Source organism: Eptesicus fuscus, chromosome 12 (genome assembly GCF_027574615.1).
Source record: "Eptesicus fuscus isolate TK198812 chromosome 12, DD_ASM_mEF_20220401, whole genome shotgun sequence".
In the NCBI taxonomy this organism is placed as follows: Eukaryota; Metazoa; Chordata; class Mammalia; order Chiroptera; family Vespertilionidae; genus Eptesicus; species Eptesicus fuscus.
In genome coordinates this window covers 87,126,942-87,703,657 of record NC_072484.1, presented here as the reverse complement: position 1 = coordinate 87,703,657, position 576,716 = coordinate 87,126,942, and the positions used below count along the sequence as shown (strand labels likewise).

At 43.4% G+C, this 576,716-nt stretch overlaps 2 protein-coding genes and 2 long non-coding RNA genes across 9 annotated transcripts; 2 read left to right on the top strand and 2 right to left on the bottom strand.

Moving 5' to 3' along the window:
• Nucleotides 1-118,354: 118,354 nt before the first annotated feature.
• ASXL3 (ASXL transcriptional regulator 3) lies at nucleotides 118,355-272,309 on the top strand. The gene is made up of 13 exons (XM_054723606.1): nucleotides 118,355-118,372; nucleotides 118,644-118,703; nucleotides 121,051-121,133; nucleotides 164,656-164,764; nucleotides 166,260-166,368; nucleotides 185,642-185,763; nucleotides 197,699-197,816; nucleotides 198,767-198,886; nucleotides 211,740-211,903; nucleotides 257,120-257,216; nucleotides 259,515-259,620; nucleotides 263,955-265,908; nucleotides 268,599-272,309. The coding sequence occupies exons 1-13, from the start codon at nucleotides 118,355-118,357 to the stop codon at nucleotides 272,307-272,309; spliced, it is 6,771 nt and encodes a 2,256-aa protein (XP_054579581.1).
• Nucleotides 272,310-276,208: 3,899 nt separating this feature from the next.
• On the bottom strand, nucleotides 276,209-288,854 carry LOC114234027 (uncharacterized). 2 transcript variants are annotated; one of them, XR_008557799.1, is made up of 3 exons: nucleotides 288,710-288,854; nucleotides 288,046-288,123; nucleotides 276,209-276,625 (listed from the first exon to the last, which is right to left on the bottom strand). It is a non-coding gene; the product is annotated as an uncharacterized LOC114234027 (long non-coding RNA). The 2 variants fall into 2 exon arrangements; XR_003620227.2 differs by lacking the exon at nucleotides 276,209-276,625 and adding an exon at nucleotides 287,870-287,947.
• A 6,068-nt stretch (nucleotides 288,855-294,922) lies between these two features.
• Nucleotides 294,923-344,503, top strand: LOC114234026 (uncharacterized). Of its 4 annotated transcripts, none has more exons than XR_008557766.1 (3): nucleotides 294,923-294,961; nucleotides 295,813-295,905; nucleotides 344,333-344,503. It is a non-coding gene; the product is annotated as an uncharacterized LOC114234026 (long non-coding RNA). The 4 variants fall into 4 exon arrangements; XR_008557765.1 differs by lacking the exon at nucleotides 344,333-344,503 and adding an exon at nucleotides 309,532-309,867; XR_003620226.2 differs by lacking the exon at nucleotides 344,333-344,503 and adding an exon at nucleotides 297,760-297,830.
• NOL4 (nucleolar protein 4) lies at nucleotides 340,867-564,170 on the bottom strand. 2 transcript variants are annotated; one of them, XM_008148318.3, is made up of 11 exons: nucleotides 563,709-564,170; nucleotides 517,221-517,370; nucleotides 496,889-497,000; nucleotides 495,497-495,609; nucleotides 491,604-491,736; nucleotides 438,926-439,209; nucleotides 409,014-409,193; nucleotides 408,133-408,324; nucleotides 392,762-392,875; nucleotides 365,158-365,338; nucleotides 340,867-341,488 (listed from the first exon to the last, which is right to left on the bottom strand). In XM_008148318.3, exons 1-11 carry the CDS (start codon nucleotides 563,967-563,969, stop codon nucleotides 341,295-341,297), a joined length of 1,914 nt encoding a protein of 637 aa, XP_008146540.2. In that variant the 5' UTR covers nucleotides 563,970-564,170; the 3' UTR covers nucleotides 340,867-341,294. The 2 variants fall into 2 exon arrangements, with proteins under 2 accessions (XP_008146540.2, XP_008146541.2); XM_008148319.3 differs by lacking the exon at nucleotides 408,133-408,324.
• Nucleotides 564,171-576,716: the final 12,546 nt, after the last annotated feature.

The window sequence follows — 576,716 nt, the reverse complement described above, 5'->3', positions numbered from 1 at the left end:
TTGCTTTTGCCTCTTGCCTGTCTCTGACAATTTTTAGTGTTTCATCAGTTATCCTTCTTGATGTTTCTTTTCTTTTTACTTCTGGCATTGTCTTTTCTCATTCTTCCCTTCTAATATTTCTACTTGCTGTCCACCATTCTACTGGTTCTCGGTCAATTAAATTTAATGTGCAAATCTGTTCTCTACATGGACTTTAAATCCATCGAGAATGTTATTTATGTTATGTTTGGGCACTTCAATTATTTTAGTGCTCTTCAGCTTTAACTCTAATGTTTGATACTAACAGTTCATGGCCAGTACCACAATCTGCTCCTGGTCTTGTCTTGGCAGAAAAAAAACATCTTCTCCAGCTCCTGCTTCCAATTACACAGTCTATTTAATTTCTGTATCGGCCATCTGGTGATCTCCATGTATACAGCTCGGTTGTTTGAAGCGTGTGTTGTGCTGAACAAGTTGTTGGCCTCACAGAGATTCAAGAGCCTGCTTCGTTCTTGACCCCTCGTTCAGATTTCCCGATGACACCTGCTTGTATTCCCAGTTGCTATGGATGGACAGTGAAGAAGGTTGACAGGACAAAGAAATGATTCATTTGAAGAACAGTACTGCTGGAAAGCTCTACAGATACCCTGGGCCATCAGAAAGAGGAACAAATGAGCCCTGGAGCAGAGTAAGGCTAAGACATTGCTGAAGGCAAAAATGAAAAAACTGAAGCTGTTCTACTTCAGGCGCATGATGAGAAAACACCGTCCTTTGGAAAAGACAATAATGCTAAGAAAAATAGAAGGCAGCGGGAGAAAAGGAAGACAAAATATAAGGTAGATAGACTCCATCAAGGAAGTCATAGACAGGCGTCTACAGAGTTGAGCAGGGCTCCTGAGGACAGGGCATTGAGGACATCACTCATTCTTAGGGTTAGCAGGAGTCAAAACTAACTCAAGGGCATGTAACACACACGCACACATATATTCATGGGAGTTCAAAATATCTGAGTGAAGATACTAAAACAATGGCTAGATTTTTCTCCTAAAACAAAATTTTAACTACTAAAAATTTCATTATTCAACTATTTTCTCTTACTTAATTAGAACTCATTGATAATTGCTATATACCTTTTATGGTAGGCAGAATTCTAAGATGAACCCCAAAGACTTTACTCCCTGGTAAACATGCCTAATCCTCCGGACTTGGGATATGATGGATTTTATTCTTGTGATTAACCTGTTATGTGGTACAATTGACTTTAAAAAGGGATATTATCCAAGGCGAGATGGACCTAACTGGGTAAACCACTAAAAGGGACATGCCTCACCCTAGTAGGGTTGGCTCAGTGGATAGAGCATCAGCTTGTGGACTGAAGGGTCCCAGGTATGATTCTGGTTAAGGGCACATGCCAGGGTTGTGGGCTCAATCCCCAGTGTGGTGCATGTAGGAGGCAGCCGATCAATGATTCTCTCTCATCACTGATGTCTCTATCTCTCTCTCCCTTTCACTCTGAAATCAATAAAAATATCTATAATAATAAAAATAATATGCAAATTGACCGAATGCACGAACAGCAGAATGACAATCCAGATGACAATGCTATGACACACACTGGTGCCAGGCCAGCCAAGGCAGGTGCAATGTGATTGGTCAGGGGGCACCACCATTGCCCCATGATTGCCCCGCAGAGGGAGGCCCAGGCCACTTACCGGGGGCTGCCACGGGTGGGTGGGGCCTCCCTCTGTGGGGCGTTGGATCACAGGGATCCCGGATTGCAAGAGGGCACAGGCCCTGAGGGACACCGCCCGAGTGCACGAATTTCGTGCACTGGGCCTCTAGTATTTTTAAAAAAGGGATATGCCTCTTCTGGGAGTTAGAGAATTGAAGCATCAGAGGAATCAGTGGAATCTGACACCAGGGATATTCTCCGTGGTCAGCTTTGAAGGTTGAGGGACTATGTGGCAGGCAATGTAGGCAGACTCTAGGAGATAAGATAGCCCCGCCTGACAGCCAACAAGGAAATGGGGATCTTAGTCCCACAATGTCCAGGAACTGAATACTACCAGCGATCTGAATGATCTTGGAAGAGAACACTGTGCCCCCTATGAGCATACATCCTGAGAGCACCTTGATTTCAGCTCCATGAGACCCGGAACAGACAACCCCGTCAACCTCACCTGACCTGACCTACAGAACTGTGAGCTAGGGGAGGGATGCTGTGTTAAGCTGCTACGTTTGTGGTAATTGATATGGCAGTAGAAAAATAATACACCTATTAACTTCAAATAAACAAAAGTGAGAATTTTGGGGTAAAGATGCATAGGAATCTCAGGAAACCCAGGGCAGGATTGTAGCTGAAACTCAATTAGAACAGATATCAGATACTGCAAAATTAAATCAATACTAGATCTATTGTTATGAACAAGAACACAGTAGGTAGGTCATCTTATTAGCAACTAGGAAATCTGATTTTTTATAAAAATAGAACAAATAGAAAGAGTATTTTTCCTAGAGCAATAATAAAAGTCAAAGAAAGAATGAAATATTAATAGTACATAAAGGAAATAATGATTAAATAAAAATACATTCACTGCAAAACTATCATTCAAAAATAAGACCTCCAAAAACATATTTTGAAAGAACAAAAAGAAAGTTAACCATTAGCAGAGCCATACTAAACTATGTATTTTTAGGAAGGAAGAAGATAGTAGATATTAATGGGTAGTTAAATCTAAACAACCTTTCACTATAGAAAAACATGTCAGCTTTCTACTGGTGTTTCAATTGTTTTTGGCTTTCTCTTCCTAATCATCCCTATCCAATTAGTCCTTAAGACCTGTACATATGACAGTTTTAATATATTTCCTGACAGTGCTAGACCATTTCAAGAATTAGACCTAACAATGGAATATTCTGGGCCCCTTTTTTACTTACACCAGAATTCTTTAGAGCAGCTTTTAGATTAACTAAATGTATACCACACCTGCCATAGAGAATTAGCTGAATTCTCCCCTTTATTGATCGTAATGTTTTATTAAGATGCACCAGAAGGGTCCTCAGTAGACAATTGGAACTGGTATCTAATTATATCTGAAAGAGTGGCATGACATCAATTTCCCTAAATTAAAAATTATTGTCTTTGGCAGGCATTCTCCTAAATTCAATTTGCTCACATCAAATTACTTCTTACAGCAACTTAATTCATTTTTATATTGTAAGAAATTCATATTGATGTACAATGAAAAAGTAAGAAATTCCAAAAGAGCATTACTGTTGTTTTTCTATAATGACATATGATTTAAAATATTCCAAGATCAGAACCATTTTGCTCTATCATTATGGTGTGGAATTTGAAGATAATCTTATGCCTTTTCATGTGCTAAAGATTATTATGGCAGCTGGCTTGGCTGGTGGGCGTGGCTTAGGTGTAGTGAAGGTGCGGTCAATTTGCATATTTGTCTATTATTAGATTTTATACACACACACACACACACACACACACACACACATACATACATATATATGTGTGTGTATATATATATACATATACTAGAGGCCCGGTGCACGAAATTCGTGCACGGAGGGGGGTTGTCCCTCAGCCCAGCCTGTACCCTCTCCAATCTGGGACCCCTCATGGAATGTCCGACTGCCCGTTTAGGCCCGATCCCTGGGATCGGGCCTAAACGGGCAGTCGGACATCCCTCTCACAATCCAGGACTGCTGGCTCCCAACTGCTTGCCTGCCTGCCTTCCTGATTGCCCCTAACCGCTTCTGCCTGCCAGCCTGATCACCCCCTAAACACTCTGCTGCCAGCCTGTTTTCCCCCAACTTCCCTCCTCTGCCGGCCTGGTTACCTCTAACTGCCCTCTCCTGCAGGGTTGATCACCTCCAACTGTCCTCCCTTGCAGGCCTGGTCCTTCTCAACTGCCCTCCCTTGCAGGCCGGGTGCCTCCCAACTGCCCTCTCCTGCTGGCCATCTTGTGGTGGCCATCTTGTGTCCACATGGGGGCAGGATCTTTGGCCACATGGGGGCAGCTATTGTGTGTTGCAGTGATGATCAATCTGCATAGTACTCTTTTATTAGATAGGATAGAGGCCTGGTACAGGGGTGGGGGCCAGCTGGTTTGCCCTGAAGGGCATCCCGGATCAGGTGAGGGTTCCTTGGGGCATGTGGCGGCCTGAGCAAGGGGCCTGTGGTGATTTGCAGGCGGGCCACGCCCCCTGGCAATGCAAGCAGAGGCCCTGGTGTCTAGAATTTATTTTCCTTCTACAATTGAAACTGTAGCCTGGAGCAGAGCCAAGCCTGGGGCTCCCTCCGAGGCCGGTAGCCATTTGTGTTGGGGTTATAATTGAAACTTGGTTGCCTTAAGCGGGTGGGCCCGGCCAGGGTGTGCGGAAAGCTTTGCTTCCCCTGTTGCTGGCGGCAACCCTGGCCTGCTCTCTCAAGCTCCATTTTGCCGCCATTTGTTTGAATTTGTTTACCTTCTATAATTGAAACTTTGTAGCTTGAGTGGAGGCTTAGGCCTGCAATGGCTGGCAGGAAGCTTGGCTTCCTCTGTTACCTAGGAAACCTTGCTCTCTGTGGCTGTAGCCATCATGGTTTGGGTTAATTTGCATACTCGCCCTGATTGGCTGGTGGGCGTGGCTTGTGGCATGGCTTGTGGGTGTGTCGGAGGTATGGTCAATTTGCATATTTGTCTATTATTAGATAGGATAATTGAAACGTCGTAGCCTTGAGTGGAGGCCTGGGCCCGCCAGGGTGTGCGGAAAGCTCGGCTTCCTCCATTGCCGGAGAAAACCAAGCCTCCTGCTTGCTCCATGGCCTTAGCCATCTTGGTTGGGTTAGTTTGCATACTCGCTCCTGATTGGCTGAAGGGCATGGCTTGTGGGTGTAGCAAAGTGATGGTTAATTTGCATATTACTCTTTTATTAGATAGGATATGTGTGTGTGTGTGTGTGTGTGTGTGTGTGTGTGTGTGTGTGTATATATATATATATTTTTTTTTTTTTTTATGGCCAAAAGATCTGAACAACACTTTATGAGAGAGGAGAGTGGTGAGACAAGCCCCCGAATGTTGGGGAGCAGTGGCCTGGTTCTAGAATCACTGCCATGTTCCCCCGTTGTGCTCTGTCTATGGCCAGGAGGAGGCTTGGGAGAGCATGGCCGTGTGGATGCTATGAGGCATCCCTAAGTTGCCTTGATTAGAGGCTGCCAGGTATTTACACTAAGTAAGTACCCTTAGAAGCTTCACGGGTGTGGCCAAGCCCCTTCTCTCGGGGATATCTGAGTTGGGCACATCACATAATTGCTTGGTGTCCTAGTTCGGATGTTCAGTAATAATCCAGGAAATGCCATTCAAATAGATAATAGTTGTCAGCAGGATTGATCCTGACATTTAACAAAATGCAATATGACTTCTTGTGCCAAGTCCCCAAGAGAAGTCTCTGAAACTAACATGGTGTGATAACAGTAGATTGGAAATTGTGACAATGTAATTTCATGCAGAGATCATCTGAGAAAGTGCAAATGAAAATGTCCTATGCTCTCTACCCTCTTTGAAAGGGTTATGGAAAGTCTGAAACGGCTGACAAGAATCCGCAAGCCACCCAGTAAAAGCCACAGTACGACTAACATATCCTTAGATGGCGGTGGGACTAAATGCTAATAGCCAAAGACCTAATTCCAACAATATATTTCATCCCAATGGCCCACTGGGTTCATCAGCACCATTCAGTTTAAACTGTGCAAGTTTTCTCTTCAACATACATATTTCTATAACTCAGTATCATCAAAAAATACATCTTTAAAGCAGCAAGGACATTTACAGTTACTTTTATTTGAATCTGAGACTAATTCTAATCGATTGTACTTAAAGTGTATACATTTTACAAAAGGAATAGCACAATTACCCCTAATGAAGCCCCTGTGGTGTCATTCCAACCAGAGACTATTTCCAATATTTATTTGGCCTTCAGATTTTCCCTCTGCCATGCCATGCTATTGCTAAGTTCATTATAACCTAGAATCCCCATTAAGTGTATGTGCATGTGTTGCCTTGCGGTCTTCAAAAATTAATCATAACTTTTAAAAAAAAAATTGAAACTTTAAAAAACTGTACTTTCCATTAGAGTTTAATAAATTATAAAAACAAAACTAATGTTTTTACTGCTTTTCAAAATACAACAATAAACATTTCTAACTAATGGAAAGCTATTTATGCTTTAAATGAAAACAACACATGGCCACGTTTCAGCCCCAAGTTAATGTTTATGACCAACACATGAGATCCTGAAAAGAAATGTTTGTAGTAGAAATGTTATTTCTTAATATACACACAGTAGTTTCAAAGCCTTTGTTACATTAATTATTTTTGTTAATAATTTGGAGGCTCAAAAATTATTCTTGATTTTAGTCATGATTTTTATCTTTTATATCTTACTAGAGGCCCAGTGCATGAAATTCGGGCGGGGGGGGGGGTTCCCCTCAGCCAAGCCTGCACCCTCTCCAATCTGGGACGACTGGCTCCTAACTGCTCACCTGCCTGTCTGCCTGATCGCCCCTAACTGCTCCCCCTGCTGGCCTCGTCACCCCCAACTGCCCCCTCTGCCAGCCTGGTCGCCCCTCACTGCCCCCCCCACCGGCCTGGTCACCCCCAATTGTCCCTCTCCCCCCCGCCAGCCTGGTCGCCCCTCACTAAACCCCTTGCCGGCCTAGTCACCCCATGCAGCCTGTTTGGTCGTCCGTTCAGTTGCGATGGTTGCTTAGGCCTTTATTATTATAGATTGTCTATTTTTCATCATAAGATTTCTGCACCTCACTAAAAATACACACCAACAAAAGAAGTGCATCTCAGGCTCCATGGCCTAATGGCTTTCTTCAGGAAACAGTTACACTGTAAAGATGCTATTCTTCTTCATTTATTATTTAAAACATGGGGTATCGCCATTGACTTATTTAATAAGTGGCTTGTATTTAGCTGTTGCTCTTTCTGGCATTCTTAAATTCTTTGCTACTCATCCCCTTGATCTGCAAGCTTATTGAGGAGGAAGAATGAAATCTGGCAACCACTTATTACACTTAACGAATACATATTACAGACCAGACACTGTTCTAAATGCTTTACATTTATTTAATCATCACAGCAGCGCTGGGCTGGTTACTATGATAGGTGGATAACCAAAGGCATTCTTCCCCAAGTATCACAACCAGGTGGTGGAGAAAGCAGTCAAATCCAAGCAGCAGTAATACTGTTACACCCTTAGCCACTCCGCTGCACCACCTCATATCTGAGAAAACACAGGAAAATATAGAATGTCTCCTCTATTATCACGGTCTTCTAATTGTTAAGTACAATTTACGTAATCAAGTCCTATGACCTCCCTCACCTATCTCTACTTTTTTTCTACTTTAAACTTCCATGCATATCCACTCGAACCCACATTCCTTAGAGGTCCTCAGGGAATGTGTAAATAGATTATAAATTCCAGGATAGCTCCAATTCTGCTTGGTGAGGGTCAAACCTTTTGTTCCCCATAGAGTTTTGAACTATGGGAAATGAGAGCCCACTATTCCATTTGACACATGAAGAATAAGGAAGATTAATAATGAGTTAACTAAAATAGGTTGTGAAATCCAATCTTGAAAGAAACAAGGAGCCAAAGAGATTGAGTGTTTGCATCTTCTAGTACTGATGCTTCAAATATCTCATTGGAAAATAATGTATGTAAGTAAATAAATTTGTGAGTATTACTGCACTCAGACAGTTTTTTTCTGATTTAAAGATCTGGCATTCCTACAATGGCATAGAGCTTTAATTTACTCTCTTAAAATTATTAATGACAACATTAAGCATCCCAAGGCAATTTTTTTTAGTTAAAAGAATTTCAGTAATTATATTTAAGTTATTGGTTTATAGCTAAATGTATTAACTCATGAAATTACTTTCACGCAGGATTAAAATAATTTCTTTTATTTAACATGTAGTTGAAAATGAGAATTTTTTCCCCAATGTAGTCTGCATCAAAAACTATTTGTGGAGCCCATATGGCATGGATCAGTGGTTGAGCATCAACCTATGAATCATGAGGTCATGATTCGATTCCAGGTCAGGGCACATGCCCAGGTTTCAGGCTCAATCCCCAGTGGTGGGCGTGCAGTAGGCAGCCAATCAGTGATTCTCATCATTGGTGTTTCTCTCTCTCTCCCCTTCTCGCTTCCTCTCTCAAATCAATAAAAATATTTTTTAAATATTTGTAGAAAAAAGTGTCTATTATAAGAGGAAACTGTCCACACATTGTCATCATTTTTTTAATTCAATAAATGTTTATGGAGCACTTAGCTATTTGATGAATGTTTTTACTGCCGTGAACAAAACACACAAAGATTCTGCCTTGATGGGGCTTGCATTCCAGTGTGGGAAACAGACTATTAATCCATACACAAATGAAAATATAATGTCAGATGCTAAGAAGAAAGTAAAGAAGGGGTTAATGGGCTAGAGTAACGAAGAGTGGGTGTTATTTTTTAAATATTTTTAAATTGATTTCAGAGAGGAAGGGAGAGGGGAGAGAGAGAGAAACATCAACGATGAGAGAGAATAATTGATTGTCTGCCTCCTGCACACCCCCCACTGGGAATCGAGCCCGAAACCCAGGCATGTACCCTGACCTGTAATCGAACCATGACCTCCTGGTTCATAGGTCAATGCTCAACCACTGAGCCACACCGGCTGGGTGGTGGGTGTTATTATAAATTTGTTGGGCTTATAAGAAGGTGTCTTGGGGAAGTTGTCATTTGAAGAGAGACTGAGTTCACTTCATTGAATATCTGTTTGGGAGTATTATTTACTGAATAAACCACAAATGCCAACGCTCAGCAGCAGCAAAGAATGAGGTGTGCCTGCTATTTTTCAACATTTATACTAGTTAGAGGATAAAACCATGTTCTGCAAAATATGGGCTTAAAGGGGAATTAAGAATAAGAGAATATCATGCAAAATCTGTACAGCTGTGGAACCAGAGAGTGTAAACAGTCATTGATACCACAAACAGGGTCACCCAAGTAGGTAGCTAAGCATGACTGGAGACCACCACAGGGGATGTTCAAAGTGCCCCAAAGCAGTCGATTGGAAATCAGTTGGCAATGCTTAACATCAAAATAGCTGAGAGAGTGCAGAAGGGAATGAAGTCCTCAGAGCATGGGGCAGCAGTGAAGTGGACTGCAAAGACACCAACCATTGGTTGGCTGCCTCTTGCACGCCCCCTACTGGGGAGCTGAGAGCTGCGCAAGGCTGCGGACACCTGGCTGAGGGGAGATGCTGGCACAGAAGACTTCTTTCTTATAGTGGATTTTTATCCCAAGTGCAGCAGGGGAACGAAGTAAAACTTTCTCCTTCTGAAGTAGTTACACATTCTTCTTGATATTTTGGCTCTCTTAGGAAAAAATGACATATAGACCCAGTGCAACTCTGTATTGTGCTGTCATCATTACTCTGTTCATGGAATAGAAGCTAATCTGCATTGTTAAAACATGGAGAGAAAGACAAAACTTGATGTGCTTATGGGATAAAAAATCAGGGCAGTGTTTCTGGAAGTCAGTGAATGGACAGAATTGGAAGAAATATATAAGTAGTTGAGTAGCCAGGATCAAATCCTTCAGAGTGTAGATAAGGTGGCCAGGGCCAGATCACACAGATGGGAGGACTTTGGATTTTTGTGTGCGATAAGAAGCAGTTGAAAGGTCAGAAGAAGGGGACTAAAGTAATCCATCTGACATTTTAGAAGAAACATTCTGGCAGTTGTGTGGAGATAGGATCTAGGGATCAAGAAAGAAAAACTGAAAAGTAGCTATTCAGATACGAAATTGTGGTAGATTAAACATCATTGAACCATATCATTTAATACTAGTAAATGGCCAGATTATAAGTATTTTTTAAAGAGAGAACCAGTGGGATTTTCTGATGGATTAGATGTGATTTCTGAGAAATAGAAGTCAAAGATGACTACAAAGTGGTGATTGTTGTCCTCTCTCTCTCTCTCTCTCTCTCTCTCTCTCTCTCTTTTGATTGAGTCAACTGAATATAGATGTCATTTACTAAGATGAGAAACACTGGGGAAGGAGTAGTTTTAATAGGGATTCAGAAAGGAATCAACAGCCCATGATGAGCATATTAACACTGAAATGCCAAATAGAAATTCAACACGGGGTGTGGGGTCCCACGTGAAGGAGAAGGGTCGGACTGGAACTATAAATCGCTACACCAGGAGCATCCGGATGGCATTTGAAAATATGGGGCTGGACTAGAGAGGAAGTGCAACTACGGAAGATGTCTGAGTCTGATTCCTGGGCAAATAGATGTCAACATGGTCAATAAGTTCGACAGGGGTGCAGAAAAAGAGCCGGGAACGACTGCAAAGCGAGCCAAGGACGAGCAGGAGAGCGTGGGTGTCATTAAATTGAAGTAAAGAAAACGTTTGATGAAGGAAGAAGTGACCAACAGTGTCAGAGGTTCTCAGTATGCCATGTGAGCCGAGGACTAAGAAACAATGGGTGAACTGGGATGTGTAGGTCACCGCGATCTTGACCTGCATGGTTTCATTGAGGACAGAAAGGAGGCGAAGAGATGGAGTTGGCCAGTACAGACAATCATTGTGAGCTGTGTGATGTGAAGCAGAATAAGTGTGCGAGCGCTAGCTGGAGGGAGATGTGAGGGGAAGGAGGGCAGTCAGTAAGATGGGCGATGTTACATGCTTCTTTGATAGTGGATAGTCCCGCATAGAGGACCCTTGATGATGCAAGAGGGAGATCAATGTGGGTGGGAAAGAAGGGAGAGTAAAGAAGGAGGGTGAAGTGCATGATGTATTTACTTTGAAAATACTACTAGGATACAAAAAGAGGAAAGTTTAAAAACATAGCAGGCCTCACAAACAAGTAAACATTTCTATTAGGTAAAAAAGCAAAAGTGAAAAATGGTTTTAGGAACCAGTGTTATAAGTTTCCTGGGCTCCAGAAACCAACAAAAGCACCTGGAAATTAAGTATATTAAATAATAGGAAGTAAAGTTGTTTTTTAAGAGTCAGTGACCGGCCCAGCTGGCATGGCTCAGAGGTTGAGTGTCAGACCTACGAACCAGGAGGTCACAGTTAGATTTCTAGTCAGGGCACATGCCTGGGTTGTGGGCTCAATCCCCAGTGTGGGGTGTGCAGGGGGCCGCTGATCACTGATTCTCTCTCATCATTTATGTTTCTCTCTCTCCCTTCCTCTCGGAAATCAATAAAAAATATATTTTTAAAAATATGCAAATCAAAAATACAAAACACATAAGGAAATATAATAAGAAAGAACCAACAAAATCAACAATTAGAATGGTCAGGACAAAATACTTCAAATAAGTATACTTATCTTAAATCCTAACTGAAATTCAACAAATACCTATGAAATGCCTATTTGGTGTCAAACACAATTCTAAGTGCTGGGAATAGAGCCAATAAAACAAGACGCACAAAAACCATTGCCTTCCTGGAGCTTAAATTTCAGTGGGCGAGATAATTGGAGAAATTAATCCATAAAAGCATGCAAGAAACTCTGAAACAAAACATAAAAAATGAGTCTGCATGAAATTGATCGGTTGAAATGCTGGAAATAAGGAGTCATTGAATTTTTTAAATGCAAAAAAGGAATAAATCTAGATTGGAAATTTTAAAAGAACAGATGGGAAAAAGAAGAACATGTACAAAAATGCAACATCATTTAAAAATATGAAGAATTAGTTAATATACTTATAGTAAATGTTGTGTAAACACACATTGATTATGTGTCCTTGAACAGAGGTCAGCAAACTTTTTCTGTAAAGAGCCAGATGGTAAATATTTTAGATTTTGCAGGCCAATCTCTACTCTGATACTATAGTGCAAAACCAGCTTGGACGATTATAAGCAAACTAGAGGTCCGATGCACGAAATCCGTGCAAGGGGCTTGGCCCTTGCAGCCACGGTGGCTTGCCTCGGCCCTCCCAGCCCCAGCTTCGTCCGGAAGGTTGTCCGGAAGGACGTCCGGAGGACTTCCAGAAGGTCGTTTGGCTGTCCGGTCTAATTAGTATATTATGCTTTTATTATTATAGATAGGTGGCTAGTACAAAAATAGACAATAGACTAGTTTGGCCCTTGGGCTTAATTTGCCAATCTCTCTTTTAGAAGAAAAAGAGGAGAACTGGTAAGGATGCAATATTTTGAGAGGTAAAAGTAAAGAATTTTGCAGGAATAAGGAAACCTATTAGTACTCCATTCAAAAGAATTCTCTGAGAGCTAAGCAGGCGTAACAAAAATAAATCAACTCATGTAAACATTATAGTGTAACTGCAAAATATCAAAGATAAAGAGAAGAATCTGAAAAGCCAGCTGAGGAAAAAAAACTGATGACTTACAAAGGAACAATAATTATACTGACAGCATTCTTCTTATCAGCTCAATCATGCCAGGAGAAAATAGAATAATATATGCAAATTGTCAGTTTTTTGTTACCCTGCCCATATTATTGTACAAGAAGGGCAAATCAAATCATTTTATGCTAAAATAGATGAAGGTAGCTTGCCAGTATCAGATGCACACTAAAATCTAAAAAGCGTGAACTTCAACAAGAAAATTCAGTACAAAGTGAGGGAATGGAATAAAAAAGATACGTACATGTTGATTATAATTCACAGTAGCTCTGTCCTATAAAGTCAGTATAAATAGTCAAAGCTGGAATTCTGAGCCATTCTCCTAGGAGAGATATACATATACCTTATATAGATTATAATCTTAAATCTTAAAAATAGCTCATTCTGGTAGATTCTGCTTTCTTTATTTTACAAAAAAAGAAAACAAGGTCAGAAGTATTCAGTTACTTGCCTGAGGCCACCCCACTAACTGCTGCCAAAGTTGGGACTCAAACCCCAGTGCCTCAGCCAGAGCTTCCTGCCTGCACTGCCCCCTGCTGCCTGGTCCTCCTGTCATCTATACACAAAAGCTGACACAAGAAGGCAGAGACTGGTCTTGTTTGACCTCAGCTACAAATATGTGCTGGTGGCCCTAGCTGGTTTGGCTCAGTGGATAGAGCGTCAGCCTGTGGACTGAAGGGTCCTGGCGTCAGTTCCAGTCCAGGGCACATGCCGGATTGCAGGCTTGATCCCCAGTAGGGGGCGTGCAGGAGGCAGCCGATCAATTATTCTCTCTCATTATTGATGTTTCTATCTCTCTCTCTTCCTCTCTGAAATCAATCAAAATATATTTTAAAAAACCCCACAAATATGTGCTGGTGGACTCAGATTTCCCACCACTAAGCACATGTCCACAAATGACCATGAAGGCTGAGGGTATGGAATGAGGGCTACAAATCAATTTTAGCACATAGGTGAATTCACAGTGTGAAACCTGGAAATAATAAGGATGGGCTGAATATTTATCTATCTATGTATATTCAATAATATCAGTATATTTTATTTGTATTTGCAAAACAAATATGTGATTTATTTTGTTCTTTAAAAACAAACTTAAAATTTTAGGCAGAGAAACAAGATAGAGGAGCATTGTTCTTGAAATAGGTAGATCACGTTTTGTATCTCATTGGGGAGTAAATTAGAGATATCCAATTATGCAGAAAAGAGCTAGCATAGTAAGCCTGAGACTGCTGTTCTTCAGTACTAGCAAGGTTGACCATTGGCTGAGGTCTGGGGACGAACATTTTAGGGGGGGGTGGTCCTGCCATTCCCTGAATGACCCCGCAGCTCATGGAGCCCAAAGTGTTTGTGCAAGCAGCGAGGTCTGTGCGGAATACCTCCCCCCCTGCCCCCTCTCCTGGGACTCTGAAGCTTTGATACATGCTAGGCAGAGGGTACCGAGTCTGAAAACCCTGGGCACTGACTTTCCAATGAGCCTCCCTGCGAGGCAACATTTCACTGGTGTTGCCACAGCTCACTGCTGGAGGGACCCTCTGGTCCTATGGGGCTGCGCGGGGAGAGCTCTGTTGGAGCCTGAGGCCTGGACTCCTGCCATCTTTGGCCCACGCGCCTGTTCCCTGTGCCGATTCCGCTTTGCATCCTTTTGCTGTAATGTCAGCAAGTCGTAGCCATGACTTGTGAGTCTTCCTAGTAAATGGGCAAATCTGCAGGTGGTCTTGGGACCACTGGACGCAAGTAAATTTGTATACTTAAGAAACATTATTTGTTAAAGTTTCATAGCCTTGGGGGAGTTGCTTTCAGTCATGATGGCATCGCTACTAAAGGTTGCCTTCCCACCATAAACAACTATACTAGTTAAGCAGACAAAATATACAAGGCATCTTGCCTGGCCAGTGTGGCTCAATGGTTGAGCACTGACCTTTCAAACAAGAGGTCACAGTTTGGGCAGATGCCCGGTTTTGGGCTTGATCCCCAGTGTGGGTCTTGCAGGAGGCAGCCGATCAATGATTCTCTCTCATTAATGATGTTTCTCTCTCTCTCTCTCCCTTCTGCTCTAAAACCAATAAAACATATATTTTAAAATATATGTGTATAAGGCACCTCACTCTTTGAGCATTATAAAATAGGCCAAGCAAAATCATATTCCATAAGAGAAGGGAAAAACGTGAGGTGAGGTGCACATTTGCCCAGCTTTCAGCCTACATCTTTCCCTCCTGTGCCCCCAGGACCCGAAGCCCACGTGTGGAGGCCAGAACTGGTACGAGGCTACTGAAGCCATTCAATTAGTGGATCAAGGTAGTAGAAAAAGCAGAGCTGCACGGAGTGGGCAGAAGTCTGTCCTTCCGCCAGGGGATCATAGGTTTTGGAGATACTGGGAAAATCCAGAAAGAGAGGTCATTGTAATGTAATAGACCATGACGACTCATTGCCAAACACAGAAGTCATTATTCAGAGTTCATAGGTTAGAGAGATGCATGGTCCCAAAGCAGTAAGGACTTAGCCAGGGAGAACCAGGAAAGTATAGGGTGGAAGCAAGAGAGTACGGAACGAACCCTGGTATGCCCTGATAGAAACTCTCCAGATATTGAAAATGCCTATTTTTAATAACAAGTAATAACTGGCGTGAGAGAAAGGCCTGCAGTTGACCAATGGGGAAGCCAGTATATTAAAAAGTGCCATCCTTTGATTCCATTTCTATATGACTTACTGTCCGACACTAAAGTTTCTGTCTAATATTTCATGGTATTTCCTTTATTGTCTGTTTCCTTTATTAACAGCATCCATCTATCCAACATATTATATTACAATTTGTTGAAAATATACCAGTTTATGAAGTTTAGTAAAGCCGCTCTCCTCCTACACTATCCCCCAGTCCCCATCTTGAAATCAGATCCAGAGTGTCTAATCCTCTGCCCAAACTGTTAAGTTGAATATATTCAAAACACATTATTTTCCCTAAACCTGATATCCTCTGCTTCCCTTTGTAATGAATACACGTTAATATCCATAGCACCTACAACTCAGGACCTGGGAGCCACATTTGAAGACTCCCAAAAAGTCAAAATCCCAAAGACTGGGAGCCACCTTTGAAGACTTCTTGCTTCACCACCTCCCATCTCCCCCTGCTCAGTATCCAATCAGTTGCCAAGTAACGTAAATGCCACGCTGTACTCCACAATCGTCACAGGTTAATGCTCCTGCAGCACAGCTCTAACCACATCATTTCCCTGCTCCCAAACCACTCCTCACCTCGCGCACATCTCTTTAATTGAAGAGGGGCCATGAAAAAAGAAGCAGTCCTGTAGAGTAAATTTATAGTCTTAAAGATAGCAAGGGCAGTGATGTTGCAAGAACCTTGAATCATCACAGCACTTTAGGTTCAGGAAAGCAGTGTGCATTGTAAAGTCACTAATGAGGTACAGTAGACAAATTCATTACATCACAAAATGGCAATAGTGTAAATAGTGGCAGCCTGTTTAAAATGTACATAGTAAATTTTGCCCCTAAGCAGACTATGGTTTCTATTTGTCGATTCCGAAAATCATCCAAGATACATTCACGTTATGTGTGTGTGTATGCATGTGTGTATGGAGAAAAAGCGAGAATTTCATTTATTTTTAGTAATCTGTTTGTTTTTCACAGCAATGCCCATTGGCAAAAATACTTTGATTTAAAAATACAAAGCATATATCACCAGGCAAATCCGTTGGAGAGGAAAGGATTGCTCTATGTATAATTAAAAATTGAATTCAACAGAGATACAATATATGTGCTTAATCTTATCATTATAAAGTCAGACTGCATTAGTGTTCCAATCTAAAGAAAAGGAGAGGGAGAGAAAAATGTGTTAGGAAAAAAGGCTTCATTTCTATTTAATTTTTTTAGAATAATGTAAAGAAAGAGAAGTCTCTCTAAGAGCAAATAATATTAGGGTTGGTGCTAATTTACATCATCGTGTTCATGTCAGCTGAGCACTCTACACCACTCAACAATAATGGTATTTATCCTTTCCCATGCACATCACCACGACTCACCTAAAGCTACCTCCATAAACTATAATCCCTTGACTTCTTTACTAATTAATGGAAAAAAGGTGAGATTTCCAGCACAAGCATCCTCGCATTTCTGCCACCCTCTCTCCAGAAAATTAACCACTCCTTCTCTTCTTCCTTCCTACATATGAGCGTGAGGTAATGTTCCTGAGATCAAGCCCTCCTCTGGAGTTTTTCTTTTATTTTTATAAATAATTTCATTCTTATGGAAAAAGTAATATATAAATGTTAAAATAAAAAAAAATTTAAACGACACTGTAAATATAACACCCATGTACAGCACACAACCGTAAGATCCACTATTGAATCAATATATTTAAAAAGGGTCACACATTTTTGTGCTTTGAAAACCTGTCTTCCTGCCCATTTTCCCATTACCTCTAATCAGTCAAAAACATACTTATTCTGTGTGCTTTTTCTGTACTTTACAATTTCTGTCATAAAAAAAAAATATTGCCGTTGAAACATATCTTTTAATAAAATTATAGAATTTTGTGGATAAACTTGTGTCTGTGAAAATGTCAAGAAGTCATTAGATATAGAGATAAAGAACTCATTAAATATAGATATCCTATATAATAAAAGCTCAATATGCAAATCAACTGAACGGTGGAACAACCAGTGGAATGATCGGTCACTATGACTCACACTTACCACCAGGGGGCAGATGCTCAACTCAGGAGCTGCTCCCAGCCCACAGGACCAGGCCAGCCAAGGTGGGTGCCAGCAGGGAGTCCCCCAATCACCCCACCAGTTGCCCCACAGAGGGAGGTGACCGTTGGTGGTGGCGGCAGGGGGGTGGGATTAGCGAACAGGCAGCGCCAGGCTGGCCAAGGCAGGTGCCAGTGGGAGCCACCTGATCACCCTGCCGGTTGCCCCCGGTTTGGCCCTGATCGCCAGCCAGGCCTAGGGACCCTACCTGTGCATGAATTTGGTGCACTGGGCCTCTAGTGTATCTGTAATGTAAGACAGAGAGAGATGTTTAATGAGAAGCTATTTTTCCTGTATATGTGCATACAGGGTATAGAGGGGTGTGTATGTGTGTGTGTGTGTGTGTGTGTGTGTGTGTACACACACACATAAAAGGCCTGTGGGCTCTTGCAGTGGGCAGGGTGGGGCATAAGCTACTTGCGGCAGAGCACTACTAGCGGCAGAGAGCTACGAGCAGCAGAGGGTGGGGTGCGAGCTACAAGCAGCGATAGGCGGGGCCGCCAGCTGAGACAAGCGGAAGCAAGCTACTCGCGCACAATTTTGTGCATGCTGGGCCTCTAGTGCATGCAGTCCCGCCCCCTGCCCACTGGTCGTTCTGAAAGGTCGTTCTGCCATCTGGTCGAAGGAGCATATCAGCTCTTTATTATATAGGATACAGAGTTTTTATGCATGTATACATATATATATCTTTTAAATATATGTTTTTATTGATTTTAGAGAGAGGAAGAGAGAGGACGATAGAAACAGCAATGATGAGAGAGAAGCATTGATTGGCTGCTTCCTGCATGCCCACTACAGGGGATGGAGCCCAGCATGTGCAATAGAACAGTGACCTCGAGGTTCATGAGTTAATGCTCAACCACTGAGCACACTGGCGAGCACATATATACATTTATACAGGGTGGCTTTACAGTTATTCATATGGAAAGTAATATGATAATCCTATATAATAAAAGCCTAATATGCTAAGTGTCCGGTCATCCAGTTGGCCATTTAACCAATCAAAACGTAATATGCTAATGATATGCCAAGGCCGCTCAACCGCTCTCTGTGATGTGCACTGACAACCAGGGGGAAGATGCTCTGACCTGTAGGTGAGCTTGCTGCTGGGGTCCGGCCTATCGGGACTGAGCGAGATGGGCCGGACATACCCTGGAGCCCGTCCTCGGTCCCTCCCGGGCTGACCAACCTTCTCTGTCCCTCCCCAGCCCCAATTGTGCTGGGGAGGGCCCCTCGGCCTGGCTTGTGCCCTCTTGCAATCCGAGACCCCTCGGGGGATGTTGGAGAGCCAGTTTTGGCCTGATCCCACAGGCCAGGCCAAGGGACCCTTGGCCTCTAGTTAGTAAATAATAATAATATAAGAATAAATTCTGTGTTTTGCATACTCACAACTATAAAACCATCTTCACCCCACCCTGTAGAAAGAAAAATAGTTTCTTATTAAATATACATTTAATATCTATAAATATATATAAGTACAAATATATTTCATATATATTTCAATTTTTTGACATAATTAAAACTCTTGAAATAATTTCTTTAATTTAAGACTTTGTTTTGTATTAAAACCAAAATTTATTTTCACTCCCAAGATTTTATTTCCAGTTACCAAAATTATGACCTCACAATTATTTTTATACTCACATGAAGTATCTATTATCTTTTATCATCCAGATTTAACACTACTATTTCTTTTTATTTTTCCTACTCCCTTGAACTTACCACTTGAGCTGCTCTTATTAATTAGCTAATCACATTTGGAATTAGTTCATAAGTATGTATTTTTCTTTCACTATAGAAAGAAGACACTGACACTTCCCATGTGAGCTAAGATTTGATGTGGGAAACGAAGAAATATACAAAAAAAATTAGAATGCAGAGAAATACATATGATAAATGAGAGAGATATGTCCACCTAACTAGGGCTGAATAGACGGTAATTCCAGAAAAAAAAAGGAAGGGATACTAAGAAGAGTGATCTCTGATGTGATGTTTACAATTTTAAGCAAAATATATGCTGGGTCCATTATAATAAAGAGAACTGTCAATATTTTTTTATATTGAAAGCTCCTAATGTATAATATTTTAAAATTCAACTTAAAGAGAAATGTCAGTTGAATTGTACTTCTAGCTTCTCTAAACATAAGTACTAAAGTGTAGGTGCTTTGCTTACCAAGTTATGACCAATATAAAACTATGAAAGTTTTCAAACTTTATGATTTGCTTGTTTTGAATATGTCAAAACATTGAAATATTTCAGTCTTAGATTCCTTGTTTATGGAATGATGACTAAATTTGCAACTGCCTGTTGAAATTTACTTGGAATGTTGATACTATAATTTGGTTTAGAGCCCAGTTTGTTAAGATAGTATTTAAGTAGAAGGATAAGAAAGAACTGGAGGCTTTATTTTCTACATCTACAGAAAAAAATGTTTTTACAGCCAAATCACAGAGACTACTTAGATTACAAAAACAACTCTTACTGTTTTGTAGGTTTTTTTGTTTAACTTTCTCTTAACTTCCTCCACATATGTTGAGTAAGAAATATGGAATCTAAAATATGATCTGAGGTGTAGCATGTAGAGTGTAATTTAATTGCTGAATGATTTCACTGGGGAAAATTAATGCTTGGGATACAAGGAGGCATTTTTATTCTAGGATGTTGCTCTTTTGCCTGCATTCTACAGATGATTGCAAACTTCTCAAAGGAGCTTAGATCTGTATCAACAGAACCTTTAATGGGAGGAAGAAAATACACTTCACTGGCTCAAAATGTCTTAGAACTCTGTAATTTGAACTCTGGAAGGTGGCTTAACTAAGAAAGAAACCACAGAAAAAGCTTAGCAGAAACTATAAATTGTGTCGAGATAAATCTTCAAATGTGGTTGGCACCTCTGCCCATCTGTTTACCTTCCTTGAAAATGTTTTTGTAAGGTGAGCGTGACCTTGATGAATTAGATCTTAAAAATAATAAGTTGTGAAGTTTTCCTCTTACACAGCAATTTTCATGTTAACACAAGGTCGACCTATTGAAAGAGGAATACTAAGTGACTAAGGAAAAGAAGACTCTAGTGCAAATAAATTACCTAAAATCTTTACTTAAAAACAAACTTTAGGAAATATCCTTAGTAACTCTTAAAAGATGAAGCAATTTCTTCTTTTTCAACTGTGTTCCCGTATCCAGCGAGGGAACTAGATGCTGAACCACAATTAATCAGATTAACAAGGACCACATTTTAAATAGAAGCATGGCCAGTACAATAATTTGGAGATACTTATACCAAAATATTAATAGTTGTTTATCTAAAATTCTAATTTAACCAGTGTCCTTCATCGAGCAACTCTGTTTTTAGGGAATTAAAAAAACACACATAACCTTTATTTTGGTGGCATATGTACTTAAATTAAATTACATTATTTTCATATTTTCTGCTAGTCACCGGCCACAGAAAGATTTTACATATTCAACTAAGTGAGCATTCTTATGGAATAGTTGTCACAAACGCCTCAGAGCCTCGGCTCAATCTTGAGGCTTTCGGGTTAAGTATGAATCAGTGTTGCCTGCTCTTCTGAAAAGTGGGAGCTTTATCAACAAAGCAATACTTCCTTGAACCTCCTCACATAACCAAGTATTAGGCTCTGTATCTACACATATAAGAATCACTCTTAAATAATGCAAACGGGTAACAACAACTACAACAACAAAAGAAAACAAAGCAAAAAAAAAACCTAAAATATAAAGCCCTGACAGATAGTTATAGTTAAGAATATGTACAAAACATGTCATTTCTTCAGTTATGCTTTATATTTCTAACTAAATTCAACCTGTGGGTTGGAGGAAGGATGTGGACGATCTGAAATTTCTCTTTTGTTCTTTTCAACTGAGAGTCTTCATATGTGAAGGTTTTCCCTGTAGTCTCGTTGCCTGGACTGAGAGCACGTCTGTTGTTGCTACAGGTACTGGAAAGCAGTCCCTTCCTTCCAGAACCTCTTCCTCTTCTCTTCGTCCTGTGGTCTCTGTCCCTTTACCACCTTAGCTCCTATTTGGAAGCATAATTAAATATATATATATATATATATTTATATTGATTTCAGAGAGGAAGGGAGAGGGAGAAAGAGATAGAAACATCAATGATGGGAGAGAATCATTGATTGGCGGCCTCCTGCACCCTCCCCCCTCCAATGGGCGGGAGCCCGCAACCTGGGCATGTGCCCAATAGGGAATCAAACCATGACCTCCTGGTTCATAGGTCGATGCACAACCACTGAGCCCCGCCAGTCAGGCTGGAAACATGATTTTTATAGTAGACCACCAGCATGGGGGAGGCTTGACTTCTGTGAGTCATGCTTGGATTACACATTAAAGATTCTATATTATGAGGAGGGCTCCTCCTTGACTATCTCTTTTACTGTCAGGCTGAATACATCTAACTCCTTCTTTGTTTTGGCAACAATGACATAATGTTGTCATTGCCTTGGAATTTGCCTCCCTTGAGAAGAAAGAAACAAACCAAAAAAAAAAAAAAAGGTGTCACTCCCTAAGGATGCATTTGGCGTGTTATCCATTGAATAGTCTACTCTTGTCTGAAGAATGTTCTGTGATTAGATAAAACATCAGTCACATCTCAAACACTTACTAGAAATTTTAATGATTACAACTGTGACTTCTTTAGCAAATGCATGAACAATGCATTTCACAACAACAGAACAAGAAAGATAACAAATATGACAAATTCTGTTTGTGACCTTGAGTTTTGGCACCAGATATAAATATAGCCTCATGAATTTCATGTTACAACGATAATGGAAAAGAATCAAGACCTAACATGTTTATATTGATCTTACAGACTCAGAGCAACTTATATAGACCAAGTTAGGAATGAGATGTTACATCAGTTAAACAATAAGGTCATTGATTAAAGGCCTACAGTCCCTTCGTAGCCCAGGTAAGCAAACCAAAGCCTAAGCCTGTAATTCCTCAAGGTTAAGAAACGAAATCCTGAGGGCAGCCTGTCACAAACAGCCACAAAGGCTTTCCTCCCCGTAATTCGAGTGGTTATTCTACAGCCAAGCAATTAATTTCCTTGCTATTCTCCCACCTCTTCCCATAAACTTCTTTCTCCCAGCTTCTCTCCATGGAGGGCTTCCAAACACTTCTGGTCTGTTGCTGCCTGATTCCGACAGACCTTTAAACAAGTAAACCTGTAAAATTTTAACACGCCTCAGTTTATCTTTTAACCGGGAGAACTGTTTGTAATCCTTTAAGTCCCCCAGAAGTGGGACTACAGCCTTCTAACTGGCAGCTGTAGTAACTGCCACAGGGCAGACAAATTCTAAGGATAGAATGAGCCCCAAGGACACTCACATCCAAAGCAGACGCTCACCAACAGGTAGCAGCGGGGAGCTCAGGCCTGTCCTCTGAGTTTGCCTTCACCTTGGCCAGAGGCTGCGTGACCTTGGCCAAATTATACAACCTCTCAGACCCTCAGGTTCCTTACCTGTAAAGTGGGGTAATTATAGTATCCCTTTTATAGGGTTGTGAGCAATAAACGATTTAATACATGCAGAGTAACTTAAAATAGTCTTAGCGGATAGTGTTTTATAAGGGTTAGCTCTTATCTTTAGTTAGAATTTTTATTTTTACTTCTCTCCCCCTATTTCTCCCTTTCTCTCCCAACAGAGTTACTCTCCTGTTATGTCTGTCTCCCCTCTTCCTTACTCTTGTTGCCATAAACCCTGATCCACCGCCACTGACACTAGTGCCCACCTGGGTGGGAGACAGTCCGAATGGGGGCGTGTCACAGGTAGCCAGAGACTGTCATCCACAGCCTAGTCAGTGCATTCCCAGCAGGCCATGGCCAACCAGCCTAGTAGCTGATGCATCTGGTCCCGTAGCCAATCACCTCCCGGGAGATGTTGCTTTCCCAGCATGGGGCAGAGAGAGTTCATGGTATTTTGCCTTTGAAATCCTACCCCACTCCCTCCTCCTCCCTCCTGAATTTCATGCCAACAGCCTACCTAGACTCCCTGCTGGATCAAATTCTCTGCTTGGCAAGAACATTTTTCACTTCGTGGTCAGTGTTTGGTCTCTAGTAGTTTTTATATTTTCTTTAACGGTCTGAGTAATAATACCAGGTCCTTTGACTTACTGGATTTGTTTTCCTTCTCGAAAGCTGTATTAGATTGGACTTGCTATCGCAACACATGTCCACAAAGAGAGTGGTTTCAAACAGCACACATGTATTTGCTTACGGTTCTGGAGGTTAGGGGTCTGACTCAGGTTCGCCGCTCAGAGTCCTCCAGCCGGTTCCTTTGGGAGGCTCTGAGGGGGAATCTGTTCTCTGCCAGTTGCAGCTTTTAGTAACCGCCTCTCTTTCTTATCTCGTGGGCCCTTCCACCGTCCAAGCACATCACTCCGCCTCCATCCTTACATGATCTTCTCCTGCTCTGACTACTGCCTGCCTCCTCTAATCACCCCTGTGATTAAAGTGGGCGCAGCTGGAGAATCCAGGGTTCTCTCTCCATCCCATGGATTTTAATGCAATGACACCAACAGTCCCTTCTGCCATATAAGAGGACGTTCACAGGTTTCAGGGGACAGGAGGTGGACATATTTAGGTAGTTGTTAGTCAACAGAAAAAAATAAAAATGAGAAAAGAAGGGAGAAAAGAAAGGAGGGAGGGAGAGAGGGAGGGAGGAAGGGAGGGAGGGGGAGAGGGGAAGGAAACAATAAGGAAGATTTGGTATCATATGGATCAAAGCAAATCAGGCACAGTCCTCCTTTGATAGAGCCTTAAGAAGCAGCCCATCATCATAACCAGATGGATCCCATGCTTTAAAGGAGGTGACTTGCTGACATAAAAAAAAAAAAGAAAGGGTAGAAAGTAATTCAGTTGGAAAAGTACCACAATCAAGAAGAGTATGAATGACGTAGGGACGGATTTTGGAAGGACCCCATGGCAGAGGTTCAGGATGAAGGCGTATATAACAAACCCCCGTATTACTGTACCTCACGTGAAATCTTGAATGGGAGCAGTCCCGTCTGTAGTCCTTTGCTGTCCAGACTTACACGTGGTGAGTCTGAAGGATCTCATTGGAGAGTTCAGTGGGGGAGAGTGCCACCACCTGCTTGAATTCAGCAATAACAAGTCCAACCAGAGGCTGCAGGGCAGAATCCTGTTTATTCTCGGCCAGCGCCGACCATGCTGGGGTGTTCGGTAACAGCCACTTTTAAGAGACATAAAGGGATATAAACCAGAATTCTTAGGGTCACATTCTGGGGATGATTTTCTTATAAAAGACTCATTCCTTCCTATATGGTCATGAAGAGAAATCATAGAAGTTCAACGGAAGTCATTACAGCATATACTTTAAATCCTGGCTAGAAATTATGTTTTGTTAAGCTTGTGTTTTTAATAGAGCAACAGTGTTAATTATTTATAATACCTAGGTATCTGACTTGAGCTATCTTGTCATGTCATTAAAGTAATCATGAATCTGTGTCTGTGACACGTATTTCCACCGTCTCTCGTGATTCACAGATGCTTCTGCAAGTGCCTCTCGTGCAGTCTTTCATTAACATTGCTGAGCTAAATGCCTGTGCAAATTAGAAGTCTTAAAAATAACATGAGGTGTAAGTAAAATAACTCAATTTTAAAAGAACATATTTATGTTTTTATTAATTGGAGAGAGAGGAAGGGAGAGGAAGAGAGAGGTAGAAACATAGATAAGGAAGGCACATCAATCGGCTGCCTCCTGCACGCCCCCCACTTGGGATCGAGGCCACAACCTGGACATGTGCCCTGATTGGGAATCAAACCGGTGACCTCCTGGTCATGGGCCGATGCTCAACCAACTGAGCCACATGGAGTAGGCACTAAACTAAATTTTAACACGGAAGTTTGTTAAATGAGGATTATGAGAAATATATTCATGAAGTACAAAATGGGAAGACTGTTATTTAAATAAAGCATAAAGAGCTTCTAATTCTGTTCACAGAAATTTGCCGAAAAAAGAAAATATTTGAAAGAGGAAAATAAAACTGCTTGAAGTTTTTCTTCTCAGTATAAGCAATAGTATAAGTTCTAGGAAATGAGACAAGTTGTTCCCATTGAATGCAAGTAATAGCCACAATTGTTAATAGAATGAAAGTGGGAAGAGGGTAGTTAGAATTCCCACACAAGCACACAGTGCTACAAATTTCAGTTAGTAATACTGTTTGAAAAACGGACAAGAATGATTAATCGGAATGTATATTAGACTAGCTCACCCTAATGCAGAGTATTTGGTTTGGATAACATGTCATTCATGTGAATTAATTTATTTCCAGGAGCCGAAAAGAAGGGGAGGGCACAAAATAAAGAGGATATCTTTCACAGCATTTTATGAATGCAAATCTGAAAGTAGGAGATATCTGTGCCTTGGTTTTCTCCGTTCCTCAGTCCGGTACTTACGGGAAAGCCGTTCTGTGCTTACTGGATGAGCTGCTCCGTGAGGTTCCGCCCAGTGCGGTCGCACAGTGCACCCTGGGAAGACTGTCTCCCTTGGATCATCTGAAGGCAAAAACCACAAAACACATGACACTGAACTGTGATAAGTAGCATCTCTAACGACCCAGATACCCAAATCCTGGGCGCTCTCCACCCCTCCCCCCATGCAGGTCAGGCCACAGGCTCAGGAACTTCCCCGAAGGCCCTTCGCAAACCCAGAATTTGTAAATTTGTTCCATTTTCTCAGGGTCTTCCTATGTCACTGGCTAGTTAACTGGGAAGATTAATTCCAGCTGTGAGGTGGTAAGGACAGATAATACTGTGCTTGTTAAATTGCAGTCTGGGTTGCGAGGGCAGGCAAAGCCACAGGACAAATACGGAGCATTAGCCTTGATATTAAGTGCTCTCAAAATACTTCCATACATATACATAATCATCATTTTTGCCCCAGGAAAATCTTGTTAAAGACTGTGATATATCTCCTTCTGGAAAACCTGAATTCTAAGTATATTACCTTTAATGCAATGCATTGATACTTGTCTTTGAAATAGTTATGTACTATATAGACTGTAATCCAAAATTATTTAAAGGAGTTACAAAATTATTATTTAGTATAAAATTCTTACTGTTTAAAAAATAAGTTATGTGATGAGGTACCTATGAACTGTGCAAAAAGATGTGTTTCTTCTAAGAACACCAGGAATGATTGCTGAATTTAATCTTAGAGGAAGACATCAGTTGAGTGGTTCATCAAAATCCCAAGCAGAACAAAAGCCTACTGAAAAATAAGAATGTTCAATAAGAATGTTCAAAGATTGATAAATAATTGAAAAGTAGAATAATTTCTGCTTCATGAATATATTTGGTAGAATTGTGCTCTGAGAGTACAGATATTTTAAAGTTTTTCAGGGAAAAGTATAGACAACTTCCCCCCACATTCCAATGAGAAGAGAGCTAAGATCCAAATGTGGACAACCAGGGCTGTTGTAATGGTCCATCCAATCCCAGCCTGCTTCTTAAGTAGACTGGGCCATGTCGAGATGGGCTTAGAAGCTAAACCAACTGAAAAGCAGCTGATTGGTTGGTTCGGCCAGACACAGCCTTAGAAGGTATAGTCATTTCCCAGATTTTTATGGGGCTATTTCATTTAATAGAACTTCGTTACTCCAAATACATAAAAATTTTACTAAAACTCCAATTGTGCATTATTTAATAGGAAAGGGCAAGCTAATCAAATTCACAGGTGAAGTTCCTAGGAATGTTTAATCTCTTTGCAACTGTAGGACTAACCTTTTGTACACAGCAATTCACGTGCTAATTCCAATGAATTCTCCTTGGAGTGGAGTCAGCAAGCCTCTGTCTGGCAGGGCTTTCCACTTCGTTTCAAGAATTGAATGTACTTAGAAAAAATACTGATTTTCTTTTCTTCCTTCCCTCCCTTCCCTCCCTCCCTTCCTTCCTTCCTTCCTTCCTTCCTTCCTTCCTTCCTTCCTTCCTTCCTTCCTTCCTTCCTGTCTTTTTTAGCAAATGAGAAAAAATGCAATTTCATATGCTGATTATTCCCCAGGTTTGGGTATCTCACTCATCAAACTCACCCTGTGAAACAGCAGCTGCCTAGCACAGAGCCCGGTGGCACTATAAGTAATTTATAAAAACAGCTGTAATTCCTACTCTTTTATTCCTCAGTCTCATTTTTAAGAAGACTTTCATATGATTTATAATGCAAATGTTATGCCATTTCCCTAATTGGCTAAAGTTTATCAAGCTTTACTGTATGAGGGGAAAATTGGTCTGTGGAATGATTGCCCACAATCACTCTGTTTATTTTTCTTAGCCCTAAATTTTTAAAACTCTGACCATTATCCCTAATGCTAGTATTTCCCCTAAGGTAATAATATTGTCTTTGGTGCAAATTTCCAATATTTTAACCTTTTTTTTGTATGTATGTGTGTTGTTTTAAATTGTTTTATACATTTGTTTTTCTTTTCTATGTACTGATATCATTTTCTATGTACTGAGCAATTTGTGACTTTTAGAGTAATCTATTTTGATACCTGTGGGTTGTATATTTTAATTCATAGATAATTCTACATAATAAAAGGGTAATATGTAAATTACCATCACTCTGCTACGCCCATGATTGGGCCAGCGGGAGTCGCAGGGTGGCGGGACTCGGGATGGTGCGAGCTCAGCATCTGCGCCATGGCTGTGCTGCGGCACAGAAGGGGCCTCTGGGGCAGCGAGCCCACGTCCTGCTACGGACCATCAAAAGCGGGGGGCGAAAGCAGGGGAGCTGGCTGTCTGTCCACTCGGGCACCAGGCCTTTCGAAAGCCTCCGCTGCGCCTGGGGCTTTCAAAAGGCCTGCTGCACCAGTGCCCCCGGGATCGAAAACGGGGAGCTGTGTGACCGCTCAGGCACCAGCGGACCCCCTGCCATCAAAAGCGGGGAGCAGGCTGCTAGCAGTGTCCACGGAGCGTGCTAGGCTTTGCGGGGCAGTGGATGTGGCCTGGATGGCAGGTTAGGCCTAGGGGACCCTACACGTGCATGATTTAATCGTGCACTGGGCCTCTAGTATTCTATAAAATGTACATTCCATGTTTGATTTAACCTTCATTAAGTTTGTTTTCAATGTTTTGATAATTCAAATAATGCTACAGTGAACATTATTTTGCCCTCAAGCAGAAATATCTAGAAATAGAATTGCCAGGTCACAGACTCACAGAATTTATTTTTAATTGTACTTCCAAATTTCTGCCAAAGCTCAGTAAATCAATGTATTCATAACTTAAAAATAGCTTGGGAAGGGACCTGTTTTCCATGTTTTTACTGACACTTTTTATTCTCAGCCCTTTTTTTTTTTTTTCAGAAATAATTTCATTTTTACTTTTATATACATTTCTCTGATTAGACTAATTTAGGGAGGTCCAATATTTTCCTTATATTGAATATTGCCATTTATTAATGTTGTCCAGTTCTCTGGGTTTTTTTTGGATTATTTAAATCATTGAGTAAAGGTTTATTATTTTCTCTATGAACATCTTGCATTTTATTAGGTTTTTTTTTTTCATTCAGGCATTTTATGTTTGTAAGCTGTTGTAAACAGGTTCTTATTATCTAAATTAATTTTTAATTTCTTACTGATGAAAAATAAAAAAAACATTATTTTTTCATGGGGAATTTTATCCAACCAACTTGCTAAGTTCTTTTATTAGTTTTATTTTTATTAGTTGATTCTCTTAAATGTTCTAGGAAGATCTCCATTTTTTCAATCTCTGGACCATTTTTTTCTTTGTTTTAGCTTTAGTTTTTAGGATATTAATCAGTGATAATAGATATTCTGTTATTTTTATATTACTGAGCATGTTTCTAATATTTTATTAAGAAATATGTTTGCATATTTTATCAGATAGTTCTTAATGAATTAAGAAAGTATCTTTCTACTTCTCATTTGTTTAAGTTGTTATGAATGCATGTTAAAATTTATACAATTCTTAGTCAGCATTCACAAAATAATCATATAATTTTCCCCTTTTCTCTGTCAACAAAGAGAATTACCTTGATAGAATTTATCGTATTGATCCATCTTGACAAAACGTGATAAACCTCTCTCCCGAGCTTCAGTTGCTGTCTGTGGCGCCTGGCCAGCCCTTCCGTGCCTCTGCCCCTCCTGCTGGTCCCCATGCGGTCTCCACTTCCCGTCCTCAGTATCTCCTGGGAGTTTTCCGTGGATTATTCAGGAAGTTTTTCTGTATTTTAGTTGTAATTCCAGTTTGTTCCTGGGCGCGTGTCTGTGCAGCATCTACTTACTCTGCCACCATGCTTAATCTCCGATAAACCTTGCAGTGCACTCAGAGAGGCCTGCCCGTCCTGGATTCAACACAGGAGTGCTATCGTTCTGAAATAATCAAGTGTCGACAGAGTGGCTGCTGGCATTTGCTCAGCAGTTTAAGGAAGTAAAGGCTTCTCTTGTTTTTTCCTCTTAGTCCCAAGACCACACCAGCCATGCAGGCATCATCTCCTCAGTAGATGCTGGAAAAATGGAAAGAGGAAAGTAGGGTGAAAGTGGGTTCCCAGAAGTTCTAACTCACAGTGTTTTCTTGCATTTCATTAGCCATCCAACCACAAAAAGATGAAAAGAAATGTAATTTTTAAGCTGGTCATATTAGCAACTAGATTAAAAATAGTTGTGTGTTTTTTGTTGTTGTTTTGTTTTGTTAATCTTCACACAAGGATTTTTTTCCCCCCATTGATTTGGTTGCTTCCCGCATGTACCTGACTGGGGATTGAACCCACAGCCTTGGTCTGTGTCTTGACCCAGAATCAAACCCGCAACCTCTTGGTGTACCAGATAATACTCCAACCCAATGAGCCATCTGGCCAGGGCTAAAATGAGTGTTTTGTTACCAGGAAGTATAAAGCTGAGTGTTTAGTAGGTTACTAATTATTCTTGCCACAGTCATTCATAAAACATTGTTCTTTTCATGCATTGCTTGATTTGAATGGCTGGTATTTTATTTCTAATTCTGCATTGTCATCACTGACACAACCCATAGAATTTATTCAGATTTCACCAGTATTATGTATACCTATGTTTGTTTGGCGGGTAGGAAGTATGGCTTTATGCAGTCCTATCACTTGCATGTCTTAAGTGACCACTACCACAATCAAGATACTTAATTGTACCATCTCCACAGGATGCCTCCTCGCTACTTCTTATGGCCACACTAACTCCAACTCCCCATCCTAACCTTGAGCAATTGCTAATCTCTTTTCCATCTATGCAATTACGTTATTTCACAAATGTTATATGAATGGAATCATGAAGCAATATATAATCCTGTTGATATTAGCTTTTCCTCTCAGTATAATTTCCTTTAGGTTCTGCAAGATTTTATAAGTTTCAATGGCTTGTTCCTCTTTTCGTTCTTGAGTAGTAGTCTATGGCACAGATGCATCACATGTTATTAACCATTCACCCACTGAAGGACATTTGGATAATTTCTAGTTTGGGGCCACTATAATAATGTGGCTATATTAATGTGAAGAATATTCACATATAAGGTTGTGCATGAAAAGAAGTTTTCAATACTTTGGCATATTTACGCAAGAGTGGGATTCTAGGTAGTATGGTAAGTCCATTTTTACGTTTAAAGGGAACGACCAGACTGTTTTCCAGAGAGCCTGTAACGTTTTATATTCCCACAAGCCAGGGAGAGATTGGTTTTCCACATCTTCACCAACATTTGGTATTATCACTATTTTTTATTTGGCTATTCTGGTAGTTGTGTAGCGATATTCCACTGTGGTTTCAATTTGCATTTATCTAGTGGCTAGTGATGTTAAGCCTATTTTATGTGCTTATTTTCCATCTGTACATTCTCTTTAGTAAAATATCAGTTCAAGTCTTTTGCCCACTTTCAACTTTGATTTTTTTTTAATATTGAAATTTGAGAGTTTTTTGTATATTGCAGATATAACTCCTTTGTCAGATATATAATTTGCAAATATTTCTCTCATATCATAAATGTTTTTAATGTATTGTGTTTTTTGTTTGTTTGTTTGTTTTTGTTTTTGTTTTAGAGAGAGGAAGGGAGAAGGAGAGAGAGATGGAAACATCAATGATGCATGCCCCCTACTGGGGATCAAGCATGCAACCCTGAATCAAACTGTGGCCTCCTAGTTCATGGGTCAACACTCTACTGCTGAGCCCCACCAGCCAGGCCCATAAATGTTTCGATGCTTGAATATTTTTTTAAAAAATCTATAGCATTTATTTGTATGTGAATAATTCTGTAAGTAAATACCAATGAAGTCAAACTCATTTATGATGTCTAAAACTTTCAGAGTTTTTACTTCATGTCTGTCAATCTGATAAAGATATTTTAAAATCTTTTAATATGACTGGATTTGTCGTTTTTTTATTGAATTTTATGAATCTAGTTATTTTGTAAGGATCATGACATATTATTTTGAAAAGGCTTTCTTTTATCAAGAAAAAGTGTCTTCAGTCCTTTTAATACTTTGTGCCTTGAATTCTTAATGTTGATAGAGTTCAACTATTTTTGGGTGGGGTTAGGATTTGCTAGAATATTTTTTTCTGTTTCTTCATTTTCTAGCATCCTATGTCACTTTGTCTTAAATATGTGTCTAATATATAAAATATAGCTATATTTGTAATACAAAGAGCTAACATACTTTACCCAAACTCTATTCATTGTTATTGTTAATTTATTTTAACTTATTCCTGTCATCTTATGTGATGTTTAATATTTATGATATTTTTTAAAAGCATTTCTATTATTGGCTTGGTTACATTTTCATTGTTCCATTTACTTCTCTATGCACATGGAAGTTTTTCAGTCTACTTGTAGAATAGTGATTTGCTTTAAACGTTTAATACACAGTCAGGATCAGATTTTTTAATACCATGGAGATTTAATCTGTTATTAGTCTCCTCATAACCTTAGCCTGCCATCTTGAAGCCAGATGTCTTTCCCAAATATGAGGTTATACTTCACTGAACTTTCTGCGAGATACATTTTATTCATATGTCAGCAATCATTTATGCCTTTAAAATTTCTCTTCTCCAAATCTGCATTTCAGTTTCCAATGCTTTGCTGAGTTCATGTTTTGGTTCCTGACTTAGTCAAAATGGCAATGAGATAGGAGAGACATTTCTCACTAACCTACTAAGATAGGTACTCAGAGCCAAAACGTGGCAGTTCGACGGGTTGAAGAAAAAGATAGATGTCTTATCTCTAAGGAATAGATTCCCCAGGGAGAATATGAAAATACATCTTGTTCCACAATCTCTAACCCCCTCCCATAACAAATTTGTGCTCATCTGAGTTACTGAAGGTACTTTTTGTTAATCCTCACCTGAGGATATTTTTTCTATTGATTTTTATAGAGAGTGGGAGGAGGAGGAGAGACAGAGAGAGAGAAACATCAATGTGATCATCAAGACACATCAATTAGTTGCCTCCTGCTGGGGCCTGACCAGGGCTGGGGATGGAGCCTGCAACCCAGGTACATGCCCTTGACCATAATTGAACCCACGACCCTTCAGTCCACAGACACTCTAACCTGAGCCAAACTGACTAGGGTCTGAAGGTACTTTTTTTTTCACTAGTGAAGTTGCTTGCACCTGGCCAGAAACTTGCTCGATGTAAGTTGTTTGGAAATTTTAGACAGAAAAACTTTCAAATAAATGACTGAAAACAGAAGTGAATATAGCACTATTTGAAAGAATATCAAATTAGCAAATCAGTGAACAGGAAACGCTGACAGGCAGCCATGCCTTGCATTGATAAAAAATCTGCTTCCCGAGTGGGATTATGAAAAGCCGTGGAAAGAGGAATTATATATTCGTCAACATGAGCAATTAATTAAACTAGTGTCATTAGCAAATAATTAAACCAGGAAAACTAAAGTTCATTAATCATTTTAAATTAATTATGACAATGACGTTAATAACAATTTAGCTTTTACATTTTTATGAACATGTTAGAAAGGAAATATGTATTCATCAGAGACAGGAGTAGTGGCTCTCAAGAAGTAATATGAGCCTTAGCTGGTTTGGCTCATTGGGTCCTAGGTTCAATTCAGGTCAAGGGCACATGCCCCTGTTGTGGGCTCAATCCCCAGTAGGGGGCCTGCAGGAGGCAGCCCATTAATGATTCTCTCTCATCACTGATGTTTCTCTCTCCCTCTCCCTTCCTTTCTGAAATCAATAAAAATATTTTTTAAAAAGTAACATGAATTAGAATCTCCTCAGGAAGGGAAACTAGTTAAAAATGTAAATTATTGGGTTCCCCTCCCACCCCCTGCGAAATTAAAATTCATTAGATGTGAAAAGGGTCCATGACCTGCATTTAACAACCTCCCCCCATCACACACACACAGAAATGGTCATTCTGATGCAGGTGATTGGGTAGATAACACTTCAAAAACATTCCTCAGGCCAGCCGAGGTTGCTCACGGGTTGAACACCAACCTATGAACCAGGAGGTCACGGTTCAATTCCTGGTCAGGGCACATGCCCAGGTTGGGGGCTCCATCAACAGTGTGGGATATGTAGGAGGCAGCCAATCAATGATTCTCTCTCTTATCAATGATGTTTCTATCTCTCTCTCCCTCTCCCTTCCTTTCTGAAATCAATAAAAATATATATATTTTTAAAAAAACATTCCTCAGGAAGTAAAGCATTGATAAAAATAAAAATTGTTCTCTTATCTATTTTTTATTTAATGATTTTATTGGGGTGACATTAATTAATAAAATTATATAGGTTTCGGGCCAAAACCGGTTTGGCTTGGTGGATGGGGCATTGGCCTGCGGACTGAAAGGTCCCAGGTTCGATTCCGGTCAAGGGCATGTACCTTGGTTGCGGGCACATCCCCAGTGGTGGGTGTGCAGGAGGCGGCTGATAGATGTTTCTCTCTCATCGATGTTTCTAGCTCTCTATCCCTCTCCCTTCCTCTCTGTAAAAAAATCAATAAAATATATTTTTTAAAAATTATGTAGGTTTCAGGTATACAGTTTTACAGCACATTATCTTATATTGTGTTGTGTGCTTACCACCTGTCAAGTGTCCTTCCATCACCATTTATCTCCATTTCCCCCCCTTCCTCCTCTCCCACTCCCTCTTCCCTCTGGCAGTCACTGTACTGTTGTCTGTGTCCATGAATCTTCCTCTTTTGTATTTGCTTAATCCCTTCACCTTCTCACCAAGCTCCCCTCTGAGAACTGTCAGTCTGTTTCTGTATCCCTGAGTCTGTCTCCACTTTGTTAGTTGATTTAGTTCATTAGATTCCATATATAAGTGAAATCATTGGTACTTGTCCTTCTCTGAATGGCTTACTTCACTTAGCATAATATTCTCCATGTCAATCCATGTTTTTGCTAAAGATAAGATTCCTTTGTTTTTTAAGGCTGAGTAGTATTGCATTGTATAAATGTACCACAGCTTTTTTATCTACTTATCTACTAATGGGCACTTGGGCTACTTCCAAATTTGCCTATCATCTATTATGAGTTAATATTTAAAATACTTATTTCATTGTTAGGTGCCGGGGCTCCTCACACAGGGCACCACCTTGCCAGGGCTGACCAGCAGCTCCTAAGCGACAGATGAATGGATTACTCTGACACAACATTGGCTGTGAAAGAGAGGCTAAGGGACAGCCTGGCCAAAGGGACCAGGAGCCTTGATTGCCTGCCTCATTAGCCTTTTATTGTAGCAGCAGTTTGAGATAAAATTTATCTTTTAGATACAATCAGTAGGGTGAGTAATCTTGGGAGGACACATGGGTTTACATTGCACTCTAGGCAAGGGCATCCAGGGATTAAGCATAAGGATTCCAGTAAACACCCAGGGGTCTGCTAGTGCACAGACTTGTTTGGAAAGGTCAAGGAATAATTAGGGGCACTGCCTTCGACACTCCCCTAAGTCTCCCCTAAGTCAGAATTCTGATAAACGGGGCAGGCGGCCTTCCACACACTTCTCTTTTCTCAGAATGTCCTCCTTACAAACTTTGCAACCAAGTCTCTTGTGCTCCCCAAAAGTTAGTTAATGAGGTTTAATTATCTATAGATAGTAATATGAGTACATTTATAAACTATTAACATGATTACAAAAGATAAACTAGTGTAATTAACTTAAGAGGAGTTCTAGATCTGTTTCTAGTTAGATGTTAAAATGGTATGATAGTTGTCTCCCTCCTCCAAGAATAACCATGAAGAAACTGGATAGGGAAATACCAAGAAAACAGGAAAAATGTAAAACTCCTTTGGGGGCTAGGGGGGTTGTTTTACAATGTGTGTTTGAGAGGGCGTTGGTTCTAGACTTTGGCCAGGATAGGGTGGGAAGCCTAAGGTCACTGTGGGAGGGACAGTAGGAACCGCGCAGCTAGAGTTCTGCTTTCGCTTCATTCCCGTCATTGTGTTGTCTGTCCACAGCCTGGGTGAGATGGAATTCTGGTGCAGGTGTTTGTAGGAGGCAGTTCCTGTTAGGGAAATTGAATACTAGTGGAGTCTCAATACATGGCATATTTACTGAATTTTGAAGCAAACAAGCTACAATGGAAACCAAACATGAATGGTATGCAATCTCAGAAAACAAAGACCTTTCAGGGAAAGTGGCCTCCATGAATATACCGGAACCATTGAAATGATGCTCTGAAGCCAGTGTTACTGAGGGCATTTTACTGATTTGGGGGAGTTGGTGCTATGGGTTGAGAAGCCTGGCTTGGCAGGAGAGAGAACCTCTGCGTGGAAAGCTGATCTTTCAGCCAGCACAGAGGATTGGAGATGCCAAGGTGGAAAATTGTGGGGTCTCAGACACATACATCATTTCATTTTAAACACTTCCATAATTCTGAAGTGCTTCAATGCATGAAACTAAAATGTTAGGTAAAAAGTCTCTTAAATGATCACGGCACGTATGTCATTTTGCAATGCTGAGAGAATGAAAACTCACTAGTGAGAGGGCCCCAGTGAACAAAACCACACTTATCATTGAAAAGCCCCAGAAAGCCAGACTCTAGTGATAGGACAAACCAGAGGTAGTCTGAGCCTGATTAAAATGTCGAAACCAAGCACCAGCTCCTCCTGCCCAGCATTATCAAGGGAAACACTCTTGGGGCATGATAATATCACCAGAAATAGTCCATAAAGAATGGTTAGCTGTGCCAAGAGACAAGACAATATGGAGAAGCTAAGGAGAAATGAATAGACAATAATAAATGCATCAAATGCAGTCCAGATATTGGAATTAGCCGCTAAAGACTTTAAAAGAATTATAGTTAACCCATTCAGGAGAGTAGAGGAAAAAGTTGTAGAAAACCCATAAAAATATTAAGAGTTCTGCCAGACAATTAGGCAGAACTGCTCTACTATACAAAGAAAAGCTATATAACTGAGATTCTAGAACTTAATATGATATTTGAAACTAGAAATTGATCTAATAGTTTTAACATCAAATTAGAAATAGCAGAAGACAGGATAATTTAACTGAAGGATGATCAATAGAAACCAAAATTAAAGCACAAAGAAAAATGTGTCATAAGAATCCCAGAAAAAAAGAAGAGAGGTTGGACCATAAGTAATATTTGAAAAACTCATAGCTGAGCATCTTTAAAAATTCTAGGAATTCCTAGGGATAAATAAGAAAATAACCTTTCTGAGGCATGTCACAATAAAACTACTGGAAACAATGATGAAGAGAGAATCCTAAAAACAGCAAGAGGGGGAAATAAACACATTATCTTCAAAGAAGGAAAAATAAGACTTAGGGTAGAAAGTGGGATACAATGCAATGACACATTTGAGGAACCAAAAAGAAAAACAGCCAACCGAGAATTCTTTACCCAGTAAAAATATTCTTCAGTATATGCACTATGAAGGTAAAATAAAGATGTTTTCAGACAAAGAAACTACAAGAATATGTTGCCTAGAAACCTACACTGAAAATATAAAGCAACTAAAATTCTAGAGCTCTGTTATGTAAAAAGCTTAGAAGTTATCCATTCTATGCTTACAACAAAACACAAGCTGAACATACTGAACAGCATGACTTTCCTTAGACTCATAAAGAAATGGGGTCACAAGGGCACACCCCCACCATGGAATCTGGAGAGAGAAGTTAACATAGAGTTACAGCTAAAACCTGCTTCCTTTAGCAGAAGCTGCTGGAGCCATAATCTGGTGGAAACACGTAAATGGCAATTTTGATGAAGTGTTGGAGGCTGAAGGTGGACTAGTTTCAGAGGGAGAAACTCTTGAGGACCCCATACTTTCATGGGTTTTTCCTCTAGGAATTTTGCCAAGTTCTAATGGCAAAGATCTAAGAAAAATCCCCTCAGGTTTCCAGCCGAGGGAGAGGGAAAGTGTCCATTTTGAAATATACCCAGAGAATTCTGCATAAAAGCTCTCCAAGGGGAAATACTTTGCCAGTCTTTTCTGACCTGGGAAAATGGCAATTAGCCAACTCCAACCCTTTAGCCTCCCTGTCTCACTGGGGGGGCTGGAGGGAGCTAAGAAACATTTTTAAAGTTATAGCCCAGGGATTCAGGCCCACTGAAAGACTGATTTTAATCAAAATGTTATAGAGAGCTTCCCTTCCTCCTCCCCTTACCACTGCATCAATAGTGCATTGCAGCTGAAATAGCTTGAAGACACAGACTTGGTTCATGAAAGAGTTCTTAGACGACAGGGCAGAAGAAAGGGCACTAGGAAAAGAACTGAAGCCTCTGCACCTACAGGTGCAACAAACATAAAACAAGCTCAACTTGGATCAACACAAATTCTCACACTGGGCCTAATTACCTCAGATCTTATTATCCAACATACCACATCCAACCTCCATCAAAATTATAAAATATGCCAAAAGGAAGAAAAAAGGTGTGAAGACATAAAGCAAGCATCAGAACCAGACTCAGATATGACACCGATTCTGGAAATTTTAGACAGGGAATTTAAGATGTCTATGATTAATATGCTAAGGGCTTTATGGAAAAAGTAGAAAACATTTAAGAGTAGATGGATAATTTAATCAGAAAGATGAAAACCCTAAGAGTCAAAAGGTATACTAACATACATAAAATGCTATAAAAGTGTGAAGAATGCCTTTGATGTACTCATCAGTAGACTGAACAGGAAGGAAACCACCAGTGACTTCGAAGATACTTCAATAGAAACTTGCCAAAGTGAAATGCAAAGAGAAAAATGATAATAACAAAAAGAGAATTTTGAGATTGTGGTTCATTTACAACAGGTGTAACATACATGTAATTGGAATACCAGAGGGAGAAGAAAACAAAGCAGAATAAATATGTGCCTGTGAATTTTCCAAAACTAGTGACAGACACCAAACTACAGTTCCAGGAATCTCAGAGAACACCAATCAGGATAACTAACAAAAAATATAAAACCTACACATATCATACTTAAAGTTCAGAACACCAAAGACAAAGAAAAGCTTGAAAAAAAGCTGGGGAATGAGGGGATACCTTACCTATAAAAGGAAAAACATAATATTTATATCATATTTCTTACCAGATGCAATGAGAGGAAGAGAGTGGAGTGGCATATTTAAAGTGTTAGAAGAAAAGAAGAAAATACCAACCTAATATTCTATATCCAGCAAAAGTATCCTTCAAAATTTAAGAGAAATAATGATTTTCTCAGATAAATAAAAATGATCAAATTCATTACCAGTAGAATTTTTATGCAAGGAAGATTAATGAAAATAAATGATGCGGTTCAGAAATCCAGATTTACATTTTTTTTAAATGTCACAGGAGTAAGTGAAAGAATAAAATAAATGATGCGGTTCAGAAATCCAGATTTACATTTTTTTTAAATGACACAGGAGTAAGTGAAAGAATAAAACCATTTATTTTTCCTATTCTTAATTTACCTATTAGATAACTGTTGAAAGTAATAATAGTAACAATGCATTGGGTGATTACAGTTTATTATATTGGATATGAGGGAAAAATTGGGACTACTCATATATATATATATATATATATACATATATATAATATATATACACATATACATATATGTGTATAAATATATGTATTATATATACATTATACCATATATGTATTATTAGAGTATTCAAGTGTTCTGGGACCTATTATAAAGTATCTACACTACCCATGAACTGAAAGTTGCAAACTCCAGAGCAGCAACTAAATTTTTTTTTAAGTATAAAAGAGGATAGAAAAGGAAAAATTAAAAATACTCAATTAAGACCAATATAAATGAACAAACAGAAACAGACTCCTAGATACAGAGAACAGAATGATGGTCGCCAGAGGAGAGGGGGGTTGGGACACATGGTGACAAAGGTGAAGGGATTGAGAAGTACAGATTGGTAATTACAAAATAGTCATGGGATGTAAAGTACAGCATAGGGATTATAGTCAATAATATTGTAATAACTATGTATGGTGGGTACTGGCAATGCCAGGGGGACCACTTTGTAAAGTATATGATTATACACCTGAAACTAACACAAAATAGTATTAAATGTATGTTGTAATTGAAAAAAAAATATTTAAAAATTTAAAAATACTCAATTTAAGCCAAAGAATGAAGAAAATGAGGGGAAGATTTTATAGAAAGAATGATAATGAATAAGAAATGCTTAGAAACATGGTGCATATTAATCCAGCTATATTAAGGATAACTTTAAATGTGAGTGGACAAAGTATGTGAAATAGAAGACAGAGACAGTCAGAATGGGGGAGGGAAAAAAAAGGAAGACTCAGCTACATGTGTCTACATATACTTACGTTAATATAAAGACACAGATGGGTTAAAAGTTAATGAATGGAGAAAGCTATTCCATATTAACAATAATAAAAAATGTGGGATATTCACACAAAGCAGACTTCAGAAAAAGGAAAATTATCAGAGATAATGAGAAACATTACACAATAATAAAGGGGACATTTGACAGTGATAAGGAGACAGTCCATCAGAGAGACAGATTCTAAGTCCATGTGTACACTATTACATATTTGAAAATATGTCAGGCAAAACCTGGAAAACACATTGGTGGCCTAAAAACATCAACAGTTTTTTCAGAAGATGTTAATGCACCTCCTTCAATAGCTAATAGAACAACACAAAGAGTCATCTCTCTTACTTTGGTTTCTCCCCAAAAGACAAAACTTGAAACTCCCATGAGAAGTGAAAGTAAGGGTGATGGTGGGTGTCCGGACCTCTGTAATCACAGACCAGATCTGCTCTCCTTCCCTGGAGATCACAGCGCTTTCCCACCTGAGACCTGACCTGCCATACCTCGTATCTGGCGGGTATCTGATACCTCCCCAGGAAATCTCTTCCACAGAATGGAATAACAAGATATTTAAAGAAACTATGTTTTTTAAAAAGGAATGCACTGCATAAGGTCATTCAGAAATAGAAGCACTAGAATGAACAAATCACGTATTATAACTAAATCTAATAAGCAAACGAAAGTATATTAAATGATAAACACAGTATTTTAAATGTGAACCAGAATAAGGACACATTAAAAGAACAAAGAGCAGCAATGATTTGAAAAGCAAGGTAGCTGACATGTAGGCCACAATGTTTCTACAGATAGACATTGATATAACTGAGGGAGAAATTAGTATTTGCAAGACCCACTTGTAAAAGCTAAAGAAAAAGAACATATTTGTCCTGTTTGAGGAAAGCATCTAGGACAGTGGTTTCCAGCCTTTTTTGGCCATGCCCCACCTAACTATCTCTAAAATCCTGATGCCTCCCCGTGACATAGAATTCTTATTATTCAAAAAGTGAACTCTTATTCACGTGGAGGAAGCATAAAAGGCCATTAACTTGGTCTATACAAGCTTCCAAAGTACATGGCATCCATGAAAGAGAAAAATAAAAGAACGAAAGGAGTGTTGAAGTACTGAGGAAGAAATCACTAAGAAATTGTTAAAAAAATAATAATATGAAGTGATACAAAAATAGCAAATAGTTTCAAAACATATAATAGAGAACTGAAATGCATAAATATGTCACAATATATATTTATACACTGTATATGAGGTCCCTAGAACCGTAAGAAATGCAAAAAATTCACTGTTAATCACTCATTCTGAATTACTCCCCTTAAAAATTAAATTGCCCGCCCCCCCTCATGGGGTGTGTGCCCCACATTGGGAACCACTGGTCTAGGAGGTTTGGAAAAGGAGGGTTTAAGGAGTGAAATAATAGCCATTATGCCACTAGAAAAAATAAAGGAAGAAAATATTTCTTAAATGTTAAGAAATATAGAAAGTAGATTTTTTTTTTTAAAAAAAATACAGATAATGGAAACCCAAAAAGGAAAGCATAATAGAAACTCAAAGGAGGGAATATTTTTTAAAATAATAGAAAAACAGCCCTGGTCAGTATTGCTCAGTTGGTTGAGCATCATCCCATGCACAGAGAAGTCCCTGGTTCAATTCTCAATCAGGGCACATGCCTGGGTTGTGAGCTCCATCCCCTGTAGGGGGTGTGCAGGAGGCAGCCGATTGATGTTTCTCTCTATCTCCCTCTTCCTTCTTCTTTCTAAAAATCAATAAAAATCAATTAATTAAAAAATAATAATAGAAAAACATTTCCTAGAATTAAAAATAAATGATATAATTCATATTGTAAGAGTTCATAGATTGTTAAAGGGGATAAATTAGTATGTGTGTGGGAGGGGAAATACCTGGGAATTTAAAAATATATCCAAGACATTAAGAAACTTCTAAAAGCTTTAGAAAGAAAGAGCAGATCAAGGAAAACTATCAGATCAACAACCCATTTTTCAACATCACTAGAACAGCATGAAGATGGAACAGTATTGCAAGAGAATGGAAAAAAATTTGATCATGGATGCTTACACTCAACCAAACTAATTTGAACATTAAAACATGATAAAAAAAATACTTGCATGAGTGCAAAACCTTAAGCTTTTCTCAAAAAAGACTCTTTGAAAATAAGTTTGGCTGTTTATAAAATAACATTTTAAATAACATTTTTATCTTTTCATAAATCTATGACATGCTACAGAAATAGTAAGAAGACATTAGTTATGTCAGTGGAGTTTGTTTTCTTAAAAATACAGTGAGCATCAGAAAGAAACTCCCCAGAATTAAAATCTATATAACATCAACTAAAAAGGGAGGGAGGGTGATAGAGGGATGGGACAGGGTATCATCTTGTTAGAGATGAGAGCTATAGATAACAACGAAAGGCAAGAACTAACCAGACAGAGTCGGACCTGCATTATCACCATTTGTCCACCATCCAGAACTGAAATGTCAGTGCTGACATGTACACATAAGGAACTGTTGGACATTGAAATTGGGTCTCAAAAGAACTGTTGGCCCAGAAAGAAACTCACTACAGACCGATTCATTTGCCTGTCACCATAACCATTATTGCTTGTCTCATTTTCGGTTCTTATAAGTGTATTTCTAATAGCACATTATCTCACTCATCTTGGGGAAATAATTAACAACATAGACTGATGAACAAGAAGAGACCCAGAAACAAGGAGGCATGGATCAGACTGTCGGGCCTCGGGGGGTGGGTAGGGAAGGGTGGGGGTAAAGGGGGAGATCAACCAAAGGACTTGTGTGCAGACATATGAGCCCAACCAGCGGTTAAGGACAACAGGGGAGTGGGGGCATGTGTGGAGAGGGGGGTGGGATGGAATTGGGGGGACGAGGACAAATATGTGATACCTTAATCAATAAAGAAATTAAAAAACAAACAAACAAAAAATAATAATAAAGTGGACATGGAAAACATGGAGTGAGATAACAATCCAAAACCTTAGAACTAGATACAAATATATTAGGAAATAACGTAAATGTACATTTTCTAAACTCAATATTTAAGACACATTTTCTGATGGGATTTCCAAAGAACAAAGTCAAAGTATGGGCTGTTTACAAGAGAAAGATCTAAAGAATAAAAACATGCAAAGATTGAACTTTTTGAGAAGTGGAAGCATTTTATCAGACAAATAGCCAAGAGAAATCTGGTTTGAATAAACCACTCTTAGAAAACCTACGAATATACACTGATAAAGTATAATCTATCTTGCTCTGTCCTGCTGTCTCCCCAGCTTTTTGCCTGAAAACCTTTTTGATTTGCAACACGGGGAAGGGGGCCCAGGTGTCTTCTTACAGAGGAGAGAGACATCTGCATGCTGGGAGGCGTTATAACGAAGAGGAGGGAACCATGCATGGAAAGGGCCCCAGAAATCGTCAAGTCCGTTCACAGAGTGGCCCAGAAAGTGTAAATGGAATATTCCACAGAACTCACACAGAGCTGCACAATGTGTATTTCAATGAGCATGAGAGAGGACCTGCGGAGAACACCTGAGAATAGAGCAGCAGAACGGCATGCATTAGTAGGAAGCTCAAGAAAGAAGAAAAAGCATATAAATGCACCATAAAAGTTTTAAAAACAAGCGTCCGATGGAAAAAAAAATAGAAAATCTGAATAGTCCTATGTCTCTTTAAAACATAGAACTTATATGTAAAACGCTTTCACAAAGACACTGTCCCATATGGCTTCAATGATAAATTCTATGAACTATTTCATAAGAAATAATGCCATTCCTGCACAAAATGTTTCAGAAAATAGAAGAGGGGGAAGGAATATGTGCCAACTTAATGAGAAAAACAATATTAGAAAACAGGAAACGTACAAGCTAAGTGCCTTGATTGATATTTAAAGGACACTACCCCACCTGGCTGCTGTTGCTCAGTGGTTGAGCGTCCAAGAGGTCGCTGGTTCGATTCCCGGTCAGGGCACATGCCTGGGTTGAGGGTTCCATCTGGGGGGCATGCAGGAGGCAGCTGATTGATGATTCTCTCTCATCGTCGATGTTTCTACCTTTCTTTCCCTTCCTTTCTGTAATCAAGAAAAACATATTTAAAAATAAATAAATAAAGGACACTCTCCCTCTGCCCCCCTCCCCCAAAAACAACAACAACAAAAAAAAAAACCACACACAAACATTATTTTGTATTGTCCCTTGTTAAATACCCAGATTTGATGACCTCGTGGCATTGCACCATAGTGAGATTCTGGACAGGTGAGAGGCAGATGACAAAGAAGAGTCTACATGATTTTAGGAAATGGTGTATGTGGAAGTTCATGGTCAGGAAGTTGATATCCTTAAACTTTTTGCTGCCTGTAATGTACTAAATATGCAATCCCAAACCGGATTGCAGGTAATATTGTACAAGTATCTATTTGCCCTGTTGCCTGACGGGGTTTACAGATTCTCCAGAAAGGAGATGTTGGCTGCTGGGACTCTGTTCTGCTCTGCCTTTTCCTTAGTTTATTCACCCTTTATTTCAACTGGATCGTTTTTGCTCACCAACATAATAAGCACAGAGATAATTTCACTTTAGAAAATGTTTATATGATAATTTTATCTTGAAATATTTATTACAGTTGTTACTGTTCGTTCAGTTAGGCACGTGAATCCTGTTCCCCATCTGACTAGATGATTATCTGATCATGATGTTAGAATATTGTAGCATCTGCCTCCAATAAAAGTTTTATGCGAAGTACTTACCACAATTCCTTGAGGATCAAGAAGTGGGACTTCCCCAAGTCCAAAAGAATAGCTTGTAATTTTATGCGTTGCCTGCTAATAAATATTTAATTGTGGCAGAAGTTGTCTGAAGACTTGCATTTATTATAACTTACAACCTGGGAGGAAGTTTGTGGGGAGGTCCCTGAAGCTCCCTCTCACCCCTGCCTTGGATTGTTGACAAATGTCACAACTGTAGATGGACAAATGGGCTTGGTTCAACTCAAGTGACAACAGTCACTCGTGTGTGTGTGTGTGTGTGTGTGTGTGTGTGTGTGTGTGTGTGTGTGTTTCCTCTTTTTTTTTGCATTTTAATTTATTTATTAAGCTATTACATATTTGTCCTCATCCCCTCATTACCTTCCTCCCTCCCTGCCCCCCAGCCAGTCACTCTTAAGGGCGAAGTCAGGTGCTCTTCCTTCCTCTTGGCTGACCTTACTGATTGTTTCTTACTCCTCTCTGCTCCCTTGGATTCCTTCTCCTTTCTTTCCATGAAACAGATATTCCAATGTAGGCCCATAGATATTCCCATGTACTTAATACCTATTAAGTCGTTTCTTAATGATTATTTCTGGCTTTAAACAACCTTCTAAAACATATAGTATTTTGATCATTCATATCTATTTCATTTTAAATTAAATTTAAATATATTTAAGCATTAATTAAAATCAATTTTAAAATGTTGACTAATTGCATTGATTTTCAGTAACTCATACATAGTAATTCTGCTCTTTCAAGTAGAAATCTTGAACATTTCTTTACATAAAAACACATACTACATCTATTTCTTTCCAACTGCAACCTGAGCTGCCAGCAGACATTCCTTGGGGATTTTAAAAACATCAATCAATTTCACAGCTGGAGAGAAAGTATTTTCTTAGAGAACAATTTTAGCTAAAGAAGAACAAGCTTTGTCATTTCTGAAGGCACATTATGAGTTAAATTGAAGAAATTGCCAGAAACAGCTTTTCACTCACAACTGACTTAATTGGAATAGAATAAAAATAGAGTAAGCAAAATGAGGAAACACTTTACATCCTAGTTATGTTGCAAACTGTGGTGATGGCCACTGAGCAGGCTGGGCTGGAGGCATGGCCACTCCAATCCTACAGAAAGGCCTGGGGGTAGCAGAGCTAAGACGAAAGCAGTTATGCCTCCTGCTTCTCCCTGAGTGGAAAGGTATTTTAGCCTCGGGTCCGAATCTTGACGGAAAAGGAAATCTAAAATCTCAAGGGACAGCATTGCCCTTTACTTAGTCCATCACTTGGGTTTTATTTTCCCCTCACTTGAACTAGATTATTTTAATTCAGAAATAAAGAGTTCTCCATTATAATGCTATCTTCAAGTATTTATTATAGTTACTGTTAGTTCGTTTGGGCCGAACATGGTAGTGAATTACTTGTATCTTCTTGGCGTTGTAAAGAAATATATACTTTGGTAAAAGATAATTATCTGGCATATTTAATAAAACTTGGTTCCGAGTAACTGTGTTATTACCAGTATTTTAAATAGGATAATCTCTTTCCCTATGTCATTGTCATAATATTTTGATGAATATGCTGAGGAATCAAGGGGATACTTTTAGTCAATTAAGATCAATGTAAAAATGTACTATTGAATAAAATGTTCATTTTTATTGGTTCATGCAAATGAAAGACAACTACCATGCTGTTTAACAATTGAGCTAATAATGCTCTTTTAAAAGTTTATAAATCGTATGTGCCAAAATGAATTCATCTATGTGGCTAAAACATCAAATAATAATTTGGTAATTAAAATTTAATTTTACCAAGAGAATTGTTTTAAATAAACCATTGAAGTTTCCTTCAGAAAAATCTATCAAGCTTAGAGGCAAAGAATACCTAATTGCTTTTGTAACTTTAACTTGCTTATATGTCTGAAAATGGGGAAAAATATAGCCAATTGTAGGGATGGATTAATGTTAATAAAATCATTTGAAACCCTAATTTTCATGTTTATTGTGCAAATATAAATTTATGACTAGCAAGGACTCAAGTGTCCTGTGCAAGAACAACTTGAGACTTTCAGTTCTTTACCGTAGATGTTTGTTCATATTATTTGTCTTGTGTTATTTATTCTGACTCGCTCTAATCTTTGAAATTATCCACTTCATCCAGAATTCATTTGCCAGAATTTCCTTTACAATTCAGATGTGCTATTTTTGCTATTACTTGTTTAAATGGTTTACTTTTTTCATTAACAAAGAAAATACTGGCTGAATTGGAATAAAATAGCCTGATAATGAGTGGGGTCCCGTGGAGAGGGCAGGAGGAACAGCTAGCATTGGGAAAAGAAAGTATTAGTCGAACATCTGTATGAAATGATTCTAGGCACTTTATTTTTAACTAGAGGCCCAGTGCACGAAATTCGTGCAAGAGTAGGCCTTCCTTCCCCCGGCTGCCGGCACCGGCTTCCCTCTGGCACCTAGGACCAGGGCTTCCTTCGCAGCCCTGGCTTCGTCTGGAAGGTCATCCAGAAGGACATCTGGAAGGATGTCTGGTCTAATTGGCATATTATGCTTTTATTGTTATAGAATGCTCACAAATATGTCATCAGGTAATTATAATTTTCCAGTTTTTATAAGTAAGGGAACTGGGGATCAAGAAGTTTAGGTAACTTGCCTCAGATCAGTTAATAAATACAGAACTATGATATGCAAGGCCAGGTCCAGTTGAACTCAAGGCCTATGAGATAACTAAATGCAATGTTTTGATCCTATAAAGGTGAGCTAGACTTTCTCCTTTAAAAACTTTGAAATGTTTCAGCTGTGGTGGCTCAGTGGTTGAGGATCAACCTGTGAACCAGAGGTCACGGTTTGATTCCTGGTCAGAGCACATGCCAGGTTGTGAGCTGGATCCCCAGTGGAGGGCGTGCAGGAGGCAGCCAAACAGTGATTCTCCCTCATCATTGATGTTTCTATCTCTCTCTCCCTCTCCCTTCCTCTCTGAAATTAATAAAAAATATATATTTGGATAGCTAATAATAATAATTTAAAAAACGAAGAAACAAAAAACTGTGAAGTGGACACAACTTTGATTTAGCGTCTCCAAGCTTTTCAATGTCTCTTTTCCTATACCATGCCCCAAATGTGAACACGTCCACTCTCATGTTCACCACCTGAGTTCAGCCATGCCTTCCCTATCCCACCCATTTCTTCCTGCCCTGTCTTCACTAGTCATTCATTGTTCATGCATTCATGTATGCATTCATTCACCAAATATTGAGGGTTTACTATGCTAGACACTGTTTTGGCACCGAGGCTACAAATGTAAACCAGAAGAACCCCATCCTTGCCTTCATGGAATTACCATCTAATAGGCTCACCCTGTTGAAAGTAATTCCTTTCCAACAGCCTTTACTTCCAAAAGGTATGCTCCCCCTTCCAACAGCCTCTGCTTCCAAAGGGTATGCTCCCCTTTCCTACAGCCTCTACTTCCTGCACTAGTCCAGTGCGCCCCTCATTTCTGACCTTGTATTTGCTCTCTTGCATCTAGCCTCCTGCACAAGCATTGCTCAGGACAGAATTTTATTCTCATCCTTGGGCCTCAGTGCTCTCTAGTCAGGGCTTGAGCTTGCCCCTTAGTTCTTCCTGCTCCTGGCTGCTTTGGATAACCAGGACGTTTAACCCAACCCCTAGCCCTAGAACTGTGTTTCAGCCAGCGGGACATGATACTGTGCTCAGGCCTACCGTAACTCCTCAGGAAGAGGAATTCCACTCACACGCCTAGACCTCTTTGAATGTCCTGCCTATGTGGGTGCACCGCTTGAATTTTGAATTTAAGTTGGATTCCGCTGTCGGATCCTCTCACTATGGATTCAGCACATCTCTGCTGTTGGACTCAGATGCTCACTTTTCCATCTTGCTCCCTTTCTCTCTTGAGGTCTGGCTTTGCTGAGGTCAGCTTGAGAACAGGTGTTTGGCTTTTTCTCAGAATTTTTTTTACCACCATGAACCTTCTGCTTTTTAAATTCTATGCCTTAACATCCTGGAAAAATATCTGGAAAACCAATTGACTTTCTAATTAGATGGAGTGCAGTTGGCCAATATAGGATTTCCTATGCCTAAGAATTTCTAACTTTCCTCATCTACCTAGAATTATTCAAGAAAATGTCAAATCATCTAGGACAACACCATCTCATAGATCTTGAGAATTTAACCTTACCCTCCCAGGAAAAAAATTAGCCAAAAAATAAATGTAGAGCAGGTTCTACCATTTTAGAGGAATATAAAGTTTGGCCCTAGAAAAGTACCTGACTTCTAAAGGAAATGCACGCAGCTGGTGCTGGCTCTTCTCTTAGAAGGAAGCCTGTGATTCTCAGGTCACAAAGGACATAGCAAGCTTGCTATTGAGACACGGGAAGAAAACTTCAAGTCATGATAATAAGATTCAATATAGGAAAAAAATAAATGTAGAAAGGACATAGCAGAAATACTAGAGATTATCTTCTCCATGACTCTTGGTGAGTTGAATATCGGCCTGAATTCGCTATCTCTCTCTCTCTCTCTCTCTCTCTCTCTCTCTCTCTCTCTCTCTCTCTCTGCTGGAAATAGAAAAGAGAGATTTTTTCCACACAGTTCAGCTTTTATTTATTTCAGTGAGACTAGTACAAATTTATCAAGATGCAAAAAGGTCTCCTAGTTCAAATTGGCACCAGGATTTAGGTATTTGCATTCTTACTTACCTGGAGGACTTTAGCAATTAAGATATACTTGCTTAAACAAACAAACAAACAAAAAAACAGATGCAGCTAAGTTTATCCAAGAGAAATTTTTATTCTTTTATTTTAAATTCTAAAAAATCTTTGTGCCAATGTACGTTACTATTTCTTCACTACATATCCAAATATATATAGTGTCCCCCAAAATGTATGCACACACTTTGAATAATTATAAAGACAGTGTTTAGTAAAATACATTTCATTTTCAACATTGAGCTCTCAGCTGTTAAAGTGTGTGTACATTTGGGGGGGACCCCCCATATATTTCTTTATTGCCTAAGGGAATGCTATGCTTTTTCCCCATTGGATAAATGCATATTTCGTTGTGTTTATAGAAGAATAGAAGAACATTTGGGCCGAAAAAAAAAAGGAGGGTATTCAAGGGTAAGTGTGACTTTCTGACCTGAGATTTATGGTCTCTCCTTGATGTGGAGACAGTTCTGCCCATAAATCTTTGTGCCCTAAGAAGGGAATCCATTCCCTGTGTTCTTGTTCGGTGGGGACGGGGAGGGGAGCTCAGCAAGAACAGATGTGACCATTCGCTCCGTTACCCAATGAAAACAAGTAATTTCCATGGCAACTAGAGGATATCATGTGCGACACAGACTGACCTCGAAGGCTCAGCGTGCCTTATGCTATAGGAATCGCATCTATATCCTGGCTTGTCGTGTAGATTTCCTTCCTTTGGGAGACCACTACCCTGTCAACGTATCTTGTTCCTTTCTCCCTCTAATACGCTCTAGTTTTATTTTGATCAAAAATAGGACAGACTAGAAAGAATGCATAGCGTTTGATGTCAGAACTACAACATTACTATTAAAAGGAGTAAATAAAAGATGAAAACATGAAAGTGCTCCTCCTTGCAAACAGCTCAGGGAATAAAAAGCTCAGGCTATGCCTGAGAGCATCTCGGCTGCCCTTCCAAATCGCAGTACACTGACCCAACGCTGTTGTCTTAGCTCTGTTTGTTTAATCTCTATTCAAACCAGGGCTTCTTTCAGGTGGAAACGTAGCACCAAAGCTGAATGGGTAAATTGATTCCATGACAAATGGATGTGTGTGTCTAATGTAGGCTCAAGGTGAGAGTGAGTTATTAAGCATTTACAATGTTCCATGCTTTTCCACTCCCAGGAATCTGTTGTAAGGATGCGACTCAAAGAGGATAATGACAGTGTGAGGTCTCTGGGGTTAACATTCTCCATGCCATGAACAATATCCACAACTTAGCTTGGGCACTTGAAAGCTGGAATTAGTTCAGCCTTTATAAGAGGCCATCTCTCAATGTGAGAACAGTTTTCTAGGAGATGAAATAGGTCATCTAGGACAGTGGTCGGCAAACTGTGGCTCACGAGCCACATGCGGCTCTTTGGCCCCTTGAGTGTGGCTCTTCCACAAAATACCACGGCCTGGGCGAGTCTATTTTGAAGAAGTGGTGTTAGAAGAAGTTTAAGTTTAAAAAATTTGGCTCTCAAAAGAAATTTCAATCGTACTGTTGATATTTGGCTCTGTTGACTAATGAGTTTGCCGACCACTGGGCTAGGAGATGAACTTCTGCAACTGCATTAGATTCATTTCCATTCCCTGCCACCTGCTGAGTGGAGTCAGCCTCACCCTTCTCTGCAAACAGCCGAATTTAATCATTTCTGACCTTTCACCCCCACTCCCCGCCGCCATTAGAAAGAAAGTTGGTGTTATTTAAAATCTGAGCACTGACTGTCCAATGCCACTCATTTCTAGAAGGAAAGGAAAATGCTTGTTAAGAATACCACTTACTTTAATTCTGAAGAGGAAGATACATCTATTTGTTCTTGGAGATGCTTTGATTGTGGTTCAATGGAATCTGACCCAAATGAGGAATAAATAGACATTGATTCTGGTTTTATATTTCCCACAAATACTGGGTCATTGGCCACAGCATGCTCTGGACTTTAATTCTGTCATGTGTAAAGTGAGAAAAAAAGATGATCTCTAAGGGTACTTTCTGTGCTAAAACAGCAATTTTGTGAAATTAGTCTTTAATCGGTCACCTATCTTGTAAGAATTTAAAGCTCATTGATGTCACTAATCAGAAAAGCATAATAATTATAATGTATTCCCAATGAGGTCCTTCTTTCAAATATATTTTTTTCTAAAGAAGTATTGCTATACTTCTCAACCTGAATGTTAAGTTTTAGTTACAAGTCAAGAAAAATTGAACAAGAATTATTGATATTATACTTTCATGGTCAATCAGAAGAGACATTATAATCTACATTTTAATAATTAAAAACATTTTATAAATATAAAAATACCATGATCCAAGTTAAAAATAAGCAACATATTCACAGATACCTGCAGCCTACTAAATAAAGGTACTGTTTACATTTAGAATATACTATAAAGAATTCCTCCAGATAAATAAGAAAAAGATGTAATAAAACAAATAAAGGCTATGAATAGGGGAATTCACAAAGGAAAAAGTCTGAATATCAAAAAAAAGGGCAACTAATGTTAAATGTCTGACATCATTACATATTGGCTGATAAGGAAACTGAAACTTCATTCACAGCTGGTGGGAGTGTGGCTTGTTAGAACCTTGTTGTTGGACACTTTAACAAAATCTAGCAACAATGAAAATATCCCAGCCCTACAATCCAACAGATATCTACCCTGACAGAAGAATACCTCCCACTTGGTCATAAAGAGAGAGATACAAAATTGTTCACTGCAAAATGGTTTATAACAACAATAACATTGCTGTCTGTATAGAAATCTATAAAAAATATAGAAGATTAGCAGAATGAAATAGAGTCAGAATTAAAGAAAGTCTATACATAGGTAAGGATAAATATTTTTAAAGACAGTAGCATAATGGACTAAATAATATGCCATTTATATAAAAAATTTTAGCCCTAGCTGGTTTTGCTCAGTAGATAGAGCGTCAGTCTGTGGACTGAAGGGTCTCAGGTTCCATTCCTGGTCAGGGCACATGCCTGGGTTGTGGGTTCAGTCCCCAGTAGGGGCGTGCAGTAGGCAGCCAATCAATGATTCTCTCTCATCATTGATGTTTTTACCTCTCTCTCCCTCTCCCTTGCTCTGAAATCAATAAAAATATTTTTTAAAAATTTTTAAACACCTACAAATTATATGTTCCACATACACTGAGTGGCCAGATTATTATCATCTCTGAACGCATAATAATCTGGTCACTCAGTGTATATCATCCTACCTTATAATAGAGAAACATGCAAATTGACCGCACCTCCGCTATGCCCATGATTGGGCCTCCGAGAGGCTGGGGGCGGGACTCCAGGTGGCCTTTCCGGCTGTTGAGAAGACCAAGATGGCGGCGCCCACTCCTCTTAGTTCCCGGGGTCCTCCGCATGATCCAGGCGGCGATCGCCACCCGGGGGGGGCGTGGCCGGGCCCAGCAGGGCTCTCAGCAGGTGATCCAGGCAGCGATCGCCACCCGGGGGCGTGGCAGGGAACAGCATGGCGCTCCCGCGGTGATCCAGGCGGCGATCGCCACCCGGGGGGGCGTGGCCGGGCACAGCATGGCGCTCCCGCGGTGATCCAGGCAGCGATTGCCACGGGGGGGCGTGGCCGGGCACAGCCGGGCGCTCCGAGGGTGATCCAGGCGGCGATCGCCACGGGGGGGCGTGGCCGGCACAGCATGGCGCTCCCGCGGTGATCCAGGCGGCGATCGCCACCGGGGGTCATGGCCGGGCACAACCGGGCGCTCCGCGGGTGATCCAGGCGGCGATCGCCACCCGGGGGGCCGTGTCCGGGCACAGCATGGCGCTCCCGCGGTGATCCAGGCGGCGATCGCCACCCGGGGGGGCGTGGCCGGGCACAGCATGGCGCTCCCGCGGTGATCCAGGCGGCGATCGCCACCGGGGGGGGCGTGGCCGGGCACAGCATGGCGCTCCCGCGGTGAATCAGGCGGCGATCGCCACCCCGGTGGGCGTGGCCGGGCACAGCATGGCGCTCTGTGGGTGATCCAGGCGGCGATCGCCACCGGGGGAGCGTGGCCGGCACAGCATGGCGCTCCCGCGGTGAATCAGGCGGCGATCGCCACCCGGGGGGCGTGGCCGGGCACAGCATGGCGCTCCCGCGGTGATCCAGGCGGCGATCGCCACCCGGGGGTCGTGCCCGGGCCCAGCCGGGCGCTCCGAGGGTGATCCACGCGGCGATCGCCACCCGGGGGGGCGTGGCCGGGCACAGCATGGCGCTCCGTGGGTGATCCAGGTGGCGATCGCCACCCGGGGGGGCGTGGCCGGGCACAGCATGGCGCTCCCGCGGTGATCCAGCCAGCGATCACCACCCGGGGGGGCGTGGCCGGGCACAGCATGGCGCTCCCGCGGTGATCCAGGCGGCGATCGCCACCCGGGGGTCGTGGCCGGGCACAACCGGGCGCTCCGCGGGTGATCCAGGCGGCAATCGCCACCTGGGGGGCGTGGGCCGGCACAGCCTGGCGCTCCGTGGGTGATCCAGGCGGCGATCGCCACCCAGGGGGCGTGGCCGGGCACAGCATGGCGCTCCGCGGGTGATCCAGGCGGCGATCGCCACCGCGGGGGGCGTGGCCGGGCACAGCATGGCGCTCCCGCGGTGATCCAGGCGGCGATCGCCACCGGGGGGGCGTGGCCGGGCACAGCATGGCGCTCCGTGGGTGATCCAGGCGGCGATCGCCACCCGGGGGTCGTGGCCGGGCCCAGCCGGGCGCTCCGAGGGTGATCCAGGCGGCGATCGCCACCCGAGGGGGCGTGCCCGGGCACAGCCGGGCGCTCCGAGGGTGATCCAGGCGGCGATCGCCACCCGGGGGGGCGTGGCCGGGCACAGCATGGCGCTCCGCGGGTGATCCAGGCGGCCATCGCCACCCGGGGGGGCGTGGCCGGGCACAGCATGGCGCTCCGTGGGTGATCCAGGCGGCGATCACCACCCGGGGGGGCGTGGCCGGGCACAGCATGGCGCTCCATGGGTGATCCAGGCGGCGATCACCACCCGGGGGGCGTGGCCGGGCACAGCATGGCGCTCCCGCGGTGATCCAGCCAGCGATCACCACCCGGGGGGGCGTGGCCGGCACAGCATGGCGCTCCCGCGGTGATCCAGGCGGCGATCGCCACCCGGGGGTCGTGGCCGGGCACAACCGGGTGCTCCGCGGGTGATCCAGGCGGCGATCGCCACCCGGGGGGCGTGGCCGGGCACAGCATGGCGCTCCCGCGGTGATCCAGCCAGCGATCGCCACGGGGGGGGCGTGGCCGGGCACAGCAGGGCGCTTCCGCGGTGATCCAGGCGGCGATCGCCACCCGGGGGGCGTGGCCGGGCACAACCGGGCGCTCCGCGGGTGATCCAGGCAGCGATAGCCACGGGGGGGGGGCGTGGCCGGGCACAGCATGGCGCTCCCGCGGTGATCCAGGCAGCGATCGCCACCCGGGGGGGCGTGGCCGGGCACAGCCGGCGGGTGATCCAGGTGGCGATCGCCACGGGGGGGGCGTGGCCGGCACAGCATGGCGCTCCCGCGGTGACCCAGGCGGCGATCGCCACCCGGGGGGTCGTGGCCGGGCACAGCCGGCGGGTGATCCAGGCGGCGATCGCCACCCGGGGGTCGTGGCCGGGCACAACCGGGCGCTCCGGGGGTGATCCAGGCGGCGATCGCCACCCGGGGGGGCGTGGCCGGGCACACATGGTGCTCCGTGGGTGATCCAGGCGGCGATCGCCACCCGGGGGGGCGTGGCCGGGCACAGCATGGCGCTCCGTGGGTGATCCAGGCGGCGATCGCCACCCGAGGGGGCGTGCCTGGGGACAGCCGGGCGCTCCGCGGGTGATCCAGGCGGCGATCGCCACCCGGGGGGCGTGGCCGGGCACAGCATGGCGCTCCGTGGGTGATCCAGGCGGCGATCACCACCCGGGGGGGCGTGGCCGGGCACAGCATGGCGCTCCCGCGGTGATCCAGCCAGCGATCGCCACGGGGGGGCGTGGCCGGGCACAGCAGGGCGCTCCGCGGGTGATCCAGGCGGCAATCGCCACCTGGGGGGCGTGGGCCGGCACAGCCTGGCGCTCCGTGGGTGATCCAGGCGGCGATCGCCACCCAGGGGGCGTGGCCGGGCACAGCATGGCACTCCCGCGGTGATCCAGGCAGCGATCGCCACCGGGGGGGCGTGGCCGGGCCCAGCATGGCGCTCCAGCGGTGATCCAGGCGGGGATCGCCACCCGGGGGGGCGTGGCCGGGCCCAGCCGGCGGGTGATCCAGGCGGCGATCGCCACGGGGGGGGCGTGGCCGGCACAGCATGGCGCTCCCGCGGTCATCCAGGGGGCGATCGCCACCCGGGGGGCCGTGGCCGGGCACAGCCTGGTGCTCCCGCGGTGATCCAGGCGGCGATCGCCACCCGAGGGGGCGTGCCTGGGCACAGCCGGGCGCTCCGCGGGTGATCCAGGCGGCGATCGCCACCCGGGGGGCGTGGCCGGGCACAGCATGGCGCTCCGTGGGTGATCCAGGCGGCGATCACCACCCGAGGGGGCGTGCCTGGGCACAGCCGGGCGCTCCGCGGGTGATCCAGGCGGCGATCGCCACCCGGGGGGGCGTGGCCGGGCACAGCATGGCGCTCCCGCGGTGATCCAGCCAGCGATCGCCACGGGGGGGGGCGTGGCCGGGCACAGCAGGGCGCTCCGCGGGTGATCCAGGCGGCAATCGCCACCTGGGGGGCGTGGGCCGGCACAGCCTGGCGCTCCGTGGGTGATCCAGGCGGCGATCGCCACCCAGGGGGCGTGGCCGGGCACAGCATGGCACTCCCGCGGTGATCCAGGCAGCGATCGCCACCGGGGGGGCGTGGCCCGGCACAGCCGGCGGGTGATCCAGGCGGCGATCGCCACGGGGGGGGCGTGGCCGGCACAGCATGGCGCTCCCGCGGTCATCCAGGCGGCGATCGCCACCCGGGGGTCATGGCCGGGCACAACCGGGCGCTCCGCGGGTGATCCAGGCGGCGATCGCCACCCGGGGGGGCGTGGCCGGGCACAGCCGGGCTCTCCGCGGGTGATCCAGGCGGCGATCGCCACCCGGGGGGGCGTGGCCGGGCACACATGGCGCTCCCGCGGTGATCCAGGCGGCGATCGCCACCCGGGGGTCGTGGCCGGGCCCAGCCGGGCGCTCCGAGGGTGATCCAGGCGGAGATCGCCACCCGGGGGGGCGTGGCCGGGCACAGCCGGGCGCTCCGAGGGTGATCCAGGCGGAGATCGCCACCGGGGGGGCGTGTCCGGGCACAGCATGGCGCTCCCGCGGTGATCCAGGCGGCGATCGCCACCCGGGGGGGCGTGGCCGGGCACAGTATGGCGCTCCGAGGGTGATCCAGGCGGAGATCGCCACCGGGGGGGCGTGTCCGGGCACAGCATGGCGCTCCCGCGGTGATCCAGGCGGCGATCGCCACCGGGGGGCGTGTCCGGGCACAGCATGGTGCTCCCGCGGTGAATCAGGCGGCGATCGCCACCCCGGGGGGCGTGGCCGGGCACAGCCTGGCGCTCCGTGGGTGATCCAGGCGGCGATCGCCACCCGGGGGGCCGTGGCCGGGCACAGCATGGCGCTCCCGCGGTGATCCAGGCGGCGATCGCCACCCGAGGGGGCGTGCCTGGGCACAGCCGGGCGCTCCGCGGGTGATCCAGGCGGCGATCGCCACCCGGGGGGCGTGGCCGGGCACAGCATGGCGCTCCGTGGGTGATCCAGGCGGCGATCACCACCCGGGGGGGCGTGGCCGGGCACAGCATGGCGCTCCCGCGGTGATCCAGCCAGCGATCGCCACGGGGGGGCGTGGCCGGGCACAGCATGGCGCTCCCGGGGTGAATCAGGCGGCGATCGCCACCCCGGTGGGCGTGGCCGGGCACAGCATGGCGCTCCCGCGGTGAATCAGGCGGCGATCGCCACCCGGGGGGGCGTGGCCGGGCCTAGCAGGGCGCTCCGTGGGTGATCCAGGCCACCATCGCCACGGGGGGAGTGGCATGACTTGCCCAGCCGCTCCCAGGGTTCCTGGGAACATTGCAGGCATGTGGTTGCTGATTCCCAGACCAGGCCTGTGGCCACAGATTCATAGCTTTGCAGAGACCTAGGGCAGGGATCTGCTTTATCTGCAGAGAGACAGAGGTTCTGCAGTGCCCCCAAGACGTGGGTGGGCCCAGCCAGGGATCAAGGGGCATGGAAGGACTCCTGGCCGAGGGGCAAGGACCCTCACCCCTGAGGCGGGGGTTGAGGGGTGGAGCCACCTCAGTGAAGGGGTGCTGCACTGCAGGGTACTGGACTGACTGACGTGATTCAGAGAAGCTCCCAGTGCTAATGGGCCTCGCTCAGGTGGCCTTCACACTTCAGAGGCAGTGACTCCTGCTCCTGCCTTCACCCAAAAGCAAGCTCGCTACACCCTGCCCCATAGCAGAGCATGCCTAGGCAGTGAGTGGGAAGCCTTCCACCTGCTTCGGAGAAGGGGGGGCAGTAAAGAATTGGGGGAGAGGAAAGAATGTGGAGCATCCGCAATGAAGAGGTGCTTGAGAAAGAGGCTGGGACGCCTGACTGGAAGGTTTGTTCTGTTTGCTGGGCCGCTGCCCCTTCGGAAGCGCAAAGAGCATGGCTCTGAGGGCTTCCTGTGTGCTCTGAGGGCTTCCTGAGTCAAGTTCCACAGCCAACTGGAATTGGCCTCAGTTTCCTGGTCTGTAAAATGGATGAAGCGTGTCCCAGTGCCTTCACTGAGCTTTGATGGCCAATTGAGATACTATATAAAGAAAATGAGGGAAGAAGTGAGAAAGAAAAGTAAGGACAAAAAAACACAAAAGAAAGATTGAAAGGAACCTGTAAACCCATTGTCACTTAAATAGGGAATATAGTCAGTAGTGTTGTAATGATGGTATGATGCCAGGTGGGTACTAGAAATATCGGGGAACACTTTGTAAAGTATATGATTGTCTAACCACTATTCTGTAACTAATATAAAACCTGAAACCAATACAAAATAATGTTGAATGTAAAGAAATGAAAATTGGAGTGAAATTTTTATGAATTTCAAAGATTAAATAAAAGCTGTAAAGGAAGGAAGGGGAGAATAAAAAGTGTTTTTCATTTTGCCACTTCATTAAAAAGACAGTTGTCTTTATGTGGTGCTTTTATGCTTTTCTAAGTCATTATCTCATTTTAATTTCCGGGCAACTTAAATACAAGGTAAGTATTCCCTCCACTATTTAAAGAAAGGAAATCTTGGTGTCTGGTCCTAATGATTCAATCGTCAAGCCCTTATTGTAAAGCAGGGTTAGTAAAATTTTCTGTGCAGGGTCATATCTATACTAATAAAAGCCTTGGGGGTGATCAGGCCAGCAGGGGAGGGTATTTGGGGGCAATCAGGCCCGCAGAGGAGCAGTTAGGGGTCAATCAGGCCAGCAAGGAAGCAGTTAGGGGGCAATCAGGCAGGTAGGTGAGCGGTGAGGAGCCAGCAGTCCCGGATTGTGAGAAGGATGTCCAACTGCAGGATTAGGCCCGATTCCAGGAATCGGGCCTAATCCTGCAGTTGGACATCCCCCGAGGGGTCCCATATTAGAGAGGGTGCAAGCTGGGCTGAGGGACACCCTCCCCAGTGCACGAATTTCGTGCACCGGGCCTCTAGTATATAATAAAAGGCTAATATGCAAATTGTCCCCTCGACCAGGAGTTCGACCAGCAGGCAGGCCGGCCAACCACCCCTGTCCCCTCCCCCTGGCCAGGCTGGCCGGACCCCACCCATGTACAAATTCATGCACCGGGCCTCTAATATGTGTGTGTGTATGTATATATATGTGTGTATACACACACACACACACACACACACACACACACACACACACACTGAGTGGCCAGTGGCCAGGTTATTATGCATTCAGAGATCATAATAATCTGGCCACTCAGTGTATATTTTATGTGAAAATATAAATTACTGATATATCTCAGATCAAATTCATAATAATGAAGAGTGGGAGAGATAGGAATGGTGGACAATGGAATTTGTTTTTACAATGGAAAATTTAACTATACTTACAATTTTTCTTTTATTAAAATTTATGAACCAACGAACACAGTATGCTAGTGTTTATTCATTCTAGTGTGTAGCACAAGTAATTGTTTATGGTATTTCTGTATACTTTTCTCCTTTTAATTTTTTCAAATTTAATTTTAGAAATATGTGATTTACACATACACTGAAGTACTTCTACCCTTCAAAGTAAGTATAAATATTTAGGAATCTAAAATATATTTAATAGAGTCATTCATAGGAGCTATAATTAAATTCTCATGTATTCATTGATACTGTTATTTTCTGATCATACAAGTGACAGTAAAAACTAAAATGAACACACTGCCTTCTTACTTAATTTAACGTTGAATAAAATGACTTCATTCAGCAAAATTGATGGGAATTAGGCATAATCTAAAGAATGCCAAGAAAGTGTCAGAATTCTCAACTCCACTGACATGAGAGAGGAGCCATGGGATCATCTTCCACTTACAGAGTGGGACAAAAGTAGGTTTACAGTTGTTCGCATGGAAAACTACTTTCGCCCCATCCTTATGTGCGCATTAGAAGAAATGCTTACAGTCTGAAGGACCATTCCCTAGCCAGTTTGGCTCAGTGGCTAGAGGATAGGCCTTCGGACTGAAGGGCCCCAGGTTTGATTCTGACTAAGGGCCCATACCTCAGTTGCAGGCTCAATCCCCGGCCCTGATCGGACAAAACGATGTTTCTCTCTTTCTGTCCCTCCCCCTCCCTTCCACTCTCACTGAAAATCAATGGGAAAATATCCTCTAGTGAGGATTAACAAAACAAACAAAAACACTGAAGGACCAAAGAATTCGTGGCCTGAAAAATGAGTATTTCATATTATGTTATTTCAAACTCAGAGAATTGATACAGTAAGACACTGGCTTGCTTGAAATAACGGAAAGATTCTCAGTTAAGAACATTTAAAAGCATTATATATCACCCAGGGAGGGAGCTTGCAGATTTATCAGCCCAGCCCTTGTAATTCCTCAGGTCAAGGAAGAGAGAACCTAAGTTCTGTGAACTTCAAGTATCGCGTGAAGGAATCTCTAGTGGTATGTGACATTTACGTTGTCTAAGGAAATTCAGAGAGAAATATTGGGATTGTGTGTACAGCATCCGAATAGTAAAATAGCACATGTAAAATGTTTTAATTCAGATATTAAAACACTTCAAATTATAGCATTTTTTTTTTGGATGGTATGCCCTTCAAAATAATGTGTTAGAGAAGCAAGGAAAAAATTGCCTTTACTTTGTAAAGAATGATAAATAAAAATGATGAGAGATGAGTGAAAGCCCATTAGAGGATAGTTTTAAAGCTTTCTAGTTTGGAGAACTTACCCTCATAAAGTTACAAGCAAAGCAGGGAAAGGGCCAGCAGATGGAATTCTCAATAGGGCAAAGTTTTTCTTTTCCTCGTTATCTGCAACCAGGACCAATCATCTCATTGTTTTTAATGTAAGTATCTCTCTGAATAGGATTAGTCCATTTACAAAAATTGTACTTATTTACTTATGCTATTAAACATTCAGTTATGACAACCCCCTGCCCCCCGCCCCCCCCCTCAAAAAAAAAAAAAAGGTAGCAGCTAAAAAGTGGTTAGCATTTGAAGATTTTCATTAATGTACAACAGGAAAAAAATTTTTCCAGATTCGGAACATTGCTATCTTTTTCCTAAATTTGATGCAATAGGCCAATGGGGGGAAACAACCATAGAAAACAAAAGTCCTTCCACATTAAAGATTCCAATTCCCATAAGATTCCAATATGGATCTTAAAAGAGTAAATACAAGGTTTCCACAAGTGGAACCAGCCAGTATAGGACAAAGGAACCAGAAAAATACTAGGAGAGCAAAATGAAGTAGGTCAGAAAGAGAGGGAATGGGCAAATAGAAATTAAAGTGGGAGAAAATGGAGAGGTGGTTTGGGAAAGAATCTAATCAGGGAAGAAATAAGAAACTTAACTGGGAAAAGAGAAAGGGGGTAAGACCCGTTCAAGTACTTGGGAACTAGCGAGTTATACCACATTCTGAACAACAGGAAAGAAAGGATGTCACTGTTCATTTCAGGACTTACATTTAGCCTTGACGACCCCTCACAAAACCCGTGGTGGGTGAGACTCAAGCAGAAATTTCTGAAGGGATGCCCCGCACCCATTCTTAACGACAAAATAAGCACCCCTCTAAGTACTCTAAAATTCAAATCTACTTGTGCCGTGTTTGATGTAGGATTCTACGTGGTGGAAGTGGTTTGGAAGTGTTAGAGGATTTAGGTAATTTTTGTCAGTGGGATGAGTTTATTTTGGAAGTGTTTGATTGCAGAAGTGTCGATGTAAGAACGTCCAGACTTGCAAAGCATTTTCATAAGATTTTATTGGAGCCAAAACCGATGACAGTTGCTGGGAAACAAGGTCTCAAGTGCTCCAGAAAATGGCAGTTTGGCATCATCTTTTTTTATATATACCTTTGGAATGAAGGCGGGAACATAAGGAAGATTATAGGAAGATGGGAGAAAACAAGACTCAGCATAGTTAACAAGATGATGTGCTCCCTTACGGCGGTGGCGCCTTCCAGAGGCCCGGAAAGGAGGATTTCTTCTGCTTTGTGTGTTGACCTGCATTCACCAGAAGGATGGACCAGGCTTGCTTAAGGCACAGGCCAACCTTTTCCTAAAGAAGTTCTGCCTGGAGCATAACCCACCATGCCCCACCCAGTTAGGGATATATGATCAGATTCCCTGGGAGGTTACTTTTCATAGAACCTCTTCTTTGTCCACAGAAGTTAGCAGCTATGCATTAAGTAATTTGTTCAAGTTTACATAGACAGATGGTAAGTGACAGAACCAAGATTTAAGTCCATGTATGTCTGACTTCATAAACCACAATCCTAACTTTACTTATGCTATTAAACATTCAGTTATGACAACCCCCTGCCCCCCGCCCCCCGCCCCCCCTCAAAAAAAAAAAAAAGCTAGCAGCTAAAAAGTGGTTAGCATTTGAAGATTTTCATTAATACACAACAGGAAAAAAATTTTTCCAGATTCGGAACATTGCTATCTTTTTCCTAAATTTGATGCAATAGGCCAATGGGGGGAAACAACCATAGGAAACAAAAGTCCTTCCACATTAAAGATTCTTGTTTGAAGGCTTGAGTCCGTATCAGCCTGACCTGATTAAAACGCTAGAGGCCCGGTGCATGAAATTCGTGCAGGGGGTGGGGACCCTCAGCCTGGCCTGCACCCTCTCACAGTCCAGGAGCCCTTGGGGAATGTCCAACTGACGGCTTAGGCCTGCTCTCCCACAATCGGACATCCTTAGCACTGCTGCGGAGGCGGGAAAGGATCCCACCCATTGTGCTCGCCAACCGTGAGCCCAGCTTCTGGCTGAGTGACACTGCCCCAGTGGGAGCGCACTGACCACTAGGGGGCAGCTCCTGCATTGAGTGTCTGCCCCCTGGTGGTCAGTGTGCATCATAGTGACCGGTCGTTCTGCTGTTCGGTCAATTTGCATATTAGCCATTTATTATATAGTATAGACTCCTGGGTCCCACTTCTAGAATTGCTAGTTCAGTAGATCAGTAGATGTCGGATGGGGGCCGAGAATTGTTTCCCATGTGCTGCTACTTTAGCTTCAGGGACCTTACTCTGAAAACCATAGATGTAGGAGATTCTCATAATTAAACATTGACAATTTTGTCATGGAAATGTTAAGAATTTTACCCAGATAGTTCAAGAGCATTCTGACTTTTCTGTTTCCAGCCCTCAGTTTTTGGTGGTGGTGGTACAGGGTACCAGAGGGATGCCCAGACAGAAAGGACTACAACATCAGAAGAGAAGGGTAACTTCTCTTCTCTGATGGATATTCCAATATTTCTACATGAAACAGCCCTCAAAAGTCAAGGGCAGCCTGGCCGGCATAGCTCAGTGGTTGAGCATCGACCTATGAACCAGGAGGCCATGGTTCGATTCCCAGTCAGGGCACATGCCCTGGTTGCGGGCTCAATCCCCAGTGGGGAGTGTGCAGGAAGCAGCCAATCAATGATTCTCTCTCACCATTGATGTTTCTGTCTCTCTCTCTCCCTTCCTCTCTGAAATAAATAAAAATACATTTTTAAAAAAGTCAAGGCCATTTCCTCTTAGAGCAGATTTACTAATCAGGAAGACCTTCATCAGAAAGCCATTATTCATTGCGATGGATTACAGTCACGCGTGGTCATCCAGGCCTGGCAGAGTCAGTTCATAAGGAGAATGTGTAAGCTTAAGGGGGACAGTTTTAGTTCACAGAGTTGAGTCATAATACAGAAACTACGTTCGAGACCGCTCTGACATCAGTTTAAATAAAACATGTTGAAAATACCAACTCAAGAGAAAAATCTTAAATTATTCTCTATTCCCGCCAGCCCAAATTATTTATTGATCCGTGTCAGAAGGAAGAACAATAACATGAGACCTCAAAAATGGATGTCAAGCGGGTAAGCTGTTAGGAGTCTATTATATCAAAGCTATACTTCACACGCCTGCTCTTAGGACATGCATTACTGTTCCTTGTGTTTGGGCCCTTTGTCCTTTTAGACCCGTAAAGAACCAAGAGCATGCCTGATTTGTCTCATATTTTTCCATGACCATGACTAAGTCCTGATTTTTGAAAGGGAAACCCTATTTGCAGAATCAAGGGAAGATCTCCTTCACTCATTCAAACTCAGATAGTCCGGAGGACCTTGGTGCGCTTATCCTAGTGTTTGTAGCACAGTGTTGACTAGATTCTCAGCGGACTGATCACTTCAGAACTCCACTTCTGCCAGTTTTCTGGTAAAATGGGGCGTCGGAAGTATTCATCTCTGCAGTTTTACATTCCCCCGGCCTTACGTTGGTTATGGAGGAGGTGAAAATAGCAAGTGGCCCAGACGAGATAGACAAGCTAATGTAAACCCACAGCTATCTACTCCACTCCTCCTCCTCCAGATGCTTTTTCAGACCCGGGGAGACTTCCTCCCAGTGATGTGCTGGGGCCCAATCCCAGGGCCCACCAGAGCTGATGGTTTACAACTCTCCCCAACCCTGCATCAGTGACAGCCACGTGGGAAGTCTGAAATCCTCCGGGGTGGGGCTATTTACAGAACAGAGTTGGCAGGCCCTGCAAATCAGGACTTCTGGTTTTCTGGAGAGCCGATTGTTAAACATTGGCCAGCACTCAACTCCTTCCAACTCAGCACAAAAGTACAGCATGTGTTCATGGCAAGTCAGCAAGTTTCTGGTCTGATTATGCAGTGTGTCACTGTTTCTTATCTGCGCTCAGAAGAGTTCATGGTATTCGGTGAAAGTACCTACGCACGCCAACTAACTGAGGCCTACCCAGGCAGAGAACTTGAAGCAACAACAGGGAAATTCGCCCTTAAAGCATCTGTTGATTCCACAAAGGGATGGTGGGCTATCTAATTTAAAGAGGCCAGTAACAGACCTGTATTTTATGCAGGCAGTAACAATCTGTCCCCAGACCATTGAATGAATAAACTTTATTTTACATGGAAGCACTTTATTTTATTGGGAAAGCTCAGCAATATGATCTTATGCCCTTCAGCCTACTCTTAGATTCTTTGTTTTCTTATCTTTAAAACAGAAGAAAGTCTTTTTTGTTTTGTTTTTTTTTACCCCACTATTGTTGTAAGAGTGCTATGTAAACTTTAAATCAACATGCAAATAGTTAGTGTGAGAGGCATTTCTTAGAAGTAGGACAGGTAGCCTTGCAATTCCTCTTATTTCTAATCCACTTTTAAAAATATATATATTTTTTACTGATTTCAGAGAGGAAGGGAGAGGGAGAGAGAGATGGAACACCAATGATGAGAGAGAATCATTCATCGGCTGCCCTACATGGCCCCCATCAGGGATTGAGCCTGCAACCCGGGCATGTGCCCTGACCAGGAATCGAGCTGTGACCTCCTGGTTCCTAGGTTGACACTCAACCACTGAGCCATGCTGAGCAGGCTCTAATTCACATTTGAAGATAGTACATGTATTTCCATAAGTAATATAAGTTAAAAATGCAGATTTTTCTACTATTTAGGATACTATTTGGAATCATCCATTATTAAGGTTATATAGCAATTTTGTACAATATCTATATAAGATTTAAGAAATTAGTGAAATAATCTTGGTCAAAATAGCAATGGATACATGTATCAATCTAATATTCTAGGAGATAAGACAGAGAAGGACGTGATTAATGGCAGCACTCTACATCTTCACTTGAAGGATTACAAAATACTTGGTAAACAACAAAATTACACCTTACACTGTTTATTGTGTTCATTCTCTTCCAACCTGCCTCCTTTAATGAAATAAGCCACTTACTTAGCTTCCTAGTGCACTTCATTAAATTAACTCTAAAATGTCTTGTTAGAGGTAATTTAGCCAAGAAAAGCTCAATATTGTATTCATTAACATCCATTTAGTCAAAGAGACTGTGGTGGATTTACCCAAAGACTAGTTCAGAATGTGTTGTAGAACTTCAGACAGAACAGTAAATTGATTAGGGGATGAGGCAGAGAAATTTGGTTTTACAACCTGAATTCCCTGGCCAATTAACATAAAGTCAGGCTGTGGATATGGCTTTTGTGATCAAATGCTTCTCTGTTCAATTTGCCAAAAGACAATGTTGCCTAAGGCTTAGTATTATGAATTTACAGCGACACTCAAATGTAATTCAAATAATGGAAATGTATGTTTTCTTTAAAACTACCATATGGATGATTCTATATGAAAGACATAATTATGACAAGGACTTTTCAGAAATAAAATGAGCCCAGCCCGCGTGACTTTGTGGTTGAGCCACGACTTATGAACCAGGAGGTCATGGTTTGATTCCTAGTCAGCACATGCCCTCAGGTTGTGGGCTCAATCCCCAGTGTGGGGTATGCAGGAGGCATTCTCTCTCATCATTGATATTTCTGTCTGTCTTTCCCTCTCCCTTCCTCTCTGAAACCAATAAAAATATATTTAAAAAAAAGAAAATGAATAATTGCTCTAACACTTGAAGACAGTCACTATGAAGCCATCCACAGTTTTTTATAATTAGGGTTACTAGCCCTTTAGCTGTGCTAAAAATGATAATTTTTCTTTAGTTTGTCATTTGTTTTTAGATGTGCTTAATTGTGTTTTGTCATGTAAATGTTTTGCTTTTTTCAGATAGTAGAAATTACCAAGTTCTCAATGTTACACCTGGATTTTTTAGTCATTTTCATAAAGCTTTTTATACACCCCGATCATTGAGGAACTTACACATACTGACTTTTACTACTTGTATGCATTATTTTTTATATTTTGGCCCCTGATCCATTGGGATATTTTTTTTTCTTATATATGAGGTGTGACATTGATCTTCATCTTCATCTTTTTCCAAATAGTTAGCCAGTTATCTTGACACCATTTATGAAAAAGCCTATCTTTGCCCAGAGATTTGTGACACCGTCTTTATTATATATTTAATTTGCATATGTACTCTGGTCTGTTTCTGAAATTTGTATTATCCACTGACTTGTCTACTTATGAGCAAATACTACACTGTTTCCATTATGGAGACTATCTCATATGTTTTACTATCTTATGAGGCTAGTCCCTTATAATTTCTCTTTCTAATTATTCTTACATGATTATTTTCCCACATAAAATGTAGTATCAAGTTTTCTAGTTGCATATTGAATTGTATAAAGTTTACATATTGCCTTTGGGAAAACTGACATCTTTATGAGGTTGACTTGTTCATATGGAGAATAAGGATGTGTTTCCTGAGTACAAACTCACATTTGTGTCTCAGAAATATTTCAAGCTTCTCTTCATATTGCTTTTGGTCATTTTCTGTTAAATTTATTTCTAAGAATTTTAATTTCTTTAAAGATTGAAATTGGGGTTTCACTAACATTTAACCTTCTAGCTAAATATTTATATAGATGAACATTATTGATTTCTGTATGTCATCTGTGTATCCTGCTACCTTACTTTTTTATTGTTTGAAAATATACTAATTTATTGTCTCAGGTTTTCTAGGTAAATTATTATATCTTCTGCTAATAGAGAATTTTTTACTTCTTATCTAAATGATAGGTCTCTACTTGGTTTATTTTATCTAATTGCATTGGACAATACCTCCAGGGCAGTGTTAAATAATGGAAGGAAAAGTAGGAATATTTCCCTTCTCCTTATCATTTGTGGTATGTATATAAGTGTGTATATGTGTTTTTGTGTGTGTGAGAGGAAAGAATAACCAACCTTGCATTCCTGAAATACCCCTTAGTTATCATTACATCGTGGGTTTATCTCCATGAATATTTTAGTTTTGGATTCATAAACTTCTCTCTGTGCTATCTTTATTTGGTTTAATTGTTGATTTTAAACTAGCATTAAAAAAATGGGCATGTTTCTTTATTTACTCCTCTCAAAACATTTTACATAACATTGCGAATATCTGTTCTTTAGAGATTTGGTTGGTTTCTCCTGGGAATATAACTGGGCCTGGTTCTTTATTGCAGAGTGGTTTCATAGTAACTTTTAAGATTTCTTCTATAAAAATTAATGTGTTTAAAGGAAGTTTAATCTCAAATGGGATCAATTTTGGTAAAAGTGACTTTCCTTTATTTATTTTTATTTATTAATTTAAACTCAGTTTTCAAATTTATTTGCATATAGGTTTTCAAAGTGGCCTCTTCCAATATTTTTTAAATAGTTGTTCTGTTTCAATGTCATTATCTTCGTGTCATTTCTTACTTTGCATGTCTGTGTTTTCTCCATTTTCTTTATTAAATTAGCTAGAAGTTTGAATATTTCGTTGTTTTACAAAGAAGCAGTATATTTATTCATGTTAGAGCTATCACTTTTATGCTTTATCTCATTAATTTTTTTTCCTGAAACCTTTTTTATTGAGGGATGATTAACAAACCAAAGTCTGTACATATTTAATACATACAACTTGATGAGTTTGGGGATACATATTCACCATGAAACCATCACAATCTACGCCATAAACACATCCATCACCAATAAAACTTTCCTCCCATCCTCTGTTTATTATTATCGTTATTATTTCCTCTGTGCTCTCCATTCTGCTGTTTAGCCCATCCACTGAATTTTTTATTTCAGTTATTATGTATTTTAGATCCAACATCTCCATTTGGTTCTTATTTATATTTCCGTCCTTTACTGAGACATTCTACTTCTTCACTTGTTCCAAGTGTGTTCATAATTGCTTGTGGGAGCATTTTCATGATGACAGCTCTAAAACCTTTGCCAGACAATGCTCACGTATGTGTTACCTCAGTGTTGACATCTACTGATTGCATTTCCTCATTCAAGCTCAGTCCTCTGACTCTCTTTTGTTCTGGCACCAGTTTACTTAGCCTTTTAGAAAGAAAGACACAGAGGCAGAAGAAGTGAGCCAGCTGGGCTGCGTGGGCCCAGGAAACAAGCTACAGAGGCAGAAGAAGAGCCCTCAGAGTGTAGGAGAAAGAAAGACAAAGCTACAGCAGAGGAAAGAAGCGGGGGAGGCATGAGAGAGCTCTAGAGAGAGCGGGCCCACCCTGAGTCTTGGTATGAGTGATTTTTTTTTTTTTTTTTTTATGGATACCTGAACCTTTTGGGTATTATGTTAGGAGACACTGGATCTTATTTAAATCTGTTTCAATGCATCTCCTCTGAAACCGCTCTCATGGGGCAAAGGAGGACTCAGCCTGCTTATTGCCGAATGGTAGTGCAAGGTCTTAGATTCTCCACTCAACCTCTGCAACACCTGGGTGTGTGGGAGGGGCTCTTTGTTACTGCTGGGCAGGGTGGGAGTTCGGGCTCTCCATGTAGCCTCCACCATTAGGGTGTGGCTATTACCCCTGAGCCCTGGTGACAGTTTTGATCTCCCAGAGACCTCTTCTGATACCTTGCTGGAAGGGAAGAGAAGGAAAGAAGAGGAGAGGGGAGAAGAGGGGATAGGAGGGGTAGGAAGGGAAGAGGAAGGGTAGGAAGGGAAGGGGAGGGATAGGAAGGGGAAGGGAGGGTAGAGGGGAGTAAGGGAGGGGAGGGGAGGGAAGGGGAGGGGAGGGGAGGGGAGGGGAGGGGAGGGGAGAAAAGGGAAACCTTGAGGCTGAAGACCCAGGCTCCCCACTAGTGTCTGTTAACACTGCTGAAGTAGGGAACCTCTTGAATACCTGGCATGGATGAAAGTTTCAGGTTCTGACTCAACCTTTTCTGACACAAACATGGCTTGGGGCAGGAGAGTCAGGGGATGGGGGTGCTTGGGGCACCTCATTCCAATCAGGAGAGAGTGAAAGTATCTGCACGTGGCCTTTGCTGGCATGGGGGGGATGCAGCCACAGTTCTTTTCCGGGGTATTTGGCTGGAACAGCATAGTGATGGATTAAAAGTCTTCTGTCTTAGCGGATTGCCCGTTTCTTATCCCTTTGGCAAAACACAGCGGCCTTTGGTTGTTTATTTTTTCCAGCATCCTCGGTATTTCTGAGTAGTCTACTTCTCCTATTTGGAATATGTGAGGCAAAATTATTTTGGGACTTAAGTCCCAAAGTTTCTAGCCAATATTCCTCCTTCTCTCCATCTTACAGAGGCTTCTTATATTTGTTCATATACAGGGTGAGGCAAAAGTAGGTTTATGGTTGTTGTAAGTGTGAAAAACACAGAATTTAATCTTGTATTATTGCTTATTCATTAATGTATTATTTTCGGTATGAACAACTGTAACCCTACTCTTGCCCAGCACTGTAGAGTACCAGGGTTTTTCAGCTGTCCATAGCAAGGGGAATAGGAAAAATTATATCAAATATACTCTATCTTCCTCAAATCTGCTGTGCTCAGAACTGTCCTTTGTTTTATAAACAAGTTAGCATAAACCTATTAGGTTCATATTTATAACATTTTCTGAAAAAAAAAAGAAAAAATGCACACCGTCTTATTTTTCATGCGTAGTGTGACTGAGATGTATGTCATGAAGAGAATATTAAGTATGTGAAGGGAGAGAAGCCAAGAGACCATGTGACACGCAGGGCCTGAGAGTGGCTCTCTAAATCATCGATTCAGTTTCAAGTTCTTCGGTGTCTGTGAAGTCCCAGCTGATGCAGCATGTGACCTTCCATAGGAGAGGCTTAGAGAACCTTGTAAAGAACTCGGGGGCGACCAGGAAGCCATGAAACCTCTGTGCCATGCAAGACTTTGAAGACTGTTCAATTGCAAATACTTAAAAGTCGTTGAGCTTAAAGATGTTACAGATTTTTTTAAGCAAAATTATATTTGTTCCAATTTTGCAGGACTTTTGCATCATAATGCATGGCTGTCAATATCATGCTACCTGCAGAGATTAAAGTATAAAAAAGAAATATACTTCATTATGGCTTTAGGAGAGATACAGTTTTAGCAATAAATGAGAACACAGATCCTTTTTCAAAAGAATTTCATAGAATAACAGAGAACGTTGAAAATAGATGTTTGGAATGTTACAGTCATTAAGTGAATTTTGTTGTTGAAATGATGCTATTTCAACTCTAAAAGAAAAGATGTCCATGTTTGTTCAAATGAAAACAAAACAAAACTTGGAAACGGAATTTTTTAACTTGTTAATCTTCCAAATGAAGAACTTCGGGAACGTAGGTTCAATGTTTTCTGCTATAATTAAAATCCAACATCTTCCAGTTAGTTTGCTAAAGCAACCAATTGGCATTGGGAACATGGAAATATCTTAACTGAACTTCAACAAAAACATTTTCATTACTGGAGAATGTGGTTGAAAAATGTGCATCACCATTTAGTAAATGTAGCCAATGAAACATTTTTTGTCAGTTTTTGTACCTTTGTGAGGTATCTTTTTCAGTTATATGGCCATTAGAAATAGTACTTAAACCTAATTTAGAACTAAACTAGCTTTATTTCTAATTTAATTAACCAGTCAGTTTAAAATTAAACTAGCCTTTTAAAAATAAGAATTTTTTTCATTATAGTATTCTCACTGAAAACCAATATTGATTATTTGATATTAGAGAACAAAAATATTAAGTTTAATTGATTAACTAAATGAAACAATAACAAATATGTCTAATTTAATATTTTAATTTTGTAGTTTTGTGTCTGATAACATATAAATTTACTACGGTACTAATATAGTATACAGTAGGATAGGAGCACATATAGTAGATTTCTATATTTTTTAATTCTTTGGTGTGATGCTTAGAAAAATATGTTGCAAAACCACCACACTTGACCATGTAGGTGCCTTTTAGGTCTTCCCTGAGACTAATGGTGCAGTAGGATTCCATACTTATGTGAACTAGAGACAAGAAGAGAGCTCTCATCATGTACCCACACATTTATAGTTAAAGCTTTTTACACATAAAGATCTACACACAGAGAGAGAGCAAGTACTGAAGTAATAATAATTTTTAAATCCAAGTGGATAATATATGTGTTTATTCGTTCAAATATTTTTAAAATATATTTTTTAAAACCTTTAAAATTGTTTTATTGATTTCAGAGAATAAGGGAGAGGGAGAGAGAGAGAGAGAAGATAGAAATATCAATGATGAGAGAGAATCATTGATTGGCTGCTTCCTGCACACCTCCTACACTGGGGACCATGCCCACAACCCGGGCCTGTGCCCTGACCAGGCATTAAACCCTGGCCTCCTGGTTCATAGTTGATGCTCAACCATTGATCGATGCTTGCAGGGCTGTTTAAACATTTTTAAAGTAAAAAGTTTCAAAAATAAAGCTCTTTATACATACATCTAGTATGAAAAAAGTTAATTTTTCATTACTACTATCACTTCTATTCAACAAGTAAGTACTGGCCTTTTGTTACATGAAGACACTTACTTGAAAATAATTTTTTCCTGGTAGTTGCCTTAATTTCCTACTTCAATCTGTGTGTGTGTGTGTGTGTGTGTGTGTGTGTGTGTGTGTATGGTTTTAACTACAGATGGATTGGACTCTTCACTGAGTAAGAAATGTCAAGAGTATTTCTGCCCCCCATTCCCAGAAACCTGTTCTAAGATATGATATATTCTTGGCAGAATACATTCTGCATCTGCTATTTATAGTCATTCCATTTTAATGTTTTCTTTATCAATTTGTAAACGGGAGACCAGATGAAAAAGATGAAAAACTCGAGAGGGTTGATGTTGCCCGAAGAAAGGTGATGAATCCTCTTCACAGCGGGAGCCATCCCGAAGACAAAAATGTGCACAGATTTCCAGAGCAGCCTTCCCCATCTCCGTGGCAGGAACGTTGAGCTGCCCAGTTTCCTCCCTCCTGCATATGTATAAACAGAATAGAAACCATTCCCTGGAAGGGGGCTTCTATACATATATCAAAGGATGTTGATAACATCATAATAACCAACAGAATGAAGCTGGGGCAGTTTGTGATGGTTTTGGAATCTCAAGACATTTACTTTCTGTTGTAAAATATTGATGAAACAGCTGACAAGCCAGCAAAATGCTCAAGGAGCACATTCTGCAGGCAGGACCTGGGTTGACATTGATTTGACTCTGAAGTGGGTTTTATGAACTCCCCTTATGAGCGTGCCTCCTATTACATGTGTGTCCATTGTGTATTCAAGGCAGAGATGCTGCGCTTTCAGAGACAGGCATCATCCTAACATCTTTCATTGTCAGGGCTGACCATCCAAGCTAGCGGGCCAGACAGAGCCTGGGCTGGTGCTATCTTATTTGCTTTCGAATAGAAGTGACTTACCTTGCAAAATGAATGTCCGTACATTTCTGTTGTTTTGCTGTCAGGCATGTGTGGTTTTAAATTTTTATTGCTGCAATGATTCCAAGACATAGTGCTTTTTATTAGGAAGAAAAAAAATAAATACCTAATGGCGATCAGAAACACTTTCCTCCATTGTGGGGAGGGATGCAGTAGTATACTTGCTGTGGCCACAAAGATTGGGGCAAGAGGCCGAGTCATACCTGTTGGTATCTGAAACGTGCTGGGATAAGACTTCCTAGCAGCAGAATAGATGTCTGTATTCTTTCCCTTCCGTTCTTCACGACACCCTTCCCTCTAGCTCAGGGGCCGTGCTGTGGAACGGCCGTAGCCTGCAATTCTACTGCGTGCTGGGGAAGAACCACTGACTTCCAAAGGATTGAATATCTGTTAGGCCACTAACCGAGCACATTATAACTGATCTTCTGGCTACTTTTGTTTTGTTTTATACCAACAGGGCAATAAAGACCCATCATTTTCACAACATATGTTGTTTTAGTGCTGGGTTTTAATGGAGTAAGCTATTTGGGATATTTTCTCTCTTTATAGGCAAGGATGTACATCTGCACATCAGTAGGCAGAGTTAGAGTAGAAGACTGGAGGATGACCAGCACGCAGAGGCACATGTGTCCAAGAACATTTTGCTTGTATGAATCCAAATAGCTTGAATAAGATTTAACTTCAGTATTGACTCCATAGCACCTTCTTTAAACAACTGAGTTAACTACATGCACATATTAAATAATTGTGCCTCAAATGATCTTTGACAAAATTTCAACCAATGAACTCATATGTGTATATGCAGAACCCATAGTCACAGACAATAGGATGGTGAAGGCTTGGGGAGTGGGGGAGAGGGCAATGGGGAAAAAAGGGGACATATGCAATACTTTCAACAATAAAGATTTATATTAAAAACAACATCAAAAATTTAAAAAAATATTTCAAAATATTTCAATGGAGAAAGGATAGTCTTTTCAATAAATAATGCTGGAACAATTGGTCATCCATATACAAAATAATGCACCTACACCTTACACCTTTCACAAAAACTCAAAATGGATTATAGATCAAAGTGCAAAATGCAGTCGTTCAGAGAAAAAGACCCACATAATGGAAAATCTGTGTGACCTTGGCTTTGGTGGTGAATTTTTAGTTACAATAACCCCTCCCCCCCCCCCAAAAAAAATCACAGTTTGTGAAAGAAAAAAATTAGTGGATTTGACCTAATAAAATATATAACACTTGTGCTTTGAGACAGACTCTGTGATACAGATCATGTATCAAAGAAATCTACACTTGAAACCTATAGAATCTTATTCACTAATGTCACCACAATAAATTTAATAAAAAATAAAAAAATAAAAATCTGGAAAAAATAAAATAAAAATCTGAAACTGTTCTAAAATGTAATGTTCATTTAAAAGTAATGTCTTGCCCTAACCGGTTTTGCTCAGTGGTTAGAGCATCAGCCTTTGCACTGAAGGGTCCCAGGTTCGATTCCGGTCAAGGGCATGTATCTTGGTTGTGGGCACATACCCAGTAGGGGGTGTGCAGGAGGCACAATGATTGATGTTTCTCTCTCATCGATGTTTCTGACTCTCTATCCCTCTCCCTTCCTTTCTGTAAAAAAATGAATAAAATATTTTTTTTAAAAAAGTAATGTCTTGAAAGCCCTAAGGTAGTTAGGCGTGTGTTGGTTATGTCTTTCTAAAAGAGCAGGCACATGCACACAAACATGAAGAAAACAGGGAGGCACATGCTTCTTTACAAATACATGTGGATAAGTCATGTCAATAATTTAATGGACTCAGTATCTTTCTTTGTGACATATTTTTTTCAGCAGAATCCTAGATATAATAAAATTATAAATGCAGCCTTATTTACACTTTCAACAAAAAGGGAATTTATTTTATACTAGAAAAATGTACACTATGATGCTGAGGCGTGATAATTGGAAGAGGTAAAAGTAAGAAATCTTGACTAGATAGCCTAAAGTTTTATCTCAGTTCTGTCACTTGCAAGTTGTACAAACGTTTGCAATTTACTTAATTTCTCTGCGATCTCGCTCCCTTATCTGTAAAAGAGTATAATAATCATATATAACTTACAATGCTCTTGCAAATAACAGGACAAATCCTTATAATAGCCCCTATGGCATAATAAATACTCGATAAATGTTGGCTGCTGTTACCATTGGCATAAACCCAAGAACCACCCATTTGCACATATGCATTATCCTTTACATGGTCTAATACTTGAAATAAATGTAAGTCAATAAAATTTCTCTAAGTGCAGCCTTGTAGGTGTGAAGATCAGAAAATTCCATACTGATCACTAAATCATTGAGAAGGGGAGTCCTTTTTTTAAACTGAAATTATGGGGGAGACACTGGTCAATTCCCCCTTCCCCTCCTTTCTCTCTGTTTTTTTTTTTTTTTTTTTTGCTTTCTTTTTCCTACTCCTTTCAAATGCAGGAGGAGCAGTGAAAAGAAATATAAGTAAAAATGGAGAAGACATATTAGAATATCCTGGCCTGAGATTGTTAGACTTAATTAAGCAAACCTAAGAATTATATTAATCTAAACTGGTGGTGTATAATTGCTGAATGATGTCTAGCAACGTAGACACACTGCTTAATCAAAATGAGTAAGTAGGACAAATACTTCATGCTTGGAAATTCATCCATTAGTTCATTCGGATATTGGCTAACTAATGCACTAAGTCCTGGAATAATCATGGTGTACCATGCTGGCAGTGAAGATACCATCCCTTTCCTAGACATAGCCAGTTAGTAGGGAGTGTGGTGAGGGTTAAATACTAAACAGAAAAGCCACTTGAAGATAGAATGGCTGGAATATTTACAAATTTGTTGAAAACTATACATTTGGATGCAAGAAGCTCAGCGGACTCCACAAACAAGAAACAGGAAGCAGACTACACCATGGAACTTGATAATGAAATCACTCAAAGCCACTAAGACATTTAAAAAACATTTAAGTAGCCAGAGGACAAAAAGCACTCCTTATGAACAGAGAAACAACGATGAGCACTACTGCAGATTTCTCATAAAAAATAATGCGAGCGTGAACACAGTGGGCTGCTAACAGCAGCCTCTTCCTTCTGTGTCAGAAATTGATCCTCTGATTCTAACACTTACGTGAAATTTGAGGAAGCTTGAGTAGCTGAAACAGCTTCAAAAAAAGGAGCCCTAGCTGGTTTGGCTCAGTGGATAGAGCATCAGCCCTCAGACTAAAGGGTCCCGGGTTCAATTCCGGCCAAGAGAACATACCTCGGTTGCAGACTCAATCCTCGGCCCTGGTCCGTATCCATGCAGGAGGCAACCAATCCATATGTTTCTCCCACATTGATGTTTCTCTCTCTCTGTCTCTAAAAATCAATGGGAAAATATCCTCAGGTTCAATAATAACATTGTGATATTGGTGCAAGCACACGCATATATAAGTGCAACCTAGTAGACAACCAGAAAAATACCTATATCATTATGCTCAATTGATTTTCAGATGTACCAAGTCATTTCAATGAGGGAATTAATAAGTAGATTTCAATACATTACAGAAATTGGATTTGCTGTCAAAAATATTCACACACACACACACACACACACACACACACACACACAATTATAGCTCCATTTCTAGGGGGCTTCAGCAGTAAATTGCACTAAACATTTAGGGAGGAAATCATGCTAACCCAGTAACAGTTCTGTCAGTATTTTGACATGCAAAGGGGAAATAAACTTTCCAAGTCATGTTATGAATTCATCAATACCGTGATATTAAGATACCTCAAAAATACTAAAAGAAAATAACATTGAAGACCAATATTCCTCATGAGCATACAGACAAAAATCATTAACAAAATACTAGAAAAATGAATCCAGCCACATATCAAAGTATAATGAAAAAAAATCAAGTGGGATTTACTGTAGAACTGCAAGCGGAGTTTAATATTAGAAAATCAATCAATGTAACACACAATATATTAACAAAATAATAGACAAGATCTTATCATTCCCTAAGTAGATGCAGAAAAGTTTTTGGTAAAATTTAAAACTCACCCCCAGAGGGGGAAGGGAGGAACTGTTAGCCTTCTAGGAAAAGAAGATCAATTCCTCAGTCAGAGGAAAGGCATCTACAAAAATCATGCAGCTAACATGATACCTACATGACGCTAACATGATACCTGCATGAAACACGAATCTCTTCACTCCAAAGTTTGGGAACAGGGTTAAGTGTGTTTATTCTTACCATCTATATTCAGAATTTTTCTAGAGGTTTTAGCCAGGGCAAAAAAAAAGTAAAATACATTACATCAGAAAAGAAGTAAAATTTCTATTATTTGTAAGCAACGTAATTATAGTCACTGAAACTATAGTAACCCCAATAAGAGAATTCAGCAAGATCACAGTATACAAGATCAACATTCTAAAATCAATGTCATTTCTGCTTTTCATCAGCAAGTAATCCAATAATAACATTTAAATACTATTTCCAAAAGCAGAAAAAATATCAAAACTTGGGAATAAAAGATAGGAGACGATCTCCTTGAATTTGAAGTAGGCAACCATTTCTTGTTCAATTCTCAAAAGCCCTATTCATAAGAGAAAAAATATGAATTGGACATCATTAGATACACCAGACACCATTACAAAAATGAATAGATAAGCCACAGGCAGGGGGAAATATAAACAGTCCATTAACAGGCCAAACTCATCTATCGTGATTAAAGTCTGAAAACAGCTATTTCTGTGAGGGGTGGGGGATGACTGGAAATAGCATAAGGAAACATTCTGGGGTTGATGGAAATGTTCCCTGTCTTGTAAATGTTACTGGGTCTGTACAATAATCAAACGCCATTGAAGGTAACACATGAGACCTGTGCATTTTATTTGTTGTTAATTATACCTTAAATTTTTAAAAGAATAGAAATTAAAAAAAAAGAAAACTTTAAAAAAAAATGTTACCAAAGCAAAATAGTTCTTGCCTGGGTAGAGAACTCTGCAATGAGCCCACAAATAAAGAGAAAGAAGGAATTCGTTTTTTTGCTTTAAAAAAAATATATATGTTTTTATTGATTTTAGAGAGTGGGGAATGGAGAGGGATAGAGAGATAGGAACATCGATGAGAGAGAAACATAGATCAACTGCCTCCTGCACGCCCCCTATTACGGATCCAGCCGGAAACCCGGCATGTGCCCTTACTGGAACCAAACCAGTGACCTCATGGCTCGATGCTCAACCACTGAACCACCCGGCTGGCCGTGAATTCGTTTTATGAAACGGAAATTAAATAAATAATTGTAGGTTAGGCAGAAGAATTGTGGTCTAGACATTATGGATCTACTACAGACTTAATCATCTCTGGGTCTAAAAAGGGGAAAATCTCCCTAGAAAAGAATTTTCTACTAAGAAATGCACATTGATCAAAATTCTAACCAGAAACACAATCCAGGGGTTTTTAAAATGCATGATTCACTATTTTGACATCTAAATGTCATAACTACCTTTGATCCTTTTCCTTGGGGATACCTTGCCTAAATGGGATGATAGAGGGGTAGGAAGTCAGGGGGAGGAGGTGAGCAAGAATCACTTTCCCTGGATCTCTCGATTCTTGCACAAAAAGGTAAACATGCTTCGCTCCACCCCCACCCCAAGCCTCACTGGGGCGGAACTCAGACGCTGCAGGGAACTGGCTCATCTCCTTTCTGAAGGCAGGCTGCTACCTTCCCTGGCCACCAGATGTGTCTCTGAGTAGAGGTGGTAGTTCCTGCACACCCACACGCCACCCCTTCTTTTCCCTCACCCCATCAACCAGTAGACAATCGGATGGCATTTCCTTGGCTACAAGGGGCTCCTAAGAGATCTCCCAGTTACTCAGGCATTTTAGCAGGTCAGGCGTGTCACCCCGTGGTTACTGGAAGGGTGTTGGCTGAGATGATCAGCCGTGTCCGCTGCAATAAACTCAACGGGAAAGCAATGGGAATTCTTCAGTCACAAAAGGAGTCCTATCTCCCCATCACTTCAATCCACCCTTGTAAAAGTTGCAGGGTGGCCTTCTCCATCTTCCTTTGAGCTTTTGTTGCTATGCATGGAATGGAGAGGACATTCCGTGGCTAGATTAATACCTACAGTGTGTACTCCATACACCTTCCTGTGTAACTTAAAATAGCAGATAGGTGACAAGTAACTGGAGTAGCTTACTTATTAATGATTCCTTGAGGTTCTTTTTTTGGGGGTGGGGGGCAAGCTCTCAATCACAGAAGTTGCCCTTTTGGTAAATGCAGACACTGAGGCAAAAAGAATATCAGCAGCATGGCCGGAGTCCTTGGCATTCCAGAGCCCGCGACAGACGTCGTAATCGGAATTCTAGTCTTCTCTTTTGTGCACTAAGAACATTCTTTCCACACAAAGATGAATTTAGCAGCATGTAATTTTCCTTCTTAGCCACTAAATGTGAATTAGAGTTTACCTAGAGAAATCTAATTTGTGGTTTTGAAAATAAGCAAAAAGCTGTTAGACTGCTCTGTTGATATTCTGATCACATTACATATGCATAAGAAGACAGTATCAAGCAAAGCTTTATTTACATTTGCTAAGTGTTTTTTGTGGGTTTTTTTTTTTTTTCATTCTGTATAAACTTAATGAGTGGTGCTGTTAGGGAATCTGTGTATCCCTCTTTGTGTAATGGATTAAGTGTGAGTCCTGTTAAACGGGAGGCCATAAATCAGACTGTGTTCTCTATGCCCAATTAAGGGTTTAAAGGGGGAAAAGGTAAATTCTTGAATGAAGGGCTCTACTCAGAAGCAGAGTTTGTTATTTCCAAAAGGAAGTACTTAGATAAAGCAGAAAAAAAGAGAGCGGTTTAGGAAAGTGAAAGAGAGGAAAATAGTTTTGCCACCTTATTCGATTCCTCCTCAGGGTTAAGAAAGCTTTAGATGCTACAGGGTCTGGCTGTAACAGGAAAAAACTTATTTTTTAATTAATGCACTGAAATGAGATAGTCATACAAGTTGACCGGAGGATTGAAACATGAGCAGTCTTACAAGTTGATCACTTAGCTCTAATCAGCTCCAACAAGAAAGATATATGCTTTGACAATGCCAGTAAAATCAGCTACAAGAAAAGTTTTGAAAATAATGTGTAAGATTTTTTCCCCCCTATTTATCTCTACAATCATAGTACACCTAAATCTTAACATTTTAAACTCTTGTAGAAGTCAAGTGAAAAACAAAGTAACCACAACTAACCCACTCCTTCCCTAGTGGAAGGATTGTCAGGAGTTTAGGAACAATTAGTCTTGGATAATATGAGTAAAGCTCTTCTGTATGTTCCTGAAGTGCGGCTAATATTTATATTCACAGTGTAAACTGACTTTAAGAGACTATATTGAGAGACGTGACAAATGAGCAACATAGTCTACATGGGAAGAAAATAAGAGGGACCAGGCCAACACTTACAGCAGTGAGGAGCATCCCTCAGTAATATCTGACTATAATCATTAACACCAATGCTTGGCTTTATTTCACTTCACTGGGTATTACCCCTGAATTGCTCAGTGAAATACAGGAAGAAAATAACAACCAAAACATTTTGCTAGTAGGAGGGGGGGAAAAGGAAATATATCTCGATTGAACTTTTATTGTATTTACAATAAGAGGATCATATTACTGAATTTCCAATCACTTATTTTTTACTCAGTGATTATTTACTGTGGCCTAGATTATGGAAAGTCCTTTGCTTAGTGCTGGGAATTCAGTGAGTTGGGTACTGCACAAAGGAGACAAGGTGACTGTCTGTGGAATTTCCTAATTGATCAGGAGGAATAAGATGATGAAATGTTCCTGTTTGTGGAATTCAGAGATCCCCAGTTTGTGCATAATAAATGTGTTTCAGAAAGAACTCACGTTGTGTGGTCATGAAGACCCCCTCAGACCTCTCCCATCTCCCCTGCAGCATTGCCTTTCTTCTCCCCCTTTCCACTTTTATGACTCCCTGCTCACCCCACCTTCTGCTCCGAGTTGGGCCTGCTGGTAGGCATGTGTGGGGGAGGGGTGGAGGAAACTTCCATTCATTCCAGACTTCCATGGGGTGTGTGGGATGGCAATAAAAGCAGTCCCAGGCCCTTATTCCTGCCTAAACTTTCCCATATTTGGTCAACACTTTGATTACATTTTCCGACAGACCATGACACAACAACTTCTGCCCCTAATTCTTAAGTCTCTCTCTCTCTCTCTCTCTCTCTCTCTCTCTCTCTCTCTCTCTCTCTCTCTCTCTCTCTCTCTCTCTCTCTTTCAGTGTCAAAGTCTCCTATGAATGTTAACCTGTTTCCAAAATGCACCCTCACCTCTGTTTTGTCTTATATCCATGGACACTTATTGCTGTTCAGGTTTGCTCTGTATGGAGTGTCTATCAATCGTTAAACATCTTGTAATCTAAAACTACGTAACATCCCAGGACAGGAAAAGATCTGCTGGGATTGATGAAGGAGACGTGCACCACAGGAATTGCTGAATTCCAAACCTAGCAGCCAGCCAGCCTGGGAGAAAGCCAGCCTGGGAATTCAGAAAGGGTGCTGTTGATTTCATGCGGGTTGAACTCTGGGGCGCCCCCCAGTGCTGTGCCATTGGGATGGGAACCTCACCAAAGGAAGTGGAGGGCAGTTTTAACGGAAGCCCGTGCTTCTTGCCTTAGTCCTCTCTCCTCACGGAAAGGAAGGCTTCGTGAGATGCATTTGCTCTGAAAGGAACTTGAAAGGAAGGCTACGGCACTTGATGGGTGTCGCCTATTCATCTGAATATTTCCCTAGCCCTAAACTGTCCTGACTTTGGCTGCACTTCTAGTGGGAAAGTTTCTCTCCATTCCTACAAATTCCAGTGTTCAAATCCCACCATCTTTCAAATCCCACTTCCAAGGACATCTCTTTTTTAAAGCCTTTTAAATCATCTCCCCAGTAGAGAGTTATTCCTCTTATTAATTTTCACGTAATTTGACTTGTATATTTCCGGTGACATTTATCACTTTCTACCTCTTTAAAAAAGAGAGAGAGATTCATGTAATTTACCAAATATAAAAGATCAGTACTTGAGTCATATTTCCCTCCTCCCGCCACAGACAATTATTGAGACTGAGGGGCCATAGGGAAAGGATGGGTGAATGTACATGAGTAGGCCCGGCTCTGCTCCGGTGCTCTGTGAAGTATACGTTATTTTGGCATCGAATACTCACCAAGTCTTTAACCAAACTTACCTGCTAGGGACTGTTTATACTCAAATACCCCAAAATGGAGGTTCATTCTAAGAGTCAGTTCATAATATTGATTATTTATACTTGGCTTACTGTCATAGAATGGGTAATTTTTTTTTGTTTCAGATTGCTTTTTTTTTTTAAGCAATGAATTCACATTTGCTTCAGTAGGATGATATATTTTCTCTTCTTTGATAATCAAGTTGGTTATTAAAGAATAATAAGTTACTGTAGAGCAACTAAATATGCATGTTTCCCTTTAGCTGGCTCCAAAACTTCTTATTAAGCACTATTCCACAGAAAATAACAAATTATATGTTATGGTCTGATTGCTTAACATAGCTATTTGGGAACAGAGAAGAAAACATTAGAATGAGGATACTTTGAAAATATATCCATTACTTTAGCCATAAAGAGGATTCTTGAAAATAAAAGCAGATGTGAATGTGATTCAAATTTAATATATTTGAAATGTAAAGTAAAAATATAATACACCTGGATAGAGTTATGCACAGTGCCTGGGTAAATTTTCCCCTCAGGATAACTTTGGTGTGTTCTCAAATCCATTGAAAAAGGAAAAAAGAAAAAAGTGAAGATAATCTTTTGATATATTCTTAAACGGATGCATAGCTTTCCCTTAATTCTAGTGCATTAATAATGCACATATTTTTAAATAATTAACATCATCAGCTCTTTGTGATTATGAACCGCCACTGATTAAGTGTTGGTAGTCAGATGTTTTTATGGCCTCAGTCATTGGACAGTGTTCTGAAAGGAGTCAGGTTGCTGTAACTGTTCTCATTCTGAGACTTGTCCTTTCTTCACTGTAGACGGTCACTTCTAGTTCGGGGTATTTGTTTTAAACACTGTCTTCCAGGGTAATGGAGAGGACGTGGGCTTAGGGCCAGAAGATTTGGGTTTGGTTCTTACCACTGGTTTTGCAAGAGACCTTGGGCACAGTCTGACGCCTTCAGCTTCATTTCCTCCTTTGCGCAGCCGAGTGAACACATAGGTTTAACTGCGATGTTTTGAGGATCAGATGAGATGGTGTAAGTGAAAAAACACCAAGTACTGTTTACATACCATTATTTCTGTAGTCAGGAGCTAACCGTACATAAATAATCCAGTGTGAGTGCCCTTTTTGTTTTTTCGATCCTCAAGGTAAACGCACACATAATTACTGTGTGGGTCATGGAGCCATTTCTCTCTTTGCTTACCATAACTTGATAGACCTGCACAATTCACCAGCGAGCTAAGAGGCTGGGGAGGTCACAGTCAACTTTCAAGTCTTCACAGTTGTTTGCGTTAAGTGTGTGTGTGTGTGTGTGTGTGTGTGTGTGTGTGTGTGTTTGTAGTTCGCTAACAAGGTGAACAATCCAACTCTTGACGCATCCCAAGCCGGCAATTATCATTTTACAAATTCGCGTTGGCCGTGGAGCCGTTTCCGTGTGCAGAACGTCGTATGGTCCAGAACGATGACTGCACGCAGTTTACCCAGAGCCGGTGCTGAGCCAGGCCTGACCCGCCGTGCAGCCCGGGTCCGGCATTGTCTGAGGTGACAGTGGCTCCGCGCTGCGCCCAGCTGCACGTCCAGCCCTGGCTCGGGGTGAGCGGCTGTGGCGCCCGCTCCCCGGGGCTCAGGCGAGGGGAGGGAAGGAGCCAGCAGAGGGGGTCCGGGGCTCTGTGCGCGGGGGCGCGAGAGTGTGAGCGTGAGCGCACAGGACGGAGGCTCCGAGTTGCCAGCGGACTCGGACCCAAGTTCCCAAGGCCCCCGCGCGGCTGGGGCTCCCGGCCTGGGCCCCGCCGGCAGCGCCCGTGCCTCGGGCGGGGGGGTGGGGGGCTGGGGTGCAGGGGGTGGGGTCTGGCGAGGGGCTCAGGGCGTGGCTGGAGGGGGGCGCGCGGCGAGTGTGCGCGCGCGAGGGCGAGTGTGAGCGGCGGGTGTGAGCGGCGAGTGTGCGGCCCGTCGCCATTCCCCGTGACGTCAGAGTGTATTGTTGGGAGCCGGGCCGAGCGCAGCATCCCCGGAGCTGTCACCGCGGCGGCCGGGCGGCGGCGGCGCAGCGCGAGCCCCGCACGAGCGAGCCCGGCCCCGCGCCGCCCCCCCCCCCGCCCCCGGCCCCGCCGCCGCGCCGCCCCCGCCCGCCCCCCGCGCGCCGCCGTCCGCGCGCCCCCAGCGCCCACCCCACCCCCGCGCTCCATCCCTCCCACCGCCGCCCGCGCGCCTCCCCCCGCGGAGCGAGTGCGGGTCACCGGGTCACTGGGTCATTGTCTCGGCGCCCGAACCCCGAGCGCCCGTGGAATCCCCCACGTCACCAGCAGCACCATCAATGAGATGCAAACATGAAAGACAAGAGGAAGAAGAAGGACCGCACCTGGGCCGAGGCTGCCCGCCTGGTACGTACCGCCCCGCCCGCCGCCCGCCGCTCGCCCCGCGCCGCCCGCGGCAGCCGAGACGGCCGCCCCCAGCCCGAGCCGCCGCCCGCGCCCGGCTCCCGCTCTTTGTTATTCCGCGGGAGTGGGCTCGCCGGGCCCCCGTGGGTCTGCGTGCGCGCGGACGGGCGCAGCGATCGTCTCGGGGACCCCGCGCCCGCCGCGCCCGGGACACTTCCCCGCACTTCGCCGTCCGCGCTCGGCGGGGCCGCTCCGCGGGGGATTTCCGAGCGCCCGGCCCGCCCGCTCCCCGCCCGGCCGCCCGGAGACCTTTGTGTGGCCGTTCCCACTCCCGCCGCCCCCGCCCCCGCCCCCGGCATTCCATCAATAACTCCGCACGGGCTGCGGGCGTTCGGTCCCGTGAGTTCCTGCATTTTCCACGTGCGTGCACGGCGTGTGTCCCACGCGGACTTGCGGGGCGTGTGCATGCGGGCTCGGGCGCTGCGGGTCTGTGTGCCGTGCCGTGTGCGTTCTGTCCGCACACCGATCCGTGCATGTTTTGTGTCGATCAAGTTCGTTTGTGTGTGTAGGTATTGTGCTCCGCTCGATGTTTGTGTGTACATCCTGTGCACGTGTGTGCAATCCGTGAGTGTGTGTGTGTCGGGGTGTGTGTGTGTGTGTGTTTGGGGAAGTTGGGTCGGTGTCATTCGCGGGGCGAGCTTGCTCCGAGTGCACGGGAGGTGTGTTTCGCTGCCGGCTTCCTGGGCGGCGTTGCTCGGCTGCTGTGCCTTGTCTGGGAGCTTTCGGAGCTTACGTTTTAATCATCGGAGAATGTCTCTATAGACACGCCGGCTGGCGGAGGGGCGTCGGCGCCGTGGTTCGACGCATGTGTATGTGTGGGTTTTTCCTCTTCCCTTCTTCTCTTAAAGGACAGCTGTAGATGGATTTTTTAAAGGATATTTCTGTACAGTGTGCCTCATGGGAATGCAAGGCATTGCATTTGAAGCTCAGCCTGTCAGGGTCTCGGCTGCATAAATTAAATATGTATTCACCAACTTACTATCTGTTATAAATTGGCCGAAGGAAAGCAGACTGCATGCAGCAGGGGAGGTGGGGGGAGACCCCAGGACATGTTAAGGTTGGCTTTGTAAAGGTTGCGTTACTATAACCGTGGTCTGTTTTTTTTGTTGTTGTTGTTTTTATGGTTTTGAATAACTACATCCTGCTCAAGGAGAACATTTGTCAAAAGGCATTATCTGAGTTTGGGTGAAGGGCCTTCCTGGTATGCCTGCGGATTCCAGCAAAGGGCTGTCCATCATTGGTCCTGTTGCCCTGCGAAGCAGTGACCAGAGTCCCTTTTAAAATGGTCATCTAGTTACTGGTAGCCAAAGTGGCCAGGCCCCTTTCCTTCCTCTCTTCATTTGTAGTCATGTATGTTATGGTTTCTCCCCCCATTTGTGATCATATTAATCGCTAAATCACTCCCTCTCTGGGGATGAATGGGCAGGTCATCGTCATTCCCTAATGAACTGCCTGCAGGAGAAGAAACTTATTGGTGAGGAATCTGTGGAAAGTAGGCAGTCAGTGTTAAGTAGATGCCGGATTGATGTTATCACTGGATTTTTGCTAGAGTGCAGTGCATTACTTATTGTTTGCCCAGCCATTAATTCAGAATTGTGTGGGGGTGTGCAGAATGTATTATTCAGATTCCTTGGAGAGGCAATCAAGTGTTATTATAGAGCTCCAGTGTATGCATTTTAAACAAGTGAACAATGTGTCGATTTATAAATATTTTCATGAATTAGCCATATTTGCCTGCAGAGAATGACTTCAGAACATTATTCTGATGGAATTTAAAGCTAACCATTTGTATTCAATCAGGGTATGTTGCTATTCTTGAAAGCACTGTGCTTTATTTGAACTAATCATAACATATCTGTATTGGCAAATCTTGAAATAGATTTCTGAGTCATGGGGTTTTTTTTTGTTGTTGTTAAAAGTTGTATTTTTCTCTTGCAAAGTTCATTGATGGGAAAAGACACACTAGGAGTCATCAGCACAAAAGAATTAATGACAGACCAGATGTCTCTATTTTAACCAGACATATTGAACTAGTAGTTATGGTAATTTTTCAATTTGGTTCAAGTTATTTTTCCCCTGGTAGTTGTACAAATGTGCATGTATTCAAAATGTTGCCGTTGAAATAAAATACCGAATGGAATAGCAAGTAATTGTACTTCAGAATACCTTTTTCAGAAATTTGTGATTTGTAAAAGTGACTTTCGATGGTTCTTAACTTTGTGAATAACAGAGAAACGGACCTATTTGGGTAATACTGACATCTTTTCATGCTCTCTTTATGATTACATGAAAGCCTATAGACTTAAAACCTCTTCCAGACTTGCATGAAAAATATGTTTACTCTTCAAATTGATAGTATTAATTTACACTCAGTGAAAAAGGAATGCTTTCTTCTTGGTATTTCTGTGATACAAATACTGTCATTCCACATTTCACACGGCCCCTTGCTGTGTGTGTTGTTGTTAAGGACTTTTTTAGCCTTTCTTCATCCACTGTTAAACCAAGTGTCTGATTTTAAAAGTAAACACTAAGAATGGCCTGAAAATATACAACTCAGTATGTGGTTCGTGCAATATATGAACTGAAGAGAGACTATCCAAATTCACATTAAGAATAACCTTCCAGTTCATACAGTATACACTGAGCACCCTGGAGTGTGTGTGTGTGTGTGTGTGTGTGTGTGTGTGTGTGTGAGAGATAAAGTGATTTTCTTGAAGGAGACAATATTAAGGGAGAAGAAATGCAAAATAGATGTTTTGATCTGTGAACCAAAAGCTGTGTTTCAGGGTCGCTTTGCATTCATTTTGAAGAAAAACATACATGCAAGAACCTTTCTCTCCAGAGTAACTAAGCCCTGCCAGGCGAAAACAGCATTTTTGTATCTTTTTTTTTCTTTGTCAGAAAAGTATACGGTCCCCAAGCCTATAAACTCCTGAGTGGCAACTCCAGGGTTTTGTTTAGCGGGAGCTACAGCGCCAAGCCCACCAGTTCCCTGGGAGTGAGCACTGTGCTGGCTCAGGAGAGAAGGCGGTGCTGGGATTGCCCTGTGTTTTCAGGAATGCAGTGATTATTAACAGGCTGCCATTTTAAAACAGTAATACCACATCTTTTTTTTTTTTTTTTCCCCTCTTTCTTTCTGCCCTGCATCAGTTGCAGAAATTTCAGCCCTCCGCCTCCTCCCCTCCCCGGGCTGTCTGCAGTTGGGGTGGTTACTTTGCGCATTGCCATTTCATATGGAGCCTGCTCCCCAACCACATGCGTTTCCACCCGTGTTCCCTGCTCCTCCAAGGTGGTGGAGTCTCCGAGGAGCCCCCAGAGCCACATGCCAGCATCTTCTGTCTTAATGTTTGCAGACCTGCAGTGAGGAGAGAAATCAGAACATAGCTCCTGGCGAGCGGGGGCTTCGACTTTAATCTTTCTGACTTTTATCTGAAGTCTTCCCTCCGTTACTATAAATACAGTTTAAACCGTTGTGAAAGGATCTTCGTGCTTCTTTGTAAAAAGAAAAAATATGGGGGTTTGACAGGACTTTGTTTTATGGCGCTAAGGGGTTTCTTTGTTACTGGCTTAACACAGAACGTACTGTTATTTATATATTGATTCCAGGTTAATTCTTTTTTTTTGACACGCACAAATGTTGTTGCTTCGAGAAGTGCTTTTTGATAGTTTCGTCACTTTGTTCTACAGGGAACGCTGCTGCTAAGAGAGGGGTTCAGTGTATTAATTTGGTCCCCGAGTGTCCTTCCATTTGTGTCACTCCTTACCATCTTTGTTTGGCCTCACGGGCACCTGAAAATACATCTTCATCTCTAGTAGCTTTGTGCTTGGTAACGTGGCTGATTTATTTGCTCACAGTTTAGATATATTCACACACATGATGAATATCAGTGGGGCTTTTTTTTTTTTTTTTTTGTAGTTCAAGGTGACCTTTGGAAAAAGATTTTAAATGGCAAATTTGCCTCATTGTTGGGAGAAAGCAGGCACATGTCCCTTTATGCCACGGCAGGGTTCCTGGAGGTCTCGGAGAAATGGACATCTTGTAAATCGCATTGTATTAAAAACTAAGTAGCGAGTTTATTAATGAAAGGAGGTCCGTGTGCAGCTTTTGCACGGGGGAGATTGATAATGCATTACAGTCTACATCAACTGTGCAGGTTGCTGGAAGACAGCACAGCGGTGTTGGGAACCATTACAACTGAAAGCTGTTCATAATTGTTCCTTTATTGGTTGCCCGGCCTCTGGCCTTCGTGTTTTGGAAATCAGCATCATTTCTCCGGAGCGATGGACGCGGGGATGAGGAGCGAGCGTCGGTCCTGCTGTGGGCACTGCTCGCTGTGCTCCTGGCGCTGAGATTGTAGGTGATGACCAGACCCTGCCCGCCGAGAGCACGGTGACCTGTGATTGGGAGTGAGCCCCAAAGGTGCACACGAGCATCCTGGGGACGCGGCGTACCGGCCTGGGAGCCTGGCGAGTGTATTTGGCAAACGGAGTTTTCCTTTCAGTCGCTTCCGTTTCCTTTGGTTCGATTCAGCGGTTTTCCGGGACCTACACGCAGCCTCATCTCTGTACGTCTGTATCTCATCATCTCTTCTTTCAGACACGGGGCCCACGTTTTCATTCTGCAGTTTAAAAGATGGATGAGTTCAGCCATCTCCATATTTTAAGAAATGAGTTTCAAGTTGAAGTAACATGTGTTTGAAATGATGAGAAATGTGAACTCGGGCCTAGTGTTTAGGTGGTTAATTTTTTTATGCTTTGCTAACATGAAAGGGAATTTTAAGAAACGAGTTTTCACGTTTTTCTCTTCTTTGACAAACTCTTTGGTAAGCAGACAATTCCTTGGGTGTCAGAAATGGGCTCTTTTCTCAGCACGCTCTGGCTTTCAGGCTTGTAGAGTTATACCTGTAAAGGAATTTCACTACAGGAAAGCTAACTTGTAAAGCAATTAAATTCAATATTTAATCATGTAATAGCGTCATTAGTTCTCTGAAATGCATTGGAAAGGTGCATATGTTCCTTAAACATATCGAGGGCTCCCCCGCTCGCAGTTCAAATGCTGGGGAGGACCCAAGGCTATCTCCCCCAGGAGGGGAGAGTTCAGGAGAGGAGACGAGGGAAGCGGGGTGACGGGGCAGACACCATCGGAGGTGTCACGTGAACGACCTGGCAGGTGCTAGCTTACAGGTGCGCAGCAGGGAGAGCTGGGTGGCAGGGAGTGATTGTAGAAGGCTTGATGGGTTGGATGAAACTTGGTTCGTCCTTGAAATACGAATCAAACAGGTGACAAGAGGAGAACACTGAGAAAACGGCGTGGATAAAGGGGTAGAGTCCGGAAAGAGCATGGGTTTAGGGGCCACTGCGCAAGACACGCCTGGAAATGTCAGAAGTCTGGGGGGGGGAGGGGGGGCGCAGGCCCTGCAATAGAGTCGGCAGTTACGTGGGGGAGAGGGATTTGAAAGTCATTTTTAAGGCAGTCGGTCCTTGTCAGTTGTAGCACGGGACTGGTGAGGTCGGTGTTGGTAGAAAGAGAATAATAATAATAACAAAAAGCCCACACAAAACAGCATGGCCGTCCCTTACAGAGAGGGGATGGATTGGAAACGTCTCGGGGTGTCTGAATGCTGCCATTACTTGGTAATAAAGAGTCTGAAAACACAATGGGTGTTGGAAATATTTTATTTTAAATAACACAACGTTGTTACCCAGTAGCCTTTGCCACATGAGGCACAATGAGCATCGGTAAGCCATGTGCACGTGTGGAAAACACACCCCCGAGGGCTGCGCTTCCCCAAAGGCTCTGGAGCTCACTCGGGGCGTCTCAGGAGATGGGGCTCCAGTGTGGTTCAGTGAGGTGCCCAGCATCGCCACCTGTCTCTGAGGACCAGGCCTGGCGCCGGCTCCCGTTCACTCCGGTGCTGTCTTTCTGATTTACAAAGGAACGGGGGCATTTTTACAGATGTAAATTGACCTGGTTTGCTGAATGGCAGATCCGAGCCCACATCAGTCTCTGTGTCTGTCTGTCTGTCTGTCTGTCTCTCTCCTAATCATCAAAAGTCCGCTTGAAGTTGTTGTTAATGTGTACGTCTCAGTTCCTCCCCCAGAGGTTGTCAGGAGGAGACTGGCCCCTTCCTGACAGGCCGGGCGGGGCCTCTGTATGGGACCCCTGTTCCGCTGTTTGCCAGCCCTGAGAGCCCGGATTGTTCTGTCTTTGTCCCCGCACAGCCGGAGCTGGGGAAATCTAGCCGGGACTGAAACTTTCCCTGAAGAGCCCTTGGGGAACAAATAGAAACATTATATGATTAGCCACATTGTTTTCATTATTATACAAGTCCACATAAAAGGGTAGCAATTAACAGCTTTATCAGCCTGAACTTCGACACCTACCTCTCCTCATCCCTCAGTATTCCCACTTGAAGTCCCAACAATGAACTGTTGCTGGTTTTCATGTCAGCAAGTGACAACACTAAATTGGGACGAGGCCCTTCCCCGGGTTGATTGACATATAGCCCTCGGACACATTCTTGTGTAGTTTTAAGGCAAATTCATGCCCTGGGGCTAGAGCCAAAGGGCTTGTCAGAACACTGGTTTGAATTGCTCAAATATAACTCCAATGGCACCCAAGACCCTCGCTTGGGTGGAAACTTCCATAACCTGAGGAATTCTCCCAGGCGGCGCAATTTATACTTAGTGGGCAGGCTTAGAAACGGTAAGATTATTTCAAAGTATACAGATATATAATTTACTGCACGATGCAGTTAGATACCTTAGTTTATTTTGCATATGTTTAGCATACATTGGTCCAGGAAAAAACGAGATAAGGATTTCTAAAATAATTCCATAATTGGTATTTTTGGGGCAAGTGTTCCATTTTTCTTTAGTTGTGCTATAGTTGATTTCTGAATATATTATCAGTGCCTTACAGTAAAGAAGGGCATAGAATTGACACTCTTCACCTTATTCAGGAGACAGATGGCATTCCCAGGATTTTGTTAACTGTAATATATTTGAACATATCTTAATAATTTTAAAGAGTTGGAAATTGAGATTGGATTTTGGGAGCTTTTTTTCCAGCTCGGTCATAGAGAAGTCATGATATAGTGAGGCTGTTGTTTATTGTTCTTCGTTTTTTGTTTTTTTTTTTTTAATGCACATGTAATTTGTACATATATCAAAACCTTGTTGGCATGGTTATAGCACTAAGCTGTTATCTGGACCATCAGAATCCTATATTACTCTCCAGCCTCCCGGTATCCCCCCCCCCCCGCCCCCACCAGGCACACACAACAGAAAATCTCTTATTTTAAAAAGTGTTTATGAGAAAAATCTCGTTCCTTTAAAATGTGTTAAAATTCTTCAACATCTTGCAATTAGAAATGGTGTTTTCTAAATCCTTTCTGTTTAGTTTAATTTCATATTTTTTACTATCCATCCTAGAAATTCAGTTAAAACATCTTGAATCGAACTTCTTTGATAGTCTTTGTGCTCTTTTCCATCACTCTTCTTACCCATTCCTTCCTGCTTGAGGGTCTTTTCTCGCAGCTTCCCTTTTGGTATTGATTCATCTCAGAATTCTCCCTGCCCCTCTCTTTGTTATTTTATCGTCCCCCCCCCCTCCTTTGGCAGTTTCACACATCCAATGGCGAGTCTCCCAGGATGAGAACTCCAGCCTTGATCTTTTCCCTAAATATATTAACAATTCCTATGATTTCTTTTTTATATACTATGGCTATTCCAAGGAAAACTTGTCCAGTTGTTAAGCAGCTATTGCATACCTCCCACGAATGTATTATGCGTTGGTCACAGAAAGAGAATGTGATGGCATGCCTGTTTGGGAGGGACTTACCTATGTCAGCGGTCGCCAACCTTTTGGACCTCAGGGACCACCATTGGTCCAAGGACCACGGGCTGGCGACCGCTGATCTATGTTACCGACACACATGGAATCTGCAGAGAGGGGCGAACTGTCTTCTAAATATAGCTCACATTTAGAGCCTTCTGTTTTCATTCACCGTGTTTTATATAGTTTTGACCTTCCAACTACTCTTCTCTCTAATCTCTTTTCCAACTCTTGCTTACTAAAACTGTATTTATCCCCCCAGAACAGATCTGATTATATTGAGTCATTCCTGCAAAAGTGGTCAAGAGCAGCCTCTAGGGAGCATTATTCCCCCACATATGTGGTTTACAATTCAGAGGCTCTCTTCTCAAAGCTTAGCACATATTTCATTAAAAAAAAGGAAGAAAAAAAAAGGTGGAGAAACTTAGTATGAAAAAAAAAAACCAGAGAGATCCCACGTTGCCCTCACCTTCGAGTGATAATTTAGCTAGTTATAAAAGTCTTAGTTGACAGTTTTTTACCCTTAGTACTTTGAAATGTATCTTCATTATGTTCTTGCATCAGTGCTTATGATACCTTGTCTGTGGTGAGTTGGTGTTTTTTTTTTAAGTGGTGATATGCTTTTTGTATCTGAGAATTGCTACCTATCACCTTTATCCTTGAAGTTCTGCACTTTTAATAAATATTTATGGATGGATTTGTTTGTACTCGGTACGTAGAGTACACCTTGTTACCCTTTTTATGCTTTAAATTTTTAATCATGTTGTGTTATAGAGCTCATTTAGTGCTCTGTATTCCCACCAGGCCATGAATTCTTTGAATTCTCCTAAGAGTTCCTTCAGCAGCTAGCAGATTTAGCATTCCTAGCTTATGATTGGAAATGATTTAAGAGCAATGCAGGGAGGAGCCCCCTAATACTTAACTGGCTATAGCAATGAATGTGTTGGTGTTATCAGTCAGAGTTATGGGTTACAAGCATCAGAAAACAATTCTTGCTAACTTAAGTAGAAAAGGAGTTTTTTGGAGGCCACAGAGTAGTTCATAATAATCATCAGGAAGTAGCAGGGAAAAACAGGCTGGAAAAATAGGCAGAGATCAGTAGAGGCTAGGGAGCAAAAACACACAGAGTCATGCTGCAAACATAGTATAGCATGCTACAGACAAACATAGGGCTGTGGGCACCACTACCACCGCTAATGGTCACCATGGTGACCTAGTGTGACACGGGATACTGCCTTTGTTGCTAGTGTGTCATATGAACATATCACTATCTTCTCTGTCTTTGCATATCGCATTCAAGATTCAAATTCACAGGCAGATGCATCTAATGGTCAGATTCTAGTTCCTATATCTATAGCTTAGCGACGAGGGACTGATGAGAAGGTATATATGGCCTCTTCATTACCGGAGTGGAAATATTTCATTTGTGTTTCATACCAATAACAAAGTCACCAAGATTAACACCGGATACATCATTTCTTCCCTGCCTCCTGCTCCCAGCCAGTCTGCTTCCCCTTTTTCTTTTTCATTTCTCAGTGTAAGTCACCACCGTCCTCATTAAATGCCTTTTTGTGTTTTTCCCCTTTTATTCCATGATCACCAAGCTCTGCCAGTTTTATCTCCTTTTCTTCAAATCTCCAAATTCTTATCTTTTTATCCTAGACTTATATCCATTTCCACTGTAATTTACTTTGACACTGGCAGTAGATGAGAAAGAATATAGATTAATGATGGGCCTAAAAGTCAGGAAGATTTATGTTTGAGTCTCAATCCTGCCACTTACTATGTGTTTGACCTTGGGCAAATTATTTAACATCTCTCCATTTTAGTTTCATTGTCTATTAAAGGGGAATAATAACATGAAAGAGTGGTTGGAATATTTAAGTAAGATAATGTGTATAATGTACTTAGCAGAGTGTCTGACATTAGACCAGACGATGCCAGTTAATTATAGTGTCTGGTAGTTTCCATCTTCTGCTTAAATGGCTACAGCAACTTTGTAACTGGCTTCACTGGCTTCAGACTCGCTCCCACCTCGAATAATTCTCCTTATTGCCTCCGTAACTGCTTCTTTAAAGGTAGAAGTGATTTATGGGGCCCCCTTGAGTTCGGCGGAAGGTAAAACTGGTCCGTGGTATCCTCCTGAGTCTGAGTTCCCGTAAGACAGATGGCGCTATCCTAACCAGGTGGTTAAAGAAAGGCTGGGCATAGTAAGGAAAAGCACGAGGACAGCGGGACGCTCTTAGCGCCCTTAGCCCTGAAGGGCCAAGAGCAGCGAGTGGTTACTGCAGTGGTTCGGGCTGTGGGAGTGGGAAAAGGATGTGTGGCAGAAACTGTGACCTTTTATTTACTTATGCTTCTCCATTTTGCTTAAAACAACAACCACCTTAATAATAAATGACAGCCCTTACCCCTCACCCCGCCCTGGGCTGGGAAGGGGGTGTAGTTAATGAGGAAATGGCCCCCATTACCCTTGGAGAGGTCATGGAGCCCAGATCCCCTCCCCAGGGGACGGGGCTCCTGTAGTGTATGAACTGGGGAGTTAACAGGGCTCTTGAACCTCTTCTTGTCCCAACATGGGTGCCCTTGGCCATCAGGGGTAAGGAAGCACACGGGGAGGCGATTCCTACCTCTCCTCTAGGTCCCTGCCCAGCCCCAGTCTCAGGTCCCGAGGGCTGGGGAGCAAGAATGTGGAGAAAGGGTGGGTGTGGGTGTCACACAAAGGAGTATTGGTTATTAATGGCTCTGGGATGCCCCCTTCTTCTCCATCGCCCCCTAGGGGTAACTGCTGGAGCTGCACCATTGGTGTTGCCTCAGGGACCTCACCAGATCCAGGGCCTCCCAGGACCTCCATGCCTGGGGTTATGGCCTCTTCCAACCCAACCACAGGGACCAGCCCTTTCCTGGGTCCCCCCACTGCCCACTTTCTCTCTCTCTTGCCTCTCTCTGGCTGCTGTGGTTGTAACTGTGCCTCTTCTGCCCCAGGATGTGAGGGAGACGTGGACATCAGTCCTCTGACCCCTCTCTCCTTTCATTCTCTCATCTCCAGCTGGTGCCCCCTGTAGGCTCAGTCCATCACAGGGGCGTCTTCGTTGAGGAAATTCATAGAGGTCAGGCTACAGGGTTACAGAGTTGCATGGAGAAGGGTAGAGGATGAATTTGGTGTCACTAATGGGGAATATACAAAATATCTCCTTTTCAAAAGCTTTTAAAAATATTTTTATTGATTTCAGAGAGGGAGAGGGAGAGACAGACACATCAATAATGAGAGAGAATCGTTGATCGGCTGCCCCCTGCATGCCCCCTACTGGGGATCGAAGCCACAACCTGAAACCATGACCTCCTGGTTGATAGGTCAACGCTCAACCACTGAGGCACACAGGCCTGGCCTTTTCAAGAACTTCTTAAAAATTTTTTTATTGATTTCAGAGAGGAAAGGAGAGGGAGAGAGAAATAGAAACATCAACGATGAGAAAGAATCGTTGATTGGCTGCCTCCTGCACGCCCCCCGCTAGGGACCAAGCCCACAACTCGGGCACGTGCTTTTGACTGGAATCGAACCTGGGAACCCCCTCAGGCTGAGGCTCTATCCACTGAGCCAAACCAGCCAGGGCCAAAACCCTGTGATAGTGTCTCATTCTTCTCCGAGCGCAGTCACTCCTGTTTCAGGATCCTTCGGGCCTGTCTTGTGTGTACTTGCCTGACTTCATTGCTGCCCTCGCTTGCCGTTGCCATTCTAAACACCGGTCCTAGCAAAGGACCGTGCGACCTTTGGGTTAGTCATGCTGTCCCTCTTTTTTTGGCCACGACTTTGTACATGTTGTTCCTTCTCGTCATCAAGTCCTCCCTCCCACCCTCTCCTTCTTTTTATCGGGGACATTCCCACACTTTCTTCAGGGCTCATCTTTCTCTGAGAAACGGTTATATGTTCCCAAAGTGCTTTGTGGTTGTGGCACTGTAATGAGTTGTTTACTTGTTTATAATTGTTTCCTGAGAGCCTGATGCACTACCTCATGTGAAGTTAGTGCTGATCACAGTTGAATAAAGTGAATGAGTCAGAGATTTTCCAGGGGAGTCGTCGGAACCAAGTCTTTAAAAGTTCTCAACAGATCAGTGGAACTATAAAAATTACGTCCTCGTTTATTTCTGAGACATTGCTGAACTGTCACTGTACAATCTAGAGAAGGGATTAAATTTCCCAAGAATCAATTGGACAACTGATGGATTTTGTAAGTGTGTCTACTTTCAGCTCACCAGTATCTTTTATTTCTTTGGGATAATAATTTAGCAGTCATCATGCTTAATAGCACTGAAAAGTAGTCAATTTCTGCCATTATGTTAGCTGACATGTGAATGAAATAAGATACGAACCTTGACCTTTGGGAAATTAATGTAAAAAAAAAAATAAACCACTTAGGGCCCAAGAGATATTTCTCTGTAAATGTAAAGTTGTGCAGTGTAGTAATTTAATAACCTAAATGTAATCTTCTATGTTTGATTTTAATAAGGTGCAATGATGATCTATAAAGGCTTGCTATCACTTCCAATCCAGGAGAAGAATTACCTAGTGCATTGATTACAACACAGATTGGAAATGTTTGCAAAGTAAATAATCTCCTTTATAAATGTAAGTAAAATATTTATATGCTCGGCTGTCAGAGCCTCCTTTAGCGAATGTAGGATTCTGATATAATGATGGTATAATCTTAGTATATCAATTATCATAAAATGTTACTATTACTAAAGTAGCACTAATTAATAATAAAAGTTAGTACTTATTAACTGCTTCTATGCCTGACACTGCACCAGCTTGTTATGCATTCTATAGAGGAGATAGAAGAGGGCTAGGTAGTTAGGGTTGGGACCATGGGAGGAAAGGAAAAGCGGAAGTCCAGGAATATCAGGCTGAAGCTTGCTGACTAGTTGCTAAGGCAACCTGGCTAGGTGAAAACCCAGCTAGGTGGGAGTTGCTGGGCAGGGAACAACCAACACCCCTTGACAGAGAGCTTCGGGGGAAGCCAGCAGGGCATATACCTACCCCTAGACAGAGAGCTTCTGCTGAAGAACCAATCAGAAGCCAGGTGGGCATATATCTACCCCTAGACAGAGTGCTTTGGCAGCAACCCACTTGGGTTCCCTCCCTGCTAGAGGGAGGCTGTCTGTCTCTCTCTCAGTAAACTGTGCTTTCCCTTACCTCTTCCTCTGTGAACTCATTCTTCAATCTCATGAGACACCACCTTTTGGTTCCAATATTGTTTAATCGTAAGAGCAAACCTATGAGACATGTTATAATATTACACACATTTTTTTCAACTAAGGAATCGAGATTTAGAATGTGGAGTACTTCAGTTTCTCTCAGTTTCAACAGAAATTGAACTAAAACTAGTTTTAGCAAAAAGGCTCACACGACTGAAAAATCAAAGGGTGCACTTTAGTTGTAAGTGGGTGTAGAGACTAGAGAATGCCATCCAGGCATTTGCTTTCTACCTTTTGTCTTTGTTTTTTGTTGTCTTCATACTGCAGGTGGGGTTCAGTTCAAGTCTTGGGCAAGATGAGATGGTCACTAGAACCCCAGACATGTACCTTCCAAGCTTAGAACACCAACACAAAAAGAATTTCAACCTGTTTATCTACCTACCTACCTACCTAGCTCTCCTCTTTCCTCTTTTTCTTCTCCTATTTATTATTATTTATTATTTAACTAGAGGCCCGATGCACAAAATTCGTGCATGGGAGGGGAGTTCCTCAGCTCAGCCTACACCCTCTCCAATCTGGTACATCCCTCTTATAATCCAGGACCACTGGATCCTAACCACTTGCCTGCCTGATCACCCCTAACCCCTCTGCCTGCCTGACTGATCACCCCTAACCCCTCTGCCTGCCAGCCTGATCACCTCTACCTTGCCCCCCTGCCAGCCTGATCAACCTTAACTTGCTCCCCTGCCGGCCTGATGGCCCCTAACTGCCTCTGCCTGGGCCCCCAGTCTGGCCTCCCTCTCAGGGAGGCGACCTGGCGGATCAGGGGAAGGCACCGCCCCCATTTCCCCTCTGCTGCTGCCACTGCTGGCCTGAACCTCCTTGGCCTTCGTAGCCGCTGCGGCTTTGTCTGGAAGGACATCTGTAAGATGTCCACTCTAATTAGCATATTAGCCTTTTATTAGTATAGATGCCAATCCCTGGAAAGTTTTCACTTTGTCCTACTCGGCTGATGTACCTGTAACTCACCAACAGCAGTGGCCGGGATCAGGTAACATGATTGATTGCCACACAAGGATTCCAGGGACAGAAGAAAATTACATAAAAACATAATAAAGGGCAGATGTAAAATATTCTGGGAAAACTATTGTAATGCCATTGCCTTTGCTACAGAGAGAGTAAACTAACTTGCTGAAGTAGTAGTAGTGGAGCAATTGAAATCTATGTTTGCCCAACTTCGGTGCTCTAGATCTTAAGTGTGTTAATGAAGATACTTCTCATGCATTATTTCTGGTATGATATTTTGTGATGTTCATTTTACATTTAAAAAATGTTAAGGCCGCCCAGCTGGTGTTACTCAGTGGTTGAGCATAGACCTATGAACCAGGATGTCACGGTTTGATTCCTGGTCAGGGCACATGGTGGAATTATGGGCTCCATCCCCAGTAGGGGGCGTGCAGGAGGCAGCTGATCAAAGACTCTCTCATCATTGATGTTTCTCTCTCTCTCCCTCTCCCTTCCTTTCTGAAATCAATAAAAATATATTTTAAAAAATGTTAAGGCCAAGGAAGCCATTGCAAAAATTCTAAAGATTTTGTTGGTCTGTTTCCTTTGAAATTTGACTTCCCTGATTTAAAGGCTAGAAGTTACAATGGATGGTTTCTGTTCTATTTTCCCTCACAGACCAGCTTTTAAAAAAAAATTATTGATTTTATTTATTTACTTTAGAGAGGGAGGGAGAGAGAGAGAGAGAGAGAGAGAGAGAGAGAGAGAGAGAGAGAGAGAGAGAGAGAGAGAGGAGGAGAAGGAGAAGGAGGAGGAGGAGGAGGAGGAGGAGGAGGAGAAGAGAAGAGAAGAGAAGAGAAGAGAAGAGAAGAGAAGAGAAGAGAAGAGAAGAGAAGAGAAAGAAAAACATCAGTTGGTTGTTCCACTTATTGATACATTCATCGCTTGCTTCTTGTATGTGCCCTGACTTGAGATCGAACCCACAACCTTGGCACATCAGGACAGTTCTCTAACCAACAGCGCTACCTGGCCAGTTTCCTTAGAGTTATATGTAAATAATTTATATATAATATTTATAACATAGTTTAACACAATTTAGGATCTGAATTCACAAAATATATAATTCTGAATGAAGCTTCCAGATACTTTCTGGGTGCAGGTAAATATTTGTATTCACTATCTAAATGCCACGTTTTCTTCACAGAGTTGATCATGATTCTCAGAAGATGTTAGCTTAGCAAAAGAGAGCAAACTTCTCTTATTCTTAGTGTAAATCTGCACTCATTTCTCTGAATACTCCTTAGTTCGTGTAGACTTCTATGGACATTACACTGTTATTTCCATCAGTTCTTGTTCATTCATCTAATGGAATCCTTTTCTCCTAGAGCTTAACTGGAACAAAGATAGTGCTTTCACAGTTTCTTCTCCTTGTCCCCCATCCCTCTTTTTTTTTCTGTCAGCCTTGTGGGAATGTAACCATACCTTTTTGTTTGGATGGTGGTGGATGGTCCTTAGAGTTGACGTTATTCATGGTCTGCTCTAGGCAGCAATGCTATTGTGTATGAAGAAAAAAATACATTTAATCCACCACAAGGTGTGTGTGTGTGTGTGTGTGTGTGTGTGTGTGTGTGTGTGTGTGTTTAAATCCTCACCCGAGGATATTTTTCCATTGAATTTTAGAGAGAGTGGAAGAGAGAGGGAAAGACAGAAATACCCAGGTGAGAGAAACACATCGATTGCCTGCCTCCTGCAGGAGCCCTGACTGACAAGGGCCTGCAACCTAGGTATGTGCCCATGACTGGAATTGAACCTGGGACCCTTCGGTCCACAGGTCGAGCCTCTATTCACTGAGCCAAAATGGCTAGGGCCCTCAAGGGTTTTCAATGAGGAAATGAGAAACAGAAATAAAGACACTATTAAATGAAAAAATAAATCTTAACTCTGTTTCCATTTTTCTCCAACTTTTATTATTATTTTTTTACTTTATTTTCTCCCATCACCATTTATCCCCTCTATGCCTTTTCCACCTCCACCCAACCCCACTCCCACGATCACCACACTTGTCCATGTCCAGGAGTTCTCTCTTTTTTTTTCTTTTCCACTCTCCAATTTTTATGAATCCAATTTTTATATTTCACTTTTTAGCTAATATTATCTTCATAAACCAAGTTCCAGTAACTAAATAGGAATAGCTGGACTTTGAGTTGGAAATGAGCAAATACAGATGATGCATTTCCTTTTAATCTTCTAATGACTCTGCTTTTTATTTTTATTTTTTTAATTCAGAATTCACTACTGAGTTCAGCTTCATGGTAGGAAATGCAAGATTCCTGGAAGTTAAACAGTCTTTCATTTGTTAAGAGCTGTAGTGGAAAATGAGGCCCTTTGTTTTTTTTTAATCCTCACCTGAGGATGATTTTCCATTGATTCTTAGAGAGTGTGGAAGAGAGGGAAAGACAGAGAGAAATATTGATGTGAGAGAAACACATTAATGGGTTGCCTCCTGCACGTGCACTGACCAGGGCTGGGGAGGAGACTGCAACTGAAATACGTGCCCTGGACCGGAATCGAACCCGGGACCCTTCTGTCCGCAGGCCCACACTCTATCCATGGAGCCAAACCGGCTAGGGCAGCCCTTTCTTAATTAGACCAGTCTTCCCACTCCATCTTTTCACGAACTTTTCTCTCTTATTCTCTTGGTGATAGTAGGGGAAGAGGCAACGTTAAGCCCTTTCAAGGTGTCATCCAGAAAAGTGAGTGAGGAAGAAACAGGGTAGGACTTTAGTAAAACTTTCTGTATTGTTATATATTTTTTCCCCTCTGTGTTTGTGCATATATCTTTGTGTGGGATAGCGTTTGCAGAGAAAAAAAGATTGTCTTCTGCTAAGTTGTTAATTTTTTTGTCTGTCTCTGATACATGGTTCACTGGATATTTCGTGATAGTCAGTAGGTTGGTGCACAGTTCATTCATTTTCCCTCCTTAGGGCTCTGTGGTAGGGTGCACTTCTTTGACACCTTGAAGTTGGGGTGACAGTGTGAGTTGTCTTGTTCCTCCAGCCAGTGTGTGACTCCCCTCACTTCTTTCCCGGCTGTGGTGATCACAGGAGCTGGTGACGAGATGGGATTTCAGTCAGCCTGGTTCTTGGTTGGACACGTAGATGTGAGTGAGAAATAAGTGTTTGTTTTAATCCACTGAGAGTTCAAGGTGGGTGTTCACTGTTTTGTGTCCCTGCCGATCCTGACAGGTAAAGTCCTTATCGCAAAACCCGTGTTTTCACCCCAGGCCACCTTTTCCGTTTGTTTATGAGACACTAAGTGCATAATTACATGCTTAAGAGGAAAGTAAGGCAAACAAGGTCCAGTCCCTCTTTTCTTCACTATTGCATTAAATTGCTTTGTAAAGTCATCCTCTTCAGTATTTATGCTTCGATATTTTTAAACCAGTAAACAATAGAGAATTTTCATTACAAGGAAGTAAAAGAATTTTCCTAGCAATGAAAACTCTCTTATATGCTATTTCCAGAGAATTCTGTTTATATTTTTGCCTTATAAAATAGTTGCTTTTCCTCCCATCTGTCTATTGAGGAGGAAAGTTTTTTAACCAGAGAGAGTAGAACAATTATTGTTAACAGGGAATTGAATTCCAAGATAGTCTAAGAGATAGAAAAAGGGCACCTGGACAGTTTAAATGAGTTCAGATTCCCAAAGCCAGACAAATTGTGTTCCATTGAAAAGGTATGGCCAGACTTCCACACACCATTGAGGAGAGGAAAGCAGACACTGTAATAACACCTCTCTCCCTCCCTCCTTCCCTGTCTGTCTGTCTGTGTCTGTCTTTCTCTCTCTTGCCTCGAGGAGTACTGATAGAAAGGCACACCCCCACAGGGATTATATTTCCCAGTCTATCTCTCAGATTCCTGTCTACATTTCCCTTCCCTTGAGAGCAAAGTCACCCTCAGGCCATTCCCACCAGTTTCCACTCTTCTCTACATACAGCATTCAGGAACTCCTGATAGTCCACAGACTCCCACATTGAGCCCTGCGTTTCGTGTAGAAAAAGGAGGGACATTTCACTTGTCTTGAAAGCCTTCAGACTTTCATTCCACAAGGAATGTGTTGACCATATGCATCTTAAACCAGATGAACAATGTTTGCCCAGTCCTTCAGCTCACCGGTATGTAGCCATATCTGTTCCTTGCCTTAAAGCAAACACTCAAAACTATCTTTCCTAGAATCCTCTACCAACCTTTTGCTTAAATGAGGATGGAGTTGTTAATGCACCAATCCCTTACATGTTAGATTATATATATGTATATTTAAATATATTTTTATTGATTTCAGAGAGGAAGGGAAAAGGAGAGAGAGCTAGAAACATCAATGATGAGAGAGACTCATTGGTCGGTTGCCTTCTGCATGCCTCACAGTGGGGATTGAGCCAGCAACCCGGGCGTGTGCCCTGAATGGGAATCGAACCATGACCTCCTGATTCATAGGTTGAAGCTCAACCACTGAGCCATGCCAGACGGGTTATATTTTTCATTATGACATAATTTATCTGCAAGAGACATTGATTTTCAGTGAATTATGTTCAAGATATTTTTGGCCGTTATATAGAGGTATAGGCACTCAGGTATAATTATTATAGGTAAGGTCACCACTGAATGGCTGGGGTCACAAAAGAGATCTTCCCCAGATTAACCAAAGAACTTGTATGCATAGATGTTATCACCCATGGTCACAGATAATAGTGTGGTGAAGGCCCCAGGGTGGGGAGAGTAGAGGGGTGTGAGCTAGAAAGTATCGATGTGGGGGAGGAAGGGACATCTGTAATACTTTCAACAATAAAGATTAAAAAGTGATCTTTTTATTCCTAACAATATGGAGATGATATGTTTTATATTTATATTTATATCCCCTTTGTGTGAGTATGCCTATAGAATATTCTAACGTTTTGTCTCATATGTTCTCTGTACCTGATGGCAGGTGTAGTTTTAAAACCTGAATGTCAAGGTAGTTAGCAGAACTCTCAAAGCTTTTCCTACATTTAGCTTTCATGGGGAGGATTCGATTCCTTGTGGTCCTGGTGACTACTGCATGGAGTTGAGCGAGTCTACAGGGAAAACACCTGGCCTAATTTATCTTCAGGCATAATTGAATAATGCTGAATGGCAACCTCTGGGAACAATGTAAGTGAGACTTTATGTAACTGCTAATTTAGAGTTGGTTAATAGGTAACTCTTCCTTGTATTTCTTTCAAAAGGATAGATATTTTGATCACATCAGAGCTAATCGTTTTTCTTCATCCTGACATCTAAACATAGCATTATGGTATAATGAGCTCCCAGCCTGGGCGTATGTGCAGCTCTGCTGGTAAAATCAGGCCTGGGGAAAGCTAGAGAGCAATAGGGACGATCTGATTTCATAAAGAATCTTTTGTTGGCAAAGGTAAGTTTTAATGCTCCACTGCCTCCTTAAAGAGACTCAGCCCATATTTCATATCAACAAATATTAGCTGATTGAAGCCAGTTCTGTTTGCTTTGTGCCCTGATAAGTATGGCCTTCATTCCTCCAGCACATACTTAAAGAAACAGGACCGAAAGGGGATAGGATGGAGAGGGTTAGAAAACTTAGCTAATCCTAAGGTGGGTAGTATATCAACTAGAACATGAAAGTAATTGCCCCAAGAATGTATTTAGCATAAATCTTGAGGTAGATACTTCCGTGGTATCTTAACTATTTGAGTGTAGTAAACTTAGTGGGAGATCTCTGACTTGGTTTTTAGTATAAACAGTTACGATAGATTGTGTGTGTTTGTCTTTTCTCTTTATTTTATTTTAGTTATGGTAGATGTTCACACACAACTCCAATTAGAAACAGGGAAGCACATATCTTATAAGCCTTTGACCTATAGAAGATCTCCCAGTCATATTGCTAAAATTTTAAGATACCTAATTCATATTTTTTTTAAAAATGTCAGTCCTCTTTCTAAAGCCTGGGATTCAGAAATTCTTAACTCATCAAACTTGAGTTCTAGGTAAAGACCTCTTACTGCTAGAATTATTTATATAATAATCTATATATATAAAAGCCTAAGCAACCATTCGACCGGTAGCTATGATGCACACTGACCACCAGGGGCAGACACTCCACGCACAGGCATGGAAACATGGAACAGACTGATGAATCTTAGAGGGAAGGGGGGAGGGGGAGGGCTGGAACATATTAACCAAAGATCTTATATGCATACTAGAGGTGCATGAATTCATGCACCAGTGGGGTCCCTTGGCCTGGCCTGCAGGGATTGGGCCAAACCAGCAGTCTGACATTCCCTGAGGGGTCCCGGATTGTGAGAGGGTGCAGGCCAGGCCGAGGGACCCCACCAGTGCACGAATCCGTGCACCTGGCTTCTAGTTTTATATAATTGTTTAATTTTTTAACTATTGTCTCTGGATGGGTAAAAGTGTATATTTGACCAAAGGCTACCGATACGCATTCCCACATTTTATTTCATTAAGAATTTAGTTTGCCAATGATGAAAAAGTAAGTTTTACCAATAACTACTCTTCTATTCATCTTCTAAAGGAATCAGAATTTAACATCAGATTTGTAATATCATGTACTTTGTAATTCTTTAAAATCTGTGAGAGGAACTAAATGAGGGCTTAATAATTAGTGTAAGGAACACATTGGTCATGAACATTTAGCCATGCACAGAGACTAAAATCCAACTCTAACCAATTTAGTGAGACAAAGAATTTGTTGAAAGACTTGTATAAACATCAACCAATATCAGTGAATAAAAGTCCTCAGTAACACCTGAAAGGAGGAATGAAGCCTTGTTATCTGAACCTGGCTTCTTACTCATGGCTGGGAACAGCATCCAGCAAGTCTCAGGGCCTAATCACACGGGGTTATTGCCAGAAAGCAATGAGATTTTTCTTCTTTTAAAAAAAAAAAATGTTTTTATTGATTTCAGAGAGGAAGGGAGAGAGTGACAGAAACATCAATGATGATAGAGAATCATTGATCAGCTGCCTACTGCAAACTCCCTACCAGGGATCAAGCCTGGGCATAGGCCCTGACCAGGAATACCTAAATCAAACCGGTGACCTCTGAGCCACACCCGGCTGGGTGTGAGATTTTTCTTGAGCTTTAGTCTAATGTATCCTGGGGAAGATTAGTGATTGCCTCCTTGTGTACCTGCCCCCGTCCCCTGCCATCCCACCACCCCATCATTAGTAGGTAACTCTTTAGGATCTACAGGAATATGACAGCTCCCATTCACATCAAAGTAGGAAAGGGTATTTTTCAGAAATAGAGAATAAGGAGTTCACAAAAACCAATACATCAACCTTCCCTTGTCATTTGTTGGTCTTGTTTTCATTCTTTAGGCAAGTTTTTATTAAATGCCTACAGTGTGCCAGGTACTGAAAATAAAGCAGTGACCAAAAAGATCAACACAAAACATGATGATCATCACTACTGCATGGAATCGGATTATAATACCACCCCTGGAACTAGGGTAGGCACAGGTCATTGTTATGTAAACTGAATGGGCATTTTGAATGACTAGGAAAGAAGGCATATGGCTTAGTCTCTTTTCTTTTATTTTAAATCTGTTTCTAAGTAAATTAGATGTTTGCTACCCTCCCCTCCGGTAGTAAAACCGAGGATCAGTGTCTCCAGAGATGGTGTTAACAGGCTTTATTGTATTTTGTTTTGGTGGATGCATGTACTCGGTAAATATTTGTTAAATCAATGAATTATTGAGGAGGTAATGCTGTTGTTTAACTATAGTCAGGAGAAAAGGCTGCTATTAACTGTGACAAAGCAAGCATCATTGTCTTTGTCATTCTTCAACGTTTAAGTGGTCAGAATCAAATAATTCAGTGTAACAAAGTCATTTTCTACAATTATCTCAAGATCTATTTTGAAACTAATTCCTTTTGGCAGCTACATCTGGATGCGGTGTCATTTCAGGCGAGTCTGTGAAAATAAAACTGAAGAATTTTCCTGACTCAGATTGAATGAGTAATATTTGCCTTGGAAAAAATTCAATATACCTATATCTTATTTTCTGCACTGTGCGTTAAAATATAAGGTGTATAGCTGTTTCTTTTGTGGTTTGAGTATTCATTTTTATTTTGTTCTGAAACTGATTTTTGAATTAGTTACTAAATATTATATACTATGTGCTTAAATTATATAATGTAAGCATATATTATATAACATCTATATAAGCATATGTTATATGTATTATATAATATAGAGGTTATATTAATGTAGTTTAAAGATGATGAAAGTAATTTATGCTTCTAAATACAAAACTATTTTTTCAAGTATGAAATTTCCTTTTTCAACTTTTGCTTTTCCACCACTCCCCAGGGTAACATGTGTTCACTGTTTGAATATTTTTATATGGGGGGTGTGTTGGGGGAGGGATTGTGGGTATGGGTATCATATATGTACACCACATGCACTTGAATATATGCTTCCTCTAAACATGTTGTTCTTCAACTTGCTTATCTTTACTAATTACTTTATCATGCACACCATCATATTAGTACCTATTTTCTTTGTAATGGCCTTATATTAGTTTATGGTATGTATGTGCCTTCATTTATCTAACCATCTTCCTCTTAGATCTTGTCTTACTGTTTTATTTCAAATAACGCTTCATTGAATATGTATTATGGGCTGTGGATTTCTATAAGAAAAATACCTAAGGATGTTCAACAAATTGGACCACCCACCTTTTGTACTTTAATAGCTCTGCTAAATTACCCTCTACGTAAGGGTTTGTTACAAGGTACTATATTGTGATGGTGAAACACTCAGACTCCAAGGGCAGGGGTTTAACCCCAGCTCTGCTTATTACTTGGTGTACATATACCTGTGTTTCAGCTCTCTCAACTACAAAAAAAAAACCCAATACCTACTTTGATATGTGATTGTGAAAATTAAATACATTAACATAAGTCAAATTATCATAAAAGTGGCTCCCCTATTTCTATCACAGATGCTTTCTAGAAGTCTGTAAGTCTTACCTGCTATTATTAAGAGGAGCATCTTGTAAGGATTCCCATGATACGGAAAGTTGGGGTCTCCTCTGATGGCTGCTTCAGAATGTTTTCCTGAGGGAAATGCTGGCTTTGCCCATGGATTTTTCATATGGATAAATTGTTTAGTCTCCCATCTATGGACAAAAATGTACATTAAGCTCCTAAATTTTTATAATATTGTATTCTGCCCTCTGCAAGTCCAGAGTTATTATATCTGCCTATAGTAGTAAAATATAAACTCCAAGTTATTGTTAGAGTATATAATCTTATTTCAATCATATTCGAAGTTGGGAAGACAGTCTACTTGGATTGTTTTACCTATTTATTCTCAATTATGTGTTTACTAGAGGCCCTATGTACAAAAATTCGTGCAAGAATGGGCCTCCCTTTCTCTGGCTGCCGGCACCACCTTTGCTCCGGCCGGAGCTGCCTTTCTGCCTTGGCTCCGGCCTGGAGCCGCCTTTCCACCTTCCCATGCTGCCCAGAGGCCCAGAGCGGCTGGAGCGGTGCAGAATGCCTGTGTCGTCACCATGGCGACGATGCAAGCATTCTGCCCACCGCCGCTTGGCACCTACATATGCAAATTAAACTGCCATCTTTGTTGGGTTAATTTGCATACTCAGTCCTGATTGGTTGGTAGGTGTCGCAAAGGTATGGTCAATTTGCATCTTTCTCTTTTATTAGTTTAGATGTTATGTTTAGATTTTTATGAGAGATTCTTTGACAAAATTTACATATCCTGTGCTTGCTTGTATGAAACTCCCATTGAAGATCTCGTTCATTATCACCGAATGCCTGTATATGACTATCTAGATAAGACCATTATCTTAGTTTAGAGCTAGGGAGACCTTTATCTGCCCTGACAACCTAATGTTCTTTTATTTAGCTAATGGGTATGAACTGGCTCATGTTTGTAATGTACATTTTAGCTGCCATGAAATTAGTAGTCAGCCACAGCAACTTTCTTCTCAGGCACGGTTTCTCAGTTTTGAAATATTGGGTGTTTTTTTTTTTCCTTTTAAACTAGTGCAGATACTGTTTTTTAACAGGATGTGATAAGGAAAATAAGGTAGACGTTATATCCACTGTTTAGATGGGGTGAGAGATGAGGAAATGTGAGTTCAATGACAGACACTGAAAGGGTCTGCAGGTCTGACCAGGAGCTCCTTGGAGAATCCTGGGGAAAGTCACAGCCAGCGGAGAGCGGTTGTCCAAGGATGGAGCCATGTGAGTTCAAATCTGGGCTCTGTCGCTTTGTAGCTGTGACTCTGAGAGAGTTAAATTAACTTCTCTGCTCCTTAGTTACCTCATCTGTCATCTGTAAAATGAGGGCAATAAAAGCCCCAATAAAATGATTGTTTTGGGGATTAAGTGAGATTATATGCATGTTAGAATGATGCATGATGTAGCATACCTGTTGTGTAAGTGTTTGCTATTATTATTATTATTTTTATTAAAGAGGTAGGCCCTGGCTGGGTAGTTCAGTTGGGTTAGAGCGTGGTCCCTGTACACCGAGGTCACAGGTTCACTCCCCCGTCAGGGCACATGCAAGAATCAACCAATGAATGCATCAGTAAGTGTAACAAAAATCAACGTTTCTTTCTCTCTCTCTCACATCGATACATTTTTAAAAAAGAGGTTAAAGAACATTTTTGAAATCACAATTAGTGATTTCACTCTATGTCAACTCTCAGTAAAATTCTAGAGTGTGTTATTAAATAGATGACTGTGAGCATTTAGAAATGGAACTAGTGATCCCTGGAAGGCATATGGATTCTCCAAGTTAATTCCTGTCACACTAAATTAATTTATTTTGATAGGATTATGAGTCTTACCCATCAGGGGGAGGCTCCTGTCGGAGCTAAATTTCAGCCAGTCTGACATAGTCTATTATGGAACTCTTTTAAAAGTGATGGACCCACGTGAACTGGGTGACGGTATAATTAAATGAATCTGTGGCAGCTTGAACATCTATAGACAAAGTACATTGATTCGCTAATCAGTGTCAGCCAGAGAGGAGATGCCAGCGGCTTCCGCCTAGGTGTGCTGCTTTGTTCTCCATCGCCCTGGTCAGCTCTGTCGTGAATAACTTGGAGAAATACATCAGCCATGCTGGTCAGATATGTGTATATCAGGACATAAAAAAAAATAGTTGGGGAGGAGAAGAATGATTCCAGAAGAACTTTATAAGCTTGAACAAATCACCTGAACCTAAAAAGATGCCGTTGAACTCATATAAGTATTTTTCAGATTTGTGTGCTCCACAAAATACAGCTCTGGCCCTGGGTAATTAGATATTTGGGGACAATAAGACTTCAGAGGCTGCAAAAATACACTGAAACAAACATTGGTGCATTAAACAAAGACGCATTGATGTCTGGCACGTTTGGAAAGCACACCACAGGGTTATGCATGTGATTTTGGAAGCAGATGTTAGAGATCTGGAAGTTTTAGTGATTGGCAGTGTGAGGACTGCTAACAAAGAAGGAGTGTCCCATTAGGCTGCCTCAATGTAGTATGGGGGTTAGCAGAAGGGAAGGATACTGTATTATGTTTTGATCACACTGCATGTAGAATATGTTATCAATGGCATTTAGATAATTTATATTAACTAGTATAATTCTTAAAACATGTGTTTCACAAGTGACGCTGGCAAACTCAAGGATATTCAAAGAAAGATGATTCCGGAGGTTGTGTCTGCAAGCTATTTTATGTGAGAAATGATGGCAGAAACTGAAATGCCATTAACCTGGAAAAATAAAAGGAGAGACCTGGCCCCTGATAATGCCTGGTGATGTTTTAAAACAGGTGACAAAACACTGAGTGGCCAGATTATTATGATCTCTGAATGTATAATAATCTGGCCACTCAGTGTATATCCTATATAATAAAAGGCTAATGTGCAAATATTCCCCTCGACCAGGAGTTCGACCAGCAGGCAGGCCCATGTCCCCTCCCCCTGGCCAGGCTGGCCAGACCCTACCCATGCACGAATTCATGCACCAGGCCTCTAATACACACACACACACACACAAACACACAAACACACACACTGAGTGGCCAGATTATAATGCGTTCAGAGATCATAATAATCTGGCCACTCAGTGTATATTGCTGGAAGAAAGTCTTACTGTTGGTATTCTCTGCATTTCCCCTTGATTTGTAATGAGTACAGGCAGGTAATGTGTCCCTGTGGGGTGCTGTTGCCCCAGGTGACAGGTCTTCTCAAAGAGCGCGTATTGTTTAGTCTCTCTTGTTAAACAGAAAGACTGTTGGATGACGAGGCTAGGCACAGAGCGGTGCAGGGTTACCTGTGAGTCGCAGTGGAATAAGTTTGGCAGTGATCGGGCGATGAAGGCAACATGGGGCCACCCTGATTGGTAGAACTCTGGTGCAGTTTATGCAGGAAATCTCAAAGACCACATCCAATGTCCGTGTGTGTGTGTGTGTGTGTGTGTGTGTGTGTGTGTGCGCGCGCACATGCGTGTGTTTTATAGCTCTCTTCTTTGTATTGAAAAAATTCATCTTCCTAGGCTGTTGCTCAACATGGACTGTTTCCCCCCCTCTCCCACCTACCTAATAGTATTAGCTCATGATTATGAATACATATTGCTGTATAGCCATTTGTTATATGGGAATGATACATGCTTTACAGTCATTATATCATTCAGTGCTCACAACATTTTTATACATGAGGAAACGAAGAAGCTGAAGTTCATGGAGGTTGAGTATCTAAGATCAGACAGCTGGTGAGCGAGGGTTTCCTGGTCCCCCTGTCTCCAAAGCGCATAACCATCTTTATTATTGTATAAAGGTTCCTAATATAGAACATCTCCAAAATTTACTTGGTCTTTCCTGACGTCTACTGGCCTAGTGTCACAATCTGAGCTATAGACACAAATGAGGATCAGGGTCCTTGATCTCATGAGGTTTGCAGTGTAGCAGGAAAAATATCATTAAATAGATAATGATAATTAATGGCAGTTTTGACAGCTGCTACCAAAGGAAAGTATGGTTCAAACCATTATATGAGAGTTCAAGAAAAATATCTGAGATGGCCAAGAGACATAAGAAAAAACGCTTCAGAGAGATGTAAATTAAAATGACAATGAACCTGTCCGAATGGCTATCATCAGTAAATCAACAAACGACATGTGCTGGCGAGGATGTGGAGAAAAGGGAACCCTAGTACACAGCTGGTGGGAATGCAGACTGGTGCAGTCATTATGGAAAACAGTATGGAGTTTCCTCAAAAAATTAAATATGGAACTGCCATTTGACCCAGTGATCCCACTTCTAGGAATATACCTTAAGACACCCGAAACACCAATCAGAAAGAATGTATGCACCCCTATGTTTATAGCAGCACAATTTACAATAGCTAAGATCTGGAAACAGCCCAAGTGCCCATCAGTAGATGAATGGGTAAAAAAGTTGTGCTATATTTACACTATGAAGTACTATGCAGCAGTAAAAAAGAAGGATCGCTTACCCTTTGAGACAGCATGGAAGAACCTGGAGAGTATGATGCTAAGTGAAATAAGCCAAGCAGAGAAAGACAAGTATCATATGATCTCACTCATAGGTGGAATCTAATGAACACAATAGACTGACAAACAAAATAGATCCGGAGACACAGAAGCATGGAACAGACTGTCAAATCTCAGGGAAGGTGGGGGTAGGTGGGTGGGTGAGAAGAGATCAACCAAAGAACTTGTATGCAGACATGCATAACCCATGGGCACAGACAATAGGGAGGTGGAGGCTTGGGGTGGGGGCCCGGGTGGGCTATAAAAGTCAATGGGAGAAAAAAGGGGACCTATGTAATACTTTCAACAATAAAGATTTATTTAAAAAAAAGAAAATATCTGCTTGTTCTGAAGTCTGAGATTACGGAAGTGGGGATTATGAGGTAGATATTGTGTATAATACCTTTGACTATAGGCCTTCAGGTTCCGTAAGCCCCCATGCTGATGACAAAAAAACAACTTAACTTCTCAGGAAGAGCATACTGCAGTGTCACATGGGCTAGTCTGGGCACTTACTTGCTGCCAGACCTCCTAGGCACTTGACCTTCTTGGCAGCTGCTTTCTTCTGGCTGAAGTCGGCCTTATTCTTAAGGTTCTTATAACAAAACTAGAGGCCCGGTGCACAAAATTCGTGCACTGGGGGGGGGGGAGGGTGTCCCTCAACCCAGCTTGTACCCTCTCTAATCTGGGACCCCTCGGGGGATGTCCGACTGCCAGTTTAGGCCAGATACCACAGGGATTGGGCCTAAACTGGCAGTCGGAAATCCCTCTCACAATTTGGGACTGCTGGCTCCCAACCTCTCGCCTATCTGCCTGCCTGATTTCCCCTGTTTCTGCCTGCCAACCTGATCACCCCCTAACCACTCCCCTGCCAACATGATCGATGCCTAACTGCTCCCCTGCCAGCACAATCACCCCAGGCTGCCCTCCCCTGAAGGCCTGGTTGCCCCCAACTGCCCTCCCCTGCCTGCCAGGTCACCCCTAACTGCCCTTTCCTGCCGACCTGGTCACCTCTAACTGCCCTCCCTTGCAGGCCTGGTCCCTCCCAATTGCCCTCCCTCCCCTGCAGGCCCGGTCGCCCTCAACTGCCCTCCCCTGCCAGCCTGGTTGCCCCCAACTGCTCTCCCCTGCTGGTCTGGTCACCCCTAACGGCCCTCCCCTGCTAGCCTGATCACCCACAACTGCCCTACCCTGCCGGCCATCTTGTGACCACATGGGGCGGCCATCTTGTGCGAGGGTGTGATGGTCAATTTGCATATCACCTCTTTATTACATAGGATTTCTGTAATCGTTTAAGTCACACGTTCACAAATACTACTAAGGCATATAATTTCCCCACACAAATTCATGCGAGTAGAATAGAAAAATTGTTTAAGTATCATCTTGAAACCCTTGCCTCGTAGTCACATATGCTAGGCGTAGAGAACAACCTATTGAGCTTGAGGCCTGGTGCTGTCACTTTTTACAGGGTTTATTTCCTCTGAATTCTACTGGGATCCAAATTCATGTCCCATCAAAATGACATGGATCTTTGTGGTTTCTCAGGAACGGTGGGAACAGGAATGTTAAATCTATGGACCCAAGAATCTGTGGTACTACTAGTATCTGCGCATCCCGTGGGGACTTAGCACAGAGGAGCTGTCTAATAAGTATTAGCTGTTCTTATTATGTGTCAGCATCATCATCAACATCCTCATGAATGCAAGGCTCGTCCTTCCGCTTACTAGTTTCTTGACCTTGGACCCATTACTTCAACTTTGCGCATCTCAGAGAAAGTTGATTCTCTCTTTTCTATGCATCTCATCAAGTTGTTTTAAAGGTCAAGTAAAATAACATCATTGTATGAAATTGAATGACATAGTAATAAATGTTTTGTGAAAGCAAATGAAATAATACAAATTGTGTGAAAACACCCTGTAATTGTAGAGCTCACGTGTGCACGCGCGCGCGCGCGCACACACACACACACACACACACACACACACACTAAAATGGCTAATTTGTAATCCCAAAATCATTTCCCTGAGACACAAGACCTTACACAGTTAGATATTTTAATGAGCCGCCAGTATGGATCCAGGGAAGGCACAATGCTGTTAAAGAAAGGGAGAGAGCCTGGTGTTTGATACTCATTTGGGATTTCACAAGTTTAAACATTATCTTTTTATTTTGCAATCAAATAAGTTCAGAATATTTTATTTATGCTCCCCCCCACCCCCAAATAATGATTTTAACCATTAGATGAACACTGGTCTCATGTATTTATCTTAGGGATACTCGAAATGACGTTTCTGTTTGAGAGACACCAAGGAAATCTTGAGTGAGCCTTAAAATATTTGAAACATTATATTTATTAGTTTAGAATGTTGGAACCTAAACCAGAAAAATGCATTCTTAGCTTGGCCTGTGCCCTCGATGATTTGGCAAACTGCCCCTCTCCTTCTCTTGACTATATTACTATCCTTTTCTGCAGGTTTTTTTCTTCTTCTTCTCCTTCTGTGGGAGGATGTAGAAGTCTGGGGGAGGCGGTTTCTGAGATGAGTCTGTTTTGTCTCAGGTTGCATGAAATGAGATGCTTTTGGGGTGGGCTCTCCTATAGGCAGTCACCTAAGTAAAGAAGGTGAAATCAGTCCACTGGTGTATTTGCCAATTCTGTACATCTTTTCACATCTTCTGAAAAAAAAAAAATACAAGAGGATCCCTCGCTAGGAAGGTAGTGGATTGTATTTATTTGTGTCCCTAGTCATGGAACCCACTCCCCCACCTCCTTACAGAGAGCCAGGCCGCATGGGAGACCTCGGGGGGTGGGGGGCGGGTTATGTGAAGGAAGAAGGTGGCTGGGAATTGAAAGGACTTGAGGCGGGGACATGAGGTGCAAGACACAATTCTGAGGGTGAGAGTGAAGTGGGATCACACGTGCAACTCGGACACCGGAGAACGGTTTGTTTTGCAAAGAAAGAAAGGACATTTTCTGGAAAGATTGGACTTTGATTTGTGGAGAAGAGACAGTGATATCCGTCCAGTGGTTTCCAATTACATTCTTCTCTTGGCAGCTCCGGCCGGCTGTGCTAATTCTAGTGCGGACATTCTTAAGGAACCTCTGTGGCTTTGGGGCCTGTTTTTGAGGAAATAAATGACAAAGCAGCTAATGTTCAGCAAAAGTGGTTTTTTGTTTTTTGTTTTGACAGGGACTAGAAAAGATCCCTTTGTCATCTAAAGTAAATAATGTCAGAAAGAGAAAACAGCTACTGGAAAGGAGACAAAATTCACATTACTTGTAGAAAATCTGATTCTGGGCTTCTGTACTATTGCCACTATTAAGAATTCAATTTGCTGTTCATATAGATAATAATTATCACCACTCAATGGCTTCTGGATGTATTAGCCATAAAATGGGAGAATATTATGTGAAAAAGTGTATTCATAGTTGCAATTAAAAATATAAAACAATAAAAAGCTTATTACAGTTTGTGAAATAAAACTTAAATACATGGAACAATGTGCGTAAATTTCTTAAAAATTTAATTAGATGTCTCATTTAATTCCAGTCTAAATTTCATCTGGAAATATAAAGACGTGAATAATTAAAAATGTAAGAAGGAATAATGAGAGCAGTGTCCTAGCCAGGGAGTGAAAAGAATGAGACTATGACAGCGATTGGAAAGGGTGTGTTGCTGGCACGTGGTGGCTAGGAGATCAGGGGAGCGGAGCAGGAGTCCTGGGCCAGCCCCACGTGCAGTGGTTTGCAGTTCATTTCACCCTGAAAATGCCCGGACATTCCTTCCGCCATCGGAGAAAGCGCAGGACCTCTGAGCTCTCCCACCTCCGCCTCAACAAGGACCGCTCTGCTTTGTGCAGCTTCTGTCATGGGCCCCGCACTTATATACGGTTTCACATCCAAAAGGGTTTTCATTGCCCTAATGTTAGTAGGCGGTAGAGGATGCCTCACTCACCAGGGCAGGCTTATCAAACACTGTGCTGGGGAGTCCTGACTTACTAACAGGCATGGGAGGCTAGTGCTTCACCTTGGTACAGGAAGGTAAATCCCAGATGAATTAAAAAATACAAACATAAGGATACTTGAAAGAACTATTGGTAGACACTGGCATGCTCTCTGGATAAGAGGAAAATACTATCTAATAAAAGGATAATTTGCAAATTAACCATCACTCTGTCACAAAGATGGCGGAGCCCATAGCCACAAGATGTCGGCACCCAGTCCTCTCAGTCCCAGGGCGGTGGCCACTGAGAGCGGGCAGCGTGAGTGGCCTGGCAGAATGCTTGCTTCATCGCCGCAACGACGAGGCAAGAGTTCTGCGCCCGGCCGCGGATAGGCCTCTGGGCCGCGGAGAGCCTCTGGGCAGCGGGCGTGGAGCGGCCAGGCCCCGCAGAGAGCTACTGGCACACGGATTCGTGCACAGGGCTACTAGTCTAAGCATAAGAGCAGTGGCTGTCACAATGGAAAAATCTGATGGAATTGTTAGCATGAAAATGGAAAACGTTGCATATCACCCTAAAATATCCAAAGATAAGCAACAAAAGGAATAAATATTGCTACTATGCAAAATAATGAATATTATTCTGACTGTTTAAAGAGCTTTTTCCACATTAATAGAAACAGAAATATCTCAAGTGTCATATCCTATACCACATGAGATTCATTTGAAAACATCTCTATCTCATTAGTATTTAGAGAAGTATAATAAAAATAACAACAAATTACCACTTGTTTGACCTACTAAGATAGTGCTTCATACTGGCCAATCTGTGGTGAAGGAGGTACATTCAGTTCTGTTTGGTGAGAGTATAAATTGTTAAAATCTTCCTGCAAACATTTGGCTGTGTGTCGAGAGACATAACAGAATTCATATTCTTTGACTCAATAATACTCTTAAAATGTTACATTCAATATATTCTTTGGGTATTTCTGTTTAATTGAATTTTTAAAATAATGCCTACTCTCAGAAGTGTTAATTATAATGCTATTTTGGAGAATTCAAATTACATTGAGAAAAGTAAGACAGCTAATATACATGTATTTTACTTAATTATAATTATGTTAAAAATGTGTATGAATAGAAAAACTAGAAAGAGAACAAGTATTAGGTGTGGTTAATATTCTTGGTTGCAGGCTTGTGGGTGTATTTTGCTTTCAATAAAATGGGCATGAGTTTGCATTTTTCTAATTTTTATTCTCAGAAAGCAAGATTACTTTAAATAATTATCCATGGCAAACTTTAAAATTGGACTTCCTATTTTGCCACAATTACATGATTTTTGCCTAAGCCAGTTTGAACCTGTTTTGATGATCTGAAATATTTATTAGAACTATTTCTGGAAAAAATCTTATTGTTATAAGCAGTCTTAAAACTCCTACTCCCTTCTCTGCTGTATTGAATCCTTTACCCCATTTTCTAAAGAAGTAGGTACAAGGTGGAAAACAGTTATAAGAACATGTGAATTAATTGACCATGAAAACATATTCAAATATTAGTATTTGAGAAATGTCATGAAGGATAATCCAGCGAGTACCGTTTTGCAGGACATGTGGCACTGTAACACCTCCGCGTGGGGAGGTTGTGGGGGATCTAAGGTTGGGGCGGGGGTTTAGGATTGCGCTCCGCCTGTGACCTCTTCCCCCCGTGGTGTCTGAGTGTGGCTGCCTGCGAGTCTGGCTCTCGTCTCTGCCATGTGTCCCGTTATTTTGATGGTATCGATGTTTTGTTCCGTGAAGGTAATTCCTCTCTTTCTGTTTCCTGTCCGCGTTCACACGCCCAGCACAGTGAGGTGTGCTCACACCCAGGAACCCCTCCTGCTCCGCCCCCTTCCTCTGTCTCACAGGCACTGAGGGTGGCTTCTGGGGTGTTGGGTGGCTCCATCGTTGCCTCCCCGCCTCTCATCCACTTCGTGATGTAATTCTTGGCACTTTTACTTCCTTTGTAGAGTAGGATGTGATGTCATAGAGAAGGGGACAGGGCTATCCAAATTCCCTCAATTGCTGGGAGGCGCTGCCCAGGTGTGCTGAGGGGCCTGTACTCAGGAAGAGAAACAGGGAGTCCTCCACAGTGAGTAACCCCCACTTTCGAGTGCACCCCAATTTCCCTTAAAACGTTGCTCCGTACCTGGGAGTTTCTTTTCTCTTCAGCCCTTTCTAGTTTTAACCGGTTTGCCTTTTGGACATTCCCAGTTCAGCTCAATTTTCCTCCTTTCTCTCCTTCCTCTTCTCACCCCTTCCTTCTTCCATCCTGTGCCTCCTCCCGCCCCCCAGCCCCTCTTCCTCGCCTGCTTGCTTGTGTATGTCTGTGTCTGTTGACCTTCGGCCCATACCTTTGATGGGAACCCATTGGTGTCCTCAGCATCGCCCATCACGTGGGGCGGTGCCCATCACGGGACCACAGCGTCTCCTTTCGTAATCCATCAGTGTGCGCTTCTCTGCTTACCGTTCTCGTGTTAACAAGTCTGTCAGCTTGTTTGTTTTCGTGTCTGTTTCTTTCCCTCCCTCCTTTGTGATCTAACCTCCCCCTTTCAGCTCTCTCTGCAGTTTCCTTCTCGCCTTTTTCAAGCAGTGTGTTGACACAACGTGTTAGTCCTCCCTCTACAGCTCTGCCTGAGCTTCTCCCCCCCTTTCCCAGTTTTCAGCTCCGCTCTGAGTCCTCCTCCGTGAGGACAGTGTTTCTTCCTTCCCAATGGGATGCTTGTTGCCGTACCTTCTCCCGAATGCCGCTCAGATGTCTATATTCTTTAAAGAACTTACCAACGATGATGAAGGGACTGATCCAGACTGGGGAAAATGGGGAAATATCCTGGGACATAGACAGGGGAGACCAGGAAAGTGGCCCTAATGGGGAGGTAGGGCTGCCTGTAACTCCTTGGAAGACCCGATGGACAGAACATTTGCTAGTGACTTAGTGGAAATTTGGCCATTGATTGTAGGAGAGGCCACAGAGCTATTGTGAACAGATTGGGGAGCCTTTGCAATTTTGGGTTTTTAGAGTGCCCCAGTAATCCTATATAATAAAAGGCTAATATGCAATTGACCGTACAGCAGAACAACTGATCACTATAATGTGCACTGACCGCCAGGGGGCAGATGCTCAACGCAGTAGCTGCCCCTGGTGGTCAGTGCGCTCCCACAGGGGGAGCACCGCTCAGCCAGAAGCCGGGCTCACAACTGGCAAGCACAGCGGCGGTGGCGGGAGCCTCTCCCGCCTCCACGGCAGCACCAGGGATGTCTGACTGAGGAGTGGGCCTAAGCCATCAGTCGGACATTCCCTGAGGTTTTCCAGACTGCCAGAAGGTGCAGGCCAGGCTGAGGGACTCCCCAAGTGCACAAATTTTGTGCACCAGGCCTCTAATTCTTAATAATTAAGATCCTTCTAGTAAATCCTCACCAATAGAAACCTAGAGTCTTTCAGTTGCCTGGGGCCATGATGTGCAGAAGCTTCTGTCCAGAATCTGCCACGCGGGGCTGCCTTCCCTTGGAGGATGGCGTTGTGAAGGGTGTGCATTCTTGTTTCTTGTACCTGCAGGTGGCCCCTGTAGTCCCTGTTGGTGAGCAGTGAGGTCACTGCTGTGTACTGCTTTCGACACATGTAGTTAAGTCCCAGGCTACATAAAAGACCTTGATTTTCAGGATGGATGAACTAGCGCCCGTGGAAATGACCGTGTCTGTCCCATGTATTCCCCGCATGTTGCTTAAAGAACTCCCTTCTACTGAAAAATGAGTAGGACAGAGAAGAAGAGGGGGGGAATGGGATCCGTTTATAAAATGGAGATGGGCTGAATGGGAAGAGGCAGGGGTTTCCTTGAAATTAATCAGAAAAAGGCAAAAGAAAGGAAACTGAGCTGAACTGGAAAACACTGCAACGAGGCACCTGGGTTTCCGTGTGCTTCCTGCCATTTGGGTCGTGAAGGGCTTCCCCCCTCATTTTCTTTTTAGTAGAAAAGAAGTGGATCAAAATGGGAATCCACTGAGGTTTCTTCTGACCAGAACTTTGCTCTGGGCTGTTGACAGTGTTCAGGCTCCATGTTCCCAAGGCCTGGAAATGTAGGAAACACTTTAACAGCCTGACAGCATGTCTCTAACCATAAAATGCTAGCGATTTTTAACAAAGGAAATTGTATACATTTATTAACTTGGTTTTTTAAGTTTCACTTTTTTTGTTGGTGTGTACGCCTTTGTGACTTTTTTTTAAGAATGGCCCCTATTTGTTGCAGAAATTGCCATACATGTCCAGGAAAAATTACATTCTTACTTTGGACACTTGAATTGTGTGATGGAACCTTATTTTGATGTAATAACCCCATTCCCCTTTAAAATTTTAAGTACACACTGCATGATTCACACACACTTTCATTTCGGATGCTTCCATGCAATCATCTATTAATCTTACGTTTATTTTTATATTTCAGGCACTAGAAAAACACCCCAACTCACCAATGACAGCGAAGCAGATACTGGAAGTCATTCAGAAAGAAGGGTTAAAGGAAACGAGGTCAGTATGTATACGTACCGCATTTCCCGTTCTTATTGACTGACAGTGGCCACTAGTTGCAAAGCAATGGCCGTCTCTACATTTAGACGTTATAGTTGGTTGTGAGTTAGGTAACTACCTGCGGATATTGTTGTGTCTGCCAAGTATTTAGATGACCGCACAGTTCCTTGGAACCGCCTGTCGGCTTAGTAAATCACACTGGACGGATTGATACTGAACACACTTTGTTAGCACAGTGCGGCGCTGTGTGAATTCACTGCTTCCCGGAAGCTCTCCTCTCCCTTTCTTCTCAGAGGCCATCGGTGTGTTTCTGAGAGTGGATAGGGAAAGAGAGACCCTTCCCCGGGCTTGGCATGCATGAGCTCACTCAGATCAAGGTCCCGGTGCCGGTGAACGTGGTTGAAACTTCAGTCCTCTTGTGCTCAGCACTCCGCCCCGGGGAGCATCACTCATTAGCTGCGGAGCTTTTTAAAAAAGTAGCCCTGAGCTATATGGTTCGCGCAGCGTGAAACTCGCCGTTTTAAATGTGCAGTCCAGTGGTTTTTAGTGGATTCGCAAATGTGTGCTATTATGACAACTTTCTCATTTTAGAACGTATTCATCACCCCAAAACGAAACCCCAACACCCATTAGCAGTCATTCACCATTCCCTCTCTCCCAACCCCTGGGGGCCACTAATGTACTTGTTATGTCTACGATTGGTCTATTGCAGTGGTCGGCAAACTCATTAGTCAACAGAGCGGCAAACCGCGGCTCGCGAGCCGCATGTGACTCGGGAGCCGCAGTTTGCTGACCACTGGTCTATTGTGCACATTTAATACAAGGAATTATGTAATATGTAGCTTTCTGTAATGGGTTTCTTTCACTCAGCCTAATTTTTTTTTTTTCAAAATCCATCTATGTTGTGGCACGAATCAGTACTTCATACCTTTTTGTTGCCAACTAATATTTCATTGTATGGATATACCACATTTTGTTGATCTGTGATGATCCTTTATTTCTATTTAGCATTAATTTTACAGTTTGGGCTTTAGCCAGCCTACAGGACCATATAGATTATGTTACTCAAGGAGAAAAGAAGCTTGTGAGAGGCTAACATAGCCATTGGATGTCACACATGTGCATGTACTAGTCTGTGCGGCACAGAGCGCGTGTTTTGTACGAAGCTCGTCTGTCGGCAAGCCTGTGAGCATACCGTGGCTGTAACTTGGTGAAAGTTAAACCTGCTGAGCTGCCTTCGGAATGTTTTGGCTGATACTGAGGTAGAAGGGCTGGGAGAAGGGAATACCCATTCTCCCCCCAACTTCTCCTAAACCACCGGTGTTCCCTGCACCTGCTGTCCCTGTAAGGCGTGGGCCACGTCAGCCTCCCCCTGTTTAAATGCATCCTTTGGGGGTGGGATCCCGACATCCCAGGCCAGCGAGGCACAGGACCCCGGGCTCCCGCTTCCCTCGCTGTGCGGGGGCCCCTCCTGTCTGAGGACAGAGCTGAGATGCGGTGACCGCGCTGTGTCTGCAGTGACTCTTCACCCAGAGGTGGAGGCAGCCGTGGAGGGAGGCTGTCCCGGCCTCGCAGCTCCCTCAGAGGAGGCCTGGTCTTCCAAGCGAGATGCCAGCGGGAGGAGGCGCCAAGAGAATGGGCAGCGGGAAACGGACTCCCTCCTTGCTGCCGGTCAGAAGCCTTAGGACATGGATGCCATGTAGGAAGCACGGAACAGTTTGTGCTGCAGCCAGAGGAGAACGGGGTGACAATCTGAGGATCTCACTGCTGCCGGAGGAGGCCGGGGCAGAGGACGGCCACGAGGCACAGGAGCCCGCCCTGCACGCGGCGTGGGACTTGGACTCTCGGGGTGTTCCTCTCCACGGGTGACCGTGCTGCTGAGAGCGGTGAGGCCCTGAGATACAGCATCCTTGTACCCTGGCTCCGCACAGCACTTTCATTACGTTTTTCATTACAACAGCATCATCTCATATTTTTAAAATGCCGGTCTTCCCACAGTGGTGTGTTTTTTAAAATATATATTTTATTGATTTTTTACAGAGAGGAAGGGAGAGGGATAGAGAGTTAGAAACATCGATGAGAGAGAAACATCGATCAGCTGCCTCCTGCACACTTTCTACTGGGGATGTGCCCACAACCAAGGTACATGCCCTTGACTGGAATCGAACCCGGGACCCTTCAGTCACAGGCCGACGCTCTATCCACTGAGCCAAACCGGTTAGGGCCCCACAGTGGTGTATTAAAGGGCTGTAAGCATTTGTAGTTCTAGTTAAAACAAAAAAACAAAACAGCTGCTTTAGTGTAAAGAACAATGGAGTTGCACCCACCACCTCCCCTCTGAATACAGCTGACCTCCGCCCAGCACCACCGCTGTGTCCTTCTGGAAAGAAAAAGGTGTTTCACACCCTGACCAGCCGGGGAAGCAACAGGGAAAGTTACCGCAAAGAACCCCCAAGTCCATCAGGCGAAGAGAGAGAAGACGGTGCCCTTTAAGTCTCTCCTGGAAAATCAGCTTCACAGGCAGGGGCTCCGAGTATGCGTTTTAGGTTCTCGCTGCTTTCTACGCCTCTATAATCTCCTCCCTCCCGTCCGGCTGGCCCGGCTCAGTGGCTGAGCCTCCACGTATGACCCAGGAGGTCACGGTTGGATTCCGATCAGGGCACATGCCCAGGCTTCGGGCTTGATCCCCAGTGTGGGGCGTGCAGGAGGCAGCCGATCCATTACTCTCTCTCATCATTGATGTTTCTATCTCTCCTTCTCTCTCTCCCTTCCTCTCTGAAGACAATAAAAATATTTAAAATATAAATAAATCCATCTCCTCCATCCTGTCGCGGGGCGTGTTCCTGAGGACTAGTGTACGTGTGTCTACCTTTCCCAGGTATTCTAGTTCTAGTGTACTTATTAGAATCGTCTCTAAAATAGTTGTCTAGATTCTGAGTGAGTTTTGGGGCTTTTCTACATATTACGTATGTTTTAGGGAGCAGATTCTAACATTTGTTTTTCCTATGTAATGGACAATTTTGCTACCTTCCATGTCCTTAAATGTTTTCCAAACATGTAAGGTAGCCAAGTAAATGAAGTGTAACCTTATCTATTTTTCTTAAGTAGGGTAACATTTAGAAATCCCATCACCATAAGGTCAGAGCTGTTTAACCTCTAGTTATTTATTAATGATGTGAGGCAGGGGAGTGACTGAGAAAGTCATTAATGTGACCGTACGTAACCCTCTGGTCTCCTCTGTGCCTGAGAGGTCATGTCAACAGTCCTCCCTCCAATAGTCCAGCTCTGCACCGAGTTTCTAGAAAAGAGGAGATGGGTTTGTAATTCATCATCATTACAACGTGGTTTTAAAGTAATGCCATTGGGGGGTCTTAGATTCCTGTGCCAGGTGGAGCTCCTGTGGCATTTACCTCACTGCACCAGGTGGAGCTCCTGTGGCATTTACCTCACTGCACCAGGTGGAGCTCCTGTGGCATTTACCTCACTGCACCAGGTGGAGCTCCTGTGGCATTTACCTCACTGCACCAGGTGGAGCTCCTGTGACATTTACCTCACTGCACCAGGTGGAGCTCCTGTGGCATTTACCTCACTGCACCAGGTGGAGCTCCTGTGGCATTTACCTCACTGCACCAGGTGGAGCTCCTGTGGCATTTACCTCACTGCACCAGGTGGAGCTCTGACATTTACCTCACTGCACCAGGTGGAGCTCTGACATTTACCTCACTGCACCAGGTAGAGCTCCTGTGGCATTTACCTCACTGCACCAGGTAGAGCTCCTGTGGCATTTACCTCACTGCACCAGGTGGAGCTCCTGTGGCATTTACCTCACTGCACCAGGTAGAGCTCTGGCATTTACCTCACTGCACCAGGTAGAGCTCTGGCATTTACCTCACTGCACCAGGTAGAGCTCCTGTGGCATTTACCTCACTGCACCAGGTAGAGCTCCTGTGGCATTTACCTCACTGCACCAGGTAGAGCTCTGGCATTTACCTCACTGCACCAGGTAGAGCTCCTGTGGCATTTACCTCACTGCACCAGGTGGAGCTCCTGTGGCATTTACCTCACTGCACCAGGTGGAGCTCCTGTGGCATTTACCTCACTGCACCAGGTAGAGCTCCTGTGGCATTTACCTCACTGCACCAGGCGGAGCTCCTGTGGCATTTACCTCACTGCACCAGGTAGAGCTCCTGTGGCATTTACCTCACTGCACCAGGTAGAGCTCCTGTGGCATTTACCTCACTGCACCAGGTGGAGCTCCTGTGGCTTTTACCTCACTGCACCAGGTGGAGCTCTGGCATTTACCTCACTGCACCAGGTAGAGCTCCTGTGGCATTTACCTCACTGCACCAGGTAGAGCTCCTGTGGAACTTACCTCACTGCACCAGGTGGAGCTCCTGTGGCATTTACCTCACTGCACCAGGTAGAGCTCCTGTGGCATTTACCTCACTGTACCAGGTAGAGCTCCTGTGGCACCTACTGCACCAGGTAGAGCTCCTGTGGCACTTACCTCACTGCACCAGGCGGAGCTCCTGTGGCATTTACCTCACTGCACCAGGTGGAGCTCCTGTGGCATTTACCTCACTGCACCAGGTGGAGCTCCTGTGGCATTTACCTCACTGCACCAGGTAGAGCTCCTGTGGCATTTACCTCACTGCACCAGGTGGAGCTCCTGTGGCATTTACCTCACTGCACCAGGTAGAGCTCCTGTGGCATTTACCTCACTGCACCAGGTAGAGCTCCTGTGGCATTTACCTCACTGCACCAGGTGGAGCTCCTGTGGCATTTACCTCACTGCACCAGGTAGAGCTCTGGCATTTACCTCACTGCACCAGGTAGAGCTCTGGCATTTACCTCACTGCACCAGGTAGAGCTCCTGTGGCATTTACCTCACTGCACCAGGTAGAGCTCCTGTGGCATTTACCTCACTGCACCAGGTAGAGCTCTGGCATTTACCTCACTGCACCAGGTAGAGCTCCTGTGGCACTTACCTCACTGCACCAGGCGGAGCTCCTGTGGCATTTACCTCACTGCACCAGGGAGAGCTCCTGTGGCATTTACCTCACTGCACCAGGCGGAGCTCCTGTGGCATTTACCTCACTGCACCAGGTGGAGCTCCTGTGGCATTTACCTCACTGCACCAGGTGGAGCTCCTGTGGCATTTACCTCACTGCACCAGGCGGAGCTCCTGTGGCATTTACCTCACTGCACCAGGTAGAGCTCCTGTGGCATTTACCTCACTGCACCAGGTAGAGCTCCTGTGGCATTTACCTCACTGCACCAGGTGGAGCTCTGGCATTTACCTCACTGCACCAGGTAGAGCTCCTGTGGCATTTACCTCACTGCACCAGGTAGAGCTCCTGTGGCACTTACCTCACTGCACCAGGTGGAGCTCCTGTGGCATTTACCTCACTGCACCAGGTAGAGCTCCTGTGGCATTTACCTCACTGTACCAGGTAGAGCTCCTGTGGCACCTACTGCACCAGGTAGAGCTCCTGTGGCATTTACCTCACTGCACCAGGTGGAGCTCCTGTGGCATTTACCTCACTGCACCAGGTAGAGCTCCTGTGGCATTTACCTCACTGCACCAGGTGGAGCTCTGGCATTTACCTCACTGCACCAGGTAGAGCTCCTGTGGCATTTACCTCACTGCACCAGGCGGAGCTCCTGTGGCACTTACCTCACTGCACCAGGCGGAGCTCCTGTGGCATTTACCTCACTGCACCAGGTAGAGCTCCTGTGGCATTTACCTCACTGCACCAGGTAGAGCTCCTGTGGCATTTACCTCACTGCACCAGGTAGAGCTCCTGTGGCATTTAGCTCACTGCACCAGGTGGAGCTCTGACATTTACCTCACTGCACCAGGTAGAGCTCCTGTGGCATTTACCTCACTGCACCAGGTAGAGCTCCTGTGGCATTTACCTCACTGCACCAGGTGGAGCTCCTGTGGCATTTACCTCACTGCACCAGGTAGAGCTCCTGTGGCATTTACCTCACTGCACCAAGTGGAGCTCCTGTGGCATTTACCTCACTGCACCAGGTGGAGCTCCTGTGGCATTTACCTCACTGTACCAGGTAGAGCTCCTGTGGCATTTACCTCACTGCACCAGGTGGAGCTCCTGTGGCACTTACCTCACTGCACCAGGTGGAGCTCCTGTGGCATTTACCTCACTGTACCAGGTAGAGCTCCTGTGGCACTTACCTCACTGCACCAGGTAGAGCTCCTGTGGCATTTACCTCACTGCACCAGGTGGAGCTCCTGTGGCATTTACCTCACTGCACCAGGTAGAGCTCCTGTGGCATTTACCTCACTGCACCAGGTAGAGCTCCTGTGGCATTTACCTCACTGCACCAGGTGGAGCTCCTGTGGCATTTACCTCACCGCACTGCAGTTTTTCCTGCTATGTCTTCCCATCCGTCTGTGAGCTCTATAAAGACAGCTACCTACCTCTCCTGGCTCTCAAGAGGTGCTCAATCATTATTTGTTGAGTAAATAATCTTTCTCTAGATGTTAATTTGTGTTGTCTAGAGATGATTTTGGGTTGCATTTAGATTTAGAAGCTGCTTGTGTTTTTTATCCTCTTCAATAGTTTGTTTTAATCAAAAGGAATCTCACAGTTTTGTGGGAATCCCATTAAATATATGCATGCTGATAATCTCCAGCAGATCATCTATGAGCTAGCAGGGTTATTATACTGGTGCTTGTTTTCAAACACTGTAAGTGCTGCTGGTTTAAACTTGTAACATCTAATAAAAAAATACACCAGTAATTTTGGCAAAGCTGATGTATTTGAATGTGTTCAGTGTATGTGATATTGTTAATTTATTTGACTGAGATGAAATTCTTGACAGCTTATGCGATCCTTTTTCTTTCCAAGTGACACTTTAAATTACATACTTTTCATGTAGATATGATAAAAAGAGGACATCTTTTCTATATCATGTTCTGTGTATCTTCTTCATGTTATTGATGAAATGTGTAGTGTATGATTAAATACTCCTTGGAAACGCCAGACTGCAATAAGTACTTTCCATGTGGTTTTAAAAGGTACACGAATGTAATAAATGGTTAGAATAACAAATGGTTTTTATTGGAAAAAAATTAATAATATCCTGACCCGATTTCCTAGCTTTGCTTTTTTGATGAAAATATATTCTGGTAAGTGTTAATTTCCTTCTGTGTAACAGCAGAGAAGATTTTATCAATACAGTTTACTCCGGTCCATCTCCCACCAGCTCTTACCGACCCTGAGTGATTATTTTCAGGCTTCTGTTACCTGGTGTTTACAAGTTGCTAATAATTGACAAAACATAGCAGTATGCATGCTTTTCAGATGATCAGAATCTCATCATCAGCCAGCTAGCAGTGCTGCTTCCGGAGATGGGTAGACTGCATATCCCGGCCTGCCGTTCTCGGCCGGGTGTCTGCTACGCCTTTTCAGACTCTCGGCTGAGCATCCCGCTCCTCGGGGAGGTCTGTGCTGTGCAGAATGTGGTCCTGTCTGCAGCGATTAAAATAGCTGTAGAAACAGGAGGAACTCCAGTTCCCTTGTGGTTTGGCAAATTCGGCTTTTCTCTTCTAGGTTTGCTTATTCAGAAGCGATCGTTCCTTTGCAGAGAGGACCGAGGGGTTTTTGATGCCTGAGACTGTTTGTCTCCCCTTGTGTAGTTGTTAGGGACGCTTCCCAAGAGATGTGAGCTCGGTCATGTGACACATCGGTGTCGGAAGGTCAAGGAGCGAGGCTTGTAGCGCTTACTAGCGAGGCCAGAACAGCGGTTCACTGGCCAGCATCATTGCTTGAGTGTCGGGCAGTATCATTACAAGATACCTGTCATTAATGTCGCATGAACTGTGACATGGTTTTCATGTTTTTTGATAATAAGTTAATCGTTCTTTAATAGAGTGAGGCATTCATAAAACAAAGGCCAAAAAAAAAAAAGCAATAAAAGAACACATTTGGATTGGGTCACGGCAATATTTATGAGGTACATTTTTATAATATTATAGTTGCCTTAAAAAATCTAGATTAGGTTTTATCAGCCATTTGCAGAGCAGCAGCCTATAATTACATATCACAGTAGGGACATTGGAAAAGGTTTATAAACAATCTCTGTTGTGTTTAGTGCTACTCGGAATACGGGCATATTTTCAATTTTGCAATGCGGAACATGCAATTGACAATCTAATATTTTGTCATTATTCTGGTATCAATGGAAACTTTCTATTCCCAGATAGTTCTGAGGATGAATTTGTTTTTAGCCACTTGTCTTAAGGCGTTGCATGTTTTCCGCTTTATAATTTCTGTTATGATGTGCTGAGATGAGGCTCTCCGCTGGGCAGTGGTTTATTTAAGATGTTGCATTTTTCTAGGGGAATAAAATGTCAGAAAATTCTATTATCACGTATAGTGACAAACAATAAAATGTCTTGGCATTTGTCTGGGTGAGATTTACGTTTCTAATTAGTGCTACAGGAGATGCTTCCTTCTCGCTGCTGAAATGTTTTGTCTAGAGATAAGACAGAAACACAAATAATTTCTACTGCAAAATCAATTCTTATCTCCAGACTCCATGTTGGCGTTCATCCTTTTGTACTGACATGGCTGTTGAATTTGTTTATGTTGGGACATTTTAGAATTACAGTGTCAACTCTCATGGCCATCTCTGCCATGTGCTAATATTTGATCCTCTCAGTGTATAAAGGGGTGCACAGTCAGCTACCTAGGGAGGGATGAATGAGGCAGTGGTGTTACTAAACAGAAACAGGGCAATCTGCATATATTTAATGTGTGTGTAGGTGTGTACGCGAGTGTGTAAACACACCTTTAGAATAATCCGCCTCTTAGTTGACAAAAGCTTGATTTGTCGTCATTACTCAGATTAGAAATCAAAATCAGAGTAATTCCGAAATCTCTTCTCCTCTAGCACCATGGCTGGTGTTAGTTCTATTTCCTAAATACACCTTTCTTTCTTTGTATGCCCACTCTTTGCCATTCATTCTTATACTCTTATACTCTTATAAATTCTTCTTGTTAATTAAATTTATTGGGGTGACATTGGTTAATAAGACCATATAGGTTTAAGGTGTACAGTCTTATAATACATCATCTGTATATTGCCTTGTGTGTTCACAATCCAAAGTCAAGAGAGCTAGCCTTCCTTCACCATATATTTAACTTCCTTTACCCTTAACTCCCTCCCTCCACACCCCTTCCCTCTGGTTACCACCATACTGTTGTGCCTATGAGTTTTTGTTTGTTTGTTCATAAATCCCACATATGAGTGAAATTATATGGTTCTTGACTTTTTCTTTCTGACTTGTTTTGATATGATATTCTCAAGATCCATCCATGTTGTTGCAAATGGCAGTATTTCATCTTGTCTTACGGCTGAGTGATATTCCATTGTATATATGTGCCACATCTTTGTTATCCAGTCATCTGTTGAAGGACGCTTTGGTTGTTTCCATGCCTTGGCCACGGTGGATAATGCTGCAGTGGACATAGGGGTACATATATCTTTACAAATGATTGTTTTTTCAGTTTTTTGGGGTAGATACTAGACTGCTCTTTGTCCCTATATACCACCATGGGTCAAGCACTTATAATTCCTAAACTAGATTAACAACTAGCTTTTTATTTGATCTCTTTAAACATGGTCTCCCCTTTTAAAATCCTTTTTTTTTTTCTTAAAAACTACCACTGTTAGTAGCATCTTTTAACCAATAGCCAGCAATATTCCAGAGAATAGATTGCAACTAGTAAACTATGAATGAAAGATATTGTCAGCTGTATGTTTGGTGATAATTAGATAAAACCAGATTGATACTTTTTTCCTAATCAAATGATATTGGAATAAATGCGTGATATTCTGATAATGCAGAGCTTCTGATATGAATAACAAAAGCATACATTAATTATACCTTACAATTAGATGAGACTTTTACACTTCCAATCTGGTCATTTTTATATACATTTGGTTCCTCCCCAAATATGTCAATATGTCATTGGTTGGCATTATATGCTTTTGTACATAAATAATTAGCTTTTTTTGTACATAATTTAACTAGTTTTAAATTAATTAGTATGAAACTTGTATGTAAGAGTCATAATTTATACTACTTGTTTAAAAATAATTACGTAATTTGTCATAAATCCAACTTTTTTACTTGAAGTTTTTTTATTGACTGTGTGATTGACATACTACTTCAGGGGGATGATAAGATTATATATTATGGTGGAAGCATTTCCTGAGTTAAAAAATAGCTACATGAAACATTACCCTTAGAGATCAGTTTTGAGCTCCTTAGCACTCCCCTAACCAATCTGGACTTGGGCCACTGTGGCCTTTATGTTCAGGCACCTGGTATTGCAGCCACAGTAGACAACTTGTTTTCATGGTGAAGTTTCTCCCCTTATCTTTCCATGATGTGGAAAGCAGAAGTAGAGCCCCATGAGGCATTCATGGACTGTGTCGTGTGTATATGGGGGGTTGTGTATTCGCACACACTCACATACCCTTCTGGTAGTTATCACACTGGTCCATAGAGGCTCTAAGGTTTGGTTGCTGAATGGGGAGGAAGCACTTGGCACGTAGAATGCTTCACACGAATGTCATTGCTTTGGAACAGGACTTTTTCTGGTTCCCAGATGGAAGTCATATGCAATTAGCTTAGTCTGCTCAGGCTGGCATAACAAAACACCATAAACGGGGGTAGCTTAAGGACAGAGATCTATTTCTCTCAGTTCTGGAGGTTGGAAGTCCCATATCAGGGTCCTGCAGGGCAGTTTTCCGGTGAGGCCTCTCTTCCTGGCTTGCAGATGGCCACCTTCTCGCTATGTCCTCATGTGGCCTTTCTCGGGTGCTTGAGTGCAGAGAGAGTGGACTCTTTGATGCCTCTTCTTATAAGCAGGCGACTCCTGTCAAATGAAGGCCCCATCCTTATGACTTAATACCAGCCTAATCACTTCCATAGAGGCCCCATCTACCAGTACAGCCACACTAAGGCTTCAACATATGAATTGGGGTGGGGAGGCAATACCGAAATTCAGTTCATCACCATGATTCAGAATTTGGAACTTTACATTTCCAGAATGCATGGCATACCATGGAGAATATTTCTAGAACATTGAGTATCTGATTTATCTTGGAAGGTGTTCTTCTAAGAATATGTTTAATACTGTACTGAGCTTCCATTTTTACATAGTCCTGGTATGTGTTTTCATACGCAATTCCTAACATAAACCAATAGAATAGTTGGGTTGCTTTGTGTTCAAATATACTGTGTATAGTCACATAACATGAATTGATTTGGATTTTATGTGAAGCCTTTGGTAAAAATAGCTGTGGTGAGTGCATATAACCCTCAAAGCATCAATATTCACTAAGGTATACAATTATAGCTATGAAATGGCCATTTTAAAATAAGCATTTTTATTTTGTCAAGCTTTCTTTCTCCATTCTTCCAAGTAATTGAACAAAAAGGTGTAATTTAGGTGATTTCAGCTTTATCAAGATCTAGGTATAATTTACTCCAGAAATACTGAGCTCTCCCTAAACATTTCAGTGCAGAAATAGAAGCAGAAATGGATATAAAATTACATTGTGTGTGAGCTTTTCTAAGGAAGCTATGCAGATGGAAATCTTTGCAGAGGAATAGGCACTGAACTGGGGTGATTTTATTTGATTTTTTTTCTAAGTGGTGTTTTTATCTTTATCTCTTGTTCTCTTAATTGCCACATGCCTAAATGATTTTAGTTTTGCTTCGTTGTTTTGAACTTGACAACATAATTCAAATGCAAAACAGTTGATATGCTGACATGGGGACTTCTTTTTATAGTTGATTTGTTTTTAGAGGAATAAAAATTATGACATTTTGTTAAGCCAGGTTTTCTAAAAGCTACAGTGCATAATTCCTAAGAACAAGTTTTAGTGCTGTCAGGACAACTAAGGACTATTTACCCTACACCCCTTGAGAGGCCGACACAAAATCAAATTGATAATTATTGACTGGGAGTCTGTTTGAAATTTAGGTGATTTCTGTTAACATTTTATTTTATTTTTTTAAATAAATTTTTATTGATTTCAGAGAGGAAGAGAGGGAGAGAGAGAGATAGAAATATCAATGATGAGAGAGAATCATTGATCTTCTGCATGCCCCCTACTGGGCATTAAACCTGCAACCCAACCATGTGCCCTGTCCGGGAATGGAACCATGACCTCCTGGTTCATAGGTCGATGCTCAACCACTGAGCCACACCATCTGGGCTATTCACATTTTTCTTAAGCGAAGGCTGCTCTGGTGCTGTGCATGCTTCCGTCCTGGATCTGCTCGCCTCCATCTGTGGGCTGTCACCTGACCAGGCTCACGGTACTCAGGTGTGTAGGTAGAGAGCTTTGCCAGGTGCTTAGTAGTCCAATTCAAGGACATCAGAGCAAAGCAAATAAAGTTGTGGAGATAATAGATGTTATAACAAGAAGGTAGTCCATTAGATACGGTGTCTACTCTGCTCAGCGTGTACGATCTGGGGGTTTGTGGAAGCTTTCATTCCGTGGACACGTCTTCATCCCATGGACATTTATCGAGCACATGCTTTGTTCTCAAGGCTGTACCGGTTGCTGGATTAATAAAATGTGGCCCCTGCGTTTGATGGTGGAACAGCGGGGTGACAGACCTTTCTTTTCCATGTCATTTCATGAGGCCTTTTCACCGGTCTCTGGGAATCATGTGTTCAGCCCACTGAATAATGTTTTCCTTTTTAGTGTTAAAATGTTTAAATTTAGGAATTTCTAAATTCTCTCTTGAATTCTGAATACAATTTATTATTTCCCAACATGCCAAGAAGAGATGTCTTTCCACCCTAAATGTAAGCTCATTAAGCCAAGGAACCCACATCTTTGCCCCCATTCATTTGTTTGGCTTAATGCTGAGGTGCCATGCTCTGGGCAGTGCGTCAGCCACATTCTTGAGTGCGCGCTGATCATTAAAGGAATACCTGACATTTTTTATAATAACTTAGATTAGACCCGATGCTAAGGACTGTACGTGAATTATCTTTTAAGCGTCTTTGAAGTGGGTTGATGATATTACATTTCCCATTTTACAGATCGGGAAGCTTAGGCAGTTTATCCAGCTGGCAAGGGACAAGTCTCGGGTTTGATGTCGCATTCAGAACCAGTTGCACTTGACCTTTTTAAGTGCTTGTAGTGTGAGCCGAAGAAAATGTGTGCTCTTAATTGCCACATGCCTAAGTGATTTTAGTTTGGCTTCGTTCCATCCCCTTCAGCAGTTTTCCTGGCGAACCTGCAGATGTAGGTGTGTTGAGACTCTCAGTGGATAGCCTCCTTGTAAATAGGGTTCAAGGCTGAAAATGTTTTTCCATAACCCATGTAGATTTGGAGGATGCACAGCCTTTGATGAACTCTGTTATTATGCCTGTCCAATGTAAGGACGGCTGTGAGTGATGCTCGGGGCAGCAGCAAGACATACTTGGCATGTGACTTCTCACCGTGTGTTTTAGAAGGACATGCTGGGAGGCGGGGAACATGCCTCAGGTAGTGGAAGAACCAAGGGCTTCATAGGACGCTTACCATTCTGCTGTTCATATTGAACTTACAGATTGGAGATGGTTTCTGGGAAACTTGCTAACTGTGACGAGTCAAAGCAGAGTTGCTAGGTCAGTGGTTCCCAACCTTTTTTTGGCCATGCCCCACCTAAGCATCTCTAAAATCCTGGTGCCCGCCCCCCCCCCCCCATGACATATAATTCTTATTTTTCAAAAAGTGAACTCCTAGTCATGTGGAGGAAGCCTAAAAGGCCATTAACTTGGTCTAAACAAGTTTCCAAAGAACACGGCATCCGTGAAAGAGAAAAAGAAAAGAAACAGGACAGTTGAAGTCCTGAAGTACTGAGGGAGAAATCACTGAGAAATTGTTAAAACAATAATAATAATATGAAGTGATATAAAAAATAGCAAATGAAGTCTCAAAACATATAATAGAGAACCGAAATGCATAAATATGTCACAATATATATTTATACACTGTATATGAGGCCCCTAGAACCTCATGCAAAAAAATTCACTGTTAATCATTCATTATCGAATTTCCCCCCTTAAAAGTCATATTGCCCCCCTGTGGGGAGTGTGCCCCACGTTGGGAACCACTGATGTAGACAGTCCAAAAGGCAATTTTAGAGGGTGTCGGTGACTACACTTGTGAAGCAGCTAAAGGAAAAGAGATGGGATGACTAAATCGTGCTTAGGAGGGGCCTGGGCATACTAACTTAGCAACCTTATTCTCCTTTTAAGAGATCCGTCTAGGGCAGTGGTTCCCAACCTTTCTAATGCCGCGACCCTTTAATACAGTTCCTCAGGTTGTGGTGACCCCCGACCATAAAATTATTTTCGTTGCTACTTCATAACTGTAATTTTGCTACTGTTAATGAATTGTAATGTAAATATCTGTGTTTTCCGATGGTCTTAGGCTCTACAGCAGCAGTTCTCAACCTGTGGGTCGCAACTCACAGGTTGAGAAACGCTAGCAGGGTCACCTAAGATATTTACATTACGATTCATAACAGTAGCAAAATTACAGTTATAAAGTAGCAACGAAAATAATTTTATGGTCGGGGGTCACCACAACATGAGGAACTGTATTAAAGGGTCGCGGCATTAGGAAGGTTGAGAACCACTGGTCTAGGGAAAGGAGAGGGGGCCCAAATGAATAAGAGTATAATTTCAGAAGCAGCATCACTGCATTTCTAAGGACATTTTTTTAAGCATAGCATAATCAGATATCCTTTACTGTTGGTAATCTATATCATAACCACTAACCCTCCTTCCTTATCTCATCCACCCATTGTATTTCCACCAGGAGATATAAAAACTCCCTCTCTTTTTAATTTTTGCAGAAGACCGGTGTAAAATTTTCAGGCAGAGCACGTTCCCTTAGGCCACTGCGGCTGGCCTGAATTCATGACAGTTCTTCTGTGGCATGTCTTCATGGAACACAATTTGCACAATGATTATTTTTTTTAAAATATATATATTTTTATTGATTTCAGAGAGGAAGGGAGAGGGGAGAGTGATAGAAACATAAATGATGACAATCATGGATCAGCTGCCTCCTGCATGTCCCACTGGGGACCAAGCCCACAACCCGGGCATGTATCTGCCGGGGTCTTTCTCAGCATCTGCTAGGGTTCAAGAAATCTGGAAAGGGGGCTGTGCATAAATTAATAAAGAGGCTAGAGAAGAAATATGAATTTGGAAGGCATTTTGGGGGAGCCAGAGGAGGCTTAGTTCTAGTAACTAAGTTCTCTGAATCTCCGGACCCATGGCTTTTTATTTCCACATTTTGCCCTATAGCAAAGCAGATATACATATCAAAGGTAAGGTTTGGTAAACAGTAAAAAATTATCAGATTGGGTGAACTACCCTCAGGTGTCTGGCAGCAGGCAATAACATGCAGATCTTCAGCCCTGCTGAAGCCCCAAGGTTCATCAACTTTTTGATGAACTTCATGCATTTATGACCTGCTGGAATTAACCTCCAGCATATCCCCCTTCTTTGATTTAATAAATTTAACAAGAATGTATGTCATTGCAGAGCTTTTAAGATTTTTAAAATTCAATGGAAAGGATAGAGTTCTGTCATGTCCTTTTAAATTGCTGCCAGGCATCAAAGGAATCAGTCTGCAGTAAGCTCCTTGCTGAGCCAACAGTTCTTTGAGTCCCCCTTCAAATGTCCAATAGTTTTTTATGGTGTCCCTTCCCAATCACTGTCCCCTGTGACATGACAGCAATGATACTCTAGTTCTGGATGGGGAGAAACGGTGAGATGCCATTTGCAGGTCCAACCTTCTTTGGCTTGGTTCTGGGCAACCTGTAGCGACACACAGCTGCTGACTGCTAGTATGGCAAGGCATCTTCACCATTCCCTATTTCTGGACTGTTCCTCCTCTGTCTCGTCAGCGTGTTGCTTGGGGCCACCGCTATCTGTGGCTTGAGTAGTCTGGTTAGTTCCTCTTTCAGATCCATTGTTGCAGGAATCCACACGGGCTTGGAGGAGTTTTCTGGAAATATATAAGCATATTGGCAACCAAAGGTTAATAAAGGAATCCTTTCTATAAACTGGATGTGGGATCTTTTCATTTTTCCAAACCATTTTCCTTTGGCTTATTCTGACACCATATGTGTCTTGCTATCGGCATTACAAGTGAAAAAATTTCAAAGTGAAAAAATTTAAGGTAATTAAGGCTTGATATAATTTACTTACAGGAGATTATTCCACTATCCCCCCTTTTTTATTTTAAATAATAAGAGGCTTTTGGAAACCTTGCAATGCAGCCTTGATAGCTTTTAATTCAATTCTTTGTACAGAAATATTACTGGTCTGAATTCATTGCATGATAATCAGCTTTTACTATGAGATGATCCATCAGTAAAAAATTAGTTAATGCTCTAGGAATAGGTTCCTGCCTAGTACAACTAAGTTCCCCTGAACAGTAACTTATTTTAATTTGCCAATTTAAATAAGTCTGAAATAAGGCTTATTTTCTAACTTAATGATACTAACGAATTTCTGCTAGCAGACTTTTAGTATACCTACATAAGCTTTGTTTAAGGAGGCAAAATGCAAATTATTTACTTTTCTTTTTGAAGCCTAATACATTGACTTTTAATTACAGTTCTCCAGGTGTTTGAAGGAAACCTCCCTTTATTTCTTCCCAGAGTAATTTCTAGGCCACCTTTAGAGAGTTACTTTTAAAAATCTTTTTCATTTTTTTTGTTTGTTTTTTTTTTTTACACCAAGCAACCTACATGTTTACTCTTCAGATGCTGACTGATACTGTGATGCCTACATATTAAGTGACTCTTTTTCTACTTATGGTGACTACTAATGACCAGATTTAATGCTTGAATAATAAGCTTCAGTTTACCCTGTAAATAGTAGTGGAAGAGATTTCAAAATTTCTAAATTTCTCTTTTTTTATTAAGCTTAAAATTTACTTTTAAACAGCAGTCTTTTTGGCTAGTACTCATTTGCATACACAGAGGGGTCATGGGAGGTCTCAGGAATGAAACTTTTATGTTGGCCTTTGTTAAAGCCAACTGCTTATAAAAACATTGGCTTCTCATTTAACTGAAATTATATGAGACCTTGATTATGTTTTAAAAAACTAATTTATTAAGTAATTAAAGTAGGCATCTTTATTGAAAAAGCAAATTTAGTACACTTATACATTTGATTTATGAAGTACAGATGATGTCCCATCCCACCAGCCTATTTGAAGTGCAGGCTGCCAGGGCTTTTGTTTGCTTTTGTTCTTAAAATTCCACTGCTGAAAATTTCGGCTTTACTTAAGAAATATTTAGCAACTTCGTTTTGCCCTCCCTTAGATGTTGAAATCTTTATAACATTTAAAATATATGTATGTAAATAAAATATAGTTATTAATTTTATTTAATAAAGCTTTCCATGTGATTTCAAGTATATTAAATTGGCTTAATTAAAAACTATTTCTTTTAAGAAGAGAGAATAAATTCTTGAATCACCCCAGGCCCTTGGAGTGTTCTAAAATTATCTCTCGATTAAAGTCTTGAAATTTAACTTGGAAAGATGATCAAGTATATATATATATATATGTGTGTGTGTGTGTGTGTGTGTGTGTGTGTGTGTGTGTGTATCCTAAAGATTATATTATATACTTTTTATAATTAATCTAAAATATATTAATTAAATTTAAAATTTTTATATTAAAAATTTGATTCAGACCATAGAATTAATCCTCTATTTTTAATTAGACCAATAAACAACATATTTTGAACTACTAATTTCTCTAGAGAAAAATATAAGAATTATTTCCTCAAAAATAAATTTCTGTATGCATTTTGTTACTACAACTATATAATTTCTCCCAAATTAATTTGAATTTCAAACTCTTAGAAGCCTTAAATTTTAGGTGGAAAGTTAAATATTTAACATTTCTCAGATTAGTAATAACTTTATATCTTTAAAAATACAAGACATATTTAATTAATAGATTCAATTCTATCCTCTGGATTTTTCATGAGGCAAATTCAGATGAATATTTCAGTATTTTGTCATTTCAAAATACCTAGATATTTAATAAATTTTATTATTTAATTCAGCAAACTTCCAAGTTTTAAGTTGCCAATAGCCTTGGAAGTAAGCCTGGTCTATTTGGATGTAAAATAGCCACATTCTTCCTTAGAAGCTGCTGCAGTGGGACAAGCCCCCTCCTTCAACAAGGAGCGAAACTAGTTTTCTCCCGGGCTACTTAGACCTTTATAATTAATACTAGAGGCCCGTTGCATGAAGAGATTCATGCACAGGCCTTCCTTCCCTTGGCTTCTAGCACCAGTTTTCCTCCGGCACCCGAGACCCAAGCCTTTGCTCTGGCCGGAGTCTGCCGCCTTTGTCTTTGCCGCAGGCTCTGGCCAGAGTCTGCCATCTTCATCTTCGCTGCAGACTCCAGCTGGAGTCTGCCATCTTCATCTTCGCTGCTTTGCTGCTTCACTGCTTCATTGCAGACTCCGGCCCGAGTCTGCCATCTTTGTCTTTGCTGCAGACTCAGGCCAGGGTCTGCCATCTTCGCCGCGGACTCCGGGATCTGCAGTCTTCGTCTTTGCTGCAGCCCGCGTGTTGCTCCTGTAGATCCCTTTGCCCCCCGCCCTCCTTCTCATAGCAGGCATCCTGCCCTGCCCGGCCACTCTGCACCTGGAGCAGCTGGGCGGCCGCCATCTTTGTCCTTCTGTTTGCATATTCCCTTCTGATTGGCTGGTGGGCATAGCAGAGTGATAGCCAATTTTCATATTTCTCTTTTATTAGTGTAGGTATTATTTATGTATGTTACAACAATTTTAAGATTTTGAAGCCAATTATTATTATCTAAGGCATTTACTTTGGAACAGAGATAATTTACTGACTTTCTAGTGGCCTTAATGTTAACTTTGGAATGCAGTTCATTATTTTAAAAACTGCCCTTTATTATGGAAATACCAATTTTGTTGCTTAGAACCTGCCTGTATTATTTCTTTGGGACATCTCCGCCATCTTTTTGAGGAAAAAACAGCCTTAGGTTTATTCTGTAGTATCTGTAAAGAGATTAATTTAGCCCAAAACCTGTCCAACATCAGATGGAGTGCTCTTTTGTTTTAAGCTAGCTTTCTCTCCTTACGAATGCATAAAATTTAGTCTCATTCCTAAATTTTGCAAAACTTTCAAATGACGAACCGGGAAAAAACATGGCGGAAATGAGATTTTTCTAATAGTACTCTTGGGAATGGGCATCCATTTTACAGGATCACCACATGTCTCTCCACCCCCACATCTTGTTTGCTTTGGGGAAATTTAGTAAATGGTCTGACTGCATTTCTTTTCCCAATTAAATTAAAGGCATGATTAATAGACTATCAATAAATACATTAAACCAAACAAAAATGATGGAAACACTACATTCAGCAGATAACATCATTGACTACCCTTTATTATTATTATTGTTGCTAAACTCTGCCTGCCCCAAGGCGTCATATGGTAATTTTTTCTAAACAAAGCATCAGAGAATTCCTCTGCCAGAGAGCTGATGGCTCCACCCTCTCTAGCTGAAGTTGAACCTCTCGACACCAGAAGTGGTAGATCTGGCAGGGCCTTAGGTATTACAGATTTTTGATCCCCAATACTAATTTGGCACTTAGCAATTTGAACAAGAACCACATAGTTAAATATGACAATGGCACTCTTTTTCCTTGAGCCTGATTTAAGAAAGTGCCTTTTGATATTTTAATTTCTTTATCCTTGAGCATATAAGCTAAAAATTTACAATGATATTTTTGCCTTTGAACTGAATTCTTCCCCATTATAGGCTGGCTTGAAACAAAAGACGTTTCCACCCACCTACGCTCGTGATTTCCTAGACTTGGTATGGGCTTTATGCCCAGTTAATCTCCTCACCAAATTCTTCACTTTTACCAGTGAATCAATCTTTCTTTGCTCAGGTGAAATCTTCTTCTTCAGATGTCCCTGTCTCAGGGCACCATAAATGCCAGGGTCTTTCTCAGCATCTACTAGGGATCAGGAATCTGGAAAAGGGGCTGTGCATAAATTGATGAAGAGTCTAGAGAAGAAATATGAATTTGGAAGGCATTTTGGGGGAACCAGGGGAGGCTTAGTTCTAATAACTAAGTTATCTGAGTCTCTGGACCCATGGCTTTTTATTTCCACATTTTGCCCTATAGCAAAGCAGATATACATATCAAAGGTAAGGTTTGGTAAACAGTAAAAGATTATCAGGTTGGGGGAACTGCCCTCAGATGTCTGGCAGCAGGCAATAACATGCAGATCTTCAGCCCTGCTGAAACCCCAAGATTCATCAACCTTTTGATGAACTTCATGCATTTATGACCTGCTGGAATTAGCCTCCAGCATATACCCTCACAGGGAATTGAACCATGACCTCCTGGTTCATAGGTCTACGCTCAACCACTGAGCCACTCTGGCTGGGCGCACAATGATTATCATTCAATTTGTTGCTTGATGTGTGTTTATTGAAGGTGACCTGCTGGTAGAACTCCCAGTCAAGGGGACAATTTGCATATTACCCTTTTATTATATAGGTTATCACTAAGCTAAGGCTTAGAGAAGATGAGTTGCCCACCATAATAGAACTAGTAAACGTTTGACTCATCTTTAAACTTAGAAGAGACTGATCATTTTACAATTAGAAAAGATAGTACAAAAGCTCAGTAGTAAGTAAAAGCCAGGCCATATGAAAAAAAGACAAATCTTCAATTCTAAGGTACTATTAGAAGGGGCATGTCTCTCAATTGATTTTCCTGAAGAGACGAGTTTTCATTGATCTAGTCACCCTGTTACCTGATTTTACTCGCATTTGCCTTCAGTAGAATGTATTTTTATACTGTTGGCAAGAATTAGGGGTGCAACAGAGATTATACTGTAATGTATACGTCAAATGGTGTGCTGATATTCTTGATTCTAACCTCATTGGCTTCTCGTTGCCATCAAGACCTTGCCCACACGAGGGCTATGAGAATAGGGTAAGCGTTGTGACCACCTTATGTTCCTGCCTCTATGGGCTGATGGAGAGGGCCAGTGAGCTCGGTAAGGCGCAATGCCTTAGGTCATTTGATTAAATATGCTTATTCCATTTATTCTTTGGAATGCCTGTAATATGAGGTAATACGTGAAGCACAGGCAAATCGATTTGCCTGCAGACCATTTGATACCAACAGGTCATTCAGCACCCGTGGTTCTCTTTTCAGAAGTTCCCCTTTGGTCTCTTGCAGCCCATTCTGTTTCTTCCCTCACACGGTGAGAATATGGTTATGTTTACTTGTTAAATTTCCCCATTCTTCATAAAACATAAAATGGATAACAATTAAATATTTTTTGTAATAACAATAAAATTGAGTGGTCTGAGACATCCAATGGGTAAATGAAAACGTTGTCAACTAATGTGGATTTACAGCAAAAATCTAGTTTTCATTTATCGATTCTTCTGGCATTAATAACTTATTTGGCTTTTCTTCATAAGTGGATCTCTAATACATAAATATAGTATGGAACATATGTAATGATAATTTTATGGACTAAATGAGGTTAAACCCAATAAAATATGGAGTTATCAAATACTTTTGTAATGAATTCATGATCTCTTGTCTTACTGTTCACTTATAATAATATTGATCTCTGATCATTCTACTACCTAGGGAGGTTATACAGATTTAAATTTAAAAATAAATTTGAAAGTTCATTACAATTCTCTATTACTGATGATATTAAATGCTTTGCAATTAATTTACATATTTTCTGATTATTTTCTCAGGTTTTGAGAATGGAGAACCAAGAAACTACTTTTAATTTGTATTTACTCTATAACATAGCCTATTTATATAAACTAGTGTTCATGTTTGCATGGATATAATGGAGTCCCAAAATAAGTGGTTAAATTCAATAAAAGTTCCCATCTCATAGCACAGTCTCAAGGTAGTTGAAGGAATGGTGAGATAGCGTTGCTATATCAAGATATCCAGGGAGCCAGGGTCCTCCTTCTGTCTGCTTGCTCTGTTATTCTCAGGATTTCTTCCTCATTCCCGTGGTCTAATATGGCTTGCCACCAAATCCGTGTCCTGAGCAGCAGCTGGAAGAAGGGGCATAGCCGTCCCTTCGAGATGTTCTGAACGTCGAGCGCATCAGCCTTCTTCATGCGGCACTCAACTGAATGGAAAGCTGGAGAATAGTCTATTACAGGAGCCATGTTCCCAGCTAAAACGTGGGAGTCTTAACTGTAGGGGAAGGTAGTTATTGGGGAACAACTTGCAGCCTTTTCTGTATATATTTGTAAATTAAATTCATGTTTGGGCTTGAGTTAGGTTAAATATGTATTATCATTTTTGACATTTGGGAAAAAAAAACACCTGTCTACTTGATTTTATGCAAATATTCCATGTATTTCTCACTCTGCTCAGCCTGTAAGGACCTTCACCATTTCTTGTCTCACACACCATACCTCCAAAACCCAATTCAGATGTCATATAACACCTCCTCAGTAAAGAAATCTTTAATGCTAGCTTTCACTCATCCTTTTACCCTTGCTATTCCATTATAACACAATGTGTGTGTTCCTTTATTGTAGTATCTAGTAAACTCTCTCAACTTTTCTCTTGTTATAATAAGACAGCAATTTCCTTAATAGTAGAGTTTCTGTCTCATTGATCTTTCTCTTCTCTACGTGCCCTTTATTTAATAGGTTGATGGTATTTTCTGACTGAGTGAATGAAAATTTGAATTCTAGCTCTGCTCTGTTTGTAACATAGTGTATAATCCTGGATAAGTCACTCAGTCTTTTTTTGGTCTTTCCAGTAAAATGGGGAAAATTATAACTGCTTATCCACACTATAAGGCTCTTATGAAGATAAAATAATTTGAAAAATCTGCTGCCAATTTTAAGATATTTGATTTATGAGATTTTACTGTTTGCTGTATTATTAGGAATTTGGGGAAATTAATCAAGATTGAATGGGTTGTTGAGTCAAATTTGTATTCAAAGATATTCCACAGTAATATTTTGGCACAATGGGCCAAAAGGTTCATATTTCAACTAGAAGTAATCCTGCCTGGTCAGCATGGCTCAATGGTTGATCATTGACCTATGAACCAGGAGGTCATGGTTCCATTCCTCGTCAGGGCACATGCCTGGATTGTGGGCTCGATCTCCAGTGTGGGATGTGCAAGAGGCAGATGATCAATGATTCTTTCTCATCATTGATGTTTCTCTTTCTCTCTCTCTCCCTTCCTCTCTGAAATCAATAAAAAATATATTTTTTAAAAAATAAGTATATTCTATTGTTTAGTAATTGTTGTTTTTTTTTTAATCTAAAACTAGAGGCCCGGTGCACAGAATCTGTGCACTGGGGCGGGGAGAGGGTCCCTCAGCCCGGTCTGCACCCTCTTGCAGTCCGGGAGCCCACAGGGGATGTCCAACTGCCGGCTTAGGCCCACTCCATGCAGGAAGTGGACCTAAGCCAGCAGTTGGACATTCTTAGCGCTACTGTGGAGGCAGGAAAGGCTCCTGTCACCGCAGCTGCTCTCGCCAGCCGTGAGCCCGGCTTCTGGCTGCCCCTTGTGAGACCACACTGACCACCAGGAGTCAGCTTCTGCATTGAGCATTGGCCCTCTAGTGGTCAGGACAGCATCATAGTGACTGGTCGTTCCTCCATTCAGTCAATTTGCATATTAGCCTTTTATTATATAGGATTTCCTGAGACGTTGGAAAAGGGATTCTAGTTAGTTTTTATTCTTGGCTCAGATTCAGTGATAAGATTTAAAACCATGGTTACTTGATGAATCAGAGCCCAAGTTGTTTTTAATAAGATATCTGCTAAGGACTAATGTTGGGACTCTAGTGTCAGGTACTTTCCTGATTTGCAGTATACCAGTGAGTACGTTATTTTCCATTAAGTGCGATGCTTTGGGGAAGACCTTAATTGTAACTCAGAAGGTGTATTTCCCCCGCTAGCGCTCATGCTTGGGCCACCTTTAGCCTTTTGAATGTCCACTATTGATGCAGTATTTCCTTGGCTTTCTCGTCTTCCAGACTTGGATGTGTTAACTTGTAGTATCCTGACAATACCTCCTGCTGATTACCTAATTGGTATGTTTTTTTGGGAAAAAGATGTGTTTCAGAGTCCTGCGTAGTTTTACTATCATCCAAATTTTGTCTGAAATTTGATTATGAAGCTTCACATACACAGAATGAATTTTTGGAGGATAGACTGTATTGAACAAAATCACTTTGCTATCTCCGAGGAGGCTATATTTCAATGTGTAGGTAACCGTTAATTACTTGGAAAATTTATGTCCCTATTTGTGTGCTCTGTCATGAAGGTTCTCACAGTTTTGGCTTGTGTAACATTTATTGTGTGTTCACAGTATACTAGGAGTTTTCCATCATACTGAACTAGTTTTGCTGTCTATTAAACTAAATGTAGGTTAGAATATATTTTACTTTTGAGTAGTGATCTGATTTCCAAGATTCTTATAAATTACATTTATGCAAATGTCTTAGTGTCTGTGGGGTATTACCATCACCGCCCCCATTTAATATCTCTATCATTTAAATGCAGATTGTCATGTCCCCTGGGAAAGTTTCCCCACAATTTCCAGGTGTAAATCTGGTTCCTTCTTTCATATTCCAAGGGACGTTTTCACCGTTTCTTTATCATAGTTCTTTTGGTTTATATGTCTTAACTCTGAATTCCAAAATAGTGAGTGACATATCATACTCATGTTTGTATACACTGTATAGTTCCTAGATCATAGCAGACTCTCGGTAAATGTTTATTCAGTTGAACATATATTAATTACAAACATCTTTAGCCAACATCTGCATTAGGGATGGTTTGAGGAGACCCTTATATTACTGTCCTTAGTCAGACCCTTAGGTTATGCCATAGAGGGTCAATATGTCAAACATGAGGACATAAGACTTAAGAAGGAAGCACATTGTATATCACTAAGCATCCAGTGGACTGTAAGTTTAAGCTAAGCTACTGGGTGATCTATTCCTTTAAGTATAATATTTTCTGAGTCCTTAGCCTAGGTGATCTATTCATTCTCTGCATTTTCCTTATGGGAGATGGGTCATATTTTATGTGCTGCAGTGAAGTTAGTGGAGAATGCCCAGAAAAACGTAGTGAGTATTATATTTAGTAGAAATCGCAGGTCCGAATCTGTCTAAAAGGCTTTTGGATATTTGGCATCTGTGGAATAATTGACTTAGAAACCATAGCATATACGGGGTGTGTAGAGGAGGCATGCACCAGGCGACATTACCAGGCTCTTATTTTATTACAGACTGAGTAGAACCGACAAGAATTGGAGGAGTCTGGCCAGTAGAGCAAGAGAAATGGAGACTAGACGACAGAATTATGTTAACCTTAAGTGGAATTACAGATGACAAGCAGTCTTAGAGATAGCCATTACTTGAAGCAAATAAACATTTGGGCTAAGAACACAGAAAATAATGCTGTAGTGATGTAACCCATTTCATGTTATTTTAGCCACATTCTGGAAATACAGAACCTTAGTAAAAATTCTGTGCTGGGGTTGAAAGTTTCCCTTTTTTTGTAGTATTGTATTAGTTTAGGAGAAAGGGGACATCAAAAAGGAAATGTACCATCTTTAATCTTGTAATAAAGGCCTCAAGAAGGTAAAAAGAGTGAATTCTCTAGTTCAACTCTGAAAACTCTATAAAACGTCTATCACCTTGTCTCTAAAAAGCCTATTTGTTAGAAGGAAAATGGATATATTTTAAGTTCATTTGTTCTTGCCCTTTAACAGATAATACTTCTTGGGGCTCCATTGATCATTTTTTATTATTATTATTATTCCTACCACTTGCAGTTGTTATTCATCCAAAGGTCCCCGGCCCTGTCTGCATGATGGGCAAGGGCTGTGGGCCTGGAGCTCCGCGGGCAGCAGAGTCTGATACGCAGTCGTGTTTGTTAGGAAATCTGAGCGTGGTGTGGCACAGTGGGCTCCAGGAAAAGGCACGCTCGGTAATCCAGCAGGGCTTCAAGGGTTAACCTGGCATTGCCTTCCCACAACGCCCAGGGTTTTCCTTTTTCTTTTTAAATCCCATGGGAGTCGTTAGGCCCTGCGTACCACGTGCCGAAGGTGAGCCTTGGAAACCAACCCTGTGTTTTCTCTCTTCCCTTCAGGACACAGTATGTTCCATTTGGGACCGCCTCAACTGCCTTCCCAGGCAGCTCCACGCCTTCCTGTGCTTTCAGTGTGCCTCCTACTGTGGAGAGGAGCTTTCCTTGACTGTCCATATTCTCACCCCGAGAAGGCACTATGTTTCTATGCGCATAGGATGGGTTACGCAGCTGTAAATAAGTATGACGTAGCAGAAGAGTGGTTTGTGGAGTGTGACTATATATACACATATGTAATATTTTCCAGTCTGGTTTCAGACCCCGGCATGGCTTGGAGACAGCGTTGGTGTGTATGAAGGCTCTTCCTCGAATGAAGGATTTGGGACACCTTTCCATGATGATTATAGTAGAGCCTCAGCTGCTTTCGTGTTGGTCAGGAGGTGATGCTGAACCGAATGCTTGAACTAGCAGGCGTGGCTGGGATTGCATTGGCGTGGTTCCATCCCTTCCTTCCGGGTAGGTACCAGCTAGGGACGTCGGGTGAAAACGGACATGCAGGGGTCTCCCTGTACGGAACCCCACACAGCTTGTCACTCATCCCCCCTGCTCCTGCTCAGTGGGTTTAAGAACGCAGCCGGACCCTGAAGGCCAGGCGGTGTGATCTGAATGACCGGGTAGAAGGTGATCAGGGTGATGCCCAGGCCGATGTCGCTCACAGGCGTCCTTTCTGTTTCATCCGTGTGACAGGGCGGACTGGAATCAGAACAGAGAGAGTGTGATTTGTTGGAAAGGGAACATTTGGGAGGCCTTGGTGCGCTGGCTCACGTCTCTGTCTGAATTGCAGTCTGTGTAAACTGTGGCCATATTTTGACTACACATTTATTTGCACGTGCAAGTCCTGTCCCAGTGTGAGATAGAAATGTCTTGTTTTCCTTCCTAGCCTTCTTCTCTGTGGATGCTGCCTGCATCTCCATGGTCTTTCTTGCTGAAGTCGTGTCTGCTTCCCACCCTTTTGCTTGGGGCCCCTTTAAGCGAAGCAGCCTTGCCTCCAGGAATAAGTGTTATTGAGGATGATGAGCAACTTCCCCCAGAGAATGTTTTGCTTTATCGTCACAGGGAGGACTTCGTTATTCCAGCCCCGTTTTACTAAGAATCACACTGGGTTGCACCGTGAAGGCCTTTTACTGCCTCTCCTTCTCTTTAAACTGCTCAGGCATTTTAAGATTTTACAGAGAATATGCTAGAGTGCCTTCAATTTTGAACATGTCCCTTAGCAACGCGATGCCTCTTTTGGCTGTTATTTATTTATGTAACATTATTCTAGTTATTTTCCTGGAGGGTAATGAAAAGCTTGATGTGTGCTGAACACAGAGGAAGTTTATTAGGTCCAGGGGTAGAATACAGGTAAATCACGGGAACAAAGAAACATAGATGTATGTGTCTGTAAATACCTTTAGGCCTGTCCGTTGAATGTCATTTTGGCAAAAGGGCAGGAAATGAACATTTCTGCAGTAACTGGTCCGCGTCAGGCACTGAGCCAAGCAGTTTCTGGTTTTTTTAAGAATATTTAATCCACACAGTAACATCAAGAATGTTTCTTCATTCTACAGATGAGGAAATGGATGCTAAGAGACACGAGGTATCTTGTTACTATCACACAGCTTTAGTATAAGGAGAAGATCTGATATTGGAGCCGGGATCTGGCTGATTCCAAAGCTCTGTCTTTCTATCACTGTCAAATGTTAGGCAACAGGAAAATGTTAGAGTTGAAGTATGGGGTGTCCCAAAGGGTGAAAAAATAGAAGAAAATTCAGAATGCCGATTAGAAGGCATGAACAAACCAAGGAGGAAATGAGAGACACAGGAAGAGGCTATCCTAGCATATGTTTGTTTTGAAAATTTCCCGAGTTTTCTTAAAACTCAGTTTATCAAGCCAAGTGACAAAAGGAACAATTTTAGGATCACCAAAAACTTACCATAAAAGGGATTGAACAGGTTTAAAATTTCCGATTGTATCTCTTTGTTCATTCTCTGTGTTGAAAATGAAGTCATGATACCCCACATTTGAATCCTAAGCAACTATAAGGATCAGTATATGGAAGTCGATCAGGTAGTTAGTAATTATTGGGGGAGAGGTAGCATTTGAAGACCAAATACCAGGAGTCTTCTGTTTAGGAAAGCTTTTAAAAACATGTGTCTATGTCTGTGAAACCTTTCTCTGTGGAACCTCAGCTTACCTCTGCCTTTCATGTATAACAGGGGCGGGGAACTTTTTTCTGCCAAGGCCCATTTGGATATTTATAACATCACTAGAGGCCGGGTGCACGACATTCATGCACGGGGGTTGGGGGGGTGTCCCTCCGCCCAGCCTGCATCCTCTCCAGTCTGCTTCTGCCTGCCAGCCTGATCACCCCCTAACCACTCCCCTGCCAGCCTCATTGATGCCTAACTGCTCCCCTGCCAGCCTGTTTGCTCCTAACTGCCATCCCCTGCAGGCCTGGTCACCCCTAACTGTCCTCCCCTGCAGGCCTGGCCACCCCTAACTGCCCTCCCCTGCAGGCTTGATTGCCCCCAACTGCCCTCCCTTGCAGGCCTGGTCCCTCCCAATTGCCCTCCCCTGCTGGCCATCTTGTGCCGGCCATCTTGTGTCCACATGGGGGCAGCCATCTTTGACTACTTGGGGGCAGCCATCTTGTGTGTTGGAGTGATGGTCAATTTTCATATTACTCTTTTATTAGATAGATTTGCTTCATACAGTTCACCTCATATAAACACATGCTGCTTATGGAAACACCTAGATGTAGTGGATTTCGAGTCCCGCCTGCAGGTGCCTCGGCAAGGCCAGACCAACTGATTTCTCGGACCGTATATGGCCCGCAGGCTGGATGTTCCCCACCCCTGCTATAGAACATGGTGCTGGGAACTGAGAATTTGTGTTCTGCTTACATCGTAACATACCTGGATTTCAGCAAGTACTTGTTTTCTTTTCTCTTTGAATGAAGTTTGAATCGATCTTATCAGCTTTCCTTTTTGTATTGATGGACAGCTGTCTCCCACAATCACAGTAGGTTCATTTCAGGCACAGCCAGAAAGAATGTTGTTTCATTGCTGATAAACTGACATCCAGGAATAGCAAGTACTAGATCACATGTTAAAGTGGTTACTGTTATCCTCACATGATATGCTGCTATTCATTGTGCTAACGGCACCTTAGAAAACACCCCTCCCCAAAGAGGTAAACCTATTTAACTGTAATGATTTTCAGCTTCACTGCTATCTTTTATCTGCTAGCAGCTCATGAAGCCACAGTCCTACTTTAATTCATCACCTAAGATTTCCTGACTTAGCTTAAGTGCGATATCGATTTCATGGAATTAGGTGGCAGGTGCATCGAGGAACTATTTCCTGGAAGCTTTAAAACCTCGAGAATATTCATTCAGGGCAAATGAGTGGATTGGAATTGTTCTCATTTAAATAAGACGTTCGCCAAATGGCCAGAAGCCATGATATTCCACGTTTTGTGTTTTTTAAACATTAAAAAAATGAAAAACAGTTCTCTTATTGTTACATAAAAATAGATAGTTCTCTATAATTTTAGCAACTGTTTAATCAGTTACCATATAGTTAGTTGATTAAATAGCGCTTCAGTTTTTAAAAAAAATGTTTCTTGACTTATTACCTTGGCTCACAAATTCTTTTCCTTTCCACCCCGATTACATTTTCATATTGTCCTCCCCCCCACACACTTTTTTTTATTGGAGCTGTTGTCTGAAGGGACTCTGTGTGCCTGTTGGAACATTGGTATTGCTATAAAATAATGTACAGGAAATCTCGTTTTGTCTAAAGATACATGTGGGTCTTCAAAATGCACATTTTTTTCCTAAGGAAGATGTTTATTTCTGTAAATCAAAGGTAATAAATATATAACGTGTTAGTGGCATTACTTTTGAATTTATTAATATGTATGTGTGTCTAATTTTATAGATTTCCAAAACCATTAGCCTGATGCCATATTAGTTATTCTCTCTTTACGTTTGCATCCATCCTAGCTATTCTTACCTTTATTTTACTGTTTTATTCTGTTTGGAAAAGTGTTCATAAGTCTTATAGCAAACATCAGCATTTCTGCAGTTCCTGCTCCCAACTTGTGTCTCTCCTGAATCCTGGGCCCCGGAGGGTGAAATGAAAACAGGAACTAGGTGTATAAATTTCTCTCAGGCCTCCTGCCTGACCTTTAGGTGTATGCCAGTTTGGGGAAGGGGAAGATCCTTCATTCACCTGTCTTCGTATTTGTGTTTCCTTCCTCAAAGTATATTGTTTTCACGAAGGATCCTACGTAGCAAGTAGGCCTTTTGCAAAGTTTGTTTTTCCTTTGTAATTCTACCAGACTGTTGTGGCTGCATACCGTGCCATCCCAAGTAACTATGATACTTGAATTTCACGAAACTCGTGTTTTAGGGTGAGGAGGGATGTTCATTAAATATCTTTATATGGTAGCACTTCTAATCAGAGGAGACGCCTACCACTGAGCAAGGGAAGATGAGAAAGAACAAGGAGAGAAGAAAGCTACATTAAATTGACATTTGTCCCGTGGTATGCATGCCCATCTTAACAGCTTCAGTTGGTGAAGTTAATTTTAGACATTTCCTTTATCAAACATTTAAAGGTAAAAATTTTCCCAGAGCCAGCAGAACGCTGAGCTGACTTCTGTTGACATTCTGCTGATCAAGGAATTTCCAGCGAGCAGGGCCAGAGTCTTTTGCAGAAAGGGGTGGGAGGACGAATCAGAAAAGCAGGAACGGACAGGGGAACGCTGCTCCTCGCTGCGGGCCAGAGGAGGCCATTAAACACGATAAATGTTGACTGGACGTGTGATGTGCTCGTTGTGTTTATATTAAGGAAGAAGACACAGATGTGATGGGAAATTCTAAGGAAGATGCAGACAAGATGGGAGATTTTAACATGAAAAGTCAGACCATTGGGGAGCAATTATAAAAATTCAAATCTAACATTTCAGTCCACCTTAGAGACATGACTCTTCAGAGTTAGAAGCTGTAAAATAAATTACAAAGGAAAGATGGGCATAACTGACTACATGAAGTTTTATGTGTCTGCAGAGGGAACCCACAACCTAAGAGACATTGGAGAATATCTTTCGTTAACCTTCTAGAGGGATTATATGCAGAGATTATAAAAACAATAAGGAAAAAAAATAATGAGCTTAGAGCATTGTGGTCGAAGGATATGAGCAGAGGAGCTCCCATCCATAAAGTGAAGGAATCGACAGGTATGTGAATAAGCATTTGATCTTACTAACAGTCATAGAACTGCAAGGTAAAGTCACCATTGGAGGGTGTTTCTTAATGTATCGAATACGGTAATCAGTCCGCGCACTTCACCCTGACTCCAAAGGGTGTTTCTTGCTTATACACTACTGGCGAGAAGGTAAACCGAAACACCTCATTCAAAAAGCCACTTGGCACTACTTGCAGAAGGTCATTACATAACTTAGGATGCCTGGATTGGTAACGCCACTTCGGCAAGCATATCTTAAAGTATTCTGGAATGTAAGAAAAAAGTATTATGTGTGCTTTGATCGTCCTATCAATGCTATCTCACATACAAATAAAGGACATAATTGACATGTTCAATGGTGGTATCAGTGGTTCTCAAATGTGGCTGCACATTAGAATCGCTTGGAACTGTATGAGAAAATGCTGATGCCACTTCCACAGCCAAAGATTTTTATTTAATAAGTTTGGAGTTGCCTCAACCTTGCATTTAAAAGAATTTCCCTGAAAGTTCTAATATACAGCCAAATTGAAAACTGCTCACTTGAAACGAGTTGATAAATATTTTTAACCATTTGAAATATTTTTGATGGTTTCATAGTAGTGTGGGAAGGGTATAATATAAAAAAAGACGATTGTAATTCAATGTGTAGATAAAGGATAACTTTAAAATAGAAACACATCAGAAAAATAGGCTAGGAGAAATTTTATAAAATGCTCAGGGGTGCTTTAAGGAGTGGGACCTTGAGCGATTTTTCTCATCTATTCTTCCATTGACAGATGTTTCATAATGTTCTTACATTAAAAGAAAAACTATATTTACAAGAAGGGTTCCTGCCGGCAAGATATAGGTAATTTTCTACTTAACGGTTATTACTACCTATGAATACGGAGATTTATTCTGACTTCTAAAATAATCATAGCCATTGTTATAATGAAATCCTTCATAGGGTTCTTTTTTTCCCCCCTTTTTAAATCCCAGAAATATTTTCCCATGCAGTTTTCTAACTTTTGGAATTTAATAAGCTCAAATCAGTCATTTTCCTGAGAATAAATGTAAAATACCAAATCATAGAGTTGAATGCATGCATATACAAATGCAAACTAGGAACAGCCCTAGAGGAAACATGATAAATCTTCAATGGCCATTGCTTCCGAAGCAGTGGGCGCGGTCCGGGGTAGTTGAGAGGGACTTTGAACTCCGTATGATGTACCTGTGCACTCTGTACATAATTCCCATGTAGGTATTTGTTTGCTTGCGTAAAAATGTCTATACATGAACATCACTTGAAACAAGGGACGAATCTGATAGGTTATAGAGGAGCGATTTCAACCTTTTCCATCTCATGGCAGACATAAACTAATTACCAGACTTCTGTGGCACACCAAAATATACATTGTTTACCAACCTGACAAACACTAGGTATAATTTTGATTCATTCACACCGATGGCTGTTGATGTGTTGGCTGTTGTCATTTTGTTATTTGACGATATAAGGGAAAAGGGGTCCGCGCCCCTGCCTAAATAGGCAGGTATTACATGTTTTAAGTTTTCTTGCGGCACATCGGTTGAATATCGCTGGAGTAGAGAGAAGCCAAATTGTGGATAAAAGAAGAAAAGCACCCACAGTTTTAGTTTAGGTTTGGAAAGTTTTCAGTAACAGCATAGACCAAGGACCACCAGCTGAAGTCAGCAGTTTGTGGACATGTTGTCAGAGTTGCTTTGAATTTCTTTTAAATAACGTGTAGCAGAAAAAGCTGACGTTTCTTTGATTTACTTCTTTCCTCAGGGGCAACCAGTGTCATAGATGTGCAGTATACTAGCATAGTTCAGAACTGTAGAGTTTCGCTGTGAATATACAGGGAAAAGTATATTATAGAGCTGTAACTGTTGATGAACATTTAGTTGATTGACAGTTCTTGCTTCCCTAAAACATACTAATAGTGTTTCTGTGGGTGTTAGTTTTTCTAGAGTCCATAGCAAAAGGTGGAATTGCTGATCCGCAGAGCATGCACACTTTCCCCCCCCACTAGATTTTGCCAGATGTCTTTCCAAATTGGTTGTGTCAATTTACATTCTCACTGGAGTATTTCTTGGTTCTATTTCTGGACATTCTCAACCAGTAGTTGGTACTGCCAAGCTTCAAGTTTTGTCCTGTTCTGTAAATTGTGAAACGTTAGCTTATCGACAGCCCTGCGTGTTTTCTGAGAGTCCGAGGCTGGCAGGGCCTCTGAGGGGGTCACAGAGAATCTTAAGGAGCTTGGAGTCCTCGGGAGCTGGTTGCCACCCAGGCGTACAGTATTAGCCGGCACAGGACTAAATTCTACGATCGTAGGGCAGGCTGTGATATTGCAGAGGTTCAGAGATGATCCTTGTGTCCTAGAGGGGTTATTAGAAGGCATGGGAACCTTGACAAATGAGTAGGAAGAGAGGAGAACAGAGAATTATCAAGGTAGGCAGCGTGGCTGGGATGAGCAAGCCAATAGTCAAACCATTATTAATTGCCCTTCAACTCTTAGCCAGAAAGGGACCAGTAGAGCTTTCGAGCATACGTGTTTTAAACTCATTGGACAGATGAGAACATTGAGGCCTAGAAAAATGAGGTCAGTGTGCATAAATCACGTAGTCAAGTGTCAAAACTAAAATAAGCAGAGGACGTACAGGTTTAGTTACCTTGGACAGCCAGTAGGGTGGTCTTCAATGTGACTAGATAATGCAGAGCTCAAGTAATGACCGTTTCCCCCTCTTTCCTCGTGTCGCTCTGCCTTCCCTTGGTTAGCTTTGTTCTCAGCAGTCATTCCTCCTGGAGGCAGAGGTCGGCACCAGCCTTTTTTTTGGACTTTTCCAGCTTATGTTTCTACTGAAAATAATGTGTTCCCTTTCCCTTTATTTCTCCATCAGTTCCCCAAATATACTCCCACTCCCACTGCTGGGGATAGCTCAAGCTTGCTAGCCTTCCTGCTGGGAAACCAGGACCAGTTCGTGGATGGCTGCCCTGGAATCGTCACCGAGGAAGGAAAGTCCCTAACGGGATGGAATGCAGGGAGTGCAAACATCAGCCTCGTAGCCTGTGTCCTCTGCAGGGTGATTGGCACGCATGATTGTAGTCAGGAGTTTAAATAGGATATAGATGATATTCATTGAAGGTGCTGGATGCCCACAGATCCATGATTGTAGCAATTTTTATAACAGTGTTTAAATTCACTTCAGCCGACACCTTTTGAGTAGATTGAGATTGCCCGTCAGACACTACAAAGATAAATCAATGTATGCCTAACCCCTGTGGTGTTCCCAGACTTGTTGGAAGTCTCAAGGGCAGGAAGGTTAGGAGTGTAAAAACTGTGGATGAAAAGAAGCCAGGAAAGAGAGGCACAGTGTTGAGACTGCAGTACAGGGCTGTGACTAAAGGTGTCACCATCCAGGGGGCAGTTGAGACGTTTATTCTGAGGAGTAAATGGAAGTGGGAGTGGCATGCATTTCCAGGCGGACGGTTTCCCATGAGCCAAAACAGAGATGGGAAACCATGGAGGCGCGAGGTTGGCTGCCTTGGTTCGGATCCTGGGAGAACAGTCTGAGAGTGGGAGCGGAATCGGAGAGCTGGGGAAGATGAAGATGAGCTAGGTGCCAGGTGCACTGTAATGCTAGGGCCCCAATGCCAGCGGAGGAGTTCGTGCTTCCTTTGTTTCATGGACAGTGAAAACCACCGATTAAATAAATAAAGTCAAATAAATAAAGTTATTTTAATAAAAACCCAGCGTGTGGTGTGGCCGGAAGAGCCTGAGCAGTATTTTTTTTTTTGGGGGGGGGGGGGGTAGTTTTGTTTTTGCTTTTGTTTATTATTTGTTTTTAATAGGAACATTGCTTTGGTACCGATGGATGGGCTGAATTGGGGCAGGGAGGTATGAAAGCAGAGTTAGCCTGAGGGAGCTTCTAGAACTGTCTTTGTGATGTAAAGATTTTTGGAGGAAGAGGATATGTAAATTGAAGATTGTGCTGGGCCAGCATAGCCAAGGGTTCAGTGAGCCTGAGGGGGGAGGGGGCCAGCGAAGGATTAAAGAAAAGACAGACAAAGACAAAGAGAATACAGCTGGGGCTTGGTGGATCTCCTGTGCCTGGCTGAGGCCACACAGAGAGAGAGAGATCCAGAGGGCAAGCTGAGCCTTTATTTTATAGCCAGAGGTAAACAAGGTAGTGGTCACCATAGTTACAATGTTCTTGTGAGTTTCATTTGTTTTGGCAGCACTTGCTGCACCTCCCACAGCCCATTAGCTACCCAGGAAGGATCTAGGGAGGTCATAAGGTCAAGCTTAATTATGCTAAGAGGGCTGTGCCCTCTAATCTGGGACTCATTTGTGGCTTTGCCAACAGGTCAGTCCCAGGCTTAACCCTATAGCCGCTCCCTACAGAAGAGCAACTTAGTTGAGGCAGAATCATTGGGCGTGTGGGAAATGCTTCAGCCCTAGGATGCTGAGGATGGTGGCCGTCACTGACGAGAGGAATAGGGACTCAGGAGGCAGGTCTCCCCTGGGGGGTCGAGGGCTGGGGTGGTTTTTATGTTGGTAATACAATATTGCAAATATACAGTGCCTTCAATTACATGTGGATACTGTTTATAACATTTTCAATGCTATTTAAAGTTCCTGGACATGATTTTCAGTTTTACGAATTTACACAGGGAAAAATAATCACCACACGGCATTATTTTTTTTTTTTCACAGAGAAACAGATATTTTGTATATTTAAGTTTTAAAAACATTTGGCTGATAAAATTAAACACTCCTGGGAGTATAACTGCTAGGCACTTTTTCCTAATGATCCTAATCATAAATATAGCATAGCATTTCCCCAGGTATATTTCTAGGCATACCGTAATAGGGGATGTTGTCAAATATTTTGATGGGGGATTTTTTACTAAATATGCTTAGGAAACACGGAGTTATGCATGTTTCTTGAGTTAAGCAGGGTTCCTCAGAAACATTAGTCTATATTTTTAGTGTTTTGGTGAGTTTGCAAGGAAAGGATGCCGCATGCTGCTTCTCCGAAACTCATTTGGTAATTTTTGGGGGGCATCACGTGGGACTAACATCCCATAGAACACATTTGGAAATACTGCAGGATTAGCCATAGCTCACAAGATGGGAGAGTCCTGGTCGCTACAAGTAGGACGTAGAAATGTACATTTTTTATATGAAACTAACTGATCATACCAAATATAAGTACAAGGCCTCTTCCGTAATATATGAAATTCAGAATTGTGTTTTGGAAGACACATATTTCGTCCTAATTGAAAGTATTCTCTTTGCGACTGCAGCAGGGAGAACGTAGCCTAGAGCAGTGGACGGCAAACTCATTCATCCACAGAGCCAAATATCAACAGGACAGCGATTGAAATTTCTTTGGAGAGCCAAATTTTTTAAACTTAAACTATATAGGTAGGTACATTGTTATTAACTTAATTAGGGTACTCCTCAGCTGGCCTTTGCTAAAAACTCAAGGGGCCAAAGAGCCGCATGTGGCTCTCGAGCCGCGGTTTGCCGACCACTGGCCTAGAGTCTCAAGGAGCCAGCGATGGCCGTGGGCTGGCTGCCCCCGGAGTCGGCGTTAGAAATGTGCGCACGGTCCCATCCCAGTCGTCTCCTCGGGATAAGCCGGGGACAACATTTAAATTCCAGATGGCTGCTGCTTGTTGTGCCACCTGCCTCCAGGCTCCCTTCCCTGCATCCCTTGTCACCTCGTGTGTGTTCAGAGTCCAGCTCAGCTCAGCCTGCGTTTCTTTCACGTGCCAAGCCCTTGTCAGAGGGCCAGTTTGTTTCAACACTAGCTTGACATATATAATGTGCTTAATAAATGATTACCCATTTAGTGGATAGTGTTATTTTCTAGTGACTCAATTCTACAAGGAGGCATCTCATGCGATTAGGGAATCTCAGTTCTGTACCTCAGCCTCTCAGAATCCTTTCTTCCTTAGTTTCCAGAGGAAGCCTCACCTGAAGGAGAGAGCCCACAGTGGGGATCGCTGCAGCCTCGTCGTGCTTTCTTTAGGGTACCTGCCATTTATCCTGGGGGAGTCATTGCTGTAGGCATCACTGAGCGAGGATGGAGCCAACCACCTGACCTTTCGCCAGCATCTGGCTTTCCTTTACACCTTCCCTTCAAGAACTAAATATGTATATGTGTGTGTGTGTGTGTGTGTGTACGTATACATATACACATATATGTATGTGTATATATGTATATGTATATATATAAGTATCCAAGGCTCCTTAGGTGGGGAAGGCAACTCTGTGGATCTGTGGAGAGAGAACGTGGGATAGTGGGAAGGGCATTTGCTTTGGAATCGGAGTAGAATCTGAATTTTAGCTGTTTCAGTTAGTTGTTATTTGACTCCAGTAAGATTCTCAACCTCTCAGCCGCTGTTACACCTGCAAACTGGATGGGAATCATGCTTATGTTTTTTTGGTGGCTGTAAGGAATATTGATGGTAGTTGTAAAAGCTCAGTCACATTAGAGATACTGAATAAATGGTAGCTATAATAATATATTATATATATTATTTTTATTTTCTTCTCTCTGCCTTTACTGAATAAGTTATGTTCAATTTGATTCATATGTGAAAGACTATATTTTTAAAGACCACATATTTTAGTTGGAGGTCTTTAAAATTATAATTTAGATTATATGTTTTAGTTTATACTTTTATAGGGCTATTTCTTAATTTCCTTGTAGATGCTATTCTAAATTAATACTAACCAAACTTTTGTCCTTGTATTACTGTTTAGGAATTGTTGTCTCCTAAAACGAAAGGTCAGTTTAGTGACTAAGGCTGTACTAATCACTGCCATTGATCTAGTGGTAGCTTGTAATGTCAGTAAAGTGAATAAAAGGTCTAAGTTCAAATGTCTTTATATTCAAGAAAAATATCTTCTTAGAATAATTGTTCAAGCCAATCAGAGATATATTGCTTGGGCTTGGAGTCTGTAATTGTTTCACTAAATTTAAGACTTGTACAACTTATGTCATTGGGTAATTATTTCTTGCCTCCATATATCCAACTCAAAAAATATTGGGACTACATTTATAACTTTACATTAGAGATGTGTAGAATATTGAAAATCATGTTTATATTCTTAACATAGAAATGGGCAAAATATCTTCCTTTAAAATATGACCTATCTCTTGAATTAATTGGTTATTCCTATCTACTTTTGTGTTTTTAAACTTTAATTTTTGTTAATCCTTATATTTCAGTGCTTATTAAAAACTCTTATTAGTGACCTTTTGAGAGGTCATTTTTGGGTTAACATTTTATGTGCAAGGATTATTCTGGTAACGTATATAAAGGATTGTAGCCTTTAAGTTTTTATTTTCAGTAATTTTAGGGAGTTCCAGACTAGCAGTAATTTCTATCAAGAGTAAGAAGGTAGTTTGGCCTTGACTTTCTAGGGTTGTTTTCAATGATTTATCAAGTGACGTACACTGTGCATATGTGCATTTAGGAGTCTTCCACATTTATTGGTAGAAATAGTTTAATTTCCTCCACTAGTAATGACATGCCTATTAAATATGTAAATGAAAAGATAATCCAAGTTGATTATTCCTTTTACAACATTAAAATTTGTGTGTGTGAAGTCTAACATAAAGTTAAATGCACAAATCGTAATTTAATTTCACATAGTGAACACATCTGTAGTAAGAACTAAATAAAACATTACTTGCACCCCAGAGCCCTACATAATTTCCTCTTAAAATATAATTAAGGTACTTTCTCTAAGCTATCAACACTGAAAATACTTGAAATGACCTATTATTAATTTTATGAAAGGAGCGTGAGCATATACTTGTATCTATTAATTTATATTAGTAGCACTTAGTACAGAAACTGTCTAATAATGCTTCTTAATAAGTTTCTTGAATTTGTTGAATTTTTAGACTTACCTTGTTCAGGATTAGATTTAAAAATGTTTTCAGGGAACAGTTTTCATCTGAAATTTTTATTGAGATACTTAATAAAATAAAGTAACTTAAGATTTGTGTTATTTAAATACTGCTTGAAAGCATTATTATTTCATAGACAAAGGGAAGGAAGGCCACAATCATGATTTTTTTTATGTCTGCAAATATTCCTCCAATTTCATTTCCCAGGTATTCTTCCTCGTTCTTAAAATTAGTGAAATAGATAGGCCATTCATTCCCTTTACTAAGTGTGCACTATTAGTAAAATTTTATGTGCTCCATCATCAATTCGATGTAATAAAGCGATGGTTTTTCAGTATTTCACACAGCACGGTCTCTGCCAAACACCTCTGGGGGTTCTTTGATGTCTAGACAGTTTAAATTATGCCTGCTCCCCTGCCTCCAAATTCCACCCCCGTTCTGCTCCAGGGGTTGCGGGAAATGAAAACAAACCAGAAGGCTCCACATGCTACCATCGATGGAGAAAAACAAACACGTAGAGTGAGCTGTATGTCCACCCTGGCAGGTGCACAGGGAAGGGCCCAGGTATGGGCAATGGCAGAAAAAAAAGCATCAGAGACAAATGCTCTCTTCCTTACTTATTTCTAATTATATTCCTGTGTGGAAATGCCCGTGCACTGTGGACAAAATGAAAATGTTCCAGAAGTGTTAGGGAAGAAAGTAAGAGCCACCTTTGACCCCAGCCCCTCGGTATTCCCCTCCCGACAGCAGCCAGATCTGAGTTGGTGTGTTTTTTATACATTGTTCCATTACTGAAATGATAAGATGCAAAGCTGCATTTTAAGTTAGAAAACTAACGTTTTTTTTTTCTTCTTCTTTTCCCCTTGGTTTCCTTTCATAAATCGGGATGATTCTTCCAATTCATCTTTTTAGAAAGTAAGTAACTTTTGAAATTTCAGAGATTTTTTTTTCTTGGTTAAATTATTGGTTTTTATTATTTCATATGCACACACACCTATATGTTATAGCATCTTTAACTTTTAAATTCTGACTGAGGTTATTAACCCTTACATTTAGGATGAATAAAAGGTTTAAATTAAAAATAGGAAATGTCACATAGAAGGTGTGCATGCTAGACTTTTAACACATATAACACATCTTTTATACCCACAGTAAATCATTGTGATATATATATGTGTGTGTGTGTGTATGTATGTGTGTGTGTATATATATATCTATATATCTATCTATATATATATCTGTTATGTATATTTTTTTCTTAAAGTAGGCCAAGGCATGCTTGCTAGCTGTTGTGTTTTTTGTGTGAATATAAAAATATATAAATAATACTTTTATTTATTCCTATTCAATTGGAGTTAAGATTCATTTCCAGGAAAAGCAGTCCCGATTTCCTAGGCTTTATGGAATTGTTGAGAAGAACAGCTATAAGTAAATGGTCTGAAAGACTTTTAAAATGCACTATTTTATGTAAATTCTGCACATATATGCTAATGTTTTACTGTTTTAAAGGAAACATCATATAAGGTTTACTTTTCTGTAAAGAATTGCCGCTGACATGCATAAGACTAAGTGACCAGGCAGCCAGTGATTTGAGTTGCCAAGTTTGCCTTTGTAAAGTGTTTTCTGATTCTTCTCAAAGGCAAATGTTGTAGGGTTTGGAAATAAAACAAATTTCATGTTTGTTTTAGGAAAAATCTGTATTTTTGCCTGAAGGGAATAATGATAAAAAATATATGTACTAGTATTTTGAAGTATTCAGTATAACATGCATAGCATCATTTATCTGGAATTTATTCATGAACAGATATTTCTGAGGAGATGAATATATTTCACTTTATAAAGTAGGCCTGGCCTACTTTAAATATGAGCAAAAAAAGTCATCGAGACTTTTGGAGATGGTGAATTACATATTTTTAAATATTTCTATAGTGAATCTTGAGTTTATTGAGTTAATAAACAGTATAATTAAATAATATATTTATGCTCAACAGAGCTTATTATTTATCTGAAACTGGGTGCTTACCACTTATGTTTGCAACAAGCATAGCATTAAACTGCTATTTAATAGTCAATTTATCTTCAATTATCTTTTGTTTACTGTACCTTAGAAAAAATTAATAGTGATGTTAAATTATATTTGTTCTGTGTTTTTTTAGCTGTCGTCAACGCTATGTTATTCTTTAATATTCTAAATCTGAGCTCTTGGAATTGTGTGTGCTAAGACCTTAGAAATAAAGATCAGGAAGAATGTGCATGAGGGTGGATGTTAAGAGGACAATTTTATTAAGTTATGTTTTTTAAAGTCTACATTGTATCATTTTTATGTATTGGATTCTATTTTACTTGTAATGTTAACATCCCCTTGCCAAGGCTGTACAGGAAATCTGTGTTTCTGACAGTTTCACTAAATTAAAACTCCACAAATCTGGCATCATAATTCCCGGCTTCCGATAGTCCGTGCTTTTGCCTGAAGAGAATAATGATAAAAAATATATATTTTGAAGTATTCAGTATAACATGTATAGCATCATTTATCTGGAATTTATTCATGAGCAGACATTTCTGGGGAGATGAATGTATTTCACTTTACAAAGTAGGCCTGGCCTACTTTAAATACGAGCAGAAAATCTTTTGTAAGGAAAATAATGAGGCTGGGAGCTTGCCGACGTTCACGAGGGAAGACATTGCATAAACACGCAGCATTCTAACCATGTGGACTTCAGCGTTGCAGCCGCATTGTTCCGCGGCCACGTTTATGTGAGGGCTCTCGCTTCCTGTCAAGCCCAGTGGAATCGTATTGACATGTTGGCACAGAGAGCTGCTGTGTAAAGTGATAAAGATGCTCTTGTTATTATAATACTTAGAAACCGTTAGGACCAGGATGTGTGTATATGCTGACTAGCTATTAAGTGTGTTGTGGCAACTCAGCAAATATGGCTCTTTCATTTTATTGGTGGCTTTCCATGCTAAGTAAGAGATTTGATAATGGTGGCTTTGGGGAAACTTTTAATTCAGTAATGCAAAATTATGTTTCTATCACAGAAAATAAAAAATTTAAACCTTATTATCTTAAAGGTCCTCTTGTCCCCAAATATTTCACCTGAGAGGTGACTAGGGTGGGGTAGGGATTCTAATCAATATTGGCTCAACCATTCATTGGTCTTTTAGCATATTAGGGAGTAAAATGTATATGGGAACATAAGTAAATGAAAGTAATAAGTCTGGCTCTAAATTCTAGTTTGCAAAGATATCGGTTTGCAAACAAAACACAAAATAAATCTCTAAAGTCTAACCCAGTAAATACATATGTGTCTTACATTTCATAAACATCTCTCTATGTAGATGAGTACTTTTCAGTAATGTTTGCACATATGGGCTTCGGTATTTTTAATCACTAGTTTAATACTGTTAGAGTTCTTTTTTTAAAAAAAAATTGTTGATTTCATAATTGAGTCACTTGCATCTTCCCTACAGAACATTATTATTAGCTGGGCAGAACTCCCAAGCGCACATGTCTTTATGTGACAAATCTGAGAAAAGGATGTTATTGTTGAAGATGTGTCAGAGATATAAACACAGATATAAATTTTTATTTATCCTTGTGAGAAATGCAATCCCATGAGTGACTTAAATGCTTATAATTTCAAATCAGTCCTTCCCGGGTTTCTTATTATTCTTTTGTTGCTTTTCAACCTATAAGACGGAACTGTCCTTGAACTTGGGTTTATTTGATCATTCAAGCGCAACCATCAAGTTGTCTGTCATATTTAAATACCGAGGCTTCCTGGTATTATTTGCAAAATAGCACCACATAAACGTTTGGGCTTTGGTTTCTTTGAAATATAGTGTTGGTTGCTTTATGAATAAAAGCATAATTCCAATTCAGGAGACTTGCCTGGAGCCTATAAGACAGATGCATCTGATTAACTTTGGCTCACTGGACTGGCCTGTTATTGTAATGTAGATGTTTTCAGGGTTGGGAGGATATTTTTAAAAGGCATGCAAGAGGATTTTTTTTTTTTTAAGAGACCAGAGAACAGTTCTGCCACAGGAGCTGCGCCTCAGACTGCTTCATTTTCACGCACTTTTGTTTTCTAGTGGAACTTCTCCGTTAGCCTGTCTGAATGCCATGCTCCACAGTAGCACTCGGATAGGGGATGGAACCTTCTTCAAGATCCCTGGAAAGTCAGGCCTCTATGCTCTCAAAGTAAGTGGCATTGTTGTGCATATTATGTCTGTTATTACTGTGTACCATGCATTTATTCCTCCCCCCCCCCCTCCCCCCGACATGGGCAGGTAAAGAAAATTAGATTTGGGTAAAGGTTAGAAGAACGCCCTCGATGCCTCGTAAATGTTTTCAGATGTCTTAAAAATGATTTCATATTAAGAATAAACAACGACATTTTTCTTTAAGGAAAACATATCTGTGGTTGCAGCCTAACATATGGTAATGGAAAATAGCTGTGGCTTTCTTAGCATTCTTGATTCCTAAAAATCTACATGGACGGGTGCCATGGATCATCAGCCAAGAGCTCAAGATGATCGCAGTTGCCACAGACTATCTGACTTCATGGCCGACGGTGGAGACATGGCTGCACACCTGATGCCTTCCTGTGTTTCATAAAAAGAAGACATTTCTCCATTCTCCTTGAAAACTTGCTGATTTAAATGTTACTTGGCTTTTAAAACAAACAGGGATCTCCACTCAGGTTTACTCACAATGCATATCTGTTATGTGAGAAGAAGAGAGAGCTGCAGATATCTGAGTCTTCGTTATTTGAGCGCAATTCCCATTTTCCACTGGAATGGGAAACGCCGTCTAAGATGCAGAATTCCCGTGGTCTCCCAGTGCCCATGGGCCTTGCATGGAGTGAAAGCAGTGTATTGTTTCTTACAAATTAAAAAGAAGTCACCGCTTTCATAAATGATGGATTACGTTTAAAGTTCATTAATTTCCTGTGAGAAGGTTTTGTTTTGAATGTTAAAAGTTATACCTGGCAAAGAAACGAAGATTCTCAGCTACTAAGCATTAAGCTCTTGTTACTGTGTGTGTGTCTCAGAAAATAACTACAGGTTAACCTTGCATTATTTTAGTTGCTTTTTGTAGCTACTTGGGTGTTTCATTTACTGATTAAAATTCTGAGTCGTGAAGTCATTGCCTAACATCAGAGAGAATGTAGAATTGAAAAATATAATGAAAACAACGTATGTCAAAGGGGAATGGATTTTGTATGGATTTTAAAAGGTCATCCAAAAACTCAGCTGTGGCAATGGGCCTTGCCCAGTTTTTTTTGTTGTTGTTGTTTTTATAAATACATTTTCTTTTTAAAAAATTTTTTTATTGATTTCAGAGAGGAAGGGAGAGGGAGAGATAGAAACATCAATAATGAGTGAGAATCATTGATTGGCTGCCTCCTGCACCCTTTCCCCCCTACTGGGGATCAAGCCCCCAACCTGGGCATGTGCCCTTGACCAGAATTGAACCTGGGACCCTTCAGTCCACAGGTCGGCGCTCTATCCACTGAACAAAACCAGCTAGGGCCAGTGTTGTTTTTTTAAGGTGTGCTTTTACATTAAACAGTAAGTCAGTGTTAAAATTTCAAATGACAAGTAAATGTGATAATGCTTTAGGATTCTGAAAGTGTGCTGAATGTTTTCAGTTGCTAATACATCTCTGTAAATCATTTTTTAAAACGATATAGAAAGAGGAGTCGTCCTGCCCAGCTGAGGGGACGCTGGATTTAGGCTGCGAGTCGGAAGTGGATGGCACAGAAATGGCAGAAGCCAACGCCCGGGGGGAAGGAAACGGAGGTCAGTGCGATGGATTTCAGGAGGGAAACCCTGTTCCCTTACAAGTTATATAGAACTCCGGCAGTTCGCTAACTGGACTCCCTAGCCCTGTAGGTACCATTTTCTTCTAAGGTTTTACCACCTACTTAGATTTATCATCAAACACCTGTGATTCAAAAGGTTAGTACCTCAGAAGAGTGAACAGTTTCTGGCTTTTTGTTTTTATTCTATTTTCATTTGGGATGGATTTCCCCTGAGTAATTTTGAGTGTTATCCGCATATTTCTCATGCAAGGCGAGAGGGTCATCTGAGGGTACCCGGTGGTTTTAGTCTGATGTGCGGCTTGAGCATGACGGGGGTTTACGTCTGATGGTGCTTGACATCACAGTAGTTTTATAATAGCTTCGTTTCCAGGTTTGTCCGTAATAAGCTTAGTGTTAACATTCCTCAGAGTGAAACAAGGGCCAAATAAGTCGTGTTCTTGTGAGATGCTGTTGAAAAGTAAGCAGCCCTTCCGATTCTCGGGGGGCATTTCCAGCCCTGAATGCTCTCCAGGTGAGTTCCTTGCACCTTTCTCCAGCCACATGCATGGGATTCTGCTGTCTGTGTGGTTTCTGTGTTGCCGTTCTGGCAAAGTTGTGTTCCACAAAAGCTGCTGTAATTATTTTCCACTTGCTACCCACTGGTCCCACAGGTGGACCCTGGTGGTGATTTGGGGAGGAAGGTTGTGTCCTTAAAGCCCCTGTCAGTGGACTCGTAGGAATCGGTCTCTTTTCCTTAAACAGACAAACCTTAAGGGATAATTGTGGAAACGATGTGTTTCACTGATAGCCAACGCCGTGCGTGTTATTATCGGCCATAGGAGTCCCTTTGTGTGGTGCTGGGCACCCCTGCCTTTAGGCTGGTGTGCTCTCTGACGGTCCCCTGAGATGGAATCTGCCTCAGCACCTACCCCATCTGCAGCAGAGATTGCGAATCAATGTAGGAAACACAGGGTCTTGTCTTAGTCAGATGGCTGAAATAAGCCTTGTACAGTTATATTCCCCGCCCCCCCCCACAATTAACTTTCATTGAATTTGATGTCCCTAATCCTATACCTTTTTGAAAACTCAACCCACCACCATTGAAATTGTACTGTGAGCTTTGGCAGGTCCTGTGGTTAATCAGCGATTCTCAGCAATGTCTGGCTTCCTGGAAGGCTGGTGAAGGGGGCAGACTCTCCTCCTTCAACTGAACAAAGGGGAACCTTAGTGGGTCACCCCTCTAGTTGTACTACCCATTTGCATCAGCGCTTGAATGCTGTCTCTCTCAACATATATGCTGAGCTTTTACTGAGTGCCAAGGACTGCTCTTGACATTGCAGTCACAACAGTGAAAATCCAGAACAGAAAGAGACCACTCATGGATGTTCATGTTGGTAAAGAGAGACAGTTATCATACAGATATGGAGCCCAGCCTGTGTGGCCCAGTGGTCGAGCATTGACCTCTGAACCAGGAGATCATTGGATTGATTTCCTGGTCAGAGCACATGCCTGGGTTGTCGGCTCAATCTCCAGTAAGGGCATGCAGGAGGCAGCTGATCGATGTTTCTCTCTCATCATTGATGTTTCTATTTCTCTCTCTCTCTCTCTCTCTCTCTCTCTCTCTCTCTCTCTCACTTCCTCTCTCTGAAATCAATAAAAAAATTTTTAAAAAACACCAGATATGTAAAATTTATAGCTTATTCAATGCTGACAAGTGATATGGGGCAGCATAAATAAGGAAATAAAAGTGGGGTACATTTGAGAAAAGACCCAATGGGAGTGAGGGAGAAGATATTTAATGGGAGAGAGTTTTAGGTAGAGGCATCAGCAATTATAGAAGTCTTGGGGCAGGAGAGTTCATAGAATGTTCCAGAAACAACAAGAGGCCAGGGTGGTTGGGAGACAGAAAGAGCAAAGGGGAGACGGGGGCAAAATATGGTAAAATAGGAAGTAAGAGAAGTTATAGGCCAGACCATATAGTGCCTTGACGTTGGCTTCTGTTTTGAATGAGATGTTAAACCATTGTAGGGTTTTGAGCTAACGAGACAATGATCTCCCTTAGGATCATTCAGTGCAATATATATAGATAAGGCATATAGATATGTGTCTCCACCTCTATCTATTTATATATGCATGTAGATAGATATAGGTATATGTTAACCAGGTAAAAAGCGCGAGACTGGTTAAAAAGCTATTGTCATAATCTAGAGAAGAGGTGATGGTGGTTTGAATAAGAGAAACAGCAGTGCATGTGATGATAAGTGATTGGATTCTGGATACATATGGAGGTGGATCCAATAGAAAATTCTGAACTTAATGCAGTTATGAAATAAAGAAGAGTTAGAGATGACTCCAAGGGTTGAGTGTGAGCAAAGAGAAGAATAGCATTGTCTTTAACGTAGATGGCAACTCTGCAAGAGAATCGCTTTGGGGCAGGGGTTATTGATCAGGAACTTAGTTTGGGACATACTGAGTATGTTGAAATGTTAACATTTTTCAACAACCAGACTGATATGTTAAATAATTGGACTTATCTGTCTTAAACTCAGGGGAAAACCCTTGCTGGAGATGTACATTTGAAAATGGTCAGTTGATAGATGAGATTCAAAGGCAAGAAACTGGATGAGATCACTAAGAAACTGAAGGAAAATAGGAAAGAGAAGAGGTCCAAAGACTACGCTCCAGGGGACTTGAATGTTAAAAAGTTAGCAGGACCCAGGACCGTAGGAACCAGCAAATGAGGCTGAGGATACACGGACAGGAGAACATGTGGTCTGTTCTGGAAACCGAGGGACGAAAGTGTTTCTGGGGAGGAACCGACTCGCCTGTGTCAGATGCTTTTGATATGTCAACGTATAATGAAGACTTAGAAATAGCTATCAGGTTAGCTTTGTGAGGCTAACATTGAACTTGACAAGGACGCTTTTTGTGCACTGGTGAGACCACAAGCCTGAGTGGAGTGGGCTCAGGAGAATGGGAGAACAGGCATTGGTGACCCCAAGCATGGACAATTCTTTCAGGATTTTTGAGATAAAGGGAAGGAGGGAAATGGGAAAGTGTAGCCAAGAGAAACGGTTTTTAATATGAGAGGTAAATATTAAAATAACGGTAGACTGATGGAAAAATCCAGGTGAGGAGGAGAATTTGATAATGAGGAGGGTATCCCACTGCCATGTGCTTATGATGAGAGGGAATAGGGTCTTTTATATATGTTTTTATTGGTTTTAGAGAGAGAGGAAGGGAGAGGGATAGAGAGAGAGAAACGTCTATCGGCTGCCTCCTGCACACCCCTACTGAGGATAGAGCCTGCAACCCTGGCATGTGCCCTCACCAGCAATCACAGGGGACCTTTTGGTTCATGGGTCAGTGCTCAACCACTGAGCCACACCGGCGGGGAAGGAAATAGGACCTTTTAAACAGATGAGGAGATAGGTCTTATTTAGTAGTATGAGAGGTTCTCTAAGGAAGCAGTCAGAAATGTCAGGGTGTTTGGCTAGAAATAAAGGTAGGTGAGTACATGTGGGAGAGGGCTTGTAGAAGTTTGCTTCTTTTTCTCAGTGAAATAGGAAACATACTCATCAGCTAAGGGTGAGGAAAGGAAAGATAGTTTTGTAGAGATTTCAGGAGAAGATATGAAATGTTTGTCTAGAGTCTGACATCATGAAGGATACTCCTAAAGTTGCTAATCCTGAATTGAATGAGACCAGTCAGCATGGCTGTGCATTTTTCTGTCAAGTTCATGACCGACCACTGAACAAGTCCAGAGTAGGCACAGCGTTGGATTTGACTGGAGTTGGGATTTTGCCAGGCGTCAATGATTAAAAGAGTAAGGGGCAAGGGACGTGAGGGTGCATGAAATAGGGTAGTTAAGATCAGTCTCCGTGGAATTGAAGCTGGTTGAGGGGGTGGGTGAAGACCCTGTGTGGGAGGGATGGTGTGAAAGGGGGAGGCATCTTTGTGTGGATTTGCTGTTACAGAGAAAATGAGTTAGAAGAACGGGTGATGGGAGAGTGGAGTGTATTCAGGTGTATTCAGTTGAGTTCGGGGTAACGTTGTGGGATATATGCCTGAAGTGAGAGGAAAGGTGGAGGCTCGGTTTCAGGCTGTCCTGAGGGGTCAGACAGTGTGTGCACCTGCTTTTCAGAGTGGCCTGGGTGAGGGGGCATCCGTAGCTGAAAGTCAGCTGCCCGCCATTGCCCCACCTTAGTCCTGGAACAGGGTCTAGTGGGAGGAAGCTAGATGTTGTAAAGCAGGGGTGGGGAACCATTTTCCTACCAAGGGCCATTTGGATACTTATAACATCATTCACAGGCCATACAGATATATCAACATTAACATTAGCCTGCTCTCTTGGGTCAAACATTTAATTAACTCACCACTAAGGCCTTGGCAGGGCCAGACCAAATGATTTCTCGGGCCTTACGCGGCCCGTGGGCCTGGGGTTTCCCACTCCTCTTGCAAAGGGTGGTCCTGCCGTACAATATTACAGGATCACCTGTGTGGGTAATGGAAACAGACGATTGTGGTAGAACTAGCATGGAAAGGGTATGCCATTTAGGAGCTAAAATCTTCATACCATGAAGGGGAGTCGTGCAGGAGTTCGTTGGTAAGTACAATGAGGAGGAGCAATCGGCACTCTAGTCTGAGGACATGAGCTACAACGCTAGAGGCATCTAAGGGGCAGGGAGGGGAATGGATGCCGCCTGCCCCATTTCTAATCCGGTGGCACAAGCCGTGTGGAAGAGAGAGGGGCTGCTGCCTGAGAGGGGGGCGGAGGAAGAAGTGTCCATAGGAGCGAGCCAGGTTCTGTAGATTAAGATGCAAAGGGAGTGTGCAAAGAAAAGAAGGGGCTTATAGGAGGTTTTGCGAGTGACGAATCCTGACTGTCAGAGGGAAGAGAGGGAGGATGTTAGTGGCTGGGATGGGGTCGGGGAGAGGGTGAGAGCACTCAGCCAACAATTAAACCAAAGTGTGATAAGCAAACTCCCCTAATTGGAAATGTGAATAGGTGCTCAGCAAAAGAGCACTTCCCTACACATCTCCAGCCAACGTGACCCAAACTAGAATTTCCTGGCCTCTCCTTTGAAATTGCATTAGGGAAATTGCTTGGGGGAATCACTGGGAGCATAGTGAATAGCTTATTTCCTTGAGTATTCCTTGATTTGCCCACTTTGCATCTTATTGCAAACCACAACCGCTTCTCGTAGGACAAGTATATTTTTCATCCCTGTAAATATGATATACTTACATGTATAGTCCATTAACCTAGCCTTGGGATTCGTTTTCAAAACCTGGATACTGAAAATACTTGTATATTGAGTGCTTATAATGCCCAGCCTTTGTAAGCTCCATACATGTATATTGTTTAATCCTCACTGCAGTCCTGTGAGATAGTCACTCCTAGGCTCTGTTATAATATTTTTTTTAGTAGTGAGCAAACACACTTAGAGAAGTTCCATGTCTCATCCAAGTGGCAAGCCCGGGTGGACGTGTGTAACCCTGAGAGCCTGCTGGAACCACAGGGATCACTGTGAGCCAGGAGCCATGGATGTAGTTTGCCTTCACAACATTTGTCCAAATCTGTTCCAGTTGTAAACTTGAGAACTTGACAAAGGAACCCTTGGCTTATCCACATGAAGAAGAGGGATGCCACGTGATTTCTCACAAATCCATAATACATTCCCGGAAACTGAACTGGTTTAGGTGATTTTCTTGCTTACTCTGTGTAGAATACATACTTGAACCAGAATGGATATAATACCCATACTTCTTACAGCTGTACAAATATACTTTGAAAATATAATCAGAGGGAAAAGGTGGGGCCTGCGGGGGGATGTGTGGACATGGGAGGAAGGGCAGGGCAAGAGGAGGGGGAGGAGAGAAGTCCGCCAGCATCTGTTTCTTTCTTTTTATTCTTATCTCATCCCCCTCCTCCTTTTCCATTTCTCCTTTGGAATGAAATATTGGGAGGTATTGAGGTGAATACTAATAACTATCAATCTGTGATATCCCCTTGTGGCACTCCGAAGAATAAACCTCTGCTACCATAAGAGTTATTTCAGATTAACAAGGATTAATTGACTTTGGCTGCACCCTTAATTAAAGGGGGGCGGCGGAGAAGCATTTGAAAAGAAAGCACTTGACGAAAACTGGGAAGAAAAAAGAACCTTAGCAGCTTAATTCCAGTCGGTAGCACTGGAGCCCTCCGGTCGAACGAAGATAAAAATAGCCATGCCTTGGCCCTCTTCTGGCCACCAGCGGCTGGATTTTAAGTGGGAGTCGCTTTGCCAAGATGTTTTGTTTTATAGTTTTGTTTAAAATTTTTACAGTGTGGGGAAAAGGGGCATATTATTGATTATAGAATTTACAAGACACAGAACTACAGTTATGTGTTATGTTTCTTTGACTCCTAAACAGTTTCTCAAGTTAATAAGAAGGAGGCTTACAGACTCGAGAAAGTAAACTCTTCACATTTTACAAGCCTAGCTCTCGAGATCGAAGAGTGATTTAGGTGAATCACTTGATATATCTTTGTTGACAACCCATGACCATTTATGCCAATATAAGTATAGATCTGTGTCACCCAAAGAAAATGTTTTGAATTTTATGGGCTATTTTAGTCAGAGATTTATGGGTGTGTGTGTATGTGTGTGTGTCTGAGTTGTTTTCTGAGCATAATACATTGGTGCATCATAAGTTTGCTCACACATATTAAATTGACTTACGGCACGCTGCTGGCTGCGGACCCCGTTTGTATTTCATATCAAATGATACCATCAGTGGATAGTCTTCACCTTCTCTTTATAAATTATTATTATTAGCGGGAAAACGAGCTGCTCCTTTTGTGGCCCGCCTATATTTCATGTTTAAACTCAAAAGCAACCCTTCTGTTTAATTTTTTTTTTTTAATGAGGAAATTGGAGATTGTACAGTTCTCATCCACAGAGATCAAATGCGCTCCTGTGTGTTATTAACCCTAATGGCTTTCAGGGAGGAAGCAGCAATCTGGCGGGGGGATTAGTATTTTAAGACTCTATTGAGGGGGGGAAATTACAGAGAACATACATCCTACGTCTCAGCCGTAGGTCCCGGGGTAAGTAGTGACTCCCACCGTTGGAGGGTTTTCGATGGCCCTTTCTTCATTATTCTTCAGGGCCCGTTCCGTACGGGGTTTCTGGTTGTGTGATTCTTGGCAGAGTCGTGTGCACTTAATGAAACCTTACTCGGCCCGCTCTTTGTTTGCGCTGCCTCCGAGGCCACACTCGGAGGGGGAGCTTTTCAAAAGGGAAAAGTGCTGTGAGGTGGCCCTGCGTGTGCGCGGGGCTCTCGGCGGAGACATCAATTACACACCGATGAGGCGCTTCCTGCAGGAAGGGCGGTGGGGCTAATGAGGCTTCGGCGTCCGCGGGGGCGGCCCTGAGTGTCTCCTGGGCAGCGTCATGCACAGCTGGGGAAGGACCAGGCAGGCTGTGCATGGTGCACGGAGTGTGCTGAGGAACTTGCTTTCTTGCTTTTTATTTTTAAATATACTTTTTATTGATTTTTTACAGAGAGGAAGGGAGAGGGATAGAGAGTCAGAAACATCAATGAGAGAGAAACGTCGACCAGCTGCCTCCTGCACACCTCCCATTGGGGATGTGCCCGCAACTAAGGTACATGCCCTTGACCGGAATCGACCTGGGACCTTTCAGTCCGAAGACCAATGCTCTATCCACTGAGCCAAACCAGTCAAGGCTCTTTCTTTTAATACGGTTTTTTTTTTTTTTTTTTTTTTTCAGAGAGGAAGGGAGAGGGAGAGAGAGATAGAAACATCAATGATGAGAATCATGGATCGGCTGCCTCCTGCATGCCCCCCCCCACTGGGGATCGAGCCCGCCAGCCAGGCACGTGCCCTGACCCAGAATGGAACCATGACCTCCTGATTCATTGGTTGATGCCCCACCACTGAGCCACGCCAGCCGGGCTGTTCTGAGTAACTTTTTTTAAAAAATATATATTTTATTGATTTTTTACAGGGAGGAAGGAAGAGGGATAGAGAGCTAGAAACATCGATGAGAGAGAAACATCAATCAGCTGCCTCCTGCACACCCCCCACTGGGAATGTGCCTGCAAACCAAGGTACATGCCCTTGACCAGAATCGAACCTGGGACCCTTCAGTCCGCAGGCCGACGCTCTATCCACTGAGCCAAACCGGTTTTGGCGGTTCTGAGTGACTTTAAACGCTGTCGCCGGCCCAGCCGAGGCTCACTCCTCGTGGCCTCCCGGCCTTGTTTGGCCGGAGGTGTTTCAGGAGCTCGCCTGTGCTCCGGGTGGTTTTCCGCAGGATGGCGTGAGAGGTCACGGTCAGTTTCTACCTGGCGGCCCCTCCCGTGTTGTAGGTGAGGGCGGGGAATCCTGCCAGGTCCCCCCTTTCTCAGGTGAAGCTCGTTTGCCTCGTATCCAACATCTGCCTTTTCCTGGACGGCGTGGCTGGCTCAGGGAGCCACCTGGTCCGCATCGGTGGCCTCAGGCCCCGGGGTCTGGGAAGGGATGTTGGCTCGGTTACACAGGACGGCAGACGCGGAGGAGAGAGGATCCTGCTCGCAGTCAGCAGTGGCCACGGCAGGATGTAAAGCTTCCGCTGCCCACTCTCTCTCCTCCTCCCTGCTTTCATCCCTGCCCACGGTTTCCACAGTTCACCAGCAGCACGTGGGCCTCGGAAGTTCATGGAGGCCTGGCCTCGCCTGCCAGCGTTTCACTTAACCCGGTGGATTCATCAGACATTCTTCTACTAGCAAATGTGCCGGCGCTGGGACTCACGGGCCCTTTCTACCTGCCTTGCTGCATTTTTGATAACCTTTACAGTCAAGCATTTCTTCCTTCGGCTAAAATCTTTTGTGCTTTTACTTAAATGAATTCCTCCCCCCCACCCCCCGATCTCCCTCAGGATGGGGAGCAGCTGGACATCATCTAGATCCCACTCCCTTTATTCTAACTCTCCCAGGGCCTTAGCCCGGCTCTTTCAAACATCACTTCTAGGTTACTATTCTGTACTTCTGTTACCCACCAGGGACCTCTTTTTCTTACGTATTTCCCCTTGAACTGCGGCCTCTGTTCTGGTATAATAAGATTTATACAAGAGTCAGGGAAGAAAAGAAAGTTTTCTTGTTAAGTGCAGATAAATTAGCCCATTTAAGTGTACTTTCCCCCTCGTTTTCTGTGCCGAGAGGGAAATATTTCATCATGTGGAGATAAGGGTTGGAAAGGGACTATGATCTCATAATAAAAACAAACCTCCTCTCAAATAAAGTCAAAATTAAAGGTATTCTTGAAATTACTCAGGTTAGCTAGCCCAGCTTCAGTTTGATGTATGTAGTTTGTGATTAATAAAGTTTTTAAAGTTGATACCAGGTCATCCCTCCTCTCCTTTTTGTCGAAAGTGACAGCAGATAACCACTTCTCCAACAGCTGGCGGCCTGACCCCGCCTCTCGCTTCCCTGGGTGCACCCGGAGTTCCCTTTCCTGTGTTGGGTGTGAGGCAATGACCAGCAGTGCCCGCGAGGGGAGCACTTACCCGTGACCTCTAGCAACCTTTTGGCGATACTCTCCCTCCCGCTTTTTCCTACTTCCCACTTTCCGGGCGGGCTGCTGTACTTCTGTGTCGATGTTTCGGGAGCCTGACGCACTGTAGACCGGCACAGGCGTTGTGCCGTGTAGGAGAAAAGGTGCTAATGTTTTCCGCGCGCGGGCAGCTTATGGTGACATCCTGTCCGTGGCTCTGAGAGGAAGCCGCACCGCTTCTGTGGTAGGAGGAGGGGTTAGGTGGCCGAGGCTAGTACCTAAGAGGCATGTTTTTCCCATGAAATCTCTCTGTCTCTGATTTGGGTGTCTCCTCTCTTGTCTGAGCTTACAGGGATGTTTTTATGGTGTCCGTGGGACAGGTGGAGTGCGTTCATTAGGTTGGGCCAATGAAGCAGGCCATAGACTCAGTAAAAGCTTCAGTTACGTTAGGTCTGTTTTATTCATAGGTCATATGGTGCTAAATATTGTCAAGTATCAGTACATACCATGTTCAGATGCTTTCTCCCTGGAAAATTTGTTTAGGGGGGAATTATTATTTCCATTAGTTTATCTATTATTGCTCTATTTAATTGGCCTGTCTTGATATCTCACACCCTTTGAATGTTTTCTTTAATGCAACAGGGAAATTATTTAAATCCAGACACTTATATCTACCTTAGAATAGGAATGCTTTGGGAGAGGGCACTTTTCCTTAGTCTAGATCAAAAGAGGATTAAGGAATTATTATTTTATTATTTTTTTTTCTGTAAGACATGGAGTTCAGGAAAGATTTAGTTTGGGTCAGATGGGCTTTGCCTGGTCTTCGACATCATTTCAAACAGTTTATTTTTTGGCATGTATTTTGTTGCTGTGTATTTCCAGAATATCTGATGCACACAATCTCAAGTGTAACTATGATGTATTATATATATATACACATATATAAATACACACACACACACACATACACAGAGTGGCCAGATTATTATGATCTCTGAATGCATAATAATCTGGAATCTGGACACTCAGTGTGTGTGTGTGTGTATTAGAGGCCCGGTGCATGAATTTGTGCATGGATGGGGTCCGGCAAGCCTGTCCAGGGGGAGGGGACATGGGCGGTTGGCCGGCCTGCCTGCTGGTTGAACTCCTGGTCGAGGGGACAATTTGCTTATTAACCTTTTATTATATAGGATATACACTGAGTGGCCAGATTATTATGCGTTCAGAGATCATAATAATCTGGCCACTCAGTATATATGTATATATATACACACACACAAACAGAAGCTTTTTTTATTAGGGATACTTTCAAATTACCTGCTTGTTAATCTTTCAGAACAAATTGTAGTTATCATGACTAGGCTTTTATAGACCTGGTTTTTCTCAGGTAAAATTACGAGTTCTATACTACTGTTCTTTGAAAGTTACCTTTTAAAAAGTTGTAGTCTCAAAGTTAGTACTTGGGTCTTGTTCACTGTTTTTCTCCCTGCATTTTATACAGGACCTGGCATGAAAGTGCTCAATAAAAGTTTTACAACTGAATGAATAATTAATAAAAAAATAAATGCGCTCCTTCTAAGACCCAGCCCTCTTTTAAAATGTGATTGAATCCTAACATGTGGCACACGTGTTAGAATTCATGTGTGGTCGTTGACTTAAGTTTTTCTTTATGAAAACAGTATTAAAGCAATTGTGTGTATCAGGGTTATTTCTACAGATACCTGTGTTGATTTGAGAGCATCTAGTCTGAGTTTTCAGATATGGGGAAAGGGGGTCGTTGGAGGGGGAACTGATAGAAATGATATGGACCCAAGGATGCCCCCTCTCCCTGCCTCGATTGGACCTTTGAACACCCGTTGCCTCAGGTAGCCTGTTACTTACTGTGCAGCCTCGTGAGACGCACGCATCCCTTTGAGGGAGTGACTGTGTTATGCAAGATCCGTGTCCCCAAGCAGCTCCTGCTGTTCCAAGTAAGCATCGCGATGTCTAAATTTGACTCTACGTTTATTTTTATTTCACTCTGCGAAACCTCTAAACCGTGACTGTCCTCTTAGAATGAGGCGGCGAGTAAGGACAGCAGAAGGAAGCAGATCGGCAGTCAGTGGCCGGCCCTGCGTCTTCCCCGAACTTGCACAGGACGTTCTGTGCTTCCGTCTCCATATTTGCCTGAATGGACTCCAGGATCATTTAAACATTTTCAGAATAGGGCGTCTGTTTCCAAAGTGAGCCTGGAGCCGAGGGGTGGGGGTGGGCTAGAGAAGGGGTAAATGGGGCTGGGGGGAAAGGGGACATATGTCACACTTTCAACAATAAAGATTTTTAAAAATATATATTTTATTGATTTTTTTACAGAGAGGAAGGGAGAGGAAGGGCGAGGGATAGAGAGTTAGAAACATCGATGAGAGAGAAACATCCATCAGCTACCTCCTGCACGCCCCCTACTGGGGATGTGCCCGCAACCAAGGTACATGCCCTTGACCGGAATAGAATCTGGGACCCTTCAGTCTGCAGGCCGACGCTCTATCCACTGAGCCAAACCAGTTAGGGCAACAATCAAGATTTTAAAAAATGAATAAATAAACTCACCTTTTTTGTGTGCTTTTCCATAATGAAAAACTGTGTTTTGCTGACCTCCCCTTCCATGAATTCTTTTTTTGGAGTGCATTATATATATATTTTTTTGTTTTTGTTTTTGCAATGAACTTTTTATTTATTTATTTATTTTTATTGTTTGAAGTATTATGAAAAACAGTGATTGAAAGTTAACTTTAAAAAGCGTTTAGGTAAATTTAATGAAAATCAAATGGGACACTGTAGTTTCATAAACATTTATAGGTCAACATGTATAGATCTGTACATACATCAGTCCCTGAGTTGCTGAGCCTGTGGGTGGTGAGGCAGACACTTCCCCCCCTGGGACTGTGGTGAATCCGTGCACTAAGTTCCGAGGGAACATGATTAGGGGAGGAGGAAGCCCACCTCAGAGACGGGTGGTCAGGAAAGGTTTGGGGGAGGCTGTGTGAGTTTGGTCTGTCAAGATGAGTTTGTCTAGTCACCTGTTGAAGGACACTGGGGTTGTTTCCATGTGTTGGCTCTTGTAAATAATGCTCAGTGGTACATATAGACAGTGGAATACTACTCGGCCATAAAAAAGATGAAACAGTGTCATTTGCAATGACCTGGATGGATCTTGAGGGTGTTATACGAAGTGAAATAAGTCAGATAGAAAAGAACAAGAACCATATGATTTCACTCACATGTGGGATATAAAACAAAAAGCAACAAGTGAACCAAAAAGAAAGTACCAAAAATACCTCATAGCTACAGACAACAGAATAGCGGTTACGAGAGGAGAGGGAGAAGAGAGAAAAAGGGGGGTCAGGTACGTGGAGGCAGGAGGAAACTAGACTTCTTGGTGAGCACACAATAGAGAATACAGATGTTTATTATAAAATCGTACATGTGAAATTTATATAATGTTATTAACCAATGTTACCTCAACAGATTTTTAAATATATTTTTATTGGTTTCATAGAGGAAGGGAGAGGGAGAGAGAGATAGAAACATCAATGATAAGAGAGAATTATTGACCGGCTCCCTCCTGCATCTGAGGCCTGTGCCCTGACCAGGAATCAAACCGTGACCTTCCGGTTCAGAGATCATTGCTCAACCACTGAGCCACGCCGGCCAGGCTTACCTCAGTAAATGTAATTTTAAAAATCAGTTTGCCAGGCAGAGAGATGGAGAAAGGGTACATGGAAGAGGGACAATCAGAACAATTGCAGCAAATGCATCAAGTGTATGTGTTCAGGGAATCCGGCCGGGTCTCTGTGGCTGCATCAGAGAGGGTGGGAGTGGGGGCGGGGGAGGGGGGCGCAACCAAGATGTGGGACTGGAAGGAGAAACAGAGTCAAGATTGCCCTCTGAGCTCGCCCTTCTTTGTGTCCCAAGTTCAAGGTCAAAGGCCTCTTGCACACCTGCCAATGGGTTAGTAATGAGATTGGAGGGAATGGCACCATCCGTCTCCTAGCACCCAACTTTAAAAAGTATGAGCTCTAACCCGTATTTAAAAGTATGAGCCCTAACCCGTGTTTTCCAGCTCAGCCACATTTTCAAGATGAATGGGGAATGAACAAGAGGAGAGAGAGGGGCAAGCTGGAGACCCTGCGGACAGAGGCTGAAATCCAGGCCTGCAGGGACCCAGTCGCCCACTTGTCTGCCTTCACTCCTGTCCCAGGATTCCGTCACCCTCCACCTCACTTTGCTCCCAAACAGAGTATTTTGGAGGAGGGCTTTGGGAGTCTGAGAGGGAAAGAACGTAGAGGCAGATGAGCAGCAAATGCCAAGGTTCCCATTAATGGCTTGAATTTAAAAGGAGCAAATTAGCTTTGCACTATGTTTGAGGCATGCCGAGTTTGGGCAGTCAAGCCGTATGTACTCAGAAATAGTGTTTCTATCGCTTTAGAATTGTGTTCCTCATCCGTGCGTCCACCACAGAGGAGCAGGCAGTCCTGTGGGGTTTGGAGGGATAAGACCCTGGCATTCGTGTTGTGATGGCGCCTGGGCACGGTCAGGAAAGAGCTCCCCTCCTGTTCTGAATCCCACGGAGGCATCTCTCTCTAAGCTGCACGTCCGTGTTGGACACTCACTGGCTAGAACATCTGAACTGATCCTTCAGTTGCCTGGCTCCTGGTGCCACTCCGTGTACCAGGGTTTTCCCCATGTCCTTCCTTCAACATGCATTTTCTTTGGCTTGGATTTCAGAGGCCAGACTCAGCCCCTTAGATAAATACTCAGGCAACTGTTTAAAACAAACCCTCTGTTATTTATTTGTCATGTCTGTTACTGAGAAAGCGACAAGAATAAGTCCAAGTGGAAACCATGTGTGCTGTCAGAATAGAAATCTGCATGAACCTGCACAGTCCAATGACATCGTGTTTTTAGACCTAGCCACCCTCAGCACACCCATGGCACAAGAATGATCTATGCCAGACACGCCCAGGTTAACAGCCCCTGCTGTCAAGGCGTACACGCAGGCATACCCTAGGGACTCATTACATTGTGCCTCACCCATGTTTCTCTTTCTTTTCCCCCCTTAAAGGTGTTTTTAACCCAAAGGAACACTTCCTTATAGATTTTATGTTCTATTACATTTACATTCTTTAAGATTCTACAGTTATTTTATCAGAATTTACTAATTAGGGAAAATTGACTCAGAAAAATAGGACTAAATTCCAGAAAGAAAGATTGGAGAAAAAAGTGCCTAGGTAGTAAAGGAATTCTTGTAATCCTTCCCCGGGATCTTGGAAGGTCAGATAAAGCAGACTAGAGTTGGTTTAGAGCAGTGGTCGGCAAACTGCGGCTCGCGGTTTGCCACTCTGTTGACCAATGAGTTTGCCAACCACTGGTTTAGAGGAAAATGAATCCTCTTGGGCAGTGGTCAGCAAACTTATTAGTCCACAGAGCCAAAGATCAACAGTACAACAATTGAAATTTCTTTTGAGAGCCAAATTTTTTAAACTTAAACTTCTTCTAACGCCACTTCTTCAACATAGACTCGCCCAGGCCGTGGTATTTTGTGGAAGAGCCACACTCAAGGGGCCAAAGAGCTGCATGTGGCTCTCGAACCGCAGTTTGCCGACCACGGATCTTGGGGGAAAACTTCATAGTATTTCCTGACACTTTTTTCAGTTTGATGGTCCTGCCTTCCGTCTGAAGTTCTAGACCCGAAGTTGAACAGAATCTTTCTTGGGAAACACTGTGTCCAGACATGCGGCTCACTGTTAACACTGTGAATTTAATGCTGAACTTAAACCAGACGATGCAGCATATATGGCGATGCTGAAACAGGTACCATGATGCAGTGGTTTTCCGAGTAGGAGAGAAACAGAGCGAGTTGAGTTGTAAGTTAGGTGTCTGTTGCCCTCAGCAAGGCAACTGCCGGTGGTCGGATGCTTACGGGAGCGTCAGAAACCAGGGCACGAGGCGTTCACTCCATGCACACGGGTGAAGCGGGGCACGAGGCGTTCACTCCATGCACACGGATGAAGCGGGGCACGAGGCGTTCACTCCATGCACACGGGTGAAGCGGGGCACGAGGCGTTCACTCCATGCACACGGGTGAAGCGGGGCACGAGGCGTTCACTCCATGCACACGGGTGAAGCGGGACACGAGGCGTTCACTCCATGCACACAGGTGAAACGGGGCATGAGGCGTTCACTCCATGCACACGGGTGAAACGGGGCATGAGGCGTTCACTCCATGCACACGGGTGAAGCGGGGCACGAGGCGTTCACTCCATGCACACGGGTGAAGCGGGGCACGAGGCGTTCACTCCATGCACACAGGTGAAACGGGGCATGAGGCGTTCACTCCATGCACACGGGTGAAACGGGGCATGAGGCGTTCACTCCATGCACACGGGTGAAGCGGGGCACGAGGCGTTCACTCCATGCACACGGGTGAAGCAGGACACGAGGCGTTCACTCCATGCACACGGGTGAAGCGGGGCACGAGGCGTTCACTCCATGCACACGGATGAAGCGGGGCACGAGGCGTTCACTCCATGCACACGGATGAAGCGGGGCACGAGGCGTTCACTCCATGCACACGGGTGAAGCGGGGCACGAGGCGTTCACTCCATGCACACGGGTGAAGCGGGGCACGAGGCGTTCACTCCATGCACACGGGTGAAGCGGGGCACGAGGCGTTCACTCCATGCACACGGATGAAGCGGGGCACGAGGCGTTCACTCCATGCACACGGATGAAGCGGGGCACGAGGCGTTCACTCCATGCACACGGATGAAGCGGCTGGTGGTGTTCCATCCTGCTGCATGGATGTTTACCTTTGAAACACTACAAAGACTATCATTTCCTAAGAAAACTGGTAAATTTGTTTAGATGTTCAGTAGTCAGAAGCACTCTCATATTTTCCATAAAGTCCCTAAAATCCATTTGGTTATCCTTTTCAATTCACTAGTAAATTTCCTTTTTTTTTTTTTTTTTATGCAAACACTAAGAATGTCAAAGTAATCCTATATAGTAAAAGGCTAATATGCAAATAGACCAAACAGCTGAACGACTGGTCTCTATGATGTGCACTGACCACCCGGGACAGACGCTCAACACAGGAGCTGCCCCTAGTGGTCAGTGTGCTCCCACAGGGGGAGTGCCCCTCAGCCAGAAGTCAGGCTCACGACTGGCAAGCACAGTGGCGGTGGCGGGAACCTCTCCCGCCTCCACAGCAATGCTAAGGATGTCCGACTGCTGGCTTAAGCCCACGGCCCTTGGGGAGCCGGCCTAAGCCATCAGTCAGATATCCCCCAAGGGCTCCTGGACTGCGAGAGGGTGCAGGCCGGGCTGGGGGACACCCCCACCCCCTGAGTGCATGAATTTCGTGCACTGAGCCTCTAGTAAAACATATATGCTAATGCCCACTTTACTTCTGGCTAGGCTCCTATCACATTCCTTTAGGTCTGGCCAACTGATGATAATTTCTAATATTTTTTAACAAATAAGCTTTGTAAGGTGTTACAAAGTCCTACTCCAGCTGTCATTTCAAGGAGAGAAGCGTAGGAGCCTGTGTTTTATGCCAGCAGTGTTTTAAAATGTTTCTTACCTAGAACATTTAGACTGTTTTAAGGAAACATTCCGTTGGTATCAAACAGAAAAGGCCACCTGATCTTTAATTCAAGGACTTCTCTCACTATCTCCATGGACAAATCCTTTTGCTACTTCAACCGTAGCATCTCCTGGGCCGCTCATGTTCACCAACAGCTCTCGATTTTCTCATGTCGGGGCTGAGTGAGTTGTACCCTGGGCATTCACTTCCTATTTCAGGACTGCCAACGTGATGCGAGGACATCAGGCTGCCTTAGACATTGCATTGCCAGCATCGGTTCTTGGCATGGACGCCAGATAGTTTCAGTGGAACATGATGGGCCTGGCCTTGGAATCCAGCTCTGCTGTTCCATTGGCTGTGTGACCAGGGGCAGGTATTGAGCCTTTTCCATCCTTCGTTTTCTCTCTCCGGTGTGGAGATCATATCTGTCCATCAGGCAGGGAAGCTGTGAGGCAGAAATGAGATCACATATGTTAAGTGCCTGGCGTTAATAACTAACGATTATTTTATCTTCCAAAACGCGTTCCGTTTGGCTTGCTGATTGCTTTCTGTACTAAAACAAAACTCGATGAACCCTTTTTCCCCCCAAACATTCTCTTTGATGACCCACATGTTCATTTCTGGGCAGCATGCTCCTGAGTCTCCGAAGCTGCTTGGGTGTTCGCAGCGCTGGGTCCCCGAAGGCTCCCGGGCCTGACCAGAATAATCCCCACTCTCCCTTGTTTTGTCCAATCCATCGAGGAACCCCAGATGGGTGGGCGGGGCCTACCTCTTTGGGGCAATGGATCGCGGGGCTCCCAAACTGTGACACCAGGTTCAGCGTCCACCTAAGCTGCTGTTCCTTGGAAATTTTTCTTGGATTAGTGTTAGCCCCGTTGTCCTTAAAAAGCCACACGTTGAGCTTTCACAGTATGCTCTTAAGGTACTTTCTTCCATCTAACTTCCTCTTGCCTCCTGCCCTTGACCCAGGCCTTCCTTCTGCCCGTCACCACAGTGCTCCCTCGCTGTGATTTTCCAGGTAACTCCTTCCCCCGCGTGTGCACAGGCCAGGGCCCACCCTGCGCTCCTGCAGAGCCTCCGTGTTAACCTCGTCCCCCCTAGGGAAGGTGGGAGGACGGAAAGACGTGCTCTAGCTCTCCCAGGTGTCAGAGAGCGGGAGGGGAGCGTGGGCCCATGGGCCAGCCGTGCCAGCCAGGCGGTGGTTTTTCTGAAAAGCCGTCTTTTCTAAGGAGGTGTCTTCTGTAGAGTGAGCATCAGGAAAGCTTCACTCTGGGACAAATGGCCAGTCCTGTTGTCATCTGCCCAGGGCTCCATGTTCTTGGAAATCATCATCTTCACGTGGCAGCCGGCACCTTGCATTTCATGTTTCCTTCTCCGTGCTATGTGACTGGGCCCCTCCGAGGTGGTGCACGTGCCGCCAGAGGCCAGGAACTCTGTAGAAGGAGGGATAGAGGAGTTAGACCACCTCCAACATTGATGGATTTAACACACTTGCGTTCATTTGGACTGTTTCTGCACGATACTGTGCGTGGCCTCGTCTCCATGCTCAGAACTGCAAAGTCTCTGCGGACCCCTGACTCTGGAGGGAGACGTTGTGTTCCTTTTTATGTCCATACCAGGGCCCTGTGACATGGGGCTCGTCATCAGTCAGGGGTAAGGAAACAGAGACCTGGTGACATGGAACTGTGGCCTCACAGCTATTCAGTGATCCCTTGTCTCAAAGGCAGTGGCTCTTCTTGCACTGTGTTCTTTTCCTTTATTCTAGGAATCCGTTTCAGCTGGAGAAACACTCCCGGTTAATGATAGTGGATATAAAAACAAAAGGAATTCAGCCCTAGCTGGTTTGGCTCCGTGGATAGAGCATTGGCCCACGGACTAAAGGGTCCCCGGTTCGATTCCAGTCAAGGGCACATGCTCTGGTTGTGGGCTCGACCCCCAGTAGGGGGCATGCAGGAGGCAGCCGATCCATGATTCTCTCTCATCATTGACGTTTCTATCTCTCTCTTCCTCTCCCTTCCTCTCTGAAATCGATAAAAATATATTAAAAAAAATAAATTTTACAAAGGAATTCAAATTAGTAATGTCCTTCTCTCTGTGTGTTTCCAGTCTGTGCCAAGCAGGTGCCCGACGAAGCATCTTGCACTCGGGATCCCAGCCTTCCTAACGCGGCCGCGCCCAGCAAGCTAGTGTCCTCCTTTCAGCAGCACACCAAAAAGGCCCTGAAGCAGGTGAGCGGCGGCCGCGGCCTCTGTCCTGTGCTCTGCCACGGAGGCCCCCGGTCCTGTGTGGAGAAAGTAAAATAAATAAGGACACAGCCACCAGAAGGCAATACAAATGCCCGGATCCAACCACTTCCATCACATTTAGTACGGTCATTTTAGTCTAGGCCCACAACTACGAGAGGCTTGTTTGAACACTTGGACGTGAAAGAGAAGAGAGGAAGATGTGCCTGGAAACATACAAAAACTTGAATTAAGGTTTTCGTGTGGGTGATTCACAGGAAGCATATTGGGTTCATAAATGCATTGCATGTTTTGACAATAGTGTCTCTGTTTATTGTCTCGTGTTTATCTGAAAGTTGACATAAACAATAAACAGAGCCCGGCCGGGTATGGCTCAGTGGTTGAGCATCGACCTGTGAGCCAGAAGGTCACGGTTCGATTTCCTGGTCAGGGCACATGCCCAGGTTGCGGGCTCGATCCCCAGGGGGGCCCATGCAGGAGGCAGTGGATCAGTGACTCTCTCTCATCGCTGATGTTTCTCTCTCTCTCTCCCTCTCCTTTTCTCTCTGAAATCAATGAAAATATATATTTTAAAAAACCACAGATAATTTCCTTCTCATTACCGAGATGCATTAAGTTACAAATGAGGAAAACAGTAATTGTGGCTCGCTTGCATCTAGAATATCCGTCTTCAGGGAGTGTGATTTGGTGCTGAATGGAGCTGCCGTGGCATATCGTCCTGACGCCACATCAGCAGTCTTGACCTGTGTGTCCTTGTCCAGAGATAGTGGTGAGAGGTGATGGTTACAAGGTTGAACCCTGGCCTCTGACGTACCCTGGTTTCCATTTGTGCTACTCTCTGTGTGACCCTGGGCAAGCCACTTGTATTCCCCGAATCTCAAATTCTGTTTCTAGAAAATGTGGGGATGATCTGAGGACTGAGCGAGTGTCCGGCCCACAGTAACCACTCAGTAAGTGTCAGCCACAGCGGTCACACCGCCCTGCGCCCGGAAGGAAAGGAAAGGATGCTGTGGTTGGATGGGGACCTGGGGCGATGGTCATCCCAATGATGTTCATGAGCGGAAGGCTCACATGTTAAACCCTGGACTCCTGGTTTTCCCCTGGGTGATGGCTTTCCTCTGACATTTTTATTTGGGTCCTTGAATGACGCTGTCGTCCACCTCACCTCTTGCGGACCCTGACCAAGTCTGGTGTCACTCTAGGGAAACAGTGTTTATGACAAGGAAAGAGGCACCATGTTTGTAAATGAAGTTCAACGTTTCTTTAAAAGCTCCATCCATCATTTTTTTTTAAAGTTCAATCAATCTGTGAAACTTCTTATATTCACATCCAATCTCCTAGGTTTAGGCTGTCTCCACCTGCTTTTCCTCTACTTCAAACAAAGCAACTTAATATTGTTGTACTGAATTATCTTACCTTTCATTTTATATTAATTACTGAAATTTGAAGTATTTCCATTCATGGGGATTATATCTATGGTAGTAATATAGGTCAAATAATCTTGCCATTTATATCCTTGCTCTTGTGAAACGGATTAGACGCCAAAGAACAAACTTGAATTCAGGTTGAGGTCCCTTGTCAGTGGCTGAAATAAAGGGTGGGTGATGGTAGGGAAGCCTAGGTAGGGCCCATTGAGGTAATAAAATGCTGACCAGGATAGAGCAAAAGACACAAAACTGGGCACTGGTAGCCATAACCTTTAAGAAACGTAGATGCGGTCGTAAATGGAACTCACGCTTCCAAGGAGCGGTGATTTAGAAAAAGTGCACACCATGAAACCTTCCCGTGTGTGAATGGAGAGATGGAAATTCACATCTCTGCACTGTCACGTCTCATTGCTTTTTACTCCCTTCCTTTTGGTTTCATATCATTTGAACATTTTTTACAATGACTAAAATATCGCACAGCTCTGAGTTAGTGGTTTTTGTGTTATTTTATCACAGAGCATGCGTTCATGGGAAGTTGTTTTGTTTTATTTTCTTGTAGAGCATGCGCTCATGGGAAGGGGCACTTGCTTGCTTAGGCTCTAAGCCTTGTCTTAAGAAAAGCTGTTGTGAAAACTTCAGAATGTCCAGAAAGAGCTATTTATTAATGTCTTAAAACGTCCTATTGTATAACCAAGTAACAAATGAGTCACCAGGGGAATTTGGCCCGCTGTATAGCAGCTATGCTAATGTTTGATTAATAATCAAATTCCTATCAGAAATACATTTAGGAGAAAAGCTGTTCTTGCAGAATGTTGCTCGGATTCCCTGTAATTGCTGAATTTCTTCAGGCAGCATTTTACAAGTTGACTGAACATGAGGCATTGTAAATTGTAGCTGCTCAGCAAATACGCAGCTCACCTTTCTTTTGGGTAGTTGACGGGGCCTGGGGAAGTGGTGCAAGTAGAGATGTTATGTGTCCACAGATAGCCACATATTTGCGTTCTGTGTTTGTGAATGTATGTTTTGTGTATATCTTTACATGCACAAATCATCATTTCATGAAAGTAGGGCCAGCTGAATGACCCTCATAATAGTCACATCAGCTGACATTTCCTTTTCTGAATCCTAGACACCGTGTCCTGCTTTTCACATGCACTGTGCCGTTCAGTCCTTAAAAGCAGGGACTGGAATCCCCATTTTTCAAACGAGGAAACTAAGGTCCAGAGACGTTAGGTAACTCGCCTAAGATCGTCCAGAGAGTAAATCTTGGAAATGACATTTCAGCCCAGAATCCTCGTTTCTGATCCTGCCCCCTTAATGCATACTGCCTTTTAGCATCCTCCTACATAATAAAGAGCTACTATGCTAATTAGACCGCACAGCAGAACAACCTTCCGGTCGACTTTCCGGACGAAGCTGGGGCCATGCATCAGGTCTCTAGTATGGCATACAATAAGATAAAGAATTTTTTACCGTATTCAAGAAAATTGACATTCTTGAATATTTGTGATAGTAAGGAAAGGGAAATGGTATAGTCATTAAGAATCTTAATTCTAGCCCAGCCCGTGTGCCTCAGAGGTTGAGCGTTGACCCGGGAACCAGGAGGTCACCAGTTCGATTCCAGGTCAGGGCACATGCCCGGATTGCGGGCTCGATCCCCAGTGGGAGCGTGCAGGAGGCAGCTGATGGATGATGTCCCTCCCTCATCAATGTTTCTATCTCTCTCTATCCTTCTCCCTCCCTGTCTGTTTCCAAATACAGACTGCTTATGTGTAGTATCAGCATGTATTAGTGGTAGGCACTCAGATATATTAGCTCTTACCATTTTACTAGATGTATATTCTGAGACAGGAGGACTTTGGAAGTTCAATTCTACATTGGCTAGTGTAGACTCATAGAAGTAGGTGGGGAAAAACATCACCACCAAAATCCAATCGCTTTATACTCATAAATGTAGTGAAGCACAATGATGTAAAGCAAATATACCCACAAAATAAGCCAGACAGATTTCCCAGTCCCGAGCCCACACCGCCGCCCCAGTCTGAAGCTTATCGCTGCAGAGGGTGGGTGTTTACTGGGCAGTACTGTGGACGGCAGTGTATCTATAGGCTGGTACTTATGGAGCCATAATGCCCCGTGGCTACTGACATCGATTATCCTCCCTGTTCCTAAATACTTGGGACCCTTCTACTTCCTAATCATCGAAATGTTAGCATCACATGTTGGGTGTAATCGCATGAGCAATGCGATGTTACGTTGGTACGAGCACAGTCAGGAGCTCCTGGAGAGAAGCCGATTGCTGATGGTGACCTTCTTCCCCGTCTTCTCCCGCCTTGCTATTTCAGTTGTAATGATCCCAAAATGTACGAAATGAATTCCGTTTTGAATTTTAAAGAAGGTTAATGAAGAAAGATTAAGTTGTGGATGTTTATAAACAGAGTCAAAGGAAAGCATGAAGTAGGATGAGGTCTGCTATGGGAGATAACTTGGTGGGGAACAGACCTCTCCCTGTGGCTCCCCAGCTTTAGCTCCCAGCATTATTTATTTAGGGTACAGGATTTATTCATAACATTGAACATCCGGTTTCCCTCTTCACATCCCAAAGCAGATATATTCTCGGCATTTTGCTTTAGCTTTGTATGTTTGACCAATACTGCGAAATTCCAAAGGTTATGCTGCCTGATAGCAGTTTCTGACATTTAGCGCACTAGCAACAATGCGAGTTGTTGGTGCCTGACCCAGCCAGCTGTCTCATGGGTGTGTGTGTCTGCAGTGATTTTAGCATTCGCAGCATGTGGTACTTTCAGATTTTTCAGGGAAGGGCTTATTACATTCAGTGCATTCGTAAGTTACATTGTCGGAGTTGTTTTTCAACTAAAATAAAGCAGGCGTTACTTGTTTATGCAAATCCCAGCTAATACAAGAGCCTCTGGCTCTAGGTTTTATTTTTCATTCAAGAGGAAATGAGAACTGTGTCATGTTTGCATAGTTATCTGACAGGCTTTCTGTTTATCAATTTAAATATTTACTAGGTGTACCGGTTAATAATGCAGATTTTGTAATCAAAGAAAACATGATAATTTCAAGAGAAACATCAAAAGTGCTTTATTCAAAGTAATGTCCATCGCTAGCTACACATTTCCCCCATCTTTCAGGTAATTTGTGGATACCGTCCCAATAGAACTTCTCTTGTTTTGAGGCAAACCATTCAGAGACCCAATTTTCTACTTATTTGTATGTTTTGAAGTGCTGCTCAGAAAGTGCGTGTGACATCGATCTGAACAAGTGGTCATCTGAAGGAGCAATGTCTGGTGAATACAGCGGGTGGGTTAATACTTCCCAGGCAAGATCTTTTAACGTGTCTTTAACTGGTTTTGAAGTGTGTGATGGTGCGTCATCATGAAGCAAAATTACTTTGCCTTGTCTTCTGGCCCATTCTGGTCGTTTCACGATCCAAGCATGGTTCAAATTGATTATTTGTTGTTGGTAGCGATGAGTATTAACGGTTTCACCTGGTTTTACAAGCTCATAATATACCACACCTTCCTGATCCCACCAAACACAGAGCGTTGTCTTCTTTCCAAAGTGATTTGGCCTTGCAGTTGATGTTGATGGTTGACCTGGATCAACCCATGATTTTGTGCACTTGGGATTCTCAAAATAAATCCACTTTACATCGCTAGTCACAATTCAATGCAAAAAAGACTTTCTTTTGTGCTGTTGAAGCAATATTTACCGATGACTTTTCGGTTTTCCATTTGTCTTTCATTCAGTTGATGTGGCACCCATTTTCCTTCCTTTAAAATCTTTCCCATTGCTTGTAAATGATCAGAAATTGTTTGCTGAGCAACTTGAATCTTTCTGCAAGTTGTTTTTGAGTTTGACACGCATCTTCATCCAATAATGGTTGTAGTTGTTGGTCTTCAAACTTTTTCGTTTGACCTGGACGTTCTTAGTCTTTCACATCAAAATCATCATTTTAAAGCATTTAAACCAGTGTTCACAAGTATCTTGAGATGGAGCATGTTCACCATAAGCTTCTCGAAATATACGATAACTTTCAGTAGCACTTTTCTTCAAAATAATGAATTAAAACTTCCTGCAAATGCTCTTTTTTTTGGCACAAAATGCGACATTTTTATGCGTAAAAATATGATGTTAACACCTTCAGAAAACTTGACATATGATATTTTGAAGCTTGCTGTCAATACAACAAAATAGCATACATATCAAGTCGCATATATATCAACATATGTGTAACTCCATCTATTGAAAAAAAGTCCGCATTATTAACTAGTACACCTAGTATCTAAAGCAAGCATGTCAGACTGGCGGCCCACGGGCCACATGCCTCGTTTATTTGGCCCGTGTTAACCTTTGAGTTTGACATGCTTGATCTAAAGGGTTTTGTGTCTCTTTTTTTAAATTGAATTTATTGGGGGGTGACATTGATTAATAAAACCATACGGGTTTCAGGTATACCAGTACAATTCTACATCATCTGTGTTGTCTCTTGTTATAAGAGAATACTGGGATGCACCTCTAGAGGAAAGCATGCCGAGTCAGCATCTTTTGGTTTCTTTCTTTCCACACCGGTCTAAAACTGTCACTAACGTCTGATGGGATCTTTTCTTTCCCTAGACGGGTTGAGCTCTGTTATATTTCCTTGAAATAATACGTTTATTTCCAAGTTGTGGCCTGTAAATGTCTCTCCTGTGGACGAGTACCTGAAAGCATTGGACTTGGCAAGTCCAATAGACTCTGTAGTTTGGACATGAGAACATTTACATGTGGGCAGCATAGTAGACTGCATTTATGCTTGCCATCTGCTTGTTTATTTAGGTTTTGATACTGCTTTCTGGGTTTGAAATTACAGGATTTAAAGTTGTTAAGCTCTCCATTAGCATTTCAACGGAGAGCTCAGGCTTGGGTAGTTAGGGGTGCCTTGAGGATATCATCCCCTAAAATGCATCCAGACTAATATAATAAGTAGCATTCGTGTCCAATAGAAGGGTTTGCAGGTGGGCCAGCAGGCCCCCAGGGCTAATTGAGACCCTTGGTGTGGATCAGAAAAAGCCCGCATCGCCCGCCCCAAGTTGTCGCCACCACAAAAATATTTCCTCTTCATGGCACCCGCGTGCAGAGCTAACCTTCCAGGACCCGCTAAAGTGGCCTTCCTCATCCTACTTCCTTAATCTATTGCATGGATTTCTAGGCTGTGGGATACCTAAACTTAAATGATTACAAGTTAAATCGCATTTAACTTCTATTATATTTGTAACAATATAAAATAGAAACTTTTGTCCTAGGGATTGTAGCTAAAGCTCAAAGTTGAGGACACTGGTATACAAGGGTACCCGGCTGTGAAGAGAGGTGCAGAGGCCTTACTGAGAGAAGGCAGGTGGCTGCTGACCGCCCCAGCAGCCTGTATGCAAACAGCCTGTATACAAATAGCCTGAATACAAACAGCCTGAATACAAACAGCCTGTATTCAAACAGCCTGTGTACAAACAGCCTGAATACAAACAGCCTGAATACAAACAGCCTGAATACAAACAGCCTGTATTCAAACAGCCTGTGTACAAACAGCCTGTGTACAAACAGCCTGAATACAAACAGCCTGAATACAAACAGCCTGTATGCAAACAGCCTGAATACAAACAGCCTGAATACAAACAGCTCTTTGCATTTCCTATTTATACATCTTAGCAACACTGTCTCTGTTTCACAGGGACACGTACCAGGTAATTTACTCTGCATTGCTCTGCTCGCGCACTCTTTCTCTGACTCCACCTCGCCCTTAACCATGACACCCCACAGTCTTTTTTAAAAAAATATATTTTTATTGATTTCAGAGAGGAAGGGAGAGGTAGAGAGATAGAAATATCACTGATGAGAGAGAATCACTGATTGGCTGCCTCCCGCACGCTCCACACTGGGGATGGAGCCTGCAAACCCAGCATGTTCCCGAATCGAGCCATGACCTCCTGGTTCATAGGCCAATGCTCAACCACTGAGCCACACCAGCCGGGCATAGCACCCCACAGTCTTAATCAGGGCTCTGTCGCCGCCCATTCCTCGACCAGGAGGGGGGTTACTACCTCTCTTGGGATGGTCAGACTCATTCATTGGGTGAGGTGAGGAGCATTGTTCATGGTGTCAAAGATCAGTGCCCTCAGGCTGACTTAGGCTCAGAATCATCTCTGTTTTGTCTGGCACATTGTCCAAAACAGGTAAACGCACCTAAACATCCTAAAAGTCCAGTTGTGTTGCTTCTCTTGAGCAAGTGCTGCCCGCTCCAGTGGGGGGTGTGTACCCACTCACTTCAGCCTCCCCTCTGTCACTGTCTTACCCCAGGTGGTGTGGTCCAAACAGCACTGCACATTTTTCAAGGAATTGTGAGGACACAGGCAGCCTATGTGTGAGTTGCAGAAATATAGTTGTATAACTCCCCACCCCCAAAAACACACACATACAAAACCAAAACCATGACTAGCTAGCTTCCTCACTTGCAGGATCTGCCCTACAGAGAGACCGGCAATGTGAGACACATACTAATACATATAATAATGCGAGGCCGGATTCACTATACGACCTGCCTTGTGGACGTGACAAATGCCAGAGTCCTCTTGTCGGAGCCAGCCCAGACTGTCCTGACCATCTCATTTGAGTCAGCCTTGCTTCCCCCATCCTTCCACGCCCGATCTGAGGAGGAGGCCTCCATGTCCAGGGTCCAATAAGCCCTGCTTGTGGGAAGTGAACTGGACTACTCCACGAGCCCAGCACTGCTCAGCCTCCAATGGGGTGGATCCTGGGAATGTGGTCAAGGTGCCCCTTCCTGTAGCTGAGCCCCGGTGCCCCTCAGTTTACCTGGGAGCCTGCTGTCCACCGTGACACACGTCCCAATGTTTTCTTATTTGCCCCTGGAAAAGTTAATGGGGGTCAAATATACTGCTCGTGTTTTAGAGGTAAAACTAAAAAAATATGTGTACTTTCCATACACGTAAAACAATCCTTTTTCTTTTGGGCATTTAGTCATCTACAGGCACAAAGAGTTGCATACCAGTATTTTAAAAAATGTTATATGAAGGCCTGGCCAGCATGGCTCAGTGGTTGAGCGTCGACCTATGAATGAGGAGGTCATGATTTGATTCCCAGTCAGGGCACATGCCCAGGTTGTGGGCTTGATAGCCAGTGGGGGTTGTGCAGGAGGCAGCCGATCAGTGATTCTCTCTCATCATTGATGTTTCTAGCTTTCTCTTACTCCCCTTCCTCTCTGAAATAAGTAAAAATATATTTTTTTTCTAAAATGTTATATTAAGAAATATTGTTTAAATTTCTGAGTAGGAAATACGTGTTCAGGGGGAAAAATCATTGAAATAAGCACAATATTGATTAGCATCATTTTATCCCTACCTGGTTCCACCATGACTGTTTAAAATTAAAAATAACTGTAGGTTTGGTTTTAAAAAATTGTTTTGTTTTTGGTCAGTTATCACCCAAACATATTTTTTCCACTGATTTTTTTTTTTATGAGAGGGAAAGAGATAGAAGGAGAGAGAGAAACATCGATGTGAGTGAGACTCTGACTGGGGCCGGATATCAAACCTGCAACCCAGGTACGTGCCCTTGACCGGGAATCGAACCAAAACCCGAGACCCTTCAGTGCACACACCAACGCTCTAGCCACTGAGCATACCGGCCAGGGCAGCTAAGGGTTTTCGTCGTTTTTATACTATTATTGCTGTCATGGTTTCTTCTTATCCAACTACTAATTTTTCTATAGTAGAGTCTTCTCAGCTCTAAAAATCGAGGATGGGGTTTGTATTGCTTTAATGATTACCACAAGAAGGCAGGCCATCTTTGACTTTATGATTCAGGCTGCTGGGCCCCTTTGTATTTTAGCTCTTTCTCTCGTCTTTCCAACCAATATTTTCCAAAATACACCTGACATAGAATGAACATTTTTTAAATGCCTGTTTGAACTGCCAAGGGGAATAGTTTAAATCTATGATGTAGAGCCTCCTAAAAACCTGTCACGCTTTGTAGATTTTATCATCTTGTGTGTGTCTCACATGGTGGGCAAAGATGGACTTAATTGTAATGGAAAGCCCTGTGTTGCCTCATTCTGCTTTATTACTGGATTGATGGGTTAATGTCTGTAAATTGCCATGTGTTCGTACACAAGGCGAAGGAGAGTTATGTATACACCTTGATGAAAAAGAGCAAATATCTTAAATATTTTATAGCACATGCGGTCTCATTAAACATATTATTGAGATGCATAGCCAGCATGGTTCAGTGGTTGAGCATCAACCTATAAACCAGGAGGTCATGATTTAATTCCCAGTCAGGGTACATGCCCAAGTTATGGGCTCAATTCTCGGGGGGACGGAGGGGAGCGTGCAGGAGGCAGCCAATCAATGATTCTCTCATCATGGATGTTTCTATCTCACTCCTTCTCCTTCCCTCTCCAAAATCAATAAAAAAATATTTTAAGTAAAAAAACATATATGTATATTATAGAGAGCAAGCACAAGGTGAGGAGGATGGCATCTTATTCATTTTTATATCTCTTGTCCCCCCCCCCCCCCCACAATACCTGGATCTTTTTTTTTATTGTTTAAAGTTTTACAAATAGTAGTACATATGTCTCCTTTTTTTTTCCCCATTGACCTTCCCCTGGCCTCCCCTACCCCCTGACACATGCCCTCCCCACCCCCCACCCCCGCCCCAGTGTCTTGCTCTATAAAAGCTCAGTACATCTAAGAAGGGAAGATGACTTGTGTTATCATTAGCAACAGAATAATCTATGTATATAAAAGCCTAAGCGACCGGATGACCAGCTGGTAGCTATGACACACACTGAACACCAGGGGGCAGACACTCAATGCAGGAGCTGCCCCCTGGTGGTCAGTGGGCTCCCACAGCAGGAGCGCTGCTCAGCTGACAGACACTGGGTTCACAGCTGGCAAGCACAGCTGTGGTGGCGTGAACCTCTCCCACGGATCCTCCCCCTGCGCGCCCCAGTGGTGGTGGCGGCAGGCGCAGCCTGGCCTGGATGAGCGGGAGCGGCACAGTGCCTAGCCTAGGCTTGGACTCCTCCCTGGCCGCCTGCTGCTTCGTGCACTTCTTTGTGCTGTGCGGGATCGATGCAGACAGCAGGCTGGAGCCTAACGAGCTGGCGGGTAAGGCCAGGCTGCGGCGGCGCGGAGGTCCACTGATCCCCGCTGGCCAAGCTGAGGGACCCCCCCACTGGTGCACGAATCCGTGCACCGGGCCTCTAGTTTGTAATAGATTTCTCAAGCCATTCACTTTCCTAGCTGGTTATAAATACAATCTGACTATGCCTCCTCTCATTTAAGTGGCATTTAATTTTTCACATCTGTAATTATTGGATTGCTAAATCTTGCGATCAACAAGTTGGACATTCAGCTAAGACTCTGCAAATAGAATGGCATCGTTCCTGACAGCGGGGGAATATATAGTCAGTGCAGTGTTTCAGCAGCCCGTGACAGCTGTTGGTCGAAGAACATTAATCAAGTAACTGAGATGTTAGAAAATTGGAAGAAATTGCACAGAAACCAGGAATGAAAAGGTCTGAGACTGTCTGGGGCCAGCCTTTTAACCTTGCTGAAGAGCCTTAGCATTCCTGTAAGTGTGAATTTAATGTGTCTTCAGTTTGCTGTGCCTCAGACCCTTTTCATTACAGGTAATTTTCGGCGTAAATCCATCAGCTTAGATACGCTGTATTCCAGAACTTTTCAATGTCTTTTATTCCATCATCGGCATTTGTGAATCCGATGGTTCGTTTGTGAATCCCGCAACACTCCCATTTGCAGGGATTGATTGGCGTCTCAGTTTGTTTTTCTCCTGGATCTGCCAGAAGGCCGGCAGGCTCGTGTCCTGAAGGTCAATGCCCAAAGTCAAGCCGACAGAGCCGCGCGTTGCCAGCTTTCCAAGATGAGGCCTGACTCCCTTCGCAGAAATAAACGATCGCTGCCGTGTGGCGTGGCTCTGAGCGGGCGCATCGATACTGTGTCCCTACCTGCTGTACACACGGATGCCACTCGCTGTTAGCGTGATTGACTGAGCAGCGCGGAGGGCGCGCCTGCCAGGGACACGCAGTCACGTCGCTTTCCATCGCGGCCCCGAGACGTTCCTTTTGAGTTGATTTTCCTTGGGCCTCATGGCTTCACATCCCAGGGGCTTTCCAGCCACACGGCGAAGGTGGAGCAGGCCCGTGTGGGGCTCTGTTTTCTGAATGATACCCCAGAGGGGCTCGGGGTGATACCCTTGGCCAAAGCCGGATGGTAGGCTTTGGAGGGAAAGTGACATGAAGGTGGCTGTTGCGAATCCTGACAAATGAGTAGCTCTGCACATTGAAGTCTCATCCAAGGCTCTCTCTAATGGGCAAATGGATCACTTCATTCAATCGCGGGAAATCAGTCGGGCTGTATCTTTATGTTCTGTTTTACTGTCCCGTTTCCCAGGCTCTGAGGCAGCAGCAGAAGAGAAGAAATGGAGTCTCCGTGATGGTCAACAAGACGGTGCCGCGCGTCGTGCTGACGCCCCTGAAGGTGTCGGACGAGCAGTCGGACTCGCCGTCAGGTAAAGAGCCGGCAGGGTCCGCGGGCCGGTGCCTCCCGGGGAGGCCCTCGTGAAGGGAGACGCCAGGAATTCTCTCTGCACCCGAGTGATGGCTCCACTTGAGGTTTTGTTTAATGTTTCTATGCCTTTGATTCTTTCCCGGATTAAAAAACACGGAGCGTTTTGCTCCTTAAACAAAGGTAGCAGCTCACTCATCAGCAGAGCGCTTCCTTTGCTCACGTCAGGAGGGCTGAGAAAGGGTCCTTCTGGGCGGGCTTCTGCTGTTGCCGGGGCCTCTGTGTGGGTGCGGGACTTCAATGGTGGGCCTCATGCTGACGGGCAGTGCCCGCAGCTGCAGCTCTCGGAGGGTGTGCCTTGTTTTGTGGTCCTCGGCTGCGACCCCGGGCGTCCTTGGTGAGGTTTTGTGTTCTGGCAACATCCTTCTCACCTCCGTGCGCCCTGACCTTTTCTAATTTACCTCCTGTCACTTTATCAGCGACATACCATTCTGTTTATGGTAGATCGATGGCTGCATTTTCTGTGCCTACTGCAATGTAAAGTTATTTATAAAGGTATGATTTCCTCTCTCTCTCTCTCTCTCTCTCTCTCTCTTCGAGCTTCTCTGCTTGCTGCATCTTTCTGTCTTGCATCGTCTCTAAGTGATATAATATTGTTGGAGCTTACTGGAGTATTTTTACAAAAGATCTCAGTGTTTCTTCTATAAGCTGTCAGATCAGCGAACGTGTTTTTGACTCCACTATTAGGCCATCTGTTCTTGCTTTTTGTTCAGAGTGATTGATTTATTGGGCTTTCTCTTTGTAGCCAGTAAAGGCATGAGATTGTGGCCCACGGTAATGAATTAACTCTTAGAAAAGGAGATTATATCTTCAGCCTTTTAAAACAATTTGAGATTTTTCTTTTCAAGGACAGCAAGAGGAAGATAATGACCTAATAACTATTTCCTTTTTTAGGATCCGAATCTAAAAATGGTGAAGCAGACAGTTCAGATAAAGAAATGAAACATGGGCAAAAATCTCCCACTGGAAAACAAACAAGTCAGCACTTAAAACGGTTAAAAAAGTCTGGTTTAGGTGAGTGTTCAATGGACGATGACATTTCATAGTCTAGAGATTTCTATCTTTTTGCATGAAATTATGGAGAGTCTCAGAACATTTTTTTAAAGAGTAAAACGAACCTTTCTTAAATCATTCCAATTTATCTAAACCAAAAGGGTACTAAATAAGGAAATGTAGCTATAACGGAATGACCTTAAGCATTAAGATGATTAAATATTGCTTAAAAATAGCTAAAATCTGTGAATGACATTATTGTATGAAACAAAGGCTAAAGATAAGATATTTAAAATTATATATATATATATCTTCAAGTACTTATCAGCCAAGTATGGTTCTATTTGATGTGCAAAATTTTGTTCCCCCCACTGGATTTCACTTGATAAGAATATATTATATGGGGGCGGGGGGAGATGCAGCTTTATAAAGACTTCACTGAGCTGAGGGTACATGTCCTGGGGGGCCGCTGCGGTAAGCCGCTCGGCCTCGCTTTTCAATCCGTGCTGCTTGACATAGTGAGTCGTGCTTGTCTGAAAACTCGTGTGAGGTTGCTGAGCAGTGTGGGAGACGCCGTCCAGGGGTCTTACAAGTCAGCGCCAGAGTTTCTTCTGAAGATCTTCCTGATGACCTCTCATCAGGAGCTCCACAGCGGCGGCCAGGGGAAAGGGACGAGGAGAAGTAAAAAGATGAAAACAAACTGATCCTGGGCTGAGCATTGCCATTCTCTGCCGACTCCGCCTTGCTGGAAGTCTGGACCAAATGGCTTCATTTCTCTTAGTTATTTCACCCCTGAACAAGGGCAATGATAATGACCCGGGTCATTGCAACATTTCGTAAAATGATAGAAACTACAAATTTATTGACCTGACCTTTATTACTGGTTCTGCACTTATTTTCTTGGAAATTTAGGGTAGGTCTTATTTGCAGAGGTTTTGTGTTTGCAAAATTCAAGCAAGATTCTGACGCATTTATTTTTAGTTTCTTAGTAACTCTTTATTGATTGCCTACTATATACCAGGAATTTTGCTAACTCCTAGGCACATACTTTTAATAAAAAGCCTTTCTATATTTTTTAGATATCTTCTGGGAAGCAGAATTTATTTTTGTTTTAATTTTTTCAATGTAGCGTAATTATCGCTTTTGCATTATTTCCAAAGCTAAATAATTTTATAGTTTTTGTGTATCCTCAAACATATGTGTGTGTTTGTGTATAACCACACTTACGCATATACTGATGTAGTTTTTATTTTTCTACTAGCCTTTTGGGGGGTTGTAAAATCAATTCTTTAACATGAGTAGCTTCTGAAGTAGAAAACTGTAATGGGAGAATGATATATAAAGAATGTCCTAAAAAAAATACCCTATTATGATACCCAAAGTAGTTGAAAAGTCATTAACCTTCAGGTAATAGTCTGCTAACAAACTCAGTAAATTCAGTGTCATATCATGAGTTTAAGAAAATTCACCCGGCCGGCATGGCTCAGTGGTTGAGTATCAACCTATGAACCAAGAGGTCACAGTTTGACTCCCGGTCAGGGTACATGCCTGGGTTGCAGGCTCCATCCCCAATATGGGGTGTGCAGGAGTCAGCCGATCAATGATTCTCTCTCATCATTGATGTTTCTGTCTCTCCCTCCCTTTCCTTTCCTCTCTGAAATCAATAAAAATATATATTTTTTTAAATTTCGAGGCACAGGCCTTGCTGTTTAATTGCTTAGCTAACTTCAGGACTGGAAGTCAAGGCCATTGTGTGCTGGTGATCAGCATCCTCCCAGGCGCTCCGGTCTGCAGCCAGGATCTCCTATTATCTAATGGTTGCCTAGGAGTCCTGCATGCCAGTAAGAAGCTCACTTGTTAAAAAATTGTTGTATTGTGAGAGTATTTTAGCTGACTTGTTAGCAAATTACAAAGGCAATAAAGGAGACCGCTGTGTTCTTTTTAACCTGCTTTCTTTTAGACCTCAAAGTGCTAGAAATAATGAAGCCCCTTAATGAAAGAATGGAGCAGTAAACTCATATTCATGCCCATATTGAATGCAATGGTCTAGGTGTTTTGACAGAAGATTCCTCATTTAGTCCCTACTTCAATTATGTACAGTAGAATTATTTCCACTTTCTTCAGCTGAAGAAACAGGCCCAGAGGATTAAGGAGGTTTGCCCAGACCCATAAATGACACAGCTAAGATACAAGCGAAGGCCCAGCCAGCTCCAGTCTCCACTGTTAATCTTGGGGATGGTCTGACTGTCAAATCCTTTAGCCGACAGAGCAGACCTATGGACACCCCTGAGGAGCAGCACGGCCCTCTGTCACATGAGTCTGCCAGAGGTGTTAAAATGCAAGTGCACTAGCCCTGGCTGGTGTGAAGTGGCAGCTCGTGCAGGGTCTCCGGTTCGATTCCCAGTCAAGAACACATACCTGTGATGCAGGTTCCATCCCTGCCCCAGTAGGGGCACGTGGGGTGTGTGGGGGAGGCAACCAATCTATGTGTCTCTCTCACATCAATATTTCTCTCTCTGTTTTCCTCTCTCTCTTTCTCTCTCTCTCTTTCTCTCTACCTCCCCCCCCCCCCCCGCTTCCCTCCCTTCCACTCTTATCCTCGGGTGGGGATTAAACAAACAAAAAAATGCAGGCACGCTAGTTACTCTAACACAGAAGGAGAATGAGCAACTCTACGATTTCTTGGCTGATCCTGTAAAATGAAGAGATGAGGAAAAAGGTGGGATTTCAATTAAGTCAATTAAGGTAAACATTTGTCAAGATAAACGGAAGATAATTACAGGAAGGAAGTGTGACCGACTCTCTAACCTAGCAAGCAGCTTAGGGGAATGGCTTATTTTGTGCTGTTGAAGTCAGTAGTACTTACGAAGCCCGATACTCTAGAGTGAAAAGTGAAAAAATGTAAAAGTGAAAAAGGGTTACATGTGACCCTCTCCAGACAGTAGCCCATGTCTCTTTCAGAAAGGGTTGTTCCGATGCTCTGTGGCCTGCGGGAGCTTACAGAGTGGAAGCTTCTCTGTGCTGTGAAGCCTTGTAGAGTCTGGATGGTATTTAGCACTCCATAAGGCACATTTTTGGATATTTTGCTCTCCCCTCTTTGCCATTAACCTTGCTCATTCCTTGGGAATAATGACCTTCTGTCCATCTTCGAGGTTCTCACCACACCCCTTATATCCCTCTTACTAGTAGGTGCTAAATACACTTTTTAAATTTATATTTATTGATTTGAGAGAGAGAAACATCAATTTTGCTGTTTTACTTATGCATTCATTGGTTGATTCTTTTTTTCTTTTTTCTTTTTAAATATATTTTATTGATTTTTTACAGAGAGGAAGGGAGAGGGGATAGAGAGTTAGAAACATCGATGAGAGAAGAAACATCGATCAGCTGCCTCCTGCATACCCCCTACTGGGGATGTGCCCGCAACCAAGGTACATGCCCTTGACCGGAATTGAACCTGGGACCCTTCAGTCCACAGGCCGACGCTCTATCCACTGAGCCAAACCAGTCAGGGCATCATTGGTTGATTCTTGTATGTGCCCTGACTGGGGATTGAACTCATAACCTTGACCATTGACGTTCCAGAATAACACTCTAACCAACTGAGCTACCCAGTCAGAGCTGAATAAGTTTTGAATGAATTATTTATAGGTAACCAGATGGGTTAGTAGGTTTGTCTGGATGTCTGAGGCATCCTATGGGTTTCAGCACAGTAGGCAAGTTACTTAGATACCCTGGAATAAAATGAACTTTCCCAAGAGACCCTGTGTTCTTGGGATGGGTCATTCTTTGAGGACCAATGTGTAGCTCCAGAACCAATGTGAAAAAAGATGAACACCCAACACTCCCAGCCGGCCAGACAGGGAGAACTGGTTCTTAAATATTTGTTTTTCCCAGCGGAGTTAGACATCCAATTCGTACAGTTTCAGAAATGTGGTTTTCGCCTTCTTTGCCATCTCCAAGTAGAGGTAACTGTATAAATGCCCTAACCCAGTGGTTGGCAAACTCATTAGTCAACAGAGCCAAATATCAACAGTACAACGATTGAAATTTCTTTGGAGAGCCAAATTTTTTAAACTTAAACTTCTTGTAACGCCACTTCTTCAAAATAGACTCACCCAGGCCGTGGTATTTTGTGGAAGAGCCACACTCAAGGGGCCAAAGAGCTGCATGTGGCTTGCGAGGCGCAGTTTGCCGACCACGGCCCTAACCTACTGAAGCCATCTAGAATAATAAAAGCGTAATATGCTAATTAGACCAGATAGCTGAACAACCTTCCAAAAGACCTTTGGATGTCCTGGACGACCTTCTGGGGCTGCGAGGGCCGAGCCCCTTGCATGAATTTCATGCATCAGGCCTCTAGTTCTAAATGAAAACAAATGCTACACATCTTTCCTAACTTCAGGTGATTCTGAAACTAAACTCAGTAAATATCAGACTTTAGGGTATTAATCTAAATTTCCATCCTCATTGTGAGATTCCCCGAACAGGATATGAAATACTTTTCATCGCCCCTCATGCACTTGCTTTCGGTCTCTGGCCATGTTAATTTGTCAAATTGCAGGATAGTCACCGTCTTCAAGGTGGAGGTTTTGCCTGAGTCTCGGAGCCTCAGGAGTGGAGCCCAGCACCCAGTGTGTTTCCCTGAGGACCCTGCAGTGGAGGGTGCCCCCAGGCCTCCTCGGGCCCCTGCCTAGGCCAGCTCCCTGGAGAGGGCTGGAGCACACAATGAAAATAGATGCAGTGAGTGCTGACACCCCGCAGTTCTGCTCTTGAAATCTGTGAGAAATATATCACAGCCTAGGGACCCACTACTTGTGACATTGGTGTTTTGTTTTATCTTTGTTCTGTTAGTTTTGTTCTTCACCAGGATTATTTATGGAAAGTAAAAGGATATTTCTCTGAGTAGCTCTCTGATGGAGTAGACAGGAGACATGGGTCAATTGAGTGCAGTTGGAAAAAAAAAATAACAGATCTATAGAATATTTTTCTGATGATGTTACAGCAAAAAAGAAAACTTTTGTTAGCCCTCTCCCATTTCTTAATCATGTGTGGTAGGAAACGTTACTCTGTTATGCGTAAAACAAATGCTAACAGTATCTACAAGAGCTCTTTTATATCATACGTCTTGCAGGTTATTATAACAGTACATATTAGACTACCACATAATCAGGCAGTCGAAACCGCATCCAGTGAGCTGAGAGGTAGGTGACAGCTGAAAATGGGGTTTAAAGTACACGTGTTTCTTGCCTAATCAGTTGGTTTAATATCCTGTCTGCTTATCTTAGCAAAGGATGAAACTCATTTTAAAGCTCCCCTGTGGAGACTTCAGAGATAACCCTGGTACATTATCATCTCGTGGTCTCCAGGACACTCGGAGGGTGGATTGTACACATTTAAAAAATTGTTTAATAATGCTATTCTCTCTTACCACTGTCTTACAAATTAATTTCTCACATTTTCCCTTAATTAAAATTAGGGGTCATTTACCTAAACCAGCTTTTAATGATAGCTCTTCCTACCCACTCAGAAGGAGTTTACGGAGTGCCTGCCAAACTCGTCTAAGATTGTAATGGATGTCTCTGAGGGGTTTGGAATAAATGTGCTTGCTGAGCCCAACTTCTGGGATTCATTCCAATATATTTTATTTGGTTTAATCTTTCTTGTAGTGAAGAATGATAACATTACTGGTTTCATAAAATGTTATATACTTTAAGAATAAATCAATGCAGAAAAATAAGAATTGAAAAATAAGCCTCAATCTATCATCCAAAATAACCTCTCCCAGTGTTTTATAAACAGATCTGACATCTCTTCATGTGTAAGTCTAGCCAGAGGTCATCATTGAGAAACTGTATTATGCCATTTAAATTAAAATTATAAAATTTAAGTGAGCCCAGGCTGCCTACTAAAGAAGAACAGAAGTAAAATGTATAAAGAGCGTTGCTAAACATTGCCACGAGATCTATTTATAGCTAAAAGTCCTCTCCAAAGGTATTAAATAAATGAAAAACTGAAAGAGGAGTGATTATCTTCTTTAAGCACTCACTTAACGTTGGACAGTATATTGTAAAGGACAGGGAAATAATTACACACGTAGCCCCTCCTGCCTCCCTGTCTTGGTTAGTTTTATTATTTTTTATACATCGTTGTTAACATTTATATTCTGTTTGGCAGTCAGCATTCCCATAGTTCACGACCCCGGTACTGTATTTCAGTGGATTCAGTGCTCCCTGGTAGACTCCTTACACGGTTTTTCATGTGTGAAGGCTACGCGGATTCTCATCATAGAAGGTGTGATTTTGACCTCAGTTACACGTGTGCCCCCTCAGACTTGGCTCTTCCAAAGCCCGTGTGTCTCCTCTGAGCTCTTTTAAAACCTTCCTCTCGGTTCCTTGGAGGCAATGAAGCGCGCTTTTCGTTCTGAACTCTCTCTGTAGTTTCCTCGTGTCCCAAACGCTCTGGTCTGCCCTGGCGTGTGCTCCTGCCCCGGTGTGTCTCTGGGTTTGTGTTTTGTGTGTAAATCCTGTGTGGGGTCCCTTCGGGGAGTCCGAGTGTTTCCGCCCGCGTTCTACCCGCTGATCCACAAGAGCACCGACGCCTGCAGCCTGTCCTCAGGTTGGTGCTCTTCCAGGTCCCTTTGGTCAACATAACGGAGACTTGCCCTGGCCCCGTTTGGACACAGGCCTATGGTTTTTATCTTGGAACCAACCTGGTGCTTCTGTAGCAGGGACTCTCACTGTGGCTTCTCTTCCTCCTCCCACGGCCCTCAAATACTTAACACTCTCTCGTGTCAGGAATTAGACACTAAAATGACTGCATCTCTCCTTCCTCTGGATACTGTAGGGAGACGAGGTACCAGCTTTAAGAAGCTAGGGCAGTCAGATATAATTGGATTGTCCTTACGCCAGTTAGGAGTAAGCTCCTGAGGAGAATTAAAAAGGAATTAAACATTCTGTGTGGCAGCAAATTTAGCAAGACTTTCATCTGTTCTGTTTTTGTTCCAAAATGACGAAACATGCTTTTGCTTAAATGGACATCTTTGAACCAGGTCTTTTGGTGTTGCCATAAAAGAACATGGAGCTCTCTGGATCTTTTTTCCCCTATGATATTCTTAATGATTTCGAACCAAACTAAACTGTAACCAGCAGCGTAATCCATGCTTCTCACATGGCTCATAACATGTATTTCAAAAGTGTTTCAGTTTTCTCATTTCTCCAATGCCCCCTCCCAGTCAGAATTACTGTTGGTAAGTAAGATTGAGAAGATTGAGAATCTGTACATCATAAAAAAACAACTAAGCAAATTCCTTCCCTACGTTTTCAACATTTCTGTCTCTAGGTTTTACCTTTGCCTCTGATAAAGGTAAGAAGCTTCTTCCCTATTCTCTCCCTCTTGCCTTTTTGTTTTAATTGTCAAGTACTTCAAATGTATAGAAAAATACAGAAGCTAATGAAGGACATGTACACATCCATACCATGACTCAACAAATATTAGGCGTTTGTGAGATTTGCTTTAGATTTTAAAAAGATAGATACAACTTTTGTACTTTCTGTGTTTCTAAGTGAGTTGGCCAAGAAAATTTCTCTCATTCTGCCTTTATCCTTACTTTGGAATAAAGGTTATGTGAACTTCATAAAGTGAATTAAAGCACTTGCTTGCATTACCTAGTTACTGGGATATGTATAATATGACGTCATGGTGACGTTTCTTGGTGTCCTGGTAAAATTCATCTTTAGAGCTATTTCTGATAAGTGCTTTGTGTGCATATGGGCTGGGGGGTTGCCTATTTATCCATTTTTTTTTAAAGATTTTATAAATTCAGGTTTTCTATTTTTAAGTTAAATTTGAAAGTTTATAAACATGTAACAGTTGGTCTTCAAAGATATTGATTAAAGTCGTAGTATTATTTGTGCTTTTTAACTCTATGTAACTACTTTTGCCTTGTAAACCTCTAGCATATCTCAACATGTGCCTACCTGTCATTCCTATTCATGTTTAATGATGCTACCTCTCTCTAGAGGTATGCCTATTTTATTAGTCTAATAAAAGAAAAATTATTTTGTCCTTTTTTTATTTCATGAATGCCTACCTTAATTTTTAATTTTTTTCATATTTTTCTTTCTCGGGTTTTTATTCTTGGGTTCATGTATTAACTTCTTGATTTGTACCTTTAACATGTGAATTTTCAATATTTTTCCCACTCTCTAATATATACAACTAGAGGCCCGGTGCACGAAATTCATGCACGGAGGGAGGAGGGGGTGTCCCTCAGCCCAGCCTGCACTCCCTTCAATCTGGGACCCCTCAAGGGATGTCTGGCAGTTGAACATCCCTCTCACAATCCAGGACTGCTGGCTCCCAACCACTCACCTGCCTGCCTGCCTGCCTGCCTGCCTGATTGCCCCTAATCGCTTCTGTCTGCCAGCCTGATCACCCCCTAACCACTCCCCTGCCAGCCTGATCGACGCCTAACTGCTCCCCTGCTAGCCTGATTGCCCTTCACTGCCCTCCCCTGCAGGCCTGATCATCCCCAACTGCCCTCCCTTGCAGGCCTGGTTCCTCCCAACTGCCCTCCCCTGCTGGCCTGATTGCCCACAACTGCCCTCCCCTGCTGGCCTGATCGCCCACAACTGCCCTCCCCTGCCAGCCATCTTGTGGTGGCCATCTTGTGTCCACATGGGGGTGGCCATCTTTGACTACATGGGGGCAGCCATCTTGTGTGTTGGGGTGATGGTCAATTTGCATATTACTCTTTTATTAGATAGGATTTGCCTTTAAAAGCAATTGAGCTTCAATTTACAAATTTTAACATCATTCAGAATCAAAATATTTTGTCAATTTTGTTGTAAATTTTTTTCCTTTATTAAATATTTAGAAATGTGCTTTTGAATGTGAAAATATATAATGAGTATGTGAGGACTGAACAGTGTTTGTGTTATTGATACCTACTTATATTTCTTTGTGAAAAGAAAGATGAGGTTTTATATTATTCTCCAATATTTGTTGAGACTCACTGGTCAGTTTTTTTGTTTTGTTTTGTTTGTGTTTGTTTTCTTACTGTCCCTTGAGTGCTGCCAAAAACATTGCTTTCTCTGAAGGGCTCAGTGCAGTGCCATAGGTTAAATTCATCAGTACAAGATGGATTATTGAGTTGCTGATGTCCTTTGTATTCTTAAGACACGTTTTTTGTCTGATATTGCAACTTCCGATCAAATATCTGAAGACTTCCCACTAGCATTGTGTCATTCCAATTTCTCTTTTCAATTCTCTCAATTTTAGATTTTGAATGCTATCCTATTTAAATAGATGCAGGCTTAAGGTCAATATGTTTACCAGTGAATTATTTCTTTTACACTTAAGAAATTATCTTTTTTATGCCACATAAGATGTGTTTTACCTTTGACTGTCTTGTCTGATGTTAATATGGTAGGATTGCTTTTTTTGTTATTGTTTTGAATGTCTGCCTAGTATTTCTTAGTTTATCTCCTCATTTTTATCCATTCCATGTGATTTTTAGTTTAAATATGTCTCTTGGAAGCATCATATAATTGGATTGTATTTTTAAAGCTAAGACAGACATTCACTTATATTTGTTTTGATTGTGTTGGGCTTAATTTTTAAAAAGTTCTCCTCCTTTTATACCTTCCATTTGATTGATTGAGTTTTCCTCCCATGCATTTATTTTGAAGTTATGAGTCTCCCCCTGACCCCCAGTGGCTACTTACAGAGTTTTAACAAATAAAGAACTAGCCTGTATCTCTCCTGTTCCCAAACCATGCCAGGGTTTTATAGTGTTCTCAGTCCAATCACACCTTCCCATCTCCTTGCGATTATTCTCCACTATTTTATTTCCACTTGTTTTAACTCTCATTAGTTATTAGTATTCTTTTTCACCATTAAGTGTATTTGGATTTGTTTCTGTTAGTTCCGTGGTCAGCAAACTGCGGCTCATGAGCCACATGCGGCTCTTTGGCCCCTTGAGTGTGGCTCTTCCACAAAATACCACGGCCTGGGCAAGACTATTTTGAAGAAGTGGCTTTAGAAGAAGTTTAAGTTTAAAAAATTTGGCTCTCCAAAGAAATTACAATTGTCGTACTGTTGATATTTGGCTCTGTTGACTGATGAGTTTGCCGACCACTGGGTTAGTCTTTTAGTTGACACATGGCTTTTGCTACTCACTCATTCTTTCTTCGATTTAATTTCTTTATTTGTTAAGAACATTTACTGGTTATTTTAGCAAAATTCTCTAAGGGTTAGTTTCCATTTTGGATACTGAAAATGTTCTTGTGTCATTGCCATTTGGAGAGACTGTTTCCAATGAAATTCTAGATTGGCACTTATTTTCTCTCGGCCCTTTGAAGATTCATCACTGCCATCTGTTATCTGTTGAGGATAAGGTTTCTCTCTTATTGTCATCCCTTTGGAGGTAATCTATTTTTGTTCAAAATTGTTTAAGACATTCTTTTTTTTTATGTTTTATGATTTCAACATATCACATGGATATTTGTCCTTCAGAGTTAGAGTCTTACTTTATCTGAGGACTTGTCATTTTTTTTTCAGTTCTAAAGATTTCAGCCATTAGCTCTTCAACCATTGCTTCTCTGACATCTGCTGTGTGTTTTTACTCAGAAATTCCTACAGATATGCACTCAGACTGCTTATTCCATTCCCTGGATTTCGTTCTCTATCATGTTTTTTTTTTTTTTTTTCTCATCATCTTATATCCTGTATTCTAGATATTTTCACCCACTCTATATTTTGTTTTAATAACTAGATGCCCGGTGCACTGATTTGTGCACATCGAAAGGAAATTAATTAGAAGAAATATTTTAATATTGCCATTTGCCCTTTCTCTATAATAGAAGTGTCAACCAAATTCATGATCGACAATGACAGATGGAAACACACGCGTGTGATTGGCGCCAGCAAGAGCTTTATATATATAGACAAATGTGCTTAATTAGACCTGCTTTCTGATTTAGCTAAACTTTTTCCAGCCCAGTGAAGCACCCCAACTTCTCTTTCAGGTGATTGTCAGCAACACAGCAGTAAATATCAACATGAAGCAGATTATTATTGTAGATCACGCAGGGAGAACAAAGGGTGAAATATTTAACTGCATCAGTGTTTGACTATATTCTGTGCAGTGAGAAAACCTGAAGTCATTTTCAAGGTCTTCTTTTCAGTCGGGTCAAGTTTCTGAGCTTTCTAAATCTCTGTTTTCTGGCTAATGAAAAGAAAATAGGATCTACCGAGTCTCCTACTACTCCAGGACTTCTGTGAGGAGCAAATGAGATGAGGCACATGAAAACGCTTCACGGACATTTGGTTAAAGTGTAAAATATTTGCACCTGGCTACAAAGCAAGTTGTGTTCCTGGGCTGAAGAAACTGCAAGGAGGCTAGTCACTAGGGAAAGGAAGCCGGGTGTTGCTATATGATGTCATTAACTGGCGCCCACAGCGACCATTTCCGGGCTGGGCTGGGCTGTTGGCCGCATTTTGCGCCATGGGTTCTTGTCAGCATTGGCTGCAATTTGGTGGGGTGTTGCTCTGGGGTGGTGGTGGGGCCTGTGTCCCACTTGGGGGAAACCGTGTGTTGCTTTGTGGGCACCAGCTCCGTGGTGCTGTTTCTTTTTAAATGGCCAGTGTGCATCATGGCAGCTCCTATGTTGAGCGTCTGCCCCCTGGTGGTCAGTGCACGTCATAGCTACCGGTTGGATGGACACTTAGGCTTTTATATATATATATAGATTCTTTCTTCTGCTGTGTTCATTGAATATTTTAAAAAATTTTTAAAGAACTAATTTTGTTAGACATATATAGGGTCATATTTCAAATGTGTCTGTTTTTTTTTTTATCATAGTGTCCTGTTTTACATAATGGTTTTTATTCCTTCTTTTGTCTCTAATTATTTAAAACAAAGGCCAGCAATTTTTCTATCAGAGGACAGAGAGACAGTGCAGTAGGCTTTGCAGGTCCTGTGAAACTATTCAACTCTGAATTGAATTCCCTAGAGGTAGACCTAGGGACTCTAAACAGTTGGACTGGATATAGCTCATAAGCTGTAATTTATCAACAAATGATTGAAAATACACTCTATTAATATCACATTCAAATGGTTCTCTTAACTCAAGTAGCTAAGAGTGGAAATTCTTCTGTTTGATGCATCAGCTGACTATCCCTCATGGTAGGTTACTTTCTTGTGTCAGTATTTCCAGTTATGAACTCTAAATATGGCCTCCCGTTGGAGGCCAGTGCGTCTTGCATCATAGAATTATCCTTCAAAGCATACTGGCTTTAGAGACCATGCAGCTAGTATATTTATAAAGGTTGCTTTTTATATTATTGCTTTCAAAATACCTTGAATAAGAGTCTTCTGAAATAATCCAGTGCTTGGTGCTCTATTTGACACATGGGGACCACAGAGCTACTGGTGCTACCAGTGTCTCTATTAAATTCCCAGCACTATTATTCATCTGTGTATTATAGAATCTACAAATACTGTGTATTATAGAATCTACAAATACTGTACTTGCTACCACTTATGCTCCCCAAATTTCTTTTAAATTCTGGTGAATTGGAAGACCATAAAGTACTTCTTTATCTAGAACTGGGCTCCTTTGAGACAAAAATATGGACACATTGAGTGAAGTATGCATGATGAAAATTAAAAACAACTTAGGCAAATAGGAACACAAAGAAGCTTTGGAGATTTCCTTCTGAAATACCATTTTTAAAAGGGGTAGAATTAAATATATTCATGAATCTATATGTGTATATATATATGCTCGATATATACATATATCTGTGTGTACACGTGCATGGTGTTTCCAGTCCGTAGTAAATTCATGCCTCTTGCTCTTTATCACAGGACACTTGAAATGGACCAAAGCTGAGGACATTGACATAGAAACCCCAGGATCTATTCTTGTCAACACTAACTTGAGGGCATTAATCAATAAACATACGTTTGCTTCCTTACCTCAGCATTTTCAACAATACCTCCTGCTTTTGCTCCCAGAAGTGGATAGGCAGGTAAGTGGAAGTTTAGACATTTGATATTATTCACTAGCTATATTTATAAAGTGGCAAGTCTATTCTCAAAGATGACTGAGAAGTGGACGGACCGTTTTGTAATATTACAGTATATTTATGTAATTTACATGCTATTGCTAGCATTGGTGTATTTGTTTCGTCTGCCAAAACAAAACCATTTTTTATTATCAGGAGTGAGCCAATTCCAATTGTAAGATACAGCACATTGCAATAGAGTGAGAACAGCAGACCTACCCACCCTGGGAAGGGGAAACAAAGAAGTCAAACATTCCATCATCAAATACATCTTTGAAGTAGCTGCTGCCTTGCCCGGCGGGAATAGTGAAGTGTAGCAATAAAAAGCCAGGGCTTCTAACAAATTATGTAAATGTTTTTATTCTCAACTCTTTCCAAATGCATTTAAAATTTATGTTTGCCGTTGCCTTCTGAGAGTCTATCATCATGAATACGATTGCCTATAAATAATCACCTTTTATCTTTCTTTTAGTACAACTGGAAATGCTTTAAGTGTATTTTAGTATTTTTGAAAGGCCTCTAAAATAAGGAAATACAAAGATAGACCCACAATAGCAGGCATCAGTCATCTTCTAAAGCTGTTTCCTTAGAAAAGGCAAACAAATCCATCACATAAACTTTTATTAAATATCACAAAAATTATTAAATGGTAAATAGGAAACATTTCCTTGTGGTTCTTATTTCAATAAATTTTGACACTGTATATTGTTTCCAGTTGATGGACATAGTGTGTGCATATTTATGAATTTGTATCTCAAAATGAATTCGTATCTCAAAATGATAGGTACATCCATAGATTGAAATGGGCAAGATTGATTCTGTATTTTCACATTACTATGAATAATTTTTTTAGCTTTTTATTTGATTCTGTTTCTACTAACTTACCTCCTTTCATACATACTTAAAATTTGTTGAGCCATCTAGGTTTCTTACAGATCTCTTTGGTAGAGATTATTGTTCATATCTGGAAAAATATTACTTTCATTTTCAGAAGATTTGTGTTTGGAAGTTTGCCTTCATTCTATAAAAATTGTTTAATATTTATGAAATCAATGATTACATACACTCGAGTTGGCTACATCAGCTATATTTCTAAATAATCAAAACATGATATAGAAACAGATAAGTTTTAGGGGAAGGCAGAAAGTATATTGAGCTTTCATATGCAGAAGGGAAGAATCAGAGACAAATTTAAGATTGGTCTGAGAAATATAGGCAGAATTTGAAAATAAATGATGGAAGGTAAAAGGTTCAGATACAAAATCAAGAGCTAATTTTTTGGGAGTTTGCATTTTAGGTAGAACTGTGCAAATGAATCTGGGGAGACAAAGCAGAAATTGATTTCGGGAGATTCTTGGTATAAAAGCTAAAAGGTCTTGGCAAGTGTTCTCCCTGTGTTTGCAGTGCAAACCATGGTGGGCTTTTGAGCACAGCTAAAATGTACAATATCGTTGCCCTTTAAGAAACTTACTCTGGCAGTAATGAAAAGGAATGCAAGAGATGGGAAGCATGAGGGTGGGAAAAGTGGTTAGAAAGCAATTTTAGTTGTTTCAAAAAGGCAAAATGAGGGCTTGAATTTGGAAAATAACATTGAAATTGAGGAGGAGGATAATGTCATCATTATCTTCATCATCATCCAGTGGAGCAATTTTACATTTTGTCAAGTAGCAGTTGCAGTGAGATATAGGGAGAAGCTACTGATGACTCTTAGATTTCAAGCTTGTGTGATTGAGAATTGAGTGCAGGAATTAAGAAAAAAAAATTACTTTTTTGTGGTGGTGAGGACTGATTTTTGTAGTTACACACTATTTCCTCCACTTCAACATCTGTGTGGTTTATCTTGTTGGCAATTCTGTCTCCAACTCCTAGAATAAGATTTGGCATATAAAGGATAGTCAAGACATCTTTTTAGAATAGAGAAATGACAAGTTGGCCTCGGTTTAGCCAAATAGCTCAGTAAGCCAGGAGGCCAGCCTGCACAGTATCTATTACTCAGCTTTTTTCTAGTCATTGTGAGAAATATAGATGAGCAAGGCACAATACCTGTCCACAGATAACAGTTAGTTCATTAGGAAATTATTTACTCAAGAAATACTTATTGAGCATGTAGTATGTGCTTCATATACTTTGCGAAATACAAAGGATATAAGAATGAATCTTCTAGAGGAATAACAGAGAAGAAAGACAACCTCGTGTTAAAATGCTGTACAATATACAGTTTGCTCATTACTAGGAATTAGGTCTTAAAAACTGGGTGGATCGACACCAAATTTAGCATAAGACTGGGGAAAGTAATATAAATGCCAAAATGGAAGAATAAAGAGCATCCTCTGAGTGTCCAGAGGATAAAGAACTTCAGTCTGAAAGTGGTACTGGAGACGATTTCATGGTGGAAAGGATAATGGAACCTTGAAGTGTTGGAGACCAGGTGTAAGCTGACGCAGTGTCTGCATGGATACCAGTGTCAGTTTCGATCTAACTTGTTTTGATGGCACATTCCTATTGTCAGCAGATGAGCAGAATAGAGAGACCTTTCATACTTTATCAAAAGTCTGTAAATATTTACCGAGAACTTGGCCTCCCGCTTTATCTTAGAGATTAAGAAGAACAGAGAGTACATTCCTCTTTGTTGACCTCCTATTCAGTATTTGTGTATAAAAGGCATTACGCGGTTAATAAAGCTAGCTGCAGTAGCTCAATGGCTTGCAGAGCTACAGTCTCTCGAAGACTCGTAGACCTCCTGATCCCACTGTCCTGTCTTTCTTTTCTCAATTCCCACCTCCCTACCTCAGCCCAGTTCAACCTGTCAGGCTGGTCCCTGACATTGAAGTACTCATCAGTGTTTCATAAGTAGAATCAAGGGACAGTGACTCTTACAGAGAGGAAGAGCATGCCACTTACCAAGACCCGCTGCTGTGAGTACCAGGAGACTCAGCAGTTCATTGTGCCCGGATGCGGGGGAAAGAGGTGGGATGCTGTGCTGAAGGGTCGTGTAGTTGGCCATCTTGATGACCTGGTTGCAGACTACACTCTTTGAACTCTTTCTGAAAGGAATGGGTACCATCAGAGATTTTTCAGAGGAGAAATGGCATGCATGGAATAATTTATACAAATATTTTAGTGCCTGGACAGAAAGGAGGGGAAGAAGGTCCTAAAGGATGAGTAAAATACAGTCTTTATTTTCTCTTAAGAGCCAGTCGTCCTGTGAATGATGGATGGGACAGGCAGAAAGTTAAGACCCAGAGCTGCTGGTGAAGAGACCATTGTAGTAGTTGAAAGCGGAGATAAGGGTCTGACCTTGGGCTTTCGGCCTTGAAAGTGAAAAGAAAGGACTGAATTCCAGGCATATTTTCAACCCAGATGAGTAGGAAGAAATGAGAGATTGCTTGGGAGATGGGCTTGTGAGAGGTCTAGGAGGCAGTGGAGATTTTTATCTCGGGCGACTTGGGAGGACGAATGGCTCTGTGATCCTATCAGCATTTGGTACCAAGGAATTTAGAGCTCTTCTGTCTCTGTCTCAAGATGAGCAAAACCCTCTCTCCTGCTACCAAACTGCTGATGTTTCAGTTTAGCTTAGAATTATCCAAACGGGAATGGGCACCACTACTTTCCGGGACAGAATCCAACCCGTAGGAAAGGCACGGGGATGGGAATCTGATTACATAGACTTATTTGAGCCAGTAGGAGGCATTCTAATTATGTGAACTACCTGAGCATTTCATTTGTGTGAAAGCTGTCTTCACATATTTTTACAAAATTTGTGATTCCCAGCTTTCTTGTTTCCTCCCTTAGATGTTCCCAGGCCTCTGCCTGATTTCTCCCCTAGCACCGTTCCCCCCTGGCCTCCTCTGGGCCACGTGAAGCTGGGTTCATTGCATCATGGCATCTTCAGAATACAAGCTAGCTTTCCCGTTTCTCCTGCCAGTGCCAGCTGTCTTTAAGCTAGCCTGTCTGGTATTTTGTTTTCCTATATTTGTACTTTCCTTTCTTTTTAAGAAGGTATTTTTATCTTCGTTTACATTTTTATTTACTCCCAGTTGTTTTAGAACATTGCCACACTTAATTTTACTCTCCACACAGTGTGCTGCAAGGAAGAGAAAAATCGAACTCCAGCCGACTGAAATATAAAGGGGGTTTATTGTCTCAGGTAATTAGAAGAGAGAGGTTCGAGCGGGCTTCTGGTTGCTGCCCTGGTTCCAGTATTTATTAAGGACCCATTTAATTATTATTAGTGAGTTAATTTTAAAATTGTCTCCCTTGTTGTTGGCACTATTCTACACCTGAATCAAAAAATCAAAAAGGGTACTTGCCTCTTAGTTCCTATTCATGAAGAGAATACTTCTATAACAGTATTTCAAAGAGGACCTAGGATTCACACTAAAGGTACTACTTAGGTCACATGGTCACTTCTAAAACAATGATGCTAATAGCCAAGGCAATAGACTATGCACAGCGGTTTAAAGCAACAGGGCCCATTCTTGAACCTTAGCGGTAAAATGGTGCACTGTGGTAGAGGTCAGATATACTTCAGAAATCTGGCTTTGAGGAGGTTGTATTAGAAGGGTATGTAATGGGGGTGGGATGGGGCGAAGCTTGCTAGTCAGTTAGCAGTGCCTGCTGTAGGGGCGGGAATAAGTGTTGAGGTGAGTTTTAACATGTTGGGTTGAAATGCTTCTTCGGTATGAAATGTCCAGAAGTGGTTATATGTTCAGGTTTGGGGACTGAATAAAATTCAGTTAGTGATAAAATCTGCGTGGATACCAGTGTCAGCTGTGGAATTTGAGGAGGCTGAGAGACATGGTTATCCCAGAGGAATACATGTATTTGTGAGAGAATGTAAGAAAGCGTGTGGGAAGGAGCCAGAGAATAGATAGAAAATACAAATCCACGAGAAATCGTCAGTGTGGAGGTCACATACAGGCCACAGTGGCAAATGGACCTTAGGGGGTCATTGAGGGATAAGATGATGTCTTTCCTTTGTTCCTCTGGATCCGTCCTTCAGCCTTCTGCGCTCTGCTTGGCTCTGGGAGGCTAGCTCATGCATGGACTCCTGCACCAGGAGGACCTGTGCCTCCTGGGTTTTGTTGTTGTTTTTGAAATTTTTGAAATAATCATAAACTTTTAGAAAATGTAAAGATACATAGAGAATAAATTTCCAGCCTGATGACCCATCCTGTCCCCCCTCCCAATATATTGTGACTCAAAGGTGGTATTTTCCACAAACAAGGATATTCTCTTACATATGCACAATCTGAGCAATCACGATCAGAAATTTAACAGTGATGGTTGTTACCATGGGATTCTTCGACTCTGTTTAAGTTTAGCCAGTTGTCCCCGTAATGTCACTTTTGAGCAACAAGATCCAGTTCAGAATCTGTCATTGCATTCAGTTGTCATGTCTCCTTATCGCCTTCATTCTGGAACACTTCTTCAGTCGTCCCTAGACTTTCGTGGTTTTGACACTTTGGAGGTGTGTGTGATGTTTCCCTGTGATTAGATTCACATGCAGTATTTTGGGGAGGAACATGATAAATGGTGCTGTATTCTTCTCCTGGTAGCTATTAAGTGGCACACAGTTTTGATCTGTCTCAATACTGATGATGTTCACTTGATCATTTGATTAAAGTGTATCTGCCACGCTCCTCCAGGGCAAAGTTACTGCTTCCCTGTGGCAATTAAATCATATTTTGTGAGAAGGTTCTTTTAAACCGTGTGGATATACTGCTCTTCTTTAGACTCTCCATGTATCCATTTATTTATGCCTGCATGGTTTCACCGTCTCCTGTTTGCTCAGTAGGTTATTGTGTTTGACTGTCCCGCACTGGGTCACTGGGAGCCTGTTCCAGGGGCTCCTGTGTCTCCTGACATGGTTCTTTGAGCACTTTATCCCTCTGAAGCTCGTCAGGCAGTTCCGGTCTCATCTGCATTTTGTGTGCCCCAGCCCTGGATTGTACCGCTTGTCCGAGGGGCCATGTTCCCTTTGGTAGAGGATGGTATTTAAAAACCAAGATTTCCCAAAACGCGTGCTCTTCACTGTTAGGGGTGTTGCTGCTCCCAAGATCTAGGACAGAGCGATGAAATATCTGGATTTTTTTTCTAAGGCAGCGCTAGGACATCTGGATAGAATATCTATATACACTGAGTGGCCAGATTATTACGATCTCTGAATGCCTAATAATCTGGCTACTCAGTGTGTGTGTGTGCATATATATATTAGAGGCCCGGTGCATGAATTTGTGCATGGGTGGGATCCGGTCAGCCTGGCCAGGGGGAGGAGACATGGGTGGTTGGCTGGCCGGCCTGCCTGCTGGTCAAACTCCTGGTCGAGGGGACAATTTGCATATTAGCCTTTTATTATATAGGATATACACTGAGTGGCCAGATTATTATGCATTCACCGATCATAATAATCAGGCCATTCAGTGTATATAAAAGCCTAAGTGACCAAACGACCATCGGACCATTCGACCAGTAGCTATGATGCGCACTAACCACCAGGGGGCAGATGCTCAACACACAGGCATGGAAACATGGAACAGACTGATGAATCTCAAAGGGAAGGAGGAAGGGGGGAGGGCAGGAGGGGATTAATCAAAGGTCTTATATGAGAGGCCTGGTGCACGGATTCGTTGGCCTGGCCTACGGGGATTGAGCCGAAACCAGCCCGGTGCATGAATCAAGATGGGCTGGACACGCCCTGGAGCACTCCCGCGGTCCCTCCCAGGCCCCGATAGTCCCCAATAGGGACTGGGTAAGACAGGCCGGCCCCTGTGGGGATCAGGTCAAAACTGGCAGTCCAGCATTCCCCGAGGAGTCCCGGGTTGCAAGAGGGCACAGGCCAGGCCGAGGCACCCCACCGGTGCACCGGGCCTCTAGTGAATACATAACATGTGTGCTCATGTATGGTGCATGAACACCTTCTTACATCTGTGTCTTGAAAATAAAGAATACCTTATAGAAAAAAAAAGGGTGTGAGCCTAGTCACAATAGAGAAATACAGCACAATTATTTCCATGTTTATAGATGTATTTCTGTATCTCATGGTCCACCCCAGTGTTCTCCCTCTTCAAAGCTGTCTTCTATTGACAGTGAGGAACCTTAATATACCTAAACATTTGCTGAGTCCCCTTGTAGGTAGCCAGTCTTCCCCCCGTCACCACACCTCCGCTGTGGATGGTCTCTCTCCTGCACACGGGCTCTCACCCCCAGGCCACAGTGGGCAGCCTTCCCTTCCCGCTTGACTTCTGATACTCACCTCCGTCCACTCCTCAAGCAGGCGCCGTCCTCACCATGCTGTTTCTACAGCCACTTCCGGGCTTCCCTCCACATGGACACCTGCCTCCCCACAGGTCCTGGGATTGTACTCTGGGTCATCGTGGGCCCCCTCCGCCTCCTCTGTGGCTCAGAGGCCTACATTACTTAAAACCTAAGGCCTGAATTGTTCAGGAGGAGAAAGAGAAGGCCCCCCTGGATTCTAACTGGGTTCAGCTTTGGGGGAGCCCAACAGAAGTTTGGGTGAAGGAGGAAGAGTGGGACTGAGCCCCTCATCTGCCCTGTGTGGTCCACACCGCTGCATCCGCTGACCAGCTCCTATCAGAGGGTCCTGCCCACACAGCCCTCGCTACGTTCGGTGAAGCCCTTTGTCCCTTGCCTTTCAGGTCACATACCAGCCCATTATCAGCTCTAGTTCATGACACTGTCCTCTAGGGTTTGTCGCACACAGACCACACCTTTATGAATAGTCTTGTACATGTCCTCTCCTCAGATCATCCTAACTTGAGGATGCCTGCTAGGCCCCCAACTCACTGACAGCCCTTTGAGGAAGTAACAGTTCCTACTCTGAGGGGCATTGATTCCAGAGGAGATGGAGATGTACAACCTGTAGTTACAGAACACGCCACGTGGTGGTATATGCAACATCGAGGAGATGATGATATTGTCTGTGGGTGGTAGGAAGGCTTCAGAGAAAAGTTGTCATATGAATTGGGATCTCAGAAGATAAAGGAAGTTGACCAGGTTAAGAAGTGTAGCAGATATTCTAGCATAGGGAACAGTATGTGCCAATGGCAACATTGATTACTTGCAATTACTTCTACATAGATTATCACTAACCCTTACAGTGCCTCTCCAGAGGGTCTGTACATTAACCCAACTTTCTCTATGTGGAAACGGAGGGTCAGGGAGACACTAGGGCTTACCCAGCTTCTCCCAAATAACAACATGGGAGCCGGAATCTGAACACAGATTTGTCTGACTCCAGGTCATGCTCTTTCCCCTGATGATGCTTCCTGCCCCAGGCCACAAGCAGAGCAGCATACGATGTCCATCAACACATAGTTGAGACGGCTGGGATGTAGGGTAAGTTGAGGCTAGAAAGGTGGTTTGGAGCAAGCCTTTAGGAAAGGCCTCATAGGTCTGCAAGCAATGTGGAATGTACTGAACATTTACATTTGACCATGACATTCTCGGAGTTGTAGCGTAAGAAAGGGGCTGTATTGGAGGAATGAAGCGCGATGCCAAGGAGGGAGAGTCCCCATGCTCCACCTCCCTGTGGTTCAGCCACACTATTGCTGAGCGACAGATGAACAGATTACTCCGACACAGTTTCATTGTGGGGGAGAGGGCTAAGGGACGGCTTGGCTGAAGAAGCCAGGCAACCTCGATTGCCTGCCTCGTTAGGCTTCTACTGGAATTTTTATCTTTAGATACAATCAACAGGGTGAGTAATCTTGGGAGGACATATGTGTTTACATTGTCCTCTAGGCAAGGGCATCCAGGGATTAAGCATAAGGATTCCAGTATAATGCTGGTGGTCTTTGATCTGGCATCTAGAAAGGGTTCAGCAATCTGGAGAAGGTACTGTGCATAAATTAGAGTCCAGAGACGAAACATAATTTTGGAAGGCATTATAGGGAGTCAGAGAAGACTTATCTAAAGGAACTAAGTTCTCCTTGTCTCAGGACCCCTTGCTTTTTATTAACACAATTTGTCCTAAGGCGAGGTAGATATACACATCAAAGGGTAGGGTTTGTATACACAATCCATTGTCAGATTATCAGGTTTGGGAGAAACTGCCTTTGGCTGTTCAGGTGTTTGGCTAGTAGGAAGCAATAACATGTAGATTAAGATGCCCTTAGCTGTCTGGCAGTAAGCAATCAATTTATGCATCCCTTTTAGGTTTGGGGAAATGCCTTTAGCCAATTCCAACAGGCGATAACATAGGTGACTCAGCCCTTGTTGAGTCCCCAAGTTCCATCAACCTTTTGATGAAACTCTTGCAGTTATGACATGCTGGAACTGGCTTCTGGCACAGAAAACACCCAGGGGTCTGCACATGCACAGACTTGTTTAGAAAGGTCAAGGAATAGTTAGGGGGCGGGGCCCACCTTCGACACTCCCCTAAGTCGGAATTCCGATAAACAGGGCAGGTGGCCTTCCACACACTTCCCTTTTCTCAGAATGTCCTCCTCACAACTTTCCAACCAAGTCTCCTGTGCTCCCCAACACACTATCTGCCTTCCTGTCCCTCAAACCTAATTCTCTCGGAGCCTCCGTGCTTGCTATCAGCTCTTCCAGAAACGCTTCTCCAGTATCTTCTGACAAGGCCAGCTCATTCTCACCCCCCAAATTAGTCTCCATGGCATCTCCTCCCAAGGTCTCTCCTCGCCTCCCCTCCCATGGAGCATACCCTCTTTAGTTGTTTTCTGCCTTATTTTTCTGTGTATGTCCTTCCCTGTGCTTTCCTCGTGAGAATAGAAGCCCCTGGACAGTAGCTCTGTCTCTTCTGTTTGTTCACTGTGCCTGGCATGTAGTAGGTGCTCAGTAAATGCTTTTGGAATGAATGGATGAATGAATGGGTACAAGCTGGGAAACCACATATTAGGCTAGTTTAGTATGTCCTGTATACATAAGAACTTTAACCAAAGCCATTATAGACCGAGAAGGAAAGGCCTAGTTTATGAGGCATTGCATTAGTTCATTGGGGGTGCCGTAACAAAAAGCAGAGTGGGTGGCCCCAAACCAGACATTTATTTTCTCACCTTTCTAGAGGCTGCAAGTCCCAGACCAAGGTGCTGGCAGCTGGACTCTCCTGAGGCCTCTCTGTCTGGTCATCGGGTCCTCACGGGGCCTTTTCCTTGTGCGTCACATCCCGGGAGCCCCTTCCTCTTTCCATGGACACCAGTCACATTGGATTCGGGCCTCACCCGTGAGACCTCATTTATGCTGAATCGCCTCTTTAAAGGCCTTGTCTCCAAACACGTCCGGGGTGATGGTTTAGACATGCGATTTTGGGAGGACAAGTTCAGTCCAATGCAGACATTTCAGAAATAAAATCAAGACGTGGTGCCTGCGTTTGGAGGAGAAGCAGGGACCGAGTACATATTTTTAGGCAGTGTTTATTGTGCATTTGGGGACAGCAAAAGATGGGTGCTTTTTAAAGCGACGGTAGACTGACGCATGCTTTTGCCCTAAAAGTTGAGGCAGTTGCTGGGAGAAATTAAAGAGAGAGGATTTGATTTCTCGACCAAAGTTTTAGACTAGATGGGAAGGAATGAGGATTGGAGAAGAAGCTGGTTCAAATGAGAAAAGTGCTAATTCACGAGGTCAGAGAGAAGAGAGGCAGCAAGGGATGCGTGAAGAAATAACTAACTGTGTGGAGTGCGGTGGGAAGTGAGGGGGTTTCAGCGGGGGAGGGGTGTGTGTGTGATCAGTCATTAGAGCACTGAGATTTCAGGGAGTGAAAGCCCTTGGAAAGCAGCTCCATGGACGGTCCTGTGGATCATCCTGGGAAAAGTTGTTGCTGAACGGCATTGAGACCTCAGTTGAGGTCGGGGGCAGCGGGCCCAGTTGGCCTACTGCTGTGTTTTTCACCTCAGCCATGCTAAATGTTTGCGCATTCGGCTTGGTAATAGCTCTGCCAGAAGTTGGGTCTTGCAGGGGTTGAAGGTTACAGAGGCTCACAGGGAAGGAGCTGAGAGATTTCAGAGGACTTGTGAAAAGCTTGTAGAAATGGTTGATTTGGGGTGCAGGTTGGATCAGGAGGAGAGTAAGGGCAGAGCGGGTGGGAGGAGTGGAGGTCTCGGAGAGGTAGATGTGTGTTTAAAGGAAGACGTGCATGTAGTTGAATAGTGCTCTAGAGTCTCAAGATATGGTCAGCTCAGGTCAACATGTGGATCAGAAGTGCTCTCCTTGGCTGCAGCCCTAAGTTTCAGAATCAAAACCAAAGACACAAGGGCCCGAGCAGCACCGGCCCCTGCCAGGGAGCAGGTAGGGTTGTGGCTAGCTCTTCATTCAGCCCCCACGCGGGAATGCTGGCTTAATAAATTCAATGCTTGGGTTTGTAGCCGGACACGCCTTTGTGCTCAGCTCTCTGCAAGATCTGCTTGGAGGATTTCTAGAACCTCCTGGATTATACGGAGCAGACCCTGCCTGCTCTAAGGATGTGTACTTTATCCACTGTGTCTACACAGAACAATTGTGTGACCTTTTAAAAATCTATGACAGCTGGTGGAATACATTTCAAGTAAAGTGGAGTCATATTTAGGTTTTTATTACACTTTCAAATGGAACATCACTGATGAATAGGTTGTTGTCATTTCTGTCATCGGTATCGTTTCTAAGTGAGGCTCATTTCTGCCTCCATTTGCTGGTAGCGGGTCCATCAGGGCTGTTTCTCCAAATACGTACAAGACCATCCCCAGCTGCTTCTGAGTAAATGATGCCTATTATTTTTTGTCCAAATGGCAATTGCCGCATTTCAACGCATTCTTACTGATCTCCCAATTTTGTTCTGCATTTATATCTGTGTTGCTGTGGTCTGTTAAGTGATTAGCCACGGACGGATATGTACTGTGTAGGAGCTTTAAAATCCTATCTCGCTCTGTGCTCTTCAGGTTTTTGCACTCACTGGCAATAATGCACATAATTTGAACGGTGAATGTCATTAAACTGAAATGGAACATTTATACAGTCCCCTTTGCAGAGAATTTGGGACTAGGAAAATGAATGTGTGTGTCAGACATTTTACAGCACACGGGGGTGTGATTTATTGATATCTGTTGGCATCAGTGTGTATATTTAAAGAAGTCACGCAGCCTTTATAAATGCAAATGGGAAATGACTTTCCGTCTTTTTCCTCGATGGAAATAGCTCAGACATTTGCAATAATTCAGACTCTTCTTAGAAATTGCTCTATGTACCGTATATATTGATTTTAAAATTATACAGTTATTTTATTCTACAAATAGCGTATATAATGAAATGTCAATTTGCCTAACAGATTATAAAAATTCAAAGGTATTAAGGATATGAAAAAATACTAGGATCTTAAGCCTTTAGGTGAAAGTAAATGTGTGCTTGAGATGTAATTATTTTAATGGAACTGACACTTGGGCTTTTCCCTGCGTCTGAAAGCATATCTGAAAGAACTTAGGAAAGCTCACATTCCCTCCAGCCCAAGCCGCTTCCTGGGGATGGTCAGTCATTCGGGGCCAGAGATGTCCTTTTAGACCCCGCCTGGAGATCTCCATTCTTGGCATTTGGGCGTTATGCTTATGAAGGGAAGCGACTTCATTTGAATAGTATTCATTTCTTAACTAACTGGATAGTGAACCTCAAATCCTCTTTGTCGGTATCTACTTCAATAAATGTCAAATGATGAATCAACTAGATTGGATTACAGATGAACAAGTCATTGCATGTAATAGGCAATAAGATGAACAGAGCTCATTACAGCCCTGTACACAGAGGAGCACATGCTCACTTAAGCCGGGGAGCACCCCATGCTGTGCATTGCACCACTTCTTCCTCTTTTATATTGGGCTTCTGGGAGGGAGTGTTGATCAACTGCCGCCCCTCTCATATCAGATTGTTACATATGTAATATTGGCATTTCATATTTACACTAGAGGCCTGGTGCACGACATTTGTGCACAGGGGCGGTGGGCGGGAGACTCCCTCAGCCTGACCTGCACCCTCTCGCAGTCCGGGAGCCCTCGGGGGATGTCCGACTGATGGCTTAGGGCTACTGCTGTGGAGGTGGGAGAGGCTCCTGCGCCAGCAGTGAGCTCTGCATTGAACATCTGCCCCCTGGTGGTCAGTGCGCATTATAGCGACCGGTTGTTCCGCCATTCGGTCGATTTGCATATTAGCCTTTTATTATATAGTATAATTACCTTTGTTATCTTATATAAGTAACTTAATAATATATGTACATGTAACACTCAACTGTCAGTTTATGTGAGCATGGAGAATAAGGAACTTTAACCTTGTTTTATCAGACAAATGACAAATGACTAGAATAGGAGGAAGGGAGTCATGCATAGAGCAGATTATACGTAAGTGTCTGTCACTGTAATAAAGGACATTCTTGAACCTCGTCCAGCACAGCCGGTGGTGAACCTGAGGAGTGGCAGTGAAGGGTTAAAGAAAACAGACAAGAGAATACAGTTGGGGCCAGGTGGATCACTGGGCCTGGATGAGGAAACAGTGACACAGCCTGTAAGCCAAAGCTTTATTTTATAGTCAGATCACACAAAGCAAAACAAGGGCAAGAATTTTACAATGATCTTGCGAGTTTCAAACCTGCTTCTTTCCTGTTGTTGCCATTCTCTGAACTCTATCAAGCTTTGTTTAGGCAGCACTTGCTGCACCCCCTGCAGCCCACCTCCCTTAGCTACCTAGGACTGCGGGGTTGGACTATAAGGTCAAGCTTACAACCATAGCCTTCTGGCTATAATTGTGCTGGGAGGGCTTTGCCCTCCAAGCTGAGACTTATATGTGAGTTTGTCACAAGTCAGTCTGAGGCTTGAACCTGTCCAAACGCTGTAGCCGCTCTCACAGTTCTAATGCCAAGGTCACCAGGGGCCTTTAGGAACAGGTGTCATGCAGTGACTCACCCCTAAGTCAGGCTCAAGGGTAAGAAGGAAGAAAACGGATTTCCTTATTAAATCACCTTTAGAACTTCTAGTAGGTATGACACACTCTTCAAAAATAGTTGCCTGAGAAAATCCTTGGGTTCCCTTTGTACCATTTATTAAAGATCATTGTCAAGGAATAAAGAGTCAGCTGTAAGCTTGACGTGAACGCTGCTGTAATGTCTGAATGTTTGGACTAAGGTGGTGCTTAACTATGCATAGTCAATTCCCTTTCTGGCTTCTAAATTCTCATGAAAATGACACTGGCTTTTTCTCATTATTCTATTTCTTCATTAGTCCTGGAACCCAGGGGGGGAAGAAGCCAAACACTGTGCGGAATTTCTGCAGGAGATGAAGCGGGGGGGCGGGGGGGGGGGGGGGGGCGCGGGGGGCGGGGGCGCGGGCGTGGACCAGATTGAGCTAAGAGGTTCCTAAAATGAAAGTAAGCGCCTGGAAAGGTTGGGATCTGACTGAAAGGACTGGGTTTGCCCCCCACAAAACCAGCTCGGGGTGGGCGGGCAGAGGCAGGGTGAGCCTCAGTGGAGCATGTCTCTGCTCAGATGTTGCTTAGGATTTGGCCTCTCAGCAGAGGGCACCCTGCAGAAAATGCTCCCGTCTCTGCTGGCTAATGGGCTGCTGTGTCCTGTGTCCAAAGGCTGGCTGAATGGTTAGCTAAAGGGAGGCCTGACCTCACCCCTCACCGAGGGACCCTTAAATATGTGGTTAAGTCAGTCTTTGTTAAAGAATCCATTCCTACTCCTCGCAAGTAACAAACCTTCCTTGGGCAGAAAGCATCCATGAAGCTAACATACACTTTTTCCTGATCCCTTATGTGAGCCTGAAAAATGTACACAAGGTCCAAGCGTTTCTGGCGGAAACCATCTCGATACCTAATACAGAGGCAGCGCCTGCTGCGTTTGGAGGCGGAGGCGTGGCCGTGTCACAGTCTTGCGGGAGGTCTCTGTCCCTTTTCCTCATCTCTCTGTTAAGCTGAGATATGTGACGTGTAGTTAGTGTGTACAGTATTCTTCTTAAAGAGAGCACTTTTCATTGTAACTATCATTATTTAGCTTAGTTTTGTTTGTATTTGCCTGGGCAACGGGGTAGTCAGCTTGCACTAGGTTTTCAAATTACATCCCCCATTCATAAACACTGTAAGCCTACTTCTGAGAGTTTCATTTCCCTGCTAATCAGTGACGTAAGATTAATGGGCCGTTAGAGTGACTGCATTCAAGGACTTGACAATCTCGTTTGGATCACACCCAGCCCTTTGGCCCCATCCCTGGCTGCCTGCTGGCTTTATGTTTCAACCACACCCCGGGGCATAAATGTCTCCAAGGTGGGACTCCGTTTCCCTTCTCGCTGGTAAAGGAGGTGGCCTGAGGGTCAGCTGGCCGCTCTCAGGTACCAGCCTCCTCTTGATTGCTCACCAGCAGAAACCCCATCCCTTTGAAGAGCACCCTTGGGCTTGAACCTTTCTCCGCTCTGTTTCACAAAGTAGTCACTTCCGGGAGGCCATCGAAGCTCTCTGTTCTCCGGGCTCCCTTCCCACCTGAGACAGACCTAGAGCCCCGTTCCAGGGCTGGTGACAGGAGTCTACTCTGACTTCAGAAGCGGAGCATGGGGTGCAGGTGGCAGCCTCTGTCTGGCCTTCTCGTGTTGCCTCTGGCCGGATGGAACCCTCACCCTACGAGTGAGCTGGAGCAAGAGCACCGGGTCCCAGGACCCTTGGCCTGCCACGCCCGGGCCAGAGCCACCACCCTGGGGAGACCCGGAGCTCAGCTCGCTGGGTGGAGAAGGCGCCCTGGCCTCCTGCTGTAATTGCAGGAGGTGAGCCCCTGCACCTCAGGGCTGGAGGGGATGAGAAGTGCGCTGGCCCGCCTCTGCCATGAGGCACTGCCTTCCTTACGGGGGGCTGAGGGAGTGGGAGCCCCTTCTTTTGGGGCACAGCCACCAGGAGGAGAGTTTCCCTCGGAGGAAACGGTGCGGGAGTGGGGGGGCGGGCGGGGGGGAATGGGTTTGGGCTGAAGTTGCACAGACTCTTGTTGTGGTTACAGAGATTTAGTGGGTTTTTTGAACAACTGTTTTCTCACTGGCTGTATTCCAAAAACTTTAAATGTTTTTTTTTTTAAATAATTTTCGCTATTATGGTGTTTCACTGAGTTCCTCACATCACCATTCTGAAAGTGGAGCTCTGCTACCTTTAGAATTTTAATGAAATTTTATATATGGTAATAAATAATTTATTTATAATAAATAGTCTATCAAATAAAATATTTTTTCTGCTGGCTTACTGAAGAATTTATTAAATAAACCATCTTTTTTTCACAAAAGTGACATATTAGTAATGCATGGATGTTTTGATATGAGCCATATGTTCATATCAGATATTTTTTCAATAAAATTCAGATTAAAATCTTAACTCTATGAGTAAAACACCTCAAGAAAACTGCTTTATAGTCTTCCTATCATCTTAGATTATATTTTACATTCAGACTTCAAAGAGAAGAGTTGCAGTTTTGCTAAGCTTTTTTATATCACGGAAGGTTGTAAAGAGAGAGTTGTATTAGAATATAGATGATTTGAAAAAACAATACATAGAGTTTGACAGTTTCCATTAGTAATATATTTACAATTGTTTGAATACTTTTTCCTCCACGAAGGATATTTCTTTTGACTATACATTTAACTTATAGTTACTTTTCATAATTTTGAGGAGTTTATACTTGCTTTGGAGAAAGGGATAATTAATTTATATTAGATTTTCAATGGTGACAGTAAAATTGCACTTTGCAACTCATAACTATTGAGCCTGTTTTCAAGCACCCTATTTCTTTGGTAACCACTGGGAATAAGATTAATGAGTTAAAGCCTGTATTCAAGGACTTTACAATCTAGAAGAGTCTGATATACAACCTTCGAAAATAGTGTGAGAAGTTCTAAATCAGAAGCATGTCATTGAAATGGGGGAGTTCAGAGTTGTAATGGTACTTAGAATATGTTTCATTTATTTTTCTTGCCTAGAGTAAGTTTGCATCAAAACTTTAGAGATTTGATTTTATTAATTGGTGTTTTAGTGCCAAATTTTGGGTTTAGTCTGGTGTTTTGTACATAGAGATATCATTAAATAATTGGTACGTGAAAGAAAAAGTTCACTAATGGATAGTTGATGAAATGTTTCAAGTGGCTCAATTTCTCTGTTTTCTTTCATCTCCTCTTGGGATTGTTTCCAGAAAGTTACTTTTGTACTCTGTGTTTTCATTTAAATTATTCATCTAATGTTTTATCTATTCAGAGATTCCATTGAAAGGAAAAGAAGGAAACTAGAAAAAAATCTGTTAAACAGGATTTAATAAGCTCTTATTGATACTCAGATATTATTTGATATGTTTTCAATAGCTTAGGTATATTTGTTATATTAATATAATCCAAATATTAATATACATTTGGTTCTTAATAAATAAGGTATATTTTTTGCTTTGGGGGGTATCTTAAAATACACATGCATATGTTTCATATTATAAAAGATAAAACAATGTTGTTGTGTTTTTAATATCTACTAAATATGTTTCATTGGGGAAGGAAAAACATTGGGATACCATCCCACCACTTTTATACAGATGCATATCCAAAACCTGATGATACGCTGCATTTAAAAAAAATTTTTTTTTTGTTGATTTTAGAGAGAAGGTAAAGGGGTAGAGAGATAGAAACATCAATGAGAGAGAAACATCGATTGGCTGCCTCCTGCACGCCCACCCCCACTGGGGATGGAGCCCTCAACCTGGGCATGTGCCCTGACCAGGAATCAAAGCATGACCTACTGGTTCATGGTCCGATGCTCAACCAGCCGGGCCATATGCTGCATTTTAAAAAATTGAACTGAACGTATTTCCCTTATACCAAACGTGTGTGACAACTTTATTTACATTTAATGATGTGGCCAATTAATTCCTATAAGCTTTTACTTTACATAAAGGGAGCCATATTCAGCAGCAAAGTCACGTTTTCCCCTCTAGATTTTTAAACACATATGCCACACGACAGGTCCTTGTAGAGAAGGTGAAGCCTGTACTATTTGAGCAAGCTCCCAGCTTACCTGGCCATGTCCGAGTTCATCGGCCCTGGGTCTTCGTTGCCTGTCACATTCATTTTTCTTCTGGTCTGTAGGCCAGCTATTTCTTACCAGGAGGGAGTAATGGAAGGAAAAGAGAATTGTTCCTTGAGTTTTATATAAATGTTTTTTGAAGTATAACATGCATACAGATAAATGCCCATCTGATAGTTCTGTAGTTTTATGAATTTCTAAAAAGTGAACACACCCTTGTAACTGGCATATAGATCTTTTTTTAAAGAGGGACCTTATCCTATTGGGAACTCTTTGTGACTCACTCGAGTAGCAGTCACTCCAAGGAACCCACTATCCCGACTTGTGCTACCGGCTACTAGTGTTACCTGGTTTTGAAGTTTATGTAAATGAAGACATGTGGGTACCCTATTTGTTTCATTAAACTTAATATTCTCAGTGAGATTCATATATCTTGTTGTATGTGGCAGTGATTAATGCAGTATTCTCATTGCTGTGTAGTAGTCCATTGAGGAATTATACCATAATTTCTTTATTGATTCTTTTGGTGGACTTTTAGGTTCATTTTATTTTGGAGCTATTTTGAGAAGCATTGCTCTAAACACTTTTTTTCTCTATGTTTTTTTTTTTTGGTTTGCCTAAGAACAAAATATTTGTGTTGATGCCTACAGGTCTAATTGCTGGGTCATAGAATTTGCATATATTCAGCTTTTGAATATAGTATTCAACAGCTTCCCAAAGTGGTTACCCCTATTTCACCGGGAATAGATGAACATGTAGGCGATTCCACATTCTTACCAGGACTGGATATTGTCAGTGTTTGTAATTTTTTATATTTTGGGCTTAATTTGCATTTCTCTGGTGTCTAATGCAGTTGAGCAACATTTTATATATTTATTATCAAAACATATTGGTGACTGCATCTAATATATAGATCAATTTAGGAAAAAATTGAAACTTTCACCACATTGAATCTTGTAATCCATTAATATAGTTTGTTCTTCTGTTTATGTCTTCTCTAATTTATCTCAATAATGTTTGATAATTTCCTTAGGAAAGGTCTTATACATCTTTTAATAGATTTGTTTCTACATATCTGCTGATTTTTGCTGCTATTCTAAATTATTTCTATTTTTTGTTAATGATATAGAAATACATTTTTGGTATATTGATTTTTCTCAGTGAACGTGCTAACTCACCTGTTAATTATAAAGTGTATAGTCTCTTGGATTCTCTGCATATACAATTATATTGTCTGTAACAATTACAGCTTTGTTTATTCTTCTAAAATGTTGATATCTTTATTACATGATTTCACTGCATAATATCTTCAGTACAGTTTTGAATAGAAGTGGTAATAGCTTCCATCTGCATCTTGTTTTCAACCTCAGGGATAAAGATTGTATTGTTTCATTTATACTCAGGAAGCTTAAGGTAGACTTTTTTAAAATAGAAGCTTTTTATCATATTAAGGATGTTTTATACATTTTCTAGTTTTCTGAGTTTTAAGCGCAAATGATATTTCCTGCATCTATTAAGATGATTGTTTTCTCCTTTATTATATTAAAGTGGTTAATGACCAATTTCTTTTCAGATATTAAAGAATCTGTATATTTCTGGAATAAACAAAACACACATACATATAAAAGGCAATTTGCTACTATTTTGCTTAGGATTTTTACATTTATGATAGAGGGAGTGTTTGGCCTATCATAGTCCTTTCTGATAATGTTTTGTCAGGTTTTGCTTAGTTAAAGCAACACCGGCCTCTTAAAGTCACTGAGTAAATATTCTGTTTGGTGGGGAAATTTGTGTAAGATCATTGCTTTTTCAAAATGGGAAGATTCACTTGTAACGTTTTCTAGGCCTGGAGATCTCTGTGTGGAGAGCTTTGAATTACAGATTCAGTATCCTTAGTAGATGTAGAACTTCTTTTAATTTCAGTCATTTTTATTTTGGTTTTTGAGAATTAAAAAAAAAATTAACAGTTCCATTGAAGTACAGTTAACATAAAATATACTGCACACATTGGAAGTGTGCAAGTTGATACATTTTGACATACGGATACGTACACCAAACCAGTCCTACAGTCAAGATAATGAACAGATTCCTCACCCCAAAGAATGCCCTCACTTCCTTCTCACGTCTAAACCATGTAAGCCTTCCCGTCCGTAAGCATGGTCTGCCCATCCCCTTCTTTTACCGAGGTCTTTAATTTCTCAGGCGTTTCGTAGTTTTCGGTGTTCAGCAGGGCCCGGTGCTGAGTCATCCTCTGTGGGTGGGGAATGGTCTGGGAGGCCTGTCCCGTGCATGGCAGGACGTTTGCCAGCACATCTGGCCTCTGCCCACAAGACGTCAGGAAGACCCCCTTCCTCCCTCCCAACAACTGAAAGCGTTCTGTAGATATTGTTACACGTGCCTGCGGGACAGAGCTCCCGGGCTGCGAGGCTGAGATCACTGGCGTGGGGGCTCTCACACATCTTTCACTTGGGTTTACTTATTCCAGAGTATGACAGTATCATTCACACTAACGTGTACAGTACCTCTCTAAAATTCATTTTCTATTTGGCACTGATATTTAGTGATGACATTGGTTTTTCTGGATTGCAATCCAACAGCTTTGCTAAATGTATTTATTAATGCTTTATTTAATGATTTTTATCAATTTAGGAAAAAAAAAAACACCTTGAGTTGGCGCTTCAAAATATATGTTATGGAAATGGCCAATAAACATATGAAAAGGTGCTCAGCCTCATTGGTCATCAAGTAAACACAAATGCAACCAGAATGAAATCCAACCACACACATAGAAAGATGGCTAATATTGCAAGCAAACATAAAAAAAATACATGTGTGTATATATATATGTATATGTGTATATGTATGTGTGTGTGTGTGTGTGTGTGTGTATATACATGCACAATAAAAAATGTTGGTGAGGAAGGGAAACATCTGGAACTCTTGCTTTGGCGGGAGTGTGCAACCACCTGAAAAATGATTTGACAATATTTATTAAAGTTGACCCAGCATTTAAATTTCTACATTTATACTCAATACCAAAAGACATGAGCAGCAATGTTTATAGCCATGCTGTTCATATAGCCAGAAGATTCAAAATTTGGAAACTACTACAATGCCCACAAACAGCAGAACAGATAAGTAAACTGTTGTGTAGTATTCCAGTGTTTGAATTTCCACAGTGAGACTGAACAAAGCACCTCCATGTACAGCAGTCGATGACTCGTACAAACACGTTAAGCCGATGTACCCAAACAAAAGTATATGTACTGTGTAATTTTATCTCTATAAAGGTCAAAGACAAGCAGGACTAATCTGGGGCATTACATTATCCTTGGGAATTAGCACCTGGCACATCTGAGTGGTGTCACTGCTCTGTTTCCTTCTTGATAGGTAGGTGGGTGGGTAGATAGATAGATAGATATTGATTTTAGAGAGGAAGGGAGAGGGAGAGAGAGATAGAAACCTCAATGATGAGAGAGAATCATTGATCTGTGCCTCCTGCACGTCCCCTACTGGGGATGGAGCCCGAAATCCAAGCATATGCCCTGACTGGGAATCAAGCAGTGATCTCCTGGTTCATAGGTCGATGCTCAACCACTGAGCCAAACTAGCCAGGCAATGTTCCACTTCTTAATCTGGGTGCTGATAACATGAGAGTGTTCAGTTTGTGAAAATTAATCAAGCTCTGTACTTGTAATTTAGTCACTTTCTATATATCTTACCTAATAATAGACAAACATGTAAATTGACTGTACCTCTGCTACACCCACAGCCAATCAGGAGTGAGTATGCAAATTAACCCAACAAAGATGGCGGGTTAATTTGCATATGCAGGCGCAGAGCGGCTGGGAGGGGCGGGACGCCTGCTATGAGGGGGAGGGGGGGCGGCGGAGGGAGCTACAAGAGTGGTGCTCTCTTGCCGAAACCAGTTTGGCTCAGTGGATAGAGCGTCAGCCTGCGGGCCCAAGGGTCCCAGGTTCGATTCCGGTCAAGGGCATGTACTTTGGTTGCGTGCACATCCCCAGTAGGGGGTGTGCAAGAGGCAGCTGATCGATGTTTCTCTCTCATCGATGTTTCTAACTCTCTATCCCCTCTCTCTTCCTCTCTGTAAAAAATCAATAAAATATATTTAAAAAAAAAAAAAAAGAGTGGTGCTCTGGCTGGGAGCGAGGACTTGCAGGCTCGCGGGCGGCTGGGAGTGAAGCCAGGGGAAGGAAGGCCTATTCTTGCACGAATATCGTGCAATGGGCCTCTAGTGTTCAATAAAAAGTTATAAACATTGTTCAAAAAAATACTACTCTTCCCATAATTTGCCTCTGCAATGGCCAGTCTCTTCTCTCACTCCTGCAACTAGAGTTCTCTTTCTCTTCCTTCTCACCACTGCTTCTGATCACCTCTGCTCCCACAGCTACCCCGAGCCCACCTGTCCTGACTTAAGAATGGAATCGTGGACAAAGTGTTTTTTTTTTTTTCTGCTACTTGTACCTTGTTTCATTGGTCACTCATTAAAAGTCAGGAAACCATATCAGCATTAGTTTCAGTTTCAAATATTGCATCCATAATTGGAAAAAAGTATTGTCTAGACAGAGTTGTTCATAATTAACTTACTTTTTTTAGTTTTCTCTTTCACTTGATTGTGGTTAGGGGAAGGGATGCTGGGAGCCTCTGAATATATGTTCAGACACCCCGTTATCTGATTGTTAAAGACACATGTCTCTGTATTCTTTTTAATAGTATTGATTCCAACCAGTATTTTCCTTGAATCTTTGTTCTTGATTCAATTATCTAATTTTGAATTCCCTAATTATTTAGATATTAATCAATTGATGAATATTTTTTTAAAAATTTACTTTCTCTTTTGTTTCTTTCAAACATGAAAAGTGTGTGCATTAAATGATTGCCTTTAACCATCTGATGAGATATATGGATTTGCAGTTTACCTGACCATAGTAAACTCTTGATAATATTTCTTTATTGAATATTTGGGAAATTTTGTTTGATTGTTTTTGGAAAAGAAGTATTTTACTTAGCTTTGATTTTATAAAATATGTTTTTAAATTGATGATAAAATAAATGTATATATAAATCAGTGTTGTTTAGGCATATAAGTATTATTTTCACTAATGTTTTAAGATATCCTGACTTTTTTCACTTTTTCAGCTTTATTATTTCATATAGATTTTCTGTGTAGTTTTTTGTCTTTTAGCCCAACGGAGCAGTTTTGTCATTTTAGGATGAATGTAACTATCACAGTTTTTCTTGGATTGATTTCTAAATTAACTAAATTACATCTTATTTTGTAAACAGATGTTTGGATTTATTTTATTGCCATAATTTCTCTGTTCCTTTTGGTAAAATAGATCTTTTTTTATTTATTTCTAATGTCGATGGCTTTCACATTTGCTCTTTATATGCAAATTTGATGAATATTCTTCCCATTTAATTTTTTATTTGATTTTGTGCCATATGCTTCCACTGGCTTTGAAAATACACATGATTTTCTTCCAGAATTTAGTTTGGCTCCGCTTCCCTAATTTTATTCAGTATTTATGTAATTGCCATTTATGAGGTAAGAACCTATTATGGACGCTCTGAACTCCCCAATGAACTAATTGTTAACTTGTCAGGATGTGGTTATTATTTAATTGGATGGACACATTTTTCAGTTATTATGATAATGGATTGTGTCATCGGCAACTGATCTTTAAACAGCTTGGACTCTTCAAAGCCATTCATTCCCTTTGTCACGTGAATAAAATGCGGTTGTTGAAGTGATTGTTTGCACTTGGGTCGGAAGGATCCTGCGGCTGAGAGCATCTGGTGGGATTGGATCAGCCTGTGCTGTGGGGGGCCTGGGGTGTCCCCTTAGAGGCAGGGCCACGCTTTACAGGGTTGCTTCCCTACGAGTCCCTTTCAGGGGTCCCACATTCGCAGATTGTTGGTCTAGCCGCTTGTGTATCATTCCGCAGTACAAAACTTGTGTCAGGAAGATTAAAATTCTGCCCACTCCTGCAGCTGCTGGAAAAACAGCAGTGCAGCCATGGAATGTGCAGTCCTCATTTTCTTCATCTTCATACTCTCGGAAGTTAATTAGCTTCACACACTCCTGCACTTTCTAGTGCCGGGACAATAGGTTATTCTTTAGTCATTATTATTTGCTTGCTAAGATGTGAATAGGAAATAGATCGTGTTGTTTTGGCAAAAATTTGGGAATTATTGATTCTACAGTTGCTGTTAGTGTAAAATTCTTAAATTCTTTTTAAAGTGTATTTGTTCATAGTGGTTCATCATAAAGTATGACTTTAGCTCCGTGTTTCCCACTTTATTTATTGCAAGATATTTGCTTTCGATATTTACCCTCTATTAATGACAGAATTTATTTAAAAATAGGGTTTGCCCAGCCGTTGTGGCTCAGTGGTTGAGTGTAGACTCATTAATCAAAGGTCACCAGTTCAATTCTCAGTCAGGGCTCATGCCCAAGTTGTGGGCTCACACACATATATATATATATTTTTTAAATATATTTTTATTGATTTCAGAGAAGGGAGAGGGAGAGAGCATCATTGCCCGGCTGCCTCCTGCACGCCCCCTACTGGGGATTGAGCCCACAACCTGTAGAAAGGTTTCCCCTGCTTCGGGTCTTCATGGTACCACACTCTCACACGCACGTGCACGCTAGCCCTTTGCGTCTCTGCTGTGTCAGTTCCCGTGTTTTAGAGCAGCCACCTTCAAGGACAGATTGCCTTCGCTGCAGGTGGCCACCAGCTCATGGAATCACCCCGCGTATCGCATGTGTCAGCACCCACTTCCATCCTAACTCGGCTTCACCCTCTTTCCATTAAGCGGCGCTCTTTGGGGCTTGATCTTTCAACTTCTTCATGGGATCACTGTCATTTCGCTCCCCTTTGCTCCTACCTATGCCGTAGACTCTTGGGTCTGGAAGAAACATTAGAGATCTTCTGTTTTAATCACTTGCTTTTACAGACCTTGTAAATGAGTTTCATATGGCTGCAGTCACTTGCCCAGGGACATATGGTTTCTTCTAACTCTAACTCGGGCCAAGGATCTTTCTTATTGCTCCCATATTTCCCCCGGGAAGCAAGCATCCTTTTTATTCCGTCCAAGTTTCCTCCAACTCAGCTTTTGACCACAGCTCATTTCCTGAGCTGGTGGTGTTTTCTAGACCCCTGGTGCATACGTCTCCGCTCCGCCCGCCCCGCCCCACCCGGGTCCCCCACGCTCCTCATCCTGGTCCTTCTCTCCATGTGGCTCATGATGAATTCGTACTAGAAGGACCGATGCCAGCTTCCCTGGATGTCTGATCACTTACATTTGCTTATTAGTGCTGAGTCCAGGTCTTGGTAGGGACCTTTCAAGCCCCTCGTCCATTTTTTGATGGTGAGTTTGGTTAAAATCTATCATTGGTCAGTTACTTCACTGGGGACTCGCTGAGTGTGATGCTTTCAAATAGAATGAAGGAAGGTGGAGGTGCTTGCACGTGGGAGGAGCCCCTCTCTTCCCTCGCTGCCTCCCCAGCAGTAAGTGACTCAGGGCAATGGGCATGAAGGTCAGGTGAGGTTCGGTGTTTCATTTTATCTCAGCGATTTTCAGCTGGTGTGCCGCGGCACACTGGAGTGCCACAAGAATTTTTAAAACATGCAGTACCCGACTGTAGTCAGGGGCACTGACCTCTTTTCCCTTCGCTTGCCAAAGAACAAAATGACAACAGCCAGCACAACAACTGCTGTTCGCTGTGAATGAATCAAAATTACACTTTTTTATGGGTCAGATTGGTGTGCCACAGAACTTAGTAGTTCGTTTATGTGCCATGAGAAGAAAAAGGTTGAGTATCGCTGCCTTATTTCATTTCTGCTTCCCAGCGGAGCATTGAACGTGCCCACCCTCTGGGCGGAGTGGCATGTTGGAGATCCTGGTCAGATCCCTGCCCGAGTCCACCCAGCTAGCTACCTGACACATGGATGTTTTCAGTTGAAATTCTGAGTCTCCATGACCTTGCAGGGACTTCCTATGCTCCCTGTTTTCTCTGGGGTTTTCTTTCTTTTTCCTGCTCCTGAACCAGCAAGTTCTCTTTAAAACTCAGCAAACCCATTTCTCAGCAAATCCATTCCTCCCGCCTATAAGCCAATCTGGCACGTCCAGGTCTGCCATGCGTGCTGGCATCGTACCAGGAGAGACAGTGGCCTCCCATTCCGTCCCAGCGTTCTCTCTGCTTCCACGTTAGCTCTCCTAAATGCCACTGGACATTTTATCACGTCCAGGTCAGCCCTCTGCTGCCCCTCAGGCACAGTCGCCAGAGGAAGAGTGGGTTCGCTGCAGGGCGTGGGCCAGTGTGGACTGGAAGTATCAAAAGTACATTGACTAGTGCCTCAAACGTCCCCTTCGCATGAGTAACATTTTTTTCATTAGCAATGATGTTTCTATTTTTATCTTTAGCTTGAGCAAGAACAATATGTTTTTTTCATATTTATCAAATATTTACAGGAAAACCAAGGATCTTAAAGCTGCTTTTATTTTTTTATGATCTCTTTACATTTAAAAAGCAGCGGGCTAATACATTTGATTAAAAAATTAAGACTTTGAGATATAAGTAAAGAGATCGTAGCAGCCAACAAAGAGAAAAGAATGTGGTCCTTATATCAAAACCCACCCCGAGTAAAGGGCCTGCCGTGGAGGACACAATTTATCTCAAAGATTCCTGAGATCAAAGACAACAGTCAAACACAAGAAGTCACACAGACCTCTTTTTTTTTTTTTTTAAGGAATCATGAATTCATATTGGGAAGAACCAGACAGTATCTGAATGACGTTTCAATGGCACTTTTGTAAGAATGGCCAGGACACGGGTCACAAAGGCCATTTCGTGTTCTGGCTTCTGACAGCAGGTTGAGAGTTCATTAAATGAGAATTTACAGCCCGGGTGGTGTGGCTCAGTCGTTGAACTTAAACCTATGAACCAGGAGGTCATTTTGATTCCCGGTCAGGGCACATGCCAGGATTTGGGGCTCGATCCCCAGTAGGGGGTGTGCAGGAGGCACCGATCAGTGATTCTCTCTCATCATTGATGTTTCTCTCTCTCTCTCCCTCTCCCTTCCTCTCTGAAATCAATAAATATATTTTAAAAAATTGGAATTTACGAAGGCCTTCCTTCAGGGACAGCGTGGTAGGCTTTCGCCCTGTGTTTCTGGGGTGCGCCCGTGTGGCCCAGACCCTGTGGAGAGGCATTTCCTATGGGAACACGAAGCACAGAACACGCTTCCCACAGGACACGCCATGGAGAGCCATGCTCGGCGCTCCTGGGAGCCTGAGTGATGTTGCCCTCATTTACATGATGACGGCCCCAAAGCCCTCTAGGGAGGGAGATTATTGAAATTGCTGTAAGCAATGTTTCTCAGCTGAAACTGGCTTGGCTCAGTGGATAGAGCATCAGCCTGTGGATTGAAGGGTCCCAGGTTCGATTCTGGTCAGGGGCACGTACCTTGGTTGTGGGCACATCCCCAGTAGGCGATGTGCAGGAAGCAGCTGATCGATGTTTCTGTCTCATCGATGTTTCTAACTTCTATCCCTCTCCCTTCCTCTCTGTAAAAAATCAATAAAATATATTTTTTAAAAAAATGTTTCTCAAACTGAAGCGATCATAAAAGCTGGATTTCCCAGGGAACACCTCCTGGGTTGCGGTGGGGGATGTGCTGGGGGCGATGGGGAAGCAGAGCCGCGCAGGCTGGGCCCGGCTGGCCCTGCTCCGTGACACCGTATCTCACAGGTCAGGAGAGGACGCCTTCTCATCACCAAGGACAGGAGAGCTGGAGTCTTGGGGCTTCGTCCGAGATGCTGGGTGTCCGTGGGGTTTGGGGGCTCCCTCGGCATTTCCCTAGGAAAGCGTAAAGCGGGGGTAGGGTCTTCTCGCTGTGAGCCTCTGCCCGTTCGGGTGCTGCTGTCGCGGAGCTGCTGGCTTAGGACTGGCATTGACGGTCACCTTCCCGTGGCCTTCGGCTCTTCCTCGGCAGCTGGGAGTTCTTCCTCCTGCACACGGTGCTCCCTCTTCCCGGGGAAAGTGTTTGACGATCACTCCGTGTAATACTCTGTAGTAGCATCGCTTGGCCCTGGTCAGGTGGCATGGATTAGAGATCTGAGGGGGAAACCACCCTTCAGGAGTTACAGGACGGACGGGGCGGGGAGTTTGCCAGGCGCCGCCTCCCTGTTCCTTGGCTGGGTGGTCCTGGGGCAGCTCTCTGGCGGTGGGTAGTTCACACCTCACCTCTCCCTGAGACAGCGAGGGGGGATTCACTGATTGTTCTGTCCTAGGACGTTGCTCTGCTCTGCAGCAGCTTAGGCTCCGGCCCTGATCCCGGGGCGGGCAGCCGGGGCCTGGGAGTGGGGCTGGTTCGGCTCAGGTAGCTCAGGGGCGGGTCAGGTGACCAGCCAGCACCAGGGCAGCAGAGCCGGGGCCCCACCTGCCCCTCCAGCTCCGATCCCTGTTCCCAAGCGGGCAGCCCCTTCCCAGCGCTGCTGCTGAGACGCCAGGCCTCTGCGCTCAGGTGGGTAAACTGAGGAGGGCCTGGCGGCGAATCCCGAGAGGTGAAAGACCACAAGCTACGTCGTCGTGGTGGTTAGGGCCATTGTGTATATAATCCCACTCCTCGCTGGGGAGTGTAGGAGAGTCTTTACATTCAGTATTTCTAACGTTGTGTTGTTTTTTGTTTTGTTTTAATCTTCACCCAAGGATATTTTTTCCCCATTAATTTTTAGGGAGAGTGAAAGGGAGGGAGGGAAGTGGGGGCGGGGGGTGGGGGAGGAAGGGGACAGAGAGAAAGGGAGAGAACATTGATATGAGAGAGACACATGGATGATTGCCTCCTGCACGCTCCCCGACCGAGGTATGTGGCCTTGACCAGGAATCAGCTCCTCAAACTTTGGTCTATGGGATGACTTTCTAACCACTGAGCAGAACAGCCCAGGGCTATTATTTCTAATTTGTGTAACAGCTTTGCAAGTATGTTTGTCTTTCCCATTTGACTAATGCGACAGACAGAGACTCTGTCTGGTCTGTAGGGGGAGCACCGTCAGGCAGTGTGAAGACCTGAGGGAGGACCCACAGTCCTTTGTTAACCTTGAACCCAGCCCTCTGTCCCCAGTGACAGCGGGGGCTGCTTCCTTCAGGGGCGGGCCAGGGAGTGTCGTGCATGTATCAGAACTTGTTAAAATCTCTTAAAGGATAGTAGAGGGATCAGGATAGACATAGCACTTAAATCCTCCCAGAGTAGCCCTTCATTTTCTGGTTTGCACACAATGGCTTGCTTCAGTTTGAAAGTAAACATTGTTCACACCTTGGAATGCTGTGTGACCGTCACTCACTGTGGTGTCGCTAAGCCCTAGGTGAAAGCTAAAACCCACTGTCTGCTTTCTCCCCTCTTTGTCACTTTACATAAAAAACAGCAACTAAAAGTCGCTACTGCTATCTGCACCTTGTATGAGTAGTTATTTACACACCTTAACAAAAGAGCATGCCGGGTCGGATAGGGTTATGCAGGTACATAAAATATTGATACAGCTAAACCGCAGCAACATGAGGTCACTCACCAATATTTATTATGCGCCTACCCTGTCCCAGTGTGATTACAGTCTGCTCTGTCTTCATCATCCACCTTCGATAGCACTGCATGGAGTCCTGCACTCTCTCTCCCTAATCCCTGGACACAGATACACACACACACAATCTCACACACACACACATTCACACACACACACACATTCTCACACACTCACACACACACACACACACATTCTCACACACACACACACATTCACACACACACACACACACATTCTCACACACACCACACACACATTCACACACACACACACATTCTCACACACACACATTCACACACACACACACACACACACACAGTCACACTCACCTGTCAACCGATAATGTTCTCTCTCAACTGATAAAGAAGAAGCAATCAGATGAGCTTTCCGCCTCCCTGTATTAGTTCTCTGTGCTGTGTAACACGTTCCCACACGTTTAGAGGCTCGGAGAGCACATATGTATACCGTACAGCTCCGTGGTTAGGAGGCGGGCGCTGCTGAGCTCAGTACTCTGTTCAGGTCTCCTCAGACTGAGTCCGGGTCTGAGCTGCATTCGCAGGCAGCTGGGGTCCTCCTCCACGTTCATGCAGATCGCTGGCCCGTTTTACTTCCCGCCAGCTGTGGGGCCGGTGCCCTCAGCTCTCAGGGGCTGCAGACAAATTCGCAGCATGGTTTGGTGTGTCCTCAGGCCAGCGCGAGAGTGCTTCCGCTTTCTTGGGTCACGATGGAGTCTTTCACCACGTAATCTAGGGTGACAGCGTCCCCGTTCTAGTTCCTATGGGCCAGAAGCAAGTCCCGGCTCTCCCATACTCCAAGGAAGGGGGGCTGCATGAAAGTGGGACTCATTGGGGGTACCCTAGGGTGAGTCTGGCACACCTGCTACCAAATACAACTGATTATTGCTAAAGCTGAACTTCTGGAGATCTTTCCCCAAAACAGCATTATTCAAAGCATGTTACATCTATGTATTCATTTAATTCTCACAAAAAGTCTATGAAGTACATAGTTTGTTATTCTTAGTTTGCAAATGATAAACCTGAAACATGAGAGGAGGGTCCTTCTCAGGTAAGAATATTCATTTAAAAAAAGGAAAAAGGCACTTGCCCAGCCAGTGTGGCTCCGTGGTTGAGCGTCGACCTATGAACCAGGAGGTCACCGTTCGATTCCCAGTCAGGGCACATGCCAGGGTGGTGGGTTCGATCCCCAGTGGGGGGCGTGAAGGAGGCAGCCAATCAGTGATTCTCTCTCATCATTGATGTTTCTATCTCCCTCTCTCTTTCTCTCTGAAATCAATAAAAATATACATTTTAAAAAGTAAAAAGGCAAAAACAACAACAAATCTTGGTGCCACATATTCCTTCAGCTCCCATACTCCCCCCCCCCCCCGGTTTCCCTGGCAACAAGCATTTTCTCTTCCCTTTTCAGTTTTGGTGGATTCCCCTCTTTGCTCACCTGGGCTCACTCCTCCCCTCATCATGGGCATCTCTGCCTGCAAGCGAACGCCTCAGACCACCCCTCCTCGCACACTGGAGTGTTCTCACTGGCGCTGGTTCCTGCTCCTTCGGGGTCCTTCCACGTTTATTAGGACGGACTCAGAGCACAGGCGCCGTTTCTTTTCTGTTTTGTTGTTGTTGTGTTCCCAGCACCGAGCACATAAAGGTTTTGAGTGGAAGAATAGACGCCTGCATGTTACTAAAGGAAGCGCTGTGGAATGGAAAAGCTACATTCTGGGGTGCAAAATTCTGAGAACCTACCTTCATGTGTGTAGGTACTAAATTGATTTTAGTTATTATTATAGTTACTAGAGGCCTGGTGCATGGAATTCGTGCACTTGGGGTGGGGGGATTCCTTAGCCCAGCCTGCACCCATTCTCAGTCCCTGGAGCACTCGGGGGATGTCCGACTGATAGCTTAGGCCTGGTCCCCGCTGGGCCTAAGCCGTCAGTCGGACATCCTTAGCACTGTGGAGGTGGGAGAGGCTCCCGCCACCGCCGCTGCACTCGCCAGCCGTGAACCCGGCTTCTGGCTGAGCGACAATCCCCTCGTGGTCAGTGCACAGCATAATGACCAGTCGTTCAGCCATTCGGTCAACTTGCATATTAGCCTCTTATTATATAGGATGCATTATAGCTACTGCTGAACAGTTAGATGGATGGGGGCCACTGGGTAACTGGGGAGAGGAGAAAAGACATTGATATTAACGGACTACAAAGGGGAATTGAAGGCCTACTAGGTACTCCGCCTGGAGGTTCTTCGCAGCTTCTGTTCCTCTCCGGGCACTTGCCACACTATTACAATGGACAGTATCCCTCTCGCTCACTTGCTAAGCTCTTGTGGCAGCAGAAACTGTACATTTCACAGTTCTTGGCACGTAGTAGATGCTTATGAAATGTTTGTTAAAGACACGAGTGACTAATAGTCACTTACACACAGCTGCTCCGCGTATTTCAAGTGGAAACAGTGATTCATTGATTCCCACTACATCGTAACATAACCTTATTTCATCTGCACAAGAACATGAGCTTGATTTGCACTAAATAGAGCATTCATTTTCTGTTTCATGGTTGGGTACAAAGAAAGTTTGCTTTTTTTATATTCCTCCCCCAGAGGAAACATTGATAAAAATGCAAATTATAAGAGAGATTTTCTTTTAAGACATACACATATTGTCAACATGTTCAAATTTTATTTATATGCATTTGGATTAAAAAAAATCATTTCTCATCAAGGCCGATCAGATTGTCCCAATATGTGGCCGGGGGTTGTCCACACAGTTTAATGAAAAAGATGAACCACAAACATCAAAGCATTCTTCTTTAATTTTGAGCAGTTGACTAACTATTGATCTGACTCTACTTCTGCCTTTAGATGCCTTTATTTTGGTATTCTTACCCATTTCACCACAGGCTACACGTCTTCTGAGCAGGACTGCTAAAGCATCGGGGCATTATGATACTTTGAATAGAGCTTTGAAATTTGAAAGCAGCATGATTCTTAGGAAAGGTGGCAGAATGTGAAAGTGTAGACTAAAGTCCCTAGCGAATGATTGCGGTTTTTCACGTTGTAGAGCAGTGAAGGGAAATCCCATGTAAGTATAGTAAATGAAGCTCAATAATTGAAACCTTTTCGGAATCAATATCAAGATTATCTTTTTAAATAAAATATGTTTCTAATATTATATACATTCTTCATATACATATATATACATATATATGTATATACATTTCCCATATAGTAGAAGCTGAAATTCTTTTCAGCAATTAAGAGAAAATCTTTTTCTCATATTCCTAGTGAATTCTTTTCCCCCATTCATGGGGGTTGGAGAAATCGCTTGCCAAGAGATCTTGCTCGAGGGCATGACTTCCACCCTCTAATGCAGTGGTTCTCAACCTTCCTAATGCCTCAACCCTTTAATACAGTTCCTCATGTGGTGGTGACCCCCAACCATGAAATTATTTTCGTTGCTACTTCATAACTGTAATTTTTCTACTGTTATGAATCGTAATGTCGCGACCCACAGGTTGAGAACTGCTAGCAGGGTCACCTAAGACCATCGGTAAATACAGATATTTACATTATGATTCATTAACAGTAGCAAAATTACAGTTATGAAGTAGCAACAAAAATAATTTTATGGTTGGGGGTCACCACCACATGAGGAAGTGTATTAAAGGGTCGCGGCATTAGGAAGGTTGAGAACCACTGCTCTAATGGAACGAGGTCTCCTCCGAGACTTGGGGGCCTGAGCAGGTCACCTGGTGGAAGGAAGAAGGCTTCTCCTGGAGATGCAAGAGATTCATTCCAAAGGAGACCGTCATCTGTGGTTAGCTGGCTTACAAATGGTGTTTCCAGAATAAGAAGAAAATTGTGTGTGTGTGTGTGTGTGTGCGTGCACACACACATATGTACATGTATGTGTAGATAGAAATAGATAAGGATATATGGCTATACACATAGATATGTTTATATGTATCTTTTTAATGAGAAGGCTATAGTCAGTTCCCACAAGACTAGTTATTATTATTATTTTAAAATATGTTTTTATTGATTTTTTTTGTTTGTTTTAGAGAGGAAGGGAGAGGGAGAGAAATATCCATGTGAAAGAGAAACATCTATCCGCTGCCTCCTGCACGCCCCCTACTGGGGATCAAGCCCACAACCCGGGCGTGTGCTCTGACTAGGAATAGAACCATGACCTTTTGGTGCATGGAACGACGCTTAATCCACTGAGCTACGCTGGCCAGGGCAAGATTAGTTATTGTTATGTTATCATAGAATCTTTGGTTTTCAAAGCCCTGTGCAATGTACATACTCACAAATCTCATTTAATAATTCAGTGTTGCTCTGTAGTCCTCCTGTCCGCTCCTCTGCCTGTTAGGACTTTATCTGAGGGAAGGATTGCAGCTGACATCATTCTGAGTATGGGAGCTCCCAATCCTGCAGGCTGGACTTCATTCCTGGCGATGCTGCACTAGTGTGTCCCCTGAAGCCAAAAGGAGAGGAAAAGAAGGAATCAGCTTGGCTCAGAAGGCAGGCTTTTATTATAAAAGCAGCTTTGAAGCCCTGTAATAACAGCGAAGACACAAAGCCTTCCACTTGTGTGTCAAAATGTTGACTTTTTTGGGGTGATATTTTCTCTCTGAATTTCCCTTTTTTAAAAAAAATATATTTTTAATTGATTTCAGAGAGGAAAAGAGAGGGGGAGAGAGATAGAAACATCAATGATGAGATTTCCCTTTTGTTCACATTAGCTGGATGTCATGCATATTATTTTAATTAGATGGACAGAGGATGGAAATCGTGTAGCTTTTTTTCCTCATGAACATCCATGTGATTCCTGATGGTCTTTTTTACCACTTGATAGTGACAGTCCCTGATTTTACGCGCACTTAGATTTTGATACAGTTTTTAAGAAGGAAAGTCAAGCAGTTGCTTCAGGAAGGGGGCTTCGAGACCACAGTCATTTACATTTGTAGACCAAAGCTTATTCCATCACCCTTTACTGTTTCATTTATTTTGAATATTTGGTTTTTGCCATGGCCTGAACATTATTCTATATCTAGATCTTAGAGATTGTCATTCACTTATTCAACAGGGATTTAGCATCTAGCGTGTGCGAACCATTGTGCTGGGTTTTTCTCGTTTCACTGCTTCTGACAACGATGCTTTCACAACACTGAATGCGTCGTTTCCCAGAAGGTCTCTTGTTCTATGACATAGTGATAATTTTCCTGTGAGAGGGTCACAAGGTGAAAACACTTGGGAAATACTGAATGATAAATATTCTTAGGGGCTTAAAACAAATTCTAGCGGATCTAGCATTACATGTAGCCAAAGAAAACCATTTGGCCATATTTAGTAAGTATAGGCTATATTTATTGGGTTTTAGGACAGTTTTCCTTTTGGATAGGTTACCCATTAAAATTAAAATCTCCTATTAAAATTCCTATTTTGCAAAGCCCAGTTTGAGAAATATTGTCTTACTAGAGGCCCGATGCATGAAATTCATGCAAGAGTAGGTCTTCCTTCCCCCGGCTGCCGGCCCTGGCTTCCCTCTGGCACCCGGGACCCGGGCTTCCCTCTGGCCTGGCTTCACCCGGAAGGATGTCCGGAATGACGTCTGGTCTAATTAGCATATTACGCTTTTATTATTATAGATTGCAGCATTGGAAAAGTATTGGCCAGATTGTCTTTAGGATATTGTTGGTCCTATCTCCCTTCCCGGTACTCTCAGCCATCCTCTATTATTTTTATGCCTCACTTTATGCTTATGGAATTACATTTTCTCTTATGGATAAAATGGCTCAGACCCTCAGATCAGAATATAGGAGGGTCCGTGGTAACAGTTTGCGTAGTTCATCTGCTCCTTACTCTTTTGCGATTGTGTTCGGCTCCTGGTTGGACTCTTAACTGCCTAGGTTGGCTTTGCTCGAAAGACCCTTGTGATTGCTTTTGTTGGACACAGCAGCTAACGTGGTGTACTGCACAGACTGTTGGCCTAAATAATCCTACCCGGCAGGACAGACATTAGCACGTGCGCCATACAGATCATCTTCTTGAAGCACGTTCTTTCCTTGCATCTGTGATGCTGTTTGCTCCGATTTTCTTCCTGCCTCTGATTGCTTTGGCTCGGTCTTCCTAACGGCATGAATTTTTCTGCCCGTCCCTTCTATGTTGGCGTTGCTCAGGGCTCTGCTTCAAGTCATCCTCTCCGGTGGGCATTCTTCCTGTGTGTGACCATCCACATCCACGTTGTCAATTATACTTCCTTCGCTAATAATTCCTACTGTTCCGTGTGCAGTCCCGCCGTCACCGTGGAGCTGCTTGCCCTCGTTTGGGTTATTGATTAACCCAGATGAGGTTAATCAATTGATTGCCTTCCAGATATCCCTAATTAGCACATCCAAAGAAACAAACTACCATTTCTTTGTCCAAAACATGTTTCCTCCTCGTGGCTTTTCCTGTCCTGGTGTCTGCTACCAGCGTCTACCCAGCTATACAAGCCTTATTCCCAGGAATCGTCTTTCATGCCTTTATCACATTCACCACTCACACACAAGCTCATTCAGCCCCATCGATGCTGGTTCCTCTCTTGACTGATATATATCTTTACTCCCACTGCCTGAACAAACTTTGCATCATTTGTTCCTTGGCCTTTTTTTGATGCTTTAAAAAAAATGTTTTTATTGATTTTTGTGAGAGGGGGAAGGGAGAGAGAGAGAGATAGCAACATAGTTGAGAAAGAAACATCATTGATAGACAGCCTCCTGCACCCCTGCCCCTGCACTGGGAATTGAGCTCGCAACCCAGGCATGTGCCCTGATGGGGAATCGAACCAGTGACCTCTTGGTTCATGGGTCGACACTCAACCACTGAGACACACCAGCCGGGCTTCTTGATGCTTTCTGACAGGAGTCCCTGTCTCTCATCTTGCCTGTGTCCAGGGCACCCTCTATGCTACATGCAGGATGATTTATCTGAGACATCTACTTGGAATTATAATAAACATTTCACCCTTAACTGGTTCAAAACCAAACCTCCTCCTTCCCTGGCTTCTCCACTGTAAGAAATAGCCATTTCATAATTTTTCATTGACTTTATTGGGGTGACATTGGCTCACAAAACCATACAGGTTCCAAGTGTACAACTCAACAAAACATCATCTCACACTGCACCGTGTGCCCCTCACCCAAAGCACAGTCTCTTTCCATCCCTGGTTACCCCCTTTTGCCTCAATTGCCAAAAGTCTTTGGTGCCATCTTTGCCAGCTCTCTTTCTCTCATATCACACATCCCACCCATCATCAAGTCCTATTGGGTCAACTTTCAGAATATAATCAGAACCCAAATATTTCTCACCACCTGTGCTGCTGTCACCCTAGTCCAGTGGTCGGCAAACTGCGGCTCGCGAGTCACATGCGGCTCTTTGGACCCTTGATTGTGGCTCTTCCACAAAATACCATGGCTTGGGCGAGTCTATTTTGAAGAAGTGGCGTTAGAAGAAGCTTAAGTTTAAAAAATTTGGCTCTCAAAAGAAATTTCAATCATTGTACTGTTGATATTTGGCTCTGTTGACTAATGAGTTTGCCGACCATTGCCCTAGTCCATACGTCATTTTTCCTGGAGTTTTACAATAACTACTTACTCATGTCCCTGGTAAGTCCTTATCTCCTAAAACGATGTTGTCCAATTTAGTAGCTCCTAGCCACCAGTGGCTGTTGAGCAGCAGAAATATGGCTGATCTGAATTGAGATGTGTTGTAAAAACACACACTGGATATTGAAGAATTAGTGTACAAAGAGAATGAAGAATATCTCAACAATATTTCATACTGATTATATGCTGAAACAACATATGGATCAGTTGAATTAGAAATAAATTAATTTCCCAGGTTTCTTTTACTGTTTCAGTGTGATTACTGGAAAAATTAAAATCACGCCCTAGCTGGTTTGGCTCAGTGGATGGAGCAACGGCCTGCAGACTAAAGGGTCCCAGGTTTGATTCCGGCCAAGGACACATGCCGGGTTGCAGGCACATCCCCAGTAGGGGGCGTGCAGGAGGCAGCCAATCAATGAGTCTCTCTCATCACAGATGTTTCTCTCTCTCCCTCTTTCTCCCTCTCTGAAATCAATAATATATATCCTACCTAATAAAATGGTAATATGTAAATTACCATCACTCCGCTACGCCCACGATTGGGCCAGCGGGAGGTGCAGGGGGCGGGACTCAGGGTGGCCGGGGTAGCCGATTGGGCCAGCGGGATGCTGAGCTCGCGTCGCCAGTGGCGGCACGAGCTCAGTGTCTGCACCATGGCTGTGCTGCGGAACAGAAGGGGCCTCTGGGGCAGCGAGCTCACAAAAGCAGGGGAGCTGGGTGCCTGTCCGCTCCGGCACCAGGCCTTTCAGAAGCCTCCGCCGCACCAGAGGCTTCCGAAAGGCCTGGTGCACCAGCAGACAGGCACCCAGCTCCCCCGCGATCGAAAGTGAAAGAGTGTAGGGGACCCTACACGTGCATGATTCAATCATGCTCTGGGCCTCTAGTATATAATATGTGTGTGTGTGTGTGTGTGTGTGTGTGTGTGTATACACATATATATACATATATATATATATATATATATATATATATATATATATACATACATATATATATATATATATATATATATTTAAAAATATATTTTAAAATCACATGTGTGGCTCCCACAGATCTGCTTTCCAACAGTCTTCCTTACACACACAAGCAGAGAAGCCCTCCCAAATGTCAGATCTTTGCAGTTTCCAGGCCCAAGCCCTCCGCAAGCTTCCCAGCTACCTCGGAGAAAAGCCAGTCTTTCCCTGGGCCCAAGGCTTGGCATGACCTGTCCCCTCCGCTCCTGTGCCTCCCACTCTCTAAGGTCTTCTCAGCTCTGAGGGGCTCCTTGCAGCCCGCCGGAGGGCCTCTGCATTTATATCCCTTCCTCCGCGTCGCCCACTCCTGCCCACATGGCTGCATGCCTCACTGCTTTTTCTTTTAGTCCTCACCCGGAGGGTGTGTGGTGTTTGCTTTTTTTTAATTGATTTTAGAGCGAGAGGAAGGGGGTGAGAGAGAGATGAGAGAGAAACATCAATCAGTTGCCTCCCAAAAGTTCCCCAACTGGGGATCGAACCCGCAATCTAGGCATGTGCCCTGACCAGGAATCGAACCTGCAACCTTTGGTGTGTGGGACAATGCCCCAGCCACCTGAGCCACCCGGCCAGGGCTGTGAGCCTCACTTCCTCACTTCCTTCAGGTGTCTGCTCCAATGTCCCTTATCAGCGGTAAGCATTAGAGAGGCCCATTCTGAACACCGTGTCTAAAGCCACAGTTGGCTCACCGGCACACACTCAGCAGGGACCTTTTCACACGGCTTGACTTCGCTTTGAACGGCTCCTCACAGTCTGCAGAATGAAGCCCAAATTGCTTAGGCCAGTGGTTGGCAAACTCATTAGTCAACAGAGCCAAATATCAACAGTACAACGATTGAAATTTCTTTTGAGAGCCAAATTTTTTAAACTTAAACTTCTTCTAACGCCACTTCTTCAAAATAGACTCGCCCAGGCCGTGGTATTTTGTGGAAGAGCCACACTCAAGGGGCCAAAGAGCTGCATGTGGCTCGCGAGCCGCAGTTTGCTGACCACGGGCTTAGGAAATCTAGGCGTCCCATTATGATTTAGCCACTTTCTCACTCTCCAGCACATCCCTCACTATCCCTCTAAGCAGCTGGCAGGCCTCGCACTCTGAATCACTCACAAGAAACCCAAGACAGGGAACAAGTGATAAAGAATACGGTGGAGGGCGAAGGGATTTTATCAAATGTAGTTATATTCTTTTTTTTAAATATATTTTATTGAGTTTTTACAGAGAGGAAGGGAGAGGGATAGAGAGTTAGAAACATCGATGAGAGAGAAGCATCGATCAGCTGCCTCCTGCACACCCCCCACTGGGGATGCGCCTACAACCAAGGTACATGCCCTTGACCGGAATCAAACCTGGGACCTTTCAGTCTGCAGGCCAATGCTCTATCCACTGAGCCAAACCGGTTTCGGCAAATGTAGTTATATTCTTATACAGAAGTAACATTCATTGAACTTTAAACATTGGGTGATATGCAAATAGCCTCCTTTTTACCCTTAAATTCCACTGACATTCATCCCATAAAATGTATATTCATATAACCAATACTAAAGGCAAATGAGATACTCACCCACAGTTTCAGCTTTTGTAAAAGGATCTCTACTTGAATAAGTTTCCCTGTACTGATATTTATTCTCCTCTGTGGCCATTGGTATGATCAGAGTTTTTCTCCTAATTTAAAAGGGGGCATACTTATCAATAGCTTAGACATTTTATTAGAAGAGGGAGAGGCGAGGGGGAGTTTTAGAATGAACATATCTATTAAGGGTAATTCAGGAAAACAAGAATTTATAGCTCAGTGATAAATAAATAATCATTTCAGAAATGTTTATTGTTCCAGCTCATTAAAATGTTATGTCTCGGACAGTATTTCTTAAGGGCCATAAAATTAATAGTGTATTTTAAAAGCTTTATTGGCATCTATTTCCTAAGTCTCATTTAGCCCCAGTGTTTAACTGTGCCGTCTCCTACGGGCTGGGAACCTGGCGGTTCATATGACTTCTCTGTCTTACAGGACACACATTTCCTCCAGGGCCAGCTTCCGTATTCTCGGATGTGTTTATCTCACAGTGCCTTGCCTTTTCAGATTCTGTCAGCGCTAACCTGGAACTGGTATTTCTTGGTGTTTTAAAATAATGCGGAAATTTCAATGAACAGCTAATCATGTCCCTGGCCTGGCAGAAAACACGAAACTAAAACCTTGCTTATCAGCTCCTGGAGTTAACTTTTCAATCTTTCACTACAGAAAGCAAGGGCAGGGCCATAAGCATTTACTGAGTGCCTGCCTTCTACTGGGCCTCGCGCGGACCACAAGGGGGGAGGCGGCACCATGCATCACCTCAAGGGGAGAAGAGTCCACCTTGGCCACCTGCCGTGCGCACATGCACTTCACAGCAACAAACTCCTCTACCCTTTGAGCGAACGTGGCTTCCACCTCCTAGACCAGTGATGGGCAACCTTTTGAGCTTGGTGTGTCAAACTTCGCCAAAAAACTGAGCATAGCTCGGGTAGTGTGTCACTTTGAGGAAAAAACATTATTTTGCAAATGTTTCATCCTCAGGAGCAGCAAATGTTTCATCCTCGACATGCGGCCGCCTCAGCAGCCACGTGTCATCAGAAATGGCTACGCGTGTCAGTGCTGACACGCGTGTCATAGGTTCGCCATCACTGTCCTAGTCTATTAGAATCCGTGCGATAAGAATACCTCTTCCTCCTTGGTCCTCCCAAGTGGAGTTGCTTTGACTCACCGTGCCCAAACCACAAGGACGAATATTCAGAGGCAATATTCACAGAAAACGTCAGACTCCCTGGAGGCGAATCTTCTCTCTCAGCCTTCCTGTGTGCTAGCCATCCTTGATCACAGCCCCTGTGGACCTCTAACCAGCCCGGCTGCCTTTTTCATTCACCCCATCGCCCAGCATCAGCCTGAGCACGTGTAGCGTCTCTGGCAATACTCTTTTAAAAAATATATTGTTACTGATTTCAGAGAAGAAGGGAGAGAGAGGAACATCAATGATGAGAGAGAACCATTGACCGGCTGCCTCCTGCACGTCCCATCTTTGGGACTGAACCTGCAACCCAGGCATGTGCTGTGACTGGGAATCGAACCATGACCACCTGGTTCCTAGGTTGACAACCACTGAGCCATGGCAGCCGGGCCTGAAATACTCTTCCTGTGCCTTTACCTCCTCGGCCCTGAAGCCCTTCCCCTTCACCCCATCCAACGGTTCAGTGCGTATTCTGTGTTCCAGAGAACAGTATCCTAGAATTGTCCTATCAGAAGATGGGAAGGCTTGGCATTCATGTACTCACATCTTGGGGCTATGGTGAGACCATGAGGTGGGATGCTGGCGGGTAATACAACTGTACCTTACAGCTGTGCCGGAGTCTGGTGGGTGGAAGAGATGCACAGAGACCAGAAGCATCTGCTGTATGTAGGACATATTCAAAACACAAGGGAAGAGGCTTCTCCCTTATTGTCAACACCCATACAGGTCCCAGTACATGGCTTCCTCTGAGTGGCTTAGTGTCTGCTGAGTACAGATGAAATAATTGAGTAAGTAAACGGCGAGCGAATGAATGAAAGTGTGCTGAAATTTCCCAGGGGTGTTCAGTATGTTAGTGTTTCTTAGATGAAGAAACTTAGAGTGAAACTTAGGTGAATATTTTGTAGATGAAGAGTCATGGGATCTCAAACCTGTACCTTTCTGTAGACGGGATGGCAGCCTTCGGCATATCGCACATTTGTTCGCAATGTCGCTGTTTCTGGATTTGACTGGCCAGGATCCAGTGTAGAGGAGCAAGTCTGCATTTACTTTCAGAGTGCGTGCTCTCCTCAGCTCCTGCCTGGTGGTGTAGCTGACACATTCCTGAAGGCATTATTTGCGTTAAATTTTAACCCTTTGCACTTGCTTGCTTTTTTTCTCGATTCCTTTATTCTACTCAGGATTTAATTTTTTAAATACCCCAGATTTTACAAAGCGCGGCAGTAGAATAAAAAACTGGAGTTTCTTTTCATGCAAACTTATTTATTTGGATTTTTTTATATTTCAAATTATTGATACATTCAATACAGTTCGACATACGAGCTTCTACCAATGCTAACCGTATCGGGTCACACTCGACATCCGAGTGCAAAAGGTTAAAATAGGGATCATGTGTCTGTGGGCAAAGCTGGAGTATAGAGAAGACCACAGACAAGCAAATGTGGGGATAAGAAACCTTTGAGTGTGTTTCCAGGTAACAGTGACTAATTCGAGTTCTGGATGTACAAAGTGTGCACCTGGGAGAAAGGAAATCTGTGCAAATAGGATTGGAGCTACCGTGTGCAAGGCCTTGGAGTAGCAGGCTTACATACAGCATCCTCACACCTTCATACACAGGCCAGTTACTGACTGGCCACGATGCCCTGCCTGCACAGCGCGGCTCACACTCTCTGACAGTCCGTCTACTATGTGCTGTACCCCTAACCCCACTCCGTCTCAGTCTGTCCTCTCTCCAGACCCTGTGCCAGGGTCACCTCTGGCGTGAAGTTCTTCCCACCTGTCTAATGCTGGCATTGCCTACCTATTTATGTGTTTTATCTTCACTCTTCATAAGGAGCCAGCCAAGGACAAGACATTCTCAATCCCCTAGGTCAGCCAGCAGACTCCATGCCCAGAGAAGACACAGTAGTTGGAAAGTTAAAAGCATCCACTTTAGTGATACTTACCTGAATCTCTTGTATACGCGAGTTTTTAAAAAGTTAGTGTATTTGAGGAAAAGGCTAGTGGTGTGTAGTTGCACATATTTTAATCTTTGTTGTAGATCCAATTTTGTGTGCATCCAAAGAGGTGATAACAGTAGGTATGATAGTGTGGGTGTACATGTTTTAATATATTTCATAACTTTTTGTTGTCTAAACCTTGGACAGGAAAGGAATCCAAGTGATCAGGCTGGATTTCTTTAGTTTTCACACACTGTAGAAAATTTCATTTATAAAACCTAATCTAAAGGTAGAAACATATGTTGATGTTTTATTTGGTACAATCTGAGGCATCCTATATGATAAAAGGGTAATACGCAAATTGACTGAACGACAGAACAACCAATCAAAGAGTAATATGCTAATGATATGCTAAGTCTGCTCAACCGCTTCCTATAATGTGCACTGACCACTAAGGGGCAGATGCTCCAACTGGTAGGTTAGATTGCTGCTGGGGTCCAGCCAATCAGGACTGAGCGAGATGAGCCAGACACACCCTGGAGCCCTCCCGGGGTCCCTCCCTGGCCCAATCATGCACCAGTGGGGTCCCTTGGCCTGGCCTGCACCCACTCGCAATCCGGGACCCCTTGGGGGATGTCCGAGAGCTGGATTCAGCCTGATCCTGCAGGCCACTCCCTTTGGGAGGGCACCAGACGATGGGCTTATGGCTGGTGAGCACTGCTGCAGCACCGTAAGCCTCTCCCAATTGGGATTGATTGGGTGCGAGCCCACGGCAGGCACAGTGGGGCTGGGAAGAGCAGGAGTGGCAGGTAAGAGCTGCAGGCAGCGTTGGACTGAGGGTTTCGGCCTGATCCCTGCAGGCCACTCAGAGGGACCCCACCCATGCACAAATTCATGCACCAGGCCTCTAGTCTTACCTAATAATAGACAAACATGTAAATTGACCGTACCTCTGCTACGCCACCAGCCAATCAGGAGTGATATGCAAATTAACCAACAAAGATGGTGGTTAATTTGCATACACAGGCGCCGAGTGATGGGGGCAGGATGCTTGCGTCATCACCATGGCGACGACGCAGGCGTTCTGCCCCACCCCCAGTCTCTCAGGGCCTCTGGGCAGTGTGGGAAGGTGGGGCCGGAGCGGAAAGAGGCAGCTCCCGGAGCGGAAAGGGACGGCTCCCGGAGCATAAAGGGGCGGCTCCAGGGCCTAAGCAGAAAGGGGCTGGGCTGGAGTGGAAAGGCGGTGCCAGCAGCCAAGGAAAGGAAAGGGCATTCTAGCACGAATCTTCATGCATCGGGCTTCTAGTATTAGAATAAACATATAAAACTGATTTTATTATTTATTTACTGTACTCCTTATCCAATGATATTTTTCCATTGATTTTTAGAGAGAGTGAAAGTGAGCAGGGGCGTGGGGGGAGATTGAGAGAGAGAGAGAGAGAGAGAGAGATCAATTGGTTGCCTCCTGCACACGCCCCAACTGGGCTGGGGATAGAACCTGCAAGCCTGATACATGCCCTTGACCTGGAATTGAACCTGCGACCCTTTGGTCCCCAGGCCGACACTACTTAACCAAACGGGCCATTCATTTTACCCCCCATCAATAACGGAAATGCCTAGTAGGGTCTCCTGTGGGTGGATGGGTTTTGTCCTGGGACCAGTTGCTGTGAACAGTGCGCCTCTCACACTGGAGGCTCCTCTTTCCTTGGGCTCCTTTCCTCGCTCCTACCTGCGTGTGCGGGCTCTCTCTCTCTCTCTCTCCCTCTCCCTCTCCCTCTCTCCCTCTCTCTCTCTCCCTCTCTCTCTCTCTCTTCCCCCCTCTCTCTCCCTCTCTCTCTCTCTCTTCCCCCTTTCTCCCTCCCTCTCCCTCTCCCTCTCCCTCTCTCTCTCCCTCTGCCTCTCTCTCTCTCTTTCTCTCTCTCTTTCTCTTTCTCTTTCTCTTTCTCTTTCTCTTTCTCTCTCTCTCCCTCTCTCTCTCCCTCTCTCTCCCCCTCTCTCTCCCTCTCTCTCTCTCTCCCCCTTCTCCCCCCTCTCTCTCTCTTCCCCTTCTCTCTCTCCCCCACCCTCTCTCTCTCTCTCTCTCTCTCTCTCTCTCTCTCTCTCTCATCCTCAGTTTTTGCTTCTTTCCTGCATACGTTGCCTTTGAATTAGTCCTCATGGAATCTTGTTTTTTCGGCTTATTTTCTAGATGGGAAGTGATGGAATTTTACGCCTCAGCACTTCAGCTCTAAATAATGAATTCTTTGCATACGCGGCACAAGGATGGAAGCAGCGGCTGGCAGAAGGTAAATGCCTATCTCCCCTTCCTACTTGACATATTTGAGTACACACGCTGTACTGAGCTTGCACCTTCCTCTGCTTTCCAATCTTTTTACCCCCCTGGAGTCTACTTTAATTTAATAAAAAATTTGCATTCTATTCCAAGGGACTTTACTAATTCTCTTGTTACACTTGGCATCTTTGATATCAGACATTTTTGAAGAAAGCGTGATGTTATCTGGAACATAATAAAAACATAATAGCAAGATACTGGGGGGAAATGTTAAATTTAGTTACTTGTCTGATGCATTTTATATTCTATTAATGGCCTGGGGCGTAAGGAATCTTCTTTTAATACTTTCTTCCCTTGAAGCCACCACTTTACCTTAGCCTTCCTTTTGTCACCAGGCTTCTTGAAAGACTAACCGTGTCGGTGTGACCCACCACACTTGATTCCCTCACCCACTCAGCTTGTCATGGTCGGGTGTGGCCCCACTGTACACAATGGAATCATCGCTCCTAGGAAATACGGACGGCTTCCTAATGGCCAAGTCCAGTGTCCTCTCCTCAGTCCTTACAGCTCATGTCCCCACTCCAGTTTCTCAGGTGCTTTCTATCCCATCCACCTGGAATCCACCCCCTGTGGGCATTCAGCATATATGTAACATCCCTTCCTAAAGCTGCCTTTCTGACGGCCGTTCCTCGGCTTCTTTCCGGATCCCCTCTTCTTTCCTCTGAAGGTAACTGTGAACGCCTCCACCCTTCTCTTCCCTGGCATTCTCTTTTGTAACTGACACATAGTCTCTACCCAGCCTCATTCCCCTCGCTATGGCCCATCTGCTGAAAATGCCCACATCTGGCTCTCACTCCTCTTTCTTGTTCCTTGGTGTTCTAGTCCTGGCGCCTACTGGATCCCCTAGCTCCGTGGTCGGCAAACCGCGGCTCGCGAACCACATGTGGCTCTTTGGCCCCTTGAGTGTGGCTCTTCCACAAAATACCACGGCCTGGGCAAGTCCATTTTGAAGACGTGGCGTTAGAAGAAGTTTAAGTTTAAAAAATGTGGCTCTCAAAAGAAATTTCAATCGTTGTACTGTTGATATTTGGCTCTGTTGACTAAGGAGTTTGCCGACCACTGCCCTAGCTGATATCAGGCACCTTAAAACCAACAGGCCAATGCTGAACTCCCCATCTTCCCTGTAATATCTCCGATTCCTTCTGCCTTCTCGAGGTTAGTATCGCCACCCTCTCCTCACAGCTCCTCGCTTTAAACCTTGACAGCACCTTGGATCACCTTCTATCTCCCCAGGTCCCTCTGGCCATGAGGTGTTAACGGTGCTGTGAGTCGGAGTCCCCTTCCCGGTCCCATAGCTACTGTCTGACGGCACTTCCCATCTCTCCTCTGTGGTCGTCAGTGGGCTCCTAGGGGGAGTCCTTCAGTGTCTTCGCCCTGTTTTTAACTGCCCTTTGGCCAGATTTTTCCCTCATGGACTGTCACCAGGACCCCCCTCTGTGCCTGACAGCAAACATTCAGAGCTCTCTTTAGAACACACGTAGGGTAACTGGCGGCAGCCTGCCTCTCCTATTGCATTTCATCCTATGTTCTATTCACCATTGTCCACTCAGAAGAACATACATATACATATGCCTATCTCTGTGCCTTCTGAGTTAATTACTTTATGAAGCTTGATCATCTTTGAGAAGCTAACTCAAGAATCAGTTCCAACAGACTGTGGAATCTCAGAGGGAAGGCAGTGGGTGGGAAGAGATCAACCAAAGACCTTGTATGCATATGTGCATAACCCATGGACACAGACAACAGGGTGGTGAAGGCCTGGGGCGGCTAGGGGCAGGCTAGAAGGGGTCAGTGGGGGAAGAAAGGGGACATATGTAATACTTTCAACAATAAAGATTAAAAAAAAAAAAGAATCAGTTCCAGTACGTGGCCTTCTCTAATAGATTTAGGCAGAATTAAATGCTTTCCCTTCTATACTTTTAGTACATTTATCCTCTCCAGGGCTTTTGACATCGTATTACAGCCAAAGGTATGCCTCCTCTCTCGCCAGACAGACTTCACTAAGGACAGTGGGTCCCTCTCATTCCCAGCCCGAGCAAGCAGGACATGTGCTAAATGCTTTAGATTCATCTGGGCCTCGATGACTGTTTAAGTGATGTTCATAAAGAGAGAAGCTGTAGAAATATTACCGGTACTCCGCTTTTCGTTTTCAACATCCATAAACGTCCACTCAGATTAATGACATGTTTTCTTTATTAATTGGCAAGAGATGTGGCCCCTTTGACTCAACATATAAGCTTTTTCTTTCTAGGAGAGTTTACGCCAGAAATGCAATTGCGGATAAGGCAAGAAATTGAGAAGGAAAAGAAAACAGAACCTTGGAAAGAAAAATTCTTTGAAAGGTTTTATGGAGAAAAGTAAGTGCTAGAGCATTTTTCCTCATTTCTCTTAGAAGGAAATGAAAATGTAATTCTCTGCTTCGCATAGCATACTCATATGCTGTAAAACTCAATAAACCCGTGATAAAAGGCAATAGTCCCTCCGTGTAAGAAACTGCAGGGAAAATTCTAGTGGCATATCAGCACTTAAGTTATTAAAAATGCATTTTCAAGGGTTTATAACTAGTCCATGAAAATTCATTTTGGACTGAAAACAGCATGAAATCCCATGGAAGTCAAGTTTGGCCTTCTTAACTGGATTTTAGTAAAAATCTCCGCTTTTATTAATCCAAGTTATTTTTATTAATGAATACCTTAGACTTAATTCTCACATTTTCCCAAAAATACTGACCATGCAAATATATCTGTTTAGTCTTTACTTCGGGGAGAGCTTGAGGTGTTACCCTTCACTCTATCCATCTTGTTCTTCCGGTGCAACCGGTTTTAAATTATTATTTTTATCGTGTGTGTTTCTTTTCAAAATAATACTGGCCACACAGAGTGTGGTAGTGACGGAACTAAATTGAAAGTATTTCTCCATTGCTTCACGGTTAGCGGGACATACATACTGTACTTGGGCAGAATCGGTGTCTCAGAGACCATCCGATCCCTAGAAGGAGGAGGGATTAAGAAGCTGACAACTGCCCTAGCCGGTTTGGCTCAGTGGATAGAGTGTTGGCCTGCGAACTGAAGGGTCCCAGGTTCCATTCTGGTCAAGGGCACATGCCCGGGTTATGGGCTCGATCCCCAGTGGGGGGTGTGCAGGAGGCAGCCAATCAATGATCCTCTCTCATCATTGCTGTTTCTCTCTCTCCCTCCCTCTTCCTTCCTCTCTGAAATCAATAAAAATATATTAAAATTTTTTTTTTAAAAAAGCTGACAACTGACAGTAACTTGAGATCTTCCTAAGTCGAGGAATTTGAACTTTAACTCCCATGTACACGAGTAATGCTTAGATTAATGCTCCAGTGTTACTTTGTGTAAAAGATACTGAGGTCATGTAGGTAACAACACCTCTACCTTTGGACTCATTTCACAACCACCCCCTCCCGCCCCCGTAAAAGAGGAAAAAGCATCAGAAGGGACATCACAGGGGCCGTCTTCGAGGAAAGGAATCGCATGCCTGCCCGCCTCCTTACCCAGTTGCCAGCCTTTGGCGACTGGCACCAAAGCGGTGCTCTTGAGCAGGAAGGCTTGTTTTCAGGTGCTGTCCTGGGACCTTGGATACGTAAACGTATTTAAGCAGAAAGTAAGAGGAGATAATTACAAATGTGGCAGGCTGGTTGTACGCCTTCATAGATAGTCACTGGCAGTGTTACTCAAGCCTGGCCGTATCTGGTCCTCATTGGAGCTTTGGAAAACAGGTACAGGTGTCCAGAACCCACCCCAGACATAATGATTGGGCATGCCCAGTAGTGGAGGCCACCCTCAGCCCCTCGTCTGACGAACAGAATATTGGGAGCACTCTTTTCTGTTACGGCAGAAGCATTAACTGAGGCATTTATCTCCAACACGCCGGTCCTGAGTTATTACTGGTGTGGGGCCCATTCTCTTATGAACCCAACATTCATCCAACATCTCCTCGGTGTCAGACACCGTCCAAAATGCCAGAGGTACAGTCACCTGTGAGCTTCCTGGCTCTGCCCTCAGAAGGCCTACATCCCAGAGTCCACGTAGCTTTCCTTCCTCCAACAAATAATCATTGCACATACTCTGGCTATGACATGTTTCTAAGAGTTTTGCTAATGTTACTTCACGTAATTCTCCCAACAATCCTGTAAGGTAGATAGCATTATTATCCTTATATTTTAAAAATGGTGTCCAAAATGGAAGGACAGTGAAACTTAATTTTACCTGATTTATAAGGCATAGCTAAGTAGTTTGCTCAGTGTCTTAATCCTACAAGTTCTTCTCAGAAAAATTCATACACATACATTTTTTAAAATATATTTTTATTGATTTCAGAGAGGAAGGGAAAGGGAGAGAGAGGTAGAAACATCAATGATGAGAGAGAATCATTGATCAGCTGCCTCCAGTAAACCCTCCATTGGGGATGGAGCCCACAACCCGGGCATGTGCCCTGACGGGGAATCGAACCGTGACCTCCTGATTCAGGGGATGATACTGAAGCACTGAGCTATACCAGCTGAGCCACATACATTCTTTTACATGGAATTTGGGGTTTCACAGACTCTCATAGGTTGATCAGGCTAAGGGTCCCTGCCCCAGAGGGTGACAGCTACAATACTGTAAGTAAGGCTCCCGTCTCCACTCGTGAGCTCCAAATGCAAACAGTTCTTTTTAACTGAACCCCTTTCTTGCCATAGTTTTCCATAGAGTTTCTGTCTCTTCAAGTTACTGGACTTCTTGCTTGCCTTTTCCTGCCTTTGATTTCATATCGGATGACAGATGTATTCTGGACATTTCATTGATTGCCCTTCTAGTTTTGTTACTCTCAGATTACCCACATTTCCCCAACTTGTGAGGGGTTTTTCCTCTAGGATCACACATTTTCACTTGACTGACACCATGTGCCTTTTTATTGCTCTAAGTTTTTCCCAAAATGTTGCTATCCAAATTCACTTCTAGTTAAATCTGTCTAATTCCGTTTTTTTCTCTTTGTTTGAGGTCTTTATGATGGTTCTTACTGGCTTACTCTGCTTGTGATACAGTGCTGTAGTATATTTGTTTTAGTTACTTAGAAATCACCCACGTATATGCTAACTCAGAATTATAGGAGTTGTTCTGATTTGCAGTTTAGATTTCTGAGGGCAGTGTTTCCTTTGTGTGGTTATGTGGTGTGGTCTAAGCCTCTTTTTTCTATTCCTTTTGCCATCTTAAATCTATTTTCCCATGAAAATAAAATGTTGATATAGGCATATTTCACGCAGTGCTGTTTTCTATATGATTTATATGATTTCTACATGACCTGTATGATTTATAAGTGTATATACACTTTTTTTCTGATAGCTCAGTTGATGTTTTTTTTTCTTCCCAGATTCTAGCAGAAATTTGGCTGCTAGTGGATAGATTCTGTATGTTCTACACTTAATTTAGTATCTAGGCTGGTATCCCTGCTTGACCTAGCCCCCAAATACCTTATTTCTAGATGATAATTCTGCTTTAAATTTGTCTGCAATGTAGCTATTCTGTTCCTCTCAGTACAGTATAGTTATAAATGATAGCTTAGTTTGAACCCATCTTAGGGAAAGCTGAAAGAAAAGAGACTAATTATGAAAGCAGCACCTTCTATCTTCTTTTCAGAGAGTTTTAGTAAAGAAGGCAATGATCAAACACCCACAAAGTGTATTGAACTTTTTTCCCTTTCATTTTGAGGATTTAATTTAAGTAAAAGGTTGAAGATTTCTCGGAGGTGTTTTCCTGCATTGATATTATTAGAGCTGTATTTCAGCGTGTTTCTTGCTCTGGAAATGTTCTTTCTCCTGCTTATCTCTGTAATTGCCCGTAGTGCTCTAATGTAATGCACTTAGATCATCCTATTCCCTTGCTAGCTGATGCTGATCTGGTAGCTTCATATGACAGGAAACAGTGATTCACAGTATCTTTGATTGTAATCCTGATTAACTTTGCCTTATGACCTGAACATTAGGGTGGATTATTTCTTAATCTTCTTTTCTTATGGAATATTCTTACAGTAAAAGATCTACATGAAAGAGTTCGTCTTGCCTCACACAAATGTAACCTAGCAGAATCCACTCTTATGACCCCAAATATGTTTGTTATTCTTTAGTGAAATCTCCATGTTGTCTTAGGTTAGATGCTTAGATTCTAAAATAAGGTGATTGAACAACAGTTCTTTAATTGGTTTAAGAGAACTTAATCTTCAGAAGTCATTTCAATGTCAAGATTTTATAACATACCCATCTTCCATGGATCTTAATTATTTGGTTATGGTGCATCCTTTGAAGGCTGTTATTTACTTCTATAGTGACAGATTTCTACTTTATGACTTAAAAACTCTTAGATCTTATACATTTTTTTGCTTTTCTGCCCATATTTTCTGATCTTTTGTAGTATGTAATTTTCTTATTCCTTTTACAAACAGTTGGTAAGGTTCATATCTCTTTGCTTACAGAATGAAAATCTATATCTGTGGTAACCAGAAATAGTTATAATTATAAAGTAGAAAAACCAAGTCATTATGAACTAATTTATGTAAATTGAGCATGTTACTTAGTGATTATAAAGTTCATTTGATGCATTTGCTTTTATTAAATACTATATTTGTAAGAGATTGAAATGTACCTCTTGCATTTTGTGGTTGAACAACAATGTTTCTAATTTCTGTGCAGGTTGGGCATGTCAAGAGAGGAATCTACAAAGCTCACTGCTGGACCAAACAGTGATGGAGCTGAAAGTAGTTCTTCATGTGGGACCTCAAGTCTTCCAGGTCTTTCTTCACAGGCTCCCTCAGAAGAACAACAGCCAAAAATCATGAAAAGTCCAACTTCTGCAGAGCCTGAGTTCTGTGCTGGGCTCTGCCCTATGGTAGATGTAGGAAAAGAGGTAATGGCAGAGTCGGAATCAGAGGATACCTTGATCCCTGAAGAATCTGTGATTCAGGAGGAAATTGCAGAAGAGGTAGAGACCAGTATCTGTGAATGCCAGGATGAAAATCATAAGGCAATACCTGAATTTTTGGAGGAGTCTGAAATTCCAGCCAGTGCTCACGAAGAGCCCCAGATAGCAATTCCTGAAGAAAACTTGGAATCTTGTGTTATAATGAACGATGCTTTAGAGACTGTGCCTCATCTTGAACTTAAGGTGGAAGAGAAATCCGAATCTCCCCAGGAAGAAATGTCAGTGGTTATTGAGCAGCTAGAAGTCTGTGACTCTCTCATTCCTTCCACTTCTATGACTCACCTCCATGACACAGAACATAAGGAGCCAGAAGCTGAAATAGAGACCAATGCTCCAAAAATGAAAACAGGGTCATCTCCTTTAGAAGGCCAGTCTCCAAAGGGAGGGATCGCTGTGGATATGGAGCTGCAGAGCGACCCTGAGGAACAGCTTTCTGAAAACGCCTGCATCTCTGAAACCTCCTTCTCCTCTGAGAGCCCAGAGGGAGCCTGTACCAGCACGCCATCCCCCGGCGGGGAAACCCAGTCTACTTCCGAAGAACCATGCACTCCAGCCTCTCTTGAGACAGCTTTTTGTTCTGAGGTATCCAGCACTGAAAATGCAGACAAACACAATCAGAGAAAGCCCGCTGATGAGAACCTTCCTGCATCTCTGATGTCAGAAACATCTCCCATATCCACTTCACCGGAAATATCAGAAGCATCGCTAATGTCCAATTTACCTTTAACCTCGGAAGCATCCCCCGTATCCAATGTACCTTTAACATCAGAAGCATCCCCCATGTCCGATGTACCGCTGGCCTCAGAAACGTCTTCGGTGTCTTCCATGCTTCTCGCCTCTGAGACCACTTTCGCATCCAGTGTGCCACCTCCTTCAGAAACGTCTCCGGTTTCTAATTCTTCCCCGAATGAAAGAACAGTGCAGCAACAAAGCAAGTCCCCTTCCCCATCCGAAGAACCACTCTCTCCACAGAAGGATGGAGGCCCTGCCCCAGCCCAGCCCCTGGGAGAGAGCCTGCTCTCTCAGCAGAAGACTCTGTCCAGTACTCCGGAGCCCACCCACCTGGGCCCTTCTGCCACTGCTCCCGCAGCATTTCCTCCCAAAGAACTCCACAGCAAGCCCCCGGCTCAGCAGCCTTGTCAGTCACACGGTGAAACAGAGAAGCCCTATCCTGCTTCGATTCCCGAACTTCCTCCTGCAGAAATCACAAAAGGTAAAAACGAGAACGCCCTGCCGAGAACGGAAAAGAAAGGGGCGCCTTCACCATTGCAACTGTCTGTCTTTCCTGAAGAGACGGAGAGTAAGGGAAATGAGCTCCCGTCCGCTAAGTCACAGGACCAGCAGTATGTCTCCCCAGGGGAGAAGGCCTCATTTCCAGAAGTCCTCAGAAGTAAAGCCCATAAGCCAGGAAGCTCACAGAACCGGCTGGAGACCCCGTACACTCCCAAGCTGTCCGAGCCCTCCAAGTCACCCGATGGCGGAAGAAACGACAGCAGAGAGTCCGAGATCGCGAAGAGGAAAACCGCAGAGCAGCACAGCTTTGGGATCTGCAAGGAGAAGAGGGCGAGGATCGAAGATGACCCATCCGCCCGGAGCGCGTCAGCCGGCAGCCCAGCGGAGAAGGAGCCGCCCCCGAGAGAGGAGCCCAGGGTCCCTCCTCTCAAGGTGCGGTGTTTTACAGAAATGAAGGAGGGGGGGAAAGGCACTTCCATACATGGGCTTTCCCTGCTTAGATTCGGAGTTTCCCCGAGAGAAATGCGATTCTGCTCCTTCTGGGTGTTATGTAGCAGTCGATCATCGGACACTGCCCGCACCAGTCTCATATTAAGGCATCCTTTGTAAGACTGTGCGTTGAGCTAATAGGAGTTTAGATGCATGTATGTATTTAGACCTCAGCATTTAAGGGAGATGAAGTGGGGAGGGAGAACAGGGCCTGGGACTTGCCCACAGGCCACTGAGATGCAGGGTCTTTGGGGGACTCCAGGGTGTAGGACAGAACACTAAAAACACTTGGGAAAATTTGAAAGCTAATTTCGTAGCCTTTCAAAGTTCAGAAGAACTAGAGAAAGAAGTCAGAAATTCGAGGCATGCACTAAAGAGATGAAGGTACTTGTTATCCCTTCATTCATTTTCCAACAAACATTGAACTCCACCAGTGCCTCGCAGAGAGGGACCTGGCTTTTGGAAGAGCCTCATTAAATTTCCTTCAACAAATCAATGAAATTGCTTTCTGAACCCTGAAGGGGAATGCTGTGGATATATAGGCATACAAATCCTTTTTTTTTTTTTTTTTTACTTCTGAGCTAGTGAAAGAGGTATTTAACTTCACACGAAACATAAAGCCTGTGGACACACATTTCTATGTAAATATTTCCTTTTGGTCCCAGTAGATTTTAACTCGTGGAAAACAAACCTTTTATATAAGTTGGCTCTTCCTGATAAACTGAAAATTAAGTATAATTCAAAGGAAGTCTGTTTAATAATAAAAAAAAAATTCTACCCACTATAATTTAAACTTATTTGGTGCTTTTATCTGAGTCCATTTATATTGCTCTACAATAAAATGGATTATTCCACATAGGATTGGTCTAGAATCATAAACACACACAAGCTTTGCTTTTCTGAATCTCTTTTTATTGGCTGTGCTCTGACACCTTTTTATATGTGACTCATGATCTCCATCAGGTTGGCTTTTAAGAGTGTGGCTGTAGTTATTGTTTAATAAAGCAGTCCCTAGTAAATGAGATTCTAGAGATGTAAAAGATGAACATAAAACACTGCTACGTGTTTTAATTTCTAAAGCAACAGAAAGAAAAATACTAGCATGCTTTTCATAGGAAATCTTTTTAAACATATTCTTTTTTTGCCAAAAGCTTATTTTCAAAGTGATACACACTTTATGTAAAGATAGATAAATAGGTAGATACTACAGGTGGACTTGGTATGTTTGTTTGGTCTTGAGGTCTTAAGTGTATCGAGGCTTAGTTTTTTAATGTTTTAAATTTCTTAGACTAAGGGAAATCTTGAAAAGGAAACACTGAATCCCCTCTCTGAATTCACCTTCACTTTGGAGCGTTTGAATGAGAAGTGAGACATCACAAGTTTGAAAATGAGAAATGAGGTAGCTCAGGAAGGTAATTCCATCTGCCAGCCTTCCATACCCCAATTCCAAAGTGACATGATCCTGTAGTATGTGTCAGGTGTTTACAATGTGAATATACAGTTGTTAAGAAGAGAGATGTTTTCTATGAAAGCTTTTTCTAGGCGGGGAAGGAGGACATATAGGGCATGTCAACAGCTCTGAATGGGGAGCCCAGAGGCTCTCCCTGAGGCTCGGTGCCATCGGGCCCAATGGCGATCTACATTACTTACAGTTTCTTCCGAGTAAAAGGAGGCCTTAGCTAGGTCCCTTCCAGCTCTACCAGCCTGTGATCTAGGTTGTTCTCCGTGACTAGAGAATCACAGGCGTTGCTATGGTGTGTGGGTTGTTAGGTCTTGTGCCTTCTGATTGGCCATGACTGCGTCTCTTCATTAGCATGAGTCGTTGAACAGTGTGGGTTGGGACATTTATAAAATTCAGCAAATTGTGGATTACCAGGATCAAAAGAAACTGCCTGACTCATACTTCCTTTTAGAGGCGGAAAACCAGAGTCCCATCTTTCTAACAGTCCTGTGAAGGAACTGGACCGGGAGTAACTCGTCTCACTTTCCATCTGAGTTTACAAACTTTTTGTGCGTGCTTATTACATGTGTCTAAAGCAGCAGGTGTGGCGATACAAGGATGCATAAAAACAAGGATACACAACTAGGGTCTCCGGCTTGGGGAGGGTATTGGAGACACTGAAGGACACAGTGATTTGCGTAGCATCACGTTTCTCTGAATAAAGTCAGGATGAGGATTCGTCTCCTGACCCCTGGCTGGAGGTGTGTGTGTGTGTGTGTGTGTGTGTGTGTGTGTGTGTGAAATTAGGACAGATAAACTCAAGTAGAGTTAGGGTCCCAGATTTTCATGGCAGCAAGGAAGATCATTTAAAAGCTAAATCTCTCTATTAGCTAACCTCATTGTCTTGTGAGCCAGCCTCATTTTAACAGGCTGGACTTGGTTTCCATCTATAGGAGGCATTAGGACGATGCTTCATTTCCTTTCCAAATGAAATCACCGGGTTGACGTCTTCATAGCGTAAAAATAGAGATTAAATGTTTAATTCTCACATCCATGCCGCATGTCATGTCCCTTTGTACCCTGAAGGCCCATCGGGGACTGAGGGGCAGCTCCTGCCACATTATGAGAAAATGTGCCATGTCTCCTCTGTGACCACGGACCAACGTTACCTTTCCGCTCTCCCTCCTTGCAGATCCAGCTTTCCAAGATCGGGCCGCCTTTCATCATCAAGAGCCAGCCCGTCCCCAAGCCGGAGTCTCGGGCCTCCCCCAGCACATCCGTGGGCGGAGGCAGGAACACGGGGGCCAGGACCCTGGCGGACATCAAGGCTCGGGCCCAGCAGGCAAGGGCTCAGCGAGAGGCGGCGGCGGCCGCAGCTGTAGCCGCCGCAGCGAGCATCGTCTCGGGGGCCATGGGTGGCCCGGGAGAGGGCGGCAAGGCCAGGACCCTGGCGCACATCAAGGAGCAGACGAAGGCGAAGCTCTTCGCAAAGCACCAAGCCCGGGCCCACCTCTTCCAGAGCCCGAAAGAGGCCCGGCCGCCTCCGCTCGGCTGCAAGGAAGGCGCTCCGAGCTCAGAGGTCCCTTCCGCCCCCGAGGCCAAAATCGAAGGCTCACCCGGTGTCATCATTGTCAACCCCAACTGCAGGTCTCCCAGCAGCAAGCCCGCGCACCTCCGGGAGGTCACCCCGGCCCCCCAGCCTCCTCTCCAACCCACCAGACCCCCGGACGCAGCCTCTGACTCAGCCGTGCGTGGTGCTGAGGAACGCGTCCCCGTGCCCCGCGTGTCTGAGAACACGGTCTCCTCTACCTCGTCCGAGAAGAGCGACGTGCCCATGCTGTTTGGTACCAGCGCTGTCCCCGTGTCCGTCTGCAGCGCCGCGGTGTCGGGAGCCATTAAAGAGCATCCCTTTGTGAGTCCCGTCGACAAGCCCTCCGTCCTCGTGTCCGTCGATGGTGCAAACACTACCATTTCTGCTTGCAGTCTAAGCGTGTTAGCCGCCGTCCAGAGCACGGACGCTCCGTGCATCGCCGTTGTACCAAAATGCGCCGAGAGCCCGGCCCTCCCCGCCGCCCCCAAGGGCGCCAGCACCGCGGGCTCCGCGGGTGACGCGCAGGCGCTCACGTCCAGCAGCGGCGCCAGTGGCCTGGTCTCCGGGCAGTACACCTCTGTGCCAACCCTCTCCATCGCAAAGAACTTGCCAAACCACCTCGCCACGACTTCTGTCCTGGTTCCCTCGCCGGGAATGAGCCCCAGGTTCCCTCCCGAGAAGAGAGCCACGCCCGGGGGGGACGAGCAGGCCGTGCCCACCGGGACCCCCGGGCGCGCGGCCCCCGGCTTCAGGGAGGCGGGAACCGTCACGGACCCACTGGTGGCCCGCCCGCCCATCGCCGTGTTTACTGGAAGCATGTTGACCATCAACTCTTACGACGGCCCCCCCACGTTCAGTGCCGAGAGCTCGGACAAAACTTCGGGGCCTCGACACAGGGCAGAGAGCTGTGGGAAAGCGCAGCACCCGGGGGCCTTCGCCCCGGCGGCCGTCAATAGGTCGATCCCCTGTAAGGTCATCGTGGATCACAGCGCCGCCCTGGCCTCCGCGGTGTCCCTGGCCGTGGCCGTGGCCAGCGCAGAGGCTGGCGCGGACGCCCAGGGCAGGCCGGGGAGGACAGACGTCGCCATGCAGCCCGTGGCCTGTCCCCAGGTGTCCGTGATCAGCAGGCCAGAGCCGGCTGCCAGCGAAAGCCTCGATCCCGGGGCCAGCGTCATCGCTGGGTCTGCAGCCAAGCCAGACTGCAAACCGCTGCAGGCCCCCTGCCCAGGCCTCCGGGAGGCGCCCCTGCCCGTTCCAGAGAAATCACACGAGGCCACGGCGACTGGCAGCAGCTTTGCCGAGCAGGCACGCGGCCCGGCCGCCTTCCAAAGCGAAGCCGACCCCGCCGGTGGCGGCCCCTACCCCGCCGGTGGCCGGCTGGGCTGGAAGGAGGAGGCCGCGAGGAGCGCGGGGCCGCCGGGCAGTCACTCGGCGCCGAGCAGACCGAAGGAGCGTCCGGAGCTGGGCTGTGCCAAGGCCGTCAAAGCCGAGCGGGCCGGCTACCCGCACGTGGCGGAGCTCCACCCCAGGAGCCTCCTGCCGGGGGTCCCTCTCCCCGCCAAGCCCGAGCCCCATGCAGTGGACAGGGGCTTCCGAGTGGACACTGGGGACCTCCCCGGCCCCGAGCGGCCCCCTCCGGCCACGGAGGCCGCCCCGGGGGTGCAGCAGACGCCGAACAGGAAGGTCCCCATCTCGGGCCCCGGGGACGAGGCCGTGCCCTTGGCCGCGGACACCCTGAAAAGAGCGCCCAACGCAGGCAGCTCGAGCTGCCGTCTGTCGTCCGTGGAGGCCAACAACCCCCTGGTGACCCAGCTCCTGCAGGGCAAGCTGCCTCTGGAGAAAGTGCTGCCGCAGCCCAGGCTGGGAGCCAAGCTGGAAATCAACCGGCTCCCGGCGCCCCTTCAACCTACCTCAGCCGGGAAGGCAGCCGCGGAGAGGAGCGTCCTGGAAATGCCCTCCAGCTCCCCGAACCCCGACGGGAAGGGCTACCTGGCGGGGACCCTCGCGCCGCTCCACATGCGGAAGCGCGAGAACCACCCCAAAAAGCGAGTGGCCAGGACGGCGGGGGAACACGTTCAAGTCAAATGCGAGCCAGGCAGGCTGCTGGCGGAGCCCGAGGTCAAGGCCGTGCCCTGCGTCCTGGGCCCCGGCCTGGCGCCGCTGGGCCCCGGGCAGCCCTTCCAGCAGGAGTGGCTGGGCAAGCAGGCCCCGCAGGCCCGGGCGGCCCCCGGCCCCGACGTCAAGCAGCAGAAGCGGCTGCTGCCCGCCTGCAGCCTCCAGCCGAGCCCGTTCCCCGCCGACAAGAACGGCGGCTTCCACCCCCATCCCGACGCGGGCGCCTCGCACCGGCAGCCGTTCTACCCGATGCCCGTGGCGGCCAGGGGCCCCGTGCCCACCGCGGCGCTGCTGCCGGCCCCCGCCAAGGCCCCCGCGGGCTGCGCGGCGTTCGCCTTCAGTCGGCATCTCGAACAGAAGGGACTGGGGGAGGCGGGCCTTGCCCCGGCACCCCACCAGCTGAGGTTGGCCACCATGCTGTCCCCCAACGCGCCCATCAAAGAGGGCGATGACGTGGGGGGGCCCGCACACGCCATGCCCAGCAAAGCGCTGGTGCTCCCCCCGCCGCCCCCGCCGCCCTTGGCCCTGCCCCCGCCGCCGCCCCCGCCACCTCCACTACCTCCACCTGCTCCCCACGCAGAGGCCCCCGCCGAGCAGAAGCAGCCCCCCGGCCCCGTGGAGACGGCCAAGCGGCTGGGCTGGCCGCCCCCGGGCGTCTGCAGCAATATCAAGTCCGAGCCTGTGTCCTTCGAGGACGGCCTGGGCAGCAGCTGTGACCTGGGCCCGAGGCAGGCCGCCTACGACCAGAAGGAGGTGAAAGAGCAGCTGAAGGCGCTGGCGCTGAAAAACGCCGAGTTCCCCCCCTACCTGCTTCCTGAGCCACAGAAGCCTTTCCCCCCGCTCGCCGCGCAGAAGCTGCCGGGCCCGCAGCCGCCGCTCTGCGGGACCTACCCCGCCATCCACTTCGGCGGCACGAGCTTCAAGCGGGCGGCCTCCGCCATCGAGAAGTCCATCGGGATTTTGGGCAGCGGCCCTGGTGCCAGCGCCGCCGCCGCCGCCGCTGCCGTGGGCCTGCCCGGCCAGGGCGCCCCGATGCCCGCGCAGAACTTCGCCGACAGCAGCAGCGCCGAGGAGCTGGAGCTCAAGTGCTCCTGCCGCCTGAAAGCCATGATCGTGTGCAAGGGCTGCGGGGCCTTCTGCCACGACGACTGCATAGGGCCCTCCAAGCTCTGCGTGGCGTGCCTGGTGGTGCGGTGAGCGTGCGTGTGCGTGGCGTGCCTGGTGGTGCGGTGAGCGTGCGTGTGCGTGGCGTGCCTGGTGGTGCGGTGAGCGTGCGTGTGCATGGCGTGCCTGGTGGTGCAGTGAGCGTGCATGAGTGCGTGGCGTGCCTGGTGCGGTGAGCATGTGTGTGCGTGGCGTGTCTGGTAGCGCAAGGCATGTGCGTGGCTTGTGGCACAGTGAGCATGCATGAGTGCGTGGTGTGCCTGGTGGTGCAGTGAGTGTGTGTGTGCGTGTGCGTGGCGTGCCTGGTGGTGCAGTGAGCATGTGTGTGTGTGGCGTGCCTGGTGGTGCAATGAGCATGTGTGTGCGTGGCATGCCTGGTGGTGCAGTGAGTGTGCGTGGTGTGCCTGGTGGTGCAGTTAGCATGTGTGTGCGTGGTGTGCCTGGTGGTGCAGTTAGCATGTGTGTGTGTGGCGTGCCTGGGGGTGCGGTGAGCATTTGTGTGCGTGGCGTGCCTGGGGGTTCGGTGAGCATGTGTGTGTGTGGTGTGCCTGGGGGTGCAGTGAGTGTGCGTGGCGTGCGTGGTGTGCCTGGTGGCGCAGTGAGCATGTGTGTGCGTGGTGTGCCTGGTGGCGCAGTGAGCATGTGTGTGCGTGGTGTGCCTGGTGGCGCAGTGAGCATGCGTGTGCGTGGCGTGCCTGGTGGCGCAGTGAGCATGTGTGTGCGTGGCATGCCTGGGGGTGCGGTGAGCGCGGTACGAGGTGCAGTGTCCCTTTTCCCGGTGCGATGCCCAGCGGCGGCGGCCGGGGGAGAACCCAGAGCCGTAGGTGCGCTCCTTCCTGCCTCGGGGCCAGGTGACCTCTCCCCGCGGCTGTTTCCTGGCGTGTCTCGGGAAGGCGAGAGGGCCTCCCCTCCGAGGGCTCAGCAGCATGTCTGTCACGTGTGTGGTTGGCACCCCAGCTTTGGACAGCTGCTGCCGTGTGTGCAGGTCACTGCCCGCCTTGGTTTGTTTGTGGTGTTTGTCTGCGTTCAGGGCCGGCGGGAGAGGACATTGTTACTCAGCACTGACCGGGCAGGGGGCGAACGGGCCAGAGTGATGGGCGGTGGCTGTGCGTTTCCTGCAGCTGCGCCGTTACAGCGAGGGTGGGAGCTTTTCAGTTGGCTCTTCTGGCACCGCCTTTCCCCGCGGTGAAGTCATAGCTGGAAAGGCACTCTGATTCCAGTGCTCCATTCCTTGTCTTCACTCCATCACAAACGCTGCCGTCAAGGAGGTATCGGCGAATGAAGGCCACTGTCCTTCCTCTCTCCTCCCTCCCCCACCTTTCGGAGACGGCCTCGGACATGTGCACACGTCCTGACATGCGTCTCGGGCTGGACATGGCATTGCAGTAGCCTGGTCCGCGCCCTTTGACACCTGACCCTGGAGGACCAGTTGGCCACCAGAGAGCCCTAGGCCCAGCGGATGCCAGAGCTTCATGTGGGGCTTTAAGAGCAAGTATTGTAAACATGCCTTAACATTAAAAGGAAAACGCCGTGTATGCCAACACCTACACATGGTGGATCACGTGAACATCAGCCCATTCTCTTCACTCCTTTACGATGCCTAGATATTAAAATTGGGGGGAGTTATCATAGACCCTGTGGGCGGCACGGTGCCTCTGGCTTCCAGCTCCGCAGAGGTTGGCCACCTCGTGTTTAAAGTGTCCTTGGTGATCAAAGGGACTACAGAAGGCTGAAGGGTCGACATGTTTCTGAACAACTTTTTCCTCGTGATTCACAATCTAGACAATTCTACTTGACTCTGAAATGGCCCCCATTTCTGAAATGGTTCCAGGCCTTGCGTGTTCTGTGTTCTTCCCCTCAGGTGAGCTCAGTACAGTCCTCCTGTGTGGGGAGCGGAACGGCTCCGGGAAAGGGGTGCGGCATCGTCCGTGCGCTGCCCGCGTGTGCCCGTGAGTCTGAGTGCTGCTGATCTGAGCTCCCTGCCCTATGCTTTGCCCGCCCTCGTGCCAGAGAACAGCTTTAGTTCCAGAGGCTCTGTTCCCTAAAGCAAGTTCAAAAGCACACGCATGTTGTGAGAAGATGAAAGGCAACAAAAGCCACGCCATTTAACTTCCGATTACAGAGCACAAAACGCGGAGTGCCATTAACCCGTTGATTGATTGAGGCTGTAGAATTAAAAAAAAACAAAAACACAAAACATGGGGGGAAATAGCATCTGCCCATGGGGAGAATGACAGATATTTTCACGTGGGATCATCCTAATCCATGTAAACTTCTGACATTCCCTTAAAATACGTCTTAAAAATGAACTGGAATGAACAGAAATTACATTCTGGAGAAGAAAAGAAACACTTGTGATTTTCTTTTTTTTTCTTTTTTACAATAATCAACTATGGTCTATGTTCCCCCGCCCTCCGTATTTATTATTGTGATGTTGCCAAATCCTGTTAGGTGGCAGAGATGTCCTTACGATTAACGCATTGCTGATCGCGGGAGGTATTTTATCTTCCAAATCAAGAAAAGCAAAGAAGGGCCTGCTTTGTGGCCTCCATTTGGTGCTTCAGTACTGTCACTTCTGTTTTTCACACGAAAAGGAACAAAGTCAACTCACACCCGAGAAAAATTAGCAATGCACCGAAGCAGCCCTTCCCCGGGATGAGGGGTGCAGCGGAGCGCCCGCGAACCTTGCCTCTGCTCCACGTGGCCCGTAGGCGGCATCCTCGTCCCGGCGTCTCCGTGGTCAGCTGGGCTCCGATGTCATCCCGGGTCAGACGGTCATGCTCTCGTCTCATCATGCTCTCAGAGGGGCACCCCTGAATCTAGACACGTGCATGCCAACTCCCTCCAAACTCAGTTGCTGCTCTACCAGTGTCAGGTACTGTCTACACCAGCAGATTCCAATCTATCCTCTCAGTAACTGACACGGTGTGGAAAGAAACTCCAGCCGACAAAACCTTTGCACTCTGTAGATGAGGTACGATTGAGGCCGATGTGGTGCTGAGCCCATTGTCCGCTCCATCCTGGTAGAATCCTGCCTGCAAGTCGCTTACTGGGAATAAAGAAAAGTGTCCTTCTGTATGATTTGATTTTTCACAGAATAGGTGGGGAGATCAATCGTTGACCATGCATGGATTCTATCCCCTGGTCCAAAGAGCATAATTTTTCCCTGCCCTGGCTGTTGTTGTTTTTGTTGGTTTGTTTGTTTTTTTTGCCCCAGTTTAAAGTCCTAATGTTGACATACGGTTTTTATTACTGAAAAAATTAGTATCTTTGGGCTAAAAAATAATGGAAAGAAAGAAACAAATTCAGAAGTAGAAGGTCCATTGACTAGATACACAAACGCCAGTCTGTTTGGATGAGGTGAGTAGGTTCTTAGTTTCCTCACTCCCACAGGTGTCTCCCTGTGTGCAAATGGAATATGTGACTTCCTACATGGTTATTGTGGTGTAATGTGCAGATCTTAGCACGTGCATTGTCCTGATCCTTGGACACTATGCTATCCTCATCAGGAGTAGAACTTGCACATGTGACATGTAATTTTTTTTTTTTTATCACAAAGGATGTATTTCCGTAAGTAGCACTTTTGGAGCAGGGGACGGAGGGAAGCGCTACTCCCCACCCCCCTCCTACATGATATGCATATGCCTGAGGTGTACAAAGACGTGCAGGTGGTCAGTGGGCATGTTCATAAGAACGTCCGGATGCAAATTAATTTTCAAAATGAAAAGCATGTCCTTCCCCCTCAAGCGAGAAGTGCAGGGATGCTGGTGGTGACCCAAGCACCGTGGTTCCCATCCTCCCCTGCGAAGGTCTGGTGTGAAAAAGAAAACTTGAAAAGCCTACTAGGTTGAGCCTGGTTGCTATAAAGACTTTGCGGAGATCCGTGCTTCTAGGATGAGCTGTAGAAGGTTTACTGACTTCCAGACCTTGGATAGTCTTCCTCTTCCCGAATAAACACGGCCACAAGCAAGCTGAGGCGTACGGCTTCAGGAGGCAGGCAGGGGGAAGCACCCATCATGCACCAGTTTCCTTGACCCTCAGAATTTCAAAAGCGGGGGGTTCCCCTGGCCTGGGTTCCTCCTTGGCCTGGTCAAGTCCCAGTTACAGAAGCTGAAGCCAAGTTAGGGTTGCGTCGTCTCTGGGGTCAAGGCCAAGCACCGTGCTGGCTGCCCGGTGGGCAGGAGCCCACGGACCATGCAGAGCCCAGAGCCGCCGTCCGTGTGTGTGTGTTTCCAGACAACGACGTGACGAGTCCGGGCAAACGAACTCTCCAGACTGTCAGGGGCCTGCGGAGCCAGAATGTCACTCGATAGTAAAACCTTGTCGTCTTCAGCCCTCGTGCTCGGTCACTGTAAAGCGAACAAAATGCGTTTTTACGATAATTTAAAGGAGCTGCTTTTTTTTTATAGCACATACTCTGGCTTTGTACTATATCTGATAGTCGCAGAACTTAGGCGGTAGGAAAACTCGGTTGTATTGTACTCTTCATGAATGTTTCCGAGGAAGTGCTTTACTTGGTTGCCATCATTTGTTTGTACTGCTGTATTTTTTCCCCTGCTTCATGGAAACCTAATCCGATTCATATTGTTCACTGCCGTTTCTTTTTTTATATATATGTGTTTGTGTGTATTTTTCCCCCCTCTTTGGTCAGTATTCTGAATGTTTACATCTGTTTGACATTAGCCATTTAATGCCTTTTTTTTTAAAGGTGGTATTACTCTCTCAGTGTAACGGGAAAATGTGAAATCGCCCCAACACCACGTGCATGACAAACACAGACTGGGGGCTCAGGCCCTCGACAGACACAGACTTTTTTATCAGCATCCAGAGAGGGGAAGCTCTCCTTCGGTCCTCTACCAAAGAATATTCCCCCCGCGGGGAGCTCAACAGAGGAGTGGGCAGCCCTCAGCAGGGGGCAGTGGGTCCGTGAGGCGGCTGCAATCTGAAACTGGTGTGCTTGCTTGGATACCCGATGAAACCTGACTGAGTGCAACAAGCATTTGAACAGCTTTTAGACGGCGTTTTGTTTGGAATTCAGGGATCATGCATTCTTTAATGGTGCTGTTTGTTTTTTATTTCTTCTTTTCTACAAAGAAAAAAAGTGTTGCCTACAAAAGTGACTGCTCACAATACCATAAGTTAAACAAAATGTTTGTCTTTTCATGTTTCTCGATTTCTCCCTTCCTCCAAGTAACAATTTGGGTTTCAATATTCAACTATTCTGGCGAAAATAAAGAAATTCAACATTAAGTAGTTGTCACGTTTAATTCTTTCCTGAAGTGAGGTAGTTTGCGTAAAATGCACTGATAAGTACATTGAAAATTTTACTTAAGAAAAAATTTAAAGGGAAGACAAACCATATGCTGTTGAATTGTCTACCTTCTCCTTGGTGTGGTGAGTTGTGAGCATATGATTATAACTATTGTTACAACAGCCAAAACCAAACTGAAACCTCGTTGAGATTAGTTATATCTACTATGCTTATCATTTGAAAATCTATGAGGATCTTCCTGTTTTCATAAAGAGCTTGCTCATTCTTTATGCTAAAAGACATTCCGTTCACGTAAAGTTACTTCCCTATTTAGTTTTAACTTTCAAAGTGAGTTAACTTTCAAAAATTATTTTTACGTTGCTCATTAGTATTTTTATCTTAGATTAGATATTATAACTAGGGTAATTTGAATAAAGTGCTGGGAACCATTAGAGCAAACCTGCCTCCGTTATATTTGCATTGGTTAAAAACATGCATATCTTTACAGCGAGATGAATCTGAAGCCTTAAACATAATTGGCTGTTACCGGAGTTCAACTGTTTTCATCCACACGGAAAATGTCGCCTTTAGCCACCAGAGGGCGAAAGAGGATGTTTACTTTTGGAAAGAAAAAGAAGAATAAAGCATGCTTCCTCCTCCTAGAACTAACTCAGATGATTATAATAATGAGAGTCCACCTCACCCAAGTAAGTCCATGGGAGATAGATGCTTCTGCGTTTCACTAAATTGTTTTCAGTACAGGATGACGTTCCTTTTTTGTTCTATTAAAATATTTACAAAATACTAATTTTACTGAGTGTTATGGGATTTTTTGGTTTGCATTACTCCACAGTCTCTTCCAAATTTTATATTAGAGAAATTTGAACAGTGCAGCATTCTTTAAACTGGCATTTATTGAAACTGATGGGGCCCTAGCCTGTTTGGCTCAGTGGATAGAGCGTCGGCCTGCAGACTGCAGGGTCCCAGGCTCGATTCTGGTCAAGGGCAAGCTCCTCCCTGGCCCAGGCTCTGGTAGGGACTCGTGCAGGATGCAACCAATTGATATGTTTCTCTCACATTGATATTTCCCTCTATCTTTCTCTCTCACTCTCTCTAAAAATCAATGGAAAATATCCTCAGGTAAGGATAAAAAAGAAAAGAAACTGCCTAAATGCCTTACATGTTTTAATTCACTTATTCTCATAAAATAGGTACAATTACATGATTTTGTATAAATACTAGAGGCCCGGTGCATGAATCCGTGTACAGGTGCAGTCCCCTGGCCTGGCCAGTGATTGGGGCCGATTGGGGCCCATCTCACCCCGTCCTGATCCGGGCTGGCCGGCCGTGGGAGGTTGGCTATGGGAGCGCACTGACCACCAGGGGGCAGCTCCTGCATTGAGCTTAGCTACCAGTCTTTCAGTTGACCAGTCATAACGGTCGCTTAAGCTTTTATATAGATAGAATCCATTATTCTTAATATAATATTGTGGCCTTAAAGAGTAACAATTGCTCTTAGGATCTAAAGTATTTATTTGTATCCATCATAGTGCTTATCTGAGGACAAGTGACCTACCCAGTGATCGATCAGTTTCCACGTAGATACTTCATTGTCATCAATGGTAAGACGCTGTTGTTAAAGAGCCTGGCCAGGAGAGTGGTTGGTAAAACATTTGGGGGCTTCTTTATGCAAAAACAAACAAAAACCCCACAATGAACAGGAATCCTAGAAAGTGTTTCTCCACAAAATCATTTAAAGACTTTAGTTATATATTGCCTAGATTTAATATTTCAAATTCAGATCACACACAATTATCCACAGCGATAAAGAAATAGGAAGTTGGAGTAACCCAATGTGACAGCTAATCTGGAAATCTAAATTGCACCATGGGTCTCGCTCTCTTCTTTATGGAAACTTTTACCCAAGGTGCCAGTTTAATGAGTTCATACCTTTCCACTAAATGGAGGAAGGTCATATGATTTGCAAAGTAAGGGATGGGTATTTTTTGCCATTTTATTTAAAACAAACAGTGTTGTTTTGCTTTTCTGCTACATTAAGTAATACCCCATTGCGATACCTGACTATACGTAAAGCTGTTGCTGTAAGTATTTACTGGCGGTAGCCCTGCAAAGCATCAGCCGGTCCACACAGATGCCAAACAAACCAAAAGAGAAGCTGCTCTTACAGCAAACCAGTGACGATTGGCTGAATCCCAGCTCTCTGAACAAAGGAGCGCCTGGATCTGCTTTTATTAACAGTTGGGATTTCTCCTTAGTCTATCCATTGCATGTATGGGAACGTTTGTTTCCAAGATACTGTTCCCAAGCTAGAATTTCTATCTGCAGTCTCATTTATATTATTTTTTAAGGAAATCATTTAAAGGCGGTTCAAAGGTGAGCTTTAACCCAAACACAATCAAATACCCAGGAGTTTCCTTTTTGCTTTTTCCAGGTACCCCGTTCAGTGGACACTGCCCATAACAGCAGAGGGTAGGAGCACCGGGTGCTGGGCGCTTGACATGTAAGATCCATCTTATTTCCTCTGGGCTCTTCAGAAAGTCTTTATTATACTTTGTATTGGTTTCATAGAGGAAGGGAGAGGGAGAGAGAGAGAGAAACATCAATGATGAGAGAGAATCATAGAAGGGCTGTCTCCTACACATTCCCCCCACTGGGGATCAAGCTTGCAACCCAGGTATGTGCCCTTGACCAGAATCAAACCCAAGACCCTGCAGTCTGCAGGCCGACGCTCTGTCCACTGAGCCAAACCAGCTAAGGCAGAAAGTCTTGATTATTTTATCGTAAGCTTATAAATTAAAAAGAGGTTTTACCTTTGACCATAACTTAGATCTCTAGTTTCAAAATCTGGGTTTATTTCAAGAAAACACGATGTCCCTGATGCAATGGATGAGGGAGCCTGGAGGGGTTTCGGAGTGCGGAACTGTCTCCCCGTTTTCCTTGATCCGTTTGGCCTTCAGGATCCACTTCTGGGTGTCACGTCTTTCAGGTACAAGAAAGTGAGGTTGGCCTCAAGGACTGTAGGACCCACACAAGCTTTTCCCGGACATTCTCTTTCTGTAGAGAAGTTACAACACTTATGCATGTCCACTTACACAGAAACAAAATACGTGAGTTCTTACTGCAATAGAAAGTTTATTTGCCAATCAGTTTAAATCTCAAAATGAGGAATGTAAAGGTTTGGGGTATGAGCAGAGACAGTTCTCCATAATGGTGTCTAAGCAGAAGCCACTGAGATGTTTTATACCTTGTCTTTATTTAAGATGTGAGCTCCATGTAGATTTGAATTTGTGGGGTTTTTTTGTACTAGTTTTTTGTTAAAATAATCTTTAATCTTCCAGGGGGGAAAGCTATCTGGAATGAGTTTACATCTTAAAAAGAAACAATCAAAATTATTTTTAATGTGTTTTTTTTTATTGATTTTAGAGAGAGAGGGAGATAGAACTGATATGATAGATCAATTGGTTGCCTCCTGCACCCCCTGCTGGGCATCGAGCCCACAGCCCAAGATTTGAGGGATTAGAACTAAGACCTCCTGGTGCATGGGTTGACGCTCAATCACTGAACCACACCAACCAAGCTCAAAAACACTTTTCAAAACTACATTCAGAGCAGGACTATATGGAGTTTGGAGAGGCTTTTTTTGTGTGGAATTCTTGTCCAAAAAGCTTTGCCTGGCAACAACTGAGAGTGATCAGACACCACACTCCACAGTCTCAGTTTTCTAATTTTGATTCTCTCCGAAACAAATCTTTTCTAAGTCTGTAGGCTTCATGGCCTGAATAGAAAGAAGTGTTTTCTGAATTCCCTTCCCGTAAGTAAACTTGTAGAGATTTAACTATATTCTACACCAAATATGGCCTTTTCCAGAGTGGTTCCCCCCAAGGCAGGTTGTCTTTAACAGAAATAAAATGGATAATGCTTGTGAGCTGCTATGGACCGCGTGCCGCAAGCATTTCACAGGCAGTATCACACTTATCATTAGAAAGCGCCGACCATGCAGGCGCTGTCCGTTTACCCGTGTCATGCACGAGGAACCGAGGCGCAGAGAGTTGGAGGAAAAGAGCGCCCAGCTAGGATTTGGCGTGTGAAAGGGTTGCAGAGGCCAAAGCCCATCCTCTTTTTTACTACAAGACACGAGACTGCTCCACCGACCCCGGGCACTGGGCATTCGGAGGAAAATCCGAGGCCCAAACCTTGAAAAAAGTCATACGCTCGTGGGAAAGATGATCAAATAATCTGAATGTGACAAGGGTGAGTGTAACCAGGACTTGTGCAAGGTGCAGGGGGGCAGACGGCCACCACGAGGGGAAACCACTGAGGCTGCCGCTGGAGGAGAGTGAAGGCCCCGGAGGCTCCTCGCCCGCACCAGCCGGGTTTCCGGGCCGTCCACTGAGGGGCGGGCAGGCTCTTCCCCATCAGCGTCTGTCATGTCCCTGGAGCAGGGCTCATCAGTGAAGACACAGCCTTGCCCCGGCCAGTTTGGCTCAGTGGATAGAGCGCTGGCCCATGGACTGAAGGGTCCGGGGTTCAACTCCAGTCAAGGGCACGCAATTAGTTGCAGGCTCCGTCCCTGGCCCCAGTCGGGGCACCTGTGGGAGGCAGCCAATCGATGTGTCTCTCTCACACCTTTGTTTCTATCTCTCTGTCTCTCCCGCTCCCTTCCACAATCTCTCAAAATCAATGGGGGATTAACAATGAAATAAAATAAAGACACAGCCTTTCCCAGCAATGACCTGTGCAAGGGGTATGATCCTTGGCACATTGTAGAGACGGTCCCCAAGCTCTTGGTACGTGAACCGAGGCGTTTGTTTAGATGTAGGGAACGCTGACCATTGTTTTTGTAAGTTAACGTATTGTCGCGATGGTTGTGGTGTCCCATGCTCCTGGTGTTCACTGACGTTTTAGTACTTTTTAAAATCCATGCGATATGTATTCCCATATTAAAAAGTCACATCCTATTACAGAGGCTATAGTAAAAAAAAAAATGGCAGTGTCCTGATGTAATGGCAACGTAGGCTGTTTTTTAAAAGGCGAAGACCTTGCTCCTGACTGTTCACATCATTCGATAGGATTCAGGTAGGAACAGAGAGGGAGTCCTGCACGTGCAGGTCGCAGGGTTGGATCGAAGTCCAGCTCCTGTTCCTTGTCCAGGGCTCCTGAGAAATACAAGTGTCCCACTTTGCAGATGACCACAAGGGGAACATTGTCTCCTCCTGGTTTGGCTCAGTGGATGGGGTGTCGGCCTGGGGAATGAAGGGTTCCGGGTTTGATTCCGGTCAAGGGCACATGCCCAGGGTTGTGGGCTTGACCCCCAGTGGGGGGCATGCAGGAGGCAGCCAGTCGGTGATTCTCTCTCATCCTTGGTGTTTCTGTCTCTCTCTCCCTCTCCTCTCCTCTATGAAATCAATAAAATATATATATATATATATACATATATATATATATATATATATATATATATATATTTTTTTTTTTATTTTTTTTTTAAGAGGGTAACATTGTGGTCATTGGGGACAATGAAGACGCATACAAGAGGCAGTCATCACATAACACCAGGACACACGGTGCCAGAGGTAAGCTTCACCTGTGTCGGCATTTTCCCAAGCGAGCCCTGACTGGTTACGTGAATCCGCCCGCTTCACCCCTTGCAGCGGGGACCTGAGAACATGAGTGACATGGCTGTGCCCTCCTGTCTGTCCCTGTGCCACAGCTGGAAGAGCGTGGCTCTGGGTTGTCTACGTTCCCCTGTGAGTGACTCACCATCCTCCCCACAGGACACAACCATCTCTTACCACCTCTTAAAACTTTTTTAAAAATATATATTTTTATTGATTTCAGAGAGGAAGGGAGAAGGAAAGAGGTAGAAACATCAGTGATGAGAGGGAATCATCGATTGGCACGACCCGTACTGAGGATCAAGCCGGCAACCCGGGCAAGTGCCCTGACTGGGAATTCAACTGTGACCTCCTAGTTCATAGGTCAACACTCAACCCCCGAGCCACACTGTCTGGGCACTTGTAACTATTTTTTAAAGCAAACAGGCAAGCTAATATTTTAAGTATTTTGATAAGTAATCATTTACAGATATGTCAAAGTAATCTTAAATTTATTTAGGAGGCTAGATTTGTGGGAAATTACATTTTGCTATTTCCAAAGAGAGATGTTCAACGTCTCTTCCTACTTAAGGGGAGTGTGACCCTAAGGACTTGTGAGGGGGTTCCAACAACTGGGGCAATTTGGTGCCAAGTTTCATCCATCATCCAATGAGCAAGCACTGTTTGGATCACCACTTCTATGCCAAGGGCTGGGTTATAGGGGAGATAGGGTTTTACTGAGGACTTGATTATTCAAGAAACATGTTACCAAACCCTTCTTTAGTGTCCATCAGCATTGCACCATGAAACATTGTCATAAGATGGAAGGAATATTCTCAACAATGCAATGCAGGAGGGCCTTTCTAGAAAACATTTCTATTTCCCAGAACAGCTTGGGTGGGGAAGGGGGAATAATTGAGGACATGGAAGTTTTGGAAAGAAAAATCTCCTTTGAAGTCATTATTTAATTTCTTGACTACTTTAGGTTCAGAATAAAAAATATTTAAGGAATCTAGCACAAGAAGAAAAATATGTTTCTACTGGAGAAGGTATATCTTCTTGCTTAAAATCCTATATAATAAACAGCTAATATGCAAATAGACCAAATGGTGCAATGACAGGTTGCTATGACGCTCAGTTACCACCAGGGGGCGGACGCGCAACATAGGAGCTGTCCCCTGGTGGTCAGTGCACTCCCACAGCAGGAGCACTGCTTAGCCAGAAGCTGGGCTCATGGCTGGTGAGCCAGCTGTCAGACATCCCCCAAGGGCTCCCGGACTGGGAAAGAGAGCAGGCCGGGCTGAGGGACCTCCCCAAGTGCACAAATTTTGTGCACCGGGCCTCTAGGAGAAAAAATAAAAAGAAAGAGAAACTCTTTGTATGGAGACAGGCGTGTCACCACATGTGACTCATCTGGAGAAAACAGCGCAGATGGTCTGGTTTGTGTCATGATTGTAGTTTCACGTTCTGCGTGACTCGCTAGGGCAGGTGAGGCAGCTCCTGCTCACTACACGTGGGTTGCACTGTTGCAGTCATAGGTAGCAATCAGTGGGCATTCACATTCTTCTGTCACTAGGCCTTCCCAGGAAAATGAATGTCATCTTCTAGTTAAATTAGAGATTATTTTCCCTATGGTTTTACATTCAGATTTATAAAGGGATGCTTAAAAAATACCTTTACAATCTTAATAAAAGGGCTTGACTTAGAAAGCCCTTTGGTCAAGATCTAGTAAATCATTTTTAAAAAGCGAATACCAAACTAATTTATAAGAAAGGAAAACCTGGGCTCTGCAATCGGCTATTCTTATACTAGGTCCTTTATTAAAATATTGTCAAGGGCTATTTCTATGTGTAAAATTCCTGTGAGGATGGATATTTAAATTGTACTTCAGCCCATAGATGTGGTCTGTTCTCACAGTTTGCAGTTGGCTCATCTAAATATTACCAAGAATGACGGATAACTTTAATAATGGGAAATCTGATTTCTTGACCCGCAGTTCAGCAAATAGATTTATGCAAATCTGAGGAGGTTCGCTCCTGCACGGGAAACTAATGTCTCCCTGGCCTGTGCATGTACCGATTTCTCCGTTCCCTTTCGATCATCCGCCGAGTCATCGTTGATGGTTGTGGAGAGTCCCATTCATTTGTGGTGAGCCTCCTCTGTGTAACTGGCTGAGACCTACTGAAGAGCAGGTGTAGTATTGAATCTATTTGGGTATTTCTAGCAGCTTCCATGGTGCATAACACAGGATCGTCTCTTCCTGTGCACAATAGTTTGTGTGGTTGGCTTCCTCTGCAGTAGGCTCTGTCCTGGGTACCAATGTCCCACACGAACACTCAAAACTCCCTGAGCTTTTATTCATCTATCAGGACACAGGTAGGAATAGGAAATACATCCTATCTAATAAAAAAGTAATATGCAAATTAACCATCACTCTGTTACACCCACAAGCCATGCCCACCAGCCAATCAGGAGCGAGTATGCAAATTAACCCAACCAAGATGGCTGCGGCCACAGAGAGAGCAGGAGGGAGGCTTGAGTTTTCCTGGCAATGGAGGAAGCCAAGCTTTCTGCACACCCTGGCTGGCCCAGGCCTCCAATCCAGGCTACAAAGTTTCAATTATAGAAGATAAATAAGTCCCAACAAAAATGGCAGCAGCCATGGAGCTGGAGAGAGCAGGAGGCTAGGGTTGCCCCCAGTGATGGAGGAAGCCAAGCTTCAACAGCCCCACTTTAGGCTACAAAGTTTCAATTATAGAAGATAAATAAGTCCCAACAGAAATGGCTGCCACCACTGAGCGAGCAGAAGGCTTGGCTCCACTCCAGGCTGCAAAGTTTCAATTGTAGAAGATAAATAAATCCCAGATACCAGGGCCTTCACTTGGGTCATGGGGGTGTGTGGCCGGCCTGCAAATCACCACAGGCCCCTCGCCCAGGCCACCCCACACCCCAAGGGAACCCCCACCCTGATCCGGGACACCCTTCAAGGCAAACCAGCTGGTCCCCACCCATGCACCAGGCCTCTATCCTATCTAATAAAAGAGTAATATGCAGGTTGACCATCACTCCAACACACAAGATGGCTGCCCCCATGTGGTCAAAGATCCTGCCCCCATGTGGACACAAGATGGCCAGCAGGGGAGGTCAGTTGGGAGGGACCAGGCCTGCAAGGGAGGGCAGTTGGGGGCAATCAAGCCTGCAGGGGAGGGCAGTTAGGGGTGACCAGGCCAGCAGAGGAGGGAAGTTGGGGGTGACCAGGCCTGCAGGGAAGGGCAGTTGGGGGGGACCCAGGCCTGCAGGGTAGGGCAGTTAGGGGCAAACAGGCTGGCAGGGGAGCCGTTAAGCATCAATCAGGCTGGCAGGGGAGTGGTTAGGTGTGATCAGGCTGGCAGGCAGAAGCAGTTAGGGGCAATCAGGAAGGCAGGCAGGCTAGTAGTTGGGAGCCAGCAGTCCTGGATTGTGACTGCCCATTTAGGGATGTCTGACTGCCCGTTTAGGCCCGATCCCACCGGGATCGCAGTTGGACATCCCTCAAGGGGTCCCAGATTAGAGAGGGTGCAGGCTGGGCAGAGGGACACCCGCCCCTTGCACGAATTTTGTGCACTGGGCCTCTAGTAACATATAAGCATGCTTGAACATGGAAAGTGCTATGAAGTGGTGAAAAGGCATAAGAGAGCAGAGAGAGGGTGGTGGGATGGAGGGCGTGAATGCATACAGGATTCCTGGGGAAGGCCTCACCGAGGCGGTGCTAAGTTATGAATTGTCAGCTCCAAAATGAGCATGTAGAAGCCCTCATCTTGAAGGTGATGCAAGAGTTCTCTCTTCCGAATTCTCATCATTTGCAGCAACCTGGATGGAATTGGAGAACATTATGCTGAGTGAAATAAGCCAGTCAATGAAAAAAAAATACCACATGATCTCACTCATTTATGGATAATAAAGATCATTATAAACTGATGAACAAAAAGATAGATACAGAGACAGTAAAGCATCAAACAGACTTTCAAATTACAGGGGGAAAGTTAGGGAGAGGTGGGGGAGATAAGAAATCAAATGAAGGACTTGTATGCATGCATATAAGCATAAACAATGGACTCAAAACTCTGGGGGGTGAGGGCATGGGTGTGGGGGGGGGGGCAATGGTAAGATACGTACACATATAATACCTCAATTAAAAAATGTAAAAAAAAAAGTCACAGATGAAAAAAAAAAAAAGAGTTCTCTCTTCCTGGTGCCTGCCTCTTCCATGAAAGGACTCAGCAAGAACTGTGAGGAAACACTCTTCTGTCCTTTCAGCCCCCCAGTCCATGGCCTTTGGTTGTGGCTGCCCACCCTGACTCGCACGGAAGGTGACATGGAAGGTTGAGGTGCAGGAGCTCGCCAAGGGCACACCGGATGGAGAGGCCTTCCCGGTCTGGACAAGAGCACACGTGAGGCCCCGAGTCTCAGCACGCTGCTGTGGTAGATGCATTACATAAAACCACCTCGAATGCTTAGACTGTCCGAGAAGGGGAGACTTTTACACCAGGCAACATGATGAACTTCCAGGCCTCCCACTTACCAAGACTCTTGCTTTCCTGATGGGATCCGCTATTTCCAAAGGTCCAACTTGAGCAGAAGGTGTAACTTTCCCAGTAAATGATTCAAACCACTTATTTCCCCCCATGTTATTAGGCTTCTAACAAAAAGTTGGATTATTTATTCACTAAGCAAGATATTAAAAGGGCCTCGTGTATCAGATCATCTAATGCCTGGCTAGGTCAGAAGTCCCACTGAGAGCTGAGGAATGGTCTGACCCCCATTTCCTGATAAGAAAAGTTGCAGTCAGACAGGTTAAGTCACCGGGATAGGGCCTTCCCTCTCCACAGGCCAATCCCTTTTCAGACCATGAAGTTCTAGGTACCTGTTGGCATGAACGAATCGCTCCAGAGTTATCTTCTCTGCCATAGCCCGCTTCTAGGTGTGAGTAGCTTTAAAATGTCTGTAAATTTTAAAAGAGAAATTCTCACCAGGGACATGATTTTGTCTTGTGGAGCATTTTATTACATTAAAAAAAAAAAAAACTCTGAAAAATGTATACACCATTCTCTGACCTTAGTTAGTTGATGATTACACCATTTACAATGCAGAAGCTTACAAACAAATGAAAAGGACAAATAAATCCAAGTTTCTCCTCTCGGGGAACTATGATTCCTACAGCATCAGCTCTGACTTGCTTCCTGGCCATTGGTCAGTAGCCTGGGGGAGAGGTGAAGCGGCAGCAGCACATACATCCCACCAGGAAGACGCTTCGTCCGCCACGGACACATGCTCCGTTCTGTCCATGGCCTGACAGAGCCCTAGATTCGCATGAACACAGGCCACGTCACCAGACAGACTTGTTCAAATTCAGATTTTGACATTGACAAACAAGGTAACGTGGGGTGATTTTTCTTAAAAAAAAAAAGAATTACTTCACTTTCTTGTCCTTGAAAAATGGATTCCTTTTAAAAAGGCACCCGAAAGCCTCATCCCAGTGTGTTTAACATGCCAAAGCAAATTTTTAAAAGAAGAATGTGAATGGTAACCTGGCAAGGTTGTTGTGAGGGGTAACAGCACACAGGAGCTGCTGAGCTGTTTGTTGGGTGACACTCACTAAAGTGAGTGTAATACACCGTCTGGTGTTCAAGGAGGCGTGTTCTCCCCACGGCGCTCCCGAAGCCTGCATTTCAGAGTGGGGAACAGACTCCTGGTAAACACCGCACTCCCTTGCCATCACTAAACCTTCGGCGATGTCATCCTTTCCATGTAATAAAGGCAGCCATGGACACGGGTGACATGTCCGTTTCCCCCAGTTTGTGTCTTCCCGGTTAATATTGCTGAGGTCCTCGACTACCTGTGCCGGTGCTGCTTACGCTTCGGGACGCAGTCAGAGAGCACAGGTAACTTACTGACCCGCAGGAGCCTGGGCCACAGCTGGAAGGCCTGACTTGGGTCCAGTCCGGGAATTCTGATCAGGAAATTCTGCTCAGGAAGCTAAAAGCCCATTGCACCAGGACCTCTCACTGCAGGCGCTATTCACTTACCCCTTAACCCTGGAGGGCGGGGGAGCTGCAGCGACCTGGCCCCCAGCCCATCGCACACCATCAGCGGCTGTAGACGCCAGCGGCCCACCTTCCCCGCACGCCACGTGTGTCTATTAAAAAAATGTTTCCCTAAGTGGCAGCCCTGACCAACTTTAAATTCATTTTTTGTGAGAATTTTCAGCTGAAAATATTCAAGAACACCCGAGTTGTAATATATTTATTTTTATAATATTCATTGCAAATTGATTTTTAAAATTAAATTCAAAATATCGTGGCGTGTGGGGTTGGTTTCCGTTTTGGACACGTGGCAGTTAACTATTAAGAGTCTATACGTGTAACCGGAAACGCATACAAAACGGAGTACACACTGTAATTGACAATAAAATAATAAATAAATCAAAATAAATAAAATGGAGTGGGGATGACCAAGTCACTTAAAAGTACTTCTGTGATTGTATCCCTATATTTTTAAAAAAGTAAATATTACCAAAAAATGGTAAATTATTAGTAAATCATTAACAATCAGGAATCGGTTATACATTGGTCTAGCTATATGATGGAATATTATTCAGTAACTAAATTTAATATTATAAAAGGATATTTAATAACATGGGGAAATAGTTCACAGTATATTGAATGAAGAAAAAAGCCAGCAGTTTAAAGAGTTATGTAAAAAAGACATGATTGTTGCCTCGCCAGGTTTGGCTCAGTCTGTTGAGCTTCATCCCACGCACGAAAGGTCACTGGGGGAGTGGGGGGGCATGCCCTGGTTGCTGGCTCGATCCCCACTGGGGGGCACGCAGGAGGCAGCCCATAGATATTCCTCTCTTCTCCCACCAACTTCCTCTCTCTAAAAAAAATAATATTTTAAAAATCCATTATTGAAAAAACAATTATATCTGAGAAAATGCAATAGATATAATAGCAAGTGACTATCAATGGTTTAATTAGGTTTGGGACTTGGGGTAATTTTAATGTTATTCTTTGTATTTTCTTTTCTTCAAGATTTCTTCTTTGAATATATATGACTTCTGTTAGCAGGTTTTTAAAGCTATTAAAGGTAATGGAAACTTCTAATTGTTAGGAAAACAGCTTATGTCGGTCTACAAAGTCATTCTGAACAATGCCGAAAATGTATGTTATATTCATAGACTATTGGCTGATAAGGTTTAATGTTTTCTGTATTTATTTTCTCATAGTTGAATAGACTAGTTTATGTTAGAGAGCTAAGTTAAGTTACTGGTATCTATCAAAAGGCATCTTGTTGAAAACGTTGTCTTTTGGTGTGCTAGACAGTAAGAGAGCACAAAACGACGAGACAGTATACTGACCAAATTCCTGCTGCCACCCAGTGGCTGCCCAGTCTGTTCTGCCTGTACTGCTCACCTGGCTAACGGGCCAGACAAGCTGCTCCTGAAGAATACGTCATTCCTACGTAAAATCAACCTGCCCCGAAGAAGCCAGGGTTTTCTAGTCCTAAGCTGACCCTTAAATCATAGCAGGTAACAGAAATGATCTTTCTCTCTCTCTCTCTCTTTCTCCCTCTCTCTAAACAAAAATATTTTTAAAAAGAAAAATCTTGCAATAGAACAGTCCTACGATGTTTAGGGTCCACATGAGTAAGTTGCCAAACAGGGTTGTTTGTTCCACAAATTCTAGAATCTCTTTCTTGCTGTAGCACCGTCCTTCTTTTTAAAAATCCTCACTTGAGGATATGCTTATGGATTTTAGAGAGATGCGGGAGGGAGAGCGACAAACTTCCATTGGTTGCCTCCCTTATGCGCCCCAACGGACCAGGAATCAAACCCTTTGAGTGTGCGTGCGGGATGACACGCCAACCCACTGAGCCGCAGGCAGCAGGTCCTTCTGAAGCTGCGGGGCCAAGAGACCTGTGCCCGGGAAGTTGCCCCGCAGTAGCAGTCGTTAACCCTCACGCAGTGGGTTGGGTCCAGTCACCTGGGACTCTCAGAGAAGAGCAGCGGTGAGGAGGAGGCCCAGTGGCACTTGGACAGCCCAGAGGGCAGCCACCTGCAGTTCCACGGGGACACAGACAGACGGAAAGGGGCTGGCAAGTTTGCTACGAGCTGAAGCAAGGGCCCCAGAGCATGGTTTGAATGAAACCAAGTAAAATCGTGAAGGAAAAGGAGGAAAAAAACAATATCGGAACAAGGTCCAATTCCAGTGCAAAGCCATTTTAGAAAACAAGCCACATCTGGAAGGCCAGGTGAGAAGTGTGGGGGTCAGATGTGTAAATTGCTGGCATCGACTTGCAGAAGCCCTGGGATGAGAATGGAGAGATACACACCAAAGATTACCATCGGTTACATGAGGTGGATGGGCCGAAAGGGGAAAACGACCTTTCCCCCATCTCTGCTTTTTAAATTGTCACAGGGAGTGTACGTAACAATGAGTATACATATGCTTTAAAGGCCTATCCAATGTTTATTGTGAAATCAAGGAAAATATAATAAGCCCTGGCCTACTGGCCACTTCATGCATTTCTCTGGGTCCAGGAGAGAACAACATGGAATTGTCCTCAGGGCTGTCAAAGGGCATTTTCCCCGAAGCAGACATGGATGTCAGAAAGGGTGAGGTCCGGGGGCCTCAACACAAAGCCGGGCAGTGTAAGGGCTGCCGTTAAATAGCCCCCGGTCAGGCAGGTGTAGAATGGAGGCATCTAATCGAAAGGCAACTCACGAAGCTGAAGCAGATACTAAATCCAACTTTGAAAGGGCAACGTCAAAACGTAATTTAGGAGCTAAAGGAAAACGAATTTAAAAAAAGCACTTGTATGGAATAATGGCACATTTACGATTGGGAGTGAGCCACAGGGACCGCCAATGTGTGCTCCGTGCAGGGCAGGCTGGGAAACCCCTCCGCAAGGTGAGCAGGGGGCTCACGGCGGTGCCCCCTGGGGGATTCATTCTGCACCAGGGAGGTCGGCTCTGAAGACTTGGGAGGGGGGCTGAGGGCTGGTCAGTTGTAGAGACGTGGGTTGCGGGCTCTCATTCCCGCAGAGGTCTTTTTTTCACCAGGTGCTAAGGGCTTATTTTAAGCTCAAAGGAATGGGCACGGTTTTGATGTGAGTTCTGTGTCCCAGGCCTCTAGTCGTATCACACCTGTTGGTAGGGTCTTGCTCCTGGCAGCTTTGGACAGTGGACGTCGGCGGCCTCAAAGGCTTGTGGAGTTCTGTATATGACTTGTCTCCTCTAGGAGAATCAGCAAACCTCAAAGAGGTAAACTTTTTATTGCCTTCCATTGACCATTGTAGAAACATAAGTGATTTATATTGTTGAGAACATATAAAACGATTTAGCACATGTTTGTTTAAATTCTATCATTTGCAACAACATGGAAGGGCCTGGAGAGTATTATGCTGTGAAATAAGCCGGTCAGAGAAAGACAAGTATCACGTGATCTCACTCACATGTGGAATCTAATGAACAAAATAAACTGGTGAACAAAATAGATCCAGAGACATGGAAGCATGGAACAGACTGACGAATTTCAGAGGGAAGGCAGGGGGCGGGGAGGTATGCCTGTGGGGAGATTAACTGGGAAACCTATTTGCATAGATGCATAACCCATGGACACAGACAACAGTGTGGTGAAGGCCTGGGAGGGGTGAGTACTGGGAGGAGGGCGTCATGGGGGAAAAAAACACACAAAGGGACATCTGTAATACTTTCAACAATAAAATAATAAAATAAAGAAATAAAGAAAAAGTCAATATATTATGTTTCTAAACTGGTTGAAATTTAATCAAAATTTATATTAGTTTCAGAACAGTAGCAGTTGATATATTACTAATGAAACTACCCATGTTTTCGAAACAATACAGGAAATCCATTAAGACCAATGAAAGAATTGGTTGCCATGCCTTTATAAGACTAAGTGCTAGTCTTCCCCACTCACCTTTCTCTCTTCCCCTTACTCAACGTTATTTTCCTCTCTGTAATTATCATCATCAAAGACAAAGCTTGAAGAATAGCTTGGGATTAAAAAAAATGGGCAGAAATCAGTTATATAACTTATATGGTGCTTTTATATTTTCCTGGTTTCAAAATCAGCTCAAACATTGTTTAGATGTTTTGTTTTTTTTCCTCAAAGGGAAAAAAAAAAAAAAAAGAAAGGGAAAAAGATAATTTTCAAACACAAAATGTCTTCAAACAGGGCTGAAATCTATTTGAGATTTGACCTACATTACTATCACTTCATTCATATTGTAATATTTTTAGAGATATTCTTATTTAACATTGTAAGCAAATAAATCAGGCATTAGGTCATTAAACCTTTATTTAATATGTTTATGTTTTTAGTCCCCTTTCAATAGTTACATATATTCATACTGTAATGAATTATATTAGCTTGAAGCAAAGGTTATTAAATATCAGTATGCCCAGAATCAACATGGATGCTTGTTGAAAAGGTATATATGCTGGGTCTCTGGCATGGAAATGGGTACATCAGGAGTGGGACCCACAGACCTCTCTATGCAACAGGCAACTCAAGTGACTCTGACATACGTTGGGTAGAGATTTAGAGTATGTGGTTACTATAACCTGATACGCAGTGTAATCCTAATCATCTCTTCTGGACTTAATTCCTAAAGAAACGTGGGCAGGGAAAGCCGTAACACGGGTACCTCTGACCTTGAGAAGGCTGGTTTGCACATTGGTGGGAAACCCAATGGCCTGGGACTTTGCAAACATATGAAATGAGCTCGTGTCATGGTGTTGCACGAAGGCAAACGATCCGTTTCCCTTTCCTTGCTTTTCAAATTTAGTTTGAGCTCCAACGTTTCTGTTTCTCCCGTTTTCCCTTTCTAATGTATTTGACTGTGCACCCCACAGGCTATGTGAGTAATAGGATCAAAGTAAGTTTTTTAAAAATATATTTTATTGATTTTTTACAGAGAGGAAGGGAGAGAGATAGAGAGTTAGAAACATCGATGAGAGAAACATCGATCAGCTGCCTCCTACTGGGAATGTGCCCGCAACCAAGGTACATGCCCTTGACCGGAATCGAACCTGAGTACCTTTCAGTCCGCAGAGCGACGCTCTATACTGAGCCAAACCGGTTAGGGCTCAAAGTAAGTTTTTGAAAAATTGAAATCCACTCTGTGAGTTGTCATGTACTTAATAATAATTTCCTATTTTATTCGAAAAGCAAGTGTATCTTCTGGTTTAAAGTGAAGTCTCTTTGCTTTAATTTATTTTCTCACTTGTAATCAGCCCTTATGCTGAATCAACTAGAGTTATATAATTATTTTTTGCTTCTTGTAGAATCCTGAAGTGTACATTTCTTGACATTTCCATCATTGGACAAGTATGTGTTATTCTAAATATCTTGTATCATCTTTGTTTACATATATGTGGGATCATGTACTACACATTTAATATGGCATTAATTTTATTGCACTTCATTCCTGGATTAATATTGTAGTCAAAATATCCTCCAGCTATTTGATTTTGCACAGCTCATTACTGAATAAGATTTGGGATAATTGGGTAACACTTGCTTTCATAAGTGCTAACACATAATGTAACAATTTTAAGTTTTGTCTTACCTACTTTTTCTGTTCATACATTGGAAGTAAATACTGATGGTCAGAATTTTAAAAGAGAATATTTCAGATTTGGGGTAATTTACTGCTGCAGTGTTAAAAATTGGCTGTTATAAAGTGAACTAATTACATTTTTCTTATCTTCTAGATTATAAAACAGTAACAAACCATAACAAATTAGATTACAGGTGAGGTCTTTAAGCTTTTGATCCACAGTGACCAAATGACCCTGAACAAAGCTCATAAAAGACAGAGCAATAAAGATTCTTTCGATGTGAATAGCTGAGTTATCCTGGTTCTCATTTTATTCCTAAGTATGGTTCTTTGAACCCTTACAGACACACATGTGACTATATATCTTTCTTGCTCTGTGTCCCCCCTGTGGCTCTCTCTGTATTATCTTCCTGAAACATGCCATCTGCTTCCTTGGGCTACGGGACATTTACTATGTCACCTATTCACGTGGATTTGGCATACGCAGGAAGTAGCTAGCCTGAAAGGAAAGAGCCTGGCTTATTTTTGGTTAACTTCCCATTAATAGTTAACGTAGAAAGCACTTGCACTCTAAAGTCTCAGATCTGGGGCTTGAGTCACAGCCCTGCTGTTAGTTGCTACGTAATTTCTAATTATCTGATTATTAATTTTTTTGCTAATTTACAGACATGACACTCAGACGGACTAAGAAAATATATCATCTTTATGTTCTGAGAATAGCAGGAGGGGGATTCAGAAACTACATGTAGTCAAACCTGGTCACCCCTGATCTAATGATTTAAAGTTACTTTTTAAAGTAAGGCCCTCTCTTTTTTTTAAAAAAAATCAACTTTATTTTTAGAGAAGTTTTAGATTTATGGAAAAATTAAAGCTACAGTAGAGAGTTTTCATGTGCCCTGTACTTAGTTTTCCCTATTAAGAACATCTTACATTAGTACGGTATGTTTATTATAGTTAATAAAACAATATTGATGTATTATTATGAACTAAAGCCCCTAGTTTATTCATATTTCTTTATCTTTCCCTAACATCTCTTCTGTTTCAGGACCCCATCGAGGACACCACATGGCCTTTAGTCGTGTCTTCTTAGGCTCGTGTTGGCTGGGCCAGTTCCCTGGCCTTCTAGTTGGTGATGACTGTAAGTTTTGTGGAGACCGGTAAGGCATTTTATGGGATGCCCTTCTGTTGGAATTTGTCTGATATCTTTCTAATGATTAGGTGGGGGACGTGGGTTTTAGGGAGAAATAACAGGTAAAGTGCTGTTTTCATCACATCATATCATTCCACTTCTAGGAATATATCCTAGGAAGCCATAAACACCCATCAGGAAGAATATACACACCCCTATGTTCATAGCAGCACAATTTACAATAGCTCAGATGTGGAAACAGCCAAAATGCCCATCAGTATATGAATGGATTAAAAAACTGTGGTGCATTTACACCATGGAATACTACGCAGCTGTAAGAAAAAAGAAAGATCTGTTACCCTTTGAGACAGCCTGCAGGAACCTGGAGGGTATTATGCTAAGCGAAATAAGCCAGTCAGAGAAAGACAAGTATCACATGATCTCGCTCATAGGTGGCATCCAATGAACAAAATAAACTGATGAACAACATAGATCCAGTGACAGGGAAGCAGGGAACAGAATGACATATTTCAGAGGGAAGGGGATGGGGCTAGAAGAGATTAAGCAGTGAACTTTGATGCATGTATGCCTAGCTCATGCGCAGGCAATAGTGTAGGGACAGCCTGGGGAGGGGAGGGAACAGGGTGAAGGAGGTCAGTGGGGTAGGCGAAAGGGGACATCTGTAATATTTTCAACAGTAAAGATAATTTTTTTAAAAAAGGTAATACTATTAACATTGAGCACTGTTGATATTGACCTTGATCCCTCAGCTGAGGTAGTGTTTGTTGGGTTTCTCTACTTCAAAATAACCCTAAAACGTCCCCTTCCCATACTGTACTCTCTGAAAGAGGTCATTATCACATCCCCCACTAAAGGAGTCTCCACGTTGGTTTCCGAGGGCGGCGGTGGCAAATTATCACGCACTTGGTGACGTAAAACAATAGAAATGTATTCTCGTACAATCCTAGAACCCAGAAGTATGGAACCAAGCAGTGTCACGTGCAGCTAAAAGGGCCAGTAAAAGTCATGATCAAAAGATGTCCTGTGTATTTGGAACCATGGACTTAAGACTTTCCAAAGCATGTTGTGATACTTCACATATATATAATGACTGAACGGATGAAGTAATAAAGTTCAACCGTAATTCAGGGTGTTTTTCTGAAGGGCCAGAGACCACAACACAAAGGGTTGAGGAGTGAATTAAAGGTGAGAAATTGAACACAGGAAATACAGACAAAAGTTCCAGGAAATGCAGAAAAGGGGAAGAGAGAATCAACAGGAAGAGAGTGATGATAAGTTAAGAGGGTTTTGTTTGATTTATGTTTTCCTTTCTCTTCTTTTTAAGTGGAAGAGACTTTTAGTACGTGTATGGATTGGATTTCCTTTAGTCAGGGAGAGAGATGTTGAAGATATAGGGAAGTGAGGAAATATTGGAAAGATGAATTACTCGAGAAAGCGATGTTAGGGGTTGAAAATATTGGATTTTGAAAGGACCAGATCCGAGGGGAGAAGTTGGGATAGCTGCTATATAGACAAGATGTGGGCTTTGGAGAAATCAGCCCATTCACTCTTGGAAAAAAAACATGACCTGCTGAGAGAGGGGGTTGGCATCGAGTGAACGTGTCCATTTTTCATGACTCTTTCCAGGCCAGGCTTGCCTGCTACAGCATTTCATTCCAAGTGTTTATTGAATCAATGCCTCAGAGCTGCGAGGCCTTGGGTTCTGAGCTACTCAGAAGTAGAGCCTTTTATCTGGATTGTCAGGCAGAAATATGAAACCAGCCACAATATTGACTTTCCCTCTGATGAACTGCCCATTCCATGCAGAGGGAGGAAGAACAAACACATTATTATTGTCCACAGCTCGCTGGGCCGCGGTGCCATCTGCTTGCCTTCCTGTGTTCCCCGCTAGAGCGGTGTGGTGAGTGGAGAACCGTGCCCCAGAGCCTCAGGCACTGGCTGCGCCCTGCCCTTTCCCTGTCGTGGCTGCGTGTCCGTGGGCAGGTACTTCGCAACCCCAGGCCTCAGGGTCTTCATCCATGAGAGCAGGTCGCAGGTCTGCGTGGGCTTGGTGGGAACCACACACTGAGGATGTGGCCCAGGGTTCGGTGATCAATCGGGCTGTCGGTCTGGGGGTCTTTTCCAGGCTGCTGAAGGTCAGGGAGTGGCTTGGTCCTGGATTCCTAGTGCTTAGCACAGGCCTGGATTCATTCATTCATTCATTCATTCATTCATTCACATTCTCTCTCTCTCTCTCTCTCTCTCTCTCTCTCTCTCTCTCTGTATGTTGAATGAACAAATACACGATTTTTCATTGATTTATAGAAGTGAAGAATTCCGACCACTTTCAGTATTTCTAATGAAAAAGGCTTCTTGGTGAGAGAGGTATACACTGATTGGTTTTGAACGTCTTTGGGCAGAGGCTTTGCCTAGCCCTGACCTCCCCTCGATGCCTCACGCGATGGTAAATGTAACTTTTAAAAAACGTGGTGGCTGGGCGAGAGGGGGGCCTCTGACGCCTAATGAAGGGGACTCTGTCCTTTCCGTTCCCTGTGGGATCTGGGGTGTTCGCTGGTGGACGGGTAGTGTCACGTGAAGAAGAAAAGCGGAACAGATCCAGGGGGCCGCTGTGGCCCGCACAGGGTGAACAGATCCAGGGGGCCACTGTGGCCTGCATCCGTCTCTTTTTCTGGGTAGTTTCTCTCCTGATGGAGTTTCCTCCCTGCCCTACGGCTTAGACCTAAAGACTTAACGCCCGTAAAGATAATGGGCAGTTCTCTGCTCTGTTAAAGAAGTTTCCCAAACACTGTCAGACAGGCCTCCCGAGGAAATCGGGTGAAAATCTAGGCTGGTCCACAGCTCCTTCTCCCTGAGTTATCAAAAGCTGAGGGGACAGAAGGATGCAATGTGAAGAGGGAACATGAGTGTAGCCCTTGCAGAAAACAGGTTTTTTTAAAAGTATAGCACGCCCCAACCCCCCTAGTTGGTGTGGCTCAGTGATTTAGCATCGACCTATGAACCAGGAGGTCACGTTTCGATTCCTGGTTGGGGCACATGCCCAGGTTGCAGGCTCCATCCCCAGTGTGGGGTGTGCAGGAGGCAGCTGATCAATGATTCTCACTCATCATTGATGTGTCTCTCTCTCCCTCTCCCTTCCTCTCTAAAATCAAGAAAAATATATTTAAAAATATGTTTAAGGTATAGGCTCAAATTGCCATGTTTACAGCATATTCAGTTATTTATTCCTTACGTACAGAGAAAATCAGTAAGAGCAGCTCAGTCCCTGAGTGGTGACCATGTTCCATGCACAGGATGATGCTGAGAGGGCGGGGCCGTGACATTGGCTGGTAGTGGTCCCGTCTGCACTGCTGGCTCATCGGTGGATCCTGCAGCCCGCGCCATGCCCTGCTCCCCCACATCTGGACACAAAAGGGGAAGTGACAGCAAGATTCTGGCACCTGGTGTCTGCTTCCACCTAAGGGGCTGGGTGGAATGGTCACCCGTATATCTACACTGAGTGGCCAGATTATTTTGATCTCTGAACGCATAATAATCTGGCCACTCAGTGTATATCCTATATAATAAAAGGCTAATATGCAAATTGTCCCCTCGACCAGGAGTTCGACCAGCAGGCAGGCCGGCCAACCGCCCATGTCCCCTCCCCCTGGCCAGGCTGGCCAGGCCCCACCCATGCACAAATTCATGCACCGGGCCTCTAAAATATATATACTGAGTGGCCAGATGATTATGCGATCAGAGATCATAATAATCTGGCCACTCAGTGTATTTCCCCCACACCTCAATTTGCCGCCCAAGTTTGCCATTAATGAGCCTGTTCGTAGAATACAAGTCAGAGTGGACACTCCGTGTGAAACACCGAGGACAGCGGGAGGGGCGGTCAGGCCTTCCCAGGGCCCCGTGGGCTTCTCTCCCTGGAGGTGGCAGGAGCACTGGGGAGCACAGGCCCGCGGATGGGGGCGGAGAGCCGAAAACCTACCGAGCTGTTCTCCTTCCTAAGAGGGGATCGTGAGTGGTTATTCCTCCCTCTCCCCAGGCCATGTGGAATCCCAGAATTTCCTTTCCCTCGTCATGGTAACTCCGCTCCGTGAGAGAAATGGTTGCAGCAGAGTCACTGGCCCGGGGTGGTTTGGGCAGAACATTTCTTTGAATGGATTTAAAGATGGATTAATACTATGTTAGGAAAAGGGGAAAGGATGCAATTTATTTGGTTTTGTTTTCTGTAGCTTAATTGACCAGTAAATTGTGAAACTGAAATTCATCCATTTCCTCTCTCTCTCTCTCTCTCTCTCTCTCTCTCTCTCTCTCTCTCTCTCTCTCTCTCTCCCTCTCTCCCTCTCTCCCTCCCTCTCTTTCTCTTGTATTTAGAGAACAAAGTTACCCCTGCATATAAGGACATCATTTATTTTAAAATAGCCCACTACTTTTGCCCATCATCAGCTTTTTCTACTATGAGACAAAAATCATTCTCTCTACTTTTGGACATTTTTTTTACCTTTTTCTTTTTCTAAGAGTTTTTTTTTTTAATTGTCTTGCTCATTAAGAAAGAAGTTGATTACCCATTATTTCAATTCAATTTCCTTGATACTGGTTTTAATCACCTTAGAAATGTAAAACTGGCATTCCATTATCCTAAGATTTATTCTTTATACATATTATTGCACTGTTTTTTTCTTTAGTCATAATTTAGTTTGTTAATCAATTGTTTTTTAATTTAATTTTTTCTGGTCTTCACCCTCTTTTCATTGGATCCGCGTTTCCCTGGCCGCAGTGACGGTCACTGTGAGTTACTGAGCATAGACCTACAGCATGACTAAGGCCTGTGAACATTCTCATTGAGTCCTCACAACAGTCCTCACAGAACTGTCACCGTGTCCACTCCACCCTCCAGGCTTACCCTCCGCCGTGTATGGCCAACCGGGGGCTCATGCCCACATAGAGCTAATAAAGCCCCTGTTCGTCCCACTGAACTTTACAGAAACATTTCAAGCATTTATGGTTATATATTAAGTATTTCAGGAACCAAATATTTGGGTCAAAAAGAAAGCCTAATTGTAGGTACATAAACAATAGTTAATGCATTTATGTGAATGACTAATTAGAAAACGTGAAAATTAAACCATGAGGGCAAATGCAATAATTTCATCTTTTTCCTTGAACTTACAAAACTATCTTACCTATTAAAATCTATATTTTACGTTCTAGAAATCCTTCTTTAAGAATATTTAAAGATAAGAATATCCAATGCAGTGAAAAATGAAAGCAACCTGCATGGCTCTCAGTAGAGGACTCTTACTATGAATTGTGGTGACTATGCGATGGTATCTCTGTAACAATTAGAAATTACAAGACGTAGAGCTTTTAATTTGGAAGAATGACAGTGAGCAAAGCAAGTTACAAAACAAGATGTGTCATATTATTCTATTTTTTTTTTAGTAAAAATAAGATGTGATTATATGTACATATGGCTAGGTCAGTATAAGAACATTATCCTGACATTAGCAGAGGAAAGTTGTTTTCTTTCTTTTTTTTTTTAATAATAAAAAAGAAACAGCCCTGGCTGGAGTGGCTAAGTTGGTTGGGTATTAACCAGTGTACCAGAAGGTTGCTGATTCAATTCCTGGTCAGGGCATATGTCTGGGTTGTGGGCTTGATCCCTGGTGGGAGGTGTGCAGGGGGCAGTTGATTGATGTTTCTCTCTCATTGATGTTTCTATCTCTTTATCCCTCTCCCTTCCCCTCTCTCTAAAAATCAGTAAAAACATACTTTAAAAAAAGCTGGAAAACAGAAAATAGGTAAATTATGATTGATCTAAATAACTATACCAATAAACTTGACATCTTAAATGAAAATACAGTCACATTCTATACTGGTATAATAAAAGCCTAATATGCAAATCAAAAAACTGTGGAAAAACCAGTGGGAAGATCGGTCACTATGACCTGCACTGACCAGGGGACAGACGCTCAATGCAGGAGCTGCCTGCAGGCCCCAGGCCAGCCAAGGTGGGTGCCAGTGGGGGGCCCCCCCGCAGTTGCCCTGCTGGTTGCCCCATAGAAGGAGGTGACCGGCAGCAGCAGCAGTGGGGGGCAGGGCCGGCCGGCGAGCAGGCAGTGGCAGGGGGTGGGGCCAGTCAGTGAGTGGGTGGTGGCAGGAGGCAGGGCTGACCGGCGAGTGGGCAGCACCACCCCTCGATCGCCCTGCCGGTCACCTCTAAGGTGGGTGCCAGTGGGGGCCCCCGATTACCCTGCTGGTCACCCCACAAATCAGCCCTGATTGCCGGCTAGGCCTAAGGACCCTACTGGTGCACAAATTTCATGCACCGGGCCTCTAGTTTGTATATAAATGTTTATAGCATCCTATTAATGTAGCCAAAAATTAGGAGCAATCCAAGTATCTGTTTTCATTGTATATTTCTACTTATGTTTCTCAAATGTTTGCCTGTCTCTTTCAAGAATAAATAGTGCTACTTCTGTCCTGCTATCATCCAGACTGAGGCTCGCTTCTTCTTTGTGTCGTACATATCTGTCTCCCTTTGAATGTTGCAGATGTTTAAAGAGAGGATAGGAAAAGAGAACGATGTTAGAGTGATTTTTTTCAGTTTTCTTCACACTCCATTTATATAACCTACTAGAGGCCCCGTGCACAAAATTCATGCACTGGGGGTGTGTCCCTCAGCCCAGCCTGCACCCTCTCCAATCCCTGTGGGATCAGGCCTAAACTGGCAGTCAAACATCCCTCTCACAATCCAGCACTGCTGGCTCCCAACCGCTCACCTGCCTTCCTGCCTGATTGCCCGTAACCACTTCTACCTGCCAGCCTGATCAACCCCTAACCACTCCCCTGCCAGCCTGATTGACGCCTAACTGCTCCCCTGTCTGCCCATTCGCCCCCACTGCCCTTCCCTGCCGGCCTGGTGGCCCCCAACTGCCCTCCCCTGAAGGCCTGGTTGCCCCCAACTGCCCTCCCCTGCGGGCCTGGACCACATGGGGGTGGCCATCTTGTGCGAGGGTGTGGCGGTCAATTTGCATATTACCTCTTTATTATATAGGATAGGTCTTAGCTAAGATCATCTAATTGTTTTTTGGGACTTTAACAAATTGGATTCAACAAGCCCCTAGAGATTTCCCCATAAATTTCTGAGTACATTTATCTCCAACTGCTAGTCTTGTTAGTGGCTAGTGTGACCCAAGAGAGAGTCCAAAAGCAAGCATTTACATTTTTATCATCATGCTCCGTTTATTATGTATGGGGCACATTGCTTACATGTTATTTTATTGAAACTGCTAGTATGTGAATGGGTGTGTTTCATAGAGCAAACTGGAAGCCATAAGCAAAGCACTCTGTGAACTTCAGAATCTGAAACAGACTTCTGCTCAGTTGCCTTCATGCCTATCCAGTGTGTGTTCTAAGAGGTTACGCTTTCTGTGTTCTTGTGATGAAGATGGAGGAACCTAAAACATCGCATCCCCTGGTATACTTCCACGCCCGGCTCACAGTTCTCCTGTTCTTTCTCTTCTCAAGGCTCGGCCTACATGATTGTGCTTTTCCTGTTGATAATGTACCACCTTTCTGATCAGCTGAAGCCCTTTACCGGTTTTAGAAAAACAGTCAAGTCACAAAGAGAGGATTAAACGGCACCCACATTGATTAGGACCAAAGCCCAACTTTTTGTCATCTGCGGACTCTGAGCTTACTGAGGAACTTGCTTTGTGAATTGACCTTGTGTGGTTTGTCTTTCCCCACCCAGAAGGGCTGCCGTGTTTCCTTCAAACCCAAGGTTTTCTCCTCGAAGAGAGACGCGTATGGCGGGAGGAAGCTGTGATCAGGGAGGCGCCGTCTCAGGGACACCTGGGGGCGGTGTTCCTCCGTGGACCCTCTGTGTCCCTCTCTCTGGCCTGTGTTCCCTAGAGCCTGGACTCTGTTTCTTACGGAGCCTTGGAACCGATCCTGCGAGAAATCCCAGGAGAGCATGTGTGTGGAGGGTGATGGGAGTGTCAAGGGCGAGGCAGGCTGCACGGGACTGACTTCCTCGTGCTTCCCCGGCTAAAAGCTGAGCAGCCTGCTCCCACTTCATGGAATAGGTGGTCACTACAGAAGCCCAGCTGACACTGACCGTGACCTTGCAGAAATCCAGATGGACTATTTATACACAAACACATTTTGTGGCAGCGCCGTGTGTGTGTGTGTGTGTGTGTGTGTGTGTGTGTGTGTGTGTGTGTGTGTTTCCTGCCTGCAGGCTGCGGCTGGGCTCCTTGGGCGGGCGCTCAGTGGGAGAATGTTCCCCTGCCCCCCTCCCCGCCTTCATGCTCGGTCTCTAAGCAAGGTATTGTTGACAACACAGAAAATGAAAACTTAGCGTAGCGCGAAGTCCCCTTTTCTCATCATCTTCAAAAGAAGGCAAAGGTGGGGAGGAACTAAAAGGGACTTTTCAGAGGCAGATTTAGTGACTCTGATTTTCTTGGGGGGGGCAGGCGGGGGTGGATTAAATGCCCTCGGGAGGCAGCCAGGGCAGGTATCACATATCCGAGGGAGAGAAGCCATGCTGATGGGCTGCGGCTAATCTCCCAGGTCGGTGGCATTAGCTCAGGCTGCCTGTTACCCACCTGGCGTCCCCCTGGGGCCGATAGGGAGGCCGGCTCTGCCCCAGCAGGTGCCAGACCTGCTGTTTACTTAGCGATGTCAGGGCGCAGCTGCTGCTCCCCGGCTCCAAGCAGTTAGAGAGGCGGTGCCGTTGCCAGGTGCTGTGACAGGTGAAGCGAAGTCTCCGGCGACACCTGCCAGCCGCACGCCAGCCCGCGCTAACTGGCTGGCGGGCCCAGGGCACTTCCTCGGGGCTCGCTGACCGGGCAGGGGGCATCGCTCCGGCTCCCCGCACCCCGGCTGCGAGCTGGGAGAGGGGAGCGCTTCTGGCCGGCCCTGGACACAAGCGTGGTGGGGGGTCATGAAGATGGGGGGACTTGACCTTTTCCAGCTGCGCGTGGAGAACACAGGTGCTCGCTAGAGACATAACGCGTTCGTTATTGATTATCGTTACCGAACGGATGGATGAAGCGATCCAAACTGTCCTTTTTCTCCCCGTGCTGAACATCTCCCCTGTCTCAGCCGTTACATCTCGTGTTCCTCTTGGAATAGCGGACGGAGGAGATGTGCTTTACTATTCGCCCTAGACGTGAGTGAGTGGGAAGAAGCACGCGGGCGCTGGCGTTTATGTGGTCCTTGGAAACACGTGTGTGACCTGGGCCTGTAGGTTCCTTTTCACACACAAGGGGAGACTTCTTGGGGAGACATAGAAAGCGAGAGGTTTCCCAAAGCTTAGACCGCAACTCCTTTCTCTTTGGTGAAATATCCCCAGGTCCCCTCAGGACACACAGACAGTAATCCGTCTGAGAGGACCTGCTGGCTCCTGTCCACCGAGGTGGGGGGCCCCATCTTGGCCTTCATGGTGGGGGGACCCTCCGCGGGGAAGCGGGGGGTTATTACTGTCTGTGGAAAAGGCTCTTGCATGAATGTGAGTCGCTGCTGCTCCCCGCCCCGTCGTTCGGGAGATAGTTCAGAGCCACTGCCCCCACGCGCGTGGAGCTGGGCGTTGGCTTTATGAAGTGCAGCGGGCTCCGGGCTCCCCTCCCCCCCCGTGGGCACAGGGTTCCTGGGTGTGCACCTGTGACTTCGGAGGCACAGACGCTGCCCCACAGCCACCTGGAGCGCATCAGCCCTGAGCAGGAATGGGCCCGTTTCCAAGCTTCTCCCGGGCACCCAGCTGCCCCTCAGAACTGTGCGCAGCCCCCGCCAGAGGCCGGTGCTTTCAACCAGGACAGGCACCCGGTGGCGGGGACACATTCTTGTCAAGAGACTGGCCTTTGGCCGTGGCTGCCAGGGAACCAGCAGGAAAGGGTGGGGAGCCCAGCAGGTGGAGGGCACACAGGGAAGGCGCCTTCCCCCCGGGAGCACAGAGGGACAGCCCAGCACCGAGACTGACCAAGGCCGGGTGACCAGGACACGCCCAGGAGCCCAGCAGGAGACTGACCAAGGCCGGGTGACCAGGACCCGCCGGGGAGCCCAGCAGGAGACTGACCAAGGCCGGGTGACCAGGACCCGCCCAGGAGCCCAGCAGGAGACTGACCAAGGCCGGGTGACCAGGACACGCCCAGGAGCCCAGCAGGAGACTGACCAAGGCCGGGTGACCAGGACCCGCCGGGGAGCCCAGCAGGAGACTGACCAAGGCCGGGTGACCAGGACACCCCCGGGGAGCCCAGCACCCAGACTGACCAAGGCCGGGTGACCAGGACACCCCCGGGGAGCCCAGCAGGAGACTGACCAAGGCCGGGTGACCAGGACCCGCCGGGGAGCCCAGAGGGAGACTGACCAAGGCCGGGTGACCAGGACACGCCGGGGCAGCTGAGCTGAAAGGGAAGAAACCAGGAGGTGCCTTCGTAGGAAACAACATAAAAGAATAAAAACCATTTCGTAGGTAGGGAGTCAGGAGGAAAAGAATAACAAACTACATAGTGAAAAAATGATTGTAAAAAAATATAGAACATATGTATCTGAAAGAATATGAAAATACTTATAAAACTGCTAAGGTTACATTTACAAATACTAGAAATAAAAGGGAAATTGTTCTATGTTCACTGTAGGTTTTATTTTAAAAAAATATATATATGTATTGATTTCAGAGAGGAAGGGAGAGGGAGAGAGAGATAGGAACATCAATGATGAGAGGGAATCATTGATTGGCTGCCTCCTGCACGCCCCCTATTGGGGACCAAGCCAGCAACCTGGACACGTGCCCATGATAGAATCAAACCTGGGACCCTTCAGTCCGCAGGCCGGCACTCTATCCACTGAGCCACACCGGCCAGGGCTACTTTAGGTTTTAGAAGGACTCAAGGCCAGAGGTTTGGTATGTGTTCTGTTTTGATGTTCATACTACAATTTCAGGTGGTTTTGTTGTTTGACTGGCAGCGACTGCTGGTGAATCAGGATCCCGGTGTGAACAGGATGCTGGCACACACTTGATGTGAGGAGGGTGTTGGAAACAATCATGATAAGATCAAAAGAACAAGCTTGAGCTAAACTGTCTGGCTTTGATTTGCAAACCCAGCTGTGTGCTTGGGTGAGTGACTTCCCTGTTTATCAGTTTTGGCCTTAGTAAAATGAGGTGAAATTGTATAACCACGAGGTTACTGAAAAGCTCAAGTAGCTAATGCAGGTGAAGCATTTAACTAGAGCCTGGTCCTCAGTCAATGAGCACCAAGCGCTGACTATTGTGGTTAGGTGCAAGTGTCCCCCGCGTGGCTCAGGGTTCCGGTTCAGGGTTCGGGCTCTGGAGGAGGCCGCACACAAATGAAAGAGACTAGAAAATATTAACTTGGAAATATTGGGGGCCAGGCGGGAGCCCAGCTCAAGAGGAAGGACTCCACCCCGCTCTGGCCTTGCTATCCCTTTTATTAAGACTACTAGCGTTCCCGTTGCAGGAAAAATCCTGCAATAGGGTTTCCTGCTGCACTCTACCCCGCCCTGCCTGCTCTCCTCCCTTGTCCCCTGCCCCGCCTTCTCCGCCAGCCCCCCTGCTTTTCTCCCTTCTCCGCCAGCCCACCCGCTCTTCTTCTTTCTCCCCCGGCCCCACCTCCGCTACTCCCTTCTCCTCCCCCTGGCTTGCTTGCTTCTCCGAAGCTTTGCTCCCTTCTGCAGCTCTTGGCTTCTTTCTACACTGTCTTGATATGCAAATTAGCCGCCATCTTTGTTGGGGTAATTTGCATACTCATCCTGGTTGGCTGGTGGGCGTGGCTTGGCTGGTGGGCGTGGCTTGGGCATAGCGAAGGTGTGGTCAATTTGCATATTTGTCTATTATTAGGTAGGATGGGATACACCCATAGCCCTTAGGCAGGCAATTCCAATAATAGCCAATCAGTAAGAATTTACATAAAACTAAAAGGTGGAAGTTGCTTTAGGGACCATTGTCTCAACTAGACAGTGAGTGGTTGGCTCTGACCTTTCAGAGCTTCGAGGTTGACCAGCCTTCCGGGTTCCTTGTCCACACCTCTCTGCTAGTGAGGACAATGGGCAGCTTCCAACAGTTAGGTAGTAAGATTAGATTTTAATGCATTTATTTTGTTCTTGCAGGTAATTTCGTCTGAAAAAGTACCGTAATTCCTACAAAATGTGAAATACAGTCCTTTTCTTTCTTGTTTACTTTCTGACCTCTAAGAAGTACGTTTTATTTTATTCTTAGGTAGAAATGTATAAATAATTATGAGTTTATACATATTGCAAGTGTATAAACTCATAATTGTTTTTCTGCTAATGTAACCACCAGTGAAGATGAAAATGGACTCTCCGATTCAGGGAGTCAATAAAAACAAGCAAATGGGTATTGAGAAAAGTGATGGTCATAGTTAAAATAATGAGTTAATGAGGGAGGACCTGTGGGTGTGGATGAAAAAGAACTGCCCATTAGATCTGACAGAGTACCTCACCATAAAGAAATCACCACCCCAGTTGGCGTAAATAGTTTTGATACACAGAATAAAGAGATAACTAAAATTATGCTAATGCACACCTGGGGTGATTTTGTATATGATTGTCAACGAATTTTGCACTGAAATACAATGTGGTCGGCTCGCGGCGCTATTAAGCTTTATTAGTAATCTGTAGGAAAAAACTAGACCCGGGGTCTGTATCTTTCTGACTAGCAGAATAGCCCGTGTACTTCACCTACTGATGCACAAGGCCTGTCTGTTCATTTTCAACTTGTGAAGATACTGCCCTTTCTGCTCTGTGGGCAACATTCAAAATACAGTGTTTGACCTGCCTCTTGAAGGTCGAGAGTTCTGTGTCTGGGACATGAAATAGGAGCTACTTACTGTCCCAGGAAAAGCAAGCACCAAACTAACTTGCAATTCCGTTTTCATTATCATAACTAAGACCTCGCCAGGGACAGAGCCTTCACACGTGTAAATAGAAGCTTCACTCCCTTATGACTTTCTCTACTGAGCACTTACTCGGTTTCCTTTGAGCCTCTGATCACTGAATGTCAATAGTCTAACTCTAACCCTATCATCATGAAACTTTTAAAATGTCAAGTATTGGCACATAATATTCTTTCCTCCAAGTTTATAAAGCCTTTTTGTGACCTCTGATTTATCTTCATTTTAACAACACGATTACCATTTTAAGGTTATCATCCCTAATTTCAAAATGTGAGCATTACACCCTCGTGGAGTTTTAAAATGTTACGCAATCATTCGAGAGCATAGTCAGCTATCTAAGGAAATCTCTGTTCTTCTCCCGGACAAAACCAAAGCATGGAGTCAGTGCCAGGAGCTGCCAGTTTTGAATCACCAGGGAGCAATTAGGAAGTTCCTCTTTGAGGTTTATGAGCCAGCTACAAAGGAAGCAGACCTTTTGCAGATGGCACGTTCTCTCCCTTGGGAGACTCTCTGGGTGAGGTAGTCACTGGGTGATGGGGTCATCCCGTGGGAATATACACGGGAGGAACCCACTGGGCTTTCGTAAGGGCACTATCCTGCTCTCCCAGGAATTTCTCTTCTGAAGCTTTCAGGTTCCTGGGTTCTGAGCCTTCATTTCCTCCCCCTCTCTACTTTCCTGTCCCAGGTTCTCGAGTCTGCTCTCCCGGGACACGTCTGCTGCAGTGACTTTTAAGAAGAGATTCCTCACCTTAACTCCAGTTTGGAACGTTGAGTGTTTATGTTTCCCTGCTTCATCTTCTCACCTTCTCCTCTGGTCCTTCCTCCTCATTCCTTTCTCTTTCCCACTTACCATACGTAGAGTTTAAACATTGCAGGAGAGAGAAGCAATGTCATTTTCTTCTATGGCCTTCGTAAATGCATTCCTTTGTAAAGGAGTCAATACAGAAGTAGGAAAATCCAACATAAATACATTTTTCTTCCTTTTTCATATTGTGAACTCAAACTGTCCTCCTCGGAGAGCATGGCTAAATGTTTGATAAGTAAACTTTTCTGTGTATTATACACACCTGTCCTCCATCTCAAGCATGCTTATCATTTTATTCACATGGTGTGTGCTTGCTTTGGTAGAACAATGTTTTGGGATCTTCCCTATTTTGTATACTTAATTCTACTTCATTTTTCTACCTATAAAGTATTACAGAGTATGAATGCTTATTTATTGGCAATGCTTAAGATAAAAGGTATAGAGATCGATGCCTGTGAAATCACTGCCAAGTTTAAGAAATGACATACCAGCAATGTTATGGAAGCCCACTGGGCGACCCTCCCTGACTCCGGAAGTCACACCCATTCTCCACGGCCTCTCCCAGTAGACAGAAGCAAAGGGAGTACTTTCCAGCTCTTCTGTGAGGCTGGCGTTACCCTCACATCAAAAACAGACAACGGCATTGAAAGACAGGGAAAGTACAGGCCACCCTCTCTCATGAACATAAATGTCAGATTCCTTAGCAAAGTATTAGCAAATCTAATCCAACAATGTTAAAAACGGTTTTCGCCCCACGACCGAGTGAGAATGAATCCTGGTAGACAAGGCTGGTTCCACATTTGAAAATCACTTAATGGGATCCACCGCATCAGTAGGCTGAAGAAGAACAATTATGTGATCTAATCAATAGATGCAGGAAAAAATCCAACACCCATTCATGATGAACATTTGGAGAGTTTAGGACCAGAAGGGAACTTCCTCAACTTGAGAAAGAGCATCTCCCCAAACCCCAAACCCCAGCGGCTCTGGGTGGTGGGGGATCATGGAAAGACGAGTAAAATTAAAATTTATGCCATAAAAAAAAGTCCCCAGGTCAGAGATGACGGTGCGCGGGTTACCATGGTAACACACACACACAGGCCTTCACACGCAGCGGCTTAGCAGCGGAGTGTGGGAAGGGAGGCGAGTCTGGCTCAGAACAGCTAATTCTCAGCAGCAGCGTAGCCCCTGCAGAAGGGCTCCCGGCAGGAGCGAAGGGAGGGGAAATGCCCTGACCTCTCTCGTTCCGCATCTCCGCCTCTCCCCGTGCCCCACTGGCCAAACTCACCCGGGAGCCAGGGAGGAGAGAGCCCTGTCCACATAGTCACGCAGAGAAAGGGACGGGGTTCAAAGGAGTGGAAAACGGGGAATCACTGAAAACATCCACATTCTTAGGCTCTTCTGTGTCCAATCACAATACATGATACGTGGCGACTCTCTGATTCTGTCTCTCGTGTTGCACTGAGATCAGAAAAGAATAGTCTTTTTGTTTTGTTTTGTTTGTTAATCTTCACCCAAGGATAGTTTTCCATTGATTTTTTTTTATATTTTTTTTTTTAGAGAGAGTGGAATGGAGGGGGAGAGACAGAGAGAGAGAAACATCAATGTGAGCCACATAGATCGGTTGCCTCCTGCACGTGCCCCAACCAGGGCCGGGGATCGAGCCTGCAACCAGGTACGTGCTCTGACCGGGATTGAACCCGGGACCCTTCCGTCCATGGGCCGGCGCTCTAGCCACTGAACCAAACGGGCTGGGGCCAGGAAAAATGTTATTTAAAAAAGCCTGGGGCTGCCTGGGTGTGCGCTGCAGGCCGGCAAGCCCCGGGGGAGAAGCGTGCTGGTTAATGCTTCCAGTGAACGGTCCACACGTGTGTGGCCACGTGAGCTGGCCGCGATGAGCAGAAACAGGTGCTTCCCGTGGAAGAGCAGCCTCCGGGACCAGACACGGTCAATGCCACGTGCTGCCTCTCTCAGGACGACCAAGAGCCGGGAGGCAGTGATTGCTGTGAGTGCAGATGCCTTCTGTTGGCAATTAGATGGAGTGAGATGGGCCCAAAGCCAGAGAAGGTTCTGGACGGGACGCCTGTCTGATTTCCCTGACTGTAGCTAGCCGAGTTTTGTGAAGGGTCTTCCTGTTCCGTTGTTGCAATACAGGCGTTGGTGTGTGTCATAGAAACTCACGTTCAGTGCAGAGAGATCACAGGCGCTGTCATTATCCACAGAAAGCAGCCTGTTCGGTGCATTACACATCGCACACGGTGAAGACCCGGATTATACCAGAACGAGCGGGGTGCCCGGAGGAACCCACACACAGGGACTGGGGACCGTGATGAGAGGAAGTGGGGAAAACGGTCATTTCCACGTTGCCATAGCTTTCCTCTTCTCTGGAAGGCGGCGTGGGCTCACAGGTGCCTCAGATTCCTCCTCCCCCCGGTGGGAGGGGCGGGGGCTGGAGTCAGGTGGCTCTCTCCCAGGCCAGCGCTCTGATGACCCATGACCCCCAGCAGGTGCTGAGAGGCCGCAGGCGGGGCTCCATCAATCAGCTCCTCCTGAGGCCTCTATTTCAGGAGGAGGCAGGGCTCTGGCTCATCTCACCACCGCCCTCCTCCTCTCCCTGCGGACGCCGCCGGGGACCCTGCTCCAGTACCTACTGTGGGGCCCTGAGCTCCCCAAGGTAAAGCTCTCCTATCACTGGGGGTGCGGGGGTGTTGGGGTTCCGTCCCGGGTCCCCCTGGATTTGGTCACTCGGAGGTTGGCCCGCACTGCGCCTCCAGCCACTTCTCAGGCCCAGGTTTCCACGCCCAGCGCTGGGGCCCGCAGATGCCCCCCAGGCTGAGCTCCGGTGGGTCCTGCCTCCCTGTCCCTCTGGTCTCCCCGCCCTCGGCGCTGGTGTCCCCTGTCACGCCCCTCCCGGAGGGGGCCCAGAAGAGTCGTTTGTTTTCCAGTAGGTCAGCGTGTTCTTGTTGGTGGAACGAGTGGCAACCTGCAGGCTCCTTAGCGAGGACCTGGGGTCAGAGTCCGGTTTCTAGAAAGAAACGCACGGACAGTCACAGTCGCTGTCTGTGGAGCGAGGTTGGTTCTGTGGTCTGATGAGTGTGAAATGCAGGGCAGCTGTAGCACACCACCCCCCCCAATCGCCCCACCACTCCCTGAGGGCCTGTGCTGCCCCTTTGGGCTCAACAACACCCCCGTTTCTTGTCTTCATCCTCCAAGTCCTTGTCACACCAGGAACCTCCAGTTCGCAGCATTTTGCTTCCGGCTTGAACTTCGCCAGAAGGCACGGAGGAGTCACCCCTGTTATTTGCTCCTTTCGTTGCTGAGTAGCATTCCCTGGATAGGATGCACTTCAGTTTGTTTACTCTTTGAAAGGCATCTGAATTTTTTTTCAGATTTTGGCAAATATTGATAAAGCTGCAGTAAATGTTCACACGCAGATACGGGGTGGACATACATTTCTCTTCTGTTCAGTGAAATGCCCGCGACCGGGGCTGCTGAGGCGCCTGGGGAATGCCTGTCTAGCTTTCTCCGAGCAGCTGTGCTGTCCGCTTCCCCCGCGGCACGGGACCCCGCTGCCTGGCCCTCCCTGGCACTTGGTATCTTAGCTCCCCCCCCCCCCCCGGAACTGTGGCCACTGGGAACTCAGACGTGGCCCTAGGCCGTGGGTCCCGCGTCCAGTGAATCTGCATTGCCTTCACTCGCACTGCCTTAGCGCCGATGCTGCGTTCTTGTGAGCATGTCCTGAAATTACATTTTGATTTGGTCGGTAGATGGAGGGGGAGTTTGACAGTTGGCTGCCAGAGTTGGGCATGTGGGGGGGGGGGGGGTGGAGAGAGACAGGGGCTTTCTGTGTCCGTGGGGGAGGGCATGAGGCCCTAGACGTGAGCAGTATTGGTCTGCAGCCGGATCACCACGTGGAGGTGATTTTCCCGCCCCCACGCAGACCCTGCCCACGCAGGTGCAGGTCATGGATGGAATCCCAGGGGCTGCGCCCTGGACACGGAAAACGTGAGGGCCCTGCCCAGGCCGCCGTGGGCGCTGGAGCCGGGGTAACCCGGGTGACGGTCACCCTGAGCTTCTTCTGAGGGGTCTGAGGGATGACAGGAGCAGAGGAAAGAGCGCGGGCAGCCTACCTGTGGGAGGGATGAATGCTTGGTTTTTACTTTTCCAACCCGAGCTCACGCCAGCAAGAGCTCCCACTAAGCCCCAGATCCCGATATTCCTGACTCTTGGGAATAAAAGCCCATCCCTGCTGCTCCCTAACACCCGGGGCAGCAGCCAGGGGTGCAGCTTAACCGAACTGGCAGCAGCCAGGGGGCGCAGCAGCCAGGGGGCGCAGCAGCCAGGGGGCGCAGCAGCCAGGGGGTGCAGCTAAGCAGGGCCGTCCTCCTGGCTGCTTTCACAGCTGATACTCAAGGTCGGCCAGAAGCAGCTGTGGGTGGCTCTTTTCTTACCCAGTCCGCCCCTCCTGTACCCACCCCTCCTTTTCCTTACCCTCCCTCGCCCTCCCTCGCCCTCCCTCGCCCTCCCTCGCCCTCCCTCGCCCTCCCTCGCCCTCCCTCGCCCTCCCTCGCCCTCCCTCGCCCTCCCTCGCCCTCCCTCGCCCTCCCTGCCCCCTTCCTTCCTCTCCCCATCCTCTCCACCTTTCTCCTCCTTTTCCCTCCCCTCCCCATCCTTCCCTTCCTCTCTCCACCCCTCCCCCCCTCCCCCCCTCATTCCCAGAGAATGGAGGCCTGTTCCTCTCCAGCTGAGAAGCTGAGGGCCGCTGGGCTGAGTGGGGTGCTAGACGTGGGATAGGATTTCTGTTTCATCCTAAGGGCACGCTGCATGCTTGGTGCCCAGGTTCTCCGGCTGCCTGGGCCCGGGAGGGAGGGTCTCTAGGAGGCGGGATGAGCCCCGCAGTGACAACAGCTTCCTGTCTGTGACTTCTCTGTTACTGAGTAGCAGCAAGGGTTCCAGGTGCCACCCCCGGAGCAGTAGGAAGCCCAGATCTCCGCCGGCTGTGAGATGTGACATGGAAAGTACTCCTCACAGATTTCCAGGGGTAACGGAGACCCATAAAAATGGACAAATCTTAATAGCAAAATACCAATAGCAACAGCAATGGTTCAAGTTTCTGGAATGCCGATGCCAGTGCACCCAGGCTGGCAGTCACAGCCCGCCACTTGGAGGCTGTTTGTGGAAGGGGCGCGAGTAGAATTGGTGTGCAGAAAATCCAGAAAATACCATCAAAGGAAAGAAGTGCACCCCCTCCCCTCCCCTCTCTTGTTGCGGTTCTGAATGCAGATGTGATGGCTGGAGCAGGAGCGCCATGCTGGGCTGTGAGGAGAAAGGGGACTGTGACCTTAATGATCCTGGGGTTCTTCTGAAGTTATATTGTGCTTATATTTAATGAGAAGGTAATACATTTCCAATGTGAGTCTGTTATTTTGGGTTTGCGGTCATTTGACATGAAGTCGAACCCTAACAATCAGACCTTTGGAAATGTCTCTCCCCCTCTAGATTGTGAGATCTGGGTAGCAGGTGTTAGTCCTCTTTTGCATCTATTTCACATCACTTCCCAGCAACTAACACAGGGCATGACCTATATCAATTGCCAAAGGATATTTTTAAAATAATACGTTTATAGAATGTAATCAAGGTAAAAAAATGTACTTCCTGATATTTCCTCATTACAAGGCACAAGAGGAAAAATAGTGACAATTAAAAGGTACATGAAAGCAGTGACTGTTCAGGACAGAATTCACATGAAGAATGTGCTAAAGGAGAATCATATTACATATTACATATCATATCCACGCATCTGAGACACATATACTGAAGGAGCTCAGTTGTAAGGAGCGATCGTGTCGATGCATGCGAAGTATTTAAAGCTATCTTACAGACTGTTGTGGTGACTGAGGTATATGTGTTTATTCTACACATTTTTGCAGCATTCGCTGTTGTCAGGTGCTGCGGCACTTGGTAGAGATGGAATGGTAAAGAAGCAGGTGTGGCCCTAGCTGGTGTGGCTCAGTGGATAGAGCGCCGGCCTGCAGACTGAGGGGTCCCAGGCTCGGTTCCGGTCAGGGGCATGTACCTTGGTTGCGGGCACATCCCCAGTGGGGGGTGTGCAGGAGGCAGCTCATCGATGTTTCTCTCTCATCCATGTTTCTAACTCTCTGTCCCTCTCCCTTCCTCTCTGTAAAAAATCAGTAAAAATAAGAAGCAGGTGTGGCCTTGCCCTCAGGTATAGGTTAGTGAGTGAGCTTTTTATTGATTACAAATTCTCACAGAAGGAATATGAAATGTTCATATAATTTATAGCATATGTATAATTGACATCATTTATAATGGATATTTATTAGATTTATATAATTAATATAGTTCTCACTTATAAATATAACAAGTTCAGCGAGAGAAGGATGTGTGCACTTCATTAGAGCCCTGGAAGTAGGCGTGGGCGGCGCTGGAGAGAGAGATGGGGACAGAGAGAACGCGAGAATGCGTAGATGCATGTGGAGCATCGGGGTGATGTTAATCCTAAGCCGGCTTGAAAATCGCCCCTGGAGAAGAGGAGAGGGCGCTCCTGAAGGAAACGCTCTCCCTGCGGTCTGAGCCCCACGGAGGCTAGCATCCATGAGTTTGTGTGGAGCCGGTCTTCCATGGCATGTGACTTCTGCGCCAGCTCTCGGCTTCATGGATGCGGCCGCAAAGCCGTGATGTCGGTATGTCCTCGGTAGACATGTTCACTCGGGGTGGGGGTTCTGCCCAATAGCTCTGACAAAAAGAGGTGGCTGTTACATTATAGGCAAGAATTTCTTCAAGTGATCACTGACGGGATCTCAGCTCCATAAGATACAAAGGAGGGTATGGAGGCTTGGAGAGAAAGGGAGACCAGAGGGACGAGACTTTCTGATGAGCTGGACAGGAGAGGCGTAGCAGGGTGCAGAGTGGGTGGTGGGGGGCTGGAACGACCAGGGGCAGGGAGCGGGCTGCCCCAGGCTGTGGTTTCCCAGGAAGAGCACGAGCAGATGAGAGCCAGGCTGTGGCCATGGCTGCTGAAGGCTCGGGTGGAGGACAGGCAGTCGCGGGCAGGAGGAAGGCAGGAGGCAGCGTGGCCTGAGCACCTGAGACGCGGAGTGCGCGGTCCCTGCTGATGGCAGTGGCACTGAGGACAGGTGGTGAGGGTGGAGAGAAGACACAGGTCCGGGTTCCTTAGTCTGCAAGGCGCCAGCGAGACAGGCAGAAGGCCGGCAGATAATCACAACGGGGGTGAGAGAGGCACAAAGGACCGGAGTGGAAATTGTGTCTTTCTTAAAAATTATAATCCTGTCCTAGCTGGGCTGACTCAGTGGATAGAGTGTCGGCCTTCGGACCAAAGGGTGCCTGGATCCATTCCAGTCAAGGGCACGTGCCTTGGTTGCAGGCTCCTCCCAGACCTGGGCCCTGGTTGAGGCTCATGCACAAGGCCACCAATCCGTGTGTTTCTCTCTCATCAGTGTTTCTCTCTGTCTCTCCCTCTCTCCCACTCTCCCTAAAAGTCAATGGAAACATATCCTCGGGTGAGGATTAAAAACAAAAATTACTAGTCCTAAATTCTAAATGTTCTAGAATGAGCAATTCAAAACATGATGTCTACGATCCTCTTTTACTTCTAAGTAAGCTTATGTGAAATAACTCTGATTTAAATAATGTTACAGTGGTATCCCTTGAGAAGTATTACTTATAAATTGCATGTCTGATTGTAATTAGAAATGCTGATTATAATTCTATTCAGGGTAAGGGGTTAGAAATGAATTAAACATATGAAGCTTCTTAAATTTCTATTTTGCTTAAACATTTGTTTTTTAGTCTAAGCTGGTTTGTTAATACAAGTACTGTGGTTCTGCTAATGAAAACTTCTGTGGAGCGTGTGTGGTGCAGATGAGACTTTGGGGAAAGCCATCGCTGGCTGAAGAGAGGGAGATTTGGAAATACAGCAAAACGGGTTAATATTTGTTGCATACATTTTCCATTTATCATTTGCTTTTTAATGTTTTATTATTAATTTCGGTGAGGAATTTTTTTTTAATAAGTGCATATTTTATATATTCATCTTCATTCTTTAAATTTTTTTTTTTATTTCAGAGTGGAAAGGAGAAGGAGAGAGAGATAGAAACATCAATCATGAGAGAGAAATAATTGATCGGCTGCCTCCTGCACGCCCCACACTGGGGATCAAGTCCACAACCCGGGCATGTGCCCTGCCCAGGAATTGAATCGTGACCTGGTTCATAGGTCAATGCTCAGCCACTGAGCCACACTGGCCAGGCTTCGTCCTCATTCTCACCAGGTCCTTGTTAGAACGGACTCGGTCTCAAGTGCTTGTTCCATCTGCTTCCCATGGATCCTGCCCCAGCCTCAGCCTGGTGGGCAGCAGCGAGCTCCCTCTCCGCGGTGGCCGCGGCTGGGGTGGTGGGTGCATACACTGGAGGGGCAGAAGGCCCAGCTGGCTGGCCCTGACCTAGGCTGACCTGGATGGGGGAAACAGCCCCCTGGCCTGGAACAGACCCGGTTGACCCCTCATCACGATCTGATTATGCTTTCACTCCTGAGTCCTGCTTTATGTGAGAAACTATGAGTCGCCCTCTGGATTGGTGTGACTGTTCTCAAAAACTGAGTTCAGCCATGTCACCCCTTTCTAGACATCTGACCCAGAAGCTTAGAGTTTTTGCAGGAACTTGACCTAGTACTCGGGCTGCACACAGATGAGGGGAAGCCCACTCAGGTTATTTGGGGTTAGAGCTGGTCTAGAAGGACAAACAGCAGAGACACAGAGAGCCCCCAGCTAACCACTGGTGGAACCCTCGGAGAGCGGTGAGACACAGAGCCTGAGCTTCCAGTTCCCCGTTACTTTCCCTGTGAGGACTGGCTCCGGCCCATTCCCATGGAATGCCGGGCCACAACGCTGCCTTTTATACAGGCTGAGGGAACTCTTCATTGGTATATGAGCTTACAGAGGGAAGAGCCCGCCCATCTGAAAAGTGTTGGATGTGTTATAAAATGTGTGTGTATATATTTTTATTTTTTAAAATGCTTTTCACTCTGGCCAGTGCATCTCGGTGCATCGGCCTGCACACCAAAGGGTCATGGGTTCGATTTCTGGTCAAGGGCACACACATGGGTTGCAGGTTCAATCCCTGGCCCTGCTAGGTGTATGTGTAGGAGGCAACCAAGCGATGTCTCTCTCACATAGACGTTTCTCTTTCTCCCTCGTGTCTCTCCCCTCCTTCTTTCTTCCCTCTCCCTCCCTCCCTTCCACTCTTTCCAAAAATCAATGGGAAAAAATACCCTCGGGTAAAGATTAACAACAACAACAAAAATACTATTCTTACACTCTGTAAAATTTACTTTGTTGTATCAGGAAAAATCACTATCTGACCATTCCACATACATTGAGTGGCCAGATTATTATGATCTCTGAATGCATAATAATCTGGCCACTCAGGTGTGTGTGTGTGTGTGTTTTAGGGGCCCAGTGCATGAATTTGTGCATGGGTGGGATCTGGCCAGCCTGGCCAGGGGGAAGGGACATGGGCGGTTGGCTGGCCTGCCTGCTGGCCGAACTCCTGGTCGAGGGAACAATTTGCATATTAGCCTTTTATTTTACAGGGTATACACTGAGTGACCAGATTATTATGAGTTCAGAGATCATAATAATTTGTCCACTCAGTGTAGTTAGTCAATTCTCTCAACATCATCTGTTGAATAATCATTTCCCCATTTATTTATGATTATTATAAAGTTATTACAATTTTTATTCTCTTGGGCCCTCACATATTTTCTCATTAATCTACCTGTTGACTGAATTGCCAACACCACACTATACTTAATAAAAGATGTGATCTGTATTCATATTTGATAGTGAAAAGTATTTTTCAAAAATTTCTTAGTTCCTCTTTTTTTATTCAACTACAGCAAATTTAAAATAATTTTATCAAGTTACAAAAGAATGCCCAGTAAATTTTTGTCTTAGTTGCATTAAATCTATAAGTTAATTTGGAAAGATTTATTATTTTGTAATGTCTTTCTATGAGGTGATGTAGAATATTTTTCCTTTTGTTCAAACACTTAAAAACTCTTAGCAAGGTTGCACATCCTATTGAATGGTTTTGTACATTTTTCTTTGAGATATTCTAAATTCTTTTATATATTTTTCTATGGATGTCACATTTTTCTCCATGATAGCCTGTAGTTCTTTACTGCTTGCATGTAAAAAAGTTAATAATGTTCATTATGTTATAGTTATAGTTACGTTATCTTATAGTTAATTATGCTGTCTTCACTCTACGTTTGAAATTTATTAGGAATCCTCTGGCTATAGTATCACCTCATCAGCATGTTATGAAAGTTTATTTCTCCTTTCCAATAATTATGCTTTGTAGTTTTTGTTTCATTGGCCTGATTAATATTTAAAACAATGTTAAGTAGTCATATGCATTCATCTCTCGCTGATTTCAGTAAGTCCAGTGAGGGGTTTCCCACCATGCACGCCAGGGAACACACGGCCCACGTGTGGCCTGTGGGAAGGAAGCCCAAGGGTCCGTCATCGGGAAAACGCTCTTCACCTGCTGCCCCTCCTGGACGCCAGCAGTTTGCCCTCTTCCACCTCATTAACTCGCCTCTGGAGCACAGTTCCCCAGTAAATGACTGTACTGTGAGCTTCAGGGGGTTTTAGCTGGGAAGTAAAAAGAGGGGTACAAGTACGAGCTGACACTATTCTCAGGGAAAGCTAGGATGATCTCACAGGGCAAACCGGGAGGCCCTGGGGCTTCCACCAGAGGCAGTCGGCAGTTTCTTTTTATTTTATTTTATTTTTCTATTGATTTCAGAGAGGAAGGGAGAGGGAGAGAGAGATAAAAACATCAATGATGAGAGAGAATCATTGATGGGCTGCCTCCTGCACGCCCCCTACTGGGGATCCAGCCAGAAACCCAGGCATGTGCCCTGATGGGGAATCAAACCGTGACCTCCTGGTTCATACATGGACGCTCACCCACGGAGCCACGCAGGCCAAGCAGCAGTGGGCAGTGTCCTCAGCACACACGCCAGTGGGAATGCGATTCCATCTCCCCTTCTGCAGACATCCTCCGTCTCCATGAATGATCGTGTCAGGCAGCCCCACTCACCTGGTTCGCCACAGAGGGCAAGGCCCAGGGGTGCAGGCAGACAAGGGGTGCAGGCAGCACAACATTGCCTTTTTTATGTTTTATTTATTTTTCCTTTTAATTAAATTTATTGGGGTGACATTGGCTGATAAAATCATATAGGTTTCAATGGTAAATTCTATAACATCATCTTATGATTCAAGACGGAAGATCTGACGTTTGTGGGTAAGCCCTGTTCTTCTCCTTGGGCAGCCTGGAGGAATTTCAGAGGGTCCCGGGACAGGCACCATGGTACAGGGTCTTTTGAGGCTTCCTCTGTGAAACCCAGGGGGCTGATGGTAATCTGACCTGCTTTCTTTAAAAAATGTTTTTATTGATTTCAGAGAGGAAGGGAGAAGGAGAAAGAGAGGACCATCAATGATGAGAGAGAATCATCGGCTGCCTCCTTCACGCCCCCTACTGGGGATCAAACCCGCAACCCAGGCGTGTGCCCTGACCAGGAATGGAACCCTGACCTCCTGGTTCATAGTGTCGATGCTCAACCACGCCCACCGGGAATCTGACTTCATTTTTTATAGCTCTCTTTAAAATGTGGGGTACTTTTTTTTTTTCCTCTGCGTCTTCAACGAAGAGTTTTACTAGCCATTTCCCAGAAATAGAAAATGTTTATTGATCATGGTATTAAATTGTTTGAAGGGCACTAAAATGTTTACTGTAGATAGGGAAAGATTTTTTATTCTTGTAAATTAAATATTTGATATTCAGTCTGAGATGATTGCAAGAAAAAGAAGTGTAGTAAAGATCTTAGGAAAAGCTCTGGGAGGAGCGGAGGGTTTTGTAATGGGGAGATTTGCAAATAATTATCAGCTGACAGAAAGGACTAGCACAAACGATCCTTTGAAATAGATTCCAGCTCTAGGATTATATGTGCCTGTGAAGTGATGAGCGGAAATCACATACAATAACTTTGCTATTTTGCTGGCAATTAATTAATGCTTTTCAAAGAGTGACAAGTACTATAATAACTATGTGACATCAGAAAATTGTATCAAAAAATGGCAAAGCCAATGACATTATTGCTCCTTTAGTGTGGCTCAAAAACCACGAGGCAACTACAAAAAACAAATGACTTTGTCAGCATTAAAAGGATAAAATGTCATTTGCTTCGATCAAAGTGAAAACTATTTTATCCTAAGATGCCTCAGAAGTACACTTACAACAATGCTGATTGATTGATGTTTTATTTTATCTTATTAAAATGTTTTAAGGTAGCTCTGAAATACCCACAGAGTATATACCATAGGGGGGAAAAAAAACAGTGGAAAAACCAAACAAAGAAGAATTCAGGTTCGTGGGGTGCATCCCCAAAAGGCACGCCCTAAAGCCCTTTGCAAGGAACTTTGCAGAGAGAGAAACAGCAAAAAGCCGGGTTTTGTTTTTCCTCTCTTTCATGGTAGAAGAAAAATTTTGCTGGATATAAAATTACACGTTGGGTTTGTTTTCTTTCAAAACTTTAAATATTTCCCCCCTTCCTGTTTCCATGGCTTTTGATGGGGGCTGCTTTAAGTCTTAGTCTCACTCCTCTCTAGATAAGAGTGCTTTAGCCCTCAGCCCTGCTCCTGGCTTAACTCAAGGACTTCTTTGCCTCTAGTTCTTGTCCTTTTGAATATGTATGACCACGTATTCAAATTAGAGGTTCCTTTTTACAGCAGTTTTAGGGTCACTGCAGTTTTGATGTGAAGACAGAGATTTCCCATTTAGCTCCTGCTCACACACACACATCGCCTCTCCCACATCAACACCCCCCTGGTGGCGGTGCCCTTGTCACAACTGGTGAACTTCGCCTGAACACAGCATCACCACCCAGAGTCCATAGTGGTCACTAGGGTTCACACTTAATGTTGCACATTCTATGGGTCTGGACAGATTTATGACAGTTTATCACCATTATGATATCAGACACAGTAATTTCCCTACTGGAAAAATCCCTAAAAATTTTATTTGGTGGATGCTAACCTAATGGTATTGTGTTTTTATTTTTAAACTAGTAGCCCATTTGCAGGAAAAATCCTGCAAGCGGCTGCTGCGGCCTTGTGCGCTGCCGCTGCTGCCGCCGTTGCGGCCTCCGAGCCTGCATCCGCGGGCCACTGCTGCCCACCCCTCCCCGCTCCGCTCCGCCCCGCCCGGGCTTTCCCTCTGGCAGCCACCTTGCTTTCCGCTTTTCCTCCCTCTTCCTTCTAAGTTGTCTTCAGTCTTCACTCCTCCCTCCCTCAGCGTATGCAAATTAACCGCCATCTTTGTTGGGTAATTTGCATACTCACCCTGATTGGCTGGTGGGTGTGGCTTTGGCTGGTGGGCGTGGCTTGGGCGTAGCGAAGGTGCGGTCAATTTGCATATCACTATTTTATTAGGTAGGACTAGTAGCCCTCCGCATGAATCCGTGTGCCAGTAGCTCTGTGCCGCCCTCCTCATAGCTTGCTGCCCTGCCCCCTTCTGTAGCTCTCTGTCGCTCGCTTGTAGCCAGTAGCTTGCTGCTGTCCTGCTGTAGCTTCTCCCACCCCTCATAGCTTGCTGCCCTGCTCCCTCCTGTAGCTCTCCGCCGCCCATTGTAGTTCACTGCTCCACCCTCCTGCTGAACTGTGATCCAGTCCTTACTCGGTTGCTCGTTACGCCTCATGGCGTAACGGATAATTAGCATGTTCCTCTCTTATTATATAGGATTCCACTTGTTTATTGACATTTTTACATTTACCATATATTTTGAAATCTTGCTGTTATCACTTACTAGTTTCACTAGTATTTTTGTCAGTTCTTTCCAATTTCCTACATAGATTATCATGTCGTCTGCAAACACAGACAGTTTAATGTCTTCCTTCCCAATTTAGCAGAGACTTCCAGTATAATGTTCAAAAAGCGTGGTGAGAGGGAGTGCCTTCATCTTATGGAAAACCTTCATTACGGATGATGTTAGCCTCAGGTTTTTGAATGGGCAGCCTTGATCAAGTTGAGGAAATTCCCCTCTATTTCTAGTTTACTGAGAGTTTTTATCACGGATGGGTATTGGCTTTTGTAAAATTATTTTTTGCACTTATTCATATGTACACGTGAGTCTTCTTTAGTCTGTTGATAGGGTGCATTACATTAACGGACTTTTGAATGTTGAACCAGCCTTGCATCCGTGGACAAAATCATACTTAATAGTGGACAGGGACAACAGTGTGGTGATTGTCAGGGGAGGGGGCGGGGGTGGTGGAAGAGGGTTGGTGATGGTGATGGGGGGAAAAAAATAATGCTGGCCTCATAGAATGAGTTACCTTCTACCTTCTCAAAGACATTTTAGAGAATTCGTGTAATGTCTTCCTTAAATGTTTGGTAGAATTCACTAATGCATCTATATGGCCGTGTGCTTTCTGTTATGGAAAGTTTTATCAATTGAAGTTTTTAACAGATATAGTTGTATTCAGATCATCTGTTCATGTGTGAGTTTTGGCAGAATGTCATTGGTTATAAAAATTAATGGGCATAGAGTTGTTAATAGTATTTTTAATTTTTTTTATGTCCCTGGGATCTGTAGGGATGTTTCTTCTTTCATTTGTGATATTAGTAATTTGTATTTATTTTCTTAACTAGAGGCCCGGTGCATGAAATTTGTGCATGGGCGGGGGGGGGGGTGTCCCTTAACCCAGCCTGTACCCTCTCCAATCTGGGACCCCTCGAGGGATGTCCGACTGCCCGTTTAGGCCCAATCCCAGTAGGATCGGGACTAAATGGGCAGTCGGACATCCCTTTCACAATCCAGGACTGCTGGCTCCCAACTGCTTGCCTGCCTGCTTTCCTTCCTGATTGCCCCTAACCACTTCTGCCTGCCAGCCTGATCACCCCCTAACCACTCCCCTGCCAGCCTGATTGATGCCTAACTGCTCCCCTGCCAGCCCAATTGCCCCTAACTGCCCTCCCCTCCCAACATAGTCACCCCCAACTTCCCTCCCCTGCTGGCCTGGTCCCCCCCAACTACCCTCCCCTGCCAACCTGGTCACCTCTAACTACCCTCCCCTTCCAGCCTCATCGCCCCTAACTTCTCTCCCCTGCCTGTCTGTTCCCCCCTCCAACTGCCCTCCCCTGAAGGCCTGTGTCCCCCCAAACTTCCCTCCCTTGCAGGCCTAGTCCCCCACAACTACCCTCGCCAGCAGGTCTGGTCCCCCCCAACTGCTCTCCCCTGCAGGCCTGGGTCCCCCCCTCAACTGCCCTTCCCTGCAGGTCCAGTCACCCCCAACTTCCCTCCTCTGCCAGCCTGGTCACCCCCAACTGCCCTCCTCTGCAGGCTTGATCGCCCCCAACTGCCCTCCCTTGCTGGTCATCTTGTGGTAGCCACCTTGTGTCCACATGGGGGCAGCCATCTTGTGTGTTGGAGTGACAGTCAATTTGCATATTACTCTTTTATTAGATAGGATTACTGTAGCTAGAGGCTTATCAATTTTACTGGTCTTTTTAAAAACTAACTTTTGACTTATTTAATCTTTCTCTTGATTTCTTATTTTCAATTTAATTTCTTCTCTGATTTTTATTACTTTTCTGCATACTTTGAACCTAATTTGGATTTCTTTGTTTTAGTTTCCTAAAATAAAATCATAGATTATTGACGTGGGATCTCTCTCTCTTAAAATAATACTTAATGCTCTAATCTCACTCTAAATACTGCTTTCATTGCAAATCCAAAATTTTGAAATATTGTGCTCTCATTCTTATTTACTTCAAAGTCTTTTTTAGTATTTTGAGATTTCTCATTTGACTTGAGATTTTCTTATTTGGAATTATTTAGGACTGTATTGTTTAATCTCCAAGTATTTAAGGATTTTCTAGCTATCTTTCTAGTATTTGTTTCTGGCTTAATTACATTGTGGTATGAAAGTATAAATATTATTTTTTTAATTTATAAGGTATATTTTATGGCCCACAATGGACTCTTTCTTGGTGAATGTTTCATGTGAGGTTGAAAAGAATGTGTGTTCTGCTGTTGTTGGATGAAGTCGTCTATAGATGCCAATTATATCAATACAGTTGACTGATAGTGCTATGGAACTCGAGATGTTACTCCTGATTTCCCTGCTTTCTGGGTCTGCCCATTTCTGAAAGAGAGGCGATGAAGTCTCCAACTATGGTAGTGGAGTCATCTATTTCTCCTTGTAGTTCTATCAGCTTCTGCCTCCTGTAGTTCAGCACTCTGTCATTAGACACATACACATTAAGGGTTGTTTTGTCTACTTGAAGAATTAACCCCTTTATCATTATGTAACACACCGCTGTATTCCTGATAACTCTCCTTGCTCTGAATCTGCTTAGCCTAAAATTAGTATACTACTCCTGCTTCCCTTCTTTTAGTGTTAGCATAGTATATATTTCCCTACCCCTTTACCTTTAATAATGACTCTATTGTTAAAATAGCTTTCTTGTAGGTAACATATACTTGGGTCATGTTTTCTGATCCACTCTGGCAATCTGAATCTTTTAATTTGTGCACTTAGGACATTGGCATTCTAAGTGATTATTGATATAATAATTAATATGTACTGTATTTGTTACTTTTTCCTATTTGTTGCACTTGTTGTTTTTTCCAATTTTTGTGTTTTGCTCTTTTTCTGCCTTTTGTGATTTTAACTGAGAATTTTATGATTCCATTTTTTTTCATTTCTGGTTTTAAAAATATTTTTAGTGTTTGCCCTAGAGTTTGCAAGATACATTCACAACTAATCCAAGTCCACTTTCACATAATGCTATACCACTTCATAGGTAATTTGAATACCTTATAATAATTATAATCCTAATTTCTCCCCCTCATCCTTCGTTTCACTGCTGTCATTCATTTTACTTACACACTAGAGGCCCGGTGCATGAAATTCGTGCACTGGGGTGGGGGGAGGTCCCTCAGCCCAGCCTGCACCCTCTCTAATCTGGGACCCTTCGGGGGATGTCTGACTGACGGTTTAGGCCCGATCCTGCAGGGCCGGTTTAGGCAGTTGGACATCCCTCTCACAATCTGGGACTGCTGGCTCCTAACCACTTTCCTGCCTAGCTGCCTGATTGCCCCTAACCATTCTGCCTGCCAGCCTGATAGCCCCTTAACCGCTCGCCTGCTGGCCTGATTGACACCTAACTGCTTCCCTGCCGGCATGATTGACATCTAACTGCTCTCCTGCCAGCCCAATCACCCCCAAACTCTCCCTGCAGGCCTGGTTGCCCCCAATCACCCCTGCTCTCCCCTGCAGGCCTGGTTGCCCCCAACTTCCCTCTCATGCAGGCCCAGCACCCCCAACTGCTCTCCCCTGCCGGCCCGGTTGCCCCCAACTGCCCTCCCCTGCCAGCCCGGTTGCCCCCAACTGCCCTCCCCTGCAGGCCTGGTCACCCCCAACTGCCCTCCCCTGCAGGCCTGGTCACCCCCAACTGCCCTCCCCTGCTGGCCATCTTGGACAATGTGGGGGCGGCCATCTTTGTGATGTGAGGGCATGAGAGTCAATTTGCATATTACCTCTTTATTATATAAGATAAGCATGCATAATTGAATATGTTGTTGCTGTGAGGCTTTGAATTGATGGGCGATTTATTTGTGCTCTGTGGCCTGATTCAGTTAAGCTCTCTGTTCTTAATTTTACTGTTAAATCCTCCTTTAGTTCCACAAAAACTTCTGTATAAGAATAATGTTCTTTATATATATATATATATATATATATATATATATATATATATATATACACACTAGAGGCCCGGTGCACGAAATTCGTGCACGGAGGGGGGTTGTCCCTCAGCCCAGCCTGTACCCTCTCCAATCTCGGATCCCTCAAAGGATGTCCGACTGCCCGTTTAGGCCCGATCCCTCTCATAATCCAGGACTGCTGGCTCCCAACTGCTTGCCTGCCTGCCTTCCTGATTGCCCCTAACTGCTTCTGCCTGCCAGCCTGATCACCCCCTAATCACTCCCATGCCAGCCTGTTTACCCCCAACTTCCCTCCTCTGCTGGCCTGGTCACCCCTAACTGCCCTCTCCTGCAGGGTTGATCACCTCCAACTGCCCTTCCTTGCAGGCCTGATCCCTCTCAACTGCCCTCCCTTGCAAGCCTGGTCCCTCTCAACTGCCCTCCCTTGCAGGCAGGGTGCCTCCCAACTGCCCTCCCTTGCAGGCCGGGTGCCTCCCAACTGCCCTCCCCTGCTGGCCATCTTGTGTCCACATGGGGGCAGGATCTTTGACCACATGGGGGCAGCTATATTGTGTGTTGCAGTGATGATCAATCTGCATAGTTCTCTTTTATTAGATAGGATAGAGGCCTGGTACAGGGGTGGGGGCCAGCTGGTTTGCCCTGAAGGGTGTCCCTGATCAAGGTGGGGTTCCCTTGGGGCGTGGGGCGGCCTGAGCGAGGGGCCTGTGCCACGCCCCCTGGGACGCAAGTGGAGACCCTGGTATCTAGAATTTATTTTCCTTCTACAACTGAAACTTTGTAGCCTGGAGCAGAGCCAAGCCTGGGGCTCCCTCCGAGGCCCGAATCCATTTGTGTTGGGGTTATAATTGAAACTTTGTTTCCTTAAGCGGGTGGGCCCGGCCAGGGTGTGCAGAAAGCTTTGCTTCCCCTGTTGCCAGCGGCAACCCTGGCCTGCTCTCTCAAGCTCCATTCTGCTGCCATTTGTCTGAATTTGTTTACCTTCTATAATTGAAACTTTGTAGCTTGAGTGGAGGCTTAGGCCTGCAACGGCTGGCAGAAAGCTTGGCTTCCTCTGTTACCTAGGAAACCTTGCTCTCTGTGGCTGTAGCCATCTTGGTTTGGGTTAATTTGCATACTCGCTCTGATTGGATGGTGGGCGTGGCTTGTGGGCGTGGCTTCTTGGTGTGTCGGAGGTATGGTCAATTTGCATATTTGTCTATTATTATATAGGATATATATATATATATTTTAAATATATTTTATTGATTTTTTTTTTTTTTTTACAGAGAGGGAGAGGGATAGAGAGTTAGAAACATCAATGAGAGAGAAACATCGATCAGCTGCCTCTTGCACACCCCCTACTGGGGATGTGCTTGCAACCAAGGTACATGACCTTGACCGGAATTGAACCTGGGACCCTTGAGTCTGCAGGCCGACGCTCTATCCACTGAGCCAAACCGGTTTCGGCAAGAATAATGTTCTTGAAATAGAAAATGTAGCCCATTTTTTTTCACCCCATAAGCTACACCTTAACGTTTTTATGCTTAATATTTGTACTGTAGTTCATTTGTAGGGTTTGCTGAAGATGGCTGTATATAGGCTATATTAGCAAGGGTTGGCGAGGTTTACAGGGATTTATAGATTATAGACAGAATTCTCTAGAGACACATAGTCTGGCCAAGTTCTTTGAGTATTAGCAGAACTCTTACAAATAATTTTATTATAGAAATTGTGTGGGTTTAGGGATAAGCCTAGTGGGGTATCTAAACCCAGTTTGAGTCTTGGATCTTAGCTATCATGTAGTCAGGATTCTTAAAGTCACCTTTGTGGCTTAATTTTATTTTAGCTATAGCTTTTTATGGCCTAGTTAAAATTGAACTTTATTATTAAAAATATTTAATGGGGTTTATGCCAGATTCTATTACCTTGGGTTAATCCTATGACCATGGTGGCTAGCACAAAAGTTACCAATCCTTACTGGTTAATATAACTTAGACTTCCATTTATGGCTTAATTTTTATTACTGACGTCTCCCATGGGGGTGTGGTTGAACAAGGCATTGTGAGCTATTCTAAGTGTGCTCGATGCCTGCTCCTTTTACTCATCTATGATTAAAGGGCAATCTCACTGCGATGCAGATACTTTCATGTGTAATTTCAGTAAAAATTAATAGAAAGGCTGGGACCAAACTGTTGTGTTTATGGAGTAAGTGAACTCACCGAGGCATTTTCACTGCCTTGCTTTGATGTTAAACTACATTAACAGATTGAGTCTAGGTTGCATATAGGTAATGGGTTAGTGTAAGAGGTGTTCAGTGTTAATCAGACGCCAATTTGGGAATATTAGTGATTTGGGGAAATTTCTGAGCATCAATAAATATAGTTGTTTTGGATGATCAAAAGGAAGTGACAGATCTAGAGGTGCAGTTGTCTAAGGAAAATTAATTCATTCAAGTAGCATGCTTGTATCAGGGCAGGATTTTTTTCATTGGATGGTTCCATAATTATTAGGCTGAGTGTATTTTGTTATTGAATTTGCTTGATTGTATATAACATGTTTATTTGTATTACCATGGTGGGAACTAGGCTTTGTATATTATCATAGACTTAATCTTGTTTAGGGAGTTTGGCAAGATATTAATGATTATATATAATACTAGAGGCCCAGTGCACGAAATTTCGTCGGCAGGTGAGGGATCCCCTCAGCCCGGCATGTGCCCTTTCACAGTCCGGGAGCCCTCAGGGGATGTCTAACTGGCTACTTAGTGCTGCCACCGAGGCAGCACTGTGCTTGCAGCCATCAGCCTGGCTTGTGGATGAATGGAGCTCCCTGTGGGAGCGCACTGACCACCAGGGGGCAGCTCCTGCGTTGAGCATCTGCCCCCTGGTGGTCAGGGCACATCATAGTGACTGGTCATTCCCGGTCGTTCCGCCGTCAGGATCAATTTGTATATTGCCCTTTTATTATACACTGAATGGCCAGATTATTATGATCTCTGAATGCATAATAATCTGGTCACTCAGAGTGTGTGTGTGTGTGTGTGTGTGTGTGTGTGTGTGTGTGTGTGTATTAGAGGTCCGGTGCATGAATTCGTGCATGGGTGGGGTCCAGCCAGCCTGGCCAGGGGGAGGGGACATGGGCGGTTGGCCAGCCTGCCTGCTGGTCGAACTCTTGGTCGAGGGGACAATGTGCATATTAGCCTTTTATTACATAGGATATACACTGAGTGGCCAGATTATTATGCGTTCAGAGATCATAATAATCTGGCCGCTCAGTGTATAGGATAAGGTTTAATGAGGAGGTAGTAGGGGTTTGTCCTGCAACCATTGACTGAGTTGCACCCTATGGTTTTTTGATGCTGGTGAACAATATTTGAATCATTGCACATTCCAGCTTGCCATATGAGGAAGCCATGATTATGACCTGTGACCATTAACTGAATTACACCTGTTTTCAATGTTGATGAATGATGCTAAATATAAGCTCAGCTACAAGTTGCTTGAGTGTGTTAAGGCCTTTGATGGCCATAGCTGGATCCTAACATACCTCCAATTTAAAAAATACCAAAGGCATGATACCACAGTCATGCGTCTGCAAGGGCTGATTAGTCATTAATGCATCGACATGTCTTTCCTAAGGGAAAGTTGGTGACTTTAGGTGAGATGGTCCTGAGTAAGAACCAGATGCTGAACACAGCTCATTGACAGAAACCAACATGATTGATGGGTCCAAAGCAAGACGAGGGGTACATTTATGGAAGGGTTGCTGTTTTCTTAAAGCTTAGTAATTAAGAATTGATTATGAACGCATGCTGACTGGAAATGATTTGACAATGCGTATGCACTATTGCTTTGTAATATTATAAAGCACAAGATTAGGGTTTAAAGGTCCTGGGAGATATCTTAATAAACTTCTTAGACTACCTTGCTCATATGTCAGATATTTTGAGCAAGATTTTGTAAGTATCTGCTTGAAACCAATGGGCAGTTGGTTTATTTGGCCAAGGCTTAAACATATATAGTGCAGATGATTGATTAAACAGCAGTCAGAATGCTGGTGTGTGGGTGGTTGTCCTCATCTGATTGGGCACAGGTCATGTGCTAGAGAGACCTGCTCTGTCTCCATATGGGGTTCGGGAGGGTGAGCTGTGGGCAGATTTGGGCAGGAAAAAATTAGTATCATCTGGAAAAGAAACATAGTATAAACATAGTATAGCATCTGGTTAAAATCAAGGGCTACATTTATATCTTATCACTAGATGCCCAATGCACGAAATTTGTGCAAGGGGCTCGGCCCTCACAGCTGCAGCGGCTTGCCTCGGCCCTCGCAGCCCCAGCTTCATCCGGAAGGTCGTCCGGAAGGTCATCCGGAAGGTCATCCAGCTGCCTGTCTAATTAGCATATTACGCTTTTATTATTATAGTTTATATTTCTATTATGCATGAAGTTACTTCATTAGGAATTAAAGAGAAACTGAAGTAAATATGAGTCCATGAAAGTAAATATAAGAATGTGTTCTCTCTAATATTCAGAAAAAGTTTAATTTATAGAAGCTAGATAACCCTTACAATTGTATGCCATATGGAGAGAGTTTATATTTAGGAAGATAATTACTAAACAGCTCAAACTGTTTAAATAGTTCTACAAAAATAAAAGATTATTTTTGTTTTCAAAAGATGTCCTATCTATGGGCTCCTTTTCTTCCTGTTTCACTGCTAGTTGTCTTAATGCTCCCCTTGCTTCGCTGTTTGTTTATTTTGGAAGTAGAAAGGGATACATGGGGGAGGGGCAGTTGCGCATGTAATTTACTCTAGTAAAGAGAAAACACATTTGTTTCCAGGTAAAAAAGCTTGAAGTGCTTTGTGACTAGTTACTGTTTGTTATTACTCTCTCTTCCAGTAGGGGGCAGGATGTAGCAGTGTAAACTCCAACTTCTAGGGGAAAACATGTCAAACTCGAAGGCTAATACAGGCCAAATAAACGAAGCATATGGCCCATGGGCCGCGAGTTTGACATGCTTGTTCTAGGGGGTTAAATGAAGAGTGTATCATAATCAGAGTTATGATACAGAGTTACCATTTAACTAACTTAAACACTTACTTTCTCCTGATATATATGCTCCGGATTAATTCTATTAAGTGCCCAGAAGAGAGACTGGTAACTTGCAAAATTCTTGATTGCAACAGAGACACCAAGCCCAGGTCCCAGAGTTGCCTGTCTGCTTCCGTGGACTTCAGGAAAGCGTTTTCCACTGTTGGGAAAGGAGCCAACAGAGGCTGGGCATCTAGCAGATGTCTGTCCGGATGCTGTCCTTTAGGAAAGAAAACAAGGTAAACATTTATTATTACCAGGAGAGCCAGATGTCAGATACTTATGAGCGGCAACTCCCGTGCCTGACCCTCTTCCAGGCTGTGTGCTGCAAAAGTGAACGGAAAAGAGTTCTGCTGAGCCCTGGCTGGTTTGGCTCAGTGGACAGAGCATCGGTCTGTGGACTGAAGGGTCCCGGGTTCGATTCCGGTCCAGGGCACATGCCCAGGTTGTGGGCTTGATCCCCAATAGGGGGCGTGCAGCAGGCAGCTGATCAATGATTCTCTCTCTTCATTGATGTTTCTATCTCTCTTCCTCTCTGAAGTCAATTAAAAAATATTTTTTAAAAAAGGAGCTCTGCTTAGAAAGCCTGCCTCCTGCAGGAAGGGGACGGAAGATCCACACAGAAGTCACCAAGGAAATCGAAGGGCTGCAGGCCCTCATCCTTGGCAGGAAGAAAAGGAAATGGGTTGGAGCGGGGGAGGGTGGCGAGGTGGCAGGGGCCACTCTGGGACCAAGGCCAGTGCCTAATTCCACTCGGGCTGTTTTCCAATAGCTCCTTTTAGGTGCGTGGCTTGCCACTGAGAACCGCTTTTCCCGCAACAATAGAACATAAAACAGCTCATAAGTACCTCCGGCAGCAAAAGAGGGTTTGAATTTTGATGTTTCTGTTTTTAGTCGCTGTTGATAAAAGGATTCCTTAATGAAAGGTTTGTCGTAGGTGACCTTGTTATAATTTCAGGTTGTCAAATGAAGCGAAAAAATCGTCCCCTCTTATCAGAGTTTGCAAACAAAGCATTTATTATAGAAAGAAATGTTTTATTGGTAGATATTTTATTTCAGATGTATTTTTTTTTAACGCACAGGGACTCTTCCGGTCTGCCTGCCTTCATTCTTGGCTGTGTTGGACAGATAGGTGCGATGCAGGCCCTTCACCTTCTATCCATGCTCGAGGGCCGCGGCCACTGTCTCGCTGCTGTTGGTCCTCAGCAGGACTCGGGGCCCCTGTATGACTCAGGGCGCCTGACCCCTCGCTCTGAACTCGGGCCTCTTCTCGACCTGCAGCTGGAAGGCTGGGTGTTTCAGTTCCCGCTGCTTTTTTTGTTCTGGAGGACGTGGAGAGCAGGCGCCTGGGAGGCGAGATTGGGGTGCCCGTCTGTGATTGTCCTCTGCAGTGTCTTTGGAAGTCCAGTGGCTGGTGTTGAGATCGGGGTGCCCGTCCGTGATTGTCCTCTGCATATATGCATGCCCTTCACTGATACCTGTCTCTCCCGTCCTCCCCAACACGCTGGGGTTTTGCCAGGATTCCCCACAGCTCCGGGCTTTGCGGCCAGCCAGCTCCCCGCAGCCCGCAGAAGCAGGGCCTGGCCCTCCTCTGCCCGCCTGGATGCTTCTGTCATTACAGCTGCCCCATGGCTCTGTCCTTTGGTTTTCTAACTCCGGTCCCTCTCCCTCACTGGACGTGACTCTCGAAGCAGGAATAGTTTTTCTGTGCCAGAGACAATGAATGCCTAGCACACAGTAGGTCGGAAAACATGGAAGAAAGTTAAATGAGCTAAGAGGCTCCGAGGCCACCTCCTCCCTGGGGCTGACCTTACAGCGGCCTCAGAACCCTCCCAGCAGCCAAGGAACAAAGAAGAAACCTGTGGAGCCACTTGTTCTCCCTTTGCGTCCGAGGGCTTTAGGCGCGTGAAGACCACTTCCCAGCCCAAGCCCTGAACCAGAGAACGCGGGAAACAAACAGTCCGGGCAGCCCGGCCGGCGTGGCTCAGGGGCTGAGCGCTGACGCCTGAGCCAGGAGGTCACGGCTCCATTCCCGGTCAGGGCACAAGTGGGCGTGCAGGAGGCGGACTGGATCAGTGATTCTCTCTCATCATTGATGTTTCTCTCTCTCTCTCTCCCTCTTCCTTCCTCTCTCTGAAATCAATAAAAACATATCTTTTAAAAAAAAATTAAGGGGGGAAAAAAGGCGCCAATCCCACACCTGTAATAGCATTTGCTCTCTGTGCTCTGTGCTTCTGTTGTATTTTCTCTCTCTCTCGTAGCATTAAAAACGGTCTTGAATTATCTCTGATGTTCTTTGCCTTGGAAAGGAAAAAGAAACAAAGTAAATGAGGGGAAATGAAATTTTAATGTGTAAGTAAACCTCTTTGCTTCACTTTCTTTGCTAGATACTTTAATTTTTAGATTGATTTTCCTCAATTCAGTAGATGTTATTCCCAGATCCTTCCTTTCAAAAGACGCGTCACCTTACCACATCTGATGTTAAATGGATCTTGTAATTGTTCAGAGTAAATAGGACGCCGCTGGCCCTGGCCGTTGGGAGCGTAAGGCATGTGGGTGGATTGCCTGCAGACCCTCGGGCCACCCCTCTCCGCCTAACGGGTTGGAGCCTCCTCAAACTTCTCTCTCCCATTCCTTGGACAGAACCACCTCCTAAGAAGCAAAGTGGTGGAGGAAAGGGTCCAGACACGCCCTTTCCTGTATGCAATTTTGTGTTTTCACCCCTGAAGGATTTAGCTGCACTTGTACCACGTTTATTCGTGTTATCCATTTAATTCAAACGTGAGGCATTTGAGAAAAATGCCATTAAAATAATTTCCAAGAGAAACATAACCTTTACACAGAAGAAAAACTGTGGGTACAGCAGCAGACAATTACCTTCTAACATGCGTGTGCTGCTGACTGAGGGCTGTTAGTGCAGGGGAATGGGCACGGACGACTGGGCCAGTCCAGAGACGTTTTTCTTTAAAAAAATAAGGAAATGGCCCTAACCGGTTTGGCTCAGTGGATAGAGCGTCGGCCAGTGGACTGAAAGGTCCCAGGTTCGATTCTGGTCAAGGGCATGTACCTTGGTTGTGGGCACATCCCCAGTTCGGGATGTGCAGGAGGCAGCTGATCGATGTTTCTCTCTCATCGATGTTTCTAACTCTCTATTCCTCTCCCTTCCTCTCTGTAAAAAATCAATAAAATATATTTTTTTAAAAAAAGAAGAAAATGAAGGTAGTGTCTTAGGCAGAACAATGCTCCCTGCCCAAGCCCCCTGAGATGGCCACATCCTAGTCATCGGAACCTGCCAATGTTTTCGTACAGATCAACTTACAGAGTTAAGTTAGTAGGTGGAATTAAGGCTGCTAATTAGCTGGCCTTAAATAGATTATCTTTTTTTTAAAATCCATGTGGGGCCAATGTACTCAACCAGGGGACTTACCAGGTGTACCGGTTAATAATGCGGATTTCGTATCAAAGAAAACACGATAATTTCAAGAGAAACATCAAAAGTGCTTTATTCAAAGTAATGTCCATCGCTAGCTACACCTTTCCCCCATCTTTGTGAATACCGTTCCAATAGAACTTTTCTTGTTTTGAGGCAAACCATTCAGAGACCCAATTTTCCACTTCTTCGTATGTTTTGAAGTGCTGCTCAGAAAGTGCGTGTGCCATCGATCGGAACAAGTGGTAATCTGAAGGAGCAAGGTCTGGTGAATATGGCGGGTGGGTTAATACTTCCCAGGCAAGATCTTTAAACGTGTCTTTAACTGGTTTTGAAGTGTGTGATGGTGCCGTGTCTTCTGGCACATTCTGGTCCTTTCACAATCAAAGCGTGGTTCAAATTGATTATTTGTTGTTGGTAGTGATCAATATTGTTTCACCTGGTTGTAGAAGCTCATAATATACCACACCTTCCTGATCCCACCAAACACAGAGCATTGTCTTCTTTCTGAAGCGATTTGGCCTTGCGGTCGATGTTGATGGTTGACCTGGATCAACCCATGATTTTGTGCATTTGGGATTCTCAAAATAAATCCACTTTTCATCGCCAGTCACAATTCGATGCAAAAAAGACTTTCTTTTGTGCCATTGAAGCAACATTTTACTGATGACTTTTCTGTTTTCCATTTGTATTTCGTTCAGTTGATGTGGCACCCATTTTCCTTCCTTTAAAATCTTTCCCATTGCTTGTAAACGACTGGAAATTGTTTGCTGAGCAACGTTTAATCTTTCTGCAAGTTGTTTTTGAGTTTGACATGCATCTTCATCCAATAATGCTTGTAATTGTTGGTCTCCAAACTTTTTCGGTTGACCTGGGCGTTCTTTGTCTTTCACATCGAAATCATCACTTTCAAAGCGTTTAAACCAGCATTCACAAGTATCTTGAGATGGAGCATGTTCACCATAAGCTTCCCAAAGTATACTATAACTTTCAGCAGCACTTTTCTTCAAAATAATGAATTAAAACTTCCCACAAATGCTCTTTTTTGGGGCACGAAATTAGACATTTTTAAGCGTAAAAGTATCTATGATGTTAACACCTTCAGCAAATTTGACATGAAGTTTTGAAGTTTGTTGTCAATACAACAAAATTGCATACATATCATATTGCATATATATCAACATGTGTAACTCCATCCATTGAAAAGAATCCGCATTAGTAACCGGTACACCTGGTAAGGGGCGAGAGTCGGCAAGGGAATGGGTTCCCACTAGGAACACAACCCTGCCAACCCCTAGGCTTCCCCCCACGGGGTGCAGTACACCCATGTGGTCTGGGGTGATTTGTTACAGCGGCAACAGGAAACTAACCCAGGTGCATCAGACAGTGTAATGCTCCACCGTCATTGAAATAAGACTGACTGAGAATGCCTAATGGTGGGCAAATATTCACCGTCTACTGCCAGGTTAGCAAGGCAGGCGAGGAAAGACCATCTGCAATAAAGTAAAATGTTCACAGCCCTGTTTAGCTAAAAGCTGAAAGGTTATTCGTGGTTCTCTATGGATGCTGGGATTGGCTTGTTCCTTTTCTCTATTTCCCACGTTTCTTTTGCAATCGGAAAATAAAAAGTTAAATATGATTGCCCATCTACCTGAAGAAAGGTTATTCTACCAACAGCATCGTAGCTCCTTCCAAGAAATATTGTTTTCACGAAGGGGGAGGCGTTAGAATGACTGTCACGCCACGATTGGTGTTGGAGTGCTATTTGCATCGAGGGTGTCGGGGTTGATTTCAGTCGCCGGTGAGCACCTGCATCCTGTCTAAGCCCTAAGTCTCGGGTGCGTGCACTTCCCTCTGGTTCGGCTGCTGGGCCTTTCCTTTCCATAGTGGAGGCGGCAGGCACCCATCCTCCTTAGGGTCCCTGCCTTCCCTCCACGCTCTGTGGACTTGGTTTGCATCAGTGGTGGTTTTCATTGTGGCTCTTTGTATGTGTAGAGAACACAATTTAAAGGAAATTAAACCTCTCCAAGTAGGATAAAACTTGTGTTTTGTCGTTTCACTTGATGTCAAGTGCATTTTAAAAAATATTTAGCGACAGATGAAACGGCTAAACGCTGGTACTCAGGCCTGGCTCCGAGGCGCGGGCAGGATGGCATTCCTCAGGAGGAGGCAGCGCCTGCAGGGACCCGGGCTGGGCCGGGGGAGCTGGGGGCAGGAGGGGGGGCTCCAGCTCCGGGTGTCTGTGCTCCCAGCAAGTCCCTTAACCTCTCAGCCACCTGTGGGCGGTGACTGGCCTGGCCCCTGGGGTTCCCCTGAGAAGTCAAGTCACAGACACGCCTTTCCCGGTACGGGGATCGGGAGAGGGTTATCCTCCTGTCCCAGCGCCTTCATGCCTGGGTCCTGCCACCGAAATGTCTGTCGCAGCTGTTTGTGCCCTGTGGTATTTCGAGGTGCTTTCTTGTGGTGCTAACGTAGCCCGATGTGCCAGATGCCTCTGGCGGGCGGGAGGCCACCGGCAGGAGCGGCAGCCCTGCGCTTCACCGCTGATGAGGATCGGTCACTTACCGGATGGCACTGGGAGCCAGCGTCTCCCAGGCTTTGTAAGCGTGACAGCATCTGGGAGGACCAGGCTTTGTCAGGTACCCGTCATCAAGGAAGAGGAAAGCAAACTGGCCCTTCACGTGGGCTCTGAGCTCTCCGTGGGCTCTGAGCTCTCCCAGGGGAACGGGGTGGGGTGGGGGTGGGGAGGGACCTGGCACCCTCAGCCGTTCAGGTGCAAAGAGCGAAGACACGGGGATTTAGCCCTTGGTGGACGGGCGTGAAAGTTATAATTGAAGATGCAGACTTCACACAATAGCACCTTTGCTGGAGCCTGCCTCCTCCACGCCACTGGCTTCGTTCATGCCACTCTGAGGGACCTTTGCACATGCTGAACGCCAGCCCGGGCCTTACTTTGCTAAACAGCAACCCTATCAAAGCCTCCGATACTGTTCCCACAAAACCCAAAGCATGAAGCAAGCCCGTAAAGCAGGTCTGTGTTTCTGCCACGTTAAAGACGAGTGACCTAAAGGGCCAGATTACTCATGTAAAAGTGAGGCATAAAAGGTAAGTTCATGCCCTGGCCGGTGTTGCCAAGTGGTTAGAGCGTTGGCACAGGCACTGAAGGGTCTTGGGTTCGATGCCTGGTCAAGGGCATGAACCTGGGTTGCAGGTTCGATTCCAGGCCCCGTTGTGCAGGAGGCAACCAAGCAATGTGTCTCTCTCACACTGATGTTTCTCTTTCTATCCCCCCACCTCTCACTCTCCCTCTAAAAAAAAAAAAAAAATCTGGAAAATTACCCTCTGGTGATGGTTAACAACAACAAAATGGATAAATTCTTAAATCAGATTTAAATAATCAAATGAAACATCCTTGTTTTGCTAGTTTGCTTTCTCCTTCTTGGAATAAATTATTAGACTAAATGTGGAAACTCGGCACTGTAGGCTGTTTCAGAGGACAAGTATGGGTTATCCATTTTGTGGTAACTGTAGGCACACGATATCATTTCCTGCTTTAAAAACTGCTAAACGTTAAAAAGTATGCTATTCAGAAAGTTTATAAGGTTTCACAATCATTGTTTTAACACAGAAATCTGTTTATTAAACCCAACAAAACAAAGAAAATTATACCAGCCCTCAATTTTTGAATTTTCATTTAAATAAGCAAACTCTAAATCCACATCTTAAAAGATGTTTGTGCATCTATGTATTTCCAAAATACTCATATTTCAATAAGATTTTTCACATTATATTCACCAACAGTATCACAAAATTTTTTGTTTTTTGTTTACATAACTTGTAAGGAACAGTAATTCTAGAAACACTAGAAGAAAAAAGCATAGCAATGTCCACAGTTACAAGAAAAAGTGCACATTACTTGGTCACAATCACAGTCATTACTTGTAAAACTATAACAAGTAGATAAGAAATTTCACTGATGCCTAAACGTGTCAAAAACTGAATGACGTAAATTTTACATAAAATAAGGCAAATTTCAGGAATGCGCAAAGATCTTGTAATCCAACCAAAGCTAAACAACAGAAAAACTGTAAGAGAAGCATTAACTGATGTACTCCCTAACGAGCGTAAAAACAGGCTTGCCTCAGTGCACAAAGAAAACACCCTTCATGTGTATCCAACGCTACAAAATCAGAAACAAGGGCAGAGGATGGGGCAAAGGGGGGGGGGGGCAGTTTATTTAAGTTGCCGCTGCAGCCACCGAGAGTCCTTTACATCATATGTTTACCTAGGACTGTAAATCATACATGTCCTATCAGGAGAGGCAATGGTCTTTTTGGAAACTGTGTCTGAAAGAGAGAAATGAAAATTAAACTACACACGAGTGCAAATTTTCAGATTGTCACTTGCAACCTCCTAGCATTGTCATCTACATCCAGCTGCTACTGGAGGGATGCCTGTCAGACACGGCAGGAAACCACGGTGTGACCCCTGCCCCGCCCCCAACGATGTGTCTTTTTAAATATTAAATTGTGATGAAAACCTCTGTGTAAAGCTGCGGTGGTGCCTGGGATGCTTGGGGTCGGCGTGAGTGCAGGCTTCTCTGATGTGACGATGTCAAGAACATGGGCAAGGGTTGTGGGTGTTTTTCCAGCATCAAGTGTTATTTTTGTAGAAAGAATTGGGAAAGGGGAGAAGGCAAAGGGATGTGGAAAAGGTACTTACAGTAGTTTTCTCAAAACAGTTTTCTTTTAGGACCTATGAAAAAGTTACCAAAGTAAAAATGACCATTTTGAATGAAAAACAAGTTTCCTTTTTATAAAAATTACATATATATATTTTTTTAAAATACAAGATCCTTTTCATTGTTATAACCTGTAACAAGAAATTTTGGCTTTGTTTTTTTTTTTTTCTTTTTTTTGCCAGATCCTGCAGCTTTCAGTCCAATAAGTCAGTAGCAAATTCCACTCATATTTCAGTTGGATCTGGAGCTATTCTTTATACCACAAGCTTCTTGCATTTTATCCTTGAAGTAGGAATCTACAGCCTTTTTTTTTTTTTTTTTTGGCCCAGACAGTTATGCTGACACTAAAACAAAAAGCAGCAGGCTGGACACACAGCCTCTCAAGTGCTTCAGAGGCCAGAGTCCCTTGGAGGCCCCTGAACACATCACTTCATGGACCAAGGACAGTGTGGCCGAGTGCAAGCGTTTCCCTTAAGACCGCGCAGTAGGGCCATCGCTGCTGGGAAATCAAAATGTCATCAGTGGAAACGGCAAACTTAGACCTCTGCGACTAGGATCGCCTTCGGCGTCAGTTCTGCTGTAAAATAAGGTTTTCCAGTTCATCTGCGGAACGCAGTAAAAATGCAGCCGATTCCCGGTAGCCGGCCACGAGCTGCCGCACGGCGTTGATCTCGGTGGGACTCAGCTGGGGCCTGGAGCTGGTGCTGCTGGAGGACCCGGAGCTGGGCGCCAGCTGCCTCTTCATGCTCAGGTCCGTGGGCCCTAGGGAAACGGCACAGAGTCAGACACGGTTTTCATGCTGGTACTTGAACATAAGCATACCGCGCTGTTGACGTAATTCACGCACCCCTTCGTGAGAAGCTGCTGATGCCTGAATCAAAGGCCGCCCTCAGGCCCGGCCGGTGTGGCTCAGTGGTTGAGCGTCCACCTATGAGCCAGGAGGTCAAGGTTCCATTCCTGGTCAGGGCACATGCCCGGTTGTGGGCTCGGTCCCCAGGAGAGGGCGTGCAGGGGGCAGCTGATCAATGATTCTCTCTCATTTTAATGTTTCTATCTCTCTCCCTCTCCCTTCCTCTTTGAAATCAATTAAAATATTTTTTAAAAAAATCATCACTCAGAAAGACTAAAGAGCATCACTGATGCAAAATGAGCGGCTGGGTGTTCCCCGGGTCTAATTCCTGGCAATCACCTCTCACGGTGGAAACACCTTGTCTTTTCTTGTCGGGTAAATGATGGGGATCACAAATGCTTTTCACTTGCTCTGTTTGTTAAATGATTAGACCCCACCAATTCAGACGCTGAAGTATCCCCGGCTGTAATGCTAGTGATGCCGAATTACACACTCACCAATGAGAAGGAACGGGGAGGCTGGGGGGCATGTAATATGTTTAAGTTCAACTTTTTTAAAAAAATATATTTTATTGATTTTTTTACAGAGAGGAAGAGAGAGGGATAAGAGAGTTAGAAACATCAATGAGAGAGAGACATCGATCAGCTGCCTCCTGCACAACTCCCACTGGGGATGTGCCCGCAACCAAGGTACATGCCCTTGACCGGAATCGAACCTGGGACCTTTCAGTCCGAAGGCCAACGCTCTATCCACTGAGCCAAACCGGTTTCGGCTTAAGTTCAACTTTTAAGTGGCACAGTATGGACGGGAATTTGGGTCCTTTTTCCTTCCAGACCAAGGTTTTCTTCTGTGAGGCTGACTATGATTAAACATGTGGACATAGAGTGAAGTCTGCTGTAGAAGTGTGCACTAAGCATATGATTAGTACAAACAATGCCGCAGAGACACCGGGCTGGGAATACCGGTTTAGGTACTGTTCACGTCCCTTCTGTATCGATTTGCAAAAACGTGTCAAAACTTTTTTCTTACATAGATTTAAAGCGAGTCAGATAGTTCTGCTTTTTGACATTTTGTAAACTTGCACTGAATAATAATTTATATCTCATCCTTTCTCATGCATCTACCACGTCTTTCTCCAACCATCTGTCGAAGGACACTCCAGTTGTTTCCATGTCTTGGCTACTGTGAACAATGCTGCAAAGAACACAGGGCTACGTAGATTTTTTTTAAAAAAAAAAATTCTTTATTGTTGAAAGTATTACAGATGTCTCCTTCCCACTGCCCTCTTCCCCCCCCCCCCAATACATAGGTCTTTATGAGTAAGTGTTTTCCAATTTTTCAGGCTGATAACCCAGAAGAGGGATTGCTGGGTCTTATAGTAGCGCTATTCCTAATTTTTTGAGGAACCTCCAGAGTGGCTGAACCAATTTACGTTCCTACCAGAAGTGTAAGGAGATTTCCTTTTCTCCACATCATCTTCAGCACTTACTTCTCATCTTAAGGAGAACAGCCATTCCAGCAGGTGGGCGGTGGTACCTCATTGTGGTGCTGATTTGCATTTCCCTATAGCAAGTGAGGTTGAGCATCTTTTCATGTCTGTTGACCGTCTGTATGCCCTCATGGGGAAGTATCTGCGCAGGTCTGCCCATTTTTAAACTGGATTGCTTGTTTTTTGTTGAGCGGTGTAAGTTCTTTGTATATTTTGGATATCGACCCCTTGTCAGAGGTACTTTTTTGCTTTTACTTTCCTTGTGTTTGGGGTTAAGTTCACAAAAACCACTCTGAGACTAAGGTCCATACGTTTAGTGCTTATGTTTTTTTTTCCTATATATTTTACTGTTTCAGGCTTATATTCAAGTCTTTAAACCACGTTGAGTTCATTTTTGTGTATGCTATCCCTTAGCAGGCTAGTTACATTCCCGTTTTTCCAACATCATTTATTGAAGAGGTTTTCCTTTCTCCATTGTATGTTTTTTGCTTCTTCATCAAATATTAGTTTCCCATGGATGTGTGGGTTTATTTCTGAGCTCTCAATTCTATTCTGCGAAAAATGAAATATTGTCATTTGTGACAAAATGGATGGATCTTGAGAGTATGATCCTGAGTTAAATAAGATGAAAAAGGACAAGAACCATATGCTTTCACTTATATGTGGGATATATAAAGCAGAAAGCCAGAAGCGGACAAACAAGGTCATAGACACAGACAACAGGATGGTAGTTACCAGAGCAGCACAGGGGTGGGTGGGGTGGGAGGAGAATGAAGAAGGTAAAAGTGGTCAGATTTATGGCCACGGAAAGAGACTAGACTCTGGGTGGTGAGCATACAATGCAATACACAGATGGTGTATTATAGAATTGTGTTATTAACCAATGTTGCCCCCAATACATTTAGATAAACTTATAGTTTTTTTAAAGATCTTCAAATCAGACATTTGTGTTAAGACCTTTTATATCATTTCTTGTTGGATTATTAATAAGACTTTAGTATATACTTAATGAAAGGTAAGAACTGTGACACTGAACACTTAAGTAATTGCTAGGTACTGTTCACGTTAAATTATAATTGTTAAATTTTAAGCTGGTAATGGATGTGATTCCCCTGACTATAACTAAGCACTTAACTACAGGCATGTTCAAAATTGTAATGATTCTATAACTTGAAAGTATTTAACCAGATTTTTCTAAAGACAGAACTTTTCAGAGAATGGTATTCTGTTCATGAACTAAACCAGGGATGTTCTTTTATCCTTCTAGTTCTCCTTGAGGCATGGAGATGGGTCAAGACATGACCCATCCACCTTCTCCCCTGAAGGAAGAAGGCTTCTGTCAGCCGGGAGTCAGTGGTCCCAGGAGAGAGAAATGGCTTCACTTGGAATTTAATTAGGACAGAGAGGAGACTAGCACACAAGAACTCTGACATCTGAGAGCAACTTATATACACTTCTGCTCTGGCCTTTCAAAGCTTTGGTTATGTAGCAGCAGTTAGCTTCCACTCGTTCATGTTATAAAATCAAGATACTGACATAACAAGCTGGAAGGGCGAGTGGGAGGGAGGTCACACCTGCAAACCGAAATTACTGAACAAGCATCCAAACAGATCATTACCTGGAATTATTCCCCCACGGATACCAAGGGATAACCTCTCGTACCCCAAGGAGAACTGGAGCCCTGGTCCCACCTGAGCATCGTGACATACCATGAGCTACTTAAAAAATTCTTTTCTTAGCTTTCAGGAATCCCAGGACCGTGCACATCTTTATGACAGAAAACGGAAAGGGTTCTGCTCTCCGCTCTGTAGAGCTCTAGTGTCTGGTTGCCTGACTGTCATTCGAAGGTGTACCGTTTTGTGATGGTTTTGCTGCCAAGTTGCTGATAGGTGCTCTTAACTGGGATTGAGAAAGGGTGGGACTACAGCTCCAGTTCTCTTTGGGGTAAGAGAAATTATTTTATTTGAAGATAGCCATCCCTTGGTATCTGTGGAGGAATAATTCCAGGACCCCTGACGATACCAAAACCTGTGATGTTCAAGTCACTTATATAAAATGGCATAGTATTTGCATATCCTTCCATATACGTTAAAGCATTTCTGTATTACTTATTACCTGACACAATGTAAATGCTATGTAAATAGTTGTTATGCTGTATTGTTTAGGGCAGTGGTCGGCAAACTCATTAGTCAACAGAGCCAAGTATCAACAGTACAATGATTGAAATTTCTTTTGAGAGCCAAATTTTTTTTAAAAAATATATCGTTATTGATTTCAGAGAGAAAGGGAGAGGGATAGAAAGAAACATCAACGACAAGAGAGAATCATTGATTGGCTGCCTCCTGCACGCCCCCAACTGGGGGCTGAGCCCGCAACCTGGGCATCTGCCCCTGACCAGAATCAAACCTGGGAACCTTCAGTCCGCAGGCCCACGTTGAGAGCCAAATTTTTAAAACTTAAACGGCTTCTAACACCACTTCTTCAAAACAGACTCGCCCAGGCTGTGTTATTTTGTGGAAGAGCCACACTCAAGGGGCCAAAGAGCCGCATGTGGCTCGCGAGCCGCGGTTTGCAGACCACGGGTTTAGGGGAAAATGACAAAGCCTGTACGTGTTTTGTACAGATGCCACCATCGTTGGCCTACCTATGTAGTAGATGTCGGCAACAACATAACTTTTTCTGTCTCCCCATATTTCCCATCTGGGCTGGTTCAATCTGTGGACATGGAGTCTGTACTGCAGTTTATGGATGACTCTCCACCTCTGGCTCAAGGAGATAAACTTCCCAACGAAGACAGGGCTCCCACTTTTTCATTCAGATCATTATTAACACAGGCAACTCTATAGACAGCCATCCACACCTGCTACTTTGTTTTCTGGAAGAAAGTTGACTTCCTTATCTTGCTTGCTTTTGGATCTACAGGGTCAGGATTGCATATATAAGTGAAAACCACAAGGAATTATTTGGATGAGTGTTTATTCAAAATTTCCAAGTTGTTAGGTTGGATAGGGAAGCAAAAATATATGAAACAAAAATATTCACAAGTGGACAAATTATTGCCCACTTCTCCCCTCACTAGGGACTCCCCTCGGAGCCTCTCAACAGCTGGGCGGGGACAGCAGAGCAGGCTGACTGCCCATTTTAAAGCAGGTGAAACTGAGTCCTGGCAGGTTCGCTGGCTTGTCCAAAGCCAGAAAGAGATCCTGGCCCTCCGTCCTGCGCCGCCATGGCCCAGCTCGGAGGAAACTTGAGTATTAGGTAGAGAAGGACGGCGTGCTGGCCAAGGGCCCAAAGAGGCCCAGGTTTAACATGAGATCATACTGAGGTGGTGGGTGTTGGCTCGTTCATGGCTAGAGCCCCAATTTGATCCTGGTTATCACTGCTCCAATCACTCCTCTAGCTGGGTAGCAGTGATTTCCTGACTCCCAGCATCTTTTATAAATGGCCATCCGTCCCCGAATGAAGAAAAAGCAATGCCTGAGACAATGACTAAATGTTTACCAAGTCTACTTCAGCATCCTCCTGGCAATATTCTCTGAAACCAGGTCCTCTGATGATCAGCTTGGGTGCCTGAGATGATGGGTAATTCTGGACTCGTAAACTCGGTTGGGAAGTGTTCCCTCCTCTTCTCTTTTGTGGAAGAGTTCCATAGAATTCACCCGTGAAGCCTGGGCTTTTGTAGGAAGAGTTGATTACTGATTCAATCTCCGTACTGGTCATCATTCTGTTCAGATTTGCTATTTCTTCATAATCGTCTTGGTAGATTATGTTTCTAGCAATTTATCCATTGTCCAATTCGTTGGCATATAATTATCCATAGTAGTCTCTTATGATCCTATATATTTCAGTAGTATCAATGGTAATGTGTTCTCTTTTCAATTTTGACTTTTTGAGTCATGTCTTTTCTTAGCAAGTCTACTAAAGTATTATCAATTCTGTTTATCTTTTCAACGGTCTCAGTCTCTATTTCATTTACTTCTGCTCTGGACTTTATTTCCTTCCTTCTACTAACTGTGGGCTTTCTTTTTCTATTCCTTGAGTTGTAAAGATCACTTGTTTGAGTTATTATTTTTTGAGGTAGGCGTTTATTGCTGTGGAATTGCCTCTTCGAAGTGCATTGCAAATTAGTTACTTCCACTTAAAGGGGAAGCTTTTGCAATTGAGCAGTGAAAACAATTTTGAAAAAATGGGAATTTACTTATGCCCTTACATCAAGGACCAAAAAACACTGCTGAGCCTGTAGTGTGTGCTCAGTAAATATATCAACTAGAAATTTGTGTGGGAAGTTTAGAAAACAGCTAATCGTTACTTGTTGGTCATCAGCAAAATAACTTGAGCACAGCAAAAGCTTCACATAACAGCACTGTTCTGCCTTGTAGTTTTAGATGAACTTAATCAAGAAACGTAGTCATTTCTGTAGCAAAATTTCCAAAGCCATTCATTGTTTGATAATAGTGTGAGAACAGTTCTGTTCAGTCTTAGCCCTGACCTGAGAAAAATTGCAATACTTTACCATGCAGCCATCACACTGTTGTGTGAGAGCAGTTTGATGTTCAGATTCTATTTCTGACAAAATCTCATAGAAGTGATGATGAAATTAATGAGAACACATGAAGTTGACACAACTGTTCCAACAACACATGATAGATGCAAACGTTTTCCATAATTTACCTGCTGATAAATAGTTCAAGGAATTACCAGCTGCCTTATGTTTTAACAAACTTTGTAAATTTGTCCAAACAAGCCTATTTTTGCTTCACGCTTTTTAGCAAATTCTACTTTAGGTTGTACTGAATTAGTTTCCTTCCTTAACTTTGAAAATGAAAATGTATTCAGCTAAAGTTGTTTAATTCATGTTATTCATAGATGCTAATTCTTCTGTCACTTCAAACTCAACGTAAACAAGAGGTTAGTATCAATAACACCTCAACTTATTTAAAAAAACAAGGAAAAGCACTTGAAATCAGTTGGATTGCTCTTTTAAATTGACTATTGATATTGTCAATATCTCAATTTCTTCAACCCTTCAAGCAGTTTTTGTCTTTAATGCTCACAGTCAAAACAAGTTTCTTTTCCCTGGACACATTCCTTCAGCCACGGTGATCAAACAATTCAATGAACTCACCATCGGTAGGTATATGACTTCCCCTGCTTGACTAATACATGAACCACTTGGAAACTTACTTTGATTGCAGGCTCATTTTATATTTTGATCAGATGTTTAATAGAGGTATTTTATGAATGTTTTCATACTTTTCTGCCAAAGGGTGAAAAAAGTAACCATTACTCTCAGCATTGAGGCTAAATTCGCTAATGCCTCTAAAACACTCAACATAAGGCCTGGATTACAGCAGATACACAATACTGGAGTCAGTGTGCTAATGACTTGCATTTAGATTCACAAGTGGTTGCAATATAATTTGCCTTTTAACACCATTCTGGATGATAGGATTACAGAAGCATCACAAAACTAGCCCAGTGCTCTCCATTTCCTTTTCTTAGATCTGTTTGTGGAAAGTGATTACTTAGTCCTTCAAGTTTGAGTAAAACTCGTTTGTAAACCATTTAGGTCTGATATTTTACAGAGAGGAAGGGAGAGGGATAGAGAGTTAGAACATCAATGAGAGAGAAACATCGATCAGCTGCCTCCTGCACACTCCCTACTGGGGATGTGCCCACAACCAAGGTATATATGCCCTTGATCGGAATCGAACCTGGGACCCTTGAGTCTGCAGGCCGATGCTCCATCCACTGAGCCAAGCCAGTTAGAGCCTGGATCTGATTTTTTAATGGATAGATTTTTACAATAATGATTCAATATATTTAATCATTAAAGATACATTTGGAATAGCTATTCCTTTGGCTATTGGTCAATTACATACTTGTAAAAGATAATATCAGATCTACACTGTCAGGTATACCAGCACAAAGGTATAAACATTTTTATTTGTTCCTTTATTTGAATTCCTATTATTTTAAGCTTCCTTTATCTTGGTTCATCTTCTCAGATTTTTTTTAATTCTTTCAAAGATTCTGCTTTTGATTTTGTTGGTCTTCTCTATTCTTTGTTTTCTATTTAATTTCTCCATTTTCTTCTGTGGTTTGCACTTTCTGTTTCTAACTTCTTGAGTTAAATGAGTAGCTTCTTAATTTTCTAATGTGAGTATCAAACCAGTTTTCTGCCCCACTAATTACAAATATTTCTGAACACAATACTATCAGTATATTAAGTCTTTGGTTGTCATCAGTTGCTTAGGTGGTCAATATGTTAGAAAGAATGTGTATTTCTAGAAAGTTGGGGTAGGTTCTAGATATAACCAGATTACATTTTAATTATTTTTTTCAAATCTAAATGATTTTCTTTTTTCCTTCCATTAGTTTCTGGGAGAAGTGTGTTGAAAGTCAATGGCTATGATTGTGGATGTGTCATTTTCTTCTTGTAATTAATTAATTGGAGGTTATGTTATGGGGGCACATAGTTTCTAGACAATTGTGACTTTCTGAAAAATGATTTCCCTTCATTATAAAGTAACACATCTTTTATGCTCCAAAGCTTTTTTCTTAAGACCGTTTTTGGCATATATATGTATTAATATTTCCTTTACTCTTGGAAGATTGTTTTGTATGGGTTTATTTTCTCAAATTAGAGCTACATTTTACTTAGGCATCTGTCCCTTAACAAACAATAGATTACAACAGAACAAAACATGGAGTGATCCCAGGCCTTAGAGTAACACCATTGTTAGGGGTTTGAGTGGGAGAGATGGTCAGATGCTACAGTTCAGTGGAAATGCTTGTCTCCTCTGAGGTCTATGTCAAACTGAAGCCATTTTTAAATCCATTTGGGTCTGCTGTAATTCTAATGATTATTCAGTCAAATACTTGACTCCTCCCCACCTCATCACATTTAACCTCTCTACCTAAAGGCTGACTAATCAACATTAGGTTACCAAGGAACAGGGTGTTCATAAAGTGTGTAACAAGAGGCTGGTATCCGTATTCTACAAACATTTAAGAAAACACAAAAAGCAAGATACAGATCACTGTCAAGGCCAAGTAGCTGATTACGGCATTATGCCAGGAGAAAAGGGGAGTATATAGGTCACCCCTCCCCTCCCCCAAATTATGTCTTATTTCTGGAAAAACTAAAAATCCAACACTGACAGCAATTATAGGTAAAGTTACATCTCCATCATGAGTGTTTACTCTAGATTATAATACTCAATATCCCGTACATTTTTAAAAAACTATACAACTGATTGTCCTGAGACAGATTTAGCTGAATCTTCATATACTTCAAAGTGTAAATCTCTTGGACCTGTCTTTAAAACCCATTTATTAAAATTTCCCTTCCCTTCTCAGGTCCTTCTGTATTTCATCTTATTATTTCTGTTGTTGATCCCTTTGTTTTAATTCATTTTTCGCATCTAAGTGTATCTTATTCAGAGAAAAACCGTAAACATCTCAACATTTTTGTTCTCACCTCAGTGACTGTTTCTACATAATCAATTTGAAAAGACTCAGTCCTTTAACCCGTTGGCCTTCCTAGTTATTCGTCTATTTATATTTGCTAATTTCTTGCATTCAGTGCGTGGCCTTCCCATCTGACCTTCCAATTCACTAGTTTGCAGAGACCTGATTAATCATTCTGATGAAGTAGGAAGATCTGAAAGTGAGTCCCTTTCCCAGTAGCCTTAGAAATTTGTGAGGGGAAAGACTCTTAGCAGGCTTCTCTTTCTGCATACTTTTGGCTTGTGGGAAAAATACAAATATTGCAGTAAGGAAAAAGAGAGGAGTTAACTTTAGTTGAATCAATTATACTACATGAGAGCATAATGAATTCTTATATATGTACTTATATGCCTATATAGTTTGTTTGTTTTTTGTTTTGTTTTGTTTTCCAGCAACAGGAAACAGTTCCTAAACCAGAAAATAAAAGTGTTCATTCATTGGTTTTCAGACAGCTTAGACTCAGGTTCTGCCTTTTTGGGCCACTATTAGTTTTTCCTTTCCAATGATTTCCACAGATGAATGGGAACTATAGTAACAAATGTCAACAGAAGACAAAAACCTCCAGAATATCCTCAGTAAAGATTAGAGATTTGTTTTATTCTTTTACACTTTTATTTTGTTCCATTTTTATGTAAGCCTACTGGTGACCACAAAGCAAGACCCTACGGCAGATTGACTAATGAAAGAAACAGAGCATACCACTATAGAAAATCACCAATTTACAAAGCTAGGTAAACAATGGGAATACAAAACAATCAGGAAGAAGTTCGAAAATCCTTACCTATCATAGTAACTGATCATTCTGACTTTCTAGACTAGTAGAACATTCTGAATCCCCAAGAGAGCTCTTTCCTGAGTAGCAGAGGGCTGGTGAGGCCAGTCCAATTTAACGGACATGTTCAGACGTTCCCAGAGGACAAGTCAAAGGCAGTTGTGTAAGGAAAACAACGAGCCAACCACAATGAGCGCACGCCACCTGGAAAGGCCTGAGTGGTATACCAGCAGGCTCCAGGGGAAACGAGTCTTCTTTTCATTCCCCTCCTTCAGTGGGAAGGCACAACTCAAAACTCTCCAGAGGATCTGCAGGACCTAAGGTCCATTTTACTGTAGAAAACAGGCTTTTAGGAAGCGGATGCCAGAAGGAGCTGGCCGATACTGAGCTGCAAAACCAATGACATGTGCTGGCCGGGCAGGGGAAACACGGGGCCGCGCCCCTCTCCTGTTCTCAGAGACCCCTGGACCTACAGGAACTGGTGGAAGACCGAGGGCTCAGTCAGAAAAACGGAAAGATGCTGCACATCATTTTCCTTTAAAATTTCCAGCAAATGAGTAACATAGATTCCAATCGTTAAAAGTTTGGGTTTGCTTCCTTTAAACGTCACACAATTTAAAATTCTGTCACAATGATATTCTTTTAAAATGTGTTTTGTCAAGACATTCAATCTAAAAATGGAAAGTCTTACATATATATGCCCTCAGGAAGGACTAATTTCCCATAAATGCCTGATTTACCGAAAACTGATGATATTGGAATTGTCTTAAATGCTAGAGGTTTGGCATACAGAAGGCCAGGAGACATATGAAAACATGCTCCAAGTCACTAAACATCCGAGAGATGCAAATCAAAATGACAATGAGGTACCCTCTCACACCTGTCAGAATGGCTATCATCAACACATCAACAAATGACAAGTGCTAGTGAGGATGTGGAGAAAAAGGAACCCTCGTGCACTGCTGGTGGGAATGCAGACAGGTGCAGCCGCTGTGGAGAACAGTATGGAGTTTCCTCAAAAAATTAAAAATGGAACTCCCATTTGACCCAGTAATCTCACTTCTAGGAATATATCCTAAGAAATCAGAAAGGATATATGCACCCCCATGTTCATAGCAGCACAATTTACCATAGCTAAGATATGGAAACAGCCTAAGTGCCCATCAGCAGATGAGTGGATTAAAAAACTGTGGTACATCTACACAATGGAATACTATGCAGCTGTGAAAAAGAAGGAGCTTTTACCATTTGCAACAGCATGGATGGACCTGGAGAGCATTATGCTAAGCGAAATAAGCCATTCGGAGGAAGATAAATTCACATGGTCTCACTCAATTGTGGAATATAATGAACATAAACTGATGAACAAAAATAGATCCAGAGACAGAGAAGCATTGAACAGTCAGTCAAACCTCAGAGGGAAGGCAGGGGGTGGGAGGTAAGAGAGCAACCAAAGGACTTGTATGCATGCATATGAGCATAACCAATGGACACAGACACTGGGGAGAGGTCAATAGGGAAAAAGGGATAGATATGTAATGCTTTAATCAATAAAAAATTAAAAAAATGTTAGAGATCATCTATCAACCTTGGAAAGTTTTGCTTATGGTTTCCAGAGGCATGAACAAGAAATGACCCAGGTGGTTAGTCTTGCAGAATGAGCTAAATTGAGCTTTGTTTGTATAACTGGACTGTTTGTGTCTCCATTGTTTTTAAACAGAATCTGACTGAACTCTCCTCTTTACATTCCCTGCCCATGAGCACAGCTGAGCCCAGACCCTCAGCGACTCACCTGTAGCTTGCTACCATTTGCATATTCTGAATTGCAATTCATCTGCTATTCCAGAATAAACTCACCGTTTTAGCTTGCCTCAGTTTACCTCTTTTATTTAGGTCAATAGTTTTTAGTTTTACAAATCCCAGCCAATGTCAAAGAGGTTTTAAATACCTATATTACAACTTATTAGCAATCCTTAGGATCCTAAAATAACTGAAAGTTATTTAAAAGCTGAGCAGTTTGCATTAAAATCATTGCTATTTAAGAATCACCATTTAAGTTTCCATAAGGTTACTAATTGACCTCACTTATTTCATTGAGGAGTGAATGATTCGTACATAATTAGACACAATGAGCTGCTGTGATAGACGTGAGAAGGTTTTCTGTAATAACACCATCGAAAAGCCGGTACCGGGGTGTGAGGTGAGAGGAGGTGAGTCTGGAACCAGAGTTCGGCAATACAAGGCCACTCACCACCTTGACAATTGAATACTTCAAATGTGTCCCAGTGTGTCTAAGGAACTGACTTTAACATTTTTATTTCATTTTTATTAATTTTAGTTTCAATAGCCACATGTAGTTAGTGGTTACTGTATTGGATAGCACTTGTCAATAAATTTATATTTGAAAGAAAGGGAAAACAAAATAAGGACACAAATGAGTAGGGTTTAAAGTCAACAATACCCTGATTAAGTTGGGTCACCCAAGGACCACACACAGGAGAAGTGGGCTTACTAAGAAGAGGCACAAAGTTGGACACAATGGGAAAATCTCTAGATACAAACATCTGACTCTGTGCTGTGGAATGTACTTTGACAACCCATTCAGGTTTATTGGAACTCGATTGAGATGGGATTATGCAGTTATTCTATTAGGTTGACTTCAATTAGATTGCACAGTCACCTTTCTCCACATAATACGTTATCATGTAGATCTTCCCACTGCATAAAATACAGGCAAAGTAGGAAGGCCAAGAGACACATGAAAACATGCTCAAAGTCACTAATTATCCGAGAGATGCAAATCAAAACGACAATGCAGTACCATCTCACACTGGCCAGAATGACTATCATCAACAAATCAACAAACGACAAGTGTTGGCGAGGATGCGGAGAAAAAGGAACCCTCGTGCACTGCTGGTGGGAATGCAGACTGGTGCAGCCACTGTGGAGAACAGTATGGAGTTTCCTCAAAAAACTGAAAATGGAACTGCCATTTGACCCAGTAATCCCACTCCTAGGAATATATCCTAAGAAACTGGAAACACCAATCAGAAAGGATATATGCACCCCTATGTTCATAGCAGCACAATTTACAATAGCTAAGATCTGGAAACAGCCTAGGTGCCCATCAGCAGATGACTGGATCAGAAAACTATGGTACATCTACATAATGGAATACTATGCTGCCATAAAAAAGAAGGAATTCCTACCATTTGCAGCAACCTGGATGGAATTGGAGAACATTATGCTAAGTGAAATAAGCCAGTCCATGAAAGAAAAATACCACATGATCTCACTCATCTATGGATAATAAAGAAAATTATAAGCTGTTGAACAAAAAGATAGATACAGAGATAGTAAAGCATCAAACAGAAGGTCAAATTACAGCGGGAAGGTTAGGGAGAGGTGGGGGAGATAAGAGATCAACCAAAGGACTTGTATGCAATCATATAAGCATAACCAATGGACACAAAACTCTGGCGGGTGAGGGCATGTATGGGAGTGGGGTGGGGGTGGGCAATGGTAAGATATGTACACATATAATTCCTAAATAAAAAAATGAAAATAAAATACAGGCAAAGTAACTACAAGGGAGTGCTTAACTTTGATGACTCAGTTTTAGGTTCTAATCTATAAAATCATCGACGCCGATTAACATAACAGACCTGATGCCGTTTTCTCACGACAGAAGCACCCAGCTGTCTCCTGGAGCAGAATGACAATGGCTCCCTCACCACGCAGCTGCACTAATTCTTTGCACGAGGCTACGGAGCCAGAACGAGTCACTGAGAGGGAAAGGTAAAAAGCGCACCTCCCCAGGTCCCTGGGTAACTATGGAAAATAAACATTTCTTTCCTAAACCAGGGGACTGACGCCTGATATGAAACACTTGTCTTCTGGGGGGTATTAATACTAAAAGAGAATAAAATTAGAAAAGACATCCTCAGCTTCAACTATTATTCCCATTATCAGTTGGATTTAGTTAAGTTTTCCAAGTGGTACAATATTTTATCAGAATAATTTCTTTCACAGAGTCTTTCATTTATCTATTTATTGAGCACTAATATATAATAGTAAAAGAAAGGTCACCTTGCCTGCCCTCATAATGTACACAATCTAATATAGAAGGGAGCACGTAACAGATGGGTTAAATAACAGACATGACCAGGGTACTGTGGGAATATACCGGAAGACCAATTAATGAGCAAGGCAACCAGAAAATGATCACAGAGAACATAATAGCCGACATGAGTTAGGGGCAGGGGCGGGCCTCCCTGCATGAGATAATCCCATAAACAGGCAATAGCATGTTTGGGGATGAATGATTCCGTTTTAACAATTAAATATTAGATTTTTGTGATGTCTAGGCAAGCTATCTGGTAGACAGCTGGATAGAAAATCTGAAGCTCGAGGCAAAGCATAGGGGTGACAGCTTGTTGCATATTTTATAACTGAAATAAGAGGGAGTAGGCTCTCCTTTGAGCAATGTACAGAACAGGGTTAAAGGGACAGGGACAAAGCCCAGGATCCTGGCAGGAGAGTCATCTTAGGAGCACACTGTGATGAGAGAGTGTTTCATGGAAGCCAAGAAAGTGGCTGCTTCAAAGCTCTAATCAGCAGCAGATGCAAATATACTCAAGAATCTGATAAGTATGGAGTTTCCTCAAAAAACTAGAAATGGAACTCCCATTTGACCTAGTGATCCCACTTCTAGGAATATATCCCAAGAAGCTAGAAACACCAATCAGAAAGGATATATGCACCCCCTATGTTCATAGCAGCACACGTCACCATAGCTAAGATTTGGAAACAGCCTAAGTGCCCATCAGCAGATGAGTGGATTAAAAACCTGTGGTACAGCTACACAATGGAATACTACGCTGCGGTAAAAAACAAGGAATTCTTACCATTTGCAACAGCATGGAAGGAACTGGAGAGCATTATGCTAAGTGAAATAAGCCAGTCAGAGAAAGATAAATAATATCACATGATCTCACTCATTTGTGGAATATAATGATCAACATAAACCGATGAACAAAAACAGATCCAGAGACAGAAACATCGATCAGTCCGTCAAACCTCAGAGGGAAGGTAGGGCAGGGTGGGGGTAAGGGGGAGAGATCAACCAAAGGACTTGTATGCATGCATATAAGCCTAACCAATGGACACAGACACCAGGAGGGTGAGGGCATGAGTGTGTGGGGGGGAAGTAGGGGGATAAGGGCACATGTAATACCTTAATCAATAAAGAAAAAATAAATAATAAATAAATGAAAAAAATAACCTTTAAGTGAAATCACTGGTAAACTTACCCTGACCAATTTCAGTAAAATGGTGGGGAGAAGCCATTTACAGTGGACTGAAGAGTGAATAGCTGATGAGAAGTGAAGACAGTGAATGAACAGAAGCACTTCTTTGAAAATATCAAGTGAGAAGTATTTCCGAATGCTGGTGCCTAGGGACAGCACTGTCCATGTACCTCACCAGCTACGTCATCATGAACGAGCTCTAGGGAGGTGGCGGATCTTATGGCCAGGCCTCCTTATATTCTAACTACAGGCCAGGATCCAAGGAATCCTTATAGCCACAAATCCTGAATACTGGTGGGGAATAAAAAAGATAATGAATGTCAAGATTTGGGCAAACAAGAAATTGCCATACAAATGTTAGTTATTACGGCCATTATTACTACAATTTGGTCTTGTTAAATTCCCGTCTGCCCATCAGCCCAGTGTATATCAGAGTTGAAAAACAAATTGAAAAGTCTGCCCAGTGGGGCTCATGGAAGGGACACCTCAGTAGCGGACTTATGCGTATAATTTACCCTGGAGATCCCCGGAGAACCACAGCGAACCACAACTGAGCTCTGTAGACGGCTCAGCGTGAACTTCCCGATAGGAAGAAGGCATCCCAGCGTCCTATGCAATCGGATGTGATCGTAACTGGAGGATTGGCCGCTGCTTGCTTCTCACTTTGGTTGGATAATTTGAATAAACTCTTTATGCAAATTGCAACTGCTGTCATCTTGATAACACTCCAACGTGAAAATCTGGATTGTTGGGTGCAGACTCTTGCCAGCTCTAAACAAATGGAGGCTGGCTAATGAAGGGTTTGGAGGGCACCCTTTCCAGGCTACGAGGTCTCCTCCATGGGCAGGCTTCTCCTCCTGCTACTGTATTCACAACGAGAAAACATCATCCGGGAGCCTTCCTCGTTCAGCCACAGAATCCGTCTATTCCGTTTAATCTTCCTCCTTTCCCGATTCCTCCGCTTTATCAAAGAGAAACCCTTCACCCTGCCCTCCGATATACATACATAATTCTCTTTGTGGCTTTTTGATTTTGGGCAGCACGTGTTCTATTTTTTAAAAGGTGTTCATTATGTCACTGAAGTTGAGCACTTACATGTCTGGCCTTATTCAGGAGACGTCATCGTGAACGAGACAGAGCGTCTGCTTTGAAGGAGTGCAGAGGGAAAATATTTGAAAACATGTCACAAGTCAGTGAGTTAAGTGCTAGAATAAAGGCACAGGCAGGAAAGTGACTCATCTCCCAAGGGGAGGGAGGTAGCCAGGTACAGTGTCACAGAGGAAGTGCTATTTAAGCAGAGTCCTAAAGGATTCTGATATGTAGGCAAGAAGAGGACAGATGTTTTATCTCCAGTTGATCTGTCAGTTTCTTGAGGTCAGTGATTCTGCCTTCCTCAACCTTGTTTCTCTTGACGTAGCTGCTATAGACAGACAGTTGGCATTCCCCTCAAAATTCACTTATAGAAAGCTCATCTCCAACGCGTCGGGATTTGGAGGTGGGGTGCTTGGGAGGTACGTCAGGAGGGTGGAGCCTTCATGAATGGGATTAGCGCCCTTTACAGGTGAGACCCTGATAGCTCCTTTCCCCTTCCCCCACGGGTGCACCCACTGAAAAGACAGCCATCTACCAGGAAGCAGGCTCCATCCAGGCACCTGATCATGGACTTCTCAGCCTCCAGAATTGTGAGAAATAGTGTTTGTTGTTCAAGCCATCCCGTCTATGGTATTTTTACTATAGCAGCCCAAACAGACCGACAAAGCACCCATTACAGTGATGTGAACAGGAGGACCCAAAAATACTTGTTAAATTAAAGCCAAACGCTGCTCCGTTTCATTTCCCATTCTGCCTTTCCATTCTTCTGGAACACAGTACAATCTGCAGGGCTGATGTCCCTATTGCACTGGCTTAGAAGGTCCTGCAAGCATTGTACTAGTATCTCCTTCAATCTGTGTCCTGCTGTTCATGCTGCCAATCCACATCAGACTTTCCCGTTTTTCTGTAAATGGTTTGAATTCTGATGGTCTTCATCTGCTTTATACATTGTCAGATGTATAGCTAAGTCAACTTGGTCTCTTAAAAGTTGTTGCTCCCACAAAAATTAAATAAATAAATAAATAAATAAATAAAAGGAAGAACTCATGCACACGGACAACAGTGTGGTGATTGTGGGGTGGAGGTGAACAGGGTGAAGGGGGGATAAATGGTGATGGTAAAGAAAATAAAGAAAAATAAATATAAATGCTAAAAAAAAAAAGTTGTTGGTCCCTTCTACACTTTTCAGACATCTCTACAAACTTTAAAGTCAAGAACTCTCAAACTTAGATTAACTGGAATTGTTGGCCATCAGATATGATGTTGGCATCTCATATAATGCTTATCTCCTATGTCCTCTTTAGCTCTCAAGATTTATGGATGTGTGTGTAGTTTCTTTCTCCACGGCTCCAAATACGTTACAGGGAATGACTATTCTGATGTCTTAGAAATGAAAAAATAAGCTAAAGATAACATTTTTTAAACAAAGTCAGAATGTTTGGGGTTCCCAGAATTTATGAAGCAAGTCCCCACATAAAGACAATCGTGGGCCTGATCAATCAGGCTGCCTTCCTGTTAAAACAAGCCCCCCCACCCTCCGCAATAAAAGAAATCAAAGTAGCGAGAGCCAACACCAGTGCTGCAGGCAGTGTGTGTGGGTTTGAGATGGAAGGTATTCAGAGCTCCTCCCCAATACGGACTTTAACCCTTCCCCTTGCTACCATCACTATAGCGAGAGGCCTTTCTCAAATGTGAGCTAAAGAGATTCTCTTCAGTTTAAGTCAAAAGCAGTTATTTGCTCAGACTGGTGTTTTGCCGGCTTTTGTTTTTGTTTATTTGTTTGTAACTCAGTGACAAGCCCAAAGTCATTGCCCAAAGAGAGCCACCTCGGTTGTGATTTGCGGCATGCCGTCCTGGTTATCCGGCTACGCCTGGCTTTTCCCAGCAGACGGTCTGAGTTGTTCAACGTTGTTCTTTGTTGTATCCTTAAGAGATCTTTATCTCATCACGCAAAAGCCAAAAGGCGTATTGACTAAGCACTCAAAAAGTCAACCGGTGTGACCTTGAGCAAATCACTCAGCTCTCCTGACCTCTTTCTTTGTAGCCTTTAAAAACTATAGGCTGCCCTTACATTATTTCTCAAGTGCCTTTAGACTCTCTGATAGCGAGGGCTCTTCTGGGGGGAGACTGACTAAGTGGGCTTCACCGTAATACATAGTATCTACATTCAAACTGTCAATTTATAAAACTGATTTCTAGCCATTTACACGGTTGCATACCTGGAATCTGAACTAGGTGTCTGAGGTGACTCTGAGCACCATGAACAATACGGTTGAGGAAGGAATACCAATGTATTGTGAGTACGTGTGTGCGCACGTGCGCGCACTGTGGTACATGCTTTCAATGACAGCTTCAGGATGCTGTGAGAGTCATGGCTATACGTGACCTAGACCTGGAGTTCAGCATTTCAGAGATGAGCAATAAATTACGGGTGTGGGAGTAAAAAGCAAAAATGTCAAATAAAACTTCAGGTCGGGGAACACTGAGGCATGAAGGGCTGGATAATGTCATTTTCCCGAGAATAATTAGAGCCCGTAGAAGGGTTTTAGATAATTAAGTGATATAATCACATTTTCCTTTTCTTTTCTTTTTTTATATATTTAAGTGATTTCAGAGAGGAAGGGAGAGGGTGAAAGAGAAACATCAATGATGAGAATCATTGATCGGCTGCCTCCCGCACGCCCCCCACTGGGGATCAAGCCCACAACCCAGGCATGCGCCCCTGACCTGAATCGAACCCGGGACTCCTCAGTCCGCAGGCTGATGCTCTATCCACTGAGCCAAACCAGCCAGGGCACATTTTCCTTTTCTTAAAGATTACTTTGGTTTCTCTGTGGAGAATGGGTTGAAGGACAATAAAAAGTTTTGGAGCCCTGCTCAATAATAATTCATAGCAAAAACTTCCTTTATATTCCTTCTTGATTTTCACTCAGGGTTGGCAGTTGCCCCAAAGTTCTCTCCTCTCTTTCCAAAAAAAAAAAAAAACCCTCTCAAAATAGTCTCTTCAATTGTGTCTTCAATCTTTTCCTTCTTGTATATATTATCTTTTTATTTTTTTTACCACTCGTTATAGTAATGGTAACAAGGGGAAGGGTGAGGTCCATATTGGAGAGGAGCTCTAAATATCTAGCTCTCTACCTTTTTCATGAAAATACAATGCTTTCTCCAACTTGCTGGATAGATAATAAAGAGTGGGGTGTTAGGCATGTGTAGACCCACAGGAGCCTGTTCTCAGAAGAGCTCTAAGCTTTGTTTAATGCTCTGTTATCAGCATCTTGAAATACTTAATTTTTATACAAGAGGGCCCACATATTCATTTGGCATTGGGCTCCCAAAATTACCTAGCCATTTATGGATCAAAGAAAAATTATTTTGGTTGTATTTGAGTAGAGGTGAGCAATACTCAATTCGTCCCATACTCTTCTATATGTCACTACCATGTCCAAAGCTTTGTTTTCAGTACTACCATGATAATGCAAATTACCACTGTCTTTTCTTGATATTACAGAAATAACTAATATTAGGCAAAATAGACTTAAAAAGTTACTAGTGATAAAGAAGGATATGATAAAAGTGTGAGTCCATTAAGAAGATATACCAATATATACACCTAACAACAGAATCCCAAAATAAAGGAAACAAAATTGTCAGAATTGAAGGCAACAGTAAGCAATTCAACAATAGTACTTGAAGACTTCAATACCCTTCTTTCAATAATGGCTATAAAAATCAGACAGATGTCAACAAGTATATAGGAGATTTAGTCACTGTAAAACAACGAGGCCCAATATACATTTACAAAATGCCCCACCACCAGCAGCAGAATACACATTATTCTCAGGTACATTCTCCATGAAACATGAAACATTCTCCCGGACAGACCATGATCTGGATCACAAAACAAGCTTCAATAAACTTGACAGGATTATAGAAGTTATATGAAGCATGTTGTCTGGCCACAGTGGAATACAACTAGAAATCGGGGACAGGAAGAAATTTGGGAAATTTACAAATATGTGGCAATTGAGCACCATACCTAAACAGCCAATGGGTCAAAGGAAATTAGAAAATACCTTGAGGTGAATGAAAACAAAAACACAACATACCAACATTTTGTGATGCAGATACAGCAGTGCTTAAAAGGAAGTGTACAGTTGTGAATGCCTCTATGTAAAGAGGAAAGAAGACTTCAAACAAGTGTCTTAACTTTCCATTTCCACGGGAAAATAAGAGCAAACTAAACTAAACTTAATGTAAGAAAAATGAAGAAAATAAAAACTAGGAGAATAGGAATCAATGAAGTAAGAGATTAGAAAACAATAGAGAAAAATCAATGAAACCAAGAGCTGTTCTCTGAAAGGATGACAACATCTGACAAAATTTAGCTAATATATCACCAAGAAGAAAAGGGAGGACACTCAAATGACTAGAATTAGAAACGACAGAGGGGCCATCACTACTGACCTTCCAAAAATAAAAAGGGTTACGAAGGAATACTATGAACAATTACGTCAATAAATTAGATAATTCAGTTGAAATGGACGTATTCCTGGAAACAAACTACTCAAACTAACTCAAGAGGAAGCGGACAATGTCAGTAGACTTTATAACAAGTCAAGAGATTGAGTTAGTAATCAAAAATTTCCCAGAAAAGCCCAGGCACAGGGCGCCACTCCTGAATTCCAGGAAACATTTAGAGTATGAATACCAACACCTCACAAACTCTTCCAAAAAAACAGAAAAATGTAGGCCAACGTTTTAAGGAAATCATGCCATCTACAGTAGCATCACAAAGAGAAATATTTAGCAGTAAAAATAAAAAAGTGTAAAGCTTGTATTATAAATACTGTGAGACATAGTTGAAAGAAATTTAAAAAGGGTAAAATGAACACAGAGACATCTCATGTTCAATCTGTTATTTCCTCGAAATGTTAAACTCAGAGTTACCACATGTACGAACCAGTAATTCCACTTCTAAGTATAAACACAATACATTGATTTCACACACACACTTGTAAAGCAGAGGTTCATATAGTAGCATCATTCACAGTAACTCAAAGGTGGAGAATATCCCAGTGCCCACCAATTTGAATGGTTAAACAAAATATAGCATATCCATAGAACAGAACATTTGGCAATAAAAAAGAAGTGTTGATACATGCTATAACATAGATGAACCTTGCAAATGTGCTAAGTGAAAGAGGCCAGACATAAAAGATAGCATATTGCGTGATGCATTCACTTACATGACACGTTCAGCCTAGGAGGGTTTCTGGAGACAGACAGTATATTGTACTTACCGGAGACGATCACTTGCTTCAGTACTTGTGTCCATTATACAGATTATTACTCAGTAGCTTCCAACGCAGACTCTAATGTCAGAATGCCTGTGTGCAAATCCTGGACCCTCCCTTTACGAAGGGGCTTTGGGCAAGTCACTCAACCCCTCTGAGCCTCACAAAATAGGTTTCAGTCATGTTAGGAAAAAGGGAAGTGGTGCCTTGGCATTATTTTTAAATGTGGGGCAAGTTTAATTTTATAAAAATTTCCTCCAAATGGCAGGATGTATCTCATAAGACTGTGTAAGGATTCAATGGATATTACACTGAGGGGACTCCATAAGTAGTATTTATTGTTATTAGTTTATGTTAAATAAATTAATAGATGAATGCTTTTTAAAGTTTAAATTACAACATGTTTTTTGTCAATAAAGTCTTTAGTGAATACACTCTAATCCCCCCACCCCATTTTTTGATCTGGTGGTTAAGCTCGGAACTACCTATCAGTTCTTATTTCACATGTGAAGTATTTTTTAAAAATATTAGAGCTTCCAGCTTTAAAGCTTTTATGTTTTCCTTTTCTAATCTCAGATTTGCTCTTTCCTGCAGATTTATTGTCCAAATAAAAATAAGACGTGAAAGCAGCTGAGAAGGCTCACTGAGCCTACACTGGGAACTGGATCTCTTTCCAAAATCAGCTCCTCCTTTTTCCTTCTACTTGAGGCACCGTGTGTGTGTGTGTGTGTGTGTGTGTGTGTGTGTGCACGCGCATGTGTGTGCATGTGTGTGCATATGTGTTTGTGTGTGTGTGTTTTAAGCTGGAGGCAACTGATAGAAACTGAAGGTCAGGGACCCTGTGCTTAGAGGACCTTTGCTGTGAGCAGACCCAGCAGAATGGCCCCTGCTCACACGCGGAGCAGCTTCCCAATACTGTGCAGGTACTGACACTATAATGCAACTGCCCCCCAAATCTAGGAAAAGCCCTCCAAGCCCAATCAACTTTTAGAATTCAAATTAGCCTTTGTTTTCAGGCATTTCTAGTGGAAAGAGAGAGGAAATAGCAGTTCTCACCGATACTAACAATTCAAATACAAGGCTGCGAAGTTTTTGCTTAAACTTGCTGATTTTACATCTGTATCTACTTGGCCTCCTGCTGAAAAATCGCAGCTTGCACTGACACCACATAATTATAAGTTTGCTTTAAACCACAATACACAGACATCAGAACCAGGATACTAAAGTGGTCACTGACATAATCTAAGGTTGGTGGCACGCCGGCACGCTGCGGAGCGTGAGTTCTGAGGTCACTGGAGAAGTCCCTTCCTCTCTGAGGCGATGCCAAACACTCATTTAAACAGATGAGGCTCATTTGCATCATTTCCCCTCAACATTAGAGATTCTTAAGGTCAATTTCATTCCTAATTATATAAACACATAAGCTGTTCCAAAGTTAAGTTTACCAAACCAAGTATAGAAACAAGTGTAAGCAGAGAATTCTGCCTTATATTCCTTTTCCCGTATCATTCTCTCTCATCCCTGCCTCTATGCAACTTTTCAAGATTTTTTATAAGTCTTCCTTGAATGAATATTGGCTCATGTACTTTTCGTCACCTGGCGCATATAAGGATGTTTTTCATGACTTTTTACAGCTGCACGCTACCGCCGTTGGGATGCGCTGTCACTGGAGGGTCTTAGGTACAAGGAGGGACTGTGTATGCATCTTTCATCAAGTCAGTCAAGTTCCTGGGCCTCCAATTTCCAAATTCAAAACTTCAAACATTAAGAAAATGTGTCATTATTCTTGAAGAATAGTTACATAACAGCTTTGGGGACGGGGGGGAGGAATGTAAAACTATTTGTTTTAAAAGGCTATTTCTCTGGTTGAGAATTCTTTTCAGTATAAAAAACAGCAATCCTCCCGTTGTATACCGCGCTACTACTTCCAGAAATAGCAACAGAACAGGGGGCATCCTTGCCGCGAGATGGGTGTTCTGCATTGAACGGCCTTGTTTTTAGCAGGTTGGCACGGACTATTGCTTTCACAATATATTCATTTTCTTCTCTCGGGTCCAGAGAACTGACTACCTCCAAATGGACCTAAAAATCGGAATATATAATAGAGACTCACCGCTACTGGAAGCGTCACTCAGACTCAGCAGCCCCCCGCCGAGGCCTCTGTAGCTATGGTAACTGTAGGTCCCGTTGCCGTTGATGTACAGCACCTCCTGGGAGCCCGAGACCGCGGAGGCTGCGAGCGTGGCCTGGGCCGCCTCGGGTTTGCTCTGCTTGTCAGCCGGCGCGGACTTGTCCTGCAATGACAGCATTCCGTTACCTACCAAGCCCCTGGGCCGTTTGACCGCGAGCAGGACTGTCTCACTCTTATCCACACGTCTGCACTGGACAAGAAAAAATACCCCCCAGTCCCTATGAAGTCAGCGCCTATGCACATTTTCAACAACTTTGCTGAAAACTAGAAAGAAAGAAAGAGAGAGAGAGAGAGAGAGAGAGAGAGAGAGAGAGAGGAAGAAAGAAAGAAAGAAAGAAAGAAAGAGAGAGAGAGAGAGAGAGAGAGAGAGAGAGAGAGAGAGAGAGAGAGAGAAAGGAAGAAAGAAAAGAAAGGAAGAAAGAAAAGAAAGGAAGAAAGAAAAGAAAGAAAGAAAGAAAGAAGGAAAGGAAGGAAGGAAGGAAGGAAGGAAGGAAAGGAAGGAAGGAAGGAAAGGAAGGAAGGAAGGAAGGAAGGAAGGAAGAAAGGAAGGAAGAAAGGAAGGAAGAAAGGAAGGAAGAAAGGAAGAAAGAAAGGAAGAAAGAAAGAAAGAAAGAAAGAAAAAGAGCAACAACGTGAGACACCATTGGAGATGGAACAACTGATTTCCAACTGAATTTCAATGTGTATGAAGAGAGTCGTTCACAATATCCATGAGGCGGAAGCAAGCTAAATGCCCGCTGACAGATGGATAGAGACATGGTATAGAAATACAATGGGGTAGTACCCAACCTTAAGGAAAGAGGGAAACCGTGTCACATCCTACAGCATGGATGGACCTTGAGGACATAATGCTAAGTGAGAGAAGCCACTCACAACTAGACGAACCTTGCATGATTCCACTTATGTGAGGATCTAAGTAGTCAAACTCATAGAGAGAGAAAGCAGGAAGGAGGTTTCAAGGGCTGGGGCTGGGGCGGTGGGGAGCCGTTCATGGGTTAGACTCAGCCAGGAATCCTTCCTATTACCCAGACCACAGCTCCGCGGTGCTCTGCTCTCCTCAGAAAACCACTATGAAGTGCCATGAACACCGCTCGGCTCTGAGGTCGTCTTTCTGTCAAGATGTGTGGTTGCCGAAACCCGTTTGGCTCAGTGGATAGAGCGTCAGCCTGAGGACTGAAGGGTCCCAGGTTCGATTCCGGTCAAGGGCATGTACCTTGGTTGCGGGCACATCCCCAGTAGGGGGTGTGCAGGAGGCAGCTGGTCGATGTTTCTCTCTCATCGATGTTTCTAACACTCTCCCTTCCTCTCTGTGAAAAATCAATAAAATATATTTAAAAAAAGATGTGTGGTCACTGAGACTCTGAGAGAAGAATATCCTATACTTCAAAGCGATTTGGAGGCCCTTGGGAAGCGGCTGGCCTCAAACAATTCCACCAACGGTGTAACTTCCCAGTTTCTTGACTGAATATAACTTGGGCAACATAATAACATTTCTAGTTTGGGGACATCGGTGACTCTTCTGAAACATACTCACAGGAAGAGTTTCTTAATGATAAGAAGAAAGTGAAATGGCATTGTCCCCACCATATTTTCTCATTGATTTTTAGTATAATAGAATGTGTGTTGCTAAACATAAACACACTATATTTAAAATCTACCTCAGTCTTTCATTAACTGTCATTTCAACCATAGTAACCTCACTGAGCAGACAGATAATTGATTCCATTAATAATCACATCATGCCTTGTAGGGAGTCACTTGTACTTAAAGATTTTCATTATTAAGATTCGTGGCAGCCCACTATACGTAGAGAAATACAACACATGAAAATTCCAATGAAATCTGGTCTGCATTGTCTTTTGCGGAAAAGTTTAATGTAAAGTTAATTGATGCTTTTCTTTTGAATGATCACTAATATTGGTTTCAAAGAAGCACGGATTTTAATGGCATAAAAAAAGGAATACCTCCTGAAGTCAAATGTTTTCTCAGAACTTTTTAATAATTGTTAGCTCCCAGAGTCTCAAATGACAGCTTGCCCCTGGGTTGCTATGAAGATTATTTTCAAAAGAGGATAATATTAATATATTACAATACTGCATGTCTAGGCAATGAAATTTTAATCAAACAGAAAAATTTCTAGCCCAGCTTTTATGAGACCTATTTCAAATTTTCTTTTAAAAATTCCAGAAAAAGAAGGTAGCGTGAATGACCTCCAGCAGCGCACTAGATAATACAGATTGTTTTCATTCCGACTTCACTGATTAAAAATATACAATAGATTAAGCATGGGTGGGGAATCTTTTTTCTGTCAAGGGCCATTTGAAGGCCATACAAAATTATCAATTTAAAAATTAGCCTGCTATCTTTGGTCATATATTTAATTAACTCATCCCTAATGCCTTGGCAGGGCCAGACCAAATTATTTCTTAGGCCTTATATAACCTGCACGCTGGACGTTCCCCACCCCTGGATTAAAGAAACACGTATGGTGCCCTAGCTGGTTTGGCTCCATGGATAGAGACTGTAGACTGAAGAGTCTCAGGTTGTGGGCTCGATCCCTAGTAGGGGGCATGCAGGAGGCAGCTGATCAATGATTCTCTTTCATCATTGATTTTTTTTTTCTCTCTCTCCCTCTCCCTTCCTGAAATCAATAAAAAAATATATTTAAAAAAAAGAAACACTTATGGTGACTTCTACAATAAGGCTCTGGCATTATCAATAAATACACCCTTCAAGGTTCATCCATGTTGTTGCAAAGGCAAGATTTCACCTTCTATGACTGAGTAGTATTCCATTTTGTGTGTGTGTATACACACATTTTTTTTAATCATTTATTCATTAATGGACACTTCAGTTGTTTTCATTCCTTGGATTAAGAGGACGTTATGCTAAGTGAAATAAGTCAGATGGAAAAAGACAAATACCTATGATTTCACTCACTCAGATGTGAAATATAAAAACAAAACGAAAACAGACTTATTGAGGCACACAGCAGATTTGTGGTTACCGGAGGGAGGGCAAAGCCAATAAAGGTGTATAGTGACAGAAGCTAGACATTTGGTGGTGAGCATGATGCAGTACATACCCTGCTGGTTTATAATGCTGCATGTGTAAAGCTTCTATGATTCCATAAATCAATTTACTTAATTTTTAAAAATTAAATATATCCTTTATATATATTACTAGAGGCCCGGTGCATGAAATTCATGCACTGAAGGGGGGGGGTGTCCCTCAGCCCAGCCTGCACCCTCTCCAATCTGGGGACCCCTCGAGGGATGTCTGACTGCCGGTTTAGGCCCGATCCCGCAGGAGAAGAGAAGACTGTTTGAGAAGACTGGTCTGTATTCCTTTGTACTCTACCCACAGAAACTGGACAGAGGCAAGCTTCAATTTTCTGGACCTGCTCTGCTACTTGGGTTACACAGGTTGTACTCCTAACCCACCGAAATGCCTAAGGAATCCTTTACTCAAGTTTCTTAGACAACTTTTGTTGTTGTTAATGAGATTTGCTTGATTCCACTCAACTTTCTGAAAGTAGGTTTCCAAAAAAATTGGCATGGAAATATAACATTACCTTTACTGTATTTCCAAATACCTCTACTCTTTCTTAGACTTTACCTCTACCATCTACTGTACATTTCCATTAACCTCTCTGACGATAAAGCTAATCCAAACAATAACCTTACTGCTAGATTCAATAACTCAGCTACCCTTCTTCTGCTTGCCGTTTACCTTGCATTGTTACAGCAATTGGAGTTTGCAAGGCATCATTGCATCAATGTCAAATTACATTTCTAGTTCATCATTGAGCTGATTGGGGCACTAGTGACCCACTTTTTAAAAGTAAAGAAACATGCATAGGCCTCAGATAAGCTTATCAATGCAAAATGGATAATTGTGGCATCATTTGCCTGAACTGTCTATAAGATTGTTACTGGATACCTCCTGCCTTTACATGCTCTTTGTAGTCTATGTAGCAGAAGCATCTTTACTTAAGTCAGTGCTCTGAATTTCTCCTTTGCTCTGTTAGTACAGATGGGCTGAGGGAGTGTAATATATTTCACATATGAACTGCTGGAAAACATATCTGCTTTCTAAAAGCCTCTCTTCTTCCACTGACAGTAATTGTTCCAGAACTAAGCACATCGCTATGCGTTTCCTGGGAAATTCATAAAAGATCAGAGAGAATCAGAGGTCCCATTCAGACTGTTTTCCTAGGAAAAAATTGCATGCACTCAAAGTAAATGTGCTTATTACCTAGGATAATGAGAGGTGACTTATGATGCCATCAACACACACACACACACACACACACACACACACACACACACTCTCTCTCTCTCTCTCTCTCTCTCTCTCTCTCTCTCTCTCACACTCAGATATGTAATAACACTCAGGAAATAATTCCTTTCATATAGTCGGAAGCATTCCATACAGCCTCCTGCAATTGCTGGCCCTACAAATGATTAAAATGCCAACACAGAAGATAAGTCCTTGCAAAGATGCTCCCAAACCCACTAAGACAAATGATAAGGAAAGACACGTTTTGTCTAAATCCAAGAAACCACGATCAGATCTGAAATAACAGATTTGGTTTCTGACTTGAGAAACCAAAATCACCACAGCACAGCTGTTACTACCCAGAGTTTTATCAAAGTCTCTGAAGAACAGGTTATGCTGACAAACTCTCCTCGCAGCAATATTTTACACACACATAGTCGCATGGCTTTATAAACAGTAAAGCTTTGAGAACTGTTGCCTTAAAGAAAACTACAAAATAAATAGGGTCTCCAACTCAAATACATGTAAATGCATGGCTGGCAAGAAGGAACCATGTACACTGCAAAGTTATCTGCTCTGACATTCTTCCTGGGGCCATAACGTTTTATTATTAAAAAATAAAAGTAGAGACTTAGCACCTTTAAATTGCCATTTTAAATTTAAATCTCTGCCCTTTAGTTATTGACCAAAAAGAAGAAAAAAAAAATCAGATTTAAAAAATGTCTTTTTCTATAGGTCTCCAACACTCAATTTTGAGTTCCTTTGTTGATATAACCAAAATGAAAATTTAAAAGTATTGTTTCTTTGAGGTTGTAAAATCTGATTACAGATATAAACCTTTTGGAAATAACTTTATATGCACATCATAGTATTTTCCCCTCAGTTTTATTTATTTGTGAGCAGAAACACTGTACTTTTAATACTGGCATCAAAGGGAAGTCAGATATCCCCTCCCTGCCCCACATCCTTCCTTCAAACGGAACATCACTGTGGAAATGAGAAAAGTGGAAATATTGATGACAATTAGAGGATTCCTCAGAAGCTTACTTATCTCAAGTCGTAAATTACTAGAATATGATCTGAGAATCCTATATAATAAAAGCCTAATATGCTAAGTGTCCAGTCATCTGTTCAACCAATCAAAGCATAACATGCTAATGATATGCTAAGGACACTCAACCGCTTGCTATGATGTGCACTGACCACCAGGGGGAAGATGCTCTGACCAGTAGGTTAGCTTGCTGCTGGGGTCCTGCTGATTGAGACTGAGTGAGATGGGCCAGACACACCCTGGAGCCCTCCCGCAGCCCCTCCCCAGCTGGCCAACCTCCTGTGTCCCTTCCCAGCCCCAATCCTGCGCTGGTGAGGTCCTTTGGTCTGGCCTGCACCTTCTTGCAATTTGGGACCCCTCGGGGGATGTCGGAGAGCCGGTTTCGGCCCGATCCCACAGGCCAGGCCGAGGGACCACACTGGTGCACGAATTGGCATCTAGTATTCAAAATAAATGTGCGCACTTCCCTTTTTTTCATTTTCATTAACCTTCAAACCCTTTTTGTGGTTTGGAGAGATTGAGAAAAAGAAACAAGAAACTCATGGACACACACAACAGTGTGGTGATGGCTGGAGGCAGAGTGTTGGGGGAGGCAGAAGAGGGTAGAGGGGGGATAAATGGAGATGGAAGGAGGTGACTGGGCGTGGTGAACACACAGTACAGTGTACAGAGGTGTTGTGGAACTGTGTACCTGAAACTGGTATAATTTTGTTAACCAGTGTCACCCCAATACATTCTTTCGGTTTTAATAAAGTCTTTCCATTTTAATAAAGCAATGCCAAATTGGTATCTTTAACATTAAACTTTAATATAGAGGGTGAAAATAGGTTTACAGTTGTTTGCGTGGAAAATACAATAATTAATAAATGGTAATACAAGAATGAACTCTGTGTTTTGTGTATTCACAACTGTAAACCTACTTTTTCCCACCCTGTATTTTAGGTATAAGAAATATGTTCTTCTAATCATATATTTTTGTTTTTTTGAGTTTTTATTTTTCATTTTTTAAAAAAATCTACATTTAGAAAAGTTCAAAACATCTTTGAAACCATCCCTGTATTTGCCATTGGGCTGTACTGATTTTTTAAAGAGTTCTTAAATCATTTTTAATCCCCTTTACTGTATTCTTTCTTGGTGATTCTGGCATACACGGTTCCTCCCAATCCCTACCTCCACTCTCAGCCTTCCCTCTGAGGCTCGTGTCTGAATTTCCTATTGCGCAGGCATGTCAAGTTTAACATTTTGAAATTAAATCTATCTTCTCTTTCTTCCAGATACCCGTTGCAAAATGTTTAATTAAAAGGCAGAACACCACCCATTCTAGCACCAATGTTTCTTGTCCCAGTCAACACGTCATGCCAAGGTTTTTCTCTCTCACTCTGGGCCCCCAAGTCCTCTCGGCTCCATCTCGGAAGCAGCCTCGCGGGCAAGCACCTGGGCCACTCTCCTGGCTCACCCCGGCCTCAGGCTCCAGCAGCTCTCCCTCGCCGACTGTGATCACCTCTGACCTGTGCTCACTCCTTCACATCTTGTCTGTATCTCTTATCATGTTCATGTCTCTTTAAAGTCTTCTTTCTTTTCTCCCCTGGAGATGAAAACCCAAAGTTCCTGACAGCCAAAGCTCCTCAGAGTTTGAGAACAATCTTGCCCACCACACTTTCTGTCACTTCCTCTTTTTTAAAAAAAATATATATTTTATTGATTTTTTACAGAGAGGAAGGGAGAGGGAGAGAGAGTTAGAAACATCAATGAGAGAGAAACATCAATCAGCTGCTTCCTGCACACCTCCTACTGGGGATGTGCCCACAACCAAGGTACATGCCCTTGATTGGAATTGAACCTGGGACCCTTGAGTCCGATGGCCGACGCTCTATCCACTGAGCCAAACCGGTTAGGGCTGTCACTTCCTCTTGTGCATGCTATGCTCTGATCATAAACCAAACGGGAAAATAAAATCTTGCCACTGTAGTTTTCGGAGCCGCCTGAGTTGCCCTGTATGTGCACCAGTGAACAGCACGTTTCTCGTTACTGTACGTATTCTATCCTCCCAGGATATTTTAATTTTATTTCCAGAATTTTAGCACATGTATGTAATATTAAATAACAAACTACATTTTTTCTTGAAAGTTTTTTTTTTTTATCATTTTTTGGTATTTTTTTGTGTGAAATAAAAAAGTATTATCTAGATAAAGCAGGCTTAGAAATGGCTTTCATCAAAAGTAACGGGAAATATGGTATTTTCCTGTTTCACGCCCTTACTAACCTAAATCTCAGATTGACAAAATGTCTTTCTTGCTAAATCTCTAATCTATCCTCTAGAGGGCTCAAAAAAACAACAACAAACACAACAAAAAACATAACACAAAAACCAAAACAAACCAACAAAAAAGAAGCAGGGCACCTATTTGAAATTCGTACATCTCTTCTCTGGTTTACAATCATTTTTATGAAAACATGCAAGAAAAGCACATAGGGAATAAGAGGTAGCCTATGAGAGAAAAAGAATTTGACTGTTTATACATTCGTTCTTTAGTTTTCAGATTGCTAGAGATCAAGCATGTCAAACTCGCACCAGCAGGCCGCACGCCTCTGTGACATGCTTGCTATGGATGAAATACCTTGAGCCAGCCAAAACCGGTTTGGCTCAGTGGATAGAGCGTCGGCCTGCAGACTCAAGGGTCCCAGGTTCGATTCCGGTCAAGGGCATGTACATTGGTTGCGGGCACATCCCCAGTATGGGGTGTGCAAAAGGCAGCTGATCGATGTTTCTCTCTCATCGATGTTTCTAACTCTCTATCCCTCTCTCTTCCTCTCTGTAAAAAATCAATAAAATATATTAAAAAAAAAGAAATACCTTGAGCCAAATATCCTATTGACTATGGGAGGCTAAACAGTGCCAACTCCATTACATGCTAACAATCAGTAAATCCCCTCCAAGCAAGATTCTAAACATGACCGTTATATTAGAATCTTTAGCTATAGAACACTGCAGCTGTACTAAACATTCAGAAAAAATACTTTTAACATTAAACATTGAGAGGCATAGTGGAGGTTGATGAGACTTCTTAGAGCAGTTCGCCATTAGCTATTACATAAAGGTCCTATTAACACGGTGATGTCGGCAGATTAAGGCTTATACCCACATAATGGTTATCTAGAGTATGATGCAGGGCAGCGAGAGGTACATTATTTTATCTACAATGTAATCAAATCTGTGATCCATAAAGGGGCTTTATAAAGGGATTTAATTAGTTCCTGATAGGTCATGACTCTGATAACAAAGCTACATGTTTAATTTATGTTGTCCACATATTATGTCTATATCATTGATGAATGCTCAACTAAACTCACAGGCGTTAACCTCTTTTGACTAACATTTTCATTTAAATCAAGTAAAAACAATGCCTGCCACTTTAAAAGATAAAATAAGAGACACACACTGACTTTCTTTCCACGTCCATGGCTGTGTTTTCCCAAAGCACAAGGTTAGGCTGCAATTTATGTTAAAATGATGGTTGGACGCATTGCCACAAATTGCTATAGAAGCACAAGTCAACAAAACTCAGGGCGAGTACTTCAGAAGTGACTTCTCAGAGCCTGTTTATTTACTCCAGATGTCAGTTACCCTAAATCCAAGGATGCGGATGTAATAACCTACTTATTAATAAGAGGAAAGGAGCAAAGGGAATGCCAGCTTTTATAGGCGTGCCATTTGTGCAGTTTTGCCAGAAAGCTGCAATTTGGGAGCATGCCCAGTCAAGTCGGGGTGACGCTGGGAAGGTAGTTGCCTGTAAGTCACCCCTGGGAACAGGTCATTGGCCAAAGTAGGCGTGGCCACCGCAAGCTCAGAGATTTGAGATACATAAGCTCCTAAACAAAGAGTCATCTCTCGTGGTTCTCTTGGGACTCCTGTGGTGCAGGGCACGCGCCCTCGGCTCCCCTGCATCTGCCCCCACAATGGACTGCTGGACGGGAACTGGCCGATGCTCTGCAGAACCAGCTCCCCGGGGGGCGGACGCCCCGGACACTGGCTCTGCTTCCGGCTCCGCTGAATTGCCAGCTGCGGCACTTCCAGGACTGGGTTAAGGGAAATGGGACGTTGCCAACGTAGCAATGCAATTCCACGTAAATAAAGCTTCCTACCCCATCTCATCCTCCCGTGAGGGCGTCCAGAAACGCTTACTTCAGCGGTACCCCAAGAACCACACCCCCACTAGCAACGGAGAAGTCCCATCCATCTAGCCGATGACACTTCCAAGTATGGTCTTGAGAGCTTTCATTTTGGACTTAAGAGTAGGCTGAACTGGCCAACAGACACTTGAAAAATATAATTAAAGTTTAAAAAAAAAGCTGGTCATGGCTGTTTTCATGTCTTTTTGAGCGAGCAGAGATATTGACTAACGATGCCATGTCAACGCTGATGCTGGGAGGTAACATAAATGGCTTCAAAATTAGAAACAGGTGTGCCGGCATGGCTGCAGGAGCAGAATGAGCGACTCCTCCCCGCGGTCACGCCACACACGGGATTCCTTCGGCTCCTGTTGATGGCCATTATGATCGACCATTTAGCAAAACATAAGTCCATCTGAACTGTACACCTTGAAGGAGCCATATCACTGAGATCTTCATTCCCACACGTTGGAATAAGAGCTTATGGATTAGTCTAATTTGATTTAAACGGGGCATAAAAATTACCCATCCATTCTGAGTTTTCAAGTATATTAATCATGAAATAGTCAAATTAAGGTAATTAGAAAAGCCATATAAACAGCGATGCCCGAATCGCAGAGTGATAATGCTTTCACATGAATGTGAAATTAAGTTTTAAAGGGAACGTGCATCAGACAACGTGAAATAATCTAACAATAAATAACCTAGTGATGAATTTAAAACACATTGCCTACGCCTGACCACGTGTGGATGTTACGTGTATATAGACGTAAACGCTCTGCGGTTAAAAATGCTCCCCTCGCCAGCCCTGCTTCTGGTTCTCACCACTTAGTTATGTGAGGTGCTCTGGTTTAGCGTGGTGACTGTGGGGTCAGGTGTGTAGAAAGAGAAATATCACTGTTGGCATGTTTCTCCATATATCAGATGTAAAGTTTATGACTGTTTGCATCTACAACGAGAAGTTCGTTTGTTATTCAGGAAGTCATTAATTTTAAGAAGTTCTCTTGACTTATCAAAAATACGCACAGCCGAAACTGGTTTGGCTCAGTGGATAGAGCGTCGGCCTGCTGACTGAAAGGTCCCAGGTTCGATTCAGGTCAAGGGCATGTACCTTGGTTGCGGGCACATCCCCAGTAGGGGGTGTGCAGGAGGCAGCTGATCGATGTTTCTAACTCTCTATCCTTCTCCCTTCCTCTCTGTAAAAATCAATAAAATAAATTTAAAAAAAATAAGCACAAGCAGACACACTCATGGCCTTGAGCATCACCTGTGTTTGCAGGGTCATGGCGTTCCCTCCTGTAGATGCCGATCACATCACCCGACTCCAGGATAGACTTTGGTAGAATCAGTCTAAGTTTCTCTTTTCCTTCCATTTTTATTCTCTCTGACTCTCTTCCTTTCCCTGCAAGATCTCATCCCGTTTAGGGCTTCCTTGACCCCCTTCTGCACTAAAGACCTCGAAATCTAAACCCACATCTCTGATGAAGACCTGTCCCCGGGTCCACATTGTCAGCTCTTTACGGGACATAAACACTACCTGTCGCATAGGTGCTTCCCGCTCAGCATGGCAAACTGTACACTTGATCTCACATTCTTACTTCTCAGCATAATTTGCTCTGCCTCCTGAATTCTTGATCTCGATTCATGATGCCTTCATCTATACAGTCTCCTGAGCCGGAGGCCGTGTCTTATTCAACAGGCACCCTTTTCATGATCTCCTGTGCACAACCCAGGACCAAGTCTTATTCCACCACTGTTACTGGTTACTGAGTTGTTTAAACAATGTTCTATCGAATGTCTTCTGCTTGCTAGGCTGCACACAGCGGGCGCTGAGAATCTATCGTCAGATAAAACAGACAGGATCCCTGCCCTCCAGGGACCTAGAGGCATGTAACAGGAGACAGACTAGAGGAGAGGAAGAAGTAAAAAAATACATATAAGTTCAGACAGTGATAACCGTTAATAAAATAATACAGGGTGGTGTAAAAAAATGTTTAGAGATGAATGTCCAAGAGGGAAGCCTTGCTGAGAAATATACATGAGCTAATTAGCCAAAAATGGAATGATAAAAAAGAAGCAGCCATGTGAAGATTTAGATGTGTGGAGATGTGTGGAGATATATATATATATATATATATATATATATACATATATATATATATATATATGTGTGTGTGTGTGTGTGTGTGTGTGTGTGTGTGTGTGTGTGTGTGTTTGTGTGTGTGTGTGTAAACGGAGCACAGAAATCTATTCTACACTTGTCCTGAAATGTTTCTCATATCCAAAGACCTCGGTGATCCCCAGGGTTTGGCTTAATTATGTCATGGAAGCATTCACATAACTTTGCCTAACCATCGATATTGTTTTAATATCCAATGCTTCTCTGTGGCAATAGAATTGAGAAATATTCAAATAAAAGTACCCCGTTTTCATGTTTCCTTAATGCAAAATACTTTAGTGGATGCTAAATATGACAATATTTTTTGCATTCACAGTAAATATATCTGTTTTCAGGTATATCTTCAGATGTTTATAAGCAAAAATTCAAACTTATTTCTTAATCTTGTAAAATTTGCTAACTGACTAAGCTATAGCTTCAAGTACAAACACCATTCAGTTATTATTGAGGCAGGGCTGTTTTTATGCTAAAACAGCCTTTAAAATAAAAATTAAGAAAACTTAAAGACAATGAGACGGCCCGGGCTATTTCCCTATGAATTCAGCATCATCTTCACTGCAAACCTCCCCTTGGTGGCCTGGCGGCTAGTTTCACCCCAGGCGCTGAGCAGGAAGCTGCATTTGCTGAGGAGCAGTTTTTCATTTCCATACAAAATTAGCAAGGTGATTAATACTTTTAATTTCCAGGGGCCTACATTATGCAAATGAACCCCAACCTTCCTCCTGCTCTGCCTCTGTGAGCCTTCCCAGGGGAATGAGGACACAGTCCTGCATGTGACCCTCCCCCACCCCCACCCCCCACCCCCAGCAGTTTGTGAGACACCCTATTTCCCATCAGGGGCGCACCCACAGTTGCAGTTAAATGTGGGGGCGGGGCTCACTCTCCACCCCCTTTTTCCTGTCCTGGTGCCTACAGGCTAACAAAGGGACACAGGTCTGTCCACCCCGCAGAATCCATCTCAATAGGCTCATACTGATCTCTGCAAAGCTTGTTGGGGACCGCAGAGTGAAATGTGACGTGGGGAGAGTACTGACCACCACCACCAAGAAAAGAAACACAGGACATGCTCTTCGATTCCACAGAAGACTCACGTGACAGGGAGGCCCTGGTTCCGCGGTGTGTGTGTCAGCTGCGTGCCCTCGGGTGCCCACTGCTTTAAGGGTCTCATGAGCCCTGGGCTTTGAGGGTGCTGAATCCCAGGCACCCTTCGCTTTCAATGACGAATTCACGAACTAGTTCATTTTTTGCCTTATAAGCATCTTCTCATTCTAGCTTAGAGGCTCTGGCCCCATTTACAAACTAAGCACATCTTGGCTACAACCGAACACAAACGATGCGTTTACCGACTCGGGGACCCGGAGGCTTCTTTCCCCTCTGAGCTCCCCCCAAGTCACAGGCAATTCCGTTCCACCTGAATACGGATGGACACATGCCAAGAGGGTAAAGAAATAATTTTGCTCGATTGTTTTCCTTTCATGTTTTGTACCAAGCAAAGTTCATAACTGAGCTTGAGTTTGAGTTACCTATAATAATAAAAGTGTAATATGCTAATTAGACCAGACGTCATTCCGGACAACCTTCCAGACGAAGCCTGGGTCCCGGGTACCAGAGGGAAGCCGGTGCTGGCAGCCAGGGGGAAGGAAGGCCTACTCCGCACGAATTTCGTGCATCGGGCCTCTAGTATTCATAAATTCTTCACATGTTCTAATATATGTATTATTTCTAATATAGCAAGTATCCTCTCAAGGGCAAAAACACATTTTTCCAGGCTAAAATATAGAAACGAGTCACATTTAAATAGATTCCTTATTCCTATTCCATTCACATAATTTTCTGGTCTACTACAGAAATGTGTAGAGGAGACAGTATCTGTGCATTCGTGTAAGTGGAAATGGGCAAAACATCTAAAGACTATCTTATTTCTCATCCCAATGATTTTTTCAAAGGATCAGCAAAGCTCTCATTTTTAAAGCACAAATTTGGCAAGTATGTTCAGGTGATAAAAGACTCCAAGAAGACGGTAAATCAAAGTCTTGCTACACTTCAGGTGCCAAACTCAGCTGCCTCCAGGGGCCAGGCGAGGATTATAAATGAGTGAAGCGATCCCGGGAGAGGACAGCAGGGAGTCCTGGGGACAGTGATGAACTCAAGAGCCCAGGCGCCACGGAGAAGCCTTCAGATGCAAACAGTTTACAGCAACGTCCAGGCCAAACAAAACACTTCTGCAGCCCACCACCCGCGGCTCACCCCAACTGTCCTCTTTTGATAGACTTGGGTTTAGTGCACTAAGAAATGCATGATTCAATTCTTTTTCTTTTTGCTTCTTTTCAGAAATCCTGGAGCAGTGCTTCTCTGACTTGCTGAAGCAAGTCGTGACAACTCTTCCTGGAAATAACCAAAGACCTAATGAGTGTGACTCATCTTGATGGGAGCCTGTGGCCACAGCTGTGGCCCAGCCCCAGGGTCCTCATCTGGGCTTCACGAACAGGAGCTCTCGAGTTACTTGACATAAAGGCACCCACGACGTTTACCTCACATCGGGGGTTGGAAGAACACGAGGCCCTGGCACGTCACAAGGACAGAGTCGCAGGCCCTCTCCTCGCCCTGAGCGGGCTGCTCAGAAAGGGACTAAGGGAAGGAATCTGTGGCCAGGCAGCCCCAGTCTTGTGTGGGGGTGAACTCGGGATGTTGATGCGTTTGCCTTCATTTTAAGGTCCAGACAACTCTTCAGAACCTGCCTTGCTGAACGCCTCTGGATAACCGCTAGATCCCTGCCAATCTGCCAGTGCTTTCAGATCCAGAGAAAGGCCATAAGGCAAACAAAGAGACAAAAGACAGATGCACAAACGCATGTTAATTTCGGTTTGATTTTAGAACAGAGTAGACGCATTTAAAGCACGGTCAGCACTTTATAGCTAATGAATGGACAGTACTTTTCAAGAAGCCGCGCATTATGAACTGGTTTCCTCCTCATCATTAAAAAGCACTTATTACAAGTCTAATTACAGATGGCCTCCATGAGGAGCTGTGCGCAGGACTGCAATGCACAACCAAGGGGTCTGCGAGAGCTCTGTCTCTCCAGCGGAAAAAAATAAATCTACATGATATTCCCAGCTTATACTTAACATCACAACTAAACAAATGTTTAGGAAAACGTAGAAGAGTAAGGTTTTGTAGAAAGCACAGATTTCGTGGAGGGGGTGTGGAGGTACTTTACACAAAGCACTTACACCTCTTTGACAGGAAGATCACAATGGAATACATGATTCCTGAAAGAGCAAAGCAGATGTCGATAGGCAACAGGGCTAATTCCCCTCCTTTTGAATTCCAGCTTGGAATTCAAATGCTCTTAACTTCTTCCTATTTTGATATAAATTTTCATTTTGTGTAGCGTTATCTATACTCTGTATATGTAGGAGAGAGAGAGAGAGAGAGAGAGGAGAGAGAGAGAGAGAGAGTCTATTCCAGTCTCCCGATGATAAAAAATGTTTAATTCATGTCATTAAAAAAATGAATAGAAATATTGACACTACTTCAAATCTTTAAATATAACTCAATGTTACCAGAGGAAGGGGGGTCCTAATATATGGTGGCAGGAGAAGATGGGACTTTGCGTGTCCTGCACGTGGTGCAATGTACAGATCTTATAACACAGAAACCCACACCTGAAACCTGTATGTTCATGTTGACCTATGTCATCCCAATCAACTTAATAAAATAAAACTCAAAGATAATTTATGTTATTTCCATTTAAAAATCGTTGAAAGTAGTTATATATTTTGCATTTAATACACTTTAAATGCTAAGTCTTCAATAGTTCTGTTGGTAAATTCTGATTAGGTGTAACTCATGGGCATAAAGCCATATACACATTCTTAAAAAAAAAAAGGAAAGTAAAAATTGGAAGTCTGCTCAAGTTATGCGTTCGATTTCTTAACACACAGGAACCAGCACTTGACGACCAGGGAGATTTTCCAGAAAGCTTGCTATGAAAACAGGGTGTGCTGGACAACCCTATGCTAGCTAAGGAGATGAGGCGCGTGACGCCATGGGTCCACCCAGCCATCTCAGCAGGGGCTGGTGACGGAAGAGGCTACCCAGGAAGGAGGTGTGAGAGGTCAAGTCAAGCAGCCCAGGTCCCTCGGCCTCTGAGGAAGACCGAGGAGGTTCTGAGGGTTTCATACCAGCTGAAGACATGCATCCTGAATGAAAAGGGACAGAAGGGGACGGAATGAGAGAAGAATGATGCCTGGGGCAGCTGAAGATGCAGAGATAGAGAGAGCAGAGCTGACTGAGGCCAGCTGACAGGAAGTCCTTGGTCGGGGAGGGCCCAGGGGGGCAGGGAGGAGTTGGGGCTACAGATAATGATGCTCAGGCTTGAAATCAAATGGAATTTATCCTTCTGGGCTTTGGACTTGTTGGTACCTATCAACCTTTTTTTTTTTTTTTTTTTTTAAATACCCTTTCTCTCTTTTGGAATGGGTATACTATGCCTGTTGCAGGAACTGTATAGAAGTTTCTCTTCATATACAGTGCATGGATTTAGATTAGATTGGGTGTAGTCTCAATTTTTGTGCCATTCAGGAGAACGTATTTTCTGTTTATAAAAATTCTTAAAGGTAAGTTAATATAGTAATATACTCAATTTTACATATTCTCGTGTCCACACAAATTGTGGTTCTGAGCTTTTTTTAAAACTCCCCTAAAGCAATTTAAATTCTAAATATTAAATTTAGTTTATCATGAATTGTTTATTATATATGCATTTTTTATAACTTATGAAATGCTGGTTTGAAATTGCTACAGAGCCAATATGTTACTTTTCCTTAAGCTTTAAGCAAAGACAAAATATTATTACTCTAATTATATTGCTAGTTTTTCTTTGTCAGTAGCATTATTTATATTTTCATCAGCTAAAAAAATGAATTAAAAATATGCAATTTTTTTGCTTTCCCCTAAAGGTAAAAACACATGTTGATCGAGAAACAAAGGGGGAGATAAAACATCCTCAAGGATGTGGATATACTAACACCCACATCTTATAACCCTTACCTGATGCGTACTCCGGAATTCCATAAGGTTTAGAAAACATTCAGACATTCTTTAAGGTCATGACTTAGAATACACAGGGTGTCTGTTGATCACAGTATTAGGATTTTGATTTTTTTGTTGTTTTCGGTAAAATCATCTAAGATTGCCATGCATCTTACTTATCACTGGAACAGAACTCACTTTTTTCCTTGCTAAAAATTATGCAGTTGTCAACAGTATAGCTGAATGTCTAGATTGTGCATGCATTAATATTTGAACTGCTTGTAAGATATGACTACATAATGATATGCTATTTAATGCGGCTCGGTTTCTAAAACATGACTGCGTAATGACAGATTATTTAATGTTGCTATTAAGACTTCAGTTTGGGGAGGACATGTCCACATTCATGTGAAATTCAGCCTGCTAAACCAGAAGTACCATTTCACAAACACAAATGAGTGTACCCCAGCAATGATCCCAAACCTTTCTTTTGTAACATATTGGTACTCTCTAGTTTATGTGGACATAATGTATTTATATATATAGATAGGTACACCTTTTCAATTATTATTTTCTTTTAATCCTCACCTGAGGATATTTTTTCCATTGATTTTTTTGTGAAAGTGGAAGAGAGGGAGGAGGGGGAGAGAGAGAGAGAAATATCTACATGAGAGAGATACATAGATTGTTTCCGTATGTGCCCTGACCTGGGCCAGGGATCGAACCTGCAACCAAGTATGTGCCATTGGCCTGAAATCGAACCCAGGACCTTTGGTCTGTGGGCTGATGCTCTAACCACTGGGAAAAACTGGCCAGGGCATGTATACCTTTTTATATATAGCTTTTAAGAGTTCTCTTTTGTGTGGAAGACATAGACACAGCAGGCACAGGCATATATTTGTGAGTAAAGAGTAAATAAGGATAAGTCATTTATTTGCTGAGTACAGACGCAGCATACATAGCTAAACAACAACAACAACAACAACAAAAAGCTACACCCAGGTGACAGCATCCCAGCCTTTCTCTTCTCAGCAAGGCACAAGAGCCTAGATACACACACAGCATCTACGGATGGTCCGCGCCTTTGAACCTGGACTTCTCATGAAACGCGTCCTTAACCATCAGATAAGCGCGGAGCAGAGGAGGAGGACGGCCACTGCGAAGGATCAGCAGGCAAACCTGAATGTTAATGTTCCATGTGTGGCATTTGGGGCGGAACGCCCCCCACCGCGGGGTCGCACCAGGAACAAGCTGTGCATTCGGCCTGCTGCTATGACAACTCCCCGGGCAAGTGTCAGGCCAGCTCCCGCCTCTGGCCTCCCTGTCACGGCTCTGCCAGAACCCTAACAGCGGCCGCCTTTTCACACGGAACGGTGAAGAGCAGCCGTGTCCCAAGAACCAAATGTGAGACATTCTTCCTCCCGCCCCAGCCCACCTGCCTGTTCCCATCACACTGTGCTGTGAGCGTCTCTGTCCGCTGCTGAAACTCTTCACCAGGCTGTCCGACAACATTTCCCGGTGCAATGCTCATTCCGGCGATTCCTGCTCCCTCCGGCCACACCTTACGTGTCTCAGGAAGCCTCGCTATTGTGTTAGCAGGCACCTCAGGAAAAGGCTCTTCCCTTCCCGAAAACCAACCTTTTTGCCATGCTACGTCCAGCCACATATGGATTACTTATTGAGAGGTTACCCTATCCCCAGTACATCACTAGGTATCTTTGGGGGCTCAAAGTAATGAAAATCCCAAGATGACTTAGTTCTACAGCGTGATACAAATGGAAGAGTCCATCTTCTGAGACACCTGGAGGCCACTGCAATGCTGCGTGAGTCCTAACTTACGTTGTCTACAGAGAGAGCTGGGAAAGGGACTCGACTTGTGGGCTGACATCTGCTCCAGGAGGGGCCCCTGAGAGCAGGTACCCTGTAAGGTGGGCGGGCAAACAGACACAAGCAGAGCGGGAGCCACTCCAAGCCTGGGCGGCAGACTGGTGGCAGAGCCAGGATGCGCTCAGAGGACTAAGAAATCTGCTCTACACCACATCCCTCCAAATCCCCAAACTGGCATTGATACCGCAGAGAGCAGGAGCCACCACGGGGAGCTGCATTCCTCTAGTGTAATTTTTTGTCATAAGTAGTAATAGTAATGACATACACCTCGCGGAGTTTTAGGACAAAGACACGTGAGAAAATTTACGGGAAGTCAACATTAAGGTACAAGATAATTCACCTGCATTAGTATAATGATATATGTATGCTTCCCATACATACCCTGACTTATTTCCCAAATATAGTTGAGCTGACACTCTGAGTAATGAAGAAGTTGGAATTTAAAACTGAATCAGGGTATTTGAAATGGTTTCAACAAACTTTGTTCTTAGAATATCTAATGATCAAATAACTAACAAACTAATAGCTCAATAAACTAATTTAATGTAAAAAAATATAGAAAGGATTCTGTATTTTTTAAAACTACCTCAAGTGCAGAATCCTATATAAAGGATTAAAGAAGACACATGGATACCTGGGAAGTTCCCTAGAAAGTCTGACAGCTTCACTGGACTTCTCTAATTTGCTTCATCGGCAATAATAACTGATAGAAAAATGCAATGGAATCATGTGACCTCCTGAGTTCTGCATCCCAAAGAGTATTCAAATCCTGGCATGTTTGAATGTCTGATGGCATTATGATTTGTAATTTATGAAGCATTCTGAGTTTCATTACTCAGAACATCACCCTGAAGTCAAAAGGGAGCTAAATTCTTTGTACTGGATTGGTCTATTTTTTTTTTTTAAGAGAAATTCTGTTTCTAGTGAAATATGGAAAAATCACAGAAGAAGGAAGGAAGAAGGAAAATCTAAATTGGAAAAAAACAACTTGTTCAGGCCTGTTTCTTATATAATATAAAGTTATTCAATTAAGTGGTGTGTAAGGTCCTCTGTAGCTCTAATTTTAAAAAAAGAATCTAGTATGTCCCAGTCGTAAAAATGTTAGTTTAATCATGTGTAAAGGAGGCTCTTTTGAAAAGCTGTGCATGAGTAATCCCCAACTGGAGCGACTTTGTGTGGATGCCCACGTGTATGACTCGGACACCCCCACACTGATTCCCAGGCCTGAGTCACAGGCTCCCCTCCTCACACGCCTCAGGTCCCCCCACTGAAAGCAGGTATGTAGCAAAGGTAAAGAAATGACCAGGGGGAAAGACGCTGGTAAAGAGCTTTAACTGCTGCATTTGATGGAAATGTTAATGCCTCTGGGATTTAGATAAACTTCTCACTTGCATCCACCTATTTTATTAAGTTTATAGTCACAGCTCTGACCTCTTTTGAACTTCGCTCGGCTCGCTGCCCTCTTTACAGCACCAAGCATAAACCTCACGTAGCTCTTCTAGAGGATTTGGGAACAGGAGGCCACACGCAAATCCCAGGGACGAGGAAAGTGACTGTGCCTGCCACGTGCTGGGGTGGCCTGAGTGTCCGTGAGCGTCAGGGCCAGAACGCACTGTCTGTTTCCCTAAATAAAACGAACACCCAAACCAACAAACCAAAAGAGCACGGGTGTTCCTAGAGAAGTTTTAGTGAGAAGCTGGCTCTGCATGTCGGCAGTCTTACTGAACTCCCCACGTAACTGCATAGGTTACAGTGCTGTCTTGATCTTGCGTACAGTCTCGGCAAAACACAAAAAGGGGACCAATGAAGGTGGCTTGGTGTTTGATCTACATGAGCATCCGGTTTCTCTTGAGAGAGTGCAGGTAAGGACTCAGAAAACTGCTCTGTGTAAACTCCTAAAGCAGCCAGAGGCACTTTTCCTTACACCCGGTGAGCGGGGTGAAATAAAAACAAACACAGGCTGTCCTTCAGTCAGCCAAAAGCCATGGGCTTAGGGGAGGGTTGGGGGGAAGAGATCAACCGAAGGACTTGCATGCATGCCTATAAGCACAACCAACAGACTCAAGACACTGGGGGCGGGGGGGACGAGGGCAAGTGCTGGGGGGTAGGGGAGGCTGGGGGGAGGTCACTGGGGGGCAAAAAAAAAAGAGACATATGTACTACCATTTGTAATACCTTAAACCAGTGGTCGGCAAACCGTGGCTCACGAGCCACATGCGGCTCTTTGGCCCCTGGAGTGTGGCTCTTCCACAAAATACCACGGCCTGGGCGAGTCTATTTTGAAGAAGTGGCGTTAGAACAGTCAACGTGCCAAAGAGCCGCATGTGGCTCACGAACTGCGGTTTGCCGACCACTGCCTTAAACAATAAAATAAAAAAAAAAAAAAAAAAAACAACCATTGGGCTGAAGCAAAAGGAAAATTTAAAAAATATATTGTTGACAAAGCAAAGAAAACACGATGGGGCGTCTTCGTGAACGTGAGAAACTTAGGAGTTGGAACCATTTCAGCAAAATTGGTCAGAAAAGGTCAACATTGCTGGCAAGCGAATCAGAACGCCAGGCGCCCTTCAACATCAGGAAAAAGAGGCAAATTACCCAGAGCGCAAGCTGGCCCTCCTGGGATTTGCTCCCGCACGGACCCTGTAAGGCCACCCGTCCTGGCCCCGGTTCTGAGATACCCAGGCCTAGGGCTGCCGCTCAGATGCCAGACTGCACAGTCCTGAGTGAAGATGAACAGACAAATCCATCATTAAAACTTACGGTCGGAAACCTTTTGTCATAAGCTAAAGACGCACTGATATTTCAGAAAGAGTTCCACTGAAAAGGAAAGTAAAATCGACACGGTTGTAATGAACCTCTTTGTGAACAACAGGAACGACGCAAAGGGAAGGCCCGATGTTAGAGGCATGTCATTTGGGCGGCGTCAGCAGGAAGCTAAAGCCTCCCCCTCCCCAGAGAGCTACCAGTCTATTCCCCAGGGATCGCTGGGGGAAGGGACCGGACCGGGAGGAGAATAGACGCATGCCCAATAAAGCTGGGGTGACATCTGGAAGGTACCTGGCTGTCAGTCACACCTGGGAACAGGTCATTGGCCGGAATGGGCGTGGCCATGGCAAGGGCACGGAATTGGGGATCTTTAACCCCCTAACAGGAATTTGCGCTCTTAGGCTCTTGTGCTTTCGGTTCCTCTTATGCTCCTGGGGATCTTACTCCTCGGGGGCGCGCTCTCCTGCATTCACCCCAACCCAGTGGACCGATGGACCGCAGCCAGCCTGATGCTGAACTGGACCCGGCGCCAGCACGGAACTCAAGCTCCAGACCCTGGCTTTGCCTCTAGCTCTACCGAGACCCAGCACACTCCTATGGGGGAAGGGGACTCTGGGGACCCAGGGATGCGCTGCCACACCAATGAGACCATGCAGCCCCTTTGCGAGTCTCAGAAAGGTCCTTTGCTTGAGGACCCCGCCCGAGAACCCAGTGTGGAGAGGCCACCCCGGGTACTCTGATAACAAAAGCATTTTAAAAGGCGGCCGTCAATGGAGACAGACACCAGGCGGGTGAGGGCATGAGTGGGGGGGGCGGTAAGGACACATATGTAGTACCTTAATCAATAAAGGGAAGTTGGCCTGGAGTCCCAGCTCTAGGGGAGCCCTGCTCTCCTAAGGGCCGGGTAACAGAACAGCGTGCGTGTCTCGTGGCCACTGGTCCCCCATGAACCGTGCCAAACATCAGTCTCTACAGTTCAATTTGCCAAGCTATTGCATTCGCTAATTTTATAAAAACTTTCCCCAATACATAAACCATTATTTTTTCCAGAGTAACTAATGGGTTTTAACGTGGTTAAAGAGAAAAGATAGGGCAAGGAGTGGACAGATTATGAGAAAACATAATTACAAACAAAGGAATATATTGGCATAAACCAAATATGTCAGATTCTTCCTTTATCTGCGAAGCCTAAAAATAAGTGGTTGTAAAACAAGTGGTATTAATGAAAATGCTGTCTTCACGGAGAACCTCGGAAACCATATGTTCCCCCGACTTTGGCGCTGAGAAGTGTATCAACATAACATGTTGAATTTCTCTGTCTGAATTCAAACCACCTACTCACGTCCTGACATTTATCAACTTGAAATTAATGACACCCTAAGCTAAAGATGTACCCAAAGTTTTTAAAAAAAATAATTTCTATAAAAACGTGGAGGAATTCTCAATGAAGCCAGAATACAAATGAGCAACAGGAAGGCAAAAAATCAGAAATTGAGGCTTGTTCCTACCTTCTCCCCGCAATCCATACATGTCACCCAAAAGACATGAAGTTTCCACATTCAGAGTCCCTGTCCATAAAAGAGGGGAGCCGTTGGCCAGGCTGGTGGGTTCTGGTTGGTTGAGTGTTGCCCACGCACTCAGAGGTTGCTAGTTTGATTCCCTGCCTCTGTCTAGTTCAGTGGTTCTCAACCTTTCTAAAGTCACCACCCTTTAATACAGCTCCTCATGTGGTGGTGACCCCAACCATAACATTATTTTCGTTGCTACTTCATAACTGTCATTTTGCTACTGTTATGAATCGTAATGTAAACATCTGTGTTTTCCGATGGTCTTAGGCGATCACTGCGACCACTGCTGTAGAGCCTAAGACCATCGGAAAACACAGATATTTACATTATGATTAAAATTACCATAAAATTATTTTCGTTGCTATAACAGTAGCAAAATTACAGTTATGAAGTAGCAACGGAAATAATTTTATGGTTGGGGGCCACCACAACATGAGGAACTGTATTAAAGGGTCGCGGCATTAGAAAGGTTGAGAACCACTGGAAATTGTAACCAAGAACATTGAGATATCTTTGTTTTTTTGGGGAAAAAGTAATGAAATAGCAAGGGCAGAGAAAAAGACAATCTTTTCACTTGAGCGGTGTCACAGAATTATGAAAGGGAAGGCTGGCATTGGCCACCTTTTTGAAATGTCAGCGTGTGGAACCATCTCCTAGATAAGTTAAAAAGTCTAGGTTTTCATGGGAACGGAAACGTGATGCTGAAGATACCCTGCAAGGCGCTGCAGGCTGACCTCGGCTCTGAGATCCCGGACTCCTGATGGAGCAGGAGGCGCCGTCCGGGCCGGGCTGCTGCAGGGCCGAGGCCGCACGATCACACGCCTCCCGGGGTCCCGGCCACGGTGGGCTGCAGAGAGGCAGCCGCCCACAGCACCTCCCGTGCACAGATGGAAGAGCCTTAGGAAATTCGCCGGATTCATCAGCGCCACAAGCTCGGAAGGGCACACACACTCACAGCCCTTCACCACGGCGGCAAGCAGCCAGGCGTGCGGCTCTACAGAACCCCGGTTTTACCCGTCCGCTGTTGGACCTTCACGTACCTACAGAAAGACAGGGCTCGGTGACGAATCTCTGAGTCACCGCCAAGTCCAGGAATCGTGAGGTGGGTGAAGAACGCTCCCGGCAAGAGATGATCTCCTTGCCGAGCCCCCAAGAACTCTGGCTGTTTCTTCCTGTGCAAAGAGAGGGTCTGGGTCCCAGCGGGAGAGGATGCCCACCTCCATGCTGTGGTGGGAAGTGCAGAGTCACCCACAGAAGCCTTTGGGTGGCATGTGCAATGCAATCTGTGGGATGCCCAGTAAGGAGCAGTGCAGATATTTTAAAGTAAAACCCCCTCAGGCAGCCCGCACTCTCAGTGCGTGGCCAGCTTCTCCGGGGATGCGAGGCGCTTTGGGAAGGTGGGCACCTCGGTCAGGCTCAGACCGAGACAGAAGCCTCATTCTCGGAGGAACTCTGCTCGCTGGGGAAGCCCGCGGCTATGGAAGAAGGAAAGGTCTCTGTGAACAAAGCGGACAGCTTTCCAACAGAAGCCGCCCGGCCGAAAACACTGAGCAGAGGCCCAGATGGGACGAGTCTGAAGAGCCTGGGCCTGAACATGGGTTTCCCCTCAGTGAACACAACACAAAGGGACAGGGTCGCGGAGAGATGGCAAGTGTCAGCCTCGCGTCGTATGAACTTATACCCGGACTTGCTCAGGCAGCTGAGCAACCTTGTATGCACCGCCTCGCTTCTCTGAGCCTCAGTTTCCTCCTAGGTAAGTGAGAATAATAGCGCCTGCTCTCATGGGGTTGTTGAAAATGCTAAATGAGAGAAACGTCTGTGAAGTGCCTATCAGATTTCTAATGAACCATGAGATGTATTTTTTTGTCATTCCTTCCGTATCTCTCATGAATCCTAAGCCCATGAGCCCTCGCAGGGCCTGGAAAGAACACTGCTCCGGGGGTGAGATTGGACAGCCCGCCTTCCCAGGTGACAGAGCCTCGTGTCTGAGGATGGAGAAGAAGAATGGTTCATGTGGGAAGCAGGGTGAAGGCCAATTGGTCCCCACCCATTCCTGTCCCTACGCCCGGGACAGTAGTAAGAAGTCACACTCCTCGGGACTGTGAGCAGTTTTTCTTCCGTGGGTAGAAGCTCCAGGAAGCGAATCTGAGCCCAATGGGAAGACCATCAGAATGGTTCCGCCTGTGTGAGCAGGACGTGTGCTTAGGAAAGAGCAGGCCTTCAGCGCTGGGGGTGGGATTTTCCCACCACGTGAGGTACTCCAGCAAATGGTGGCTAGCAAACATCTTCAAACTGATGAAACACACTGTGCTTTCCCAGGCACTGCCTTCTTAAACCCTCAAGATAAATCTGTGCGTTTGATATTCACATGCCGATTTCACAGATTAGGCCAACAGTGGCCAGGTAATTGACCACATAGTAGTGGATGAACAGCTTTGGGGGATATTACAGAATGATGTCACAGGTCAGTGGTTGGCAAACCGCGGCTCGCGAGCCACATGCGGCTCTTGGGCCCCTTGAGTGTGGCTCTTCCACAAAATACCACGGCCTGGGAGAGTCTATTTTGAAGAAGTGGCGTTAGAAGAAGTTTCAGTTTAAAAATTTGGCTCTCAAAAGAAATTTCAATTGTTGTACTGTTGATATTTGGCTCTGTTGACTAATGAGTTTGCCGACCACTGTATAGGTAATACTTAACATGAACCAGTCATAACTACTCTATATGTGACTGACACAACGCAGGAATATTCTAGAGTATAGACTAAATGGCTATATGGCAACACGATAACCAGGAGAGCCCACAGAATCCCAGAATCCTGCCATTGAAATTTCTAGAATTATAATCTCTCAAATAGACTAAGTCTGATTTTAAAACTCCTATGAAAGAGATAGTACAAATAATGCTTTTTTTAGTTTTACTTATATTGATGCAACAGAAAAGCTAGAACATCAGTTAAAATCATCTTTTCTAGGATGATTTATTGATACTTACTATGTGCCCTGCAAAATGCTAAGTACATAACATAAATCTGTCATTTAGAATTCTCATAACAACCCTACAGGACTAATACTGCTAATCTTGTTATCTTGCATATGAAGAAACAGAGGTAGAGAGAATTGAAATAGTTTTCTGAAAGTTACACAATTAGTAAGAGTAGAGCTGAGAATCAAAACCAGATGTATTTAACGCCAGAATGTGTAATCTCAATCACTACACGAGGTGGTAGGGTGGGGCAAAAGTAGGCCTACCATTGTTTGTATGAAAATAATATAATAATTAATAAATAATAATACAAGAATAAACTCTATTTTGCATACTCACAACTGTAAGCCTACTTTGCCCCACCATTTATAGTACTATAACTCATTTTAATATAAAGTTTAGAATTATAATAATGACAAAAGTCTCAACTGAGAACATGAATATATGAATAAACACTTAGCAAAGAATTATTAGCAAATTCAAAGTTAGTTTTTTCATATATAAATTTTATCTGAGGCCAATACAATTTTTTATTTAACTAAAGGCTTCATCTTTTGCATCGTTTAAAATTATTAGCACATGCTATATTAATAACAAGCGTATTAAATTTAAAATAATGCCATTCTGAAACACTTTTCAATAATGAGGCCTGGAGTAGAAACATATTTACGTTTATTTTTCTATTTTCATTGGCTCACAGGAAAAACAAAATTGGCTTGACAATTTAATCTTCCCATCCCAATCTCAATTAGAAATATGAAGCATTCTGTCATTAGTTGTAAAAATAATTTGAAAGTAAGACTACAGCACCCTTCTATGTGCAGTACTTAAATTATGTGTAATATTTATATGCTATAATTTAATTTTATATTAGGGATAATTAAGAAAGAGGGCTAGAGAGAAAAAGAAAACAATGCAAATCATACCAGACACAAGAAGGGGAGACTGACAGAGGGAGACGAAGCAAGGGAGAAACTGGGTGAAACCCCAGGGAATGAGAACAAAGCATCCTCACGCCCACCCCACCTGGACATCACCCTCAGGAGAGAGACGCAGGAGTGGACCCGGAACGGCACGCGGTGAATGACTCACTAATGAGGAGGTGGGCCCGGGATGTGCACTTCCATTACTTCATGTTCCCACGTTAGGGACTGCCCATCGGCCCATTGTGGGTGCTCTCGCCACCCCCCTTCCCTCCCCCCCCCCCCCGAACGTGCTGCCCCGTAGCAGTCAGGCCACAGGGATCACAAGACAGGTTGACATTCACGAGAAATGAACACAGTCAGGTCCTTGGCATAACCAAGCGGGAAAACGGACAAAGTGTGGTGGTGAGTGATCACTTAGGACCTGTCCCTGACCGACTAGCCTTCCGATAGGATGCTACACGGAACTGTAACCCAGCCATTTACCACTGGCCGTCTCCACCACACAACATCCGGCTTGTTAGGTCTCCACGGCACTCATGAACCTTCACGGCCAAGTTTAACTTCGTATCAGAAACACACAAAAACCCCGTCTCTGTGAACTTCAAAATCCACCCGCTGGGCGTGGCCAGGAGGCCCGCTGAGCCGCCCGCGTGGCTGTGGCCCCGGCCCCGCGCTGCCCAGTACCTGCTGCTTCTCCAGGCGCATCCTCTTGGCGGCGTTCCTGCTCTCACTCTCGCAGGCCGAGGCCAGGATGCTCTCTGCAACTGCTGAGGTAAGGTGGGAAGGGATAGGTCGCGACTACAAAGAGAGAGAGAGAGAGAGAAAACGTGAACAAGTGATGGGCAGTAGCATCCAGAGGCCCCTGCTCGTCTCAGAAGAGCTCACGGGACGTGCAGGAGCATCCCTTTATTCCAACTTTTTACTTAAATAAAAAGAGGAAATGGAGGTTGCAGAGATGGAAAATGAACGCTAGCTAGAGGTAAGGCTCTAGGTGCGACACAGATCCACCATTCATTCCCAGGACGCCGCGGTGGCCAGGGCTTAGTGCAGGCCACGGAGCTGCAGTGGGACTGGGCTCAGCAAACAAGACAAGTCCTTCAGGTCTTTCCCGGCCTGTGACACAGCCAGACAACAAGTGACGGGGCTGAAACGGAGCGGGAAAAACCTGACAGACACTCAGACCGGGTCAAACAACATTAACATGAAATATTTATGAAGACTTACAGTCTAAAGTGCGGCCATTGATATGATGAAACCCTTTGAAAAGGAGTTCAGTTCAAACTAAAAAGCAGTACTAAAACACTTCGGATACGACAAAAATGTGATGTTTTGGATGTGAGATGTATTCGTGCCTACATGTTTTATTTCTAAAATGTGAGTTAACAATATCCCTTTAACAGGCACATCCATCTTCTTTGTAGCCCACATAGAAATTAACTCCCCGCCCCCCGCAACCAAGCTCCTAATTAATTACCAGTTGTTTTCAACTCTTATCATTTGTGATAATCAAGAAAGTTTTTCTTTTCCGATAATTACATACAAAATCATCTAACTGAAAGATGAAGTCCTTAATGACACTGAACAGTTTTTTTTAAATGAAGATAAGCAAATGAAAGATAAGAAAAACAAACATGAAAATTAAACCAGAGGAGATAAATATGAAATTACGAAATGAAAGACCCTTTGGGAATCTAGCATGTACAGTGATGTACATTAGGGTTTTCAAAGCCTCAAACTAAAATATGTTTGGATGCCATTTATTAGAAGCCTCTGAACCCACCGAGACCTGGCCTTTTTTTCTTTTCTGGTAAATGAATGAACCTGAGCATAGCTTTATGCTACCTGATTCATTTTGCTGCCTCTGGCATGTAAGGAGGGCTTGAGCGAATGGAACCACGGGTGTTACGTCTCAGACAGTATCCCAGGACGGCTACCTGCAGACGGCAGGGCTCTAACAGGCGCTCCTCGGGGGAGTGTGTGTGCTGCAGGGCTGTGCTCACGGGTGCCTCCCGAGAGGAGGGCTGCAGATGCCCTCACAGCAGTAAGGGGAGCCAGATCACACAAAGCTTCCACGTAGGAACGTGACATAAAAATATTTTGACAAAAACAAACAAAAAAAAAAACCCACAAAAAAACAAATGCAAAGAATTCAAAAAATAATTTATGAAGTCAATACTTCCCCTGGTTGAATATAGTTCAGTAAATATGCTATTTATTAATATATATGTATATACATATATATATATATATATAAATGTACATATTAGATTTTAAAATAATGATTCAAAATGTATACAGCCTTATACTCTACACGATTTATACCTAGATTGATAAGACTGGATACTGATTTCTTTCCCAGGATATAATATAATGCTAATAAGCACCCCTCCCTAATTACCTCTTAATTAACTGTCATTTTCAACTGAGATGTGCTGATCTTTCCCCAGCCCTGTCCTCGTCCTAATAATTATCTATGCCCAAAGCAGTGGCGGCTGTTACATTAAACAGATGGCCACACTGTCACATGGAGCTTTTGGAGTTAAAAAAAAAAAATCACATTTAATGGGGGACTTCAGATGTGACTGCTGTTGGCACAATGTAAATGAGTCTTTCTTGTGTGCGCGTGTGATTCTTACCACCACACCAACTAGCTATTCCAGTTTTTGCTCTAAACAATGCTAGAGTCCTCTGAACTTCTGCTGTACATGTGAGATGCTTTAGGACTTTTAAAATTATAAAAATGTAGTACAAAGAAATAAAAAATGTAAGATTCTGTTCGTGGGTTAATTCAGCAACGTCTCTAGCCTCTAATGTTGAAGTGTAGCTTAATCACGTATTAGACAAGGCCAGACGGAGAGCAACGGTGACATCCACCAAGGTTATAAGTAGAATGAGCTCCTTCAAAAATAATTAAAGCAAATTATTCACCAGTCAGAGTTTAGGTAGGGCCGGAATTAAGACTGTTTCTTCTAATCTTGACATCTCGTAAAAATATGTAATTTAAGAATTCGGTAGCTTGGATGATAAGCATACCCTATTTCCCCAAAAGGTATCTCTGCACCTAAATGCCTAATTGGTATAGGCTGCACAGAATGTTCAGCCCCTAAGGGATCCCTTTGGTTAACTAGGTAGCGGCATTTGTAGACATCAGTGGAATAACCTAACAGTTCAGCAACAGTTCAACTACTTGCAATCTGTCTGACCAATTTGCTATTTAATCTCTCTGAGCTTCACTCATCCTGCCAAGTATCATTATCTCTATTTTCATAAGTGGCAAAAACTGAGACTCATTCGGTAAGTTCTGAATAGAAAAAAATAATCTCTATGTCATGGAGCAGTTGTTAGAATTACTTCCATGAAGTAATGTACACAAAAATCACTGATATCCTCACTTATTTATTCAACCAGCATATTTAATGAGTACTTTCTATATGTCAAGTCCAAAGACATGGAGGTCAACACTGCTGTCTCTGCCATCATAGAATTTACTGTACAAGCTAGTACAATGCCTAGCACGTAGGGTATGATACATATCCAACCAAGTATGTTTAGTATAGACTCTCAACCTTTTACTGGCAATTCTGAAATCCTAATATTGTACATACAAAGATTTTCAAAAACTTGGGGCAAACTCAATTGGCATAAAAATGACATGAGAATACTTACAATCCTTTTTCTTACTTTCTGGGCATAATCATACGTTTTGTGGCAGAAATAATAAATTTGTATATGGGATGTTTTCCCAGATTCCTGCTGTTATGCAATAACAGAATATATACTCTATTATGTTTCCAAAATCTAAAACGTTCTGAATTCGGAACCTGAGATGATCCAATATTTCAGATAAAGATGGTGAATGTGGGCTAAAATAGCAGGTCGACTGTCTCGACCTCATCCTGTATGGTTCTGGTGGAAATGGTAAGCCAAGAGGCTCCTTGGCCTGACCCTGGCCACATGATTTAGGATTAGACAATCATAGAGCTCATCACTTTATTCCCAGTGACTGATCCAAGAGATGGACTTACGATCCAAAAAGGGCCAATCCAAGTCCTTTCATGGGAACCAGGACCTGAAGCTGGGAGCCTGCTCTTAGACTGTGAGTTTTAAGAACAGAGGTTAAGAGCTGCTAATGCAACCTTTCCCAGCAGGTAGCAAGGACCGCCTGAGAGGGGAAGCAGTGCCCAGAGAAGCACAGGTAAGAAATGGGGAGCATCAAACCCCTGACATTTGAGCCCTTGGACTCAGCTGTATGTGAACCATTGGATTTGCTACAGTTTCTCGAGAAAATTATCTCGACTAATGCAATGGGGCTTGAAAATGTGTTTGTAACAAACATGCTAATTAACCTTCAGTGAGGGTTTGATTATACATATTTTTCTATGAAGTGATGCTCTATGCTTTGGCCTTAATTTTAAAACATTATTGGCCGTTAATAATGATCTTTCACAAATGCATGGGGAATAATAGTTGGTACCTACATATACGTCTATACTTATATAGTCTTAGAGTTGATACCTAGAAGTCCAGTTTTGTTAATGTCATATGAAAATACCTCTGATCAAAATAAGATAAATGAAATTATCAACGAAAATGATATTTTCATTTTTAACGAAGAGACCCCTTATCTAAATCTCCACTAGGAAGCATCTTTTAATTCTGAAAAAAGTGACTATATACACTTATGATTATTGTGGAGCACAGCAACTTCTCCCTAATAGTTTACATGGGAAACCTAACACTATACAAAATTCTATTTATACATTTAATGTCACTACCTAGTCACAATAATTGACAAGTAGATGAAAATATGTTTAAAATAGTGTTTCAAGAATTAAAAAGAGAGTAAAAATTAAATGTGATAAAAAATTAAATGTTATATCATTGTCTTATTTAGTGGAAAAATCTCCCTAAAGATTTAAAATATATTAGGCTAGATTTTCTGTCAGTGGTAGCTTTTAAATTCAAATGCCAATTGCAGAATACTGTGAGACACATAGTAAACAATAAAAATTAGCTTATCTCCCAACTAATTTCTACCACAAAGTAACACATTAGTAAATACTCACTCATCTTTCATTCAATAATTTTAATTCAATTGAATTGGACATGTACTGAGCAGCGTTCATGAGCAACTAATTGCACTGCACACAACATTGTGGGCGATACAGATACGCACAAACTAAGAAGCATGATCCTCAAGAAATATAACTCCGTGATAGGGAGTCAAGGCCCCTATGGAAGGCACAGTAATAGAAGACAGGATAAAATAAAGCTACAGAAGAGGTACCACAAGTAAAATTTGCACACAGAAGAGAGAGAGACACAAGGCTGCTCTTAGCCAGAAGGGAGGGGTAAGTAGATAAGGACATCATTGATTCAGTTCTCCCAGCAGTTCAACAGATTAACCTTTTGCACTCGGATGTCGAGTGTGACTCGACACGGTTAGCATTAGAATAAAGGAATCGAGAAAAAAAGCAAGCGAGTGCAAAGGGTTAAGGCAGCGAGGGTTTCCCAGTGAAGGGAACGGTGGGATGAAATGTCAGATTAAGTTGCATTTTATCACGTTCCTCCGACACCACGTACTGGGCGACGCAGGAGTGTTCACATTGTTATTTCAAGTGCTGCTGGTTTCACGTATAAGGTAAGTGCCATTTATTTCCATTTTTCCAGAAATAAACGAAGACCCGGGGTGACAAGGTCCCTAAGTAACAACTGGTGAAGCACAGATGAGAACTAAAGTCCATTTGATATAAAATCGAGGTGTTGTTCTGATTTCCTCACCATTACTGCCAGTTCTCCACGCTTCCCTCTGGGGTCAGCCTCCTTCTTTTCAGAGGACTTTCTGGGTCCCCCGGAGGAGACAGCCTTCGCCTGGGAACCTCAGTCGCTGCAGGATCTCCTTCCTCTCTCTGGATGTGGCTTTAGCGGTGCATTGATTTGTAGGTTAAAAGTAGTTTCTCTACCAATGTTGAGGACATTTTCTTAGTACTTTGAAGATTGGCTCTCACATCTATTTTTGAGGACAAGAAGTGTGTTCATTCTGTCCTGTTTTCGATCATATCTTGCTTCTTCCTGTCGACATTTTAAGAATGTCACGGGCCCTAGCTGGATTGGCTCAGTGGGTAGAACGTCAGCCTGTGGACTGAAGGGTCCCGGGTTCAATTCCGGTCAAGGGCACATGCCTGGGTTGTGGGCCCGATCCCCAGAGGGGGGCGTGAAAGGGGCAACTGATCAGTGATTCTCTCTCATCATTGATGTTTCTATCTCTTTTTCCCCCTCCCTTCCTCTCTGACATCAATAAAAATATATTTAAAAAAAAATGCCATGGGTCTGCGGTTTCTACTGTGATATCCGTAGGCATGGGTTTGTTTTCATCTATGCTACTCAGCACCGGTCTACTTCTCTGGTCTTAGGATTCAATGTCTCCTCACTACTCAGTTCCAAAGAGCCTGCTCCTCAGCTGTTTGAAGGAGGACTCATTCCAAGTTCTCCTCTGGGATGCCGGTTAGCTATGTCTTCATCACTCTAGTCTTCAGCTTACATGTTTTTCATATTTCCCTTCTCTTTTTCTCCCTGTAATTCCCATAGTTTTGTGTTTATGGATTTTCTCTTTGGCTGAAACTTACCTTCTACTTAACCCACTTGCTAAGATTTTAATCTCAATGCTTACAATGCCTATTTTATTTCTTAAAGTTGTAAGGAGACACTTTAATTCCTCGTTAATAGAGCAGGAGGCCTGCCAGGGCCCGACCTTCCTGTCCAGTATTCCATTCACTTCCTGCCGAGTCCCACACCAAAATCCATGTCTCTGAGCGTGACAGGGTATTCAGACCTCACTTCTGCCTTCCTCGTCTACCACCCTATCAAATTAAGGGCTTACAATTCTGCCTATGAGTTTTCTATTCATTTCTTGGCCTGGGAATTTCCTTTCCTTTCTTTTTTTTTTTTTTTTCTTTCTTTATTTTAGCTTAGCAAGGTATTTTAAAAATTATATTTTACTTAGGAGTTGTATATATTTGTAGAGGAAAGGGAGGTGGTATGTGTGTGTGCCTGTGGTATTCTATGAGGCTCAGGTCAATATTCTGCTAAAACTAAAAGATCCAATAATTAGTAACTCTGACAAATATTTGGCTATACCTTTTAGTTATTCTTCCATTTAATGCATTTAGTAAATAATGAGAGCATTGTACCCATAACCCCTGAGCCAGGAAACATCAGTGGACCACAACAGCACACGTTGAGAGAGGGAGCAGCAATCCCATATGATGGCCTGTTGTGTTAAAGGAACTAGCTGGGCATATTTTTAAAAAGGAATAGAAAGGGGCAAGATTATGTGAACATTGTATACACATTATCGCATGTAAGACTCCAACAGGCCTCTCCTTTAGAAAGAGGGAGACTCAGAAACACCACATCAAATTGTATGGAAATTCAACTAAGCCTGGAATTGAGACTTAGCCTCTCAATTTCAAAAGACCACAGTCTAACATATAAACAACTTAGACTTTGTTCTAAAATGGCAACGTCGGACACTGTCAAAGCCAGAACTGGGACTGTTCCAGGAGCCAAGGAGACTTTTCATACAACCAATGACGTGCAGGCGCCAGTATCCCTCACTCTGATGGGACTCCTGCACTCTCCGCATGTTTAAGCCCTCTGCTGGGAGCCACGTAAAACCCAGGAAGAATTTATATGTGTGTCTGCACATTTTCTAAGATGTCAGAAGATAAGGGTTTGAATCTTCAAAACGTCCCTATTTTTAAATCCTTTTCTGTGTATATGGTATCTTTTCTAACTGTAAATATTCATCATTCTACCTAATTTTTTGCTCATAATGGTGTATTGCTTTTCTTTTTTAAAAAAGGCCCCAAATTTTACAATTTCCAGGCACAAATCCTAGTTCTGTGCCTGCCTAGGAATAGATGGTAGGGAGGAAGTATGAGATGGAATTGAGTTTAAAGAATTACGCAAGAGCCCTGGCCAGCGTGGCTCAGTTGGTTGGGCGTCATCCCATGTACCAGAAGGTTTACGGTTTGATTCCTGGTCAGGGCACATGCCTCAGTGATGGGTTCAATCCCCAGTATGGGGTGTGCAGGAGACAGCAAGTCGATGTTCTGCTCTCACATGGATGTTTCTCTCTCTCTCTTCTCTCTCTCTCTCTCTCTCTCTCTCTCTCTCTCTCAATGAATTTTTTTTTATATAAAAAGAACTATACAAGAATATAGGTGTGGCTTAGGAAGGACTAGAACTAAAATGATAGCAGATAAAATTCAAAATTATGGGACTGATTTGAAACTCAGCAAAGGAAGAATAAACAGAATTCAGTGAGTGGTAGGATGCAAGCCATTAATTGTAATCAACAGTCAAACCTCATCTCAAGTTTATGAACACTGATTAAACGACAACAGTGGAGTTAGTACCAGAAATAGGCAAGTCAAGAGGAATTTACCAGTGACAGAGTAGATAAGGTGGAATAAGATGGAATATCAGTGAAGATAATGGGTGACGGAGAATATAAAGAGTTCAGTGAAAATATATCAGTACATTTGTCAAATGTCTGGCTGACATTTGGAATGAAATACCAAAGCTTTGTAGATGACTGGAATTCTATTTTGAGAGTGGAATACAGCAAGACTTGTGCAACTATGAGTAGGGTCATATGCTGTACATTGCCAAGCCCAGAATCTTAGAAAGTGCCCCCCCCCAAAAAAATTTTTTTTTTAAAAAAGGAGGGACAGAAATAAATGTCTCAAGAAAATGGGGCTGATTGAGTTGAGGATTCAACCTTTGGGTTTGGTGCAAAAGCAGTCATGTGATCTTCCTAGGAACTAATTCAGTATGGTGAGAACCAGAATTTCAATGTGAGGGATGATCAAGGGAGTTGGTGGTGATGGGTCTGATCTTTGAGTGTGAAATAATCTTTCAGAAGATCTATTAAAGAAAGCTGGACTCGGGCTGTGAAAGCGAAGTTATGAGATTAATTATTTCCTTGGAATCTGGAAACTTTTTTATTTCACAGAAAAGAAATTTCCCTTTCAGTGAAAAAGGAAAACTGAAAATGGGGAAGAGCTGGGATGGTTGATGGAGCAACATTCTAAGTAATACTGTCTATGCAGGTTTATCAAGTTTTTAATCAAGCTCTTGTATGAAGGACTGGGTATATTTCTGATCAAAATTTTAGTTTAAAGAAGCACTCTAATTCATTTCTTATAACATCTCTATTTGCTAAAGAAGGAATAGAAAATGTCACTGTAGCTTTTGCAATGCGTCTGATAGCAGGGAAGCTGTGAATTAAAAGCAAATTCTGATCCCTCAACTTTGGGGCTGCATTAGACGAATAGAAGCAAATGATGTAATTAGTCAAATTCTCTTAAAAATGTACTATTCCTAAACATTAAGTATTTATTTTCTGATGAAAGAACTGTAAGATCAGAAGGTCAGATTTCAAAATTACTGAAAAGGGTATTATAGGATGCAATTAAAAAGAAATACTAAGGACAAGAATTTAGAAGATAGTATAAAAGTATGGTGTTGCCATAATTATTTACATATTTGTTTTTAAAATTCACATCTCACTTTTTCCCTAAAATAGACACATGCACACTAAAATAAATTCAGCAAAAGGATAATTGGGACCTTAGAAAGACTTTGACTCTGAACTTCTTGGAGGCAAGGCGCAAAAGTGAACATACAAGGTTACACCGAGTCCTAGGGACGAGAAAACATAGAAGCACTATTTCTGCAGGAGAAACAATTTTCTTCTTGCTTTTCCTTCTAGAAGTTTCTGAAATAAAATCATTTGCAGTGGACCCTGAGTAACTTCGTGGACAATGTCCTTGGCAAAATTTTACCAAGTAATTGCATGAGACTTATTCCTTCAAACACACACAGTCACTTGCATAATATTAAAATGCAAGTAAATAGGTCATTTTTTCAAGAGGCTGAGATTTATGAATTCAAATATCTAGGATATTTGATAGAACTTGGTACAGTGGCAAAATTTGAGGTACAGGAGGAATGAAGGGCTGAGAGTCTTAGGAGATCATCTCACCTAAATATTTTCAGTTGAGTTTTATAAACTTGCATTAAACCTATGTAGCAGGATGCGTCTCTCACAATGCACACTCAGAAAACAAAAAGAGAAATCATATCAGGTGACACTCAGGTATGGGCCAACCCCACCTTTGTATAAAGCTTTGTCTCTACGAGCTTATCTATGACAGGTACTCTTTGAATTCAGGCTCAGGACACCCTGAAGAAATGTATTTCTTTTCTGGAACAATCAACAAATATTCTTCACAAAAAGTAGCGGGAGTAGCCTGCCAAGGCCACACAGCAGAATCCATAACCATTTGATATTTCTGTCTAACGATTGGGTGAATGGCTGTTTAACTCATGGCGTCTTTAAAACTTAATGAAAACTAAGACAGTACTTTGGATCAAGCTTATTAGATTTTTCGCGAAACATACCCTTTGACATTCAACATGGAGGATTTTATGATTTGAGATGTTTGTTAACAATGAATTGGTAAAAATGTGAAGCATGTGTAGAAAAGTGTCATAATGCAGTTATTACACTTCATGCATCATAGAAAATACTTATTGTGATGACAGAAATTTTGGCTGCTTAAGCAATCAAGATCTGTGGGGTCTTGATAATTCCAGTGAAATAAAAATGCATAAATGTGAACTTGAATTATTATAGGCAGTCAATTGAAAGTATTTGTGTTGAAATGTAAATTCTTGAGGGATAGTGCCGAATAATTAAACATGAATAGATTTTGTATTAATGACAGCAGAAAATTAGTCAAAACGAGTGCCAAGATGCTCAAGTAGAGTACTAAAATATGCTGTGCTAAAGCACTTCTATGGGAATACTTCTTTGAATTTCTTAAAGTCAGCAGGAAACATACAATTCAATATTTCACTCTACTTAAGGAGTCTCCTGGTTTAGACATCCCAAGTAACTGAAGAGCTAGGTTTATTGAATGCCCCTTTCATTTTATAACACAGAATCCCCTACCAAATAATCCTACACTTAACCACTCCATCATAAAAAATGTCAAAAACTTCAGGTTGCCTTGTTGGCTTGTTAAGTATTATAGAATAACTAGAGGCCCAGTGCACGAAATTCGTGCACGGAGGGGGTTTGTCCCTCAGCCCAGCCTGTACCCTCTCCAATATGGGACCCCTTGAGAGATGTCCGACTGCCCGTTTAGGCCCGATCCCAGTGGGATCGGGCCTAAACGGGCAGTCGGACATCCCTCTCACAATCCAGGACTGCTGGCTCCCAACTGCTTGCCTGCCTGCCTTCCTGATTGCCCCTAACCGCTTCTGCCTGCCAGCCTGATCACCCCCTAAACCACTCTGCTGCCAGCCTGTTTGCCCCCAACTTCCCTCCTCTGCCGGCCTGGTCACCCCTAACTGCCCTCTCCTGCAGGGTTGATCACCTCCAACTGCCCTCCCTTGCAGGCCTGGTCCTTCTCAACTGCCCTCCCTTGCAGGCTGGGTGCCTCCCAACTGCCCTCTCCTACTGGCCCTCTTGTGGTGGCCATCTTGTGTCCACATGGGGGCAGGATCTTTGACCACATGGGGGCAGCTATATTGTGTGTTGCAGTGATGATCAATCTGCATAGTACTCTTTTATTAGATAGGATAGAGGCCTGGTACAGGGGTGGGGGCCAGCTGGTTTGCCCTGAAGGGTGTCCCGGATCAGGTGCGGGTTCCCTTGGGGTGTGGGGCGGCCTGAGCGAGGGGCCTGTGGTGGTTTGCAGGCCGGCCACACCCCCTGGCAACCCAAGCAGAGGCCCTGGTATCTGGAATTTATTTTCCTTCTACAATTGAAACTTTGTAGCCTGGAGCAGAGCCAAGCCTGGGGCTCCGTCTGAGGCCAGCCGGCAGCCATTTGTGTTGGGATTATAATTGAAACTTTGTTGCCTTAAGCGGGTGGGCCCAGCCAGGGTGTGCAGAAAGCTTTGCTTCCCCTGTTGCCAGCGGCAACCCTGGCCTGCACTCTCAAGCTCCATTCTGCCGCCATTTGTTTGAATTTGTTTACCTTCTATAATTGAAACTTTGTAGCTTGAGTGGAGGCTTAGGCCTGGCTAGGGCAGGCGGAAAGCTTGGCTTCCTCTGTTACCTAGGAAACCTTGCTCTCTGTGGCTGTAGCCATCTTGGTTTGGGTTAATTTGCATACTCGCTCTGATTGGATGGTGGGCGTGGCTTGTGGGCGTGGCTTGTGGGTGTGTCAGAGGTATGGTCAATTTGCATATTTGCCTATTATTAGAGAGGATTTGCATGTGAAAACAATCACATACTGAAAATGATACATTTTCTTCATGTCTACCTACACTAAAGATAATAAAAATAATTTTTGTTTAGAGTTCTTCCAATTTAAAAAGATAACTATTATATCAAATTTAACAATTATGATGGCAACAGTATTCGTGTACAATACTTAGCTGTAATTCTTCTCTGTCCTACTCATGCCTTTTCCTCCCTGTTACAGATGACGACTACTCACAGTGACACAGAATCCTCCCCACGCTCCATGTCAATGAAGTGACACATAAAACAAATCAAGCTTTCAAGTGACAACTAGATGGCAGGTCTAATTTGTTATTGCCAGGAGTACATAGCTGAGTAATGCATAAAAAATGGACTAAACTGCAATAGCAATTTGCATCCGTGTTGTTCATTTAACATTTAATTACATTAGGCCTTGTATTATTACTTAAGCATTTCACTTCCCACAACTTGTCACCTCAATGAATCATACTAATCAAGGAACATGTTATATTTTCCTAATTAACAGGTCAGACATCTCTTCAACTTCTCCTTATTATGTTGTATAATGTTATGTGCATTATATATCCTATCTAATAAAAGAGTAATATGCAAGATGTTACTCCAAGACACAAGATGGTTGCCCCCATGTGGACACAAGATGGCCACCACAAGATGGCCTGCAGGAGAGGGAAGTTGTGGGCAGTTAGGGGTGACCAGGCCAGCAGAGGAGGGCAGTTGGGATGACCAGGCTGGCAGAGGAGGGCAGTTGGGGGAGACCAGGCCAGCAAGGGAGGGCAGTTGGGGGGGACCCAGGCCTGCAGGGGAGGGCAGTAGCGGGGGGACCAGGCCTGCAGGGAGGGCAGTTGGGGAGACCAGGCCTTCAGGGGAGAGCAGTTGGGGGGGACCCAAGCCTGTAGGGGAGGGCAGTTTGGGGGGACCAGGCCTACAGGGGAGGGCAGTTGGGGGGGGGCAGAATAGCAGGGGAGGGCAGTTGGGGGGGGGCAGAACAGCAGGGGAGGACAGTAGCGGGGGGACCAGGCCTGCAGGGGAGGGCAGTAGTGGGGGGACCAGGCCTGCAGGGAGGGCAGTTAGGGGAGACCTGGCCAGCAGAGGAGGGCAGTTGGGGAGACCAGGCCTTCAGGGGAGAGCAGTTGGGGGGGTGTGGGACCTAAGCCTGCAGGGGAGGGCAGTTTGGGGGGACCAGGCCTACAGGGGAGAGCAGTTGGTAGGGGTGCAGAACAGCAGGGGAGGGCAGTTGGGGGGGGCACCAGGCCTGCAGGGGAGGGCAGTTAGGGGTGATCAGGCCAGCAGGGGAGGGGCGTTAGGAGTGAATGGGTCAGCAGGGGAGGGCAGTTGGGGGCAATCAGGCCTGCCAGGGAGCAGTTAGGCGTCAATCAGGTTGGCAGGGGAGTGGTTAGGGGGTGATCAGGCTGGCAGGCAGAAGCAGTTAGGGGCAATCAGGCAGAGGCAGGCGAGTGGTGGGGAGCCAGCAGTCCTGGATTGTGAGAGGGGTCCGACTGCCAGTGGGATCGGGCCTAAATGGGTGGTCAGACATCCCTCAAAGGGGTCCCAGATTGGAGAGGGTGCAGGCTGGGCTGAGGGACAGCCCCCACCTGTGCACGAATTTCGTGCACTGGGCCTCTAGTCTATTAAATAAAGAACGAATGAAATGATTACATTCAAATTTAGTAGCATTTCTGTACAGCATAAGATTCCTTTATAAAACCACTTGACTTTGAAGTAGTCAACTTTTTGTTTTCTATGCATGGTGTGAGGTTTACAACAAACAGATGTCCATGGAAGTAAAAAATACAATTAATGAAAAAAACCCACGAATGTCTCAAATATGCCTTAGAGAAATTAAGAGTTCTACATGACAATTATTTTTCTCTAAAATAATGATTAATAAAACATTTATACTATGAAAAATAATAAATTTTACCAAAGAAAATAATCTCTAAACATTAAATGATTAGGAAGAAAGAGTAATGCCAGATGCTGTTAAAATAAAAAATATTGATATATAATATTATCTTTCTTGTAACTGAAAAAGGAAGCTATGTTATATACTTTGTACTCAGAGTGAGACATAGTTTTAATTGGAATTTCACATCAGCTGCTTAGTGGTCCTGAGCCAGATCCTATGTCAATGCTAGGATTCCGGGCTTTTACACCTGCTTAGATATCCTTTTTGTTTGTTATCTCCCTCCTACTGGGTAAATTATAATAATTTTTTAAATAATTCAATAATGGGGAAAATAGCTTCCCCCCCCCCCAAGTGTCTCTCCTCTTTTATACCACATCACCTCTGCTTGTAATAATTTAGTTTGATCAGACACAGTTAGGCCATTCTTATTTTAAAATGGCTGATGCACCATGCCTCTAATTTTAATGTAGTTATTCTGAGAAGTAAGCAACTACTTACATAAAGAATTCTGTGCATGTATAATGGAAGCTTTTTTCAGATGATGAATTAAAAATATTTGATAATGTTCTCAGAGTTAAGATTTTACTTAGTGGTGACTGTGGGTCAGAAATGGCTCCCAGAGCTTTACGTGTGCCAGCGGATAGAATTCCCTCAGCTTTATAAATGAGGAGTTGGTGTCATCCCAGAGAGGTGTCTGACACAGGCCGTGGAGGTGGCTTGCCGGAGCCACCCAGCCACAAAGTGCTGGATCTGGACTCCAAGCCAGGCTCCCTGGGGTCCAAACCCGTGCTCGTTCCCATCCAGGGAGACCACTGCTTCTCCATAAGGACAGTCCTTTTTTAAAAAAACTATCCATGATATGTTCACAAGCCAATGCAGAAAATTTGATAGATGGCGGATTTTGTTATTGTGTCGTTTCATGTACATCTGAAAAATGATTTCTCAGATACGACATCCTCTGAAACCTCTCCTAGCCGCCCCGACTCCTGGCCCGTCACACCGAAGAAGGAGAGGCCGGGCCACAAACACTCCCGGTCTTGGCTTTTATGGAGCCGAGAGAGGAAAAAAGGATTTCAGAAAATTCCCAATACATTTCTGCTCACATACAATCAAAAAATTAAAAAACAACAACAACACTGTAAATGCATGCACGATCTACAGGGGTACATTTAGAGAGCAAGGTGAATTATAATCAAGTTAAAAAGCAAACATCGGTATCTGATTTCCACCCATAAGTAATCTAACCTCCGCATAAGCTCACCCATGTATACAGCCCAGCTGAATATCAAAGCTCATGCTTCCACCCACAAGCACACAGATACGCGGAGCACAACAAAGCCTTATTTTTCACACGAGGGTCTCCACCCCCGATGGCCATTTTCGAGGCTTGCTATCTGCTAAGCGTTGGCACGAGAACGGTGTTCCTTAGACGGACCCATCCACTTCCTCCCATTGCACAGAACGCCCTTCTCCCAGGCCATCCAAAGCCTCGAGGATGCTCCTCCTTATCTCCACTTCGGTGGAACAGAAAGCAACAAACATGAATGAGATGCTGGTTCTCATGGGATTGGACTCTGTGACCCTCATTGTCTATGGCCCGATGCCACGTGGGCCTGTGAGCGCTGGCTCACCGGGTGCTCCTGGTTGGATAAACAAGGGATAAATATACTTCAGGAAGATGAAGAGGAGAAGGGGGGAAACAAACGAGCAAACAGAACCCCTGTGACCTGACATCATGGAAAAAAAATAAAAAAAGACACTAGGATGAAAAAAATAAATAGTGTCATGGTTTACAGGTGGGATTTGGATGGAATCTAGGGCTGTGTTTTCATTCAGAACTCACCATCTCAAAACCACTTCTTTTCATCCGCCTGCAGGACTTGAGGTAAGTACGGATGCGCTTTCTGGCACGCTCTTGGTACTCAGGGAATTGTCGCCTGCATGAGTCAATGATAGCCTGGATCTTTTCTTTGGGCTGCTTAGAGATTGGGACCATTCGGTCCAAGTTTTCATCTACAAACAGCCTGACAAACATCTGTTGGCAAGAGGGAGACAGAGGAGAAGGGTTTGGAGGGCTGCTCTCGGCTGTTCCTCGCTTCCTGTCTTGATCACGGATAGGAAAATACTCTTGTCTTTTTGGTTTATTCACTGGAGAACTTTGCAATGGAAAGCCAGAAATTTTAAGCAAACACCCTTTAAAGACTTTCTCCATGGTTTGGGTTAAAAAAAGAGAGAGAGAGAGAGAAAGGCAGACAGACACAGACAGACAGAAAAGTATAGACTATCGTGTAGAAAATAAAAACAGGAGGCCACAGCAGACTGCGACAATGAAGCACCCCATAAAACTCTGTTAGAGAGAAATACAGTGCGGCCGCCACTCCGCTCCTCTGCAGGGTACCGGTCTCTGAACACACACCACGGACTCTGTCATGCAGCATGAGACACGCTGGGCAAGCAGGAGGGCCACTGATGACGAGCTCTGTGCTCCTCACCCCTGGGGACACATGATACTCACACAACACGCCAGTGGCCGGCCACATCGGGCCTGAACATTCTAAGCAACACACAGCAATTCTGGTGTCTGGTTGGCAAAGAGTGTTTCGTGTACTTTTAAATCGCTCTGCAAATCAAACAGACACGTCTCTAAAATATCCACAGGCACCAGCAGGCGACATGAGCGCGACGTGGTGAGAACTGAGCCGTCGGGGCGGCGGGGGGACTCACGTTGAAGGCCTTCAGCCGCTCGGCCTCCACGCCGTCCGTCTCGGCCACCTTCTCGGCGTCGTCGTGGTCCTCGTGCTCATCCTCGTCCTCGTCGCCCCGGTGCAGGGACAGGTCCTCGGCGCCCCGCTCTCCGCCCTCGTGCTTGCTGGAGTCGTAGCTGGAGTAGCTGTGTGCAGGGGACTGCAGGGAGAGCAGAGGAGGAGACGGCCGGGTTACATTCGCTGCCCACACTTAGACGCAAGGGTTTGATTTTTGAATTTCAGCTGTTTCTCAAAGAACGTCTTGCTTAAATGAGTTGATCATTTCAGGAGCTGTGGCTATTCTAATTTGAATGACAATTAATTAAAATGTAATGAGAAACGCATTTCCTCAGTCACACCAGTCACATTTCAAGTGCTCAATAGCCCCATGGCAAATTCCTATCGTGGCACCAAGTTTCATTGGATTTTAGCTTTCTGAGAGCAACCGCTGTTTCCACTCCATGTCCCTGTCCCAAAGAAAAGGAAAACCAGCCGGTACTCAGGTTTGCAAGAGAACCATGGAATCACATGTTCTCCGCGATGGAAATGACCTCGGAGCGGAGCCGGCCTCACTGCATTCGTCTTCTTTAAACGGATAAGGAAACGCAGGGGTGCGCATGCTCAGCTGGCTTGCCCCACAAGGACTAGACAAAGCGTTATGGAGACGAGGCCTGTGATTTGTACGACAGCATGCTTTCAACGTAGTTTATAAATGGTCTATGTCTCAGGATGGCATCTGATTTTGGATTAGAAAACAAGGAACCAGGATTCCTCCTAAGATGTGTCACGCTCAGTGTCTCCTAATGCATAAGAGATGACGAAGGCCAACCAAGACAGGGTCCCCAAAGGGATCGGATACCCAAGGCCAACCCTGGTCCTGCTGTGGGGCCTCCTGCTATCTCGGTCAGCCCAGCAGCTTGTCCTCTGAGAAACGGCTTTTGCTTTTCACCACGTGAAAGCGGCGATCCCATGGGCAACAACCTTCTCTACCTTATGCGTGTGCCTCACCTTCCCCTCTCGGTGAAAAAACACACCGAACGTGCCTGTAACTGAAATCAAGCCGAGTCCAGCAGACATCTATGGACATCTAGAGTCCACTGTGCTTGAAATTAACCTAAACACTCTTCAGATGTATGATAAAATACATCCTCCTGCCCCCCCCCTTTTTATTTTGATTAAATCTGAGTTTTAGTCGCTTGTAATTGAGTCTGGAGTGGCACAGAAATCAATCATTGTAAGGCCAGAGTAATGAGGCAGATTTCACACATACCAATTTAGATACACAGGTGGCTCCCGATACACAGATAGCAATATCTGTCAACAGCAGCAGCTTCCCTCAAATCTATCCATAAAGTCAAATCCTTCTGAAAGACCTTGATGATAGAAACTTTAAATCAACGGTATTCAAAACATGCCCCTGTGAAATGTTAACATATGTGTAGCATGCTTTAAAGATCACACAAATTTAACTGTAAAATAAGAGGAGAAATTGTAAAACTAGACAACTGACCTCAAAATGAAGTTAACATTTAAAAACCAGAATATTTTTATAGTTCAAAACATTAAGAAGGTGGAATTACCTACTAAAAGACAAGGCAAATATTCCATAGGTTTGAAAAATACACCGTGTAGAATATGTTTTTAAATGGCAATGTGCAATATTTGGAAAATGTTATAATACACTTATCTGCATTCAAATACGCCAAGCTAATTTATTCTTTCTACACACCCTATGAGACCCACACCCAGCATCTGCTCCAAACAGGATCCGCTGGAACCACGAAGGATGTACAGTGCTAGTCTCTTCGGGTAAACAAAGCCCATCCTTAATGTATCGAAATATTCAGGCTCTAAATCTAAAGCATAATCCATATAGACTAAATGATCCTTTACACTGTAAACTAAAATGATAAAAAAAAAGCTCTGAATTCTGTTTCTCAAGTGGAGTTTCATTTCTTGCCCCGCTCTCACTGGGGAAGACCTAACGGGCTTTCAGGGCCAATCAGATTAGGTTCCGTTTCTACAAAGATCCCCACTTGTACCTCAGTCCATCTTCGATCCTTCGCTACACTGTGAACTCATCGTAACTATACGGTGGACTTTGACACAGAAGTAAACAGCGCTGTTGCTCTCTCCTTTTCTTCCCGTGTTCACGTGCACTTTCCTGCCAGCTAGACCGCCATAGGCATCAACGCAGACGCTCCCACGTTTCCCCTCACACCATCCAGGACATGCTCTCCACAGAGTTGCCGCTCAAGACTAGTTTCCCGTTTTCTACAAAACTAGCGGGTCTTAAACACGGAAAGAAGGCCAGCCACAGACGGGAGAAGAGGATTGCTAAAGACACGTCTGATAAAGGACTGTAATCCAAAATATACAAACAACACTGAACACTCAACAGGAAAACCATCAGATTACAAAAGGGACCAAAGACCTTTATGAGTGATAGGAAGTCATTTGTGAGAAGCAGTTTTTGAGGATGCAATGAAATCATACAGGGAGATTCAACACGACAAACAGATAACAAAAAGTCTTAGTACACAATTCAAGGCAAAAAAAAAAAAAAAAGAAGAAGAAGAGACACACTGGATGGGCTACATAAATGCTGATGGAGCAGGGGCAAGAGAGAGTCTAAGCCATATTCTAAAAGGGGTTCAGAACGACTGCTTCTCAGGGCAGTCTCCTGGCACGCATGCCTCGTGTACTAAATGGTTACTGAAGTCTTTCTTCCTGAGGAAAAAACAATTGCCCATCATTCAACAGATTCCACTTAGAAACAGAAGCCGTAAGTCAAGAGCAATGCGTTTTATTTGAAGTTACTGTGTGTTTCTATGTGGAAGAATGGCTCCTGAGAGGGTTATACATTTTAGCCAATTTGTCAAGGCTTTTATTTTTATTATACAAATGACGACAGAAATGTGTGCTAGGAGTGACATTGAAAGTTTCTTTCAATTCCAAGCTCCTATGATTACACCACTTTTGAGAGAAGAATCCAACGAAGAATATGCTCTTTCAGCTTTTTGAGACAGATGTTGTCAGGGACACTGGCTTATCTTTTATCACAAGGTGGGAACACGCTGACAACAGAGAAGTCTTGCGACCCAGTGAGTTAAAATGTGCATTCCCGATTTCACTGTTCTTCCAAAGTTTCAAAAACAACTACTGAAGACATTAACCCATCACTCTGAAGGAGAAATCCCCAAATGGCAAAATTTGTCTTCTAACATTTCAGTTTAGTTCTACAACTAAAATAATAAAAGGGAGATGTAGGCATCAGATCTCAGAACGTCTATGGTGAATATCAATTAGATTTTCTTCAAGTATTTTTAAAAAGACCAAAAACAAAAAAGAAAGTTATAGAAATCATTAGTGTATTTTCTCCAGAAGCCTTATTTTGCTACTAGTGACCTAGTGCATGAAATTCGTGCACATTAAAAGGGGATTAATTAAAGGAAATAATTTAATATTGCTATTTGCCCTTTCTCTATAATAGAAGTGTCAGAGATGAAAGAAAATTAGTAAAATGTATATGAAAACCTTCCTCCTGTCAGAGTCCGGGGCTCACCATGGGACCCAGAGTCAAGTCCCCGCCCACCCACATGCACCTCAAAATCGTGTGAGACCCAGACCCAGCCACCCCCCGCCCCTCATTGGGCTAGATCCAGACCCAGCCAGTCCCACCCTTGTCAAGCCCTGCCAGGCAGGGAGCATAGCCTCAGGTCCTCCAGCCCAGCCCCAGGACAGGGGGCATAGCCTGAGGTCCCCCAGCCAAGACCAGGGCAGGGGGCGTGCCTTGAGGTCCTCGTCAAGCCCCGCTGGGTGGGGGGCATGGACTGAGGGCCCCCCTTAAGTCCCCCCAGGTGGGGGACGTGCAGCCTCAGGTCCCCCAGCCCAGAACTGGGAGGGGGGGCGCAGCCTCAGGTCCCCCATCAAGCCCCGCTGGGCAGGGGCACGGCCTGAGTTCCCCCAGCCCAGCACTGGGGGTGCACCTTGAGGTTCCCTGTCAAGCCCTGCTGGGCTGAGGGTGTGGTAGAGGTCCCCTGGCCTTGTGCCGGGGTGGGGGGGTTCATGGCCTGAGGTCCCCTGTCAAGCCCCACCTGGTGGGGGGCACGGCCTGAGGTCCCCCAGCCTGGCGCTGGGGCGGGGGGAGCAGCCTGAGGTCCCCTAGCCCAGCACCAGGACAGGAAGCACAACTTGAGGTCTCTGGTCAAGCCCCGCCGGGTGGGGGACATGGCCTGAGGTCCCCTGTCAAGCCCTGCAGGGGAGGGCGTAGCCTCAGGTCCCTGTTGATGGCTCGTTAAGGCTCCTTATGGGAACTTGGCCTCAGCTGTGGGTGCAGCCATCTTTGTGATGGAGTGATGGTCAATTTGCATATTCCCTCTTTATTATAATTTGCTATAATATTATCTCATATGTTTTTAGAAGAACTTTTTTTCTTTTTAAAGTAAAATTGGAATTTAAAGTGAGCCTTCAAAGTGAACCATCAATTCCATCACCAGCAACACAAATGACTGTCATACTATAGTGGTTTTGAGGCATTATTACCATTTTTGTTCTCAAGGGACTGGGGTTGTATAAATATTTTAGCAATGTTTAGTAATAATTTCATCAGCCTAGGCTTCAGACACTAAAAAAAACAATTGATGTTTGACAAGCAGAATGGCCACACATGCTGTCTATTATTACAATGCTTTTAACATGCAGATTAAATGTTTCATTTGTCTTATTTTAAAAATTAAGTCTAGTCATAAATAATAGTAACATCATTAGTAATAGGAACAAGGATAACTAAGACTTATATTGCGCATAATATGTTCCCGTTCTGTACTTAATACTTTATACAAATGTGTTCTCACAAGGACCCCATGAGGAAATACTATGATGCTTATTTTACTCGTGAGAAAGAGTGAAAAATGGTGGAGTTGTGATTTGAACTCCTGCAGGCTCGTTTCAAAGCCCGCCCACCAACATCTCTATGTTACAGAATACAAGATTTAAATCATACAACCTCTGGCTTGAGATTATTTGGACACTATTAGACATACTTAATCTACCCTTAAATGTCCATCACTGTATTGATCAATATAATGCTACCTGCTGTAACTGACAAAATCCTCCAAATTTCAGTGAATAAGCACAACTCAATTTTTCTTCCGATGGAAGTTCAAATTATTTCCCTGACTGTCAGGGGAGTTCACAAGGTAATCCAGGGACCTAGGCTCCTGCTATCTGTGGAAATCTAGGGCCTGAGAGTCCTCTACATCCAGCCAGTAGAGAAAGAAAGGAGGACCATCCAGGGGAAGTTGCTATGGGCCCACCCTGGGCCTGGTACATTTCACCTCCACTCACTTCCTATTGCCCAGACCTCAATCACAGGGATGAGGAAGACTTGGAGATTCTGTTTAGCCGTGTGCCCAGGAAGAAAACTGGATTGGTGAGCAGCTGGCCAATATCGCCCACATCTTTATCTATCTTCCTAGTGGTGTCTTCCTCATATTGTCTTACTCCAAAACTAATAATTACTCTACTAGACTTCTCTATCTTTCCTAGAGATGCCATATTCGTCAAAGTGAATGCTACTAGTGCCTACAAAGGATGTTGTGAAGTTAGAGTAAGAATGGAAAAATGGCGAAACCCCAGCCAAAAGGGAGCTTTTGGGTATTAAGAGGAAGAGTTACATTGGTAGTTCTCCATCAGTGAGGTCTCTACTAACAGCTCCTTTGCTCTTCCAGGAGGAACATTTATTTACTTAAGGCCCCCTGTTCTTTTCTGTCCTTGCTGCAAGAAATTAAGCTCTTTGTAGAATTTATAGAATTTCTTGAGAAATTTTGACTGCCTGGTTATTGATACATAGTAAACATCCCAAGATATTCTGGGTTTGTGAATTGATAATTCAAATAAGTGCTCGGTAAACACTGTGTGCTAGGGATACAACAAGTGCTTAGTAGAAGCTTATGGATTATTGCTTAGATAACATTGGTTTTTAATGGTAGAGTGAAAAGGAGAGAATCCAAACTATGACTATAAATTAAATAAAGGCTAACGGAAACCTGAGACTTTTTTCCTTTTAAATTTACTTTTTAAAGTAGGTACAGTGGTAATGGTTGAGCAATGCTTTTTATATATAAAGCACTTGAACTTGCAAAAAAATGTAAAGTCTGAAAATAAGGCTCAATGGACATTATATCATGCTCGTTCTTAGGTCTCCAGGACAAAATTAAAAACAAAATCAACTTCACATATTCCACTGGATGTGAAATCAATAGAATAAGAGGGCAAGAAGAAGACTTTGATAACCAGTAAATGAATTATAATAAGATAACAAGCCAGTTATCTCATTGAAATTTCAGGTTTACTGATGTTCAAATAATACGCCAGGCACAATCATATCCTTTAAAATTATAAATAAAATTATCTGTTCACCTTTTTTTAAACCCATCCATTAAATGATCTAACCATATTGTCTGACTCCGTGCCTAGTTAATTGCAAAATAACATACTATCTATTGACAAAATAGCTCGAATTCTGAGATTAATAAATATTATTACAGGTTTGTAGTCTTTTATTTGAAGCCTTCGGCCCAAGGTCTGTTGGGACTTAGAATACTGTGGGTTTGGATGGAACAGGTGAGGACGAACTATAGAGTGTGAACTATCCCCGAAGCACACAGAAATATTTCCACATTTCTCCAGAAAATCACATGAATATTTACACTAAAACAAAGAAATACATAAAGAAAGACTATGAATAGTTTCATGTCAATTTAAGTCAGGTTTTGCAAAACATGAATTTTCTACAAATCTAAGTTAAAAGAAAATTTTTTGGAGGATTTTCGATTTTAGAATTGTGGAAAGGAACTCAGAGCTCCTAATCCAATTAAATCCTCCATGTTTAAATTAGATATTGTTTCTAAGCTGCCTCTCCATGAAGCAATTTTAATGAGTTACAATTATGTAAAAACCTCAAAATTTTCAAACAACTCTCGTATAGTCAGATTTAAAACAATGTTTTTGGTGATTTCTGGTCCAGCATTTAAGCAGCTTAAAAGACATTAACTAGCCCCAACAAGTAAAAAAAAGAAAAGAAAAGAAAAAAAAATCCACAACTGTTCCTCAATCCATCAGAGAAGTGAGGTCACAGGGCGAACTGCTGCACCCCCAGAGAGACAAGCAGGTAGAGAGAGAGAGAGAACCATGATTTGGTGGAGCAGAAACCAGTATTGGGGTAGGAAAACCTGAATGGTAACTGATGAATTTCGGGAGGCTCAACAACAGCAGAATGCGTTCTTTTCAAGCTCCCGTGAAACATTCACCAAGACAGGCCACATTCTAGGTCATTGAGTGCCTTCACACATTTACAAGAAATCATACAACATAGCCTCTCAGACCACAGAGGAAATAAATGAGGAATCGAAAACAGAAAGTTAGCTGGAAAATCTCCCAAGTATTTGGAGAGCATCTAACACACTTCTAAATAACACTTAGGTCAAAGAATAACTCCCAAAAGAAGTTAAAAAATACTTTGAACTACGTTGAGAATTTATCAAAATCTGTGGGATGCAGCAAAAGCAGTGTTCAGAGGGAATTTTATAGCATTAAGTGTATATATTGGCAAAGAAGCTTCCACCTGAGGAAACCTGAAGGGCAGCAAATTATATTCAAAGTAACCAGGTGAAGAGAAATAATAAAAATTCGACAGAAATCAATAAAGTTGAAAACAGGAAAATAATAAAGAAGATAAAAGAAACCAAAAACTGTTGTTTTTAAATATCGGTCAACGATGTAAGCCTCTAGTTCAGTGGTTATCAACCTTCCTAATGCCACGACCCTTTAATACAGTTCCCCATGTTGTGGTGACCCCCAACCATAACATTATTTTCGTTGCTACTTCATAACTGTAATTTTGCTACTGTTAATGAATCGTAATGTAAACATCTGTGTTTTCTGATGGTCTTAGGCGACCCCTGTGAAAGGGGTCACGGCCCACAGGTTGAGAACCACTGCTGTAGAGGCTAAGACCATCGGAAAACACAGAAATTTACATTACAATTCATTAACAGTAGCAAAATTAGAGTTATGAAGTAGCAACGAAAATAATTTTATGGTTGGGGGTCACCACAACATGAGGAACTGTATTAAAGGGTCGCGGCATTAGGAAGGTTGATAACCACTGCAAAAAAAAAAAGAAAAAAAAGAGACACAAGTTACTAATATCACAAATGAAACAAGCAACATCACTATAGACTCATGGATATTAAGGGGATAATACAGGGTTGCTACAAACAACTATATCTACAATTTCCATAACCCAGATAAAAAGGACCGATGCCTGGAAAGATACAACCTGCAAAATCTCACACAGGAAGAAACAGGCAATTTGAATAGGATTTTGCCTATTAAAATTGAGTCAATCCCTTCCGAAAACGGAAGGCATCAGAACCAGATGGGTTCCCTGGTGAAATCTATCAAACACTTATGAAATAAATCACCCGTGAAGGACAGAAGCAGAGGGACTACTTCTGGATTCACTCTACTAGTATGAGCTCAAAATTACCCTAATACCAAAATTAGGCACACCATGACAAGAAAACTCCAAAACAGTATCTCTCATGAGCATAAATGCAAGCGTCTTTAAGAAAATATTAGCCAATTGAATCCAACAATGTATAAAAAGTTGTATACCATGACCAACTGGATTTATCCCATATATGCAAGGCTGGTTGAACATTCACAAATCAATTGTGGTTCATCACATCCACACATCAATCCTCACATAAACAGATCAGTTACATGAACAGAAAAATTGAAAGATAACTGAAAGATATTCCATTTTCACTAATAGGAAGACTCAATATTGTCAAGAAATCAGTTCTTCCCAATTGGATCTAGTGAATCAATAATCACAATCAAAATCCCAAGTTTTTATATTAATATCAACAAATTGATTCTAAAGTTTATATTGACAGGTGAAAGACCCAAAAGAAACGACTTAATATTGAAGAAGAAGAAAAACAAAGTCAAAGGGCTGACACTTTCTAACTTCAATATTTACTCTAAAGCCACAGTACATGACAGTACAGCACTAATTAAAGAATGGATAAATCAATGGAACAGAAATCCAGAAATAGACCCACACGAATAGAATCAACTGATCCTAGACAAAGGGACAATGGAGAAAGAACGATCTTTTCAACAATGATGCTGGAACAATTAGATATCCACATGCAAAAACATTTAGCCGTACACATGATAATACACACCAACTTTTTTCTTGCCACAGGGTCATATCCTCAACAACAGGGAAGGGAAACAAGAATGTATTTTTCCCATCAACAAATTAAATCACAATAAATCCACAATACATAATAAATTATGAAGGAATGTAATGAAAGCCTAATCCTGATCCAATTTTCACTCTTACAACTACCCTAGGCCCAAATATAAAGGGAAATATACCTCCAGGGAAATTTACCTCCCAATAAACACCACTACACACTTACATGGAAATATTTTCCTGGGATGGCACAAGTGAATTTGCAAGCTTCCCAAAATGCTGGTCAATTTTATCATTAAAAATCGAAAGGAAAAGCCAAACCAGGCCCACAACCAAAACTCAAGTGATTTTTGTTCCTTTATCAACTCTGGAGAAATGTCATGTGGCTTCAAGGGTTACAAATTATCAACATTTGTCCAAGGGTTAACTTTAAGTAATTCAATTCTCCCTCCCTCATTGCTGTCTGTGTGACCCTGAATGGTTTATTTCGCCAAAGTCTCAGGTTCTTCCGGACAACCTGAGGATGACATTGTACCTGCCTCACAGAATGGCAATGAAGAATATGCGAGATGGAAAGGATAAAAACGGACTGAAGAAAATTATGCCTCAAGGAGAGAAATGCTATAATGCATCAAACCGGTGATTAAAGTGAAGGCTACAGTATGATTAAAAATTTTAAAGAAGATTATTTTTTAAATTCTTTTTAAGAATCAAATCCATCCTAAGTGGTTGCACCAATTGTGAAACCTCAAGAGGTCATTTTTATAGGAATGTTTTGACAGCTAGGGAATTCAGGCATCTGAAAGTATTTGCTTAGTGATACAGCATTTACCCTCTGGCCAACGGGGAAAATGAAACACAGGCATTTAATCGACTGTCTAAATATTGTACCTTCCAACATTTTGATTACTTGAGACTTAGTATTTTGTGTGCACTTTAAAATGGTGCAATTTTAGTTTATCAATAGTTTATTACTCTCAGTTATGCCTGACTTAAAAAAATCTCCTTTTACAAACTCCCATTTCCCTCTAGACCAATATTGAAAATTCCACATATCTTAAGTCTTCCTTAATATATTTTTTATTATAGAGAAACACAATAAATAACAGATTACTGGGTGAAATAAAATGCAATCAAGCATTGTAGTTTTGCAGCAAAGGCTGACGTTCAACAGATTTTAGGTAAAATTCTAACCGTCATCTATCTTTGGTGTATGCTGGGGAAGGTATGAAATATACAGAGAGAGATTTAAATGAAGACCAACTTCCTACCTCCTTGCTCTCTCTGAATGGACTGCCTCGTCACCACAGACCAAAGCCGAGAGCCACAGAGCCAATGGCTTTTACCCACTTGGATTTTTACAGATTAAGAAACTGGGATGTAGATGTGTAGATAAATAATCACTGGGATTGGTTATGAGTCTTTGATCAAATCAACCACATTTCACTACTTTATTCTCAAGCCAAAATATAATAAAACCAATAAAAAAAATATGTGTGCCTGATATGAAATATCTTTCTAATATGGGGCTATAAATCTTCATAGTACAAACTACGTTATATTCCCTTATACTTCTTAGTTTGAAAGGGATATTTACTGAAAACAGTAAAGCTATTTCATCTATTGATTTAATGTATATTAATGCACTTTCAATAACTTCTGAATAACAAATAGTTTTCTTTTACAACTGGGAGGAGCTGTTAACCAATGTATAAATAAAGTCAATTGACATAAAACAGGCAAGTCCAAACAGCAAAGATCACATACTTAATATTTTATGAAAACAACCATTTGTAAAATGAAAATTAAATTTGAAATTTGAATTAACCACTAAGTTTATTATTTCTATTGTACAGATTCCTTATAGGTTTAGATAAAGACATAACCCTCCTGCAATGAAACAACACTAGGCCCAGTTTATCCTGTGTGACTCTTCCTGTTATAAGAGAGGTTTAAAAGGAAACTGTACTCAGCGGTTGCCAATCTTTCAGACCTCACCGACCACCAGTAATTCAATTACTATCCTGTGTCAGCTACTAAAATGGGTCTTACTGCTCTGAAATAGTTAATGCCCCCTGGCCCTGCCGAAGTGCCTAGCTTACAGACTGAGAGCACTTTGTAAGATACTGGTGAACTGTGGAAGGACACGGAGCATTTTTATTTAGAAAGTAGAAGCTAAGCTGTTTGATGGGCTGATCTGCAATACGCTGATACAACAAAAGGATATCGATTTTACAATGACTTTAATAAGGATTAAAATACCTACAAATTATCGACTGTTACTTAACATTCTATAGAAAAATCAATCCTTAATCCTTAAAGGTGAAGGGATTAACCCTTTGCACTCGCTTGCTTTTTTCTCGATTCCTTTATTCTAAAGCTAACCGTGTCGAGTCACACTCGACATCCGAGTGCAAAAGGTTAAGCGAAAAAAAAAAAAAAAAAGCACAACCTCATGGACACAGACCACAGTATGGAGATTACTGGAGGGAAAGGGGCTAAAGGAGCGTTTTGGGGGATAAAAGGGGATGAAAGGAGACTTGACGTGGAGTAGGGACACACAACACCACATGCAGATGCTGTGTGATAGAACTGTACCCCTGAAACTTACATAATTTTATTAACCAACAGCACTCCAGTTAATTTTTAAAAATCCTTCATTCAACAAAAGTGCTAAAATGCTTCAAATGACTCCCCAGCCCAGGATGTTAGCGGAGTATTAACATGAAACCTACTGCATGTCTTAAAGGAGTGAGGCCTGGCCAGACAATTTCCCTTTTTTGGGTTTTGCCTAGAAAAACAACAACAACAACACAACCATCACGAGGGCTTGCACGGCGCTTTCTGGGGGAAATAGGTTTTAGGAGACCGTTAGGGTGGCTGCCTGGGTCACAGGGACCCCCTTACCTGCGGGTCTCACAGCGGAACCCGGGGCCCACCAGCCAGGATGGGAACCCCGAAGGAGTAACGGACCCGCCGGGGCTGGAGTCCGGGGCTGAGAACCCTGAGAGCTGGACATCCCAGGGGCGCAATTCCAGGGCGCCCTCAATATTGTGAGCATCGCCTCCAAGAGCCTGGCCAGGGTTCCCACAGTAGGTACTGGAGCAGGGTCCCCGGCGTCCGCAGGGAGAGGAGGAGGGCGGTGGTGAGATGAGCCAGAGCCCTGCCTCCTCCTGAAATAGAGGCCTCAGGAGGAGCTGATTGATGGAGACCCGCCTGCTGCCTCTCAGCACCTGCTGGGGGTCATGGGTCATCAGAGCGCTGCCCTGGGAGAGAGCCACCTGAATCCAGCCCCCCGCCCCTCCCACCGGGAGGAGGAATCTGAGAAAAGCTTGTGAGGTTCACAGCTCTGAGGCACAGGCTCCCCAAAGGCCCCAGACCTCATCATGAACTAGGGACTGGATTCCCGCCCCCCACTCCTCAGCACCTCAGCACCAAGGCCTGCTCACAGCAGTTCCCTTCACCCAGTGCTTTGAAACTGGCTACCCAGAAACATCACAAGGCAAAGCAGAAGGCCAGAACACGCTGGGGGAGCACACAGCGTCAGAATCACACGTGGCAGGGATGCTGGAGTACAGACTGGGAATTTCTTAAAAGAAACTATGACTACATCAACCCAAGGACTTGTATGCATGCATATACCAAGCATAACCAATGGACGCAAGACACTGGGAGGGGGGTGAGGGCATGTGCTGGGGGGTAGGGGAGGCTGGGGGAAGGTCAATTGGGAAAAAAAAAAAAGGAGACATATGTACTACTATTTGTAATACTTAAAAAAAAGAAAAAAGAAACTATGACTAACCTGCTAAGGGCTCTAATGGATAAAGTAGACAGTGTTAAAATAAAAAAAAAAAAACACAGAGACCAGCCTTGAAAATTCCCTGCACAGACAAAACCAATTAGCCATACAAACAGAGCTTAATTCAGCTGATTGCAAGGCTAACTGGACCTGGGTAATTTCTTGCAATGTCTCTGGAAACCATAAGCAAAACTTTCATTTTCCAAAATTTAAATCAGGTAGCCACTAACCAATGCCCTGTCATTTAAGAAAATTCTAGTATTATAACCAGTCTCTGTGGAGAACAGACAGCCACTGCCTTCTCCCCAAATAACTGCTTAATAATAATATACCCCTGAGCCTCATTCCATGTGCGTGGCCCCAGGTCACGAACTCTCTCTTCGGTGTGTGCACAATGAACTCTTACTAATGACCAATAATGCAAGAAGGGATGGGCACTGAAGAGAGGGATACAGGTCCTGATGAAATAAACAAAACAAAAAAGTGCTAGAAAAAAAGCTGTAACAGAAATAAAAAGGGCCTTTGATAGGCTTACTAGTAGGTTGGACACAGCTGAGGAAAACGAAATCTTTAAGCTAAAGAACGTATCAGTAGACTCCTGAAAAGCAGAAAAGCAAAGAGAACAATGACAAAAAAGAAAAAAATAAGCAAAAAAATAAACAAACCCAGGATATCTAAGGACTATGGGAAAACTACAAAAGGCACAACATACACTTTTTTTTTTCCAAAGAAAAAACAAAGGAAAAGAAGAAATATTTACAAGAATGACTGAGAATTTCCCCAAATCAATGTCAGACATTAAACCACAAAGCTTTAAGAACACTACGCAGGATAAATGCCTCTAACAACCTACACACAGGTGTATCTTTTTCAAATTACAGAAAACCCAGGATAAAGAAACCGGAGGAATAAAACCCCTTACCTATATAGGAACAAAGATAAGGATGACAGCCGGCTCCTCAGAAACCATGCAGGCAGGAAGAGAGTGGAGTGAAATATAAGTTAAAGTGTTAAGAGAAAGAAAACCCACCAACCCCAATTCTGTACCTTGAAAATTATCCCCCAAAAGTGAAGGAGAAATAAAGATTTTTCTCAGACAAACAAAAGTTGAGGAAAATTATTGTGGCAAACCCGCTTTGCAAGAAATGTTAAAAGAAATTCTTGACAAAGAAGCAAATAATATAGATTGAAGACTTGGATCTACATAAAGGAGGAATAAATGAAGGCAAAATAAAAGCTTTGATTTTCTTATATTTTTCCCCATCATCATCAGCAAAACACTAAATAAAATACATACTAGTATATTCAAAGGAGTGCTGGTAGACATCTAACAACCAACTCGGCGAGGGGGGGGGGGGGGAGGGGGGGGGGGGCGGGGGGGGGGGGGTTGGGGACAGAAACACAATAGATAGCACTTGCAGATTTCTGTTGTGTGAATACTCCTATTATGGCCAATGTCAAGCTATTAGCATGACGTCAGTGAACAGAGTTAAGAAATGATGCACAGTATACCCTTAGCCAGAAAAGTGGATCTTGTCAATATTATCTTTCCAACCTCCTCTATCCCACACTGGGTACTACTAGACCTCTCCTCTCTCCTCCTTTGGAGTGCCCAGGAAACCATATGGAGGTGGAGAGCCGCAGAGTTTCAAGGGATGACAGAAGAGGGAAAGGGGTTGGGGTAGGTGGAGGTGAGCCAAGGGTGGGGGGGGGGGTAGGGATGGGAAGAGACTGTGCTTTGGGTGAGGGGTGCACGGTGCAGTGTGCAGATTAGGTTTTGTTGAGTCGTACACTTGGAACCTGCATGGTTTTGCAAACCAGTGTCACCCCAGTAAGTTCAATTAAAAAAAGAAAATGAAGAAGGGAAAACAAGCAAAGGCTGACAGCAGTATAAAATGTTCAAGCATGAGAAGACACTTGGGTCTTGACTATTTCTTTGGGGAAAGAGAACTCATCCCAGGAAATGGCGCAGACAGTGTAGCCCTGCGCACCGAAGGCGAGACAGGTGGGGTTAGGAACCGGCAGGGGGCACCCTCTCAGTCATTGCAGTGGGTGTGTGTGCGTGTGTGTGTGTGTGTGTGTGTGTGTGTGTGACTCATTGTGCACTACTGAAATGTGAGAAGCACCCACCGAACGATAACTATGGATTTGGGGTCACAAGGAACCACCGGTGTGGATGATGGAGACTATGACTCAGCTGAAGAGGGGGTAAGATTAATTCCTCAGAGTCACACCCCACCTCCAACCAAGGTAGCTACACATACATGCTAGGGCCGTGGTTCTCAACCTTCCTAATGCCGCGACCCTTTAATACAGTTCCTCATGTTGTGGTGACCCCCAACCATAAAATTATTTCTGTTGCTACTTCATAACTGTAATTTTGCTACTGTTAATGAATTTTAATGTAAATATTTGTGTTTTCCAATGGTCTTAGGCGACCCACAGGTTGAGAACCGCTAGCAGGGTCACCTAAGACCATTGGAAAACACAGATGTTTACATTACGATTCATAACAGTAGCAAAATTACAGTTATGAAGTAGCAACGGAAATAATTTTATGGTTGGGGGTCACCACAACATGAGGAGCTGTATTAAAGGGTCACGGCATGAGGGAGGTTGAGAACCACTGTGCTGGGGGAAGGAACAGAAGCCACCTACACCACGCTGGATGTGCATTTTGTACAGCAGAGTTCTGTCAACGGCTACAGAAAAACACTCCTTTGAAAATCCCTACCCTACATACGCCATCTCCCCTTTCTGTGGACAACGGCACCAAGTCCAATTTGTGAAACTCCATCAGAAGTATGTAGAGTAGATGTGAAAATCAATGGCAAAAGTCACCCTGATTCAAGGCCTAAAGCATAAACGGATTACTGACATTAAAGGGATTTGCTGTAATGCACATTGCTTCTTAGTGAGATGAGTGATGGCATCTGTTAATAATTATGAAGCAGCTGGGGAGGAAAAAACACTGAAAATTCATAACACACAACATCTTTAAACAAAACAATGGAGATGGTGTGCTGGAAGCCAAACCAATATAGAAATAACTTTACAGCATCTATTATAGGGCTTGAAATAGTTTATATATGGCATCAGACAAAAAGGACATGTTTTCATAAATAGTGCCTGGCCCAGCAAAGAGCTCCTAAGGATATTCACTTCACCTCATTATAATATTTAGTTTAGGTAGAGTCACAGATGGTAAATGACATTCTTATGCTCAGCATTTTTCTTTTTCTTTTTTTAAATATATTTTTATTGATTTCAGAGAGGAAGGGAGAGGTAGAGAGAGAGATAGAAACATCAATGATGAGAGAGAATCATGGATCGGCTGCCTCCTGCATGGCCCCTACTGGGGATGGAGCCCACAACCCAGGAAAATGCCCTTGACCAGAATTGAACCTGCGATCCTTCAGTCTGCAGGCTGACGCTCTATCCACTGAGCCACGCTGGCTAGGGCACTCAGCATTTTTCTGAAGCCATTTATATATATAAAAGGATAAGCAACTAACAACTGAACAACCGAACGACCGGTCGCTATGATACGCACTGACCACCAGGGGCAGATGCTCAATGCAGGAGCTTCCCCCTGGTGGTCAGTGCGCTCCCACGGCCAACCTCCCCCAGTCCCTTCCCCCGGGGCCAGCTGGCCAACCTCCTGTGGTCCCTCCCCCCGGCTGGCCAACTTCCCGTGGTCCCTCCCTCGGCAGGCCCCCCTACCCTCATTGATTGGCCCCGATCACTGGCCAGACCAAGGGATCTCACCCGTGCATGAATTCATGCACTGAGTCTCTATAAAACCCAAAGCAAACTCCTTGGAGAACTACTAAGGCAGAATAATAATTCATCATTAATAATTAATGAGTTAATATTAGTATAGTTGTTAGAACAATTCCTAGCCTGTAGAAGCACCATAGGAGTGTTTGATAAAATAAAAATAAGTACCATAGTTATGTCAGGGGTACTTGCTTGTCAACACCTCACTATCGCTGCAGCATGAGTTTGATGTACACTATGTCATGTACAATGTCCAAAAAGAGCAGCACAACCCTTTAGCCTCTTTTATTCTCACTATAACATGGCAGACTATAAATGAGTTGTTTGTTTTGTTCACCAAATATTTACTGAGCACTTATTATCTACCAGGTGCCGTTCTGAGGGCTGGAGGTATAGCCACCAAGTGAAACACAAGATCCTACTCTCATGGGAGACGATCTTCAACCAGCGGAGGACTATCGCCAGATGACAATTAACCAGGATGGCTCAGACATTGGTACGTATCACGAAAGTCAATCCAGGTCAATGGCTCCTTCCCTCTTCCTTCTCCCTACCTCTTAAAGTGACCCATCCTTCAGAACGACCCGCCACCTCCCTTCCCTGTGCTCTGGGACAGTTGTTCCGTTTCCTGGCTTGGGCCCGCTGGCTGGCAGCTTCCTGTTGGGCGGCCTGTTGACACTCTGAGGATGACCCCTGCTTGTTCCTCCCCAGTCTTCCTCCTCACTGTTGGCCTCATGTTTCCACTTGCCAGCCAGGCATCCCTAACTGACCCTCTAGCACCTGGCACTCCACAATCTCAAAACAGGCTGGCCCTGCTCTGCCCTGGCAAAGGCCCTCGTAGCTGACCCAGGGAAAAGCCATCTCTGCCTCCTTCTCTAGCGCCCTCCATCCTCCTGCCCAAGGCGCAGGCCCACTGCACGCCTCTCCTGCTCAGATCCTTGCACGGTCCCCCACGCTCAGGGACACCAACCAAGTAGCACACCAGAACTGGCCCTGGAAAAAGCCCCCCAACTCGCCTTTAGGCACCCCTTCATCCATCCAGACCCTTTTGCTCCCAGATCATTCTGGTGCCTTCTTACGTTTGTGACTTCATTCTCCTCTGTATTTTCCCCTCCTCAAACTTCCCTCATCATAACTACCTTTATTCTTCAAGTCCTCCATGAAACCTTCTCCGATTCCCTACTTTGTGTTTTCACAGAACATTTTACACATAAAGATTGACATTCATGTATTTTTATCTTTAATTTGTGGTTATGTGGTGGCTCCTTCAGAAATAATTCTGTAGCCACACAGTCCCTAGGGGGGCACCCTGCCTGCAGCAGAACTGAGGGGTATTTGTGACCTGGATACTTGTGACCCAGGAATGTTCTCCCCAAATACTACTAGTTTTGCTGAATTATTTCAGCACTTTAAAGGCACCTCAGATGAGAAGACTAACACCGGGAATAATGGTTTCGTTAATGAAAATGTAGAAGCAAACATCACAGGTTAATTTTGGTTTTTGAAACTTTGTCTTCAGCAGGACAGTGAAGACCCTCTGCGTTACCATAATGGTGAACGTATGTCTCTATATCTGTCTGAATCCACAGAATATACAATCCTCAGGCGAACTCTGGACTTTAGGAAATTATGATGTATCCATAGAGGCTCACCAATTGTAACAAATGCACTACTCTGGTGGGTGATGTTGGTAATGGGGGAGGCCACATGTGTGGGGGGCAGGGGGACTATGGGAAATCTCTATACCACCCACTTAATTTTGCTGTGAACTTAAAACTGCTCTAAAAAATTAAGTCTCAAAAAATTTTGTCTTAAGCATCAAAGTGAAACTGATTTAAAAAAATCACTTAGTTTTCTTTATATTAAATTTTCACATTTGAAAATTACAATAAAGTCCTCATAAACCCCCAAATGTCTCCTTTGCCAGCCTGCTATCGCTCTATCCTCCTCCATCACCATACTGGAAATTCACTTTATTTTAGTCACTGTTTTCTCTAATTAAAATATATTTGGCATATAACATAGTGTAAACTTAAGGTGTATGTGAGTTAATTTGATACAGTTATATAGTGCAATATGATTGCCATTGTAGCGATAATTAGCACCTCCATAATATCACATAATTATCATTTCTTTTTAGTGAATGGAATAATTGAGATCTAGTCTCTTAGCAAGTTTGATGATTATAATGCTGTCTTGTCTTATTCACCGTACTAGAACTCATTGAAGCTTTATCCTCAACATCTGTCTCTCTCACCCACCTCATTCCCTGGTAACCGTCATTTTGCTCTGATTTTATGAGACAGTATTTGTCTTTCTCTGTCTAACTTCGCTCACTTAGCATAATGTCCTCATGGTCCATTCATGTTGTCGGAAATGGCAAGATGAGTAACTTTCCATTGTATGTGTACATGTATAAATAGCACTGTACTTATCCATTCCTCCATTGATAGGCACTTAGGTGGTTTCCATATCTTGACTATTGCAAAAGAGTGCATATTCCTTTTTAAAAAATATATATTTCATTGAATTTTTAACAGAGAGGAAGGGAGAGGGGTAGAGAGTTAGAAACATCAATGAGAGAGAAACATCAATCAGCTGCCTCCTGCACACTCCCTACTGGGGATGTGCCCACAACCAAGGTACATGCCCTTGACCAGAATCGAACCTGGGACCCTTCAGTCCACAGGCCGACGCTCTATCCACTGAGCCAAACCAGGCAGGGCTGCATATTCCTTTTTGATATGCTGTTTTCATATCCTTGGGATACATGCCCAAAAGTGGAACTGCTGGGTCATACAGCTCTATTTCTAACTTTTTGAGAAACCTCCATATTGTTTCCCATAGTGGCTGAACCCATTTACATTCCCACTAACAGAGGGTTCCCTTTGTTTTTTTGTTTGTTTTTAATTTTTTTCTTTATTGATTAAGGTATTACATACGTGTCCTTACCCGCCCCCCATTGCCGCCCCCCACATACTTGCCCACACTTGTGTCTTTCTGATCCTAGGTATTCTAACAGGTGTGAGGTTGTATCTCATTATGGTTTTGATTCGCATTACCCTGATGATTACTAATTTTGAGTATCATTTTATGTACCTGCTGGCCATTTATGTACTTTCTGGCCACTTTTTTTTTTTGGGGGGGGGGTGTCTATTTAGTTCCTCTCCCTTTTTTAAAATAGATTTGTTATTATTGAGTTATATAAGCCCTTTATATGTTTTGGATATTAACCCTTTATCCAATATCTGACTTCTAAAAGTGTTCTCTCCTTCTGTAGATAACCTTTTCATTCTGAGTGTTTCTTTTGCTGTGCAGAAGCTTTCAGTCCCATGTAGTCCCATTTGTTGGTTATTGATTTGGTTGGTTGTGTTTTCAGTGTCAGATTCAATTGAGTCATTGTTCATGGTAACATTTTCAAAGGAGAATCTCTGGCCCAGAGAGATAAGAGCGTATACATTTGAACTGGAGTGGGGCATGGTCATACTCCAGATTAAGGTCCCGGTCAAGTGCATAGTGGGGAGTTTGGGGAATCCAAACTATTTGAGGAAACTGCTGGTATGAGAAAGCGGGTGGGATAAGATAAAAATGATGTATTCCCACATTGCTGCGTATATTTCCTTTAGCAAACATTTTATAGGGAGCAAGCTTCATGCATCTAAACCACGTTAGTGTGTGACCGTACAACCCACCACCCTTATAACCTATCACCCATAATCCACCACCCGCCACACTGTCCTCATTCCTCATGAATCTTTCCCCCGGCTGAGGTGACCAGATCGGTGTCATAGAGGAAGTGGCATTTGAATTGGACAGATTCCAACAGCATAAGCAAATATTTTAACAAGCAGAAATTGCAAGGTATCCTAGGATTTATTTCTATGAGTACATGTTATATAGTTACAGAAATAGGTCCTAGAAAAATGCCTATAAAATGCATCCGGGAATGAATTACATCCAGAGTCATGGAAAATAGGTATAAATATAAGAAAATAGGAAGGAAAAGGGGACAGAGGAAGGAAGAAGAGGAAAGTAGTATTTACTAGTTGAAATGAATTAATATGCTTCTTCAAACTGCCAATCTCATTAAGTGATTTGTAGGCTATTAAAATAAATATTTTTAAATTGAGAACAACTTTGCAAGATTCAACTAAGCTGCAAATTCTGGAGCCAATAACCACCACCACCACCACCACCATCACCACCACCATTCTGATATGAGTTTATATGAAAATGCACACAGTCTTATTTAACCTTCACAATTTCCTATAGGGTAAGTGCTATTATCCCTCTTTTACTGATGAGGTATTTAGGCTTAAAAGTTAAAGACTTGATCAAAGTCACAAAAATAATAAGTATAGTTTTTTAAAAATATATTTGTATTGATTTCAGAGAGAAAGGGAGAGGGAGAGAGAGAGAGAAATATCAATGATGAGAGAGAATCATTGATCTGCTGCCTCCTGCTGGGGATCAAGCAGGCCTCCTGCACGCCCCACGCCCCCTACTGGGGATCGAGCCCACAACCCGGACATGTGCCCTTCATTGGAATCAAACCTGGGACCCTTCAGTCCTTAGGCCAATGCTCTATCCACTGAGCCAAACCTGTTAGGGCTAAGTGTGGCTTTTCGGTCAGCAAATAACTATGAGCCATAAAATAGCAGCTGGGGGGTCTTGGCATCAAGTCGAATTTGCTGCTGCCCATTGTCAGACCCTACCCTGTGATCTCAGACTATATTGTAGCGGTTCAAATAATGGCAAAATTACAGAAATCCACATTCTAGAAATTCTTAGTGTAGCCATTTTGTAATGTCTGCGGGTCTTAGTTTTCCCATTTGTAAAAAATGGGAATAATAACTTAGTCTAATTAGATGGGGTTATTATAAAGATTATAAAAATTGGTTCTTAGAATAGCACCTGGCGACAAATCTTACCTTTTAGTAACTCCCATTATTATTTTTGGGCGCCAAGTTTAGGACCTCATTCTTTTTCACTCCATCATCTAAGATTTCTTCTTAACCCCAACTTCCCCCTCCCCGCTAAACTTAAGGTCTTCATATCAAAAACACACCTTAAAAATGCTAATAGGAGGCCATAGGAATATACATTAAGACTCATCAAATATTTCATAGTTTTTAAACTATTACATTAAGACAAGTTGGAATATATAGCTCTCTGTCTCTCTTTTTTTCTTCTTCTTCTACTTCTTCTTTTGCTCTTTTCTAAAATTTGAGTCAAAACTGATGAGTTTCAATAAGTCCTGGGGTAATACCAACTATTTGAGCAAAACAAGTATTTGTCTAAGAAGTGTCAATGCAAGTATTTGCCACTGATCAAGGAACTATCCACTAAACTGTACCAGATCTCTGCCTCTCTTGATAGCTTGCCGGGCTCAGTTACCATAGAGATGACCGGTTACACAGCATCAGCAAGGCGGGGGAGGGGATGGGGGGGGGATAGGGAACCGCACAGGAGCTACAGCGTCAGACCCAGGTTCCATACCAGGTTCGATTACTTAACAACTTGTTTAACTGCTGTCACTTAAATGACTTACAATGCCCTGGATTTTATCTCCTTACGCTTAAATGAGGCTGGTAATTACACTTGCTCTCCTGACCACACTGAGTTGGTTTGAGTTCAAAATATGAAAGCATCGTACAAGGGTTCATTATTATTACAGTGGCCATGTAATATGAGAACTGATAGAGCCTGTATCCTGTGGCTGTTAGTTTCCTTCACACCCTCATCGCTTACCTACTCCCAATTCTGCGCATGGAACATTCCACCGTATTTTAGAGCTATGCCCGGATTTCTATCCCCACCACCACCTCCCAAAGTTAGGACCCTGTCCTCTGTCAGCAGCCTCCTCCTCCCTTTACTATGCCGCTTAAAGATGCCAAATGCCACAATGATCGACCCCAAAACACAATGTGACCATGCTAGTTTGCTCTCCGACATCCTAAGGTATATACCGCTCAACTGCCAAGTTCACGTTTTAAAAGGCATTCGTTCACAGCCTACCCTAGTCTGGCCCCCTAGACCAACTCTCCAGACTTATCTCTTACCACGCCCAGCCTCAACATTGACAGGTTTTACCTGAATGCTCTCTTTACTGAGAATGCCCCATTCCCTCTTGCCAAATGGCTGCCTCTTACTTAAACATTAAACGTTGAATGGGCCCTGGTAGGGTAGCTCAGTTGGCATGAATGTCGTCCCAATACGCCAAGGTGGCTAGGCCGATCCTGGGCCAGAGCGCATATAAGCATCAACCAATGAATGCATAAGTAAGCGGAAAAACAAATTAAAGTTTCTCTCTCTCTCACCATCTCTCTTCCATCCTTTCTCTCTGAAAAACCAAGAAATATTTCAAATAATTAAATCTGGAACTTTCTAAGGCATGGTTAGTAGGCCTAGAAGGGGATCCCACATACAAATTATTTCCTGTATTATAATACACGTATTTACTTGTGTGTCTGTAAGTTCTTTTTTGTTGTTGTTGTTAATCCTCCCTCGACGATATTTTTCCCATTGAATGTTAGGGAGAGCGAAAGGGAGGGAGGGGGAAAGAGAGAGAGATTGATGTGAGAGACATATGTATGGGTTGCCTCCTGCATGTGCCTTAGGCCAGGATTGAACAAACCTGCAGCCCAGGTATGTGTCCTTGACCGGGAATCAAACCTGAGACCATTCAGTGCAACACTGACCAGGGCGAAATATACGCTTTTTAATGACAGAGACCTTTTTCCCCCGTTCGCTCTAGCCCCCAGGATAGGCACGTTTGTGGAGTATATACTGTTGTTTCTACCCTGAAAAGCGTCTAAGCCAAAATCTCTATATAACACCAAAAAGTTAAGCATTGAAAATCATCAAATTGAAATGATAATGAGCTGGAATAGCCACATAGCAAAGATCAACATGACACTATTCCAAACGTGAATCCATTTTTCTTGTTTTAAAAGGCAACCTCATTACACCTAAATATTTCAAAGAGGTATTCTAAAAAATGCACTTCTGTTCATCATAGCTACATAAAACCACATAGCAAGTATTAATGGGAATTATGATAAATATTCTACGTACTTTAATTTGAATGGTAATATCCATGTTGGTAAAAATTTAAAGGAAAGATTAATTGATTATATGTCACATGGACCACGATGAGGAAATATTATTTAAATAAAGTGAAGATTAAAGGGTTTTAGGAACTGAGCCAAAAACCAAGTATGTAGTAACCACAGTGACACATTAACCCTCCAACATCAATCACCTTCCCACCACAGTTATCACTTGAAACATTATTCTTTTGGGAGACTGATTCAGAATATTTTACCATATTAAGTAAAATGAAGCTGGGTCACAAATACTAAAAGAAAAAAAGAAAACTAAAAAGATGCCCTTGCCAGTTTGGCTCGGTGGATAGAGCATTGGCCCATGGACTGAAGGACCCGGGTTCGATTCAGTCAAGGGCATGTGCCTCGGTGAGGCTCCATCCCTGGCCCTGGTCAGGGGATGCAGAAGGCAACCAATCGATGTTTCTCTCTGTGTCTCTCTCATATCAATATTTCTCTCTCTCTGTCTCTCTCAGTCCCAATGGAAAAATATTCTGAAGGGAGGATTTAAGAAAAAAAAAAGGGGGGGGGCAATAATAGTGTTTTAAAATTATATATTTCCTCCCTTAGTGTTTTAGTTTTGTTTTTATTCTCCCTTGTTAATAATTTAAAACATATTTACATCTGGGTTTGTATATTCTTAACCTTTCTTTTTTCCATATAATTAATCCCCTAACACTTCCTCATGAGACTTACTTTCCAAGATTTAATCAACATTTCTACTTTTCTTCTGAGCTCTAATGTTACTACTTGTCCTCTAAAATTGTGTAGAAAAATAAATATCACCTAAACTCTCAATGCAATATATTTATTCTTTAGATTGGTTAATATGATTCCCGGCTAGTCTAGTGAGTTAATTTGCATAGTAATAAGCAATCAGTCAAAGGCATAGTCCTGCACAGCTATTCTTTTTAAGAACTTCTAGTCACTGTTTCGTTTTTTCAAAGGCTTTATAATCAGTTTTGTTGGATATTATTCATAATAAAATCGTGAAATAAATCAATATCAAACCTTCAAGAATCTAAGCTTCTCAGAGATACTATGTAATTAAGCTTTCATAGTCCTCCAAGGTAGAATAGAGACTAGCCTGAAACATGCTGGAAGTTCACAGTGCGGTCACTTTATCCATCGGCACAGAACTGGTGGGACAATCCCGAGATCTACAAAAGGCAGCAATGACTGAACAGAGAAGCATTAGACCTTCAGCGGAAAGTTCACCTTCTGAGAGCCTTGGGGTCAGACAAGAGAGCCAGGGGCCCTGGAGGACTCTGCATATGGATTGGGATTGCAAGACGAATCCCTAAACACGATTCCAGACATTGTCTTCTTCACAATTAAATGACTCAGCTCGCTTACCCCAATCCAATTTCCCACGAATTAGGCTCACGTTTCATCGGCCATGTGTTTTGAGTGCAACTCTTAGTATTAACTCTCCTAACCACTGTCCAAGTGAAGACCTCGACCGCTTCACCTACGGGTTGCTCCACTTAACCACTTCCCACTGTTCTGAAATGCCCTACATGTTTGCTTCCAAAATACCTCCCTTTCTTATTCGGTTGCCTTCACTTTCCTTTTCAGTTCTTTCTCCTCCACAAACTGCCTTTACGCCGCGGGCTCCTGGGGGTTAGTCTTCTGCAGGGTGATACATGTTCACTCTCTTCTCTCCTCAGGCTTTGCTTTCCTGAGGTAATCCTATCAACCACACCAGCTTCAGGCAGCACTGCTGCTCTCAAGTCTTTCTAACGTTTCTCTCGCCAACTGACGTTTCTTTGGAGCTGACACGTGTTCCCCAGTGCCTGTTAAACATATCCAGACGATACTGCATGGACACCATAAGCTTCACACGTCAAAAGTGCTTCTTCAATTGTTCCTCATCCCGAATCTTGGGGAATGGAATCATATCCACTCACCAACCAGCCCCAAATCCTGGAGTCATTCTAGAATGTTCTCTGCTTCATTTCCTACATTCAATATAACTTTATTTCTTCAAAATATTGGAGGAACTACTATGTACCAGATATTAAGTCAGGTGCTAGACATACAGTAATAAGCAAGGTAGACATCATGTTTATACTAGTACTCATAAGAATTGGCATCCTAATGAAATGTACAGAAGTAAATAGGCTATTCATATGTGAAAGACATTTCCAGGAGTTTGGCAATATACAGCCTATGGAACTCTATGTAGTGGCCCTATAAATACAATTTCAAAAGAACAGACGGAACAATATCTCTGCATTCTTTTCTTTCTGAACTGCCACAATAGCTCTCTAACCAGTTTTCATCTCTTTTTTTTTTTTTGCTGGTCCCTATCCTATTCATCCACTATAATGTTGCCAGAAAATTCTAAAGTTCCAAGCTGAACACAACCTTACCATGCTAAACTCTACTGTTGGGGATACAATGCAGAGTCCTTGAACTGGCCCACAAAGCCTTTGTTGATGGAGCCTTATACCCCATCCCTCCACACATCCTCTCTGCTGAGGCCATGCTCAATTCCCTACACATCTCCACACCAGGTAAACGTCTCTAGAAAGTCTTCCCTGAGAATCGCTGTAGTCCCATGGGTGCCCCACACCTGTCCTCTCTCTCATCCCCCTGCCATATGTCCATCATTGTACTTATGGAATTAGATTACAATCACAAGTTTGCCTCTCTTTCCTGCTGGACTATGGGTGTTTGAGGGACAGGGACCCTGCTTTGTTCATGTCTGTTTTTGCTCCCCACAACAGTGCCTTGCACGTAGGAATCCCTTGCATGAAGTCACAACTAGTTCTGAATGGACAATGCTTCCCAACCCCATGAAATCTACTCATCTTCCCTGTCTGCATTCCAGGCCCCTCACAGTGAAAACAGGAGACCCCCTTTGGCGGGGTGTGGGGGAAATGGTCAGCTCACATTTCCTTCAATGTTTGGAAGCTCTCTTTAGTACTTCAATAGAAATAGTATTTCCTTACTTCAAACTCTCAATGTTTTAACACAGGAATCTCCATTTGCCTATACTTTCATTAAGAAACGTCTCTATGTATATATGTACCTTCTTTACCAAAACTACTTATCTAAGAGCCTCATGAATAAAGTCTGCTCTCTTTCAGTTGGCCCTGCTGACTACTTCCTTGGTGCAAGGGTGACAGGTATTTAAGTTGTCCCTTTTGGAGGAGTGAATAGGGTCCCTCTGGATTCTGCTCCCAATGTGCTCCCAAGCAAGGTCTCCCAGTTCAACTGTTTCCTCTCTTCATCTTATCTGATATCTCAGCATTGGCCATCAGAGCTGACCACGCCCTCATTCTTGAAAGTGGAAGTCACTGAGCTTCCATACTCTAAACCCTTCTGATTGCCCCTGCCTCTCGGGCTCCTCCCCACTCAGCTGTGGGAGATGGTTTTCCTTTACCAAACCATCCAACTTTCAGCTCCTGGGGGGTACCTCCGCCCCGGGTCCCTTTCTCATCTCACTCCTCACAAGCAGTCCAAACAATCTGTGCCCGTGGATAGCCCTGTTTGAGTAGGAGAGCAAAAGTATCTTCATTCTGTTCAATGAGTGCGAGAATGTGTTTCCATGAGCAGAGTTCACATGGTAATCACACACAAGGGGATAAAGAAGACAGCAAACCACGGAGTGGTTTTTTTTAAATCAAGACTCATGGTGTACAAAGGACATTACATGATTATTCAAGTCTTATGGAGACAGGATTATGTGGCTGGCAGGGAAACTTAAGGGTTGTTCTGTTCCGTAAAATGTCACACACAGACGCAGACCCTGTTAGTGAATACAAAAGCATGCCTGTTTGTGCGACTTGGCGTTAAACCACTGAAGAGGACACTTGTGCGTTTAACCACCAGCAAAAGGCACAGCAGCCTCCTGAGGTGGAAGTGCTTACGTATCTGGTGATGTCCAGTGACTTCCTTAAAAGAGGATAAAACAACACATCCTTGGGTGAGAAAGCAGATTTAAGTAGAGCCATTTCAGAAGGCAGAGTGCCTCAGCAAATCAGGAATTAATCCAGATGAAGACATTATGTAACAAAAACATGTTCTACAACTCTAACTTAGAGTGGGGTCGGGGCCGGTGAGGGCTTTTGAAGTCAAAATGTATACTCTATAAAGTCCTCCTGTTTTTAAAAGTATACCTTAAAAATTATAGAACCAAGTCACCAGTATGTGTTATTTCAAACTGTAGTAATATGAGCTTAATTTAAAAAATAAATAAATCAGGAACATTGTAACTTATTCTAATATAAAGAATCTAGTTGTGAGATGACAGCACATTGTGGTTTTAATTTGCATCTCCCTGATGATCAGTGATGTTGAGCATCTTTTCAAATGTCTCTTGGCCTTCTGTATGTCCTCTTTGGAGAAGTGTGTGTTCAGGTCCTTTGCCCATTTTTTAATTGGATTGTGTGTGATTTTGGTGTGTGTTTTATAAGTTCTTTATAGATTTTGGATATTAACCCTTATCAGATGTGTCACTGGCAAATATGTTCTCGCATTCAGTGGGCTGTCTTTTCATTGTGTTGGTAGCTTCCTTTGCTGTGCAAAAGCTTTTCAGTTTGAAGTAGTAGTCTCATTCCTTTGTTTGTTCGTTTCTCTTGCCTGAGGAGATATAGCAGGAAAAAACATTGCTGCAAGAAATGTCCTGGAATGTACTGCCTATACTTTCTTCTAGGATTTTTATGGTTTTGAGTCTAACATTGAAGTCTTATATCCATTTGAGTTTATTCTTGTGTGTGCTATAAGGTGGGGGTCTAGTTTTGTTGCAGGAGGAGGTAATGGGCCAGATCTCTCAGACACAGTAGGAGCGGGGTCCTTGGGATGCCGCTGAAATGAGCATTTTCAGAAGACCCTCTAGACAGTGGTCGGCAAACTGCGGCTCGTGAGCCACATGTGGCTCTTTGGCCCCTTGAGTGTGGCTCTTCCACAAAATACCACGGCCTGGGCGAGTCTATTTTGAAGAAGTGGCGTTTAGAAGAAGCTTAAGTTTAAAAAATGTGGCTCTCAAAAGAAATTTCAATCGTTGTACTGTTGATATTTGGCTCTGTTGACTAATGAGTTTGCCGACCACGGCCCTAGGAGAATGAGATGTGATAGAGGGCTTTATGTGTGCGGAGTTACATTGCTCAGGTTGTAAAAGCCCCTGCGCCTTAAGCCAGTCCTGGGGCTCCATTAGAGCCAAAAGCAAGGCCAGCGTCCAGGGTTTCCATTCCATGTTGCAGCCAGGTTAGCTCAGCACCCAAGCTAATCAAAGTCCATTACTCCATTGTGTGGAGTCCCACATGGCTCTGAGCATGTGGGCGCAGGGGCGCTCACCCCGAGCAGGCATCGCAGGAGCCCAGTGCGCCAGAGAGAGAGTACAAACCAAGAGAGCATGCTCCTCTGTTCAGCCCAGTTTATGATAAGATACTTGTCGGAGCACTGATTTCACCTGCACGTTTCTTCTAGAACACGGACCCATTCTCCTCTGTACGTGCAGTAAACCACTGACCAAAGTCCTCAGGTCTCTCAAGTAAATCAGAGGCTTCGGCGGAAACTTTATTGCTATAGACACCTGTCTAATCTTGGAGAAACCAGATAGTGATTTTTATAGTTGAAAATTGTGCTTTGAGAGCTTAACTTTCACATCAGAGCTCCACACACTCCCAGACACAGACCCATAAAAGATTATGTAAACGAGAAACATTAAATCAAGTAATTCCATATATGAAAGCACACCAACAACTTCTCCTGAGACGTGATCCATTTTGCTCAGTCCTTCCTTAAATTTACCGCTTCTATTACAGGGACACATGATAGCTGTGGTTATAAGTTTCTTGGTAATATATTATTGGGACTTGTTTAAAATATTTTTAGATTTTTTTTTTAACAATAATCTTCATCTATTTCTTTGTGACCTTCATGGCCAAATTAAAAAGTCCATGAAAATTGTAATGTGATCTTACCTTGCTTCCATTTTCTCTCGCCTCCCGTTCCATCTTGAGGTCAGAAATCAGAAGACTCTTGTATTTGTTTTTCCCATCGCCGCTGTGGTCGTCGGTTCTGTATTCCGAAGTGAGCTGTGCTGAGAGGGGGCTGTCGCTCAGGTTCAGCGGCTGCTGGTCCTGCTCCAGCCCAGGTTTGCCATCCCCATTGGAGTCGCCCATCTCCCTGCTGTGTGTTCCCCCTGAAGCAACTGAACTTTGCCCCACAGTCTCATTGCCATTAAAGCTCTCTGCAGCGGAATCATCTGTCGGAAAGAAAAAAAACACATTTGATTTTAATTAATGTGCCGTTCAGTTTCTACTTCAACTAGCATTCACTGCGCGCCTACTATGTGCTTGGCATTGTGCTAATTTCACATACAATGTGTAATTTATCTTTAAGAATAAATTGGTAAAGTTCCATTGTTACTTTTAATATAGTAGGCACATTTAGCCACAAGAATAAGTGAATAAAAATAAGAAAAAGAAGAAAAAAACAGAGAAAACAGTTTAATCTCAAACAATCGCAAAATGTAAATTTAAACAAAGAGAATAAGATAATTGTCAACTATTTTGCAAATAGCTTTTGTTTTTCCAGTGAGAACAGCCATATTTGGTAAAAATGCTCTGATAAAAGCACTGTCTATCCTGCTAATGGGGTACATATTGATTCAAGCTTTGTGGGCGTTTAATATGCATCTAAAGCTTTAGAAAGGCTCAAAAATGCCGTTCCGGCCATTACACGTCTGGGATTTTAAGCATAAGAAGTTTAATCACTGTGTATACTTCTGTGTGGGTAAGAAGACATTTATACTAGTGCTGTTTACAACGGCAAAAACTTGATATAAATTACCAAAAAAGGAGACTTGCTTAAGACACAATGGAATGATTAGAATATTATGGAATAATTCAACATTCCATTTTAAAGATATAGGAAAATGTGAGTCAAAGTATTACAGGGAAAAACCTAGCTACAAAGAGCATTGTCAATGTAATCCCAATTTCATAGAGCAAACATATAAACATGGATGGAAAAGACTGAAAAGATATAATCCTAAATGTTAATATTGATTTCTTCTTAACTATATGGCTCTGGATTTTCTAATATTCTTTATTATCTATAACATATAATTTTCCAATAACAAAAATAAGATAACTGTAGAATAAAAGAAAAATAGGGAAGAAGTGGAAGCAGCAGAGTTAAAATTTTTCTGGCTTTAAAATCTATATATATAAAAGCCTAAGTGACCATTCGACCATCCAACCATTCGACCGGTAGCTATAACATACACTGACCACCAGGGGGAAGATGCTCAATGCACAGGCATGGAAACATGGAACAGACTGATGAATCTCAGAGGGGAAGGAGGAGGGGAGAGGGCAGGAAGAGATTAACCAAAGATCTTATATGCATACTAGAGGCCAGGTGCACAGAATCATGCACCAGTGGGGTCCCTCGGCCTGGCCTGCGGGGATTGGGCCGAAACTGGCAGTTTGACATCCCCGAGGGGGTCATAGATTGCAAGAGGGTGCAGGCTAGGCCGAGGGACCCCACCAATGCACGAATCCGTGCACTGGGCCTTTAGTAAATAATAAGCTTGTTTAACAAAGTATATTAATGATACTTTACTGAAACCAAGAAAAAAGTTTACATAAAACAATCACCCTTTATTTCTCTTAATTCATCTTTTCATATATAAGAATTTGCTATTAATTTTAAAGGATTATGAAGTACATATATTTAAATGTTTTCATTCGTTAAATGCTATTGATGAAACCATATAAATATGAATAAGAGTAATAATATTCAATATTTTTAATTTTTGTTTGATTTCTGATTTATTTATTTATTTATTAATCCTCATAAGAGCATAATTTTCTATTGATTTTAGATAGAGTAGAAGAGAGGGAGGGAGGAAACGAAGGAGGAAGAGAGAGAAACATGATTGGTTGCTTCCCTCATGTGCAGGGACTGGGTCTAGGATCGACCCTGCAACCCCGGTACATACCCTTAACCAGAAATCGAACCCACAACTCCTTGGTGTGTGGCCTGATGCTCTAACCACTGTGTCACAGCAGTCAGAGTGATGTCTGAGTATTTTTAAGTCTGCTTTACTTTTGTAGAGTTCAATGAAATATTTACTGCCTTCTAGTCAATTAAATTCATGGAAACCCTAAAGTATAATCATTTATTCACCTGCCTGAGTGCCCACACTTGGCCTAGAAGGGGTTGAATACTTGGCCTCTGAGATTCTGCCTTCAGTAAGTTCACAATTAAAAGGGGCAGAAAAGTGAACGTGCACCTAAAACTTACATCCAAAAAGGGCTATGATCCGAAGCAAGCTATGATCCAAAACATCCCAGACCATTTCCAAAAGATGCTGACACATGACCGAGTCCCAAAAGGGGAGGCAGCCTTACCCCAGCTGAAGCAGTTGGAGGAGTGGGTCTCCCACCTTGAGATCTGCAGGTGCCAGTCAGAGAAAAGCACCTGCAGGGCTGAGCACAGAAGAGAAAGGAAAGAACCAGAAACCTGGACAGGGAGGAGGAGGAGGAGGAGGAGGAGGAGGAGGTGATGGGAAGTTTTGAGTCTGTGAGAGTTCGACTGCAGCTTGAGAGTCAATAGAAGTGACTTTAATTTATTGTGGGAAATGATGTGTTAAAGAGATTACTCTGATTCTGATGAGAATGGGGTGAAGGCAACAACATGGAAGTTGGGGAGACCAGTTAGGAGATCTGCACGTCACCCACGTCAGCATTGCTGAAGGGAAGCTCAGACTACAGCGGCAGCTGAGCAGAGAAGGAGGGGACCAGCACAAGCCTGCGGAAAGACGCGGAGACGGACGGTGGGCTGGCCAAGGCCCGGGAGAAGCCAGGTCTCCAGCGCCAGTAAAACATGGAAAAAGAGAGCGCTGAGTTTAATTCTCAGTAAAATGCTCTTTTAGAACAAGTATTCTAAAAGTATTTTGAGGAAAAGTTAAAATGTGTTCAAATATTCTCCTATTAAGTTACTCTTTTTGTATATCCACTCAAGAAAAGACTTCATGTGGAGCGGAAACATACATAAGGAAACTGGCCATACGTAATGTGAAATTGCACTTTCCATACTATTAGTTTGAGAAATAAAAAACACCCTTTTAACAATGAAATAGCTAAGGTGTTTCAAATAATTGGGGAAGTATATATATATATAACTTACATATATGTAATTTGAAAAATTGTGCATATTTTTTGTTATGTCAAATCCTTAGGCTAAAGTATGAAAGGTAATTTTGGGTTAAGTTATTCCTTTCCAAGGAAGTCCAAAGAAAAACATAATGGACATATACATATCCAATTATTTAATTTATGAAGAAAAATGTGATTTAACATTTTGTACTAAAATCCTTTAAAAATTACTAAACATTTCATGTAAGAAATTTTATCAATATAGTAAAAGAATGAATAACCCTGAAGAAATATTTCATTTTAAAATAAAATCTACATTAGCATGAAACAAATCCAATACCCATTGTAGTTAAAATTCAAACATGCGATATTTGTTCCTTTAATCTGAAATCATCATCAATATTTAATAAACAGTGTACTAGTTATTCATTTTTCAGGGAAGATAAACATTACTATTTATCAGGAAAGTCTTTAATAAAAGTCATGTATTTATAATTTTGGTACAAACAGTAAATGAATAAAGGAGAAAATATTTTTAGACAAAGTAGTTCTCTCCAGATGTTACCAAGGTAACTAAATTCAACAGCCTTACATATTTCATTCCTGAGTAAATAAGTCTTTTTTATGATGAACAAAATGAGTGATTTACTCATTTGCATCAAATATATATTCACATATTTTATAATGTAAATAGTAAAAGAATCAGTAATTGTCACATGCCACTATTTTAAAAATCAAAATTCAAAACAAAGTTTTTGTTGTCTACATTAGAGACATTCAATATAAAGAAGTGAGCAGACATTAAACGGAGGATAAATTCAACGTTTTCTATTGTGTAGTTTTGGGTGACCAGGTTAAAGGTTTTTATTCTCTCTTAAAGAGACTTTTTTCATAATCAAAACCCACAAATCCCAGACTCCTCTTTATCATAACCAGCTCACGTCAGTTTATGGCTTTAAAAAGGGGAAATGTGTTTCCTTACCCATCCTGAGTGGCTGCTGGTGTGTGGACACCGGGCTGCTACCCGGAGGGTGTGGTCTCTACATCTGGAGGAAGGGCCTTGGGCTCACAGGCCCAGGGCGACCGTGCTTCTCCCCAAGTTTAGCCTGGGCACCAGAGCATTTGAGCCAAAGACTCTGTATGCCGGTCCCCAGGGGAAACAGCCCCCGGAGCTCGGGATAACAAGATTGCCCAGGGTACCTAGCAACAGAGGAAAACGTGGGATGCGATGACGAGGAAGTGTGGAATCCAGTGACATCAGAAGGGCAGCTGGATGTCGGGTGGCATTTGTGCTGAGGTTGGCTTTGATGGGATGGACTTAGTAGTGTGGGGAGGGCCGTCCAAGTGAGCTCAGTGTGGGGGCCCTTGTCTGTAAGTTACAGCAACACGAGCTAGGCGGCAGGCCATTCCTTGTTTTCCCTCTCCTTCCGTCCCCTACGCCCCTTTCCCTGCACCCATTAGCACACATTGGAAATATGATGGTTTACGTAGATAGTTTCATCAGCACCAGACTCAAAGGTCAGCTCTTGCTACTGAAAGAGAATTAACCTATAACCTATGTATGGTATGTATTTATATGTATACCTGTATTTACACGTATGTATGTATGTATGTATGCACCTACCTACCTAAGAATATGTGCTAAATGTGTTGGAGATCTCCCAAGCACCTGACCTACTTTCTGAGTCAGCTACTTTCAGTAGCTCTTTATTATGGTCTTCGGGCCAAGTGCCTTGGGCAAAATGAAAAGGGAAAATATATCCTCCTCATTTTAAGACGGCTACTTGGAAATTTAGTCCTAAAATCCAGGTCAGATGCTTAGAGTCCAGAAGCTTTTTATGGTTCCCCCAAGTGTACCACAGTCTCCTCTGATGCCACCTCAGAAAATCTGCCTTTCCTATCTTACCATGAAACTGACTTTTAAACCGATAATATGACTTCACGAGCCAAAGAGGTGGACATATTTTTAAATTCTTCAAAGTCTACTTGCAAAGGAGAGTTTTGGTGCAATGCCTGTCATTGTTCCTGATGTCTGCTCTGTCTTCTCGCGGCTCCGGATCCCCGTAAAAAAATGTGAACTTATCCATTACTAGACTGTACCTTACATCTTACGCCTCAGCCCAGAGCTCCCTCCCCTCTCCAACACGAAGCAAGCCATCAGGTGCCAACGGATCCTTGGCAGCAAGCCCATGGCCCTGTCCTGCCCACCGCCCACCACCTGACTCATCCCTGCCTCGATACCCCCTTTGCCCATCTTGAAATGCCTTCCACATTATTCCCATTTCCCCTCTTCAAGTCCTTCTGATGGCCTTTCCATTCTTGGAATTTCTATTTTACTAAACCCTGAAAATATAATTTTTAAAATGTTAAGTAAACACCTGTTCTGTATTTCGTCTTTTGTTTTCTTATATGCAAAAACTTCATTGTTGACTACAAAAGCCCTGGATTTCCAAGTCCTCAATACCACAAAAACGTTGGAAAAAATAAAGTTTAAAAATGCAATGTTCTGAATCGCAGAGGGGAGGCGGGGGTGGTTGGGAAGAGATCAACCAAAGAACTTGTATGCGTATATGCATGACCCATGGGCACAGACAATAGGGCGGTGAGGGCGCGGGAGGGGGGCTGGAAGAGGTCAGTGAAGAAAAAAAGGGGACATACGCAATACTTTCAACAACAAAATATTTTTTAAATGCATTGGTCTATTTTTGTTTGTATTTTCAAAATATTATCCAGGTTGTTAATGCTTTGTTAAACATGTTCCAAAAAATGATGCTACATTTGGAAGTCAAAACATTTAATATTAAGTTTACTAATGTAGATGAATACATACGCATGTATATATTTATGTGTGACTGCTGCTGAAAGGTTAAAGGGCACTGATTTTAAAAGGATAAAACCAGCATTGCAGGTAAGAGTGTATCGAGGGGATTCAGTTTTCCACTAACTCAGTTCTGCAGGGAGGGTGGCCCTGGGTTGGGAGCTCCTCATCCAGCCTTGGCTGTTAGAAGAAGGGGCTCTAATTTAAGGAGAATACAGAGAAGGCCCAGAGATCAGCTGTACCTTTTATTTTTTATTTTTTTAAATATATTTTATTGATTTTTTTACAGAGGGGAAGGGAGAGGGATAGAGAGTAAGAAACATCAATGAGAGAGAAACATCCATCAGCTTCTTCCTGCACACTCCCTACTGGGGACGTGCCCGCAACCAAGGTACATGCCCTTGACCGGAATCGAACCTGGGACCCTTCCGTCTGCAGGCCCACGCTCTATTCACTGAGCCAAACCGGTTAGGGCCAGCTGCATGTTTTAAAGCAGATAACTAAGGCTCAGCACAGTAACTCAATAACAATATTTCGGTGCTGTCCATGCGTAGGCAATGCACGTTCTTTATGTTACCGTCTCTAAAAATGTTAACCAAATACCTACTGTGTGCGAGGCACCCTTGTTGGCACTGGGAGTCAATCGAGACTCCGTACGGAATCTGGTCTTAACTTGGACTCTAACTGAATGACTGCAATGCCAGGTAGAAGGGAGTAGCTAACCCAGGAGAGCGCCGTGTAAGGCAACAAATAAACAAGGTCTTGCACACAAAGAAAAGTCACCTGTGACCGCGGGGGACGAGGCCGGTATCGGGAAAGGCCTTCACAGGGGGGCAGTTTGAAGAGGGAGAGGTATACTAGTGCGCAGGTGCATGATGGTGATTGTGGGTCAGGAGAATGTATAAGGAACAGCACCAAGGCAGGAAAGAGCCGGAAGAGCTCACGATTGATACTCTCTACACACTAAGGCAGGGAACGGTACGTCTCCGAGTCTCCGAGTCCTGGACATTTGCTGTGTACCCCTTCTCTGTAGCCCCTGTGGGCTGCTCCCCCCAGGGCAGGGGCCTGGGGACGTGTGCAGTGCTTCCCCCCCCATTCCGTGAGTGTGGCCTGAGAAGCGTCTCTCCCTCCCTCCCCGGAGCCTCTGTCAGCGGGCCTGTCACAGAGTTTTCTCCAGGTTCTGCGATGCTCGCTTTTTACGATGGCCATTAACGCGGGCACTTAGCCGTAGTTTCTCTGCCTGAAAACACGTGCACACTGTTATTTTCATGCTCAGGGTTCCAAAGAGCTGGGTAGTTTATAGAAAGGGATGCGCATAAACATTTTTGTATCGTTACAATGAATGAAAGCTATCTATGATTTCTTTTGCTGATAAAATCACATCACTGTGAACACCACTGTGCTTTACTGCCTACATTCACAATACAACGCCATGTTAAATTTCAGGTAGAGGTAAGTGAAAATTTAGATATAAATATGAATATTCTCCCCCCAAGTAATGAATCTCCTGATGTATTCATTGACTCCAAGATAAGAGGTTTTGAACTAGATTACATGTTGTTGTTTTTTAACTTATCTGAAATGTACAATAATCATATCTGTTACAGATTTTCAGATATCTACTCAAATCCTGATATTCCAGATTTCAGTAGTCGTTTGTTTAGTCTTTTTTCTTATCTTACAATACCTGTCATCTACAATGCTAAAATCTATATATTTTATTTGCCAGTTAGACTGTAAGCGTCTATATAGTATGTATTTTACAGGTCATAGTGGTCTAGAGAAACCAGTTTAGTGCTTTACACAAAGTTAACAAGGTAGAGATATGACTGTTTGTCTCTCTACAGATAGATCGATATATCCATCAACTGATTGGTAAATAATACAAAGTCATAAAGAGTATAATAAACTCAGGCAGCTGCGTACCACATTCCTGTAGCGGCAGCTCACTTACGAAGCTATTTACTGCTACAAATGGAAACCAAAGCAATTAACACTGTGGGTTTTTGATGTCCTGTCTCATCCAACAAGCAGAATATACAATGATAAATTCTCACGTTAAACTTAAAAGTGAATTTAAGACAATCATTAGACCGCAGTCCAGTGTTTTCAAAGAGAGTTGACAGCTAATCACTGGAGAGAAATGTCTTAGGAAACATTAAATGGGCAATAGAAACGAAGTCATATAGTATTGTTATAAAGTCATTCTCTTAGAAAAATAATTGGACAATTTATAGAAGAAATGGCTCAGGGATTTATCATTAATTATGCTAAGCTGATAACTAAGTAAATGTGGGGGGGGGTGAGTCACAGATTTGAGATCAGTTATTCTGAAAAGAAATGTTCTAATTGAGACTAAAATTAATGTGATCCAAAAGGACGGTCCCCTACCTTGGCATTTGGCCAAACAACAACTTCAGGGTTTTGTTGCCTTGCCAATAATAATCCAGGAACTACATGATCCTAAGAAACGGTGAAGCAGTGATAAAAACAAGACCCAAGAATAACACATTGTTTGAAACAAGTCTGGGCTCTCGTCATCTCTTTATCTGGATTCTTTTGTTTGCTGTCAAGTGTCTGAAGATTAAAAACACCTTCCTCATGTCCTTAAGTTTGATTTCCACTGCTGTATCTAGGGTGTGGAGGCGGTGGATAAATATACGAATACCTCCATTAGTTGTATAATTTCAGTTGTCCCGGAACTAAAGAGGCGTGCACATCACCTGGCGATCTGGCCTCAGAAAAGTGGGCTCTTCGCTATCACCTGAGCCTACCGGCTGGCCAGGACCCGGATGAGTTCCACTGCTGGGAATGGGGCTCTTTGTGGTGTTCGATCAGTTCCACTGGGGCGAGTGGGGCTGTTTGTGGTGTTAGATCGGTTCCACTGGGGGGAGTGGGGCTGTTTCTGGTGTCTGTGAAATAGGTGGTAGGCATTCAGTATACAATTGTATCTGGATATATGGAGAAGTTGTGTGCTGGGTGCTGGGTGCTGGTGTGTGTGTTTCAGCAGCCACGTCGTGGCATGTACCAAGCACCAACAGGAATGGAAACCTAGTGCACACAATCCCTTCCGAACACACAAGCCCAGGCTCCAGGAGGCATGATCTCTTGCAACCCTGGAAAGTTCTGGAACTATGAGACAGAGAGAAAGGGACTCATCCGACTTGGTATTCGCATGCTAGCCGTTAGGAACAAAGCACAAAGCTTACAGTCGCTGGAGTTACCATCATTTTTTCTAAAACCGGGGCCACCTGTCATTCTTGCCTTTCCGGATTACTGGGGGACCAACTCTTCCATGAACTCTGTGAGAGGCTCCAGCGTCCCCCCAACAGATGGTCACTCTTTGTATTGTTTTTGCTTAATTTATCCAAAGACCATTTGTAATTTGAAAAATCAGCAGTAACTAATGCATAATATTTGTTTTACTTTTGGAAAAAAACCACCACCAGGAAACAGACATATTATGTGAATTGACTCTGTCCGGTTAAAAACATAACTTACATGTTGAAGGGACTTGAAGTCATGTAACAAAATATAGTCAAGTAAGTAGGAGTTTCTATCCTGAAAAAAAGAACGCTTTCAGAAATAATGGGAAGAAATATAACTGAATCAAACATTTGAAGACGTTTATGTTTTTAATTACCTGCCAGAATTTCAAGGATTTGAAGTCATACAGAATCAGTTTTCTGTGTAATAAGTGGGAAACGATCGTGACAAAATTACCAAAATATCACACAGGTTTCTAAGAGGTGGTGTGAGCACAAACTGTTAGCTGTTAAAGGGCAAGTTCCAGCTCTCATTCCTTTCTCAGTTTGTGACTGGCACTCAGGAAATATTCAGTAACTATTTGTTGACGTGGACAACCAAGAGAGACCACATGCACATGGATATCTAGTGTCTGTTTAGTAAACAGACTGTGAGTCTTTTTATGTTCTTATAAGAATGTTCTTGAACTACTCATTGTACGTATTACTGCGCTAGGTACTGCGCAGGGTGGATATCGATGTGCCCCTCCACCAAAGACCCCACACCCTAATTCCCAGAACTTGTCAATAGGATTAGATAGGACGTGTGTGATTATGCAATGGCATGTGGTACGGTGGATCTGAAATTTGGAAATGAACCGGGTAGGCCAGATTTATTCAACTCGGCACTTCAAAGCACAGAGTTTTCTCTGGTTAGTGGCAGGAAAGGAAGTCAGAGAGATCCAGATCCAAAGCACAAAGGTTTCTCAGTGTACCGCTGAGGACTTGAAGGTGGAGAAGGTCACATAAGACGGAATGAATGCAGGCAGTTTTACGGAGCTGGTAGAGATCCCCAATGGCAGCCAGCAAGGAAACGGGGGACCTCAGTCCTACAACCACAAGGAGTTAAACTCTGCCAACAACTTGGTTTAATTCATCTTGCTCAGGGGCAGGGAATCCAGAAACATTCCTTCTCATACAAGAGTTTATGTGAGACGTTGGCATAGATAATATCCAACCACTAAGGGGTTGTTATGCAATTGTGGGAGGCCACGGTTGATAGCAAGAGAACTAAATATGACTGACAGCCTTCAAATCTGGTTTAGAAAGACTGAACCTGAGGTTATATCAATCCCGTGTAGTAAACCTCTAGGAAATTTTCAAGAAAAGGAGGCAGCAAACCAAATATTCTCTCCCTTAATCAAAACTAATAAGCAAGAACAGTGTGGCCTCACTTCTTATAAGACCCATAAGAGGATATGATATGGCCCAAAGAGCTTATATGTGTACTACTAGAGGCCCAGTGCACGAAATTCGTGCACGGGGGTGAGGGGTGTCCCTCAGCCCAGCCTGCACCCTCTCTAATCTGGGACCCCTTGAAGGATCGGGCCTAAATGGGCAGTCAGACATCCCTCTCACAATCCAGGACTGCTGGCTCCCAACTGCTCACCTGCCTGCTTTCCTGATTGCCCCTAACCACTTCTGCCTGCCAGCCTGATCACCCCCTAACCACTCCCATGCCAGCCTGATTGATGTCTAACTGCTCCCCTGCCAGCCTGTTTGCCCCCAACTTCCCTCCTCTGCCGGCCTGGTCACCCCTAACTGCCCTCCCCTGCAGGGTTGATCGCCTCCAACTGCTCTCCCTTGCAGGCCTGGTGCCTCCCAACTGCCCTCTCCTGCTGGCCATCTTGTGGTGGCCATCTTGTGTCCACATGGGGGCAGGATCTTTGACCACATAGGGGCAGCTATATTGTGTGTTGGAGTGATGGTCAATCTGCATATTACTCTTTTATTAGATAGGATAGGGTTAAAGATGTTAGTGCAGGGGAAAAGGTCACCTTGATTACCTTAATTAACAAATTCCTGGGAAAGAAGGACTTTACTGAGGTCAAGTGTATATTTGCAAAGATCGAGAATCTTTGCCCATAAAGTAGAGCTGTGTACTGTCCGAGTATTAACAAGCTAAAATCACTGTCAGTTTTGCTCACATAGTAGGTAAAGAGTATCATTCTAGAGCAGTGGTCGGCAAACTCATTAGTCAACAGAGCCAAATATCAACAGTACAACGATTGAAATTTCTTTGGAGAGCCAAATTTTTTAAACTTAAACTATATAGGTAGGTACATTGTTATTAACTTAATTAGGGTACTCCTGAGCTGGCCTTTGCTAAAAACTCAAGGAACCAAAGAGCCGCATGTGGCTTGCAAGCCGCAGTTTGCCGACCCCTGTTCTAGAGGAAATTGTCCAAAATCTTCAAAGGTTGCCCAACTGGCGTGACTCAGGGGTTGAGCCTATGAACAAGGAGGTCACGGTTTGATTCCCAGTCAAGGAACATGCCCAGGTTGCAGGCTCCATCCCCAGTGTGGGGCTTGCAGGAGGCAGCCCATCAATGATTCTCTTTCATCATTGATGTTTTTATCTCTCTCTCCCGAAATTAATAAAAAAATATATATTTTTTAATCTTCAAAGCTTGTTCTCTGGGTCCTTCATGTTCTCTATTCCATCTTTATGGCAAATCCTCCAGCTATCTGTATGCACACTGGCTCTCTGTAAGTCATTTTACTGAGGAATAGACTGACAGATTGATTGATTGATTATCCTTTGACTGAAATTCCCCCACAGGAAAATGTTACTGCATTTAGACACTTGTAATTCAAACCTTTTATCTCTAATTGTCTCTGGATAGTTCCAGCCATTAGGAAGCAGGCGAAGGAGTGCATGGTGCTTTAGGAAGTGTGCATAGAGGGAGAAATCCTGCATGCAACGCCCAGGTCTTAGAGAAACTTAGAGGCTGATACTTAAGAGTGCATGCTTCATGATGTTTTCTCCCAAGCCCTCCTACGCCACTCTCCCCAACCCCAATGTTTTCCCCACTCCCTACTGTAGTGTGTGAGCCAGGACTGCTCACTCAACTGCTCAGCCATGTTCCAACGTTCTGAGATGATGAGAAGCCTAAGTCGCCAAGCACTTCTTGGACTAAAAGAATGAGTAAATCCTAAAATAAATATATGAACAGCTCCCCCCCACACACACACACACACATGCCTTCATCTTATACTGGTAACTACAGGCCGGCTGCACAAAATTCATGCAGGAGTAGGCCTTCCTTCCCCCGGCTGCCAGCACTGGCTTCCCTCCGGCACCTGGGACCCGGGCTTCCCTCGCAGCCCCAGCTTCGTCCAGAAGGACGTCTGGTCTAATTAGCATATTACGCTTTTATTACTATAGATTCTCTGGTTTGATCTCAGATCCTCTCTTCCCCCTTTCTTTGCAAAACATTTCCCAGTTTCCCTTGCCTGTTGTCTTATGACTTGGTTCAAAATATGGGAGATACTGGCGAGAGCTTGAGGCTGGGTATCCCTGTCCCCGTCCCGTGCACACACCCTCTCTGGTTCAGGGGGCATCTTCAGCTCCAGTGTGGAGTGCACCTGCACCACGCCCAGCTTTTGCCAGGAAGCATCTTCGGGGAAACTCATCCCACCAGGTGGCTCTGGCTCTCGGGCTCCAGGAATACCAAACTCCTTCCTTGCTTTCCACCTGGCTGCAGCAGGCACCCGAGCAAAGGACCATGGAACCAAAAGAGGTCAAGGCCACACCAATGTGGTCCAACTAGAAAGGGGAATTAGATCAAGAAGACTCCGTCTTTTAGAATTGGAGCAAATACCTTTCTCCTCAATAAACAGCATCAACATCACCTGTGAATTTCTTAGAGCTACCAAATTTCAGGCCTTACTCCAGACCTGCTGAATCAGAATTATGCCATTGCATTTATATTCTCAGTAATAACAATAATAAATGCTCAGACTTTCAATTTATACATGCTCTGTCTTAATATCTTTTTTAAAAACAAAAACAAGAACAATGCATCCTAAAATACCACATGCCCAGGTTAAATGGTCACAGAAGCCAGAATTCCAATTCTCTTAATACTTTTGCTTATTTTTCCTTTTAGGGACAGGAACAGAGATATAGGGTGTGGGGGGAGGGGGCAAGACACAATGCTTGCCACATAGTAGGGGCTCAATAAATTAAAAAAGAAATAGCCCAGTGGATGAAAGGAAAGGAGGGAAGAGGAAAGGCCTAGGGATGTAGGCACACACTCTTTGGCGGTCAGAAAGAGAATTCATAAGTAAAAATTGGAAACTGGAATAGCTCCTTGTTGATTATGATTACTGATAAGATACCTATTCTATTGTGTAGATTGATAAATATCATCAGAAATATACACCAGAGTCGGTGAAAAGCAAATGAAAGATTAAGGAGGACAGAGGGAGAGAAGTCATGGCAGAAGAAGGGGGTGTCAGGGGAAGAGAGGTGAATGGGTGCAGAGGGAGCAGGAAGGAGAAGACCCGAGGGGGGAGGAGAGAAGGGAGAATGGGAGGGGGGAGTGGAGAGGAAGAGAAAGGAGGAGAGGGGTTGAGGAGGAGCACTGGTTTCAGTCTGAATAGTAACCACTTAGGTATGGTTAACAGCTGGGTCTCCCCCAGGACCCCAAGCTCTGGAAGAGTGGGAACTGGGTCAGTGCTGCTCTCTGCTGCATCTAGCACAGCTCCAGTCCCCACGTGCTTCTCAGACAATGTCATGACAAATTGGGTCTTTTTATTTCTCATCTGGCATGGACAAATAGTTCACAAAATTAAAGAAAAATCCTGGAACATGACATGCCAAATGCAAGCCCATTTACTTATTATTAAATTCTACGGAGATAAAACTGTTCTGTTCCAAATCCTGTACTTCTCTCGTCCTGGGCCAGTTAGTCTTCAGGCCCAACTCTGGGCCACTAAACTGCTCCCAGACCTGGTAGAAACTCATTCAAAATTTGTAAAATATAGCCCTAACCGGTTTGGCTCAGTGGATAGAGCGTCGGCCTGCGGACTCAAGGGTCCCAGGTTCGATTCCGGTCAAGGGCATGTACATTGGTTGCGGGCACATACCCGGTGGGGAGTGTGCAGGAGGCAGCTGATCAATGTTTCTCTCTCATCGATGTTTCTAACTCTCTATCCCTCTCCCTTCCTCTCTGTAAAAAGTCAATAAAATATATATTTTTTAAAAATTTGTAAAATATCTAGTGTAGACATCATAACATTAACAGTTCAGCAATAAACTATAGCATTTTTTTTCTGGAACTTGATCTATTTCTTTCCCTTCATTTAATTGCTACCACAATTCTTAAAAGCTAACAGGTGGTGAACATGACCCTACTTTAAAGTGGTTTGAGGAGGAAGGACAGGCTTGCTAACTTATGGCCCCTTACGGAGTCGCAAAACAGAAGAGCCCTCAGTTCTCCACACCCAGGCCACTGCTTTTTCCAAAGGTCTCAGTGGCTCCCATTTTCCTGCAGCCCTGTTGGACAGGCAGCGTTAATTAGGGAGCTGTGAGCACTTCCGCCTTCACTTTTGGCTAGCAGAACCTCTAATTTACACATTTCAGCTCTGCTGCTTTTCAGTTTGGCTTAGCCTCCATTTCTGTACCTATAATGTTAAGATGTATATGAAAGGGTACTCCTGCCGTTAATTAATTTTGCCACAATTAATCAATTGTTCCCAAAAGATAAGTATGTTGTTAGTCCCATTCCACTTTTCTTTAGTCTATAAATTAAGTCTCTATAGTAATGGCTAGTATAAAACAGCTAATATAAAAACAATATAAAAGCTATGAGAACTCATTTGCAAATCATTAGCAAAATGCTCTTTCCAACAACTGATTCAAAACGATGATAAAAGATGAAACCTATATTCAAAACCTTGGTGACCACTTTTTGAGGATATCAATTTTTTAAAGAAGAGTTTATTGATTATTAGACAGAGAGGAAGGGCGAGGGAGAAAGAGAAGCATTGATGTGTGAGAAACATCTGTTGGCTGCATCCGGCACGCCCCCTACTGGGGATCAAGCCTGCAACCCCATCATGCACCCTGCCTGGGAAATAAATGGGCAACCTTTTGGTGCAAGGGACCACGCCCAACCAACCGGGGCTTGAGGATATCTATTGAACCATCTATCGTTTATCTATCTTGTCTAAAAAAACACATCGGCCAAACTGTTAACAGAAGGTGCCTATTGGGAGTACAGTGGGTTGGGAGTGGAGAATAGGGGAGCCTTCCTTTTTTCTTTATACATTTCTGTATTTTTGGAATTTTTTCTCATGAATATATATTTAGATGAATATGTAATATTTTATTAATAATACATGGATGATAGAAGCAATTCCAGTAAGTCTAAAGACTTTCATCATGTATATTTTAAAACAAATGTGTCCTATTTTATTACTTGATCCATTAAACTTTGAAGTAAAACCATATGCAAGGCACATCCTTAACCCTTTAGTAGACAGATGAGGAACCTACTGTGGAGATAGGAGATGAGGTTCCAAGGGGAATAGAGGGTGTCCCAAAATAGTGGACACACACTTTACAGCTGACGCTCAATTGATGTTTCTTTCTTTTCAGATGTAACCCATGGGAATTAATAATTATTCAAACTGCGTATATATTTTTGGTGACCCCCTGTATATATAATGCCAAAGTTTGTTTGTTTCCCATTTTCCTATGCCATGGGGCAGTGAAAAATGAATAGATTGTGTCTTTTGACGGAATCTCCTTGTATTTTTAACGTAGTCATCACGGGGTGGCAAAACAACAAAAAGGTGGCAGTGACACAACCCAGAATGCAGGTAACCCTGGGCCAAAATTGCCCACGCAGCTTGGCTCAGAGAATATTTCATATTTTAATCACCCAACTCATTTCCATCCCCCTGTCATTGTAAAATCAGTAAAACATCAGAGACGGGTGCAGAGAGCAGGTTAAGTTGGCAAGGATCACATCCCACTGGAGATTAATTTACCTGATAAGCAAAAATAGTCTAAGGTGGAGAAAGCATGATGAAATATTTGCCAGGTTGTAAAGCTAATTTTTCATCACTGGTCCACTAACCCAGAATTTGCTTCTCATTGGCGATTCCCGAAAGCCTCGCAGTTTCGAATGTTTCAGATAAAAGAGTTACTAACGATTTCATGCCAGTCCCAGCACGGCTGTGTCTCTTGACCAGATCAGAACGGATACGCATTATAGGCGAGGGCAGGCCCCTGAGACAAACAAAGCTTTGGGGTCAAGAAGAAATGGTGCTCAAGTTAGCGGGTTAAAATGCTAAGCTCTGAAACCTTCAGAGAAGAACTTGGGAACAGTGTTGTGAGGATTTGTAACAACGACAACAAAAGAGTAGGGATGGCATCTACAATGACCATGTTCCTGATGCCCCCCCCCCCCCCCCCCCACCCCTCCCCCGGCTGTGAGGACCAGCAGCCAGAGGAAGGGACTCCAGGAGGGGAGGACCCCGGCACCCCCTACTTGGCAGGTGACAAGAGAAGCACACGTCTCCTTCTGATACAGGTAATAGTCACCCCTCGGGAACTCATTAGCTAAAGGAAAAAAACAAAACTTGGTTATCCACCTTCAGTGTCCTGCTTGCCTAGAGCAATGTCTGAGAGAGCATTTTTGGAAAGTGAGGGTACCATCACTGGCTAGGGAGGTCGGCTCTTTCTGGATGCAGCCTTTATTCATAGGTTTCACTGACTGTGTTGGAGAGAAAGGTCAGGACATTAGAGCCAGGGAAAGGAAAGGGCCAAATGTATAATCCGGTCTTCAGTGGGACCAGTGGCTCAGTATCGGAGTCAGAGCCTCCGAGCGGACTGCAGGATGTGCAAACTCTGTATCCCGCACACGTGCAGCATGCTCTAACACGGATGGCTTCTGGGATTGCCCGAGTTCCTCAACTTCTTTCCGAGCGTTGGCAACGCATTGCACGTGCTTGCCTTTCTTTCTTTTCTCTTTTTTCCCTAACAGGTAACCAGTGTTATTAGACAACGTTAGACGGTTTAGGCAGCATCAGTCAAAGTTTGTTTCTTCTTCTCCTTTTAAAAAGCGACCTTAAGTTTGTTTCACAGATCATGGCATTGGCCATATTGTAATGTAGAGTGCTGGTCTTAATATTCATCACATGGGGCTAAACTTGATCATCTCAGAGCCGGCCTGTACTGCAGGGCGGTAGGTATGAGTGATTCTGTCATGAAGTAATCGCCTCCAAAGCGTGTTCCGCTGCAGGGAGTCCTGCATGAGATTGGAAAGGACAGACTCGGGCAGCGACGTAGACTTACACCTGGATGTGCTTCAGGACCAAAGAGTGAACGCTTTTTCTGAGGGATACAGAGTTTGCACATCCTGCAGTCCGCTCGGAGGCTCTGACTCCGATACTGAGCCACTGGTCCCACTGAAGACCGGATTATACATTTGGCCCTTTCCTTTCCCTGGCTCTAATGTCCTGACCTTTCTCTCCAACAGTCAGTGAAACCTACAAACAAAGGCTGCATCCAGAAAGAGCCGACCTCCCTAGCCAGTGATGGTACCCTCACTTTCCAAAATGGAAAACTCCCAAGGTACCCCTCCAAACAAGCCCCCTTTTCTCTGTAAATTTAAAGAAAAAGAAAAAAAGTGGACCAAAAAGGTGATGGTGTTTTCTAAAGTTTAGGAGAATGTGTCCACCATTTTCTAATCCCAGTTGTTATGAACTCCAGTAGATCCGCATGGGAGATTAAATGTTGGGGAAACGTTGTCTGTGGATCTTTAATTAATAATCGCCCAGACTTTTAGGCAAAATGAAGTTAAGGTAGCCCGTATATTCACAGACTGTTTGTGAAACAATCAAAGACATAAGAAAGAAAACCTAAGCAGTAATTGGGACTTAAATTGGTAGGTGTGTGATCGCACGGGGCTATCTTTTAAGAAGCACCTGGGAGAGCAAGCTTCTGTGTATGAGAAACTCCCAAAAGAATTCCAAGGAAGAGTTATTACACAGAAAGACTGTGTGTGCTGACTCTCTAAAGCAGGGGTCCTCAAACTCTTTAAACAGGAGGCCAGTTCACTGTCCCTCAGACCGTTGGAGGGCCGGACTATAGTTTAAAAAAAAAACTATGAACAAACTCCTATGCACACTGCACATATCTTATTTTAAAGTAAAAAAACAAAACCACAAAAACACCCGCACGTGGCCCGTGGGCCGTAGTTTGAGGACACCTGCTCTAAAGAAAACTGTACTGCAGAGGCCCTCCTGGAGGACCGCCCCACGATCCTGCCAGGCTCTCCTCTCTGTCAGTACTGTACCTGGGACGAACCTCTGCCACAGCTCCTTCCATATCCGTGCAATAGGCGCAGCAACATTGTGGTTAAGAGAATGAATGCGTTTTGCAGTCAGAAAACCACAGATTCAAACCTGGGTCTCCCACTTCCTGGTTGAGTGGTTTAGACATACACTTAGTCTCCTCGTAGGGACAACAGGGGCAGGGATGGCATCCACAATGATGGGATTAAATTAGTTAATGTTGGCACAGCATCTAGCCCCTTACCCGGTTCACATCCAGGAAGGCTAAGCACTGTGTGTAAGAGGAGAGACAGCCTCCGGTGTCTCCATTTCCCGCAGCGTGCCTATGCAGAGGCAGGCCCGGAGGAAGGGATTCAAATGCTGGTGGAATGAATGACGAGTGGACACGTGAATGGACGGATGAATAATCTTAGGAAAGCATTATTTCTATTGAAGCCCCCATTGTCTTCAGCATTTCCCTCTTCCTGGAGGACAAGATGGTTCTGTGACAGTAAGTGGCTTCTATCAGATATTAAGCACCCGGTGCAGTGCAAGTTTCCTTATGTTAGTTATATCCTTTCATTCCCCAAGCGATTCCTTGACATAGATATTATGTAGAAAATTTCATCTAGACTGTGTCCAAGGGCCTGCTTATTTAAAACATAAGGCGCACACACACACACACACACACACACATCCCAGGCAAAAACAATAAAAATGATTGTTTCCTTATCATTAACTCTCCATGTAGCATCCAAAATGCCTCATTTAAGAAACGAGAATGCAAGTTGCAGAGTGATCTGGAATAATCCTCTGCTATTAGTCTTATGACTTTAAAAATATTCCTTGACCTTTCTAAGCGTCAGTTTCCTCATTCTAAAACGGGATATAATTATGTGTGCCTGGCAGTGTTGTGAGAATTAAATGAGATCATGTGTATAAAAAGGCGTATTACGGAAGGATAAGACGATAAGCTTTCCTTGAGGAGAGAGGCAGCTGCCTCCCCACCAGCCCCTCTGTGGGGTGTCTTTTGGAAGACACAGAGGTATGAAAGGGGACCAGCCTTTTGGTTGCCAGTGCAAGATTCGAACTTCTGACCCTTCAACTTCTAAGTGCATGCCTGCAGAGTTCGCTCAAGGCTTTCACAAGGTAGACAGAAGATAATCCACAGGTGCATCTATTTATCTCTCAAGGCAATGGAGAAGTTGTAATTGTTCCTTATTCTACTTGACCCTATAAATGTGTGTGAAAGTCTACCCAGACTTTGCAGTCACTTCCACAACACCTCACACCCCACACCCTTACTGCATAATAAACTGTGTTTCCTTCTTCTTCTATATGGGCAGAGAGGGGTCTTATTTTGGCAGGATTGTTTTATTTCCCCAACCATTATGAACTACAAAGGGCCAACATGTTAATGGTTGAGGTTGTTATTATCATTATTATTATCATTTCGGGATTACACGGATAGAAAATTATGACAGTTCTCCACATAAAAGAGACAATACTGCTGTCCCTAACTGGGTAGGTCCTACAAAAGTGGTTTTCTCAAAAATTCAGCTGACTATGTACTTTTTTCCTATGTATTAAATTTACTTTTATCATTTATTAATGCCAAGAGCAGAGCATAAAAGTTCTCTAGCAAAAAATTATTAAATTTTGGAATTGTCAGACTCCGGTAATAAGTGATAAACTTCTTTTTAACCACACTAAAAAGTTGTACTTGAGCAGAAAAACTGATGTCAAGTTCTCACCTACTCTGCTATACACACATATTAAAGAGGAAAGGACAAAGAGAGAGCAGCAGGATGAATGCTAAAGATGCCATGGAATTTCACCAATAATGTGAACTAAAATAAACTACATTATGAGTAACTTAACTCTTACAATTAAATGTAATATTTATATTTTAAGACTTAAAGATCAAACAAGATGTCTGAAACAAGATTTACTGCTGCCTCCATTACCACCCATTGATTTCCTCCCAAACACCCACTTCCTATTGACTTCCCCTTTGTCTACCAATGGTTCTCATAGGGCTCCAGGTTTGAAAGAATTTTTTAATGCTACCCAATCATCGACCAAGTTCATACTCTATTTGCTTTGCCATACTGCTTAATACAAGATATATATATATATATATATATATATATATATATATATATATTTCTTTTTTAAATATATTTTTATTGATTTCAGAGAGGAAGGAAGGGGGAGAGAGAGATAGAAACATCAATGATGAGAGAGAATCATTGATCGGCTGCCTCCTGCACACCCCACACTGGGGATCCAGCCCACAACCCAGGCATGTGCCCTGACAGGGAATCAAACCATGACCTTCCTCCTAGTTCATAGGTCGACACTCAGCCACTGAGCCATGCCAGCTGGGCTATATATTTTTCTCTATAATTTTTTTCAGTTACACTTTACCCTCAATATTATTTTGTATCAGTTTCAGATGGACCGCACTGAGTTTTCTATCAGTCATTGTCACCAGGCTGTTTGTCTGAATGCCTGACTTTAACATTTTGCATCTGCCTTGTCACCTGTCACTTGGCAGAGGCTAAATAAGTCTTGGTTGATTTAATTAATACATCAATTCCACCGATTATATGTCTGTGACTTCTTTCTCATCGGGTCCCTAGTTTTAATTCTCGGCTAGTTTAGGCTCTCAGTCCTAATCAGCTCCCCTGTGGCCCATACCGTCTATTCATCTCACTCCACATGTGTAGGATGTGCCTCCACCGAGCACTGGTGCCATTTCTTCCTGCTGGGTCACAAACTCTCACTGGCCCCCATCTGCCTTCTAATGCACGTCATCAAACGTTGACAGCCCAGACTGACATCCTGGTCTTTCCAAAACCTAACTCCAGCAAGTGCGCCAGCCATCCTCCCCACACACCAGGCTACCTGTTTGCTCACAGGCAACCCTAAGAACACAGGTCAATTTAGCATCTGACATAGTTCTCCAGGGACATATAAAGCCAAACTCTGAAAATACAAGGAGAAGGGTTTTCACATCAGCATAAACCCTAAAGTTTAAAAGAGAGAAGATGAATCATTGCTGTCTCACAGTTCTAAAGAGTGGTCCTTCTAACCAACAGTGTGTCACAGAACTGAACCTTACATATTAGTCAAATGGAACCTTAATGTGGTTTTTAAAAGCGAAAGCAAAGTGTTCAGGCCACGGTGTTGCCTTTTTTGTTAAGTCAGCACGTGCATTAACCACACTGGGTGCTTCGGAAGCCTTCCTGGGTTCCCACGAAACCTGGCCATTACGAAATCGCGCGCTAACGCCCCTTGCACCAGGTTGCTTGGTGAGTGCTCCCTACAAGCCGATAGGTGGTTCTCCCCCCTCTCTCTCTGTGCTCTGCTTTCACGTGCAAATGCTCCCACCCTGTCTAGGTCCCCAACCCCAGAGCTTTCAGACCACCTTGATTTCCTGAAGATTTTTCATCTTCAACTGCCTCCTGGCTTTCCCAGGGACCCTCCGAGCCTCTGCGGCCAGCCGGGGACCAGGGCGGCCTGTGCTTTCAGACTCCCCAGGGCTGACTCCCCAGGACTGACTGGGCGCGGGAAGGCGACCTCTTCTCCCCAGCGAGACGTGGGCACAGCAGCAGAGACCGGATCAGAGCGGCCTCAGAGGTGGCGCACCCCCACCCTCTGCAGCCGCACCCCCAACTGTCCGCAGCCGCACCCCCACTGTCCGCAGCCTACAGCACTGGCAATGGCTCAGTGGCCACTTTATCACTAAAGGAAATCAAGCACAGAAGACAGGAATCGGGAAATTCTAAGCGCCATAACAAAAAGTTATGTTGTTTTGCTTTTCTTTAACTGGTGAAGAATACCTCTAAGACAGTGGTCGGCAAACTCATTCGTCAACAGAGCCAAAGATCAACAGTACAACGATTGACATTTCTTTGGAGAGCCACATTTTTAAAACTTAAACTTCTTCTAACGCCACTTCTTCAACATAGACTCGCCCAGGCCGTGGTATTTTGTGGAAGAGCCACACTCAAGGGGCCAAAGAGCCGCATGTGGCTCGTGAGCCACGGTTTGCTGACCACTGTTCTCAGAAACTTTGGTGAAGGTAGTGAATGAGTTAAGTCTCTGACTCAATTACTTCTCAATTATTCCTTAGCTATTTTTGTATACTTTATTCTGTGATCTCAATAAATGGTGCCCCTTCTTCTTTCCCAGTTCTCTTTGATTGATTCTGAGCTCGGCCTAGGTGAGCCCCAAGTCTCTCTCTTTTTGGCCTGAGGACATGGGTTTCCTCATTTTTTTGTCCAGAGTCGATGAAGAGAGATAGTTACGCTAATTTGTTTTCTATGGGGGAGGGAGGGTTGGGGAGAAGCAGCAGACTTGCTCTCTCTCTGTGACTGCGTGGGGCCCTGTCGTGAACTATTGGCGGAAATCACTGAAGGGAGGTTGTCGGAATAACGGGCCATCGTCCACAAAAGGGGCTCCTGACTTGCTGCTTTGTCTCCATTTTCTTAAGAGCATCGGGCTTCTGCATCGTTACAGCCTGAATGCCAGGAAGCCAAGTCTGACCCTTATGGTTCTGTGTGTTTTCCCTCACACACAAAGGGAACGGTGTCATGTCCCCTTCTCACATGGCTGGCCCTTGGCGTCTCAGACCCCGGGTCTACGCGAGCATTAAGTTCCAGGGAAAAGGAGTGTGCGTGTGGTCTCTGCCCCGCTCCGGCGGCAGCACCCAGCCTCTCCCTCCTGCTCAATCAGAGCAGCACACTTCAGATGGCGATTAACGATTTTTCCGGTAATGGCTATCCTTAGTCTACTCGGTGATATTAATTGTAGTGTGACAGTACGTTTAGGGTCCTAGGATTTGGTACACAGAACCCAGTTTCTAAATATACATTATAAATAAATGGCCATGATCAAAACCACAGAAAAACATGACAGACCGCATAATGAATTTTCACTATGAACACTTTAGATTGAAGACACACACTTTTAGAGTCATACGCACTGAGAGTCAAAACCACACAGCATGCATATGAGTAATACAGTAGGCAAAACCTCGGTATTCTTGAAATGTTTTTATGTTTGGAGGTGGATTAAAGTGTGCTTTGAAGTAATTAAGTTTCTGAGAGAGCAGACGTCTCCATTGTAGCTATTAACATCAAACAGTTCAAATCCACGACAAGGTTTCCCAGCTCTTCAGCTAAAATATAATGAATCCTTAGTAATTGTGGAAAGAACTGTGCAAATACAAATCAAGGTGGGGGGACTAAATAAATCCACCTCACAGCACCCCCAGAACAAAATTCATTTGAGGCAACAGAAAGTCTTCGAGGATTTACACATTGCACTGCCTTATGCTGACAAATTAAAGCAGTACCACCACAAAGAAAAGCTAAATTAATTAATCTTCCCCAAAGAACACCTTTTTGTCATATAACTAACTTAAAAGAACGATGCCACTCGTATACTTCTGAAAGGATTTTGGAAAAAAAAAAGTATTCATAATTGAAAAAGCACATTTGCAATCCTAAAATGAAATCTCATCACTTATGGTGTTGAAAAACACACCTTCTTACACATACAGGTTTTTTTTTTCATGAGTCTTTTTGTCTATGAAATGTAAAAGCACAAAATTCGAAGGTCAATACATTAAGTGCATAAGCATATGAATACTTTTTTTTGCTTATCTAATGTTGACATGCTCCCAGGATTTTAGATGGATGCTTCAAAAGTCTCCAAAACGTTCCCTCAAGTTTCTGACGTGGCCAACCCTTTCCAAACCACCTGGCCGGGGAAGGCACCGCTCATCTGATCAGAGCCCCTGCAGTCATCCTCCTGCTGCACAGGATGGTCTCCAGGGAGACCTCCTCCAGCCCCGTCCGTCAATATCCTCGGCTGCGGGAGCTGACACTTACTGTGAATTCTGCTCTTCAACTTAAGCCCCGTGCCTGTGGCGGGCCACGTCTCTCACTGCGGAGGCGGCATCCCTCAGGCGCGGTCCACCCTTTCTCTCCAAGTGCACCCAGGGATTAGTCTGACTTCCCCTAAATTCTCTCCTTTGCACAGTAAGAGCTAATCTTTCCTGTATGAAGCAGGAGGTGGTGTTGCTATGACAACAGAGCACATTCTAGCAGTGGGACTACGGAGATGAACCTTCAAAGACTCGGGCAAGCAGGCACTCGGTTCTCCTTCAGGGCCGTGGGCTCCTTCCTCCAGGATGTGATCCCCCCAGCAAGTTCACTGGCGGCTGGGCTGCTGATAAATTATCGGTGCATTCTGCTACGGGGGAGATCGCTGGGTAGGAGCGTGGCGGGAAGATCACTTTAACGAAAGTGCCCTTCTCAAGGCATGCTGCACTGCCAGTTGTCACTGCTCTGGAGAGCTGTTTTAAAACACGACCCTAATCTTCAAGCCTTCTGTTGACTCGAAAGTTTTCCTGCAATGCGAGTAATGTGCTAGGAATGGCATCATGAAGGGGCAAGCTCTATCTTTTTTGTTCGTATATCATCCGACTGTATCTACCTGGAGCTTAGAGAGAGAGAGAGAGAGAGAGAGAGAGAGAGAGAGAGAGAGAGAGAGAGAGAGAGAGAGAGACACACACACACACACACACACACACACACACACATCCATTTTCTCTCTCCAGCATCCCTGTCTGGAGCCTTGAGGCTTCCGGGTAGGGGAGGGGCTATGCTAACAAAAGCACATCCTTGCAGCCACATTTGCATACAGACATTAGCCCAGGAATAACCACCAGGAGCCGTAATCACTTAGAAAACCCCCCTCGGTGGAGTGCAGCAGAGGAGAGCCACCAGCAGCTCACGCTGGACGAGGGCACCACAGCGTGTTCCTTGCAAACACAGCAGCTGCAGTTTTTGGAAAATTATTGACACGTACATTATTACACATTTTAAATAGTCAACAATGCATTTTTTCTTCTTTAATTTTTAATTAAATTTATGGAGGCCACAATGGTTAGTAAGATTATGTCACTGGAATGCATTCTACTAGTCCTGACTGAGTCCAGTTCTGAACACTCATTTCTCTTCAGAAACATTCCTGTGGATTCAGCCCGTCCATCTCTTTCACTGGAAGGAAAGGCCCGGACGCGGGGCTGGGAAAGTTTTCTTCTCTCGGCAGCAGAGGGTCCGTGTACTACCCACCCTGAGTGCGGTTTCCACCCAGGGAGGATCCACGTCCCTTCTACTCCGGGGTTTCCGCTGTCCTTCCCGCTTCTCAATCCCCTGTGCCTGGAGCCTCTTCTACACACCACCCTGCCCCAGCCCCCCACGAGGCTGTCATTACTCTCCTTTGTGGCTGAAGCAACGTGATTCGCATCATCTACACCAAGCATGTCAAACTCCCGGCCCGCAGGCCGCAGGCCTCGTTTATTTGGCCCATGTGAGGCTTTGAGTTTGACATGCTTGATCTACACCTACTATTTCGAGTGCAGAGGGAGAACATCACTTTATGAATGTTGCTGTCACTCACAGGTGAAGGGACCTATAGCTTAGACGGATCCAAAGTCCTATCGTAGTTGCTGGTTGTTTATCACCCAAATGTGTGGGAAAGCCTTAAGATAGCCCTGGCTGGTGTTGCTCAGTGGTTAGAGTGAGCCCAGGCACCTACGGGCCCTGGGTTTGATTCCCGGTCAAGGGCACGAACCTGCCCAGGTTCAATCTCCACCCAGACAGGGTGCGTGCAGGAGGCAACCAATTGATGAGTCTCTCTCATATCAATGTTTCTCTCCCTCTCCCTCCTCCCTTCCTTCCATTCTCTCTAAAAAGCAATGGGAAAAAATATCCTTACATGCGGATTAACAAAAAAAAAAAAAGAGAGAGAGAGAGTAACAAAACAAAACAAAAAGAAAAGCCTCAAAATATTAACTACTAGTAGAATGTCAATATTGCAAGTAATGCGTGTTTACACTGAGTCATACATATAACATGGACAGGGCATTGTGAAACTCATGTGGATTTTTAATTTCTATCATAGTTAGAATAACAGTTAAATGTGTTTCACATGTGCCTTGGTACATGTCTGCAGGACACATGCCCTTGCCTCCTGGGTACGAGCAGAGCATTCCCCCATGATCCTATTCGCACAGCTCTTTCCAATACATTCTCATAATTCAAAAAGTTATGGCAACTGCTTCCACTATGTGCATTATTATCTAATTAGTAACGAGCTTTTTTTTTTTTTTTCCCATTTTTCACTCTCATCTTCAGGGAAACTGGATAAATGCCAAAACACGTAAACAACATATGGTACTTTCAAAATCAACCAGCCAGAATTACTTATTTCTGATGAACCTCAGCTAAAAAAAAAAAAAAAAAAAAAAAAAAAGTTAAAAAATAATTTCCTGCTCTAACAGCTAATGTTTACCATCTGCTAATCCTTTAAGACTAACTACCTGGAAATCAGTCATATTATATGTTTTCCAGCTCTCCTTCGCCCCAAAGGATAATATTCTTTTTTTAAGTTTATTTTTAAGTAGGTCATGCTGAGAATGCACCAACTTAGACTTAAATTTTGAAAGCGATTTGTAACCTTTCACTAAGGTTATATAAATGCAAGAAATCAATGCTGTTAGACATTTAAGAGTTTTATAATTATTTTTCATGGGTTAATTTTATGAGCCCATAATTTTTCGACATGATAATCAGTGTAATTGTTAAATTACAATAATACGTTTGTCTTGGGAGGAAGAGGGGCAGAGAAAATAGGGGGGAGAGCATTGTTTTCAAAACCAGTTTTGAAGCCGAACCCCAAGGAAGCTCTGGGGAAAGAGGCCGAGAGAGACCCTGGGCCCAGGGCTAGAAACCACCTTTTGTGGAAAGCCTGAGGACCGGTCTCTAGACTTTTGGGACTCTGCGCACAGACAAATGCATTACTAATCTTGCCGGGCCTCAGTTTCCTCACTTTCAAAATGGGGGAAATAACAGTGCTTATCTCATGGAAATATTATGAGAATTCAAGGAGTAAACATACTTAACGATCTCATCACAGTGCCTAGAATATGGAAAATACTACGTAAAGTTAGGTTTTATTTAGGATTTTGAAGACAGAGACTAAATATTATTCACTAGAGGCCCGGTGCACGAAATTCATACACTGGGGGGAGGGGGAAGTCCCTCAGCCCAGCCTGCACCCTCTCCAATCTGGGACCCCTCAGGGGATGTCCGACTGCTGGTTTAGGCCCGATCCCACAGGTTGGACATCCCTCTCGCAATCCGGGACTGCTGGCTCCTAACCGTTCTCCAGCCAGGCTGATCACCCCCTAACCACTCCTCTGCCAGCCTGATCGACACCTAACTGTTCCCCTGCCGGCCCAATTGCCCCCAACTGCCCTCCCCTGCCGGCCCAGTTGCCCCAACTGCCCTCCCCTGCTGGCCATCTTTTGGTGGCCATTTTGTGACCACATGGGGGTGGCCATCTTGTGTGTGATGGTGTGACAGTCAATTTGCATATTACCTCTTTATTATATAGGATTGTTGCTTCTGCTGTTCCAAACACAATGTTAGCTACAGGACATGTACTCAATAGTTGTACAAAAGTATTTTTCATAGCATCTATATGATTTTAATATCTAATAGAGTAAAATGAATATATGATATCTAAGGATTCTAAAATATATCAGAAGAGAAGTATTAATCCTATATAACTAATTACTATGGGTTTATAAAATTCAATACATAAATATGCATTCAAATAATGAATGAAGTCAAGTTTAAATATGTAGATCTTGTGTATTAATTCTGTTTGAAGAACTATTTGCTGAACAACTGCTACTTACTACAATTAGTGGGATCTTTCAACATAAATGACATAATCCCTTTTAGTTTCACAAGAGAATGAGTTATTTATTATATCTATATTTTTAAAAAGCCCTGCTTTAGAGTGATATTCCAGGTGCTGTCCCTGTCTTCAGCAGGTTCCAATCTAATAGCAACTGACATTCATTCAGCACATGCTCTGTGCCAGGACAGTTTGAGGAGCTGGGGATACAAGAGTAAACCAGAGAGAGAAAAATGCCGTATCTCTAGAAATTTACCCCAGTGTGAGTGTGCGTGTGTGTGTGTGTGAGTGTGCGTGTGTATGTGTGTGTGTGTGTGTGTGTGTGTGTGTTGGGGGCAGACAATGTGAGCATGTAAGTACACTATAACTGCTGGAGGGGAAACGAAGCGAGATGAGGAACTAGGAAGCACAGTGGAAATAAAGGGCCCTGGGAAGTTAAGAAAGGGAACAGCTAACTTTTCCCCAAGGAATCTGAGGAGGCTCCCTACGGGGGACGGGGGGAGGGAGAATTCCAACTAGGATTTTAAAAAATAAATATGTAAAAATTCTTAATTGTACATGAAAATGTATTTTTTCACACCATCTATATGATTTTAATACCCAATGCCACAAAGTGAAAAATAACATTTAAAAATACTAAAGCATGTCAAAATAGAAAGATAAATCTACTAACTAATTATTATGGGTTTACACTGTTAAAAAATATTGCAGTCAATTAAAAAACCTGTTATTTTTGCAACTTACTTTGACACTACTGTTCATTCTCCTAAGAAATAAAATAAAAAAGAAACAAATAACTCAGTACTACGTTATATAACAAAATAAATTACAGATGGTTTAAATTTTTTTTAAAAAAAGTTGTAAATGCACGGTAAAAATATTGAGATTTTAAAAGCATAAACATAGCGGAAAACAAACTCTGAAATAACTGTTAAATAAAGGGCATCCCGTGTGGTCCAGAAACCTACATATACTTGCCTATTCCAACTTTTTAATTATTTATTAAACGATCATTTATTCAGCAGCAATCATGTGTCAGGAAAGGAAATGCAAAAAAAAAAAAAAAAAGATGATGTGCCTTCTAGAAGTTTACGGTCTAGCAGTAGAGACAGACAAGTACACAGCCTCTACCGCTTGGTGACAGACACTATCATGAAATGACGCACAGGATGCTACGAGAGGACCTAGAAGAGAACTGTCCCGGCCCGGGGAGGCAGGCACATGGCATCCTCAAAGCAGCAGGAGACGCCGCCATAATGGAGTAGATTGGTGCAGGCAATGCCACCACGGAGGATCCCCAGGAAAGCAAATGCCTAAAAGCGCAGGCTGCAGGTCTGTTTGAAGGCATCAGACAGCCAACAGGCAACCGGCACTTGAGAGCCCAAGCTGCCAGAGAGAAGGAAATTAGAGAACTGTGACCCAACATTCCCTAGGCAGCTTTCCCTCAGGACAAATGCCGAATTCCTGTGGAGAGAGACCAAGGCTATCAGCATCTGTTGCTTACAGGCAGAGGAGGGAAGAAGACTTTTGGAAATCTCATGATATCATGATACTATAAGGGGGGAAAAAGATGGATTTCACATCAAAAAAGGTAGCCCGGGTGTGAGTAGGCAAGTTCCCATGGAAAGGGTAGTAGGACGGAAGTGAGACCACAACCAGCTGCCATTCCTGAGACCCTCTGCTACTTTGAATACACAATATCCGTAAATTACAAAGTACAAGGCAAACAAAGAAACAGGGTCAAGAAAAATACTGGTTATAGAAAAGAGACAATGGACATACACAGATAATCCGGTTATTGGAGTTGTAAGAAACAGATTTTAAAATAACTGATTATTATGTTAAAGAGGATAGAAGAAGTGTGAATTTCATCAGAACTGCAATCTATAAAAGGAAATTCAAGAATGTTACATGTGAAGTAATTAAAATTCAGCATTTAACAGATACCATGGATAATAACTGGAGATAAACATAAAGAGCACGAGTGAGTTGGAAAACAGACCGGTAGCGTATATGCAGGTTGAAACACTGAATGCAATGTTTGAAAAGCACAGAGTGCCTGTTTCCTGTCTGGTTTACTGATTTCTCCCAAGTGCCCACAGCAATGCCCGGTATGTGTGGGTTGAATTAATTCTCTGTTTTAGGAGAAAATGGACACATTTGTGAGAAAACCAGAGCTTAGAGAAGGTCTACAGTTGGTTTCTAAGGAGGAGGCCTACATGACCTGAGACAAGAAATCTTACTTCTCAGTGTTTGGCAGTGAGTGCAGAAGGCAATGGGTGGGGTGAGGTGCTGTACATGGAACGCCCTGAGCTGCTCAGCACACAGGTGCTATGCAGATGCAGAAACACTCTGCCTCGCTCTGTGGTTGACTCCAAATTGCAAAGGTATTTCTCAGACATTCAGTATTAATTTCTCCAGAAAACAAAACTTCAAATTAACTTAGAGGCGGATATGCCCTAAGTGGCCCAAATTTCATACTAAGGTGTCTTATAAAACAAAAAAGGCTTTATATTATCATGTAGCAGTGACTTAAGTGTATTATCCTATCTAATAAAAGGGTAATATGCAAATTAACCATCTCTCTGTCACAAAGATGGCGGCGCCCAGTCCTCTCAGCCCTGGAGTCCCCCAGTCCCCGGGGAGCGGCCGCTGAGAGCGGGCAGTGTGAGCGGCCTGGCGGAATGCTTGCTTCATCGCCACAGTGACAAGGCAAGAGTTCCCCACCCGGCCGAAGATGGACTTCTGGCTAGGCTGGGGCGTGGAACACTTGCATCGTCACCCTGGCGACAGGGCAAGCGTTCTGCGCCCAGCTGTGGATGGGCCTCTGGGCAGCGGGCGCGGAGTGGCCAGGCCCTGCAGAGAGCTACTGGTGCACAAATTCGTGTGCAGGGCTACTAGTAAAGTATAAAAATGTGAGAGAGTATAATTAAGAACTAGCATATACATGTATTTAGTTTAATCACTAGTGCATAATAGATATGTGAAAGATGTTTGCCGAATTAGTGTTGAATGAATAAACACTAATCTTACATATAGTTTTAATAATAATGTTTATTATTAAGATAATAAGCATTATCTTAATGGTGCTCTTCAAGATACATGACTAAGAAAAATGCAAGGAGGTGTTACTACCAACACTGTAATCCTGTAGGCCAGTGGTTCTCAACCTTCCTAATGCCGCGGCCCTATAATACAGCTCCTCATGTTGTGGTGACCCCCAACCATAAAATTATTTTCGTTGCTACTTCATAACTGTCATTTTGCTACTGTTAATGAATCGTAATGTAAATATCTGTGTTTTCCGATGGTCTTAGGCTCTACAGCAGCGGTTCTCAACCTGTGGGTCGCCTAAGACCAGCGGAAAACACAGATATTTACATTACGATTCATAACAGTAGCAAAATTAGGTTATGAAGTAGCAACGAAGATAATGTTATGGCTGGGGTCACCACCACATGAGGAACTGTATTACAGGGCCGCGGCGTCAGGAAGGCTGAGAACCACTGCTGCAGGCCCAGCTGCACGGGGAGCGGAGAGCGCGGGTGATCTCCCGCACTGTGCAGTACGGTGGTCCTACATGGAGACAGCCGAGCGCGCTTCGGAGGAACACCATGTCCTCTAGATGACGTGTGGGGTGGTGGCCGGGCCTCACGATGGTCCCACAAGGCCAGCCAGCGGCCTGGCTAACCTCTGCTCAGGGCACATACCCAGCACTGGAGGGGTTACTGTCGGGCTACGAGTAACTAACTATGAAGCTGGCTGCATTTGCTGTTGTCATCAGCTCTCCACGAATGGAACCTCGCGTCAGTGAAGGAAAAGGAAGCACAGCCAGTGTGTTGTGACATCTAGAGCCTCTTCTACGCATGTATGTGTCGGGTAACACTGTTAACCAGCAGTATTCTAAGTTTATTGGGGTGAAGGGCCCACGTCTTAACTAGCGGCTGTGTCTTACCAGCTTCCGGGAGTGAACACTCCATAGGCAGTTAACACGGTTTACCAGAGTTGCTGCAACTCCTCTAGGTATGGTTCTAGGAACAAACTCCTGCTTCAGTTACCAGAGGAACAAATTATGTGTTATTTAGAATACCATATGCCAAAAAGGACATTACGTGGTTCCCAACTGGAACAAAGATACAGCAGAAACACGGACACAGTGAGGTGAGGACAAGACTGGGTGAGGTAAGGAAAGGGACCGAAGAGGAAAATGAATGAGGAATGAAAATGAGAAACGGCAAATGTCAAAGCCTGAAATATTAGTGAGTAACAGGAAGATGCATTTGAAGGGACAATACAGAGAGCAACAGAAGTCTCACAGAAGAGAGAGAATGAAAGATAATAGTTAAGTACTTTAGAGAACAGAAATATAGCTGTTGGAAACATTGTAAATGTAAAACAAATATGTGGGTTATTAATAGTAGTAGAGGTAATACTTTACCTGTGAATTGTGACATACAATTCAATAGTACTGTTAACTGTGATATGAACTTCTGTAGTTTGTCTTTATGTGGTCATTATTATTATCCACAATAAGAGAAAATCAGAGTAAACAGATGAGGATCAATAGCTAATTCAGTTATTTAAATTAGCCTGCCTGAGCTTTTAAAGAACCATTATTAATATGTTAAACCATTTATAGCTAAAGACTGATATATTGGGTAAAGTAATAGCATATTTCAGTAGCTAATTGGAGGCTCTAAGAAAAGCACCAAATGGAAATTATGGAATTGAAGAATACAGTGTCTGAAATTAAAGTTCATTGTATTGATAATTGTAAACAGAAGACTGGACATGGATAAAGAAAGAATAAGTCAATCTGAAGCCAAATGAAAATAATTAAAACATAGAGAAAGACTGTTAAAAAATGTCAGTAGTCTGTGACATAATATCAATTAATATACATGCAATGCTATTGGAATCTCAAAAGGAGAGAAGAGAGCATATGGATTGGAAGTTTGAAGAACTTGATTTAAAAAAAATCTCAAACCACAGAGCTAATACGCTCAACAAACCCTAATCAGAATTTACACAAATACACACACACAGCCCTGGGCATATTATAGGTAAACTGCCAAAAAACAAAAATAAAAGAAAATCTTAAAAAAAAGACAGAGACAAAATACACAAATAAAGAATGAATATAGGGTGGGTGGGTGGGTGAGAAGAGATTAACCGAAGACCTTGTATGCATATATGCATAACCCATGACACAGACCATAGTGTGGGGAAGGCTGGAGGAAGCGGGGGCTAGAAGGGGTCAGTGGGGAAAAAGGGGACACATGTAATACTTTCAACAATAAAGGTGAAAACAAATAAAATAAATAATAAATATACAAGTGGACAATTATTAATTTTAGTAAAATTTTAATTAGAATGTTTCTTTAAAAAACTATATTTCTGATTTTATTCTAAAAAAAAAGCAGTTTTAATAGTTCTTACTTTCTCTCATATACAGGATTTAGTGTTTTAGTTTATATTGTTATGTTTTCTTTGGTTAGAATATTAAATCCAAGGTAACAGGTCTCTTGTCTGCCTTTTTTGTTGCTATGATCCCAGCAGGTAAATGTCTGGCTCACAGTTAGGACACAGTAGCTGAGAAATGGCTGAATTATTCTTAAACCCAGCGTCTTGGTCATTCTAAGTCTTTTAAATCATATTTATGAAATGCTTCCGGAAGTAGTAAGTGAAAAGAATTTTTTTTTTTTCATTTCTTATATCATTTCGATCCCAGTTGAACAAAAAGAGAGAGGGGGCTAACCGCATGGAGATTTCACTGTGACCTTGGCCCGGGAGGCGTGGCCAAAGGGAGAGGGGTTCTAAAACGTCCAAGGCCTGTCCTCCTCCTGCGCTCTTCCCCCCAATCTGAATAGCTCACAGGCGGGTGCTGCGTGCAGCTGGGGATGAGTGTGTTCTACCGTGAATACGTACGCACGCTACTGTTCCTCTGTGTGTGTGTATGTTTGAAATTGTTTGTATATAGTTTGTGCGCACACACACACACACACACACACACACACACACACACACACTTCCCATAAATACAAGAAGAAAAAAAAGCCCTTAAGTTCCTATGAGCCTTCCCAGGTAGCAGATGGTCATTTAAGTGTGGGTATTCATTCACGGCCGTAAAAGTTTTGTTTTGAGGGGTGCATGTTGTTTTCATTTTGATAAGGATGAGAACATAAGAAGCTCCCCCAAGGTATCATGGCACAATTCAATGTCCCTGAAGGTGAGCTCAGCACACAGGGTGGGGTGCCCGGAGCGAACCCCAGAAAGCCTGGCCTCGGGCACCAGCTGCTTCCTCTTGGCAGATACATTGTCAACGATGCCCGCTCCTCGGGAGGGTGCAGCCCTGCACCAGGCCTGTGGCTGGCAGAGCAGAGCCCGCCCTGGCGCCAGCCCTCCCTCACCCGGGCCAGCAGCCTCGACGGGCGCACAGACTTAGGTCCACACACAAGCACCGCAGCGATGGGGCCGCCGCCGGCAGCATCCACGTCCTCAGGCGGCAGGGCCTGCGGGCGCTCCGAGGGCCCTCCTGGATGGAGTAAAATGCGACCTAGCAACGCCTGGCAAACACATGTATGTGGGCTACCTGGACTGAACGGAAGTCACCCTTTGCTCCTGCCTCCTAGGCAGAGTGATGTCTGAAAATAAACCCGGGGCAGCTCACTAAGTGTTCCAGAAGCCCGGCCAGTGTGGCTCAGTGGATTCCCCGTCAGGGCACATGCCCGGGTTGTGGGCTCGATCCTCAGGGTGGGGCATGCAGGAGGCAGCCCATCAATGTTTCTCTCTCATCACTGATGTTTCTATCTCCTTCTCCCTCTCCCTTCCTCTCTGAAATCAATAAAAAACATATTTTAAAATATAAATAAGCGTTCCAAAAAACGTAGATACAGTGTTTCCTTAAATTCAGATTCTTTCCCTTTACTGCAGATGCATTCATAGTTATTTGGCTGCTGAGGAGAGGAATCCCAGAGCTTACACATTTCCTTCCTCCTCTTCCCAACGAGATGGCACCATGTTCCCAAGCTCACTTCTCGCCTGGGCAGGATGAGGGGCTGAGGCTGGAGCCGAGTGAGCGGAGGAGGAAGGTGACTCTTCTAAGCGGGGACTCTGCCAAGCACCGTGGATGCGGGAGAACCTGAGACCACCCGGTGTGTCTTGCTTCTTCAAATGCCCCTGTGCTCCAGCAGGGAGACGGACCGTCCCAGGAACAGCAGGTGCCGGGTCCCTCCTCAGCCCAGGCTTCAGAGGTGGGCACCTTCGTTCTGGCACCCGCATTTCAACCGCTACCTTCTTTTGTATAAAACGAAGTAACATGGCAAATCATGTTGAATAGCAGCAGTAACGTTTCATACTTTCAAGGTCCTTACACACAAAGTCTCCGCATCATGTTGGCTAGCAACATTTATTATTCCTCACAAAACAGAAGGCATCTGTTTTTAGCAACGGGACTGAACAGCGTTAGTCCTTGGATGGTGAACTCTGCTCACATTCGATTTGCATGCAGACTCCCCGGAGGTGCATTCCCAAGTCAAAGTGAAAAATGTGTAACACCAGGTAGTCAGTGCTGGCTTTAGAATCCAATGGAATTCATACGGCCCCCGGAATAAAAAGCAAGACGGACGTTTCTTCTGAGCTAGTAGACGTGTGCGTGAATGAAGTCATCAGTGCCCACCAAGCACTTCCAAATCGTTTTCCTCAGTGAATAGTCATGATACAGCATTTAAACACAACTTGAGGGGAAAAGAAACAAAAACCTAAAATAAACCAAACCAAACCAAACCCAAACAAAAAAATCCAAGAAACTACCACATACCCTTAATTTTATGTGGAATTAAAAGTCCGCAGAATGAAAGATACATACAACAACAAAGAAGAAGCAATTCACATCAAAGTGTCCATTTCAAATATTTGTAGAAATGAAGGATGTTGGCAGAAATCTGATATCAGTAGACCTCTAGTGGTTACTACAGCAATTGATGATTTTACTGGTTTTCATTACTGCCTGCTTCTACATAAAACAAAGTATTTAAAGTGTTCCACCATATTACCTTCCACAACAATACTGCAAATAGTAGCAAATACCTATTCATGTCTTTGGAAAAAATAAATTAATTAAACTAACTTCCAAAGCAGGTTGACCACAAACTACCAAATAAATATATTCTATTATATTTACACTTGAAAGAAAAAAAGCCTTTATGAAAAAAGGATCCAACGTATATTTGTGTTTACTTCTTGAAGCATTTTAGCATTTGCTTGAAGCCAATGTGTTTCTGTCTAAATGTGAAGATGTGAACAATAAATACATGAGTAACTTGCAATGGAGGCGTTAAGTACCCGTCTTCTCTTTACATGAGAATGAGATGAATGCCATTTTTGGAGGGGGATGGACTTAGGCTTCTCAGCATTGGTCGTCATAGAAACGCACATTGGGTGGACTTAAGCTGGATTCTAATTGAAAGTGGAAATGTCTCAGGTGAAGTTAATTTCCTTCTTCTAGATTCAAGGCATTCTTATTAGTGATGGCTTCTGTCAATAGAGACAACTGGCAAAACGCAGAGGGTGTCTTCAAGCAGCATTACTCGTCAAGCAGCACGGATGTTGAAGATACGGAACAGCTCCAATGAGACAGTGATATTCTCTCCATGCCATCACTGAACCGTGTGCTCCTTCGCTCCATCTGATCAAACACTAGTAACGGGTCTGAACATAAGTGTAGAGCAGTGGTTCTCAACCTTCCTAATGCCGCGACCCTTTAATACGGTTCCTCATGTTGTGGTGACCCCCAACCATAAAATTATTTTCGTTGCTACTTCATAACTGTCATTTTGCTACTGTTAATGAATCGTAATGTAAATATCTGTGTTTTCCGATGGTCTTAGGCGACCCACAGGTTGTTAGCAGGGTCGCCTAAGACCATCGGAAAACACAGATAATTACATTACGATTCATTAACAGTAGCAAAATGACAGTTATGAAGTAGCAATGAAAATAATTTTATGGTTGGGGGTCACCACAACATGAGGAACCGTATTAAAGGGTCGCGGCATTAGGAAGGTTGAGAACCACTGGTGTAGAGGATAAAACACTTAATAAGTTGTGTTCATTACAACTGTGTAGATATAGTAACGAGCCAATATGAAAATCAGTAATTCAATAATTACTCATCTGGTGTCAAACATCTAGCATAATTCTGGAACACGTGTCTTGATCTGGAGGGGTTTTGATGTTCTCTTTCACTCTGAAAGTTTGCTCACATTTGAGTAGGGCTGATTATCCCATTATTATATACATTTACTGAATCTAGGTAATTTCCACATTAAGCACCCATATTTTATTTAAGATGTTTTAATGAGATTAGCATGACTATCATCATATAAAGTATGTTATTTTAAGGCATGTGACTTGAATAATTGTTACTTCAAAATAGCCTATTCATCTGGATGCTTTTATGAAGAAAAATAAGGCCCTTTATATTTATAAAAGAGGTGTAACCTTTATTGTTATTTCACACAGAGCAAAGCTGAAATGTTATGCAAAAAAAAAAAAAGCTTATAAAATAAGATAAATCATTATTGTCATGAGTGGATAGTTATGAGTGAAAAGTGTGTCTTTTTTTCCTTCTCCCAGAGCTGAGTCTTATTATTTAGAGTAAAGCCTGGTAAAATAAAATGAGACGACTCAAAATAATGAATGCAGTACAGGAGGTCAATCACAATTCCCTCTTGTCCTTTCCATACAGGGAAAGAAGAGGGGAGATGAAAGAAATTGTCAAAAGTCAATTACACATTTAACAGATAAAAGGAAATATGAATTTTAAACATAGGGTAATGATTGTCCAGAGACGTTATTGAAATAAACAGAATTTTAAATGTGCTACTCCTGTTTTAGAAAGCTAGATGAGACCAACGGATTTCAATGACAAGAAATAATCATTTCTTCACGACCATGCAGACACAAAGAGAGATGTGCGTGAGGAGGGGCAAGTATGGGAGAACATCTATAAGTAGCTATTACAGACAGTGTAGAAAGCACGGGGATACTAAAATATTAGCCAGAATATTCATTCTCTGTGTAGAAAATATGAACCTGAAGGAAGGCTGGACGTGGGTGGCATGAAGGAAGGTGTGTGAGCAAGCCCAGTGACCGAGCAGAACGAACGCAGTGGTACAGGGGTGGGCATGGCAGCCGAGAAACTCCTCTTTGCAGACACAGCTCCAGACCCAGGAGGCCCGGGTCCAACCTGTTGGTACCACTGAGCAGCTGGGTGATGCCAAGCCGGGTGCTTAGCCTCAGTGTCCTCATCTACACCATAAAAACAGTCCTACTTCGTGCGATTATTGTGGAAACCTACAAAGGGAATTCCCGGGACGGTACCTGGCCTCGCTTTGGGTGGGAGGTATCCTAAAAGAATTTGATCTTAGATGGCTGAACCTGGATGAGGGTGTAGATGTGCTCACCAACTCTAACACAGAACTCTGCACATGACATTACAAGCCGCCGCCGATGCTGCCGGCGGGCGTGGGAGAGCCGGCGTGTCCGCGCGGAGAGCAGCGGGGAGCGCTGGACCAGAGCTCACGGTGCTCTGCCCACGGACCTACCGCGCTAAGTGGACCTTTCTTGATTACTTTACCAGGGATTTGAACAAAGAGAGGGGTAAACAGCGATGAGTACTTTTTTTTTTTATTCTACGATGGTAGACTCTGTTCTCCAAGATACTGTTATAACAATATGTTAGTGAATAAATCTCCATAATGAGAGACGAGCTGATGAATGATATGCCAAAGCTTTAAGGATGTTGCTACTGAAGGAAGTCCTAAGAAACCTGCCAGTATCTAAGAATCTCCGGATAAATTTTATGAAAAGCACTTGAAGGAAAATAATCATTCTTTTTTTTTTTTAATACTCTCTCTCCCCCACATACTCACATAACCACACATGCATATATATGTGCATACACATGTACACATATACACTCAGGAAAAAATAAGGGATAAATGTTCTTATTATGTTCATAAAGAAGAGAGGGGGAAGTGTTAATTTTATGTTTTAGCTATATCACCAGCCTTTGGGTTGACCACAGTTTCTAACCAAAGGAATGGAAGACTGGCGGCAAAAACATGGCAGAGAACGACGCGGGATGATTCTTGCAGTCAAGCCTGGAGGGAGAGTGGGGAGTCTGCTCCGTCAGTGACACCCCGGCTTTCTAAGCACTCCTCACGTGTGCACCGTGGAAGCAAAGTGGCTCTTTACAGATGGGAAGCGCTGGCTGGGAGACGGAGGGGCATGTCTCCATCATTAAAAACACTTATAACCATTTAGAGAGCTGTAGGAAATTATGGAGTCCCATTTCACTGTCTATTTTATTTTTTAAAATATATTTCTACTGATTTCAGAGAGAGGGAGAGGGAGAGAGATAGAAACATCATTGATGAGAGAGAATCATTGATTGGCTGCCTCCTGCATGCCCCACACTGGGGCTCGAACCCACAACCCGGGCACGCGCCCTGATGGGGAATAGAACCGTGACTTCCTGGTTCAAAGGTCAATGCTCAACCACTGAGCCATGCAGGCCAGGCCCATTGTACTTTCCAAAGGAAAGTGTTTTGTCAAGACAAAGACAGTGGAAAATGCTATGGATGAGAAAGGGCATCCTGAGAGGGTGAGTACTCAGAGCCACTGGGGCTGGAATGAATCTCAGAGGCTTAGCTAGGCTTCTGACTCACAGATGTAGAAATGGTTGCTCAACGATGTCAATAATCTATACATATAAAATCCTAAGCGACAGTTTGACCTTTCGACCGATAGCTCTGATGCACACTGACCACCAGGGGGCAGACGCTCAACGCACAGGCATGGAACAGACTGATGAATCTCAGAGGGAAGGGGGGAGGGGGCAGGACAGGAAGAGATTAACCAATGATCTTATACGCATACTAGAGGCCAGGTGCACGAATTCGCGCACCAGGGGGGGTCCCTCAGCCTGACCTGCGCCCTCTCGCAATCTGGGACCCCTCAGGGAATGTCGGAGAGCTGGTTTCAGCCCGATCCCCACAGGCCAGGCCAAAGGACCCACCGGTGCACGAATCCATGCACCGGCCTCTAGTTCTTAAATAAGGCTGCAAAAAACTAGTCATGGCAGAGCTGGGATAGGAAACCAGGGCTCAAGATTTAAAGTGAAGTGTCCTCCTGCTGCCTTCTTAATGCATCTACTTCAGAATCTCAAAGCGACTTCATGGTCCCATTGCTCCTGAGCGGCTCTGGGAGGTAGACAAGGGAGACACACAGGCTTCAGGGACCCCAAAGTGAAATGGAAAAAGGACAGAATATTCCTTCGTGGGCAAGGACATCCCCTACCTATCTCATATCTGGCAAGAAAAGAAATACCTTCCCTACAGAAGCAAGCAGGTGGGGAAGAAAGTCCAAACCTCTATTTCCGTTCAAAAGCTGTGTTTTACTGCGTCAAACACTGCTTGGCTTCAGAAGCAGCGTGCAAGAAGGCCCAGGTCTACCGCCTCCTGCCCCCAGGGCGCTCCCAGGCGGATGACGAAGTGAGGCTGATAACAAAATAATTAAACTCGGAGTTTATAATAAAAAAAATCCTTTCAACTGCTTTCTTCAATACCCTCTGACAGTTCTTTTTTATCAACCTACCATGTAATGGTTGATACAAAAAAAAACTTAGCAATTAAAGATTTTTATGGTCAATTTAGACCCATTTTGCAGCTGATTTATTTCTAATGCAACACCAGCTTCAAAGCCCCATCCAACATTGAAATTCTGTGGCCTAAAGGCTAACGCTGTGCTTTTCTTAAACGCACTACCCGCACGCGCAACCACAAAGTTGTAAAGAAACACAGCAAGGTGCTGACTTCACAGTGGGAGTTTACAAGGGCCAGCCAGGTGACAGTAAAACAAACAAACTAGTGTCTGAGATGTTCAAATTGGGAAAATTAGAGTGGTTCTGATTCTATAGTGCAGCCGGATATGTGAATTTATAGGTTCAGAATTTATCTGGCCCTGGCCAGTGTGGCTTAGTTGGTTGGGTGTTGTCCTGTGCACTGAAAGGTTGTGGGTTCATTAATCCCCCATCAGGGCACATGACCTGGTTGTGGTCCCCACCTGCCATAGGTAGAGGGGATACAGGAGACAGCCAATCCATGTTTCCCTCTCACATCGATGTTTCTCTCCCTCTCCTTTCCTCTCTAAAAGTCAATAAAATTTTTTTTTATTTGAATAAATGCTCAAAAGACATTTTCTAACATCTCTCATATGGATTCTTAATCTTATTTATTATCACACCAACAGAATTTAATATTCAAACATAAAAGGATCCAATGTCTGCTACTTGGTTCTAATAGAATTTTGGTATTTCCTTGAGGTGCCGAGACACTGAACTTTAAATCCACGTCGTCATTCCTGGACCAGCGAAAACAATCATGAGGATAATGTTAAACCACAGAGCAATACCTCAAAAGCAAGAACCAGCCCAGAAGAAAAACTCCCAATTAACCTGAAATCCTTCACTGACCAGATTAGATTCTCTAAGACAAGCCTGGAACCTAGGCAATTTCTCCCAATTTTCCACAGGCCCAGGACCTAGCTAAGATTGGACTGGTCTCTGGGGTTTACAAGCTTCAGACTGAAGTCAAAATTTAAATCTCTAAATAAGCACTCACATGGAAAACCACTTATGAAATATGAGTAAAGTATCAAAAATCAGAATTTTAATTTATGAGAAAAGTAAACTTTCAAATATTATGACCCTGAATCCAAGAAGAAAAAAATAGTAATCCCCACAAAAGCATTTTAAATAAATCCAAAACTTCAGCTTCTTTTTTCATTACTTATGATTTATATATAAGCTAAATCACTATTGACTCTACTTTTGGGAACAGAGAATTACTACTTAACCCTTTCAAATGATTAAATACACACACAAACAGTGTACATAATATTACAAAAGAATCTAGCAATCAAAATTTCCTCTAATTCATAGTAACTTTCCTTCTAATTATTATATTACTTATAAAGATACTTTGTATTTCTGCAAATTCTGACATATGATTATTTACAGAATAAGTTCCATGAAAATAAAGCTTTCTAAAAGTTTCATCAGTGTATCTACCTCACCTCAGAATAATTAATTCAGTTAATTTATTATGCAAATTATTTCTTAATCTGGCATTAGAACAACTGGAATTAAGAGAAAGGAGCAGTATGCTATTATTTTCAGGTATTTTAAAACCAGAAGTACATACAACTTAAAAACTGAGAATAACACTGTTAAGAACAGATGCAATTTTTTGTTTTTGCATAAATTAAATTTGTGCAAAAACAAAAAAACACAGTATTTTAATCATTTTGCTTTATGCAAAATTTCCTAGGCAATTAGACACCATTAAAGGAAAAGAAAGTTGTAGAACAAAGAAAATGTCTTAGGTAAGAAAGTATAACCTCAGTAGGAAATTTGGTGTTCAGCCTAAAAAAAACTTTAATAGTGTTTCTAATTAAAACTCACCATCATAAAAAATTAACCACTAGATTTAATTTCCTATTAAGTATACTGCTTTACATCATTTTTATTAAAAACATGTTTTATTAGATTTTCCAACTAAATTAAATGGTGAATGGTAGTTCCTTTTATTGCTGGTTTATATGCTTTAATAAATACTTGAACATATCCTATTCAGCTAAATTAGATGTAATTTTAGTCACAAACATACTTTTACTAAAATTTTATTTGCATATACAAGGAGCAGTAAAAGAGTATTATGTGTGTGTTCTTAAATTAAATCCCAGGTGTACAATAATCAGATAAGACTGCAAACAAAATGTAAAATATATTAGAAGGGTGTTTTTAAAAGCATTCAAGAACTGCAGTGCATGGCAATTGTCATAACTAAGAAAACAGTATTACCTGAAACCCATACAAACATGCCTATTAATCCTCACTCAGGTAAGGCAGAAGGTAACATTGGCCAAATTAGCATTTGAGCATGAACTACACCTGCATGACTCAATACCCTGTAGACAGCTGCCATCTTGGCACTCCAAAACTGTCAAGTAGAAATACAAGGAATGTCTTCAAAAAAATGGTCTGGAACACTGGCTCCATGCTTTTTCCCACATGCCTGTCAGTCATCCCATCTGAGATGGGTCCCATAAATCTGTGTGTGTGTGTGTGTGTGTGTGTGTGTGTGTGTGTTTTAAGTTCCCAAGGTAGGGGTCTATGCTCAGCATATCATCTAAATTAGGACAGAAGAAAAAGTGAAACTCCCACCACCACATCTCTTTCCCCACTGATTTATCTCACAACTAAATCACTATTTTTAATTTACTTCCTTCCGTTTCCACTCCAAACAAGACTATGGTCATTTGACAAGAGTACAAGTTAAGATATACAGGACATACCAGTGCATGTACCATTGTTCTGAAACAGAAATATTTCCCAATTTCAAAAACATTTTGCTTTCACATTCTCCATGTTGCAGCATTTTAAGTTACTTGAGAGCTTGGCAATTTTGTATTGTTCAACTTAATATGTCACATCCGTGCCCGTAACCTCATTGTGTGGTTCACTGTAGAGTTTAATAGAGAATTGTTGAATGAGTAATGAAATATTGGGCCTCTCACCACTTACCCTTGCCTAAGTATACTCAAGACTCCACGTAAGAGACTTTTTAAAATTATTTCTCTGAGTGGGGCAATCTGTCTCCATTTTGGATACCTAGCTCCTGAACAAGCTTCCTTGTTTGGGTGAATGCTGTGCCAGCTAAGTCTCAGTGGGAGGCAAAGATCCCCACTAAACCAAAGGTGCCAAAGAATTTTGGAAAAATACTTAACACAGAATTTTTTTCCAATGAATTTCTTAATAACATGTCTTTGGAAAACAGTACAATATGGATTATAATGTATGGGAAAAGTGTTCTAGGCCAGTGGTCAGCAAACTCATTAGTCAACAGAGCCAAATATCAACAGTGCAACAATTGAAATTTCTTTTGAGAGCCAAATTTTTTACACTTAAACTTCTTCTAACACCACTTCTTCAAAATAGACTCGCCCAGGCCGTGGTATTTTGTGGAAGAGCCACACTCAAGGGGCCAAAGAGCTGTATGTGGCTTGCGAGCTGCAGTTTGCCGACCATGGTTCTAGACTAGTAATATGGGAAAATGCTCTAGACTAACACGGTCTCATACAAAAAAAATCTATGCATTCCTGAAAGAAGGAAGTAATGTTAGATTCTAGAGGGGGGATATATAGGTTTTAAAGGACTTAAGTGGACATCAATGGGATTAGATTTTTTTCTCAAACAAGATATTTTTATAAGTTTTAAAAGCTGTCTTACTGACCTTTTGACCTTAGAGCCACAATATATTTAAAGGAAAATTATGATTTTACTCAAAGGTAAGCAACTTAAATCTTTATAATGCAGAATATTTACCTATATTTATAACATGAATACATTATCACTTAATTTTCACTAAACTGATATTTACGGTAAAAATTTACCTATTCTTAGCAGTGAAGTAAGACCTAAAGTTTTTTAAAGTTTATTATAACTAAGCATAATTTCGTAAGCTCTATTTATCCAGCCACACTATAGTTAAATTTTGTGTGCAGGTTAAACACTAAATTCAAATTAAATTTCTTTCCTGTTTATCAAAAATGGCCTGACCAATTAAAGCATATCAATACATTTCTAGAATACAAGTATTATGCAGAAAGAGGAGATTTTTAAAAATTCTGGCACATGAACTATGTATTTCTAAATGCTGACAGAATTATCAAATAGATTTCTGAATGAAAAAGTTACCCTGGATAAATTTTTTTAAAGTTCATCAAAGAAAAATAAAATAAAATAAAAAATAAAGTTCATCACAGATAGAAGTTGAGGTAAATGTTGTTGAACTCTTTAAGAAAACTTTTAACTCTCAAGTCCTTTTCCCTCTTTGTTTGTTTCTAAATATTACCACATCCCTTTACCTGGCAGACAGAACACTGTTAAGATTTAAATGTATAAACAAGCCACTACTTGATAAATTAATGAAATAACAAACACTACAAATAAAAACTATATTAAAAAATTTCTACACTATTCCACTGAGTCAAAAGACAAACCAGGGCCATTAAAGACACTCTCCTAAGAGCAATATTCTGAGATGCCAACACCAAAATCATAAAAATAAAATGATGGCTAAAGGACATTGTATTCTTTATTTCTTATTGCAGTCTCTTAATTTTAAAGCTGATTAAGCTCATGTGCAGAGAGTTGAGGGTTTGCCTCTACTTCCCATTGCATTCCTGTAATCTAAAAAAAGGCAAAAGAGAAAAATAAAAAAAATTGTGTGACTTAAAATATAAAATTTTTACTGTTATCTACTAATCTTTTTAAGTTTAATAAAGCACAAACATTCCCTCACACAAGTATTAATCATTTATAATAAGGTATTAACTCAGAAAACCAGTTAAAATTATTTGTATTCATCTATCAAATGAGGCTGAGTATTTATTAGGAGCCTGTTTCTGTATCTGACACTTTTCTTTTGCCAGATATTCTGTTTTGTTTTTAATCCTAACCCAAGGATATTTTTTCCATTGATTTTTTTTTTTTTTTTTTTAGAGAGAGAAAGGAGGTGGGAGAGAGAGAAACACAACATCCTTGTGGGAGAGACATCAATTGGTTGATTGGTTGCTTCCCACAGGCACCTGGTGTTCAGGGGGTGGGGGGAACCGAGAATAGAACCTGCAACTGAAATGCACACCCTTGAACCTGAGGCCCTTCGGTCTGCGGCCTGATGCTCTAACCCCTGAGAAAAACCAGCCAAGGTGACCAGATATCCTTTAATAAATAACCTCAGACAACAACAAAAAAATATATAGATCAACTGTTTTTAGAATGTAAAAAGACTATACCGTGTTCATGGATTGGTAGAATCAACATCATTAAAATGTCTACATACTACCCAAAGCAATCTATAGGTTTAATGCAATCCTCATTAAAATACCAATGGCATATTTCACAGAACTAGAAAAAACTCTCCAAAAATTCATCTGGAATAAAAAGAGAGCCCAAATAGCCACAGCAATCTTGAGAAAGAACGAAGTTGAAGGGATCACAATACCAGATATCAAGCTATATTACAAAGCCACTGTTCTCAAAACTGCCTGGTAATGGCACAAGAACAGACGTATAGACCAATGGAATAGAACAGAGAACCCAGAAATCAGCCCAAGCCATTAGCTCAATTAATATTTGACAAAGGAGGCATGAACATACAATGGAGTCAAGACAGTCTCTTCAATAAATGGTGTTGGGAAAATTGGACAGATACATGCAAAAAAATGAAACTAGACCACCAACTTACACCATACACAAAAAATAAATTCAAAATGGATAAAAGACTTAAACGTAAGATGGGAAACCATAAAAATCTTAGAAGAATCCATAGGCAGCAAAATCTCAGACATATGTTGTAGTAATATCTTTACTGATACAGCTCCTAGTGCAATGGAAACTAAGGAGAAAATAAACAAATGGGACTACATCAAAATAAAAAGCTTCTGCACAGCAAAAGAAACCATCAACAGAACAACAAGAAAGCCACTGCGTGGGAGAACATATTTGCCAATGTTATATCCAATAAGGACCTAATGGCAAAAATTTATAGGGAACTCATACTTCTTAACAAAAGGAACATAAATAATCCAATAAAAAAATGGGCAAAGGACTTAAATATACACTTTTCAAAAGTGGACATATAGAAGGCCAGGAGAAATATGAAAACATGCTCAAAGTCACTAATCACCTGGGAGATGCAAATCAAAAGGACAATGAGATACCATCTCACACCTGTCAGAATAGCTATCATTAACAAATCAACAAATGACAAGTGCTGGTGAGGATGTAGAGAAAAAGGAACCCTCGTGCACTGCTGATGGGAATGCAGACTGGTGCAGCCACTGTGGAGAACAGTATGGAGTTTCCTCAAAAAACTGAAAATGGAACAAATGGAACTCCCATTTGACCCAGTGATCCCACTGCTAGGAATATATCCCAAGAAACTAGAAACACCAATCAGAAAGGATATATACACCCCTATGGCTCATAGCAGCACAATTCACCATAGCTAAGATTTGAAAACAGCCTAACTGCCCATCAGCAGATGAGTGGATTAAAAATCTGTGGTACATCTACACAATGGAATACTGCGCTGCTGTAAAAAAGAAGGAACTTTTACCATTTGTAACAGCATGGATGGGTCTGGAGAGCATTATACTAAGTGAAATAAGCCAGTCAGAGAAAGATAAATATCACATGATCTCACTCTATGTGGGATATAACAAACAACATAAACTGATTAACAAAAATAGAGCCAGAAATACAGAAGCATGGAACAGACTGTCAAACTTTAGAGGGAAGGCAGGGGAGGGTGGGGGTAAGGGGAGAGATCAACCAAAAGACTTGTATGCATGCATGTAAGCCTAACCAATAGATACAGACACTAGAGGGGTGAGGGCATGTGCTAGGGGATTGGGGTAGTGGGGTAAAGGTCAATGGGGAAAAAAGGAGACGTGTAATATTATACAGTATGTAATACTTTAAACAATAAAGAATTAAAAAATAATAATTGATTAAGAATAAGAATACTTTTTTTTTAGCTTCGCCACGTTCCCACAGATTTCTAGGGTCTGGGATTTAAAGACAAAAGTCTAAGTGACATTTCTACTTACAATACATGTAAGTGAATGGCAGAACAAGCACACTTACAAACTGTTGAGTACAGAGCACCCATGAGCTTTGGGTCCTTGGACTGCTCCTCGGAATTCCGTGAAGCACCGCGCAGCCCCGCACACAGGGGGCCGCTGTCACGGTCGGCCCCTTCGTTCCACAGGGCTGCGAGGACCTCGTTCACACATTTATAAGCAAAGCAAGTGATTATACAACCTTTAAGAGAGTTTAACCTCAAGGCAGTATTTTAAGTCTCCAGAAAACCTGTTAAGTAGCTTAACATATTTTACTTTAATGTTTTTAAATACTCCCTATGCACTTTCTGTGCATTTTTTTGAGTTTCTGTGTTTATTGAGTAAAGGAAGCACTATAAACTTAAAATAAGCAGCATTAGCTAAGTATTATGCATCCACCTTGAAGCATTCTTCTCTAAATGTTTCATTCCAGCCTGTCTTGTTGTTCTTTACCTGGTTATCTAGCCTGCCAGCAAGACATTTCCTCCTGGGCCCCCGCATACAGACAACACACACAGGGTGGGCCAAAGGAAGGTTTCTAGTTGCTTGTATGAGAAATAATACGACGTGTAATAAGTGAAAACAAGAATAAACTGTTTCACATACAGCTGTAAACCTACTTTTGCTGACCTATGTACCGTTATGAAGCTTATATTATGAAATCTTATATCTCTAATATGACGTCTATTTTCTATTCATTCTATCCCTTGATATTAAATAGACTGCAAATCTTTATAACCATAGGAAGGTGAAAACTGGAAAAAATGTTCTTTACTCTGCATTTTATATGGTGTCCAATAAAGACATTGTTCTAACTACCTGTGTTATAATTACTAGGAAGGATTCTTAAAAATCACAATATGATATTTCAATTTCTTTAAAATAATAAATTAATTATGTAGTGTTAGAAAATAGAACTCTCTTATTAACTTGTACAATTTAATATTGTTCAGTCCCAATTTATACCTAACTCCCAGAATCTCCACTGATTTGAGAAAGAGGCATAAACTAAACGTTTTACTACTATGAATTCTTGATTTTGGTAAGCAGGAATTTTCTTACATTGGTTAGATGAACTCTAATCAAATGTGAATGTTACCATGGATATTTTTATTCCTTTAGATCAGGGGTCCTCAAACTTTTTAAACAGGGGCCAGTTCACTGTCCCTCAGACCGTTGGAGGGCCGGACTATAGTTTAAAAAAAACTATGAACAAATTCCTATGCACACTGCACATATCTTATTTTGAAGTAAAAAAACAAAACGGCAAAAACACCCGCATGTGGCCCACGGGCCGTAGTTTGAGGACGCCTGCTTTAGATAGTATGTTACATAACGGTAGGGACCATGTCTTTTTTTTTTCTCACTATTATATATATATTATATATATATATATATATAATATACTAGAGGCCCGGTGCTCGTGCATGGGTGGGGTCTGGGCAGCCCACCCCGATGGGGCCCATCAGGCCTGGCTGGCGGTGGGAAGGGGCCACAGGCTGTTGGCCGGCCAGCCCTGCCACCTGGTCGAATTCCCGGTCAAACTCCCGGTCCAGGGGACAATTTGCATATTAGCCTTTTATTATATAGGATATATATATTAGCATACAGAAAACTATAGGAGAAAGATAATATTACGTGAGCAATAGTGCAGGTTATATGAACCTCTTTTTATGAAATAATGATGACAAAACCTTCTGAGCATGTACATATGTCTATGTGCCTGTGTATTGAAGTAGAGAGAAAAATCAGGAATGATACAGTCGTTTGTCACTCTGAGTGACACCTAGGAGAGTGCGCCTGTCAGGGGAAAGGGGGAAAAAAAGAAAGCACCGAAAATATGTAAAACTGGTATCACAAATCATGGTGATGGTAGAGAGTTATCTTTTAATCACGAAAAATAATGGATCACTTCAGAACTATCTCAAATGAAGAAACCAAAAGAAAACCAAAAGCATAAGATATACTCATTAACATGGTATTTGCATTTCAGAAGAAAAACAGCTAGAAGGTAAAAACAATATGGTTTCATACAGTGATGAGTCCTCTGAAAAATGTCAGGCTTTCGGTAACAGGTAGGGAAGATCATCTTGAGGTCAGGAAAGCTGTCAGGGCACCGATAGTATGGAAAGCCACAGGACTCGGTGTGAGTCTGTGGAGAGTGGCGTGGAGGAGAGTTAAGAGCTGTGCCCTCGAGCACTCCGGCATCCTGAGATCAGGATGTGGGAAGGAAGGCCCAGAATGAGCTGAGCATTCGAAACAAAGGGTGTGTTTTCCTTTGAAGTCAGCCTTGACGATGAGGAAGAAGGTCTGACCAATGTCAGGCAACGCGGAGATTGCTGGTGATATTCATAAAAGCAAGTAAAGGGGAGGGGCAAGGATGAGTCTGCCTGAGATGAGCAAAAAAAAAAAAAAAAGGAGAGGAGAGGAGAGGAAGCGGAGATGCTGAGACAGCTCTTTCAATGAGCTTCACTGGGAAGTGTGTTAGAGGGAGGTGCAGAGGAACGCAATGACTGGGAGGACAAAATGGGATCACAGGGGCTTTCGTGAGAGGATGTGTATTACATCATGTTTATGTGATCACGGAAAACCTGTGATGCAGGAGAAAGAAGAGAGGACTCCAAGAGAAAACTCAGTGAGGAGTATGAGGAGACGGCATTTGAACGGTAAGGAAAGCCTCAGGCTCAGGTTGGAGAAGGAACCATTAGACAGGTGTTTATCCCGGAGGCACACATCCATATATGACGAGAAAGGGTTTTCTCCTCAGAGTACCTAATACTTGAAGGAGTTCCACTACATTTTATTAAAATCAGTGTAGATTTAAATCACACCAGCTGTCCCCAGCCCAAGAGCCACAACTGGCAATTTCAATCAAGAAAACCATGAATTCACATCATGACATTTTCTTGTCATTTAAATTCTCCAAAGTTATAGGCTAAACAAGATAATAGTGTAAACACATAAAATACATATGAACCATTATTAATAGTGAGAAATACATATATTTTTTTCAGTTATCCTATTATCCCAGTGAAATGCAATTTCCATTCAAAATCCAACTGTGAACAAGACTCCATATATTAGAAGAAAAGAGATAGCTCATATCTGAACCGGAACTTCATTCTTAGAAAGTTCCATATTGATGTGTCCTTCCTACTACTCTAGCTATTCGACTCTGTGGCGAATAAGATGCAATTTTAAAATCACTGATCAATGCACTCCTAACTTTTGCCAACAAACATCAGCATCTTTTAAACTCATCTGTAGTGTGAAAAAGAAACCCCTGCCTTTTGTTGGATGTTTTATATGCTTAAAACTAGAGCTTTCTTAAACGTTGAAATACAAGCACAACGCTAACAGCAGCTAGAAATTCAGCAATACGTATTTTGCAACCAGTGTTTCGTTTATTTTTCTTATTTATTTAAATTGATTTCAAAAAGGAAAGGAGAGGGTGAGGGAGATAGAAACATTAATGATGAGGATCACTAATCGGCTGCTCCTGCACGCCCCACACTGGGGATCGAGCCTGCAACCTTGGCATGTGCCCTGATCAGGAATCAAACCGTGACCTCCTGGTTCATAGGTTAATGCTCAACCACTGAGCCACACCGGTCTGGTGAAAGGAAATATTTTTATTTTCCTTCTACAGATGTAGGCACACAACTATACGGTCACAGAAAATTCATGTAAATTCATTACAAGAATAAAAAAACTGATGTTGATTAAAATTTGCCCATATCCTTCTACTTATAACCTTTAATTTTAATCCATAACTATCCAAGTAATACATTTACTTACATGCATAACTTCAAACTTACAAAGACAAAAATCTACAAAGATAGTTTTTAAAGATCTCTGAAAATATTAGACCTTAAGTGTCTTAACTACCAAATCTACTTACTCTCCATACCCAGTTTTCTTTCTGTCAAGAACAATGGGGTGATTCAGGAATCTTCAATGGGCCAAGAACGTAAGAGATCATCAGGGGAAAGAGGGTCAATGGGTGAAAGTGGGACATCGGTAATGCTTTCAACAATAAAGATAACTTTTTTAAAAAAAGCATCATGGTCTTTCTTCTCTGTACAGCTGAGTAAAGGAGCTCAATTTCCCAGCAAAAATCTTCTTACCCAGCAAAATCATTCCGTAAAACTACCTTTTTATATCCACTGTTTTTAGTTACCACCTTGTCTTTTAGTGAAATAAAAAAATCCAGATTACCCACATGATCATATTTAAACTCTTCCTTTAATCAGAAGAATGATGGCCCGAGAAACCACAGCTAGAAACCCAAAGTAGTTCAGGGAGCAGAACATGGGACTTTTACAACTAACATCTGTTTCTAAATCAGTCTAATGCCCCAGTTGAGCAAGGTACTTGAATCCCAGAAAAATAAAGTGGATAATACAACCTGAGCACACAGAAAAAGCCCCCTCCGAAACAGGTAATGACACGAGAGTAAGCGGCAGTTGTTTTAATACATTCCGACTGTTGTTGTTGTTGCTTTGTGTGTGGGTGTGCGTTCTTCAGTTTAAAGGACTTACCATCCTGCTGGCCTTGAAGAGCCTGGGGACTCTGCACTCTTTCCTCAAGATTGGAGCTGAGATCCGAGTTCACAGCTGACATCCGCGTGGAATCGCTCATATCAAATTCGTCACTTTCTATTGAGCTTTCATCCTGAAAATGATTTTAAAACATCATCAAGCAAGATGACAATATTATACATTCACATAGTGACCATTTTATCAGTAGCGTCAATTACAGTTTAGTCAGTACTGTTACAGAACTCACTAAAATATGTTACACATTAATAGATACTTGAAATTACAAATAATGGAATAATATCTCCTGTTAAGGAATTTCAAGACTTGTGAAGATGCAAGCAATGCATCTATGTACGGGCAGATTTAAAAGGTAAAATAATGTGTTTAGTCCAGCCGGTGTGGCTCAGTGGTTGAGCCTGGACCTATGAACCAGGAGATCATGGTTCGATGCCCGGGTTGGGGCTCGATCCTCAGTGTGGGGCGTACAGGAGGCAGCCAATCAATGATTCTCTCTCATCACTGATGTTTCTATCCCTCTCCTTCTCCCTTCCTCTCTGAAATCAATAAAAATATATTTTAAAAACAAGTAAATTAAATAAAATTATATGTTTAGGGAAGATAGAGTTGGAGATTTATTCTGAATTACAAAAGAATTTATTTTTTAAAATTAGCATAAAACTTTATAAAGAGTCAATCACAAAACATAGCATAAAGAGAAATACATGCTTCGATTTTAAAAAATGAATGACCTAATAAAATATTATAAGCAAAAATCTTAGATTGCAATAAATAAAAAACTTAACCAAAAACTACTCATTGGCAAACAGGAAGTGGACTCGAGTAATAGACAAACTTACATGCCAGATTCCAAGGCCGCATTGCTGGGAGCAAGACAGCCTAGCACCATGGTCGGCAAACTCATTAGTCAGCAGAGCCAAATAGCAACAGTACAACGACTGAAATTTCTTTGGAGAGCCAAATGTTTTAAAACTTAAACTTCTTCTAACGCCACTTCTTCAAAATAGACTCGCCCAGGCCGTGGTATTCTGTGGAAGAGCCACACTCAAGGGGCCAAAGAGCCGCATGTGGCTCGCGAGCCGCGGTTTGCCGACCATGGGCCTAGCACACCTGTCCCTTCCTCACAAGGGACTATACATCGTGCTGCAGCCACAAAACGGAGTTCCAGGAAAAGTGTGAAAAAGCCACATGCCGAAAGCCAGTTCACCAAATAGCTGAACTAGCCAAAGGCTAGTTTGCCAAATGGCCAATTCATCAAGACCTGTCCAATATTAAACAATACCTAAATATTTTGCAGTAGCCATTGCACTGAAGGAAACCCCTTTTGGAGAACTGACTCTTGGACAAATGGCGTGATTATGTAGACAGGAAGGCCTGAGAAACCTGTGTAAAACATAGTAAATGTTTAATGGAAATCACTAGGTTTGCCTCTCGTTTGTAAGTGTTTGAGGTGCAAGTTCCACATTAATGTAGTAATTAATAGTAGCAGTGCTGCCGTGTATGTTGCAAACACCATTCTTTATATTTGTTCACTCGCTTCATCTTCATCACAACTATGAGTTTGGTACCAGGATTCATCCAATTTTACAGACTGAGAAGTTGAGGAACAGAGCAGGCAAAATGTTGTCAATTTATTTACTGTTTATCTCCTTTATCTATAAGAGTATCGGTTACATAGAAGGTACTCAATAAATATTGAATTAATTTATCATAATTTAAATACAACTGATCAGAAAAGACCATTTCACTTGAATGTCATTTTAACATGACTTAACTTCCTTAATCACCTTTCTATCTTCCTATAGTTACAACTGCTAAAATTTTTAAATAATCTCATCATTTATCTGCATATTTTTAAGACAATGTACATCTAATTTGGTATTTCAAAATTTAAGGATAAGAGGTGTTTTTTTCCCCCCAATCCAGTTATAAATTTGAAAGAATCTAATGCCTTTGTGTGAAATACTAATAATTTTTTAGAAGCCAGAAGGGCTCAGCATACATGAGGCTTATTGTTGGCACAAAGTTGATCATCTTACTTTATGGCCTAGTAATAAACATGTCAACATCTAAATGAGCTTTCTACAAACACTTTAACAGCTTTAACTAGTTTATGAGATTGAAAATATTTTTTCAATTATGTGATGAATCATGGGAATAATTTTTCCAATGTCAGGGATGGGTTGACATTAATATTTTGTTAATTGTTTCTCATGACTGTAACCCAATAGTCTATATATACAAAAGGCTAATATGCAAGTGTCCCCACAGGAGTTCGACCGGGAGACCGGGAGTTCTATCACTCTCTATGACGTGTGCTGACCACCAGGGGGCAGCGCAGAATGAAGGGAGGCCCTGGCCGGCAGCCAGAAGGCCCCAATTGGCCCTGATTGCTGACCAGGCCTAGGGACCCTACCCATGCATGAATTTCGTGCGCCGGGGGGGAGGGAGGGGAGTCCCTCAGCCCGGCCTGCACCCTCTCAGGGGATGTCTGACAACTTAGGCCTGCTCCCTGCAAGCAGTCAGACATCCTTAGCGCTGCTGCAGAGGTGGGAGAGGCTCCCGCCACCACCGCTACGCTCACCAGCCGTGAGCCCCGCTTCTGGCGGAGCAGCGCTCCCCGCTGTGGGAGCACACTGACCACCAGGGGGCAGCTCCTATGTTGAGCGTTTTCCCCCCTGGTGGTCAGTGCGCATCATAGCAACTGGTCGTTCCACTATTCAGTTGATTTTCATATTATCCTTTTATTATATAGGATAATTTATTTAACCATTTATATAGAGCCATCTGGTAATATGGACTCTGACACTACTGTTGCAGTAATCCAGATATTCTTATAGAGTGTACCTGTACAGTTTTTTGAGATAAAAAAATTTTATAAATATAGTTTTGAAATTAAATCTGCTGAGATAAAGAAAACCAAAAATTTAATTTGAATTTTATAAAGTTAGCTCAACAAAGTAATTTTGAAAGAATGTAATAATACTTCACCAAATAATGCTATATTTGAAGAATGGATATTTAATAATATTCCTGTTATAGTGAAATTTCAAGGACTAGAGAATTTATTAGCCTGAGAAATTATTCTGAATATAGATAATCTAAATATGTTTATCCATTAATAATGGCTGCTAACTAGTTAACAAGGACTTACTAGGCCCATATTGTTATGTCTTTTGGGATATATACACAGGGTATATATACAACTTGATAACTTGGTCCCTGCCTTTGGTATACTTCAACTAAACTGGGGAGTTAATTAGCATTCTAGAGAGGATTCACCAAATGCACATTTTGTGTCTAATACATGGCAACAAGAACATTGCAAGATTGTTCCTATACAAATTAAGTAGAATAATTTGAAGCATCGAAACACCTCTAATAAGAAGAATCACTACAAGTTGTCTCTAGATCTAGAAAATGCATAGAAGTAGACAAACAAATACATAGAATGGTCAGGTGAAAGATAACTTTAAAATAGATGCCAGATTTGGACGGTAGAGAAATAACTATACTTGAAATACCTAATAAATTAACTTCTCTGATTTCCAGACAAAGTGGCCTTAGCGCTAAAGACTTGGATACTCATTTGGGATACTGCCCCCTGAAGTTTCTAGCACTGTACTGAGGCCAGCTCGATGGAGCTCATGACAGAAAATGAACCTTCTTGGGAATGAACAAATTCCCACCTGGCACTCAGGCAGATTTGTTAAAACAGGGAATCTCTACGGTCTTCGTCTGTGCAGTCCCGGTGACCTGCCTTTCATTAAGAAATAAATCCCCATCTTCAACCTGCCATGGTGCTCCATAGGACCGTCATGGTTGTCAAACGCCATCTCGACGTGTGGTCACAAGCATGGATGTTTCCGCCTTACCTCGTCTTGCTGTGAGCTGAGCAGCTGCAGCTTCATGTGCTTCATGTAGGCCATGGTGATGGGCATGTTGTAGTCGATCATGCTGGTCACCAACGTGGGGGGCTTCCCATTATCTGCAAGGAAACATAGGGAGTGGGTAACGAAAGGGTCCTGCGTCCCACCCGCACTTTCAGAATGACTCCACTTGTTCACACGGAAATGAGACCCCAGAGACTCAGTGTCTAGGAGACCGCACGCATCAGAGATGGACTGGAGAGAAAACAACGAGTCTCTTCAGGGGTGTCGTGCGACCAATTCGCACTGTGGGTAAAACAGCTATTTCTAACTTCGGGGGCGGGGGGTGGGGGGGGCGGTTGCTATCCTGGGTAACAATGTGTGAAGGCGGTATAGTAATTAAGCACAATTATTTGTACTTTTGCATTTTTCTTTTTTGATGTAAACTTACTTCATATATGTACTCGCTCTTTTTTTTTGGGGGGGGGGGCGCCAGTCTACTTATTCATCCTCGAATAATCTAGCCTAAATGTATATTTGAGATTAATTTAATCTGAGAATTGTATAGATTAGAAAAATAAACCTAGATATGTTTTAAGGTAGTGGTTCCCAACCTTTCTAATGCCGCGACCCTTTAATACAGTTCCTCATGTTGTGGTGACCCCCAACCATAAAATTATTTTCGTTGCTACTTCATAACTGTCATTTTGCTACTGTTGTGAATCGTCATGTAAATATCTGTGTTTTCCGATGGTCTTAGGCTCTACAGGTTCTCGACCTTTCTAATGTCACGACCCACAGGTTGAGAACCGCTAGCAGGGTCGCCTAAGACCATCGGAAAACACAGATGTTTACATTACGATTCATAACAGTAGCAAAAGTACAGTTATGAAGTAGCAACGAAAATAATTTTATGGTTGGGGGTCCCCACAACATGAGGAGCTGTATTAAAGGGTCGCGGCATTAGGAAGGTTGAGAACCACTGTTTTAAGGAAAGCTAAAGCCTAATTACAATTTGTATGGAAGAATTTCCAATGAAGGGACTCCACACTACTCATCACTTAGAAATAAGGAGTTGGCAGGTTTAAAAGGACACCAAAAGGAACATCCATTTCCTTGTGAACATGTCTAAAATACCACGAAATACACACCATGCATGAATATTAAGCATTATTTTAGAAAAAAAATTATTTTTCACGGTCATCACTGTCTTTACTGTGAGAGCGGGCACTGCCCTGCCCCGTGCGTCCACACTCACAGCTCCCTGCGTCCCACTGAACAGGTGAGACGATGCACTTGTGGAACTGCTTCGTCCACCATGTTCCCATTAGAAGGTGAGGTGCCAATGGCCCCCGTGACGAAAACCACCTTCGAGCTCACCATCTGCCCCCGCGCTACCTTTGTGATCGGCTCCGTCGGGGTTTAAGTGCATCCTTTTCTGGCACTCGGAGCAGCTCATGAGGAACCGCGTCACCGCCTCTCTGGGTAGGAAGGCGTAGCTCTCTGAGATCTGCAACGGGCCACAGGAGAGGAGTGTGAGGACAGAGGCCCACCCCGCGGTTCCACAGAGATGCTCACTGTATTTCCAAATAAGACGCGTTATTCCGTAAAGGCAGGAAGCACAATGGGAGCATGCACTGCGGACCATGCATCATTTCCAGAAATATCTATCCAGCTCGGCTGCATGTCTCGTAATCACAGTTAATCACGTGACGTGGAGAAAAACAACCACATCGGAATGGATCTCTGTTTGCATTTCTGCATTGCTTTTAGTAAGAACAATCACAGTGTACAGGTAGTCTTGTGACTTTTCCTTATTAAAAATTGCCAACATTGTTTTTAAACGTTACAGCTCGCGTCAGCAAAATTTTATCCAATTGTACATATATATTTTAAAATTTTGCCCCCCAAGTAGGAACAATAAACTTTGAATTTTGCGTTAATAAGCATGTCTTCATATTGCTTTTCAAAATGCTGTCAGTGGAAATAAAGAGAGAGCTAACCGTCCTCATGTATATATTCACTGCAGTGAATCATCCCGTCCACAGAAAATGACACACTTGGAAATGCATCTGGCCACCTATTTTGTTACTTTCTCCGTTTTTTAATATGTATGTCCCTGTAGCTCACAGTGTCAGAGCAAGCTTTCCCTCTGCCCTACACAGAGCTACTGTTTCCAGAACTACGACCTAGAGCCAAGTTAGACATCCATTCTCCTGTCATTATGTTTTTAAATATTAGCTTTCCAAAAACCAAGCTATTTCTCTCGTCAAAGCAAAGAATCTCTGAAGTGAAACGGATAGATTGTTCAGTATTCCTAAACAAAAGTTAACGCTGACTCTGTGCTACTAAGAAGTCAGATACAAGGCACTGGTTTTCCGCCATGGCACGAGCACTGGTGCATGAAATATGAGACAACCAGACGACGAGTAAATAAGATGCAAAAGATGCAAATTAGACACAAATGCCACAGACGATGTCTCAGTTGCATAATGACTATTGTGAACACTAATATATTTTAAGTTTGTAGAAAGGAAAAAAAAATATGCACCTCATGCATCATTGAATACAATTCCATTAATGGTGACGAGGTTAATTTCTGCTTCTCCACGCTGCAGAAGCAAAGCACAGGGAGACCCTACATGTTCAGATCGAGAACCGTAAGCCATATTTTCCCTGAACTTAATATTAAAACCAGCTTATGTCACGTAGCCTGTCCCATTGACTCTCAGGGAAAGAAGCCATGAGAACACCAGAGAGATAGGGATGAATCTATAATTAGAATCTATCAGGGATGAGCCATATACAGGTAATTACACTTCAACTTTACTAGGATTTGAAGTATGAAACTCTGATTTGTAATATGATTATCATTTGTAAATTAAGAGGTCCAGCTTTTTAAAAAAAATATGTCTTTGTATTATACAAGAAAAGGCAGAAAATTTATTTCATCAAACTATTTCATGTTAGCTATCCTAATATATAAAAAGCCAGGGGCTGTCATGACTGAAACAATCAGACGGACAACTGAACGCTGCGTGGGGTGACAAAGCCGGCAGGCAGAGGCAGTTAGAGGTGATCAGGCTGGCGGGGGGAGGGGGGGGCAGTTAGGGGTGGGCAGGCAGGTGAGCAGTTAGGAGCCAGGAGTCCCGGATTGTGAGAGGGATGTCTGACTGCCGGTCTAGGCCCGATCACTGGGATCGGGCCTAGGCTGGCAGTCGGACATCCCCCAAGGGGTCCCAGAGTGGAGAGGATGCAGGCCGGGCTGAGGGGATCCCCCCCTCTCCATGCATGAATTTCACGCACCGGGCTTCTAGTTAAATAATAAAAATATATAAACAATTTAAATGCTCATTCACTCTCTTTTATGCTCTCCTTCTCTACACACATGCATGCACACACACGAATTTGATTCCTATTCATTCATTATGCAGAAAGAACTAACACCTTTGCCTGACTTATTTTATCTAACTAGAGATCACTTTTTCCCGACTCTGGAAGTCTATATTACCACAGTGCTAAGCAAAAACAAAATTGATGATGCATTCCCAGTCCTCATACTTTATTTTTCTAACTTACATGGAACTAATGGGCTGACCAGTCAATTCACTAACAAATAAGGTTTGAGGAGACGGCTCCTTTGGTTTTCACAGAGGATTTCCATTAAACCTCTCCTCTCCTTACATAAAAGAGAAATCTTCCACGGAAGGAAGACAGGCCAGTGGTGGGGTTGGAGAGACGCCCCATTGGCCCCTGTGGTCCTGCGGCACGCCCCACCGTCTGCCCCATCGGTGACCAATGCTGGTAAAGCGCTTGCGTAGGAACCCCCTCGGGACACATTTATGACGCACCCCGTCTTGGGGCCATTATTCACACACTGCATGTCCCTGATAGCTCTACTCTGAGGAACAAGTACCTGCAATGGTGACAAATACGTTGGTGTTCGTGTGCACCTGTGAGCAGGAAGTAATGTAAGGTCCCACTTTGCATCATAGGAAAGGTGCTGAGCAAGCATTCCGTCACGTTATTCTCTGCGGTGGTATTCTGCACAGTGTTTGGCATGCTGCTACCTGTTATATACGTGGATACGGGCTCGTAGGTGAGTGTAGTTTTCTTGGTGTTCAACCCATTTTATGGGGAGACCTGCCTCGGCTTCTCACTCTCCTCAGGTCTTTTCTCCCCCACCTCATGCTCGCTGGGCCCACCCACCACCGCCTGCTCAGGTACCCGGAGGAGAAAGCCCCCAAACACACGCTCCTCGTCTCCCACTGAATCTGAAACACTATTTCTCCTGCCCTGGAGGTGAAGAGGGAAAATGGTTCCTTTTTCTTCATCTAGGATCTTTCTTCCCAGATCTCTCTGAAATTAAGAGTCCTAGGCACCCTTCATTACTGGGTTCTTAGAACATTCTTCAAAATGAAGGAAAAAAAAAAAGTCTTTAAAAATTATTAAATGGCGGTCATTAGAATAACTGCATGTCAGGATTAAAGCCACAGGACGAAACCCTGTCCTTTGATCCTGTCCGCATCCCTGGGTGACCTCCTTCAGAGAACGCTGAAAGCTTCCAGGAGGAGCCTCGTTTGAATGTACAGCCAGGGCTAACGCCCCTCTGGCCTCGGCTCTAAAGAAAGGCCCTGCCTCCATGGATGTTTGAAATGCTAAGTCAGCCTTAAACAGATGCTCATGAAGACGCCGGGACGTGTTCTACTGGGCTGTCCATTCATCACAGTCCTAACATCCCTTGTGCGATAGGAAAAAGCAGCTACAGGTAAGACCGAGCAGTAAGGGGCAGAAATGGGAAAATATTTGGATTCAGTATTGAGATACCATCTACTAATGCCATAATTAATCACATAAAAGGCTTTACTCACTCATAAATGTCTCTTGCCTTGACCCACTTTTCAAATGGAATCACATCTCTGTTTCTAGGAGAGAAAGTGGACTTTGAATACACAACACAGGCCTTTGCTAGAACGTGGGTGAGGAGAGCACTTCACTTGAAAATGTATTCGTGGAAAATACCTCTATATCTGGGGAAGAGAGAGAAAGCACTTCCCTAGAATTTGTTTTTGAACACAGAAACCATGAATGCATCATGTTAATAACAGGAAGCAAAAGATAACATGAATTGATATTAGTCTTGCTCCCTCTGAGCTAAGCTCTAGAAAGGCAACTGCCACGTGACCAGCCACATATATTGCTCATAACAGAACTAAACATACAAAGGAAGGACTAGAACAGGGCCACAATGAAATAGACACACTAATGACCTAAGCGTTACTCATCAGGTAATTTCCTTATTAGAAATGTTATTTCCTACAAATCTAGACTTGTTTCTTACATGTATATATACTTCACACTTTTCCCTGGGTTTTTGCACCCATTGTTTTAAACAGTGGCTAAAACAGAGGTTATGGTAATGTTTTGAAAAATAGATTGACTGATAAAGAGATGAAATGAATTGCCATTGTTAGACAGTACAGGGCGAAGCAAAGAGTTATAAAACTCAACCCTGGATCTCCCAAATCCTGATTTATTTCTATAAATGGCATGGGCCATGGTGGGCTTATCCAACAGACAGAGTAGATGAATGCTTAAGGTCCATGGGAAGCAGGCACATCGAAATCGATATTTAAAAACTTTATATTTAAAAAACCCCAGAGAATCAAAGTATTATCATAGGACAAAGTCAGCACTTGAGAAACTTTCTTAAACTTGAGTTATGGCTGAAGATGTGTTGTTGCTCTTTAACTTTGAATGAGCTATGGTGATGGGGGGACGCGGAGGCACGCCATGGCTTGTTACTTCTACGGACCCTAATCAATCTGTGTAGTGAACACTGGCATTGTTTTCAGTGAAAATATTAAATTCTAGGCCCATTAAGACTGGAATTCATCAGTAATGCAGAAAATGCTAAATCCCATATAACATAAATTACAAGTAGAAATGATCTCTCCCATCAAAAAATATGGTAATACTTCTACATAAAAACATTGCACTAGAGCATCTTTTGATGAACTAAACAATAAAATTGGCCTCTGGAGCAACAATAGTGTAACATTAGTAATCTAAAGATAAACTGACCCCCAAAGAAGGCCGAAGGATCGAGTCCCATAAAGGGCACTGCTACTGATATTCCACTTATTGGTTAAAATTTAAATACGTATTTTATATCTATATCTATATCTATATATCATTTATATCTATATCTATATCATCTATATCTATATCTGCATCTATATCATCTATATCTAATCTATATCTATATCTATATAATCTATACCTATATCTATATCTATATCTAATCTAATCTATATCTATACCTATATCATCTATATCTATAGCTATAGCTATATCATCTATATCTATATCTAATCTATATCATCTATATTTATATCTAATCTATATCTATATCATCTATATCTAATCTAATCTATATCTATATCATCTATACCTATATCTATATCTATACCTATATATCTATATCTATATCTACATCTGATATATATGGAACACCTTTCTGAAAAGTTTACTGACAAATGTCATAATAGAAGAGATGATGGGCATTTACCTTGTCAGTGTCCCTGGCTTTCTGAAGAAGGAACAGACCGTGCTTTTAAAAACCTTGTAAGTATAAAGCCACTTTCTGGCAGTTCTCAAGTGCCACTCACCTTCCTCTCAACACAGCTCAGCTAAGGTAAAAATGGCAGTTATCCAAAAAAAAAATTGATATAAAAATAAAAAGTGATGTTTCTCTCTCTTTCCCTTCCTCTCTGTAAAATCAATAAAACCATATCCTCAGATGAGGATTTAAAAATAAATTCATTTTTAAAAAGTACGCAGAAAGTTTTGTGCTGTATCTATAACATATTTTCAAGTGAAGTCATTTCAATAGGAAAAGTCTGAAATTATTTTAATATGTGAAAATAAAATTCTCAGCCTTAACTATTTCCTGGCCCCTTAACTATTGTAACTCCATGTTTATGCTTACTTCCATATTAAAATGGTTTCTAAAATAAATAAAAATGAAGTTTTATCTTCAGAAATAAACCCCCTTTCTTCTTGGATGTGAACACATGAAATAATATAAAGTTATAAAAATTAACAAAGTTAATCAAAACTGTAATAAATTATTGCTTTGCTGTGTGTCTCACAATTACATGAAGTAAGTTTAATTCATTAATTTAAGCCATAAAGTTTTGTAAATTGGGAGCAAAATTGATAACAGAACCTTTTAATCCAGGATTATTTGTACTATGTCTCTCTTCCTCACCCTCAAGCAGCTTTCCTCGCTCATTTTAACTGTTTAATGCCTGAACATCCCTGGTAGAAAGGCCCTCTCCATTTCCTCGGCTTGTACATAAACCGGAAACTCCCTGGTGCCTGAAATGTTAGAGAATTGACAATTTTCGAAATGAAGACTCGCGTTCATTATACGAGCACTATCACTCGCTTTGGCCGTTTTACACAAAAGGAAATGTTTCTGAAACGTTGTATGTGTGTTGAAAGTTTTCCCTTGAGTGCTTAATGAGTGGATTTTGCTGGGTAGACTTTGATGTGGATTTTATCATTTAACCCTTAAGACAATCCCAGGAATAGATTCTTGCCATCTCTGTTTAACAAATGAGGAAGCTAAGCTCGAGAGAGGTCATGTAACTAGTCCACCAAGTAGAAGAGAGAGGACTCACGTGGTGACCTGGTTTCAGAGCTCCCCTCTAACCCCTGCATTTTAAAGTGCTCCCTGGTCATCAGCATTAAAGAAAAAGGGGGTGGGAGACCGTCTCATCCGTAAAGAGTTGCCATATTAGCCTCACAGAAGCGGTTAATCACGCTGAAATGTTTTAAAAGTTCCCTGGTGGGAGATTCTTCAGAAAATGCTCTCACCAGGTGGAGGTGACCCTCTGAATACCAGGGCACCATGTGCTCTGTGCCTTGCCTCAGGTTGCGAGGCCCCCCAGAAACCAGTCAGATTCCCCGGCAACCATGCAGAGTTCCGCCTGGAGGGAACGGACAGGCCGTCTGTGCTGTCCCAGCACCACTGACAGCGAGAGCCCCCATTTCCAACCGCGGTGCCCGGCACACTGGGGGTGCCACTGGAGGAACACGGGTGTGCCGCGAGGGTTTTTAAAGCACGTGATACCTGACTATGTAGTCAGGGGGCACTGATCTCTGTTCCCTGAGATCATCAAGTAAAAAAAACGACAACAGCCAACACAACAATAGCCACCTGGTGGGAACGGATCACAATCATAGCTCTTATTTCGGCCAGGTCTGCGTAAAACCTATTCCTTGGAGTGCCGCAGAATTTTAGTCATTAGCTTAGGTGTGCCACGAGATGAAAAGGGTTGAAAATCGCTGGCGTAGCCAACTTGTAAAGGAGTAGGACTTCTCGTGGTTAGAAGCCATGCGCCAGGAGAGCAGTGATTCTTGGTTTAAGGTCTGTACCTAATGCGTGAGCCGAGATAGAGACACCGCCTGACACTGAATCAGGAGCATGAGAGATCACTTTTTTAAAAATATATTTTATTGATTTTTTACAGAGAGGAAGAGAGAGGGATAGAGAGTTAGAAACATCGATGAGAGAGAAACACCGATCAGCTGCCTCTTGCACACCCCCTACTGGGGATGTGCCTGCAACCAAGGTACATGCCCTTGACCGGAATCGAACCCGGGACCCTTGGGTCCCCAGGCCAACGCTCTATCCACTGAGCCAAACCAGTTTCGGCGCGATCACTTTTTAAAGCAAAACAAAACAAAACGCTAAAGTCACAAGACTGTCCGTGCTACCAAATACCAGGGATGGGAAGGTCGTGGGCAAGTGCTGCATCTCGAGATCGGTTTCACGGCTCCACACAGTGACCGGGCGTGCTTTGCTCCACATCAGACACGGAGCTTTAGTGCAAAATGAAACTGGCCTCCTCACAATGTTTTTAAAAATGGCCTTCTCCACCTTTGCTTTGTAAGCAGAATTTAGAGAATGGCAGTAACATGTTTGTTTTACTGGAATGAGGACATTAAAACCATGTTTTGTGCTAAATACCACGCAGCACCCTCGATGAAAAATTGGTCTGAAGAGCCCAACATTTGACGTTTTCGCTAATGAACACTCTTGGGATTATGAATAAAGAACAAATCCTATATAATAAAAGCCTAATATGCAAATCGACTACACAGAGGAATGACCGGTGGGACAACCAGTCGCTATGATGCGCACTGACCACCAGGGGGCAGACGCTCAATGCAGGAGCTGCCCCCAGCCTGCAGGCCCAGGCCAGCCAAGGCGGGTGCCAGAGGAGGCCCCCCAATCACCCTGCTGGTCACCCCACAGATCGGCTCTGATCGCCGGCCAGGCCTAGGGACCCTACCCGTGCATGAACTTCATGCATCGGGCCTCTAGTTACAAATAACAGCCTAGTGGAATGTGTTTAGCCTACCATATGGCTTATGATTTTTAAATATTTAATATTGTGATATTCTATCACAAACCACCTGCACTGCACATAACTGGATAATGAAACTAGAAAATTTATTTTTTTAAACTAATTAAGTTAAAATAGTTAAGATATTCTTCCACAGAGCCTGTAAGTCCAGGTGCTATTAAAGGTCCCGAAAGTCCTGATGCATAAACACAGAGCCCATCAAAGTCCAGGGACGCCCCTGTCTGAGGACGTAGAGGCGTGGTCCTGGGCAACATCTCTAATTCTGCCGTCACCTGGTCGGCACACTGTATGTCTTTACACACTTTTGAAAGGAGGGCATTATGATACACACATGGTTAATTTTGAAGTTTTTCAGGAAAGTACTTTTATCCAGAAAACATAAATATACTCTAGCTAAAAGTGCATTCATAGTTAATAATAAATTAGACAAAAAGTTGGCCCATGTAATCAAATATGCATTCACTCTGCACCTCAGCAGTTTTGCTTCAGAACCCTAACTACTATTTTAGAAAGACTTGTGCTATGTTGAATCTGTCAGACCTATAAACGTTTGTTAAATAACCAACTATTACATTTTTGTTAATCCTCACCTGAGGATATTTTTTCCCACTGATTTTTAGAGAGTGGAAGGGAGGGAGGGAGGAGGGGGAAAGAGAGAGAAAGAGAGAAGCATCGATGTGAGACACACACATCCATTGGTTGCCCCCTGCATGTGCCCCTACCAGGGCCAGGGATCGAACCCACAACCCAGGTACTGCCCTTGACCGACAACCGAACCCATGACACTGCAGTACAGGGGAGGGGGTGGGCGGACTCTCTAACCACTGAGCACACTGACCAGGGCAATTCCTGTTCTTTAATCATGTCGCTAATTCCCAAACCGGGATGCTGCCCACTGCTCCCCTGGCAGAGGTACTCACCCTGTTTGGGTTCCTGGATGTTTCGCTCTGACTCTGGTTGTTATCATTTACTCCAGTTTGCTATTTTCAGTTCCTATCACTATTTCTTCTTTCTTCTCTGATCCTCTTCCCGCATTCAGTCTCCACACCCACTCATCAGCTCCCCTGGCCTACTTGAGAGTGATTTTTAAATAGATTTAAGATTGCCAGCTAAAATACAGCACATACAATTAAATCTGAATTCCAGTAAAGCATGCAATATTGGGGCTGACATATCAAAAATTGTTTATCTGAAATTCAAATATACCTGGTCATCTTGTGTCTTGTTAAAATCTGGCCACTTGACAGTGTGCATTTATCGAAGATGAATGAAAATATGGATCAGAGCCTGAAGATGATTTAAAACTTGGAACAAGTGGATACGTTAGGAAAATCTAAGACGATGCCAGGAGCAGAAGTGAGAAGCAAGGCAATCTGCCGGGGATTTGAAATCGCAGTGCCCGATTTAAGCAATGTTTCCCAACTTTGCAGACCAACACCACAGGGATGAATATATTTTACATACACATGTATGTAATATCATTTCTACTCTCTTCCATTTCACTTTTTAAAAGTGATCATGCCTGGCCAGCGTGGCTCAGTGGTTGAGTGTCGACCTATGAGCCAGGAGGTCACGGTTCCATTCTCGGTCAGGGCACAGGCCCGGGTTGCAGGCTCAGTCCTCAGTAGGGGGCGTGCAGGAGGCAGCCCATCAATGCTTCTCTCATCATTGATGTTCCTATCTCTCTCTCCCACTTCCTTCCTCTCTGAAATCAATACAATCAACATATTTTAAAAAAATGATAAAGTGGTCACACCCACCACCCCGACTGGACAGCTCGCTAACCGGTCAGGACAGGCCCCGTAAACATCCCGGGTAGGAAGCAGAGGGAGGCAGCCTGCCAACCCACACACATGGGCTGTGTGTGGTGCCGAGAGGAGACGGCGGCTCTGTGGTCAAGTTTAACATGAAGGAGGGAACACCCAAAGGAGGGCGAAAGCAGGCGGGACTACTTTTAGGCAGCTCTGGCCTCCTTGCAGGCAGCCACGGGCGATTTGGAAACTCGAGGCAGATGCGTGAAACGCAGGCCGAGGGGAAGGGAAGGGAATGTGGAGCCGGGACAGAGGGCAGCATCGTGCGGGGATGGGGAAGCGGTCCCAGGGGAGGCAAAAGGCAGACGCCGGGTTTGGGCCCACGGTCATCGGCAAACTGCGGCTCGCGAGCCACATGCGGCTCTTTGGCCCCTCGAGTGTGGCTCTTCCACAAAATACCACGGCCTGGGCGAGTCTATGTTGAAGAAGTGGCGTTAGAAGGAGTTTAAGTTTAAAAAATTTGGCTCTCAGAAGAAATTTCAATCGTTGTACTGTTGGTATTTGGCTCTGTGGACTCATGAGTTTGCCGACCACTGGTTTGGGCAAAGGCGCAGGAATCGCTGAGTGACGAGACACCAGAGGGGGACAACAGAGAGGTGACAGCATCCCGGGCAGCAGGACATCACGACACAGGAGCAGGTCAGGTATCGGCAAACGAGAAGCAAAATGTGATTAAGTTCATTATAAATAATCAGATTTTATTGGAACGTTTTTGCTTCACTGATTCCACTTCAATGCTGTATTGCTTTGCCCTCCCCCCCCAAGAAAAAAACACCCTTTATTTTCTTTGGTTTCATATAGTAAAGATAAAATAATGGTGAGCATCTTTAATTTGGAGCTGTTTCTTGCAATAATTAAAACAGTCACCGACGGAGCAAATGAGACAATGTCAAAAGGAGTCCAGCTGGAGTCACAGCTCAAAAGCGTGGGCGCTTCTGCGTGGCTCCTGTGTGACGGCGGAGTAGCGAGCTGGGCAGGAACAGGCCGTGGCAACGGAGGGTTCTGAGACGAGGAGGGAAAATGAGCAGATGGGCTCCGGGAAAGGCTCTCTTCAGGCGCTCCCCAACAGTAAAAGAGAGAGACCCCGTAAAGATCGCACGTGAAGGGACTCACTCCGCAAATCGAGGTGTCTCCGTCCTGGCCCATGAGGAGCTCCACTGAAATCGGCAGCCACCCCTGGGGAGGGTGGGCCACTGACGGCTCCCCTTTTCCTGAAGCGAAGGTATGACACGATACATCCGCATTTTACTGTTCAGGCTCCTGTCTGCCCCGCTTCTGGAACAGGAGGCCAGAGAGAGTGGCTGCGGCCACTCAAAGCGGCCAGGACCAGCCAGCTTAGGGGGCGGCAGGGGAGGTGAGACCGGACTCCAGGGCACAGCTCTCCAGGCAGCAGCGCCCCGGGGCGGGGGGGGGGGGAGGTGGGCTTCTGGTTGCTTGTATGGAAAATGACACAATACTTAGTAAGAATACAAGAATAAATTCTGAGTTTTGCGTACTCACAACTGTAAACCTGCTTTTGCCCCCCATATACAAATCATTATACAACTAATGGGTGCACATCACAAAAGATAGCATGCTTGCATGTTCTCCCCTGAAGAGAAAGAGCACCCCAGGAGAGGAATGTTTGGGGTCTAAATCCCAGATTCCCAGAAGCAGCAGCTAAGTCACCACATCAGTTTCTCTCAGGGTCCCCCCGTTTCCCACACCACGGTCAGGGGGCAGAGCCACATTCAGACACGGTCGGGCTACAAGTGCATCGGAGAGGACATTCCCAGAAAAAAGAAAGGGGAGGGGGAGGAGCAGAGCAGATACAAAGATTTAAAAAATAGGTAAAGGGCCAGCTGGCCTGGCTCAGTGGTTGAGCTTCAACCTCTGAACCAGGAGGTCAGTTTGATTCCCAGCCCCAGCTGCGGGCTCGATCCCCAGTGTGGATCGTGCAGGAGGCAGCCAGTCAGTGATTCTCTCTCACTCAAGTTTCTCTCTCCCTCTCCCTCTCCCTCACTCTCTGAAATAAATAAAAATATATTTAGAAAATAGAGGAATGCATACCGTGAAATGACGAAGACTTACTAATCCAGCTGGTGAATAATCCCAATGCTGGGAAGTCATGGATGAAGACAGGGCGGGTGGCATCCGTAGGTCACAGAGGAGCACAGGGGACTCAGAGAGAGAACCTGACTTTTCAGTGGCTAATTATGATTTCTTTTTAAAAAGCTGTTTACGGCATCTGGCACCCCACAAACAACTTCATACAGGTTTGAAGCAGTTACTATGTTCAGCACGTTACATATATTATTTCTGAGCTTCACGACAAACCTACTAATAACCCATCCCGAAGTCATCCCTAACAGGACTTGCCTCTTCAGGGTTAAGTCCATGTCCAGCTGATATCACTAGTGCTCTTCCTGTTACATTTTACCCAAGTTAATTCCATGTTCAGGTGCCTGCACAGGTGCACACGGGCACGTCCTTGCGGGACTTGGAAAGGTTTTATTTACTACCCGTCACCGTGCCCAGGAGTACCTGGACCTCTGGATCTGAGTGGGGTAGGCATTATATGTCCTGAGTGGCTTTAGAAGCTGCACTGGCTCACTTTCACCACAAGGGTGCACTAAAGGAGCAATTTCTGTCTAGGCTGGACATAAAGAGTTAATGAGGTTTCTCCAAGGTTAATCCCTTTCAAGGAATATATCTATTTACTGGGATATTATTGTTTAACATGGAAACTAGCAATGACGGGGTTTGTGATAAGCTGGTTTGGGTGAGCTCTTACATCTTTCGATGGTCTCCACTTCCACCTTCCAAGCAGACAGCATTGTACGCTGACTCTTGCCCTCCTGTGATAATTCTAACTACACCATACGAGAAACAAATCCATTTTGATGAATGGCAGTACACCATTCTGTTTTAGGATTGCTACTTCATACTCTAATCCCCATGCCACTTGTATCTTTCTTTCTGAGATGTTTTAGACACCTGACTTATTAGTCTGAATAATATTATTTTTAGTTATCCAAACAGTGGGCCCTGGCCAGCGTCATTCAGTGGTTAGTGCTTCGGCCCGAACACCAAAGGGTCGCAGGTTCGATTCCCGGTCAAGGGCAAGTACCTGAGTTGCAGACTCAGCCCCGCCCTGTTGGGGTGGGTGCAGAAGGCAACCAATCGGTGTCTCTCACCTGGATGTTTCTCTCTCTCCCCCTCTCCCTTCCCTTCCACTCTCCCTGAAAAATCAATGGGGAAAATATCCTTGGGTAAGGTTTTAAAACAAAACAAAAAAACAGTGGGACTATTCTAACATAAAAGCGGATTGAATATTATGTGTACTATGTTTAAATGTAATGGCTGTCTTCAATATTTAGAAATCGCCTAAATGAAACCTACATACGTGTGTGGGATACACGGGTATGGGTGTGTATCTGATAAAAACAAACCACGTGGGAATTTTTTTTCCTGAAGAGCAAACAGGAAGCACTTGGGTTAAATAATGTGTTTACCTCATCCAGAGCCTCCGAAATGGCATAAATCCACTCCCTGTTCAATGTGAACATGGGCTGTGCAGTGCCCAGCCTTTCCAGGCCTGGCTGCAGCTCTCCTTCAATGTCATCATTTCTATTTATGGTAACCTCTTTATCCTGCTGAGCTGGTGTCACAAAGGCAAGGACTGCACAAACGAGGAGAGCGTAGGCCTTCAGCAGGGACCTGCTGAGGACCTACTGTGAGACTGGTCTTCTGCTGAGCTGTGTGCTGACACAGTGATATGAAAAACAGACATGGGCTCCCACCAGCAGGGACTGTATGACATTTTAACATCTACTCTAGCCATAAAAAAAAAAAAGTAACCTCACAAAAGTACCATAAAAGATCTATAATTGTACCATAAAACATATATAAAAGTGCCGTAATGTATGTGTGTAATTGAGCAATGGTTTATGCTCATAAACTTTCCAAGATGAGCTAGTTACAAAATATACTTCTAAATCACTGACTTAATGTATAACAGTATCATGGAGTTCAATATTAGCGAATGTCCTTAAACACATTTAAATTCGAAGTAACTTCAGGTTTTTATCTCTACTTGATCTCCAGAACGGTCACTCATTACGCCACTCTAGTTTATAACGGTGACAGGAATGAGCAATGCCATCTGCATCGAGAAGGCCGTGCCCGTGTCTGTTAATTTGCTGCATTGCTGGTGCCAACCTGCTCCTCACATTGGTTACCACCTTCACTGTGGCCCCAGCACAGCGATGGCCCCACACACATTCCCACTGGTGTCATTCCTTCAGAGTTTTAAGAAAACTGAAATATAACCCTCTTGTTTTACCTGTCAGCAAACTGTGGCCTAAGTGGAAAAAAAAAAAAAAAAGGTTAAATTAATGGTTTGGAACTCATGGGTTATAGTTTAGTGCTATTTTTTTCACACCAAAATGGCTACAAATTTTGGGCATTTAATCTGACTATGTGTTGACAAGAATTCTGAGAATCTGTATCTATCTATATCTATATCTATATCTATATCTATATCTATATCTATATCTATATATAGATATAGATATAGATATAGATATAAAGCCAGAGATAGGAACGCTGTAACGATCTGAATGACTGGTCGCTATGACGCCCACTGAGGCCAGCAAATGGCCCAACTGGGGGTGGGGCCGGCCGGCCAACCTCCTGCAGCCCCTCCCCCCAGCTGCTGGCCCCCAATAGGCCCCCTCACTCTGGGGCCAGCCGGCATACCACCCACAGCCCCTCCCCACGGCCAGCCCTGCCCTCAATCAGGAGCAGGGCCCACCGGCCAATCGCCCATGGCCCCTTCCCCCCAGCCAGCCCAGCCCTGATTGGGCCCCAATTGGGGCAGGCTGGCCAGCCAACCTCCCATCGTCTCCTCTTCCCGACAGACCCGGCCCTAATCTGCCCCGATCAGGGCCAGGCCAGCCAGGCCCCACCCATGCATGAATTCATGCACTGGGCCTCTTGTGTTAACATGACAAGCTAGTAAGCTAGCAGAAACGGTGCAAGTTAGACTCTCCCACTGAGCAGCAGAGATGATGAACCAATAGGGATTTATTTATTTATTTATTTATTTAAGGACAAAAAATGATGCAAACTAAACTTTTAAGGTAAAGTGTTCTAGATCTAATAAAATAAAGACTTCCCTTTTTAATTTTCAGACAGGAACATAGAAATTCTTCAAGAGATAGTATTTTTCGGTAGTATGTATCTAGAAAGAAATATTCAATAAATATTGAAAACAAATTCTTTAAATAAGAGCCAGTTTTTAATCTCCAACATTTACAGGGAACTCATACAACTTAACAAAAGGAAGATAAACAATCCAATCAAAAAATGGACAACAGACCTAAATAGATACTTTTTGAAAGAAGACAGAAGGAAGGCCAAGAGACATATGAAAACATGCTCAAAGTCACTAATTATCCAAGAGATGCAAATCAAAATGACAACGCTGTACCATCTCACACCTGTCAACAAATGACAAGTGTTAGCGAGGATGCGGAGAAAAAGGAACTCTTTTACACTGCTGATGGGAATGCAGACTGGTGCAGCCACTGTGGAGAACAGTATGGAGTTTCCTCAAAAAACTAAAAATGGAACTCCCATTTGACCCAGTGATCCCACTTGTAGGAATATACCCCAAGAAGCTAAAAACACCAATCAGAAAGGATATATGCACCCCTATGTTCATAGCAGCACAATTCACCATAGCTAAGATTTGGAAACAGCCTAAGTGCCCATCAGCAGATGAGTGGATTAAAAAACTGTGGTACCGCTACACAATGGAATACTATGCTGTGGTAAAAAAGAAGGAATTCTTACCATTTGCAACAGCATGGATGGACTCGGAGAGCATTATGCTAAGTGAAATAAACCAGTCAGAGAAAGATAAATACCACATGATCTCACTCATTTATGGAATATAATGAACAACATAAACTGATGAACAGGGACAGATCCAGAGACAGAGAAGCATCGATCAGACTGTCAAACCTCAGAGGGAAGGGAGGGGAGGGTGGGGGTAAGGGGGAGAGATCAACCAAAGGACTTGTATGCATGCATATAAGCCTAACCAATGGACACAGACACCAGAAGGGTGAGGGCCTGAGTTGGGGGGGGGGGCACGGTTGGGGGGTTAATGGAGGGATGAGGACGCATATGTAAATTTAAAAAATAAATAAATAAATAGAGCCAGTTTTTAAATTTTTCTGAAAATTAATTTAACAGAATTAACCCGTGGAAAAGCGTTATTGAAATAATTAAAACACTCATAAACTCAATCTAGCAAGAGAACCCCTAACCATGGGGACTCTGCCTTCTTTCATGTTGTCCTTCAGCCCAGGCAAACCTTGGCTAAAAGTTACAGGGTGGACTTCCAGGGATAGTGCCACCTACAGGATGCACACGGAAAATGCACAGGTTATTGCCATTATATCTCCCAACAGGGGAGGGGGGGTGGAGGGGATGCGGGGAGGGGGGCAGGCAGAGGAAATTATGTCCACCATGTAATTAGGGCAGTGGTAGCCCTGTGCTATTGTCCCTGTTTGCCCTTCTACCTGGAACATGAGTAGTGACTAGATGAAGAGGTAACAATATTCAAATGCTAACCAGACGCCAAGCACTTCGCACATCTTAACTCACGTATTCTACCACACCACACGTACCATTATCTCCCTCAGACAGAAGGAGAAAAAGGCACACAGGTAGCAAGTGCCAGATTGGACATCTGAAACTGAGCTGGTCTGGGTTCTAGTCTATTTTCTGTTAGCTAAAGTGCACGCTAGCCACTCTGAATTAAACGACTGTAATTCCTGGCAGCTCTGCGTGTGAACAACACATGTAGGCTTATTGCATCACACTACAAGGGGTGTGTGTGTGTGCGTGTGTGTGCGCGCGTGCGCACGTTGACATATACACACATACACCTGCAGACTGTTCTCTCTATTGACAACACGAACGTTCCCCCTTCATTCCTGAATTCCCCCCAGTTACTCTAGTTTTCTGTTTGTTTGTTATTTCATGAAAGAGCCTTGAGACGGAATCTTTCCATGGGACCCGGACATCAGAGAGGCCTGGGAAGGCAGCTGTGCTGAGCCTGTGATGGGACACAAGCCACAGAGACCTCCAGAGAGGAGCGGGGCAGTCCCTGAAGGGGCGCGCAGGACGCGCTGAGGAGAGGTAGACGGGAGGACACACCAGCACCCGCACCAGTTTTGTAGAATGTTGCATCATTCATTCTGAAGGGCCTCTCCAAATTCTAAGTGCCTGCATTCGATTTTCAGCACAAAAATGCATTTTAAGTTCCAATATATATAACTGAATGATCCACACCTCGTCTCCACTCTGTTCATGTAGATAATCAAGAGTTTACTCTAGTCAAGTCTATTGAAAGACACACATTCAATGGACCAGTTACAGTTAATATGGCGACAGTGACAAAAACAGAGGAAGTACCTAAGACACTAAAATCCAACAATGACTGAAAGTAATAACCAGGATAGCCTTCACATATTCCTAAAATGTGTCATTTTATGTGGATTTGTTTTTCAAAGAACTCATGAGTAATAGAACATATACCTTCCAATTTTATCTACAGCCAAATCAATTTGCAATGAACTTTAAGTTACAGAATGCCTAGATATTTCAAGGAATGATATACTGCAGATAGGTAAAAACAAATAGCATTCAAAGTTAATCCGATATTAAAGAACCACCATTTCCTGCAGAGTGAAAACAAAGAAAGATTTGCAAACAAAGGCAAAGTAAATAAAATGACCACTAAATCTATTGATAATATTATTAAGACAATCTGAGACTCTTTAATGATTAGTTGTATAAGTATGGTTTCTTGGCCATGTAGGAAAAGGAAGAAAAAGGTCAATAAACATAATCATGCATGCCCTATGAGCTAATTAATGAGTTAGAAGTAGAAAAAAATCTTAAACTTAATGGAACCATTATAATTGCCATAGGTGTCTAGCTAATTCTACTAATAACTAGCCAATCCCTGTATTAGTATAGAGAACTCTCTCTGACCCAACACTGCTCCATTTCAAATTGCATTTAGTTTTATGCTCCATTAATTGAACAATTATATTAATTTTTAATATTAGACTTAAGTTCACTGCAGAGTCTAGTACACAGTTTTGCTGGCATTGCAGCAGTTTTTTTCTACGATGAGTTATTAGTCCACAAAATGGAAATGTTTCCTAATTAGGATTCTCTATAGAGATACCAGAAGGTAATTGGTTAGGCCAAAAAGAACCTTCATGATATTAGGAAAAGGTTGAAAACACTTTAGATGTGAAAATAAACAATATACTTGGGAAAGAGAAAGATCTTCAAATAGAATGTTCTCAATAGGGATTAGATGATGTTTTAGATGCTGCTTAGACTTTAAAAGTTGGTATCCTGCCCTAACCAGTTTGGCTCAGTGGATAGAGCGTCGGCCTGCGGACTGAAAGGTCCCAGGTTCGATTCCGGTCAAGGGCATGTACCTTGGTTGCGGGCACATCCCCAGTAGGAGGTGTGCAGGAGGCAGCTGGTCGATGTTTCTCTCTCATCCCTCTCTATCCCTCTCCCTTCCTCTCTGTGAAAAATCAATAAAAATATTTTTTTAAAAAGTTGGTATCCTTACCCCAAATTGCAGAAAATGTCTTTATAACGTTAATGCAAAATAATATATGTTAAAGCATGTTTACCAATATACTGAGAGTGTTTAGCATGCAACATGGGAATGGATCAAATTCTCACATTTCATTTCACAAAACAAAGGTGAGCTATTTGGGTCTACGTCTCTGACTCATGTTCCCACTTTAGTTTAAGATCTCAATCTAGCACATTGGAAAGATTAAGTTATTTTAAATTGCTTTTGGCATTTAATCAGATTTGGCTGCCACCCTCCTACAGACAATGAAACCACTCATTTCTTGTTAGCTTTTCATTTAATACAATTAAACTGATGTATGTCTACCTTACAAAGTCCTATCAAGTTCAGGTAGTTATTTCATGAAAACAGAACTATCAAAGAGTACACAGTTAGTGATATTAGTAGATCAATATTCAATTGTTTTCCTATCGCCATCCAGAGATAAAACCCTGGCTTAGGAGACAGGTGAAAGGAGCATTTGCAGGGATATTAGTCGACATAAAACTATCCTAAAGAAGGCAGGCCTCCGCCATTAGTCATGAGAGGAATAAGTCAAAAGAAAGTTTCTGTGGCAGAATTATGGGAGGAAACCTACAATAGAGCCTCCCACAAACCATGCAGTTTGGAAACAGCCAAGAAACAAAACCATAGAGAAGGAGAGAGAAATACGACATGGATTAGGGGTTATTATGCAACTACACAGGTTCGCTATGACCCTGGAAATATAGCAAAAAATAGTTATGGAAAAGAAGCTCTTTCTTATGCTCAGTAGCTAGTTTTCAAACATAGGTACCTGGATCTGAAACTTTGAGCATTTCACACATTTTTTCTGTATCTGAAAAAAAAATGGATCCAGACTGATATTGTGTATCAATATAGCTGAAAACAGTTAATATAAAGGCAGCCAAAAGCAAAGTTCAATAAGAATTCTAAAAAAGCATATTCTTCTGATTGCTGATAAAGTACTTCTGACGTACACTTGGCTCATAGTGGAAAAGAATAATTTACTGTTCCATTTTCCTAGAAAGGATGAAATATCGATATTAAGAGGATTCCATAAACTTTTTAATTAAATAAAAAGCTAGATTAAAGTGTCTAGATCAAACAGTAAGTAATAATTAGACACTTTAGAAATAATATATAACTCCAGCTTGACAATATATATTTCAATCTCTAACAGTTAATTAAACCTTCTTTTCACATAATTTATGATATAAACATTTTATATATATATATATATATATATATATATATATCCATTTTAAAATGTCCAAGGGCATTAAATCTATAAAAATTACACATATCTTTTAATAACCTATTCTGTAAGAAATGTATACCCTTTGGTACAATGTATTTATATAAGGAGACATTTAAAGAGTACATAAAATTTTCTTATCCGTGTGATTATAAGCATTAAAGAGGAACTGCCTAAACATATTAATATGATTTGAAGGGGAAGAAATGTTAAAACTGTAGTGGTAGTACCAATATTCAAAAGTTCCAGCCATATTATGATGCAGTGAATAAATAACACATTTGACTGGGACTGCCACATATTATGTATATTTACAGAAAACTCTATGAGACTCGAAGAGACCGGTTTAAATTACATACAATAGACTTGGTGAACACACAACCAAAACAGAACCAGTGATAATTAAATTACAGTTTAAATGTCGGGTGTGACCATGAGATGGTCTAATTTATGTCGCAGATAGGATATTTATCCTTATCTAACCCCGTTGTAATAAGCATTCCTAACACCAAGTTTCCCAATGCACGCCTCGTCCCTTTTCAGGGCCTTGGTAACTTACCGCTTTGTAAGTTCTCTTCTGCCCAGCGTGCTTCCGGATCTGTTCCCCATGGGGCCCGGTCTCCACGTGCATGGAGTAGATGATGTCGAAGAAATCTTCGACCACCGCCACCCGCCGCAGGGACAGCTTCTCGTCCACCCCTACGCCATCCTGAAACAGAAGCAAAACAAGCAGCACAAATTAGTAAAAAAATAAATAAAATAAATAAATGTATTTAACACAAAGTGAACACATAAAGTTGTTTAAACAAAAACATGTTCCCACACTGAACCAGGGCACGTAAGTAACTTTCTCAATCACTGCACTGCACCAGGTCACACACCCAGGGCTCCGGCGCTGAAGCAGGCTCCCCTGGGAAGAGGAGAGAGACGGGAAAAGAGAGGTTTTCATGTATCCAGGCAGAACGGGCTCATTCCCAAAGTGGCCCGAAGCTCTCTTTTCAGCCTCGGGGGGCCGACCCTGCCATTTGGCCCTCAGGCCTTCAGTTCACTCACGTATCCACACACACACACACAACGACAACAAAACATCTGGCAAAGCAAATAATTTGTAAAAATCTGGAACTGAAATAAATCTTTGGTTTTATGTATTGGCTATTGAATAAGTTCACCCTAATTACATAAAAAATAGCACACTGATAAACCAAATTATGAACCTTTAATCTGCAGCATTCTTCAATATCTTCCAAAGTGTTTGTGACGAACCATTCTTTTCTTTAAAAAAGGGAAACAACACAATAACTTGTAAAAATTCAAACAAACAGTATTTATGGGGAAAGAAATAAAATAGAACAAAGTAGCACAGAGAGAGAAATGAAGTGTTTCCACCTAAAATAATACTTCAACCTAAAAAAATAAACATGAGTGTCTTGAGTGGCGACCCTATAAAAACGCATTCATTTTACACCAGCAATCCATCTGCAAAAACAGAGAACATGCAATTCCACTTCTCTCCAGGACTGACGGTTTACCCAAGAACACAGTACTGAGGTCCAAGCTTTTGTGTCTTCAACGAGAAGATAATTACAAGTATTTACGGAGCGTGTTCGTGCTCCTTCCGCACAAACAGAAGCCTGAGTCCCGAGGCGCCAAGGCCGTGGGCACAGGGCAGCCTGGGCGGCCCTGCCCGGCCATATGCTCCGGCTGCGCCGGCTGCTGTCAGATGCTGTCTCGCAGGAGTGGCTCCCACCGCCTCCCCGGCGGCGGCCGCTGCCCAGGAAGCACAAACCACTTTCCCTCTCACGGTCCTGATGGACCACGCCTCACTGAGGCTGCCTGCTCCCCTGCTTTTCTTCTTAAACATATTCTTACTGATTTCAGAGAGGGAGGGAGACGGAGAGAGAGACAGAAACATCAACGATGAGAGAGAGTCATGGGTCGGCGGCCTTCTCCACGCCCCACGCTGGGGATCGAGCTTGCACCAGGGCATGTGCCCTGACCGGGAATCCAACCGTGACCTCCTGGTTCATGGGTGGACGCTCAGCCCCTGGGCCACGCCGGCCGGGCTCCCCTGCCTTTTCATCATCTCCTCGAGCTAACATCTATTAACAGCTTACGGAGTAAACAAGGAAAAAGGCAGAAAGGAATTTTTCTCTCTCCCTGAGGACGGATTTGTTTTTATGTAAATGTGGGGTTCATCTGAAGATTTAGTCACCTGAGCCATCTCCTTCGGTCACCATTGTGGATAAAGCAGTATTTGGCTGTGACGGAGCAGCACAAAGGTATCTTCTCGCATTTTCCCTTAACGAGCAGACACAACCGTTAGCTGCAAGAGTGGTCAAGTTACACCCTTAGTACTAGGAACCAGAGCGAGGCAAACAAAAATGAGTTTCAGAGATGCTAGTATTCACTGAACACTCAATGATAACAAAATTAACAGGTCACAAGACATATGGTGTTCGTGGCCAATGGCCTAGAATGCATGAGTATATTTGGAAGGAGATGCTAACAAAATAAAAAATAATTTAAAGCCCTTGCAGCTAAGAAACCCATCTTGTGAGTCATAGTCCCAGGGGCAGGGAGGGGGAGGAGGGGGAGAGAATTTTAGGAAAGCTCTGAGGGTAAGAATTGAGCTATGTGCATTTGACAACGAAGTAAAAATTATTGACCTAATCATAAGGAAAGGAATTAAAGCCCAGAAACAAAGGTTCTTTACTCTACATTGATCAGAAGAGCTACAGTAGACTTTCTCTGAGAAGTAAATGTGAACATTAATTAATGAGATGTGGAAGTGTGATCTTTGTCAAGACTACCACACTTCCCCAAGAATCTAGATGCATTCTGTGCCATGACTTATTGCTATTATTATTATCATTAATGTTACTGTCACCCAGATTCACAATATAAAAGTCTGAATCAGTCTCTTATCCAGTCATCAAATAATTCTACCTGTGAACTAGCTCTCCAATCTACTCCCTTCCTTTTCCTACTGGGCTCCTGATTCCAGAACCCAGGAAATGACTTTTGGAAGCTCCACCAGAAGTCACCTAGAGTGCATGTGCCAACCCTGCTTTTGATCAAGTGTGTGCAGGGTTCGAGCCTGGTTCTGACTTGGTGAGGAAGAGTCCTTTTCTGGGTCGGCATTGCCTACGATGGGCTAAACAATGTGAGTGGCACATGTACTGACTTTCTGCCGACCTTGGCTTAACTGTGGGAACAGCATTCTCTTTACCACTTTTCCACTATAGTTTCTCTCTATTCCAATGTGTCCTCAAAGAGTCCAAACAATCTTCCTTAAAAATTATAACTATCTCTGAAACTAATATAATAGTAAACGTTAACTGTAATTAAAAAATAAAAACATGGTAACTACATCAATTTAGGATTTATAAATGTCTACTAGACTCTCACACCTCTAAGATACAATTCACACTCCTTAATTTATTATACATTTAAATATTCTTAATCTGATTCCAATTTACTTACCACTACCCACCTTATCTCGTATCATTCCAACACATTCTAATGACAATGAACTCAACTTTCCCTGAAAGTTTTTATGAAGTTTCCATAAAACTTATGACTTATGACTTCCCCATTAGAATCTAAGCTTTCTGCAGGCAAAAACTGCATTTGTCTTTTTCACTGCTGCATCACAAGAACACAGGATTGTACCAAGCAGAAAATAAATGGACCATAATTTTTGAGTAGATAAATCAGAAATCAATAAATGAATGTGCGCTCTGCTTTTCCCTTGGAATGTCTTTTAACTGGCAAATTCCTGTTCAGTCTTCAAAACCCAACTCACATGACCAGTCTTCCATGGAGCAATTCCTGACTCCTTAAAGCTACGTTACTCACTTATTTCCCTGTGCTTCTGCCTCCCTTCGCTCATTCCAATTTTTGGCATTTCATATTTTATTTTGTTTTTTTATTTCTTTATTTTTTTATTTCTTCATTTTTTTATAATTTGTATACAGCGAAATGCTCAGATCTTAAGTATATTGTTCAGCCAGTATAAGTAAATGTATCAAATAACATTCCCATCACCCTAGATCAGTGGTCGGCAAACCGAGGCTCGCGAGCCACATGCGGCTCTTTGGCCCCTTGAGTGTGGCTCTTCCACAAAATACCACGGCCTGGGCAAGTCTATTCTGAAGAAGTGGCGTTAGAAGAAGTTTAAGCTTAAAAAATTTGGCTCTCAAAAGAAATTTCAATCGTTGTACTGTTGATATTTGGCTCTGTTGACTAATGAGTTTGCCAACCACTGCCCTAGATAATCCTTTCATATTCTTTCTTAGTCAAGTCCTTAAAAGCAATGATGATTTCAACTACCAGGTTAGTATTTGCATATTCCAAACGCTTACATACTGGGATTATAAAGTATGTACTTGTGTACTTCCGTGTCTCACTTTTTCCATTTGGTATAATAATTTAGAGATGTATTCATGTTTTTGTGTGCATCAGAGTTCATGCTTTTTACATCTGAATAATGTCCCATTGCATGGCTAAGTCACAATTTGTCCATTTTCCTGTTGATGGGCATCTAGGTTGATCCCAGTTTGGCACTATTGTGGGGGGGAAAGTGACTAGGTTGTATTTTAAATGATCTCAGCACTATCAGATCCTTACTCTGCACAGTGAGCTCACCAGGAAAAGACGCTTAGTGATCATTACTGAGAAATGTTAATACCAAGAGTAGTCCTTGGTATATAGTACTTGGTCAGTAAACATCCAATTATAACATAATGTGTGTCTCTATAACCTGGATAATTTGTACACACTCTTTGCCAAGCAGTTGGCTCATGCTTATAGGTATTGGGAAGAGACAGCACATTATGCCTCTTGGAAGTAAACTATCATATTCCATTATTTACTTCCCAAGTTTCCTTGGGCAATTCCATTACATTTATTTGGTCCTTGGATTTTTTTCATTGGAAATATGAAGATCATTATAACACTTATCTGTTTGGCTTGATTTGAGGATTACCGGAACTTTGCATGGAATTAGTAAGCACTCAACAAAGGTAAGTTGTGATTTTATTACAGAGGCCCGATGCCTGAAATTTGGGCAGGAGTAGGCCTTTGTAGCCACGGCTGCCTGGATCCCTCTGTCGCAGCTGCGGCAGCTGCCTCAATTCCACGGCTGGAGCCCCAGCTTCATCTTGGAAGGCTGTCAAGTCTAATTAGCATATTACGCTTTTATTATTATAGATAGACTAGAGGCCCAGTGCATGAAATTAGTCCACTCAGTGTGGTGGGGAGGTCCCTCAGCCTGGCCTGCACCCTCTCACAGTTTGAGAATCCTCGGGGGATGTCCAACTGACAACGTAGGTGGCAGTCATACATCCTTAGTGCTGCCCGGCTTCTGGCTGAGTGGTGCTCCCCCTGTGGGAACGCACTGACCACCAGGAGGCAGCTCCTGTGTTGAGTGGCATCGGACCCATACCAGCTCTCCAACATCCCCCGAGGGGTCCCAGATTGAGAGAGGGCGCAGGCCAGACCGAGGGACCCCACTGGTGCACAATTGGGGCCAGGGAGGGACGCGGGACATTGGCCAGCTGGGGAGGGACTGCGGGAAGGCTCCAGGGTGTGTCCAGCCTGTCTCACTCAGTCCTGATTGGCCAGACCCTAGCAGCAAGCTAACCTACCAGTTGGAGTGCCTCCTGCCCCCTGGTGGTCAGTGCACGTCATAGCGACTGGTTGACCAGTTGACTGTCTGCCCCCTGGTGGTCAGTGCACATCATAGTGAGTGGTTGAGTGGTCTTAGCATATCATTAGCATATTACACGTTGATTGGTTGAACGGACGACTGGGCACTTAGCATATTAGGCTTTTATTATAGAGGATAATGTGTGTCCTTATAATGCCTGACTAAGCCTTTGACATAAAGAGACACAGTTCTGGTGATAGTTCCCTAAAAAAAAAGTAAAGGGCACCCAGAAAAGCCAACACGATATTAAAGGAGAGCAAGGTGAGAGGATTGACACTACCCAACTTCAAAGTTTCCTAAAAGCTACTGTAATCAAGACAGTGTCATACAGACAAGAGAACAGACAACTGGATCCATGCAACAGAATATAAGGTACCTGAGTGGACCCACATAAATATGCAGTGATCTTTAACAAAGGAGCAAAGGCAATACAATGGAAAAAGATTGTCTTTTCAACAACTGGTGCTAGAAACATAGACATCTACATGCACACAGAAAGAGAATCTAGACACAGAGCTGCACTCTTCATAAAGAGTGATTCCAAATGGAGCATAGTCCCAAATGTACAAGTTCCAAACGATACAAACGCCTAGAATATAGGAAAAATATCTCCATGAACTTGGGCATGACAATGATTTTTTTTTTTTTTTGGTACAACACTGAGGTACTATGGATGAAAAACATAATTCATAGGCTGGACTTCATTATAATTAAAAAGTTCTGCTCTGTGAGAGACACAGTCAAGAGACTGAGAAGGTAAGTCACACGCGGGGAGAAAATATTTGCAAAAGATATATCTGATAAAAAATTATTATCCAAAATATACAAAGTCTTAAAATCCTACAATAAGAAAACAGAAGTCCGATTACAAAATGGGCAAAATATCTGAAAGGATATCTCACTGAAGAAGATGTACAAATGGAAATCAAGCGTGTGAAAAGATGTCCTACTAGTATGTCATCAGGAAATTGCAAATTAAAAAATGAAATGCCACCACAAACATGAATCATAATGTTTACAAACTACTGTGTTAAGACAGAGACTGTATCGTAATAAAAGGACCTCCAGATATTGTAGCTTAAGTAGATGGAAATGTATTTATCTCTCATCTAACAGTCCAGTGGGCTGGACGTGGCTCTGCTGTCAGAAACACGTGACTGCCCAGGGCTCTCCAGACTTCACTCATTCCCATCCAGAAGTACAAGTGAGAGAGTACAGGAAATAAGGTGTGCTCATCATGCCTGCCTGAGGTCCACACTCCATCACTGGACCACGCCGAGAGGCAAGGAAAGCGAGCAAATGCAGCCACGTGTCAGCTGTAAGTCAGAGGGCGCTGTTCCTCTGAGGAGGAAAACAATGAATACGAAGGACAAGTCGGAGCGTCTGCCTCATTTACTGGCCAGACCTGACAGACACATAGGACATGTGCAAAGATACAAGGGAAAAGGAGCAGAAAATGGGTTTAACATTTAAAGGACAGTACTGTTTGACAAAACAGGCAGTCAGTATGGGAGATGGGAACCAATGGAAATGTAAGTTTGGAATCACTGAGGAGTGTTTACTATGGAAGGAGCAGGGCAGGGAAAAGGCCACCACGTAGCAGCCAGGTCCAGTTTTTCCCACCTTAAAGGCATCCCATCACTCTTGCCATGATTCACAATTCCATGTTCATCTTTCTCTCTGAGCACTCAGAAAAAGAAAACTAAAATGACAAAACGCAGGCTTAAGGAAAGTGAGTTTCAAAACAATCAGCAAGGAACAAGACGTTCTTTCCACAAAGAGAATTTTCCCAAGAAGAGATATTTGCGGAGTAGCAACTGAAAATGCCCGTTTGCGAAAACGTTCCCTATGTCCTCCGCCCTGAAGGTTAGCGTATGCCCTTCCCCTTCTGGTTCTTAGACTTTCCGTATGTTAGAAGTAAAGGCTGCGGAACTCCCCCCAAGTGGCGGCATAAAAATCCTTTCATGAGATCTCAAGACCCCCCTCTCACAGCCAACGTCTTCTAACATCAATTGAGCACTTACATGCACTGGGTAATATGTGCACTACAGTAGGTCCACGGGTTACGTGGGAGATCCGTTCCTACAGCGCGACAGAACACGATTTTCGCCGTTAAGTCAGAACCCACCTACATAAGCACCTACGTCACTCACATGGAGCACATACACAGCAGTAATGAAATGAAACAGTAAAAAAAAAAATGTAAAAGAAAGACAACAATTCCTGACCTTTACTTGTGGTAAATAATCCTATCTAATAATAGAGTAACATGTAAATTACCATCACTCCGCTATGCCCACGATTGGGCGGCGGGAGGCTGGGGGGCGGGACTCGGGGTGGCCTATCCGGCCATTGAGAGGCACAGATCCGCTGCCACTGAGGGGGGTTACCCTGCTGTTGAGAGGTGCAGGGGGTGGGACTCCCGCCCCCTGCGCCTCTCAACAGCCAGATCCACGGCCGCTGAGGGGGCCTGCCGTGGACACCCAGCTGCGCCTCTCAACGGCAGGGTAGCCAGATGTCCACGGCAGCCCCCTCAGCGGCCATTGAGAGGCGCAGGGGGCAGGAGTCCCGCCCCCTGCGCCTCTCAAGAGCAGGGTAGCCCCCCTCAGCGGCCGCGGACCATCAAAAGTGGGGGAGCTGGGTGCCTGTCTGCTCCGGCACCAGGCCTTTCAGAAGCGCCGAGCCAGAGGCTTCTGAAAGGCCTGGTGCACCAGCAGACAGGCACCCAGCTCCACCGCGAAAAGCGAAAGCGTGTAGGGGACCCTTACACGTGCATGATTCAATCATGCACTGGGCCGCTAGTAAAAAACATAAAGCACATATGTACATACATCGAAATGACAGAACTTTTTTTTTTATAAACTAGTAGCCCTGTGCACGAATCCGTGCGCCAGTAGTTCACCAGTAGCTCGCTGCCGCCCTCCAGTAGCTCTCAGCCAGCTGCCCCCCTCCCCTGCCCCCCCTCATAGCTTGCTGCCCTGCCCCCTCCTGTAGCTCTCCGCTGCCCACTTGTAGCTCGCTGCCCCACCCTCCTGCTGATCCATGATCTGGTTGTTACGTGGTCGGTCGTTACACTTCAGGGCATAACGACCATTTGCATATTACACCTTTATTATATAGGATGGGAGATGGCGACGTAACCACAAAACGACGTTCGTCGAGTCCGACGTAACCCGAGGACTGCCTGTATTTAACTTCCTGCAAAGTCCCGAGAATAGCAGAAAGGTTAAGCAATTGTCCCAAATGACACTGCTAGCAAGTTGTGGAGCTTGGCTATGAACCAAGGCAGCTTGATCCCAGTGCCAGCTTATCCATGGTTGTCCGCATGCTCCGCGTCAGCTACCGTGTAACTATCACAGAGCGTGAACGTCAGAACAGAATAAGAGGTTGGAAAGGGACAGGGTTGAGTCAGGGATGGGTTGAACTGAAGATGCCTACAGGGAAGACAAGTATCAAGGTCCATGAAGGAGCTAGAAATAGGGGTCTGGACTTCAAGCAACGTCTGCACAAGATAACACAGAGTAAAGAGACAAGAGAATGACAGGGCGTGTGACGCTATGGATGGGAAGGAGAAGGCCCAGGAAAATAGGTAAGATGGATAAAACGGAAAAGCAATATGCAATAATAAAAAAAAAAGAGGAAAAAGTGAAAGACTGAGAAAGAGCTTTCGAAGAGGGCAGAGAAGTGCCAGGAGAGATGGGGAGATTTTCAAGGAAAAGGACAGGTTAGGTCAAGAGGGATGACAGATGAAAGGCAGAACCAGATTCCGTGCTTGGGGAACACCGAAGGGATAGGACACCGAAGACAAGTGTGTCTCACATTCATGGCTTTACCGGGGGCTTGGACTAGATAAAACTCTCCATGACACAGAAAGTGTGGGGAAAACCCACATCATTACGTATCTCACCCATCGGCTTTAGGAAAGAAATAGTTGTCCTGCATTGTTGGGATTTTCTGAAGACAGAGTATTCAAGTCAGCTGAAAGGGCTGGTCTCGTCAAAACTGCAGAACTATGGGAGGAAACTCGTGATTATCAGCAGCGAACGCTCCAGGGAGCTTTCGGGGCATGAAAGCCGGGCCGTATCCACAGGAAGCAGGCAGACACCGAGAAGCCAGGGGTTGTGACCAACAGCGGTCCGCAGGGCCTGCCGGGTACGGCTGGCAACTCAAGGCCACCGAGGCCGCCACCTGCTCTCATCGGGCAGTCCTTCCTGCTAAGAGCATTCGCGTCTGGAGTCGGGAGAGAGGCATCGTGCACGTCATCTTGAACCTGAGCTAAGTGTCAGTATTCTAGGCCACCCCCTCCCGCCCCAGTTCAAAGGCAGACCCCGGCTAAAACAGCCCCCTTTGCAAAGCCAAAAGCTGACCTCAAACATGGAAGAAGCAGAGCCCAGAACAGAGGGATTTTCGCACCGGATTGACATATAGAGTGAGGGGGGAAACACACACACACACACACACACACACACACACACGAAGAAACAAGGACAGGCTTCTGAGCAGCCTGTGTTTTTTTTCCTCCATTATGTCCCCAGATATTCCAACACCTGTGATCTCACTCAGGTGTCAAAAAGCAGTGCATTTCATCACGAGGACATTCCTACGAATGGTACCCCTGTCCTATGGGTGAACACGCGGCATTGCACCATCTTCCGTAATGAGGGGGACCCAGGACTGGAAGCGCTTTCTGCCGGACCCTGGATGTGGTCAGGCCAGTGTCCTGCGGAGCTGGGGAGCTGCCTGCCAGCAGGAGAGCCTGGCAGACCCCGGGTGAAGGGGCCACGCTTCCATCCTCCGCGGTTATTGGGGGAGAAGGGGGCGCAGAGATGGAGAAATCTGGGTGGAAAGCCGAGTAAACCAAGGCGTGGACGGGGGTGGGGGGGAGACCCGGGGGGACTTGTGGACACCTGCCCGCTCATTTCCTGTTTGTGGGAGGCGGGCCAGAGGCGGCAGCTGCTGGGATGGGGTTCCTGGGGGCAGAAGGGCTCTGGTTGCTGTTTCCACTCCAGCGCCTGCAGGAGCAGCAGCGGGTGCAGGCGAGGCTGCCCCAGCGTCTCCATGACAACCCAGGAGGGGTGGGAGGGAGGAAGGGGCCCTGCACCCCACAGCCCCCGCCGGGCCTCCGACCTCGCTACCTGGCGCTGGGCTGGGCTGCTCCTCCACCCACACGCCCCACGCCCGCCCCGCCGCCGCGCTCAGCCTCCGTGTCCCTGGCCAACCGCACGGTTGCCCTGGCAACGGCAACGCCTGCGGGAGGCAGGCCAAGGCCCCATCCCGCCCCCACCTGGAAGCCGGGCCGAGGCCAGGGGACCCCGCGGGATGGGACTCGATGCCTCACGCCCTCTGCGTCCCTGCCCACTGAGCAGCACTTGTCGCCCACCTGGAGTGACCCCCAGGGCCGAGGACACCCCCGAGCCCTCCCCCTTCTCTCCGCCCCTCCCAGGCGCCCCGGGAGCGCAGGGCGGAGGGGCTGGAGGCGCCGGTGCAGCCGGGGGCTCCGGGGACCCGGGCTTCCCAGGGGAGACAGGCGGGACTGGGGTGCAGGTATCACCCGCGCATCCTGCCACCCCGCAGCCAGCCGAACCCTGAACCGTGTCCCGCCGAGGCGCCCCTAGCGGACAACTCAAAATTGCACTCGGAACCTGATGCTGCTCAGAGCCCGAAAGGACAGAATCGGGTGTTTATTTCCTGGAGCAAAACCCGCTCAGGCAGAGGAGGGCGGCTCTCCCGGCAGCTGCGTCAGTGGGGGCTGCTGTCTTGCTTTCGAAAGCATCCAAGTGCGCCCCGATTTTGAAAGAAAGAAACGCTGTTGTTCGGGTGTAAACCAAGGAAGAGCCAACGAAACGGCTGTTCACTCTCTGGCTGAAATTTTTTAGGACAGATTTTTCCAGTGTTTACAAGGTGGATCTGTCATCTTCTTGGACAATAATTAACATTTTATGGAATTTTCATGATAAAAGCTTTTGTTATTATCTTTTTAATATGATCCACAAAATTTGAAAACAAATCATAAGCAATATAGGTATTGCTGAATATACATTGTATCGTTGATTTTTCCTAACATATGTGGGGATGCTTGCTAAGTCGGTGTGTTGCTAAATGTTGACTTCCTGACCTAGCACGTTTGGCAAAGATAGTATTTAACTGGAGAACATACACATGGAAACAAAAAGTATTTGTCAATTAAAATAAGCTTACTAGTTTGCCTAAGAAATTTTAGGGCAATCTTTTACATAGGTGTACATGTATATATTTGGGAGCTAAGTAAATCTGGATCCTAAAACAAAGGATCTTTGGAGGAGAGTTCTGAGATTCTGTGTGTGCCTTAAAATGCAAACGGAAGCGCTATCTGACTGGCAGTTCGGATGGGCCCTGATGTCTGCGCACTGATACACTCAGCTTTACAAGGCAGTTATTTGCCAAGGTGATTTTCCTAAAGAATTCCATCTTAAACGTGATGTGCTGTAAGTAGGGGGTTAATAAAGACAGTATGTCATTAATCATCTCCAAAACGGCCAACCTCTTTCTATAGTGGCAGAAATCTATCTCCCCCAGAATATGACTCATGCCCTCAAATACCAAATGTCCCTTTTTGCCCATATTGAGTAAGGGTAACTGTACAGCATGTGCCACTTAAAGACTAGGATACGTTCCAAAAAATGCATCACTAGCCAGTTCTGTCATTGTGCGAACATCATGGAGTGACTTACACGGACCCAGGTGGATAGCCTGCTACACACCGAGGCCAGAGGGTATGGCCTACTGTTCCTGGGCTGTAAGCTCTCCAGCATGTCACTGTACCACACAACTCAGGATTACAGCGAGCACCAGAGCGAATGACGCAATCAAGAAAGTGACGAGGTGAACACGAGATGAATGAGGCTGCTGTCTGCACAGCAGCATATGGTATTACAACAAACTTTTTTTTAAGTATAAAGAGTGAACTCTAAAATAACAATACACATATAGTAAATACATGACTAGCAATATAGTTTTTATTATCAAGTATAAGTACTGTGCATACTTGTATGTGCTATACTCCTATGGGACCTCCCTTCTGGAATCAAAGGTCTCTGTTTGTTGATGAATAGAGGAATATGCAATCTTAATATCACCTGTCATTTTTTAATACATTACTTTATTATTGTTTTCTTTCAATCTGAATAGGGCATTCCTTGAGACAGAAAACAATATTGTATTTAAAATTCCAATAACCTCTAACCTAGAATTTAATATATATGTATGTATGTATGTGTGTATACACACTGTACATATATATTATATATACACTGAGTGGCCAGATTATGATCTCTGAATGCATAATAATCTGGCCACTCAGAGTGTGTGTGTGTGTGTGTGTGTGTGTGTGTGTGTGTGTATTAGAGGCCCGGTGCATGAATTCTGTGCATGGGTGGGGTCCGGCCAGCCTGGCCAGGGGGAGGGGACATGAGCGGTTGGCCGGCCTGCCTGCTGGTCGAACTCCTGGTTGAGGGGACAATTTGCATATTAGGCCTTTTATTATATAGGATATACACTGAGTGGCCAGATTATTATGCGTTCAGAGGTCATAATAATCTGGCCACTCAGTGTATATATAAAAAATACATATATAACACATTTTTCAAATTATTACAAATTATATTTTTACAACCTAGGTGAGGTTCTATTAAATACTTAAATTATTAAATATTTCTACTATATCATCACCTAGCATTATAATATCAAGTGACCTAAATGTTTTTTGATAACTACATCAATCCTATATAATAAAAGCCTAATATGTTAAGTGTCCAGTCATCTGGTCGGCTGTTCAACCAATCAAAGCTTAATATGCTAATGATATGGTAAGGCTGCTCAACCGCTCCCTATGATGTGCACTGACCACCAGGGGGCAGTCGCTCCAACCAGTAGGTTAGCTTGCTGCTGGGGTCTGGCTGATCGGGACTGAGCGAGACGGGCCGAACACGCCCTGGAGCCCTCCTGCAGTCACTACCCGGCTGGCCAACCTCCCCTGCCCCCATCATGCACCAGTGGGGGCCCTCGGCCTGGCCTGTGCCCTCTCTCAATCCAGGACCCCTCAGGGGATGTTGGAGAACCGGTTTTGGCCCGATCCCTCAGGCCAGGCCGAGGGACCCCACAGATGCATGAATTCGTGCACCAGGCCTCTAGTATATTCATATTAATCTATTAACTGATGTAATTTTGAAGTATCCAAGTTTAAATGCTGATTAAAATAAGAAATTTTCATCTTCTAAATTAATTAAAATATAATTATTTTTAATTTTTTAATGAAAATAAAGAAGTAAATATTTTATAAATAGAAAATCATTTTCTCCTGTATCCACCAAATACTAATAAATACTGAAAACACATTCAAAGACTATCTACTTAAGTGGCACCAAATTACCAACCTGCTCTGGGGCTCCACATATCTTGATCTATATTCAGAGTATTATATTAATTCTCGAATGGCAATGCTTTGCCACACTCACAGATGTTACAAATGTATCAAAATCAGAATTTGGGCAGTGCCATGTGTGGTCTACATGTGCTTTTACTGGGGGAAAAATTCATCCCAACACGGGTGATATGTTTTTATCAATGTGAATGATAATATTTTAACTTCAATCATAGTAACTGTTCACTATTTCTTCATTTGGGGACCTCCTTTTGATGTCAACTGAGGCTTCTTTACTGTTTTAATTAAAGTTTAAAAATTCCTTAGGAAACACAGGACCTCAGAGAGTGACTCGGAGCAGCTAAACCAGATAAGTGGACGATGGTTGGCAAACGGCCCTGCTTTAGTCAGTGAGCAGTGCCCGACCAGCTTGCTTGCTCCTTTAGCGTGGTCCTGAGCTAACTGCCAGCCTAACCCCACACACGTGGGCGGGAAGCTTACTATTAGCTGTACCATTCAAATTCAGTGCATGGAAGTGACATCAACCAAAATGGCAGAGTGAGGACCTCTGAAAATATGCTCTTCCTAAAGCAATGGGGAAAAGTGGCAAAAAAAAAAAAAAAAAAAATGGTCAGAATCAACTTTCCCAAATCACTGGGCACTCATCAAAGGCTTACACCAACCCTGTGATCATGCATTAGAGAAAAAGGCCTGCACCTTGGAAAGAACGGGAAAATGTACGGTGCTTTAACTGGCACTCGTTCCATCCCCTCCGGTGTGGCTCTGCAGTGCCCTGGAAAAACCGCAGCCCACATGATTAGTACAGCCTGGTAGGCATCAGAGAGAAGAGAATAAAACCGGAACCTTGTCAAAGCCTGGGTACCAGAGGACAGCCGTCTTCTCTCACCTGTCTAGTGGTTCTCTGGGAGATCCCATTTAGCAGGCTGTCTGAAGTCGACATGACTCAGAGCTCGCCCAGTGTGAAAGCCTTCTTCCGGGAGAATTTATGGAAAGCAATTATAAAAAAAAAAAAAAAGTTTTCCCATTGCAGCTGCCTAAGACAGTGGGTAACATTTAAGTCAATATTTGACTCAGACTAAACACAAGCTTCAAAGTAAAAACTATGGAATGAGATGCCCATTGGGTACTGAAAGGCTCTGACATGCTGATGTGTGCATGCTTACTGAAGCCCTGAGGTCTCACTTCTAACTGGCCTCCAGACTCTACAAAGGTAGGAAGTAAAGGTTAGGAAATAGTTGTCAGCTCCATGGCTCAGTGTCAAAGTTTTGCCCTAACATAGACAGCCCCTTAGCATATACTGGGACATGTACTGGTTCCAGAAATTTAAGAAAGTCATTCTTCAAAATTAGATAGACTACTCTCGCAGAGAAAAGACATCAGTGGCTACACATGACAAGCAATACAGACTTGACAGAATTAATTCAGAAGATTCATTAAACCAAAAAAACAATACAACTGTAACCGGCAGCAACAACAAAACCTAGAGAGGAAAAAAAATTTTTCATTTCCAGAATTCCCACATCATGCTATTGAAAATATCCATTTTTCAATAATAAATTGAATGACATATTCAAAGAAACAAAGAAGTACCCATACACACGAGTAAAATCAATCAATAAAAATGATCTCAGAGGAAACCCAATTGTTGGATTTTCTAGAAAAACAGTTTAAATCAGCTATTTAAATATGTACAAAGAGCTTAAGAACATCATGTATAAAGAACAAAAGTCTGAAGACATTATCATACCAAACAGAAATATCAATAATGAGAAAAACTATCTGTCTTAAGAAAGGACCCGATATGAATTCCAAGTTTGAAAAGTAGAATCACTGCAATGAACAATTCACGAAAGGGGCTCAGCAGACGAAAGCAGAAGAACCAAAGGCAAGAGTTATTTGAGCAGAAGAAAGAATCAGTGAACGCAACGTCAACGGAAATGATCCATTCTGAAAAGCAGAAAGAAAGAAAAAAATAGAGAAAAATGAATAGCACCTGAGAGACCTGTGGGACACCAATGTGTAATGAGAGTCCCAGGTTGAGAGACGTGAGAAAGGAGCAGAGAAAGCATTTTGGAAAAGAATGGGGAAAACTCGCCAAATTCAATGAAAATAATGAATCCACACATACAGAAAGCTCAATGAACTCCAACGAGGTTAGAATTATGGACGGATTGGTGTATGCCTGTAATTCATAGCTCGAAGCTGTAGTCCCCAACGTGATGGTATTTGGAGATGGGGCTTTTGAAAGGGAATAAGCATGAGATGAGGTCACGAGGGTGGGAACTTGTGTTCCTTCCCCACCAGGTGAGGACAGCGACTAGGTGGCCACCTACAGGCTAGGAACATAGCTCTCAACAGAAACTGACTATGCCGATACCCGGATATTGGACTTCCAGCCTCCAAAACTGCGAAAAAGTAATTATTGCTGTTTAAGCCACCAGACTATGACATTTTGTTATGGCAGCCCAAGCAGCCAAAGACACCCAGATACTTCATCAAACTGCAGGCAGTTAAAGACAAAGGACATATTGAAAGCAACAAGAGAGAAGCAGCTCATCATTGGCAGAGATTCTCAGTGTGACAGGGTGTTTTTTTTTAAGTCAAAAACCAGGGAGGCTTGAAAGCAGGAAGGCCAGAAACTATATGTTGTAAGTGCTAAAGGAAAAAGAAAAAAAAGAGTGTCAGTCAGAATTCTATATTCAGCAAAACTATCCTTCAAAAGGAGAAATTAAAACATTCCCAGATAGTATATCTGACCTAAAGAAATACTGAAGGATGGTCTTCAGGCTAAAAGGAGAGGAAACTAGACAGTGACTTTAATCCACATAAAGAAATAAAGAGCTCTGATAAAGGTAACTACACAGATAAATATAAAAAGAGAAGTAAATATAGCACAAGGTATTTTTTGTTTAAAATTTTTTTCTCCTATCTAATTAAAAACATGAATGTATAAAGCAATAATTAGGAGCAAAGGTTTTGTCTACTATTGAAATTCTGATGGTAAAAATTCCAGCTGGACTATTATATGTTAAGAAGTTGATGAAAATCTCCACAGCAACCACTAAGAAAATTACTCAAAAATATGTAGTAAAAGAAATAAAAAGAAAACTAAAAAGGTACATAAGCAAATAACCATTGAATACAAATGAAGACAATGAAAAGGTAGAAACAGGAGATATGACATACAAATTGTAAACAAATAACAAATTAGTAGAAGTAAGTCCTTTTTTATCAGCAGTAACATCACATGTAAATAGACTAAGTAGAACAATTAAAAAAAACACATGGCAGAATAGATTTTAAAACATCCAGAAAAAATATCTATGAGACACACATTTTATATCTAGACACAAAATGTTGAAGGATAAAAAGACATACCATGTAAACATAAAGCAAAAGAGAGGTGAAGAGGCTATAATAATAGACCAAATAGATTTTAAGATAAAAATTATTCCTAGAGACAAAGAATGATATTTTATAATTATAAAAATGCCAATCCGCAAGAATATATAATAATTAACAAATATACAACGAATAACAGAGCCACAAATACAAGAAGAAAAAACTGACAGAACTGAGGGGTGTAATAGACTTCAACTTTAATACTCAACTTTCAAATAATGAATCAAACAACTAGACAGAAGAGCAGCAAAGAAATAGACAACTGGAACAACATTATAAACCAACTAAACCAGACAGACATCTCTACCCAGCAAGAGCAGAAATACATATTCTTCTCAAGTTCATACATAATATTCTGCATTTCAGGCCATATGGTAGGCCTTGAAATGTGTTAACAAATGAAAAAGAATTGAAATCATAGAAGATATATTCTAAAGTCACATATAGAGAAATTATAAATCAATAACAAATAAAGTTGGAAAACTAGCAAATCTGTGGAAAATAACCAGTGAGTCAATACTTTAAGATAAATAAAAATCAAAAACACCTATATATATAAAAGCCTAAGCAACTGTTACGACCCGTCAACCAAAAGACCAGTTAACCGGTCGCTATGATGCTCACTGACCACCAGGGGGGCATATGCTTAACGCAGGAGCTGTCCCCTGGTGGTCAGTGTGCTCCCAAAGCCAATCTCCCGCAGCAAGCCAACCTCCTGCAGTCTCTCCCCTCAGCCAGCTGGCTCCAATGGGTCCGATCAGGACTGGGCCAGATGGCTCTGATTGGCCCCAATCACCAGCCAGGCCGAGCGACTCCACACATGCATGAATCCGTGCACCGGGCCTCTAGTCTATTTATATAAAAGCCTAAGCAACCAAATGACTGAACAACTGGTCGACTGGTCGCTATGATGCACAGTGACCACCAGGGGGCAGACGCTCAATGCAGAAGCTGCCTCCTAGTGGTCAGTGTGCTCCCACAGGGGGAGCACTGCTCAGCTGATCGACAGGCACCAGACATCGGGCTCACAGCTGGCGAGCACAGATGCGGTGGCGCGAGCCTCTCCTGCCTCCATGGCAGCGCTACTGAGCTGGCGGTGGTGGCAGGTGCAGTGGGGCTGGGATGAGTAGGAGCAGTGTGGCACCTGGCCTGGGCTCGGGCTCCTCCCAGGCCACCTGCCGCTTTGCACACTACTACATCCCTCGGGGGGTGTCGGACTACCGATTTCGGCCTGATCCCCGCAGGTCAGCTGAAACCAGCAGTCCGACATCCCCCGAGGGGTCCCAGATTGTGAGAGGGCACAGGCCAGGCTGAGGGACACCACTGGTGCACGAATCTGTGCACTGGGCCTCGAGTAACTTATAAAAACTTATGGAACACAACAAAGGAAGTGCTTGAGAGAAATTCATCATGGTAATTGCCTACATTTAAAACGGGTGGGGAACCTTTCTTCTGCCAAGGGCCATTGGGCTATTTGCAACATCATTCGCAAGCCATACAAAATTATCGACGTAAAAAGTTGCCTGTTCTATTCGGCCAAACATTTAATTAACTCACCCCAATGCTTTGGCAGGGCCAGACCAAATGATCTCTTGGCCCTGATATGGCCTGCAGGCTGCACGTCCACCCCTGATTTGAAAGAAGAAAATAAATAGCCTAATTTTCCACATGAGGAGCTAAAAAGACAAGCAAACCAAATGCAAGCAAGCATGAAATAATGAAATAAGGAATAAGACAAGAATCGATGAAATCAAAAGTTGGCTCATGGAAAAGATCGAAAGCAAGGATGAATCTTTAGCTAGACTGACTAATTGCAAAAAGAGGAAAGATTCAGGTTACTTAAATAAGGCACTTAAAAGGGAACATTACTACCCACCTACATAAATAAAGAGGATTATAGCTGTTTACAAAAACAAATTCGAGAAGAGTGTTTTTTTCTAAAACATTGAACATACTAACCTTGCAAAGTAACTTAAAACTTTAGCACAGTGCTAATTGCTAAATTTCTCTGAATAAGAAAATAATTTCTACCATTTCTATTATTGTTATCATACCATTATAATATTATACAATATTATGTATATTATAGTATATGTCTGTACAATACATATCTTATTATATGTTTATGTATAATAGCATATTATATTTCTAAGAAGGACATTTCAATTAAAAATATACTAATCTATGCCCCGCTGGTGTGGCTCTGTGGTTGAGCATCAACCTATGAACCAGGAGGTCATGGTTCGATGCCCAGTCAGGGCACATGCTCAGGTTGTGGGCTCAATCCCAGTGTGGGGCGTCCAGGAGGCAGCCAATCAATGATTCTCTCTCAGCATTAATGTTTCTATTTCTCTCTCCCTTCCTCTCTGAAAGCAATAATAAAACATATTTTAAAAACATATGTACCAATATAATGGAAAGTGGGCAAGCCACATGAAGAGAAGTCAGGAGCATTTATACAAGGATAACTAATACTGGTGTGCTTGTATGCTGTTTGCATTACTTTGATATTTCACCCCAAATGTCAGCAAAATCTACAACAAAGAGAGAGAACATGGAGTAAGGCAGGTGGCAGTAAGGAATTCAAGGAAGAGCCTGAGTTTCATGTTTGGGTGATTTCAATCTGATGACACAGCAAGAGCCACAAGGGACAGTGAATAACACAAATTCTGAGAAAGCAGGGATTCAGATAAAAAATGACCTGGCAGCCCTAGCTGGTTTGGCTCAGTGTATAGAGCATCCATCTGCAGACTAAAGGGTCCTGGGTTCAGTTCCAGTCAAAGGCACATGCCAGGGTTGTGAGCTCGATCCCCAGTGGGGGGCGTGCAGGAGGCAGCCAATCAGTGATTCCCTCTCATCATTGATGTTTCTCTCTCTCTCTCTCTCTCTCTCTCTCTCTCTCTCTCTCTCTCTCTCCCTCTCTCTCTCTCCCTCTCTCTCCCTCTCCCTTTCCCTCTCCCTTCCTCTCTGAAATCAATAAAAATATGTATTTTTTTAATTACATGTCAATAAAAGTCCCTCACGAATTCTCAGAAATTTGGGAAGAGCATCTGACTTTTCAAATTTCAGAATGGAGGCTCAACCAATCTCCTTTAGATGGGAAGGGGAAAGGAATACGTAGCTGATATAAAGGCTATCTGTGTGATTTACGGAAGTAATCACATGGCCCACTGTCAAACTCTTTATGAAAATAAACCACAAGAAACCAAATGTTTGCATAAACAAATGTGAAGAAAACACAGAAGTAATAAATCGATGAGACTGCAATTAGGGAAAGGAAAAGTTAGGGTTCAAAGGTAATTAGTAGAAATCTCTGTGGAGGCAAAACATTATCTCAGATTAGGGGTTCACATTTTTCTTTCCTGGCATCTCACCCACTCACTATACTCACTGTCTATTTTGTCCCTAGTTAAGGATTTCAGTTACCTCGTACTGTTCTATCTTTCCAATTATCAGTTCACTTCTCAGTCTCGCTTGCCTTCATTCCCCCCAGACCCCCTGGGAAACAATGTCTATCTTAAAATCTGGCTAACTGTCAAGAACTATGAAGGATCTGAGATTCTGCCCTTCTTGCAAGCTAACAATTTAGCTCCTCTCCCTCTGCCTCAAAAGTGAATAAAATATCATCTATCTAGAACATATACATAAATTTTTATTTTACACTCTATGCCTAATGTGATGTGACAACTAACAGTCCTTTGATCAGAAAAATATTTTCCCCTTCAGATTAGTTATTAGACTTATAACTACTTTCACAATCCTATATAATAATCCTATATAATAAAAGGCTAATATGCAAATCGACCAAATGGTGGAATGACTGGTCGCAATGATGCGCACTGACCACCAGGGGGCAGACGCTCAATGCAGGAGCTGCCCCCTGGTAGTGCGCTCCCATGGGGGAGTGCTGCTCAGCCAGAAGCCCTGAGCCGGGCTCATGGCTGGCGAGCGCAGCGGAGGTGGCGCTAAGGATGTCCGACTGCTGACTTAGGCCAGGTCTGCTGAGGGCTCCCAGACTGTGAGAGGGTGCAGGCTGGGCTGAGGGACACCCCCATCCGAGTGCACAAATTTCGTGCACCAGGTCTCTAGTGTTATCAGAAACAACCAAGCTTGTTTTGGCAAAGATATCTTCATTTTTAGAAAATGTCACATAACATTTTGGCCTTGCCTTACTGATTTATTTTATTACAGAAACTGCTGTTTTAGTCTTGCTCGAAAGACAGTTTTGATTGTTTTACAAAGATATCGGAGTGTTTTCTCTTTTAGAAATTAAAGCAAAAACTTTCATGTCAAGTGCTGTTTGATAGCTTTACTAGTGCCAGCGTCAAGGAAAAGAGGATGCATACATGCACAGTCAAAAACCAAACTTTCAGATATTCATCATTATATTTTCTATGTAGCTTTACTTTTTGGGTATCTGGGCGAAATACTACACATGGAAGTCCATTTATCCTGACACAGGTACACCCGTATTCTCTCTTTTGTTCACTTCATTGTGTTACATTATTTTTTATGTTTTAACACATCTAATTTCCCTGGTCCACTATGGTGAATTCAGGATATCATACAATATGTCATTTATGTAAATTTCACAAATATAAACCATAGCATAAAATTACGTTAGCCAACCTGATATGTTCCCTGTCAACCAAAACCAAGTGACCGGTACTCCCCTCAGAGTCCTTCAGCAGCAGCAATATAATAGCTGTGAACCACTACTGAAAATGGAAGTGAGAATGTATAAGAACAGAATCCTTTGACTATCACACACCTAGAATAGCTGAGAACGGATACATGCCCAACAAAAGTTCACAGGACTTAAGTGTGCATATTTCTCTTGTCCTTTTCTTTACTCACCTTCATACTTTTGACTCCACCAAGTTCGCAACCTGTATAAGCATGACTTGCGAACCAGTTTGGACTTCTCTGAATTGGTCACGCTTTATTGCTAATTCCTTGCTAGAAATGTCTCACTTATGTGTTAAGAATCTTCAAGTTTCCTATTTCCAAAACAAACACATTACGTGTTCTACATACATCAGACACAAACCTGCCTCAAGTCTCCCCTGCTGCCTGTAACCCCATTGCACCAACAATCCAGGCTCAACCTCTGAGTCTATTATTCTTCCTCCCTCACCCACTGTCAATATTAAAGCCCTATTATCCTTTTAAAAACGTTTAGTTGCAATCCTATATAATAAAAGCGTAATATGCTAAGTGTCCGACCGTTCATGCGCCCACTCGTTCGACCGTTCTACTAGTTGCTATGATGCACACTGACCACCAGGGGGCAGACGCTCCAACCAGTAGGTTAGCTTGCTGCTGGGTTCTGGCCTATCAGGACTGGGTGAGCCCTCCCATGGTCCCTCCCCAGCTGGCCAACCTCCCATGGTCCCTCCCTGGCTGGATTGTAAGAGAGCACAGGCCAGGCCGAGGGACCCCACCAGTGCATGAATACGTGCACCAGGCCTCTAGTCTAAACCTAACTATAAAGAAAATAAACAGCGCTGGCCAGTTTGGTTCAGTGGATAGAGCATCGGCCTGTGGACTCAAGGGTCCCAGGTTCGATTCTAGTCAAGGGCACATGCCTGGGCTGTGGGCTCGATCCCCAGTGCGGGGGCGTGCAGGAGGCAGCCAATCAATGGTTGTCTCTCATCATTGATGTCTCTCTCTCTCTCTCTCCCTCCCTTCCTCTCTGAAATCAATAAAAATATATTAAAAAAACGAAAATAAACATGTTTTAAAAGGATAATAGGGCTTATTGTAAGAGCTAATATGATAGATAATTGCATAATAAAACAGTATCTACTTCAACCCCAAATTCCATGTTCTGCTACTTTTGCACAATCAGTGTTTATAAGTTGTCTATGGCACAATGACGACGATGCCAAACCCAAATTCATGCCAAGTCTATCTTTTCATTTTCCACTGCCGCTACCCTAGCTCAGGTCTGCCCTACCAAAACAACAGTGTTCTCCATGTTTCAGTCTGTCCACTTTGTCCATGATCCATTCTGTTCACTTTATCATACAGATCTTAAGATCATGTTTTCTTTCCATCCTCTAACATTAAAACCAATGGGAAACTGAGTAAAGTCTAAATTCCTTATTTGAACATTCAAGGATCTTCTCTAGTTAATAAAGCATAAAATAACAAAAAAAAAAGGGGGGGGGCGGCTAGGAATTAGGTGAATAAATTCATCCATTAGTAATTATGTTTCCGACCTCTACACCTTCTTGTTTATCCATATCAGTGATTTTTTTAAAATATTCTTTTATTGATTTCAGAGAGGAAGGTATATACCAGCTGCCTCCTGCATGCCCCACATTGGGGGATCAAACCTGCAACCTGGGCATGTGCCTTGACCTGGAATCCAACTGTGATCTCCTGGTTTCTAGGTTGACGCTCAACCACTGAGCCACTCGACAAGGCAGTATTGCAACTACTTTTATACACATTATATCTTCACTTTAATTACTAACTTCTTAAGGATAGCCAAAGTTATTCATCTTTTTGTCACCCACTGAATGTACTATAATGCCTTGAATTAGTTATTGAATAAGTGCTGGGATTCAAGTGAAAAAGAAAAAAAAGGAAGGAATTAAAAAGAATTGTCAATTGATTGGAAGGATGCATTCTCCCTTGGAGGACTCTAGGAAACAACGCTGGAATTAATAATTATTAGAGTTGTAATTAGGAGTATTTGCAAAAATATATTCATATAGTATTTATTCACAGATGATGTTCTTTCTCATCACAATATACATTTGTGACCCCAAATGGCCTTAGTATACGACTGCTGGGGTGTTGCTTGTCTGATGGCGAGAGATCAAAGGGGACATGCGCTGGATGACCTCCCCAAACCTTGAGCAACGGCAATTTGACTTTCCAAGTTAATTCATTCACCAAACATTTATTGAGTGTTTACTATATACTGGGCACTATTCTAGAGTAAGTAATACAGGGACTGGCAAAAGAAGGTTTACAGTTGTGAATACCTGAAACACAGAGTTTATTCTTGTATTATTATTTACTAACTAGTGGCCCGGTGCACAAAACTCATGCATGGAGGGGGTGGTTCCCTCAGCCCAGCCTGCACCCTCTCCAATCGGGGAGCCCTTGGGGGATGTCCAACTGCCGGTTTAGGCCTGATCTCACCCCCAACTACCCTCTCCTGCCAACCTGGTTGCCCCCAACTGCCCTCCCCTGCCGGCCTGATCTCGCCCCCAACTGCCACCCCCTGCCAGCCTGGTTGCCCCCAACTGCCCTCCCCTGCCGACCTGATCTCATCCCCAAAGGCCCTCCCCTTCTGGCCTGATCTCGCCCCCAACGGCCCTCCCCTGCCGACCTGATCTTGCCCCCATTGGCCCTCCCCAGCTGACCTGATCTCGCCCCCAACTGCCCTCCCCTTGCCGGCCTGGTTGCCCCAACTGCTCTCCCCTGCCGGCCTGATCTCACCCCCAACTGCCCTCCTCTGCTGGTCAATTTGATTCTAATTGGTCACTTTCTATGCCAGTCAGTGTCAAAAGCTCCACCTCCTAGGCAGCTATTGGCTCCTCACAGTTGACCCAGATTTGGTTCTGATTGGTCAGTTTCTATGCCAGTCAGCATCTCTGGGCCTATCAGCAGGGCCTGATCAGAAAGGCAGTGGTGATCAGCAGCCCCAGTGGAGGCTGGAAGAGAAATGGAGGCAAGGCTGCTGGCCAGGCTTGGAGGGAAAGAAAGAGGCAAGTGCTGGTCAAAAGCTGCAGATCAGCCCCTGCTTCTCTCTTCAGGTCTCTTTCCGAGCCTGATTCGCAGCCCCCGCAGAAGTCACTGCTGGGTCACCAGGTCTACAGTCACAGTACTCAGTGCTGGGTCGCCATGGCAACCCAGCATTGACTTCCGGATGGTCAGCCTTTGGTCGTGATCGGTTGTTACACCCTGGCTCTTTATTATAGAGATTATTGTACTATATTGCCACTGTCACCCCTGTATATTGTGAGCAAATCAAACAGTTTCTACTACCAATAATGTTATTTTTTTAGATTAAATTTATTGGGGTGACATTGGTCAACCCAAACATATAGGTTTCAGGTGTCAGGTGTGGGTTTCTATGTTCCAAGATCTGTATATTGCACAGTGTGCCCACCACCCAAAGTCGAATGTTCTCCTGTTACCATAATGTTAATGATTATCAAGATACACATTTAAGTTTTTCCCTGATAGCTAATAAAATATTTCAAGATCATATGCCATTTGGTATATTTTAAATTGTTACTCTAGTTTTGGAGTAAATTGATTTGAAAAGACTAAGGTTAAATCCTTTGAGTTCAAAATTTTTTATTTTCATTTCTTACATATGGTTAAATATATTTGAATCCAGAAAATTCACGTTGACACTTGGCTTGGAGATGCATTCTTAACCATCTTTTTGCTTATTGCTTTGACCTCACCAGATTTCCAATCTAAACTATATAAACTACATATTGAACTATGGTTGCTTAAGTTATAATTTAAATAGTAGAGAAAAATAAATATATATACATACATATATGTGTGTATATATATCCTATCTAATAAAAGAGTAATATCCAAATTAACCAGTACTCTGCTACACCCACAAGCCACGCCCACAAGCCACACCCACCAGCCAATCATGAGCAAGTATGCAAATTAACCCAACAAAGATGGCTGCAGCCACGGAGAGAGCAGGAGGGAAGCTTGGGTTTCCCCAGTGATAGAGGAAGCCAAGCTTTCGGCACACCCTGGCCAGCACAGGCCTCCACTTAAGGCTACAAAGTTTCAATTATAGAAGATAAATAAATCCCAACAGAAATAGTGGCAGCGACAGAGCTGGAGAGAGCAGGAGGCTAGGGTTGCCCTTGGCGATGGAGAAAGCCAAGCTTCTGCAGCTCTGGCCTGCCTTGGTCTCCACTCAAGGCTACAAAGTTTCAATTATAGAAGATAAATAAATCCCAGATACCAGGGCCTCCGCTTGGGTCACTGGGGGGCGTGGCCAGCCTGCAAACCACAACAGGCCCCTCACCCAGGACACCCCACACCCCAAGGGAACCCCCACCCTGATCCAAGACACCCTTCAGGGCAAACCAGCTGGCCTCCACCCATGCACCAGGCCTCTATCCTATCTAATAAAAGAGTAATATGCAGATTGACCATCACTCCAACACACAAGATGGCTGCCCCCATGTGGTCAAAGATCCTGACCCCATGTGGACACAAGATGGCCACCACAAGATGGCCAGCAGGGGAGGACAGTTGGGAGGGACCAGACCTGCAAGGGAGGACAGTTGTGGGTGATCAGGCCAGCAGGGGAGGGCAGTTGGGAGGGACCAGGCCTGCAAGGGAGGGCAGTTGTGGGTGATCAAGCCTGCAGGGGAGGGTAGTTAGGAGTGACCAGGCCGGCAGAGGAGGGAAGTTGGGGGCAAACAGGCTGGCAGGGGAGTGGTTAGGGGGTGATCAGGCTGGCAGGCAGAAGCAGTTAGGGGCAATCAGGAAGGCAGGCAGATGAGTAGTTGGGAGCCAGCAGTTCTGGATTTTGACAGGGATGTCCGACTGCCCGTTTAGGCCCGATCTGTGGAATCATGTTAAACGGGAAGTCGGACATCCCTCGAGGGGTCCCAGATTGGAGAGGGTGCAGGCTGGGCTGAGGGACAACCCCCTCCCCCGCCCCCGTGCACAAATTTCGTGCACCGGGCCTCTAGTACACACACACACACACACACACACTCCACTGCACACAGGTAGTATCCAAATGAATTTCAGCATCTCTATTTTGGCAGGAATTCAGATTTATAAACAGCAGGCTTTCATCTGAAATTATAGTCTATATAAAAAGGCAAAACAGATTGATATTCATTCACCAAAATTTACAAGAGCTGAAAATGCTTATCTCTTAATAAGGATGGCTACAGGCCATCTGTAACAGATCACATGCAAATATAAGCTTGGAATATAAATTACCATAGTTTCTTAAAATGTAACGCAACTGGACAAATGATATAAATGATTTTTATACCTCTCAAATGCTCTTCCATAAATAAATGTCAAATAAGTTTAAGTTCAGTACAATTCTATTATGTTCACATACTCAATATTTGTATGAATGGATGTACTGTCCATTACGTATGAAAATGAATGACCCAGTTACCACGAGTAAGATGTGTGCTGTTAATTGTTGGTAGGATTTATCCGTTTAGAGGGAGTCACGGTTTCTTCCTCCTCCTTGAGCTACACACTCATAACCTGAGTGAATTTGCAAGGAAAGAGTCCAAAGACCCTGCTAACATACAAAATAGTGAATGCATTTTTAGGTTTTGATAGTTTAAAACTTAATTAACATTTTACTTAAATATACATGTAACCATGTTTTGACAATAACTTCAAAGTTACTTTGCATTTTATTATGGTTGTATATTTATTTCCCACTCTAAAAATGTAGTATGACTCCATTCACATCAATATATTATAGGAACTACTTTGTATTTTAAAACAACTGTATGTGATATTTTATACATAGGTATGATGTAAAACTGTTTTATATGCAGTTACAAAACCATGCTAAAAGCCAAATAGCCAAGCAGGCTTCATTGTATCAAAAGTATCCTATGTTATTGCAAAGCATGGAGATACTGCTCAATAATCACTGAATAACCTAACAAACTCATTTGCAATCATAGCGCAGACATGAGAACCCAAGTTTAGCTTTGTTTTCCTAAAAATATGGCTATTTCACTATGGATACAGTTTCAGGAGGCTCTGGACATAGGAGATAAAGAAAATGCCATAGCCGAGGCTGGTTTGGCTCAGTGAATAGAGCGTCGGCTTTCGGACTCAAGGGTCCCGGGTTCAATTCCGGTCAAGGGCATGTGCCTTGGTTGCGGGCACATCCTCAGTAGGGGGTGTGCAGGAGGCAGTGGATCAATGTTTCTCTCTCAACGATGTTTCTGGCTCTCTATCCCTCTCCCTTCCTCTCTGTTAAAAATCAATGAAATATATTTAAAAAAGAAAAAAGAAAGAAAATGCCATAAATACTTGAGTGCATCTGTACCCAATTCTAATAACTTCACTGATTTACATCATATACACAGGCACATATTAAATATAATGAGAACAATTGACATGTGTCAGTTAACATGATTTTGCTGTAATAAGCAAAATAGCTGTCTTAAATTATTTATACAATTAATATTTTTGCACACAAAAATTCCCGGGGGCAATGCTGTTCCAGATTTGGTTCTGAGTCAAGGAGATGTTATTCTGCTCCAAGTAGGTGCTTCCCATGGGTCTCCTCTCATCACCCCACGCCAGCTCTCACTCTGGCGACTGGCAGACGGCTTCCGGAGCCCAGGCTTCCCGTGGTCCACACCACCGCTCCCAGCAACGAAGAGTGTCTTACACTTTTTCTTTGTTTACTGATGGAAAACTAACTGTCCTGAAGCCTCACAAAAGACTGTCCCTAGCTTCCACTGGCCAGATTGAGTTTCTATTCCAATGCCCTAGCTACAGGGAAGCTGGGAAAGCAAATATACAAGCATATTCAACCTTCACGTGGGGAGCAGGCTCTGCCAGCAGAGATGGGCCAGAGAGAAATGGGGGTCGGGGGGCTGTCCATAAGTCTGCCACATGTCTAGATGTGCCTAATTTACCCTACATTGTTCAGACTTCATCTATACACACACACACACACACACACACACACACACACACACACGTCACTTTTCTTCTGCAATTATTCGCTTGTATAAGTGAGGCGCTGTGTATTATGCTGTGCTAGAACATCGTATGTAAATCTCTCCACTATGTCCAGATAGTCTATTAAAGCTCTTAAATCTTGGCTAGATTTTTACCTAAACGTATTCAGAAGACTTTGTTGGCATCTGCACAAAGAGCTCTCATGGGTGTGTAGCTCTTTGAAATTTACTGTTTTGACTATTAAGGGAAGCAGGTAGAAGAAGAAAGAAGAAATGTAGTCAACTTTTTTGTTAAACTTATGTATCTTTTAATTTTCCATAAAAAGATGTTACTTGCCCTAACTGGTTTGGCTCAGTAGATAGAGTGTTGGCCTGCAGACTCAAGGATCCCAGGTTCAATTCTGGTCGAGGGCATGTACCTTGGTTGTGGGCACATACCCAGTAGGGTGTGCAGGAGGCAGATGGTCGATGTTTCTCTCTCACTGATGTTTCTAACTCTCTATCCCTCTCCCTTCCTCTCTGTAAAAAATCAATAAATATATATATATATATTTTAAAATATGTTACTCATTTTGTCCCATCTTAATCATTTTCCAAAAGCTACTATATTAGCTCTCTCAGCTTCAGCAGTTTTTGAATAAGACTGTAGATTATTTTTGCATGTAATTTAATAGAGATTACACACCTAAATGCAAATATATTTTAAAGAGCTAAGACTTAACATACAGATCTTTAACTGACTCCAACCTAATTAATTCAAACTAACAGAAGTTTACCGTGAAAAGGGGATTTTCAAATGACTTACCAGATTCTTGTGATTACAGGTTTGTGTAAAATCTTACAAATAATATTGAAAATGGCACTTTACCAGAAATTATTGAAAGAGTTTTTATAAAATACTAAAGCATGACTGCATCCTTTCTCTCAAATGCAAATTTTATGGATTTTATTTCTGACCTGTATATGCCCTTTCAAATTACTCTTTCTCGAAGCTGAAATTAATAAAAAGAATAATCTAAGGATGAGTCACAAATACCAAATTAATATTTATCAACAGAAAAAATCCCAGCAGCCAAGTAAAAACAGAAGTTGCAAATCTTGATGCTTCTGTTAATGCAAAATAATGAAAAGGCCAAATTGAGCTTGTGTAAATTTTATGTCTATTGATAGATAGTATTCTTTTAAAGTCATACCACCAGGTTTTCCTTTAAGTCTCAGTGTCTGTAAAGCACGTTAGTTTTCCCAAGACGTATGCAATTTAGCTGTATACCTGTATGTACCAAAATAAGCTTTTATGCTGGCATTGCATTGAGGCCAATTATGCCAATTTTATAAGTGGTTGTATGCATTTTATTCTCCATTAACATTAGCCAAGATATCTGAAACCTTAATAAGTGTCTCCCTGTCTGGAATTCCTTGCTAGCATTACTCCAGTTAGGTGAAATATCATGACATTGACATCAGGTGCAAACGTGGATTAATATTTTGTTTTTTAAAAACCTCTGCCCATATATTATGAACTTATTTTTCTAATCTCCAATCTAATCCCCACCCAACTTTCCCACTTAAAAAACTAGATAACTATGGAAGACCACACAGGAAATAGATGTATTCACGGAGACCCAGAAAAGGTAATAAAATCTCATTTTCTGACCAAAAAAAAAAAAGGTCATTATGCACCATGTCATGCACCTTTGTTTTCTTCTTATGTTTGGAAAGAATGCATTTATTATTAAATAACAGATTCCCTTCAGAAATGTCCTTGCTGAAAATAGTGTTTCCTTTATATTCCTCTAGGACACAGAGAAATCATCTCTACTATTGTATCTGGTTCATGAAATCTTAAAGTTAGGAGGAGACGGCTGCTTGCATGCGTGCGCAAAGAAGTACCAAGGACAGCCAACTAGATTACAAGGACTCCATCATCTTGTTTTAATCAAAGTAAGGAAATTGCTCCTCAGAGCCAGTTGGGACTGGAAACCACACACATTCACATCTTAAACCATTAGAGTCAGATTCACAGAGTTAGAATCACAAACTGGTTTGAGAACACACTCTAATTCACTAAATAACACTAGTAAGCTAAATGGCCTGTCCTAGAGAAGTTGCCATCACTGAACTACTGTCAATACAACACGAATTTTGAGTAGATGTTCGCAGCAGGCATTTAGGGTCTTCACGCAAATATTTCTCTGGAGATTTATGTCAGCCTTTCACGGCAGAACAGGAATTGGCAGTGAATTCCCATAGAAATGGAAAGAGTTCTTGGCCTTTACAGAATCACTCAGGAAGAGACTTTTCCCCTGCAATAGTTTATGTCACATTGAGTTTGCCTTAGAGAAGCCACACTTAAAGGTTCAGGAAATAATATCCAACGAATGACTATTTCCTCTAAATTGAATGACTGTGATTTAATCATATATGGTACAAAAACACAATTTTATAACTCCTTAGATATTTCTTTTTTACTTAACTCATTATTTCTGTGAAGTTGGATGTCATTGTGATCTTTGATTCGATATAGGTAAGGTATTTTATTCCTCTGGTTTCTTTCAGGATTTTTTTTCTTCTTTATCTTGGGTTTTCTGTAATTTGAAAATGATACCCCTATGTGTATGTTTTTTGAGGCATTTATCCTGCATGGTGTTCTTGGAACAGACTAAGGGCTTGGAGACCAGGCCAAGGGCCACTGGAGGTCTCCTACCATCCGGAGCTGATCGGGCTCGCCCAGAGGAGAGGCAGTGAAATGCCTCCCGTGCCATACACAGTACGTGCTTCCTTACAAAGAAGCCCAGACGAGCGGGAGCATACAAACACGCTTGATTCCTCCTCCTGTCATACAAAAACGCTTGATTCAACTTACGTCTTAGGTGAGACAACGGGCATGGCTGAGGCTGGGGCTGGGACTCCGAACAGGAAAATTCCTGGCGGTGCTGCAAATAAGAGTCCAGGCCTCAGCCCCGAGAAACCCCGGTCCAGGCAGCAAGTGGGATCCCCAGTACTCACCCAAGGAGTCCCCTGCTTACATCCCCTTCCCGGTCGCCAGAATCTGTAACCAGACAAGCAATGGGTCCGGGCTGCCTGTCACTACGTGAGCCAATTAAGCAGAGACAGGGTTGGATCATATGAGCGTTGATTTCAATATTGCTGGCAGCATGGGGGAGCAGCAGCAGGTCATCCACAGACATCTGCTCTGCACCCCCAATAAGCTGGAAGCCATAAAATACACGTTTTAATATCAAGTTTTCACTTAATACATATTACATATAATTATTTGCTTAACTTTTTTTGTCTAAACTTTTGAGATAGGACAAAGGTGTTTCAATGTGCGTCTGCTGATGGACATGCCGCTTGGAGCCTTCTTTAAATAGTCATTGCTCTGATTTCCAGTCTCAGTTACTTTAAAGGAGAACGAGAAGCAATCCAGGCAGAGTAGAAACCTGTTTTCCTTCTTTCCCCCTATTTTCCCAGTTGTTTTCAGTGATTCACATGTGAGTCTTTATAAAGTATTAAGTTCTTGCAATCACTTCATAGTTTATGAAATATTTAAATCACATACTTACAAATGACACTAGCAAAGAGAGGCATGGAAAGAACATAACCAATGCTCTGCATACAACTCAATTTTATGTGCACAAATTGCAAGTAACTACAGGGAGGACTACTATGCATGAGTGTGTCCACACCCTGGGAATCAGTATGCTGTAGAGAGAAGAGAGATTTTTGGTTCATTTACTAGTGATGCTCTATTAAGAGAGCTTTTATAATATTTTCATGCAAGATACCATCCAATCTTAAAGCTTGGTAGCCGCTCTGTCACTTTATTTATTTTTAAATATATTTTATTGATTTTTTACAGAGAGGAAAGGAGAGGGATAGAGAGTTAGAAACATCGATGAGAGAGAAACATCGATCAGCTGCCTCCTGCACACCCTCTACTGGGGATGTGCCCGCAACCAAGGTACATGCCCTTAGACCGGAATCGAACCTGGGACCCTTCAGTCCGCAGGCCAACGCTCTATCCACTGAGCCAAACCGGCTAGGGCCCCCCCCGCTCTGTCACTTTAAAAGTGACTTTAAATATCACTGAATTGCTTAACTTTGATTATTTTAAACTTTTAATTCTAGAGGGATATATTATCTTCCTTATTTTGAAGTTCCAAGAAACACATCACTCTTAATGCTCTATGCATTGGCAACAAACACAGTAATGCAAATTAGCTAAAGGGAACTTAATTCATAACACCTACTGTACTAAGTAGAAAGCCATTTTATGATTAATTGGACATATGAATTGTTTATCTGAGGATAGAGCTGGTTTAAGGGAAAGTTTTTTTCTCATTATAGAAGATAAGCATGCCCCCTTGCTATATCTTATTAATTATGAATTTGCAGATAAATCCTCCTTTAATAGGTAGTTCAAGGTAGTGGCATTCTACCCCTGTTCAAATTCACGCTAACTCTAAATTAACATATTCCAAGTAAGTGAGGCCAATCACATCAGCAAATGAATTGTTTTGTAATGGTAGCTCTCAGAGAGAAAAATGAGCTCTAACAAAGAGAGCAAAACTCATTTCTTGACCTCAGGTAAACACCCAGGAGCAGGCCAGCAGAGACCAGCAGGAGAACAGCGGCCCACAGCTGCAATACAAACAAACCTTTGATATTAGATTTGAAAACCTCACCTAATTAGGTCAATTGGTTACAGCACAGTACTAATATGGCCCAGCTAGGACACTAGATCCTAACATGTGCCACTCAGTCGTGACCCACGTCCCTAGATTAAAGCCTAAACCCTCCACCATCTGGCAACTGCAGTTAGGTCCTCTCAACACCCAGGGAAAGGCTGCCTCCTCACTTCAGGCCGGGGCTATTCTCCCCCACCCAACCCCAACTCCAACCACATCAGCAAAGCTTCAAAAAACACCGACCAACCTCACTTCAATGACTACTCTCTCCATACCGAACGACGAGACACAAATAGCCATGTGATCTTTTCTGAAAACGCGTTATAACTTTAGAAAGGAAGAAAGAAACGGAATGACTGCTACTGAGAACACCCGCTCTGCCTCTATGACTAAGGTGACCAGATCGTCCTGCTTTTGGCGGGACAGTCCCGATTTTTAACAATTTGTCCCGCGTCCTACGGCGTTTTAAAAAAGTCCCTATCTGGTCACCTTATCTATGACAGGTTATTTCTTCTCGTTATTACCCACGTTAAGCTTTCAACTCCTGGGCTTATTTCTGACTCTTCTCCTCAACCTTCCAGCTTTCTTGCAGTTCCAAGCACTTGGAAAATCAGTAGCCGTGAGAAGAACTACCACAATGAACCCGATTAAAATCAGGAAGAGTGGACAGAAGAGCCTGTTGCATAAACCTCAAAGAGAGAAAAGGGAAGAAAATCAAAGTAGTTTTCCTTCTCTCTCATTTCCAGTTCCCTCTAACATCTTAACAATGGAAAAAGATCAACCTGTTATGGTTATTTTCCATATTCTACTCCCATAGATTATGTATTCTTTAAAATGTATAGTATTATATTAAAACTAGAGGCCCGGTGCACAAATTCATGCACAGGCGGGGTCCCTCTGGGTGGCTTATAGGGATCCAGCCAAAACCCACAGTCCAACACCACCTGAAGCTCCTACCTGCCACTCCTGCTCATCCCGGCCCCACTGAGCCTGCTGTGGGCTCTCACCCAATCAGTCCCCATCAGGAGAGGCTCGCGCTGCCACAGCAGCACTCACCAGCCATGAGCCCTGCATCTGGCGCCCTCCCAAGGAGAGTGGCCTGCAGGATTGAGCTGAAACCGGCTCTCCAACATCCCCTGAGGGGTCCCAGATTTCGAGAGGGCACAGGCCAGGCTGAGGGACCCCACTGGTGCACGATCAAGCTGGCGTGGGACCTCAAGAGGGCTCCAGGGCGTGTCCAGCCCATCTCGCTCAGTCCCGATTGGCCAGACCCCAGCAGCAAGCTAACCTACCGGTCAGAGCATCTATCCCCTGGTGGCCAGTGCATGTCATAGCGACTGGTCGACCAGTTGACTGTCTGCACCCCTGGTGGTCAGTGCACGTCATAGCGAGCAGTTGAGCAGCCCTAGCATATCATTAGCATATTACGCTTTGATTGGTTGTTCAGTTGTTCTGTCATTTGGTCTATTTACATATTACCCTTTTATTATATAGGATAATTATTTAAAAATAAAATTATAGAATGGTTATTTCTATAGATCAGAACAAATGTTATGTTTTGTTATAGTTTATTCTATGTATTGTCTTCAAAAATTCTTAAACCTGGCCAGTGTTGCTCAGTGGTTGAGCATCAGCCCTATGAACCAGGAGGTCACAGTTTGATTCCCAGTAAGGAGCAGGGCCAGGTTACTGGCTCAATCAGGCAGCCAATCAATGATTCTCTCTCATCATTGATGTTTCTATCTATCTTTCTCTCTCCCTTCCTCTCTGAAATCAAAAAATATTTTTAAAAACTTTTAAATATGCATTAATATAATTATGTGAATAATAATCTCCTGATATGTGCCTCATCTGTCACCATACTCTCATCAAAAAGATAACACAGTAGGCCATATTGTGTTCTATTTAGCAGATAGATGAAATACAATAAAATAAAAATGTTTAAAATTAAAACATTAGAAGAAAAATAAAGGTGATTTATATATTACATATATATAACATATATGCCATCATTAAATATTTCAAATTATTTGTTAACTATTATATATTTTACTAAATTATGGATGACTGTCTCATCAAAAACTATAAAAATGGCAACACATTAGGATAAAAGAACATTTAAGTTGTTCCCAGCTGTATTTTAAACCAAAAATAATCTTAAGTCAAATATGTTTCTTAACAAGTAGACTTGCTTTAACTGCACAAATGCTTTTGGGAAAATTAATGCCTAACGCTTATGCATTCATTTTCTTTTGCTACACAACTGATCGTGACAAATTGGGTGGCTTGAAACATCACAAACTGATTATCTCACAATTCCTGTGGGCAGATTTCAAATGGGTCCTCTGCTCAGGTCCTCATGAAGTTGGAATCAAGATGTCAGCCAGCTGCATTTTTATTTGGAAGCTCAACTAGGAAAAGATCCACTTCCAGGCTCCCTTGTGTTGCTGGCAGAATTAAGTCCTTGTGGTTGTAGGACTTGAGTCCCCACTGTGTTGCTAGCTGTGGCAAAGCATGCTCTCAGCAATGTCAGCTCTAACCACGTGGCCCCTTCCATCTCAACAACAGAGAATCTTCTTTGCATTGAATCCATCTCAGGCTTTGCTACCCTCTCGCTTATCCTGCCTGGAGCCAGGAAGAAAGCTCTCTTTCAAAGGGCTAGTGTGACTAAGTCAGACTCACCTGAAAGATCCCCTTTCTTAAAGCAAATGGTACCTACCAGACAGCACGACAGAAAGACAGGAGTCATAGCTCATCATACTCACAGGTTCCACCTACACCCATGGGGGAGTTATTGTAGAATCCTGCTTACCACAAAGTATAAAACCATGGGGAAGACTCTTAATGGCAGAGACAGACACGTGGATATAAAATCAAAGTAACAACAAGAAACAACTTGGGATAAGATTTAGAATATTGCCTTAAAGAATAAACTCCATGTGTTAAGAAATTTTTCAATTGACGTTCACTTTACTTTGAAGGTCTGTGCTTGAGTAAGCCTTCTATATAGAATTCTCTACTTGGGTTTTCAGAAAGATTTCTTTGGGAAGTCTTTGCAATTGTTGATGTAGTAACAACTAAGAGGTCAACAATTATTTCTCCTAGGCCCCCAACCAAACGAAACTAAAATCCACTTATTGATCCATACATGTTCTTTTTAAGTGCCTTTAAATCTATTCTTTCTTAAGTTTTATAGAATCTTACTTTTAATATTTTCTTTGAATTAATGAAGACATCTGTACAGCTGATTCAATTACACAGCAACATCAAGTATTGAATTACATTGATTTACTGCTTGATAATTTGATTTTAATACCCACATAACATTTATTTATAACTATAGATCAAACATGATATTGAGTCAATGGAACTATTTAACTTTTATTCTTTAATCATCTGATTTATATTCTGCAACATAAACCACTGAGAGACATCTCTCCTCTACGTCTAAGAAGACCTAAATCGTGACATACCTGCTTAAACACTTTCAGTAGCTGCCACTCCCTACAGAATGAAGTCCAAACTTTTGAACATGGCAGAAAAGAGTTTGCATCATTTTTTTTCCCCAGCCTAATTTTCCAACCTCGTTTCCCACTGTACCCTACACGTCAGCTCTTAACTGGGCACCTTTCCCTGAATAGGCCTTGGATGAAATCTCTTCCCTCGAACCAACACCAAGTGCATTAGTTCTCTTGTGGATGTCACAGGTTGGAATGGCTTAGATCTCACTTCAATATTGTGCAGGCGAAGAACGGAGGAACCCCTTGTAATAGAGGAGGTCATATTTAGCTGAAGTGTAAGGTCTTAACCACAGTGCTCTGCTGTGAAGCAATATTTCACTATGGATTAGAAGACTTGTCTCCAAATTCGTATATGTATACCCCAAAGAGTATACGAGATGGCCTACTGCAGGCATCCTCAAACTACGGCCCGCGGGCCACATGCGGGTGTTTTTGCCGTTTTGTTTTTTTAATTCAAAATAAGCTATGTGCAGTGTGCATAGGAATTTGTTCATAGTTTTCTTTAAACTATAGTCCGGCCCTCTAACGGTCTGAGGGACAGTGAACTGCCGCCTGTTTAAAGAGTTTGAGGACCCCTGGCCTATTGAATAAGCAAATACAAAAATGTATATTTTAATATCATCCCTAAATATTTATTCATCCATTTTAACTTTATTTTTATTGTCGACACTATTACAGATGTCCCTATTTTCCCCTGCCTCTACCCATCCCTTACCCCCACTTCCCTCTACCATCACCTCACTGTTGTCTGTGGCTATGAGTTATGCATGTATGTTCCTTGGCTAATCCCTTTGCCTTCTTTCATCCAGTCCCACTCCCCCCCCCACCCCCCACTCTGACAGCTGTCAGTCTGTTCTGAGTATCCATGCCTCTGGTTCTATTTTGTTCATCAGTTTTTTTGTTCATTAGTTTCCACGTATAAGTGAGATCGTATGGAATGTGTCTTTCTCTGACTGGCTTATTTCACTTAGCATAATAATCTCCAGGTTCATCCATGCTATTGCAAAGGGTAAGAGTTTACCTAGTTAAGTTGTACTTTATGAAAAAAAAGGCAAATGAAAAATATTTTCAATTGCAGACAGATCTCAAAGAATAGAACACATGAAACATTCCTGAGATTTTTTTTTTAAATCAGTAATGACAGTCTATCAAGTAATGAATCAAATCAACGATTCAGAAGGAAGGAAACCCAGGCCAAAGAATGGATAAGCATTGAAATTAAGACAAAGGAAAAATAATTGTAAGAACTAAATTATATACTATAACATAAATACAAAAATACTTGACAGTAAAAACAATTATAATATACTAGAGGCCCGGTGCACGGACTCGTGCACCAGTGGGGTCCCTCTCTGGCCGGCTGGACCCAATAGGCCCAGATCGGGACTGGGCGAGCCTGGCTGGACATGCCCTGGAGCCCTCCTGCTGTCCCTCCCTGCCTGATCATGCACCGGTGGGGTCCCTCATCCTGGCCTGCGGGGATTGGCTGAAATCAGCCCAGTGCACGGATTCATCTAGGGTGTGTCCAGCCAGTCTCGCCCAGTCCTGATTGGCCAGATCCCAGCAGAAAGCTAACCTACCGGTTGGAGCATTTGCTCTGGATGTTTTATTTACTTCTGCCCCTTGGTAGTCAGTGCGCGCCACAGCTACTGGTCGAATGATTGCTTAGGCTTTTATATATAGAGAGATACTATGATATAATAAATATAATAAAAACAATGAAATATAAAACAATCATACTATAATAAATGTAATACAATATAAATAGGAAGTAACAAGGAGGTAGAAAGTGAAATAGGCTTGTTCCTCATCTACCATAGGAGAAAGTCAATGATATGTATAACATTGAAATGTATAGGTAAAAATAATTCCATCTCTTAATCTTTTCCATTAACTTCAGAAATAAATACCCCTGGGAAGAAGTATTTTTCTATTAGCAATTTTTTGAATTTCATGTCTCTCTTTTGTTACATTTTGTTAATATTTTTATTCTTCTTACTTAAATTAGCATCTAATTATCAACCAGGTTTGGAAAATTATTTCTGCCTGTCCATATTAATCATTATATCAATTGTTATATCTAATACTTTGGTATAAATCTTTAGAGAGACATCTATAATAATACTCATAGTTAGTTAATGGTGGTTATATCTAGGTGGGCAATTTAGTATGACTTTTCAACTTTATTTCCTTTTCACTTAGATTTTTTATATAATGGGAATATACCGGTTTTACAAAGTCATTTTTATTTTATAAAAATGAAGTAGGCAGGAAAAAATAGCTGAATAATACATATACACACACACACACACACACACACACACACACACATATATATAGTATTTTAACTCTTTGTTACCATGTTTTGAGTTTATAACATATACCCAATTTTCATTATATCATGGTGTTCTTGATTTCTTAATAATATTTGAAAGAGTATCTATGTTTTAACATTTATTATGTGCTAGGTTTATGCTATATGCTTATGAATTATAATTATTTATTCTTATTCAAAGCCAGTTAGATAAATATTATTATTGACATTCACAAAGAGAAACTGCATCTTTAAGAAACTTCCCCTAACTCCTAGCTCCAGTAAATATCAAATCTAGGATTTAAATCTTGTTCTAAAATCTATACCCTGCCATCTATGTGTCCAAAGTATATTTTATCTTGTTATCCCAGTATTATGAAAATGAATGTAATCTAAAACGTATTAGAGTCACTTTCATATCTCCTGGTTAGATATCAAGAGTCTTAGCAAATACAACAGCTATTAGGGAAAAGTCTCTATGCTCTCTACACAGGATTGAAGTTCTTAGAACTTCTGCTGCCACATCCTTGTATCTGCTTTTTCATCTTTCCTTTATCCTATGCAGAAAGTCTAGACCAGTGATGGGCAACCTTTTGAGCTTGGTGTGTCAAACTTCGCCAAAAAACTGAGCATAACTCGGGTAGTGTGTCACTTTGAGGAAAAAACTAACTCCAAGACTCTAGTCGCAAATGTTTCATCCTCAGGAGCAGCAAATGTTTCATCCTCGGCATGCGGCTGCGTGTCATCAGAAATGGCTACGCGTGTCAGTGCTGACACGCGTGTCATAGGTTTGCCATCACTGGTCTAAACTTTTAAGGATACTTAAAAGTTGAATCTTAGCTGGCACAAGAGGTTTAGAAACAATATATATGAGTGCTGAATCTTGCCCCTCATCCTACTGTGGTTACTAGTAAGACAAGGAACCAATGGAAAAGTCAAGAATTGGTATCAGCCCTGGCCAGTATGACTCAGTGGATAGAGCATCAGCCTGTGGACTGAAGAGTCCCAGGTTCGATTCTGGTCAGGGCACATGTCTGGGTTGGGGGCTCAATCCCCAGTAGGGGCCATGCAGGAGGCAGCCAATGATTCTCTCTCATTACTGATGTTTCTCTCTCTCCCTCTCCTTTTCTCTCTCAAATCAATAAAAATATATTTTAAAAGAGAATTGATGTTATAGAAAATAAGTGTGGGGTAGTCTTCATATACTAGAGGACTGGTGCATGAATTCGTGCATGAGTGGGATTCCTCAGCCTGGCTGGCAATCAGGGCCAATTGGGAGGCCAGCTGGCCGGGGGAGGGACCATGGGAGGTTGGCCGGCTGGCTGGGGGGGAAGGACCATGGGAGGTTGTCTGGTTTGACCCCCCCATCAGGGCCATGGGAGGGCCAGCCTGGGGGAGGAACCACGGGAGGTTGGCCAGCCAGGCCCCCAATCAAGGCTGATGGGGGGGCCGGCCGGCTGAGGGAAGGGACCACAGGAGGTTGGCCGGCCAAAGGAGGTTGGCTGTGGGAGTGCACTGACCGCCAGGTGGCAGCTCCTGCCTTGAGCGTCTGCCCCCTGGTGGTCAGTGCATATCATGGCAACTGGGCAACTGGTCGTTTGGTCGTTCAGTTGCTTAGGCTTTTATATAGATTCGTGCACTCTCGGGGGAGGGGCCCCTCAGCCTGGACTGTGCCCTCTCGCAGTCTGGGAGCCCCTCGGGGGATGTCCGACTGATGGCTTAGGCCCGTTCCCCATGGGGAGTGGGCCTAAGTCATCAATCAGACATCCTTAGCGCTGCCGTGGAGGCGGGAGAGGCTCCCGCCACTGCTGCTGTGCTTGCCAACCATGAACCCAGCTTCTGGCTGAGCGGTGCTCCCCCTGTGGGAGCACACTGACCACCAGGGGGCAGCTCCTGCATTGATCGTCTGCCCCTCTGGTGGTCAGTGCACATCATTGTGACCAGTCATTCTGCCATTCGGTTGATTTGCATATTAGCCTTTCATTATATAAGATAGATTAATAGGGTCTGATTTCCTCCTTATATTCAGGTGAGTTATATCTACAAGCCTCTTGACCCCTAATTCTCATGCCTGCCTGCCAGAAGCCAATTCCAGCATGTCATAATTACAAGAGTTTCATCAAAAGGTTGATGAAACTTGGGGACTCAACAAGGGCTGAGTCACATATGCAATCACCTGTTAGAATGGCTGAAAGGCACTTCCCCCAAACCTGAATAGGATGAGTGTTTGCTGCCAGACAGCTCAGAGCTTCTCAATCGACATGTTATTGCCTCCTGTTGGCCAAACACCTGAATAGCCGTAGCCTATTCCCCAATCTGACAATGTTTCTGTACCCTACCCTTTGAAGTGTATTATCTCCACCTTGCCTTAGGACAAATTGTGTTAATAAAAAGCAAGTGTCCTGAGACAAGGAGAACTTTAGCTCCTTTAGCTGAAGCTCCTCTGACCCCCAATGCCTTTCAAAATTATCTTTCGTCTTTGGACTCTTACTTAATCTATGCACAGCCTTTCTCCAGATTGCTGAACACTTCTTAATGCTGGAACAAGAACCCCGGCACATGCCAAACTGGTCTCTAGTAAAGGTACCCACTATTCCCTGAGAGCCTTACATAGGCGCTGTGCTAGGGACTTGCCATTCACAATTTATTCCTCAGTGCAACTCATAAGGGGCCACTAAAGTCAACTAATAACCTACATTGCTGAGATTCGTACGGGAATCTTTTGACTCCAAAGACCTAGTCTATGTAGGGAATGTCTCTAAACACTTTAAATGCAGAGAAAAATGCATCAGTTATCAATAGCAATGCCCACTGTGAACGTTATCAGGGGATAAGCAAAATTTCCCTTATGTCTCAGTGACTACAATTGTGATTTGTCTCTGTCATAGATACAACGTCTCCTAATACATAGCTAGTGCTGCTCCTCAGCTCTGTTTTCTGGAAGTTCTATAGGATCCAGATCAAGGCCTAATATATGTGCTATATGCCTTAGGCATGAAGTTAGGCCAGGTAGGATGTATACAGACTCTGTATGAGGCATTATTTCCTTCCATCTGATGTAGCCTCAAGAATTTATAACCCAAAACAGAGAAAATGAAACAAACAAAAAGCCAGTAACTGTACATGAAACAGTCCATGAATATTTATTCTAATTACTGTACAGTAACAATTAGTAGCATGCACAGCAAGAACAATGTGAAATCTACGGCTACATGATTGCAGAACTGAATAAATCAGCCTTTTTAAATGGCATACTACAGATAAGGCATTTTCCTTTCTGGATAAAAAATTCATTTCATGTTCCCCAGTGGAATAAATAGAAGGGAAAAATACATGAAAGGCAAAAATTAGATGCAAGTGTCTGTCCCTACACACACAGGTCACGAAAAGCATCACTCACGTTACCTGATTTTACGGTTTGGATATTCATTAGCCTGTTGGAGTAAGATTGGAAAACAAATAAAAATGCGAGTTCACCAAATTTCCTATTGCTCTATACAGTGTAGGGGGCTTTTTACAAATACACTATAATGCGTGAGTCACACGACTAATGGAAAGCCTTAATGAGTTTTCTGGTGATTTTCCAAATTTACTTTTCATAATATCAAGTGGTATAATGTGTTTTGGTAGTTTAAATTGTGTGCTGTTTCAACTAATTGCTGCCAGAAAAACAAAAAAATGTCCATCAAGACAAAAAGTTGCTAAAAACAAACTAAACTAGAACTCTTAACTTTGTAAACTAGAGTAACCATAGTAATGCTAATTTAAAATGATCACTGATTGCTCTAGCTGGTTTGGCTTAGTGGACAGAGTATCGGCCTGTGGACTGAGAGGTCCCAGGTTCGATTCGGTCAAGGGCATGTACCTTGGTTGCGGGCACATCCCCAGTAGGAGGTGTGCAGGAGGCAGCTGATTGATGTTTCTCTCTCATCGATGTTTCTAACTCTCTATCCCTCTCCCTTCCTCTCTGTAAAAAAAAAATCAATAAAATATACTTAAAAAATAAATAAAATAAAATAAAATAAAATGATCACTGATTAAACATTTTTTGGAACCAGTGTCAGAAACTTGCTATATCTTTTACAGAACTATTACAAGTTAGTTATTCAGCATGCCATTCTTCTAAATTCCTGACACCTTTAGTGAAAGAACATGTAAAAATAAAAGTGGTAGTATGGGAAAAAACCTAGATGCCATGCTCCACAAGCTGCGTGTGTGTGTGTGTGTGTGTGTGTGTGTACACGTGTGCGCCTGCGTGCACACTCAAACAGGTCCCACCTAGGCCTAAAATGGCTGAGTTGCAGGATGCTGTTGCTTGGTGACCAATCAGTATCTCCTCAGCCACAAAGTAATCTAAACAGTGAGAGATATGTCCTCTCAGCGTTAGCCACGGCCAGGACAAATATTAAAGGGCATTTTTATTTTTTCCAGTATTCTACGTATTTTTTATTTTAAGCCAATTGACACTTGCTTGATGTTATCATCGGTTAAATATGAGCTTTAGAAGAAAGCATATTCTCAACGCTACCTCTAAATTCTTTGGGTAAAATAAGAGGTAGAGCCTAGCTTCTTTTGGATTGAAAGATATTGTTTCAATTAACTGTGTGTGGGGTGTCTGCTCTCTCCTAGTACAGCCAACCTCCCAGTTGCTATCAGTCTCCCTTTCTTTCATTAAACACAAGTAGTTAATTAGCCACAGCCTGTCCTCTCCCCTTCTCTCTCTCCCTTTTCTCAGCAGTAATGATGTCTAATTACCAACAGCAACCTCAGGTGCAAATCTCTCTCACTGACAGCAAGCCAGCTTCAAGGAGCTGGAATGAGTCTCAGTCTACTTAAAATACTATTCAAATACAGCATTTTACTTCAACCCATGTATGCCTTTGAAGGAAAAGAAAATATGGTTTCTGATTCTCTGGTGATTGCACTCCGGCTGTTAAAAAAATCAAGGTATTTCTAAGGAGGAAATAATTTGAGATGTGGGGAAACACTGGCTAAAAAGGGACCATTTTTTTTTTTAACTTGTTGAAATGACGATTGGCTGTCTCTCAGAGAAGGAGGAGCCTATGATTCTGTCTGGAGCAGCATAAAAATTTCATAAAGAGCAACAGAAGAGTCATGAATTAAACACCTCTTCAACATTTCAAAACAGGCTTGAATGAAGAGCAGGGCTTTTAAATACTCCATGGAAACTGTTAATCAAGAATATCAATTGATGGATTACATTTTCTCCCATAAATATGTGGAATCTTTACTGAAAAGAGAAAAAAAAATGTTTTCTTCATTCGTAACCCAGGAGTTGTTACGCTATATTAGGTGTATTAGCAGTAATTCTTTAACAACTCTGCATTAATTTTCGAATGAAAAATGTGTGTATCTGAGTATAAGAATGCTGGTTTGAATTACTGGCATCCATGTGTATCTCAGTGCCTCGGTAACCATTACAGAATTTCTATTATTTAGAATGTTTAATTAATGTCTTATACATAGTGGATATAACCAAATTTATGCAAGTATAAACTTACTGGACCAGGGGAAGCTATCAGCAGGTAACATGAAAAGAATTAAAAACAAACTTCCCAGCTAGCAATGTTTTAAAAAACATATACAATATTATTAAATCATATTTAGGTAAATAGATCTTAAACAATTATTTTATTCACTTAATTACCTCAATATTGCCCAAAGGAAAATACAGTCTGATGCTCTGAATTCCAATTCTGTCCAACAATAATTTGTTGTTTTTTTAAATCGGGTTCTTAATGCTCCTCCTAATACAAATTAATCAAAACACTTCATTGGCTACAACAGACTTCGGGCTCATCCAGCTGTAAATGATCCTCAGTTTTAATCCACGGCCCTCTCCCCCTCATTGTTCAGTGAGACAAGACAGTAATCTCAGCATTTTCTTTAGCAACGCCACACGTTAAAGCAAGCTGCATTTACAGATGACTTCCTGGAAACTTCCAACAACAACATTAAAAAACAACAACAACACAGCAGAACTTTGCTGTGTCTCCCTTCACCTTCATTTCCACTTCTCGTATAAATTCCAAAACAAATACACTTCCCTCAGATATCTACACCCAACCTCGGGAAGCCACCAATCCTTTTCCAAAGAGTCCTCCAAGAGCCCCTGGGAAAACCTTTCCTGTGCCTCTTTCCAATGTAACATGCGCCGTTGGAGAGGGAAGAATGGCTCTGCACGCCCCTCCTTTCCAGCGCCCGCCAGGAAGGCTGCAGGGAACCGTTACGTCCGGAGGGAGGACGGGCAGCCACGCTCCCGCAGCCCCAAAGCCGGGCAGAAACGCACCGGAGCCAGACCCCCGCCCCCGCCCTCCTCCGGGCCGGTACCCACCGTGGCGCGATGGAGAGCGAGGTCTCGGGGATCTGATCTGAGATCCTACCGGTTCCCATCTTCTCTCAAAGGAAACCGCCGCCGCCGCTCCCGGCCGCCCGGCCAGGCGGACCCCCTGGGCGCCCCGCGCCGGCGCCCTGCAGCGCCCGGGCCCAGCGCGGCGCGGCCCCGAGGCTAGTGCCATCCCCGGAGGAGGCACCACCGCCAGCCCCGTCTGCGGGCGCCCCGGCCCATCTCTCTTTGTGGCTCAGCGCGCAGCGGCGCCTTTATTTGTGGAAGGGGACGCGGGGCAGGGGTGGGGGCGGGGAGGCGTGATCCCAGAACCGCATCCACCATCTAAGCGGTCCGGGCTGGATCTCCGGGGGCCACCGCGGCGACCGGACCGCCGCGCGCCTCCCGGGCGGCTCCGTGACCACAAAGCCTGGCCGTGTCGGGGAGGGGACCCGCGGGCACGACTAGCGCCACACTCGGGCTGTGTACCAATAAGGAGACACCGCAGCCTATCGATCAGCATCGTCTGCGCTGAGCGCGCGCGGCTGGGGCTCCGGCGCGGCCTGCACGCGCGGCGGCGAAGGCGGACACGCGCCAGGCGCCCGGCGGGACCCGGGACAATGGCCCCGCACCGGGGGCGCGGGACGCCGCCCGAGCCCGGGCCGGAGGCAGGAGGCGCCGGCAGCGCGGCCCGCAGCGGGGGCGCACGCGAGGCGCGGGCGGCGGGCTCGGAGCGGCGCTGCCGCTTTAAAATAAAGGACCACAAAGCCTCCGCGCGGGGTGGGGGGGGGGGGACCCGCCTGGCTGCTGAGAGTGGGGGCGACTTGGGGAGGGGGTTGCGGGGGGAGGGGGCACACGAGCCAACGGTGGCTCACGGCGCCCCCCTCCCCCCCGCGCCCCCTCCCCGCAGGGCGGCCGCCGCAGACAAACAACCGCGGCGGGCGCGGCACTCACCGTGGTCTTGACCGGCACGTAGAGCACCGGCTTGGCGCCGCCGCCCGCGCGCACCTCCTCGGGCTGGCCCAGCTGGAAGCCCTTGGACTTCACCCAGAATTTAAATTTCGCGTTGTCCGTGGAGCTGGACTCGGAGCCGTGGAGGAGCTGCACGATCCGCTCGTATTTTTTCCGGGTCACCGTCTTGGTCTTGCCCGAGTCGCCGTAAGTCCGGAGGCACCAGTCCTGGAACTGGCGGTACATGTCGCGCTCGCTCTCCATGCTCCCCGCGCCCGCCGGGCGGCCGCCCGAGGCTCCCCGCGCGCTTCGCACCTGTTCACCCCGGGCTCATGAAAAAGGCGGCCCCCGCCACGATGCGGGCACACGAGGTCCCGGCCGCCGCCGCCGCCGCCGGAGCCCGTCTCGGGGCGGGGAAGGGCGGAGGGTCCGGCCAGGCACCCGTGATCAGTGCCCCGTGCGGCCAAGTCTCCTCCGGTCCGTCGGCAACGGCGGCGATGGCCGGCTCGGACGCTCTCCTCCTCCGCGATGGGTCTAAAATTGTGCGACTAGGACCATCCCACCAGCATCGAGCCGGAGGAGCTGGGTTTTGAATAATTAAAATCTCATTCCTTGGTTGATTACAAATCCCGATATTGACTTCAGGTGGTCCCTCCTCGCCTGGCCTCGCCTCGCCCCTGGGCTGCGTCCTGGGCTGCGTCCTGGGCTGGGCAGGTGCGCGCAGCGCCGCCTCCCCGCGTGCGCCCCTGAAGCCTGGGCCCCGCGGGCCGGGAGGAGGGCTGCGCCTCCGGAGAACAGCCGCCCGGCCTGGCGCCTCGGAGCTCGGAGCCCCCGGCCGCCCTTCCTCCGGGGCCCGGTTCCGCCTCGGCCTCCCCTGCGTGGGGCGCTGAGACACTAGGAGGAGAGAAAGTTCTTACCTGTCGTGTGGGTAAGCCTATCAAATCCTGCTGCACAGGACATTTTTAAAAGGTATTTTTGAAGCGGCTTAAAATACCATTTCTTCCGAGGCATTGAGGCTGAATGCCAGCCCCCATATAGGTTCCGGGAGGTAAGTCCCAGAATTGGCAAAAGGCATCCGTGGAGACGGGGCCGTCGCTCCACGGCGGGGAGAGTGGGGCCCCGCACAGGTCTCCGCTTCGGGGAGGTGCGGGCAGACGGAGGCAGGCCGCTGGGTGGAGGCAGGGCGCCCCGCGGGTGCCGGGTCCTCAGACAGGACTCCCGTGGCGCCAGCGGACCCGGGCACAGGCCGAGGAGGACGTCTGTGATGCAGATGCTTGAAGCCCTGCGCGTGGAAATGAGATCTACCGAGAAATCACCCCCCCCCCCCCTTGCTTGGTTACAGTTTGCAGTTCACACAGGAGGTTTCGGGCGTCTGTGTCCCCTCTGCCACGTCATGGGCACCCCTCCACCGCTCAGAGGAGCCAAATGTGAGTTCCTGGGCACGAGCTTCTCACGCAGATGCAACCAGCGGCTCCTCCACGCAGGATCGCCATCGTCCGCCAAAGGGCCGGGAGTGGGGGAGTCCCCGTCCTCCGCGCTCCGCGATTGCGGCCGCTCCTCTTTATTCTACTCTCGGCGGAGGCCCGCGCCCGTCCCGGGAGGCGGCGGTGCCCGGCGGGCGGCCCGGTGCCCGGCGCCCGGCGCGCGTCCCAGCCCACCTTCGCCCCTGGTCGTCGTGTCCGGAACGAAAGCCCCGAATGGGAACGCCGTGTGTGTGCCCCCTGCGCCGCAGCCGGTCCCGGCGCTCGCGAAATGGTCAGTAGCTCCTGCTCGGCCAGGCGGAGGGTGTGCGTGCGTGAGAGCGAGGGGGTGCGGGGCGCGGGGGGGCGCGCGTCCCTGGGAAGGTCTCCGGCGGCGGGAGCCGGGACTGACAGCCCGGGCAGAGCGCGAGCAGCTCCGCACACACGAAACCTCTCGCCTCTCCCCTCACCCGCACCCCTCCCGCTCCCCTCCGCTCCCGCCCCCACCTCCCCGGCCCTCTCCAAGCGCGCTGATTGGTCAACGGGACAAAAGTTTCTGTGGAGACGGCTGGGCGCTGACGTCACGGGCAGAATTGTCCCATTTAGGGATCCCGGGGGCAGGGCGCGCGCCGCAGGCTGCAGGTTCGCGGCGGGCGGAGGCAGCCGGGGCCGGGCGGCAGCCAGGTGGCGGAAAGGAGCACTCAGCATCCAGGTGGGGGGACGACTCCAGCAGGGTTTCCATGGAGATTCCTCTGGGTCTAGCCTAAAAACGGCAGATCAGCTGACACCATTAGCTCAGGACCTAATTACTGCTTATTGGAGCAACAAATGAGGGAGAGGGCCAGCTGCAAAGGAAGAGTTTTTATCCACCACCCCCCCCCCCCCGCCCCTCTGGAGTCCCGGGTGAATTCTCATTAACTCGCAAGACTCCTGCAACAACAGCTCCTCTTCTCTGGAGGCCACCCTGACTGCTTTGATTCTTCTTATTTCCTCCTTTTGTATCCACATTAAAATGTTAACATAAATCCGTTGTCCTGAGTCCTTGAATTTCCCCCCAATAAGTAGGAGACCAATAGAGCTCAGAGAGCACACGTGGGCTAGAAGACACAATTGTATCTAATAATCTCATCCAAGTGTGCGGGGGAGTCACTGTGAACGACGTGTGGACTTGGGTACTTATCTGTAGGCCTTTTAAGAATGTGGTTTCTTAAACACATAAATATTTGGAACAAGCAGTTGAACAGAAGGATCTTTTGCATCACCTCAGTGTGGTGTACCTCACAAGAACAGCTCTGCTAAAAGTTTTCCTTGTGGCATCAGAGATAGAGAATGCGTCCAAGCGGGGAGATCTAGACTTTGTTTATTGTATGTGGTTGCGTGGTTCCTGCAAGATTCAGGAAGCAGAGTTAGTCCTAGGGTGGCCGTTCATTCAAGAGTACGCTGTGGTTCTGTCAAGTTTACTTTCTCTTGTGGTGATCTAAACTTAACTCACGGTTTCCCAATTCCTTTTGGTAGCCTTGTGTCTGAAAAGTCATCTCATCTCCTCGAAGTCTTAGCCAAGTACTTTCAGACCCATGAAGCCTTCCTTCCGTGGCTACTCACGTTAAAACCATGTCTTTAAACTCCTCTGCACACTGTCTTGCAAACATTTTGAACCTTGTCTCATAGTGAGACATGCACTTTAATTGACATACAGCACATCAGCACATTTGTCCCCAAAAAAGGTTATGAAAAAATATTTTATTACATGCAATACACACGGAGATTTGCCATTTGTTCCCATTTATTATTATTACTCTGATGTAAAGTGTGGTCCCAATCCTGTACGTTTATTTTATGATTCAACAAAAGATGACTGCAACCAATAGTTTATAAGACATTGTTTTAGATTATAAGGAGTATATCCCCCTTGTACGCTATTTATAGTTTCATTAGTCAAATAGAATCTTGAATGGAAGACCCCTGAGAGTTTTGTTGTTTTTTTCCTCAGTTACTGTAGCACAATGAAAAATGCATATAGTAAGTGCTTAGTAAATATATTTTGAGTTAGTTAATATAGTACAGGGAGGGGAGAGAGAGAGAAGAAGCAGGCAGGCACAATCCTTGGCCATCCCTTTTGACTTTTGCTGGGTAGTGTTTGGATAAAGTTGGTCTTAAGAAAATACCCGGCCTCACCACATACACAAGTTCATTAGATTTATGACTATACTTGATACTCTAAGGCACAGAAATTAGAGCACTTTAGACATAAGAATTCACAGAATACAAGTTAATGTGTAATTAACTCTCAGCTGTATTAACTAAATTTGGTATACAAGCAAAAAGAAAAAACCCACAAAATTAAAAGTCATACAAGATGCATTCTTTTTAGAAGGAACAGATGAACAGTTAATTATTGAAATAATATTCACATTGGACCAAAGGAATTAAGAGCCCTAGAATTGTATGGGCCAAGCTCTCAGAGCCACGTGGATTCTCCTTTGCATAGTGGGACCCAAACGTACTTCGGTCTATACTTGTACTCATTGTTGCTTGTCTAGGCTGTCCACATCTTTCACCACTAGCAGCGGTGGGGAAGCTTTTCCTGCCAAGGGCCATTTGGATATTTCCAACATCATTCACAGGCCATACAAAATTATCAACTTACAAAGTAGCCTGCTATATTTGGTCGAATATTTTATTAACTCACCCATTATGCCTTGGCAGGGCCAGACCAAATGATTTCAAAGGCCTTATACGGTCCATGGCCTGGATAGTCCCCATCCTGATGAAGAGCATGTGTATCTGACAAATGGAACATCCGTCTCAGCAGCTTTGGATTTATTTCCCTCCTTTACTTTTAACTCCTCTAGAGTCAGGGCTTCCCAGCCCCACCTGGAGGGTCATCCTGAGCCGTTCACCAGCTCCCGTATGCTTCATGTAAACAGGCTACTGCAGTGGTCAGCAAACTGCGGCTCGCGAGCCACATGCGGCTCTTTGGCCCCTTGCGTGTGGCTCTTCCACAAAATATCACGGCCTGGGCAAGTCTATGTTGAAGAAGTGGCCTTAGAAGAAGTTTAAGTTTAAAAAATGTGGCTCTCAAAAGAAATTTCAATCGTTGTGCTGTTGATATTTGGCTCTGTTGCTCTGTTGACTAATGAGTTTGCCGACCACTGGGCTACTGGAACTTAACATTGCATTTCCCAAGAAGATGACTTCAGAATTGCTCTCTACAAAGCATCTCTCTCCAAAAAGTGACTTCATCCTCATATCGAATACAAATCCCTACCCCTGGCCCAGGGTCCTGATGGCTACTTATAGGGGGAGGAAGTCAGAATTATTATATCAGAGAATTATATTTTAAGTATATTTTTTATTGATTTCAGAGAGGAAGGGAGAGGTAAAGAGAGAGAGAAACATCAATGATGACAGAGAATCATTGATTGTCTGCCTCCTACACACCCCCTACTGAGGATGGAGCCTGCTACCCAGGCATGTGCCCTGACTGGGAATCAAACCGTGACCTCTTGGTTCATAGGTTGATGCTCAACCACTGAGCACACTGGCCAGGCAAGAATTATATTTTCATTAAAGATAATTCAAATGTTGAGGTATAATCAATATGATTTTCTTATAAAATATCTCCCAACCTAAGGTGATTTTGTTTATGACATTTTTTAAATCTGAAAATCTTACCTTTTACTATCAATCACAGATATTCACCCAACACTACATATTCATCAACAAAATGTTGCAGTACAAACAACATATAATCTGTAATTATAAGTGTTCAAAGAATAAATAAGCCTTCATCCATTCATATAATTATGCTTTCATTCAACAAATATTTACTGAGCATCAATTATCCTGGTAGGCTCTAGAATTAAAGTAGTCAATAACAGATATATAGATAGGTAGATAGATGCTCCTCATCTAAAGCAACTACATTTTTTCTACAGAAAACATAAGCAAGGAAATAACTGGTGCTTGAGATAAGGTAAGTGTTGTTCTCTCTAAATGCGTAACAGGTATCTTGGGACTTAAAGGATGGCAAAGGGTCAATCAGAAAAGATCCAGGAAGGGGACCGACAGTCACAGCACAGAGGTCTGAAGGGAAGAGCTGTTGGCACATTTGAGGAATGAAAGCAAGGCCAGGGCCACTGGCCCTTACTGAGCTTGAAAGAGAGGTAGGGTCTGAGGTCGGCATAGTCCTCTCTGGCCAGATCTTGGAGGACATGCTCTCCATGATAAGAACTTTGCATTTTATAATTGACCCAGCGGAAAATCAATAGAGGGTTTTAAGCAGGAGAATTATATGACATGAAATGCATTTTTATAAGTTTCACTCCACTCTGAGGTGAAGGATGGCAACGGGGCCAGCATGGAAGCAAGAAGACTCGTTAGGAAGCGTGAAGTGGTCCTGGCAGCTTAGCTGAATTACTGTGGTGATGGATTAGAAAGTGATGGTTGGAGTGAAAGAAGAGAAATGATGGGTTGGAGATATGTTTTAAATATGGAAAAAGGCAAGGGGCTGCAAGTGGCAGGGGAGGGAAAAGTTTGGGTCAAGGATGACTGTGTGTTTTCGTAGCTTCAGTAGTCTGGCTAGTAAGGCCATTGACTTAGAGAGGGGAGTTTGGGGGAGGAACAAAGTGGGAGCTGGAGGCTGAGGTAGGAGTAGAAGCAGGGTGGGAGGAGAGGCAGGAAGAATTAATTTCAGGAAAGTTAAATTTGAAATATGGGGAGAATTGTTCATGTAGGCATTTGAATATAGAAGCAAAAACTACAAAAACCGTCTGGTCTGGAGTTATAAATACAGTGACTTTAAAACCACAGGAATGAATGACATCGCCTCTACCCACATCCCCCCATCCCTCCAAAGAGCAAGCCTCCATTTTTTTATATTGATTTGAACACAGGTACACCCTATGACTGAAAGAGAACGTCATGCACTGAACGGCCGAAGTTGGGTTCTGTTGGTATAACCCTGACTGTGGGAAAGCCCAAGAAACAGACCTAAACTTTCAGTGAGTTCCAACACGTATGTGGCTTTAAAATCATTTTAAGTTTTTAAAGGGAAGATTGAAAGCTCGGGTTAGATCTATTCTAGATTAGACCAAGACCGGGCGGCATGTGAAAACAGGAATTTAAAATTTGAGGATGGCCTTTGAGAGATCCTGTCATTGAAGGCACCAAATAATGACTTTGCTGAGTTGAGTCCCTACGAGGTTTTGATCCTTTTTCATTAGAGATTGTGTTGGATTGATTGTAGTTCCTCCTTTGAAACTGGGAAGTTCTGAACATCTTTATGCATAAGTAACTCTTTCAAGCAAAAGGAGTTAGTAAAGGAAGCACATGGCCAACACAATCAGCAACTTGATTACTATATAGCATGGTAACATTTCAAAATGGAACAGAATAAACAAAGAAGCAGAAATGCACAGCTCATGCAGATAGGGACATTTGGAATTGCGTAAAAAATGTCACCAATCTGATTTTATTAGTGACTTCCATTCTATTCACTCTTCTCCCAAATTATTTTGAAAAGAGCCTATCTGAGATATGCTATCGCTCTCCTTCAGTTCAGGAAAGAAATACATTTGAGAGAGTTTAAATATTGTCTGATCTATATGGCTATCATTACTAAGACACAGAAAAACATTTCTGTTTATTTTTTTAAGCTATAGTATCAGTAGCTTTATTCCATTTTCCATCCAAAGGAGAAGTTTAGAAATTTAATGTCATTGTTTGGCCCCAAATTAACTGATACTTTAGGTTGGTATGATCATCATTACATACTAGAGGCCCGGTACACGAAATTCGTGAACTCGGAGGGCGGGGGAGCAGTCCCTCAGCCTGGCCTGTGGCCTCTCACAGTCTGGGAGTCCTCGGGGGATGTCCAACTGATGGCTTAGGCCCACGGGGAGAGGCTCCCACCACTGCCACTGTGCTTGCCAGCAGTGAGCCCAGCTCAGGGCCTCTGGCTGAGCAGCGTTCCCCCTGTGGGAGGCCAGCAGGGGCAGCTCCTGCATTGAGCATCTGCCCCCTGGTGGTCAGTGCACATGGTAGCGACCAGTCATTCCACCATTTGGTCGATTTGCATATTAGCCTTTTATTATATAGGATAATGCATTGGCCAAGAATTAATTTCCATAAATACTTACGAGTAAGTGTGCAAACTAAGAATACATTAGATTTGACAATTTAATGGATTTGCTGAATTTCTTTTTAATTCCCACCTTTAACATCTCTATGTAAGCAAGTCCATGGCACAGCCAGTTCCTGCATTTTATAGTCACATGTCATTCAACAATTCTGCAGCCATCTTTATCTAGCCGTTATAGCTATGATAAACTCCAAAGTAATATAATAGTCTGGTGCTCATGTCCATTGTAACAGAGAATATAGTACATTTTTCTGGCCCCAAATATTGCTTTATTTCCCACTAGCCATATGGCTTATCTTTTCTCCAAAATATATGTCTTAACAGAGCAATCCACATATTCATCTTCAATGCAATGGTCAGTGCTACTGTAGAATTCCTATACTACTTTTAGAATAGTTACTATCTCATAAAAAATACCTGTTTTGAGAAAAGGGAGCAACCTACCACTGCCCAACTTTCATTAGACTTTAACATATGTCCAATTTTTACTCTGATTTCTGTTAAGTGAGCCAATTAATATCATCATCATCTATTCCTTATGTCTTATATTGTTATTCAGTGTAAGTAGGACCTTTGTTTAACTTGAAAGATAAAAGTCATAAAAACAGAAATATCCTTGTTAAAACCACAGACTCTAGAAATAGTTTTCACAGGGGAGCCATCTGAGTTAAAACTCTGGAAAATAACTGTAATAATACTAAAACACTGGTTTTCTCTCTCTCTCTCTCTCTCTCTCTCTCTTTTGAAAAAAAATAGGGGACAGGGGAGTTGAAGGAATAACTACCCTTAGTTTCACTGGGACTAAGTACTGTAATAGGCATTAAAAAGCAAGGCAGAAAAGTTTTATATTTTCATGTTTTCCCTCCTAAAATGAGCATTTCCCAACACTATGGGAGATTCTTTCATTAGGCCTGTTGACCAACAAGCAGTGTAACCATTCAGAGGTCTCCAACATTTAATTTCTTTTTATAGCTTATATTGAGTTTTGGAAATGAATTAACTTAAAAAATGAAGTGTCCCTCTTATATGCTCATACCTCTTGGGCAATTCAACTCAAACTGTCCGTTTGGTGATCCTGGGCCACATACCCATTTATCTTAATAAATTGTGAAGTTCAGGTTGAACTAATCTTCCAAGCAGAGCTTTACAAATTTGTTCAGGAGACACCTATTGCCTAACCTATCAGACAGCCCAACTTATTAAAAACAGCCTCAATTATACTACGAGGCAATCAAACCTTTAAGAGTCATTTTCGCCATTAATTTATAATTAGGTGTGATGATTGGAACAAACCCCCACATACAAGAGGAAGATGAGGCATCTCCTTCAGGATCAGTGATAGATCCTCAGATGAATTTTGAAACAACATTCATCCTTGAAATATTAAGATTTCTTTGACAAATAAAATCATTTGAGCTTACTATTTTGTTTGAATATGAAATTTACTAAGCCCAAGTAAAATTGTGACTTCTGCCTTATACTTGTAAAAACTGTTTCAAAATATTCAAATGACCATTATTTTTTAAATATCAGAAAACTATGCCATTTATAAGTACCAATTTAATTATGAAATAAATAGTGATAACACTGGCTCACTTTCCTGTGACTACTCATCAAAGTAAAGGCACACTATTGCTTTATACATTTTAAGAATAAGTTCAATATAGATTTCTGCTTTTAGTGTGTGGCTGTCCAGAGACTCTAAAAGGCCCTTCTTCAAGGAAACAGCTCAAGGATGCACACATGGGTACATCTGATTGCATCGCTGGGCTCAAAGGACATGGGGACAGTATCTTATTTCCACACCACTCCTCCAAAAATATCCATTGAATACTGAACAGTAATCAGACAACACACTAAAGGGGCTACAGCAGTGGTCGACAAACCGCGGCTCGCGAGCCACATGCGCTCTTTGGCCCCGTGAGTGTGGCTCTTCCACAGAATACCTCGTGCGGGCGTGCACGTACAGTGCGATTGAAACTTCGTGGCCCGTGCGCAGAAGTCGGTTTTCGGCCTGGGCGAGTCTATTTTGAAGAAGTGGCGTTAGAAGACTCAAGGGGCCAAAGAGCCGCATGTGGCTCGTGAGCCGCGGTTTGCCGACCACTGGGCTAGAGTATCTTATGAGAAAAGTCAATATCAACATTACAGTGGGAAACTGAGCATTAGATCAGCAGTACATTGCTAGATCTGTGCCCGAAATTCCTGTATTAAGCCAGAGACCTTGATGGGTGTTAAAATAGAAATGAGGTCAGCCTTGCCTCCAGCTCATAGTAAATATAAATTCTCTATAAGGAAAAACATCCACAATTTGATTAGTCAGGTTTGCTCCAGATTAAGATAAACAAACGTGAGCATACAATTAGAAATGTCCAACAACAAGAACCCCAACTATCTACAATAATAAAAGAGTAAGATGCAAATTGACCATACCTTCACGACATCCACCAGCCAATCAGGAGTGGATATGCAAATTAACCCAACAAAGATGGTGGGTTAATTTGCAGACACAGGTGCTGAGCGGCTGGGGTGGGGCGGGATGCTTGCATCATCGCCATGGTGATGATGCAGGCATTCCGCACCGCCCCAGCAGCTCCGGGCCTCTGGGCAGCGTGGGAAGGCAGAAAGGCAGCTCCGGGCCAGAGCGAAAAGGCGGCTCCAGCTGGAGTGAAGGCGGTGCCGGCAGCCAGGGGAAGCAAGGCCCATTCTTGTGGAAATCTCCATGCATCGGGCCTCTAGTTATCTATAAAAGCCAGCACAAGTAACAACAAAACTAAACCATGAAAGATTTTATTTAAAAACAGCCAAAAATTAATCTACGATAATAGAAGTCAGTATAGCGTTTCTTTTGGTCACAGTGACTGGTGGAGGACACAACATTTTGTTTCCTTATCTGTGTGCTAATTACACAGGTTGTTAGCTTTATGAAAATCCATTTAGTTATATACTTATTATTAGTGCCCTTTTCCCCATGTATGTTAATCTTCAATTGAAAAGTTTACTTCTAAAAAGCTATAAACATGCAAACTCTATAGATCAATCACTAACAATATTTTAAAGTATAACTGATATACTGAGAGAGGAAGTAAAATGGGATCATAGAAAATAATTAAAATCAGAGAAGATGGTAAAAATGGAGAAAAAGAAACAAGGAATACAATAAATAAAAAAAATAGCTACAAAATGATAGATACTGATCCAATGACATAAATATGATAAATTTAAATGTAAATGGTCTAAACACACCAATTAAAAGACAGAGATTGTCAGAGTGGAAGGCAAAAGAAGACACCACCATATTTCATCCACAAGAAACAGAGTTTAAATATAAGAATTCCTATAGATTAAAAGTAAAAGAATAGAGAAAGATATAGCATGTTGATGTAATTAAAAATGCTGGTCTAAGACTCATAGAGAGTAGACAGCTCTGGTGTGTGTGTGTGTGTGTGTGTGTGTGTGTGTGTGTGTATGTGTGTGTGTGTGTGTGTGTGTGTGGAGGGTGTGGAGGGATTGAGAAAAAAAGGGAGAAAACTCATGGACACAGACAACAGTGTGGTGATTATGGAGGGGAGAAGGGTGGTGGCATTGGAGGAGAGGATAGGGCAGCTAAATGGTGATGGAAAAAATTAAAACAAGAAATTAAAGAAAAAGAAGCTGGTCTATATTAATTTCAAACAAGCATACCTCAGAACAATAAAAATTATCAGGAATAAATAAGGGGTATATAATGATAATGTGATCGGTTTTTCAATTACACACAACAATTTCATTAATGTGCTTGTGCCTACTACCAAAATATGTCAGCCAAACCTGGTAGAATTGCAAGGAGAAATAAATCCACCACTACAGTTGAGACTTCAACAGCTCTCTGCCAGTGTTGATAGATAAAGCAGGCAGAAAATCAATGAGGATATAGATGGCCCAAACAGCACTATCAATCAACTTGATTGAAGAGACAGTTATAGGACACTCCAACAACAGCAGCGTGCACATTCCTCTCAAGCTCACATGGAACAGTTATCAAGTTATACCACATTCTGGACCAAACAACAAAATTTATAAATATTTAAGAATATAAATTATATAAAGTATGTCCTCAGATGATACGGAATTACTAGTAAATGAGAAATCAATAACAGAAGGATAGCTGAAAAAATCCCCAAATTTTGAAGATTAAACAAAACACTTATAAATAATACATGGGTTAAAAAAGAGTCTTGAGAAAAAAATAAAAAATATTCTGCACTAAATTAAAATAAATATACATCTTATTAAAAATTTGTGACCCTGGCTGGTGTGGCTCAGTTGGTTGGAACTTTGTCCCATGCACCAAGGGAGGGTGGGTTGCATTCCCGACCAGTGTGCATTGGGGAAGCAACTGGTTGTTTCTCTCTCACATTGATCTTTCTCTCTCTCTCTCTCTCCCTCCCTCCCCATCTCTCTCTCTCAAATCAATTAACATAAAAATTTGTGAGATGCAGCAAAAGCAGTGCTTAACGGGTAATTTATATCATTCAATACATATGTTAGAAAAGCAAAAAAAAATTTTAAAAATCTTACAATAGTAACCTACCTTTCACCTTAGGAAACTAAGAAAAAAAGCAAAAGAAGCCCAAACAGGAAGAAGAAAGGAAATAATACAAAATTATAAAAGAAATCACATAAATGGAAAATAGGAAAACTGGAGAAAAATCAATAAAACCAAAAGCAAGTTCTTTGAAAAACACACAAAAATAGAAACAAACCTCTAACAGACTGACCAAGGAAAAAGAAGATATAAATTACCACATTCAGAAATATGTCATTACAACTCATCACATATACATTAAAAGGATAGTAAGAGCGAATGCTATGAACAAGACTATGCCTACCCATTTGATAACTTAGTTAAAATGTACCAATTCCTTGAATGACAAAAACTACCAAAACTCACACTAGGCGATACAAATAATCTCAATAGACCTATATCTATTAAATTGAACAAATATTAATAACTTTCCAAAAAAGAAAATACTAAGCCCAGTATGTCTCACTGGTAAATTCTACCAAATTCTACCATTTAAGGAAGAAATTATTTCATTCCACAATCTCTTCTAAAAACTGGAAGCTAAGGGAACAGTTCTTAACTCATTCTATGAGGCCATCATTACCTTAATGCCAAAACAAGACTAAGACATCGTAGGAAAGAAAAAACTACAGACCAATATCTCTTATAAACATAGATTAAATATCCTCAATAAAATGTTAGCAATAACAATATATAAAAACATTATACCCCCTGACCAAGTTAGATTTATTCCAGATATAGAAGGCCGGTTCAACATTTAAAATTCAATCATTGTTATCTACCATACCAAGAAGCTAAAAAATCATACGACCATATCAATTGATAAAGATAAAGCTTTTGACAAA

Excerpts from the sequence above, each read along its gene's own strand:
- ASXL3 (XM_054723606.1), top strand. Across the intron at positions 185,764-197,698 it reads CCAAAAAGGCCCTGAAGCAG|GCTCTGAGGCAGCAGCAGAA; the intron begins GTGAGCGGCGGC and ends CCCGTTTCCCAG. Across the intron at positions 197,817-198,766 it reads GCAGTCGGACTCGCCGTCAG|GATCCGAATCTAAAAATGGT; the intron begins GTAAAGAGCCGG and ends TTCCTTTTTTAG.
- NOL4 (XM_008148318.3), bottom strand. The coding sequence starts at position 563,969 with ATGGAGAGCGAGCGCGACATGTACCGCCAGTTCCAGGACTGGTGCCTC. Across the intron at positions 495,610-496,888 it reads CGACGGAGCCGATCACAAAG|ATAATGGGAAGCCCCCCACG; the intron begins GTAGCGCGGGGG and ends GTTTCCTTGCAG. Across the intron at positions 491,737-495,496 it reads TCAGCTCACAGCAAGACGAG|GATGAAAGCTCAATAGAAAG; the intron begins GTAAGGCGGAAA and ends AATCATTTTCAG.